General features: G+C 40.0%; 3 protein-coding genes and 1 long non-coding RNA gene across 5 annotated transcripts in view; 2 read left to right on the top strand and 2 right to left on the bottom strand.

Annotated features, from left to right (window-relative positions):
- The window catches only part of CCDC141 (coiled-coil domain containing 141), a 232,130-nt gene extending 133,583 nt beyond the window's left edge, over window positions 1-98,547 (top strand). The window contains exons 8-24 of one of the 2 annotated variants that reach the window (XM_077448107.1): window positions 353-522; window positions 21,349-21,490; window positions 23,435-23,554; window positions 27,986-28,165; window positions 29,148-29,309; window positions 32,128-32,304; window positions 33,882-34,007; window positions 35,773-35,961; window positions 40,369-40,527; window positions 54,266-54,406; window positions 80,993-81,133; window positions 85,406-85,585; window positions 88,504-88,687; window positions 91,152-91,264; window positions 93,141-93,219; window positions 93,826-94,021; window positions 98,254-98,547. In XM_077448107.1, coding sequence (XP_077304233.1) covers window positions 353-522; window positions 21,349-21,490; window positions 23,435-23,554; window positions 27,986-28,165; window positions 29,148-29,309; window positions 32,128-32,304; window positions 33,882-34,007; window positions 35,773-35,961; window positions 40,369-40,527; window positions 54,266-54,406; window positions 80,993-81,133; window positions 85,406-85,585; window positions 88,504-88,687; window positions 91,152-91,264; window positions 93,141-93,219; window positions 93,826-94,021; window positions 98,254-98,515 — 2,721 coding nt within the window. In that variant the 3' untranslated portion in view covers window positions 98,516-98,547. Of the gene's footprint in view, window positions 1-352; window positions 523-21,348; window positions 21,491-23,434; window positions 23,555-27,985; window positions 28,166-29,147; window positions 29,310-32,127; window positions 32,305-33,881; window positions 34,008-35,772; window positions 35,962-40,368; window positions 40,528-54,265; window positions 54,407-80,992; window positions 81,134-85,405; window positions 85,586-88,503; window positions 88,688-91,151; window positions 91,265-93,140; window positions 94,022-98,253 lie in introns of both variants that reach the window. The other variant, XM_077448106.1, reaches the window with a different exon arrangement.
- LOC143925435 (uncharacterized) lies at window positions 55,820-59,388 on the bottom strand. The gene is made up of 3 exons (XR_013261977.1): window positions 59,048-59,388; window positions 56,133-56,310; window positions 55,820-56,041 (listed from the first exon to the last, which is right to left on the bottom strand). It is a non-coding gene; the product is annotated as an uncharacterized LOC143925435 (long non-coding RNA).
- A 48,635-nt stretch (window positions 98,548-147,182) lies between the features above and the next one.
- TTN (titin) lies at window positions 147,183-484,536 on the top strand. Its single transcript, XM_077448105.1, has 253 exons — window positions 147,183-147,393; window positions 150,062-150,165; window positions 181,018-181,221; window positions 181,971-182,258; window positions 184,608-184,693; window positions 184,905-185,137; window positions 186,216-186,432; window positions 186,916-187,065; window positions 187,810-187,941; window positions 190,864-191,133; window positions 191,224-191,349; window positions 193,975-194,244; window positions 194,506-194,571; window positions 195,510-195,768; window positions 201,457-201,514; window positions 202,689-202,892; window positions 205,842-205,984; window positions 206,085-206,269; window positions 206,442-206,672; window positions 208,695-208,939; window positions 211,129-211,349; window positions 214,679-214,843; window positions 214,931-215,099; window positions 215,214-216,895; window positions 216,982-217,263; window positions 217,366-217,632; window positions 217,718-217,990; window positions 218,065-218,328; window positions 219,877-220,137; window positions 220,234-220,494; window positions 221,836-222,099; window positions 222,551-222,811; window positions 223,068-223,328; window positions 224,980-225,240; window positions 225,392-225,533; window positions 225,643-225,808; window positions 225,987-226,218; window positions 226,449-226,733; window positions 231,342-231,467; window positions 231,673-231,861; window positions 233,869-234,417; window positions 235,682-236,203; window positions 237,175-237,231; window positions 250,679-254,293; window positions 256,687-256,962; window positions 258,064-258,627; window positions 268,522-268,803; window positions 272,498-272,776; window positions 272,865-273,146; window positions 273,237-273,515; window positions 273,627-273,914; window positions 274,123-274,401; window positions 274,490-274,768; window positions 274,858-275,136; window positions 275,230-275,517; window positions 275,640-275,927; window positions 276,283-276,564; window positions 277,609-277,887; window positions 277,983-278,264; window positions 278,384-278,662; window positions 278,754-279,041; window positions 279,201-279,479; window positions 279,587-279,865; window positions 279,955-280,233; window positions 280,349-280,636; window positions 280,770-281,057; window positions 284,102-284,383; window positions 284,974-285,252; window positions 285,368-285,649; window positions 287,317-287,595; window positions 288,210-288,497; window positions 288,585-288,863; window positions 289,701-289,979; window positions 290,423-290,701; window positions 291,285-291,572; window positions 292,658-292,948; window positions 293,041-293,328; window positions 294,181-294,273; window positions 294,359-294,641; window positions 294,725-294,908; window positions 295,895-295,984; window positions 296,366-296,633; window positions 296,722-296,982; window positions 302,107-302,316; window positions 305,457-305,534; window positions 305,934-305,960; window positions 308,343-308,405; window positions 312,537-312,605; window positions 312,996-313,067; window positions 314,052-314,333; window positions 314,967-315,035; window positions 315,190-315,267; window positions 315,737-315,775; window positions 316,424-316,492; window positions 317,052-317,129; window positions 317,509-317,571; window positions 317,979-318,062; window positions 318,175-318,252; window positions 319,008-319,076; window positions 321,061-321,144; window positions 321,754-321,834; window positions 321,950-322,033; window positions 322,328-322,402; window positions 323,932-324,030; window positions 330,090-330,170; window positions 335,005-335,088; window positions 335,203-335,283; window positions 335,362-335,433; window positions 335,784-335,861; window positions 336,418-336,501; window positions 355,463-355,543; window positions 356,686-356,784; window positions 357,004-357,084; window positions 357,436-357,498; window positions 358,991-359,065; window positions 364,082-364,132; window positions 364,722-365,120; window positions 365,333-365,611; window positions 365,896-366,171; window positions 366,282-366,421; window positions 367,640-367,766; window positions 367,853-368,116; window positions 368,333-368,599; window positions 371,912-372,175; window positions 373,723-373,862; window positions 374,077-374,203; window positions 375,353-375,619; window positions 376,403-376,669; window positions 376,771-377,037; window positions 377,131-377,270; window positions 378,634-378,760; window positions 379,518-379,660; window positions 381,968-382,091; window positions 382,170-382,436; window positions 382,571-382,668; window positions 384,674-384,842; window positions 385,054-385,320; window positions 385,408-385,677; window positions 386,615-386,893; window positions 386,987-387,395; window positions 387,489-387,613; window positions 387,704-387,970; window positions 388,197-388,466; window positions 388,565-388,867; window positions 388,958-389,260; window positions 390,372-390,559; window positions 390,872-390,986; window positions 391,074-391,358; window positions 391,439-391,590; window positions 392,029-392,176; window positions 392,443-392,620; window positions 392,717-392,838; window positions 392,957-393,244; window positions 393,365-393,661; window positions 393,759-393,945; window positions 394,072-394,187; window positions 394,292-394,591; window positions 394,701-395,000; window positions 395,166-395,271; window positions 395,360-395,556; window positions 395,646-395,951; window positions 396,041-396,319; window positions 396,406-396,705; window positions 396,790-397,092; window positions 397,195-397,569; window positions 397,724-398,026; window positions 398,140-398,439; window positions 398,528-398,824; window positions 398,933-399,217; window positions 399,331-399,624; window positions 399,759-400,058; window positions 400,377-400,685; window positions 400,773-400,963; window positions 402,243-402,672; window positions 403,321-403,629; window positions 404,987-405,135; window positions 406,096-406,128; window positions 406,246-406,375; window positions 406,476-406,775; window positions 406,893-407,210; window positions 407,303-407,599; window positions 407,870-408,169; window positions 408,838-409,152; window positions 409,282-409,430; window positions 410,862-411,012; window positions 411,174-411,455; window positions 411,614-411,916; window positions 412,047-412,349; window positions 412,443-412,724; window positions 412,832-413,131; window positions 413,213-413,515; window positions 414,660-414,968; window positions 415,054-415,335; window positions 415,425-415,724; window positions 415,820-416,113; window positions 416,202-419,168; window positions 419,263-419,589; window positions 419,679-419,963; window positions 420,046-420,345; window positions 421,244-421,546; window positions 422,039-422,314; window positions 422,400-422,699; window positions 423,450-423,752; window positions 423,842-424,141; window positions 424,392-424,679; window positions 426,238-426,534; window positions 426,715-427,017; window positions 427,104-427,409; window positions 427,495-427,782; window positions 428,705-428,995; window positions 429,122-429,409; window positions 429,512-430,102; window positions 430,194-430,298; window positions 430,696-430,893; window positions 430,971-431,267; window positions 431,363-431,950; window positions 432,036-432,338; window positions 433,234-450,339; window positions 450,450-450,746; window positions 451,573-452,160; window positions 452,251-452,553; window positions 452,835-453,131; window positions 453,410-453,697; window positions 453,784-454,083; window positions 454,169-454,471; window positions 454,579-454,884; window positions 454,971-456,737; window positions 456,822-457,115; window positions 457,372-457,659; window positions 457,799-458,098; window positions 458,180-460,246; window positions 460,355-460,657; window positions 460,973-461,278; window positions 461,369-461,659; window positions 461,753-462,052; window positions 462,157-462,462; window positions 463,257-463,562; window positions 463,646-463,927; window positions 464,051-464,644; window positions 464,728-465,015; window positions 465,108-465,407; window positions 465,536-465,838; window positions 466,001-466,303; window positions 466,392-466,976; window positions 468,285-468,590; window positions 468,679-468,978; window positions 469,078-469,653; window positions 469,759-470,064; window positions 470,155-470,748; window positions 470,863-476,756; window positions 476,851-477,004; window positions 479,939-480,214; window positions 483,289-484,536. The coding sequence occupies exons 2-253, from the start codon at window positions 150,075-150,077 to the stop codon at window positions 483,585-483,587; spliced, it is 94,278 nt and encodes a 31,425-aa protein (XP_077304231.1). The 5' UTR covers window positions 147,183-147,393; window positions 150,062-150,074; the 3' UTR covers window positions 483,588-484,536.
- Window positions 484,537-508,194: 23,658 nt separating this feature from the next.
- On the bottom strand, window positions 508,195-572,076 carry PLEKHA3 (pleckstrin homology domain containing A3). Its single transcript, XM_077448104.1, has 8 exons — window positions 571,821-572,076; window positions 540,264-540,380; window positions 537,953-538,108; window positions 530,686-530,822; window positions 528,936-529,100; window positions 528,505-528,548; window positions 523,741-523,853; window positions 508,195-508,487 (listed from the first exon to the last, which is right to left on the bottom strand). The coding sequence occupies exons 1-8, from the start codon at window positions 571,858-571,860 to the stop codon at window positions 508,360-508,362; spliced, it is 900 nt and encodes a 299-aa protein (XP_077304230.1). The 5' UTR covers window positions 571,861-572,076; the 3' UTR covers window positions 508,195-508,359.
- Window positions 572,077-576,716: the final 4,640 nt, after the last annotated feature.

Here is a 576,716-nt window from a genome sequence, read left to right as displayed (position 1 = left end):
AAAACTAATGTAAAACTCCTCCAATCTGGAGTTTGGCCTCAGGTGTTATGTAGATGTTATGTAGGATAGGTTACATATTGAGGTTTTAGGGGAAAATAAATGCTAATGTAATAGGAAGGGAGGGGTTAAATGGTAGCATGGTGATTAGTGCTTGAAATAGGCATAAAATTTGCTTATATATCTTGATGTGGCTTCCACCTTTTAAAGGCTCATTTTTAGCATTTCATTGAAAGAACATTTCTTTGCATGTTCTTCATTGTTCCAGTAAAATGTTTTCCCATGACTTTAACTCAGGATTCAAATATTTACCCAACTTAATCCCATTAGAAAAATCTGTCCATTTTTTTCACAGGCTTTTGACAAACTAGGAGGTATTGAATCTTACCTGAAACATATGAAGATGCAAAATCTAAATTACTCTGAATTATCCACAAAACAAAAGGAAGCTGAAGCAGAAATCAGAAGATGTACATCTGATGCCTTCCAGAAGGGGCATTTTCTCCTAAAGAAGTCACCTCTTAAGTAAGTCCTTTAATTTTAACAACCCATAGCATGGTCAAATTACACACTCGCTGAGTTATGTGGCATCAAATTGTGGAATTTGTAATACTCCACTGATTTGTGATTACATGACTATGCTTGATCTTACAGCAACAGGTTATGTGTGTAAATGTACTAGAGCGATTAGGCTTTGTTTACCATAATGGTACTCATGGCCCAGTGCTCAGTGCAGCAAGGTTAAAGAGGACAGCACCAAAATACTGAATTTATACATTATTTTATGGGTTTCCATAGTTTGGTCCCTTCTTCTGCCCATCCCTGGCTAAAGACAACAAGTGAATTACAGAGGAAATAAATATTTCTACTTTTTCTTGTGTGGTGGTCTGTACAGTTGAAAAGAACTTTGAATGAGCTGCCTTAATGCAACATGTTAATGCGAGAAATCCTAGTGCAGTATACAAACAAGGGCCTAAATTGACATTAGGGACAGTAAGGGCTTATTTACATTTGCTTCGAGTTCAACACACATTAACGGCTTGTTTACACTTGCTTCAAAACAAAGCTTCGAACAGGCTTTGTTAAAGCTCTCTGAATGCCAGTCAAAGCCCATGTCACTAAATAAAATGGTTAGCTTACAGTCCTGCTTACACCTTGCTTTTGCTTTGCTTCGGCTTCGCTTTAAAAATTATACCCCATGTAGCTTTAGTGGTTCTTCAAAGCATCTTCAAAGCCTCAATAGAAGTCTATGGAAAAGCTCACTTGAAGCCCCACTAAAGCCCCACGAAGCCTCATCAAAGCCCCACGAAGCCTCACCAAAGACTCATTGAAGGCTCATCGAAGCCCCATCGAAGCTCCACCAAAGCCTCACTGAAGTCCCACTGAAGCCTCATCGAAGCCTCGTGGAAGCACCAAGCAAAAGAAAGGTGTAAACAAGACTGTAAGCTAACCATTTTATTTAGTGACAGGAGCTTTGACTGGCATTCAGAGAGCTTTAACAAAGTGTGTCCAAAGCCATGTTTTGAAGCGAGTACAAACTAGCCCTTAGGGGTCTATTTATAATTTTTTGCACACAGCTTTCACTAAGGATTCACACATTTTTTCAACTGACTCTAATTAGATTATTATGTACATCTTGGGTGATAGTTGTGTGAATCTTATAATAATAATAATAATACACCTATTGGTGCATGGGTTACGGGAAGGTGAGAATGTTACGGTTACGGGCAGCATTGGAAAAACAATTAGTTGTAGTGAACAGAGCTTGGGGTATGGCACTACTTTTGTTGCCTGAAAGCAATTTTTTTTGTGTTATGACTCTAAAGAATACCTCCCAATTTTCTGGGATTATAAAAAGGAACACTTCTTAACACAAAGTATATAGGTGGAGAGCACGCCCCTATCACATTGCCAGTTACACAAAGCTTGGCTTAGTCCAAAAAAGCTGATTAGACGCACAAAAGGTTTTTTTGTTTTACCCCTACTTATTTTTATACTGCTTTTTTAAAATAACAAGTGGATTCATTTAACAATCAGATGAAAGATTTAGTACTGTATAATACAATACGTTTAATAGGTAAATACAACTCTTTTTTTTATAAAGGAATTGCAATCAGATTTAAAAGAGAGAAAGCTAATTAGTAGCATAGAGCAGACATATTTGGTTCCAAAAGTGGGACATTTGGAAACTATGCCTGCAATGTAAACATGTGAAATAGGATTAGATAAGAGCCAGAACATTCTCCTCTACAGGATCAGGGACTTGACTTGGAACTTAGGTCTCACTTTTTCCCTCCAGCACAATCACAGTGGATTTCCTACTTCCAAAGACCCGCTACAAGCACAAGGATCATGCTCTGCAGCTGTCCTTAAGTCATATTATTTTAAGTGTAAGAATACTTAAATTGTAACTAAAGACACTTTTTTTTGCCATCTGTTTCCCATAGGAGAGATTTCCCTTCACTTCCTGTGCCCTAGCCAAAACAGGAAGTGAGAAAAAAATCCCTCCAAAGTGTGTGAATTCTGGGGTGTCACCATTGGAAGATTTTCCCTCTTTTGCTGCTCTGATACCGACCAAAAATGTAGGATTTTCTTGTACTTTAACTTTCAATGATAACAGTAAACAGGACAAATAGAGAGGGTGCATCTTCCTAAGAAGAGCACAAACAGCAGTAAAAATTGGCAAGTGTTCTAATCCCTCTCCACTATATCCAAAACTACAAAAAAAGTTTTGCCTTTAATTACATTTTAATGTATTTTTTATAAACATTTTTCAGAAGGTCCAGAGGTTAATATCTGTTGCCCTAATATATTAAGATATCACTTTAATGTTAACCTAAATTCGTTTTTCAGCTGTCTTTAGTAGAAGCAGGTGTCACACATTAAGAAAGGTGGATGAAGAAGAACGTTAGCAGTATTTAGAAGATGATGGATATGTGCGAAGCAGCTGTTTGTCTGAATTTACTGTCATGTCAAGGAGCAAACAGTAACAGCCAGCCCCCACCTTCAGCACAGTGACAACAGGTGTCTAAACATCTATTCACAGTGCATTTACTTCTCACATTAAATCATTTCTACGCTTAATTAAAAGCTTGTGTAGAGTTACTTTTGAAAAAAAGACATCATTTTAATGAACACTTTATGTACGGCATGGTAATGTAGCTTGTCTTGCAGTCACTTGCAGGGAATTTAAAGTTTAGCTATTGCGCATATTAAGCACTATGGCTGTATAATATTTGAGGTCTATTTGGTTTGGTTGTACATATGGCCATGTGTTTCTTTGCCATTAGTGCACATTATATAATTAGCTACCCACTGCATGAGCCATCATGTGTGCCAGTCAGTCTATCGCAACTAGATTTCAGTAAGAAAAAGGGAATTATGATAAAATTTAAAGAGAAGATTATAATGTTACACTGAGGTCACCTGCTTGAGCTGGTCAGACATGGTTCAGGCTTTTTCAGCAAGCTAAATAATTAAAACTGAACCATTTCCCTTATCCACATGTTTGAGGTGGATGGGGGATTCCACTTTGCTAAGATATTGTATTCTGACAGCGAGGAGACTCTCTTGCTGTCAGAATACATAGATCAGTGCTGCAGCCATTGGCTGATTGAGCAGCCTTTATCTGACAGGATGGTTGAACAGAAGCGAATCCATAGATCAGCTTCTGTTCAACTGCAGTAGCCACACATGGATTGAAATATGGCAGATTCCTGCTGAATTACGATCCATCTATGGCCACCTTCAGAATGGACAAATGGTCTTAGATTAACAACGCCAATTCTGTATGATTTAAATATCTGAGACTTAGGGATCATTCATCAGCCCTTGCCCCCCTTCTGAAACCCATTCTGCAGTGAAATGTTTTTTCAGAGGGCAGTTTATAGGCAGCTGGGAGGCGATATTTCTGTTTTCACCATCAAAAGGCCATTGCGTTGGACACAGTTGCGCCACGGCCTTAATTAACTTGAATGAGATGTGTCTGGGGGTGGTACTGTCTGTCAAATACAACAGGGATTTAATTTTTGTCATAGCCATGAAGCGGACTGTTGCAGCTGTGGCATGTGTAGAGACTTGATTTGGTCTGTGTGATTTTTTAGGTGGGTGATCAGGGGGGCAGTAAAACCTTGGCTCAACTGTCTGTTTTTACAGCCCCTGTGACTGCTCGCATGAATGAGCCCTTATGTGCATTTAAAGCCATGAATAAAAATGTAATATATTGCATCTGTATGTAAGAGGGTGTTATTGCCCTAATTGGTTCTCTTCTGCCCAATGGGTGGCACTGGAGAGTAGGCCTACATATATTAGGGGAGTTAGGTGTTAGTCTAGGTTCACATATATGCGGGTCAGGCAGTGTGTGCTAATCAACTCAAGTTACAGGCAAATGTGCTGCTCTTTGCAGATGCGCAGGGGTACCATTAATTATTAAGGCACCCCCATGCATCTGAAAACATGGTGCGTTTTTGAATGCACGCAATCACATGGTGCCACAGCACCATGTGGTTCCTTGTGGCTGTGTTTTTAAAAAGGGGTCAGGGACTTTTTCTCCACAGGTACAGGAGCCTATTGAAATGAATGGACTGTTATGCACACTCAAATTCAAGCCACAGGCCTTCAAAGTTGTGAACCTAACCTCAGTTATTATTATTATACATTATTTCTATAGCGCCAACAGTTTGTGCATCGCTTTACAACACTAGGGCAGACAGTACAGTTAAAGTACAATTCAATACAGGAGGAATCAGCTCAGTAAGAAGTCAAGGGTATAGAGTAGAGAAAAGAAGCTGAAATTAAAAGTTGGCAGACAGCACAGGACACTACCCATATTTTTAGAACTGAAGATACCACAGATTGGGAACTGAAGATACCACAGAAGTGAAGACTTTATTTTTAAAACACACTGGAGTTAATTTGCTAAAACTGGAGAGTGCAAAATCTGATGCAGCTCTGCATAGAAACCAATCCGCTTCCAGGTTTTTTTTTGTCAAAGCTTTATTGAACAAGCTGAAGTTAGAAGATAATTGCCTACCGTGCGCAGCTGCACCAGATTTTTCACTTGCCAGATTTAGTAAATCAACCCCACAATGCCTAGTGACAGCATTGTTCATGCTATAACTACCTATGTGCATATCCACAATCACTAAACATTCCAGATAACCGTAAGTCCACTTTTAAGATTACCGACTCCATCCTTGAATTGCTAAACTGGATGTTTGCAAGATAATCTTCCCCAGCATTGCCGTATCTATTTCTGGAAGTATATTTTGATACTCAGCCCCCTTAAATGTGTCAAACTGAGAGCACAGAGAATGCTGAGAGACATATCTGGCATACTGCAATAATATGAGGATTCAGCAAAGACTTGTTCAGGTCGAGCAATATAAAATGAAACCTTTAGCTCTGTGATTAGCACTAGGTTAAATTCATCAGCAGCAATGAAAAGGGATTTGCTGCTGATACTCTTCCCTTTCTATAGGATTAATTAGGATTAATTTAGGTTTTAGGAATCAATTAATTCAATTAACTTATCATATAAAGGTCAGTGTGCAGTAATTCAAAACAAAAACTCTGTGCTTTAGCCAGTTATGAGTTAATACCTTACTAATGATGTAACAAAATTAAACCATGGCTTGCATGCACTAATTCCACCACGAGTGTCCTAACCTCCCCAGGACCTTGATTGTACGTGTTTTCTATGAAGCATTTTACAGAAAATCATTGCAAATTCTAAATTTGTAGTGTGAACGAAATGCACAGTAAAAAATATCAATGCTTTTCTTGCTGACCTTTAAAAAATAAAACCAAAATACCAGTTGCCTTTGGAATCAATATACCGGGGTTGATTTAGTAAAACCGGAGCGTGCCAAACCTAGTGATGCTCTGCATAGAAACCAATCAACTTCCATTTTTTTTTGTCAAAGCTTAATTGATCAAGCTAATTGGCTACCATGCATAGCTGCACCCGATTTTGCACTGTCCAATTTTAGTAAATCAACACCACTGTGTCAATGTCCTGGACCAAGCATGCCGCAAGTAAAGTCAGAGGGAAATCTGAACTCTTCATCAGCATACTTGTTTTGGATTAGTAATTTAGGCCTCTTTCACACGGACTGTCCATTCGGGTCCGCCTGTTAGTTTTTTAGGCGGACCTGAACAGACGCTCCATAGATCTCTGGAGCGTCAGATGTCAGTGGTGACATGTCTGCTGACATCTGACCCGCACCAATCCGAAAAAAGTGTGACCAAGAAAAACCTACTTTTCCATCCATCTGCGGATCGGATCGGGTGACTACGGATTCTACGGTCCGCGCTCGTCCGATCCCCCATAGAGGAGAGTGGCGCTCTGACAGGTCCATCCCTGCACAGTATGCAGAGACGGACCTGTCATCTTCCTGCTCAGCGGGGATCGACGGATCGATCCCCCCCTGAGCAGATGGGGCTCCGTACATGGACACATCTGTGTGAAAGAGCCCTTAGAGCTTGCTAAATAGATCACCTTTAGAGCAAGATAATTTGCAAACACCCCTCCTCCAACACACACGCATTGAAATGTCCTAGACTCTACTGAATTGAACTATACAATTACAAGTGGTCTGTTGCTTAGTTGCTATGGGGGGGGGGGGATGGATCAGGTCCCCTGAACAGTTTAATGTTCAGCAGCTGTCCTTTCTGGCTGCAGTGACCCAGCAGTAGGGGGCAGTATGGTGTGCACTTCAGTGCATCACTCAGCTCCCTTTTTTTGTACAGACTTTATTTGAAGTGCATCTCACTGTATAGCAGCATGGTGCATTGCTCTGGTGTTCACTAACTTGCGATCCTTTGCAGTGTGCTGCCATAAAATGCAGCATGTCAGGATTTTATCGCAGCTCACTACACCATACTTTTGGGGTGCATTGCAGGGTGAATATGACACATAGAAAGCAATTGTGGCCTGTGTTCTTCAAGTGTGGTAAAATTAAAAAAAAGTAAAAACAAATAAAATGAAAATCAATAAGGATATAACCACCCCATCAATGGCAAGTCCCCTTCCCAGGTCCCAACAAACATTGTTTGAAATTTGTGCTTATTGCATCAATGGTAAACAGGTAATCATTCAACACAAGCTTGGTAGTGTCATATAGATTTTTCTGGTCCCAGATTTGCAGATCACAGATTCTGAGTTGCTTAAACCTGACTCATTCTCACCTTAGTGCTACACTAATGATTGCTTTTATGCATGTATCACCTCACCACTATGGTAAAATCTTTTCAAAATAAAAAAGTGGCCTTTAACTTTAAATTATGTAATATTTTTGACTATTGTATTTTTGGGGTGAATATCTGGGCTTGTGTCAATTATGTAAAGGCATTATGTAAAGGCAGCTTTAGAAAAAAAAATACTGGAATGTTGTTTTTTTTTTATATTTTTTTAAATGTTAGGCCTCATGAACACTGGACATTTTTGGACATTTACAGCAGCTGTTTTTGGCTTCAGACTTTTTTTTCTACAGTCAATAAACTCCCCATCATGTTATCCTATGTTTCCATGCACACATAGGCTCTTATCAGCAGTTTTTGGCTGGGGCGTTTTTTGGCTTTAAAAAAACAAACAGAAAACTAGTGGGTTCTGAGAGGAGTTTTTCAGCTGTAAAAAAGCTCTAACGTCAAAAAACGCTGATGAATGCAGATAAACGCTCAAAAGCGTCGCACACCAGTGTTTTTGGACATTTTTGATCCATTGAAATATATATATATATATATATATATATATACAGTTAGGGCCATAAATATTTGGACAGTGACACAAGTTTTGTTATTTTAGCTGTTTACAAAAACATGTTCAGAAATACAATTATATATATAATATGGGCTGAAAGTGCACACTCCCAGCTGCAATATGAGAGTTTCCACATCTAAATCGGAGAAAGGGTTTAGGAATCATAGCTCTGTAATGCATAGCCTCCTCTTTTTCAAGGGATCAAAAGTAATTGGACAATGGACTCTAAGGGCTGCAATTAACTCTGAAGGCGTCTCCCTCGTTAACCTGTAATCAATGAAGTAGTTAAAAGGTCTGGGGTTGATTCCAGGTGTGTGGTTTTGCATTTGGAAGCTGTTGCTGTGACCAGACAACATGTGGTCAAAGGAACTCTCAATTGAGGTGAAGCAGAACATCCTGAGGCTGAAAAAAAAGAAAAAATCCATCAGAGAGATAGCAGACATGCTTGGAGTAGCAAAATCAACAGTCGGGTACATTCTGAGAAAAAAGGAATTGACTGGTGAGCTTGGGAACTCAAAAAGGGCTGGGCGTCCACGGAAGACAACAGTGGTGGATGATCGCCGCATACTTTCTTTGGTGAAGAAGAACCCGTTCACAACATCAACTGAAGTCCAGAACACTCTCAGGGAAGTAGGTTTATCTGTCTCTAAGTCAACAGTAAAGAGAAGACTCCATGAAAGTAAATACAAAGGGTTCACATGTAGATGCAAACCATTCATAAATTCCAAAAATAGACAGGCCAGAGTTAAATTTGCCCAAAAACACCTCAAGAAGCCAGCTCAGTTCTGGAAAAGTATTCTATGGACAGATGAGACAAAGATCAACCTGTACCAGAATGATGGGAAGAAAAAAGTTTGGAGAAGAAAGGGAACGGCACATGATCCAAGGCACACCACATCCTCTGTAAAACATGGTGGAGGCAACGTGATGGCATGGGCATGCATGGCTTTCAATGGCACTGGGTCACTTGTGTTTATTGATGACATAACAGCAGACAAGAGTAGCCGGATGAATTCTGAAGTGTACCGGGATATACTTTCAGCCCAGATTCAGCCAAATGGTGCAAAGTTGATCGGACGGCGCTTCATAGTACAGATGGACAATGACCCCAAGCATACAGCCAAAGCTACCCAGGAGTTCATGAGTGCAAAAAAGTGGAACATTCTGCAATGGCCAAGTCAATCACCAGATCTTAACCCAATTGAGCATGCATTTCACTTGCTCAAATCCAGACTTAAGACGGAAAGACCCACAAACAAGCAAGACCTGAAGGCTGCGGCTGGAAAGGCCTGGCAAAGCATTAAGAAGGAGGAAACCCAGCGTTTGGTGATGTCCATGGGTTCCAGACTTAAGGCAGTGATTGCCTCCAAAGGATTTGCAACAAAATATTGAATAAATAAATATTTTGTTTGGGTTATGTTTATTTGTCCAATTACTTTTGAGCTCCTAAAATGTGGAGTGTTTGTAAAGAAATGTGTACAATTCCTACATTTTCTATCAGGTATTTTTGTTCAACCCTTCAAATTAAACGTTACAATCTGCACTTGAATTCTGTTGTAGAGGTTTCATTTCAAATCCAATGCGGTGGCATGCAGAGCCCAACTTGCGAAAATTGTGTCACTGTCCAAATATTTATGGCCCTAACTGTATATATACCGTATATACTCGAGTATAGGTCGATCCGAATATAAGCCGAGGCCCCTAATTTACCACAAAAAAACTGGGAAAACGTATTCACTCGTGTATAAGCCGAGGGTGAGACATGCAGCAGCTACTGTTACAGCTTAAAAGAGTGGAAAAGAGGGTCAACAATGCCCATCTGCAGCTGCATACCTCCCTGTGTCCATCCCTGTGTCCATCCTTGTGTCCCGTCCATCCCTGTGTCCATCCCTGTGTCCCGTCCATCCCTGTGTCCCGTCCATCCCTGTGTCCATGCCTGTGTCCCGTCCATGCCTGTGTCCCGTCCATGCCTGTGTCCCGTCCATGCCTGTGTCCCGTCCATCCCTGTGTCCCGTCCCTCCCTGTGTCCATCGCAGCCTACCTGTCTCTTTGCCTTCTGCAGCCTCTGTGTGCCATGCCGCACCTCTCTTCCTCATCTGACAGACGGCGGCCATTCCACTGTTCAAAAGCAGCGCCTCTCTGTCTGTGATAGGCGGAACACTCAATTTCCCAGCAGTCAGTGTTCCGCCTATCACGGACATCCTCTCATCCTCGTCCGTAGTATGAGAATGAGCGGATGTCCGTGATAGGCGGAACACTGACTGCTGGGAAATTGAGTGTTCCGCCTATCACAGACAGGAAGGCGCGGCTTTTGAATAGTGGAATGGTCGCCGTCTGCCTACCTGATCTGCGTGACTCGAGTATAAGCCAAGGGGGGCACTTTCAGCCTAAAAAAAGAGTCTGAAAATCTCGGCTTATACTCGAGTATATACGGTATATATATTTGTTTTGTTTTTTAAACCGCTAAAAAACGCATAAAACGCTAATAAACACTAAAAAACACTATTGCAAAAACTTTTAAAAAAAATTAAAAACTCACTGCAAAGCTACTGGTGTTTTTAAAACGTTATTTTAACGTCCAGTGTGCATGAGGCCTGTATTATAAGACCTGCACCAAATTAAGGTTCTATCTGCCCCTAAATGTATTTTATTTTCATATAGTATAGAAACAAATTCTAAAAATAAAGAATAATTTGGTACACATCTGACATCTCTGAGAAAAATGCTTTTGTCCACAAAAAAAGAACTCTAAGAAAAATACATGTTTAAAATCTGCTGGCACACGTGGAAATATCTGCTGGCAGGGAAATATAGTCCACCTTTTTTACTCATTTACTGTTTCACTGAGCGCTAATAGTTACACTTTTGGTGCTCTGACACTCCAGCTACAGATACGTGCTACACAGCAGCCATAGCATTATTTGCAGCTGCCCTGCTCATCCTCTTGCCCAATCACAGAAGGTTTTGCTTTCTGTGAACTCATTGACAAAATCTTAAGCTTTCTGTGAATGGGCAGGGAAAGAGGTGCCTGAAGGAAATACATTAGCTGTTTCCTCCCTATACCTATTCTGGCGACAATTAAAATGTTTAATTTTCCCTCATTTTAAATCCCTGGTAGTCATAAGTCCTTGATGGTTGATAATATGAAAGTTGCCCAGCACATTTTCAGGCTAGCCGGCAAAAATCCCAAACAAAATTGTTTCAACTACTAAGGTCAAAAACAGATTTGTATTGCATACATTTGCAAATACATGTGAAACTACACTGCCATGTCAAAGCACCACTGAAAAGTGGTACCTCAAAACTATCTGAGTTCACAAACAGAGAGAGGCAGTCCTTTCCTCCCTTAAGCTCCCGTTAGTGTGGCTAACCTAGTATCTTGTATCTTTATTTGCACATATTTGAAAACAAATGTTCTCAAAACAAAGGCATATTAGCCTTTAAAATAGAATAATGTTGCAAATAACTCTACTAAGGTACCGGAAGATTATTGGGTATGTTTAGAATAACATAGCACCAATGTAGAAACTGTGTGCTTCTGGTACCAGGTATGCCAGGTCAATGTTTCGGCAATTACACGACTTCTTCAGGACCCAATATGGCAAGGTAGAGCAACGCTAAATATCTTATATAGAAAGAGAAGAAAGTGTAAGTCTAGATATATATTTCCACATACAACAATCTAGAATACATATGATATTACATATAGATCATAAAATTATATATGAAATGCTCACATTCAGTAACTGTGGTGGATTGTAGAATGTCCAAAAAGTATAGCCTGGGGGTGGGTACAGGGCAAAAGTTAGACTGCCAACTGGTGGGCAGCTGCCACGGGCAACGTATATTGCAGAGACCTGTGAAATGGTGAGAAGGTCTTTGAATATATGTCATATTATATACAGTATATATCTACGTACATATGTTACACATATGTGGGAAGGCTGGCCGTAGGCCAGCCTGTATTTGTGGGAGGAGTCGGAGACTATATAACCCTCCTCCTCTGTCAGGGCCAGGGTTGGGGTTTTCTAGGTGGAGGCAGCTCATGGGGGAAGGGCTGTCCATCTATCACCCACCACTCACTTCTCTACATTCATGCTGGTGGAGAGGGGGTGCGTTCCCCTGTCCTGTTCCAGTGTGGGGAGAGGGGGGGTGAGCGGCGTTCGGCCGCCCCAGCTCCTCTCTCTCCCCACATGTTTGCTCTGTCCACCCGCCGTTTCTTCCAGTGTGGGGAGGGGGGGGGGATCGGTCGCCCCAGCTCCTCTCTCTCCCCACGGTTGCCATGTCCAGCCGCCTGTTTCTTCCAGTGTGGGGAGAGGGGGGGTGTGATCGGTCGCCCCAGCTCCTCTCTCTCCCCACGTTTGCTATGTCCAGCCGCCTGTTTCTTCCAGTGTGGGGAGAGGGGGGGGTGATCGACGATCAGCCGCCCCAGCTCCTCTCTCCCCACGTTTGCTCCGTCCACCCGCCCGCCGGTTCTTCCAGTGTGGGGAGTTTAGCGATATTAAAAAGGAGACATACTGTTAAGAAAAATGAAAACATATCACCCCTCAAAATTTGGATTTATATACACTATGCAGTATATATCCTTAAAGTGATTGTAAAACTTTATTTTTGTTTATTTAAATAACAAACATGTCGTGATTACCTGCTCTGTGTAATGGTTTTGCACAGAGCAGGCCTATCATCTTCCTCTGGGGTCCACTGCTGGCGCTCCTGGCTTCTCCCCTTTAGTGAGTGCCCACCATAGGAAGCCACTTTCATTTGGGTACTTGTGTAGTCTCAATCCCGAGTCCTGCTGCCTGTATCTATAGACACAGACAGTGTGGCTTTGCCCCATTCCCCATTCGAATGACAACAGCAAGAGCCAATGGCTTCCTCTGCTAACAATCTGCTCAGCAAGAAGGGAAACAGAGGAGAGAGCCGCTGCTCTCATGCACAATGCTGAATTGAGATCGGGCAAATATAAGGGATGGCTTGGGGGGATCCATTGACACATAAGGTTTTTTATTACTTAACCCCCCTGACGGTATTCCCGAGTCTGACTCGGGGTGGATTTTTTATACCAAGAGCGGTATCCCCGAGTCAGACTCGGGACTGCATCGCTGGATCCAGGAGGAGGTTTACTTACCTTCTCCCTCGGATCCAGCGTTGTCTCCCCGCTGTACGAGCGAGCCGTGTCTCGCTCGATGCATCACATCGCCGATCTCCGTGCCCTGCGAGCGTTGCGACGCACGGGCACGGAGATCGGCGCCAAATTCAAAAAGTGAAACAAACAGTAAACATACAGTATAATGTAATCTTACAGATTACATTGCTGTATGTAAATATTTCACATCCCCGTTGTCCCTAGTGGTCTGCCCACTGTCCTGCATGCAGTTTTATATAATAAAAACTGTTCTTTATGCCTGGAAACTGGAGATTGCCCATAGCAACCAAAACTGTCACTGTACATCAAAAATGATTTTAGACCAGCTAGAAAACAGCGATAATAAATTAGAATCACTCGCAGAATTGAGCGATAGCGATTTGTGGGGAGATCCGTCATCAAATACTGAAAAGTAATGACAGTGACAATTCTGCAACTGAGCAAATTTCAGTGTTTTTGATTTGATTACATTATTGAATAATTTTTATTATTGTTATATTATTATTTGGTACAATTATTTATAATTATTTATTATATTATAATTTATGATTTAATTTTTCAAACTTTATCATACCCGGGATGTCTGCTAGACTCTGGTTTGGACAGATTTAAGAGAGTTATTCCTAAGAATTGCAGGACTACAATATAAAACGCCAAATTTTCATGCAAAATAATGGTACCGCTTTTAGCACCTAAAATCCGAAATAATCGTACCGCCAGGGAGGTTAATGCATAGAATGCAGTAAGATAGTAAAAAATCTTAAGGCTTCGGAACCTCTTTAAATACATTAAAAAAAATATTTGAGTCAAATGAGTTTTCTACTTGACAAGGAAAACTGCAAGTACGGAAAACAGAAATAATAAAGGCCAAGACTAATTATACCAGGGAATGTGAACAAGTTTCCAAAAAAAGAATGAAACTATGTATGACTAATGTATGTAACGACATTGCTAAACTAGGCAGGACTATAACTGTCTTATACCAATTCTATGTGGCAGACACATGGTTTATTGTATAATTAGAGGCACAGAAAGCAGCATCATCACTAACAAAAGCAAGTTATTAACTTTTATATTTACCTGACAATTTTTTTCAGTTTTCATCATTAAAAAAATGTCATTCACAAGAACTGGAAAAACGTAATGATTTAGCACTAGGCTAATAAATGTATCAAATTGTCTACTCATTCCCACAAAAGTGGTGGGCTGAATTACTCATGGACTTATCTCTCTATAATTAAAGCAGTGAGGTTTCTAAACCAGGCTCACATGCAGGTCACAGCTATTATGATACCTCTTTCCCTGTTTGATTACAAATTTTTTACAATATTGAGGCACCTCTCCCCTTGTAGCAAGATAAGTCTACATGGACAGGTGGGAAGACCTTGCTCTGGAATTATAAAGGGATATTAAAAGGCAAAACTCTCCAGTATTCACAAAAATAACAGTTTTGGTCAGACTGATCTTTTAAACTAAAACTAATGCTTAAGAAACCTATAGTAGTGCTCACTGTAAGTCTACCATCTTTGCTCAGTATGATTTTGCCAGCACCATAACACACCATTTTTTAAATTTATTTATTTATTTATTAATTATTTTGGTTTCTGAACCTAGCCTTACTGTTTATCACGTGTATGTAAATTTAGCATAGGAGTGGGATTTACAGGGAAAATCTTAACTGCAGCATAGGAAGTGGAGTTTCACATTTTATTTCTAGTGGAAACCCCTGTTTAGAGTAGACATGTGCACTGCCAAAAAATTTGTTTGTTTTCGTTTTAGTTTCATTCTTTTTTCATTTTTAATTTTTCTAGTTATTCCTTATGATTGCAATTCGTAAATTCGAAAATTCGTAAATTGGAAAACTTGTAAATTCAAAAATTTGCGAGTTCAAAAGTGTGAAAATCTGAAAATTTGAAAATTCGAAAGAACAAAAATCTGAAAATTCGAAATAATAATAAACGAACTAATAATAAACTATTAAATAATAGGTGGAATTTCCTTTCAAATTCAGCTGTTAGTGAACTTAACGAATACGAATTTATCTAATTATTTATCTATCCAAAATAATGAATGCCGCATCTAAACAAATGGAACGGGACAAATTAATCACGTGAATCGCTGTTATGTTACGTCGGTAAAATAAACGGCCACTAGGGGGCCGCCGGAGGAGCGCGCATGCCCCCTGCTCGCTCCCTGAGCTGATGCGAGTGCCTGCCGGCCTCGATCACCGCCGAACTCCCACGTTCAGTCAGGGCACATGGAGAAGCGGGAGCTGTTTGTGTAAACACACAGTTTCCAGTTCTCTGAGGAGTAAACTGACAGATCGTACAGAGTATGAACAGTGATCTGTTAGTTTCCCTGCACAGTCCCATCCCCCTTCAGTTAGAACATGTACTTAGACTCACATTAACCCCTTCACTGCCCCCTAGTGTTAACCCCTTCACTGCCAGTGACATTTTAACAGTAATCAATTACATTTTAATCGCACTTATTTCTGTATTAATGCCAGTGGTCCCAAAAATGTGTAAAAATTGTCCGACGTGTCCGCCATAATGTCGCAGTTACAATAAAAATCTCTGATTGCCGCCATTACTAATACATAAATATACTAACAAATATTAACTTTTACGCAAACCAATCAATAAATGCTTATTGCAATTTTTTTAACCAAAAATATGTAGAAGAGTACGTATCAACCTAAACTACCTAAAAATATTTTTTTATATATTTTTTGGGGATATTTATTATAAATAAAAATAATGCATTTTTTTCAAAATTCACGCTCTTTTTTGGATAAAGTGCAAAAAATAAAAACAGCAAAGGTGATCAAATGCCACCAAAAGAAAGCGCTATTTGTGGGGAAAAAAAGGACATCAATTTTGTTTGGGAGCCACGTCGCATGGCCGCGCAATTGTCAAGCGGCGCAGTGCTGAATCGCAAAAAGTGGTCTGGTCTTTGGCCAGCCAAATGGTTCGGGCTTAAGTGGTTAATAAAAAAAATATATAATTTTTTTTAATTATTATTATTATTTATTATTATGAATCAATTGTGTTCCATTCATTTAGATACGGCATTCGTTACTTTGTTCTGTAATTTGTAATTTTGGATAAATTCATATTCGTTATGTTCACTAACAGTCAAATTTGAAAGAAAATTCCAATACCTATTATTTAATACTTAGTTATTATTTCAGATTTTCTAATTTTTGGGTTTTCGGATTTTTGAATTTCAAATTTATGAATATACTCATTTACAAGTTTACGAAGTTTCAAAATTTACAAATTTTTGCATTTACGAATTTATGAATTTATGAATATTCTAATTTATAAATATTCGGAAAAATTTGTTAAAGGGTTTTCCTTAATTCAGATGTTTCAGAATTAACAAATTTTTCATCAAATTCGTTAATTCTGAAACATCTGAAGTTGGTAAAAAAACGAACACGGAATGAAACGAATTGCACATGTCTAGTTTAGAGCCCATTTACAATGGTGCACTGCCAAAGCTGGTAGATTTGTAAACTTTATCTCACATGCACAAGGGTTGATTTACTAAAACTGGAGCATGCAAAACCTGGTGCAGCTCTATTCAGAAACCAATAAGCTTCCAGTTTTTTTTGGCAAAGCTTAATTGAACAAGTTAAAGTTAGAAACTGATTGGCTACCATGCACAGCTGCACCAGATGTAACACTCTCCAGTTGTAGTAAATCAACTCCCACTGTGTTTTCTAGCTTTTTATTTTTTAAGCAAGATACTTTTGCTCTTTTTGGAAGTTAACTAGCAACAGCCCCACCCCCTCCCCCGCTATTTCCTACTGATAAACTGAAAACTATTTACCAACACCAACTGCCATGAAGGCCTTTATCAAGTAGGAAAGCTCTGTTTACCTCTCCAAAAGTCACCACATATAGACAAAACAAATACCTTCCAATGGGAAGGGACTATTATGGGCACATCAGATAGAAGAACTCCAGAAACGAAAATATAAAACTATAAATTTTATTGTACATCAAGAGAACAAGTATTAATTGTTAAAAAGAATACGGCTTGTACATATCTATATAATATCTATATAATGGCAGCTCAGAGGTATGGCTGCCACAACTTTAGCCAAAAAGCAAATATGAAATGAGATATCCAGGTTTTAACACTATCTAAAAAAAAATAAAAAAAATAAAATAAAAATAAAGTTTTGCCTTTAGAAAAAGTTCAAACTTTTTTACTGCTTGTTAAAACCATAGCAATACAGGCATACCCCACTTTTAAGTACACAATGGGGTTTATTTACTAAAGTTAGAAAGTGCAAAATCAGGCTCTCTTCTGCATAGAAACCAATGAGCTTCCAGGTTTTATTACCAAAGCTTAATTGAACAAGCCGAGATTAGAAGCTCATTGGTTTCTATGCAGAAGAGAGCCTGATTTTGCACTTTCCAGCTTTAGTAAATAAATCCCATTGTGTACTTAAAAGTGGGGTATGCCTGTATAACCTAAGCAAGAGAGCTAAAGCTGGTTTAATGTTATAATCTGAGGTTGAAGGTACAGATTGTTTAGTTGTTAATATAAATGCAGTTTCTGTTGTTAACACTTATTTTTTATCCTGAACTCCTGGATAAGCAATTCTTTTTAAAATACAACAGCCATGTGTATTCTTACTTAAATTGTAGTGTATTTTGTGTATTTATTCCATATCTGTGTATTAATGCAGTGTAAAATAGACATGTGCATTCGTTTTCGTCCGAATGCATTTTCGTCCGAATTTCAGCTATTTTCGTTTTCGTTTTGACAAACGATAACGAAAGCACAAAATCCGAAAAACGAAAGATCCGACATAAATAAATGCTTTATTTTCGTTTTCATTGTTACAACAGTTCGATATAGAATAGGAGATTCGACATGACTCTGACAACAATCTGTGTCTATAGAACCTGTGTTCGAATGTGCCTAACCTTACCTCTATTAGTCCAAGATTATATAGAGAAAATATTCGACAGAGAAAAAAGATTTGACAGAGAGAAAAGATTCTGCAAGATACTGTCCTAAAAAGTGTTTGGGGACCCGGGTCCTGCCCCAGGGGACATGGATCAAAAAAAAGTTTTAAAAACTGCCGTTTTTTCGGGAGCAGTGATTTTAATAATGATTAAAGTGAAACAATAAAAGTGTAATATTCCTTTAAATTTCGTAGGGGGGGGGGGTTGTCTATAGTATGCCTGTGAAGGGGCGCATGTTTCCCGTGCTTAAAATTGTCCCTGCACAAAGTGTCATTTATGCAGGAAAAAAAGTCCTTTAAAATCACTCGCAGCTATAATGAATTGTCGGCTCCCGTAATACAGAGAACACTCATTGAAAGTCATTGATAAAAAAATAAATAAATAAATAAATAAAAAAAGCGTGGGGGTCCCCCAAATTCAATTACCAGGCCCTTCAGGTCTGGTATGGATATTAAGGGGAACCCTGCCTCAAATTTAAGAAAAAATTTGACGTGGGGTTCCCCCTAAATATCCATAACCAGACCCTTCAGGTCTGGTATGGATATTAAGGGGAACCCCGCGTCAAATTTTAAAAAAAATTTACGTGGGGTTCCCCCTAAAAATCCATACCAGACCCTTTATCCGAGCACGCAACCTGGCAGGCCGCAGGAAAAGAGGGGGGGACGAGAGAGCGGCCCCCCCTCCCTCCTGAACCGTACCAGGCCACATGCCCTCAACATTGGGAGGATGCTTTGGGGGTCTGTGACCCCTCAAAGCACCTTGTCCCCATGTTGATGAAGACAAGGGCCTCATCCCCACAACCCTGGCCGGTGGTTGTGGAGGTCTGCGGGCGGGGGGCTTATCAGAATCTGGAAGCCCCCTTTAACAAGGGGACCCCCAGATCCCGGCCCCCCCCCTGTTTGAAATGGTAAGGGGGTACTTTTCCTACCATTTCACAAAGAAAGTGTAAAAAATGGTTAAATAAAACAAACACACTTTTGAAAAATTCCTTTATTAAAAATAAAAAAATAAAAAAAAGATTCCAGCGGTGGTAATCCACTCTTGCTATCCAGCGACGGACGGTCATCTCTCCAGCGATGTCTCATCTCATCCAGCGCAGCGAATCCTCCGTCCTTCTTCTGTCTCCGTGGAGGAGACACTGCAAGGATTCCGGCGGCTGACGTTTCTTATATACGGAGGGCGGGGCCACCCGTCACCTGACCCCGCCCCCCTCTGACACAAGGGGAAACCCGGGGTTCCCTGTGACGTAGGGGTGACCCGCACCCCTCTGATGTAACACAGGCAGGTTTCCGTTACATCAGAGGGGGGCGGGGTCACCTATACGTCACGGGGAACCCCGGGTTTCCCCTTGCGTCAGAGGGGGGCGGGGTCAGGTGACGGGTGGCCCCGCCCTCCGTATATAAGAAACGTCAGGCCGCCGGAATCCTTGCAGTGTCTCCTCCACGGAGACAGAAGGATGGATCGCTGCGCTGGATGAGATGAGACATCGCTGGAGAGATGACCGTCCGTCGCTGGATAGCAAGAGTGGATTACCGCCGCTGGAATCTTTTTTTTATTTTTTTATTTTTAATAAAGGAATTTTTCAAAAGTGTGTTTGTTTTATTTAACCATTTTTTACACTTTCTTTGTGAAATGGTAGGGGTACTTTTGTACCCCCTTACCATTTCAAACAGGGGGGGGCGGGATCTGGGGGTCCCCTTGTTAAAGGGGGCTTCCAGATTCTGATAAGCCCCCCGCCCGCAGACCTCCACAACCACCGGCCAGGGTTGTGGGGATGAGGCCCTTGTCTTCATCAACATGGGGACAAGGTGCTTTGAGGGGTCACAGACCCCCAAAGCATCCTCCCAATGTTGAGGGCATGTGGCCTGGTACGGTTCAGGAGGGAGGGGGGGCCGCTCTCTCGTCCCCCCCTCTTTTCCTGCGGCCTGCCAGGTTGCGTGCTCGGATAAAGGGTCTGGTATGGATTTTTAGGGGGAACCCCACGTAAATTTTTTTTAAAATTTGACGCGGGGTTCCCCTTAATATCCATACCAGACCTGAAGGGTCTGGTTATGGATATTTAGGGGGAACCCCACGTCAAATTTTTTCTTAAATTTGAGGCAGGGTTCCCCTTAATACCCATACCAGACCTGAAGGGCCTGGTAATTGAATTTGGGGGACCCCCACGCTTTTTTATTTTTTTTTTTATTTTTTTATCAATGACTTTCAATGAGTGTTCTCTGTATTACGGGAGCTGACAATTCATAATAGCTGCGAGTGATTTTAAAGGACTTTTTTTCCTGCATAAATGACACTTTGTGCAGGGACAATTCTAAGCACGGGAAACATGCGCCCCTTCACAGGCATACTATAGACACCCCCCCTACGAAATTTAAAGGAATATTACACTTTTATTGTTTCACTTTAATCATTATTAAAATCACTGCTCCCGAAAAAACGGCCGTTTTTAAAACTTTTTTTTGCATTGATCCATGTCCCCTGGGGCAGGACCCGGGTCCCCAAACACTTTTTAGGACAGTAACTTGCAAATTAGCCTTTAAAATTAGCACTTTAGATTTTGAACGTTGGAGTCCCATAGACTTTAATAGGGTTCTAAAGTATGCTATATACTAGCTCCGTCGAATCTTCTTTATACATTCGACAGACACCATAAGCCTTCAAAGACAGATTCGACCGTGATTCATGTGGATTTTCGGACGAATGCAATTTTTGAACGAAAAACGAAATAAATAAAAACGAATTTCGGGAGTAACTAAATAAATTAAGTTTTCAGACGAAAACGAAATTCCGAAACGAAATATTTTACTCTGCACATGTCTAGTGTAAAACGCTGACTGGCGCATTAGCTTCCTGTAACAAAGATATACAAGGCAATATCTGGATTCGCAAAGACATTTCAAGCACACAAAGTAGATTTATATCCTTTATGGCTTTTAAGGATTTTATTTAAATGAAAGTTTTTGTGCACATAGCCAAAGGCCTTCATTTAACGCTGTAATAGTTCAGATCTATTTCTCATTCTCCATTTGACTTTTTTTTGTACATATTAAAATAATTATTACCATTATAAAATATTAAGGCAGAATTAACCAATGCTCTGATTTTGGAACTGTGTATTTTTATTTAATATTTTAAATCCTAAAATAAAGAATTAAACACAAGATGACTGAGCTAAAAAAACTGGAGAAAGCCAAAGGCGGAATTACGGCCTGTGAAAATTCTGGTAGTTCACTATAGGCAACAATTCTCCTTTCAGGCTCATTTTCTTTTCTCCAGCAATGAAAACTTCAATAGTTAAGCCATCTTTAAGGATTCAGCATGTTATCTGATCTTTGTGACTGTAGTTCTTAGAGTTGCCTCTTCAGAGTAAAGCAGACATGTTATTCCAATCTCCTGTTTATCATCTTGGCTATTTCCCAAAGCAATGAAGGCGCTAACAGCTGTTGGTTCATATTTAGCCCAGGGATGAATGGAATTCAGGAAATGATTGGATACCTTCAGAAAAGAGTAGATCAGCTAACCTCCCAGAGCCCAACATCTATGGAAAATTCTCTCAGGCAACAGGAGATAATGGCGTCATTACAGGATCAGCTTATAAAGGTAAAATACATCATATTTTCGCCCGTGGTCACCTAATATTGGGGACTGTAGAAAAGTGAACTCCACAAAACACTGTTTTTTTTTTTTTTTGCTAGTTTCTTAATTCTTGAGGATGCAATATTAAAAAAAAAAGTTGGAATGCTCCATATTTTTGAGGTCTTTAGAAGGAAATTATATAAGCCTTGGAAATCATTCTGGTTCTTTATGCTTTAGACAAAAAATAGCCATCACACACAATGTAACATCAGGTAATAATGCAGCTCATAATGAAAAGGTAGCAGAAAAAAACAAGCAACGTTCAAGGTTGGTACACTGATCCAGCTCATAGCAGTATTCACAGGAAAATAGAAAACAGTTTTGGTAAGTTACAAGTCTAAAATCACCATTATTGTATAGTATTGTATTGTATTATAATTTTCAATAAAATCTCATCACCAAAAATACAGTAAGGGAAAACAACATACAACAGCTAATGCGTTTCACACATATTCTGCACTTATTATTAGCTGACCTAACATTACATGGCCTTTCTAGTGAGCTCACACCTGGACTGTGTTTTTGTACCATTAAACACACATGTATGTTGGGTCTTTCCAGCAAGCCTACTACCCATTACAGTAGATCATTTATTGCACAGAACTGGCCAGGTGCCAAAATGAATTATACCTGAGTTCTATGTGGAGTGCCAGGGTCAACTGCATGGCTGCCTATTGTGCAGTTTTAACTTGCACGTGACAGGGTTTCTGAATAAAGGCAGCTTAAAGATTTACTGCTATGGGGGGGGAGCACCCGGAATGTCACAGGGAAAACAGATTAGGGAGGGAGAAAAGAAAAGCAGGAGATATGACAGAACAAGCTCTGCTGCCAGACACAAAAGAGTTACATTTACAAGGATAGTGTCTTATCTTATCTCCCTGATAGTCTCAAATTTCTCCCTAGGAAGAAACAGCCTGTAAACATCAGCACTTTAAAGCTTCTGTAGGCCTTCCTCTCTAGCTGATCCAAGACATACAATCAGGGCTGGAAATGCACACATTTGAATGCCAAAAAGTGACATATAGTTTTTGAGACCAAACAGAGGGAGAGAGTTTCAATAAGAAAGTGACTGCTTTTGGCTTAAAAAACTGGCAGTCTCCAGCAAGAAAAAATAGGAGCAATGCTGAAGGCAACTTACAACAAACACTCATTTTGGTAGCATAATTAATAATGTGGAATGTGTGTTCTTTTGTTGAAGAACATTAATTGTTATCAAACTGTTATGGGTAAAGTTTCTCTGTAATATCTTTATTGCTGTGTGCTTCCCTTTCCTGGTAACAATCACACCTTCTATTTATTGTACAGACATCAGAAGGTACAGTAGGTGAGGAGAAATCTCTCTAGTAGGGGTCACAGACAGAAAAAAAACCTGACAGAAAGTATAAGGCCATGGTCACATGGGGCAGTTCCAAATATGTCTTCTGAGACTCATCGGCTGTACAGACACATACTCTGTGTCCCAATAGGACATCCATGTGGGTGCGTGTCCCTGAACTCACCCTGGGCACAGATGTCACATTTGGAGCAACATCTGTGTCCATGCAACAGCTGCATCCCAGAAGATAAGCTATGGGGCAGCCAATATAGGGATGCACACAACATCCGTACCAGTAAAAAAAACAGCCCTGCACAGGGCATGAAAGTAATCACCTCATGTAAATGAGGACCTACCCTTCCTCACAAAAATATATAAATAAATATAAATTAAAAATGTTTGGTGTTAGGCTTTAAAGGCTCCTTTGAATGGCCCATCTGACTTTGGAACAGTTGCTATGTTTCTTTGATAGCTCTACCATTTTATTAATTTTACATACTGTTGCTCCTAGATTAGCCATAGCAGAAGAATAAATGGATACATTGTGGTATTTATGCTCATTTCCAAAAAAAATGTACCTTCTTATATCACAGACATCAATATGGATCCAGAATATAGACTCTGATCTAGAAAGACACAGTGATCCTGGCTGGAGCATCAATGAATGTGAGGAAGTACAGAACAAACTTGGTGAATTGGCTAGACAAACCAAGGTGATTCATCATGACTTGCTGACTACATCTATATTTTCCACTCATCTTACAGTATGCCAAACATGATATCATTTTACTACCGCATTAAAGGGAATGTATAAACTTTTCAATGCTTTTTAAATATACAGTGTACCAAAACGTCTTTGTTTCTATGTGTAGCTACTAATTATATACTGTATGTACATAGGGCCATTTTGCCTGCTCAAAACATACAGAGGATTTGCTTTTCATTTTGCAGAGCTACACAACAGTTGGCCTCTACTGTTTTTTCAAAAATGTAGACCTATTAGGCAGCCAACCTTTTTTTTAAACATTGCTCTCCTTATATGCCCTGTACCTTATCTTAACAGAAGTTTAAAGAGGCTCAGAAAAAAAAAAACAGACTCCCCCTAGTTATTAATCTACAGTACAGACCAAAAGTTTGGACACACCTTCTCATTCAAAGAGTTTTCTTTATTTTCATGACTATGAAAATTGTAGATTCACACTGAAGGCATCAAAACTATGAATTAACACATGTGGAATTATATACTGAACAAAAAAGTGTGAAACAACTGAGAATATGTCTTATATTTTAGGTTCTTGAAAGTAGCCACCTTGCTTTGATTACTGCTTTGCATACTCTTGGCATTCTGTTGATGATCTTCAAGAGGTAGTCGCCTGAAATGGCTTTCCAACAGTCTTGAAGGAGTTCCCAGAGATTCTTAGCACCTGTTGGCCCTTTTACCTTCACTCTGTGGTCCAACTCACCCCAAACCATCTCGATTGGGTTCAGGTCCGGTGACTGTGGAGGCCATGTCATCTGGCGCAGCACCTCATCACTCTGCTTCTTGGTTAAATAGCCCTTACACAGCCTGGAGGTGTGTTTGGGGTCATTGTTCTGTTGAAAAATAAATGATGGTCCAACTAAACACAAACCGGATGGAAAAGCATGCCACTGCAAGATGCTGTGGTAGCCATGCTGGTTCAGTATGCCTTAAATTTTGAATAAATCCCCAACAGTGTCACCAGCAAAGCACCCCCACACCATCACACCTCCTCCTCCATGCTTCACGGTAGGAACCAGGCATGCAGAGTCCATCCGTTCACCTCTTCTGCGTCGCACAAAGACACGGTGGTTGGAACCAAAGATCTCAAACTTGGACTCATCAGACCAAAGCACAGATTTCCATTGGTCTAATGTCCATTCCTTGTGTTCTTTAGCCCAAACAAGTCTCTTCTGCTTGTTGCCTGTCCTCAGCGGTGGTTTCCTAGCAGCTATTTTACCATGAAGGCCTGATTCACACAGTCTCCTCTTAACAGTTGTTCTAGAGATGTGTCTGCTGCTAGAACTCTGTGTGGCATTGACCTGTTCACTAATCTGAGCTGCTGTTAACCTGCGATTTCTGAGGCTGGTGACTCGGATGAACTTATCGTCCGCAACAGAGGTGACTCTTGGTCTTCCTTTCCTGGGGCGGTCCTCATGTGAGCCAGTTTCTTTGTAGTGCTTGATGGTTTTTGCCACTGCACTTGGGGACACTTTCAAAGTTTTCCCAATTGTTCGGACTGACTGACCTTCATTTCTTAAAGTAATGATGGCCACTCATTTTTCTTTACTTAGCTGCTTTTTTCTTGCCATAATACAAATTCTAACAGTCTATTCAGTAGGACTATCAGCTGTGTACTGTATCCACCTCCTGCACAACGCAACTGATGGTCCCAACCCCATTTATAAGGCTTGAAATCCCACTTATTATACCTGACAGGGCACCCCTGTGAAGTGAAAACCATTTCAGGCGACTACCTCTTGAAGCTCTACAACAGAATGCCAAGAGTGTGCGGAGCAGTAATCAAAGCAAAAGGTGGCTACTTTGAAGAACCGAGAATATAAGACATATTTTCAGGTGTTTCACACTTTTTTGTTCAGTATATAATTCCACATGTGTTAATTCATAGTTTTGATGCCTTCAGTGTGAATCTACAATTTTCATAGTCATAAAAATAAAGAAAACTCTTTGAATGAGAAGGTGTGTCCAAACTTTTGGTCTGTACTGTACATATCTTTATATTTAGAGTTGAACTCTAGTTGTGTAGAAAAAAGTACACTCTGTAGCCCAACAACAGAAAAACAAAGTAGCTTTTGTTACAATACTCATCTTAATTGTAACAATGTCACCCACAGGAAGCTCTCACCATTTATTCATGTCATGCGCCCCATTTCCACTGTGCCCAGGCTATCATGAGAGTCTGCACTGTGGGCTAATGCCCCGTACACACGATCAGATTTTCCAACAACAAAACCGTGATTTTTTGTTTAAAGGATGTTGGCTCCAACTTGTTTTGCATACACACGGTCACACAGATGTTGGCCAACAATTACGAATGTGAGAACGTGTTGAAGTACAAAACGTATGACAAGCCGAGAAGAAGGAAGTTCAATAGTCAGTGCGGCTCTTTCTGCTTGATTCCGAGCATGCGTGAACTTTTGTGTGTCAGACTTGTGTACACACGATTGGAAATTCCGATAACAAAGTTTTGTTGGCGTAAACTTTGAGAACCTGCTAGCCAACATTTGTTGGCGGAAAGTCCGCCAACAAATGTTCGATGGAGCATACACACGTTCGGACTTTCACCCAATAAGCTCACATCCAACATTGGAAAATCCGATCATGTGCACAGGACATTAGGGTAGCACCACACTGAATGTCACTCACATATTATTACGTAAGGGACATTTAGTGCAATAGTGAGAACTACCCACTGCCAGAAGAGAGAGGACCAGCAAGGTCACTGACACAGCCAGAAGACCCTTGGAGAAAAAAAATGATATACAGTATATCTACATCTCTATATACCATAGATATATGTATATAATGTATTTGTGCAAGTGTAAGACTAGAAGACATGGATACTGTGAAGGTTAGAGGTCTGGTTTAAAATATAAATATACAGGTGGGGGTTTGGGTGGTGGCTTTTGAAAAAGTTGAAGATCTGCTTCAAGACTGTAACAAAATTATGGAAGATTAAGTATGTAAAAATGTGAAACGTCACATCAAAATGACGAATGCAAACAGGCAAACACAGAAAAATTAGCTCTAAACAAATGCTGGAAACACACTATACATACTGTATGTCTAAATTTCTGTTGGTGATAAGCCAGCCACTTGATTCATGCTGCGAACAGTCATTAGAGAAGGGGTTGGGTACACAACTGCAAAATTACTGCCAAGGCCTTTCTTCTACAGATGAATCTGCTTTGGACAACAGCTGTTACATTAACATTATAAAGGATGTAGAAAACACTTTTGGTCATTCTCATTGTATACTTTAGCTGCAAACCTGCTTAAGAAGCATGGTTCTTTTTTTTACATGTGACAAGACACATCAACTGTATAAGGAAACCATGGCACTGGAATGTTCGTGACTCTGATGTAAAATTAAAGAAAAAGAATGTACAAGCAGTGACTTACAGGTCTGACTGTTGTAATGGGTCACTCCTTTACCTTTTTTCACATTTGCATTTCCTGAGAACAACGCCAAAATATGTATTTTCTTTTAATTTGCCGAAACATTTTTAAGGTAATACATGTACTCTTATGGTTTACTAAACCCTGCCATGCTTTAAGGCTACATATTAGGCTCGATTTACTAAAACTGGAAAATGCTAAATCTGGTGCAACTGTTCATGGTAGCCAATCAGCTTCTAATTTCAGCTTGTCCAATTAAACTTTGACAAAAAAAACCCGGAAGCTGATGCAGAGTTGCACCAGATTTTAGTAAGTCAACTCCATTGCATCATAAGGCTGGTAACAACACTTTTTAGACCCTGCAGCTATACAGACTCTGGGGTTGGTTTACTAAAAGCAAATAGACTGTGCACTTTGCAAAGTGTAATTGCACTCTGCAAGTGCAGTTGCTCTAGAGCTTAGTAAATGAGCAGAAGATATGCTAACATACATTATCCAATCATGTTCATGCAAAAATTATGTTTTTTTTTTATTTTCCTGGCACGTGATTGGGTATGTTTTGCAAAGTGGAGCTTTAACTCGTTTACTAAATTCTGGAGCAACTACACTTGCAGCATGCAATTGCACTTTACAAAGTGCACAGTCTATTTAGCTTTAGTAAATCAACCTTCTGTGTTACTGCCCTCCGCTTGCTCATTGGACTGCTAGAGGAGATCACCACACTGGTAATACCTCATCCTGATGTCACCTACAAGACCACAAAAGTATTTCCCTTTACCTTCCATCATCTTACAGATCAGACACTTTCAACCTTAATAAAATATATATTGTAAACAATTACAGTAACTGATCTGTTTTTTTTTTTTTTGATTGCTTTTATTTAATAAGTATATAAGAGACCTAAAGCATATTTTAAATATTCACCTGAAGTTTTGCTCTAAATTGGCTTGTCCATTTTTATTGCATTGTGTGTGACTTAAAATAGGAAGCATCACAGTATATGGAGTCTGCCTCCCAGCTTATACAGGCGGTGCCATCTGGGAGTGAAGCGTTTGCCAGCAACTCTCGGATTTTGGATGAGAAACTAAAAGCTCTGGATCAGAGTATTGAGGAGAAACTGGAGGTTATAAATGTCTATGTAACATTTTTGAAGTCTTCAAAACAGGTAAAATATGTTTTTTAAGGGTGCGATGTGCAAAGAATTGTACTATAAGTCACATCATTTCTTACTTGAATTAAACTAGGGAACATATCTAAAGCTTTACAGAAAATGTATAGTGCTTTAAGGTACACATACATATAATCATAACTTCACGCAAACCATCTTATCAATGTTGTTTAACATATTAAAATTCTTGTTTTTTTGTATCATTGAAGATGGTCATAAGTGTTCATTACTTTTTCATGAAGCTGCTAGACCCTGGCACCCAGGGCATGTGCCCCAGGTCAAATACTGCCTGGGGTTCTCATTCCTTTAAATAAATGTTACATTCTATGCAATATATAGTTTTGGAACATTGTATAATGTATTTACTTTTCAATCCATCCATTATTTATTTTGTAAACATATTTATTAGATTCATTCCTTTTTGTTCAGTTAAAGATTTTATTAATCTTAGATTTGATCCAAAGGGGTTATCATGGTATCTTACCAACCCCTCAACATTTCAATCTATGTACCCAGAGGTGCCTTTGGTCTATTAGCACCCTAGCGATGCCACTACAGTCTGCTTAGATTTTTTTTAAAAATGGCATACATTCTTTAATAAGAGTTTTCAGGATGAATGTAGACTTACTAGCTGATGTTTTAAAGTGTAAGTAAACCCCTATCGTTTTCAGCTAAGCTGCCATTTTTGCCTCTGTTTAATCTTCAAGTGCCATGATGCTGCACATGTGGTCAGTTATGACAACAGCAATTGGATTGTTTGACAGTTTACTTGAGAGCACAACCAATGGGAGTGTTACATTTTAGGCACGTGCCTGAAATAAAACTCTGTTATGGATGGGTTTACTTCCGCTTTAACTGTGGCATTTGAAAGGTAACTGTCTCAAAATCCTTTGTATTTAGATTATTTTGCTATTATTGGCCAAAGTCTAATTTTCTTGATTATATTGCCAATAAAATGTTATTTTGTATTTCCGTAAAGTTGGAATCGCACATCCAGAATCTAAAGACATTTTGCACACCTAATCCAGAAATAGAGGCAGCGACCATGCTGGAAACAGCTGAATCACAGATACAGAGTGTGCTTGATGAGCTTTTTTCAGTCCAAGACATGGGGCAAAACTGTCTGAATATCATAAAAATGGTGAGATTGACTATACATTAACATAGCATTTTAAATTATAAGATTAAAAGTAGATATTAACTTGCTTAAAAGTCTGTAAAGTTTAATAGATCCCTATAAATTGCTATGCTGTTGAGGAAGCAAAATAAGGTATATACAGAATACTTTATATCAGGGATATGCAATTAGCGGCCCTCCAGCTGTTGCAAAACTACAAGTCCCATCATGCCTCTGCCTGTGGGTGTCATGCTTGTGGCTGTCAGAGTCTTGCTATGCCTCACAGGACTTGTAGTTCTGCAACAGCTGGAGATCCGCTGATTGCATATCCCTGCTTTATATTAAAAAGACCTATTGTAACACATATTTAGTATATTGTAAAGCAAGAGCACATCCTTGAAAAAGGGATGATATGATGATGGAGCATAATGGGGTCATCATGCTGCACCCATTATATCAATTGATGCTTATGCACCCAGTAACTTGTGAAGCTCTGAATGTTGCTCTTGTGCTTTGCATTGCCCTGGTGAACTCTAATCTTAGCAAAGATGACTAAGTGGCCATATACAGAGCATATACTGCTGTGCACTCTCCATTATACTACACAGCATTACTCAATAAAGTGAATTGCCTCTGGCCCATTTCTAATTGTAGGCTGTAGTATTGAGCTTGCAAAATGCACCAAGTTATTGGAGAACAGCCAGTCCCATAATTTTCCTAGATCAGATTTTTTTTGTCTCTTTTCCCTTTAATAGCACTACAGTGCAGCAGAGTCATGAAGCCAGTATGGTGATAAGCACATTTATGAAACGCATTGCTGTATTTTATAAATACTCATTTGTTTAAAGCAGCAGAATGGCCATCGTAAGGCCTCACAACTGCTTCATAAATCAACCCCTAAATGTCACTGAATGCACAGGAGCAAAATGTGGATGTGCTTAAGTCCTCGGGACTGAGAAAAATGGGCTCTGCCATTGCTGACCCTATTCTGAAAATACTACCTTCTTGGCAGTCTATATCTCCATATCTTTCTGAGTCACTGACCCAAAAAAAGCATGCAAATCAGTAGTTTTGTCTTCACTGGTTACATACATATTGGGAGCCAGTGACCAAAAATAACAGATGTTAGAAGTTAAAGTGTTATTAAATCCAGGACCCTGCATTCACTATATCTGGTCTCCCACAGTACAGAAAACATGACATTCCAATTATTTTAGTAAATATAAACTGCTAAATACCTTTGTCATTAGCAGTATATAACAGTCTTGTGAATTCTATCAGTGTCTGATTAAAGTTTGTAGGAGGAGTTTTCATTCTACTCTGACTGTCCTATGAGTCTGCAGGACCCCTGGCCCTCTGGCTAGACAGTGCTGATTGGCCATATGCTGATCACATGCACTTTCCCAAGAAAAATAAATCTCTCCAAACTGAGCATGTGCAGGTTGCCTCCAAGTCTCTGTACTATCGGTAGATTGATTGGGGACTGTCAAGAAGGGGAGGATCAGAGAAGAGAGGGTCAAACAGCCCTTTTACAAAATGCACAAGATTAACCCCTTAGGTCCCACAGGGATTATAACAAGCATGCTTTATACACAATGATTTCACTGTTGTGGGTTTAGTAACACTTTAATCACTTTCCGCCCGCCCTCTGTCAAATGACAGAGGAGCGGCACGGCTCTCATTTTGGGAGAACGTCAAATGACAGCGCCCCAGAATGGCCGCTCTCGCGTGCCTGCAGGGGCATGAAGCTGAACCATGTTCCTAGGACACAGCATGACCACGATCTCTGTAAAGAGCCGAAGACACCATGTGATCGGCTGTGTCCAATCACAGCCGGCCACATGGCTGATCAGCAAGCATCTCCTCGCATGGGACACCAGGGCAGGTAATCAGTGCCCTGATTACAGTAAAGCCCCAGCAGTGCCCATCAGTGACACCAATCAGTGCCCATCATTGACACCAATCAGTGCCCATTAGTGACACCAGTCAGTGCTGCCTTTTAGTGCCCATTAGTGCCGGTTTATTAGTGCTGCCCATCGTTGCCCATCAGTTCCACCAATCAGTGCCTATCAGTGCTGCCCATCAGTGTCCATCAGTTCTGCCCAACCATGCAGCCTATCAGTGCCTACCAGTGCCACCTATCAGTGCTCATCAGTGCCGCATATCAATGCCACCTATCAGTGCCCATCAGTGCGGCATTTTAGTGCCTCCTCATCAGTACCACCTAATCAGTGCCCATAAGTGCCACCTCATCAGTGCAGCCTATCAGTGCCCATCAGTGCAGCATCATCAGTGTAACCTTATCAGTGAACGAGAAAAATTACTTATTTACAAAATTTACTGACAGAAACTAAGAAATAAGAAATATTCAAAATTTTCGGTATATTTTACTTATTTGTAGTAAAGCAGTGACTAAATACCACCAAAAGAAAGCTCTATTTGTGTGGAGAAAATTATAAAAACTGTGTTTGGGTACAGTGTTGCATGACCGCGCAATTGTTATTCAAAGTGTGAAAAATGGTCTGGGGGGGGGGGGGGGCTGCCCTGTATTGAAGTAGTTATGAAGACAAACAGGCAGCTTGCATTTTCAGCAATAAAAACCTAATTATTTTTCAGTATAAGTTTCTTTAATTAGTGCCTGAAACAGTTCAAACATTAGGTATACATAAATAGACATGTATTTTACATCTTGGTAAAGTCCTTTTACACCAGAAGCATTTTTTTGAAGATAAATATTACCAATGAGAGACTTTTATGGAAGAACATGATCAAAGGACATTAAAATTATAAATCACTATTAGCATTCAGTCAATGAATAGTTTCAAAACTATTTTTATTTCAGATGAACAAGGACAGAATCTTGAAGGATAAACACGTGCAGACTGTGGAGGACACGATGGCTAATCTGAATAAGGAAAAGACTGAGATAACAAATCTGTGGTCAGTGTGGCAACAGCATGTCAATCAAGAAAATTCCTCCAAGCAGACATGGAAAACAATTAAAGACCAGCTAAGATTGGTATACATTTAGCTTATATTTTATATATGAACGTTCATATGCAAGTTAGCTAAAGGGAAAAGTAAATTTCTACTACTTTTGCACATTTTTAACTATTAGTAGCATGAGGTACCTATGCATAAAGTATATTAACACATAGCAACAAATCAGTTTGTAAAGTAAAATAACCCCTAGCAACAAATCAGTTTGTAAAGTAAAATAACCCCTAGCAACAAATCAGTTGTCATGATTCTTTTTTTAATACTATGAGGTAGATTTACTAAAGAACAAAGAACAATAGTCTGTCTAGTTTGCAAGGGAATTTCCCCTTTAGCTTATTGAATGAGGTGAAGCTCTACTGACTTCCACCGTTCAATCATGTGCACATTTACTAAGCTAAGGGAAACTTCCCTTGCAAAGTGAAGAACCAATTTGCTTTAACCACTAGAGATCTGCGCTATAGCCAAATGACGGCTACAGCGCGGACCTGCATTGCCGGGACTACGTCTATTGACATAGTCCCATGCACGAGTGGCCTGTGCGCCCCCTGAAGGGCGCGCGCGGTGTGCTCTGTAATTAGCGAGTCTGAGACTTGCTGGATCACAGATCGGAGTAAGGGGTCAATCCCGACCCTTACCACGTGATCAGCTGTCAGCCAATGACAGCTGATCATGTGATGTCAACACAGCCGGTAATTGGCTATTTAAAAAAAAAAAGCCTATCACCGGCAGCAGTGAAAGGGACATCAGTCCTGATCACTGCAATGTGCCGCCAGCTCCTCAGTGCCCACCTGTGCCCCCTACAAGTGCCACCTAGCAGTAGGCAACAGTGCCGCCTACCAGTGCCCACAGTGCGATCTGTCAGTGCCCACAGTGCCATCTGTCAGTGCCCACAGTGCCACCTATCAGTGCCCACAGTCAGTGCCTAAACAGTGCTACACATCAGTGCCACCTATCAATGCCCATCAGTGCCACCTATCAGTGCCAATCAGTGCCATCTATCAGTGCCCATCTGTGCCACCCATCCGTGCCACCCATCAGTGCCATCTTATCAGTGGCCATCAGTGCCGCCTTATCTGTGCCCATCAGTACCAACTTATCTGTCCCCATAGGTGCCACCTTATCTGTGCCTATTAGTGCCCATCAGTGCAGCCTCATCAGCGCATATCAATTAAGCTGAAAAATTACCTGTTTGCAAAATTTTATAACAAACTATTAAACATGATTTTTTTTTTTTCAAAATTTTCCATCTTTTTTTTTGTTTAGCAAAAAATAAAAACCCCAGCTGTGATTAAATACCACTTAAAGAAAGCTCTATTTATGGGAAAAAGATTGAAAAAATTTCATTTGGGTACAGTGTTGTATGCCCGCTCTGTTGTCATTCAAAGTGCGTCAGCACTGAAAGCTGAAAATTGGTCTGGGCAGGAGGGGGGTTTAAGTGCCCAGTAAGCAAGTGGTTAACTATTGTATGTTGCTAGTTATATAAATTAGGGTGGGGTGGTTTCAAGAAGGTTCTGTGAAACAATCATTTGACACTAAAAATACTGTATAAAACATTTGATATGTAAATGTAAAGGTTATTAACTTTTTTTTTTATAGGCAGGTGGCAGATTACAAGAACTGGAAAATGATCTACAACCTTTGTCTTCACTGAGTTTAGGAAATAATATCCAAAATATCTTAAATGCACAGGAGAATTTGAATAATATTAAGACAAATTTTCAGGTGAGCTGCATTACAATTTGTCTAAATATGAATATAACTTCTTTGAACAAACCCTTTCTAACTTTCCTTGGTTAGGACACTGATTATATCCAATTGATAAATATTGTATGTTTGATTGATAGGAATAACATCTGCTCGAAAGTAACAGAACACCAGTAGGGATAGCATGCCATAAAGTTAACCTGGCCTAGCCTAAGCATTGCTAACATAGCAGTGCTGTAGTGCAGACATCTTATGGTACCTGTAAGTACTAATGTTAATTTACCAATCATTTATTGTATCCCTGTGGAGCCTTTTAAATTCTAGGCTCAGGCTGTACATGGGGCTTTGAGTTAAGCCTAAGGCAGGCCATAAATGGTCGAATATCGAACAAATTTTCTTTTCAAAATAAGAAAGTTTTTTTTTTTTTTTTGTGATCCAGTCGGCATGAAAATCGGGTCGGCATGAAAATTTCGAAAATCAATGGTGGCATACCATTGATTTTCGAAATTCGGCTGACCAAGTCTTCAATTTCACCTCATGTTGCTACAGAAAATAATTCTCGTGGCCGTGAATCTTCTTTTCTCTCAGTAAATTTTCTTTTCTTATTACATTTCTCGCACGATTCTCCCATCATTGATTAGAAAATCGTTTGTTTTTAAAAAAAATTCCAACATGTCCGATTCCTCAAATTAGATTTCCGCACGAAAATCGGCTGTTGATGCAGCCCCACTAATGGTGCGAAATTCATATGAAAATTCTTAAAAAATTGAACCGTGTATGGCCGGCATAAGTTGCACATTCAGGACAAAAAGCCCTTCAATGGAACAGCCTAGAGCCGATCCCAGCTGTTAAATGTGAATACACGTGTTTTGACCTTTATAATTAAAGGTCCACCGTTTAAGTTGGTCCTAAAGAAGAAGTGAACCTGAACAGTGAGCCTGTCACCTATAGCTGATCCTGGCTATTAAAGGGGAACACACATTTTTTGACCTTTATAATTAAAGTACATGTTTTAAAGTGAGCCGCCATTCTGTGTGGTGGTGATGTTGGATCATTCTCCATACTTGTGAAGGTTTCACTATTCCTTGTTATGAGACAAATTAAAGTTGCTCCAGAACCATAAAGAACTATATGTTCTTGACCATATAGTAAAATGGTTTTGTTTGAGCTGAGCAGCCATCTTTTGCCTGGTGTTATCATTTATATCAATATGATGGATGTTCGTTGTGGATTGGATGTGAAGATTACAGTACATTCTTTTTGGGGGAACTTATTCATATACTGTAGATTGATTGGACTCTAATAACATAATTATATATGCATTGGTTTATTTTATGAAAACCAATGAAACTTCCACCCTACCTATTTATAAAATGAATAAATGATACATATATAATATAATATAATATAATATAATATAATATAATATATAATGTGATTTCCTATAAATATCTCAAAGTGAAAATGAAGGGTGCTGCTCACATCTACATGCAGTTCTGCAAGGTCAGGTAAACAATTATCAATAATTATGGGGTGCTCCCTAAAATATATGATACTGTATAAAACTCCCTATACAACACAAAGCTCTATACAGGCATACCCCACTTTTACGTACACAATGGGGTTTATTTACTAAAGCTGGAAAGTGCAAAATCAGGCTCACTTCTGCATAGAAACCAATGAGCTTGGTTTTGATCTGGCACTTTACATATCGCTCCCACCTTTTTGAATACATCCAATTATGTCTCTATGTCTTACCTAAAATGTTTACACATCTTGACAGAAATTAAATGATGAAATTGAACAAGCAGTAAAGATCTCAGAACTTCTTACTCGAGAAGGAGCACAAATCAATGAAAAAACAGGCAAGATGAATGAACTTGTCCAGTATCACCACAGACTAAAGGACAGTATTAAGGAATATGAAGAGATTTTTATCAAAATTGTGACATTTTATGAGATGAAAACAGAGGTGAGTAGACTGTATATGAAAATGCTCCATGGTCTGTATGCACGTTTAGGACAATGCTGGTTACAGCTGTGCATTACACAACCTGTCACACAGTGTAGTGTCATACTAAGAGACAACAGATCTGTATAGGTAAATTATAATATATAAAAATACTATATTACAAGCAGCACAGTGGCTAAGTAGTTAGCACTTCTGCCCAGCAGCCCTAGGTTCACCAGTTCAAATCCCAACCATGACACTACCTGCCTGGAGTTTGCATGTTCTCCCCGTCCCTGTGTGGGATTCCTTTAGGTATTCCTGTTTCCTTCTCTCAAAGACATGCTGGTAAGTTAATTGACTCCTGTCTATATTGGCCCTAGTATATGTATAAATGTGCGTTAGGGACCTTAGAGCTCCTTCAGGGCAAGACTGATATGAATGTACTTTATATACAGCGGGTAAAATAAGTATTGATCACATCACTATTTTTCCAGGTGAATACATTTCTAAAGGTGCTGTTGACATGAAATTTTCACCACATCAAGGAAACCAAAACAAATAATTGCAGACATTTATTAGAACGTCATGTGTAATAAAATGGAATGACACAGAGAAAAAGTATTGAACACGTTAACTGGATTTTTTTTTAATACTTCCTACAAAATCCTTTGTTGGTAATAACAGCTTCAAGATGCTTCCTGTATGGAGAAACTAGTCACATGCATCGCTCAGGCAGGGGTGGATCGGGGGGGGGGCATAGGGTCAATTGCCCCCCCCCCCGAGAAAATAGTGAGCAGGCTGTGCTGATGCTGACCCCCCATCAGCCGTTACTGACACAGGGTAAAACTGACAGGAATGACACAGGCAGAGCCATAGCTGCGGGGAATTTCCACCCCTCCTTCTCCTCCTTGAGCCGAGCATTCACATGGCAATGCCCTCCTATTGGCTACATTCAGGGCCAATGGCTTTGAAACGAGCAGCTAGAGGATTATGGGACATATAGTCCCGGATACCAGCAGGCCCCAGGATAATTCCCTGAGAGGGGGATGAGGAAGAGAAAATAAGAGGGACCATGGGGCTGTCAGGTGGACGGAGCCAGTGATTCTAGCATTATCCTCCAAGGTAAGAACTTACCTCTAGGTGGTGGTAGCAAGGGGGATGGGGGGCAGGATGCAGGCTTCCATAGAGGTACATGACCTTATCACTGGCTACATCCACCCTGTCCTCCCCTCCACCTGGCTGCATCCACCCTGTCCTCCCCATCCACCTGGCTACTTCCACCCTGTCCTCCCCTCCACCTGGCTTCTCCCACTCTATCCTTCCCTCCACCTGGCTTCTCCCACCCTGTCCTCCTCTCCACCTGGCTGCATCCACCCTTTCCTCCCCTCCATCTGGCTGCTCCCACCCTATCCTCCCCTCCACCTGGCTGCTCCCACCCTGTACTCCCCTCCACCTGGCTGCATCCACCCTTTCCTCCCCTCCACCTGGCTGCTCCCACCCTATCCTCCCCTCCACCTGGCTGCTCCCACCCTGTCCTCCTGACCTCCCCTCCACCTGGTTGCATCCACCCCTTCCTCTCCTCCACCCGGCTGCTCCCACCCCATCCTCCCCTCCACCTGGCTTCTCCCACCCTGTCCTCCCCTCCACCTGGCTACATCCACCCTGTCCTCCCCATCCACCTGGCTACTTCCACCCTGTCCTCCCCTCCACCTGGCTGCATCCACCCTTTCCTCCCCTCCACCTGGCTTCTCCCACTCTATCCTTCCCTCCACCTGGCTGCTCCCACCCTGTCCTCCCCTCCACCTGGCTGCATCTACCCTTTCCTCCCCTCCATCTGGCTGCTCCCACCCTATCCTCCCCTCCACCTGGCTGCTCCCACCCTGTCCTCCCCTCCACCTGGCTGCATCCACCCTTTCCTCCCCTCCACCTGGCTGCTCCCACCCTATCCTCCCCTCCACCTGGCTGCTCCCACCCTGTCCTCCTGTCCTCCCCTCCACCTGGTTGCATCCACCCCTTCCTCTCCTCCACCCAGCTGCTCCCACCCCATCCTCCCCTCCACCTGGCTTCTCCCACCCTGTCCTCCCCTCCACCTGGCTACATCCATCCTGTCCTCCCCTCCACCTGGCTGCAACCACCAATACTTTTTCAAGACACTGTGTATTTATATTTGTGTGTGTATTTATATAATTGTTCTCTTTTTTTGTCCCCCCTACTTTTTTCCCTGTCCCCCACGTGCCCCCCTAAATATGAAAGCTGGAGACAACACTGTATCCTTCTGTAATCAATGTCATAAGTATGTTTTGCAACAATAAGGTTGCAATGGTTTTGAGAGAGCTTATTGCTTTTACCCATCATGGCATGTTTCTTGTGTGACACCTTGGTAATGAGACCCCTTTTTATAAGCCATCAGTTGAGACTGAATCAGCTGATATTAATTTGTACTGACAAGGGGCAGGATTGCTTTCTAATTACTGATAGAGTTCAGCTAGTGTCTTGGCTTTCCATTCCTTTTTACACCCCCCTTTCTGCATGTTTTCAGTACTTTTTCCCTGTGTCATTCCATTCCATTGCACATAATTTAATTTCTTAACTTATTTGCTTTGGTTTTCTTTGGTTTTCTTTTCTTTGTATGTATGGAATGCAAGGGTTGTTACTGATATGTGGTAAACATTTCATGTCAACAGCACCTTTAGAAATATATTTACCTAGAAAAATGGTGATATGTTCAATACTTACTTTACACACACGCAGTGCTTTACATACATACATACATATATATATACATACATATATATATATATATATATATATATATATATATATATGAATATATATATATATATACATATATATATATATATATATATATATATATATATATATATATATATATGTATGTATATATATATGTATGTATGTATGTAAAGCACTGCATAAATTGATGGAAATATATAAGTACCTGTAATAAATAAAAATAATAAATTACCTTTCAATACACGCTTCACTGATAATGCCAAGAATCAGGGGGAACTCAGTATTTTTGGCATATTGCATTCTGCAGAGAGATCTGCTTTCTCATTGAACATGATAAGACCCTATGCCATGCATGTTTAAAGTAGACATTCAAATGGCCATAGCCCCCAAAAAGTTCCAGACCCCTTTAGTATAGCCTTTATGTGATCACCCCTTGGAATTTTAACTGTACATTAATTACTGTTGTCAAAGCAACACAGGTTTATTTAAAACTATACAAAGAGAAACCAATCAGCGCAGTCATATAATAACACTAATGAGAAAAACTGAAGCTGAACACAGCACCTCTAATAAAAATGTTACAAGTTCATAAATAGTGCAGAGCAACAAAATTCATAAACAATCTTCATAGGAAAATGGATCACCAGCAAAGGTACAGAAGCAGCCGTGCACCAAAACCGTGACTTTATAATCATCCAGGTGTATATGGTGCTCTTTCCCATCACCAAATGCAATCTTGGCCACTCACCTTATAATCATGATCCTTTGCTTAACAGGACAGTCATAACATGCTTTTCCCAATAAGGGTAACATATAAGATGGTAACTCCGCTGGTCTGGGCTGGTCAATCCTCATATGTGTAAGATATATGAAGTGTATGTAAAAATCAAGAGAAGGACGAATAGTGCTCTCTGCTAAAATACAGTGCCTTGAAAAAATATTCATACCCCTTGAAATTTTCCACATTTGTCATTTTACAACCAAAAACATAAATATATTTTATTGGGATTTTATGTAATAGACCAACACAAAGTGGCACATAATTGTGAAGTAGAAGAAAAATGATAAATGGTTTTCAATTTTTTTTTACAAATAAATATCTGAAAAGTGTGGCATACATTTGTATTTAGCCCCCCTGAGTCAATACTTTGTAGAACCACCTTTCGCTTCAATTACAGCTGCAAGTCTTTTTGGGAATGTCTTTACCAGCTTTGTACATCTACAGAGTGATATTTTTGCCCATTCTTCATTGCAAAATAGCTCAAGCTCTGTCAGATTGGATGGAGAGCGTCTGTGAACAGCAATTTCCAAGTCTTGCCACAGATTCTCAATTGGATTTAGGTCTGGACATTGACTGGGCCTTTTTAACACATAAATAGAAGCCAGTCTATGACTTTCAGGCTACAGTTAAGATTTGGGGCAATAACTTAGCTAATAAGGTTCAGGTAAACTGTCTGGAACTAGTATACAGTACATAGTTTGCAAATCAGCTGCTTCCATCAGGAGATTCTGAGACATGTATTTCTGCTCCATGACACAATTCCTTTAAAATCTGTAGACAGCCAAATTACCTTAGCAACTGCAAAGTGATAGTGGAAATATGTCTTGGCTATCGTCAAACCCAATTTAAAAATGGAAGCATATTATTTTTTCTGGCTTTTATTTTAACTACAGATCAATATTTTGAAGCCAGAAATAGAACCTCTGACAGCAGCTCACACTAATGATGACATTCCGCTGATTAAGAAGCAGGAGCAGCGAGCGCATATACAGAGTCTATATAAAATTATTCTTAACTTGGGATCTCAGATAATTTCCACAGTACAACATTCTGTAAGTAAAAATATATTTAGTAATCTACAATTATGAACTGTGTTAATGAATGCCACAAGAAATTCACTTTTTTTTTTACTCTTGGGTGTTATATATTTATTAAATGCAATAGTTATATCAAGGTAAAACCCAGAAAGAGACATCAGGAGGTACTCCCACTCACACATGATGCACTTGTAAGGGGGGCTTTTGAATGGCTGTGTAAAGGCGTCAAGATTTGACCATACACTGTCAATCACATACTGTATAATGATATAGCAAGACATTTTCTCTTGCACATTCTCTCCCTGGTTCACCTTAGGCTGTCTGTGTCCACTCACTGTTCCTTATGAGATAGTCTCTAAGATAGGATCAATGCAGACACCACTAGTTGGGTACTTCTCTCCCAGGCCCACTTGGGGGATAGCTTCACTCCAGGGAACACTTGGCCTAGCCTAAAATGCCTTTTGCAACCCAGCCTAGCCTCCACCACCACAGGGTTCAAGAAGTCTAAAAAGGAAGTCTCTTCTGGATGCAGGTCTACCTCTCATTGTCCTCCAGCCCTGTCCAGGGCCTTGCTGACTACATCTGCCAAATGGTGGGGTCTTTGGCTCCCATGCCCCAACTTCACTATCACTCGTCCCAACCTGGATTATCTGTTGGCACTGACTCACCCATTACATCAATACAGGAGAGCTCTAGCTAAAAGGGACCTAGTACATGATTGCACCACCCTCCTTAACCACACTCTTGTATAGGACAGAGCCACTTAGTAGTAGGCTAGTTAACTGCACCTGTTTGCACACTTTAGAATAATGGGCACTACAGACAATGGGATTTGTGTTTAAATTGAAACTGAACTGTATCTGAACACCACAAATGGAAAAAGCTGTTTAATTAATTTTTATGTTGTAATATTCAAAGCAAATTTACCCATTCATCCATGTCTCAATGCTTTATATTGGTTGAGAAATCACTTTGAAAAACACCACCCTAGCATTTCTAGCTGCAGCCATCTTGAATAAGGGCAGACAATTCATGTAGCATGTATTTCCTGGAATCGATTTTCCCTCAGTTTAGGCATGCAGGCACAGCGGTATGCTTAGTTAAGAAAACAACCCCTTTTCCAGATTAAATAAAAAAAATGCTCATGAAGACTCCTGGGATGTATAACATCATTTTGGCTTAGGCAAGAAACCAGGAAGCAACTGAAGAAATCTAAAAACATGTAGGTATAACATACCTTCCTATTCCTTCTATTTACTAAGGCTAGCAGCATAAGGATTCAAATAGTTAATATTGATTGAGAGAGTACTAGCAAAAGTGTGCCCATTATGACCCTATTATATGTTAAATTCTCCAAACCAGTGATTCTGAACCACTAAGTTGTAATCAGCTGCAGATCCCCTAACCTCCCACAGTGCCACCCAGCCTCCCATAGTGGCCCACAGTGTCCCTCAACCCCCCACAGTGCCGCCAGGCCCCCTGAGAGCCCTTAGCCCTCACAGTGTCCCCCAACGTCCCACAGTGCAACCAGGCCCCCTGAAAGCCCTTAGCCCTCAAAGTGCCCCCCCAACCTCCTAAAGTGCCACCAAGCCCCCTGCAGTGAACCCTAGCTTGCTGCAAAGCCACCAGTCCCCATAGAGCCTCCAACCTCCAACACTGGGCCACTGCACCCCCAAGCTCCTGCAGTGCGCTATAGCTTCCCATAATTTCCCTGCAAAGCTTACAGCCTTCTGGATAGACACCCAGCTCCCTCTAAAGATCCCAGCCCCCACAGGTGCCTTCTCTATTAGTACAAGGATGAAAGATCCTCAATGTCTTTAAAGAGGAACTCACACAGAAAAGAAAACACACAGGGGACCATATGACTCTATATACTCTACCCTGTACATTTTCTTTTCAGTCAATCTGCTTAGCAATCACCCAATATGAATCTCAGTCACTAATGAAGAAAGTTGATTTGCAACTTCCTTGTTTTATGCTTATGGTAAGGAATTGCATTGTATTTTTTTTCTCCGATTTCAAATACTTTTTTTTTGCTTTATTATTTTATTCCATACGTATTTATTCACAAATTTTTTTATCATTGAGATTTTTATTGGTTTTGAACAGTTATAAGGTCAAAAATATACATAGTTGTATCATGTACATACAGACTTAAGTAACAAGTTGGTTTTCTTACAGGTTTTGTTCCATGTTTCACATTAGTATCTTATCATGTGTAAATAATCATAAGTTTCGTGCAATAGTAGCAGTAGTCATTTTAACCCTTATATTCATTGATGTCATGAATTATATTTGCCTCTCTTGTACATAAACCTGTTTTTTAGAGGTCATCAGTCTTACCTAGAGATACAAATGTTGACCTTATAGAGAACATCAAACATAAAACAAAAGAGTAAACCAAAGTAAACTAAAGAACATAATGTTGAGAAGAAAGTAGCAATGGTACTATAGCCGTAGTATCCATCAACTACTACTAGTCCTTACCTTCTACTTATAGGTTGCTTGCTGCTTAATTACCTGCCATTATAATCTGGTTTCTCAAAAGAAATTGGTGAAGTTGTAGGTTTTAATCCATACTTTAAATTTCCATTTGAAGCTATCCATATTGCCTGGCATAAGAGTATTCATGTGAGCAATGTAAGTTTGCCCTAGAGACAACTTCTGTAAGTGTAGGCTCTATATCTCTTTTCCACTAACACATTATGGACAATCTAGCTTCTATTAAAATATGCAGAACTACTGTTCTAAAGTTAGTAGGGAAGTTTCCTATGGAGAGTCCCAGCAGTGCCAAAGCCGGCGAGGGATGGGTTATGATGCCTGTAATAGATCAGGTCAGGTTGAAGACAGACTTCCAAAAGCTGGTTACTGATTTGCAGTACCAGAGTATATGTAACAAGTTCCCAGGTTCCCCACAGTTACGCCAGCAGTCTGGAGAGTGTTCTTTATGGATTTTAGATAATCAAACTGGTTTCAGGTACCATCTATAGAGTATCTTATAAATATTTTCCTAATTTAATACGCAGTGTCAAGCTCCTAGGCTGGATCTGATTGCTTGGGACCATTCTTGTTCCGAATATGATCTAAATCTCTTTCCCATTTCAGTATCACTGGTGTTTGTTTTATTGGAGTATTGGGTTGAAACAAGGAATAAAGAAGTGAAATGCCTCTCTTTTGGATAGAATCTCTATGATAAAATTCCCATATTTTTTTGTTCAGCTCTATGGTGTCAGAGGTGAAGGTATGCAGGAGATGTTGGATTTGGAATATCTTAAATGTATCTTTGTGTTTGATTACTTCTGGGATTTCCCGTAGGGTAGAGTAACCAGCATCTAACCATGATTGAACCGATAGGCCTGTTATTAGGGATTCAAAGGATTGAAGTGGCATATCACACATGGATATATGTATGGATTCCTGACTTCTGTTTAGAATGTCTATCCATGCTTTAAATGAAGAGGAGATAGAAAGGTGGTCTGGTAAATGTAGTGGTTTATTGGTGGCTGCTGCTATTAATAAGGCTCGGAGGTTATTGTTTTGCACCAAATTGTGTTCTAATAGTACCCATTGCTTTACTGGAAACTAGTCAAACCATGTTTTAATTTGGTCTAAAAGAGTCGCTCTATAATAGTCTTTAATTACTGGGACTCCCATACCTCCCTTTGATCTATGCTTTATGTCGGTAGAGAAGGCTATTTTTGCTCTAGTCCCCTTCCAAATAAAGGATCGAAGTCAGGTATCGAGTTTCTTAAAGAAAAGGGCTGGTAAGGGTATTGGTACAGTCTTGAAGATATAAAGAATTTTTGGTAAAATAACCATTTTAAAAGTTGCTATCCTTCCCATCCAAGAGATTTCAAATTTACCCAGTTGTAAGAGTTCCACCTGAACCGAATGTAGTAATTTTTTATAATTGGCATCGTAGAGGTAAATAGATTAGGCAGTTAGATAAATCTCTAGATATTGGATTTTACTGTTATCCCAATTGCAAGAAAATTAAGATTTAATTTCTGTCCTTATTTTGTGACTAAGGTTGATTGTAAGGACCTGGAATTTGGATACGTTAATTTTATAGTAATATATGGCGCTGAAGGTTTCAATCATCGTGCATACCTCAGGTAGGGAAGAATCCACATCTGAAAGTGTCAATATGACGTCGTCTGCGAATAATCTTATTTTATGGTATTTACCCGCTACTGAAATGCCTTTTATAGTCGGGGAACCCCTGATGGCAGCCACAAAGGGTTCCATAACTAATTTAAATATCACGGGAGAGAGGGGGCAACTCTGCCTTTTGCCATTTGTGATATTAAAGGCGTCAGAGAGTATAGAGGAGGTAAAAACTTGTGCCGATGGGTTTTTTTATAACGCTAAAATGGCTGAGAGGATGAAACCTGCGAAACCAAGTTTTCTAAGGGTAGCTTGTAAATACCCCCAATGTCCCCTTTCAAAAGCCTTTTCAACGTCTAGAGCTAAAAAAGCAGTAGGCAGTTTGCGACTCTCAGCTATATGGAGCAGATTGCGGATTCTGTGGGTGCCATCAGGTGCTTGACATCCTTTTACAAATCCTACTTGATCTGGAGTCTGGAGTCTCTCAAGGAGATCAACACATCTTTCATATTTATCATTGACACAGGTTGACAGGATGAAGAGAATTGCTCAAGAGGGATCTGGGTGGAATGCTCTGCAGCACTTTCTTCCATATCAGAATCCTCTTCCTGCCTGTCACCTTTAACTTTCTTGAATTTAATGGGGCTATGGGTAGATGGACTATCAAGGGGAGAGATGTCAGTGTCCCCTGTGTTTGCGCAAGTAATAGCCATACATACCGAGGATGATCAGCTGAAATCTGAAGAGAGCTCTCCTTCCTCGGCAGTCCGTGCGTGTGCTATGGCGCCATCTTGGTACACCCGGCCGTTTGTGGAGGGTAATTATCGGTCAATTTCTGTGGAGCTAGGTGCTGTGAGCCCCATTTGCGGACTTTGATTTTAATGTATGTCAGCTTGATGTTTATACAGTGAAAAATGTCAACACCAAGGAGAGTATTCCAATGAAAAAGCAGCATCAAAGAGCAGAAAAATGCAATTACTTCATAGGAAAGATAGTAATATCATGTACTATTGCAGTACAAGTTGTGGGCAATAGGTGGCTACATAGTACCAGGTCATGTATACAGCTGCTCTATTCACTGCTTGAAACTTGTGGTCCACTAACTTTTGGGGAGTTACAATTTCCAACATTTTTAAAGTCTTTGAAGAGCAGATAAAAAAACTCATATGTACCATAGTGCCACGTCTGAATTTTTGAAGACCAAAATGTTGCTGTGTACAATTATACCAAATCTTAATTTTGTCCAAGAGAAACTGGTAGCTAGACTTGCTTTTTTTTTACAGCTTCAGTAGAACTATAAGAAAATGAACTAACATGTAAATTACAACTAAAGTGATTCTAAACAATATCCTTATTCTTCAAAACAATTCATACACATCCACTACTTAAAGCGGAGGTCCACCCTAAAGTAGACCTTCGGCTCATCGGAACCCTCCCCCCCTCCGGCGCCACAATTGGCACCTTTCAGGGGGGAGGGGGGTGCAGATACCTGTACAGTACAGGTATCTGCACCCACTTCCGGGATAGCTCTCTGCGGAAAGGGGCGTAGATTACGCCCCTTTCCGCAAGTGCCCGCCCCTTTCCGCAAGTGCCCCGCTGCCTGCTGGGAAACACACAGATCCCAGAGGCAGCGGGGACCGTCCTTATTGCGCAGCGCGACTCGCGCATGCGCAGTAGGGAACCGGGAAATGAAGCCGAAAGGCTCCATTTCCTGATTCCCATACCCAAGATGGCGGCGGCAGCACCCGAGGGACCAGTGGCGGCCCGTCCATAGGGGGCGCCCGGGCGCCGCCCCCCCTGTGTGGTAAAAACAAAAAAACAAAAAAAAATGTAAAAAAAAAAAAAAGTTTTAAAACTGGCCCTTTAAAAAAAAAAAAAAGTTCTTTAAGGAAGTGCTCGAGCGCCGGTCACACTGCACGCCGGGAAACGCCACGCCAATGCAATCATGAGATTGCAGGCGTGGCGCTTCATTTGCGGGCGTTTAGCCCGCCTCAGGGCGCTTTCTGAAGCGCTGAGTAGCTTCCGCCCGGCGCTGTAGTATGTGTTACTACGGCCGGGCGGGCAGGTTGATTGACATCTGAGTTGACTCAGATGTCACTTCCTGTCTTCTCTCTCCCATCTCACCTGAGAGAGGAAACAGGAAGTAAGAGGAGTAGAGCGGTGTGAGGAGCGGCTGCGGAGAGCACACAGTCAGGTAAGGTGTGTGTGTGTGTGTGTGTGTGTGTGTGTGTGTGTGTGTGTGTGTGTGTGTGTGTGTGTGTGTGTGTGTGTGTGTGTGTGTGTGTGTGTGTGTGTGTGTGTGTGTGTGTGTGTGTGTGTGTGTGTGTGTTATTTTTAAAACTTTCATTCATATAATGCCTGGCGATCAAGAGTGCTGGGATTCACGAAAGGAGGAAATGGTTAAAAAAAAAGTAAAGTAGTAATTGTTCATAATACAGTCATGATGGACATTATGCTTGATGTGGACCTGCAATCAGGATCGTGCTGCAACAGATAAGACCTGGGACTTAACTCAGGACTTGCCAAAGTATGAGGATAGCCCCATGAGAGAACAAGTGGTGCGGGATCCCCAAGGGCTCAGAGTATTATTCCGAGGCCTGTATTCACAAGGGACCCCCTTGCAGCTAGGACTTTTCTTTATCCACAAAGGCAGCTTCTGTGTTTTACCTGGAGTATTAGATTATGATAGCTTTGTCCTCTATAGCAGAGTTGTGTTTTGGGTCTTACTGATCTGGCCAGTAATTCAATAGCTCATTCTACTGTTTGAATTCTCCCCAGCCTCTTACATCTCATGGCATCTTCAGCACCAGGACCTCCTGATATGGCTTCACCATGAGCTCATCCTAGCCACAGCTGGGTATCAGCGGAGACTTTTTAGGGTGTGATTGGGAACTCTGAAGGGGAAAATCTTTCCTCTGCAGTTCTGAAATAGGCCTGTGGGCAAAATACTGGTGTGTGTGTGTTCTCAGCAGGGTCAGGCTTTACAAAGCACATTCGTTATTTGTGCACGAGTTGGTTTTTGTGATGATGAGAAGTGCAGACTGTTGAAATGTGGCTTCTCCCTGTGCAGGTGTTGGAGTGGTTTGGTGTTACATTACCTGCTTACTTTGTATTGGTTTCCCTGCTCAGTCATGGATCCATTACAGCTGTTCCATGTGTTGTGTTTGTGCTGACATAAGCATGGTTGCTCGGCTGTGCTGTTTCCAACAAAGTGACCTTCTCCCCTCTAGCTATGAGTTTTACCAGCACTATTTCTTATAGCTCCTGGCTACAGTATGATGTGCTGCTGCTTCTGGTGGCTGCCATCACATCCTTCATCGAACTGCGGAGCCCACTGACTGTGCAGACTCACATGGATTGCAGAGTGCTGTATTGATATCTATATGTATAGGTGTAACATAATCCGATATTTCAGAGTTATATATATGTACCATTATCCAGGATTGCAGAGTGCTGTATATATATCTATTTATAGTATCCATGTGAGTCTGCAAAACTTGGATAATATCACATCTATACATAGCTATACAGAAGTCTGCTATCCTGAATAATGGTATACCTATAAATACACAGTATATATCTATATAGCACTCTGCAATCCTGGGTAGTGGTACACACATATACACACAGATGTGTCTATCCAGAAGTCTGTAATCCTGAATAATGTTACACCTATACATATAGAACTCAGTAATTCTGAATACACAGCTACAGTGTTACACTACTGTTTTAATATATACAGTTTCTATACAGCTCTCTGCAATTCTGGGGCAATGATACGCCTATACACAGTTATACACAGGTATGCCTATACATAACCCTGTATTTCTGGATAGATAGATAATGTTAGTACAGTATGTCTATGTACACAGCTACTGTATTTGCAGGACAATGAAATTCTGGATACACGCCAATATCATTCTACAAATTCTGGGTGTGGCTTATGAGAAGTGGGAGGGGCCAACCATGGATGGGCGGGGTCTTGCGCCCCCCCATCCTAAAACTTCACCAGCCGCCACTGCGAGGGACGATCTAGAGATCGGCTTCGGGTGCCGACATCGCGGGCGCGCTGGACAGGTAAGTGTCACTATTTTAAAAGTCAGCAGCTGCAGTATTTGTAGCTGCTGGCTTTAAAAAAAAAAAAAAAACGCGGAGTCCCGGCGGACTCCCGCTTTAGAGTAGTGTTGCCATTTAAAAAAAAAAAAAGAATTAAAAGTCAGCAGCTACAAATACTGCAGCTGCTGACTTTTAATAATTGGGCACTTATCCCAGGGTCCAGCGAGGGGGGGGATCGAAGCCCCGCTCGTCTCCCCCTTTGTTCGGCGGCGCTGGCATTGTAACTGTGGGCGCCTGGCTGTGGCTTCACGGCTGGGCACCCACTGTGCATGCGTGAGTGGAACCGCGCGCCATGAGTGGCAGTGCAATCAACTGGGACCTGCCACGTGTCCCAGATGATTGACAAGAGGGAGGGGGCAGAGCCTGAGCCCTTCCTGCGCCAAGGGGAAGTGATGACACCAGCCCAGGCACTGAAGGAGGCAGATTACGAGGGACCCCCTAGCAACAGCCAGTTACAAAAAAAAAAAATTATTAAAATTTTTTAGGAACATTCATGATTTTTTTTTTCTTGGATGCAAATCCACTTTAATAACTCTGTAATGTATTTTACATTAAATTGTTTCTTACTGTGTTTATCTGTCTCTTTGTAACATCTTCTTTGAGCTCCTAAACCTCTCCCTTTCCCTCTCACTTCTATTTGTTTGGAACAAGCAGCAAACCTTAGTTGCTCTATGCACACTACACATCCCAAAGTCCCTCTCGGGACCAAGCAAGCAAGAGAAGGTGACTAGGTTCCTGCATACAGTGGGACCATGGAATACAGATGTAGCCACCCTCTAACAGGAAGTCGAATCACAGCAGCTAAAAAAAAAAAGAAAAAAAGAAAAAGGAATTTGGAGATTTGGTGGAGGCTAAAAACAACATAATATATATATATATATATATATATATATATATATATATATATATATATATATATATATTTTTTTTTTTTTTTTATGAAGTTTAAAAAAAATAAAGTTTAGTTAAAAATGTTGTTGTAGAAACAGCACCAGGGACACATTACTATACTCCACATAGTGGTAATCTGGGGGGTTAGGATCATTGGCTGCAGTTGTGAAGTATTGACACTCACCCTCCTGTGCCTCCTCTCTTACCCTTCCACAGAACTTATAGCACTTCTTCCTGGAAAGTAAAGCATTCTCCAAATAGAAGAGCGGTGGATGAATGATAGGATCCACCTCTTCCAATCACAGAGTAATTTACATTCTGGGAAAGAATACTATGAGTTCCGTGAATGAGAATGGAAGTATCTACAACAAATGTTTAACAAAACTTCAGCTTTATTAGACTTGTGTACATTTCATCTTGAAGTATGTATGTTTTTGGACTCCTGTTTCATATCTGCATGGCTAAATAAGTTACAAAACAATATGCAATATTATATATTTACTCGACTAATGCTGGCCATACACAGAGACAATTTAAGCTTGTTAAACTGGATTAGCACAGAGAAGCCCAGATCCTCCTCTTCTTGGGTCCATCCTCTGTTCTCCTGGCCCCTCCCCCCTGTTGAGTGCCGCCACAGCAAGCAGCTTGCTATGGGGGCACCTGAGCCGAGTCACGGCTTCCTGTGTCCATTCAGACACAGGGCACTGAGCCAATGGCACCACTGCTGTGTCTCAGCTAATCAGGAGGGAGAGTCTCAGACAGCTGAGACACTTGTGGACACGGCTGGACAGAGATGGGGCTCCGGTAAGTATAAGGGGTGCAGTGGGGTTGCTGCTGTACACATGAGGCTTTTTATCTTAATGCATAAAGATAAAAAAAAATGCATTAAGATAAAAAAACATTCTGACTTTACAACCCCTTTAACCACTTGCAGACCGGACCATTTTGCTGGTCAAAGACCAGACCACTTTTTGCGATTCGGCACTGCGTCGCTTTAACTGACAATTGCGCGGTCGTGCGACGTGGCTCCCAAACAAAATTGACGTCCTTTTTTTCCCACAAATAGAGCTTTCTTTTGGTGGTATTTGATCACCCTTGCGGTTTTTATTTTTTGCGCTATAAACAAAAATAGAGCGACAATTTTGAAAAAAACGCATTATTTTTTACTTTTTGTTATAATAAATATCCCCCAAAAATATATAAAAAAACATTTTTTTCCCTCAGTTTAGGCCGATACGTATTCTTCTACATATTTTTGGTAAAAAAAATCGCAATAAGCGATTATTGATTGGTTTGCGCAAAAGTTATAGCGTTTACAAAATAGGGATAGTTTTATAGCATTTTTATTAATAATGTTTTATTATTTATTTTTTTACTAGTAATGGCGGCGATCAGCGATTTTTATTGTGACTGCGACATTGTGGGGGACCGATCGGACATTTTTGACACATTTTTGGGACCATTGTCATTTATACAGTAATCACTGCTATATAAATGCAGTGATTCCTGTGTAAATGACACTGGCAGTGAAGGGGTTAACCAGTGGGTGGCAGTGTAGGGGTTAAGTGTTCCTAGGGGTGTGTTACTAACTGTGGGGGGGTTGGGCTTTCATTTAGTGAACACTGATCTCTGCTCCAATCACATGGAGCAGAGATCAGCGTCACTAGTTGCTAGGCAGAATGGAGAAATGCTGTTTACTCGGCATTTCCTCCATTCGGCCGCTCCGTGAGACAATCGCGGGGATGCCCGCGCCGATCGAGTCCGCGGGTCCCGCGACCGGACTCACGGGGGTCCCCACCAGCGCGGGAGCGTGCCGCCGGCGGCGCGCTCCTGATGGCAGGGCGGCATTGAATATTAGACTTACCTGTACCCCAATATGCCTGCCCGTGCCATTCTGTCAACGTACATCGTCGTGCGCTGGTCGGGAAGTGGTTAAGTTGCTGGGTGGAGAATTGTTGGCAAACAGAGTCTGCATCCAATCACATGCAGACGCTGTTCAGGTATTTTGACAGCTAGCAGGGATGGCAGTCAAAATGCATTAGCTACAGCAGAGATTTGTCCATCTGTACTGTATAGAGTGAATGGAGGAATCAAATATTATGACACAAATATTAATTTTCCTTCTTTGGTCATAAGCATTTTGTTCTTTATATTTGTACAGTTGTTACCAACTGTACCTTTTGTTAAGACTTGCAATGAGTCCTAATGTCCTAATTTTTCTTTCCATTCTGTCTGATATTCATGTATTGTATTTTGATAAATTTTAGTAACAGTTTTGAACAAGAAAATTAACTTAATCCCCCAAAAAAACATTTCCACTGCATTTGTGAAGAAGGCTTTACGGCGCCCAAGAAAGTCCAGCAAGCGCCAGGTCCGTCTCCTACAGTTGATTCAGCTGTGGGATCAGGGCATCACCAGTGCAGAACTTCCTCAGGAATGGCAGCAGGCAGGTGTGAGTGCATCTGTCCGCACAGTGAGGTGAAGACTTTCGGAGCATGGACTGGTGTCAAGAAGGGTAGCAAAGAAGCCACTTCTCTCAAGTTAAAACTTCAGGGACAGACTGATATTCTGCAAAAGGTAGAGGGATTGGACTGCTGAGGACTGGGGTAAAGTCATTTTCTCTGATGGACCGCATTTCCGATTGTTTGGGACATCTGTAAAAAACCTTGACTGGAGAAGAAAGGATTAGCATTACCATTAATCCTGTGTCATGCCAACAGTAAAGCATCCTGAGACCATTCATGCGTGGGATTGTTTCTCAGCCAAGGGAGTGCGCTCACTCACAATTTTTCCTAAGAACACAGCCATGAATAAAAATAATACAAAAACATCCTCCGAGAGCAACTTCTCCCAACCATCCAAGAACAGTTTGGTGATGAACAATGCCTTTTCCAACACGATGGAGCACCTCGCCAAAAGGTAAAGGTGATAATTTTGGGTCCATGGCCAGCAAACTCCCCAGACTTTAATCCCATTGAGAACTTGTGGTCAATCCTCAAGAGGTGGGTGAACAAAGAAAAAAAAAACACAAATTCTGACTAGCTCCAAGCATTGATTATGCAAGAATGGGCTGCCGTCAGGCAGAATGTGGCCCAGAATTGATTGGCAGCGTGCCAGGGCGAATTGCAGAAGTCTTGAAAAAAGAAGGGTCAACACTGCAAAAACTGACTCTTTGCATAAACTTAATGTCATTGTCAATAAAAGCCTTTTGAAACATATGAAATGCTCATAACTATACTTCAGCATACCATAGTAACATCTGACAGAAAGATCTAAAAACACTGAAGCAGTAGACTTTGTGAAAATTATTATTTGTGTCATTCTCAAAACTTTTGGCCACGTTTGTACATTGCAGACACCCAAGCTTTCAGAGATGTTAGAGGAAATCACTAGCCAAACACACTGTTTAATTTACATTGTCTCTTCTATTTCTGTATGTGAATGATTGCACTGTAATTTGAAAAACTTTTATTTTTCCGAAATGATATGATATACAGCTGTCACATGACCCAGATCTTTCCCAGCCTGTCTGTAGGGAAACAGTGGCAGGAGGAGTTATACTCCTCTGATGCTGATCATGTGTTTAAAATATTAAAAAAAAACAGGAATACAGAGTAAAAATAAATAATTAATATCTATAAACTGTTTTACATTGTCTTACAATTATATATATTGGAATCAAATCTTTATTATGTTTTGGCAGTAACATGGTTTGGGTGGAATTCTGCCAGTCACAGGCTGTGTTACATGCCTCCAGTCTGTGTCTTAGAATAACAGGGAGGTGAAGCCACCATCAATCAAGATGTAATATCCCATGCCCATTATGTGTAGCTGTTTAGTGAGCATAGAGGAGGAGGGAGGGAGTGGGCTGTCATTTACCACTGTGTCTATGCTTATATGTGTGACTCAGTATAGAAAGTCAATGAAAACAGAGCATGTGCAGAGTTGGCAACACTGCTCTGGAAAATCCCTAGCCCGATTGGAGACTTAAGCCTAGTACACATGGGCTGGATGTCAGGAGACATTGGTTGGTTCAATAAAAATGGTCCGACATTAGGTCCGTGTGTATGGCAGTCAGTCCGATAGAAGCCGGCTCTTTGAGCATTCTGGTAAACCAGTAGCCATATGAACAACATGTAATACAGCATTTATTGATCATTTTTTTATGATGATGTGGGTTTAATGAAACATTAAATATAACAAATACTGTATAATAAAAAAATAAGACAAATCAGTGCACATTTCTTTAAAAAGACTGAATAAGATAAGATTATTTAACCTTCGAAAGTCTGCTGATTTCATTTATATCAGACCTGACCCTTCGACCAAAACTGCGAGAAGCTGTGAGGCAACACCATTATGAAACCCTATCAAGCTGAAAGTAGAGACCGCAAACATATTATTGTAAATGTGGTGGAAATAAACAAGTTTTGTTTTCAAGCTAATGATATTCCAATATAAATGGAAAACATTGAAAATTAATAGATGCCTTTAAATATGGAGCTTTAGTTACTATTTTTGGATAAATGTTCATTCTCTATGACCAAAGCGGCCTTCTACGTTAAGTTGTTTTCATGATAAGATCTAACACAATCAGTTTTATAAACTTGTATTCTGTTGTGTCGTTTTCTTTTTCTAGAAGCACATTACTATACCATTAAATGATCTTCAGCAGCAGCTCGATAACCTGGAACGTGACAGTTTGATGTGTAATGTGGAAAAGAAGGAGGAAAAAGCACCAAGCAGTCCTAACGCAGCATCCATGGAAGATGTAAATGAAGTAAGATGAGAGATAACCGTTTTAATTATCTAGTAAATAGCAAAGGAAAAGAAAATAAACTTCAACTTAGTAGGAGATTTTACTTTTATGCTACTACGTGGCTTAACCCTTTGTTACACATGCGCATACATTTAAAGTCCATATTTTCTCTCCAACCACAGATTGTCCTGGTGTATACAGGTATAATAACATCTCCAAGTCTACTTAATTAGGTATTGTTGTGTGCAGGGCTTTTTTTCTCAAATAATAAGTAAAAGTACCCTCCTCTTCCAAATCATCTCTTGTCATCACCCCCTACCCATCGCCGAGCACTGTCCCTTGATTCGACCCCCTACCTCCCTCCCAGTTCTACCGCTTCAAGGGAAAACAACCAAAAAATGATTTTCTAGTGCTATGTAATTTGTATGGAATTCGTTCATGATAATAAGAAAAGCAGTAAATTAGATCTCCTGCAGCCAGCAACAAGACCCCCCCCCAAGCAACAATAAATCACCGCCAGAAAAAATAGACCCCCCCCTCCAGCAACAATAGATCAAGTCCAGCAGCAATGGACCCCTGTCAGCAACAATAGCTCTCCCAACAGCCAACATTGCAGCCTGCAATAATACCCTTTCCCTCAACAGAAAATCTCTCCCAGCAACAATAGACCTCCCAGCACCAACAGATCACTCCTAGAAACAATAGACTCCCGTAACTAAATACCCCCAATAACAATAGACCCACCCAGCAACAGTAGATCACCCCAAGCAGGAATAGACCCTCGCATAACAAAATACTCCTAGCAACAATAGACCCCTGCCAGCAACAATAGATCTCCCAGCAGTCAGCATAAATATACCTACATGCAGGCAGCAACAACAGACCTCTCCGTCAAAAGTAGATCCCTCCAAAATATAACTGACCCTCCAGCAACCAAAGATCCCTCAGCAGCCAGCATCAATAAACCATCAAGCACCCCTTAATATACCGTCCATTCAATGCTGGGGGTGCCATAACTGTGTTCCCCATGTTCCCACTGAAAAAAAACCCTGGTTGTGCGTATCTTTTTTTCTCCACTTCCACTGGATTGCACAATCCATATCATATACACATTTCTTGAACTTGTTAACTCACGAGGGGACATTCATATTTGATTGCAGCAAACTAGGATATAATTTGTTGGTTCCTTTTTGTGCTGGTAGTCCATTGTTTTCTATATATATCTGATTTCTCAAGACACTGAGGATGTAGCCCAGACCTCACCCCTGGGAAGGTTACATTGGCAGTGCCCTCCAGGGAGTTCTCATGACATGTACAAGCAGTAGCTCCACTGAGTATCTGTAGGATCTGGCACTCATGTCACCAGTGGAACAAACGATTCACCATAATGGGACTGAGGTGGGCACCATTATCCAAAAAGCATCATACCAGTAATTGAAGTATAAAGTATATGTGTTTATTCAGGTAAAAGTCATGCATACATTGGTATCATTAGCAACAGTGGCCAGTTGTAAAACAACATACATGTAAAATAGACAATGGGCATTGGTGTATCCTAAGAGTGGGAAACATGTGATACACAAGCATCTAGTGTACCCGACGCATTTTGCAAGAGCCCAGCTCGCTCTTCAGGGGTTGATGCATGTACAGATGTACCTATGATAGAAGAAAATAAATGGGTAGTTGATATAGTATTGATGGAGTTGTTGCAGAGCGTGGGAACCATAATTTGGAGTCCCATACTCACCACTAAGTGAGGCCAGGACAGTAGGTGTGCGGTTCCCAGAGGTAGCAGCAGGTGTCTCAACCTGGAACCATGGAGGTGGATTCGAACGGGACTCTGGTGGGGCAAACCAGAGGACAGGCATGGTGCGCATGTGAGAGTGTGTCCCCAGGAGTCTCACTGAATCCATGTGTATTGGAAACTGTAGGCGTAAAAAAGTATAATAATGCATTAAGTACTAATGATATGTATGTGTCTATGTATAAACAGAGAGTCCATATATAATGGAAACTGTAGGCATAAAAAAAGTATAATCATGCATTAAGTACTAATGATATGTATGAATAGAAAGCCTAAGCCAAGAATAGTAGGGGCATAGGAGACTGAAAGGGGGAAGGAAAATGGCAAATAAATGTCAGCAAGTGATAAGAGGCAGAGAAGTGAAAAAAAGAGAAAGAAAAAAAGAAAGAGTGAAAAAAATCCAAATTAAAATTAAAATTGAAATAGAACTGGTGACAAAAAGGCAAAAAGTAACACCAGTGACACCTTTTTATGTCACCAGTGGACTACACAGAGAATCAGAAAAAAAAAAAAGAACGCAACAGAAAACAATTTTTATTAAAAATATTAGAGCAAAATTGTAAGAGCAAGCAGGACAGAGCAGTGTGAATATGGCAACATATTACAGAAAGATTTGTGCTGATATACGTCAAAATACATGTTTCCTTGTTTACATTTAAACAGCATTGACTGTATCTGGGGCCACTTTAAGGGTTTATTCACATGTGCAGCCGGGGGGGGGGGGGGGTGGTAAAACCAGGTGGTGGTGCACCCACCAACCTGAACACAGGCATGCACCCACTCAAGGCTGTACACATGACACAGTTGTGGCAAAAATTAAACAGAATTTCGCATTTGGCAGGCATTACCACCACCAAATGTAACCAATGCAAGTCTGTTGGGCCGTGCCACAACCTCAAGCAAAGCATTTTATTGTGACGTGGTGGTGCAGCATTTACAGCATTAAATCAAACACAACTGGAAAGTGATCCACCACAGATTGCTTTTCAGAGGGGTGACAAGGACTGCTGCACATGTGAATGAGCCCTAAGGGAAGGAATCTCAGCTACAATTTTTTGTCAGTGGTGACCTCCAGGGAATGAAACAAATGTATATCTAATAACTAAACATTCAGGGTGTAGATCATGTATGAAAAAAAAATGCAAATGTATTTTCATGTACATACAGTCTTTTAAACTGCTACACATGCAAAGCAAGCGGTAGGAGATGCTAGTTTAATGCGATAAGTAAGAACAAGAGAATAAAAAAAACCTTGAATCAGTAAAACACAAACCTATATACATTACTTTAATTGAAAAGTTAAACAGAGCAATAGACTTATGGTAGAGATTTGGCAGAAATTGATAGCAGAGGACTATTTTAATAAATATATGCCTTAGGCTTACTTTACACAGGCGGCAAAGGGGCTGTAAAAACAGGCATTTGATGCATACTTTTACCATCCCCCAGCTACCCACCTAAAACTTATCATGGTAGCCAGAGGGGTATATACACATGCCACACCAAATTTAACTCACCATGTCAAGAAGGCACTGCCTGTCAAGCTAGTCCATTGAAGTCAAATGGACCAAGCCACAATGACACTGTGAGGTTGATTTACTAAAGGCAAATTGGCTGTGCACTTTGCAAAGCACAGTTGCATTCTGCAAGAGCATTGCTCCAGAGCTTAGTAAATGAGCAGAAGTTCTTCTGACTTCCATCATCCAAACATGTGCTAGCAAAAATGCTGTTTTTTTTACTTTCCTTGCAGGTGATTGGGTATTCTTTGAAAAGTCTTTACTTCTTTCACTAAGCTCTGAAGCAACTGCTCTTGCAGAGTGCAACTGCACTTGGTAAAGTGCACAGTCTATTTGCCTTTAGCAAATCAACCAAAATAGTCAAATGTAAAATCTCCCTTTGGGCAAAAAATAAACAGGCATTCAGAAGGCAGCTGTATCACCTTCTGAACAACTGGAAGCCACTACTCTACCACCCTCTGAAAAGCGTCCATCTAGAGGGTCGGTAGAGACTGATGTCCATTTAAATGAGGACTACAAATATCTGAAGGGCTTATTATCACTGTTTATGAGTATGAAAAATGGTTCTATAATTGCAGTGTTCAGTATAAGGAACAGTTTTTGCTATTATCAGGCCATTTGGAGTCACCCTACTACACAAATAGTTCACAAATTCAGTTCACAGCAGCTGCCTTTGACACTTTTAGCAACAACTGTCCGGTGATGTTCTAGAAAGTCATCTTCCCCCAAAGCAAACGTCCAGATGACATGTCACATTTGTTCCCACCGATGTCTGACTACACTTCTACACTACAAAAGATACTGATCGCAGCTGCCTTGAAGCCTCATGGCAGGCAAAGCCCCTTTTCACAGACATTTGAACTAAAAATGATGCTACTTAGGCAGATCTCTTAGGGCCACTACCACAAACGTGGTGTTACTTTACTAAAGAAGTGATTTGCTAAGCAAAGTTCCTCCTCAAAAGTTACATTAAAATTCACTTTGCAAAGTGGACATTGAGCTCTACTCCTCTAGTGCATTAACCCCTCTAGAATTTAAGTTGAATTTACAGTATATTTCAAGTTTTTAAATCTACATATGGATGTAATCTGCATTATTTAATTAGTCTTCATCTGTATATATCCTTTAGAAAGTGTTCTTCGTGTTAAAGTTTTTATCTTCCTGGCATACAGCCAAAACAGCTGATTGGAGGAAAGGCACACACCCCCATTCCACATAAGCAAAGCAGTGGCGGCTGGTGGGTTCTTCTTTTGGGGGGCAGCAAACAAGCAAAACCCCATGGCAAAGTGGCACTGAGACAGCACCCCCCAACGGCATGGCACTGACACACAGCGCACTTACCTGCTTGTGTGGTGGGGCTGCGGTGTCCTCACCTCCTCTACTGGAGTGCGGGCAGCGGCGGCTCCGGTATTCGCTCCTCAAGCTTCCTCCGCCGTGTGTCTTTTCTTCCGCCAAAACGTTAGGCATCCAATAGGATCGCCTGACGCTTTGGACAATCGGGAAACAGGTCTCAACGACCTGGCTTCTGATTGCTGGGAAGGAACTTTAGTGTGAAAATAGCAAAAATTAATTCGCTATCGTCACACAACAATGCTCCGAGACCACCCTTTTTTGAAGCCTATTAGAGCCTCTGGCTCTAATCAGGTGCTTCAAAGAACACCCACCTCACATCTGAATCCATAGTCTGGTGCCCTGATATGTAGATCAGGGGGCTACGCATGGATAGGGGAGGCGGCCCGTGCATCCTCTATGGATGGCCAATCTATTTATAGCAGCCTTCCCTGACACACACTTCTATCTCCCGTCTCAGAGAATGTGTGAGAAGTTATGAGGCTGATAACAGAACTACGGAAAAGGCAGCTATGGGACATAGTGCTTTGGAGAGAGATAAGAAACTGCAGATATATGTGCCCAGCTCAAATTTTATGAATCAGGTTTACATCCACTTTTACAAGGTTGAGAAATGCTCAAGTGTCACTTTATTTGGCTGAAGGAAAGAGATGTGGTTCCTTCACTGGTGACTTACATTCTACAGTGTTTTCGATAGCAAGGAAGTGATGCCTCTCCCTAGCGATAGGATCTCTAGTAACCCTGTTGACCCCATCCCACCCAACATCCTTTGATTGAAAAATCATAGGAGCCAGATAGAAAATTGTTGGCCGAAGGCATGACATTCTGACGTCTGCCTCAGGTACAGCGGGAGGTTTACCCATCTGCGCTGTATAGCATGCATTCTCTATAGTACAAAAATCTAACATTGTATGGCCAGCTTTACCCAGATTGACTGAATCATTCTATAGGTGACTAGTCTCATCCACAGAAGGACTGACTGCACTTTCTAATATACACATTACTACTGAAAGGAGGACTTAAAAACATGAATATAAATTATAGACCTGGACAAGCAAAATTGCATGTATGTATATATAAGTAAAAGTCCATTAAAAGTTACTGTAAAGTGATTGTAAATGATCACCTTGTAAAACAACCCATTCACTTTAAAAAAGTCATGAAAGGCAAAACATGTCTGTGTATACTGTGTACACAATTATTAGGTAAGTGAGTATTGTTACAAAATAATCATTTTTATGCACATTGCCCAACTCCAAGCTTCATAAACTTGAAGGCTTATTGGATTTAGGCCCATCAGGTGATGTGTATTTGTGTAATGAGGAAGGGTGTGGCCAAAGGAGATCAACACTCTCTATCAAGGTGTGCATAATTATTAGGCAGCTTCTTTTCCCCAGGCAAAATGGGCCAACAAGGAGATTTAACTGACTTTGAAAAGTCAAAAATTGTAAAAAGTCCTTCAGAGGAACGCAGCACTCTTATATTAGCTAAGATATTGGGGCGTGATCACATAACCATCAAACACTTTGTTGCAAATAGTCAACTGGGTCACAAGAAACTTTTTGAGAAAAAAAGACGCAAATTATCTGCCAAAGATTTGGGAAGAATCAAACATGAAGCTACCAAGAACCCATTATCCTCCAGTGCTGTCATATTGCAGAACTGCAACCTACCTGGAGTTCCCAGAAGTACAAAGTGTTCAGTGCTTAGAGACATGGCCAAGGTAAGAAAGGCTAAAATCCATTCACCACTGAAAAAGACGCATAAATTGAAACGTCAAGACTGGGCCAAGAAAAGTCAGATTTTTCAAAGGTTTTATGGACTGATGAGATGAGAGTGACCCTTGACGGTCCAGATGGATGGGCCTGTGAATGGATCAGTAACAGGCACAAAGCTCCACTTCGACTCAGATGCCAGCAAGGTGGAGGTGGGGTTTTGGTATGGGCTGGTATTATTAAACATGAGCTAGTTGGACCTTTTCGGGTTGAAGGTGGACTCAAAATCAACTCCCAAATCTACTCCCAGTTTTTAGAAGTCACTTTTGTAAAGCAATTGCATGCATCAAAGTACTCTGCTGGGTAGCTAGCTAGTAAAGGCATTAAAGATGAAAGAATAATGCCATGGCCCCCTTCCTCACCCTAAACCCTATTGAGAACTTGTGGGCCCTTCTTAAATGGGAGATTTATGGTGAAGGAAAACAGTACACCTCTCTGAACAGTGTCTGGGAGGCTGTAGTTGCTGCCAGTTTGAGACACCTGTTTTAAATGATCAGCAATATCAGCCATCGACCTAGCGTTCACTGTCCATCTACAAATTTGAAGCTAAGAGCACTGTTACAATCTTAAATTCTATATATTATGTGTCAGTGCCCCACCTCCTGTCTGATCTTTAGGACATCACCACACTCAAGGCATCCTCTCTGAGCTCTCTTACTGCTACATGCAACTGTTAGGGGGTTATTTATGAAAGGCAAAACCACTTTGCACTGCAAGTGCACTTGGAAGTGCAGTCGCTCTAAATCTAAGGGGTAGATCTGAAATGAGTGGAGGCTCTGCTGATTTTATCATCCAATCATGTGCAAGCTAAAATGCTGTTTTTTTATTTTCCTTGAATGTTCCCCTCGGATCTACAGCGAATTTAGTGGATTTTCCTTTAGTAAATAACCCCCTTAGTGGTTTATTTTCCTATGCATCCTACAGGACAGCCTCCAAAACTGCCAAATAGCACATTATTCTGACAGTAAAAGATCCAACACTTCCTGTGCTGAATCTTGGAATCCTGCCCCTCCCCCACTCCTGCTGCCTCTTCTGCATTCCTATTGGTCAGTGAAATGTCAGGTAACGTTCAATTTGTGCTTGGGAGTCTAGCTCCTCCTTTAACCAAAGACATACAGGATACATTTTGGCCCAAATTTATGCAGAATTGTTTTTTTTTGTTTTTTGTTTTTTTTTGTTTTTTATTGCATATGTTTTATAACAGAAAGTAGAAAATATCTTTTTTTTGTCAAAATATTTGGTATTTTTTCATTAATATACTGTAATAAAAAAAATGAAAAAAAAACAGTGGTAAACAAATACCACCAAAAGAAAGCTCTATTTGTTTAAAAAAAAAGGATTTTTATAACAGCTGACCTGTAAAATCCTTTTCTTGGAGTACATCACCGGACACAGAGCACCATAGTAATAACTATGTGGGTATATAGGCCACCTTTAAGTGATGGACACTGGCACACCCCAAGACAGGAAGTTCACTCCCTATATAACCCCTCCCATTACCGGGAGTACCTTAGTTTTTGTAGCAAAGCAATATATGTGTCTCCCAAAAGAGGGGAGGGACTTCTGTGTCCCGTGATGTACTCCAAGAAAAGGTTTATACAGGTAAGCTGTTATAAAAATCCTATTCTCTTTATCGTACATCACGGGACACAAAGCGCCATAGTAATAACTATGTGGGATGTCCCAGAGCAATGCTATCTGAGGGGAGGGAGACACAAACAAAACAGGGTGCCATCAGATGACCTATACTGCAGCCTGCAGCACGTTGCACCCAAAGGCAATATCCTCATGCCTTTTTACATCCACCTGATAGAATCGAGTGAATGTATGGACTGAAGACCAAGTTGCGGCCTTGCAGATTTGAGCCATGGAGCTTTGGTAATGCACGACCCATGAAGCACTAAGAGTCCTGGTGGAATGCGCTTTGATTTGAAAAGGTGGAATTTTCCTCTTCAAAGCATAAACTTGAACAATTACTTGCCGAATCCACTTAGAAATAGTAGATTTTGATGCTGCCTGTCCTTTCCTTGGACCTTCAGGCAACACAAAAAAAACATCCGTTTTTCGAATCTGAGCAGTTGCTTTCAAGTAGGCTTTGACTGTTCTCACTACATCAAGCGAATGTTCTGGAAAAAAATTAGGGTAGAACAATATCCTGCTTTAGATGAAGACCTGACACCACCTTCGGTAGAAAGTTAGAATCAGGACGCAATACTACCCTATCCTTGTGAATAATTAAATATGGCTCTTTGCAAGAAAGAGCAGCTAACTCTGATACCCTTCTTGCAGAAGATATGGCTACCAGAAAAAACAAATTTCCTTGTCAAAAAGACCAAGGCAATATCTTGTATCGGCTCAAAAGGCTGTTTTTGTAATACCGACAGAACTAAATTCAAGTTCCAAGGATTCAGGGGCGACCTAACCAGTGTATTAAGCCGCTTTACCCCCTGTATAAAACTACGGACCAAGGAATGTGAAGCAGTGATCATTGAAACAATACTGATAAGGCCGAGACCTGGCCTTTGATAGTACTCCAGCTTCATCTCTAACCCTATTTGCAGAGAGGCAAGGATTCTACCTATGACATACTTTCTAGGATGCCAACCCCTGGATTCACACCAGGAAACATGCTTTCCAAACTCTATAATATATCACTCTGGAAGTTGGCTTCCCTGCATTAATCAAGGTAGATACAACTGGCCGTGACAGCCCACGCTTCTTCAGAATGTGTATTTCAATAGCTAGACCATTAAATTTAGCGTTTGTAAGGAAGGATGGAATACTGGACCCTGCGAGAGCAGGTCTGGACATGATGGTAGGGTCCCCTACCACCATCTTTACAATCTCTGCATACCAATATCTTCTGTGTCATGCCAGGGCAACAAGAACCACCGACTTCCTTTCCTGCTTGATCCTGTGAAGAAGTCATGGAAGCAGCAGAATAGGAGGGAAGGCATAAATCAGTGCAAACTGATCCCACGAGGTCACCAAGGCATCTGTTCCGCATGTTAGTGGATCCCTTGTTCCTTGTTCTTGACACAAAGTTGTCAATCTTCTTGTTGAATCTGGACGCAAACAGGTCTATCTCTGGGATCCCCCATCTCTGGCATATTGCCAGGAAGATATCCAGGTGAAGGGACCATTCTCCCTGGGAACAACTGCTGGTGACTCAAGTAGTCCGCCTGTCAATTCTCTATCCCTGGAATGAAGACTGCCGATAGGCAAGGTACGTGGTCTTCTGTCCAAGTTAGGATATGATTCACCTTTCTTTGGGCCTCATGACTTCTTGTGCCCCCCTGGTGATTGATATAGACCACTGCCGTGGCATTGTCGGATTGGATCCTGATAGGACAATTCTGCAATCTAAATGTCCAGGCCCTCAGGGCCAAGAATGCTGCCCGAATCTCTAAAATCTTGATGGGCAAGATCCTTTCATTCTGGACCATTTCCCCTGGGCAGTTGCCTATTCCAGGACTGCTCCCCAACCCAAAAGGCTGGCATCTGTTGTTACCACTTTCCATGTAACTAGTATGAAGGATTTGCCCTTCTGCAGATTCTTGGTTAACCACCACCAACTGAGGCTCTGGCGCACCAGGGGAGACAGATGCATTGGGAAGTCTAAGGCTTGGACCCTTTTGTTCCAAGTGGATAGGATACTGTTTTGCAGCAGTCTCAAATGAAACTGAACATAGGGAATGGCTTCCAACAAAGCCACCATCTTCCCTAACAACCTCATGCAAAGGCGAATAGGAGGATACTTCTTCGCCTTGACCAACCGGACCAGCTCCTTTATGGCACTGATCTTTGCTTGAGGCAAAAATACTCTTTTCTGTTCTGTATCTATGATCAGACCTAAGTATTCTAGCCTTCTTAATGGTTTTAAGGAAGACTTTTCTAGGTTGAGAATCCAACCTAGGTCTTCCAGGTAGTTGACTGTGGTGACCACGCTTTTGTCTAAGCAGGCTACTGACCTGTCTATCAAGAGCAGGTCATCTAGGTATGTTATAACTGTTATACCTTGAGTGAGCCCTTAGTCTGGCCAGAGGAGGGGCCAGATCTTTGTAAACACACGGGGTGCAGTAGCTAGATTCGGAGGCAAGGCTACCAACTGAAAATTAAGCTTTTCTACCTCAAAACGTTGATATTTCTGGTGAGCAGGGAAAATAGGCACATGCAGGTATGCATCCTTGATGTCAATTGACGCCAGAAGCTCTCCTCCTTGCAGGATGGAGACTACTGATCAGATTGATTCTATGCGAAACAAGCGGATATTCAGGAATCGGTTCAGATCCTTGAGATCTAGAATTGGTCTGACATCTCTATTTGGTTTTGGCTCCGTGAAGAGGATTGAATAAAACCTCAGCCCCTGCTCTTCCACGGGGACATCCATCATTGCCCTTTGAGACAAAAGCCGGTCTAATGCTTGAAAGAGAGACTTCTTTTTCCCTGGATCTTTGGGGACGTTTGACCTCAGAAAATGAGGAGACGGGGACACCTGGATCTCTAGTTTGTAACCTAGAGCTACTGTGGAGACCACCCATCTGTCCCGAAACTCTTCCTGCCAGACCTTTGAAAACTGCAGAAGTCTTCCTCCCACTCGAGAGAGCAGGGGCGCTCCTTCATAAAGAGGCCTTAGACTTCTGCTTTGTAGGTTTCCTTCCCCATGACTTCTTCTGTCCCTGGGGACCCTGAGTTTTACCTCTTGAACCTGATGGTGGAGGCCGTCCCGACTGCCTAAAGGCTGATGCTCCTGGCCCTGAAGAAGGAGTCTGTTTAAATTAAGGACCTTTACTCCTTTTCTTAACTGGTAAAAGGGTACTTTTTCCACTTGAAATTTTCTGGATGTATTTGACCAAATCATCTCCAAACAGCCGTTCACCATGGGAAGGAAAACCAGCCAGGAGTTTTTTGCATGGCATTTCGGCTGACCAATTTTTCAACCACAAGATCCTATGCATATGCAAGAGTACAAGCGTAAGGCGTGAAGCCTGAAGAATAAAATCTCTAATAGCATCAATTGCAAAACATAATGCCCCTGGCAGCTTGGCTAAATCCAATGCCTGCTGATCAGGGATGACCTTGAGTACTTGTCTCAACTGGTCCTTCAGGGATTGACATACACCTTTTGCTGCCACTGCAGGTTGAGTCACTGTTCCTGCCAAAGAAAACAAGCTTTTTAACAGGAATTCCAATCTTTTATCGTTTGGACCGCTAAGCATTTGAGCATTGTTTACCGGACAAGTAACATTTTTATTCACAGAGGAAATAGCAGCATCAATTGTCTGTATATTCCACCTATTTGTGAATTGTTCCTCCATAGGCTAAAGTGCTGAGAACTTTTTAGGAGGGAGAAAATGCTTATCTGGGTGATCCCACTCAGAATACATAAGCTGTTCCAGCTATGGATGAACAGGAAAGGCATGCAAAGTTTGGGGAGGCTTTAGGGAACCCAAAATAGAAGTGGGCATTTCAGCTGACTGATTTATGGGTAGCTTAAATGGGGCGTGAACAATTTCTGTAAGCGATTGTGAAGCTGAAAAAGGTTCTTCCACAATTGATTCCTCGGAAGAAGAATCAGCCTCATTAACGGTCCCCTGAGGGGGACTCATCCTCCCCCGCCCACCAATCCTCTGCTTGAGGGTCCTGGGCGGACCTATCACGTTTTATCCCATGCTGGGAAGATGTGATTAGAGCAGCCAATCTTTCCTCCAACCCCACCAAGACTGAGGAAAAACATCCTCAGAAATGTAAACAGCGGCTGAAGTGTTGGAAACAGTTACAACACTTGACAAACCCAATGGCTCACCCTGATCAGCTACCCCGATTCTTCAGGGGGGTGGCATTGCTGAGGTGAGATTAGGGTCCTCAGAGCCTGAGGGTGATACCTTTGTCCCCCCTTTTTGGGGTATTTATACCTCCCCTTCCGGGAAGGCATAGTTCTAAGCATAAATGCAGAGGTACTGACAGAAAAAACGCACCTACTACTGAGCAATAGTCCAGCAACAGTTACTGCTATTAATGCTCAGCCTGATGCTGAGTAAATGTGCCTTGGGGAATGCCTGTGTCCCACACTCACATGCCCAGGTCTGCTTCTGTGTCCCTCCATCAGCCAAATGAGCCTGGCAATGGAGATTTTTATATGCTATGACGTCCTGCGCTGTGACGCTGAACCGTGCCAACGCTGCGCTAAGCCACACCCCCCTATTTCCTTACTACGCCCCCCTTTAAAAAATGGATTCCCTCTCATGCCCGTGTGCCTGCGTGCAACTGATCTGACCGGATCGGCGGGTGGGGGGTGGATAAGGAAGGAGAACAAGGGGAAGAGAGGTGAGCCACCACTGCTAAGGAAGGTGAAAAGGGGAGCGGAGCAGCAAACCGCCAAATCCATTGGCGTCCCTCTGCCTGCTCCTGGAGAGGGGAGAGGAAATACTGCCTAGGGGGGTAATTACAAAAAATTCCCCTCTCCAACATCTTACCAGAGACTAGGAACGGATAGCTGGAGGAAGCCTGTAGCTTCTGCTGACAAAGAGCGAGATCTGGAAGCTTGGAACAGGTATGTGCCATTTACAGCCCCCAGTGGCGACTTTAGGCATGACAACATTTACTGCAAAGGAGTAATCCAAAGAAAGTTTTTAAATTCCTTAGGAATCTCCACTTACCTTATCCTGCCGCAGGATTCTGTGGTATAACCAAACAGACCCAATTTTCACCCATCACAACGGGCTCCATTAAAAACCTTTAAGGACTGGGGTCCCTTTTTATCGGGGGTTCCACTCCCTTGGACCTGTATAGCACTCTGCCAGAAAAGCTTTATGGTATTGTAGTATGACCAAAGCACCTGATCCCAGGGTCCAGCTCTCAAAGAGAAGCCTTACAGGGAAAACCTTGTTTCTTCTGCCATTAGGCCCGGGTACCATCCACCTTGGCCTCAATGGCACTTTGGATGGATCCAGTTGCATAGCTGGCTCCAGCAAGGATTACTCCAGTGTAGCACATCTTTACTCGTGACCAACACCTAAGACACTGGTGAAAAAACTGAGGTACTCCTGGTAATGGGAGGGGTAATATAGGGAGTGAACTGTCTTGGGGTGTGCCAGTGTCCATCACCTAAAGGTGGCCTATATATCCACATAGTTATTACTATGGCACTCTGTGTCCCATGATGCACTCCAAGAAGAGGCTTTTACAGGTAAACTGTTATAAAAATCCTATTTTTGTACCCAAATAGAGCTTTCTTTTGGTGGTATTTGATCACCTCTGTTTTTTCTTTATTTATTTTATTACAGTATATAAATGAAAAAAATACCAAATATTTTGACAAAAAAAAAAGATATTTTCTACTTTCTGTTATAGAACATTATAGAAATTATATAAAAGCCATAGGGTGTTGCTTGACCGCACAATTGACAGTTAAGGTAGTGCAGTGCTGAACAGCAAAAAATTTTTTTTTCATAAAGTGGGTAAAACCTTGCGGTGGTCAAGTGGTTAAAGTGTTTATTACCCCAATATTCCATATTCCTGCTAGGTGCCTGCTGTACCATGCACTTGTATGAGAAAATATCCTGTTCTCTTTGTATTGCTTCCTTTGTATGAAATCCCTGATGTTCCTGCCAGTCCCTCTGCTTTCCTATTAAAAACAGACCACACTAAACAGGAGATTCAGTCTGCTCTCCTCCAATGATCAGACTTGTCCCCTGCACAGCCATTGACTTGGAAGCTCAGTGGGCTGCTGCTCCCCCCCCCCCCCCAGCTGAGACCAGAGGTAATGTGATCACTTATAAAAAAGAGGAAAAGGGTATTTATAATGTTTTTTTTCAATCTACATTGTGTGCTCAATTATTAGGCAAGTTGTATTTTTGTGAGATGGGAACATTTTCTTTTTTCATTTAGTTGCATAATAATTCTGCACACTAATAGTTTCCCAATAATTGTGCACACATAGATATTCTCTTAAGAAAGCCAGAATCTCACTTTTACTTTCCCAAAAATTCAAGTTTGGGGTTTATTAACAATTTGGATTGATCTAGTTGTTCCATAATGAAATACATATTTTTGGTAAAGCTAAATGAGATTGTACAGGGATTGTACAATCAGATTGTATAAAGTATGGCCAGCTTTAGTGTGTGAGAAACCGACACACCATCCACAATCCTTCATGGTAGTGCCTATATACATGAAAAGAAACAAATAAACAACGTTCTTATATCATAAATGACATAACATTAATCACCACAGTGAATAAACAAATAAATCTTAATTTGAGTTATAAAAAAAAATCATAAAAATTGTGAAGTCAATATATAAATCCCACACGTGATTAAAGTCCTCAGTGAGTATAGGAAAGGTTCCTCTCCACCCGCATGCAGACACACAATGCATTTACCAGACTTAATTGACCCCTATTACAGAGTCAAATTAGGCATATGGGAAAATGCAAGGTGTTGTACATGAGGACACAGGAATGAATCCAAACCACTGCTGTCATCCATTCATTATGTATATAGATAGCATATTCAAAGTTCCAGTTTTGCCATATAGAGAAGGAGAGGAACGAACGCTCTCATGGTGCAGTAATTAAAATCATTTATTTAAAAGTAAGGTTGTATTGCGCTTACATCAAACAAGACAAGGATCAGTATACATTGTAAAGGAATCGGCGGTTAACGCTCCACCTGTGTTCCAGCTGACCAGAAATAACGTATCTCACGTATCTCAAACGCGACCCAACACCGTTTTTTCAGCCTACATCTGACATCTTCAGGGGCTGCCTAAATTCAGTATATATATTATATATGTATATATATATATATATATATATATATATATATATATATATATATATAAATAACCTTTTTACTTTCTATTTAATATTCCATACTAAAACAGAAAACAGTATTGAGCTGGAAGTGATAGATGTTAGAAATATTAGTGATAGATATAGACATAGATACTTTATTTAGAAAAAAAAAATGTTTGTGTTTTGTTCATGTTTTACAGTTGATCGTGTGCAGACCGATTGTAAGCTGGAGCTTAGAAAGTGTCCGCCAAATGTCAGCTTCTGTAGCTGCAGTGGGTTCTCATTTCTTTTAAATTATATTTAGACTTTTAATCCCCCCACCAGCCATGTCTTTACAGCAGCATTCTGTGTGCAGTGGTATAGAGAAAAATTATTAGTTACACAACAAGATATACTCTGTGTGGATGAGTAGAAGTACAGTAGGTATACAACAACACATTACTAATGAGACCATCTTTCATTTTTTGAATGATGCTATTAAAGCTTTACCAATAATGCCTTTGAAATATAAAATAAATTGTCTAATGAATGTGCTTCCCATTCACATTCCTGTCTGGTCACGGTACATGTCATGGATTGTCGTATTCCATATTTCTAAGTGCCTCTATTAGTAGGTAGCACTTGGAGTCCAGCCAAAGAATGGGAATTCCTAAAACAGCCTGTATTCCTGCTTACTTATTTAACATACTGGATTAGACATCGGCTGGGCTAAGTGACCAGGCAGCAGAGCATGTAAAAACAGCCTAGAGTTTAACCAGTCATTAGGAACTCATCAACCACTTATTTTGACCTTCCTACTTCGGTACAGTCTCCCTAGGTGTGTTATATTTTACTGCAGATCCTATAATCAAGACTAAAATTATTATGGCTCTGTTGCAAAAACATATACCATGTCATATTTCATATTTGTTTTTTATGTAAACTCTCCTTCTGAATATAAAAGTTGTCATTGACTTGCCTTATTCACAGGAAGAAAATGGTTTCCAGTAGATTTGGAAGGTTAGATAACCCTTGAAAATCAAACGACTGCTGTTGCTTTATTCAGTATACTCTTAGCCCCTGTACACACGGTCGGAGATTTCCACAACCAAATCCGTCAGATTTTGCCCGTTGGATTTTGTCCGTCGGATCTTGTCCGAAACTGTTGCATACACACGGTCGGACTAAGTTGTCGAAAAATCCGATCTTTCAGAACGTGATGACGTAAATTCATTACGATGGGACTACATTCAGGCTAGTAGCCAATAGCTTTGATGTAGGAATTTGATCTGAGCATGAGTTGGTCGGGAAATATTTCCAACATGTTGGAAAATTGGGTCCGACGGAATCAGTCCGATGCATACCACACACAGTCGGATTATCCGACGACACGGTCCGATAGGACACATTCCGACGGATTCTCCGACCGTGTGTACAAGGGCTAATAGAAGGAATCTGTAACCCAACGTTTATTCTCAAAGCTTACCTAGCCTTTTCTGCTCCACTTAATATTTTTTTAGGTTTAGGTTTCCACAGTTCTTTCGTGCACACTGAGAAAGTGACCCAACTTCAAACACATTGACTAAATAAAATGATTTAGTTAAATCTGATTTTATTAGGTTTTTCATATATAAAACAAAAGAAACAATTGCAGTAGTCTACATATTCATATAATGGCATAGATTGTAGTGTATCATTCATAAGACACATTGGGGCTGATTTCCTAAAACTGCAGAGTGCAAAATCTGGTGCAGCTGTGCATGGTAGGTAATCAGCTTCTAACTTCAGATTTTTCAATTAACCACTAGCCGACCGGCTCATGCCGATATACGTCGGCAGAATGGCACTCCTGCGCAAACTGACGTACCTGTAAAAGCAAAAGCAGGATAGCAGGCACCCGCGCACCCGCCACGTGCCGCGGGAGCGTGCTCGTGGGTCCCTCGGACTTGATGTCCACCGACAGCCCACAATTGCAGCGAGGAGAGGCAGAACGGGGAACTGCCTATGTAAACAAGGTATTTCCCGTTCTGCCTAGTGACATGACAGGGATCTACTGCTCCCAGTGATCAGGAACAGTGATCTCTGTCATGTTTCAGTAAGTCCATCCCCCCTACAGTTAATACACGCTGAGGGAACACACTTAACCCCCGATCGCCCCCTAGTGTTAACCCATTCCCTGCCAGTGTCATTTTTTAATTGATCAGTGAATTTTTATAGCACTGATCAATGTAATAATGTTACTGGTCCCCAAAAAGTGTAATTTGGGGTCCTTCTAAAAATTGCAGATCACCACCATTACCAGTAAAAACAATAAAAAAATAAATAAGAATCGTGTAGTTTGTAGATGCGATAATTTTTGCGCAAACCAATCAATATATGCCTATTGCAATTTTTTTTTATTTATTTTTTTATCAAAAATATGTAGAAGAATATATATCGGCCTAATCTGATGAATAAATTATTTTTTTATATATTTTTTTGGATATGTATTATAGCAGAAAGTATTTTTTTTCACATTTTTGCTCTTTTTTTGTTTATAGAGAGGTGGTCAAACACCACCAAAAGAAAGCTCTATTTGTGATAATAAAAGGACATACATTTTGTTTGGGTACAGTGTCACACAACCACGCAATTGTCAGTTAAAACGACGCAGTGCCGTATCGCAAAATATGCTCTATTCATTAAGGGGGTAAAATCGCCAAGGGGCTGAAGTGGTTAAGCTTTGACAGACAACCTGGAAGCTGATTGCTTTCTATGCAGGGCGGCACCAGATTCTGCCCTCTCCAGCTTTAGTAAATCAACCCCATAGTTGCAAATATAAATGTGATGTATGGAGCAACTTGTACACCATTTGTGTCTATGCTCAGTTACTTCAGTTATTGTTGTCCAGTGTAGCCATAGCATGTTTCACCTAGGAAAGACAGGGGGAAGAGTATAGAAAAATGTTAGAAAATACAAGTTGATAGGTAAGGTTAGGGAGTAGAGGAAAAGAGTTAGGATGGAGGGTTGGAATGGGTTGGAGAAACAGTTGAAAGGATCCAAGGAGGGGGTGGGCAAATTAGGAAAATACTCCACCTCTCCTCACCATAGCTAGATAGATCGTAGATGATAAGGAATTATATTTAGAGAGATGCCATGTATGTGTGTTGATTCAGCCTTTCATGTTCTGCTGCTAAAACATGTTCTAGGTCCATGATGGAGTAAAATGCCCATTCTGTTACTGTAGGAATCTGGGGGAAATGCAATGGCAAGAGATGACAGCTCTGGGCTGTCTGTGGTTAAAAAATTATGGAGGATATCTTTTTGGTGGATTTTATGGAGCCATAGATCATGGATAGCATGGTTATTTGAGGATTGTTTCGGATGGCCATCCTTGTTACTATATAATATATGTATATTTAGAATATATTTCCAGGAACTTTAATCAGTGGTCATCCTGACCAAATGTAAGTCATGTTACTATCTGAACTCTGACATCACCAAAAGACATCACGGTGCGATGGATAAGACTAAATGAAAGTCTTTAATTGGTCAAAGAAATAGATCTCGGTTTTGGGAAAATAGTCTTTGCCAGCACTGTGGAAAGTGTGGTCCTTGTATTCAGAACAAGAAGCCTGTCAGTGCTCCAGATCTTATAAGCACTACAAACAATTATATGGCATTAATTACTTGCAAACAATTCTACAAATTTTAACCTTTTTGTTACTAAGCTGCAAAAAAATTAACAATAAAAGAGTATTTTTAGATTTACCAGTATTGGTAGAAATCTGTGCATGACCTGGTATAAATCATTGTCTTTTTTCATAAAGGGCACCTAGCTTTCACTTCCTAGCTTTCACCTTCTCTGTACCACGTCTATAGGTTGTCTGGTTTGGGAAAAAGAAGGCATCAGCTTCTGACAGTGAGTGATTTGTTTAGGAAGATATCTAACCAGCCAAAGTTCCCAGATAGAACTCCGTCAGTCTATGGGCAGCCTAAGAGATGGAGTGGTTCAAGCACACAGTGCAAGCATGACTTGTCTGTACAAAAATGTATGTTTTATCTACTTATCTACAAATCCTTTTAAATGTATTAAAGGGATATTTTAGGAAATCAGTCACCAGTTGTTGGAGGTGGCAATTCCTTCAAACAAATGCTTGCAGATCATAGATTACCTCATTCTCAATTTAACTTTGTTCCAGCAAGGATCCTATATTTAATGATTTTCTATGTTACAAAAATGTTCATATTATACAAAATCAAATCAATTTAGGGAGCAATAGCAATAGTACTAGTGCATTTTATAGCACAGTGAAACATATTTGCTACAGTGGGTACATTTGTACCATATTGCTGGCACCTATATAGCGTCATTAGCATGTTAAGACCACTTTAACAAGCTCAAGAGAAAATGAGATGCTATGATTTACTGTATATTATGGGTAGAAAGTATTGTACAATAATTCAAATGTTTGTAGTTTATAGCACAGTTCCCTGTGACTTCTTGACAACTGGCTGCATTCACAGGCAGATGGAACTTCTGTACCCTTACCAATGTCAGAGTACTGGAAGCCGATGTCTATCCCACACATGGAACCATATCTGAATCCATTCACATTTAAGTGTTTCGTTGTGGTGTATTAATGTGTATTAAATTAGTGTTAAGGCAGCTCATTTGTAATGAATAGGCTGCCAAAGCACCACAACGGATAAAAAAATTAATAAATATTTTCACAACTCTTTTTTAAGAACACAGTGCACCAGAACTCATTGTATATGAGTTGTGATGTGCGGTTGTGCTTTGGGCTCTACTGTACAATGCACTGGGGATGAATTCACAATAAATGGTACCATAACTCACCAGACATAGAGAAGCTGAAACAATGCAAAAGTGCGAATAGGCCCTTCATATTTTACCTGATCTTCCAATAGGTTTTAGCAGTTTATTTAAAAAAAGTCCCAGGTCTGTTCAATGCATCAAAGAATACCCTTCAATACAGTAGGGACTATTGTGGGCATAACAGACAAAAGAAACTTCAAAAACAGTATAAACTTTATTACATATCAGAATAAAAAGTATCCATGGATGTCATTGTTGTTTTTTGGTTGAGGTTCTGGTAACCATTTTTCTGAACTGCTATCATACATATGTACACAAGTCATATTCTCTTTAACCACTTTCCACCCGCGATATAGCCGAATGATGGCTACAACGTTGGCTTCTATTTCCAGGAGGGCGTCAATAGACGTTCCCCTGTGACCGTGCTGCTCGTGCGCCCTCTTTGGACTGAGCTGATCACAGAACAGGGTAAAGGGCCAATCACAGCGGCCCTTTACCACATGATCAGCTGTCAGCCAATGACAGCTCATAAGGAAGTAAACAAGAGCCAGTTACCGACTTTTTTTCCCTTCACGATCAATGTGAGGCAAAAAGAATAAAGCCGGTAACCGGCTTCTGTTACAGGGACATCGGTCCCTATTTGTACTACCCATCAGTGGCCACAAGTGCTGCTAATCAGTGCCCAAGAGTGCCATCTATCAGTGCCTACCAGTGCCACCTTTCAGTGCCAATCAGTGCCACCTTTCAATGCCATTCCGTGCCCACCAGTGCCACCTTTCTGGGCCATCAGTAGTGCCCATCAGTGCAACCTATCACTGCTGCATATTAGTGCCCATATTTGCCTCATCATCAGTGTCACCTACCAGAACCACCTATCAGTGCCAATCAGTGCCCATCAGTGCTGCCTATCAGTGCTCATCAGTGCCGCCTATCAGTGCCATCTATCAGTACCCATCAGTGACACCTATCAGTGCCCATCGGTGCCGCCTTATCATTGCCACCTCATCAGTGCCTATCAATGCAGCCTATCAGTGCCCATCAGTGCATCCTCATCAGCGCACATCAGTGAAGGAGAAAAATTACCTGTTTGCAAAATTTTATAACAATCTATGAAAAAAAAATGTTTTTCAAAATGTTTGGTCTATTTTTGTTTCTTTAGCAAAAAATAAAAACCCCAGTGGTGATTAAATACCACGAGAAGAAAGTTCTATTTGTGTGAAAAAAATGATAAAAACTTTGTTCAGGTAAAGTGTTGCATGACCGCGCAATTGTCATTCAGATTGCAATAGCCCTGAAAGCTGAAAATTAGCCTAGGCAGGAAGGGAGTGTAAGTGCCCTGTAGGCAAGTGGTTAATTTTCAATACTCTTTATTCTGATATGTAATAAAGTTTATACTGTTTTAGAATTCATGTTTTTTGGAGTTTATTTTGTCTCTTATGGCCACAATAGTCCTCACTGTATGAGATTATTCTTTGATGCTTAGACTGGGATGATGGCAATCTCATAGTTTGCCACCATTTACATCAGGTCTTATCAAAAAACAATAGTACAAAAAAATCAGATTTCACCTTTTGTCAGTGGAATAATGAGAGATGATTGGTGATTACTTGCTATGTGTTACTTCATCTTGTACATTACCTTATTAACCACTTCAGCCCCGGAAAGGTTTTACCCCCTTAATGACTAGGCCATTTTCTGCGATACAGCACTGCGTTACTTCAACTGACAATGGTGTACACAATTAAAATTTATGTCCTTTTTTCCCCCACAAATAAAGCTTTCTATTAGTTGTAATTGATCACCTCTGCAGTTTTTATTTTTTGCGTTATAAACAAAAGAATAGCCACAATTTAAAAAAAAAAAAACTATATTTTTTGCTTTCTGCTACAAAACATATTCAATAAATTTTTTTACAAAATATCAAATTTCTTCATTAATTTAGGCCAATATGTATTCTGCTACATATTTTTGGTAAAAAAAATCTCAATGAGCTTATACTGATTGGTTTGCGCAAAAGTTATAGCGCCTAAAAACTATGGGATTTTTTTATGGCATTTTATTTTTACTAGAAATGGCGGTGATCAGTGATTTTTTTTGTACAATTGTCCTTTAATTGGGCGCGCCGAGGGGCATGTCCTATGCCTGCATACTTTTGCTGATAGGTGACCCTCATTCCCATGTCAAAAAGTTGGGAGGTATGCCTCCCTTGTCCAACTCCTATACTCTCTTTGCTTACTTTGTTCTCCTCTCTGTGGCTCTTCTTCACTTCGGGCACTTAGGTGCCCCTTTTGTGTTCCACTACAGTAAAATCATCTGTCTGCTGACATATACCTCTGGGTGAATGGAGTACTATTTGCTATATAATCATGTATTCTATTTAGATAATTTGAATCTGTTCATTGGATTTGTAATTCCACTTTCGCTGTACCTTCACCTGTTCATTATGTTAACTTGATGATGGCATACACAACTGGTTGGGTCTTTGGGAAGGGGGTCTCATTTCATTTTTTATATCCTTATCCTGTTTACGTATATCTGTGACCTGCTTTGGAATATCTTCTTGTACTGTATAATATACATAAATATAAAAAAAAAATACATTAAATAAAAATAAAAAAACAGAGTCATTACCTGCCAAAAATAGGCAGATTTCAACATTGTTAAAAAACAATTAACCTGATTGGCTGTTTCCCTCTTGCTGCTCCCAATGAGTTCAATGTACAAGTTGGAGCTATCTGCCATATGTTAAAATTGCTTAGAACTATGGTAAGCTAGACTGTAAGTTCATTGCTAAAATGTCCCTGAGACGAGAGCACTTCTCTTTTGAGCAGAGACAGTATGTGAAATCATATCTACAGTTCTAAGAAAAAAATAGCTCATGTGTCAGTGTTTATTTGCAGCTGCTGTGCCCTGTCTGACACCAAAATGAAGGGTTGTAAAAGCTTTTTCCTCTCGCCCTGACTCTTCGCTTCTGTCATGCAGCATATGAACAAACGAAACCATCTCCTTCGTCTTACTCAATAAATCACTGTCAGCCTATCCCATCACTTTTTATGTGCTGTCTGCATATTACTGGGTGAAGTATAGTACTTGTTCCAACTAGCTGCCCTAAAAGAAGGATATCTGTTGTGTAACATGCTAGGAAGGGCTGCTTTCATAACCACCAGCCTCTTTGCATAAGCATCCTTGGTTTTAGTAAACAGCCAACCCAAAAACCTACTATAAACATTCAAGAATGGTGGGGTTGATTTACTAAAGGAAAATAGGCTGTGCACCTTGCAGAGGAATTTTCCATTAACTTAGTGAATGTAGTGATTCCCTGCTGAATTCTATCACCCAATCACGTGTAGGTAAAATGTTTTTTTTTTTCCTTGCATATGATTAGATATTTTTTGCAAAGTGAAATTTCACCACATTCAGTAAGCTCAGAGGACATTTCCCTTGAAAAAAGAACAGCTTGTTTGCCTTTAGTAAATCAACCACAGTACGTCAAATTTGACATAATTCTAAAAGCCCAAAAGTAATTCTAATTTCCCAAAAGTGGAACTTCTACTCATTTGTCTCTCCCCCCCCCCCCTCTGGTGCCACATTTGGCACCTTTTGGGAGGGGGAGCGGATACCTGTCTTTCACGGGTATCCTGTTACCACTTCTGGGAGACCGAGCCACGGCGCAATACGTCAGCGGCTCAGCTCCCTCCTCCTCCCTCCACCTTCCCCTGCCGCGGGGGCAGTAGGTGAGCAGTGGTGCCTCGTGCAATGCACAGCAGGGACCTGGCATGACGTCTTAATGCTTCACTACGGGTTTCCCATACCAGCAATGGCGGTGGCAGTGCCCGTCAGCTGATGGATACATCAGCTGCGGTGCCGACATCGCTGGACTCCAGGACAGGTAAGTGTCCTATTATTAAAAGTCAGCAGCTGCAGTATGTGTAGCTGCTGGCTTTTAATTTTTTCAGGGGTGGGCAGACCTCCATTTCAAAGTCTCAAGGTTGATTATCTTCATGCACAGGTATGTACTGGCCATCTGGACTACCGGGAGTTTCCCAGTGGGCCGATGGCTCAGTGGGCCGGTTTTAGTGACAGCCAGTGGCATCACTAGGGTGGGACTTTTGGGTCTATAGCCCTGAATCTGGGGCCCATAGCCCAGAGTCAGACCAGGGGGCCCCAACTACAGGGTCCTGGCCCATTACTGGGCCATGGGCTCTTTGCAGCCGTGTGGCATGCATTAGATAGCTGGAGAGTGGGCAGGCAGCTCTCACTGCCTGCCCTCCCTCTAGTGACGCTGATGACGCCCTCCCTCTAGTGACGCTGATGTAAGGAGGGGCTCTCTGGGGACCCTGATGTAAGGGGGAGGCTCTCTGGGGAACCTGATGTAAGGGAGATGCTCTCTGGGGACCCTGATGTAAGGAGGGGCTCTCTGGGGACCCTGATGTAAGGTGGAGACCTTATCTATGCAGGAGACCCCCCCAATACTTACCTGAGCCCCATTGCAATCCAGTGATGTGCACAAGAGCCCGGGTTTTCTGGGGTATTTCCCTTCTCATTGGCTGGGACAGCCAATCACAGCTAGTAAGCCAATGAGGAGAGAGCGGGGGCAGGGCTGAGCCACGGCTCTGTTTGTGAATGAACAGGCAGAGCCATGGCTCAGGAGCTAGCTTGCTTGGGTACCCCCATTGCAAGCTGCTTTCTCTGGGGGCACTCAGCAGGAAGGAGGGACCAGGAATGCCGGAAAAGGACAGGTAAGTATAACATGTTTGCTATTTTTAAAATAAAGGGGAAAAAGGCCTTTACTATCATTTAAATGCATTCTCTGAATTAAGGTAAAAATCTTTCTGCGTTCCCCCCACCCTCTTCCCCTCAGCCCACCCTTATACTTACATGAGCCTGATCTTGATCCAGTAAAGTGAGCACCGGCTCTCTCCTCTCTCTCCCTCCTCACTGGACATGGAGGCAGCGGTGGGAGCCAATGGCTGCTGCTTCTGTCAATCTCAGCCTGTGAGAAGAAAACAGGGGCAGGGCCAAGCCACACTGTGTGTGTCAATGGACACCAAGAACTCAGCTCAAGATTGAGCCCATATTAGTAACCTCATAGCAAGTGGCTTGCTATGGGGGCACTCAGAAGAGGGGAGGAGCCAGAAGCGTCTGTGTGGGACCCCAGAAGAGGAGGATCAAGGCTGCTCTGTGCAAAACCATTGTCCAAAATCCTTTATTTACAATCACGTTAAAGAAGTAAAGGTAGAAGGTTTTTGATCTTAATGCATTCTATGCATTAAGAACAAAAGCCTTCTATGTACAGCAGCCGCCCCAGCACCCCCTAATACTTACCTGAGCCCCATCTCTATCTAGCGATTTACAATCTACAATTTACAAGTCCCTCCTCCATCTGGGACTCTCCCTCCTGATTGGCTGAGACACAGCAGCTGCGCCATTGGCTCCCGCTGCTGTCAATTAAAGTCAGTTAGCCAATTAGGAAAAGGGGGCAGGGACAGCTGCTTGCTGTGGCAGCACTCAACAGGAGGAAGGGGCCAGGAGCAGCGAAGAGCTACCTTAGAAAAGAAGGATCCAGGCTGCTCTGTGCAAATCCACTGCACAGAGCAGGTAAGTAGAACATCAGGCCCATTTCAGTATAACAGATTATTAAAAAGTTACATAAGAATTAAATTTAAACTCTAGATAAATATAAAATACATTAATGTAGCTCTGTGATTATGAATACATTGTCGTTTTTTTATTTTTTTATTATTAAAGCGGAGTTCCACCCAAAAATGGAACTTCCACTTTAAGCGAGGTGACCACATTTGGCATATCATTTTTTTGGGGGGGGGGGGGGGGAGCCGGTACCCTCTTTAAAAAAAAAAAAAAAAAAGTGAGCAGCATTTAGAATGGATAGCATTCTGGCGTATAAATGCTGCTCGTCAAGGATTGTCAAGGACTATAGATAATCATATCCACTGGGTGAATCATTGAGACTTTCTATAAAAATATCTGCTAATATTTCAAATGTACCTGTTATGAGAGACATAAGTGGATTGCCACTTCTGACCTCTCTTTCTGAAAATTATGGTTCTGTGCCTGTCATGCTGAGGCTTTGTTTCCATGCTTTTTGATACACTAACCTAGAACCCAGATAAAGCATTTCATTTATTTTTTTTATTTTACTTACTGTATATTGTTCTGGGTCTGTAATTTTCTCTGCAATAAATCAAAACAGTTCCATTTTGTTCAGTGCCGTTAATATGTGCCATATATATATTAATATATATATATATATATATATATATAAAGAGAGAGTAATGTAAGGCCTCTCCTCTCTCTTTGAACTTGCTGACAGATGCCAGTCTATGTAAAATTTTAATAATGTGCTTAAACTGTAGCATTATGCCAAAAGGAGTTCTCCAAGGTTAAAAAATGAACAGCTACAGAGCCAAGTCTGATGCAAAATCATAATTATCAGGATTAACGGAACAAATTACATGTAAATTAAATATACTGTCGGTAAAGAAAAGTGTGAATAAATGTAAAACTACTTTTTTACTTTTTTTTTTAAAATGTCTCTAATCATTCAGCTAAAAGAATCATTTAAGGATCTGAAGAAAAAGTTTAACAACCTAAAATTCAACTACACAAAAAAAGCTGATAAAGGAAGGAATCTGAAAGTAATTAAGAATCAGCTACAGCAAGTTGAAATGTATGCTGAAAGACTTCAGGTAAGTGCTGTGAAACAGCTGCCAAAATTGTGCTAATTTTTTCAATATAATTACACATTTGTGAGTTTAATGATGCAAATAACATTTTAAGATATAAATGAGAATGTTTTCTTGTTAAAGCCCTGCGGTCTAGAAAAAGAATATTATGTGTCATAAAATGTACTGGGAACAGTATACCAATTATCTATCAAGCATAACAATGTAATCATGAAAATGCACATAATAATGCCACTCTTAGCGGGGCATACTCAGTAAATATTCAGTAAAGATACTGCAATGTGCATACATGGAATTTTTGTGCTCTGCTTTTGTAGGGTTATAACTTCCTGCAATAGTCAAAAGCATATGGGAAATTAAAGTGACACTTATGCCGCGTACACACGACCGGACTTTCCGGCAGACTAGGCCCGACGGTCTTCCCGACTGACTTTTCAGCGGAGTTTCGATGGACTTCCAAACGAACGGACTTGGCCACGCACGAACGAACTAAGTCCGTTCGAAAGTCCATTCTTTTTGAACGTGATAACGTAAGACAGGACTAAAAAAGGAAGCTCAATAGCCAGTAACCAATAGCTTCCCTTGTGTCCATCAGACTAGCACACAGACAAACGGTTTTCCCGATTTTAGTCCGTCAGATAGATTTGAAACGTTCTATTTCTAGGTCCGTCTGATTTTTTTTTCTAAAAACGATCGGACTAGCCCACACCTGATCGGATTATCTGCCGGACTGGTCCTGCTGGACCTAATCTGCCGGAATGTCTGGTCGTGTGTACGCGGCATAATGGGTTGGTTTATTTAAGGAAAATAGACTGCAAGTGTAGTTGCTCCAGAGCTTAGTAAATGAGGTAAAGCTTCACTTTGCAAAGAATATCCAATCACATGCAAGGAAAATTTAAAAAAAAAATGCATTTTTGCTCACACATGATTGGATGATGGAATTGTACAGAGCTTCTGCTTATTTACTAAACTCTGGAGCAACTGTACTTTGTAAAGTGCTACAAAATAAAAATACTAAAGCGCTGAAATGAATATTTAAAAACATATAAGGACTAAAAGATAACTAAATAATTAAGCTGCAACCATTCTAATAGTGATCAGGCACTGTGAAAAGATATATAAAGTGATAAATGATGCACTCTAATTAACCTCTCAATCGGGGCACAGGTGTTAAATAAATGAGTGCTGAACCCAAAATACTCACTATGTGCTAAAAAAAATACACATGTGATACAGAACAAATCCGTGTTCAATTCCATGTTCCTTGAAAAAGTCACGTGACATGTGACGCAACGCATAGAGAGGAGGCAGTGACGAAAACTATGGTGGTTGTTTATCAGCACAATAGCAGCGGTGTGAGGAGCAACCACGCTGTGAGCAGCTGATCATTTTTGCAATTAAATGCAGATTACTCATAAAAAATGTGAGTGGATTAATTCTTTGCTTTGCGATCCCTTCGTTCATCTTAATCATTGCGCAATGATATATATCTTTGTTTTATTGCATGAGCCAACCCATCTAATTGGTAACAGCAACTGACAGTGGCAACAAGATTCCATTATTAAACAGCAACAAGTAATATTATATAGTATTTGGATGGACTTGTGGCGGACTTGTGCTGTGGAGTTGGCTGGACAGTAGTAGTTTACAGCTGTAGAAACATTTGGTTACTGAACTATTAAGCCTTATTGCACAATATCTGGAAGGATTTGTGATGCTAATGAGGACCCTATAGAGTATTTTATGTTGCTGTATTCTATTTATCAGTGAATGCATTGAGCGATCTAGTCATTTTTCTGTTCATCAGCATCACAACTGGTGAGTAACTATCTATTGATTTGTGGAGTTATTTTACACTTGTGATACATCATTAGTAGTTCTATCGAATTGAACACAGATTTGAACATGGAATTGCACATGGATTTGTTTTGGAGTATCACGTATTTTTTAGCACATAGTGAGTATTTTGGATTCAGCACTCATTTATTTAACACGTGTGCCCTGATTGAGAGGTTAATTAGAGTGCTTCATTATTTATCACTTTGTAAAGTGCACAGTCTATTTTCCTTTAGTAAATAAACCCCTAAGGCTTGGTTCAAACCTATGCATGTGGCTGTGGGTGCAGGAATAGCAGCGATTCCAATACCTGCAACCGTCCGCAGTGAAACACGCAGCTCCTTTGTTGGTGCGGGAACCGCAGGGGAAACACATGGTGAAACTGACTATGCAATTTCCCTGTGGGCTGCGTTTTAAAAAAGGTGCATGCCAGTGAATGGGCTGCAAAGCCCACACACTAATGCCGGCCATACACGGTTCGAATTTCGAAAGAATTTTCTTTCGAAAATCGTATCTAAGAATTTTCGTATGAATTTCGCACCATTAGTGGGCTGCAGCAACAGCCGATTTTCGTGCGGAAATAAAGTTTGAGGAATCGGACATGTTGGAAATTTTTAGAAAAACTAACGATTTTCTAATCAATGATGGGAGAATCGTGCGAGAAACGTAATAAGAAAAGAAAATGTATGGAGATAAAAGAAAATATACGGAGATAAAAGAAAATTTACGGAGAGAAAAGAAGATTCCCAGCCAAGAAAATTCTTTTCTGTAGCAACATGAGGTGAAATTGAAGGCTTGGTCGGCCGAATTTCGAAAATCAATGGTGGCATCATCGGATCACAAAAAAAAACGAATTTTCTGATTTTGAAAAGAAAATTCGACCGTGTATGGCCTGCATTAGACCCCTTTCACACCGAGGGTGTTTTGCAGGTGCTATAGCGTTAGAAATAGCGCCTGCAATCCGCTCTCAAACTGCTGCTCCATTGTCTCCAGTGTGAAAGCCCTGAGGGCTTTCACACTGGAGCGTTGCGCTGGCAGGACATCAGGGAAAGTCCTGCCAGCAGCTTCTTTGGAGCGGTGAAGGAGCGGTGTGTTTACCGCTCCTCCACCGCTGCTCCCCATTGAAATCGATGGGGCAGCGCTGTAATACCGCCGGCAAAATGCCGCTATTGTGTCATATTGCAGGTGGTTTTAACCCTTTCTCGGCCGCTAGCGGGGGTAAAAGCGCCCCGCTAGCGGCCGAAATGCGATGCAAATCCGACAGTACAACGCCGCAAAAAATTGCAGCGTTTTACTGCCGATGCTATAGGCTCGGCGGTGTGAAAGGGGTCTAAGCCTCAAAAAAAAGCAGAGATGTAAACCTAGGGTAAACTATATCCTGATTCTACAAAAATAATCTCTACTCATTCACTAACTCAGAGGCAGGTAACCTCAGCCCTCCAGCTGTTTTGAAACTACAATCCTATCGTTTTTCAAGTCATTCAATATGATCGCAATTCATAAATTTGTAAATTCGAAAATGTGTAAATTCCTATTCGAAAATCCGAAAATTCAAAAGAACAAAAATACAAAAATTTTAAAGAACAACTAACTAACTAATAATAATGAACTATTAAATGATAGGCATTGGAAAGGTATTGGAATTTCCTTTCAAATTTGTCTGTTAGTGAATGTAACTAATATGAATTTATCCGAAGTTATGAATTATCTGAGATAACGAATGCCATATCTAAACGAATGGAACGTAATGAAATAATATTAATAATAAAAAGTTTTTATTATTATTGTTATTTATTATTATTATTTAATTTCATCCTATGGTAGCCCTATATGACCCAATCCACTCACATATCCAATTGGATCATCAAAGGGGGTTAAAGTAAACCATTTATTGCCCCCATTAACAGAATGTAATTTCCAGCAGACAGAGCTGCCTTCAGTCTTTGCTGTTACAGGCCAACAAATCTGTTCCCTGTCTATCAATAAACTGTGACATCTGAAGTGACAGCCACTGATAAAAAAAGACATAAAGCAGGTAAGATACGAAGATTCACCAGTTAACTGTAGAATGTAAGCTTTCAGATCCATTACAGCACATTATCTGATGCTCACCTTTGCTATTCTTCAATAAACCACTTCTACAGCATGTACAAGTGTAAAATGTTTTCATACAGCCGAGCCAAGAGACAATAAGTGAACATCAGAATATGTGCCAAGAGCTCATTTTTGGCATTTTTCTATACAAACCCTCAAGAATCTTCAGGAAGCCATAGATATTTTTAAAGACTTGTATTGTAAATTTGCCAATACTTGATATATTAATTTGGCTTTTAACGCACTGTTATTAGAGATAAAACCCTATCAGGTATTAATTATGATGGGCAAAAATATTTTTTCAGACTGGCGGTTGAAGCTCATGAATTTGTTATGTATTTGCAGGCTTTAAAGAAGAAAATTGATAGTTTAGAAAATAAAATAGGCATGGAGCCCCAGAAAACTGTTAATATTTGTGAGGCGATTTGTGAACTGCAGAAACATGTTAGTGAATTTAATAGTGTGGTACAAGATTACAAAGTCTACCTTGAAATGGCTGAAGACCTACAACACGTAATGGAGGAGGTGAGGCGTGTGCCATGTTTTGATGTTTCTGTAATGTTTAAAGAGGTATGCCACCTCCAACTGATATATCATGCTAGTGTGTTGACTTGTCCAGCAGTGAGCAGCCTGTTGGTGGGTGCAGCATAATGCGACGGCAATGAGTCACACAGTCAGATGCAGGATAAAACTTGTATTTAAAAAATGCAGCAACAGTTCACAACTAAGCCTGTGGGCGGACTACCCAACCGGGTGCACTCACAGTTTCCAACAACATAACAGTCTGTTCAGAGGGGCAGAATGTGGCCTGGCCATCTCGTGCCCAGCCGGGAAGGTATCCATAAGAGACCCTATGCTATTATTCCTCATCAGGAGCCTTTCCCTATCAGTAGTGCTGACCCTAGCAAACAGTATACTTTTCCCTACACTACTCACTTGCATAAAGAGCACCAAACCCGGGAGCCAAGTCCTTAAAATAGGCCCTGTCTGACCCAAGATGGCCACTAGAGTCACATGGGGTGACAGCATCCAACTGGAATTCTCCCTCAGTGACCCTGGTAAACCATAGAGGTACCATGTTTCCCATGACTGAAGGGGAGAAAACAGACTGCACCTGCCTACAAGCCTCTTATACCTCTAAACCCTCCTGTCGGTATTCCCGAGTGTGGCTCGGGGTTACATTTCAGTACCATTAGCGGTAACCCCGAGCCACACTTGGAATTGCATTGCAGAATCCTTGTTCAGGTTACCTACCTTATCAACAGGATCCTGGGATGTCCCCCCGCTGTGTCCCCCGCCGGATCATCTGCCCGATGCTCTGTGCGCTGGGCTCCATTCCCTAAGAGCGTCGCAAAGCATGGGGGTGGAGCCCAGTGGCAAATTCAAAAAGTACAAGAAACATAACACATACAGTACACTGCAATCTTACAGATTACATTACTGTATCAAATCATTTCATTGTCCCTAGTCCTTTGTCTAGTGCCCTGTATACACTTTTATATTATATATACTGTTCTTTCTTCCTGGAAACTTGAGATTGTCCATAGCAACCAAAATGTGTCCCTTTATGTCAAAAGTGGTTTTAGACCAGCTAGAAAACAGCAATAGTAAATTAGAACACTTGCAGAATTGAACAATAGAGAATCGTGGGGAAATTAATTTTATTAATATTATATTATTATTTTTTAAGAATTATTTATAGTTATTTATTATATTATAATTCATGATTTTGTGTTTCAAAATTTATCATACCCGGGATGTCTACTAGACTCTTGTTTGGACAGATTTAAGTGTGTTATTACTAGGAATTACAGGCCCACAATATAAAAAACCAAATATCTATGCAAAACAATTGTACCACTTAGGCCGCGTACACACGGGCGGACTGTCTGACGGACTTGGTCCGCTGAAACGTGTTTCAGCGGACAGTGTGTGGGCTTCAGCTGACTTTTTCAGCGGACAGTCTGGCGGACTAAGTCTTTCGGAATTTCCGTAATATTGTCCGTCCAACTTTGGTTTCAGCGGACAGTCCGCTCGTGAGTAGGCACGTTGGACGGACTAAGTATGGCGCATGCTCAGAAAGGATTTACACGGCCGAAGGTTGCATTGCAGTGTATTGGATGTCGTATTTCTAGTCCCGTCGTACGTGCTGTACACGTCATCGCGCAAGCTTTCAACGGACTGTCTGTTCATCGTGTGTGGTCAAGTCCGTTCATTCAAAAGTAGGACGGACTGTCTGTCGGATTGTCTGACGGACTTAGTTGGCCAGACAGTCCGCCCGTGTGTACGCGGCCTAAGAGATTCAAAAATCTGACATAATCATACCGCCAGGGAGGTTTTGGACATTGACAGCAAGACCTTGCTTTCTGTTTCCACGCCTGCTGCAGCCATTATGAGGGAGTGACTGACTCTTTTACTTCAGGGGCTGAACTCTCTGCCAGTGTCCATAAGGCTCCATGCACACTGAAGCTCATAAACAGCTGGTTTTGGGAGTTTGGGCATTTTTTTTAACAGCCCATAAACTCCCCTCTAAGTTATGCACACATAGACTTTTTTGGATGTTTACCAGCAGTGGAGTTTATGGGCTGTTTTCTGAACGCCATAAAATCACGTCCAGGAGTCGTTTTTCTGACCACAAAAAATGGCAAAAGCTCATAAACACTGATAAACATCAATAAATGCTCAAAAACGTGGCTCACCAGCGTTTTTTTATGTTTTTGATCCATTGGAAAAAAAAACGCTCAAAAACGCTACCGCGGAAAATCGCTAATAAACGCTATTGCAAAAACGTTAAAAAACTTTGAAAGACTCACTGCAGAGCTACTGGTGTTTTTATAATGCTATTTTAACATCCAGTGTGCATGGAGCCTAATGCCCCGTACACACGATCGGACTTTGACAACAAAACCGTGGAATTTTGTTCAAAGGTTGTTGGCTCCAACTTGTCTTGCATACACACGGTCACACAAATGTTGGCCAACAATTACGAATGTGGGAACGTGGTGACTTACAAGACGTACGACGAGCCAAGAAAAGGGAAGTTCAATAGCCAGTGAGGTTCCTTCTGTTTGATTCTGAGCATGCGTGAACTTTTGTGCGTCGGACTTGTGTACACATGATCGGAAATTCCGACAACAACGCTTTGTTGGTGGAAAATTGGAGAACCTGCTAGCCAACATTTGTTGATGGAGAATCCGACAACAAATGTTCGATGGAGCATACACGCGGTCGGACTTTCAGCCAACAAGTTCACATCCAACATTTATTGTCGGAAAATCCGATCGTGTGTACGGGGCATAAGAGATGAAAGAAGCTGGGGGCAATTCATCTCACTAGTGTAACAATTATAACTAAATACTACTATTCAGTGTACATTCTAATTCAGACAAACTAGCAATAAACCCTAACAAAATGTTTTATTTGTTTATTTTTAATAACAAAAGAGCCAGTTTTGGTGTGAAGAAGCCTGTGCAACAGTTGTGCGAGTGGGGCGATACTCTGCAGAATGTAAAACCAAGGAAGCAGTGGAGGTGCTTTTGAAGCAGTTTAACAAGTTTGTAGAACCTACACTACCACACCAGGAAGATAGAATACAGCAGGCGATCAACATTGCAAAACATATTTATGGTAAGCATTTTATACTTCCCAGGGTCCAAATATTTAAGAATAGCCTTGTGGGCTTGCCACACCAGTTTAGCTAGATCTTTGGAAATGTCCTGACTAAGATTGCACCAGTACTGGTATCGGTATTGATGCCGATACTAAGCGTTTGCACGAGTACTCGTACTTGTGCAAATGCTATGATACCTGAAACGGATACCTTTGCAGTGCGTTTTGAGCCCATATTGCTCCTGTGTGAACCCAGGCTTGTGGTAGAGACTTCAGACTGGGTTCACACAGGAGCGGTGCGGGTAACTGCAAGTGATTCAGACAGGAATCGCACTGCAATCCTGTTAATATCGTATGTGATTCTTTGCAATGCACTTTGAGCCCATTCATTTTGTATGGGCTCAAATCCACAAATCGCATAGCAAAGGTATTGGCGAATACTTGAGCACAAGTATTACTCACCAATAAAAAGCAGATATTGGTGCAACCCTAGTCCTGACTACTATTTTAATATCTAAATCTAAAGTTGGACTATATACTCGTTCTCTCTCTCTCTCTCTCTCTCTCTCTCTCTCTCTCTCTCTCTCTCTCTCTCTCTCTCTCTCTCTCTCTCTCTCTATATATATATATATATATATATATATATATATATATATATATATATATACAGTGGTGTGAAAAAGTGTTTGCCCCCTTCCTCATTTCCTGTTCCTTTGCATGTTTGTCACACTTAAGTGTTTCGGAACATCAAACCAATTTAAACAATAGTCAAGGACAACACAAGTAAACACAAAATGCAATTTGTAAATGAAGGTATTTATTATTAAAGGTGAAAAAAAATCCAAACCATCATGGCCCTGTGTGAAAAAGTGATTGCCCCCTAAACCTAATAACTGGTTGGGCCACCCTTAGCAGCAACAACTGCAACCAAGCGTTTGCGATAACGTGCAATGAGGCTTTTCCAGCGTCCTGGAGGAATTTTGGCCTACTCATCTTTGCAGAATTGTCCTAATTCAGTTACATTAGAGGGTTTTCGAGCATGAACGGCCTTTTTAAGGTCATACCACAACATCTCAATAGGATTCAGGTCAGGACTTTGGCTAGGCCACTCCAAAGTCTTCATTTTGTTTTTCTTCAGCCATTCGGTGGTGGACTTGCTGGTGTGTTTAGGATCATTGTCCTGCTGCAGAACCCAAGTTCGTTTCAGCTTGAGTACACGAACAGATGGTCGGACATTCTCCTTCAGGATCTCTTGGTAGACAGCAGAATTCATAGTTCCTTTTATCACGGCAAGTCTTCCAGGTCCTGAAGCAGCAAAACAGCCCCAGACCATCACACTACCACCACCATATTTTACTGTTGGTATAATGTTCTTTTTATGAAATGCAGTGTTCCTTCTACGCCAGATATACTTGGACACACACCTTCCAAAGAGTTCCACTTTTGTCTCATCGGTCCACAGAATGTTGTCCCAAAAGTCTTGGGAATCATCAAGATGTGTTGTGGAGAAATTGAGACGAGCTTTGATGTTCTTTTTGCTCAGCAGTGGTTTTCTCCTTGGAACTCTGCCATGCAGGCCATTTTTGCCCAGTCTTTTCCTGATGGTGGAGGCATGAACGCTGACCTTAACTGAGGCAAGTGAGGCCTGCAGTTCCTTGGACGTTGTTGTGGGGTCTTTTGTGACCTCTTGGATGAGTCGTCGCTGCGCTCTTGGGGTAATTTTGGGCGGCCGGCCACTCCTGGGAAGGTTCACCACTGTTCCATGTCTTCGCCATTTGTGGATAATGGCTCTCACTGTGGTTCGCTGGATTCCCAAAGCTTTGGAAATGGCTTTATAACCCTTTCCAGACTGATAGATCTCAATTACTTTCTTTCTCAATTGTTCCTGAATTTCTTTGGGTCTCGGCATGATGTGTAGATTTTAAGGATCTTCTGGTGGACCTTACTGTGTCAAGCAGCTCCTATTTAAGTGATGCCTTGATTGTGAACAGGTGTGGCAATAATCAGGCCTGGGTGTGGCTAGAGAAATTGAACTCAGGTGTGGACAACCACAGTTATAGTATGTTTTAGCAAGGGGGGCAATCACTTTTTCACACAGGGCCATGATGGTTTGGATTTTTTTTCACCTTTAATAATAAACACCTTCATTTACAAATTGCATTTTGTGTTTACTTGTGTTGTCCTTGACTATTGTTTAAATTGGTTTGATGTTCCGAAACACTTAAGTGTGACAAACATGCAAAGGAACAGGAAATAAGGAAGGGGGCAAACACTTTTTCACACCACTGTATATTGTATAGTTACACACTCACACTCTATTGCTTCTTTGCACATTGTTGTCAAACACTGTACACATGGGTACTGGAGGAGCGGCCAGAGGTATGGGCTTCTTGGAGAAGGAGGTGACTGTAAGTGGAGTGAGTGCCATTACTGTGATTTCAGGAGGAGGTGGAAATGATAAGGACTTTCTATATATTTACAGGAGCGGATGATGGTATGAAGTATATTGAGAAGATATTAGTAAAACACAAGGAAGCCATCAACTCTGTGGATGATTTATGTAACTACTTAAAGGAGCTAGAAGAGAAGCTGGAGGTATGTTTAAGTTATTTTACCATTGGTTGGAACAATTCAGAATCACTTTAAAGCTTACCTAAGGCAAGCAGCTAACACAGAAGTTAAATACATACATGGATTATATATCAAAAAAATTGTATTATGTGCAATTAGTGGTTTATGTGTTGCTTTTCCCTCCCCCTGTTAGTTCTGTACAGTAAACTACAGGTGGCAGACATCAAGTCAACTTCAGTTATTTTTGTTAATAAAAAAAAAATAAAAATGCAATCAAAGAAGTATTCATTATCACGGGTCTGCATTAATTAGTGTCCATTCATTCTGCCTGGAACTTTACGTTTATGGCCTAGATTACAAGTAAGATTCTGATGCCTAACAGTTTAGCCAATTTAATTAACAGGGATCATGAGCAATAATTACTATTGATTTTAACAGATACAAGAGATAGGTACAAAAAGGTAGGCGGCAAGGTCCACTAAAATTAACATAAAACTGTTGCAAAACATTGAAAACAGAGCATACAGTATCTCACATAAGTGGGTACACCCCTCACATTTTTGTAAATATTTTATTATATCTTTTCATTTGACAACACTGAAGAAAATGTCCAAATTGGGCCCAAAGTGTCAATATTTTGTGTGGCCATCATTATTTTCCAGCACTGCCTTAGCCCTCTTGGGCATGGAGTTCACCAGAACTTTACAGGTTGCCACTGGAGTCCTCTTCAACTCCTCCATGACAGCATCACACAGCTAGTGGATGTTAGAGACTTTGTGCTGCTCTAACTTCCATTTGAGGATGCCCCACAGATGCTCAATAGGGTTTAGGCCTGGAGACATGCTTGGCCATTCCATTACCTTTAACCTCAGCTTCTTCAGCAAGGCAATGGTCATCTTGGAGGTGTGTTTGGGGTTGTTATCATATTGGAATACTGCCCTGCAGCCCAGTCTCTGAAGTGAGGGGATCATGCACTGCTTCAGTATGTCATAGTACATGTTGGTATTCATGGTTCCCTCAATGAACTCCCACCACCATGCTTGACTGTAGGCAAAACACGTTTATCTTTGTACTCCTCACCTGGTTGTTGCCACACATGCTTGACACCATCTGAACCAAATACGTTTTTCTTGGTCTCATCAGACCACAGGACATGGTTCCAGTAATCCATGTCCTTAGTCTTCTTGTCTTTAGCAAACTGTTTGCGGGCTTTCTCGTTCATCAACTTTAGAAGAGGCTTCCTTCTGGGATGACAACCATGCAGACCAATTTGATGCAGTGTGCGGTGTATGGACAATTTCACTTAGGGGTGTACTCACTTTTGTTGCCAGTGGTTTAGACATTAATAACTGTGTGTTGAGTTATTTTGAAGGGACAGCAAATTTACACTGTTATACAAGCTGTACACTCACTACTTTACATTGTAGGAAAGTGTCATGTCTTTAGTGTTGTCACATGAAAAGATATAATAAAATATTTACAAAAATGTGAGGGGTGTACTCACTTTTGTGAGATACTGCATATGCAAATTTATACAGCCCAACCCTGGCCTTGATTCATGGGCCAAATACATTGCTCAGGTGAGAATTTGACTATTTTGGAAACTCTAGTGTAGTGAAACAAAGGGTTTTGATGTTGGACACATAGTTAGTGCTTAAAATGCTTTTCCGCTTTGCTAGAAAACCTGGGTGACTGGACCAATCCTTCCCTCTTTTCAAGAAAAGAGGAAACGTGATAGGCAATGTATCTCTGGTCAAGGAAGTTGCACAAAATGCTTCGGAGCATGAAGAACTTATGAAGAATGGGCAAATGTCTTATCAGTCCCAGAAAGAATACTGCCCATTTATGCCCAGCCTTAGTTACATTTTTCTAAATTTTATGCCTCTGTTTTTCCTTAAAGGAACCACAGAAAGTTCCCGAAAATTCCATAAGCGGAGAACATGGGGAAACTACAGATCCTCTTTTGTCTGCCAGAGATGGTAGTATACTTGCAAATGCAGAATTACAGCCTGACTTGCTAGCAGAAGAAGCTTTATCTGGTGATGAATATGAGTGCATATCCCCTGATGACATCTCCTTGCCTCCGCTTGCTGAAACTCCCGAATCCAACCTACCCCAGTCTGAGACAGAGCAGGATGAGCAGAATTGTTACAGCTCCCATAACATGCATGTCAGCTCGTACAGCTTGCAAATGCAAATAAATGCCAGCGGCAAGAGGCTGGTGGATGGTTCAGAAAGGCTAACACCTGTTGCTTACACTGACTTGTCGAGTCACAGGAGAGAAAAGACTTCCAATTATAATGAGAGATTCTGTTCTCCCACTGTTGGATATAAAACAGAATCTCCTATTTCCCACCACTCGACAGTAGTCAATGAAACACGCTATTCCCTAAGTACTTCACCTGCCAAAGCAAAACCCAGCCACCACCTCATGAACAAAGTGCATGAGAGTCATTTGCAACGCTGTTCTGTTTATGAGAGCACGGAAAAAACAGAACAATTGCATGCCTCTGATAATACTGCTAAAGCTAAAGATAGGCTGCATGCTACCCCAGATGAATTCTCTGGTCTCATGTTTCAATCAGACACTGCCAAGACCTGCCAGAGGCATACAGTTACCCAAGAGGCGATTAAAAGTGTTTCAGAAAAGCACAGCAATGTTAGCCCAGCAGGTCAGAGCCCTGGGTTCACCAAGCACCTGTCTAATGTCACTGTTAAGGAAGGCTCTCCAGTGACTCTGGAAGTAGAAGTTACCGGATATCCAGAGCCTACTCTAACCTGGTGGGTAGCCTATAATGAAGAAAAAATATAGTGTTAGAATTTTTTTGGAGCACTCATTTGATTAAAGTGTTAATGTGTTGTGTGTGTTGCCATAACTTTCCTGGAACTAGCCCTCAGGGATCTTCCAATGGACAGACGGGTTTCTGTGGCTATGCCACCATGGACGTTTGCTAGTATGTACCACATTTTATGACTTGACACCCAATAACAAAAGAATCAGCAGGCTACATTTTTTTAAACATGGATCACATCTTGGTGGTTCTAAAGAGGTAGATCCCATCCAGTTAGTAATGGAGGGGGTCATGTGGACAACCTTTCCTACGTCTTGTCTAAACGTTGAAAATCTTTTTAAAATAAGACTAAACAAACAGAGGCAATGTGTCAATGAAAGAAGGTATGATATGGTGCCACAACATACTCATTACAAATTAACCATGTAGTCACACCAATTTAATTGTCTAGAAGCCACTTTAATGGAATTGGTATACTCCTAACCACCATCATTATATGTAGAGTTTGGCCTGAAAACCCTGGTGCCAACTCTAGGCAATTTCATGTGGATTCTGGCAGGGGCCCTGCTCATGCAAATACATACACTTAAAAAAGTCCTTAATTGCAGTTTGTAGGGCTAAGTAGGCCTTGTGGATGAACAGAAATGTAAATGAGCAGTGCATCCTTGGCACTATATGGTGCATGCATGTTCACATGTTGTTTCTATTGTCTGGTCTAGCCATAGGTTCATTTAGGTTTAAATACGTCCTTTATTTTATTGCAAATTGGTGCACTTCCCAATATTTTTTTCATTATTTAATGTCACGCTACATTCCACAATTACATGTAATTCATAGTTTAGGCTTAAAGATAACCTCCTAGACCACTATGTGGCCAGTTCACAAATAAATAACGCATTAGGTATTTTCATTCTCCTATGCGATGTGTGCATTTTTACTATCTATTTTTGAAGCTCACTAAAGTTATCACATAGATTCGATTTTGGAGTACTTTACGTGTAAAAGCCAATGCACTAAAATTATCAGAAAGACTATGGGGTTTATTTACTAAAGGCAAATCCACTTTGCACTACAAGTGCACTTGGAAGTGCAGTCGCTGTAGATCTCAGGGGGGCTTGCAAGTAAAATAAAAAACAGAATTTTTGTTTGCACATGATTGGATGATAGAAATCAGCAGAAATTCCCCTCATTTCAGATCTTTGTCTCAGGTCTACAGCGACTGCACTTCCAAGTGCACTTGCAGTGCACAGTGGATATGCCTTTAGTAAATACACCCCTTTGCTCATTAAACTATCATTAACGTCTTGCCAATGGGAACTATAGAGTTCTTTAAAGTGTCTTTTTAAGATAAAAGAAAAAGCCATTTAAAAAGACACAGTCATTTTGCCTACAAAATAAATAAAAAATGTAAAAGAAAAATAGAACTGCAAAATATATACGACTATGAACTTAACATTTGTGTAAGGTTATCGTAATGTAACTAACATTTACAGAAAAAAAAACACCTACAACTTAGTAAATATATCACACACATATATACCACATATCTTTTGCAAAATTACATCTGTGGTGACAAACAGGACAGGATGTTCACATTTTTAGAAATCTGATTTTAACAAACATATTATTACATAGTTTTGCTGGAGTGACTAATTTATTATACTAGCCAATAGTTCATGCCAGAGTTCTTAAAAATTATATTGATATGTGATACACAGATTTTTAATAAAGGTTGTTATTTAATCAGCTGTGTGTTATACTTTTGTTTCATCAAATATAAGCAGATAAGGTTATGGATTTCTGCAAGGCTATGGGATTTCTCCTCACTTTAAAGACATTTATTTTCATTTCCCGTAACACAGTGGTCATCAACCCTGTCCTCAGGGCCCACCAACAGGCCAGGTTTGCAAGGTAACTGAAAAACATCACAGGTGATATAATTTGCTGCTCAGTGATTGCAGTATTCTAGTCTGCATCTCCCCAAGGTAATGCATAAAACCTGGCTTGTTAGTGGGCCCTGAGGACAGGGTTGATGACCACTGCCGTAACATGTGTAAGACAGGAAATAGAGGGAAAGCTCCCCAGTGGGGATACATACAACAATTGAAATCTTTCCCTTAGTTCAAAATTAAGAAAAGAGATAATTTTTAACTTAACTTGTACTGCCAAAAGAATACTGACCAAACCATATGTCCATTCTGGATAGGTCCTTGAGAGGGATCCAATAGCTAGACTCGTTTGGGCACCGTTGGGTATTCTTTTTTTTTATCAGAATATTCTTGGCACTGATGTGCACCCATACTACAGAAATTTAGATCAAATACTGTGTATCCTATTTTTTATAGGAATAAAAAAAGACACTTGCATGAAGAGCATGATGCACTTAACCTAGAATTAAAGTTAAGATAAAATGGCCAGAATCAGGAACTTCATGAGGGAGTTCATCCAAAGTGCTCACGAGTTCATACAAGAAGGCCAGAAGGTTTTTTACTTAGCCAGCATCTCCTTGGGTAGAATCAATTTATAATCAACCATTCAATTTTAAAACATTGAAAGCAGAATGTTTTTCACAGTGACCAATCGTGTTAGCCAACTGAAGTTGCCTTTGCTGACTTGCTTTTAAAAATGCACATTCCTTATCTTTGCTTCACCACTTAGAATATCACTGACCTTCAACAAATACATGTATATTCAATAGAGAGCAATCAGAGGTACAGCCAAGATCAGGCCATCATAAGATTTAGGTTGATTTCCAAAATATGCATGTTTATAAAGGTGGAGCATGGTTGATACACTTACCCATGATAAAAAAATTATGATAATGTCTAGGTATACAAATTGTGCAATGATTAGCACATACCTATTGATAAATTCACCCTATCAGTAAAATAAAAACATCTTCCACTTCTTAGAAGTGATGGGGGGGGGGGGGGGGTGATCTAAATGGTAACTGTCACTGCATTTTGTTCTAGTCTGTAAAAACTGTTTTTATTACAGCCTCTGAAATGATCAGTCAGTCATTGCCAAGCTTGCAAAACTAGCTGCTAGGAGGAGGGATCAGCAGAATGCACAGGGCCAGTGCCTATTTATTTAGGCATGCCCCCCAGAACTATATCTCACAGGAACCCTTACCCTTTACAAAGTGCATGGGCTGGCTAATTGGAGGCAAGGCAGCAGCATTGTTTTGCTGGGAAAAAAAAAATCGTATTCGTGTGGCTAGGAACAGAGAGAGGAGGGGATCTATAGTCCAGCTCAGCAGGTCTCAAATATACTGTAGCTTACAATGCTCAGTGCAGTACAGGCAACACTGCCAGCCCACAGCAGAAAGTTAGGACACTAGAAGGCTCATCAGGTAATTTTTTGGTACTTTCAGCGTTTTTAAAGGGATAGAACATGGGAAATGTAAACTTTAAACAAGTTGATATAGATATATTTATAAGGGTAGAAAGGGTATGCAGTGTTTGCTTTTATTCCCTAGCTAGCACCTGGACGAGGGCTGGAATTTATTTGGTTGATAAGACTTTACTCTTATATATTATGCCTACAGTGGCTTGCTAATGCCGCGTACACACGATCGGAATTTCCAAACAGAAAAAGACAGATGAGAGCTTTTCATCGGAAAATGCGACTGTGTGTATGCTCCATCAGAATTTAGCTGTCCGAATTTCCGCCAGCCAAAAATTGATAGCATGTTCTCAATTTTCCCAACGGAAAAACTTTCTATCGGTAATTCCGATCGTGTGTATGCAATTCCGACCCGCCAAAAATCATGCATGCTCAGATTCAACTACGAGACAGAAGCGATTGGCTACTGGCTATTGAACTTCCTTTTTCTAGTCATGTCGTACGTGTTGTACATCACTGCGTTATAAATGATCGGAATTTGATGTGACTGTGTGTAGGCAAGACAGCTTGAGCCGAATTCTGTCGGAATTCCGTTGGGAAAACCATCAGAGCTTTTTCCGGCGAGAATTCCGATCGTGTGTACGTGGCATCAGACTTAAGTCCTCCAGGAAAGATTTCAGAACACACTAACATACATAACTCAATTAGATGCTATGGTGATCTAAAACTTTTATTATGCACATAGCCCTGAATTATACACAATACAAAGGAATTGTAATACCAGGATTTCTAAATTTAAGATTATTACTGAACATCTCTTAACATTTTCAAATTTTGCAGTTTGAACCTGACCCAAATACTAACTCTCTGCTTCAGGTACAGAAAGAAAAAGAAATACTCCACAAATGATCATGAAATCAACAAGGGAAAGCAAACCAGTCACACTTTCATCATTCAAGAGCTCTGTAAGAAGGATTCTGATGAGTGTATTTCTCACACCTCTGCCTATAAAGCCTCTGTCTTTTCTGCTGGTGAAGCAAAAATCAAAGGCATAACCCAACCAATTTTGGAAGTCAGCTGGATAACATTGTTTATTGTGTATATCTGTGTCTTAGTAATGTACTGGAGATTTTCATAGTAGAACTTAATAAATGGTTCAAAGACTTAAAAGGTAGAGTTCGCCAATGATGCTAAGGATGTTTATTTTTGAGTAAGAGAGCTTAAAGTTTAAATCCAGCCAAAACTCACTTTTTTAGTTTTTGGATATAATTCAGAAAACTCTAAAAGAAACTGCGCTCAAAAAGTGAATACATACATGAAATGAAATAAAAATCAATCAAAGCAGCAACTCTACCATAAGATATTCTTAAAAAAGTGAAATTCTAGTTTTAGCATAATACACCTTGCTTTTTGCTTGGTGCTTCGGTGGGCTTTGATGAAGCTTCGGTGAGGCTTCAATGAGGCTTTGGTGGAGCTGCGATGAGACTTCAATGAGCCTTTGGTGGGGCTTTGGTGGGGCTTCAATGAGGCTTTGTGGGGCTTTCATGAGGCTTCGTGGAGTTTCAGTGGGCTTTAAGCAAGCTTTGCCATAGACTTCTATTGAGGCATTGAACACGCTTTGAAGCACAACTAAAGCGACATGGGGTATAATTTGTGAAGCAAAGCTGAAGCAAAGGAAAGCAAAAGCAAGGTGTAAACAGAACTGTAAGCTAATCATTTTATTCAGTGACAGGAGCTTTGACTAGCATTCAGAGAGCTTTAACAAAGCATGTCCAAAGCCTTTTTTTGAAGCAAGTGTAAACGAGCCCTAATGTGTGTTGAAGCCGAAGCAAGTGTAAATGAGCCCTTACGCATTCATCACCCACAAAATGCCACCACCTCATATAAAGAAACTACAGGCTTACTGACTATACGTGACCCTCTAGTTAAAGAAAGGTCTTCGTGGCTTAAGACCAAACGGCCCAACTGGGATCATCAGAGAGCAGTTCCAAAGATGGGTAGTGTTATAATGGTTATCAACTCGGCATCATCCCATAAAATGTAGCATCAGGACATGAAAAAAAGTATAGGGCTCCATTGCTACTGAGGGAGACATATTTTTAGTGGTTGACGCTATGTTTTGCACTGTGCATTATTTGGTTTCGTTAGAAGTAGCGTCACTCCTTATGCTAAATTTAGATATAATTGGTAAAAATTATATTTTTTACTGCTATCCAGGGCCCTGTTTGACAGACTCCTCCTCACTTTCTGTCATAGTGACAATGGTTATACTAGACACAAAGATCAGGACATCTGATTCCTCCTGTATTGAATTGTATTGGAACTATACTGTCTGCTCTGCACTGCGCAAACTGTTGGCGCTATATAAATCCCGTATAACAATGATAATAAGGAACAGTGTTATTTGAGTAAGTGATAAGTATTTTCATGTAAGCAGCTTAACAAATAATCCCACAAACTGCACAGTATTCCTCCAATTCCCCAAAAGACTTTATTCATATCTGTATCTGTCCTATAGAGAGACTGGTGGGCTTTTCCGGAAGCTGGGCTGCATATCATATCTTCTGCTTGAGAAAAAAATTACAAACCACAGTAGATATAAAATTAGCATCCTTAAAGTCGAACTATAGGCAAAACTTTTTTTTGGATAGAGTAAGGAAGGGCTATAACCCCTGTAAGTATTAGAAATCTGGAAGAATGGATGAAAGAAATCCTTGAAAATTAAGGGGATCTCTTGGGGACCTCCAGGTCACCAGAACTAATGTCCCCATTAGAAGATTTCCCTTCTATTACTTTTCTGGGGACAATCCAGAATTAGTGATTTTCTTTTACTTTCAGTTTCAATGATAATGGTAAACAGAAAAAAAGGAAATAAAAGAGAGAGGGCGAATCTCCCTAACAGGGACACAGACAGCAAAATAATCACTCTCACCTCGAACCAAAACAACAAAAAATATTTCCCTTTAGGTATCCTTTAAATTAGAAATATGGGTTTTCTTTGTATTTATTAATCATACTTACCTAGGTGAATGCTGCATCTGTTCCCTGGCACCGCTAAGCCCTTGTACACATGGTCGGACATTCCGACGGAAAATGTCCGATCGGACCGTGTTATCGGATAATCCGACTGTGTGTGGGCTCCATCGGACTGTTTCCGTCGGAATATCCGACGGACAAAGTTTTAGAGCTGGGCTATAAAACTTTCCGACAACATGATCTGATCGGACTTTGTCCGATTGTGTGTAGAGAATTCCGATCGGACAAAGTGCCACGCATGCTCAGATCAAATTCCTAGACCAAAGCTATTGGCTACTAGCCTGAACATAGTCATGTCGTAACGAAATAACGTCATCACGTTCTGAACGATCGGATTTTCCAACAACTTTGTCCGACTGTGTTTATGCAACACCAGATTTGGACAAAATCCAAATTTGGTTGTCGGAAAGACTGAGCACCATGCGATCTAACATTTCTGATCGCTCAGTTCTCACAGCTCCCTGAGCAGAGAGCTGGTGACTGTCTGCAGTTTTTTGCTCTGCCCCCCCCATGCTCACTGGAGTGCTGGGTTGTGGAGGGGGTGGGAACCGCCTTCTCAGGCTCTCTGCTGAAAACGGGTCACAGGAGTGCAGAACGATCTGCACTCCTGTGATCCACAGGAGAAGTACAGCCAAACAAGCTTTGGCTGTACTTCTCTTTTAACACAGATGACCTAAACTTACTCACTATATTAGCGGGGGAAGATTCAGTGGCCGGGTAAACAGATGATGCTGTGGTGCAGGCTGGAACCAGCTTTGCTCAGCAGCTACTAGATTCAGCTGGATTTGCAAGGACCAGGAAGCTAGTCTGGTCTACTAGATTCAGCTGGGTTTGCAAGGACCAGGAAGCAAGTCTGGTCTACTATATTCAGCTGGGATTGCAAGGACCAGGAAGCTAATCTGGTCTACTAGATTTAGCTGGGTTTGCAAGGACCAGGAAGCTAGTCTGGTCTTGTTGGGTCTGGGAATTGCATTTGACTTAAAAAAAGTAGACCTGGAGATCTAAGTGACAGCTGTAGATTCTAAGTACAAGTTGGTCACGCTCAAGCCACAGGGAGGAAGGCAGAGAAGCAGCTAGGTTAAGCTGGGTTTTGACTGCCAGACAGCTAAAGGTTTGTGCAGGCAGCTGCAGCACTGGTGCCCAGAAAAGGCCAGGTCACCAGAGAGACCAGACAGTTACAGAATACGAAGCAGCAAGATATGCATTGTTGCACTACTTAGGGGACTTACAACTTTAGCAGGGAGTGAATCTTGTGGAAATGTGGTAGCCTAGACTGAGAAGAAGGGCAGTGGCTGTAGGCTCATAATTGACAAGCTTTTTAGTCAATTACCAACCTCAAGGCTATTAATATTTTTAACATGGGAGATTTTTCAGGACTCTCAAAATTTTGCACTGCGCCCAGGAGCCTGAGGGAAAGCCCTGAAATATCAAGTGACTCTTGAGTTTCCTGAAGGATTTAAAGGTGTTGTAAAGGTTTTATTTTATTTTTAAATAACAAACATATCATACTTACCTCCACTGTGCAGTTCGTTTTGCACAGAGTGGCCCCGATCCTCGTCTTCTGGTATCCCTTGGCGGCTGTCTCGGCTCCTCCCCACAAGAGCTATCCCCCCTCTGGGAAGCGCTCTTCCAAGGGGGTTAGCTTAGCCATAGCCGCTAAGTGTATCACTCGGCTCCTACCCTTGCGTGCTGCATCATTGATTTGATTGACAGCAGCGGGAGCCACTGGCTGAGCTGCTATCAATCATCCAATTAAGAGCCCACAAGAGCTGGGGGAAAGCAGCGCGGGATCGCGCCCACGAAGATTCGGGTTTCAGGTAAGTAAAACGGGGGCTCGGGGGGGGGGGGGGGGCGGAGAATGCAAGGTGTTTTTTCACCTTAATGCATAGGATGCATTAAGGTGAAAAAACATGAAGCTTTACAATCCCTTTAAACCCCAACTTTAGGAAACTTTAAAATTATCATTTTCAGTGGGGATGTGCTCACACTGCAAGGGTTGATTTTTTTTTGGGGGGGTCCAGGGGGCTTCTTAAAGTGGATTTATTTACCCAGTTCTAGACTGCTAGACTGGTCCTCGCAGCATCTTTTCCCTCTCCATGCTCCAGCAGTCTGAGGTTTTGATGTCATCAAGACCAATGCAGGGTCCATAGCCTTGCATTGGACATTATGACGCCAAGGGATAGTCCACCACCAGAGCATGGGGAAGCACCATCCATTAGGGGAGTGGAGAATCAGGTAATGATTTTTACTCTCGGCCTAGACTAAACAAGCATTTAATCCTCATAATGTGGGTGAAGTTGGCATTAGATGAGACTTTGAAAAACAGAGAATGTATAAACCAAAGACCTGGTGACAGCCTTGCAAACCTAGGAAGCCATTGCCTGATGCTAAAACACCCAGGAAGCACTCATGGATATTGTAAAGTACACTTTGACAGAAAAAGGTGTAACCTTGTCTTAAAGACTATAAGATTTAATAATTTTCTGTCTAAGCATCCAAGAAATGGTTGAGTGAGAAGCTGGTTCTCCATTACAGGGATGACAAAAAAATGTGTTGATCTTTCTAATGGAAGCATTGGCTGAAAGGTAAATCCACACATTACTTTCAGCAGTTATGTCCTGGTGATTGGTCAAAACAACTTTAGGAAAGAAGAAGGCTCTAGGCCTCAACCCTACCTTGTCCTTGTTTAAATTGTGTTTTTTATGGAACAAGGCCTCCAGCACTAATACACGCCTCATAGAGTGATGAATGTCCACCACATGGGCTAAGTGGCTGTATTGTCGGGTGCTGGTGATGGGTCTCCCTATTCCCTGTCTATCGCAGATTGAACTACTATTGAACATTTGTTCCTGGATTGTCCTTTTGAGATTTAAAGCACTGCACATTTACCATACATGTCCTGGAAACACCTGACTACTTCAAGTGCACTTGAATGTGATACAACGTGTTGCACTGCTTAACAGAGAAAATTGAATTGAGAACAATAGGTAAAACCGTAGCCAGCTTCTGAGAGCAGGAAGGGTTCAAATGGCAAACAGTGAGCAGGTCATGGTTGATGGCAGCAAGGACTAACTGAGGTGAAAACGTGTCTCTTGCAAATAGGAGTAATGGTGGGAAGCAGCTACCTCATGCTGAAAAGGTGTGCAGAGTGCACATGACCCTTCAGTTAATGACCCAACACTTAATTGTCCCAGGTGTTAACCCTTTATGTGGAAACTAATGGAAAAAAGGGGGTGTAGTTGGTATGCAACAAAAAATGAGCGGGTCTTGATGCTCAGTCCACATGATGTACTAACAGAACGCATACTAACACAATCACACCAGAGGCTGTGCCATAGCTCTGGACCTGTAAAGTTCTCTGCGGCTAACCTACACAGTACACAGAGGTCCTGAAAGCACAATAAGCAAAGCCCAAATGTCACATTCCAGTCAGGCTCTGCAATCTTCAATCCAGAGGCATGGGCATCCGCATAACTTTTTTCAGGGGGGGGCATAATTTTAGGGTCACCCATGCTCTGCCCCTTTTCGACAATGTGATTATCACATTATCATGGTCAGAGAATGCAGACATATTACAATCCCTAGGATAAGTAATGGATAATGGCCAACAGGCCCTCTTACCAGACCCAGTGAAACTACAGCAGTGATGCCTCTGGCTGGACGATCGTTCACTCTGGGTTCCCCGGGGGCGACTCTAGTCAGTAGTGTAGCATGTCTGTACCCTGGTGGTGGCTCAGTCTTTCTCTCTCTGTGGTGCTGGGCAGCGTGGCTCTCTCTGGTGGCGCTGGACAGCATGGCTCTCTCTGGTGGCGCGGGGCAGTGTAGCTCTCTTTCTGGTGGCGCTGGACAGCGCAGCTCTCTCTCTCTCTGGCTTCTGCCCAGCACACTCCTTGTTCTTTTTCCTGTAGCACTCTCTCCCTCAGCTTTTTTCCAGGCTGCTGATCGAGCTGTAGCCTCCTCCCTGTGAAAAATGGGGCCGCCAATCTTTGGGACTACATGTCCCATGATGCTCTCCTCTCCTAGTCTCCTTTGATTGGCCCTAAGTTATGGCCAATAGGGAAGAAACGGAGCAGGAAGGAAGCTGGGCGAGGAACCTGGTGAGAGCTGTCGTCTCTTCTCCCTGACAGGAGAAAGGGGTGGTGACCGGGTGAAACCTGATAGACCACAGCTCGCCTTTCTCCTGCTGGACTGAGCAGGGAAAAGTGCCTGCAGTCATACTACACTGATAGGGGCGCTTGACAGAACCTTGATGGTGTCACCCCACTGGCGGGTTGCACATGGGTGTTGGCTACCCGCACCCCGATAGCGATGGAACTGTGTTGAATTTAAGATCTGATCCCTGATTCCGGGGGGGGGCACTTGACCCCCCCCTTGACCCTACCTGCGGACACCCATGTCCAGCGGGGTCCAGGTGTGGCCTCCAAAGCTATTGCTGAGGATATATCAGTCCAGATAGCAGAACAAGTCGTGATGAAGGAAAATAAAAATACTGAAAACAAAAAAATTGAATAGGCTTGGCAGCAAAAAATTGAAGCATGAAACAGGTGGGTTGGCCAATGGCTTTTTTGTTTGCCAGGGTTTTATGAGACAGCATTATAACACAATTGACACAAAATATTGAAATTGGATGATGAAAATTTTGATTGCACATATACAGTATGTTATGTCCAACACATACAATGCCGTGTCAGAGGACCACAATGTCTAATAAGCTGTAAATATTTTTTTCACATTCATAAGGCTCGGTTCACACAGGGGGCGACACGACTTGCCGTGCCGCGACCTGACAAGTCGCCCCCGTTCTGTACTACGGAACTGTTCTAAGAGGAGCGACTCGAGTCGCTCCGACTTAGAAAAAAGGTTCCTGTACTACTTTTGGGCGACCTCGGGGCGACTTGCATTGACTTCTATACAGAAGTCATTTGCAAGTCGCCGCTGAGGTCGCGGCAGGTCGCGGCGCGGCAAGTCGTGTCGCCTCGCATCGCCCCCCTGTGTGAACCGAGCCTAAAGCTACTTGTGGATAATTATCAAATCATAACGCTAGCCAAATCGTATTGTTTTTTGAAAGGGATTATGCTTTTATTGTCATGCTTTAACTGCCATCTGAGTAAATTTCTCCTTACTTCCTCCAGTGATTCCACATTTTTAGTAAAGTAAGTAAAGGTTTTATCCTTCAACCTTTTTCTTTCTGTTTGTGCTTTTATTTCTTACCGATATCGGAGCATACTTATTTTTTGTACCAGTATTACAGGGACAGAATTAGATATAGTCTTCCCAGTAGGGTCATGGGCAGAAATAAGAACCTGACAGAAAGCTTGACTTTTACCAACTCCAGCCAAAGGAATAAAGAGGGCTTTAGAATGTACTTCTCCAAAAAGGTAGTCATATTTGGTAGATGTTGGAGAGTTAAACTACTTGGCTTTTTCTTATATTTCTTGAGCACGAGTTCCTCATTATGAGGGGCTCCTTCTCTCCTCATTAGATATCCTATACTGCTTATTTTTATTATGGAGAACACATCAGGAGAAGCTTGAACAAGAAAATTGGACAGAAACAGAAAGAACTGCACGAACAGCAAGAATTGTGGTAGAGAGATCTTGATGTTGGACTATATAAGACATATAAGAAACCAGACTCCACCCATAACTTACATATCACTTCTACATGCACTGACTCTTATATTTAAAAATACATTTGAGTAATAGACCAGAAAGAATCAAAGGAAAAGGTTTTATGTTACACTTGGTCAGCTTGTAAAAGTAAGGTTATTTCAGTGACGATTCTTTATAATCATGTCTAGGGATGTCTTGAAAAATGGGCGTGGTTTAAAATACCAATGATGGCTTACATCATGGGTGCTCAACCTGTGGCCCTCTAGCTGTTGCAGAACTATAAGTCCCATAAGGCATTGCAAGGCTGACAGTTAAAAGCATGACTCCCAAAGGCTGAGGCATGATGGGACTTGTAGTTCCGCAACAGTTGTAGGGTTACAGGTTTAGCACCCATGGCTCACATAGTAGAAAACGTGGCAATATATAGGGAAAGAAAAAAGAGAAAGAGGGATGGAGGGAGAGAGAAAAAAAGAGACAAAGAGGAAGAGGGGGAGGAAGAAAGAAAAGGGAAAGAGGGCTGGAGAGAGAGAGAGAGGGAAATGAAGAAAGAAAAAAGAAAGAAAGAGGGATGGAGGGAGAGAGAAAGAAAAGAGAAAGAGGGGTAGAGGGAGAAAGGGGAGGGAAATAAAGAAAGGAAGACGTAAGAAGGAAAGAGAGAGAAATAGGTGGAGGAAGAGAGAAAGAAAGAAAGAAAGAAAGAAAGAAAGAAAGAAAGAAAGAAAGAAAGAAAGAAAGAAAGAAAGAAAGAAAAAGAAATAAGGTTGCAGGGAAAAATAAAGAAATAATTAGGAATGAAGGGAAATCAAGAAAAAACGAGTAGTGTGCACAAGAGTTAAGAATTCTGATAACCACACCCATTATAATATTTTTTCACCCTACTGTAGTGCAAGCAGGCACAGCCTACATGTGATTTATGTATTTAAGATACAATTAAGCTCCAAGGGATGAAAAGAAACACGTTGGGGTGTGGCCTTGTGGGAGTCAAGACTGAGGTAGTCATTCTCACCATCACACACTTGTGTGGATGCGCAGCCTGGGGATTCATTTCTTTCTCTTTTCAGTAACCGTAGGAGCCAGGACAAGCTCCAGTCCCTTGACAGCACTCCAGCAGTAGCGGATGCATCTACCACCAAAACCACTCCCAGAAACAGCTGAGCCTGAGCAGCACACTATATTGTCTAAGTGTCACAGGGAAATCACTAATGCCAAGCATTTGACTGCTCCTGGCAGGGGAAACCATTTCTACCAGGAGAAGATAGTGATTGCAAGTGAATCTGGCAGGCTGGTTGTATCCAGATTGATTGATCAATAAACTTGGTACATTCAGCCTACCCGCACATAGTTCGAATCTTGGTTGGTTCCTGCTGAATGGCCAAGATTCAATCTATGGCCGGCCTTTGGCTTTGTGTTTATCTTAAAGTTTTGTGTCAATGGAGTATGTCTGTCTTGGGTAGGAGAGGGCAGGGCAAGGGAAGTTAACCATAACCTCTCCCCAACAGTTTCTTCAGGTAGGGCCCATCTAGTTGGGGTGTATGGGGTAAGATAGATGTCAATGTCTGCTATGATAAGTCTGGGTATTTGTAGGTAGTGGATGGCTGATTTAAGGAGTATTTTCGCCAGTACCAAACAGTGGCTTGTGATAGGTCTGGTCCATGAGTTTAAAGAAGAGGGTACATTATATGTTGGTGTGCAGTGGTGCATTTTAAAAAATGCCACCAAATCCAAGTCTAGGGAAAGTGAGCCATGTTATCTTGGCAAATGCGAATAAACTCTTCCATGGTGGAGACTGAATTTATCTGGGAAAACCAGTCTTGAATGGTAGGTGAGTGTTTTGATTTCCATAACTGTGGAATTATGGATTTGGTTGTTCAGCAAGTATGGTAACAAGGAGTGTTTGCATTGTTTTATGGTCATGGTAGTGTGGTGTAATGTGTGTGGGGCTGAGTGAAAGGGCAGTGAGACGTCAGTGATTTAGGTGATGAGGAGGTGTATACACCATGTATACATACATTTGTAAAAAGCAGTTTTTTTTAAAGGAAAGTACTGTATATTTCTATTTGATGAAGTAATTTTCTACTGCTATATCTGTTTCTTTAAATAAAAAAATAAAACACTTCCAGCTCTGTAAACCACATTTCTCCAAGGCACACTAAAACAGGAAGAGAACTCATAATGTGTTTTGTTTATACATATTAAACATGCATTAAAACCACGAAAACACACAAGTGTGAATGCAGCATATTGTTAGTAATTATAATGCTAGCAATAGACTATGAAATTTGAGAGGTTTGAGAGTCCCTTGGTACAATAGCATAGTATATGTTTTAACAATTAAAGAGTAATACGCTTTGGGAAGGTGGGAAAGTATAAAGTACCTGCCTCATATATTTTTTATCATGCTAAATTTTAATTCCCCTGCAGCATACAAAATTGTATTGACAGGGTTCTCTCCTTAGTTGTATTTAGTTTTTTTTTTCTATATGTATTACTATCCAATTGTATACACTTGTGATTTCAAATGTTTGCATGCACTGTATATGTATTACTAAAGGATTATAGGACCATATACCATATGAATTATTTAATATAATAAAAATGAGTGACTGTGGAAAATGTATTTTGATCAAGAGGGTAATTATCAGCCATAAGGAGAAGAGAAAATCAGAAGTTGCTCAAAGAATGCAGACAGACACGTTACCACTATACACTGATATTAAAGAACCCACAGTGCAGGGCCGCTGGTCTCAATGTTCTAAGATTATGGTTAGCAAATGTAGCACCCTGCTCCTAATGAGCAGACGCTATTATTTTTCAAATTTAGTTGCCTGAAGCTACAGTTGGCTCAGGCTATTTTTTTCCAAAAAGTTCTGGTTTCTGTGCCAGTCCAGCTGGGTTGCACTAGTTCCGACTTGACCGTAGGTGTCACTGTCACCGCTGGCAAGTGGTTCGTTTTCCGGGGTCCACTATCCCAACCTCATGGCCCACCTGGCCTGGGGTCTGTGTCGCATGGTCCTGCGCCTCAGGAACTGAGAGGGTAGGCCCAGAAAAGTCTTGGGGCCTACTGATCCATGGGTGGTCCTGCACTGTCTCGCCTGCGGAGAGAGACCAAGAAAACTGGAGGATCCAGGGGAGGGCTTTTCTAGTAGAGGACCGAGCGCAAGGCTGGTGTCTCTGGAGGAGCTTGGAAACTCGGTTGGAGGACGCAGCCCGGATCAACACCCATACAGTATCGCCGGGTTGGCTGAAAGAAACTGGTACTGTATGGTAATTCTTTAAAACTCTCAAGATTTCTTAGTTCAATTGACAAGTCCGTGGCAGAGACTTTGTTGGGCATTTCATTGGCTGCTAGGTCAAGTGAGAGGGGCCTGTCCGGTGGTTGCTGGATCCAGTCTGTGGAGCTGTTTGTCCTCTGGATCTGACCAATACCTCTAACCCGCAATTTCTAGGTGCCTGAATTCCCCCTTTATCCTTTGACCCTCTATTGAAGGACTTTTGTGCTTATCCTGAATAAATGTATAAAAAAGGACTAAAGCCCCATACACACTATCAGATTTTCTGCTGATTTTTGTCTTCAGATTTACCAAAACCATATAATATGAGGTCAAACCTTAGAAGTTTAAATGTGAATGCAAACAGGCAGGCCCTTGCACTACATGGTTTTGGTAAATCTGAAGGAAAAACTCAGCAGAAAATCTGATAGTGTGTATGGGGCATAAGTGTCGGATTCATCATCATTTGGGCTACTTTCCAAAGGGACCCCTGAGACCGAGAGGCGAGCAGGTGAGGTAACGTTAAGTCCAAATAAAACCAGAAGCTCCTTCAGGGGTTAGTGCTACACAAACATCGAAAAAAAATGCAACCCAAGAGCAAATTATATGATTCATTATAATTTGAATAAAAGGTAAAGCATATTTAGAAGAGCAAAAGCCTGGAGACTGCAGAAAGTAGACATATCTACATTGTGTAAGATGGATACCAGATCTGATTTGACTGTACTTTTAATGAACAGCAAAGATTTTTTCCTGTGGTAGTGACAGGTCTGTGGTTGTTTTCTTACCAATTACCTTTGTTGCCACCAATTTTCACATAAGTAATGTGATTCAGGAGCAGTTATACTATATATGAAGACTATACATCTGCACTAAGAACCTCTGGGACACTATGGACTAAAGTTAAAGTGGAGGGCCACCCTAAAAAGAGCATTAATATTCTTAAAAAAAAATAAAAAAAAACATTTGAAAAAAATAAAAATGTTTACCTTGCCAGAAATCCCTGTTGCTAGGCAGTCTTCCTAATCTGCCTTCTTCCTGTTCCTCGTGATCTTCGTCTTCTCCCCTCCTCCGTGTTGTCTTCTGGGTAATGGGGCGCGCTGTGTTCTGGGAAATGTGTGTTCCCTAACACAGCGCGTCCCATTCACAAAGCGCAGCGCGACTCACGCATTCGCAGTAGGAAACGGGCAGTGAAGCCGCAAGGCTCCACTGCCTGTTTCCCTTAGTGAGGATGGCAGCGCTGGGACCAGAGAGCCGAGGGACATGTCAGCCTTGACGGCCGACATCGCGGGTGCCTTGGAAACGTAAGTCTCCTTATTAAAAGTCAGCAGCTACTTTTGTTTCAGCTACTGACTTTAAAAAAAAAATTTCGGCTGAAACACCGCTTTAACAACAACAACAAAAATTGGGATTAGACTAATTTGGTAGACTTTGTATGTCTCTTCTGACAATAGAACTACTTTCTTTTTTGTATAACAGTTTTTTTCTGTATACTGCCTCAGGCACATATAAGATTCAGATAGTGGAGCCAGGTGCCTGGATAATGCAACGCCAGTATACACACTTCAGTGTTACAATGCTGTACATCATCAGTGGATGCAAGAAGAAAATGCTGCTCCAGGAGAAGTGTCTAGGAAGGGCAGGGGCAGTGATAAAGAGGCAAAGGAGGTTGTGGAGCTGTTAGTGATGCTAAACATCGAGTTAAGTCTGCCATAGTATGCAAATATGGCAAAGCTTCCTTGCACCTACCAAATTTTAATTGATGATAGATCTAGTTTGGGAGTTGCTGGGACCCACTTCTGTCATAACAAAGACTCTACTTACCTCTAGGACAGTTGACAACAGGGATGCATCCATAATTCCCTTACTTTGCGTCTGCTTTTAAATTAAAGGTGCACTGAGAGATGCAAAATTCTTCTCTTCGTTCTCCTTCTGGACTGGAAGTGAACCGATGTTTGTTGCATACTCTTTATCTGCATCCATTGGTTTATTTTTCCCATCTACTCCTTTAATAAATCAGGCTCTATGTACCGTATTTATCGGCGTATAACACGTGCCCCAAGTTTAGGAGGGAATTTAAAAGAAAAAAACTTTTCGGAGGGAAGTTTAAGGAAAAATGCAGCCTTGCATTTAGCCTTGTCAGTCATTCGTAGCCTTGTCTGTGGCTTTGCCATTTAAAAATGGAGCCGCCGAGATACAGAGAGCTCGCCCGTTCTCGGCTATTTTCGGCCACACTCGGCCATTCTCAGCAGCTTTCAGCTTTCTGAAAGCCACCGAGAATGGCCGAGTGCGGCCGAAAATAGCTGAGAATGGGCGAAAATAGCCGAGAATGGGCGAGTGCGGCCGAAAATACCCAGAAGCCGCAGAGAGCGGCAGAAAGGGTTAAAAAGAGCGGGGGATCGGCGTATAACACGCACCCCCAAAAAAATGCGTGTTATACGCCGATAAATACGGTATATTGTAACAGATATAGTTCAGTTATTTTATGATCATATACTGCATTCAGATACTTGTAAATAGTTAATTGCAGGAAAAACATTCTGTTTCTTGAACTCACTTCTTAAGGCTGCATTCACACCTGAGCGTAGCGTTTTCAAGCGTTTTTTGCGGCGTTTTTTACCGCGATTTGCAGCGAATTTGTGCAGGGCAAAAGGTCACCAATGTTAAAAGAAGAAAAACGCCCAAATCAGCCCGATTCGCGCGACAAAAAAGGGTCCGGAACTTGTTTGAGCTTCAGGCGTAGGGCTTCAGGCGACTTGGAGTGGAGATGTGAACCATCTCCATTGAGAATAATGGATTTTTTCCCCTCCAGCGTTTTGTAGCTTCAGGCGTCAAGCTACAAAACGCTCAGGTGTGAATGGGGTCTAAGTCACAGCAGATGCCACATATATCTACACTGGAGATAAAGATTTATGAGGCGCAGTAAGAACCAGGCAAACCTAACTTTAGCCATGTCTGTCTCTTTACACAGCTTCATATACACTTAGGCTTAATGTACATGGGACGTTTTACAACCTCTCCTGAAGGATTTAACTTGACAGATAGTAACCGACCTTTAAAAACAGCAGTTTTTGCCACGTTTACGTGCCGCGTTTAGACGCGTTTGTGTTTAGAAGCGTTTTTATTTTTAAAATAGTCAAAAATGTAAAAACGAAACGCGCCGAATTGCGAGTTACCACGTTTACAAGCTGTTACAGGCATTTGGCATTTCAAATGCCTCTGTCCTGAATGCATTTTTTTGCTTTCCAAAAAATGATTTTAAACTCAACTGCCTAGAAACGACTATAAATGACCCTGGGCAGGTGAAAAAAATGCCCAACTGCTCCCAAACATCTGTTCACCATCAGCAGTGTACTTCAGGGATATGCAATTAGCGGACCTCCAGCTGTTGCAAAACTACAAGTCCCATCATGCCTCTGCTTCTGGGTGTCATGCTGGTGGCCATCAGAGTCTTGCTATGCCTCATGGGACTTATGCAACAGCTGGAGGGCCTGCTAATTGCATATCGCTGGTGTACATGAAGCCTTAGGCCTCTTGCACACGATACTCCTGTTTGAGTATCTACTTTTTAAGACTTTTTTTAAAAATTTATTTTAGTGCATTTGAGCAAATTCACGCATACTTTTCAAGCATGCACAGAAAGCTTGTTACCATGTAGGCAATGTCAATGGACAATCTGTGCGAATTTGGGTGCAAACGTGCAGGAATGCTGTGAGGCGTAAATTATTGAACAAAAATGCAGATTTTTCTATTTTTTTTTACTGAAGAATACACAGTGCTTGTTTACACACCTGTGTGCATAGGCACATTACAATTAATGGGCTGTATTTTAGCTCAGTAAAAAAATAAGCTTTACTGAGCATTCTCAAGCTGCAGTGTGCAAGAGGCCTTGAAGGAGAATAGATTAGTGAGGGCTGTGGGCTGGAGAAGGTGTAATCTTGCTTACTTTTTGTAAAATATGCCACTGCTCACCTGCTTCTAAAAATGCTGGTTGCCTGTCCACTATATTGACCCTCTGCTTCAGTACATCCTATGACCCAGAACAAGTATGCAGATCAGAAAGTCAGAGAAAATGTCTGAAGACCAGATACATGATTTTAAGTGTAGCACTGACCCCTGAAGGAGCTGCTGGTTTTATTTGGGCTTACCGTTACCTCACCTGCTTGCTTCTCCGTCTTGGGGATCCCGTGGTAAATGGCCCAAAGAATGTTGAAACTGACACTGAATCCTCTTTTGGGTTATTTATTTAGAAAAACAAAGTCTCTTAATGGAGGGTAGAGGGTTAGGGGTGAGTTCAGGCACCTAAATTGCAAGGTGAAGGTATTAAGAGAATCCAGTTAATAAAACTGCTTCACAGCTGAATTCAGCAACCTACAGATAGATCTCTCTCACTAGGCCTAGCAGCCGGTGGGATGCTCGGTAAAGTCTCTGCCAGACACTTGAGCATTAGTGAGGGATGTGGATAAATGTAAAGAACTGACATACAGTACCAGTTTTTCTCAGCCGATCCGGCGATACCGTATGGTGTTGATCCAGGTTGCGTCCTTCTAATAATTCTCCAGGCTCCTTCAGAGAAGCCAGCCTTGCACACGGTCTTCTCCTGAAAGAGTCCTCCCCTGGGGTTCTTCAGTTGCTGGGCCCCCTCCTTCTGATGAGACGGCACCGGACCATCCCTGGATCAGTAGGCCCCCGAAATTCGCTCAGGCCTATCTCTTCTGCATTGCCTCGGGCCAGCCGAGCAAAGGTTCTGGTTTTCTTACCTACAGATTTAGTACAATATTCTGTGTGTGTAAGGGCCGTTTGTCATAACCCCCCCCCAAAGGAGGGCTACAATAAATATGTATTACATATACATTCAAGCATATACACACAGAGTAAATAGTGAAATTAACAATTTGCCAATATTTTCGAAAATCTAATGCCTGCTGTGCAGAGACTTCTATATCCATGGGATAAAGGATCATTAAATGTCACACTTTGTATCGCACAGAGGCATGAAAAGTATTTGACATTAGGCAGCTGTCCATTGCTCTGTGCAACATGATGCATTGAAATAAATGCATACATGGAAATAAATAGCAACTAGTATCTTCATTGAGGATAACATATCTCCTACTGCAAATTTTGATGTCATGAGTAATCATACAGAAGTTCCGTGATTAAGATGAAGTTCATGGAACATGCAGCTAAATGACATCTTCAACAATGAACTGCATTCATTTTATACAGTATTATACACTGGACCTAACAGACACTGATAGACAGGAAGAGGTGAGGACAAACTGGCATGTCTGTGCAAGTTGCCTGGTAAAATTAGGTTCATTCAGTTTGCCAAGACATGGCCATCTAAGTTTAAGCCAATGCCAACTTCTAGGCAAATGGCAGGACCAATTTAGATTTTGACACAGTGAGCAAGCCTCATAGCAGTACAGTTGTCACTGAAAAAAGAAAATATATATAAATTCAAGGTAGATGCAAAAGAAGAGGTATTATATTTACCTTGTATCTCCTATCTTCATGCTGTTCAAGAGCTTCAACCTCCATGAGCTTCTTCAGCATTTAGCAGTTCTGGGAGCTGATATTAGATTTGAGGGATAATAAGTGTGCTTAAATAAACCTGCCACAAACAAAAAATACAGAAGCTGCTATTGCTGACATTGTCTTCTGAAAATTCTAGTTATCTGGCCATTGTGGTGACCCACTGGCTTCAAAACCTTCTCAATGACCCATGAATACAGATCAGCAAAGTCAGAGCTTGTTCTCACAGGTTTCAGTATGTAAAAGTCAGACTTTTTCTTCAAGCCAAACCCGGACACTTTAACAGGGCACAGTAAAACATTTTTGTTTTAGTATACACTATAGGATTGTAACAGACCTGGGACACCTTTGGGCACTCTAAAGAGAATAGTAATACGGTGCACATATTTCCCCCTTACCCTTTTGTCTATAGACACAGATTGTTATTGTCAGTCGCTCAATGTCCTCCAGGACCCACCGATCGTCAGGAAAACAAAACAGAATGGTGATCTGCTTATGCGTATGCAAAGCAGGGACTGGAATCCATTTCTTCCCCTAGTAAAAAAAATCACACAATGTACACCAAAACACTGGTAACCCTTCTTTGATTGCCCTAGATGTTTAACCCCTTCCCAGCCAGTGTCATTAGTACAGTGACAGTGCATATTTTTAGCACTGATCACTGTATTAGTTCCACTGGTCCCCAAAAAGTGTCAAAAGTGTCAGTTAATGAAAAAAAAAATTCTATACAGTATATATATATATATATATATATATATATATATATATATATATATACTTGCGCTGATGGTGAATAAATAAAGTGATAAATGGTGAATGTAGCTGCTATACACAAAGTGCTAAACACTTGAACAAAATAAGAGAATTAATACAGCGCTCACAAACATAAATGTATTATAAATGGAAAAGCATTAAAAACATAAAGTTCATAAAAATGACTGGAAAATGCTTCAAATTCAATGTGCAGAAAGTGCAAAAAGTGTTTCAGAAATTTTCAGGCGTGTCACGACACCCCCACATGTGTCCCCACTCACCGGATCACAACAACACCCAGATTTGCAGTCTGAGGGGTCACTTCAGATATCCAAGATGGCAGATGCCGTATTGGGACTGGATGATTTCTCAACCATATGAACAGGTACCCAGAATGAAAGAAGATGAATTGATTGTGAAGTAGACATGTGCATTCGTTTTCGTCCGAATGCATTTTCGTCCGAATTTCAGCTATTTTCGTTTTCGTTTTGACAAACGATAACGAAAGCACAGAATCCGAAAAACGAAAGATCCGACATAAATAAATGCTTTATTTTAGTTTTCGTTGTTACAACAGTTCGATATAGAATAGGAGATCCGACGTGACTCTGACAATAACAATCTGTGTCTATAGAACCTGTGGTCGAATGTGCCTAACCTTACCGCTATTAGTCCAAGATTATATAGAGAAAATATTCGACAGAGAAAAAAAGATTTGACAGAGAGAAAAGATTCTGCAAGTTACTGTCCTAAAAAGTGTTTGGGGACCCGGTGTTCTGTCGTATAGTGTCCGGCCATTATATAGCGTCCGCCCCGTACTGCGCATGCGCAGTACGGAGCAGACGAAGCTTCGGAAAATTTCCGAAGCTGAACGGCGCCTGCGCCGTGAGTGGAGGTGGTAGCCCCACCATCCAAGCGGACATAGGGTTGTGAGTATTAAAGGGCCCCTCGCGGGCGAGCTTCGCTCGCCACGCTTCGGGCTCAGCCTCGCTGCGCTCGGCTCTTTTATATTCCTACTCTATGTCCACTTGGATGGTGGGGAAAGAACCTGGACTCACGGCGCAGACGCCGTTCATCCTCTGCAATTTTCGGAATCTGTGTTGCTGTGTACTGCGCATGCGCAGTACACAGCGGACACTGTCCGCTGGAGGACGTTATTAGACAAGACACCGGGTCCTGCCCCAGTGGACATGGATCAATGCAAAAAAACGTTTTAAAAAGGACGTTTTTTCGGGAGCAGTGATTTTAATAATGATTAAAGTGAAACAATAAAAGTGTAATATTCCTTTAAATTTCGTAGGGGGGGGGGAGTGTCTATAGTATGCCTGTGAAGGGGCGCATGTTTCTGGTACTTAGAACTGTCCCTGCACAAAGTGTCATTTATGCAGGAAAAAAAGTCCTTTAAAATCACTCGCAGCTATTATGAATTGTCGGCTCCGTAATACAGAGAACACTCATTGAAAGTCATTGATTAAAAAAATAAATAAATAAAAAAAGTGTGGGGGTCCCCCAAATTCAATTACCAGGCCCTTCAGGTTTGGTATGGATAATAAGGGGAACCCTGCGTCAAATTGAAAAAAAAATTGACGTGGGGTTCCCCCTAAATATCCATACCAGACCCTTCAGGTCTGGTATGGATATTAAGGGGAACCCCACGTCAAATTTTAAAAAAATTGATGAGGGGGTCCCCCTAAAAATCCATACCAGACCCTTTATCCAAGCACGTAACCTGGCAGGCCACAGGAAAAGACAAGAGAGCGGCTCCCCCTCCCTCCTGAACCGTACCAGGCCACATGCCCTCAACATTGGGAGGATGCTTTGGGGGTCTGTGACCCCTCAAAGCACCTTGTCCCCATGTTGATGAGGACAAGGGCCTCATCCCCACAACCGTGTCCGGTGGTTGTGGGGGTCTGCGGGCGGGGGGCTTATCAGAATCTGGAAGCCCCCTTTAACAAGGGGACCCCCAGATTCTGCCCCCCCGTTTGAAATGGTAATGGTAAGTACCCCTACCATTTCACAAAGAAAGTGTAAAAAATAGTTAAATAAGACAAACACACTTTTGAAAAATTCCTTTATTAGAAATAATTTTTTTTTTAAAAAGATTCCATAATCCACTCTTGCTATCCAGCGACGGATCTCCGGGGTCCATGGATGGATGATCTGATCCAGTGCAGCGAATCCATCCATCTTCTGTCTCCACGGAGGAGACACTGCGGGGATTCCGGCGGCCTGACGTTTGTTATATGCGGAGGGCGGGGCCACCCGTCACCTGACCCCACCCCCCTCTGACGCAAGGGGAAACCCGGGTTTCCCTGTGATGTATGGGTGACCCCGCCCCCCTCTGATGTAATACAGGCAGGTTTCCGTTACATCAGAGGGGTGCGGGGTCACCCATACACCACGGGGAAACCCGGGTTTCCCCTTGCGTCAGAGGGGGCGGGGTCAGGTGACGGGTGGCCCCGCCCTCCGCATACAACAAACGTCAGGTCGCCGGGATCCCGCAGTGTCTCCTCAATGGAAACAGAAGATGGATGGATTCGCTGCACTGATTCAGATGAGCCATTGTTGGACCCCGGAGAGATGATCATCCGTCGCTGGATAGCAAGAGTGGATTAGCACCGCTGGAATCTTTTTTTTATTTTATTTTTATTTTTAATAAAGGAATTTTTCAAAAGTGTGTTTGTCTTATTTAACAATTTTTTACACTTTCTTTGTGAAATGGTAGGGGTTCTTTTGTACACCCTTACCATTTTAAACAGGGGGAGGCCAGGATCTGGGGGTCCCCTTGTTAAAGGGGGCTTCCAGATTCTGATAAGCCCCCCGCCCGCAGACCCCCACAACCACCGGCCACGGTTGTGGGAATGAGGCCCTTCTCCACATCAACATGGGGACAAGGTGCTGTGAGGGGTCACAGACCCCCAAAGCATCCTCCCAATGTTGAGGGCATGTGGCCTGGTACGGTTCAGGAGGGAGGGGGGCAACTCTCTCGTCCCCCCCCTCTTTTCCTGCAGCCTGCCAGGTTGCGTGCTCGGATAAATGGTCTGGTATTTATTTCTAGGGGGACCCCACGTCAATTTTTTTTTTTATTTGACGCGGGGTTCCCCTTAATATCCATACCAGACCTGAAGGGTCTGGTATGGATATTTAGGGGGAACCCCACGTCAATTTTATTTTTATTTGACGCAGGGTTCCCCTTAATATCCATACCAGACCTGAAGGGCCTGGTAATTGAATTTGGGGGACCCCCACGCTTTATTTATTTATTTATTTATTTATTTATTTTTTATCAATGACTTTCAATGAGTGTTCTCTGTATTACGGAGCCGACAATTCATAATAGCTGCGAGTGATTTTAAAGGACTTTTTTTCCTGCATAAATGACACTTTGTGCAGGGACAGTTCTAAGCACCAGAAACATGCGCCCCATTCACAGGCATACTATAGACACCCCCCCCCCCTACGAAATTTAAAGGAATATTACACTTTTATTGTTTCACTTTAATCATTATTAAAATCATTGATCCCGAACAAACAGACGTTTTTAAAACTTTTTTTTGCATTGATACATGTCCCCTGGGGCAGGACCCGGGTCCCCAAACACTTTTTAGGACAGTAACTTGCATATTAGCCTTTAAAATTAGTACTTTAGATTTTGAACGTTGGAGTCCCATAGACTTTAATAGGGTTCTAAAGTTCACACGAAGTATGCTATATACTAGCTCCGTCGAATCTTCTTTATGCATTCGACACACACCATAAGCCTTCAAAGACAGATTCGACCGTAATTCATGTGGATTTTCGGACGAATGCAATTTTTGAACGAAAAATGAAATAAATAAAAACGAATTTCGGGAGTAACTAAATAAATAAATTTTTCGTACGAAAACGAAATTCCGAAACGAAATATTTTACTCTGCACGTGTCTATTGTGAAGTACAGCTAAGAACTAGTTTTATTGCGCATGAAAATGCATACTTAGAGACATAAGTTTAAAACAGGCATGAAATTGAAACAGTAATACAGCAAACGCCGCTCCTGGCATTCTTTTCCACAAGACCGGAAGTGACGTCAATCGTACCGGAAGCTGTGTTAATGCATTTCACCCTCCTACAGGGCGCCATCAAAGGACCAAAAGTAAATGACAAAAAGTGTCAGTTAATGCCTGTCACAATAACACAGTCCCGCTAGTGACTGTTTGGTTGATCGCCGCATTACTAGTAAAAATAAATGTACAAAAATAAAATCCATAAATATATTCCATAGTTTGTAGACTATATAGCGCTTGTGTAAACCAACCAATACATTTTTATTGTTATTTTTTTTACAAAAAATATGTAGCAGAATGCATATTGGCCTAAATTTATGACGAAATTTGATATTTTTTTTTTTTTTTATTGGATGTGTTATATAGCAGAATGTCTTTTTTTGTTTATAAAAAACAAAAAAAATAAATAAAAACTCAGTAGTGATCAAATATCACCAAAAGAAAGCTATATTTGTGGGGAAAAAAATGACATAATTTATTTTGGTATTTATTTGCATTACTGCACATTTGTCCGTTAAAGTAACAGTGCCGTATTGCAAAAAATGAATGGCAATTATTTGATACACAGTGCTTTGTAAAACCAATTGTCATTCAGTAGTGGTTTATATGTACTTTAACTATATTTTTGGATGTTATTCTGTTTTCTGTTCATGTTATTCTGTTAAGGGGCAAGCACTCCTGAAAGTGGGCAGCTTTTCAAAGAAGCTACTCTACCACACTAGCTAAATGAACAAAACAGCATTAGGGTGTCTGGAACTCCAGAAATCTAAACATAGTACGTAGGTCATAGGTCGGGTATGAGCAGTTTTTCTCTCTCTGAGTTTTGACTCTGCACACTGTTATCTGCATCAGAGGCGAGTCCTGTATGTCCTAAAAATATGAACCCCCTCCCCCACCCCTCCATATCCGGGACACCATACATCATCTAAAATGTACAGTGACCTTGTTCTATTACAAGTTGAAGTGGGATTTTTTGGGAACTACTTATTAGCTTCAGCCTTTATCTTTTTTTTTTAATCTTTACTGTGATAGAATGACCTTTACCCTTAGGTAGATATGTATCATCAGCTTCACATAAGGGGTATTATGCTCTAGTCCTGTTCTCAGAGGAAAATTACTCAGGTTCTGCCACCTGAAAAGATTCTCTTTCTTAGGAAACCTTGACCTCACTCACTGCTCTGGCCATTTAAGCCACTCAAATGTATAGAAAGATTGAGTGGACATACTTAATAAACAGTCACCCACCACATTCTCTAATGGATCACTCCAGTTCATTTCAGTTCCACAATCAAACAGTTTCTGGGTTTTGATAGTGTTCTTTAGAGGCTCAGTTCCTATTGAATAAGAAAAAACAAAAATTGCTACCCTCAAACTGAAAAAAAAAACACACCTTTTTGCTACTTTGGGGCCCAGTGGCCTATATAAAGCCATACAAGCCTCTGGATTATTGCTGAGTGTTCGTCAGCTACTTCTGCCTGTGACTTGATTCCGTGAACTTCTGTATCCAGACCTGGCTTGTTTCTAAACCCCTGTTGTTGACTCCAACTTTTCACTCTGACCTTACCTTCTTGTATATATTATTATGCTATATTGTTCCTTTTAAAGAGGAAGTAAACCCTAATGGGTGTTACTTCCTCTTTGTTTCCCTGCAAAAGTAAAGTCCATTATGTGTCACTTACCAGACACAGGAGCCAGTGATGTCACCACTGTCCCCTCTTCCACGGAGAGTCCATCTTCTTTCCAGGTATCGTGGCTCCCGCATTGTGATTGGCTGGAGCCGCGGTGATGTTACTTCCGAACATGCGCACGGGAGCCGCCACTAATGGCATATCGCCGTTAGCAGCGGCATGCTCAGTGCGCCTGCACACCGCTGTCTACGGCGCATGCGCCATAGACAGCGGTGCCTATCTTTTTGCAAATATCTCCTAAACCATGTAGGTTTAGAAGATATTTCTTGGATTTACAGGTAAGCCTTAATCTAGGCTTACTTGTAGGTCAATGTGGTCTGTAAGGGTTTGCAACCACTTTAATGGTGGATTATGGTAATTTTATGGATTGTACCCTTTTTATCTTGTTAAAGTTATGACAATGTTGCGCAGCCAATGCATCACTTAACAAAAATATATAATTAAGAGTAATCATAACTGTCATCATATGCATACACATAAATAAGGGCTATAATAAAAAATGAGTTAATCAAAAAGTGTCCATGACCACATATATAAGAAGTGCTGGGTGTATGCTGAGTGGTAAATAAGTAATCTTCAGCCGTGAGAAAATGAATGCTTCAGTGATAAACCAAAGTCCACACTTCCATGTGAAAAACTGTGCTGTTGCTCCACTTGTGCCCACAGTGTTCACAGTACTCTCATACAACCATATGCACCATATAATAAGTCCAGACTGATATTCAAATCACTATTGTCTCTAATTGCTCCAGATAGGGTAATCAAACTCGGGTGCTGGTCCCTTTAAGGCACCATTATTCTTATGCGCTCACCAACATGTTAGACTGAAACATATACAGTGCCTCCCATAGTGTAGTATTTAGAATGCCACAAATGTATTCAATTAAAATGATGCTTATATAAAAAAAACTTTAAAAACCGCTTCAAATATCTAGCTAAATGGCAATAGCTGCCTCCCACATCACTTCCGGTCCACGATCTCCTTTCAAGACACCGCACACGTTACGTCACACCACATGACTTCTTCAGGGAGGCCACTGCATTGTTTTTCACTTGAAAGTGTGGACTTTAATGTATTACTGAAACATTGGTTTTCTCACGAGACCAGTCAGCATACACCCAGCACTTATCATTTACATGGTTATGGACACTTTTTTATTAATTTATTTTTTGTTATAGTCCTTATTTATGTGTATGCATATAATTACATTTGTGATTACTCTTATTTTTTTTTTAAGTGAAACGGTGGCTGTGCAACATTGTCATTACTTTAACATTTTTCCTAAGCATAGGACTATTTAATAGAAATCAAAATTGTTGCTGTTCTTGCTTATTCTTTCCAAGGGTGATTTCCAGCAGCTATGGATGCTGTCACATTGACATCTTCCTGGTTAAATTTCCTCTGTTCTGGCACTTGATCTTGCCTGCTGTTCTGGTACCTCCGATGCCAAATTGATATTGACTTTGGCCTTGCTTTGATTCTGCTCCTGGTCCCTGATTCTGCACTACTGCCACCCAATTGTTGCCGACTCCCGCTCCACATATTCGAAATCCTGCATTTGCTAGCTACCAGCCTGCCTGCCACTCTGTCTTCAGCTTCATATCTGCTACCAGATCTCCAGACTCAGATATTCTATAGACACTGTGCCACTCTGCGCCCTATTATACCCTGTTGTCATCCCCAGGGGAAACAGGAGTAGATGTGTAAGGGAAATGCCTTTTTTCAACTCGGCTTCAACCAGGTATGTGACATAAACCATAAAAAGTACAGCACAAAAGTATGTTAAATCAAAAAATATATACAGCAGAAGTAAATATTAACAGTGAGGGGACCCCACGTCAGAAGAGGCATCACTGGAGGCACCGGAAGGGAGAAGAGAGGCAGAAACACAATGAGCATGGAGGAGGGGGATTTAACTGACACTGAGAGCAGGTAAGTGCCAGTGTCACTGATCCCATCCGTCCACCACAATCACTCTGCCCCTGATCCCATCCCTCCACCACCATCTCTCTGCCACTGATCCCATCCCTCCACCACTATCCCTCTGCTACTGATCCCACCCCCCTCACCATCCCCCTGTCACTGATCCTATTCCCTCCAACTCCATCTCTCTACCACTGACCCTTTGCCTTCACCATAATCCCCCTGCCACCAATCCCGTCCCCACCTCCACCATCCCTCTGCCCCTGATTCCATCCCTCCACCCCCACCCCTCTGCCCCTGTTCCCATCCCTCCACCACCATCCCTCCGTCACTGATCCCATCCTTCCACCACTATCCCTATGCCACTAATCTCATCTCTTCACCACTATCCCTCTGCCACTGATCCCATCCCTCCACCACCATCCTTCACCACAATCCCTCTGCAACTAATCCCACCCCCCCCCCCCACCACCATCCATCTGCCACTGATCCCATCCCCCCACCACCATCCCTCTGCAACTGATCCCATCCCCCACCACCATCCATCTGCCACTGATCCCATCCCCCCACCACCATCCCTCTGCCACTGATCCCATCCACCAGACCACCATCCCTCTGCCACTGATCCCATCCTCCCACCACCATCCCTCTGTCACTGACCCCATCCCCCCACTACCATCCCCCATCCCTCTGCCACTGACCCCCCACCATCATCCCTCTGCCATTGATCCATCCCCCACCACAATCCCTCTGCCACTGATCCCACCCACCACCATCCCTCTGCCACTGATCCCACCCCCACCACCAACCCCCTGCAACTGATCCCATCCCCCCACCACCATCCCTCTGCCACTGATCCCATCCCTCCACCACTATCCCTCTGCCACTGATCACACCCCCCACCATCTATCTGCCACTGATCCTATACCCCCACCACCATTCCTCTGCCACTGATCCCATCCCTCCACCACCATCCCTCTGCCCCTGATCCCATCACTCCACCACCATTCCTCTGCCACTGATCCCATCCCTCCACCACCATCTCTCTGTCAATGATCCCTCCCCCCACCACCATCCCTCTGACACTGATCCCATCCCCCACTACCATCTCTCTGCCACTGATCCCTCCCCCATCACCATCCCTCTTCCACTGATCAAATCCCCTCCACCACCATCCCTCTGCCACTGATCCCACCCTCACCCCATCCCTCTGCCACTGATCCCCCCACCCCATCCCTCTGCCACTGATCCCAGCCCCCCACCACCATCCCTCTGCCACTGATCCCATCCTTTTCACCACCATCCCTCTGCCACTGATCCCATCCTTCCTCCACTATCCCACTGCCACTGATCCCATCCCCCCCACTATCCGTCTGCTACTTATCCTATATCCCACCACCATCCCTCTGCCACTGATCCCATCCCTCCACCACCATCCCTCTGCTCCTGATCCCATCCCCCCACCAGCATTCCTCTTCCACTGATCCCATCCCTCCAACACCATCCCTCTGCCACTGATCCCACCCCCCATCCCATCCCTCTGCCACTGATCCCACCCCCCACCACCATCCCTCTGCCACTGACCCCATCCTTCCACCACTAGCCCCCTGCCACTGATACCATCCCCCCACCACCTTCCCTCTGTCACTGATATAATCCCCTACAACCATCCCACTGCCACTGATCCCATCCCCCCACCATCCGTCTGCTACTTATCCTATATCCCACCACCATCCCTCTGCCACTGATCCCATCCCTCCACCACCATCCCTCTGCCCCTGATCCCATCCCCCCACCAGCATTCCTCTTTCACTGATCCCATCCCTCCACCACCATCCCTCTGCCACTGATACCATTCCCCCCACTACCGTCTCTCTGCCACTGATCCCTTCCCCCACCACCATCCCTCTGATACTGATGAAATACCCTCCAACACCATCTCTCTGCCACTCATCCCACCCCCCCCATCCCATCCCTCTGCCACTGATCCCACCCCCCACCACCATCCCTCTGCCACTGATCCCATCCCCTCCACCACCATTCCTCTGCCACTGATCCCATCCTTCCACCACTAGCCCCCTGCCACTGATACCATCCCCCCACCACCTTCCCTCTGTCACTGATTTAATCCCCTACAACCATCCCACTGCCATGGATCCCATCCTCCCACCATCCGTCTGCTACTTATCCTATATCCCACCACCATCCATCTGCCACTGATCCCATCCCTCCACCACCATCCCTCAGCCCCTGATCCCATCCCCCCACCAGCATTCCTCTTCCACTGATCCCATCCCTTCACCACCATCCCTCTGCCACTGATCCCATTCCCCCCACTACCGTCTCTCTGCCACTGATCCCTTCCCCCACCACCATCCCTCTGCTACTGATCAAATCCCCTCCAACACCATCCCTCTGCCACTGATCCCACCCCCCATCCCATCCCTCTGCCACTGATCCCACCCCCCTATCCCATCCCTCTGCCACTGATCCCACCCCCCCCATCCCATCCCTCTGCCACTGATCCCACCCCCCACCACCATCCCTCTGCCACTGATCCCATCCCCTCCACCACCATCCCTCTGCCACAGATCCCATCCTTCCACCACTAGCCCCCTGCCACTGATTTCATCCCCCCACCACCTTCCCTCTGCCACTGATATAATCCCCTACAACCATCCCTCTGCCACTGATCCTATCCCCCACCAATATACTTCTGCCACTGATCTCATCCCTCCACCACCAAGTTGGGGAATGCCAGATATAGGTTCCCCCCCCCCCGGGTGCCAAATGCTCTAGGTATGCCCCTGCATACATGAATACTGGCTATTTTACATTTATATTTATGCAGTCCTAAAATGTAGCCTTCGTTTTTTATATAGTACTCACAAAAGTCCCAAATAAAGTGCTCAAACATGTCCAATATTGTGTCTGTGTATTTATATTTGTGAATTATAACCTTTATGTGTGCCATCACCAATCACTCCACCTGATCACCTCCACAGATTGACTTAAAAAGGAAATAGGTCATACAGAGCCTTGCCCTTTAAATCTGGCTATGTCTCTCACAGCTAATCTCAGTATCACATCCACAATAGGACTTGACAACATCTGGTTTCCAGGTGTAGTGTGAGGACAATCACATTGCACTAGTGTGAACCAAAAAAGGAACACAAGGGGGCTAATTGCAGCATCAATGGGTTTATTACTATTAAAAAGCCAAAGGCAAACTCACATAAATATAAAATCAAAGAGCCATGCAGGGCCATCTAAATTATTGACTGGACCCTGGGCAAACATTTTCTTGACTCCCCCATGCAACTTCACTCTCCACCTGCTCTGAGACACACAATAAATAGCAGCTAGACTCAAAAGCGGTTTACTGAATTGGATCAGGCTGCGATTGCAATTTGTTGCCAGAGGTTACAGCACACATTATGGCTCACTGATTATTTCCTAGAGGTTACAGCACAATACTTCTACTGGTTAATTGGTTGCTAGAGATTACTGTACATCAAAACTGCTCACTGATTGGTTGCTAGAGGTCACTGGACATCCTTACCACTATCTAATTGGTTGCTAATAGGTTACTGTACACTACACTGTTACTGGTTGCTAATAGGTTACTGTTCTAATAGGTTACTGTACGCTATTACTGCTCATTGATTGGTTGCTAGAGGTTACTGCATATCCTTACCACTTAATGATTGTTTTCAAGAGGTTAGTGCACATAATTACTGCCGACTCATTGGTTGCTAAAGGTTACATCACCTCATCTCCTCACTGCCTGCACACCATGGACTGGGGAGGCGAAGGGACCCAGCGATAGACGGAAAACTCCTAGGGGTCCTAAGACTCCTGGGAACAGTGGCAATGCTGGGGGAGGGGGGTGTGATCAGTGGCAATGCAGGGGGGTTGATGGGGTCTGTGGCAATGGTGGGGTGATGGGATTAGTTAGGAGACAGTACACTGTGGCAAATTCTGAATCATGTAAAGCAAAGCTGGAAATCTTTAGCAAGTATATAGTTGGGGATTCTACACGGACCACCAATGTAATGTGGAATTTACAATGACTACCAATGTTAGGGGGGATTTACACTGACCACCATGTAAGGGGGGATTTTACACCACCCACCAATCTAAATAGGGATTCCTACACTGACACCAATGTAATAGGAGCATTTACACCAACCACCAGTGTAAAGGGGAATATACAATGACCTCCATGTAAGGGGGAATTTACAATGACAGCCAATGTAATGGGGTATTTTACAACAGCAACCAATAAAGGGGATTTCTACACTGGTCACCAATGTTAGGATGGATTTACACTGGCCACCAATGTTAGGGGGCATTTACACTGACCATCAATATGACGGGGGATTTACACTGATCGCCAGTGTAAGGGCAATTCTGCACTTACCACCAATGTAAAGGGAAATTTACACTGATCACCAATGTAATGAAGAATGTACACTGACAACCAATGTAATGGGGGTTTTTACATAAACAACCAATAAAGGGGAATTTCTACACTGGTCTCTAGGGACAGGATGAACAGACTCCTGTTCAGTTCGCACCATAACTTCCGAACACCGCAAAAGTTCGGACCGAAATAACGAACCCCTTTAAAGTCAATGGGACCTGAACGTCAAAAATCAAAAGTGCCTATTTTGAAGGTTTATATGCAAGTAATTGGGCGTCAGTGGTGCCTTCCCACCGCAACCCTATAGAGGTACTCTTGATGAAAGCAAGAATTGGCCTTGCTGTAAAAAATTGCAATGATATGCACCTGTCAAACAGGTGCAGAAAAATTACTCTTTGGGTGTCAGGGGCGCCCTACCACTGTAACCCTATAGTGGTGTGCTCGATGAAGGAAAAAAAAAATTGCAATGATATGCAGATGGTTGGTGTTTTTGCCACGTTTAATGTGCCTGAGACACAGTTTGCAGATAGCAACAGTGCAATCTGCTGCAGATGTGCTGAAAAAGGCCCAGACAGCTAAGCTTTGGGGAGTGGGTTGGGAGATAACAGCTGCAGACTGTGTTGGAATAGGTTGGCTGTTCTCTACTCTTTCTTGATGTCAGCCTCCTTGGGGTTGTGTCAACTCACCTTCAGTTTCCTCCTCTGCTCTATCTGGCACCCAAGTCACATCAGTGACCTCATCATCATGATCATCATCTCCATCTCCTCTATCTTCATCATTACCACAGGAGACAACTTGGCAATATGCTGCGGCTTGGGGAACATGAATGCCAATTTGTCTACCAGTGTTCCTCCCTCTCTCTAGGCTCATGTTCCTGTCATCCTCAACCTCAGAACCAACATCTGAATCCAGTAATGGCTTGACATCATCAAGGAACAAGTGGCTGATGCTGTGGTCAAATAGCTCAGCTGGCTCCTCAATGGCTGATGTTGGAGCTATGGCAGGAATAGATGTGGACAAGGAGGCAGGTTTATCCACTCTGGCAACTGCAGGGGACTGCACACTTGTCTCTACTTGCGTGACACAGGATGAGGAGCATGAGGAAGATTTAGTAAGCTAGTCTGCATGCTGTGACTGGATAGCATGAGCAAACTCACTAAACAGAGGAAATGATGCCCTGCCTGAGGACTGACCACCACGTCCACCTTTGGCTGTAGATACGTTTGTTGCTGGCCCCCTTACAGTGCCATGGGATAGTCTGCCTCTTCTTGTTGTCCTCCCAGACATTATTGGGAGGGAGGGGTCAGTGCTTATAAGCAAATGCAAAGAAGAAGTTGAAATCTGTACGTGGATGTGCTTTAATCAATGTAAAGAGGTGTTTGGTGCATTTTAATTTGAGTACTCACACTACACAGATACACTCCACGAATACACTATAATATACTGCGATATAATGTGCCAAATGTACAGTGACGCGCAGAACGATATGGTGTTAAACTGGCAGTAACGCACACAAAAGTAAATGGTGTTAAACCTGCAGTAACGCACAAAACTATATGGCGTTAAACTGGCAGTAACGCACACAGAACTATATGGCATTAAACTGGCAGTAACGCACATAAAGCTATATGGCGTTAAACTGGCAGTAACACACACAAAACGATATGGAGTTAAACTGGCAGTAATGCACACAGAACTATTTGGTGTTAAACTGGCAGTAACACACACAGCGAACTATATGGGGTTAAGCTGGCAGTAATGCACACAAAACGATATGGCGTTAAACTGGAAGTAACACACATAAAATGATATGGCGTTAAACTGGCAGTAACGCACACCCAAGTAAATGGCGTTAAACGGGCAGTAACGCACAGAACTATATGGCATTAAACTGGCAGTAACGCACACAGAACTATAGGGCGTTAAACTGGAAGTAACACACACAAAACTATATGGCATTAAACTGGCAGTAACACAATCAAATAGACGGTGTTCAACCGTCACTACACTGATGCTATCTAAACTGTCCGTACTATAGCTATATACTAATGTAAAGATTACCGACACGGTCTCACTACACTACACTGAAACTATCTGAGCTGTCCCTACTCTACACTAATGTATATATGAATGATATGGTCTCACTACACTTCAGTGAAACTATCTGAGCTGTTTCTACTCTAATTGAAGCAAAATAACACAATATAGCACACTAACTAATTAATAGCACTGAACAGAGCCCTGTTCTATCTCTCTGCATGCCAAAATCACACTGAAAATGTCTGCCATTGAAAGAATACTTTTATACTGTGGGGCGGGAATGAGCCATGATTGGATAAAGTCATGATGACAATAATGACTCAGACAGTGCTGTGTCCCCTGATTGGCTGAAGCTTTCACTGCTTCAGCCAATCAGGGCTTGCCATGCATTGTTCAATGCCACAATGCATTGTGGTTGGTTCAAGGGGCTGAACAAATGGTCGGATGACCCGTTTGGCTGTTCGTCAAACATCCGAACAGCTAAAGTTTGGTCCGAACTTATGCTCAGGGTTCACCCAATCCAACTGGCCACCAATGTAAGGGGGGATTTACACTCAACATCCAATTTAAAGAGGGCTCTACATGGACCACCAATGTACAGGGGGATTCAAAACTTACCAAAACTTACAGATTACCAATATAAAGAGGAGTTTCTACACTGGCTGCCAATGTAATGGTGATTTACACTGACCACTAATGTAACGGTGATTTACACTGACCGCCAATTTAATAGGAGCATTAACAGCAACCACCAATGTAAAAAGGGGTTTACACTGACCACCAATGTAAGGGGCAATTTGCTTACCTTTGCGGAACAGGCTGATGTTAGGCTTAATGACCACAGTTGTAGGCAGGACTCCCAAGCATGCCCCTTTACCTCCCCAGTCGGCAGCATTCAGCAGAAGTGATGGTGGATATGACCTCAGGGGGGGGCATGATAAACATATGAATGCTGCCTCTATTTACATATTAATGCAGTTGGTCCACAGCTGTTTACATATTAATGCCACCTATATTTACATATCAATGCAGGTAATCTACATGTAAACACAGGGTTTGCAGGTGAGTCATCTGTAATATGGCAAAGCTGGGCTGCATTAGTAAAAGAACTTCACACTGAGATATCGGGACATAGAATGGAACTAAAACTTAAAGGGATGTGGAGATTTAAACTGCAATAGTTGGCAAGTATGAGGCAGCTGCTTTGGGCCCCACAACAATGATGGGGCCCAGGGCAACTGCCCCTTTCCCCCTGCCTTAAAGACTGCCCTTCAGCCATGCCACATTGGATGGAAGCCATCCCCCGAAAGAGACGTTTGTGACAGGAAACAATGTTCTAGGAAATGAGGAGAGCCACTGTGGGACACAAGACAGGATGTGACGTCACACCTGGTGCGGGCTGGTTGCTAAGGTAATGTGTTTACGAAACTCCTATTGGCTCCTTTTTCAAACCATTCAAACTAATAGGAGTGACCCCCATTTTGGAAAGCAAATACTCCAAGGCATGGTAAATCTTTCTTCACTGTTTAGCCACACGTTTTTGGAAAATGCAGTAAAAAAATTAAAATTATTTTATTTACACAAAGTTTACAGTTTAATAGGATATTTATCACACACGGCATGATCATACTTAGAATTAAAGCCCAAAACACATTCTGCTTCTCCTCTTGAGTATAGTGAGACGTCTTCACCTTTTGGACTGATTATATACCGGAAATTGTATCTTGTCCATCACACAAATCAATTAATTGTATCAAAACCAGTATACTGTAATGGTCACCTCTATACAAGCGGTCAGGGAATATAGCTTAGTGAAGCGCAGGCCCAAGCTGGCCATAGGGTACACAGGGCGCTTGCCCAGTGGGCCGAGGCAACTGGGCTGCATGTCCTTGTGGAGCCCAAGACTTTTGGGTTGCTCTTGAAGCCCATGTCACTCACCCGGCCTCTCAGGGCCATCTGGCTGTCAGTTCAGTTCAGCCAGCAGCTCAGCAGTTCAGCTAGTGGGGAAAGGAAGCATGGAGAGGGAGGAGCCAGAGGAGACACATTTGGCCTCTCCGTGACCGCACGGCCATCAGTAAATTTAAACTGTTGGCACCGGGGGCGTGGCCATAAAGGGAGGAGGATCTAGAGGAGACATCTGCCAAAGAAACCACAGAGACGGATCATTTTCTCTATTTCCTCCTGCAGCCTCTAAAAAGCCTGGGAGGGAGAGGAGAAGCAGGCATTCAGAGGCTGTGAGAGGAAATGGAGAGAATGATTCTTGTATATGCAGCCACCCCAACGCTCCTCCTATCCTGTTTCTCTCTGCTGCCCCCCAGTGCTCTCCACCCCCAGTGCTCTCTGGCCCCCATGCTCTTGGCCCCCCTAGTGCTCTTAGCCCCACCTTGTGTTCTCTGTTTCCCCCTTTGGTTTCCGACCCCCCAGTGCTCTTGAGATCCCTGTGCTCTCCCCCCCATTGCTCTCCACCCCACCCTGTGGTCTCCGCTCCCCCCTCCAATCCTCCTATCCTGATTCTTTCTGCTGCTCTCCACCCCCTCCCTCTCTGCCTCCCCCCTCGTGCTCTTCTCACCTGTGCTTTCTGGCCCCTCCTGTGCTCTCACCCCCCAAGTGCTCTCCAGCCTCCCATGCTCTTGCCCCCAAGTGCTCTTTGCCCCACCCTGTGTTTTCTGCTTCTCCCTGTGCTTTCCGACACCTCCAGTGCTCTCCAGCCCCCCCCCCGTGCTCTCCACCCCACCCCATGTTCTCTGGCTTCCCCGTGCTCTCCACCTCCCCCAGTGTTCTCTGCCCCCATGCTCTTTCCAAGCCCTGCACCTCTGCCAGGTCCACCCCTTCCCTTTCCTGGGGGATCCATCCTGGATGGAGAGTGGGGAAGGGGCCAGTTAACATGTCATGGTCTGCTCAGTCCAAAATGCCTGTGCCTATTTTAATGTCCCAGTCCTGGCCTAGTGATGCTTCACCTATAGCAGTCCCAGTTTCTATAAGCCAGTGGTCTCCAAACTGAGGCCCGGGGGGCCAGATGTGGCCCTTTGCTTGCTTTTATCTGGCCCTTGGGACACTATTTCATCACCTGACACTAACATTTGGCAAAATTCCACGCAATGACACCAACGATGGAGCACAATTCCTCCCAACGACACCAATGATGGGAGACAATTCCTCCCAATGACACACCAATGATGGGGGACAATTTCTTCCAACTACACCAATGATGGGGGACCATTCCTCACAACAACACCAACCATGGGGGACAATTCCTCCCAATGACACCAACGTTATGGGACAATTCCTTCCAACGACACCAACAATGGGGGACAATTCCTCGCAATAACACCAACAAGGGGGCATAGTTTCTCTCAATGACACCAACAATGGGGCCCAATGACATCAGTGATGGGGCACAATTCCTCTCAGGTATACCAATGATGGGGCACAATTCTTCCCAATGACACCAATGATGGGGCACAATTTCTCTCAATGAAACCAACAATGGAGCCCAAAGACACCAATAATGAGGCACAATTACTCCCATTGAAACAAACAATTGGGCATTATTTTTTCCCAGTGATGTCAGGACCTTTTCACTGACCACTGTCTGGCCCACTTAAAGTCTGAAGGACAGTAAACTGGTCCTTTGTTTAGAAAGTTTGGAGACCCCTGCTATAAGCCAAGCCTAGCTTAGCCTACTGGTACATGGCTGCCCCCAGGAATGCCATGTTCAGTGGCCAGGAAATACAGAAAGAAAGGCTGAAGAAAGGAAGAAGAAAGGGGTTCCTGTGGTTTTAGGAGTGCAGTTGTCCACAGGGGATGGCTAGGATGGGTGTCTCTCAGCAACATAGTCAGTCAGACGTATAGATGGATCAGTTCAGGCATAGACAGACATAGTCAGCAAACAGGCAAAGGATTAAGCTAGGCAACAGGCAGAAACATTTGCAGTAAACAGGCCAGGGATAGTACAAGCGGCAGTCAGAGGCAGCACTGCACTGGTCAGGAATACTGTTGCTGGCTTACACTGGTCTAGTGACACTGGGACTAGTGTGGCAGCAATCAGGAAACTGCTGCTGACTTACACTGGTCTAGTGACACTGGGACACTGTTGCTGGCTTACACTGGTGTGGTGACACTGCATCTGGTGTGGTGGTAATAAGAAATACTGTCGCTGGCATACACTAGTTTGGTGACACTGGGACTGGTATCCCAGTTATTAAGGACACTGTTAGTGGTTTGGCGGTAATCAGTGGCGAAGCTAGACATTCTTTCACCCAGGGCAAAGACTCCTTTCAATGACCCCCTCTCCGAAAAGGACAGTATCAATAGGGCAGTGGTTGGTATCAGTGTGGCAGTGGACAGTGCCAGTAGCTTTTAATTTTAAAACAGCCAAAGGCCAAACGCTGCCCTAGAGAAGGGATATGAATATCCAAAAATACACTAATCAATGGAGCAGCCAGCACTTTGGGTTTAGAATACAAAAAAATAAAAAATAAGTGCAGTGCTGAGTGATTAAATCCTAATAAAATCACAAAAATAGATTTACATGAAATAATTACAAACCAAAAAATATGCTAAATTAATAGCACAAACCCAGCTTAAATATACTAGATTCACACACTAGAATTAAGCTTATGTAATAAACATAATAAATTCCAAAATTATTTAAAGTGACAAAAAATTTGGTGAAAAGATACTAAAAGTGGAAAACTAAAGCAGAGTCCCAAATGATAATAATACCATTAAACCAAAAATATGCTAGATTAATAGCACAAACCCATTTTTCTTGTCACTTTAAATAATTTTGGAATTTATGATGTTTATTACATATGCTTAATTCTAGTGTGTGAATCTAGTATATTTAAGCTGGGTTTGTGCTATTAATTTAGCATATTTTTTGGTTTATAATTATTTAATGTAAATCTATTTTTGTGATTTCATTAAGCTTTTAATTTTAGTAATTTAATTACTTTGTACAAAACATGGAAAGTCTACTGACGGAACACATTTTTTACTTTGAACCTGAAGTATGACATAAACTCCAAATCTAAGAGAGGACGCGGGGGTGAAGGGAGAGAGGCAGAAGTGGGAGGAATTAGAGAGAGAGACAGAGGAGAGATAGGAATATGAGGGAACGAAAGAGATGGGAAAGTATCAGAGAGATAGATAAAGGGGAGAGAGAGGAGGGGGGAAAGAGGTAGGGGGAGAGGAAGGGAGATGAGAAAGGGGTTTGAGAGAGAGAGGGGGGCTGGGATGAGAGGGTGAGAAGGGGGATTAGAGAGGGAGGGGGTGATATAGAAAGAGATTGGGGTGTGAGAGAGAGAGAGTAAGGTGAGGGAAGGTGAGAGAGGCGGGTGAGGGGAGGGGAGCGGAGAGAGAGGGGTGAAAAAAAGTGGGAGGTGAGGGGAGCAGAGAGAGAGGGGTGAGAGAGACAGAGAGGGAGGTGAGAGAGGGGATGAGAAAGAAAAAGGGGGTGAGAGGGACGGGGGTGAAGGGGGTGAGAGAGACAGAGAGGGAGGTGAGAGGGACTGGGTGAGGGGGTGAGAGAGAAAGGATGTGAGAGAGGGGGGGTTGAGAGAGAAAGGGGTGAGAGAGAGAGGAGGGTGGGAGAGAGGGGGTAAAAGGGGGATGAGAGAGATAGGGGGTGAGAGGGGGAGTGAGAGAGGGAGAGGGTGAGAGAGAAGGTGTGAAAGGAAAGGGGGGGTGAGAGATAAAGGGGGTGAGAGGGGGTGAGAGAGAGAAGGGGGTCAGAGGAGAGAGGAGAGGTGAGAGAGTGGGTAAGAGGGAGAGAGGGAGAGGGTGAGATGGAAGGGGTGAGAGGAAAGGGGGTGAGGGGGTGAGAGGTAAAGGGGGTGAGAGGGGGTGAGAGAGAGAGGGGTCAGAGGAGAGGTGAGAGAGTGGGTAAGAGGGAGAGAGGGAGGCGAGAGAGATGATTGAGAGGGGAGAGAGGGGGGTGCAAGAGAGAGGTGAGGGAGAGGGGGGTGAGAGAGAAGAGAAGACTCCCATATCCCCCTTACTTTACCAGGGGACCCCCCATCCTCCCCAAAATTACAGATTTCAGATGCGTGTAATGTACAGTGCCTGGATCCTATCAGCAGGGTTCCCTGATCACTGCATTATCCTTGGTGAAGGAATCAGTGCTTTGTCACGCCATCAGCAGCATGTAGTGCTCCCAGGTGAGCTAATTCCGGAATCAGGTAGGGTGATGCCGCCTCCTCTGCTCCACTTACCGGCACTGCCAGTCCCCTGCTTGCCCTGACCTCTACTCCACTCCTATCCTGGGCTTCCCTCACCCTTTCCGCCAGGCAGTGCCTGAAGTCCGTCCCTGACTACAGCTTGTGAGTAGACCCAAAAACAGATAGCTTCAATACAAATCCCCTGCATGTCAGTAAGGCAGTAGAAACCAGAAGCTCCTAATGTGTTCCTCCCCTTTGTCCTGGCCCTGGCTGTTAGGAAGGAATCCATAGCTCCCTCCTCCTGTGTTGTATGCTTGCTTGCAGCTTCTTCTTCTGCAGGTACAGAAGAGCTGCCCTGACAGAGAATAGGAGGGGGACAGAGAAAACAGACCCCACCACCCCTGTCTTTCTCCTCCTCGTTTCCAGCGCTGGGCTGACAGGAGAAGTGATACTGCTGTCATTGCTCCTGTCAGCAGATGCCCCCCGCCCCTAGTTGTGACCCTGGTGGTAATTACGAACACAGTCAGTTGATGGCGTTGATTAGGAACACTGACTAGTGCATCCGGTATTAGGGCCAGGGACTGGCAGCACTGGTCTGGTGACACTGTACTGCTGTGGTAGTGATCAGAGATAACGGCTGAAGGCAGAGATATCCGAGCAGTTAGCCATTGTACATGATCACTACCTCCATAGTGACACTGTTCACTATTGAACAGGTACATCTGTTCAATTGCTTGGTAACACAAATTGCTAATCAGCCAATCACATGACAGCAATTTAAGCATCTAAACATGGTCAAGACCACTTGCTGAACTTTAAACCAAGCATCAGAATGGGGAAGAAAGGGGATTTAAGTGACTTTGAATGTGGCATGGTTGCTGGTGCCAGGCAGGCTGGTTTGAGTAATTAAAAAACTGCTGATCTACTGGGGTTTACAAAGAATGGTCCAAAAATGGGAAAATATCCAATGAGCTGCAGTTGTGTGGATGGAAAATGCCTTGTTGATGTCAGAGGTCAGAGGAGAATGGGCAGACTGGTTCGAGATGATAGAAAGACAACAGTAACTCAAATAACCACTCGTAAAACAACCATCTTCTGATGGGTACTTAAAGCAAGATATTATTATTATTTATTATTTAAGGTACTTATATAGTGCTGTCAATTCACGCAGCTCTTTACTTATACATTGTACATTCACATCAGTCCCTACCCTCAAGGAGCTTACAACCTAAGGTGTATAACGCGCCATGTCACAAAGCTCAAATCATCTCAAACTGGTTTCTTGAACATGACAATGAGTTCACTGTACTCCAATGGCCTCCACAGTCACCAGATCTCAATCCAATAGAGCACCTTCGGGATGTGGTGAAATGAGAGATTTGCATCATGGATGTGGGGCCGAAAAATCTGCAGTAGCTGCGTGATGCTATCATGTCAATATGGACCAAAATCTCGGAAGAATGTTTACAATACCTTGTTGAATCTAATCCACAAAGTATTGAGGCAGTTCTGAAGGCTAAAGGGGGTCCAACCTGGTACTAGCAAGGTGTACCTAATTAAGTGGCTGGTGAGTGTAAATTATGATACTGAAACCTATATGTTCCCTCTGGAGAAAAGTTTTATTGGCCCACTCAGCTATCAATTCTTCATTTACCGTGGTGCCTATTTAACAGCCATAACAAGCTTAGAAATAGTTCTTTATAGGTTTGTAAATCTATGCTTCAAGGGGTTTCTATCGTCTAAGTATGGAGCCATGTGTAATACCATCTCCTCCAATATTAATAGGACTTTTTAAAGGACAGGCCATTTACAAATATATAACTGTATATTATCAAAAAAAAAATGTATACTTATTTTTAATCACATTATAGCATTCTAGTTAAGAAAATAAGTAAACTTTTAGCTAAGTACAATTATCAAATGTTCTTCTTTGCTTTGATCTGGATTTAGTTCATGTCATACCTAAGGACTTTTTTTTGCTAAAGCATTGTACTTCATAAACAATTGACTTTGATCTCCTGAAGTCTCTTTTGAGATACTTCCTGTATAGATCTATACAGTCTAGTGAAGGTTGCATGACATGACATTTCTCAGGGTGGGCTTCCTAAAGGTGACAACAGCGCATTATGCATGTGTAATGCGTATTTAAACATCCACTTGTAGTCTTAATAGAAAGTTAATTTCACAATGTAACAATGCAGGATCAAAACCCGGGAGACAAGAGACAGATCACTCTCAGCCTATAACAGAAAGTATTTGAACAAGGACCTTTATGACTGGATGACCAGGCATCATTTTAATGAAAGCTGCAGCCTTAAAAATATTAAAAATCTATTGTGAAATTACATTAACATGTGAAAGCATACTGTATATTAGATTTTAAGACCAGACTTTTTCTGGCACTTTTTGTTCAGTATTCCGTATTTTTTTCTTGAAAATTACTTATAACCCCCAAACATTATACTTTTTTTTTTTTTAAACAAGACACTAGTGAATAAAATGCCAATTGTCATTTTTATTTGCTCAGCATTTTTTTTTTGAAAAAATATAATTTAATGGATTAAAAAACAAAACACAATATATACTCAATTTTTTTGTAAAATATGAAAGATGATGTTATGCCGAGCAAATAGATGCCTAGCATATCACACTTTAAAATTGCGCATGTACATGGAATGGCGACAAACTACGGTACTTAAAAATCTCCATAGGTGACGCTTTAAACATTTTTACAGGTTACTTGTTTAGAGTGACAGTTTGCGGTCTAGTGCTAGAATTATTGCTCTCAAGCTAACATTTGCAGCAATATCTCACATGTGTGATGCGAATACCATTTACATGTGTGGTGTAAATACCATTTACAATATGTGTGCATGATGTATGAATGCATGCACTTCTGTGCGCGGGCATAGAGGGGTAGGGGCGCTTTACTTTTTTTAATTATTTATTTTACTTTTTATTTTTTATTTTTTCAATGTCCTTTTAATTTTGTTTTAATCACTTCTATTCTTATTACAAGGGATGTAAACATCCCTTATAGGAGAACTAAGGATGACAGGTCCACTTTACGGCAAGATCTGGTGTCAAAAAGACCCCAAACCTCTCCTTTACATTTAAAAGCAAAAGATCAAAAACATTTTTTTTTGATCTTTTGCTTTAAGTAAAAAAAATGTTTATTTCCAGCCTGGACAGGAAGTGACGCCATAACGTCGCTCCGGTCCTCCAGGGCCATAGAGACAATCAAATACAATCTAGTCTTTGATTGCCTCTAGGACCAGCCAGCCACTCAGTCAGATCGTTTTTCTGACGAGCCAGCAGAAGCGGGATGCCTGAGAGACACCATGCGCAGGACGTGTGGGTGTGGCTACCCACACGTCCTGTGCATGTGCGATTGCAATTTAAAACCACATACAGCTTTTTTTTATCTGCTAGCAGTTTTCGTTTTCATTTTCAACGCTGTTTGTATTTTAAACACTATTTGTACATTGGAGACTCGGTGGAGTCCTTTTTACAGCATCTGACTTTATGCAATAAAGAAAAACATTTTTGATTAAAACATATCACACGATTCTGAGCACTTTTTATTTTGCATGAGCCTTCATGCTGGCAAATGTTTGGGAAGTTTGCGGTGGCTGATCACCTGAGCTGTGGAGTCTGCAGATAGGAGACACCCGCTTTTTTACATCTGGTCATCTGGAGCCGGAATTTGTGACATTATACGACTGACCTCCCTTAACCACTTGCTTACTGGGCACTTAAACCCCCCTCAGTCCCAGACCAATTTTCAGCTTTCAGCGCTGATGCACTTTGAATGACAATTGCGCGGGCATACAACACTGTACCCAAATGAAATTTCTATCATTTTTTTCCCACAAATAGAGCTTTCTTTTGGTGGTATTTAGTTACAGCTCGGAGTTTTATTTTTTGCTAAACAAACAAAAAAAGATGCAAAAAAAAAAAAAAAAAAAATCATGTTTTAATAGTTTGTTATAAAATTTTGCAAACGGGTCATTTTTCTCCTTCATTGAAGTGCGCTGATAAGGCGGCACTGATAGGCTGCATTGGTGGGCACTGATGGGCTGCATTGGTGGGCACTGATAGGCTGCATTGGTGGGCACTGATAGGCTGCACTTGTGGGCACTGATAGGCATAGTTAAGGCGGCACTAATAGGCACAGATAAGGCGGCACCGATGGGCACAGATAAGGCGGCACTGATGGGCAAAGATGGGCACAGATAAGATGGCACGGATGGGTGGCACGGATAAGTGGCACGGATGGGTGGCACGGATGGGCACTGATAGGTACCACAGATAGATGGGACTGATGGGCACTGATAGGTGGCACTGATAGGTGGCTCTGATAGGTGGCACTGCTGGGCACTGATGGGCGGCACTGCTGGGCACTGATGGGCGGCACTGCTGGGCACTGATGGGCGGCACTGGGGTGCAGCACCTTTGAGGCAGATTGGGTGGCACTGTGGGTGGCACTGTGGGTGGCACTGTGGGTGGCACTGTGGGGTGGCACTGTGGGGTGGCACTGTGGGTGGCACTGTGGGGTGGCACTGTGGGCATTATGGGCACAGACGGGGGGCACTTACTTTTACTTTGTTATTTTTCAGGATGGCACTGCGGGAGGCAGGTGGGCACTGGCAGGTGGCATGTGGTGCCTTTCATTGCTGGCCGTGATCGGGACTGATGTCCCGATCACGGCCGCCGGTGATCGGCTTTTTTTTTTCTCCTCGCGCTGTCAGCGCGAGGAGGAATAATAGCCGATTACCGGCTCCGTTCTATCACATGATCAGCTGTCATTGGCTGACAGCTGATCACGTGATAAGGGGTCGGGATCGACCCCTTACACGGATCGGTGATCAGGCGAGTCTCACGGACTCGCCGATCACAGAGCGCGCCGCGCGCGCCCCTCAGGGGGCGCGCAGGCCGCTCGTAACCAGGACGACGTCAATAGACGTAGTCCTGGAAATCTAGGTCCGCGCTAATGCCGTCATTCGGCAATAGCGCGGTACCCAAGTGGTTAAACAGGGGGTTGCTGATGATCTGGTAAGCCCCCATCTTATTAGTGGTGATTAAAGGTGACGGATCCCATGTGGTCAAGTATATTATTGTTGTTTTTATTACATATTACATAGAAGAAATAGAAGGAGCATAAATGCAATGACCAGGCCTGCCTAATTGCAAAATGCATGATTGTGATCCAGCAGAACACTTCAGTGGATAACTGCCAGCTGGCCTGTTGTTTTCCTGACTTGTAGCTACAGTCCTCCCAGGACTGAAGATACATGCAGTTTGCTTTCATTTGTTTATGTTAGGATCATTTACAATATACTGTATGTCTGCAGTTCCTTTTTTATTTCTTTATCGTCATTCCAGCTACCACAAGTGCTACTTTACTTACTACCTCCCTATGACTGACACTCGCATATCTTCCTTTCACCACTGACTGTGCCTGTACTCCATTCCTTTACCCTGAAAATTATCCGTTGACCCTTGCATGTCTGCATTCTTGCACCCATCCAGGTTTCAAGCAGCAATATAACATATGTTTGTGTACTGTATATATTAGGGTCACAAGTACTTTTATTTTATGGTAATATTTAGGGACACCGTTGTCATTTACATAACAGCAACAAGTGAATGTAACATTTCAAAACAGGAATGTAATAATGATGCTAAATTAGAAACTTAAAACCAGCATCCCTCCAGGTATTAATCCCTATGAACATCAAATAACCATCAATCTGTATAACAATCTAAAACAGTAGAGAAGAAAAGCAGGGGAGGAAGCGGTGGGAGCTCTCGGTAAGAAAATGCTAGATAACTCAAAATAAAAAGTCTGTATGAGCTCTACTAACACCAATCGTATACTTATAAATACATCCCACTGTACATATTAGATTTACTAAAAGTTTATAGCATCAAAAGCATAGAAAAGCCAACATTAAAATCCAAAGTCATTCAATCGTTACCATGTTCTGAAATCACCTCCCTCACACTGTGCTGTAAATCACAATGGGGAAACAGAACTTGCGTGCAAGCTACCAATCCTGGTCCCTAATGGACCATTTGTTTTCCAAGGGGTAAAGTCCCAAACAAATATGAGCACTCCCTTGAGCCTCTGAAGCAGCCAGCGGTGACCGGCGAAACTGATTAAGCTATCTCATTGTCCACCCATGTCTCTGTGACCAGAGGGCACTCCTTCATTGCTTTGTGGCTTGGCAGATCCTGGATGGAACTGGTATTCTACTTGTTCTGATGACATTGATGCTTCAAAGTATACAATAAGTATCACTTACTACACATATTCTTGGCACTGCATATTTGTTTGGGACTTTACCCCTTGGAATACATATGGTCCATTAGGGACCAGGATTGGTAGCTTGCACGCAAGTTCTGTTTCCCCATTGTGATTTACGGCACAGTGTGAGGGAGGTGATTTCGGGACATGGCTCCACTACATCTACATGGCGATTTATGATATACAGATTGTGAACACAACCCTGATCAACATACCTCCTCTGGGCCACTGTTTATAATTTTGTGTTCTTTTCAGCTGCCTCTGTATTACTTCACCATATAACACTAAGGACTAGTGCTGATCGTGTCTTTTTTCTCAGGATTCCAGGTTCTCATCAGTCCAGGACCAATTCTATATTCACCTTACAGGAATTCAGCCAAGCACTGACCTTTGTATATGTTCTAACATCAATTATCACTCATGGGCACAAATGAGGGCATCAGCTTTATCACTGTGTTTTATACACTAAAATTCATATTGTTATATAGGAATGGCCATTGGATTTTGGATTTTAATGTTGGCTTTTCTATGCTTTGGATACAAAAACTTTTTGTAAATCTAATATGTACAGTGGGCATATTCATACAGGTTTTTTCTATTTTGAGTTATCCAATAATGACGCTAAACTGTGTTAAAATTCAAGGACTTTTCCTGAGAAAATTATTTCCATATTTTCTTACTTTTTTGTGTGTATGTGTGCATCCATGCAAGCTTACCACACCCACAATTCACCATAGTGCATGCCTCATTATTGTCCTCTGGGACAATAGGGATAGGTCATCTCAGGCAAGCAGTACAGGGACTGGTGATTTCTACTGGCAACCTTGCCCCGCAGTCCATCTCTGAAGAGACTGTTGTTGAGGCACCACAATCACCAGCTGTTACCTCAGGTTACAGGGAGCTGTTTCAAACCTTACTGATGGACTGCACACTATACTGCATTTGATGGATCATTCTTCTCTTCCAGGCCTTGGCTCTTTTAGAGCTCTACAGCTGCAAAGGCCTTTCCACTATTAATGAGACATTACAATATGTGGTCAGGAAACATCCTGAAGGGCCCTGGATCCCACCTAAGAGTGTCAATAATTTTCTCTTTTGATAGGGCGGACTTCCTTGCCAGGCTTTTCCCATGACCAAGGCTTCCGTCAGGCCATCCGACTGTGAGTCAGCTTCCTCACTAGAATTCTGTTGGGTGTCACCTAGGTGATCACCTAGGTATCACCTTTGCCTCTAGGAATTTATGGGAGTCATTACTGTGATAGGACAAGTGGTCTAGTCCCTATGCTGGGCAAAACAAAGGTGTTGATTTACTAAAGGCAAATAGACTGTGCACTTTGCAAAGTGCAGTTGCTCCAGAGTTTAGTAAACTAGGTAAAGTTTCACTTTGCAAAGAATACCCAAACACGTGCAAGGAAATGTTTTAAAAAAAACAGCATTTTTGCTTGCACATGATTGGATGATGCCAGTCAGTAGAGCTTCCTCCTCATTTACTAAGCTCTGGAGCAACTGCCCTTGCACAGTGCGACTGCACTTTGTAAAGTGCACAGTCTATTTGGCTTTTAGTAAACCAACCCCTAAGAGTACTACTCCCGACTTCACTGTCTACCATAGAGGCAGCATGTTACCATCTGGCTTTCCTCAGCCAATAATCTTAGCAAGAAAGAAAAAGTTTTGCGCACCTTAGTGACTCCACATCTCCTACATAGATTGTCAGCATGCACAACATGTAGGGTTCCTGTTGAAAGTACCTGCTATTGGGGACATAGTGTGTCTGGATGTATACATGGGACTTTATCACCTGGAGATAGGTCTTTCTTCTGTGGATGATGTGCAGCCTCTTGAGGGAGTCTCCCAGATGCCTTCCTAGATTATGCCCTTAATCAAGTGACTGCTCTTAGCAGTGTAGCTAAGTTTCCTGATGCTCAGTCCATGACAATGGATGCTTCATTGGGCTGGACAGGTCAGGAGATTCTTAGAACCATGATCTGTGCTCAGGGTTTGAATGAATGAATGAATGAATGAAATACTTGTATAGCGCCCAATGCGAACTGAATCGCCTCTAGGCGCTAGGTTTGGCAGGACCTGCAGAGTTCCTCTTTCAGGGACCATATATACTGTATCTCTGTGTATTACAATTGGTGGCTTTTGATTATCCTCTGTCTCTTCTGGTACTCATTTACACCAGTCTATTCTGGAGACTATTCTGTCTTTCATCCCTGCCTAGCCTTGTAAGAGTACATTCTGTGCACCTACACCCTTTCAGTAAGGCTGACTTCATGGAAATCTTTGCGTTTTCTACCAGTCTCAGGGGTCAATTAGCAATCTTTATGGGCTATTGCATTGTGATGATTCTCACATTCTTTGGCTATCTCCCTAGCAAGATTGGTTGCCTGTCAGGCAACCTCATTCTTAAAGTGAAACCTTCCTTTCCTGAATCCTAATAGTTGGGAGTGTAGACTGGCTAGTCTTTTCTTGTCCATTTTTGTCCAATGTTCCATTTTGGGGCTTGTCCTACTGGTTTTTTTATTTTACTCATGACCACATCACATTGTCAAGGGGCTTGATTTACTAAAACTGGAGAGTGCAAAATATGGTCTGGGTATAAACCAATCAGCTTCCAGGCTCATTTAAACAAGCTGAAGTTAGATGATGATTGGTTACAATGCACAGCTGAACCAGATTTTGAGCTCTCCAATTTTAGTAAATCAAGTCCATTGTGTTTCTCCCTTATTAGGTAGTTATGCAACTGAAACCCCTGTTTTTTACACAATTTATTAGACAGTGTAATTTGTCTTTTTTGCTATCTAGCTGATAAGTGTGTTGTTTGTTATGTTCAAAGCCCATTTTATGTGAACCTTACTCCAAAAGCTCTATAAATTGGGGCATTTGCCATTTTTGTTTAGTTATGCCATTCCACCTTTTCTGGTGGTATTTTGTTTTCACAGCCTCTCACTGGTTTAGGCAAGTTAGTGTTCCTTTGAGTGAAGTCATTCCCCTTTGGGGGCAATTTCCTCTATCCTGGTCTTAAACATCATGTTGTCCCTTTGTAGCCTTCTCTTGGTCTTTGGCTTCTTCCCCTGGCCTTGCAGGGGGCTTCACCTTATCTGCTTCAGATTTGGGTGTTGGTCCTTTAGGTAGTTCCATGTTGCAAACAGCTCCCAGTCATTTTTTATGGGCCTTTCAATGGCTCATCCCCTTAGTTGTACTATATTTGAATATCCCACCTGTTTCCGAATTCCTGTGTCCCTCAATGGATGATTAGAAATGTTAGAGTGATAGGTACTGTACACTTTAATTCATCTGTCCATTTTACATAGGCAGTGTGGCATCATGTTACAGACGCATAGCTATTTTATTACAATTGCATAACAAAGTGTAAAAAACTCTTTAGAATATTTTTTATGTTATTTATTTAACCACTTGCTTACTGGGCACTTAAACCCCCCTCCTATCCAGACCTATTTTCAGCTTTCAGCGCTGTCGCACTTGGAATGACAATTGTGCGGTCATACAACACTGTACCCAAATTACATTTTTATCATTTTTTCCCCCAAATAGAGCTTTCTTTTGGTGGTATTTGATCACCTGTGTGATTTTTTTTATGTAAAAAGACCAAATTTAAAAAAAAAATAATTGTTTTTATTTTGTTTTAAAATTTTATAATGGGTAATTTTTGTCCGTCATTAATGTACGCTGATGAGGCAGCACCAATAGGTGGCAGTGATGGGCACTGATGGGTGGCAGTGATGGGCACTGATGGGTGGCAGTGATGGGCAATGATCGGTTACACTGATAGGCAGCACTTCTAGGTGGCACTGATTTGCACCACTGGTGGGCATTGATAGGTGGCACTTGTGGACATTCATAGGTGGCACTTGTGGGCATCGATAGGTAGCACTTGTGGGCATTGATAGGTGGCACTAGTGGACACTGTTACTCTATAAATGAGGCATAATTGCCTCTTCCTTTTAGGGGCCGATGTCCCTTTAAGATAAGCCGGTGATCGGCTTTTTTTTATCCTCTGCTGTCAGTATGAGGAGAAAAAAAAATGATCACCGAGCTTTTGTTTACATCATGTGATCAGCTGTCATTGGCTGAAAGCTGATCACATGGTAAGGGGCGAGGACCGACCCCTTACTCGGATCGGTGATCACCCGAGTCTCAGTGACTCTGTGTTTACAGTGCCCTGTAGGGCGCGCGCAGGGAGCGTGCACAGGGGAGGCCGTCATATGACGGCATCCCGGGAATTCACATACGCGCTGTGGTCGTCATTCGGCCATAGCGCGGATGTCAGGTGGTTAAATATGTATTAATAGTTTTAATTTGAAAATTTTGAAATACCTGCATTATTACCAGTGTGAAAAAGCTCAAATCCATATAATAAAAATAGTTAACCCAAGCAAAAAAATAAAAATATGACAAACTGTGCTAGAACGAATAGCTTTTTAAAATGATTAGTGGATGTAATAAAGCCTAAAATTCCTAATTTGGTATCATTGCTAATTGTTCCACTACCATTCAAAGTTGAAGATTATGGGGCAGATTTAATAAAGAAGCAATTTTCATTCTTGTAAAAGGTTTCTATTTACAAACTACATTTCATATTATCAGGACTTTGGATTGAACACAAGCTTTCTTATGGCTTTACAAAATCATCTCCTATTAGTTTAAACTAATTTATGCTATTATTGATGCCATGTTCATAACATTAATGATTGGAGTCTTATGTGTCTTCTTTCCACCTAAAAGACCTAGAACAAATAGACTCACTTCCCCCCACCCAGAGCACATGCTGAGTGTCTGCTGTGAAGATAACTTATAGAATGACAAATTTAGCACCAGCAGTCATAGGGACAGGTGTGACATTACATAAAATGGACCACCCTCTTGCAGTATCCCACGTGGTAGCTGAGGAATAGAGTCAGCCCATGAAGTGACGAAGCAGGGCTGGGAGTAGATCAGGGGTATAAAAGGTAAAACCACCATGTTAGCACTTCTGAGCAGTTCGTGCATCCCCAGCCTTACCTCGGGTGTAGGGATTGCATAGAAAAACAAAACTACACACAACCAACAACTGTGTAGTTTTGTTTTCTAGGCACAGAGGCGCAACCATTTATGCACTGGGATTGTCTAACACTACTGTTTGGGATAAGGACGTCGTTTTCCAACTGTTGGGCTCAGTCCCAACCCTTTTAGGCACTCTGGAAACATCAGGTTAGTAGTTAGATTATTGTTTGCTAATAGAGTAATTCATATGTACTTAATTAAAAAAAAAATAACATTATAACTAAATTGTAAAATGAGTTGTATTTGCATTTCTAAAGATTTGTGTGTGTGTGGACGTATGTATGAATTAATCATACATACGTGTATGTATTGACTAACTAAATCATACATACGTGTATGTATTGACTTACTGAATCTCATATAAAGAATAACAAAATAAAAAAAATGCAAACGTTGGTTCAAATGGTCACTTAGACACTGAGGATACTAATACAGCTTAAACATGTATTGTACTAACACATTTAGCTTAAAGAATGTCTTAAAAGACAAACTTTAAGTATGTTGTACTTTTGTGTAGTCATGTTAACTTACAAGGTTATGTTACCCAGACAGCACAATGCCAGGAATAACTCTGATAAGATGCATGAGGTATCAGCTAGGCACTGATGTCTTTTTAAGGGAATCATCTGCTCCCATATCTATGTCATTCCTGCCATTGCCACTTGTCTCCTGTCAGTCAAAGCTCTTGGTTCTAATTTTAGCACATGCCCTTTTGTGATCTGTGCTGATTATCCTTATAAAAAAAATGAATACATGATACAGCACATATGATTAAAACACATGATTATTTTTTGTACTTTTTCAATGTTCCATTTCTATTTTTATGTAAATTATATAAACCATTTAAAATCTCTTTTTACAAATTAAACATAGATTTTAACTTTTTTTCATTTTTTTCATTTTTTTTTTTTAACATTAAAAAGTTGCTGCACAATAAATGCTATCCAGCTACATCTAATTAATGTTACATCAATATCATGTATTATTAAATCAACATTATTAGCTTTACATTTGACTTATATAGCATCTACTATTTTAAGAATTTTGCAGTAGTGCCTTACAAATACTTTAAATATTAGAGAGATAATTGGTTTAAGCCTCAAATGTATTATACCAATACCCATAAACGCCTAAAAGTATTTAAAAAAGTATAGATAGATAGATAGATAGATAGATAGATAGATAGATACATACATACATACATACATACATACATACATACATACATACATATTGAAATATAACACATACTACTTTTATAAAAGTTGGCTAAAAAAAGAAAGACATTTTTACAGCTCTTTTACACATTTATTAATTCTGAAGCCATTTTTGAAAGCTTAAGTGGTCCTTGAACATATTGGGTTGCTGCACAGTGAATGCTATCCAGCTACATGTAATTAATGTTACTTCATTATCCTTTATTATTAGATCAACATTATCAGCTTCACATATGACTTATATAGCATCTAATTTTTAAAGAATTTTGCAGTAGAGTCTTACAAATACTTTAAATATTAGAGAGATAATTGGTTTAAGCCCCAAATGTATTATACCTATATTTAAAAAATTATAGATAGATAGATAGATAGATAGATAGATAGATAGATAGATAGATAGATAGATAGATGGATAGATAGATAGACATTGAAATATAACATATGCTACTTTTATAAAAGTTGTCTAAAAAAAGAATGCAATTTTTACAGCTCTTTTACACACCTTTTTACTTCTGAAGCCATTTTTGAAAGCTTGAGTGGTCCTTCAACATATTGTGTTATTATACATCATACATTATTATCCTTTATTATTAAATCAATATTATCAGCTTTATATGTGACTTAAATAGCATCTATTTTTTTAATAATTTTGCAACAAATACTTTAAATATTAGAGAGATAACTGGTTTAAGCCTCAAATGTATTATACCTTTATCCATAAGCGCTAAAGAGTATTTAAACACGGATAGATAGATAGATAGATAGATAGATAGATAGATAGATAGATAGATAGATAGATAGATAGATAGATAGATATTGAAATATAACACATACTACTTTCATAAAAGTTGGCTAAAACATTAAAGCAATTTTTATAGCTCTTTTATACACTTTTTACTTCTGAAGCCATTTTTGAAGGCTTAAGTGGTACTTCAACATATAGCCCATAGTTTTAAAAATAACAATGGTTGATACAATATTCATAAACAAATAAATACATTCATTAAAAATCATCAGATATTTGATGCTCTTTGCATGTGCAGCATTAAGGCTCCATGCACACTGGAGCTCATAAACTGCAGTTTATTGGAGTTTGGGCGTTTTTTTTAAAAGCCCATAAACTCCACTCTATGTTAGCCTATGTGTCCATGCACACATGGACGTTTTTCAGCTTTAATGAGCAGTGGAGTTTATGGGCTTTTTTCTGAACGCCAGAAATTCGCGTTCAAAGTGCCGTTTTTCACTGCCAAAAAACGACAAACGCTGATAAACGCTCATAAACGCTTATAAACGCGCGTTAATTAGTGTTCAGCATTCTATTTTTTCAATGCATTGTGGGAGTTTGGAATGTACTGTGGGATTTTTGGAGTGTCCTCTGTGTATTTTTATTGAAAACGCCCATAAACGCTAATAAACGCTCATAAACACTAGTACAAAACGCTGTTAAAAGCAAGTTTTTCAACCAGCGTTTTCTGCCAGCAATATGGCGTCCAGAAAAAGCTTTTTTGAGCTTCAGTGTGCATGGAGCCTTAATGTTTATGTTTTATCTACTGAATGTGTTGTACATCAATTTATTTATTTTTTTATTAACTTTTCAGAGTGCCTATAAACATGGCTTTGCAAGCACCGACGTTTATACAGCCTTTACAAAGTGTTGTGGTACTGGAGGGTAGTACCGCAACCTTTGAGGCTCAGATTAGTGGTAAGTAGTTTTTACATACATTTATATCAGTTTTTATTTTCTGTACTTTTTATTTTTATGTACTCTTTTACCATTGACTTGGATGTTAAAATATTTTGTGCTAAAATTAGAAATGCTTTAATAGAACTGCTTGCTCACGTTTAAAGGTGTACAGCACAAAATTAATATCTCTAGACAATGCCATTTTAAAAATCATACTGATTTCTAGCGATGCAAAGACATTTATATTATTCAACCAATTCTCAACTGGGTTTAGTTTGTTTCCTATCAAGTATAGCTGCAATTGTATTATTCTAGTATGGCAAAAAATATTTATTTGTTTTTATATTGTTGATTGTACTTTTATATTCCATTGTTTTTTTTTAGATGGATTGTATTATTTGTTGTTTGAAAACACAAAAAAAATCCTTAAAAGTCCTTAATCCTTAAAAGTTTCAAATTATTATAATTAATTCATATAAAATAGCCAACACATGGCCAAATAATATTAAAAAATATATATTTTTATAATGACGCCTCCTAGCTCATATCCCACCATCTATATAATATTGCCTTTTGTTAGTTGGTTGATGTATAAAATAGCCAACACATGGCCAAATAATATTAAAAAATATATATTTTTATAATGACGCTTCCTAACTCATATCCCTCCATCTATATAATATTGCCTTTCATTTAGTTAGTTGATGTATAAATACAAACAACATCTTTAAAGACATCTCTACACTAACATATGTATGAATAGGAATTTCAAAGCCACGCTTGTGTGATCCAGAGCTAAAGGAAAGACAATGTTATATAGATGGTGGGATAGGAGCAAGGAGGCGTTAATGTATATGTTTTAAAAAAAAATGTGTTGGGCCATGTGTTTGCAATTTAAAATAAATTGATGCAAATAAAACAAAGCTTTTATGGAATTACATAAGAGCTGTATTACGTCCCTGGTAAACAAAGGTAGATATAGGTAGCTTGAACTTCATGGGGATGTTAATACCTATGACAATAAGTCAGTGTATGGGTCCCTATACTTACTATTAGGCCTCATACACAAGGGTGTATTAAAATACTCCTATCTACACTGGGCCTTTTTGCCAGATCCTTCTTTTAAGCTTTTAAAAAATGCTTGTTTTGGTGCATATTTACATGCGTTTTTTAGGCATATGGCTTTTAAAAGCATATGAGCTTCTACTGGCCAGAATATTCATTTATTCCATCCACTTGAATAAATTTACATGCATATTGTTGCCTAGTTTGTGTGGTTATGTGCATACACCTCAATATGTATGCATGTATATACATGTTGGCATGTTTATGCAGGTTTAGGTGTGCACATGCCTAAATTATGCTCATAAGCTTCTCTCCAAATGCATTTTGGGGCATTTTTTAATGTTTCTAAAAGTTGCTATTAAAATACGGTTCTAAATGCTTAATGTGCAGGCTAACATTGAACTGGATTTAAAGGCATATAAAAAAAAAAAAAAAAATATATATATATATATATATATATATATATATATATATATATATATAAATATATATGCTGGACGCCTGTTAAAGTCGTGTTTTTTTTATGCCAATGTGCATAATGCCTAACACTTATTGTCCAAATAATGCATCTGTTTATGTGGACATATGACTTCTGTCATTTGAAATTTATGTACCACCATGCCAACTTTCCTGATTGCCGCCATTCTGAAGTACCAAACATTCAGGGCCTGATTTAGAAAAGTGTGAAGCAAGGTAAAATCAAGAGTGACTGAGCCTGAAATAGTTAGCATTGGAAAAAGTGCATTAAAGTGAATTGCATCTGTGCGCACTTCAAGCATTCAATATAGGCAGGAAAAGTTGAAAATATTGGGGTTGATTTACTAAAGGCAAATTGCGCTTTGCAAATGCAGTTGCTCCAAAGCTTAGTAAATCAGGTAAAACTTCACTTTACAAAGAATACCCAATCAAATGCAAGGAAAATAAAAAAACAGCATTTTTTCTTGCACATGATTGGATGATGGAAGTCAGCAGGGCTTCTGCTCATTTACTAAGCTCTGGAGCAACTGCTCTTGTAGATTGCAACTGCACATTGCAAAGTGCACAGTCTAATGGCCTTTAGTAAATCCACCCCATAGTTTCTTCTTTGAATGATTGGATGTTTAGCATACATTGTGATCAATTGAGGTGAAGTGCAATGTAACAAATTGACTGGATTTACTAAATGGGGAAGTGATGTGCAGTAATTTTTTTAATGTTGGCAAAAGAATTTCATGATTTTTAATTCCCTACACTTGATTGGATGTTTGAAGTGCACATAAGGTTACTTCACTTAATTTTCTATTCTAGTAGGCTAGTACCAAACACAGCTTAAGGTGTACGTAACGCTAAAAGTATTTTATTATCTTAGGATAGAGGGGGGAATGGTTAGAACCTCTGTCATGTTTTTACTGCTATGACAGGTTATATCTATCTATATATCCTTCTGTGGTTTTGGAGATTTGCCCTCAAATCCTGATTGGTAAAATCAGAAGAACAGGAAGTGAGGGCAAATCTCCAAAAACACAGAAGGATATATAGATAGATATCCTGTCATAGCAGTAAAAACATGACAGAGATTCTGATCATTACCCCTTTATCCTAAGACAATCTTCATCAGCAACAAAGGACAGAAATATTTTGTTTAGTAGATAAAGGCCCCTTTCACATGGGCTTTCCAATCAAGTCCACCTGTCAGTTTTTTAGGCAGACCTGATCAGACTCTCTGTTCACTCCTATGGAGCAATGGATGTCAGCGCTGAGATGTCCGATGACTAGTGATGGACGAACTTCCGACGGGACGTTTCGCGAACGCGAAACGCGAACGGACACAAACGTTCGCGAAAACGACCGTTCGCCGCGGGCTCCATTGACTTCAATGGGAGGCGAATTTCGCAAACCTTTAGGTCGAATTTGCGGCCACGGGGTAATTATTAGGGGGTAGCACGTAGTCCCACCACCTGGACAATAGCATAATACATGTATGAGGTGAATTTGGGATCGATAACTACAAGCATTTTTTTTTTATTTGGGAAATTGTTCTGACAATTCAGGACTATGGAGCTAATGAAGGCAATGGAGGAGAGGGAAGGTCAGGGACCAGGGTAGGCAAACAAGAGGGTGCAGGAGATACAGAGCACTGACAGCAGCACCGTAATACAGAGCACTGACATCAGCACCGTGACATACAGCGCTGACAGCAGCTCCGTGACATACAGCGCTGACAGCAGCTCCGTGACATACAGTGCTGACAGCAGCTCCGTGACATACAGCGCTGACAGCAGCTCCGTGACATACAGCGCTGACAGCAGCTCCGTGACATACAGCGCTGACAGCAGCACCGTGACATACAGCGCTGACAGCAGCTCCGTGACATACAGCGCTGACAGCAGCTCCGTGACATACAGCGCTGACAGCAGCACCGTGACATACAGCGCTGACAGCAGCTCCGTGACATACAGCGCTGACAGCAGCTCCGTGACATACAGCGCTGACAGCAGCTCCGTGACATACAGCGCTGACAGCAGCTCCGTGACATACAGCGCTGACAGCAGCTCCGTGACATACAGCGCTGACAGCAGCTCCGTGACATACAGCGCTGACAGCAGCACCGTAAGCAGCCCCAGGAGGAAGTCAGCACAGCACAGGGATGGTGTGATCCCCTCATAATAAGAACCCCCAGGAGGAAGTCAGCACAGCACAGGGATGGTGGGAGCCCCTCATAATAAGAACACCCAGGAGGAAGTCAGCACAGCACAGGGATGGTGGGAACCCCTCATAATAAGCAGCCCCAGTAGAAATATGACACCGCTCAACCTCTTCAAAGAGGAGGGTAGGGGCATATAGTACGGTGTGCTTTTTTGGGTCAGGGAAGTGAGCCAAATGAATTAAGAAGGTCTGTGTGCTTGATTCCAAAAATTGTTTATAGACATATACATGGTCTACTGATCACATGTGTTGAATTCCTCCGAGATCCATGCCTCATTCATTTTTAGAAATGTGAGGTAGTTAACACTGTGGTGAGCTAGGCGAGTACGCTTATCGGTCACAATCCCCCCTGCTGCGCTGAACGTCCTTTCGGACAGGACACTGGATGAGGGGCAAGCCAACAGTTCGATTGCAAATTGGGCAAGCTCTGGCCAGAGGTCAAGCCTGCCCACCCAGTAGTCTAGGGGTTCATCACTCCTCAGAGCGTCCACATCGGCCGTTAACCCAATGTAGTCGGACACCTGACGGTCTAGGCGTTCCCTGATGCTGGATCCGGATGACACCTGTCGATGGGTCGGCTGAAAGAATGACCTCATATCCGAAGTCACCAACACATCTTCAAACCGGCCTCTTCTTGCAGGCGCTGTTGGATTGGTACCCGCAAATCCTTCTCTGGGAGTGGGAATTGCTCCTCTGCCAGCGCACGCAAAAGCAGAATGCAGCATTTCTCGAAGCAAGGCCTGGAAGTGCTGCATTCTGACAGCCCTCTGCGACGGCGGTAACATTTCCGCCATTTTGTGTTTGTACCGGGGGTCTAAGTACGTTGCCACCCAGTACTGGTCCTTGACCCTCATGCTTTTTATACGGGGGTCCCTATTAAAACACTGGAGCATGAAGGCCCCCATTTGCACTAAAGTGGAAGCGGTGTGGTGGCCTGGCTCCTGCTCATCATCCAGGATAATGTCGTCCTCTTCATTCTCCTCTCCCCATCCTCGCACAACAGGGATCCCAGAAAGGTTTAAAGCATGCTCTTCTTGCTCCTGCTCATCCGCCCCGGCACCATCCTCCTCTGACTCCTCATCAGACTCCTGTTGTTGACTTGTCTCAGATAGAGTAGCCCCCCCTGGGAATTCATCCAGCATTGCGACTTCCTCATCTTCCCGCTCCTGCTCCTCCACAGCCTGATCAATGACACGACGCAATGCACGCTCCAGAAAGAAGGCATAAGGTACCATGTCACTGATGGCGCCATGGCTGCGACTGACCAGTTTGGTGATCTCCTCAAATGGCCGCAGAAGTCTGCATGTGTCGCGCATGAGCAGCCACTGGCGCGGTGAAAAAAAACCCAGCTCCCCAGAACCGTTTCTTTCGCAGAGTTCATACAGGTAGACGTTAACTGCACGTTTCTGCTGGAGCAGCCTATCAAGCATATAGAAGGTTGAGTTCCATCGCGTCGGGCAATCGCAAATAAGACGTCTGACCGGCAGATGGTGTCGCCGCTGAATGTCAGCAAGGCGAGCCATGGCCGTGTAAGATCTTCTGAAATGGGCCGAGATTTTCCTTGCCTGCCGCAAGATGTCCTGGACCCCAGGGTATTTGACAAGGAATCGCTGCACGACCAAGTTTAAGACGTGTGCCATGCACGGCACGTGCGTGATTTTGCCCTGTTTCAATGCGCTAAGCAGATTGGCACCGTTGTCACACACCACTTTACCAACTGTCAAATTGAGCGGTGTTAGCCACTCATCTGCCTGTGAACGCAAAGCTGAAAGGAGTGCCGGGCCAGTGTGGCTCTTTGCTTCCAGGCACAACAGACGCAGCACGGCATGGCAACGTCTCACCTGGCATGTGGAATAGGTTCTGGGGAGCTTGGGCGGTGCAGTGGAAGAGACGCTAGCAGCGGAAAAGGAGGAGGCAGCTGAGGAGGAGAGGGAGGAGGATGGAGTAGGAGGAGGAGAAGAAGAGTCAGGCCTGCATGCAATCCGTGGCGGTAAAACCAAATCTACACGGGTGCCACGGGTTACATGCTTGACGGCCGTCAGAAGGTTCACCCAGTGGGCAGTAAAACTGATATACCTTCCCTGCCCGTGTTTGCTAGACCACGTGTCTGTGGTCAGATGTATCTTGGCACCGACACTGTGTGCCAGAGATACATTCACTTGCCGCTGAACATGGCCATATAGCTCTGGGATGCCCTTCTCTGAGAAATACTTCCTTCCTGGGACCTTCCATTGTGGTGTTCCAATGGCCACAAATTTGCGAAAGGCCTCCGAGTCCACCAGTTTATATGGCAGTAGTTGGCGGGCTATGAGTTCTGACAAGCCAGCCGCCAACCGTTGGGCAAGAGGGTTATCCGGCGTCATCATTTTTTTACGCTCAAACATTAGGCCCACGGAAGCCTGCCTTTTTGCAGAAAAATGTGAGCTTGGCGTGATGGAAGGTGGAGTGGAGGACAATTGTGAGGAGAGAGGAGAAGGAGAAGTAGAAGACGAGGCTGGACGGTGAGAGCCTGCAGTGTGGCTTTGTGTGTTCCGTTGCTCCCACTGGGCTCGGTGATGGCTGCTCATGTGCCTTCTTAAGGCGGTCGTCCCTAGGTGAGTATTGGGCTTACCGCGACTAACGCGTTGACTGCAAAGATTGCAGATGGCAACGCTATTGTCAGCAGCGGACACGTTAAAAAAAGCCCACACTGCGGAGCCATGTGCCGGTGTCCTGGGAGCGCCAGATGTGACCGTACATGGTCGATGACTCGCTCCTGATACATTTGCAGTCTGCTTTGTCCCTGCTGTGCAATGTAAGTCATTGCTGCTTCTCCTCCCTATCTGCTGGTCCATATCTCCCTCTGAACTCCCCTCCTCTTCCTCTCTTGTGGGCACCCACGTGACATCACTAGACACGTCATCATCAACGTCACCTTCCCCACCGCTATAAGTAGAGTAGGCAGCAACACCGGGGACCAACCTCCTCCTTGGGCTGATCTGGGTACTGGCGTCAGACTGCTGAGTAGCGCTTGTTGCTACCTCCTCTTCCTGATCCAATACCAAGAGTGGCTGCGCATCAGAAATGTCCTCTTGATATGGATCGGAAAATAATTCCAGTGACTCAAGCGGAAGGTATGTGGTGGTGGTGGTGGTGGTCGTGTTGTTGGTGGTAGTGTCTTTGGGGGTGCACATAGCAGAGAGTGAAGAAGAGGGTGCAGATCGAGAGGATGAGGAGGGTGCAGAAGAGTAAGGCTGAGCGAGCCACTCAACCAAGTCTGGTGCATCCTTTAAAGTAATTGAACGCACCTTCTGCAACTTCCCACTTTGGCTCAAGCCTGTTGCTCCTGCCCTACCCCTACCACCCCTGCGGAAGGGCCTGCCTCTTCCTCTGCATGTCATTTTTTAAATGACCCTGTGACAAAACTCTTAGTCCCTATACCGCTGAAGGACTGCTGCAGTATAGGTGAGCGGTCAGCAGTGGTGCACGTCAACCCTATCTATTGTGGACCTATAGCGGTCCTTACAGAACAGCAGACTGTACCGCACTCAAGCCTATGTACCGTAGCACCCTATACCAAGTTACCAGTCCTTATAAGAACTTTTGTGGACCAAGCAGGTTGTGTATTAGTGTTTAGCAGACTGTACGTCAGTCCCTATACCGCTGAAGGACTGCTGCAGTATAGGGCAGCGGTCAGCAGTGGTGCACGTCAACCCTATCTATTGTGGACCGATAGCGGTCCTTACAGAACAGCAGACTGTACCGCACTCAAGCCTATGTACCGTAGCACCCTATACCAAGTTACCAGTCCTTATAAGAACTTTTGTGGACCAAGCAGGTTGTGTATTAGTGTTTAGCAGACTGTACGTCAGTCCCTATACCGCTGAAGGACTGCTGCAGTATAGGGCAGCGGTCAGCAGTAGTGCACGGCAACCCTATGTATTGTGGACCGATAGCGGTCCTTACAGAACAGCAGACTGTAACGCACTCAGGCCTATGTACCGTAGCACCCTATACCAAGTTACCAGTCCTTATAAGAACTTTTGTGGACCAAGCAGGTTGTGTGTTAGTGATTAGCAGACTGTACGTCAGTCCCTATACCAATGAAGGACTGCTGCAGTATAGGGCAGCGGTCAGCAGTAGTGCACGGCAACCCTATGTATTGTGGACCGATAGCGGTCCTTACAGAACAGCAGACTGTAACGCACTCAGGCCTATGTACCGTAGCACCCTATACCAAGTTACCAGTCCTTATAAGAACTTTTGTGGACCAAGCAGGTTGTGTGTTAGTGATTAGCAGACTGTACGTCAGTCCCTATACCAATGAAGGACTGCTGCAGTATAGGGCAGCGGTCAGCAGTAGTGCACGGCAACCCTATGTATTGTGGACCGATAGCGGTCCTTACAGAACAGCAGACTGTAACGCACTCAGGCCTATGTACCGTAGCACCCTATACCAAGTTACCAGTCCTTATAAGAACTTTTGTGGACCAAGCAGGTTGTGTGTTAGTGATTAGCAGACTGTACGTCAGTCCCTATACCAATGAAGGACTGCTGCAGTATAGGGCAGCGGTCAGCAGTAGTGCACGGCAACCCTATGTATTGTGGACCGATAGCGGTCCTTACAGAACAGCAGACTGTACTGCACTCAGGCCTATGTACCGTAGCACCCTATACCAAGTTACCAGTCCTTATAAAAACTTTTGTGGACCAAGCAGGTTGTGTGTTAGTGTTTAGCAGACTGTGCGTCAGTCCCTATACCGCTGAAGGACTGCTGCAGTATAGGGCAGCGGTCAGCAGTAGTGCACGGCAACCCTATGTATTGTGGACCGATAGCGGTCCTTACAGAACAGCAGACTGTAACGCACTCAGGCCTATGTACCGTAGCACCCTATACCAAGTTACCAGTCCTTATAAGAACTTTTGTGGACCAAGCAGGTTGTGTGTTAGTGATTAGCAGACTGTACGTCAGTCCCTATACCAATGAAGGACTGCTGCAGTATAGGGCAGCGGTCAGCAGTAGTGCACGGCAACCCTATGTATTGTGGACCGATAGCGGTCCTTACAGAACAGCAGACTGTAACGCACTCAGGCCTATGTACCGTAGCACCCTATACCAAGTTACCAGTCCTTATAAGAACTTTTGTGGACCAAGCAGGTTGTGTGTTAGTGATTAGCAGACTGTACGTCAGTCCCTATACCAATGAAGGACTGCTGCAGTATAGGGCAGCGGTCAGCAGTAGTGCACGGCAACCCTATGTATTGTGGACCGATAGCGGTCCTTACAGAACAGCAGACTGTAACGCACTCAGGCCTATGTACCGTAGCACCCTATACCAAGTTACCAGTCCTTATAAGAACTTTTGTGGACCAAGCAGGTTGTGTGTTAGTGATTAGCAGACTGTACGTCAGTCCCTATACCGCTGAAGGACTGCTGCAGTATAGGTGAGCGGTCAGCAGTGGTGCACGTCAACCCTATCTATTGTGGACCGATAGCGGTCCTTACAGAACAGCAGACTGTACCGCACTCAAGCCTATGTACCGTAGCACCCTATACCAAGTTACCAGTCCTTATAAGAACTTTTGTGGACCAAGCAGGTTGTGTATTAGTGTTTAGCAGACTGTACGTCAGTCCCTATACCGCTGAAGGACTGCTGCAGTATAGGGCAGCGGTCAGCAGTAGTGCACGGCAACCCTATGTATTGTGGACCGATAGCGGTCCTTACAGAACAGCAGACTGTAACGCACTCAGGCCTATGTACCGTAGCACCCTATACCAAGTTACCAGTCCTTATAAGAACTTTTGTGGACCAAGCAGGTTGTGTGTTAGTGATTAGCAGACTGTACGTCAGTCCCTATACCAATGAAGGACTGCTGCAGTATAGGGCAGCGGTCAGCAGTAGTGCACGGCAACCCTATGTATTGTGGACCGATAGCGGTCCTTACAGAACAGCAGACTGTAACGCACTCAGGCCTATGTACCGTAGCACCCTATACCAAGTTACCAGTCCTTATAAGAACTTTTGTGGACCAAGCAGGTTGTGTGTTAGTGATTAGCAGACTGTACGTCAGTCCCTATACCAATGAAGGACTGCTGCAGTATAGGGCAGCGGTCAGCAGTAGTGCACGGCAACCCTATGTATTGTGGACCGATAGCGGTCCTTACAGAACAGCAGACTGTAACGCACTCAGGCCTATGTACCGTAGCACCCTATACCAAGTTACCAGTCCTTATAAGAACTTTTGTGGACCAAGCAGGTTGTGTGTTAGTGATTAGCAGACTGTACGTCAGTCCCTATACCGCTGAAGGACTGCTGCAGTATAGGTGAGCGGTCAGCAGTGGTGCACGTCAACCCTATCTATTGTGGACCGATAGCGGTCCTTACAGAACAGCAGACTGTACCGCACTCAAGCCTATGTACCGTAGCACCCTATACCAAGTTACCAGTCCTTATAAGAACTTTTGTGGACCAAGCAGGTTGTGTATTAGTGTTTAGCAGACTGTACGTCAGTCCCTATACCGCTGAAGGACTGCTGCAGTATAGGGCAGCGGTCAGCAGTAGTGCACGGCAACCCTATGTATTGTGGACCGATAGCGGTCCTTACAGAACAGCAGACTGTAACGCACTCAGGCCTATGTACCGTAGCACCCTATACCAAGTTACCAGTCCTTATAAGAACTTTTGTGGACCAAGCAGGTTGTGTGTTAGTGATTAGCAGACTGTACGTCAGTCCCTATACCAATGAAGGACTGCTGCAGTATAGGGCAGCGGTCAGCAGTAGTGCACGGCAACCCTATGTATTGTGGACCGATAGCGGTCCTTACAGAACAGCAGACTGTACTGCACTCAGGCCTATGTACCGTAGCACCCTATACCAAGTTACCAGTCCTTATAAAAACTTTTGTGGACCAAGCAGGTTGTGTGTTAGTGTTTAGCAGACTGTGCGTCAGTCCCTATACCGCTGAAGGACTGCTGCAGTATAGGGCAGCGGTCAGCAGTAGTGCACGGCAACCCTATGTATTGTGGACCGATAGCGGTCCTTACAGAACAGCAGACTGTAACGCACTCAGGCCTATGTACCGTAGCACCCTATACCAAGTTACCAGTCCTTATAAGAACTTTTGTGGACCAAGCAGGTTGTGTGTTAGTGATTAGCAGACTGTACGTCAGTCCCTATACCAATGAAGGACTGCTGCAGTATAGGGCAGCGGTCAGCAGTAGTGCACGGCAACCCTATGTATTGTGGACCGATAGCGGTCCTTACAGAACAGCAGACTGTAACGCACTCAGGCCTATGTACCGTAGCACCCTATACCAAGTTACCAGTCCTTATAAGAACTTTTGTGGACCAAGCAGGTTGTGTGTTAGTGATTAGCAGACTGTACGTCAGTCCCTATACCAATGAAGGACTGCTGCAGTATAGGGCAGCGGTCAGCAGTAGTGCACGGCAACCCTATGTATTGTGGACCGATAGCGGTCCTTACAGAACAGCAGACTGTACTGCACTCAGGCCTATGTACCGTAGCACCCTATACCAAGTTACCAGTCCTTATAAAAACTTTTGTGGACCAAGCAGGTTGTGTGTTAGTGTTTAGCAGACTGTGTGTCAGTCCCTATACCGCTGAAGGACTGCTGCAGTATAGGGCAGCGGTCAGCAGTAGTGCACGGCAACCCTATGTATTGTGGACCGATAGCGGTCCTTACAGAACAGCAGACTGTAACGCACTCAGGCCTATGTACCGTAGCACCCTATACCAAGTTACCAGTCCTTATAAGAACTTTTGTGGACCAAGCAGGTTGTGTGTTAGTGATTAGCAGACTGTACGTCAGTCCCTATACCAATGAAGGACTGCTGCAGTATAGGGCAGCGGTCAGCAGTAGTGCACGGCAACCCTATGTATTGTGGACCGATAGCGGTCCTTACAGAACAGCAGACTGTACTGCACTCAGGCCTATGTACCGTAGCACCCTATACCAAGTTACCAGTCCTTATAAGAACTTTTGTGGACCAAGCAGGTTGTGTATTAGTGTTTAGCAGACTGTGCGTCAGTCCCTATACCGCTGAAGGACTGCTGCAGTATAGGGCAGCGGTCAGCAGTAGTGCACGGCAACCCTATGTATTGTGGACCGATAGCGGTCCTTACAGAACAGCAGACTGTACCGCACCCAAGCCTATGTACCGTAGCACCCTAGACAGACCAAGTTACCAGTCCTGATAAAGAGCTTTGTGGAACAAGTGAGTTGTGAATGATTAGCAGACTGCAGCAGAAGGGCAGCAGTCAAGTATAATATTCTTTCTATATTTGGAAGAAAGAATATTATACGTGTACAAGCCTATTACCGTACCACTGATACCAGTCCTGAAAAGAACCTTTGTGGAACTAATAGTAACAGCAAGTCTTTAAAATTATCCTCACTGCCTGACACACTGCTTCCTGCCTGTCCCTATACAAATTGGCAAAAAAGAGTAGGCTGGAACGATTAGCTGGAACAGCTCTTTTGTGGACCTGATAGTAACAGCTAATGATGATGATGATGATGATGATGAAGAAAGACTAATCTGGCTGAGCTGTCCCTAAAATAGCAGCATACAGCGCTCTGTCCCTTTATCTAAACTGACAAAAGAAACTCAGGCTGCTGACCTAACACCTATACCAGTCCTGAAAAGAACTTTTGTGTACCAAATAGCTAGCGTTTTCTCTGTCCCTACTCCACACAGGATCCTTTCCCTACAGTGACAGAAGAAAGAATGTAAAATGGCCACCGGATCGGGTGTATTTATAGGTTAGGGGGAATGTCCAAGTGTCCATGAGCTGTCATGTCTCAATTGGTTGTCCTGTAACACATGATAAACGTGTCACGAAAGGTTAAAGTTCTTGTATACATTAAACACGTAAGTCCGCCGGGGCGAACGACGGAAAAAGGCGTTCGAACCCGCGGACGGCGAAAGTCGGAAATTCGCCGCGAAACGACCGCCGGGCGAACCGTTCGGCCATCACTACCGATGACACTCGCTGCTATCTGATCCGTTCCTGTCCATGAAATCCAGATGGATGGTGACCCTATTTTCCATCCGTCTGGCGGATCCGTTTTCATCCGATCTCCCATAAAGAACAGGGGGGCTCTGACAGGTCCGCCTCTGCACAGTGAGCGGAGATGGACCTGTCATCCGCCTTCTCACTTTTACATGAGTGTCATCGGTTCAGTCATGGTTTTTGTTAAATAAAAAAACCAATGAATATGGATTTAGGCTCCATCAGTTTAGACATCCATCTTCAGTTCAGTTCAGTTTGCACTTTAGTTCATTCCAGTTCTGTTTACATCAGTCTACATCCATTTCTGCATCTATTTTATTTTTTTTGGTTGTTGCAGAAAGCAATTATAGGCAACAAAATGATAAACAAACATTTTTTCTTGCCTAAGGGCCGGTTCGCGCCAAAAACACACAGGGAAGTGAACTGCATTCCCATGTGATTCATGTGCATGTAATCCAGTGCATTATGATTTTCACCCCTTTTTTTAAATTGGCTGAAATTGGAAAAAGTAGTGAAAAAAAAGTAGTGAAAAGAACAGACTGCACCAAATCAGTGCTGCTAATCAGTGCCCATCAGTGTTGCCAATCAATGCCCATCAGTGCTGCCAATCAATGCCCATCAGTGCTGCCAAGCGGTGCTTCCTCAATAGTGCCCATCTGTGCTGCCTATCAGTGCTGCCTATCAGTGCCCATCAGTGCTGCCTATTATTGCCCATCAGGGGCGCATATCAATGCTGCCTATTAGTGCCCATCAGTGCCACATATCAGTGATACTTCATCAGTGCCTCGTCATCAGTGCCCACCAATGCCATCTCATCAGTGCCCATCAGTGCAGCCAATCAGTGCTCATCAGTGTTGCCTATCAGTTCCCATGAGTGCTGCCAATCAGTGCCTCCTCATCAATGTCCATCCATGCCACCAATCAGTGCCTATAAGTGCTGCCAATCAGTGCCCATCACTGCTGCCTAGCAGTGCCCATCAGCGCCACAGATCAGTGCTGCCTATTAGTGCCCACCAGTGCAGCCTATCAGTGCTCATCAGTGCTGCCTATCACATCAGTGAAGAAGAAAAATTACCTGTTTCCAAAATTTCATAACAGAAACTAAGAAAAAAAATGTCCCCAAATTTTTGGTCTTTATTCGTTTGTTTAGTAAAAAAACTAAAAACCCCAGTGGTGATTAAATACCACAAAAAAAAGCTCTATTTGTGTGAAAAAAATGATAAAAATGTCATATGGGTACAGCCCTGCATGACCACGCAATTGTCATTGAAAGTGTGACAGCGCTGAAATCTGAAAATTGGCCTGGGCAGGTAAAAATGCCCAGTAGACAAGTGGTTAATGATTAAATGTGCTACATGGGTCAGCAATTAAATGCAGCTCCTAACAGGTGAAATCTAAATGACCTGGTCGCTGTGAGCTTACACATGTTCAGCAGCACTGATGTTTGTGCTGTCCTAATGAATAAACCCCAATTAGGTTTATATGGCCAATCAAATTATTGTGCCCCAAGTCCTAATGTATGCCCAACTTGAAGACTACAGTTGAACAACCCTGGAATAGTCTATTATGTACTATATGGTATACTGCTGTGTTGTGATAAAAGCCATTATATATGAAAATAAAATACAGTTCCTTAGGTTTCATAGTTAGAAACATAGCTGTCTAATGTGCTGTATAATGTAATCCATGGCATGCATAAAAATGGAGCTCACTCTTAAGCACAGTTTTATTACTCTTGGCTGGTGGCATCATGTCCTTTTTTGGACACAGCGGCTTTTAATATCCTTGGAAAGTATGGACGTTACAATTGATTGCATTAGGTAATGTCTATGAAACACATGCTGTTAGCACTTTCCAGAGTTTTTTTAAGAAGTACTGGAGAATTATAACATAATCATTTGTCTTTACTCTTTTACAAAAAAGTAATATCACATAATACCAAGCATTTGTAGTCTAAATTGTGTTATTTACATACATGTATGGCCTTTGAAGCATGCTTTGGGGTTGGATTACTAAAGACAAACAGACTGTGGGCTTTGCAAGTGCTGTTGCACTCTTTTATCTTAGTAAATGTCAATGATGTAAACCTTGAATTTGTAAATAATACCCAATCAGGTGCAAGAAAAAAAAATGTATTTGCTTGCACATGATTGGATGATGGAAATCTGCAGAGCTTCACCACATTTACGAATTTCTGGGGAAAGTGAGTACAACTGCAATTGCAGAGTGCACAGTCTATTTGCCTTTAGTAAACCAACCCCTTTGTATGAGGTTCCCCAGGGTAACAGAAAAAATTAAGACCTCTAACTTAATTGACTTAATAGATGACATGTAATGTTCCAAAATGACTTCTTTAAACAGTAGAATCCTGTTGTTGTTTTTGATTGCTTGACAAAGTAAAGTTCAATGGACACTAACAAAAGTCAAAGGTGGCTATGATATCAGGTTTTATCTGCAGGTGAACTATGAAACCATCACCCTTAGGCCCACCATACATGCCATAGGTTGCTGGAAAGAAATTAGCTTGGTTCAAAAAATTTCAAATGAAATTTGCTTGGTTCTCCCAGCAACACAAACAGTGTTGATGCAGGAATCCCTCCTGCTGGGCCATTGTCTTCTCCCGGCTGGGAGAAGACTGATTATTACTAGCGGCTATCGCAGCCGCTAGCTATAATCACATGAGAATCTGGCAGGCTGGTAGTACCCAAGTTGAATGATCGATCGACTCGGTACATTCAGCCTGACCATTAACGGTTCGAATCTCGGCTGGTTCCTACTGAACCGACCAAGATTTGAACCATGTATGGCCGGTCTTAGGGTAATGTTAGATGCACTAGGAGATTTAGATCGATTTAACTAAGCAAACTTCAGCTAACACTTTTTAAGCAGATACATCAACATTTTTTTTTCCCTTTTGGGATACAGATTTTACCTGACCATTGTAAGCCCCCCTGTCAGCGTTAAATGGTTTGTCTCAACCCTCTAACATATTGGTCTGTTAAAGGAAGTTTAAAAACAACAGACTTACTGGCAGGGTCAACAGGTGAAAATAAAGGAAAATAGCCTAAAATAGAAAATGAATGCAGCCACCACATCTAAGAATTGGTAAACTGCAATATTTTACATTTTTATATATATATATATATATATATATATATATATATATATATATATATATATATATATATATATATATATATATGTGACTCTGCACTTCTGCCTTCAGGGGGTGCGTGCTTGCCACCGGCTGGCTGCTTCTGCTGTAAATATTCACAGCAGAAGCCAATCTGCTGGTGCCAGGCACTCGATGTCTGCCGACACCCGCTGATCATCGGCAATACACACAAAACAGGGATCTGCCTATGTAAACAAGGCAGATCACCATTCTGAGGGGGGTGGGGCTGCATTCTGTATTCTAGGGACTAGTATAAATCTCTTCCCCTAGTGAAAGTACAAAAACTGTTTACAAAAAAACACTGGCTAGGCACACAGTTAACCCTTTGATCACCCTAAATGTTTAGATCCTTCCCAGACAGTTTCATTAGTACAGTAGCAGGGTGCTTCGGAAGCGCAGCAACGCGGGAGTTTTTAACCCCTTCTTTGGGGTTAAAAGCATCTCGCTAGTGGCCTAAAAGCACCGCTTAAACAGCACTAAAGCGCTACTAAAGCAAGCACAAACAGTATTTTAGCGCTAACACGGCCTCGGCCCCAGTGTGAAAGGGGTCTTAAGCCCCATACACAGTATCAGTTTTTCTGCAGATTTTTTCCTTCAGGTTTACCAAAACCATGTAGTGGAAGGGCCTTCCTGATTGCATACACATTGAAACTCCTAAGGTTTGACCTCATATTATATGGTTTTGGTAAATCTGAAGGAAAAACTCAGCAGAAAAACTGATAGTGTGAATGGGGCTTCAGCTTCACTGGTTCCTGCAAAGTGTCAAAAGTGTCAGTTAGTATCCAATTGTCCACCGCAATATTGCAGTCCCGTTATAAGTCACTGATCACCGCCATTACTTACTAGTATAAAAAGTAATTAACTTAAAATCCCATAGACATATCCCATAGTTTGTAGACGCTATAATGCTTGTATAAACAAGTCATTATATGTTTATTGGGATTTGTTTTACCAAAGATATGTAGCAGAATATGTATTGGCCTAAATGTATTAATAAATTAGATTTTTTTTATATTGGATCTGTTTTACAGCAGAAAGTAAAAAATATTTAAAAAAAAAAATTCAGTCTTTTTTTGTTTATAATGTAAAAAATAAAAACACAAGAAAGCTCTATTTGTGGGAAAAAATTACTTACATTGTATGCATGATTTACTGCTTTGCATGACCGCACAATTGTAGCGCAGTGCCATATTGCAAAAAATGGCCTGGTCATGAAGGGGGGTAAATCTTCCGGAGGTCAAGTGGTTAAAATAATTAGCTGCAGGTAGTTATATTCACAGATCAAATGCTCTTTGACATATGCTTGTACATGTCTGCAGTTTGTTAAAATAAAAGCTATTTTTGAGCAAACATAGTGCAGTTTAAAATAATCTTCTAGTTATATACTGTCCAAGTAATGTAAATGCAGGGGTAGACTGACAACTCATGGGGCCCCTGCGCAATAGGAGATTATGGAGCCCCCAGGCAATCCGAGATTATGGGCCACACAGTATACACACACAGTATACAATCACACTGTATACACACACACAGTATACAATCACACAGTATACACAGACATGTTTCTATTGGCTGAGAAGGTACTGAAAAGGTGGGGCAGCTATAATCTCAGGATTTTTAGACCAAAAGGATGTCAGTAAGGGACATTTCAGAGACAGATGCAAAAAAACACAGATTTTTACATACTGTCCCTGGTTTTACTGAGGCTGGCAACCCTGATGGGGCCCCCTAGTAGCTCAGGGCCCTCGGGCAGTGCCCGAGTGGCCCAATGGTCAGTCCGCCCCTGTGTAAATGGATTCCTTTTGAGTTAATAGAGATTGCACAATGCTGTTTTTTGCATCAGCCTAAAGCCTGTTGCACACAAGCTAAATGCTGGGCAACATTGGCCTGTTTAATAAAAAACGGCCGACATTTGGACCGTGTGTATGGCAGCCAGTCCGATGGCCAGCTTCTGTCGGACGCGCATGCTGGAACAACAGCAGCCAACCACCTCCCGATCAACGCTTTCAGCCAATTCCCGGGGGTCCCCTGTCAGAACACAAAAGAACAGCAGGGGAGATCACATGTACCAATATCATATCATTAGTACAGCACCATTTTTTTTCGCTCAACCTGCTGGGTTGAACAAAAAAAGCTAGTGGTGTGTACCAGGCATAATACAGCCTATGATACTGAATAATAATGCTAAATAACAATAGTCATGTTTCAAAATCAATTAAAGTTTATGTAAAAAAATTTAAACTTTTTTTTTATTTAACTTTTAATTTTGGATAATGGATTACTGAAAGAAGGGAGGGGGGTGGGACTTGAAAGGTACCTTTAAAGTCCTACCCTGTTTCCTTTTTTAGTAATCCATATTTGAATAGGGATAAAGTACCATGTGTGATCCTGGTTGCGATTCAGCATCAAGTTTATAATAGTTTTGGATAAAGTGGTGAAGGATCAGACCCTCAGTCAGAGTTTTATTGCTATTGATTTTTTTCCTGGTGATCATTGTCATCAAAACAGTAAGATGTCTATCTATAAATATTTGCATGCAAGATTTACTCATTTTTCTAATTGAGTTTAGTTGGAAGAATACGTGAATCCTAGGTGAAAGCTGTGTGAATCTTGTGTGAAAAAAATTATAAACAGATTGCTTAAGTGATAGGAAATTTTATGTTTTGGAGTTGTCACCAGACAACAGGATAACTCATCCAATGGGGGCAAGAGATGGTGGGGTTCAACTGTGTAAGTTGCCTCCACTTTGTAGAGAGTTCCTCTCAATTCATGTTTTGTATTCAGAGCCAGAATTAAAAGGAAATTCCCAGCTCAATAGAGGCAGCAAAAAAAAAAAAAAAAAAAAAAAAATATATATATATATATATATATATATATATATATACATAAATCAAAGAAACAGCAGTGGCTATACATACACTTTAGTATATTAAAGCTTGTTTCTATTTTGTATTGCCCTAGAGCAGGGCTAAATAAGACCCTGGAGGGAACCAGTCTCTTTGATTGAACATATCCTGTTTTCTGTAGGCTGATAGACTGTCCCATAAAATCTACATGAAATTTTGCATTTTGATCAGTTTGGTTTTAATTTTTGAGTGCATAGCATGGGTAGCTCTGGATTTGAAATGAGTCCCAGAGGAGGGCCTAACACCTGCATCATGTGAACTTAATGAGCAATGAAGGCCATGGCAATAAGATAACATGGGAGTACAATGGAAGTTCAGTATATAACAGTCTAGGAAGTCACTGATGGTCATGGGGCTTGACCCTAAAAGGGCAGTGAGTGTCAGATCATAGAAGGGAATACTGAGGCTAGGGCCAATTGAGGAGCCACATCTAAGAAACTCTTGCAGGCACAGTATGGGTCATTAGACATCTACAGCAGGAAATGTACTGCATGTACATCAGATAACATCCCAATATCTCATTACACCAAAAACATATATTTTAGTTTTCAGCGAATGCTGAAAAGTAAAATCAATTGAAAATGTCTTATATCTGGACAAGACTCTTGTTATTTCCATTTTATATTATGAATAATGTAGCCAGAGGAGTGGAAACATGGCGTTGAGGCATGCCCAAAGCCCTCAGAATGACAAAAACAAGAGGCCAGGGTGTCATGGCAAGATATCTTTTTTGATTTTCCAAGGCTTATAAGGAGCCAATATGTCACACAGCCCACAAAGTTCCACTTATGACTAAAATAATTTTTGAGAGTCACTAAATCTTTAAAAAGTGTAATTTTTAAAAGGCAGCACAAACGCTTGGGGTAGCATTGTGGGGCAGAGAAGAAGACACAGCACATGATATATTCCGATTGGTGCCATAGTGGGGTTGTTTACAAAAACTGGTTAGTGCAAAATCTGGTGCAGCTCTTCGTTGAAACCAATCAGCTTCCAGGTTTTTTGGCAAAGCTTAAAGTGGTAGTAAACTCAGTTTACCACTTGTACCTACAGGTAAGCCTATAATAAGGCTTATCTGTAGGTACTGTAAATATCTACTAAACTTGCACTGTTCAGGAGATATTTACACTGCATGCAGCCAGTGACTTCACTGGGGCATGCGCTCCAATGGTCCGGCATACCATGTCGGACCTTCAGAGCCGGTTCTGTAAACAGTGGCTCCCGCACACATGCACGGGAGTGACGTCATTGTGCCCTGGCCACTCATGTAGCAGGAGGCCGCGAAACCAGAAGAAAGACTGGATGAAGATGAAAGCCCCATAAGTGCACTGCTGGAGGGCTTCAATTTAAGGTAAGTCTCTCCTAATGTGCTAGTATACAACGCATACTAGCACGTTATGGCATTGCCTTGTAGGGAACATTTTTTTTTTTTGTTTAACTGCGCTTTACTTGAACAAACTGAAGTTAGAAGCTAATTGGCTACCATGCACAGCTGCACCAGATTTTGCACTCTCCCATTTTAGTAAATCAACCCCACGGTACTTAATTGTATAAAGTCAATCATTGTTAAAGCTCCTATTTTTGTAAACAACCATAGCTTATTTTTTTGTCTTACTTCTAATTATTAACATGAATATAAAAAAAAAGATTCCCCACAGTGTCGTGTTGTTTATGTGACTCACAGAATGACTGACTTAAATTCTTGGGCTCTTAAGCCCCATACACACATCAGATTTTCTGCTGATTTTTGTCTTCAGATTTACCAAAACCATGTAGTGCAAGGGCCTGCCTGATTGCATACACATTGAAACTCCTAAGGTTTGACCTCATATTATATGGTTTTGGTAAATCTGAAGACAAAAACCAGCATAAAATCTGATCGCGTGTATGGGGCTTCACTCTGGCCACTTGGGTGCTTACTCCTGCCTGTTGGCTTCATGTTGGTTGCCCTTTGGATGACTAGTGATCTGACTTTGGCAGCACAGTGAAATAATGACACATTAAAGTTCACTTCAAAGGATCAGATGATATTAGAAGAGGTTGTTGGTTACTATTTCAGGAAAGCTGATCCTCTCTAAAGCTACATGGCAGACAGCTGTTTCTCTATAAAAGGTTTGATTTGTTGATCATCTGCCCACATCTCCCAGCTCTGTCATCGCTCCAACAAGTTGTCTTGTCAATCAAATGCCTTGACTCCAGCTGTCTTTTCTAAAATAGAAATTCACTGAGATTGCGGATTTTACCTATTGACAATGAGATGTGAATGAGGAAGAACAACAAAATGGTGTTAACTACTGTATTCGCCTTTTGTTTCCCTGTCACACTAATTCGAATGTAATGAGGCTGCAAAAAGTAAAAGGAAACTGACAAGTGAAGTCCAACTAGGAATACATAGTAACTTTGTACTGGATCAGATTACTTTTATATGACGAAGTCTATTAGTGATGCAGCTTGTCAAGCTGCATCACTAATAGACTTCGTCATATAAAAGTGATAGGCCATCAAATTCTGATGAGTTGTAGCGTGAACAAAATAGGCCCAATCTACTTTTATAGTTTATAAATGTTCTAAAACAAATACAATGTAATTCAGTGCTGCAATATTTTTCATCAGCCAAAAAACATGTGATGAGTGCAGACCTGAGCTGAATGTAAATGAGAACCTTAGTTTGGCACGAAGGACCTCACTTGTTAAAATGCAAACATGTCTTCCTTTTATTTTTCTTTAATGCATCAAAAAGCAGATTACAATCAAGTAGTGCGATGAATAGGTTACCCCATCTATATACCACTACATGCTGGGTCACTCCTGATACTTTTTCAAGCAGGTGTTACAGGGGGTGATTTACTAAAGGAAGATAGGATATTTGCTTTAGAGGGGACGTTGCACTGTGCAAGGGTAGTTGCCCCAGAGCTTAGTAGAATGTGGTGAAATTTCACTTTGCAAAGAAAACCCAATTACATGCAAGGAATATAGAAAACCAGAGCATTTTTGCTTGCACATGATTGAATGAGCTTTACCTCATTTACTAAGATCTGGGGAAAGTTTCCTTTGAAGGTGAGCGGTCTGTAATCTGTATGCCTTTAGTAAATCAATCCCACACTCTGGTTTGCCTTTTGATGCATTGAAGAAAAATAAAGGGAAGTAATGTTTGCAGTTTAACCACTTGACCTCTGGAAGATTTACCCCCTCTTCATGACCAGGCGATTTTTTGTGATATGGCCAGAGTTTAGACATGTGCGCCGTCAATAAATTTGTTTTGTTTCATTCTGTTTCGTATTAGCCATTAATTCATATTTCGTAATTCGTGTACAAAATTCAATTTGGATTACGAAATACAAATTTTCATTTACTTTTCTTAACAATTACGATCGTGATGATGAATTTAAAAAGCAAAAAATACCTATGGCATTTGTCAACTCATTATGCTCATTATGAGGGGCTCCCACCATCCCTGTACTGTGCTGACTTCCTCCTGGGGCTGTACCCCTGCTGTGCTCATTATGAGGGGCTTCCACCATCCCTGTGCTCATTATGAGGGTCTCCCACCATCCCTGTGCTGTGCTGACTTCCTCCTGAGGCTGTACCCCTCCTGTGCTTATTATGAGGGGCTCCCACCATCCCTGTGCTGTGCTGACTTCCTCCTGGGGCTGTACCCCTGCTGTGCTCATTATGAGGAGCTCCCACCATCCCTGTGCTCGTTATGAGGAGCAGCCACCATCTCTGTGCTGTGCTGACTTCCTCCTGGGGCTGTACCCCTGCTGTGCTCATTATGAGGGGCTTCCACCATCCCTGTGCTGTGCTGATTTCCTCCTGGGGCTGTACCCCTGTTCTGCTCAAAATGAGGGTCTCCCACCATCCCTGTGCTGTGCTGATTTCCTCCTGGGCCTGTACTCCTGCTGTGCTCATTATGAGAGGCTCCCACCATCCCTGTGCTGTGCTCATTATGAGGGGCTCCCACCATCCCTGTGCTGTGCTGACTTCCTGGGTTTTTAACTTCATCATAACAAATAATCATGATTATTATGACAATAATAAAATTATATTAACAAACATTCTTATTTTGCCTGATTCTGAATCTCCCATCAACTACCAGTACCAGTCTCCCACTCCCATATTAAAAAAGGTAATTTTCCCAACCCTCAATCAGCAGCAGAAGAAGAAAACCTCTGATTGGTCAACAAAACACCAGTCACATTTCCGTTCTAACGGAATTTGGATCTGAAATTCGTCAACGAAATTTCGTATTTCGTATACAAGTTGGAAGCATAGAAATTCGTATTTCAGAAATTCATACGAATTTTCAATTTGTACGAAATGAACCGCACATGTCTACCAGAGTTACTTCAGTTGACAACAATGCTGTACCCAAACAAAATTTGTGTCCTTTTTTCCCACAAATAGAGCTTTCTTTTGTTGGTATTTGATTATCTCTGCGTTTTTTGTTTTTTGTGCAATAAATAAAAAAATATATTTTTTACTTTCTGCTATAAAACATATCTAATAAAAAAAAATGAACAAATCCAATTTATTCATAAATTTAGGCCAATATGTATCCTGGTACATATTTTTAGTAAAAAATCCCAATAAGCATATATTGATTGGTTTGTGCAAAAGTTATAGTGTTATAGTTATAGTTATAGTGTTACAAACTATAGCATATTTTTTTTTTATTGTTTTACTGGTAATGGTGGCGATCAGTGACTTATAGCTGAACTGCAATATTGTGGCAGACAGTTGGGACACTGACTGACATTTTTGCCACTTTTTGGGGACTAGTGACACTAATACAGTGATCAGTGCTAAAAATATGCACTATCTCTGTACTAATGAGACTGGCTGGGAAGCGGTTAAACATCAGGGGCGATCAAAGGGTTAACTGTGTGCCTAGCCAATGTTTTCTTACAGTGTGGGAGGTTCTTTTACTAGGGTAAGGTATTTATCCATGTTTGATGCCTTCCCTATTGACAGAACGGCGATCTGCCTTGTTAACATAGGCAGATCTCCGTTCTAGCTCTCTGCCTAATGATCGGTGGATGCCGGTACTCGCAGATAAACTCCAGCTGTGGTTAGACAGTGGGTCGCCGGCGGCGCGCATGTGCACCCCAGACCCAGAAGTGTTCGATCACGAGTTGGATCATGTCCTAGACACGTGATCTGGTGCAGAGCTGCCGCCCTGCCGCATTATATCTACGGTGGGCAGTCCGCAAGTGGTTAAGAACAGTGAAGTCCCCTGTTGATCTTTTGTGGACATTTGGTTGACGTGCCTTGGAGGTGCCCTCTCATGACTTTCCGTTTTGGTGATAATGGTTACCAGGACAAATAAAAAGAGTAAATGTTGAGCAGAAATGCAGACAGCAAATACAACATAGCAAGAGTTCTAACCTTTTCCATTCTAAGATTTTGTCTGTATATACACTTGAAGATCTGTGCATGTGAGCTTATTTTAAGATCTTGCTCTTCCAGATGCATTTTTTAAATGTATTTTTTGGAAAGCAAAATACTGCAGTGGGAGTGAGACTGTTGAATGAGGGTGGGGAGCATAGCTGGGAATTTGATTTTGCTATTGATGTCCCCATATGTCACAATAACTCCATAGAAACACAGAAACCAGAGTGCTATATAAAAAAGTGACCACAAGATGGTGCTGTAATGTATAGCTATATCCATTCATTGTAATAGAATCTCACATATCAATCCTATATAGAAATGATCCAAGGGTAAAAAAGTTTATATAAAGTGATTGTAAATGATCACCATGTGAAACAAGCTATTTACTTTAAAATATAAATGAAAGGCACAAACATTTTGTATAGATACAAAAAACATTATACCTTTTATCCCTTTTTTATCAGTGATTGCATTCCCTCTGTTCTCAGCTGCATAAGAGCTGGGGAAGGAGAAGCAGCAGCACATTGAGCTTCCCATTGAAAGGCTCTGTGGTGGGGGCGTGTCAGGACAAGTCTGATCATTGGAGGAGAGCATATCAAGTTCCCAGCATAGCTAGAGAACTGGCCACGGAGTGTCCTGATTATTGTGGTCAGTTTTTAATTGGAAAGCTAGCAGGGACTAGCAGGAACACCAAGGATTTCACATAAAGGAAGCAATAGAAAGAGAGCAGGATACTTTCTCATACTAGTACTTGGTACAGCACGCACATATAAGGAATATGAAGTGTTGGGGTAACAAACGCTTTAAGACCCCTTTCACACTGGGGCGTTTTTCAGGCGTTTTTCATGCGCTTTAGCGTTAAAAAAAGCGCCTGAAAGAAGCTGCAACTGCAATCCCAATGTAAAAGCCCGAGTGCTTTCACACTGAGGCGTTGCGCTGGCAGGGCGTCCAAAAAAGTCCTGCAAGCAGCTTTTTTGCAGCGCTTTTGGAGCGGTGAATACAACGCTCCTAAAGCGCCAATTCCCATTGAAATCAATGGGAAGCGCCTGTAAAAAGCCTGAAAAACGCTATTGGCAGCAGCATTTTGTGGGCGCTTTTAACCCTTTATTTGGCCACTAGCAGGGGTTAAAAGCGCCCCAATAACGCTTGAAAAACGCTGGTAAAGCGCTGCTAGTTTAAGCGGTGCTTTACGAGCGTTTTTCGGGCGCTGACATTGTGAAAGGGCTCTTAAAGCACTTGGGCTTTCACATTGGGACTGCAGATGAGGCTTCTTTCAAGCACTTTACAGGCACTTTTTTTTAACGCTAAAGCGCTTGAAAAACGCCTGAAAAACGCCCCAGTGTGAAAGGGGTCTAAGTACAAAGAATGGCTTTAAAAGTCTTATAGGTTAAAAAAGTTTACAGCAGTGAGCTTGCATAAGCTTGTGTAGTGGGGGCAAGAATATTAGATGTTGCATACCGACCCATTGATTTGGGAATCGCCAGAGAGAGCAGTAGGTGTGCAATCCAATCACTGTTATGCCCAAGGGAACTCCAGGGAGTCTCTAAGGGGGTAATCACCAGGAATAAGATGTAAGGTGAGAGCAGTAGCCAGCCACCGACCCGCACACCAGAAGTGACATTACGGCAGCCTGGAAGTGACCTACCAGGTACTGCTAAACAGCCAGAAGGAAGCCACAGCCCAGAGAGAGGCTTGGCTAGCAAGCTGCAAAGTTACCAAGCCATAGTATGTTGGTAGCTTGCCAGCCAAGCCGCTCAATACATCTTCTCATGGAGTTCCCCTGGGCATAATATTGAGTTAACCTTATAGTTAACTTTTTTTAACCTATAAGACTTTTGATGCCATTCTTTATACTTAAATAACTTTTTTACCTTTGGATTATTTGCATATATTATTGATTTGAGAGACCCCATTACAATGAACTGATATATCTATACATTACAGCACCATCTTGTGGTCACTTTTTCATATAGCACTCTGGTTTGTGTGTGAGCAGCTGGGTTAGTGACTTTGACTTGTCTTGGCTACATACTTTTGATTGCAAACTAGCAGTGCCTGTAAGTTGGTAGTACTTGTCAAAATAACTCCATAAATTCGCAATATAAATTGATTGGTCCTAACTGCTTTTTTACTGTCTCTAAATAATTTCCTGTGAGCACGTTTTTATGCTAAACATGTTCTAATTTTTTCAAATGCATTCGATTGTTTCAAATACATATTTTGTGTACTTTTGCATATAATAGAAAATTAGTTGTGTTTTTTTCACTGCAGTGTTTAAATTGTCAGCTTAATTTATGAAAATTTTTAATTATTCGGTGTGCGTTCAAAAGAACTTTTTTTGATAGAGTGGTGTGAGCACTATTGATTTTACTGTTATGACAAGCAACTATAATTCAGTTAAATACAGTAAATGTAGACAGCCTGAAACCTAGTTGGTGGTTACCATAGGTTGTTGCACACTGGATTTTAACATTAAAGCAATAAGAAATGGTCAGCTACTTATAACAACCAAGCAAAATATATCTTCCCATGATCTGATGGCTATGAATTAAAACACAACTTTATGTGATTTGTTGCAGAGCATCAAGTTTTATCTTTATGTTCAGTATGCCCAATTGTGTTGTACTCCATTGCCACTGTTACAAATTGGGAAATGGCCAGTCATTTCTTACTATAGAAGATAAAATAGAAATCTACTCAAAAAAAAAAAAAAAAAAAAAAAAATATATATATATATATATATATATATATATATATATATATATTTTTATGTTTTGTTGTTGTTGATAGAGTGGAAAAGGTTTAGAACCTTTGTCCATGCCACTTGAATCCAAATCTAATCAACATCTAATTTCCTGTCCCAGAAAGGTAGTGATAACTAAGACAGGCAGTGAATTTAATTTTTTTTTTTTTTGGATAGCGTAAAGCCTGGTGCACACTATTCATTTTTTTTTTCATTCAACCCAGTGGGCTCAACAAAAAAAAACAAAAAACAGACAGCTCAGGTACTAACTATGCAATGTTCTATTGTGTTCTGACAGGGGGACAGCCTCCCCACCAGAACACTCCAGAACACCAGAACACTCTGATCAGGAGCCGATCGGCAAACCTTTTTCCGTCATGTCCCTAACGGCCAGCTTCTGTCGAACTTGCTGCCATACACACGGGTCGACATTTGGCTCATGTATACTAGGCTTAAGGGAGGGTTATAAGCCCTGTCAGATTTTTTTTCATCATCTGTGTCACATTGCAGAGATTTCTCTACTCTTTCTGTCCCATGCCAAACAGGAAATGAGAGAAAATCCCTACAAATTAAGCTAACTCTTTAGGGACCCCCAGGTCACCAGAACTAGTGTTCCCATTGGAAGATATTCCCTATTAGTTTTCTGGAGACAAACCAAAATTTGTGATTTTCTTTTACTTTCACATTCAATGATAATGGTAAATAGGATTAATGCCCCATACACACGGTTAGAAATTCAGACGGAAAATGTCTGATCGGATTATGTTGTCGGAAAATCCGATCATGTGTGGGCTCTATCGGACTTTTTCTGTTGGAATTTCCGACGGAAAAAGTTTGAGAGTTGGATTTAAAATTTTCCGACAATAAAATCCAATCAGACTTTTTCTGATTGTGTGTAGAGAATTCTGATGCACAAAGTGCCACGCATGCTCAGAAAAATATGGAGACAAAAGCTATTGGCTACTGGCCTCTACGTAGTCCCTTCGTACGTTTTATACATCACCTCGTTCCGAACGATCGGATTTTCCGACAACTTTGTGGGACCGTGTGTATGCAAGACAAGTTTCGGCCAAAATCCGTCAGAAAAAATATGATGGATTTTGTGGTCGGAATGTGCGACTGTGTGTATGGGGCATTATAGAAAGCGTGAATCTCCCTAAGACCTTCACACTGAGATGCTTTTCAGGTGTTTTAGCGCTAAAAATAGCACCTGTAAATTGCCTGAAAAATGCCTTTGAAGTCACCGCAGTGTGAAAGCCCAAAGTGCTTTCACACTGGGGCTTCGTGCTTGCGGGACGGGAAAAAAATTCCTGCAAGCAGCATCTTTGGGGCGATGTATACACTGCTCCTACACTGCCCCTGCCCATTGAAATGAATAGGCAGCTCTTCCGAAGTGCCTGAAAAGTGATTTGAAAGTGTCGCAACATGGGTGCTATTAACCCTTTCTTCGAACACTAGCTCCCGCAAGCAGCGGAAAAGTGATGGTATAATGACCCCCCACCCCAGTGTGAAAGGGGTCTAAAGGGGATACAGACAGCAGTGAAAACTGACTGGTGTTCTAATTCATTTCCACTATATCCAAAACTAAAAACGTTTTGCCTTTAGTTATACTTTAACCTTAAACTACTACTATTTAAATGTTGTAGATGCAAGCAAGAAACTGTGACTGTGTTCAGATTATTTTGGAAAGTTATGCTATATTTTCATATTGTTTGTGTGTCCTGGAAATTTTTGCATTTGACATATTATTAAGAGTTTGTGGGTAAAGGGTCACTGTAATCAAAGGAAAGATCACACAAAGCTGAAAACTCAGTTTTCGGTTGAGTAGTATTAATTGAACCCATAGCTTTAGAGATAATTTATTTTGGATGCATTAATTAGTTGAGCTGCTCAACATCATGGAGTCTCCTCACAGTTTTCTAAAAGTATTTTGGTTATCTAACACATTGCATTTACTTATATATACAAATTTTCTAATTCATGAAAAATATATATGGCTCCTGACACTGTAATAACTAAATGTGTGACCTATCTACCGTTTATGATTTTGCAAAATGGCATTTATGCTGGATTCACACCTTTTTCACGTACTTTTTTTGCATGGTTTTTGCGCATTTCCACTTGTAGCACACAGCCCATTCATTTGATTTGGCTAACCTATGCATAACAAAACACCCTAAAGAAGCTCCAAAACCTTTTTTGGAGTGGAGCATGGTGCTTTTTTCACAGCACATTTGGGCACATTGCAGTCTATTTTTTTTAAAAAAGGCATGGCAAAATGCATGTTCCAGAAACACCAGGTGTGAATGTAGTCTTGAAATGCATGGGCTGTTTTTTCCATTTATACTGTACAGAACAACACCGTTTAGCCAACCACTCCAGTTATCTGAACCATTATTGTGAAATTCTATTAAGCACTTTGTATGGAGTCTTCTGTACACATCAGGAGGGATTGGGGAGGACAAGGTGTCACTGTGTGACTCATTAAGTTCTGAGTGTAAATGTGGCCTTCAGCTATTGAGCTCTGTAAACTGGTCATTTTAGCAGGGCAGATAAGGAGAGTCTAGAGCAGGGATCCTCAAACTACGGCCCTCCAGCTGTTGCAGAACTACACATCCCATGAGGCATTGTAAAACTCTGACATTCACAGACATGACTAGGCATGATGGGAATTGTAGTTCTGGAACAACTGGAGGGCCGTAGTTTGTGACCCCTGGTCTGGAGTATAAAGCACTTGAGCCTCACCTGCTGACTTGAGATGGAAAAAATAAAAGATTATTGTAAAATATTATCCTTTAGTCCTGAACTTAATACAAAATAATATATGCAACATTGCTATACAATACCTTTAACATAAGTGGTAATTTCCACATCTGGATAATATTTTATGTGAGTATAACCAGAAGCTCAAAAAGAATTAGCCTACCTAAAAAAAAAATGTATTTTATTAATTGGTGGATGCTGATTGATTAAATCACCCACTGGCCTCTCAATGGAACCCAAGTTTACTGAAGTTCTAGGTTCATCTTCACACTACCATGAAGTCACACTTCCTTCTGCTATCAAAATTATTCTGCCTGCTAGGGGATTCAAACTGATTATCAGTTTAGGAGAACAGATCATTCAACTTTAGTCTGGGATTAGATTTTATAACATGTAACTACAGTTGCAGTTGAAAGGCTTTATGTGGCCACAAAATATGACCATGACTATGCACTGAAGCACAGCTCTGTTATACCTACCTTATACACACTATGCAATATAATGTAATTACTGCATTTATTGTAACCTTCAGATGAGGGAATCCTGCCTTCTTATGTATATAATGTAGCTATTTCAGAATGTCAGGCTATTTAATTTGTGACTAGAAATTAGGTAGAAATAGAATGGCTTTGTCTAAAGCAACCAATTAGGTGATAGTTTATTCTAATAAAAGTGACGATGTATAGAATTTTCATTATGAGGTGCTTCTAAACTATCCAATACGTGACTATGAAATATTGTGTAATTTATTTTTAATAAAGCAATTTATTTTTTATTTTGCTTTGTTTATTTTTATGAAAGATGTACTATTTTAATGGAACACTGCCATCTACCTAATGTAATTGCTATACTATAGAAAAGTAACACTTACTAAGGGTCCATAGCATCAGTTTGAGACACTTCAGAGATAAGTAAGAGTTTATTGATGGCAAATTAGACCTGCAGTTGACTTACTTCTGACCTGCATTTCACTTGAATGCAGGTTTTGCATTCCCATAGACTTGTCTGATGTGATCAAAAGCCCACACATTAGTGACACAGGCCCTAAATTATCTATAAAATTGTTCACTGTTAGGATATATTTATTATACAAGAAATAATTTCAACATATTTTATCTTTTCTCCATAGGTTTTCCAGTTCCTGAGGTGAGCTGGTTTAGGGATGGCCAGGTTATTTCCGCTGCAACACTGTCCGGCGTGCAGATCTCGTTTAGCGATGGCCGCGCTAAACTTGTAATCCCCGCCGTTACAGCAACAAACAGTGGAAGATATTCCCTAAGAGCCGCCAATGGAGCAGGACAAGCAACTAGCACAGCTGAGCTACTTGTTACAGGTAAGATATGTAATGATGAGCTTTTAATAACAAGATGTAGTTCAATGATCACCCTTACTGTGACAGCATGTTATGAGCCTACAGCTTGGGTAAGTCCTTTAAGGACTCATGATAACATCACTAAGATGCTCAAATTAGTTTTACCAAGCAGTAGGGGGGCACTTAGCATCAAGTTCCCCTTTTGGTGTTTGCATTAACAATTGTTTACATGTTCCTTACTCTTCATTGAGGATAAAAGTGTTAAAAACCTCAGAGTTTTTTACCTGCAGTGCCACCAAATGGGGAAATCCTGTACTGCAGTGTCACCAAAAAATACAGGGGTCCTCTGTTATACTGATCTCTTACTATTTCCCTTAAATACCCCAAACATCTTTTTTTGATTTCATAACTCTGTGTTTTATAGATCACTCATTTCAATAACCATTCCCACAAAGAAAGTTCTTTGTAACATGACCTTATGGTGGTACTACATGACATATGTTGAAGGGACTTATTAAAACCATTGTTTTTTACAAGAGTGATGTATTTAACATATGGGACCAATTCAAATAAGGGAGTACATGTTTAAAAGAAAAAAAAAACATTTGCTAAATGAACTAAGAGGCCAGTTTTAACTAGAACTGTTAACAACATTTGGTTATGTCATGTCAAAAACTGAGCGTGCCCTTCAATCTTTATCATAAAAACCGTTTAATTAAATATTCGTATTATCCTTTATGATAATGGAATATCTCTTTCCTTTTCTGTAGCTGAAACAGCACCCCCAAATTTTACACAAAGACTACAGACTACAACAGTAAGACAAGGCAGTCAAGTTCGTCTTGACGTAAGAGTGAGTGGAATCCCTACACCTGTGGTGAAGTTCTACAGGGAGGGAGCTGAAATTCACAGCTCCCCAGATTTTCAGATCCTTCAAGATGGAGACCTCTACAGTTTAATCATTGCAGAAGCATACCCCGAAGACTCCGGAACTTATTCTGTAAATGCAACCAATAATGTCGGACGTGCTACTTCAACAGCTGAACTCACCGTTCAAGGTATTCCTTGGATATCCAGGAAGAATTTTGAGAGTTTAAATACCTAACATTGTCATTTTATTTTTTAGACTAAAGCCCCATACACACTATCAGTTTTTCTGCTGAGTTTTTCCTTTAGATTTACCAAAACCATATAATATGAGGTCAAACCTTAGGAGTTTCCAATTGTATGCAATCAGGCAGGCCCTAGTACTACATGGTTTTGATAAACCTGATGGAAAAACTCAGCAGAAAAACTGATAGTGTGTATGGGGCATAAGATGCATAACAATGTCTTATATATATATTATAGTGCAATATACAGTATTTTATGCTGTATAGGCTTGCTTTTAGGACTCAATCTACACAGGTTTAAAACATAAACATTTTTTTCTGTACATTTTTAAAATTGTTTGTTGTATTAGTATACGGAGTTCATGAAATTCCGTTCATATTTATTCATAAAGTTAATGCAAATTCATGATGATATAATGATGGGATAAGAAACTGCTGTTTTAGTATAACATTACATTTTTTTCAGAGAGCCTTTCATTACATTATATTACTTTGTAATACTAATTCCAATACTAATGCCAGGGTCATATTTTAGTCAGTGCACCTAATCTCACATATAAATCACCCAGGATAAGGCACTCCTGGTAAAGATTCTGACATATTGAACTCAGCTATGCAACCGCATTAAAGAACACTCATTCTTTTGGGACCCACTTAGATCTACTTGTTGCAGTAACAAACCTTAATATGTGATTTTAATGGGTGTTGCTGCAGCAAATGGAAAACTATGAACTGTGGTGTGTTGAATGGCTTATATTCATTTTGAATGGCACTTCAACACACTAATACAAGTCAGTGCACCGGCATTGTATCACATCGAATTGCCCAGTTACATACATACTGTGCATGTTCGATTCTTGCAGTGTTGTTGTACAGATTATTCTGTAGCTTCCATTAATTCTTACTTTCAGTCAGAATTTTGCTTTTTGGGAATGCATAGATACCTAGGTGTACATGACTGCCATTAACATGTTCTTCCAGTTATGTGAACATGAAGATGATGATTTTCCTGGGTAGAGTAGATCCTTCTGCTTTAGCATGGACAAAGGAGAACTTATTTCTCTCTACCCTGTCTCAATGCAACTCCCCAACTGCCAACTAACAATTTTCAAACTTGTGATCAAATAAACTGTATGGGGTTGATTTTCTAAAACTGGAGAGTGCAAAATTTGGTGCAGCTGTGCATGGTAGCCTTGTAAGCTTCTAACTTCTGTTCAATTAAGCTTTAAAAAAACAAGCTGATTGGTTTCTATGCAGAGCTGCACCAGATTTTGCACTCTCAAGTTTCAGTAAATCAACCCCTATATATCCTATTTGTAATACATTTTGTAAAAGGAAGGAGCAGCATAGTTTAAAAACACAAACTAGATAATTGAAAAGCAACCAAGCAATCAAGCAACAAACCATCCACAATTATTTTTTTTTATTTAAAGAGCGGTCCACCCAAAATAAATAATTGTGTTTCTTGGTCTCTACTTCTGCTGTGGCCACTTTTAAGGACCCAGACTCCCTGCTGGAATTTTAATATATTGTGTATTATTTAACACGGAACTATTAATGGGAAATCACTAAGAGATATAAGGATCCAGAAGCTGATTCAGCCCACCAGGTTCAACACATAACTAAAATATCACGTTTTGGTTGACTAAGGCTGGCCATATATGGTTCGAATCTGGGCCAGTTCAGCAGGAACCAGCTGAGATTCAAACCATTGAAGGGCAGGTTGAATAAATCGATCAAGTTAATTAATCGACCAAGTTAATCAATCGATCAATTGGGTACAACCAGCCTGCCGGATTCTCTTGCAATTATCACGAGTGGCTGCTATAGCCACTAGTAATAATCACTGTCATCTCCTGGCAGGGATGGCTTATCCCCCCCAACCAGGAGAAGACAATGGCCAGGCAGGAGGGATTGCCACATCAACAATGTCTGTGTTGATGGGGTATAAAGCAAATTTCTTTCCTGCATCCTACGGTTGCAGGAAAGAAATTTGCTCCATGTATGGCCAGCCTTACCCTTTCATTGATTTGATAACAATATAATTCTATCTGATTAGCTGTCATGGGTTACTGCACTTCATATATTATAATTGTTGCTACCTGAATGAACTCAACTGAATAGGTAGGATAACTTGCTTGTCAAGATTAGATGTCCTATTGAAGCTTTATATTTTCGGGGGGGGGGGGGGGGGGGGGTTATTTGTCAAATCTTTCTGTTGGTCAAAGTAATAGATTTTTTTAAGTGTTGTTTTAAATTTCAAATTTTAACATTACCTCCTTATTTTCAAACAAGCTGAAGAAGAAATACCTGCCAAAAAGACAAAGACAATTGTATCGACTGCTCAGATTTCCCAAACAAGACAAGCACGTTTCGAAAAGGTACACTAGTTATGTTGTTGTTGTCTTGAACAATGCAAAACATTCTTTCCCCCCTTCTGCTTGTTCTTTATCTGTTACTTTTCAATTTTTTTCTTTTTTGTAGTACTTAACTCTAAATTGTACTTGCTGTAATAGTGTACATATATGTTTATACTATAAATTATTGTAACATGCATGTAAACATAATTTTCCGAATATTTGACCCTTACAGAGAGTAGAGGCTCATTTTGATGCAAGATCCAGTACCACAGTTGAGATGACTATTGAAGGGCAACTGCCCCATAAAACTCCTCCCAGAATTCCTCCAAAGCCTTCATCAAAATCTCCGACTCCACCAACGATTCCTACTAAGGTCCAGATGGTGAGGCAGCAGTCACCATCACCTATACGACAATCTCCTTCTCCTGTCAGACATGTGAAAGCCCCAGTTCCTTCACCTGTCAGGTACAGTCAGTTTGGCTTTTGTACTTTATCAAGGGTTAAAATATCCAAATGTTATATTTTAGTTCCTGAAACGTGCTGATGTGTTGATTCACACCAGCACCAGCCTTGCAACATTGACATATAAATATCTACAGTGGCTATTAAAAAGCGGGTCTGTCTCTCCACTGGATTTCTCATTTATCTTACATAGAATACAGCAGGATTAAGACTCACAAACTGCAGTAAGAAAAGTAAAACGCAAAGATGGTATAAGGCTGACCAAGAAACTTTCAAATGTACACAACGCTTACCAGCATCCACCCATTTATGGAAATAATGGAGGGAAATAACCTTTTAACATATAGTCTGTGCAAGCAAAGATACTTTTTTAAGAAATTGCAAGTTTTTGATTTCCCACTGTAAATTTTGGCACAAAGTTGCGTACAAGTACAAAATATTCTTTTGAATTCAGCTATGTTGACTAATAGTATTTTGATCCAAATCCAGCATATGTAGAATTTTTATGTAAAATGTGGTGAACATGGTAATGCTCTCTGCTTGAATTACAACAGGCTTGAGATAATAATAGTCATATTAGTGCACTTGTAACAAAAACAATTGGTTACTGTCCTTGATTTATTTTTTTATTTGCACTAACATTCAAACTTTCAGGACAAGCTTTAAGGGTGTACCTACTTTTTTTAAGGTCCTAGTGAGTACTGCTTGGACCCTAGAATACGGAGGTACTCCCAGAAAGCTTGTCCTGAAAATTTGAATGTTAGTACAAATAAAAAAAAGTATTACGGTACTAAATGTGTTTTTGCATTTAGAGCAGAGTATGTCTGGTTTCCTATACCTATGTCTTGTCATGTAGTTTTCAGACAGTGCAATAGTGCCATCATGTGGCTAGTATACAGAATGCAGCAGGATCAAAAATGGTAATACTTTCCTATGAAAAAACAAACATTTAAAACAAATACATTATAACTAGTCATAACATCTAAACTTAGGTCAGTGAGTTCCTTCTTCTAAAAACTATTTGTAAAAATGTTATGTATACACATGTGACTGATGTTATAAAAGTGTTATGTTCCTTTAGGGCTGTCTCTCCGGCTGGAAGAGGACTGTCCACTTCTCCAATTAGATCTGTGAAATCTCCATCTCCTTCAAGGAGTTCAATTACATCGGCTGGTGTTGAGGTTCCACCTCCATGGAAGCATGAAGTATTGGTGTCCTCCTCAACCTCACAGATAAAGACTGAGCAGAGGTGGGAATCAAGGGAGCAGGTGACTGTCACTGGATTAGAGCAGAGAGAGGTAAAAAGATACATTTTTCAATTCTGTAATGTAGATTTTTGTTCTTAAATGTAAGGGGTTTGCTGTTGTAATCTAAAAGTAGATATCAGTTTATGACCTCCTAGTGTTGTAGTACATAATGCCCCCATAGGTCATTCTTTGTGCAACTTCCCACATAGTAACAATAAAAACTATATCCATCCACTCCCATGTAATGAGGAACATTATATTTGCATGTAAAAGCCATATCACCTATTTCTCCTACGTGTGACATGGGCTGTAAGGACTGCATAGAAGGTGAAAACAATTCCCTCTTGTATCTAGAAGCATTAGTGGAGAAGGAATCACTTTTATATTACAATGGAAAACCTTAAACTATGCTTTTTTGAAGCAAAACCGATGGTTAACAATATCACAAACAAATATTCATTTAAATTGATAACTCTATATGATTAAAGATTTTTTTTAACCTTTAAAATATGTATTTTGATGTGACTGATATAGGTCTACGGAGCAGGGAAAACAGCAGCTGTTGCTACAGTAGTTGCTGCTGTTGACCTGGCCAGAGTGAGAGAGCCTGCTCCAAGTGCCATTGAAGTGACTGCTAAAAGGACAGCAATGTCTGCCGTGCACATTCAGCCTGTCCATGAACAGGTAGAAAACCATGCCAAGCTGTAGTGGCAAATAGAGCACAAATGCATCTAAACCAGGGGCAAGCTGGAGATATTTGACAAGAGAGCAAATTATCAACTTTTTTGATTAAATCTAATTCAGTTTAGATATATAACCAAACTTCCTGGGTGTCATGATGCAGTAAAATGCATCATGTCAATTGCTGCGGCTTGATTTTGAGGCTATCTATGACATTTCTTTACACTGAATTTTGAAAAATCAGTCCACTGAAAACGGATATCTAAGTCTGCACAGCTGTGTGTGCTACGTTACTTATGAGAGAGTTTCACTTTTTCTGTTAGGGTTTTAAACGTATATTGCAGAGAATACAGCAGGAGGGGTGAGATCTAGTCGCTAAAGCCTGCAAGTCATACACAAACCTAATAGGCACCAGATTCCACCTGTAGCCAAAATGTCACTTCCTGTGGACTGACCTCTTACGTTTAGACACTGGTTGATATATAACGCCAAACATGCAGCTAGAGCTGTTGTCCTTACATTCATTTAGTACCACCCAGTCCAGCTTGTCCCTGATTCAGCAGCATAAATATAACAAGAGCTTGCTATATGCTTTATTGACTCCCACGTTTGTGCTACCATCTTCATCAAATAAACCTACCATCACCATGCTTTCAGCTTATCCACTTCATTCATTATTTTTTTTTTTGCGCATCATCTTTCATACATATTTTTATTGTAAGCAAACATTTCTTTTATAAACACCAGGTTAAAAAAGAAGCTGAAAAAACTGTAAGCACTGTAGTTGTGTCTACTGACAAAAGCAAACAAGAAACAGTTGCGAGAACTGTACAAGGAGTTGCAGCCAAGCGTGAACAAATACACGCAGTACAAGAACAGGTGAATTTGCGTGATCTGCAGAGGTCATAATCATAACCTGGTACTTTTATGGTCTAAACCAGTAATGCTGAAACATTGGACTCTAGGAGCTTTTATGCCTTAGCAACTGGAAGCCAAAAGTTTGTGAATGTCATAGAAAAGAAAAGGTTTCCAGTAAAATATCAGATATATATCAACCTATGAGGGAATCCCAAACCCCTAAAATAGTTTCTCCAAACCATGTGGGGTCCTAAATTGCAGATGATGCACCTCTGGTTTACACCATAAATGCTAACACCTAACTTATTTTTGTTTTTCTACTTTTTTTTAAGAATGTTTACTAACCAAAGTCTTGTGACCAGTACCAATGGCTTTATGAAAAATCCACATTAAATTGGTATATTATTTGAAAAAGAACACCAAAAATATTAACGTAAAAAGCTCATGAACAGCCATGGCATTGGTCACACATGCAAGTAAAATTTTTTACCATAATGTTTGAGAGCATTTGTGTGAATTTGTAGTCAAGAAAACCTTCTGGTGTTAAAATGGTGTGTTATCCTGTACATTTAATGGCCAAACAGATGAATTACAATTCTGAGATAGAAATGGCAGTGGCTACTGTTCTGGCCGCTGTGGAGCAAGCAAGAACCCGGACTCTTAGAGGCGCTGATTTGCCAGCTATAGCTCAGATGCCTGTCAAGAAAGAGGAGGTACAAGCCCTGTGATCAAATCCTCAGCATGGATTCCTTCCTCACTGGGCACATCTTTAGTCACTAAGCACTTCTTTCTTTTACCACCGCGTCTATTCTCTACTTATCACCTCTTTGTTTGGTCACTTTAAATTTGGCACATACCAACTGCATGCATGTTAAAGTTGTAGGGCCATATAAAAACAGAGAGGTACTGATATCTCCTGGTTTATATGAGCCGTCTTTGCTTGTCATCAATATGTTTGAGCCTCTGTGTCTTATATATGTATACATGTTATTATTTTGGTGAATTCAAGTATAAGCTTATAGACCATGTGTATTAATGCATAGAAGAAAACATTTAGAATATGTAGCAATAACACAATAAACCATTCAGATGCAAAACACACAAGCTTTAACAAGGAATTTGATCAACCTGCCATTAATTGTGGACATTTTCTACATATTATATAGAACAGGGGTCTCCAAACTTTTCAGGACAAGGGCCATATTGTATATTTTACAAATATTTGTGGGCCAAAAAAAGTGTTAAAATTATATTATATATAATATATAACATTTATATTAATGAACATGCTCCAAGAAGCCCCCTTATCACATCAGAAGTTCCCCATAACATGAGATCACCCCTTACACATCAGAATTCCCCTTGACATCATCCTCTTTTCAATGCCCACCCTTCATATTAGAACCCCCTTTTCACATTTAAGCTCCCCCTTCACATTAGAACCCCCCTTGCACATCAGAGTCAACCTGTCAAATCAGAGCCCCCCCTCACAACAGAGCCCCCTTCATACGGGAATCCCCCATTCATATCAGTGCATCTCTTTGCACATCAGAGTTCCCTTCACATCAGGACCCCCTTTTAACATCAGATTCCTCTCTCCACATCAGAGCCCTCTGTCCTCCTCTCTATCTTACAATCTTTACCACAGTGGCGGCATGCCATAGGATGGGAGGCAGAGCAGTTCTTGATGGACAGCAGGAGGCAAAGCAGAACCTCTTCTGAATACATTGGATGCTGCCACTCTAGATCAGCATCATTCAGTTTTATAATATGGTTTGGCCAGTTACCAGTCCAATAACACGAATGATGTTGCGTGCCATTGGTTGCAATAGTGCTCTATGGAAATGAATGACACAAATACGATACACGTTGCAAATACAGGGCAGGCAAAATGAATGACATAAATACAGAACACGTTGCAAAGACAGGGCAGGTAAAATCTTGTAGTGGGCCAGGTGTGGACATAGTTTGGAGACCCCTGATATAGAAGATGGAATAATTAAAACATTTTGATGAAGGAAACATAGGTCATTGTAAGCTTTGTGCATTAAGATTCAGCTGTTGTTTGTATGCAACAGAGACCATTTTGTATATGTAACAAATAAAGATGGTCATGTATATTAATTCACAAGGACCAGGATCAGGACATCATGAAGAAAGGTCATGCCTCAAAAATATCTATCTATAATAGTTTTATAATATTTCTTGTTCCTAGGATGGCCAACTCAATCTAACCTTAGTCTAGCTAATTGTAATACCCTGTAAGCCCCTGTACACATGGTCGGACATTGCGCCGGAAAATGTCCAATTGGACCGCATTGTCGGATAATCCGACCATGTGTGGGCTCCATCTGACTTTTTACGTTGGAATGTCTGACCAACAAAGTTTGAGAGCTGGATCTAAAATTTTCCGACAACAAAATCCGATCGGACTTTGTCTGATCGTTTGTAGAGAATTCCGATCGGACAAAGTGCCACGCATGCTCAGATCAAATTACGAGACCAAAGCTATTGGCTACTAGCCTGAACGTAGTCCCGTCGTATCGAACAAACATCATCCCATTATGAACGATCGGATTTTCCGACAACTTTGTCCGACCATGTGTATGCAACACCAGTTTCGGACAAAATCCGTCTGAAAAAATCTGTGGAAATTTGTGACCGTGTGTACAAGGGCTTAGAGGTCTTTCATTCAGCCCACAACATGGCAGCCTTGTATTGGTTACTATATATTCATTATCAAATTACCTATTTAAGATGAAGGACACAGCAGAAGTGTATAATCAGTTTACTACTGTATGCAGCTATAATGAGCTAAATGACCACCATCCATAGGCCAGCAGAATTTATACTGTTGATTCTTACTATGTTTGTGGATTTTGTCTTTTTTTTCTGCCCTTTCAGTTTGGAGGTATGTATAAATCTTGTTAATGTTATCCTTAGATTGGAACTGGCAAAAAAGCAGGAGCTGTGGCTACAGTTGTTGCTGCAGTTGACCAGGCTCGTGTCAGGCACCCTGGATACACAGAAGAAGGCTATGCTGAAGAAACAGCTCTGCAGTATGAATACAAAGAGCATGTTTCTGCTAGGAAAACAGTTGAATTCTCACAAGAGCGTCAAGTTGTCACTAAACCCATAAAAGCTCCAGAAGTTCACGTCCCAACAGTACCAAAAGTTGTCCCTGTTGAACATGTTCCAACACCTGTACCACAGGTTAGGCTCTAAACATGTCCATTATGATTTGATTACTTTTTTATACTGTATATGATTTCAAAGTCAATAAAACTTTATTGATTAACATAGATTAAAAGAATTCCTGCACCGCCAACTGTACCAGTTGTCCAAGTGGAACAAACTATATCACATACACCTATTCCTCATTTTACCGTCACTAAAGTCACAGTCCCTAAAGCTGAGCAAACACATGAGGTAAGAGCTGAATAGCCTGTGTCAGGCAAGGCATTTATTACCACAACTGCCAATACTACATTGACTAAATTGGTGGTTTTGTGGCTTCACTAAACTTTTATCACCTAATTACAAATATCCATTTAATATATATGTAATGTTAAAAATCTGAGTCAAATCCAATATGTACTAAATTCAATTTAAGAGTACCTAAACAGTAAGCAAACCTAGGTGGGTTTAAAGAGGTTTTCCCTTCAAGAGAAAGGGAAAAAACTGTGTGGCTGCTGGTCCGAAATTTTTCATAGGTCAGCTATTTTCCGAACGCAACTGAGCTGTTCCAAGGCCTGTATTGGTTATCAATATTTTTTTTAAGGCATTAAAGCTGGCCACTGGAACTCACCAGTTCATATATGCAGTCTGGCCTCAGAAACACATCGAAAAGCTTTTTAAGTCTTTTTAAGTCAGTCCAATAAAAGTGAACAACTCTAAACTGAACTGGGCTGCTTGATCTTGCTGGTAAAACCATCCAATTCTTCTATACAACACTGGCAGTTTATGAATATGTTGTGGAAAAATCATCCTTTGTGAGCCACAGATGCTAATTGCCATAAAATTATAAAAAAAGGAGTCTTTGTGATCATCTGCTCTGGAATTTCTTACAAACGTTAAGACAGTTGATTGATTTTAGTAGAATTGACTAAAAGCCATAAGTGTAAATTTATTCTTACCATTTTCATGTTAACAAATGGATATTTGTAATATTTAGTCTGATATGCACCACAAAAAATATAAAGTAATTAAAACATCCCTTTTTTTAAATATACTTTAATAATATATAATTTTTTTTTTTTTTAACACTTGCAGTTGTTTTGCTGCTTACTAAAAAAAGTGATTCATTAACATAACTTTTATTTGAAATACTTTCACTGTGGTAGTTAATGCATAAACAGAAACTTTCAAACATTTTACCACATCTTCTGCAGATAACAACCCCGCGCTTTGTGTCTTTGGCTCATTTGTTTTCGGTGTCTGTGCCTGTCCAGTCTTTTCTGTGTGCAGCAGGCAATCTTCAGCTTTTTTCATCTTTGTTGGTTTTAAAGATGCTCTGTAGTTTCTTTTTTTTCTGGCAAACTGTAAAGGACATTTTGAAAATATTGATGCAGAGGATTTCAAAAGTCATAAGGCTTTCTTTTAAACTTTGATGGTCAGTTTTGCTATGCATAGATTATTTAATAATGCAGTGCAAAGGGATCACGGTTACAAAGCTAAACAAAAATAAAAATATTGCAATACTTTTCCCTAAATCATATTAAGAAACATACGGTAGATTTTTTGGGGTGCAGTACCTTGACAGCCTTTTCATTTTGTGATGGAAATGATTGCTATTATTGTTTATAGAGAGCCTTTGTGCTCGATAAACATGAATAACATACCATGCTATCACAAAATGTACAGGCTGGATGAGGTGCTGTACCCCTAGAGTTACGTTTGAAGTGTAATTGTTTCAAATTAAGGACCCATAATAAAAGTATATGTATAGCCAAAACTGTTTTTTGTGGGTTTTGTAGATAGCGTAGGGAAGCATTAGCACTGTGCATGGCGGCACAGTGGTGTAGTGGTTAGCACTCTCACCTAGCAGTAAAAAGGGTCGCTGGTTCGAATCTTAACCATGACACTACCTGCCTAGAGTTTGCATGTTCTCCCTGTGCCTGTGTGGGTTTCCTCCGGGTACTCCAGTTTCCTCCCACACTCCAAAGACATGCAGGTAGGCTAATTGGCTTCTGTTCAAAATTGGCCCTAGTATATGAATGAGGAACTTGGATTGTTGGCTCCTTGAGGGTAGGGACCAATGTGAGTGTGCAATGTACAGGGATAAGGGTAGACACTCACGCAGGTTGAACTGAATGGACTAGTGTCTTTATTCAACCTTACTAACTATGAAACTATGAAACCTATGTCAGGTGTTTTCTACTGTATGGGTCCCCAATGGGTTTAGTCACATTCTCTTTTTGTTCTAATGACTATTGTCATAGGAAGAGAAAGTGATAAGAAATAAAAACAGTGACAACTGTCTAAGAGGGGGATTTCTCTCACTTTTTAGAGATTTTTCTCTCACTTCCTGTTGCATCTTCAGTACAGGAAGTGATAGGAAATCACTGATGGGACAGAGATAGCAAAACATAAACTGACAGAGGTTTAACTCTTCTGTACTCCATCAACAATTTAAAAAAAAAAAAAAAAAACTGTTGACTATACATAGGCTTTAAGCCTATAGTCAAAAATTGAAACAATTCATTGCATTCACTTTAAAGTCCCTCAAGTCTACCTAATAAAACCATACTAGAAAAATGTATTGCAGTACTATATACATGTTTCAGACTTTTATAGGGCATATATTTGTTGTATAAAAAAAGACAGCCTTGGGGCTTGAGAGATATGCATAGCAAAGAGAAGAATATCTAACAATTCTTAAATACAAAAGGGAACCTTTAAATCAAAGAAACTTTACATTCCTGGATAATGGCATTCCTCCAAAATGTAGGCACAGCACGAAGAAAAAAATATATAGTAAAAACAGAGGGCATCTTTAAAATATGCAGCTTCGTGATCAAATGATGATAATACATTTTCTTCTGGCTGGGCTAGGTATCAATTGCAGGATATGCTGCTGCCACCCTGGAAAAAGAATTCACTTCAACAGCAGCTTCACAAAAGATTACCAAACATGTGGAGGCTCCGCACTTAAAACCGGCTGAAGCACGAGCAACACCAGAAAAAATTGTCTCTCAACCCTATCCTTTGGCAGAACCAGCAGATGCTTACAAAACCCGATTCGATGTTACACAGAAAAGAGATATAGGTTTGACCATTACAAGTGGTTATTCACGTGACGAAAGATTTCAGTACCAGTATGAGGTTGGTTATCAAGAGACTCTTGTTCATCTTCTTTGATTCTTCTCATAAAAACAAGCTATAACAAACTAGGCATCTACTAGCTTCTCATCAACCCTTTCTTTTTATTACTTTCTGCTCTCTACATGTGGGTGTATTATTAGTACTTTAATATGCTTCTAACATGACCATATGCAGGAGTAATACTATACACCCGTTCTCGTATGATGCTTATTTTTAGACTCCTTGCCTATAGAAAAGCTCACACTCTTCCATATGTTTCAGGCTGAAGAAGCAGCCCATGTGCCAGAGCCAGCTGAAGTCCCCGTTTCTCCACCAACAATAGTCTCTGTAAGTAATATAGTTAATGGATTAAAGGCTCAACATTTGGAAGTGAGCCAATGTTTATCTTGTTCTTAATCCAGAAATGTGTAAATATCTTTGCATTGGGGTAGTTTGTCTTAGTTATTTTTATAAATAAAAATAACAAATTACTTTTTTAGTTTTAGTAGCCGAGAAAGCTAATAACTTTTTATATTTAATAATTATGTGTGTATTCTGTATACACAAATGGGTTGATTAACTCAAACTGGAGAGTGCAAGATCTGGGGAGCAGTGCATGGCAACCAATCAGCTTCTAACTTCAGCTTGTTCAATTAAGCTTTGACAAAAAAAAAAAAAAAACTGCAGGCTGGTTTCTATGCAAAGCTGCACCAGATTTTGCACTCTTCGGTTTTAGTAAATCAATCCCAAAGAGTCTATTTATTGTACATGTAAATAGTTAAAATATATTCACATACATATATATAAAATGTATAAGGGGTATAAAAAAAAAACTTTAAAACAAAGACTCAGTATCTATGGCTGTGGTCTGTTATATCTTTCCTGCAAATTTTTATTTCATTTTGTATACATGCCAATATTTTTTATTTGTCCAAATCTTCCTTTTGTAGCCTTAAAAGTGCATTAAACCTATGTCTTTTGAATAGCTGTAACTATTTAAATAAGCTCATATTCTTTAAATTATGTGAGAATTATTTTATCAATAAGGTATTGCAGATGTTTAAAATCCTATTTTAAAGATTGTGGGAACAAATTTGGAATACATGTCTTTACACTTCTATATGTTGAGCTGCAAAGTAAACATATAAGCAATACTTTTTTAAATGCTAACTTAATGTATTTTAGTGCAAGCATGCAATAGCCATCATCAAGCATGGTGTCATGTGTAGCCTGTCACATGTGCCATAAATTCAATGATACTAAGATGCTTGTTTTTTTATTATTAGGGACTAAAAAATGTAACAGTCCTTGAAGGCGAGTCAGTTACTTTGGAGTGTCACATTGCTGGTCACCCTTCTCCAACTGTGGTTTGGTATCGTGAGGATTACCGTATTGAAAATTCAATTGATTTCCAAATTACCTATGAACAAGAAATTGTAAGACTTGTAATTCGTGAAGCATTTGCTGAAGACAGTGGAAGATTTACTTGCACAGCTAACAACGAGGCAGGCACAGTCAGCACTTCATGCTACCTCCTTGTTCAAGGTAAGCCAACACCACTTGTTTGAGTTATTTTGGTTAGTGATTGAAATAACGAAGCAGTTGAATGTGAAGAACAGCTGCATTTTATGACTTCTCTCTAAATATGGCAGGCAGATGGTCACTGTGCTAAATCATGCTGTGTGACTATTCATTTCTTCCTGATTATCACATTTTTGCCAAAGTTTATATCAGTGAGTCACATAACATGTATATAAAAATGTGGTCAATAAAAAAGTAAACAAGAAATCTGAATTGGATGTGGACCTATAATATATTTAATATCTTTATGAACACATATGGAACTTTAAAAAATCTTGTTGAAAATGTTCATAAATCTAAAAATCATCATAAATCAAAAAGAAACCAATAGTAATAAGTTACTAGAAGCGCTGTTTTTAAACCCTAGAAACATACATGCTACATAAGTATAAATATAAATATCCAAAAAAACTGTGATTCATATAAACCAATAAACATATTTGTGCTAGACAAGTAATAATAAAGTCCTCAGAATCTTCCAATAATACAATAAACATTGAAAGTTCAAATATAAACAAGGATGTCTTCTTCCACCAATAGTGATCACTCTGCGCAGACTCCTTATCCCAATGAAGGCTGAACACTCACCAGACAATATTGCTTGTCATTTTTCAGACAAGCAATATGCATTTCATACAAGAAGTCTCCACACATCTCTTCTTAATGAACCTTGTGCTACCTTTATTCCACTCCACAACTGCAAAGGATGTGTTATTAGCCAAGGATCACATGAAAAGAAAAATCACTCCACATAACTTAGGTAATATCTTTATTTGACTAGAGTATATCTCACTAAAAGTTCTTGTCACAGACATATCTATAAATTCCACATAACTCGACCTCCAGTACTCTTATCAACTCTACATACAAATAGATAACAGGCTCTTTATCAAGATAAAGTCGGACATGATGAAACATGTTGGGTTGTGACTTGGTGTAATTAGTAAGAAATCTTGATGGTACTGGTGCAAGGTACAGGTGGCCGAATACGGTGGTGAGATCCCATTATCTATTTATATGACTAGTTGATCTTGTGTACTGGAGATCAGGCTATGTGAAATTTACAGATGTGTCTGTAACAAGAAAGTTTTTTGGTGAGATATACTCTAGTCATATATAGATATTACCTACATTTTATTGCATATGAAGAGTTTTTCATGTGAGCCCTGGCTAATAACACCTGATTTGGAGTTGTGGAGTGGAATAAAGGTGGTATGAGACTCATGTGTGGAGTCTTCCTGTATGAAGCGCATATTGCTGTTTGGAAAAATGACAAGCAATACTATCTGGTGAGTGTTCTATCTTCATTGAGATAAGTAATCACTATTGGTGTGGTGGAAGAAGACATCCTTATTTATATTTTAACTTTCAATGTTTGTTGTATTATTAGACTCACTGATACATAATGGTATTTTGAGGACTTTAATATTATTTGTCTAGCACAAATATGTTTATATATGTTTATTGATTTATATGAATCACCGTTATTTTTGTTATATTTATACTTATATAGCATGTATGATTCTAGAGTTTAAACAGAGCGCTTCTAATAACTTACTACTATTAGTTACTTTTTTATTTCTGCACTTGGGGTTTATAGTGGTAGCAGTGGACCAACACATTAATATTTAATAATATATTTTTTATTTTTTAGCACATTCAATTTTTAGCACATATACTCTCTATTAACAGAAGTATAGGGACACCTGTCTTTACATGTACACAAACTTTAATGGCATCCCAGTCTTAGTCCATAGGGTTCAATACTGAGTCGGCCCGCCCTTTGCAGCTATAACAGCTTCAACTTTTCTGGAAAGGCTGTCCACAATGTTTAAGAACGTGCCTATTGAAATGTTTGACCATTCTTCCAGAAGCGCATTTGTGAGGTCAGAACTGATGTGGATGAGAAGGCCTGTCTTGCAGTCTTCGTTCTAATTCATCCCAAAGGTGTTCTATCGAGTCGGGGTCAGGACTCTGTGCAGGCCCGTCATGCTCCTCCACCCCAAACTCACACATCCATGTCTTTATGGACCTTGCTTGTATATTATTAGTAAATAAACCCCATTGTGTACATAAAAGTGGGGTATGCCTGTATATATATATATAACTTTAGCGCAAAGTAGGGGTTGTTGTTATGTTATATGTCATCATAGTTGTGTGATAATATATTTGATCATTTTTATAATTTTCATAGATGTTTTTCATGTATCATGACGTTTTTAAGAAAATTATGTTTATATACACTGTGATAGTTTTATTGGGTGTACGATATAGAGTGAGTTAAACTTGCATGTATTGTAAGGCCGCGTACACACGAGAGGATTGTCCGTCCAACTTAGTCCGCTGAAACGCGTTTCAGAGGACAGTCCACTCGTGTGTGGGCTTCAGCGGACTTTTTCAGAGGACAGTCTGGCGGACTAAGTCTTTCGGAATTTCCGTAATACAGTCCGTCCAAACTTGGTTTCAGCGAACAATCCGCTCGTGAGTAGGCTAGTTCGACGGACTAAGTATGGCGCATGCTCAGAAAGGATTTACACGGCGAAAGGTTGCATTGCTGTGTATTGGACGTCGTATTTCTAGTCCCGTCGTACGTGCTGTACACGTCATCGCGCAAGCTTTCAGCGGACTGTCTGTTCATCGTGTGTGGTCAAGTCCGTTCATTCGAAAGTAGGACGGACTGTCTGTCGGATTGTCTGACGAACTTAATTGGCCAGACAATCCTCTCGTGTGTACGCGGCCTAAGATTTAGCAAGCTATGTTTGTGTGTCACGGTGTGCCTTTCATGTTTATGACCTTGTGTGGCTGCCTACATATATATAGCAAAGCAGAGGCTGTCATTTGGTGTTGTGTTCCATTGAGTTAAATCAGTTTAAAAGGGTGTAGATATAATAACTATTTTTGGGTATTTTTTTGGTGTTGTTTATCTTATGTTTAAGTTATAGTTAATCCTGTTATTGAGGTGCTAGTTTAGCAGTCATGTATGCAAAGTTTAAACAAATGATCAGGCCATAATTGTTTCACCCTGTCATGGTTGGTAGAATGCTCATAAATATAAGTCTTCTTAATACCATTGAAGGTAATCAGAGCACACACCATATATTGGAATAACTTCATATTATATCAAAACAATCATAAGTTATATGGCCTGCATACTGATTTCTTTCTATGATATTTATGACTGTGTCTCGGAAATACACCTGATTGTAGATGCTTTCCTAAAATCTCCTCTTAGTGTATGGGTATTGGGGTGCAGCATTCTTCCTCTGTCTCTCTAATAGTGAGATTGTCCCTATCCAGCCATTTCTGTCCAGATATATAGGCAAACTTGTGTCTATGGGCAGCTGTTGATTGCTCCACTCAACAGACCTTAAGGTTAAAAGTATTTAAAAAGGCTAGATAACCATGGTTTATCCTAAGATGAGCCATTCCTGGTACAGCTTGCACCTTCCTCCATTTTAACAAATAGTAATAGTTGAATCCTTGTTTTCTTATTCACGGCTGAGGCTAGGCTAAAAGAAGTTGAGCTAAGGTATGTGATGTTCTGCAGCACCCATCATTTATTCTGACTAGTCTAAAGCCAGTGCCTTTTTTTTTAGATAGAGTGTTGAGGGGTAGGTACACAAGCAAAGGAAAGAGACCAGAGCCACCTGAGTTCAATATGCAAGTATTTTAATGGCAACAAAAGAATATACACACTCACAGTGTAAATATGAGAAGGTCAGGGTGGTGGAGACACTGAGGAAGGAACACGCATGCTCTGAATGCGTGTACCACCCCCGCTCCATCTGACATCCACCTTACACCAGAAAGTGACGTCGGCAGCGCTCCTCTGCATATACCCATGGACTAGGAAGTGCTGGGAGCCATCATCACAGCCGTGACCATCTGTGACCAGAATGACACCTTCACAGGCTGCAGCACGCCCTCCCTTGAGAGTGGATGAACCCCATACAGTGTCTCCACCATGCTGACCTTCTCATATTTACACTGTGAGTGTGTATATTCTTTTGTTGCCATTAAAATACTTGCATACTGCACTCAAATGGCGCTGCTGTCTTTTCTTTGCTTGTGTATCTGCAGAGTATCCCAGCTCTTTCCTGAGCCTGCTGCCTTCTACAGTGTGCAGTTTATCCTAAAGATTGTCCATCAGAGACCTTTAGAGATGCACATTGCTGTCTGTGACCCTTTTGGGGAGGTTCCTTCATTCTCTTTGTCATGGGAGTATTGTCACAGAGATTAAAAGTTAGGAAATCCCAAATTTTGAGCTGTTACCAAACATGAATATTGGGGAATCTTCTAATGGGGACACTTGCTTTGGTGACAACTGTTTACGAAGGAAGTTCCCTCATTTAGAAAATTCCCTACATATAAATGGCCCTGATAAAATGTTGACATACCCTGGAATGTTTGGCCATGGTACAGACACAGAAGGTGGCACACACATGTTAAAATGGCAATTGAAGGTTAATTTCCCACATTTGTGGCTTTTTAAATCATAATTAGTGTCTTTGTATAAATAGTCAATGAGTTTGTTAGCTCTCACATGGATGCACTAAGCAGGCTAGACACTGAGCCATGAGGAGGTAGAAAAGAACAATCAAAAGACCTGTGTAACAAGGTAATTAAACTTTACAAAGATGGAGAAAGGATACAAAAAGATATCCAAAGCCTTGAATATGCCAGTCAGTGCTGTTTTATTTCTCATTCCTCAGTGCTGGTATAGGAAATTATTTCTGAATGTGAATAAAAAGACAAAAGTGATTGACTATCTTGGCAACTGTCTGTACAGTTTATGTGGTAAAATAAATCAGGTAACAAGGCCTTAAGTATAACTGAAAGTCATGTCACTGAAAGATGTTTTTATTTTCTAGAAAAACTTAAAGAGGAATTTCACTGTAAAAAAAATATTAAAAGCCAGCAGCTACAAATATTGCAGCTACTGGCTTTTAATAGATGGACACTCACCTGTCCCAGGATCCAGCGATGTCGGCAGCCGAGGCCGATTGACCGCTCGGCTCTCGGCTGCTGCCGCCGCCATTCTAGGTGAGGGAATACGGAAGTGAAGCGTTGCGGCTTCACTTCCCGGTTCCCTACTGCGCATGCACGAGTCGCGCAGCGCAATAGGAATGGTCTGCTCTGTCTCTGAGACCAGTGTATGTCCCAGCAGACAGCGCACCGGGACAGGAAGAGGCATAGACTCCTGTGGGAGTCTATGCCCGGAAGTGGGTGCAAATACCTGTCTTAGACAGGCATCTGCACCCCCCTCCCCCCTGAAAGGGGCCATATGTGACACCGGAGGGGGGAGGGTTCCGATGAGCAGAAGTTCCACTTTAGGGTGGAACCCAGCTTTAAGTCTCTTGTATGCTATGTAGTGTACATTTCTGATGTTAATGTTATATTTTATGTTATATTACACAATGCTAAATCTGCTCTTGGTTCTTTTATTTGGCAGAGAGAAACTTGATGTGCATTGCAGCTAGTATTTATAATTAAACTGCAGTAAAACGAGGACTGAGCTCATGCACATCATGATCATTGTTCAGGAGTGTGTGTAAATTATGGGGGCACAAGTCACAATAATTTGATATAATGTGGAAATGTATTTATTAGTAGTTACAATAGGCTGAATATGTTTTTCTCTTTTTATATTAGTGTCCGAGGAGTATGAAGCCAGAGAAACTGTTACTGAAAAAATGATAGAAGAAAAACAGTAATTATATTTTTTGATTTTCTATGTCAACTTCAAATTTGAATATTTGAGTTTAGGCCTCATATATATAGGCAATGATACCCATATAGCATGAACAGGCCTTTTTTCAGGCATCTGTAACGCAAAAAGTTTCATCTAAGAATTTTTTAAACTTTTTTGTGTATGAGGATAACATTTAGGCTCATTAGATGTGCAAATTCTGCATCCTGCTAAGTTGCATGTTAATGTGTTTCTATCTTAATGCTTGATTTACCAATATGTAAAATTAGATGGTTTGAGCCTCCCTTTAAAAATGTTATTTGCATGGCCACCAAAGTGATCTAGTGATGTAAAACTTCAAGTCATAGACCTGGAACTAGTGTAGAACTATTCTCAGAGTACTAGGTTAAGGACTTCTGACCTATTACTGACCTCCTGAGCTGCACACTTGTTTCAGATTCATGACTTACAAAGTGAAACCAATGGGGTTAATTTACTGAAGGCAAATAGTCTGTGCACTGCAAGTGCACTGCAAGTGCAGTTGCTCTAGATCTGAGGGGAACATGCAAGGAAAATAAAAAAACATAATTTTTGCTTGCCTGTGATTGGATGATAGAAATCAGTAGAGCTTCCCCTTATTTCAGAGCTTCCGCTCAGATCTAGAGCAACTTGTAGTGCACAGTATATTTGCCTTTAGAAAATCAATCTCATTGGGTCAGCATAACAACCAGGCAAGTAGCATTTTCAGAGGGAATGAAGCATTGCAATTACCATATTTTTGTAATTGCAGGTTTACTTTAAATAGCATTGTTTATGTTGCCTAATATACAGATAAAGGATAATTTACAGACCTGTTTATGAAATACACTATATAAAATATGAAATGGCAACTAACTAAAAAAAGTCATTTCAAATATTGTTTTCGTAGCAATGTAAATTAGGTAATTACTAAACATAGCCAAATAAAAATACATTTAACTTGTAAAAATTATTAATAGGGTCCCTTTAATCCGAAGTGCACCTGTTATCTAGAGTCAGAATTCTGATGGTGATATGTAAAATGAAGTATAGCCAAATTATTGTTTTATAGTTGCACATTTATATGGGTCCAAGACAGAAGATAATATATTAGACAATGATAGACCAGTGAATAGGAAATGCTTTAGTTACTTACCTATTGACCATATTTTTGCAGATACACAGAGGAGCAGAAGATGGAGATAGAGGTGACTGCTCCTGCTGAAACAGGAGAAGGAGTGGCGCCCTTCTTCATTCGAAAACTAACTGTTCAGAAGTTGGTCGAGGGAGGCCGTGTTATATTTGAATGTCAGATTGGAGGCAACCCCAAGCCACACATTTACTGGAAAAAGGCTGGTGTTCCTCTAAGTACTGGATACAGGTAATTACAGGCCATCTAACTGATTTTTTAAATTATGTATTAAGTCATTTTTTAATGAAGTACTCATTTGTAGAGACAGGAGCACATATATGTTTTATGACCCTGTAGGCCCAATGCAGATCTTTTTCCATGTGGGCCATGTTCATGCACCTGATCTTTACATTTGTTGTAAATTAATTAAAATAATAATTTCATGCATTTTTCCAGTACACTTTTATCCTTCTTGTCTTTACACTTATGGTAGCTTTCTCTTGATGAACACTTGAGCTGCAAGGTGGTGCTTTATGTTGATATCACCCATGGTACCCCTTGGGATGGATTTACTTTACTTTAAGGATTATTTGAGGTTTCTGTTTGTGGATTCTCTATCTCTGCAAAATAATTGGCATTTGTAGGGTACTTGAATGCATCAATGTTATTAATCTCTAAATACTTATTACAAAAAATCTCTAGTTCAATTACATTTTTATATAAGGTAGACAGGGCCTCCATTAGCATTCATGTTGTCCTGTACTACATACTTGACAGGGCTCCCCTCTTCCACCCAGCTATCCAGTGATAAGGATTAGCAGAAAGTTAAAGTGTCAAGATAGAATTCTGTGTTTTTATTGCACAGTTGTTTTTGGCTTGTGCGTTATCTGCTAAACCTTTCTGTGTGATCAATGTAAGGGTGGGTATCTGTGTCAAGGGTGGATGGACAGTCAGAATTACCAAAACATCTATGCAGACATCTGCTCAGACAACAGGAGGTGACCCCAATATATTTTAAGCGCAGCTAAGTCAATCAGGAGGTTGATAAGAGGTGACCCTAATGTATCTGGAGCTCAACTCAATTACGCGAGAACAGGAAGAAATCCCACTACATTCAAAGACCTGCTAAAACAATCAGGGGTACACAGAAGGTAAACTCTAATCAGCCAATTGCAGGAAGACCAGAGGGTGACCCCACTACATATACAGAGCCTAAACCTAGGGGTCCTTCTCCATCACTCTGGGGGCACACTCTCATCCCTGACTGGGGTTGGTCCACTCTGCTAATCCCAGCTGCCCTCCACCACTCAGGGCCAGCATGGGTATAAGGAATGGCAACCCTGACTATTTAGAGCTCAAGGCTCCCTCCTAAACCAACTCCCTCTGCCTACAGCATAGCAAAACAATGACAAGATTGAGTAGCTAGTGAAGGAGGATATCACTGGAGAGCTGGGGAGGGCCAGCAAATTAGGTGGGCGTGCAACATTCCCTTGAATTGTTGACAACATTTGAAAGTTAAAAGGAAAGACAGCTTTAAGGGGCACGTAGGGCATGGCAAAAAATGGGAGTGGGCATTGATATATGGTATGTTGCTCCTAGTTTTGCACCTTTCCCCTATACTTTGGTATGTTTTGGACAAACTATGGCTCTGGAAGTACGTTAAAGAGAATACACCTATTACCAGGCCATATAAATCATACTGTTTCAAAGGCAAAGCAAAGGACTGCATGTCATTTCATGTATGTTATTGTGGAGCAATCACCCAAGTGCTACACTGAACAAATCTGTTATGCTATCATTGCACAAAGAAGCAAGATTCACTACATGTACATATAGCAATAGTCAGTACCAGGACAGGTTCGCCAGTGCCCAGGGCAAGGATGTGGAACTGTGTCCCCTTCATCCACTGCTAATGCATGACACAGAATGGGTGTACCGCCCTGCATCCATTCTCTGCCCCTTTTGCTCTGGCTGCCTGTGGTTGGCATAGAGTATGGACTGCATGTGCGAGCTCAACTCAATTACGCGAGAACATGAAGAAACCCCACTACATTCAAAGACCTGAATGTAGCTTTCTAGCAGTTAGAAGGCAATCTCACATACACAGTGAGTTTTTCGTGTCAGCTGTGGGTGTATGGGGTGGAAAGTGGGCATGGTACGGTGTACCAGCAGATCTAAAGTGCTGAGTGAGGGGGCACCCCCTTTCTATCACTACACCCTGGACAGCTGCCTGTCTTGCCTACCCCTTGTTCCAGCCCTGGTAATAGTGAAAGTAGCTGTACAAATGCGTGATAAGCAGTACTATGTAATCAATTAAACAAATTATCAGGTACTGATTTCAGCTGCAGAATTTTAACAGTATAAATAATGTAAAATTAGTAATAAGGTGACACAAAACATGGATTGGAAATAAAGTTGCCCTAATTTGAAAAATGTAACATGAAATGTGTGTTCCTTAATAACACAAAATTAACAAGAACCCCACTTATTTATAACATTAGACCCCTCCCTGAGCTAATGCCTTAGTTATGCAGAATGGAACTTTCTGCATAGAGATGGCAGATGGTGGCAAAGAAGGGACCCGGGTAATCCATTCATGAAAGACTAACTCAGAGCAGCAAGAAAGGTCCCTGCAGAGTGCTCTCCATAGAACAGGTGCAAAAGAATAGGGAAAGGCTGATGAGCAGCAGCCTGAGCCACATAGCATACCTAGCTATGGGAATACTGCAGTGTCCTGCAGTGTGCTCAATGTACAAAATTCTTGAGCTATCATGCATAATCCAGTACTCTAGGAACATATGCCCTTGGAAGTCTGACAGCTGCAGAGAAGGAGCCTAAATGAGCCCTGTTCGCCCTGTGCCTTTAGAGTATTACACCATACAGCACTTACAGCTGAAGCCAGGTCCCCTGCTGATCCTATGGGGACCACACCTGGTATGAGATGGCTGGCTATACTCCCTTATTGACATCCCTTAAAGTAGATATTGCACATCAAATATCGAATTCACAGATTCATCTAGAGAGATTGAATAGATCGTAAAAATATATATATATTTTTTCATGAATAGCTTAATTTCTTTAGCATTGCAGTTTGCTACATTTACTGTTTTAATATACAGCATTTGCTTTGAAATACTTTGGTGTATTATAAACTGACATCTGTGTGACCGATAATCTATCTGTATTTTTTCTTTCCAGATATAAGGTGTCTTATAACAAGGATACCGGAGAATGCAAACTTGAGATTTCTATGACTTTTGCTGATGATGCTGGAGATTACAGCATTGTTATCCGAAATAAATACGGAGAAGCTACTGAGACCACGAGTCTTTTGGAGGAAGGTAAACAAACATTTAGATAACTAACTCAGCAAACATAAAATGATTTGTAATAATGGCTAACTGATATGGATTATATTTGAATATTTTTTTCTATGAACAGCTGAATATGACAATTACATGAGGATGCACGAAGAGCCAACTCCATTTGTACCTGAACCCAAAGTAGCTGAAGCCGCTCCAATTTTATTTCGGTCAGAGTATGATAAGGAATATGAGAAGGAACAAGCCCTTATCAGAAAGAAGATGGCCAAGGATACTATTTTAGTGAAGACTTCAATTCATGAGGTAAATAACATGTCAACTGGAAAACATGCACCACTTTCGCTTATCTTATGGGGGGGTAATTAGGGGCAAATATTAATAGGCTACAAATAATTTTGTAGTTTTACTAAAATTGTAGCTATATTTAAGCATCATTTATACAGTGTGCTTATTTGATATCCATGACTTTTTGTAGGAATATCAGCTGACTGCATTTGAAGAGAAACTCATCAAAGAAATCGAATACAGAATCATTAGAATTACCTTTGAGGAATTACTCGAAGAAGATGGGGAGGAAATGATTGTTGATGTTCCGGAATCTGAAATAATTGAGTCAGGATTTGACATAAAACTTAAGAGTTACCAGATTCTTGAAGGAATGGGAGTCACGTTCCACTGTAAAATGTCTGGATACCCATTGCCAAAGGTAAACAAAAGGCAATATTTTCATTCACATATACAATGTCTTTTTCATTGATCCCAACTAAGGACAGTTCAATTTTCAGCCTTTCCCCAACCTAAAGGTGCCAGTCGTATAAAACAAAACATTTCGCCCTGGTAGACAGCAAATACCAATCATTTTCATTTTTCATATGCCTTTCCTTTGGTTTCATCTGGTAATTCTGTCAGTAGCACACTTGTGGACCTAGAATGAGGACCCTTGTTCACTATACTGTACTATACAAAAAGATGCTATGGAACCATGACCTTCTTCTATTGTATATAACAAATTTGGCTGTGGTTCACGAGTCTTTAAAGAGACTGTAAAGTCTTGTTTTAAAAGAATAAAAATAACAAACATGTTATACTTACCTTCTCTGTGCAGTTGGTTTTGCACAGAGCAGCACGGATCCTCCTCTTCTCGGGTCCCTCTTTTCTGCTCCTTGCCCCTCCCTTCTATTGAGTGCCCTCACAGTCAGCAGCTTCCTATGGGGGCAATGGGGCCAAGTCTCATATCCATGTGTCCATGCAGACACGGAGCCCTGACCCAGCCCCACCCCCCTCTCCCCTGATTGGATGACTGACTTTGATTGACAGTTGCAGGAGCTTTGTCTCAGCCAATCAGGAGGAGTGTCCCGGATGGCTTAGACATTCATGGACATCGCTGGAGAGAGATGGGGCTAAGGTAAGTGTTTAGGGGGGTGCTGGGGAGGCTGCTACACACAAAAGTTTTTTTTTTACCTTAATGCATAGGATGCATTAAGAACTGTATGTGTTTAATCCCTTCCCGACCAGCCGCAGTTATACTGTGGCAGGTTGGCTCCCCTTGGCGAACCGTTGAAGCTATATGTTGGCTCGCTTTCAGACCACTAGGGGGTGCCCAATGCACGCCACCGGAGCCGATGCGCATACCCGACAGTCATGATACTAAGTATGAACAACGATTGGCTTCCTCACCCAGGCAGTCCCATCCCCCAACAGTTCAAATCACTACCTAGGACACACAATTAACCCCTTGATTGCCCCTACTGTTAACCCCTTCCCTGTCAGTGTCATTTATACAGTAATCACTGCATTTTTATAGCACTAATCGCTGTATAAATGTCAATGGTCCTAAAAACATGTCAAAGGTGTCCTATCTGTCCCCCACAATGTCGCAGTCCCGATAAAAATCGCAGATCACTGCCATTACTAGTAAAAAAAAAAGAATAATAAAAATGCCATAAATATAGCCCCTATTTTGTAGACGCTATAACTTTTGCACAAAACAATCAATATACACTTATTGCGTTTTTTTTTTACCAAAAATATGCAGAAGTATATATATTGGCCTAAACCTAGAAAGAAATTTGCAGAAGTGATCAATTACCACCAAAAGAAAGCTCTATTTGTGGGGAAAGTCACACGCCCATGCAATTGTCAGTTAAAATGACGCAGTGCCGATTCGCAAAAAATGGCCTTGTCATTAGGGGGCAAATCTTCCAGAGCTGAATAGGCTCTATTGTTTTAGCGATCTGGTAGATGTACAATGAGATAAAAGAATCACAAGGCACAACCAAAAAGAAAACAAGGCACAACCAGAAAGAAGCATTTATATACAGTATGTAAGGAGCAAATAGCGCTAACCCCTTGTACATGTACACTTACAGATTATAAATAGAAATAAGGTGTTTGAACTACTAACACATTGATACAATTATTTACATTAAAATAATATCTAGTACTTCTAAAAATGTCAATAAAACACTTGTTCCCCTTAAATCTGATTGCACAACTGCTTTATCTTATTCTGTAAACTTTAGTGGCAACAAACATTTTCAGATTATTGCCTCTATCAAATACATCAGATAGCCTGTCATTTATGGCAATTAAAATGTATGTAGATTAATCAGACTTCACTTTCAAATGAAGAGATTTCATTATAGCTGTTCTACAAAAACATCTCTTGAAAATGATATTGTGTATGTCACAGATTTACTGAGAATATTGTGTAATGTAATTTTTGCAGATTACATGGTACAAAGACGGGAAACGCATTAAGCATGGAGACCACTACCAGATGGAAACATTGCAAGATGGCAGGGCTAGTCTGCGCATCTCTGTTTTGTCTACCGAAGATGAGGGTATTTACACTGCTTTGTCCAGCAATGTTAAAGGGAATGCCATATGCTCAGGAAAACTGTATGTTGAGCCTGCTGCACCAACTGGAGTTTCACCATACATGCCAGCTCCAGAGGGTGTTAAAAGAATACGGTAAATAATATTCACAATTAACCTATAGAATTGTTATGGAATGCTGAAAGATTGTATTCTAAGGTAGCAGAATTATTATGCATAATAGATATATCTACATAGAACTATTACACTACAACATTTTCCTTTTATACGTTCTAAGGTCTGTATAAAAAGAATGCACACCAATAATTCCGTTTACATCTGCCTGGTTATAGTAATGCATAAACCTTCTGACCAGGTCCACCTAAAAGTCTGGCAGGCAGATCTGTTCTGAATGCGCATCTGAAAGGGGCCATAGTCTTTAGATTTTTTTAATAATACACAGGGATTGATTTACTAAGACCTCTTTCACACTGGGGTGTTTTTCGGGCATTTTTCAGGTGCTTTAGCGTTAAAAAAAGCTCCTGTAAAGCGCTTGAAAGAAGCCGCAACTGCAATCCCAATGTAAAAGCCCGAGTGCTTTCACACTGAGGCGCTGCGCTGGCAGGGTGTAAAAAAAGTCCTGCAAGCAGCTTCTTTGCAGCGCTTTTGGATCGGTGAATACAACGCTACTAAAGTGCCCCTTCCTATTGAAATCAATGGAAAGCGCCTGTAAAACGCCTGAAAAGCGCTATTAGCAGCAGCGTTTTGTGGGCGCTTTTAACCCTTTATTTGGCCACTAGCAGGGATTAAAAGTGCCCCAATAACGCTCAAAAAACGCTGGTAAAGCGCTGCTAGTTTAAGCGGTGCTTTACGAGCATTTTTCGGGCGCTGCCATTGTGAAAGGGCTCTTAAAGCACTTGGGCTTTCAAATTGGGACTGCAGATGAGGCTTCTTTTAAGCGCTTTTTTTAACGCTAAAGTGCCTGAAAAACGCCCCTGTGTGAAAGGGGTCTAAAGGAAAACAGTCTGTTCACTTTGTGAGAAAATTTCCACTTTGCAGGGAAATAATTTTTCTTCAGCTTAGTGAATAAGGTGAAAATTCACTTTGCAAAGAATACTCAATCATGTGCAAGGAAAATAAAAATAAACAGTATATTTGTTTGCACATGATTGGATGATGGAAGTCAGCAGAGCTTCATCTCATTCACTAAGCTAAGGAAAAAAATCCCTTACAAATTGAAAATTCCTCTGCAAAGTGAACAAAGTGTTCATATAATAAACCAATCCCATAGCTTATCATGGACACATCATGTATTTTTACAAAGTTGCCTGACTTAATTCTTTCTCATGTGTGAAGTATAACAAGATCCCGGTAGCCAACATTTGCCAATTATTTTTTGACACGTTATTTTGTGACACTTGAGCACCCTGCAAACATTAGTTATTATTAACATTAGTATGTTTTCCCTTCTTAGATACTTACTCAAGAAAATTATTCCTTTTAAGACTGGCTTCTTGTAGTTAAATGATTTGTTTTTATTGTTTCACACTCTTATTTTTTTCTGTGCCTTCCATCCCTTTTCATTTTTTCCCTCACATGTTTTATAATTCATCTTGCCAAGAAAAATATCAAATGTGGCATAATTATGCAATGGGGGTTATTTACGAAAGGCGAATCCACTTTGCACTGCAAGTGCACTTGGAAGTGCAGTCGCTCTAAATCTAAGGGATAGATCTGAAATGAGGGGAAATTCTGCTGATTTTATCATCCAATCATGTGCAAGCTAAAATGCAGTTTTTTATTTTCCTTGCATGTCCCCCTCGGATCTACAGCGATTTTACTTCCAAGTGCACTTTCAGCACACTTTCAAGTGCACTTGCAGTGCAAAGTGGATTTTCCTTTAGTAAATAACCCCCAATGTGTCTCTAACAGTCTCCTGAAGCATGTACCCAGTCTCCAACAACCTTATAGCATGTCTACTGTTTCTATCATCCCCTGTCACATGTCTGAAGTCTCTGACAGCTTTCTGTACATTACACTCAATGAAAATGACTTGGTGATGTCAGGGGCCACACTTGATCTCCCCTGAACTAGATGATAGTTTTTTGTTATTTTCGTTGACTTGTATAATTAGGAGGACCTTGACCTAAATTACTGTTGTGTAAAGTACCTTTTGCTGCAGTTGTGAGATGGTGTATACCTGATGATTAATACTAATTCATTTATTCTGACCTCTGTCTGAAGAATGGCTATCCATACCACTGTATTACTTGCACAAACAATAGTCCTAGTTTAGGTATAATACAGATGAATAAATATCGATTTCTAACACTTACATTGAATAGGTCTGTATCTCCACGTTCACCAAGCCGCTCCCCTGGACGCTCTCCTGCACGTTCACCTGCTCGCCGATTGGATGAAACTGATGAGTCCCAGTTGGAGAGATTATATAAGCCAGTCTTTGTGATGAAACCTGCCTCCTTCAAATGTGCTGAAGGACAAACTGCAAGATTTGACCTGAAAGTTGTTGGAAGACCAATGCCAGAAACATTTTGGTTCCACAATGGTAAATAATATATCCTGGAATTATGACAAAGTCAACATTTAAGAATTTTACCCATTCATGCCTAAGCCTTTTTCTGACACTTATTGCTTACAATTAAAAATCAGTATTTTTTTACTTAATTACTCTAATTACTTAGAACCCCCAAACATTATATATATATCTATATATATCTATCTATCTATCTATCTGTCTATATATATATATATATATATATATATATATATATATATATATATATATATATATATATATATATATATATATATATATATATATGTATATGTATATATATATATATGTATATGTATATATATATATATATATATATATATATATATATATATATATATATATATATATATATATATATATATATATATATATATATATATGTATATATATATATATATATATATATGTATATATATATATATATATATATATATATATATATATATATATATATATATATATATATAGATATAGATAGATAGATATATATAGATATATATATAGCTATATATATATATATATATATATATATATATATATATATATACATATATTTTAGCAGAGACCCTGGAGAATGAAATGGCAATCATTGCAATAATTAATGTCACACTGTATTTGTGCAGTGGTCTTTTAAATATACTTTCATGAATTAAAAAAAAAAAAACAGTAAAGTTAGCCCAATTTTTTGGTACAATGGGAAAGATGATGTTATGGCAAGTAAATAGATACCTAACATGTCATGGTTTCAAATTGAGCACGCTCGTGGAATGGCAACAAACAACGGTATTTAAAGATCTCCATAGGCAACATTTTCAAATATTTTAACAGTTACCAGTTTACAGAGAAGGTCTAGTACTAGAATTATTGCTCTCGCTCTAATAATTGAGGCAAGACCTCACATGTGTGGTTTGAACACTGTTTACATTTGTGGGCATGACTTATGTATGCGTTCGCTTCAGTGTGTGAGCACAGAGGGATGTGGCGTTTTAAAAGCATTTTTTTCCTTATTTTTTTTACAATGTCCCTTTAATACAAAAATGTTGATCACTTTTGATCAACTGTAAACATCCCTTGTGACAGTAATAGTCAGTAACATGTACTTTTTATGGACAGATCGGGGGGCTATAAGACCCCAAATCCCTCCTTTGTACTTAATAGCATTCAAAACACCAAGTTTGGCTGTTTTGAATACTGTAATTTTTTTTAATCTGGTGTCTTTAAGGCTTCATTAAACTGGAAGTGATGTCATCACATCGCTTCCAGAGTACTAGATCAGAGACCCAATCAAAGCCGATTGCGGCATTGTTCGGTTCTCCGGCCAGCTAGTGGAAGTTAGGTCTCCCGGCAGGAGGAGGGGTAGTACCCTCCCACTGCTTGTGATAACAATTGAGCAGCTGCTTAGCCACATTGATTGTTATCATAAGAAAGCCAACCGTCAGTTCTAAAAAAACGATACTGGAGTGATTCGTAACATTCGTAATGGAGAATTAACATTCGTGAAGTGGCCAATTATGAAATCTCGAAATGCAGCACACATTCTCTTCTTCTTTAATGGGATAATAATGAAGCTGCTTTGCTGGTGATACTGATGGAGTTATTGCAAACAAATTTCCAAAGGCTTTTTTTTTCTAGTGATTCTTTTTGCTGATAGTGATTTTTTCTGCTGATTCAACAACCTAAGGCCTTTTCCATACCTTTGTGACCTACCCTGCTTGGGACTGCAAGGTCCCTGACCAGTCAAACCTCATGATTTCCAATAAGTACCCTTCACATCTGTGCAACTTCAAGTCGCAGCAACCTCAAAGTAGCCCCTGAGCCACTTCGGTCAGACCTTGGCATGACTTGAGGTCCATACACCTCAAGATTACACAGACACTGCTTCCCATTGCTACAAAATCACATTAAAGTTGTCACAAAAATGCACAATTTTCAAATCACAAGTGTGAAAAGGGACCCCAAAACATGCTATTCTGGAGTACTGCACCAATGCCCATGGTCTTCCAAACATGTGCTTATGCCACATGTATGTATGTATGTATGTATGTATGCATGCATGCATGCAACATGTATGCAAAACGTGTGCGTTTAGGCAACAAGTTTGCATGCATGTATACTATGCTGCACCTGTCCAACTGCACTTAGCCCCATACTAGTTTTTACTAGTTTAGCACATGTGCATGTCATGTAGCCTTTTCCTGCTTCAGCCTAAAAGTAAGCTCCTGCAGTACAAATGCACTTTATTCTGAAATTTGCAAGTACGCACCTGTTCAACTGCACCAGGCCCCATACTATTTTTATGCCAAATGCACAGTATTTTGGGGACCCAACACTTTAAAGTGCACTGCTAGGGGTGTATCGACTTACAGTTGTACAGGCCCCCCGAATTAAGCAATAAGTATGCAGTATATAATCATGACTTGTCTGGCCACATATTTCTCCCATAGTAAGTACTCACACTTCACTAGCATCCATGGGCTGGTGTTATGTCTCAAGAGGCCATGCGGAAGCTGTCAACCACATTGCTCTTTTAACATGGTCGCCCTTCCATTTCCTTCTAGTGGCTGGGGGAGAAACAGCAGCCCACATAACTAAGAAGTACACAGCATGATTAAACAGCACACTGTTTCCAGTGGCCACTGAGAGAACAGACAGTCAGATCTTTTTTTTCGTCTTTTAAAAAGAGAAACTGCAAAAATGTAGGACTTACCATTCCCGCTGCAGGACTCTGAACATAACAGGAGTCCAATCTTCACCCATCATGATGAGCTTTGCCAAAAAAGACCTTCAGGGACTGGGTACCCCTTAATGTGGGGTCCACTCCCCTGGACTTGTATAGCACCCTGCAGGAAAGCACCTTGGTCAGAACAAACACTGCACAGGGTTCCATTAAGCAGGGTCCAGTGCCGTAAGGCTGCATTACAGGCAAACCTCAAGCAACCTTCTCTGCTTCTAATGGGGCTGATAGCTTTTCCAAATGGATTCGAATGAAGTCCATGATTCTAAATAGAACCGTTCAGACCTCCAAGTATGCTCCAAGAGAACATGTATCACATCAGTGATCATTCCCCCTTACAGACACTGGCAAAAAAACTGAGGTCCTTCCTGTGTAGGAGGGGTTATATAGGGGTGGTCTTCCCGTTTGACTATCTGCCAGTGTCCATCCACCAGTAGGTGGCGTATAACCCATATAGTCATTATTATGGTTGCTCTGTGTCCCATGATGTATGATAAAGAAAAATATATTCTGTATATAATGGAGGAGGTATTGAAAGAAATGCTGCAATATATGTACTAATTATTTTGCTTTGACTTTTTAGGTCAGCAAATAATCAACGACTATACACATAAAATTGTTATAAAGGAAGATGGAACTCAATCCCTTATTGTAGTTCCAGCAATGCCAACCGATTCTGGAGAATGGACAGTCATTGCTCAAAACAGAGCTGGAAAAACTTCAGTCTCCATGACATTGACTGTAGATGGTAAGATTATTTCTGAACTGTAAATGACCTTCAGTTTATACTAAAGAGATTGCTAAAGTTTAATGCAAAATTTATTTTTCTCTGCAGCAAAGGAACACTTGCAGAGACCACAGTTTGTGGAGAAACTGAAGAATATGAGTGTAAAAGAAGGCTCCAAACTGGAAATGTCAGTAAAAGCTGTTGGTAACCCCAACCCAGATATTGTGTGGCTGAAAAACAGTGACATTGTTGCTCCTCACAAATTTCCTAATATAAAGTAAGTACAAAAATCATATGCTTTATTGAGCAATATAATATAAATTGGCCTTTATAATATAGAGAACACAACTGAATGATTCGTACAACATGAACTCTCTTTTATTCGTTACAGAATTGAAGGAGCTAAAGGACAAGCAGCACTTAAGATTGAATCTACAGTCGCACGGGATTCTGCATGGTATACTGCCACTGCTATTAACAAAGCTGGACGTGACACTACTAGATGCAAAGTCAATGTAGAAGTTGAATTTGCTGAACCTGAACCTGAAAGAAAGCTAATCATTCCTAAAGGCACCTACAAAGCTAAGGAGATTGCAGCACCAGAGCTAGAGCCACTTCATCTACGTTATGGCCAAGAACAGTGGGAAGAAGGAGATCTATATGACAAAGAAAAGCAACAGAAACCATTCTTTAAGAAAAAGCTGACTTCAGTAAGGCTAAAACGTTTTGGACCATCACACTTTGAATGCCGTCTTACACCAATTGGAGACCCAACTATGGTTGTTGAATGGCTCCATGATGGGAAGCCATTGGCGGCTGCCAACAGGCTTCGTATGGTGAATGAATTTGGATACTGTAGTCTTGATTTTGAGGTAGCCTACCCTAGAGACAGTGGTGTTATTACATGTAGGGCAACTAACAAATATGGAACAGACCACACCTCTGCAACTTTAATTGTAAAAGATGAGAAGAGTCTTGTTGAAGAGTCTCAGTTGCCAGAAGGCAGGCGAGGTATGCAGAGAATTGAAGAGCTGGAAAGGCTAGCCCATGAAGGTGCACTTGCAGGAGTCACAGAAGATGTAAAGGAAAAACAAAAACCAGAAATAGTTTTGTTCCCTGAACCCGCAAGAGTATATGAAGGAGAAATTGCACGTTTCCGTTGCCGTGTTACTGGATACCCTCAACCAAAAGTAAACTGGTACCTTAATGGACAGTTAATCCGTAAAAGCAAAAGATTCAGACTCCGCTATGATGGCATATACTACATTGAAATTGTTGACTGTAAATCCTATGATTCTGGGGAGGTGAAGGTCACAGCTGAAAACCCTGAAGGTTTTACTGAACATGCTGTGAAACTAGAAATTCAACAGAAAGAAGATTTCAGATCAGTTCTTAGGCGAACACATGAGCCAAAAGTTGCTGCTCCTGCAACTGAGGCAGGAAAACTTCCATTTGAAGTTAAAAAAGTGACTGAACCAGGGGCAAAAGAATTTGTAAAACTTAAAAGGGCTGAAAGAGTTACCCATGATAAGATATCTGAAGAATCAGAAGAACTGCGCAGTAAATTTAAGCGTAGAACCGAAGAAGGGTACTATGAAGCTATTACCGCAGTTGAACAGAAATCTCGCAGAAAAGATGAAGCATATGAAGACCTGCTTAAAAAGACAAAAGATGACCTTCTTCATTTTACTAAAGAACTTACTGAGGAAGAAAAGAAAGCCCTTGAAGCTGAAGGCAAAATCACTATTCCAACTTTCAAACCAGACAGAATTGAGCTTTCCCCAAGTATGGAAGCACCCAAGATTTTTGAGAGAATTCAAAGTCAAACCGTTGCCCAAGGTGCAGAAGCTCATTTTCGTGTTCGAGTTGTGGGAAAACCAGACCCAGAATGCCAGTGGTTTAAAAATGGTGTCAAAGTTGAAAGGTCTGATCGTATCTACTGGTACTGGCCAGAAGATAATGTCTGTGAACTAGTCATTAGGGATGTTGTGGCTGAAGACTCTGCAAGCATCATGGTGAAGGCCATCAATGTAGCTGGAGAAACCTCAAGCCATGCATTCTTGCTAGTACAAGGTAAGATTTATCTAAGTGTTAATTATATTATTAACATTAGAGTTTGGGGTCTGATCTGTGGTATGACATCTTTTTTCTACCTGAAGGTAAACAGTTGATAACATTCACACAAGAATTGCAAGATCTGACGGCAAAAGAAAAAGACACTGTGGCCACCTTTGAGTGTGAAACATCAGAGCCATTTATAAAAGTGAAATGGTACAAGAATGGCGTGGAGATTCACTCTGGTGATAAGTATAGAATGCATTCTGACAGGAAGGCCCACTTCCTTTCTGTGCTTACAATTGATATGTCAGATAATGAGGATTATAGCTGTGTCCTTAAAGAAGATGAATCGGTGAGAACAACTGCCAAACTTATAGTTGAAGGTAAGAGAAACCATTATTTTAATCTACCTAAGCTGCTTAAATAAATTGATAACATAGGATGCTTTTAAGCCATAAAATTGATTATGTGTCCTTGTACTGCAGGTACCCCTGTTGAGTTTACTAAAGAGCTTGAGGACATTGAAGTTTCAGAAACACTAACCGGAGAACTGGAATGCATTGTTTCTCTTGAAGACACAGAGGGTAAATGGTATCATGGTGATACTGAGATAAAGTCCAACAGCAAATATGTGATTACCTCCCGCAGAGGGCGCCATGTTCTTACTGTTAAAGATGTTACAAAGGAAGATCAAGGAGAATATAGCTTTGTGGTTGCTGGGAAGAAGACCGCTGCACAGCTCAAAGTGAAACGTAAGTAGTTTGTGTTACAGATTTAAGTACTTTTTATTGCCATAGATGCCAACTAGTTCTAATGGTCCTTTTTTCTTATTCATAGCTCGTCCTATATCAATTCTGCAAGGACTTTCAGACCAGAAAGTATGCGAAGGTGACATTGCTCAACTTGAGGTCAAACTGTCCCTTGAAAATGCAGAAGGCGTCTGGCTTAAAGATGGAGAGGAGATCAAACCTAGTGATCGCATCCATATTGTAATTGACAAACAGTCTCACATGTTACTTATTGAAGATGCTACTGCTGATGATGTTGGAAAATATACTTTCACAGTCCCAGGTCTTGATCTTTCCACATCTGGGCGGCTGTCTGTTTACAGTAAGTGTAAAAGTCCAAAGGAAATATTACTATGTTATACCTTCTTCTACTAACTGTTGTCTTTCCCTTTAAAGGTGTTGAGATTGTCATCCCTCTGAAAGATGTTCATGCCATAGAAGGAACAAAGGCTGTACTTGAATGTAAAGTTTCAGTTCCTGATATGACCTCCTCTAAATGGTCTATAAATGATCTTCCAGTCAAACCTGATGATCGTGTTCAAGTTATTGCCAAAGGAGCCAAGCAACGACTTGTATTCTCAAGAGTCCATGCTTCTGATGAAGGACAAGTCAAACTTATAATTGGAAAAGTAGAAACTAGCTGCAACCTTACTGTGGAAAGTAAGTCTTTTTGTGGACAAGTAAAATAATAAATAATTTATATCTATTCAAGATTTACTGGAAATCCCATACACATTTCAACTTCATAAAATTAGACTCCTACTAAGCGAGTATTTAACCACTTGAAGACCGACCATGTCTTTTTCTGCGAATTGTTGCATACAAGTTGAAATCAGTATTTTGTGCTAGCAAATTACTTAGAACCCCCAAACATTATATATATATATATATATATATATATATATATATATATATATATATATATATATATATATATATATATTTTTTTTTTTTTAACAGAGACCCCAGAGAATAAAATGGTGGTCGTTGAAATATTTTATGTCACACTGTATTTGTGCAACTTTTTAGAAAAAAATACACTTTAATGAATAAAAGAAAAAAAAAACAGTAAAGTTAGCCCAATTTTTTTATAGAATGTGTAATCTTATAGAAAGATTATGTTATGCATAGTAAATAGATACCTAAGATGTCATGCTTTAAAATTGTTCACACTCGTGGAATGGTGACAAACTGGGGAACTTAAAAATCTCCATAGGTGACGCTGTAAACATTTTTAACGGTTACCTGTTTAGTGTTACAGAGGAGGTCTTGCACAAGAATTATTGCTCTTGTTCTAACAATCATGGCGATACCTCACATGTGTGGTTTGAACACTGTTTATATTTGTGGGCGCGACTTACGTATGGGGCCCTTTACATTTTTTATATTTGATCACTTTTATTGCTGTCAGAAGGAATGTAAACATCCCTTGTGACAGGAATAGGCAGTAACAGCTATGGAGAGATCTTTATGGAGAGATCTGGGGTCTATAAGAACCCAAACCCCTCCTCTGTTCTTGGAAGTATTCAAAATGCCAAAATCTGCCTTTTTGAATACTTTTGATTTTTGAAAACCGGTGCCTTTAGGGTGCCAGTAAAAGGTGATATCATGATGGTGCTTCCGGGTTACTACATCTGAGACCTGATCGAAGTCGATTTCCGCTTTGTTCAGATCTCTGGGTAACTGGCAGATGTGTTGGCTGGTGTCTCGGGCCTCCCGGTGGAATGGGAGAACCCAGGCGAGCAGCGGAAGGGGGGCTGTCCCATCCCACTGCTTGTAATAACAGTCGAGCGACTGATTAGCCGCATTGATTGTTATCACAAGAAAGCAGACCATCAGCTCCAACAAACAGTGCCGGGGTGATGCCTCCAGCTGCAGGCTTCACTCCAGTACAACCATTTGAAGCCAAATGATGTACAGGTTTGTGATTTGGTGGCAAGTGGTTATAGCATGGCAAACAAATGTTACCCATAGTTACCATTCATTACAAAAAAATTTTTTTTTCAGTACAAACTGTCAGGTTTCTATTCAGCATGCAAATACTGTATTTCCTTACATCATGCTTAATGACACTAAGTACTTATTTTGTTAGAATAAATTCCAGAATTTCACATTTTCTGCTTTTTTAATAGAAAGCGTCCTACTTGCTTGTTTCCAATTTTCCAGTCTGTAAGTAATACATTAACACTGCTCTTTATTTTCGTTAAGAAATTACCATTATCAGAGGACTGAGCGACCAAACATGCACAGAGACACAAAATGTCACCCTGGAAGTTGAACTGTCCCATTCTGGAATTGATGCCTTGTGGCTTTTCAAAAATGAAGAACTCAAACCAAGCCCTAAATACAAGATTGTGTCTAAGGGCAAGATATACACTCTGACAATTACAGACATGATGAAGGATGAAGAAGGCCAATATACCTTCTTTGCTGGAGAACAGCAAACTAGTGGGAAACTTACTGTTTCAGGTATTGACAGAATTCTAGAACTATAGGCCAACGCAGTGTATACATTCACTTCAGAGTTGATGTTTAACTTATTTCTCTTCCTTATTGCTTCTTTAGGTGGCGCTATAAGCAAGCCATTAGTGGATCTCACAGTAGCTGAATCTCAGAAAGCTGTTTTTGAGTGTGAGGTGGCTAACCCAGACTCTAAAGGACAATGGCTGAGAGAAGGAAAGCCAATAAGTTTCACTGACAGCATCAAAAGTGAATCTATAGGCAGAAAAAGACAGCTTGTAATTCCTATTAGCAAGCTTGAAGATATAGGCGAATACACATACCAAGTAGCAACCTCAAAGACTTCTGCAAAGTTGAAGGTTGAGGGTAAGTATGTTAATTATCCATTGTTTTATTATTTTTATGATTTCATTCCCATGTGAGTTTTCAGGAAAAGTTAATTAGATTATTTGGTAAGTATTGATTAGCTTAGTTGTATTTATTTTTTCCAAGTTCATATATTTTTTTGAATTCCTTTTTTCACTTTTAAAATTCAAAACAAAATAAAACAGAAAATAGAAAAGTAAAAAGGTATAAAGTAGTGTCATGCATTTAACAAAGCAAAGCATATACAAACATATTAAAACAAATAGGATAAAACTTGTCTATTGTGATAAGAACTAAGTTCATATTTTTTAAACACTTTATTATGTTGCAAATAAATGAATACAGGCCACACCCATAGGAAAACAGCTATCAAACTGAATTAATGATCCAATCACAGTTTCACTGTACCAGCCGCGGGTACTTAAACACGCACGGCTTAATCTTTGAGTGAAGCATATGCTACTGGCAGGATCAACAAGGTAGCCGAGGCATTGTGGGTTTTCTAAACAGGGGTCAGAGCAGTCACTGTCCCTTTTTTCATTGTATTATTATTTTGTACAGAGCAAAATCTAGTAAGAAGAGAGGTGGGAAACTTACGCCACTGACTCATTTAGCTGTGTGTGTAATCTTATCATCAAGCATTAAGCTCTGTAAACATTAGGTTTTTTCATTAACCCCTTACAACCAGTGGGATTTATTACCTCGGAGGTGAAAACGTTTCAATATCATGTGACTGCGGTGATTGGCTCCCATGACAGGAGTCTGTCCGATATGCTCCGGATCAGAAGTAGTGGCAGAGGGCTGTTGGCAACAGCTTGATCAATGATCTGGAAGCATATACACATTACGTGGCTGGCAAGAATAAAAATTTGCCTGGTAAACATGTGAACATGTGAACTATCATATGTACCCTTTTAAAAATAAAAACTTAAATACATCAATAAATTAATTAATAAATTACCTATTTCTGTTTGTCCTGCGCATAATAAGTAGGCATAAAAAATAGGTCATAATAGGCTATACATTTCCATTAACTTTGTATACATTTATAACATGTAAAATACATGCATACATAGTATACATGGTACTTTGAAGTGGCTGACTGAACAAATAAGGCCATAGGGTGCACCTAGAAAAGCATTTGATTTAAAATGTGGCCCTAGCAATATGGTGCACATAATATAATTAATATAGTCTCAATATGTAAATTATATATGTTAAGGGAAGAAGATAACAGTAGGATGAGACAATTTTATGGATTTCAATGATTAGAACATTTGCAGTGAAAATCTTTGCATTTGATGTTCATTTTATAAATTACTATTGTATTATATATTCTAGCTGTCAAAATCAAGAAGACACTTAAAAACCAGACTGTGACAGAGACACAAGATGCTATATTTAGTGTGGAACTTACTCACCCTGATGTTAAGGGTGCCCAGTGGATTAAAAATGGAATTGAACTGGAATCCAATAACAAGTATGAAATCACAGTTAATGGAACAGTGCACACTTTAAGAGTCAAAAATTGTGTTGTTCCAGACGAGTCCGTTTACAGCTTCAAGCTTGGCAAAATTGGAGCAAATGCAAGACTTCATGTTGAAAGTAAGTCACTGAAGTTCAAGGGGGTGTCCTGAAAAATATAAATCTCCTGTTTGTTAGGTCTTTCTCATCTTCTGAAAAGGGATTTGCAGTTCCAGATACCACCTGCTACTTAATAGGGTGTGTTGAATGACTGTAAACCAAAACATATCGGTTGTGTTCCAGTCCCCCAATTTGTATAAGGAATGCAACCAGAAGGGATGCCACCATTATCTAATTGATGCTGAGGAGAGTGAATTTTTTTCAGATTATTATATTGAAAAGGTTACAATCAAACAGGAGATTCCATACTTCTTGAAATTATTTTTAAAATTTGAGATCATTTTTACGAATAGAACAGCAAAGTCTGATGAACTTAATTCAGCCCATTTGTCTGCATGATTATGCCATGTAAAAGACTCAAAAAATAATTGTTAGTGCATGCCATAATTAAGCTTTATATTTTATTTTCCAGCTGTTAAAATCATTAAAAAACCCAAGGATGTGACAGCTCTAGAAAATACACCAGCTACATTTGAACTCAGTGTTTCCCATGACACTGTGCCAGTGAAATGGCTTTTCAAGAATGTGGAGCTGAAACCAAGTGATAAGCATCAGATTGTATCAGACCGTAAAGTCCACAAACTCGTTTTCCAGAACGTAACTGCTGAAGATGCAGGAGAATACACTGCAGTGGTCGGACAGCTGGAATGCAAAGCTAAACTTTTTGTAGAGAGTAAGCACATTTTAGTTATGATATTCTGTCACAATTTCTCTAATATGCTATATTTAGTAACACATACCTTTAAAAAGCCAAATGTTCCATGTGTTTGGAGATAAAGGTCTTGTAATTAGTTGATACCCTTTCTGTGCTGCCTTTTGCTGCAGAAATAGTGCCCTTGTATGGCAGTCTCAAATATTCTGTGTAAGTGAAATTGACTTCTAGAACTTTCTGCCATGTTAAATTGATCCATTTTATTTTTCTTCTTCAGCATTACATATTACAAAGACTATGAAGAACATTGAAGTCCCTGAAACCAAAACAGCCTCATTCCAGTGTGAGGTGTCTCATTTCAATGTACCATCCATATGGCTGAAGAATGGAGTTGAAATTGAAATGAGTGAGAAGTTTAAGATTGTGGTTCAGGGTAAACTTCATCAATTGATCATCATGAATACAAGTAGTGAAGATTCTGCTGAGTATACCTTTGTTTGTGGAAATGACAAAGTCAGCGCAACTCTTACTGTGAAACGTATGTATGATTTGAAAGGAAACTAATGTCCATTTTAGTTACATTCTTATACAATTTCACAATATCCTTTCAAGGAACTAAATACTAAAATGTATTCTAATGGCCATAATGATACTATTAAACATTTGTTAGTACCATTATCATTATTTATTGCATTTGTTGTTTGTGAATGAAACAGAATTTTAGTGCACTAGCCATGAAAAAATGATGTAGGCTGTCATTGCTGGGGCTTCTTTTGAAAATGCTAGTCCCTAGAAGTCATACTGATGCTTTTCATTGTCTGAGTCACTGGCCAGGAGCATATATAAAGATAAAGAATTATGCCACTTTTCATTTAGAGCATGCATGGTCTGGGTCCTACTTAAAAGTATAGAAGTCAAATACAGCTAACTAGCATTCTCAGATAAAGGCAAACTGCAAAACTGTTTTATCAAACAATAGAGGTCACAAAGTGATAAAAAAATGTTTTTTTTAAAGCTAAACTTCAGGTAAACAAATAGACATACAGTTGAATGCATATGCAGTGCACAAATTGCTTTACCTATTAAAGTATTTGTAATTCTGTTCAGCCAGTCCTGTGATGTAGGTGCTGCTGCAGACAGCAATATAGCAAGATTGTAAACCAGCTGGGCAATAAAATAAATTTTATTTTAGAGAATGCATTACTGGATTAAATGGTGTTTGTATGTGACTGGAGTTTAACTTTAATATGAATGCCTAACCAGTTTGGCTGCTTAAAGAGAGTGGGTTAATGAAAACTGGTTAGCTCATGCTTTTAGCGTTTACACTAACGCCCCATACACACGGGCCAAATGTCAGGAGACAACAGCTGGTTAAAAAAAAAACAGCCAAGATTCGGCCCGTGTGTATGTCAGTCTGTCCGACAGAAATTGGCCGTTCAGAAAACCAGCATCCAACCGACTCCTGATCAGCGTTCTCAGCCAATAGCAGAGAGTGCTGATCGAAGTGTTCTGGTGGGGGCTGTCCCCCTGTCAGAACACAACAGCTCAGTGGGGGAGATCGCTGGACTAACCTTGCATTGTTAGTACAGCTACTCCAACCAGAGCTATCAGTTTTTTTGTGCAACTGTAGTGTGTACCTGGCTTAGGTGTCCATTTATGAAGCAGTGAACAGCAGTGATCCCGAGGATTGCCACTGATAACAGTCCATAAACGGTTTATGAAACAGAGATAATGGGGGAGAACAAGTTTGAACATATTCTTCCACCAATGATCTCCACACACTGAGAATCCTCATTGAATGATGCAGAAATGGCCATTTTATGAAGCTGGGATCTCAGTACTTCACTGGCGATTTGTGTCAGAATTCACCCTTCCCAATTCACCAGCTCAGAGGTGGAGAATCGGGGAGTGAAGAGAGCATCCCGGAGGATCTGAAGAGGAAAGAGGAAGATTATTAACTTCTTTATACCTCGTTCAGACCCCCCAAGACAGTAACGATGCCCCACTGTCATATTTATGTGTATATATATATATATATATATATATATATATATATATATAGTGTGTGTGTATATATATAAATATATACTGCTTCATAAACGGACACCTTAATGTAAACCCAGAAGTGTTATTTGAATTTAATTAATGATATTTGATGCTAAAACAAAATCTATACTTGACTTTTACAGCTATTCTGATTACATCCATGTTGAAAGACATCAATGCTGAAGAAAAAGATACCATTACCTTTGAAGTGACTGTAAACCATGAAGGCATCACTTATAAATGGTTGAAGAATGGTGTTGAAATCAAATCTACAGACCGCTGCCAAATAAAAGCCAAACAATATTCTCATTCTCTTACTATTAGAAATGTTCACTTTGGTGATGCTGCAGAATACAGCTTTGTTGCCGGAAATGCAGTCTCTAAAGCTACCTTATATGTTGAAGGTATGCTATTTTTACAAATGCAAAACTTTTATGATTAATATTAATAAACTAATAAGCAAAACAAATGACTAACCATCTATGATCTTGTTTCACTTTACCCACAAACATCAACTATTTTGAAAACGAATTCTTCTTCTCTGTTGCTCACTAGCTCGTCATATTGAATTCAGGAAACCAATTAAGGAAATTAAAGTTCTTGAAAAGAAGAGAGCAACTTTTGAGTGTGAAATTTCTGAACCTGACTTGCTTGTTCAGTGGATGAAAGATGGCCAAGAACTTCAGATTACTGACAGGTATCTGCTTTCTTTCCACATTTCATAACCATTCTGTGGTAATAAAACAATTACTTTTTAACAGGGTCGGTGCAGTAAAATTTAATTTTTATTTATTTTTTATATTCAGGGTGAAGATTCAGAGTGAAAGATATGTTCACCGTCTTGTGATTCCCTCTGCTCGCATGTCTGACGCTGGGCAGTACTCTGTGGTTGCTGGTGGAAACATGTCCACAGCCAGCTTACACGTTGAAGGCCGTGATGTCCGCATCACATCCACTCGCAGAGAAGTTCAGGTAATTGCTTTTATAGGCATTTATCAATATTATATTACCTAAAAAAAACAAACAGTGCTTTGTCCACATGACACAAGATAATACTTTAATGTTAAAAGTCACATTTTCTAGCAATTGCAAAGCTGTAACAAATTTTTTAGAATGCTTTTTATATTTAGTTAAATGTTATTGTTTTCAGGCTGTTGAGAGACAGAGAGCCGTGGTAGAGTTTGAGGTCAATGAGGATGATGTAGATGGCCGCTGGTTAAAGGATGGCATCGATATCAACTTCCATGTTGAAGAACGGTATGAGTACATTGTGGAAAGACGAGTGCATCGCATAAGCATCACCGAAACCAGGATTAGTGACAGTGGAGAATACACTTTCTTGGCTGGAAGAAATAGGAGCTCTGTAACACTGTATGTGAATGGTGAGTAATTAATGTATCTTAAAAATGAATATTCACCTTAGTTTTTATAAGCAAAATAAAACATTTTGTTAGGCTATTGAAAGGTATGGTTCCTAAGAATAAATATTAAGGTCAATGGAGAAACATTCAACTTTGCTAAATAAATCACTTAAGACAATAATAGTAGTGTCAGTTGTTCACTTAATGATACACTTTCTGACCCATTAATGGAGATTTTCTCTTGTTAACAGCTCCAGAACCTCCTGTTATAATACAAAAGCTGGAGGATGTGCAAGTGGAATCTGGTAAACCAGCTCGCTTCTGCACCGTAGTGTCTGGTAAGCCACAACCAACCGTCGCTTGGTTCAAAGATTCAACAAAGCTGTCTCCTGGTTTTAAGTGCAAGTTCCTTCATGACGGGCAAGAATATACACTATTGCTCATTGAGGCTTTCCCTGAGGATGCTGCTCTGTACACATGTGAAGCCAGCAATGATTCTGGAATGGCCACCACCTCTGCAACACTTACAGTGGAAGGTATGGTACATTTGAAAATTATAAATTAAAATATATACTAACCAGTTTGTATTTTTGGTATGTATTTTTATCCTAGTTGTTGTAGATTTTGGCTTCAATTAAGATAAAGCCATTCCTGTCAGACCCTGGTTAATGTGGTTTGGTTGTAATGGATTATAAAGTTCACCTTTTACAGAAACTGAAAGATGCACAACGAGGGCCCCCGTACTTTTAAATGTACTGTGAGGGTTTGTTAAAATAGAGTTCGATGAATTTGTTAAAACATAGTTAGATGCAGATGCTACACCTCTAGGCCATTTCTGCCTTTCATTGTTGATATCCTTACATCCTAGGTTAATTGCAGAACACTTCCTTCTAGCATCCGAGGAGCAAATGCGCTTGTTGTTTCAAAAGTTGCATATGCACAATGCTTGTTCTCTCTGCCTATACCAGCATCAGCTGAGCTCAGCTTTGGAGAGAGATGGAGAGTGAGCACTCACTGTGCATGCTTGGCTTTTGAAAAAGGAAGCACTCTTGCTCCTGCATCGGTAAAGGTGAGTGCCAATGGCTGCTGTGTCCTGCAGAATCCATAATGTAAGGATGTTAACAATGAAGTATTTTGGTGAGTCTGCTTGGGGGACAAAAATACAGGCATCTTCATTTGAGTATATTTCAACAAAGTCTGCTTAACCACTTGCCGACCGCCTCACGCCGATGTACGTCATCAGAATGGCACGGGCAGGCATAAGCACATATATGTACGTCCTTTGCCTCCCGCGGGTCGGGGGCCCGATCGGGCCCCCGCCCGGTGCCTGCGGCGGTCGGTTTTCGTTCGGGAGCGATCCCGGACGAGGGGACGGCCATTCATTCATGGCCACCCCCTCGCGATCGCTCCCGACGAATGGAAATCCCCGGTGACATCACTTCCTCTCCTGTAATGTAAACACAGGAGAGGAAGTGATGTATTCTCTCCTCCGTGTCGGTATTTTTCGTTCCGACACGGAGGAGAGCGGATCAGTGAGTTGCACCAACACATCCCACACACAGTAGAACATGCCAGGCACACTCACACCCCCCCTTTACCCCCCGATCACCCCCCCAATTACCCCTGCCCCCCAGTCACAGTGACACCAATGTCATTTTTTTTTTTTTTTTGCATTGGTGTCATTTGTGACTGTAATAACTGTTAGGGCAGTTAGGGTTAGCCCCCTTTAGTTCTAATGTACCCCCCTAACCCCCCCAATAAAGGTTTAACCCCGTGATCACCCCCCGTCGCCAGTGTCACTAAGGCTGGGTTCACATTGCAGCGGTTTATGAGAACGAATGTGATTCGCACCGCACTGCAGTGCAAATCACATCCGATCTCTGTGCGATTCGAGTTCAGCCATTCGCCGCACCCGCCGCACCCGCCACACCCGCCGCACCCGCCGCAAATTCGCACGGGACCCTTTTTTTGGCCCGCAGCAGAATCGGATCGCATGGGTGTTCACACCATGCGATCCGAGTTTGCAGATCGCACTGCGATATGCGAACTGATCTGGGGGTGTCAGTAACATTTCACTGACACTCCCAGCAGTTCGCATAGGGCAGTGTGAACTGCCGCCGGGAGGCATGCGATGCGGGAACCCGCCGCGGATTCGCGGCGTTTCCGCATCGCTCCAGTGTGAACCCAGCCTAATAAGCGATCATTTTTCTGATCGCCGTATTAGTGTCACAGGTGACGCTAGTTAGGCAGGTAGGTATTTAGGTTCGCCGCAGCTTTTTATAGCGCTAGGGACCCCCATATACTACCGCATAAAGCCCCCTGATTGCCCCCTAGTTAACCCTTTCACCAGTGATCACCATATAACTGTTACAGGTGACGCTGGTTGGTTAGTTATTTTTTTATAGTTTCAGGGCACCCGCCATTTATTACCTAATAAAGGTTTAACCCCCTGATCACCCGGCAGGTGTCATTTGTGACTAATAACTGTTAGGGCAGTTAGGGTTAGCCCCCTTTAGTTCTAAGGTACCCCCCTAACCCCCCCAATAAAGGTTTAACCCCGTGATCACCCCCCGTCGCCAGTGTCACTAAGGCTGGGTTCACATTGCAGCGGTTTATGAGAACGGATGTGATTCGCACCGCACTGCAGTGCAAATCACATCCGATCTCTGTGCGATTCGAGTTCAGCTATACAGATAGTATGGCTGAATTCGTGTCGCACCCGCCGCAAACTCGCACGGGACCCTTTTTTTGGTCCGCAGCAGAATCGGATCGCATGGGTGTTCACACCATGCGATCCAAGTTTGCAGATCGCACTGCGATATGCGAACTGATCTGGGGGTGTCATTAACATTTCACTGACACTCCCAGCAGTTCGCATAGGGCAGTGTGAACTGCCGCCGGGAGGCATGCGATGCGGGAACCCGCCGCGCATTCGTGGCGTTCCCGCATCGCTCCAGTGTGAACCCAGCCTAATAAGCGATCGTTTTTCTGATCGCTGTATTAGTGTCACAGGTGACGCTAGTTAGGCAGGTAGGTATTTAGGTTCGCCGCAGCTTTTTATAGCGCCAGGGACCCCCATATACTACCGCATAAAGCCCCCTGATTGCCCCCTAGTTAACCCTTTCACCAGTGATCACCATATAACTGTTACAGGTGACGCTGGTTGGTTAGTTATTTTTTTATAGTTTCAGGGCACCCGCCATTTATTACCTAGTCTCACTAGTGTACCCCTAAATTTAGGGGTGTCTACTTTCTAAAATGGGGTCATTTGGGGGGGGGGGGTTTGTGCCATCTTGGCATTTTATGGCCTTCAAAACTGTAACGCCCTTAGAAAGCCTGAAGGCGGTGCTTGGTTTTTGGGGCCCCGTACGCGGCTAGGCTCCCAAAAAGTCCCACATATGTGGTATCCCCGTACTCAGGAGAAGCAGCAGAATTTATTTTGGGGTGTCATTTCACATATGCCCATGGCATGCGTGAGCAATATATCATTTAGTGACAACTTTGTGAAAAAAAAAAAAGTTTGTAATTTTCCCGCAACTTGTGGCAAAATATAAAATATTCCATGGACTCAACATGCCTCTCAGCAAATAGCTTGGGGTGTCTACTTTCTAAAATGGGGTCATTTGTGGGGGTTTTGTGCCATCTTGGCATTTTATGGCCTTCAAAACTGTAATAGGTAGTGAGAAGTGAACTCAAAAAATTACGCCCTTAGAAAGCCTGAAGGCGGTGCTTGGTTTTCGGGGCCCCGTACGCGGCTAGGCTCCCAAAAAGTCCCACATATGTGGTATCCCCGTACTCAGGAGAAGCAGCAGAATTTATTTTGGGGTGTCATTTCACATATGCCCATGGCATGCATGAGCAATATATCATTTAGTGACAACTTTGTGAAAAAAAAAAAAAAAAAAAAGTTTGTAATTTTCCCGCAACTTGTGGCAAAATATAAAATATTCCATGGACTCAACATGCCTCTCAGCAAATAGCTTGGGGTGTCTACTTTCTAAAATGGGGTCATTTGTGGGGGTTTTGTGCCATCTTGGCATTTTATGGCCTTCAAAACTGTAATAGGTAGTGAGGCGTGAAATCAAAAATTGACGCCCTTAGAAAGCCTGAAGGCGGTGCTTGGTTTTCGGGGCCCTGTACGCGGCTAGGCTCCCAAAAAGTCCCACATATGTGGTATCCCCGTACTCAGGAGAAGCAGCAGAATTTATTTTGGGGTGTCATTTCACATACGCCCATAGCATGTGTGAGCAATATATCATTTAGTGACAACTTTGTGTAAAAAAAAAAAAAAAATTTTTTTTTTGTCATTATTCAATCGCTTGAGGCAAAAAAATAAAATATTCAATGGGCTCAACATGCCTCTTATCAATTTCCTTAGGGGGTCTACTTTCCAAAATGGGGTCATTTGGGGGGGTTTTGTACTGCCCTGTCATTTTAGCACCTCAAGAAATGAGATAGGCAGTCGTAAACTAAAAGCTGCGTAAATTCCAGAAAACGTACCTTAGTTTGTAGATGTGACAACTTTTGCGCAAACCAATAAATATACAATTATTGACTTTTTTTTTACCAAAGACATGTGGCTGAATACATTTTGTCCTAAATGTATGACTAAAATTGAGTTTATTGGATTTTTCTAATAACAAAAAGTAGAAAATATCATTTTTTTTCAAAATTTGCGGTCTTTTTACGTTTATATCGCAAAAAATAAAAATCGCAGAGGCAATCAAATACCATCAAAAGAAAGCTCTATTTGTGGGAAGAAAAGGACGCAAATTTTGTTTGGGTACAACATTGCATGACCGCGCAATTACCAGTTAAAGCAGCGCAGTGCCAAAGTGTAAAAAGACCTCTGGTCATTTACCAGCAAAATGGTCCGGTCTGAAAGTGGTTAAGGCAGTTTCTCTAAAAGGTATACTGAGCCTTGAGGAAGTACCTCTTTTTTTTTTTTTAACAGCATGTGACTTTGGTCTTTTTTATTTGTTCTGTTCTTATAATGACATAAATAGCATTATAGTGGTGGTTTCTTACATCATAAAATCAAGCTTGATAAAAAATATCTGTTACATGTTATCAGAAATGCAAAGATGTATACACTTGACTTAACAGTATATGTGTTGTAAATAATTTTGACTCATTTATTTTAGTTCCAGAAGTAGTGTCCCCAGATCTAGAGGCACCAGCTTACCCTCCCGAGATCATTACACCTCTTCGGGATACAATCACTGCTGAAGGACAGCCTGCAATCTTCCAGTGTCGTGTCTCTGGCACAGGTTTGTTTAATATTTAGTAACAGAATAATAATACCTTATATATATATAATTATAACCTTATTATGTGGTGAGTGATGAAATTACTTCACAATTCATGAGGAGGTATTACAAGTTACTTATGAATTGCATTATACGATTATTACTTGCTAAAGTCTTATATCTTTTGTAAGGTAACCACATGCTCTCTTATTATCCCATAACACAGATTTGAAGGTCTCCTGGTACAGCAAAGACAAAGAGATCAAGCCATCTCGCTTCTTTAAAATGACTCAGTTTGAAGACACATATCAACTTGAGATTGCAGAAGCCTATGCTGAAGATGAAGGCACCTACACTTTTGCTGCAAGCAATTCTCTTGGTCAAGTGTCTTGCACTGCAAATCTCAGACTGGAAGGTAAATGCATAACAGGTGTTATTAGTGTAAATATATACAGTATATATGTAGACCATTTAACAACCTGTTCTAATATAGTCTTTGTCTTTCATTGACAACCAAGTCCACTAATGGAATCTTTGTCTTTAGTTAAAGTATACATATTCTTGTCCAGAATATGGAATAGTCACATCATTTTCCTTCTCCATTGTCAGTGTTACTTTCCTTGTCCACTGTCATTTCATTTTCCTTTCTTTTCTTTTCTCTGCTATGCACTCGTATCCCTCATTTAATTACATCTTCTTGATTGTATATATTAAAGGTGCAGTCTTTCTGTGTCACACGAAAGCCAAAACAAAAAGGCAAACGTAGAACTCATTTATAAATGATTTACTAAAAAAAAACATAAGAAAATGTTAAAGGAAATTCCATCATTAGTGTCAACATCAACATTTTTAGATCAATTCAACTCATATGCTGCTACTGCATGGGAAAACTTTGCTTATCTCCTCTCTGACATCCATTCAGACCTCAGTCTTTGCCTGATTGCAGAACACCCCATGGTGCAGAAAAAACATTCCAGTGTGATAAGATTTTGGAAATCCGCAGGTTTTTTTTAAAGTATTAAGTTATACAACAATCATTGCAAATCGCCTTTACAGATTTCACACATTTTTACTTAAACGTTAGGCCCCTTATCAGTAAGCACAAACGTGCAAAATACATCAAGGCATTTTGTGATGATTGCTGGTAGCTTATTATTTCATGAAATGTCTAATGGTTTTTTGAATCCCTTGAGTCCTTGAGCTGGACTTTTTTCTGTACTCTGGATCAAAACTTTAGCTATGTTTGCCTACACATACATCGTATGATTGTAATTTGGTATACTAGGGTTGCCTCAGTCATAATAATTTACATACATTTTAGTCCATCTTGTTGCAATAATTTACACATTCATAAAAGCTAATGTTTCAAATAAAGTTTGACATGCTTCTTTTTAGGCCTTAAACATTATGTGGATATAACAACCGATCCCCAGTGGCAGATTTCTTCGCCTGGGTCATTTAAGAAGGAAGTGGTTGCTCAAATTCCTGTCTTCATCCAGCCTATTTCTAGTTGTGCTGTACAGAGTGGGGAAACAGTACGTTTTGTAGCAAGAGTTTCCAGCTTGCCAAAGCCAGAAATTCGGTGGTTTCACAACCAAAAAGCCATTCTTTCATCCAAAAATATTGTCTTTCATTTTGATGAGTCTACAAATACTGCTATACTTATTATAGTTGATGCATTCATAGAGCATGCTGGGGTTTATACTTGCAAAGCAAGAAATAGTGCTGGTGAAGTCTCCTGTGCAGCTACCTTAACAGTAACTTCTGAAGGTAAAGCCCTGCCTTCTAGTGCAGTTTATTTTGAGACTGTCGTATACACTCTTACTAACATTTTCCACTCTATTTTGTTCACCTCCTGTTTTGGGAAGTTTTCCATTTTACTTGCACTACTTCACCTCTTGTTTTGCTAAGTTTATCACCCACATATTACCAGTTGTACTACAGGACATTTTTTAATCTCTTCACTTCACAAATTTACTTTACCTGCATTAGTACTTCCAAGTATCTAGAACATTACCTAAAGCATATCACTGCAATGTTGTTGGAAAACATTTTTGATTTGAACTTACGGTGCAGTAAAGTTAACCCAATGAGCCAACTTTAGTTAAATTATTTAACATATTAAAATTATTTCAATCCAGTAGTCAAACAGGTGTCACTCTTACTTTGGATCAATAAAGAACATTCTTTGTCAGAATTTTGGAAAGCGACAACGAAAGAAGATGCAACCTTCTGTGTCAGCATGAATTTCCAATTCTTCATCCTTTGTCATTTTTTTGTAAACCAGCATGCAAGTTGGCATGCGTTATTCTCAAGTGATCTGTTTACGTCTTCTTGATCAACCTATTTGTTTTTATCATAAGGACCAATGGACAATTTAGTTGTTAATTTTCTTTTTTTTTTGTTTTACTTGATTACACAGTGCAATCCATAGTTAGTCAAAGCTTTACAAGTTCTGCGAAAAGTGTTACAGAATCTGTCAGCACTCAGTCAGTATCAGAAGCCACAATATATTTAAAAGAATTTAAATCAGTTCAAGCAGAAGCTGCACAGGTTTTTGAAAGCGTTTCTGAAAGCTCTACTGTAACTGCATCATCCTCAATGAAAAAAGAAGAAAACTTTAAAGAGACCATCACCCAAATTTCAAAAGAACAGGTTTCTGAAACTAAAGCTGAGGTGCAAGGAGACAATTATGAAGCACCGAAGATACTGCTGAAACTCCATGACATGACTGTGAAGGTTGGAGAAGTAGCCCAGTTTATCTGTGCTGTGCAAGAAGGCAATTTGGAAGTTACCTGGAAACATGAAAACCAAACCATAGAAGACACAACAAGAGTGAAAACATCTCAAAATGGAAATGTTATGTTACTTACTATAGAGAATGTTCAGTTGACAGATCAAGGCACATACAGTTGTACAGTTTCTAATGCCTTTGGAGAGAAGACAACTACTGCAGTACTAACCGTAGAAGGTGGCTATTTTAATATTGCTGTTTTAGTATGCTCCAAATAAAAAGTATGATGGTTTCTTTTCACCTTGTTTGAATTTGTTTGGTTATTCTTACAATGAAATACCAAATAATTATCAAACCCAAAAGATCTGTACAGAGGACGCCCCTCTAACTTAAAACGGGAGTTCCGCCGTTTTTTTTAAAAGCCAGCAGCTACAAATACTGCAGCTGCTGACTTTTAAAATAAGGACACTTACCCGCCCAGCGCGCCCGCGATGTCGGCACCCAAAGCCGATCTCTCGATCGTCTCTTGGGTGCTGGCGCCGCCATCTTGGGTATGGGAATCAGGAAGTGGAGCCTTGCGGCTTCATTTCCCAGTTCTCTACTGCGCATGCGCGAGTCGCGCTGCGCAATAAGGATGGTCCCGCTGTCTCTGGGATCCGTGTATTTCCCAGCAGACAGCGGGGGACCCGCGGGAAGTGGCGTAAATATCCGCAGATCCTGCGGATATCTATGCCGGAAGTGGGTGCAGATACCTGTACTGTACAGGTATCTGCACCCCCCTCCCCAATGAAAGGTGCCAATTGTGGCGCCGGAGGGGGGGAGGGTTCCAATGAGCGGAAGCTCCACTTTAGGGTGTAGCTCCGCTTTAATTTATTTGTAGAATGAAAAAGCTGTAGCAATTACTAAACATGTCTAATACCTTTAGCATTAGATGATTACTGCATGGCAAATGATCAACTTACTTAGACTGTTGTTACAGTTAGGGCCAAAACGTACTAAAGAATCGTGTTTTCATTTTTGTTTCACTTATTTTTTTTACTATAGCTTTGGACTAAAGACTAAATTTCTTTGAGCTCCAATACTTTTTGAATATATTGTATAATGATAAAGTTAGATTAGCTATTTATTTATCTATATATACTGCATATATCAATTTTTTTTTACGTTTCTCAGTTACTTATTCTTTCCCCATAGGAGCATGAATTTAAAAAAAACAACAGCAGCTCCTTCCACAATTTAGTAATTTATATATTTTTTTCATAAGTATTATACTTGCAAGTTAAAAATGGCCAGTCCTATACTTATAACTTGACATTGAATATACACAAAGTAACAACAGAAAATGGAAATATTAGGAACCATTGATTCCTTTTTTATATACAAATTTACAATACTAACCACTGCCAGAAACAGCCAATCTAGTCGATCTTTGTCTGTACTAGTATGCACTGTATTCCCAAACCATCTTAACTAACACTTTCATTAATTTATTCTTGCCTAGCAGAAGAAGCCACCGCCAAGGCAGTAGCACAAATAACTATTGAATCAGATAAAAAAAGCTTTACAACTCATAAAGAAATTCAGATTAAGAGTTCTTATGAAGCCAAACAGGAGACCACCATGAAAACTTCCAGCCTATCAATAACTCCATCACAAAGGCCACCAGGACCTGAGAGGCAAAAGAGCAAAGAATACTTCCCTGATGTCATACCTTACGAAGAACTCATAGACTCTTGTGCTGTAGTGCCAGCATTTCTTGAAAAACTGCCCCCAGAAACTTTTGTAAAGGAAGGCACAGATGTCTCCCTCTTTTGCGTTATAAAGGGTATTCCCGCTCCTTGTGTTATATGGCTCTTCAACAAACTTCTAGTTGATGAGTCGGCAACATGTCTTTTAAGAAATGATGGGTCGCTTTGCAGCTTAAAACTGTTGAAAATTGTTCCAAAGCAGAGTGGCATATACACATGCAAAATAGTTAATGCAGCAGGACAAGCTGAATGCAGCACTCATCTGACAGTGACAGGTTGGCAACTGCATGTTCTTTCCACATATGAATACTTGCATATCGCTGTATGCAATGGACGACAATACAAAAAATATTTACATGTGACAATTAAATTGTTTTCCACTTCAGTATGAGGCATGTGAAGGCATGTTCAGATGCATTATATACATACACAACATAGTCTTTTTGGAGAATGACACATCCACCTTAGATATTTGGGTGCCAATACAACACTCCACACTGTAAGACTCCTATGGCATGTCTTTTATATGTTAGTGTGAATGTAACTTGTATGTTACAGGAATGGGCAAATCTAATTTTCTGTTTTAAACTTTTTTTGTGAAAGACAGTCCAACCATTTATTCTTTAGCTTTCGGTGTAATGAAACAAGCTCGGTGAAATCAGCATGAAGAGTCCCCCTTTGCCAAGTTTACCTGTAGCAGCCAAAGCTCTGCTGTAGTTCTTCTCTATGGAGTACATTCCACATATATTCCTAGGATGAATTAGCTTGGGGTTAAGTAGAAGCTACATTAGGGCTTGCATTAATGTAGAATGTATTTGTCTTACATTTGATATCATTCTGAGATTACTATTATTATACAGGAGTTATATGATTGCGTAGTGCTTTACAAAATGAAGGCAGACATTACAGTTACAATACAATTTAGCACAAGAGGAATCAGAGGGCCCTACTCGTTAGATGCTTCAGGGTTGACTAAATAATATAAAATATGACTTACAGGGAGAGAAGCAGTTCTCAAGCGAAAAAAAGCCTTATGATGTGGGCGTAATTATGTGTAAACATCAATAAATTACATTTATTTTTGCAACATTATAGACATTGCAAACTAGATATTTTTTGATTTGCTCATTGCTGTATTGTCAATCCAGTCTATGTCTTAAAAAAATATAAATCTTATACTTGAAAGTATAAAAAAAACTTTAAAAATAAAAATAAAAACTGAAAACATATATATTTTTTTACATAGCTCTGGAGAAAGTTCTTCAAGAAAGGATAGAACAACAGATTGAACTTGAAGTAAAAGGTATGTTAAAAGATAACTTATATGATAAATGTCATACTGTTTATAAACTAGCTCATGTTTCGGGGAGCATCTGTGAAGCAAAGGTATTGTTTTCTGTTTTTTTTATATAAAAGTATTTTTAACGTGTAATTTATATTTCCATTGTTGCAAAATGTGCATGCAGTTAGTTTCCTAGGATATATAATTACATTTATGAATTAAATATTTCAGAAATATCGATTAACAACATCATCATACAACTTTCTCTTAAGATTTTCTACAATTTTTAACTTTTGCATTTTTTGCATGATAAAAAGTAAAATAAAATGTGGTATGTCTTAAACAGAAATGCACTGATATTTTGTTGCTTTGTGTTTTATTTTGTCATTTTTTTTTGTTAAAACACAATGCATTAAATGCCTTACATGGCTTGCAGATGGCATCTAGTACCGTGCATAATCAATGTTGCTTGCTTTTATTGCATAACATAATAATTTTTTGGCTGTATTAGTTCGAATAAACGCCTTCTCATTCAAATGTAGCTGTTTTTAGGATACAACAGATACAATTTTGTATTAATTAAAAAAAATTTACTCACATCCAAACAAGCATCAGAAAGGGCGTTTATTCTGCTGTCTGCAAGTCAGGTAAGACTTTTATCTGCAATTTTAAACCCACTAAAACTTCCGGACAGCTATGCATACACAAAAAAAATGTTATTTAAAAAACAATTTTGAGATTTACCTGTCTGTCAATGAAGAAATTTCTACAGTTGAAGAAGGAACATACAGCAAGCGATTTTGGTGTCAGAAACTTTAAAAAAGAACAAGGCGTTGCGTTTATTCGAACAAATATGGTGAGTGAATATTTTTCTGGATTTGTAATTTATGTAGCATGACTTTAGATGATTTTTAAACATAGTTAAAAAAATACATATTTAAATTCAAATATTTGGTGAGGTGAGCTCTTATTAAACCATAGATTTCATCTTTCACAGAATTATTCTTCAGTGAGGAAGCTGAAAGTGAAAATGAAAACAGAAGAGCATTACGAGGTGCCTTTTCAGATACAGAAGACTATTTGGATCATGGACTAATTTCGTCTGATCGATGTGCAAGTCGGACATCCTCTATTGGTTCTTGGTCAGAATTCATAAAGCCTTCCTTCACGCAAAAGTTGACATTTCGATCAGTTTTGGAAGGAAAGCCTGCAGTTTTTCGCTGTAAACTGGTTGCCTGCCCATTGCCAAAAATCTCTTGGTTTCACAATAACAAACCTATTGGTAGAGATTCACGTAGAGTCATTAAAACTGAAAGTGAAATGCACATTCATAACTGCAGTTTGTTAATTAAAAGTGTAGAGGATCGAGATTCGGGCAGCTATCGCATATTTGCTATAAATAGTGAAGGATCATCTGAGAGCACAGCATCATTGCTTGTAGCCTTAAGAGAAGAGCAGAACTCAAAATATTTAGATTTTGTGAGATACTCTGAAAAAACTCATGAAAGCATAGATACTCTAGTTCAGAAGAAAAGGGAAAGCAAGTTGAAAGTTGACCTTAAGTGTGTTGGATCTCCACATGATAAACGTAGGGAAACGCAAATTTTACAAAGCAAATATCCTAAGAAAGGAATATACAAAACTATAAGCTTTGAAAAGATTTTTTCAGGTGATAAATATAAAAAAGGTCACACTAGAAAAGTTTCTGAGAGTGAAAAGCTGTTAGACAAAGAAATACAGACTAAACTGCAAAAGTTACGTGAACTTAAAAGAGCAAGAGGAAGCAGTTCTATTTGTTCTTCCGATATATGCTCTGATATAGACCTTGAGTCTTTCCAAAGTGAAACATGTTCAGGAAGCTTCCATTTTGAGAGAGAAAAATATAAATTCGGCACTTTCTCTGAGGTTATTAAAGATATTGCATTTGAAGTAAAAGAGGTTAGAGTGGAAAAGCTCCTAGAAAATACTGAACAATTTAATGAGCTCGACAACAGCAGTGCCAAGCAAAAAGCACCAGAAGCTGGCTCTTCAGATGCTTTAGTACCAGACAAAATTGAACCTTACACCTCAGATGTGGCCCAAGACTTTAAAGAAGGAGAAATTGTTGTTGAAGAACATGGTAAACAGAAGAATGAATGTCGAACTGAATTTAACACAGAGCAAACATTTTCCCCAGAATCGGGCACTGGCCTTCTAACATCAATTGTTGATATCAGTAAGCCAAAAGAAATAGGCAATGAAGAAACAGTGTTGTTAGCACCTATTAAAGTGAATAAACCTATTAAATCTAAAGTACTCCAAGATCGTTCTGAAATTAGTTATGTGTGTAAATTAGCAAAACAATTCAATCAAAGTGAAATTAAAGGTCATCAATCCCAAAGTAAGATTTACACTGACATAATGAATGAAATGCTTCAAGATAAAAATGAGGTTGATGCCAGCAAAGTGCATTTGGATATACAAGCAGAAATAAACTTTCCAACAGGAACAGAACATGTAACTGATAAAAATGTACCTGAAACAATTCAAAAAGACAAGGATAGGAACATTATAGAATTAGACGAAGAACCGATTAAAATGTATGAACCTGTTAGAGCTAAAATAAGACAAGGACCATTTGAAACCAGTTTATCCTATTTAAGATCTCAGAGCAATTTGCAAGAAGAATATACCTCACAGAAATGTAATAGAATGACTGGATTTACTCAGAGCTCCTTCCAAGAACCATTCAGAAAAGGTGATGAGAATGAATGTTCATCTAAAGAACTTCAAAAGCCACCAAGCATTTTGGAGGCGATGTCATCAACTGACATTGATAGTGTACAGAAAGCTAACAATCAGGATGAGTTACATTTGCTTGAATCAGTTCAACTCTATGATCCTATGATTTCAGTACTACCAAGTGAGTCTTCTGAACCTAATATAGAATATGGAATACAAGATAAAAAGCCAATATATCCTAAACTGCATCCCTCATTGGCAGTGACTGAAAAAAGCAAACAGACTTTAAATAAAGAGTTTAGTAACAAACAGCTGCATTTACAAATACAACATAAATCAAAACTTAGAGAAAAAATCTGGCCTGAAAAATCAGCAGTGCATGCTGATGATCTACAAACAAAAACAGAGAGTAATTCAGAACTGATTGCCAACGAACCTGTAAAATCTAGGATTTTGCAGGGGTCTTCTGAATCGAAGTTCTTATATTTACCAGCAGGAAGGGAGAAACAAAAAGAAAATAAAGGACCATTTAAAGTGAGTGAAATTCCCATTTATGATAAAAATAAGACATTTATAAATGAGATGGAAGAACATTTGCAGCTGAAAGATGAAAATCTATCAGTTGCAGAGACTATTGCTATTAAGAGTGCTGAAGCTAAAAAAGATGAAATGCATTTAGGAATTAAAGAACCAGTAAAAATGCATGAACCAATTACAGCTAAACTTGTACCTGAGTCGGTTCATATAAATAGAGCTGTGGCATCTAAACTGCTTCAAAAGCCCTTGGAAGCTAGTCTAACTGAAATAACAACACACCAACAAGTACAAGAAAATTGTCATCTGGAATTTGAATGGGTTGATGAAGATTTTCAAAAAGAGCAAAATGTGCACTTGACTTTATCTTCTCTAAAGGAATTAGAGGATAAGCAGACAGAATTATTAGCTGCATCAGTAATGAGCATTGATGGAGTGCAAGAAAGAAAAGAACCTCCAAATGCATACTGTACATCTAAAATCCTGCAAGAGCTTCTTCAGTCTGACTTAAATCGATCTGTTGCACGTGAAAAAGAAAATGACTTGCAGAAAATGGAACCAAATGAAAGAAAGCAACTCCTTAGAAAGAAAGAATTACAGAAACCTTTTGCTTTGGAAACCAGGGATGGCATACTTGGAGATACTCCAACCACTGGTCAATTAATTGCAAAAAAAGATAAGGTTGAATCGCAGCTACCACTTTCCATTCAAACGAATCCACTCGATAAAGCTGAAATATTACAAGCATTTCAGAAAACTGAAGAGACAACTTTAGTAACTCATGAAATGCAGCAGGATGTCATAAAATTTCAGGAATGTGATGAAGTAAGTGGAGAGGCAACAGTTTTAGGATCAGTGAGGAAACAAGATTTACAGGGAGAAGAATTAGATACTCCAACCACTGGTCAATTAATTGCAAAAAAAGATAATGTTGAATCGCAGCTACCACTTTCCATTCAAACGAATCAACTCAATAAAGCTGAAATATTACAAGCATTTCAGAAAACCGAGGAGACAACTTTAGTAACTTATGAAATGCAGCAGGATGTAATAAAATTTCAGGAATGTGATGAAGTAAATGGAGAGGCAACAGTTTTAGGATCAGTGAGGAAACAAGATTTACAGGGAGAAGAATTTGATTTTATGCGCATGGACATTAAAGATAAACCAGTGTGTTTAAAATCTTCAGATGTTTTATTTAAACCATTAATTTTAAAAGATGATAGGTTTCAAAAACAAAATAAATACTCAGAAAGTCTTCATGTGAACACTGGTGAACATGTTTTGTCTGAAGCTCAACAGGAATTTGAAGTGAAAAATTTTGAAAATGTGTCTGAAAACATAACACAGCAACAAGTGTTGACCAACCAGAAATCTGAAGAAGTGTATAAAGATGGCACTTCTCAGGAAATTAAGACACAATATTTTGCTTCAGAAATCAAAAACAGAGAATATATAGATGAATCAATTCATCACTTTAGCAAGTCATTTAATGAAAGTAGCACTTTCCCTGTAGAAAAAGAGGACGTGCAGTTAAAATTGCAAGTTATTAAAGACATTGAAATCACAGCTGTTAGTGAAATAGAACCTAAAATCAGGGAGGATCATGACGATGATTCTGAAAAGCCTATGACCGAACAGCCCTATCCATGTTCTCCCATGTTTACATGTGATATTGACTCTCAAGAAGCATTTGAAGGTGACAAATGTACATTTAACTGTTATTTCCGTGGTTACCCTCAGCCAACAGTCTCTTGGTATAATAACGACAAATCAATACCTCGCAATGATAACTTTCTAATAGTTACCACAGATGCAAAATCGACTTTAACATTTTCATCTGTTCAACCTCAATATGCAGGTTCTATAACATGTGTAATATTTAATCAATATGGAACTGATACCACCTTTGGAAAACTTAAAGTTAAATTAAGAGAAAAAGAAAACCAGGATGCAACCGAAACCTTGATAAAATGTGAAGTGCTTATTTCTAAACATTTAACAGAGGACGAAGAAGATGAACTTGTATCCCTCTTTGATAATGCTGAACAAAAACGTGCTTTAGATGGTGTGGATACATTCAGCTTACAAATACCAAAAGCCACACGTGACATTCCTTGCAAATCCGATGCCTCATTATCACTGCCTGTTGAAATCAAAGTCACTGCTCCTACTCCTGTTCCAGAATATGAAGAAGAATTGACAGAAATCTTTCAGCCAGTTGAGGCTCCACAAAAGGCAGAATCTCAAAATAACATTCAGAAAATTAAGCACAAATTTACTTTTGGTTTTGATGTCACTAGTGATACATCAAAACCAATCCAGGAAAATGAAAAACAAGCTTTTAACAGTGGAGAGGAATGTCCTGTATTAGAATGCATTATATCAGATAACAATAAACCACAGATAACATGGCACCAAGGCAGTAGTGCTAATTTGGAGACTGAAAGGAGTAGCTTCCAAAAGGCAGATAGCATGGAGAAAATATATATTGAAAATGTCACTGCCATGGATGGTGTGGTTGAAAAAATCTTTGATGGAAGAGCAGCATCTGAAGGAAATAGCATGAACCAACTTAATACTGAATTTGTCATTACAGCAGACAGCATGGTTGGAAAAAAAAATTCTATCCATGCAGTAGGTGAGGAAGATAGCATGGACAAATTACACAGTGAAGATGTTGGTGCTGTAAATGATGTAGTTGAAAACATTATTGCTGGAAGTACAGAAGTTAAAGTAAACATCATGGACGAGTTACATTCCGAAGATGTAACTGCTAAAGACAGGGTAGTTAAAAAAAGGTTTGATGGAAGTGCTGAAGAAAACATAATAGACACATTCTTTACAGACAATCTCACTGTTGTTGATAGTACAGTTGAAAAAAGTATTGCTGGCAGGGTAGAAGATGAACATATCATGGACAGGCTATATATTGAAAATGTAGATGACAGCATGAATGTAAATATAGCTGCTAGGATTGAAAAAGTTGAGGACAAGACGCCATTAATACAATGTGATTTGCCAGAATACAAGAAAATTATGGAGAAGGTGGTTTCCTCTAATGAGACAGCTAACCTTGAAAGTATGATATCTAAAGTAAAAGAAATGGATAACAATCTGAAGGAAACTTCTGCTACTGATGCCGTGGACACTATTAATGTGATTGACAGTTCTGACATTAACATTGACAAAAAAGTAGACATTTTTGATATTGAGAAGGTTGAGATTAAAAATGTTAGTTGCAAAATGGATATAGACAGCACTGCGGACACTGCTAATGTCATTGACAGTACTGACATTATCAATGACAAAAAATTTGACATTTTTGATATTGAGAGGGTTGAGATTGAAAATGTTAGTTACAAAATGGATATAGACAAAGTTTCAAAGACCACTGAGAAAACTAAAGTTGATGACAGGATGAATACTGTTGAAATCAATAGGACCGAGACAATTGATATTGAGAGCTGTTTACTGAAGAGTGAGAATAAAGAAACTAAAGCCAATGCTATTATACCTACAACCGAAGCAATAACCTTATCTCTCTCTAATTTGATGGGAGATGTTACTCAAAACATAAGACAAGATTCAGAGACTGAATTTTTGCAGTTCAAGACCAATGAGAAAGTTGAAATTAAACTTAATGCGGCAAAAGATGGCATTTTAGAACAAAGTCCTTCTGCGGGAACTGACAAAAGAGATATAAAGAGGGATTTGCCAGTGCCACCAAAAAGAAGACACTCATTGATAAGACGTAAATCTAGCATTGATTCTTTAGTGGAAGCTAAAGGTCTTGAACTAGGTAGTTGTTCTTCACTTGAAAATGCAGGAAAAATAGACAATAAAAACACTTTGCCGGTTGCACCACAAAGAAGGCGTTCTTTTATAAAGCATAAATCTGGAATAGATGTGGAACGCAAGGCAGTTACTGCCACAGTAGAAACCATCAGTGTTAACCAGAGCCAAAGCCTTGCAGACACAAAAGCAGTTGGTATTAAAAAGGCAACACCAACACCACCGCCAACTCCTCCACGAAGAAAACGCTCTGTAGTTAAACCCAGACCTGCAGAAGAAAAAATGGTTGATCTGCAAAAGGAGACAATAGGCATAGAAACTGAAAAAAACAAAAAAATTGAATATTCAAAAAAACAATCCCCAGAAGATCACAGAGAAACCCAGAGTGAAAGCATTAAAACAGATAATGTGCAAAATCTTAATGAAATAGAAGATATTTCATATCTTGGCATTTTTGAGGGGGAAGATTTATTAAGCATGGATTATCTAATGTCAATAAGCAGTGATAATGCTGAATGGGAAGAGTCTCCAAAGATAATAGATAGACAGGAAAATGAAGTACTTGAAGTGAAAGAGAATTATTACCAGGTGGAAGATATATCTGAAAGGAGAAAGGAAACTGGGAGACAAATTCAAGTAAGTCCAGAACTTGAAAGTTACCAACCAGAAAAAGTAAACAAGAAGAGAGATATTGAGGATGAACATATAACTTCACTGGAAATTGAAGAAGTAACATTTGATACTGTGTATGAATTTTATAAAAATCAATCTTCTCGTGCATTTTCTCCAGAGTCTGAAATGTCAATTGAAGCTGGTAGTGTCTTTAGTGATGACGCTGTAGAGATAGATCAGTTTTTTACGCCACCATCTTCTGCTGTGCAATCCTATTCTCCATTTAGTGAATCCTTTCTTACACCAGCAAGTTCACCAGACCGTTTTTTTACACCTGTACAGCAAATGTTAGACGCTAGTGAAACCGAAAGCAAGGATGTACCTTCCTGTACTCCTAATCCTAGATGCACTGAAACTTCTGATGTTCAAGAAGTTCATGTAGATTCAGTAAAAAATACAGAAGGCGATGATGAAGAAAAATCTAAAATGCCTCCATCATTTATTAAACCACTGCTGAAAAAAAGGGTATTTGAAAACAATACATTAAGTTTTGCTGCAGAAGTTGGGGGATTTCCAGTTCCAGAAGTAAAATGGTACAGAAACTCAGTGTTACTTGAAAAAGAGGAAAGAATAAAAATAGAGCAAAGAGGATATGTGCATATACTAGAGGTGAAAAACATTAAGATGAGTGATGGTGGGGAGTATAGATGTATTGCTACAAATTCTTTAGGAAATGCAAAAAGCTTTATCCAGGTGGAAATTTTGGCACAGGATGGGAAATCAGTTGCTTTACCACCTCCTGTAACCCATCAGCATGTTATGGAGTTTGACATGGAACAACATACAACATCGAGATCACCTTCTCCTCAAGAAATTCTTCTGGAGGTTGAACTAGATGAAAGTGAAGTTAGAGATTTTGAAAAGCAAGTGAAGATTGTAACTCTTCCTGAATTTTCCCTAGATAGTAAAAGCATGGTCATCTCACTTGATGTCCTTCCTTTGGCTTATGATGACCAAAATGTTGCTGCTGACACTAAAGATAGTGATGATGTTAAAATAAATTTTGAAGTAAGTGAAAAACCACCTTGTTTTACTCACCCAATTGCAGATGCAAATACTGGTGAAGGATTGTCTGCAGAATTTAAGTGTTCAGTGATTGGCATTCCATCACCAGCTGTGAAATGGTTTAAAGAAGACCAATGCATTGTCCCAGATCCTAACAAATATATTATAAAGCTGGATGGTGAAGACCACAGTCTTTATATATGTGAAGTAACTGAAGCTGATGCTGGAAGTTATATTTGCAAAGCAGAAAACAATTTTGGAGAGGTATCATGTCATGCTGTTTTAGCAGTAATGCATTCAGAAGAGAGTTTTACAAAAGAAAAACAAAATAAATCAGAAGATATTCCTATAAAAATGATACAGGATGAAGTTCCTACATCTGATATAATTGCAGAGGAGAAATTTCCCAATGAGGAAGAAATAGAAGTTGAAATTGAATTTGAAAATAATGGTAATGATGTGAATAAAACCCTTGAACTTATAGCTAATACTGGCAGCACATGTATAGAAGGTAGTGAGACACAATTGAATATAAACTTTGATGTTTTCGATAAGCCTTCTCAAGAAAGTGATATAAAATTCAGAGCAGATTACATTGAAGGTTGTCGTTTTGAGTTTCAAGTTACAGAATCTCCACCCAAATTTCTAACTGCACCAATGGACTCTGTTATATCCAAAGGAACACAAGGATGTTTCGAGTGTGTTGTTGATGGCTCTCCAGTGCCAGAAGTTAGTTGGTACAAAGATGAAATATTGGTTCAAGGTGAAAAGTATGTACTTGAGGATGAAGAAGATGGTAGCCATAAGCTAATTATAGAGAATGTTAACTCTGATGATGAAGGCCAATATAAATGCACAGCAACAAATAAAGAAGGAACAGCAGAAAGTGTTGCCTTTTTAAAAATTAAGTAGAAAACAACTTCAAAACTAGCTGCAACTTTTGAAGCTAAAAATTTGCACTTTTAAAGCTAATTCCTTATGGTGTCACTAAGATAATCACTGCCATTTTCTGCTACAGATATATGTATTAGTTATTTCCTTTGAAAAACCATAGGCATTGTTTAAATTGCTACATGTTTTCATTGTAAATAGATATTAACAAAGCAAAGTAATGTTGATAATGTATTTACACATGTTGGAGGACTATGACTTATTTTTGGTTTGAAAAATCAACTTTTTTTTCTTGTGATTATTTATTATAATTCCTAATACTATTTATCTTCTGCAAATCTGGATATATTATATATTTAACCAAGTCACATTAATGTATTATATATCAGTGATGTCACTGCATGCTTTCAGCACTAGTGATGTCATTAACAACTAATACATTTCTTATAAATCAGTGATGTCACTGAATGCTTTCAGCACTAGTGATGTCATTAACAAGTAATAATTTATCTGAAATTGCTATTTTACTATGTGTAGATGATGGACAGAAATTAGCTTGAAGGAAACCTATGGTAAGAGAAATGTGTTGACAGCCGTTGCTGACTTCTTCTTTTGAAAAAATTTGTTGCTTGGCTATCATGTTGACTAAATACCTTTTAAAGTTTCTGAGTTACTAACACAAGACTTTTAGTTAGTGATGTTCAGAATCAGAAAATGTTAAAATCATTGTATCAACACACAAGCGAAGCAAGCAGCATTTTTCAAGAAATGAGACCAGTAACTGCATCAGTCCATTAATCTACAAACACTTACTGTCAAACACTACAAATAATTGATTTGTGCAGCTTTTGGAGGATTTAGGCTGTCTCCTAGCTGACTGCCCTACAAATCTTTTTAACCACTTGTTGCTCTCCTATTTGTGCTTGAATCATTATTGTCAGTCCATATGGCTCCCTCAGTACATGTTTCCTGTAACAAAAAGCTGAGAAGTGAATGCTTACCCAAAGTGTCTAATTTTTAATGAAAAAAATTGTCATCATTTTTGTTTTTAAGTAAACAGTGCTGCTTTAGTAACTTAGATTTTCTGTTATGTATGAATAGCATAAAATATCCGTGTGATTATTTTCTTTTGTGAAATGTGCTAGTTGTCATTTGTTCTTAGTTTTAAAAAGTTATGTAATCCCATATGTTAACACATGTCCTTGAAAAAGTTGATTTTGAAAACTATTATAGCTGTTGTAGTTGGTAAAAGGAAACCGCAGAACCAAATGCCTGTGTGAGAAGTTACTAATGCAAACTTCTAAACTCTGTCTCCTAATTGCTAGATTCTGGGAGATGACGTCACTCAGAGCAAAGCTGGATAGTTTTAGCTTCAATGCTCACAAAATATTAGATTACCGGAATCTGGTGGTTGCAACTTCCATCTGAGTCTTTTCACACAGATGATTTTTATTCAAAATAGATTAATTGAAATGTTTTTATTTTAAAGCAAACAACAGGATTTATGCTCCATAAATAAATTTATACATCAACTCGGAGCTTGATCTGAGCTTTATTTGCTGCTAGATGGGTAGAACTTTATTGGCACCACATGTAGGGAGAGTGCTAGATAGAGTATACACGTGTTCATCTCACATCTGTCATTACACCTTGGTTTTTTTACTCATAATAAATAAGCTATATATGGTGGACGTATATGTAATTACTTCACATTAGGCTTATCATTGTAGCTTCATTCAATCCATCACTGAGCGACAGCATATTGTAAATATTGCAACTGTATAATTGTACGTCTTCATAAATTTTACTTATATCCCACTCTTGAAACCAAGTTCTGAATGTGAGATGTAATTATGTACCTGGGTAAACTTTGTCTTGTCAAAGTTATGCAGCTGTTTTATTTTGTCATTGTATAAATGTATTAATTCAATAAAATAACATGAAAAGTGGATTGCATATGGCTATATTTTATTCTCTTTATATCTGTTTGTGTGCAAAACACATTTAAAAATAACTGTATTTTATTAAATTAAAACACAGTGCTCACAATACAACACTGACCCAGAAAGGACCCTCTATGATGTTGGCTGCACCCGCGCGCTCACATATCATAGATTTGCATGGGACCATCCTAGACACTGGAGCTGCATCCCAGGACACCTCCAAAAACATCTGTGAGATTGGAGTGTGCAAAGGTAGCCAGCATTGAAGAAGATTATTGCTGTGAAGCAGAAGACTACAGAGGTAAGTCATAAGCTGGGTGGTAGGTGTCAGTGTAGCTTGGTTCACAAGAAGTACAGGTGGATTAATGGAGTTTAGTAAAGATAGTACAGTTGTTCTTTGAGGTTAAATTTCAGATAATCTTGCCATGTATGATTTTTTAATAGATTTTGAAATACTGCACATTACAAGTGATCTTGTGGAAGTATAGTGATGTCATTCTAGCTAGGTGCCACATGTGGAAACCAGGGGTAAGGTATGTATAAAACTAAACTCAATGTACTTACATTATGTGGAGCTACTGGTGGAGCTCCAGTCTCTAGAATCTCAAAGCAGTGTATCACAAGTGCAGAAAAAATTGACTTCACACTATTATCGTTCTCCAGAGGAAACCCTAAGGTTTACATGTTGCTGAACAAATTTTTAATAAACATCATCAAATGTTATTATTTTATTTGCACAGTATGGCATACATAAATTGCAAAGTTCACCCTCCAGCACAGCAATATCTGCGCTCCCCTTGTCACTGCATTGTCAAGTCTTTAATCTTCCCGCTGTCTTTTTCCAAGTTCGAAGTCGTCTGCCATCTTGATCGGCTGACCTGGGATGCCATAACTTTGTCCCAGCACAAAATCATACAACAATGTACACTGAACTGTGCATGCATGGCTCAGTGTGCAATCAGAGAAAACTTGCTAAAAGGCCAGTAGAACTTATGGAAGAGGAGACATCTAGAAAATCCTCTGTAATTAAAAGTTTCTCTGCCTTAATTTTTCCAAACTCAATTTTAGTTTTGCTTCAAAACATATTGTCAGGGTTCTTATGATATTGATATATTATAGATTTATATATATATACTAGTTATTTTCATGAGACAGTAATTTGTCATTTTGAAAAAGCGTTTTACTAAAAATATTTCTGGGATCTTTGTTTTATGTGACTTGTTACATTTAATTTAATAATTGTGTTTAGCATTCTAATGTTTACTTTGTTTCCTCATCAAATGAAAAGGCTACGCTAGCCTACGTGACTTAAAGCAGTATTAAAGCAAACATGTATTATTTTGCAGCTTACCAATTCTTAAATGTGATGGCAGCATTCGTTTTCTTTTTAGATTTTGTTTCTTCTATTTTCATCTGGTGATCCAGCCAACAAGTCTGTTGTTTTCAAAAGTTCATATTCTCCAGCAGAATGCATCAGTTGCATAGATGAGACAAACCATATTACCCCAAGAGGAGTGGTTAAATGGTCAGCTTTTATGTAGCCATGTAAATACTTTATCCCAAAAGAAAAAAATGTTTGCTTTAATTGATTATACAGTGTGATCTGGAGTTTAGCTTCAATTAGTTAGTTACCCCCACCCCCCAAAACAACAATGCTGCTGTCTGCCATGCCTCCTGTTCTCATTCCTCCAGAGTTGTGTCTCACCAATACAGGAGGTGTGTTACTGGCCAGATCACCAGGTGAAATCAGAGGGGGGGAGAGAAAAGTATACTAATGCAGCCACCACATCTAATGATTGGTAAGCTGCAATATAATTTATTTTTGGTTTGGGGTTTAATACCACTTTAAACAAACCAGTGCTGGTCATATATTAATATATTATTACCAACTGTTTTTGTTTGCACAGATGTGTCTAGCTCTTATGTAATATCTACTGAGGAAGACACAACAGAAAACTTCAGCAGTGACCTTCAATTACAACCTAAACCTAGAACACTTGAGTCTATGCCTGAATCATCAATATATTCAAACAAATTAGAATTTAAAATGGAAACTAGTATTCCAGTTTTCACAAAGCAGCTTTCATCACTAGATGTTAGAATAGGAGATGCAGTCAAATTGTCAGTTATCGTTAGTGGTTTCCCAAAGCCCAGTATCCATTGGTGGCACAACAGAGAAGAGCTGGACAACTCTGAGGTTTACACATTCCTAAATGATGGTGATGAATACAGTTGCCTTATTCCATGTGTGGAAGAAAGCAGTGAGGGAGAGTATAAATGCATTGCAATGAATGAGCATGGCCAAACCATTTGCAGTTCATATATCACAGTGATTCAGAGAGAAAGTATAGATATCAGCAAACATCTTGAGACATCCCTTACTCTAGGTGGTCAGTCAAAAGACAATAATCAACTTCTTGCACCAAGCTTTGTGAAGCCTTTACATCCTGTTTGCTGCACCCAAAATGATAAAGCAGTTTTGGAATATAAAGTCACAGGCAATCCAAAGCCAAAAGTTCAGTGGTTCAGGGGTAATAAGCAGATATTGGCCGGGAAGCGTCACACCATTTGCATGAAGCAGGATGGAATAGGCTTTTTAACAATTCACAAATGCCAACAAGAAGACAGTGGTCTCTACACTTGCAAAGCATTCAACAGTCTTGGCAAGACATCCTGCACTACAGAGCTGAAGGTTGTACCCAATTCTAGTATAGCCGACAAGGAATCAAAGATGAAAGTTACCAAGTCCTACAAGAAATCCTCTGTTCAAGAAAGCACTGAAACACGCCTATATGCTGTTAAGTTACCAGGAGAATCTGAACAAGAGCATTCTGCCATGTTGTACACAATTGGAACAGAAGCAAAGTACTCTGCACACAGTGAGGAAGGTGATTCACTACAGCAAATTATTAATTTAGAACAACAGTTGGTTCAACTTGAGCCACAGCCTAATGAGTCCATCCCTTTAGCTACATCAGTAATCACAGAGCTTGTAGATGTAAGTGAGCAGAATGTCAGGAAAATTGTAAGTCCTGTTTTTCAAGAATCAGGCAGGCCTAAATCACAATCCCTTTATGTACCTGTCACTGAAGAAATTACATTAGCAGATAAAGAACAAGAAGTAAATGATAATTACCCAAGCAGTTTACAGTTAGGTCTCACACATGAGAAAAAAACAAGGCCTGTTTCATTTATGACAGAAGAAAAACAGTTAATATCATGTGATACAACGGCATCAATTTCAGTTAAGGAGACCATTGTAGCAGTATCCACACCTGAAACCAAAGAAGTTTTACATACCCACAATGTGGAGATTGTTGAGGAATTAACAAAAGAGCAGTTGCTTGGAGAAGAAGTTCAACATTTTTTGGAGATGGAAAAGCAGAACCTAGCTCCAAAATCAGACATGGTTTTGTTAGAACACATGGTTACCCCAGTGATAGATTACCAACATATTTTGGTAAGTGAACAGAATTTGAATTTTGAAAAAGCAAAGGAAGAAAAGGCTATGCTCATCAAAGATCTCCCCATGAAAAGTGGTTTGATGTTGGAAGAGAAACATCAGTTTCTATGTGAACATGCATTGTCTATTCAAGAGAGGGATGCTGAAGAAGTAGCTAAGTATGATCATGAACTGAGACAAGTCATGCACTTGCAAGTTGTAGAACCTCATACACATCTACCAAGTGAAGAAAACATTTTTTTTACTATGCCATCTGAAAACCAAGCTGATATCACAAAAAGTCCAGTCTTTCTTCTGTCTTCATTGTATGATGACGGCCGTACTATTTTATGTGAAGATACTGGAAAAATAAAAGGTTTCAATGCAGAAGTGAATCTGAGTTATTCCAAAGAACCTCCCCCAATTTTAAATATGCAAACTTTACAGTCAGACTTTTTGTTACCTAAAGAAGAAGAAATTCATTTTAAAAAAACAGATCTAAATACTGCGTTAAACAAAATGGAGAAATTCTACAAACGTAGTCTCCATGTTGAAGACAAACGTATTCTTTCAGGAGAGAGTATAAAAGAACTTCAAATATCACCTGAAGGTGTAGAACCTATGCTTGTTGTTGAACGCCAACAACACAAATGTGCCATCACAATGAAAGATGTTCTTTTATTGCCAAAAGAGCAGTTAGTTGCAACAGAGAAGGAACAAAGGGCTGCAGTACAAAAAGATGACTTTCAGCCTGTTATAAAGCTATGTACTACAGTTGAAAGTAGGGCTATTGTTGAAGGTCATGCTGATTTTGTGCCAGATATTGACATAAATACTTGTCAAATTACTAAAGAATTAACTCGTCCTGTAGAAATAACATGCATTGAGAACCATGGTATACCAATACAAAGTGTTATTCCTTCAGATGAAGCCCAACAAGATTATGCAGCAAGAATTCAGGAAGGTCAGTCAGTAAGTTTGCCCTTAGCTGTAGAGGAAAAACAAGCTATACCAGAGGAACATTTGAACATCTCAGAACGACCAGGAACAGAAATGTTAAAAGTAAAAACTCAACTGAAAGAACTTCTAAGCTCACATGATGTAATCGATGCAGCTATCCTTCACAAAGAACAACCAATTGCCTCAGAAGATCTAAGAAGTTTCAATTTAGAAATTAAAGGCCATGTTAGAAGAGCTTTGTATTCTGCCTTGATAAATAAATCAGATCTTTTGTCTGCAGAAATACTGAAGAACATACAAAACATAGATGTTAAAAGCATTAAAGTAACCAAAGAACCTAAGAACACCTTATGCACCTATGTCATCACAACAAGTAATTTTTCCATTGAAGAAGTAACATTGTCTCTTCCAAGGGTTTATCCACAAAGCATTGACCTTAAAACTGAACTTAAAACAGCTTTTCTGGCTGTTATATTTGACGAAAGACATATATTGGAAGCCAGTGGACCAGAAAGTATCATCACTAGACAAGAGAAAGCCTTGATTGCCATAGAACAACAACAGGAAATGTCAACAGCTACAGTAGCAGATAAACCTAATTTCCCTGATGCCTATAATTCTGTCAATGTAAAGACTGAGTCAGAAGAATTTCAGCCAAGCATAGCAAATCGAGTGTCCAGTGCTGTCATGACACATATGGAGATTAAGGACATTGGTGCAGCAGCTTGCACAGATGAAGTTACATTTTCAGCTGTATCTATACAGGAACAAGTACAAATAGTGAAGAAGAGAGAGACACGGGAAGAAATATATGAGGATGAGCTCTTAAAAGAATCTTCCACTCCAATAATTAGGAAAAGTTTATTAGATTATATGGCTAATGAAGGGGACTGTGTTACCTTCAACACAGTTATAAACAGTGTTAAGACTGTTAACTGGTACTTTAATGATAGACTATTGTCTTCAGGCATAGATTTCAAGTGTTTGCAACATAATGATACCTATACATTAGTAATCAGCAAAGTACAAATGGATATACATCAAGGAGAATATACCTGTGAGGCTTTGAATGACGCTGGCAAATCAACAACATCAGCTCAACTTACAGTTGTTAAAAGAGGTTGGATTATGGGGATAGTAATGTACCACTTTTCTGCTAACAACAACACCATTATGCAGTGTTTTAATGCAGGAGAAGGCAACACTTGACAACTCATAAAATGTAAAATTATTTTATCAAGCCATTAAAAAAAACATTTGAAATTTTTTCCACAAATTGAATTTCAGAATGTTGCCTTTTCCTATGCTGCAGGGTTGATCTAATGACACTTTTTATTAGACTAACGCCTCATGTAAATAGTCAGTGCATAATCATTATTTATTAGCATACTATTACATTTTCCTTCTACTCTTTTAAATATAAGCCACCCCATCTAATTTATAGCTGAGCTGTCTTCATGAAAGGGGCATACCTAAGTGAGCTGGAAACTTTAAAAACATTGTATTTACCTTGGAAACTTCTATTTTGTCATTCGTAGACAAAAGACTCACTTTGAGCTTGAATCATCAAATATAACAAAACCACAAGCATGTGGGGGCTTGCTACTTTTGCAACAAATTTGCACTTAAAAGGCACTTGCAAAACAACCTTCTGAATACTTGTCTCTCCAGCAGGCAGCAAGTCTGAATTCAGTTATCTTCAAACACTACAACTTCTGGCAGAGTTTTGCCATTCAATTTACTTCCAGATGTGTCAGATGCCTGATCTCTTGCTGTTATCCTGTAAGCCCCTTCTTCATTAATATGTCCTGTAGTGACATATAGCCAGTATGTTCTGTAGTGACATACAGCCAGCAGATAGAACCACAGTAAGCCCCTGTACACATGGTCGGACATTCTGCCAACCAAATCCGTCGGATTTTGTCCGTCGGATTTTGCCCGTCGGATCTTGTCCGAAACTGTTGCATACACACGGTCGGACTAAGTTGTGGAAAAATCCGATCATTCAGAACGTGATGACGTAATTTTGTTACGATGGGACTAGTAGCCAATAGCTTTGATGTAGGAATTTGATCTGAGCAGGCGTGGCACTTGGTCCGATCAAAATTCTCTATACATGATCGGAGTATGTCCGATCAAACCAGTTGGTCGGAAAATATTTCCAACATGTTGGAAAATTGGGTCCGACGAAGATTCGGACGGAATAAGTCCGATGCATACCACACACAGTCGGATTATCCGACGACACGGTCCGATAAGACGCATTCCGACGGATTCTCCGACCGTGTGTACAAGGCTTAACACACATTTAACACTACCAAACGAGTTGAATGCTGAAAATGTAACTGTGGGCAAAAAAAGACGAGTGGGTTAAGTATTCAGAGCCGTTTTTTTGACTTTCCTTTCTTAAACAGCAACGTTATTTTAGGTTGGAGATAAAGAACAAAATAACCCCCTGTGCAAGACTGGATATTTGAAAAGAACGCGTTTTCATTTCACTAAACTTAACTTCACTTTACCACATGGTAAAATGTAGACGCCATTGTTGTTCTAATCATCCTTTCGTGTACTACCTTTTTTTTAACTGTTACAGTATATGTTATATTATTTTTTGTATGAGTATGTTCAACTGACTTGTGTTTATCAAAGGTTTTTTTTATATTGTAACCTTAATGGCTGAAGTAACAAAATGTTTTATGCTAAAAATAAGACAGACCTTAAAATAACTGACATTTCGCACATCAAATTTCAATAGAGAATTTGCATCTAAAACCAATTTTTACCAGCCTCTCATATTTATTCTTTATGATTTGTGGCGAGATAGAGACCTTTGATAACTCAATGTTACACTATACCAGGGATATGCAATTTGGGACCTCCAGCTGTTGCAAAACTGCAAGTCCCATCATGCCTCTGTCTCTGGGTGTCATGCTTGTGGCTGTCAAAGTCTTGCTATGCCTCATGGGAATTGTAGTTCTGCAACAGCTGGAGGTCCACTAACTGCATATCCCTGCTCTATACAGTCACAGTCAGTACTAACTGTTTACGTATTTTCTTATATCCATCCCCATATGGACAAATTCACTCAGTTATATTATTGCCACATTTTATCTTCACTATGACAGTTTAATTCTCTGTGCTTTTTTTCGTTTCTCAACCTCATTTAAAATAGGTAAATGCATGCTGTAAATTTAAATTATTTGTTTTCTTTTAAATCTGTATTAGTTACCACTTGCAGGAATAATAAAAAATGACTTTTCACTTTCAGCTTATGTGTTTCCTTTTGATATGCCACATTTTTTGTGCATGTTTTCACCATTTTGCAGTAGATTTTTAAACTGATGCTCCCATGTAATATGATGTAAACTGCTAACAATTACCTTTTATCTGCACAGCCATTTTCCCTTCACTTTTCCTGAAATAGGCATTCCACTTTCAAGTAAATTTTTATTTTAAATGTACCATTTCCTCTAAGAAAATACTTTTTTTTTTCTTCTCCCTTGTTGTCTTTAGCTCCTGTGCTGAAGAGGAGGCTCGAGTCTGTAGAGGCAGCAATTGGGCACTCTGCATTTTTCACCTGTGAGACAGAACCTGCACCCAACGTTAGATTCCAGTGGTTCAAGTCTGGACGGGAAATCTATGAAAGTGAAAAATACTCTCTGAAGACATCAAACTACCTTTCAACTCTTGAGGTCCTTAGACCACAGGTTGTTGACTGTGGTGAATACTCGTGCAAAGCTTCCAATGAGTTTGGTAGCATAAGCACCACTGCAACCTTAACTGTGACTGGTGAGTAAATGTAATTTACATGAAAAAAACACACATACATTTACACATATGTTTTCTTTTAAGCATATATTTATTTATGTGGAATATTCATGACAATAAAGGTAAGTGAGTGCTATTTATATTCTGGAAAAAGGTTTCTTCGGGTTGATAAAAAATATATAATTTTCCTGAATTGCAGTCTTTACTACTTTTTAAATGTTTTTTTCTCATTAATAGACTTAAAAAAACCTTTAGATATTTAAAAGAATATCTGAATCTGAATTTAAACTGTTAAGTTTAGAAGAATACTGTTTGGGTATCCATTGAAGTTCTTTTGCCTTTCACAGTATAACAATTGCTGATATTACACTTTGAAGCCATGCAGTGGCTGAATAGTGGCTGAATACACCCCAAATTGGCAAGCAATTGAGCTGAAAGTTTAAAAATGCTAAGCTATTGCTAGACTTGCCAGGCTTGTTTGTTACCCAATTGCAGCAAGTCCACATTGCATGACTCCAGATCAAGTTTCTTTGCAAACATTCTGCAAGTCTGCTGCAAGTTCTGGTTCAATTATGTTGTGCAATAGTCATCCCACCACAGGGGTCACTGTGACTTGCAGAGCTCTTGCTGTAGACTCACCACTGCAACTTTGCTCATACTACTGTAGAGATTTGCCATGCAAATGTGCTACAAATTGGAAAAGTGTCAACTAGAACTTGTATTTGTGCTTTAATTCCTCTGCAAGTGTACAACTTGCCAGTGAAAATGTGCAGAAAGTTAGTACGACTTACAATTCAACATTGCCACAAATTTGTGGCAAGTTATCCTTGCTATCGGGAATATCATTATCATATGATGTTCTGGCCAACTTTCTAAATTCTTAATAATTATTATTACTTAAAATGTTTGCACAATATTCAAGAAAGAAAGAGTCAAAAGTGTTTGGCTTCTTTAGAGTGTGTGTGTGTGTGTGTCATCTTAGAACAGCTTCTTTTTATCCTACTATAATATATACTGTAACTGCAATTTTAGAATTTCCATTTGTAGGTTTCTTACGTTTTGGCATAAACTCTGTGGTTTTAACATACTGATGAAATACTGAAACCTCTGTTTTCTTTGCAGAAGCCTTCCCTCCATCTTTTATAACTAGACCAGAGTCTGTTACCTCTTTTGTGAGTAAGAAAGCTAAGTTCCAAGCAACAGTATCAGGTACACCAGTTATTGATACAATATGGCAGAAAGATGGACTTCCCATCTCCTCTTCAGAGAACATTCTTGTCTCAGCCATAAACAACAAGCATGTTCTAGAGCTCTTGAATCTTGCCACTACCGACAAAGGCATCTATTCTTGCAAAGCATCTAACAAATTTGGAACAGACACCTGCCAGGCAGAACTGATAGTAATCGACAAGCCACACTTCATTAAAGAACTGGAGCCTTTGCGTTCTGCTGTGAACAAAACTATTCGCCTTGAGTGCCAGGTAGACGAAGACAGAAAAGTAACAGTAGCCTGGACAAAAGATGGCCACAAACTCCTTCCAGGGAAGGATTATAAAATCTATTTTGAAGACAAAGTGGCTTCTCTTGAAATACCAGTGGCTAAGATAAAGGATTCTGGAAATTACTTGTGCACTGCAACAAATGATGCAGGAAGCAGCTCTTCTTCTTCAGTTGTTACAATACGAGGTAAGAAAAACAAAATACACTTACACATACCATTCATACCACAGCTTTAAAAGTGTGCGACCAAGGGACACAATAGTTATCTTTTTTTCCCAAAACATTTGTTTTAACATACCATATACTAAGTTAGTTTAAGTTTGTTGTAAACTGTCTTGTACTTGTCTTGTCTGCAATACACTTTATGTATGTATGTATGACTGAATGAAGTTTATCAAATACTATTCAAGCAAGTGTGAATGTTCTATATGGCTGAACAAAATTATGGACCAAATGGCTGAACTTTGCAAGATCCAAGAAATCATCTTCTTCTTCGTCTTCTTCTTCTTCATCTTCTTCATAGAACCCGTTAACAAGAAAAAAAATTTTCTTCTATTTCAGCTTATTCTATTTTTAATGTTTTTTTTTCTATAGAGCCACCGTCTTTTGTGAAGAAGGTGGAACCCTCTTATTTGTTAAGACAGGGAGAGTCAGCACATTTACAGTGCAAAATTAAAGGTTCACCTGATATCCATGTCACTTGGTACAAGAACAACACAGCAATTACACCAAGTGAAATGTTTAGAATGGCTTTCGACAACTCAGATGCTGTATTAGATATCACAAACATGAAAGTTGATGATAGTGGAAGTTACACTTGTGAAGCTCTAAACGATGCTGGCTGCGAAAGCTGCACTTCTGAAATTATTGTTAAAGGTTTGTTTGTTGATTCTACATAGTTGGTAGATAATATTCATAAATGTATTCTGTTTTTGTAATAATCGTCTGATAATCTAATACTCTTCTAGAGCCTCCTTCTTTCATCAAAACACTTGAACCAGCAGAAATAGTAAAAGGATCAAGTGCTACTCTTCAGTGTGAAGTATCTGGTACTGGACCTTTTGAAATTAGCTGGTACAAAGATAAGAAACAGATACGAAGCAGTAAAAAGTACAGGCTCATATATCAAAAGTCTTTTGCTTGTCTGGAAATCTCATCATTTAATAGTGCAGATGTTGGTGAATATGAGTGTGTTGTTGCCAATGAAGTGGGAAAGTGCAACTGCAGTGCATCATACAGGCTTAAAGGTTAGTATTGGGCTAGTATTAATTTTCATCGTCTTCTTTCAGAAAAAAAAAGATTCTTTTTGCTTCTAACACCTCTATACCTCTTCAATGACCAACCAATATCTTCAGTATCTTTAACCACTAATATCTCTTATCTTACTGCCTGCAGCTAATACGTAGTTGCAGATCTACTACTTGAGAAGTGAAACCATCAAGCTTTTTCTGTGCCCTAAATCCGACCTCTGGCCTATAAAAGAACTTTAATGTACAAATATTTCTAGTCAAAATATAGGTCAAGTTTATAAGCTCAAGGAACCAAACCTGCCTAATTCTGGAAAGTTTTATTATAAGAAAAACTTGGGTTGCTGCTTTCCATACTGTGCTACTACATTCAAAATGGATTCTCTTTCAGAGAATTTGATCAGCAAAATAAATTAGGGGAATTATGATCAGTGACATGTCATTACCTCTTTCTCAGGGTCATCATTGCTCCTGCATGGGATCTGTTTTGACACATGCACAAGGCTTTCACTCATTAAAGCTGCATTTTAACCACTTCAGCCCCAGAAGGTTTTACCCCTTAATGACCAGGTCATTTTTTGCGATACGGCACTGCGTTACTTTAACTGACAACGGCACAGTCATGCGCCGTGTACCCGAAAAAAAATTATGTCCTTTTTTTCCCACAAATAGAGCTTTCTTTTGGTGGTACTTGATCACCTCTGTGGTTTTTATTTTTTGCACTAGAAACAAAGACTGATAATTTTGAAAAAAAAAACAATATTCTTTACTATCTGCTATAAAACATATACAATATATTTTAAAAAAAAATAAAAAATGTTCATCAATTTTGGAAAATATGTATTCTGCTACATATCTTTGGTTAAAAAAATCCCAATACGTGTATATTGATTGGTTTGCACAAAAGTTATAGCGTTTACATCCTAAAGGATAGATTTATGGCATTTTTATTTTTTTTACTAGTAATGGCTAAAAATATGCCCTGTAATGCCTTGTACACATGGTCAGAAATTCGGAAGAGACGGAAAAGGTCCGATCGGATTTTATTGTCGGAAAATCCAATCGTGTGTGGGCTCTATCGGACTTTTTCCATCGGAAAATCTGAGAAAAAAAATTTGAGAGCAGGATCTCAAATTTTCCGACAACAAAATCCGATCAGACTTTTCCGATCATTTGTGGAGAATTCCAATCGGACAAAGTACCACGTATGCTCAGATCAAATTACGAGACCAAAGCTATTGGCTACTAGCCTCAACGTAGTCCCGTCGTAATGAACAGACGTCATCACATTCTGAACGATTGGATTTTCTGACAACTTTGTCCGACTGTGTGTATGCAACACCAGTTTAGGACAAAATCCATCAGAAAAAATCAGACAGATTTTGTGGTCAGAATTTCCGACCGTGTACAAGGCATTACTGTATTAATGACACTGGCAGGGAAGGGGTTAACACCAGGAGCAAAGGGTTAAGTGTGTCCCTAGGGGATGCTTTTTAACTTTGTGGGGGATGGCCTCACTAGATGAACACAGTGATCCATGTTCCTGATTAGTATACAAGATCACTGTGTTAATTTTTGACAGAACGGCGGTCTGCCTTACATCGGCAGACTGCCATTCTTTCTTTCTGGGGAGCGATCGTGGGTGGCCAGCAGACCTGCCCACAGTATCTATTGCACAAAATGATGTACAGGTACTTTGTTACATGCAAAAAATCTGCCCAGCCACAGTATATAGTGGGCGATCTTTAAGTAGAAAGATTAGGGAAATAGCAGAAACTTTTTTTTATTGCTGCCTGTGTACTTACTGGGGAGTTTTGCTATTACTGCCTGTTCTGCTAAGGATGTCATTGTGGAAGGAGGTGAGGGGTATTTTTTTTAAGAGAATAGCCATGCTGGAACCTCTATCAGGCTTTTATTGGTGCAGAAAGTAAGATGAACTCTCCCTAGCCAATAGAAATGTATGTCATCAGCACATTTTCATTCTTCATATCTTAAATAATTTTAATGGATATAACTAGTAAAAATGCAACTCAACCTTTTAGTTTTAAAACCTTGACATTTTACTGGTAACTTATATGTCAGTATAGTCTCATGAATGAAAAACTAAGGTGTGCTGGTGTCCTATGTTGGTTGGTGCCTTGTTGGTTTATCATACTATCTGTCTTGTGCACCAAATACTACTTAAGTTCATATACTGTATTGTGTGCAGTTTGAAAAATTTAACAGTGACACAGACAGTAATAACAAATTGATAGAGATTGATCGTTCCTATGCTCTTCAAAGCAGAAAAATGCTTTAGATGGAGTTGAGATTTTAAATTTCACTTCTGCATCAGACACGTTGCTAATACTTAGCATTCCAATAACCTAATAATTCCTTAGAGTGGGTGCAAATTTACAAACATATCTTAATAGGAGAGCAGACTAATCCCTCTAATTGATGAGCTGAGCACTGACTTTATCTGTCAATAAATAACACTAGTACTAACATTTTAAGGTCAACAAAGTGCTAGTATTTATGTGACCATAGCAATTATTTAAAAATTGAATTTTTTGGAAATGGAATGGAAAGGAATTCTCAGATTTACCGCTGTCTTTCAAACTAGAACCACCATCATTTGTGAAGAAGGTTGAAAATGTCACTGCTATAGTTGGCAACAATGTTTCCCTACAAGCCATATTAAAAGGCTCTGAGGTCATCACGGTAACTTGGATGAAAGGAAGAGATGTTGTCAGAGAAGATAACAAAGTTAAAATCACATTTGAAAATAACATTGCCACTCTTCATATCAGCAGTGTGCAAGTTAACAGTGCTGGAAAATACACTTGTGTGGCTGAAAATGAAGCAGGAAGCCAAAGTTGCTTTGGAGAATTATTGGTAAAAGGTCAGTTAGTGATTAATTTCCTATATCTTTCAGATCAACAACTATTTTCAGTAAGCTGAGACATGTTTATGACATTTTTTAACTTTATTTTAGAACCAGCCAAGATAGTCGAGAAAGCTGAATCAATCCAAGTGACTGCGGGAGATCCTGCCACTTTGGATTGCACCGTATTGGGCACACCTGAACTTAAAGTTAAATGGCTAAGGCAAGGGAAGGAGATAACTTCTGGCAAAAAGTATAGGATCAGTTTTAAAAATAATGTTGCCACCTTAAAGTTTTACTCTGCTGAAATTCAGGACAGTGGAGAATATTCATTTGAGGTGTCCAATGATGTCGGTAGTAACAGCTGCAAGATCACTTTTACAGTATTAGGTTAGTATGACACATAGTTCTTGAAATTAGAATTAGTACAGTTGCCATAGTTTTCAGTATGTTAAACAATTATATTTCTATCATAAACAGATCGAACTATTGCCCCATCTTTTACTAAAGCATTGAGAGATATTGACAATGTAATAAATGTGCCATGTCGATTGGAGTGCAAAGTCTCTGGTTCTTTGCCCATGAAAATTGCATGGTTTAAAAATGGGGAAGAACTTACTCCAGACAAGTATAAGATATCATTTGTGGAAGCTACTGCCTCTTTGGAGCTAAGTCGACTAGAACTGAGTGATGCCGGAATTTATACTTGTAAAGCAACAAATTCTGCAGGAAGCAAGGAATCCAAAGGAACGCTTTCTGTTAAAGGTTTGGTTCATAAACCTTTTCCTGCTACATTTAGTTTCAATACTCCTTAATGCTTCTTTAAGGTTTTTATTTTTACAATGTCTTTTCTTCATACATTTAGAACCTCCAAGCTTTCTAACCAAATCAGTTTCACAAGATACCCTGCCAGGATCAACTGTGTGTCTGAAGACCACTTTTAAGGGAACACCACCTTTGTCTATAAGATGGTTTAAAGGTGTGGAGGAACTTAAAACTGGAGGTTCTTGCTACATTGCTAAAGAGAACACCAGCAGCTCTTTGGAACTCTATGCAGTTAAAACATCAGAATCAGGAAACTATGTCTGCAAAGTCAGCAACAAGGCTGGCGCTGTGGAATGCAGTGCAAACTTATTTGTGAAAGGTTTGAATTCTTCTTTGTTTTTACAGCTATGCATACCATCTTTTACTCTTTTACTAGGAGTTTCTCTTTTTTAAACTATTTTTAAATTCTACAGAGCCAGCAACATTTGTTGAGAAGCTAGAACCATCACAGCTTTTCAAAAAGGGCGATGCTGTACAACTTGAATGTAAAGTAGCTGGAACACCAACTATTAGCATTACCTGGTTTAAAAATGACAAGGAAATTAAAGAAAGTGACGCTTGCAGTATGTCATTCCTGAACTCTGTTGCAGCTCTTAGAATTTATAGCATAAGTCTTGAAGACTTTGGTGAATATGTATGCCAAGCTAAAAATGAGGCTGGTACAGATACATGCAGCTGTACTGTCATAGTTAAAGGTGTGTTAAAGTCACTACTTCTTCTTTACTCTTCTTTTATTTACTCTTATTTATTTTTAAAACATTTTATTTACTGAAAGGCATTTCTCTTAAAATACAGAACCTCCATCTTTTGTAAAAGAGTTTCAAAATATTGAAGTAATGAGAGATTCCGATGTTACTTTGGAAGGCGCATTAGTAGGCTCAGCTCCATTTGAGGTTTCATGGTTCAAGGACAACAAACCTATTCGGAGTAGTAGGAAATACAAAACCTTTTTCCAGGATAATTTACTAAGCCTCAACATTCTAAGGTTTGACTCCATGGATACAGGAGAATTCCAGTGTAGGGTGTTTAACGACGTTGGAAGCTGTCTTTGTAGTTCGATTGTGACTCTAAAAGGTTAGTAGTGCCAAAAAAATGTAATAAGAAATTTTGATTTAAAAATTTAGCATAGCTGTAAATTCTGTCTTACAACTCTTCATCTATCTGTCAGAACCCCCCACTTTTACAAGGAAGATTGAAAATCTTAGTTCCCTCATTGGAGGAATGGTTGCCTTTCAATGTTCTGTTAAAGGTTCACAGCCTATCTCCATATCATGGTGGAAAGACAATGATGAAGTTATGGAAGATGAAAACATAAAAGCAATATTTAAAAACAATGTAGCCACACTACACATTACTTCTGTTAAAAGCAACCTTGGTGGCAAGTATACATGTGAAGCCAAAAATGATGCAGGCGTTCAACGATGCTCTGCGATGCTAGCAGTTAAAGGTTGGTCTCTTTCATTCTATGCTTTTAAAAAAGTAAAAAAAAAAACAGTCAAACTGTAAACAAGTTCTAAATTATATTATCCTTCTTTAACAACAGAACCTGCCACAATTATTGACAAGGCTGCATCTGTCGATGTCACAGAAGGTGACCCTGCGACATTGCAATGTAAATTTTCTGGTACTAAAGAAATCACTGCCAAATGGTTCAAAGATGGAAAAGAGCTCAAATTTGGTCCAAAACATAAAATTAGTTTTACTGAAAATGTATCCATTTTGAAAATTGCTTCAGCGGACAAAAATGATAGCGGAGAGTATACATTTGAGGTGCAGAATGATGTTGGTAGAAGCTCTTGCACTGCTTCTGTCAATGTATTAGGTTAGTATAGAGATATATTTTTCCTTCATTATATATATTTGTCCCTTTAAACAAATTTAATTTGCAACTTACTTGGTGTTTATTTCTTCTATGTTAATTAGATCTAATAATCCCGCCATCATTTACAAAGAAACTGAAAAAAATGGATAGTGTCAAAGGGTCTTTTGTTAATCTTGAATGTATAATTTCCGGCTCACATCCAATAACTGTGAAATGGTTAAAGGATGACAAAGAAATTCAGCCTAGTGGAAAGCACAAATATTCCTTCCACGATAATATAGCATTCATGGAGATCAATGAATTAGAAGGATTAGACAGTGGTACCTACACATGCTTCGCCACAAATAAAGCAGGGAAGAGTCAATGCAGTGGATATTTAACCGTGAAAGGTTTGCATTCCTTATTATTTCATTTCAAACAGAGCCCCTTATTTAACAAATTTAGCAAAATTTTTGTTTAACAATTTCTTATTTACTTATTTTAGAACCTCCATATTTTATTGAAAAGCCTCAGTCACAAGACACTCTACCAGGGTCTAGAGTTCAGTTTAAAACTGTTTTGAATGGCACCACTCCAATGGTAATCAAATGGTTTAAGGATAGTAAGGAACTCCTTTCAGGAGCAAATCGATCAGTTTGGAAGGATGAATCTTCAAGTATCCTTGAACTGTTATCAGCTAAAGTTGCTGATTCTGGAAGTTACACAGTTCAAGCTAGCAATGATGTTGGCACAGCAACTTGTAAAGCAAAGCTCTTTGTAAAAGGTTTGCATTCTTTTCTATCATACCTAAGCCTAGTTCATCTATTTTAGAATGTTATTGATATAAACCTAAATATTTTATCTATATTTAGAGCCCCCATGGTTTGTTAAGAAGCCAAGCCCAATCTTGTTGTTAAGGAAAGGAGAGTCAACAACTTTCCAATGTCAAATAACTGGCACACCTGAAATCAAGGTTACTTGGTACTTGGATGGAAATGACATTATGACAAGTGGCAGATACAGTACTTCATTTGTAGATGGAATAGCTACTCTTGATATTATCAATTCTACTATTGAAGACACTGGAATATATGTTTGTGAGGCCACCAATGAGGCAGGTAGTGAGAGCTGCAGCATTGATGTTAAAGTAAAAGGTTAGTTATTAGTCCTTATATATTTAATACTTTTATCAATACTTTATGTTTTCAAATTTTTAATAAGGCACTCTATTTGTTAAATTATAGAGGCCCCCACTTTTAAAACTGTATTTGAGCCAGTTGAAGTAGTGAAAGCTTCTGATGTGAAGTTATTCTGCGAAGTTCTGGGCACACCACCATTCGATGTAACTTTTTCAAAGAACAAAAAGGAGATTCGGAGTGGTAAAAAGTACTCATCGGTTCAAAAGGAATCAGTATTTGAGCTGCACATTTTCAATGTGGACTATTCAGATGCTGGTGAATACCAGTGTACAATATCAAACGAAGCTGGAGGCTGTTATTGCAGTGCTTCAGTACATTTGAAAGGTTAGTTGCAAAAAATACCATAGGCTATTCTCTATTTCTTTATTTCTCTATAACCAGAGAACTAATTTGAACCACATTTTAATGGCTTTGTCTTATTCAGATCCCCCAACCTTTGTCCAGAAGATAGAAAATGCTACCACAATCCTTGGAAGCGCTGCTGTTTTTCAATGTGCTATAGCAGGTTCTGACCCTATAACAGTGTCTTGGATAAAAGGAGATAAAGTTGTAGAGCAAGATGACAATACCCAAATTACCTTTGAGAACAACATTGCTACTCTCTATATCAGGACTGTTGATGGCAGTCATACTGGTAGATATACTTGCCAAGCTTCCAATGAATCAGGGACAGAAAAATGTTTTGCCTCTCTCATAGCTCAAGGTTAGTGCTAGGCTATTAAATATCAAATTTTACTTAATTTAGTTGAAATTATAAAACAAATCCTTTTTAATTATCACATTATTTTACATTTAATTTGAAACACAGAGCCCGCACAGATAGTCGAGAGACCCAAATCAGTAAATGTAACCGAAAGAGATCCAGTGACTTTGTATAGTACTGTGGCTGGGACACCAGAGCTCCAAGTCAAGTGGTACAAAGAAGGCAGACAGATTATGCCAAGCAGATTTTATACCCTAAGCTTTGAGGATAACGTATCCAGCTTGAGGATTCAATCTGCAAGCAAGGACGATAGCGGAGAATATATGTTTAAGGTTGAAAACGACTTTGGAACCAGTAGTTGTACAGCTTTTGTAACTGTTCTAGGTTTGTATTATAATCTATTTTTATTACACTTGCCAGAAAGTAGTCCATTAGCCTGTGACGATAAATAACTGGCTATATTCTTTTATTGGACAGATCAAGCTATTCCTCCATCTTTTACAAAAAAGTTAACAAAGATGGATAAGGTTCTTGGATCCTCCATTCAGATGGAATGCAAAGTTGCTGGTTCATTGCCTATAAATGCACAATGGTTCAAAGATGGGAGTGAAATCTTGCACAGCGCAAAGCACAGGCTGGTTTGTCATGAAAATGTAGTATCTTTGACCACTGCTGACATAGATGTATCTGACAGTGGCAACTACAAGTGCAAAGTAATGAACGTAGCAGGAAGCGCTGAATGTGGTGCTATCTTGACTGTAAAAGGTTTGAAGTGATTTTTTCTTTCTTTTTTCTTTAATTCCATTTAATAATCTCGTCGCTTTTGAATTATAACAACAAGCTTAAAATATAGGCTTTTGTAAATAGAATATAGTGTGCAGTGGTGTAAACACATCTTACTAAAAGTCAATTATTTCAGGAAAATATAAAATCAAAAATATTTAAACACTCTTTTTCCAACATCATAGAACCTCCGAGCTTCATTTTAAAACCTGAGAGTCAAAAGGCAATACCCGATTCTTTGGTGGATTTCAAAGTTGAAGTAAAAGGAACACCACCATTTGCAATTAAATGGTTTAAAGAAGATGTGGAACTCTTTTCTGGACCTAAGTGTTTCCTTGGAATGGAAGGGTCAATAGGTTTCTTAAATCTTTTCACAGTGGATGGCTCAAGCACTGGACGCTATACATGCCAAGTTACCAATGATGTTGGTAGCGACACTTGTAGTGCAATGTTGGTTGTAACAGGTGCGAGGATTTGCTTTAATTTTGTCATCTGTATGTTTGTCTTACTTCATGTTTAAGTGTTTATTTACTCTTTTGAGCTTGACTACTGTGTAGCACTACACATCTGTAATCACCACTTCCTCAGGTTCAACATCCACTTACCATTGTTGTTGAATTCAATTCTAATTGTCTTTTTCCCTTTTGGTTTTATAGAACCACCAAAGTTTATCAAGAAGTTAGAGTCAACAAAAGTAACCAAACAAGGTGATTCTGTCCGCTGTGAGTGCAAGATCAGTGGATCCCCAGAGATCAAAATCACCTGGTACAAAAACGACAGTGAAATTAAGGCAAATGAAAAGTATACTATATCTTTCATTGACTTTATACCAGTTCTTGAAATCAACAACCTCAGAATCGAAGATAGCGGAGACTACACCTGTGAAGCCAACAATGATGCTGGCAGTGCCAGCTCCAGTATCAAGATTGTAGTCAAAGGTCAGAAATGCCTTCCAAAGTGTGCTCAGCTGAATTTTAGAGTTATGGACTCACCAACATGGCTTATGCTGTGCATGCATCTTTAGTGTGTATCCTCATTTGGGACTTACTTATATCCAAGTGTTGTTGCAAAGCACATATTACCACAATGCACATTACATTCGTTGATGCACTGTAGTGTTATTCATTTTAAATAGCACCCCAATGCACTAGAACAACACACGTGTTGCACTATAGTGCACTTTGTGATGTGTCCGATAATTGGGGCGATTTTATGCTTCAGAAGTACATTGATTTCAATGAGCTGTCTGAATCCAACTCTTGTTAGTGCGTATCATAACATGAAGTGAATAGGCTTTCAGAAAACATAAAGTTTACTATGAAATCATGCATATTTACCTTGCTAGTTCCCAGTTAGGCATTGCAAGTGGGGTGGCACAAAAGTAAGATTTGCTTATTTGGTCAAAACAGTTTGGCACACATACATGTTTATGAGTTACATACGCCATCTCCATTCAAACAAGAGGTAGATTCCAGCGCCTTTTCCTCTCTTAAGGAGAAATTAGGGCTGCAGTAGAGGTATCTCTGAGTATGCAGTGTACTAGTCATGACAGCTCCATAATTTCCCTTGCCATTCCAGAGCAACCAGTGCCATATTTGCTGAAGCTTCTTCTGCTGCTGGCTTCTTTCTTCTTCAGCCATGGTGCACCTGGCAATGATGCAACTCAAGCACATGCATCCTGATACCAGGCTCCAAAGGTCCTGAGAGTGAACTGCTCATTAGGCTATGCTCATTTACCAAAAACATTTTTTTTTGTCAGAAGAGATATACAAACTTTCTTCTTTAAGAAGACTGCCTACTGGCAATAAAGAGGGGATGGGTTCAAGCCTGTGTTTTTACTGCTTCTGTGGAAACACATTGCTCTAATTTAGTTCTGTGGGGACAAGTATTTCAGGGACAAAAAAGGGAAATCTCATCAGTGGGATTAAAGACAAAAATAATAACTTGACAGAGGTCCCAAACTTTTCCCACTTTATCCAAAACTGGAAACTAAATCAATGTTTTATCTATAGTTGGATTTAAATATCTTATAGCCATGGGTCATAATGTCAATGCTAGACTATAGTCAAGCAGGTAAATATGCAGTTAAAAACACAAGCATGCAAGATATTTAGCCTGCTAAACGATTTGCAATTCCATGCTGACAATTTTTTAATCCATATACCCCTGCTAGAAAATACCGCACAACTTGGCCTAGCACACCTTTTTTTTTCAATCTGCAGTGCTATAATTTTTTTTGTAGAATGCAATTATGGCAACCTGTAAGCATTTTGTACACAGATGGTGTACAAAACGCCACCAAGAAATGTCATTTTTTGCTTGTGTGATTTACACAATAAAGGATAATAGCACTGCTGAGAGCACATCACCAATAGCCAGGTATAATCAAAAGTATGATTTATTATGTAGTATATAGTGATAATAATAATAAATGAAACCGGGCATAGATAATTCTAATTAGATAAAATAAATACAATTTAAATTAATTGAAAGTACAATGAAATCTGCTGATGTACTGCAGTACAATGTATGGCATCATAAGCAATGTCCAATATTATTTGAATGGCCATGGGTGCCCAGGCATTATACAATATGCAGCTGTTCTACACCAGAGTCCAGTGCTGCTGGATGGCCAGAGGGGCCACTCAGCAGAGAGACATGTAAAACAGAAAACATAGAAAGAATCCGAGCACAGGATATAGTGTAGAAAGTTAAGTAAAATAAAGTACGTTAAGTAAGTAAGCAAGTAAAGATATTTTTTGTGTAAACAATAAGCAATGCCTTCAGAAGTGACCCAATGGGCAGAACATAGCGTATGCCAAAAGGGCAGAAGAGCCACTCAGATTTACCATGGGGAGTCGGTATTCAGAGCTCCAGCTGGGGAGAAGCCCTGCAGAAGTGGATTTTCTGGGCTGCACAGAAAACTCTGCCACTATTAAAGAAAGTCCACACACTTGCATTGGGTCCTGGTGAGATGAAGCTCCACAAAGCTCCCCATGGCACATCTGAGTGACTTTTCTGCCCCTTTGGGATACACTATGCTTGACCCATTGGGTCACTTGTGAGTCCATTACTTATTGTTTACTCAATAAATAGCTATTTTTTTAAACTTGCTAAACTATATTGTGTGCATGGGTTCTTTTTTTTCTGTTTTGCTTGTGTAGATGGCTCACCAATTTCCCCAGAAGTCTGCACTAAGATACAAGTAATTTTTGGTAAGATAAATCATGTGTAAAGGGATGCAGATCCTGCCACTTTCCTCATAATAGATAATACAGCAGCTGATTAATAATTATAAAATCACCCCATTTACATTCATTTTACATATGGACACAGACAAACAAACAACTATTTCTTCAGAATAACAAAAGGTAGGAATCTGCAAAAAAAAGTTTGTTATTATCCATGCAATGTACATAGATTGCCCAGAGGAGATCACTTTTTTCTCAAGAAAAGTGGAGTTACTCTTTAAGGCTAGATTCACTCTAGCCTGCATGGTAAAATGCAGCCCTTTACCATGAAGGCTAGTGTAATGCCGTGTACACACAGTCGGATTTTTCTGACGGAAAAGGTCCGATCGGATTATATTGTCGGAAAATCCAAATGTGTGGGCTCTAACAGACTTTTTCCCTTGGAAATTCTGACTTTTTTTGATCATTTGTAGAGAATTCCGATCGGACAAAGTGCCACACATGCTCAGATCAAATTACGAGACCAAAGCTATTGGCTACTAGCCTCAACGTAGTCTCGTCGTAATGAACGAACGTCATCACGTTCCGAACGATCAGATTTTCTGTCAACTTCGTCTGACCATGTGTATGCAACACCAGTTTAGGACAAAATCTGTCTGAAAAAATCCGACGGATTTTGTGGTTGGAATGTCGTGTGTACAGGGCATTAGTGTCAGCTCTGGTAGGGAGTGTATCACTTAGTTTATATTTTTTGCTTATTTTAAATTTTTTTTAAATGAACGCTTTATTCATGTGTGTGCACAGCAGCACATTGCTGTGCAGTGACATGCAGTGCCATTCAGTGTGCTGTGGAAAAATGCATAAATGCTGCATTTTTCTGCACTGAACATAACACCAGTGTTGTGGTGTGAATGTGGTACAGTACATAGAAACAAATGTTTTCTATGTGTCCTAGCAGTGACCTGCTTTTAGCCAGTACAGAAAAATGCAGGCCACCACAAAGAGTGTGAATGAGTGCCTAATTATTGCATATCTGTATAATATAGTTTTTAGGGATTATACATGATAAAGTGTATAACCCTACCTTAAGGTTATATTAATATTTTTTTTTTAGAAAGAAAATTAATCCTATCTATATGGAACTGTTGTCACAACGAAAATAAAGCATTTGTTTATGTCGGATCTTTCGGGTTTTCGGATTCTGCACGTTCGTTATCGTTTGTTAAAACGATAACGAAAATACCCGAAAATCGGACGAAAACAAATGCACATGTCTATAGGTTAGGACAGCTAGGACAATAGGTAAAAATATAAAGAAAAACTCAACATGCACATATACTGTATATATGGCTTTGCATTGATAAGCTTGTTGGCAACACATTATGAGCTAGAAAAAAGTTACAAAAGTAAGTTTAGTAACATTTGTTCATTATTTTTATAGAGCCTCCTGTCTTTAGCAAGAAGCCTAGTCCAACAGAGGTCTTAAAAGGCGTGGATGTTAGTCTTGAGTGTGAACTCTTGGGAACCCCACCTTTCGAAGTGATTTGGTTCAAAGATCGCAGACAAATTAGAAGCAGTAAAAAGTACAAAGTAACTTCTAAGAATCACCTTGCTTCTGTTCATATTCTTAATGTTGAGGCCCCAGATATTGGAGACTATCACTGTAAGGCCTCCAACGATATTGGAAGTGATACTTGCATTTGTAATATAAAACTTAAAGGTAATTCTTTCAATCGCTAGCTGATGTCAAAGACAATTTGCTCACAAACCATTCTTTATTCATCTTTGCTTTGCATTTTTCTGTTCAGAACCACCAAAATTTGTGAAGAAAGTTGAAAGCATAACTGTTATCTTGGGTGAACCTCTTGAATTACAAGGACTGATCGAGGGCTCACAACCTATTTCGGTTCTTTGGCTGAAGGACAAGGAGGAAGTCGTGAGGGAGAGTGAAAACATTAAGATTTCTCACTTTGAAAACCTTGCAACTCTTCAGATTAGAAAGGCTGAATCAGCTAATGCTGGAAAATATATATGCCAGATTAAAAATGATGCTGGAATGAGGGAGTGTATAGCAAACGTGTCTGTTTTAGGTAACTATGAAAAGAAAGAAGACAGGAACTAGTTCACATACAAGTTAAATCAGTTTAAAAATCATCATTTTTAATTTTGTTTTATTTCAGAACCTGCAATAATAGTAGAAAAGCCAGAACCTGTGAGAGTCACCGCTGGTGATGTCTGCACAATAGAATGCATAGTGGCAGGCACACCAGAACTTTCAGCCAGCTGGTTTAAAGATGGCAAAGAACTGACCAGCAGTCAGAAATATAAGATCAGTCTATTCAATAAGGTAGCCTCGATTAAAATCCTCTCTGCAGACAAAAGTGACAGTGGAGAATATACCTTTGAAGTGAAAAACAATGTTGGAAAGAGCACCTGCACTGCAACAGTTGATGTTCTCGGTTAGTTCTTATATCTTCTGGGCTTTTCCCAAATTAATAATAATAATAATAATAATGTCTGTGAGTAATTCTTATATAAAACATTAATTTGTTTTTGCCTTTGTTGACTAGATCGTGTATTATCTCCTTCTTTCACCAAAAAATTGAAAGAAACCACTGCAGCAGTAGGTTCATCTGTTCAAATGGAATGCAAAATCACTGGATCACTGCCTATCTCTATTACTTGGCTTCATAATGGAAGCAAAATCTTCAGTGGCGATAAATATGAGCCTGAATTTTCTGATAGTCTTTGTGTTTTAAAAATTAATTACTTGGAATCCTCAGATGCTGGAAGCTATACTTGTGTAGCAGCAAACATTGCTGGGACTGATGAGTGCAGTGCTGCTCTAATTGTCCAAGGTCAGTAATACTGCTCAGTTACAGGGACAGAGCGTAATCTTTCTTTACTTCTTGAAAGTCATAGCCTATTTTTGCTATTCATTACATGTTTCTTCCTCTATCTATTATAATTGTAAAGCAAAGTATCTTTAGTCTAAAGATGCGCTGCAGTGAACCAAAACGTATTCTTATTGCTTTAAATCTTATGGTATGTGTTGTAATTCTTCAGAACCACCTTCCATTGTGACGAAGCCTGAACCACTTGAAGTCTTACCTGGAATGAATGTCTCTTTTAGAAGTGTTATTAGGGGAACACCTCCTTTTAAGGTACACTGGTTTAAGGGAAGCAGTGAACTTATTTCTGGAACTACATGTCTTATAAAATTTAAAGATTCAGCTGCCATCTTGGAATTATATGAAGTGAACACTACCCATAGTGGAGACTACACGTGTGTGGTTTCTAATGATGCTGGAAAGGACTCGTGCACTACCCCACTGTTTGTAAAAGGTAACATTCTTTTTTCAGCTGTGCTTATTCCTTTTAGCCACTTCATTTTCAAAAGCTTTGCTAATGCTTTTGTGTATTCTTAAATCAGAGCCTGCTACCTTTGTGAAGAAAATCAAAGACTACAATGTAGAAACTGGTCAACCATTTATTTTGGAGAGCACATACACTGGCACAGCCCCAATTTATGTTACTTGGGAAAGGAATGGTGTAGAGATAGTACAAACCGAAAGAAGTAACTTAACAACAACAGAAAAATCTTGCATCCTGGAAATCTTAAGTAGCTCCAAAGAAGATGGTGGTGAATATACTTGCCGGGTTGAAAATGAAGCTGGGCAGGATATTTGCCAATCTATGGTCACCATTCTAGGTTTGTGCTTGTAATTTTTTGCTGTATAATTTTACAGATTTTTCTTAAGGTTGGGTAACAATTTTGTTACTGGAATTATTTTTTTATAGAACCACCATACTTTATTACAAGTATTGAAGATGTGGAAGTGACAGTTGGTGACGCAACATCTTTGCAATGTCAAGTTGGTGGCACTCCCGAAATTGTGGTTTCTTGGTACAAAGGAGATACAAAACTCAGGTCAACTCCAGGTTGCAAAGTGTACTTTTCAAACAACGTAGCTACTCTTGCTTTCAGCAAAGTTGACAAAAATGATAGTGGTGAATATATTTGCAAAGCAGAAAATTCTGTAGGATCTGTTTCTTCTAAGGCGGTATTTACAGTTCAAGGTGATTTTTTCTTATGAAATTGATACATTTACCTCGTATCTTTAGTTTGGTTGAGGGGAAAAACTTTTCCTTAAATACTCTTTTTTTTTGCAGACCGTCAACTTCCACCTTCATTTGCCAGGAAAATGAAGGATCTTGAGGTCACACTTGGGCAGCCAGTTAAATTTGATTGCCGTATTAATGGCTCAGAACCTATTGAGGTGTCTTGGTATAAAGATGGTGTACCTTTAACTGAGGATAGTAATGTGCAAATGTCATTTGTGAATAACGTAGCTACTCTTCGTGTTCTGGAATCAGAGAAGGGCCATGCTGGTCTCTATTCTTGCACAGCAACCAATGCAGTTGGAACTGCTTCTTCTTCTGCTAAACTGACAGTCTCAGGTTTGTGCCTTTATCATAATCTGATTGTGGTCAGACTTTGCTGGTTTCCTTGCTGGCTCACAGCATAAATCTTTAAACTTTTGGGAATACTAAGTTATTTTGCTATTTGTTTTGATTTATAGAACCAAAGAAACCACCTTTCTTTGATAAAAAAGTGGAATCAGTAGGTGCTGTGCTTGGGGAAAGTGCAGACTTTGAATGCCTTGTTTCTGGAACGCAGCCAATTAAGGTGTTATGGACCAAAGATAATAAAGAAATTAAAACAGGTGGAAATTATAAAATCACATACATTGGAAACACAGCTCACCTGAGAATTATAAAAGTGGGCAAAGGAGATTCTGGCATCTACTCTTGCCTTGCAGCCAATGATGTTGGGAAAGAATCTTGTTCAGCCGAATTGAGTGTGAAAGGTATTCTGTCATACATGTACTGTTTAACGTCTTACATACATTCTTATATCTTCCAAGAAGCCTAACAAATGTAAAGGGAATGAACAGTATGTTCTTTGTTTTTCTGTGCATCTCCTTGTTTTTAAATTCAGGGTATGTTGGCTATATCATACAGCTTTTATCATTAACTGAATAAACTGATCAATCAATAATTCTTCAGGGATACCTAGATACAAAACAGCATTCATAATTACTTAAAACATAAACCTACATGAAAGCATATACACATAGCAAGGAACAACAGTACATATTAGTCATAAAATTACACAATCTATTTTATGTGACAGGTAGTTACTTTTCTCCTTTACTTCTCTAGAACCGCCAAAGTTTGTAAAGAAGCTAGAAACCTCACGGATTGTGGCACTTGGTGGCTCTGCCCATTTTGATTGCAAGATTAGTGGATCTCCAGAAATTAGAGTTGTGTGGTACAAAAATGACACAGAACTTCAACCAAGTGAAAAGCTCAATTTATCTTTTGTTGACAATGTGGCACTTCTTGAGATTAATGATTTCAGCCCAGAAGACAGTGGGGATTACACGTGTGAAGCTCATAATGATGCTGGTAGTGCAAGCTGCAGTACATCTATCACAGTAAAAGGTGCCAAGTTACTATTATTATCTTTTCTGTATCTTTATTATTTGAATTAGTACAATCAAATTACTTTGTATTATCTTTAAAAAAAGCTATATATATTTTTTTACACAGAAATCATATGTAATATAGTTTTGAAAGAAAAGTCTTGCTAGCTCATGTTCCTAATAACTGGTTATCTAAGGTCTAGGCACTTAACTGATGTAAATCTGGTAATAGATCAAAAGATTGCAAATTAGCTTTTTGTCTATGTAAAAAAAATATTATATTAAAATGCAGCATAAACTTATAATTATGTAGTAACAGTGAAGACATTGAAAGGACAGTTAAATGCTTTTAAAATACTAAATAAAACATAAGTGCACTGTATTTAGTATTGTTTTAGTAGCGTATTCACTACTCCAGGTGCACCAGTCCATGTAGATCAGCTGGGTGTGAACCTACCCCCCATTTTCGAATTTCAAATGCTTTTAAAATGCTATTTCTGATTTTTTTGAAAATCCATATTAGTCTAAATTGGTCACATGGCAAAAAATCCTCTCCCCCCATTCCTATAGCTTATTAGCTCACATTGTTATGAAAGGACAAAGCATACATTTTTCCCTTATAGAGGGCTGTATTTGCCTTTATGTCTTTAGTTACAATTTTTTCCCATTACCAGTAATAATATAGTCATCTCATGTGAGCTTATTTATATACTATCACAATATTTTAAGGTGGATGAGGACCAATAAAACCAGTAAAAAAAGTTCTGTATAGAAGGGTTCTAGCAGAGAGGTGTTGCTTTGAGGGCCCAAGGTTGATGGATCCAGGCTCCACTAATGGAAATCCGGTCCTGAGTTCAGCTGAGATGTGTTTTCAAGTCTCAGTTATATAGATATAAACATTTTTAGAGCCTTGTTTTATCTGTACCATTTTAGTAATTATTGATTGCTTACCCCATATTCTGGTATAAAGGAGGCAGTAGGGAATAGGCTAACGTTTTCTCATAGCAGAAAGCAGCTTCCTAAACATTTGTTTAGTAAAAAAATGTTTTTGTTTTATTCTTAGAACCCCCAATTTTTGTTAGAAAGCCTAGTCCAGTGGAGGTTCTGAAAGGCGTTGATGTCAGTTTTGAGTGTGAACTTTTGGGAACCCCACCCTTTGAAGTTGCCTGGTTCAAAGATAGGCGACAGATTCGAAGCAGTAAAAAGTTCAAACTCACTTCCAAAGACACCTTTGCTAGCATTCATGTTCTTAATGTGGAGCCAGCTGATATTGGTGAATACCAGTGCAGGGCAGTCAACGAAGTTGGAAGTGACAACTGTGTTTGTGCTATCAAGTTCAAAGGTACTGTATACTAACTTATCTTTGAAAGTATGTTCTGCCTTCCTCCTTTAAAGTTTATTTAATGAGTCTCCTTGGACTCTTATCTTCTTCTATAGAACCACCACGATTTGTGAAAAAGCTCAGTGATGTCACTTGCTTTTCTGGTGAAGCAACTGAGTTGCAGGCAGTTACTGAGGGCTCCCAGCCCATTTCAATTACTTGGCTAAAGGACAAAGGAGAAATTGTCAGAGAGAGTGAAAATATCAGAATCTCTTATGTAAACAACATTGCAATATTGCAAATTGCAAGCACAGAATCCTTAAGTGCAGGAAAATACACGTGCCAGGCTACAAATGAAGTAGGCTCCCGTGAATGTGCATCTTTACTTTCTCTAATAGGTTGGTAACTTATGCTAATACTTTTTTTAGTAGCATCACTAAATTCAAGGTGTTTGCTAGCATATAGTTGTCAAAAATAAACCTATATTTTCTTTCCCTGCACATTAATTTTGTTTCAGAACCAGCAAGAATAGTGGAGAAGCCAGAACCAATGAGAGTCACAGCTGGTGATACCTGTTCTCTTGAGTGTACTGTTGCTGGCTCACCTGAGTTAATAACTAAGTGGTATAAAGATGCCAGGGAGATAAGGAGTGATCACAAGCACTCCATTACCTTCTCTAACAAGAGGTCAACGCTTAAGATTCTCTCTGCTGACAGGGGAGATAGCGGTGCATACACTTTCGAAGTTATGAATGATGTTGGTGAAAGCAGCTGTACAGTCTCAGTTGATGTTCTTGGTTAGCACAATTTTTTTTCATTATTTAACATTTTATATATTTATATATGATAGGTATCTGGTTTCACTTATAGCATACTGTCCTCCTACAGATCGTGCCATACCACCATCTTTTACCAGAAAATTGAAAGATACCAACAGTGTCTTGGGATCTTCTACACGCTTGGAATGCAAAGTTTCTGGATCTCTTCCCATTTCTGTCTCTTGGTACCAAAATGGCAACAAAATTGTTAGCAGTGACAAATATGATATCACCTTTGCAGATAATACCTGCACCATAACAGTGAACTCACTGGGGGCTGCAGATGTTGGAACATATACATGTGAAGCTGCCAATGTGGCAGGAACTGATGAATGCAGTGCATCTCTTACAGTCCAAGGTTGGTAGAAATTGTAATCTTGATGGAAAAACACTCCTTAAAAGCTGCTATTGCATACCAAATATCTTAACTCTTCCTCTAACAATCTTTGTCTTGAACGTGCAGCTTTTGGAGAGAGTTTATCTAATGTTTTTTTCAATATCATTGCTTTGTATTTAGAACCACCTTCTTTTGTGAGGAAACCTGATCCCCAAGAAGTGTTACCAGGCTCAAATGTTACCTTTACCAGTGTGATTAAAGGAACACCCCCATTTAAGGTTAACTGGTTTAGAGGAAGCAGTGAACTGGTGCCAGGATCTAACTGTAATATCTCCTTGCAAAATTCATTTGCTGCATTGGAGTTGTACAATGTAGATTCAATACAAAGTGGTGATTATACTTGCTTGGTGAGCAATGATGCCGGCAAAGACTCATGTACAACACATCTTCTTGTGAAAGGTTAGTTGTACCACTAGAAAGAGTTTTACAATTAGTTCATATTTTCAGCCATAATTTAGTATGGTTCATACTCATGTAAATTATTTTTCTTTGCAACACTTCAATAGCTCCAGCAACATTTGTGAAGAAACTAAATGACACCAGTGTTGAATCAGGCAAAGCTATCACTTTGGAATGCACATATGTGGGTTCTCCAACCATTGTGGTCACGTGGAGAAAGAATGGTAGAGAAATAAGCCAGTCTGAGAGGTGTAGCATAATCACCACAGAAAAATCTTGCCTGCTGGAAATTTTTAATGCCACACTGGAGGATGATGGAGAGTACACATGCCAGGTGGCAAATGAAGCTGGCCAAGACACATGTAGTGCCTTGTTATCCGTTTTAGGTTTGTACTTTTTTAGGTGATTATTATAAAACATAGGATTTTTGCTAAATGTCTTTTAATGGTTCTTATTCCAATTTTTTGTTCTTTAGAACCACCTTATTTCATTTCACCTCTGGAACCAGTGGAGGTTACCATTGGAGAATCTACATCTTTACAATGTCAAGTAGGAGGAACACCAGAGATAAAAGTGTCTTGGTACAAGGGAGACACTAAGCTAAGGTCCACCCCTTCATACAAAATGCAGTACAAAAATAACATTGCCACATTAGTTTTCAACAAAGTGGAAAAGACAGATAGTGGTGAATATATCTGCAAAGCAGAAAATGTAGTTGGATCTGCCTCTTCCAGTGCTCTTTTCACTGTGCAAGGTGAAATGAATATCTTTACAACCACTCTTATACACTATGCAAGATTTTTTTGCATGTGGGAAAACTGCTTGGGGTTTGAAAAATTCTTCTGACAATAAACCTTATTCTTTTACAGAGCGTAAGGTGGCACCTTCATTTGCAAGGAAAGTTAAAGATGTTCAGGAAACCATTGGCTTACCTGTTACTTTTGACTGTCGAATAAATGGTTCAGAACCAATTGAGGTTTCTTGGTATAAGGATGGTGTTCTTTTGAGAGATGACAATAATGTGCAAACTTCATATATAGACAACATTGCTACTCTTCATATTTTGAGCACTAGTGTTGACCACCTTGGTCAGTATTCTTGCACAGCTACAAATCCCATTGGTTCTGCATCTTCCAGCGCTAAACTTATCCTCACAGGTTTGTTAACTTATGAGTGCTACTGCTTTCCATTATTATCTTTTCTCTTTTTTTCTTTTCTTTTTTTTAATAACACAGAAGAACTTTATTTTACAAACATATAGACATAATCTTAATTATCTTTCACTTACAGAACCCAAATCATCTCCTGTCTTTGACATAAAACCCGAATCTACTAATGTGCCTCTTGGCGAAGCTGCTGTTTTCGAGTGCCATGTCACTGGAACACAGCCAATTAAAGTCTCTTGGGCAAAAGACAACAGAGAAATTCGGCCCGGAGGAAACTACAAGATCACTTTTACTGAAAACAGAGCACAGTTAAAGATCCTGAAAGTCAGTAAGGTCGATGCTGGTAATTACACATGCTATGCCAGCAATGAAGTTGGAAAAGACTCCTGCTCAGCCTCTCTTGATGTGCAAGGTAAAGCTACAATAAAAGCTACAATAGAATCAGGGGCGTAACTAGAAATCACAGGGCCCCATAGCAAAATGTTGTATGGGCCCCCCCCACAAAAAAAAGATGATAGTCTCCGACTCCTTTCCTACCTCCTGTTCAGACTCCAGAGCCTCCTCATGTGCTGAAAACGATGTCCCTTCACAGGCGCTCTCAAGCATTCTGCCTGGCCCACTCTGCTCTCTGCTCCTGCTGTATGCAGCTGCGTGTGTCAGGACATGGCCGGACTTGCAGGGCCTGGGAGGCTTAACAGTAAACTTACATTCCTCATCCTCACCGGGCCCCACTGGGGGTACCTAGAGCATTTGGCACCCAGGGCAGATCCTATATCTGGCACCCCCCCCCACTTTAAAATGTAAAAACAACCCCCTGTGCCCCTGCATACCTCTGCATCCCCAATATCTCTTTGTCACTACTTTGTACTCCCTCGCCAAAACCGGACCCCTTTACATTACACAGCCCCCCTGCACCTCTGGACCCCTTTACATCAAATGACCCCCTGCACCACTGGACCACTTTACATTACACAACCTGCTGCACCACTGGGCCCCTTTACATTACCCAACCCCCTGCACCACTGGACCCCTTTACATTACACAGCCCCCTGCACTTCTGGACCTGTTACATTACACAACCCCCTGCACCCCTTTACATTACAGAACCCCTGCACCTCTAGACCCCTTTACATTACACAACTCCCTGAACATCTGGACCCCTTTACATTACACAGCACCCTGCACCTCTGGACCCCTTTACATTACACAGCATCTCTGAACCCCTTTATATTACACAGCACCCTGTGTTTTCTGAAAGCACACCAAAGTTGCAGTATAGTGGACATTTGGTGCGCTTTCAGAAAATGTTGCCAAAATGTGTAACCTAATAGAAGTCTGTGGGACTGTAGTGGAAATGGAGTTAAATGCAGGAAAAATCTGTATACACCATCACTGCAACTGAACCACAGTGCATCAGTGTGAATCAACTTGAGTCCTGGTTCACATATATGCAATGCAGGAATCAGCGTGATTCTAGTGCGGACTCCTGCATTGCATGTTGCTTTCCAGAGGTTCACACTGCCCTTTGCAAGCTACTACGGGGGTCAATGTAAAATTAATCACATCCCCGGATCAGTTTGCAGATCCAAGTGCGAACTATGAAATGGTGCAGGCATGGGATCGCATAGGTGTAAACAACCATGCGATCCGATTCCAGTGCAGACCAAAAAAGGGTCCTGCACCATTTTGGAGAGAATGCAATGCGATTTCAGCCATACAGTTTGTATGGCTAAACTTGCATTACACAGACATTGCATGTGATTTGCACAGCAATGTGGTGTGAATCACATGCAATGTCTGTGATTGCACTAGTGAAAAACATGGCTAAAGGCACATGAGGCCATCTATTAGTATCGGCTGGTTAAAAGAAAATGCTTTGGATAGAGTTAATGAAAGATTCTGCTGAAGGACAACAGAGGAAAGAGGGGGAGAGAAAGATTTGGGAGAGAGAGGGCAGAGTCCGGACACAGTGACAGTGCTGCAAACTCACTTGGATGTTCCCAGGATGCTCACACTAGCTTCTGTAGCTGTCGGCTACTTTTGTAAACGCTCCCGCCCCCACATTCCTTTCAGACACAGCACACAGGCTGCACGGAGCTTGGATGAACACAGAGGGGAGGGAGGGAGCAGAGCCGATGCAGCCTCTTCCATTTCTGTGGAGGGAGGGGGGAAGTTGTACTCGCTGGGCTGTTAGAACGTAATGCAGAATGCACAGCATTGTGTCAAGTACAGCCGACATCCCTATATTTATGCCTGATGGTTCAGCCCACCTGAGCTGGGATTTCCCTGCACACATTGCCACTGCTGCTACCAAGCCTTCCCGTTGTCACTGTTTCATACACCGTCTGACATCCCCCCAGCGTGTGCCACCCAGTGCAGACCACCCGGCCCCCCAGTTAGTATGCCACTTCCGGGCCCCACTCGGCTGCGGGTCCCATAGCGCCTGCATGGGTCGCTATGGCAGTAGTTCCGCCACTGAATAGAATATTAGTTTGCTTAATGTGTCAAACATTTTATCCTTATCTTATGGCTTGTGAAAAAGTGTTCTTCTACAGTAAACGTAGTACAGTATTTCTCAGATTGCAAAGTCTTCAGCTTGCAGACAAACATTGGTTGACAAACAAATAAACAAATAATTGCAGATAAACAAAGGCTGCAGTGATCATCTGAAATGCCATGCTTTTAATATTGCAACTGCATATACAGTTGTACTCGTAACAATAATAATTAAAAAAATTTTTACTTTTTGCACATTTTTTAATTTGTTAGACTTTAAAAACACAGAGCAGGCCATATATATATATATATATATATATATATATATATATATATATATATATATAAATATATATATATATATATATATATATATATACATGTAATGGATGTGATCATGAGTGTTATAAGTTAAATGCCTATTTCTGGTACTCTTATAGATATAAGTGCTTATCTTTCATTATCAGTTATATACATATATATATATATATATATATATATATATATATATATATATATATATATATATATATATATATATATATATATATATACATACATACCAAATTGGTTTAAAGGCACTCACAGGTCTAGAAGACGAGGAAAATCAAAAACAGCACTGTTTTTATTGTCAAAGTTTTGATGAAGCTCAGTCCATCTTTCTTTCTTCTGCAAGACCAGTGAGTACCTCTAAACCAGTTTTGGATTTATATGGATTTCTTTGTGGGTGAGCACCTGGGCATTTACGTCAATCATAGAGTGCCGTGGCTTGGAACTATATATCTATATATATTATTTAGGGCCACACATTACTCATAATCATTGTAACTTTAATTGAGGCATACAGACATCAATGACTTCTGATCACAAAAGAATTAACATGGCATGATTAAAATGTTTACACTAAGCCTTCATGTCCACTATTGAACATGCTAATTCATTTTTATCTCTTTTCACAAGAACCACCGCGTTTTGTAAAGAAGTTGGAGTCTTCAAAGGTCATCAAGCAAGGAGATTCTGATAGGTTTGAATGCAAAATCAGTGGATCACCTGAGATTAGAGTTGTTTGGTTCAAGAATGATGCTGAGATCCAGCCTACTGCTAAATATGCAATGTCCTTTGTTGACTCTGTGGCAGTGTTGGAAATAGCTGATGCCAACATTACTGACAGTGGTGACTACACTTGTGAAGCACACAATGGTGCCGGCAGTGTCAGCTGCAGTGGTTCTCTAAAAGTGAAAGGTAAAAGTCGTGCTTAATTTACTACAAGAAATATACTGAAAGTAAACTGAAGGATGCATAAATGTTCTTAGCCCTTATAGTCCCTAATAGGCTGCTTCAGATTTATGATGAATATTTTATTGTTTAGCGTTGTGATATGATATATACAAGCGCACTTCCCTCATTGGATGAAAATGATATCTTAAAAAAATACTTTCATGTATAGTATGTTGAAAGTGTCTTAACGTGCCCTGTTTCCTATTTTAAATGTGTGCCTCCTTTAACCAAATGATTACCAAATAGATTAAAAAGCCCCGTTACTGATATGCAGATGTTTTACTTTTTGTAAAAGGTTAGGAGCGAATCCTTTATTTATATGTCTAAAGCAGTGACACAAGACTGTCATAGGAAGGACTGAGTTGTATATTTGCTGTTCAGGCTGTAAATGAAAGCCTGGCTACACCTTCTCTATAGTTTGCAAGAGACATGATGGTTGTGTCCAGTAGCAGAACAAGGAAGTAGGATTTTCACCCTGAGTAATGCTAGTTTGCAGAAATCAAATTCATTAAAAAAATTACTCATTAAATGTATCTTGTTCTTCTTTATTGCAGAGCCTCCTGTCTTCATTGCAAGACCAGAACCTGTGCTATCATTAAAAGGACTTGATGTAACTCTTAAATGTCAGCTGAATGGCACACCTCCGTTTGAAGTTTCCTGGTTTAAAGACAGAAGGGAGATTAAGAGCAGTAAGAAATTTAAGATAATAACAGAAAACTACCTTGCCTCCATACATATCCTTAAAATAGATGCTGGTGACATTGGTGAATATCAATGCAAAGCAGTGAATGATGTTGGAAGTGACACCTGCTTATGTTCCATTAAGCTTAAAGGTTTGTATAGTTCCACTACTTTCAGTTTTTTTTGTAAACTTATGAAAAATAATATCAGTTTCATTGTTTTTGTTTTCCATGGTTTTTATAAAGTATTCATTTTTTTTTTCTACAGAACCTCCAAGGTTTGTCCAGAAACTTGAGAACTTTACTTCAGTGGTTGGAGAGCCAGCTCAGCTTCAAGCTGTAGTCGATGGCACCCCACCCATCACTGTTGCATGGCTCAAGGACAAGGAAGAGGTTGTTAGAGAAAGTGAAAACATCAGTTATTCATTTGTCAATAACATTGCAACTCTTACCTTTGCAAGTACTAAACCAGAGAATACAGGAAAATACACATGTCAGATCAAGAATGAAGCTGGTGCACAGGAATGCTTTGCCAGCTTATCCGTGCTAGGTCAGTATTGCTTCAGTAACGAACATTTTCATTTTAACTTAACCAAGTCTTTATTGTGTTTACGTCATCGTTTTCATTTTAGTTTATATTGTTGATTCTGGAGAACAAAAGATTGTATTGTGGTAGACTATTTGAAACTGAGTACTGAAATACAAAGCAAAAATGGCAACTGCTCCGATCTATCAAATTTTAATTTAAATTAGATCCTAGCCTGGGACATACTGTATATAACAATGAACTGAAAGAAGGCATGCCTTGGAGATAGCCACTACCCTTCTTAACCACTTAAGGATGGAGCCTCTTTCTGAGATTTGTTGTTTATATGTTAAAAAACGTTTTTTGCTAAAAAATTACTTTACTTTACTTTAGAACCCTTAAACATTATACTTTTTTTTCTATTTTCTATTCTACAGAATAAAATGTCGGTTGTTGCAATACTTTCTGTCACACCGTATTTTGGAATAAATACACTTTTTTTAATTAAAAAATAAGACAACAGTAAAGTTAGCCCAATTTTTTTATATTGTGAAAGATGATCTTACACCGAGTAAAATCATACCCAAACATGTCACGCTTAAAAATTGCGCCCGTTCGTGGAATGGCGACAAACTTTTACCCTTAAAAATCTCCATAAACGACTTTAAAAATTTCTGCAGGTTGCATGTTTTGATTTACAGAGGAGGGCTATAATTATTGCTCTCACTCTACTGATTACGGTGATACCTCACATGTGTGGTTTGAAAACCGTTTTTCAGATGCAGGTGCTACTCACGTATGTGTTCGCTTCTGCACGCAAGCTCGTCGGGACAGGGCGCGTTTAAAAAAATTTTTTTCTTATTTATTTTACCTTTTATTTTTTATTTTTACACTGTTCTTTAAAAAAAATAGTGTCCCTTTTATTCCTATTACAATGTAAACATCCCTTGTAATAGAAAACAAGCATGACAGGACCTCTTAAATATGAGATCTGGGGTCAAAAAGACCTCAGATCTCATATTTACACTAAAATGTAATACAAAAAAAAGTCCTTTAAAACCTTTGGGCGGAAGTGAGGTTTTGACATCGCTTCCGCCCTGCAATGATATGGAAAAGGGTGGAGGCCATCTTCCCCTCACTAGTCTCCATGTCACACAAGTGTAAACATCAGATCGCCTCCGTCGCTGCCAATGGCTCTGGTAAGTGGCAGGAGAGGGCCCCTCTCCCACCGCCGATAAAAGTGATCTCAAGGAAAATGGCTGCAGAGACCACTTTTATCTGAAATCAGACCGCCCGCTGAAGAAAAGGATACCGAGCTAGCTGCTGCCATAACAATGATACTCCTGTTGAAAATAGCGACGTATAATGATGGTGGATGGTCCAAAAGTGGTTAAAGGTACAAAAGCAAACCAGAAGCTCAAACTTGCTTAGTTGAAGAGTTTCAGTGTGTAGCTTCTCCAAATCCAACAAAGCAAGGAAAAATTGGTAACCACCCAGATTAACTAGTAAAAGCAAGGAGCACATAGGAAAGGCAATAATTGTTTACTTTAGTCTTTATTAGTTGGTAGTGTCTCTGTGTGTACACTTTATCGTGTGTCCTATATATATTTATGAGAATGGTGGAAACAGCACATAAATACATAAATAAATGAATTGAAAGTTTTTATAATATGCTAACAACTGTTTTTCAGAGCCTGCAATTATTGTTGAAAAGCCACAACCAACAAAGGTCACTGCTGGTGATTCTTGCACCCTGGAGTGTACCGTTGGTGGAACCCCAGAGTTAATAACCACCTGGTTTAAAGATGGGACAGAACTGACAAGTGATGCGAAATACAAGATTAGCTTCTTTGGCAAAGTTTCTAGCCTGAAAATTCTTTCCACTGGTACAGATGACAGTGGAGAATATGTGTTTGAGGTGAAGAACAACGTTGGCAAGAGCAGCTGTACAGCCATTGTTGATGTCTCAGGTTGGTAATGCAATGTGCTTTAATACAATTCTGTCTATTGTCTACTCTTTGTTTCTGCCAACCTGATTAACGGGGGCTGGTTTTCGGTTGTATGGCATCATGTGTACACATTTAGCATTGCACCCTTTCCCCATGAAAAAATAAAAAATGTATACTCTTTGTATTAATCCCCATTGATGTTGACTTTAAAAAAAGTAGGCTTGCACATAGGGGTCCTTCCTGGCCTTTTAAATTCTTCTTGGTGTAATATAATTAAGAGAATGATGGAAAACCATAACAAAAAGTCAGTGGTTCTGTATTCAGTCTATATATCCTGATTTTTATCAATTGTTATACTCTGGAAAACATGTAAAGTGATGGAGTGGACAAACAGCAGCCAGTATCATTATTTTTTGTGATGTAGGACAAGAAGTGCTTGTAAAGTTGATGCCACTCAAAACATTGCTATTGACAGATAATGAGCTATGATTCAGGCTTCAGTTGAACCACATTAGAGACTTGTTGTCTATATGGATGTTCAGGATTGCATTTTCTGAGGTTCAAATAGGCACTCCAGCTTTTTGCTTTAATTTAAAGCATCTTCTGTATTAACTTTTTTATTTTCTACTTCTCAGACCGAATTATTCCTCCATCTTTCACAAGAAAACTAAAGGAAACATATGGCTTACTTCTGTCAACAACCTCCATGGAATGTAAAGTATCTGGATCTCCACCCATTTTAGTTTCTTGGTCTTTCAATGGCAGAGAAATTGTCAGTGGAGACAAGTACCAGACTGCCCTTACAGACAACACTTGCACACTAAAAGTCAGTGATCTAACACAATCAGATACTGGAAAATATGCATGCCATGCTACCAACGTTGCTGGATCTGATGAATGCAGTGCTGTTTTGTCTGTTAAAGGTTAGTTTGATAAGCAGTATGGGAATCTTACTGATTTGAATGTCTGCATTCTCTGCTCTGCTTCTAATTCTAATTTTTGCTTTTTAGAGCCACCATCATTTGTGGAGAAGCCAGAACCTGTGGACGTTCTCCCAGGTGCCACAGTTATTTTTACTGGAGTGATTCGTGGAACTCCGCCATTCAACATTTCTTGGTATAAAGGAAGTGAAGAAATCTTGGCAGGAAGTAACTGCAATATTACACTAACTGAGTCCTTGGCAGTTTTGGAGCTTTACAATGTCAATAGCCTACAAAGTGGAGAATATTCTTGTCATGTCAGTAATGATGCTGGAAAGGACTTGTGCTCTACTCAACTTTTTGTTAAAGGTTAGTTTATTAAATTAAAATTGAAGTAATGTATTAAAAATTGCAGCACAATGAGTAAAATAGTACTCATCAATAAAAGTAATGTTATACAGTAATGTATTGTCTAACTGAGTAAATGTGCTCTTTCAAAATCTTGATCTTGTTACATTTACCCATGGTACATATTATTTTTGGCTTGTTTTTTAAATTTGTAGAGCTGAACTTTTGGGATTCATCATTTGAATAATTTTAGGAGGGTTTGTATCTGGTTAAATCTACCGTGTATCACTTTTTTTTTTACTTGTATAGCTTATAAACCCAGTTTTTAGTTGCCCAGGACACTAGAGCTCCTATTGTTCTTCTGCCTCCCCCCCACATCAACATCACAGCTCTAGTTATGATAGACACTAGCCCTGCTGTCACATCTCTGCCCTTCTAATTTTGTACACTCACAAAACCCACAGCTGCAGCTTCATCATTACCTGCATTTATGAAATGGAGAAAAGGCAAGCATACAGTAGACAGGGGAAAAACATAACAGCATTGAAGTCTATCATACTTGCAGCACCTGACCTGGTGGGGGAGTGGAAGTACAGAGAAAGCTGTATCCAGATAAATTAAAAGTGTATTTTAAACTATTCACATAAATAAAATACTGAATTTACACAAGACGGAGGTAATCAGATACAAGCCCTCCAAACGTATTCAAATGATGGTGCCTATGGTTCCGCTTTAGGTTAGCCATGGAATTATTTAAATTTAACTCAGATTTTTCCTTTAAATCATGCATAAATCTGCAGTTATACGCAATATATATGCCTATACTTTCTTTATATGTTTTGTTTTCATTTCTAATAGAACCTGCTGCATTTGTAAAGAAACTCAACAACTATCAGACAGATACTGGCAAACCAATTATTCTTGAGTGCTCTTATATTGGAACTCCTCCAATATATGTGACATGGAAGAAGAATGGTGTTGAAGTGTCTCAGTCTGAACGCTGCAGCATTACTACAACAGACAAATCTTGTATATTGGAGTATTCAAGCTGCACAAATGATGATGATGGTGTATATACTTGCCATGTAGAAAATGAAGTCGGACATGATACCTGTCAAGCAACAGTAAATGTTTTAGGTATGTAGTATGTACTGTATCTCGTTTTAGCTGTTGAATAATAGGGTAATGAATGGTTAAAAGCTGTGTCAGGTTTAAGCTATAGAATGAATTTTCACTATCATATGTTCTCTTTCTCTCTCTTTATGTTTTCTGGACAGGAAGTTTGTAGAATTTCTCCTGTAGCAGCAATAGAAAGTATTTTTTCAAGAGTAGAGTGGGTAGGGGATTAGAACATCTGTCAGGTTTTTATCTCTGGTTCGGGTACTGCATACTTCATAACAGGAAACAGTAGAAATCTGGAATTGGGCTTTAAGTGCATACTGGTGGCCTCACAGCAACATGTGGTACAAAGGGTCAGCAGATATTCTATAATTAGTATTTATAAAAGGCACCCTTTAATGTGATTTTCAAGCATACATTTCCTAAATTATCTATACTAATTGAGATATCTTGTCTCTCAGAACCACCATATTTCATTACACCACTGGAACCAGTGCAGGCCACCGCAGGTGATGCTGCTTCATTACAATGCCAAATACAGGGCACACCAGAAATTAAAGTGGCATGGTACAAAGGTGATACTAAACTGAGACCAACAGATGGCTGTAAAATACACTTTAAGAACAACGTGGCTACTCTTGTTTTCACTCAAACAAATGTACATGATTCTGGTGAATATTTATGCAAAGCAGAAAATCCAGTCGGTACTGCCTCCTCTGCCACTCTTCTAACAGTAACAGGTAAACTTATTTTAAAGTTTAATAAAGTGCTTGCCAATAAATTTTAATTTTGCTTTCTCCAGAGGCTATTTAGCTGGTACACAATGGCAAAACATAAAGTGCAAATGCATTGTTCCGCCTAACTATTAAAGCTTCCTGCTGATAAACTAGCATAATACTATGTACAGAAATCATTCAACAATTTTTACTGCATCTTTCTGCAGAGCGTATCATTCCACCTTCCTTTGCAAGAAAAGTGAAGGACATACAGGAAACTGTTGGCTTATCGGTGTCATTTGAATGTCAAATAGTTGGGTCAGAACCTATTGAGGTTTCTTGGTATAAAGATGGTGTACTTTTAAGAGATGACTATAATATTCAAACGTCATATATAGATAAAACTGCTACCCTTCAGATCTTTCAAACTGACAGACACCATGCTGGGCAGTATACTTGTAAAGCTTCTAATTTTGTTGGAACTGCCTCTTCTAATGCCAAACTCATTCTGACAGGTTTGTGGGTTGTCTATTTCTATATTTTATCAACTGTGTCAGATTTATTGCAATATTCCTAACACCAATTTCTTAAATTCAAACCATTTTAGAGGGTAGAAACCCACCATTCTTTGACACAAAACCATCACCAGTGGATGTACCTGTAGGAGACCCTGCAGAATTTGAGTGTCATGTGACAGGAACACATCCTATCAAACTGACTTGGACCAAAGAAAACAAAGAAATCAAAACTGGGGGAAATTACAAGGTTACCCAACTGGAGAATACAACAAAACTTACAATTTTGAAGACAGACAAGGCTGATTCTGGCCAATACACATGTTCTGCCATCAATGATGTTGGAACAGACTCTTGCAACGTCAAGCTTAACGTGCAAGGTATTATTATTTCTTTAATATGTCTGCATATTTATTCTAAAATGCACATTAATGTGTAATGTGCTTCAAGCGATAATTTATAATGCATTACAATTTAGGCACTGCTGCAAAGTACAAAATGTCTTTCTTGGTCGCTGTGCCGTCCACCACTTTCCTTTACTATTACCCATCTATTGGCCGAAGCACACTCTGTAGTCAATGGAGGGTCAAGGAAACAAGAAAGGGCTGCCAGCACTGTGATCAGGAGAGTTCTGGTTACTTTGCATTCTATTGAAACACCCAATTTCAAAGATAAATTGGGGGCTGTATAAAAAAAGTAATACTGCACTGTGGATAGGTATTGGTGATTATTTGCACTATTACACACATGCTGCACTTATGTAGCCAGTGTTGCCAACCTTTTTTTACTAAAAGCAAATAGACTGTTCACATTACAAGGGAATGTTCACTTTACAAAGGCATTTTCCCTTAACTTAGTGAGTGTGGGGAGAATAAATTTTTCAGACAATATCCAAACACATGCAGGAAAAAAAATATATATATATTTTTGCTTGCACATGATTTGACAAGGGAAGTCAGCACAGTTTCTCCTCATTCAATAATATAAGAGAAAATTAGTTAGCAAAGTGAAAATTTCTTTGCAAGGTGAACAGCCTATTTGACGTAAATCAACACAGTTGCCTCTCAGTGCCTAGTTAAATAATAAAAGGGAGTTAACCATATTAACTAACTATTATAGTAGGTATTTTACATATCAGACTGGGGTAATCTATCATTTTTCAGGTCTCAAGATTATTTTTGCTTTATGCACCTCAGTGGGGAAGGTAAAAATGGCTAATAATGCTAGGTATAGGAGGAAGGGCTTTAGTCAGTGTGTTTGAAAGGGTTAACGGTGTAATAAAATTGGTTTTGCAGGTTGGTGGTCACAATAGCTTTATCTGCTTGGGTCACCTTAAATACCAACCATTTCTTTTGAGATTGGTGTTTTTTTTGTGTAGCGAAAGCCAGCCATTTGTTTAATAAGCCACTTAAATAAGGTTTGAATTTATTATATGCATTTATAATTTTTATATCTTCATATACAGAACGGAAAGTGCCTCCAAGTTTTACTAAAAAGCTTTCTGAAACTGTTGAGGAGACAGAGGGCAACTCAATTAAACTGGAAGGTCGTGTTGCTGGCTCCCAGCCACTCATTGTTTCTTGGTTCAGAAATAACCAGGAAGTCCAGCAATCAGTTAACAGTGAAATCTCTTTCAAGAACAATGTGGTGATCCTTCAGATTAAGAAGTCCAGCCAGGAAGATGCTGGGCTATATACTTGCAAGGTTTCAAATGAAGCTGGAAGTTCACTCTGCACTTCTTCAGTACTTATCAAAGGTTTGTTTTTACGTTTTGTCAAATATTATTACAAAATCACAAAATTTGTAAAAAATTGTTAAATTAAACAAAAGTTGTTGTTCTCTTTACAGAACCTAAGAAACCTCCAGTATTTGATGTTCCTCTATCACCTGTAACTGTCGCAGAAGGAGAGGGCTTACAGCTTAGCTGCCATGTTGAAGGATCTCAACCAATCAGGATTCAGTGGCTCAAGAGTGGACGTGAAATCAAGTCTTCAAACACTTGCAGTATCACCTTTGTTAGAGGAACTGCAACATTAGAATTGAAAGCAGCTGCTAAAGGAGATGTCGGAGATTATGTGTGCAAAGCCACCAACTCTGCAGGAAGTAACTCAACAACATCTAAAGTCACAATTAAAGGTACAAAATACAATGAAGCAAATACGAAAAAACTTTTCACTGTGCATGAAATGTCATAAGCTCATTTATACATACTATTCTGCTAAATGGTGGGCATAAAATATATAGTAAAGCTGTTATCAAACTTTTGACACCCAAATCTTAATGATAACCAAGTCTCTTAACCCTGCCAACACCCGAGAGCCCTTGAACAGGGTTTATATTCCAGGAATGCGGAGACAGGCTTATCGATGAAGTGACAGCTATGATTGAGTGTCACATTGGTCACATTAGTGAAAGCTCCTGACAGCAAACGACTGTGAGCTATTCATGACATCTCTTCACTGTGCTGTTGGTGTGCAGTGAGCATGTTCTCAGAACAGAATGGAGGTTCCTCAGAGACACACATATATAACTGTCACCAGATCCGCAACACTTAGCTTGTATCACAAGAAGACCCTTCAGCGTCCAATATAGCTAACATGTTTCAAGGGCCATCCCCTCTTCCTCAGAGCCAAAAGATTAGATATCTGAAGTCTGGCTTACATACAAAACCACTGCATCATACAAACAAAGTAGGTCCCTCCCACATGGAATGGGGTGGATCACAAAACAGATGATCGCTTTCTGTTAAGTATTGTTAACAAACTAATATTTACATAATCACAAATCTATTTTACCAGTAGTCAATTTCTCTTTGATTAGCTCTCATTAGCCTCTCCAAGGTTTCTGTCTTGATGACAATGGTCACTAGGACCAATTCAGGTGTGAATCTCCCCAGCAGGGACACTGTAAAAATGTCTAACTCTTCCGCACTTTATCCAAAGTTTTGCCTTTGCATACATGTTTAATAACTATTTGTTTTTAATTCAGAAAAAGCACCTGCAGCAGCACCTGTGAAGAAAGCAGCAATCGCAGGAAAGCTATTCTTTGTCTCTGAACCAGGAAGTGTAAAAGTTGCAGAGAGTAAGTGTGTATTATAATTATAAATTCAACCCCTCCAACCATCTTTCCACTGCTCACAATCACTAACGTTATACCACTCTTGCAGAGGGCACTGCAACATTCATTGCTAAAGTCGGAGGTGATCCAATTCCTAATGTCAAATGGATGAAGGGTAAATGGCGGCAGATCAATCACGGCGGCCGCATTGTGGTTCAGCAAAAAGGAGATGAAGCCAAACTGGAAATCAAAGATGTCACCAAGACTGATTCTGGACAATACAGATGTGTGGCTGTCAACAAACATGGTGAAATTGAGTGCAGTCCCAACCTGTCCGTTGAGGAAAGGAAACAAGAGTCCCTTGAGGGTGACCTCAGAGCTAAACTTAAAAAGTAAATAAACACACATTAATATGCTGTAAAAAAAAACATACTATACATACAGGGTGATGCTTATTTCCTAAATGTCACTTTAGGACTCCAACGAAGAAGAAGGAGGAGGAAGAAGAGAAAGCCATTGATATAATGGAACTCTTGAAAAATGTTGATCCTAAGGAGTATGAAAAATATGCCCGGATGTATGGAATCACAGATTTCCGTGGTCTTCTTCAGGCTTTTGAGCTTCTCAAAGCCAGCAGAGAAGAAGAAAGCCGCAGAATGGTATGTCTGATTCCTTATTATGTCTTTGTAAATTTAGGATTATTGTTGTTGATTAGGTTTCCTCTGTAGTGCTTATTTTACATATGATTGCTTATTGATTGGTGCAGCCACATTTATACAGTGTAGCTGTTCTTAGAAGAATCACAAAAATAGTTAAGTTGGGCATATGACCAGATGCTGACATCTAGCAGTATTTCAGGTGCACATTTGAAATTGCAACCATTGCAAGAACATATAAGATTTTGCTTAAAGTATATCTAAAATTAAAACATTTTTTTTTATTTTGAATAGAGATTAAAATTCCCATCAAGTTTTTTTTGTTTTGTTTTTTTGCCAGTTGTGTCCTAAGTGATGATCTTTCTTTACTTTCTGTGCAAAAAATAAAAATCTCTCTAAAGTTAAGTAAATCCTTCTAAGTCTAGGTTCCCATTAGAAAGACATATTTGTGTTCTGACTCAAAATTTTGCATTGTTTCAGTCCCGGGGTCCCCACAAGTTGAGACACAGACAGCAAAAAAAAAAAAAACCTGACCAAGTCTCTAGCCACAAACATTTGGCTTTAGGCTTTAGACTTTCCAGAAAACTTTATTGAAAAGAAATTGGAAGCTGTCATTACTGATCACCCTGGTGACTGCTGGTTGACTTGCAAACTATATTTTCACTTCTCTTGAACAAGCATTCAGCACTGATGTCATAGTGAAATTAGAGCTTCCTATCTGCATATGTGTTTTGCATCAATGATTAGAATGGCTCACAGAAAGCATTTTTAGAAGTCAGTAATAGCATTCTACACACTTCCCAGAGTATTCAATAATATTAAACCAGCCTCTTGTTGACATATGTCTTTTGCAACATGGTTTAAATGTGTTATCAACAAGAACAAATATTTAGTTCCTGGGAACATTGACTAGAATTATAGAGTACAATCGTTGTCATGCTGCCATGATTACAGTTAAAATGAAATATGTTTTTATTTTCATCTTCTAGGAGTTAGAATTTGAGGAACGTTCTCAAACGGAAGAGCAGGAATTTGATGAGCTTGTGTCATTTATTCAACAAAGAATGAGCCAAGCTGAGGTAGGAAATGGTTTCTTAATTCTTAAAGCTGAACTGCAGGCAAACAGCCAAATACACAAATGAATACACACTGTTGTACTTACCAACGGATTTGCGTTTCTGTCCGTATAGCCTTGAGTGTATGCAGCACAGCCTTGCCTAGCAGGAAATGGACCAGATCTTTTGATCTGCAGTTTTACTTTCAATTGCACCCCCCCCCCCAACCCCACCCTCACATTCAGGTACTCACAATGATTGCATATAAAATACATTTAAGGATGTATTAACAAGTAAAGAGCTGCATTATTTTTGGCCTTTTAATATCTGCCAGGAGTTCAGCTTTAACTCAGTATAATCTATAATTAAAGGGATATACTTATGTTATTATTACTTTATTTGCAGCCTATTAATTTAGTCAAAGATATTGAGGATCAAACTGTGCAAACAAAGAAAGAAGCATTGTTTGAGTGTGAAATCAAGATCAATTACCCTGAAATCAAACTCTCCTGGTACAAAGGAACAGTAAAATTGGATACAAATGACAAATATGAAATTGGTATCGAAGGAGATCGTCATTATCTCAGAATCAGGAACTGTCAGTTGGAGGATCAAGGAAATTATCGTGTAGTGTGTGGACCACACATTGCTAGCGCCAAATTAACTGTGATTGGTAATTACTTTATTTGTCAACATTGATGAATGGCCCTAGCTGTGTTCTCTATCTTTCTTCTAAAATGGTGATTTGTATTTCTTTGCAGAACCGATAGTTATAAAGCCTCTCCAGGATCGGTCCATCAAGGAGGGACACAGTAGCACTCTGATTTGTGAGATCTCAGTTCCAAATGTGAAGTCTCAGTGGTACAGAAATGGAAAAGTTATTGAACCTCAAGGAAGATATAGAACAGAGGTCAATGAGAAAATTCACAAACTTACTATCCAAGATGTAAGAACAGAGGACCAAGGACAGTATACCTGCAGATATGAAAACTTGGAAACTACTGCAGATCTTGTTATTGAAGGTTTGTATTTACAGCCCTGAGTAAAGTATATGTAAAACAACCCACTCATTTTAAAGTAGAAATGAAAGCCAAAAAATATGTATAATGTATATACAGTATCTCACAAAAGTGAGTACACCCCTTGCATTTTTGCAAATATTTTATTATATCTTTTCATGTGACAATACTGAAGAAATTACACTTTGCTAGAGGGTAAAGTAGTGAGTGTACAGCTGGTATAACAATGTAAATTTGCTGTCCCCTCAAAATAACTCAACACACAGCCATTAATGTCTTAACAAAAAAGAGAGAGAGAAGCGCCAGGCAAATCCTAGTGCAGCATTATTTTATTCAGTTAAAATACAACAAATAGAAACAGTGTGAGGTGCACTTGCTAGAGTGCAAATAAGGGTAGGTGCTTTCCACATTGAGGATCACAGAAGAGCTGCCGGGGTGTCCCTGGGGAATAGTCCATGAGCGCCATTTGTCAGCGGGAAGCTGAAGCCTCGAGGGACCTCGATAGGATGCCGGCTGAGTAACTCTGTGTGGAAGCAATCTGGAACTGTCAAACTGGTGAGCCCCGGTGGCTGTTCTGTGATGCTGAATATGGCAAGCACCTACCCGTATTAGCACTCTGTAAGTGCACCTAACACTGTTTCTATTTTTTGTATTTTAACTGAATAAAATATCGCTGCACTAGGATTTGCCTGGCGCTTCTCTCTTTTTTGCCTTCCTTTTTCCCACAGTGATTGGGTTCCCCTGCCCACTCCTGAAGCAGCCTCGCTCACTCTACAGCATTCATTTCAGAGACTCAGATAAAATAGGAGCTCATCCCCTAGAACTCTATGTTCACCTCTTTTTATCTCAGGACTTTGATTGTTTTTTACAATTTTCTTAAATTTTTTAAATTTTAACAGTTTTTATTTTTTATAGTTGCTTTGACAAACTAGCATACCTATGCATGCCTTCCTACTAATCCTAATCATCAGATGTTGTAGCACTGAGTGTTACACCAGTTCTATTTGTTTGTGTTTTTATTAATATCTAAACCGCTGGCAACAAAAGTGAGTACACCCCTAAGTGAAAATGTCCACACCCAAAGTGTCAATATTTTGTGGGGCCAGCATTATTTTCCAGCACTGCCTTAACCCTCTAAGGCATGGAGTTCACCAAAGCTTCACAGGTTGTCACTGGAGTTATGTTGGAATACTGCCCTGTGGTCCAGTCTGCGAAGGGAGATTATCATGCTCTGCTTCAGTATGTCACAGTACATGTTGGCATTCATGATTCCCTCAATGAACTGTAGCTCTCCAGTGCCAGCAGCACTCATGCAGCCCCAGACCATGACACTCCCACCACCATGCTTGACTATAGGCAAGACACACTTCTCACCTGGTTGCTGCCCGCTTGACACCATCTGAACCAAATAAGTTTAAGTTGGTCTCATCAGACCACAGGACATGGTTCCAGTAATCCATGTCCTTAGCCTGCTTGTCTTCAGCAAACTGTGCAGGCTTTCTTGTGCATCATCTTTAAAAGAAACCAATTTGATGCAATGTGCAACGTATGGTCTAAGGACTGACAGGCTGACTCCCCACCCCTTCAACCTATGCAGCACTGCTGGAAGCACTCATACGTCTATTTCCCAAAGACAACCTCTAGATATGACGCCGAACACGTGCAGTTAACTTCTTTGGTCTACCATGGCGAGGCCTTTTCTGAGTGGAGCCTGTCCTGTTAAACTGCTGTATGGTCTTGGCCACAGAGCTGCAGCTCAGTTTTAGGGTCTTATCAATCTTCTTATAGCCTAGGCCATCTTTAAGTAAATCAACAATTCTTTTGTTCAGATTCTCAGAGAGTTCTTTGCCATGAGGTGCCATGTTAAACTTCCAGTGACCAGTATGAGAGAGTGAGAGCAATAACACACTTGCTCCCCATTCACACCTGAGACCTTGTAAAACGAATGAGTCACATGACACTGGGGAGGGAAAATGGCTAATTGGGTCCAGGTTGGAGATTTTCATTTAGGTGTGTAATCACTTTTGTTGCCAGCAATTTAACCACTTGCTTACTGGGCACTTAAACCCCCCTCAGTCCCAGACCAATTTTCAGCTTTCAGCGCTGATGCACTTTGAATGACAATTGCGCGGGCATACAACACTGTACCCAAATGAAATTTTTATCATTTTTTTCCCACAAATAGAGCTTTCTTTTGGTGGTATTTAGTTACAGCTCTGAGTTTTATTTTTTGCTAAACAAACAAAAAAAGATGCAAAAAAATAAAATAAATAAATCATGTTTTAATAGTTTGTTATAAAATTTTGCAAATGGGTCATTTTTCTCCTTCATTGAAGTGCGCTGATTAGGCGGCACTGATGGCTGCATTGGTGGGCACTGATGGGCTGCATTGGTGGGCACTGATGGGCTGCATTGGTGGGCACTGATAGGCTGCACTGGTGGGCACTGATAGGCATAGTTAAGGCGGCACTAATAGGCACAGATAAGGCGGCACCGATGGGCACAGATAAGGCGGCACTGATGGGCAAAGATGGGCACAGATAAGATGGCATGGATGGGTGGCACGGATAAGTGGCATGGATGGGTGGCACGGATGGGCACTGATAGGTACCACTGATAGATGGGACTGATGGGCACTGATAGGTGGCACTGATAGGTGGCTCTGATAGGTGGCACTGCTGGGCACTGATGGGCGGCACTGCTGGGCACTGATGGGCAGCACTGGGTCGCAGCACCTTTGAGGCAGATTGTGGGCACTGTGGGTGGCACTGTTGGTGGCACTGCTGGATGGCACTGTGGGTGGCATTGTGGGTGGCACTGTAGGTGGCACTGTGGGCACTATGGGCACTGATGGGGGCACTGATGGGACACTGATGGGGGGCACTTACTTTTATTCAGGATGGCACGGCGGTGGGCAGGTGGGCACTGGCAGGGGGCAGGTGGTCAGCTGTATTGCTGGCCGTGATCGGGACTGATGTCCCGATCACGGCCGCCGGTGATCGGCTTTTTTTTTCTCTCCTCGCGCTGTCAGCGCGAGGAGGAATAATAGCCGATTACCGGCTCCGTTCTATCACATGATCAGCTGTCATTGGCTGACAGCTGATCACGTGATAAGGGGTCGGGATCGACCCCTTGCACGGATCGGTGATCAGGCGAGTCTCACGGACTCGCCGATCACAGAGCGCGCCGCGCGCGCCCCTCAGGGGGCGCGCAGGCCGCTCGTATCCGGGACGACGTCAATAGACGTCGTCCCGGAAATGTGGGTCCGCGCTGATGCCGTCATTTGGCAATAGCGCGGATCCCAAGTGGTTAAACATTAATGGCTGTTTTGAGTTATTTTGAGGGGACAGCAAATGTACACTGTTATACAAGCTGTACACTCACTACTTTACATTGTAGCAAAGTGTAATTTCTTCAGTGTTGTCACATGAAAATATATAATAAAATATTTTCACAAAAATGTGAGGGGTGTACTCACTTTTGTGAGATACTGTATATCTTTATAAATAGGCATGGTGTTGCATTTTGCAGATATTATGAAGCTCACAGTTATTTAAAGTAATGCTTCCTATACCTGTATTTTTAGCACAGTAGGACTGAACAAAATCATGCCCACATAAACTATATTAACAATGATAGCATCAGAGAATCTCCAGTGGAATCTCTAGTTATATTTTTTAAATGGTTATTTAATATTTACCAAAAAAAACTGACTATGCAGATGTAAATAAAAACAAACTGTGCAGCTTTGACCAAAGTTTAATATTGTCCTTGCTATAGGTGTAGGCCATTTATGTACCTCCCAAAGCATGGCTGTAAAACTCCCAGAGGTGCTAGGACATCGCTAACATGCTTCCAGGTGTTACTGCTCATCCCCAATATTGCAGTTGTGAGCTCTCTTTCAAATTCTGAGCTTGGTGCTGCTGCGATGGAGGAGATATTGACCCACATATGATATTGGAGGAGGAGGAATAATAAACCAGTAGTGTCTGGGAGCATCTTAGCAACATCATGGAAACTAGGCAAGACAGGGGAATGTTATCTCTGGGAGTTTTTCAGCCAGGCTTCAGGAGGCGCATACTGTAAATGACCTACACTTATAGCATGGGCATTAGGCAATCTTAGTTTTTGTTAAAGCTGAACCACATACATTATATGATTGAAATAGCGCAAGCCCACAGGATGTTACTTCCAGTGAAACATCTATTGGCTGCTAGTAACTGAATTTTTGCTGTCTTTCACAAGGGAGTAGTACAGTAAGTGTTACTTCATATTGCCCAGCTTAGTTCCCAGGATTGAGGATATTGGATTAGTCTTAACGTGGACCTTTCAGTAACTTAGTTACATAGTTAGCCAGGCTGAAAAAAAGACACGTCTATCTACTTCAACCAATAAACCTTAATGAATACATTTCTGGCATTCCATAAAATACAGCAACTATATAAACAACAATTTACAAAAATGTTACTTTTTATAAATAAAGAACAGTCATTGAGCTCCATCATCAGTCTGCTGTTCAGTTTCTCCTTCCTCTGTGAGGAACCACACAGGAAGCCAAATTTGCATTATCATTCTATTTCTGGGCCTGCATCTCAGTCTAGGAAGGAGATTCTGACCCCAGAGAGTGCCTGAACCATGATGGCGCTGTCTTTCTGGAGAGAACAGCAGATAAAGGCATTGTCAAGGGGTACTGTGATCTCTGGCATATGTAATAAATATAAGTGTTGCACTTTACATGAAAAAAAAACAATTTCTGATGATAGGTCCACTTTAAGGATCACATGCTGACCTGCTGACACACACCCTGAGAGCAATGGGGAACACCGTAATGCAGACGTGGAAGGTAGCAGGGGATATAGATATACCATTTGATGGCCATTAGAAGTTTCTACGCGTTTATGATCTTGTAGGCTTTCTTGGACTTGTTTCCACTTTTATATGAAATGTAATCACTTTAAAACATAAGCTTTTTGTTTCATAGATACAGCTGTAAATAAAGCAACTGTACTTCCTTATCTGTTTATACATTGAGTGCTGTAAGCAGCGTTAGTATATGATAGGGTGTAGGAATAGATGATATTGTGTTCATTTAAGGTAATTTATTGCTGTTTTAATTTACCTATACAGCTGAAGTTATTCAGTTTACCAAAACAATTCAGAACATTGTTGTTAGTGAGCATGAATCTGCCACCTTTGAGTGTGAAGTATCCTTCGATGATGCTGTGGTCACATGGTACAAAGGAACCATGGAGTTAGAAGAAAGTGAAAAGTACAGTTTCAGAAGTGAAGGCCGTTGGCATTACATGACCATCCATAATGTAACAGCAGAAGATGAAGGTAGGCAATTCTGTAACTTCTGAACAAACTGCAATAGTCGTTTTTGTAAAAGTTACTGTGACCTTTCTGCTTGTTTTACATTGCAGTTTTGAAATTGCACAGTGATTTAAAGGACCAACAACCCTGAAAATTAGTTATGTTTATGCATTATAGCTGCCAATAGTACTTTAAGTTATTATATTTGGAGGCTTATACTACACATGCACTAGAATTTATGCATGAATTGGAGATAACTTTATGGGGTCTAATTATAAAAAATTTGCTCAACGAATGTTACAAGGATTTGCTCAGCCGCCACAAACTCTGGCCATATTTTAGTTAATGCAGTGATTTCCTATGATCGACAACTCCATCTAGTGGCCATAATCCTAGAAATTTGCCACAAATTTGTTTCAGTGTTGAATTGCAAGTCTGTTATCTTCCTGCACATTTTTACTGGCAAGTTGTACACTTGCGGAGCACTTGAAGCACAAGTTCTGGTTGACACAAATTTGTAGCAAATTTGTGTGGCATGTGTCTAGCAAGAGACAAGTTGCAGTGGTGAGTCTACAGCAAGAACTCTGCAAGGCTAAAGCATGACAATTAAGCCACAGTGACCCCTGTGGTGGGAGGACTATTGCACAACATAACTAAACCAGAACTTGCAGCAGACTTGCAGAATGTTTGCAAAGAAAGTTGATCTGGAGTCAATGCAATTGTGAATCCTGCCAAGTCTAGCAAGAGCTTAGCAAGCCTTTTTTTAAACGTGCAGCACAGTTATTTGCTATCTGCGATGTGGCATTTTCCTGATTGAAGCATTTCAGGGAAAATACTGCAGTCTGGCCACTAGATGGAGCTGATGATAATAGCAAATCAACATATTAAGCAAAATACAGTCAAATTCAGGATGGCTGGGCAAGTGCTTGTGACATTCATCTGGTGATTTTTTTTTTATAAACATACCTTGCATACATCATTTTCTGAGAGGAAAAATCACGCTGTACAATAATCGTGACATGAAACTTAAGCTGGCCATGGCTTCACGTTTGTCCAGTTCCTGCTGAATCAGCAAAAATTTGACCTGTGGTTGGCCCTGTTGGCACCACCACCGGGTTTGACAAACTTTAAAGCAGGGTGGAAAAATGTCAGCTAAACACTGACTATAGTCTATCAGATTAAGTCACTGTTTGGTTTTTCAGACAGTGGTGGGTGCTGAGGCTGTCTGAATTATTTAACTGGCATAGAAGACTAAACAGTGCGGATGGAGGAATTTATTTAAGTTTTTAAAATCTGTGCATATATGGTTAGCTTTATTCACTAAGCTAAGTAGGCAATTGCAAAATAATACATTGGCTACTCATGCATTAAATGAACTGCAGTGTTTCAGTTCACTTCAAATGTGTCTTCCTAAAACAACTTGTGACTGTAAACATGACAGACCAATTTACTAAAGGAGTCACCTTTCACTTGTAGCCAAACGAACATGTCTCTATTCTGAAACCTAGCATTATGCTGAGATTTTAGAAAATATATAAGATCTCCTTAGCACATGATTAGATGCTTTACTCAATCATAGATACATTATGCATCACCAGTAGTGAACATTTTTCACCACTTGCCAACCGTACAACTTACATATATGTCGGCAAGGTGACTCTGCTGCATAGAATGACTTACTTAGTATGTGATCCTGCACTTTTGGGTCTGGGGTGTGGCATGCAGCCCGCTTCTGCTTATGCACAGCAGGAGCTGATCCGTGAGTACCGTGGACTCAATATCCACTGACAATCATTCAGCACAGAGTCAGAAAGGCAATATGTCTATGTAAACAAGGCAGATCGCTGTTCAATTAGTAGGGAAGGCATTGATCTTGTGTTCCAGCAAAGCAGGAACATGAATCAATGCCTTCCCCTAGTAAAAGCACCTCTCACATAGTACACAAACACTGGCTAACCGCACAGTTAACCTTTTGATCACCCCTGATGTTAAGCCCTTCCCAGCCAGTGTCATTAGTACAGTGATAGTGCATATTTTTAGCACTAATCACAGTATTTGTGTCACTAGTCCCCAAAAAGTGTAAAAAGTGTCAGTTAATGTCCAATTTGTCTGCCACAATATCGCAGTCCTGCTATAAGTCGCCGATCGCCGCCATTACTAGTAAAAGAAAAATAATTAAATTAAAATTCCATAAACATATCCCCTAGTTTGTAGAAGATATAACTTTTGGGCAAACCAATCAATATACACTTATTGGGATTTTTATTTATCAAGAAGATGTAGCAGAATACACATTGGCCTAAATTGGTGAAGAAATTCGATTTTTTTTTAAATGTTTTTATTGGGTATGCTTTATAGCAGAAAGCATAACATTTTTTTTTTTTTTCAAAATTCTCTGTATTTTTTTTGGTAAAAGGGGCAAAATAAAAACCAAAGGTGATCAAATACCACCAAAAGAAAGCTCTATTTGTGGGGGAAAAAAGGACGTAATTTTTGGGGTTTTTTGTATTTTGTATATGTATTTTTTGCACAATTGTCAGTTAAAGTAGCGCAGTGTTGTATTGCAAAAAATAGCCTGGTCATGAAGGGGGTAAATCTTCCAGATGTCAAGTGGTTAATAATTTTACTAGCATGTCTAATAAGACCCCTTTCACATTCGAGGCATTTTTCATGAGCTACAGCACTAAAAATAGCACCTTCATAGTGCCTGAAAAAAGTGGTTCCATTCACTCCAGTGTGAAAGCCCGAGGGCTTTTACACTGGAGTGGTGCGCTGGCAGGGGAGCGTCAGTGAAGGAGCGGTGAACTCACTGCTCCTCCCCATTGAAATCAATGGGGCATCGCTGCTATACCACCGGAAAAACATGGCTGCGCCAGCATTTTGTGGGCGGATTTAACCCCTTTTCAGACGCAAGTGGGGGGTTAAAACCGCCCTACTATCGGTCGAATAGTGCCGCTAAAACGACGGTACAGCGCTGCTAAAACAACGGTAAAGCGCCGCTAAAACAACAGTAAAGCACCGCTGACGCCCTAGGCGACACAGTGTGAAAGGGCTCCAACTATTCAAAGTGTTGAAGTTCTTTATTCTATGCAGTTACAATTAAATAGAAATAGAAATCAATATGTTTGCATTTATCATTATAATTTATATTTTTAATTCCTCAGGAGTCTATTCAGTAATTGCCAGCCTTGAGCCAAGAGGTGAAGCAACAAGCACAGCTGAACTGTATCTGACTACCAAAGGTATGTGTTTGTTAAATAATAAAAAAATAATCATCATCATCACAATATAAATAATAACAACCCTGTGATAAAAGTGATTTATTTTTATTTTCTGAAATGATACAGATCATTTTTTATTATTTTACTCAGAAGATGTTAAAAAAAAAAGTCATAACACTGTCTGCCCATATATATATAATGCTAAGAAAGTGGTTGGTTCAAAGCAAAGTAAAGGAAATGGATGCCACATTATGAAGTTCTTTTTTAATCTATACAAAGCCAAGACACTAATAAACACAAAAGAACTGGAACCGAATCATTTTTTTATGTTATTTCTAGGATACTGTATATGTATTTATTTTTATAAAATATTTTCATTATAAACCTATGCTTACCTCAATTATGCTGTGCTTATTTCAGAGATGAAGTTGGAGCTCCGGCCACCAGGTAGGATAAAAGATTTTTTTTTTTACATATGTTTTAATAATCATTATAAACAACTTGAAATGAAATTACATAGCTGGAAAAGAGTTTACCATTTTTATTAGTAAGGAAGAAAAATATTGATTGGATATCACTGATTACCCGTCTTTTATGCTGTCTGCTACGCTTGAAAGGGCAGCTATGCAGATAATGGAATGCTTCAAGCTATTAGCCCTTGTACACACGGTCGGACATTCCGACAACAAAATCTGTCGGATTTTGTCCGACGGATTTTGTCCGAAACTTGTGCATACACACGGTCGGAAAAAGTTGTCAGAAAATCCGATCGTACGTTACGTGATGACGTTATTTCGTTACGACGGGACTACGTTCAGGCTAGTAGCCAATAGCTTTGGTCTAGGAATTTGATCTGAGCATGCGTGGCACTTTGTCTGATCGTAATTCTATACACACAATCGGACAAAGTCCGATCGGATCATGTTGTCGGAAAGTTTTATAGCCCAGCTCTTAAACTTTTTCCATCGAATATTCAGATGGAAAAAGTCCGATGGAGCCCACACACAGTCGGATTATCCGACAGCACGGTCCGATCGGACATTTTCCGTCGGAATGTCCGACCGTGTGTACAAGGGCTTAGATTCCTTTTCAGTTCAAAGAAGTAGCTGATCAGTTTCCAGGAAGGGCTACACCTACATAGTGGTTTCCCAAGGCAAGCAAGATCTCAGCATTCAACAGCTTCACTGTTTTTATCACAGAAAGTGATAACCACATTAACTCTTCCAAACCAGAAGATATTGATGTATAGAAGCCCAGAACTAATTTAGTTACATAGTTATTAAGGTTGAATAAAGACACCAGTCCATCCAGTTCAACCTGAGCTTCTACAATTGTCCCCATCACTGTACATTGCACACTCACATCGGTCCCTACCCTCAAGGAGCCCACAATCCAGGGTCCCTATTTATATACTAGGAACAATTTTGGACAGAAGCCAATTAACCTACCTGCATGTCTTTGGAGTGTGGGAGGAAACCGGAGTACCTGGAGGAAACCCACGCAGGCACAGGGAGAACATGCAAACTCCAGGCAGGTAGTGTCGTTGGGAGCCAGCGACCCTTCTTACTGCTAGGTGAGAGTGCTACCCACTACACCACTGTGCCACCCGAAAGTGATAACCACATTAACTCTTCCGAACCAGAAGATATTGATGTATAGAAGCCCAGAACAAATTTAGTGTCAGTATGCATCCAGTAACTTGACAATAAATCTAGATTTATTGAGATGAACTCCAACTTTTGAGCATGGGAGCATGCCCAGCTCCACACTTCTAGCTGTGAAAGGAAAGTGTAGATGAACGTTCTTTCATGACAGGACATCATGTTGTGAAAACAGTTGCACATTGGTTAAGCATACACTATATTGCCAAAAGTATTGGGACATTTGCCTTTACAAGCACATGAATTTTAATGGTATCCCAATCTTAGTCCATAGCATTCAATATTAAGTTAGTCCACCCTTTGAGGCTACAACAGCTTCAACTCTGGGAAGGCTGTCCACAAGGTTTAGGAGTGTGTCTATGGGAATGTTTGACTATTATTCCAGAAGCGCATTTGTAAGGTCAGGCACTGATGTTGGACGAGAAGGCCTGGCTCACAGTCTCAGCTCTAATTCATTCCAAAGGTGTTCTATCGGGTTGAGGTCAGGACTCAGGCTAGTCAAGTTCCTCCACCTCAAACTTCCTCATCCATGTCTTTATGGACCTTGCTTTGTACACTGGTGCCCAATAATCTTGGAACAGGAAGGGGCCATCCCCAAACAGTTACCACAAAGTTGGGAGCGTGAAAATGTCCAAAATGTCTTCATATCTTGGTATGCTGACACCTTAAGAGTTCCCTTCACTGGAACTAAGGGGCCAAGCCCAACCCCTAAAAATTAACCCCACATCATAATCCCCCTCCACCAAATGATTTGGACCAGTGCACAAAGCAAGGTCTATAAAGACATGGATGAGCAAGTCTGGGGTGGAGCAACTTGACTGACTTCAACCTGATAGAACAACTTTGGGATGAATTAGAGCGGAGACTGTGAGCCAGGCCTTCTTATCCAACATCAGTGCCTGACCTTACAAATGCACTCATGGAAGAATGGTCAAACATTCCCATAGACACACTCCTAAACCTCATGCACAGCCTTCCCAGAAGAGTTGAAGCTGTTATAGCTACAAAGGGTGGACCAACTCAATATTGAACACTACGGACTAAGACTGGGATGCCATTAAAGTTCTTGTGTGTGTGTAAAGGCAGGCGTCCCAATACTTTGGGCAATATAATGTATAATAAGGTGGATGAATGAAGATTTGAATAATTATTTAAAACTCACTTTCAGATGTTCCAGATACCAGGATACCATATATACCTGCTGCAGCTGAAGAAGAATTCATCACAGAAGGTAAGTCAGAATACATGTTTTATACCATTGGTACTAAGATGTGAGCAGCTTCTCAACATATTTGTGCAGTTACCCATTTTTAGAAGTGTAGCCAATATATAACAAAATATTATAACGCTACTGTCCTTATTTTCATTTACAGTCCATTCATTGTTACTGCCAATTTGATTTTACAAATTCTACAAAGATATGTAAAAAACGTACGCTTTTCATGTAATAAACTGGTGTTTATTTGTTTATTCAAAGAGTTCATAATTCTTCCTCGTGTACCAGAAGTGAAGAAGGCAAAGAGAGGTATTAAAAATAGGGAGCTGTAGTTAAATAAAGTCAACTTTATTAACTTCCTCATTTTAATGTACAGGCATTTAAGCTTTGCTACCCAGCTTAATATCATCATACTAAATACAAATATTATAACCAAATAAACTAATGTTCGCAGCATAACCTGTTTCAAATACAGTACAGAAAAAATATTATGGGAAGAAATAGATAACTTATTGATTTATACAGCGTTCTTTATAATGTTTACAGCAGCCTTTTTACAAGTAATATATGGACAAAGAAAATGCTGGAAATGGAGCATCCTACACTGCTGCTGTTACATCACAGCAATTCTAATTCCCAATCTTGATAGCTACCACTTCTTTACTATAAGAGGAGAAATGTGGTTATGGGTCTTTATTAGAGATTCAGTTGCTGCTATGCATCTACAGTATCTCACAAAAGTGAGCACACCCCTCACATTTTTGTAAATATTTTATTATATCTTTTCATGTGACAACACTGAAGAAATTATACTTTGCTACAATGTAAAGTAGTGAGTGTACAGCTTGAATAAAAGAGTAAATTTGCTGTCCCCTTAAAATAACTCAACACACAGCCATTAATGTCTAACAAGCTGGCAACAAAAGTGAGTAGATACCTAAGTGAAAATGTCTAAATTGGGCCCAAAATGTTAATATTTTGTGTAGCCACCATAGTTTTCCTGCACTGCCTTAAACCTCTTGGGTATGGAGTTCACCAGAGCTTCACAGGATTCCACTGGAGTCCTCTTCCACTCCTCCATGACAACATCACCGAGGTGGTGGATGTTAGAGACCTTGCGCTCCTCCACCTTCAGTTTGAGGATACCCCACAGATGCTCAATAAGATTTAGGTCTGAAGACATCACAGTCCATCACATTTACCCTCAGCTTCTTTAGCAAGGCAGTGGTCGCCTTGGAGATGTGTTTGGGGTCGTTATCATATTGGAATACTGCCCTGCGGCCCACTCTCTGACGGGAGGGGATCATGCTCTGTTTCAGTATGTCATAGTACATGTTGGCATTCATGGTTCCCTCAATGAATTGTAGCCCTCCAGTGCCAGTAACACTCATGCAGCCCTAGACCATGACACTCTCACCACCATGCTTGACTGTAGGCAAGACGCACTTGCCTTTGCACTCCTAACCTGGTTGCCTCAACACACGCTTGACACCATCTGAGCCAAATAATTTTATCTTGGTCTCATCAGACCACAGGACATGGTTTCAGTAATCCATGTCCTTAGTCTGCTTGTCTTCAGCAAACTGTCTGTGGGCTTTCTTGAGCATCATCTTTAGAGGAGGATTCCTTCTGGGATAACAGCTATGCAGACCAATTTGATGCAGTGTACAGCGTATGGTCTGAGCACTGACAAGCTGACCCCCTACCCCTTCAACCTCTACAGCAATGCTGGCAGCACCCAATACGTCTATTTCCCAAAGACAACCTCTAGATATGATGCTGAGCACGTGCACTCAACTTCTTTGGTCGACCATGGCGAGGCTTGTTCTGAGTGGAACCTGTGCTGTTAAACCACTGTGTAGTCTTTGACACCATGCTGCAGCTCAGTTTCAGGGTCTTGGCAATCTTCTTATAGCCTAGGCCAGTGATGGCGAACCTTGGCACCCCAGATGTTTTGGAACTACATTTCCCATGATGCTCCTGCACTCTGCAGTGTAGTGGAGCATCATGGAAAATGTAGTTTCAAAACATCAGGAGTGCCAAGGTTCGCCATCACTGGCCTAGGCCATCGTTATGTAGAGCAGCAATTCTTTTTTTCAGATCCGCAGACAGTTCTTTGCCATGAGGTGCCATGTTGAACTTTCGGTGACCAGTATGAGAGAGTGAGAGCGATAACACCGAATTTAACACACCTGCTCCCTATTCACACACAAAACCTTGTAAGATTAATGAGTCACATGACACCTGGGAGGGAAGATGGCTAATTGGACCCAATTTGGGCATTTCCCCTTAGGGGTGTACTCACTTTTGTTGCCAGTGGTTTATTTTGAGTGTTGCGTTATTTTGAGGGGACAGCAAATTTACACTGTTACAATCTGCACACTCACTATGTTACATTGTAGCAAAGGATCATTTCTTCAGTGTTGTCACATGAAAATATATAATAAAATATTTACAAAAAAGTAAGGTGTGTGAGATACTGTATATGTGTTCCCACATATACTCAGACTGTAATTAATAAATGGTAAAGTGATACCCTTCTGTTATATTGTGCTTCATAAATACATAATAGATAGACCAATAGCCTAGAATTATTAACCAAAATATAATAATAATGCCATGTGGCAAAAAACAAATATTAATAAGTAGTGTGAACCGTGATCATAAAAAAGGGAAAAAAATCATGACAACATGTGAATGCAACCACATCAAATGTTACAGCACCGTTTAGAGATAACACTCCATATGATGAAGTTCAAAATATAAAACAGTGTCCAAAGTTCATATAATAAGCAAATTTTTCTGTGAATCAAGTGTTTTGTCACAAATCACCATCACATTCACCTTCCAAACTATGCGCACACCTCAAGTACAGACCTTACACAGGTCACTTTAAGGCTTCCCCTTTTAAGGGGTGTATAGTCCAGCTGCTGGTTGCTATGATCCTAATCCAGGTAAACTCATTCCAGTGTGCAGTAATCCATATGTAAGGTGCTCATAAAAATTTGAGAACTAACATAGTGCTGAATTGCTTAAAAAAACAATACTTTAGTAGAAGCTTTAATATGCAAACTTACATTTTAGGGTGCACCTAGGCATTACACTTTACAAAATTAAAGTGTGTGGGCCCCTTAATAGTCACTTGGATGTTGCAGTAACTCGGCTCTAAGTAGATAAAGAAAAGTCTCTGATGCGTTTAGTGACTCACCATGTAACTTCCTCAAGGAGTGTGCTCCTTGAAGAAGTTACATAACAAGTGATGAAACTTGTCGGGGTGGGGCTTAGTGATGTCATTGCACACGAGCAGGAAGTTTTTGCTATCTCTTTAGAGCTGAATTACTGTAACATTCAAGTCACTTTTAAGGGGCCCACACACCCCAATGTTGTCAAGTGTATTTCCTAGGTGCACTAGAGGAAGTGCACCCTAAAATGTGAGTTTGTATTTTAAAGATTTTATTAAAGTATTGCTTTTTAAGCAATTCAGCACTATGTTAGTTATCTGATTTTTATGAGCATCCTACATATGGATTACTGCACACTGGAACGAGTGTACCTGGATTAGCACCCAACGGCTTGACTATACACCCCTTAAAGGGGAAGGCATACAGCTACTTGTGGAAGGTTTGTACTTAAAGGTGAGACACCGTTGTATATGTTGAACTTCACCACATGGAGTGTTATCACTAAGCAGTGTTTTATTATTTGATATGTTTGCATTCACCTATTGTCATGATTTTTTTCACTTGGTATTTTTTAGGATTAAGGTTCACACTACTTATTGCTATTTTTGTTTTTGCTACAGGGCATTATTATTATATATTGGTTATCAATTCTAGGCTTTTGATCTATTTGTTATGTATTTGTGAAGCACGGTATAACAGAGGGGTAGCGTTTTACCATTTATTATGTATGCTTTGACTTCATGCCTTCTTGCTAGTTCTCACTAATCATGGTTATGACACCTTAACCATTGTAGATATTTCTCCTCTAGACATGCTTCTTATTTCATCATCATCAGAGCACAGGCAAAGCGCCCGTGTCATCAAAGCCATGACTACATATTAATGAATGCCTAACTGTTTTTTTCTTTCATTGTATTTTGCGAGATAATGTTTTACAACCCATTTACATTCACAATTTCTTCAGTGCCCAAGCCTGGTGTGAAGGTTCCCAGAGACGTAACAGATATTGGTGGGGAGGTTCCACCAGCTAAAAGTGAGTATTTTCTAATGCACAGTAAATAACCTACTGAACTATCTGTGTGTGTGTTCAATTTATTATTTAGATTATCTTGATATAACAGAAAGTTCTCTTACAACAAATTAATAGTGGACACATCAAGCTATTATACTGTGCTACTATTGCTCTTCACATCTGTGTTCTAAAGGCTTATTTATTCTTTGGTTAGTATTCTTCATTATATGTTAGTGTCACAATCCTGTGCAAAATATGAATCTTATTGTGTTATATGTCCTACAGCCTAGTGTTTTTGTCCACGAAAGTTCAAGTTCATTGTTAAAGTGACCTCATAGTGCCTTCAGACACACATTAGGAGAAATACTTTTATTTATTTATGCGCTACATCACTTACTTCTCTTCTTAAAGTTGCTCTAGTGGGCAAGAAACAAAAAGTTCCAGCTCCACCTGCTCCCACAGTTCCTGCACCCCCTGCTAAAGGTAAATGTGTAGGCACGTGAATACATATACATTGTTGCCCACCATCCAAGGCTTTGCTTGATTTATGATTCATGCTAAGAAGAAAATAGGGTGGTCACATAACACACTATAATTTTTGCTTTGAAGAGTATCATATTCTGCACATTAATCAGTATTGACCTTGCTTGTCTAGTATTTTATGTATAGTCTGTAGTCTGTTTTTTGTATGCTTTTTGTTGTTTTCATTGTTGCTTTTTTGTATTTATCTGTGTTCATGATTGTGTTCTCAGTCTGCCTTCTTACATCATCATATGTGATGGTACTTACTTATGTGAAGGAATTCATCTTTTTTCTTTTTATGTGCATGTTCTTTTATCTTTTTATGTGCATGTTCTTTAATGATTATATTTAAAATGGTTCTAATGCATTCTAATGTCATGTAATTGTCCTGTCTTTCTTCTAACTATAAGTTATGTCATGTTATTTTGTCATTAAAATTCACTCCTTTCTTTTCTCACCTATTGTTTCCTCTCTCAGTTACCTTATTCTTCATTTCCTTCCTTCCTTCCTTCCTTCCTTCCTTCCTTCCTTCCTTCCTTCCTTCCTTCCTTCCTTCCTTCCTTCCTTCCTTCCTTCCTTCCTTCCTTTCCTTCCTTCCTTCCTTCCTTCCTTCCTTCCTTCCTTCCTTCCTTCCTTTCTCCCTCCCATCCTTCCTTCCTTCCATATTTCCTTCTCCATATTTCCTTCCTTCCTATTTTCCTTCCTGTCTGACAGCCATCTGTCTATAGCTTGTCATATGTCTTATGTTGTATTTGTTAAGTTCGGCAATTAATATTTCTTTTTTTTTTTGTGCTGTCTTATCCCATTTTGGGATGGCTTCTTAAAACTTAATGGCTTCTTAAACATGGGAATAATTCCTTACCACCCATGGATCTTATTCATAGCTTTGCATCATAAATCAAAACTAAAGTGCATTTATTTAACATAAATAAATGTTTTTTAAAGTTCCTGCAAAACCCAGAAAAGAGGATGAGGTTAAAGTAATTACCGTAGCCAAAAAGAGAGAAGAAATTTACCAGAAGGTTCGTGAATCAGAACCATCTTATGAAGTAGAAGAATATGCAGAAGAGGAGGAAGCTTATGAGGAGTACGGCCGGAAGGAAGAGGTTTATGAGAGACATGTTTATGAAGAAGACAAGGAGTATTATGAAGAACAAGTCTATGAAAGAAAGCAAGAATATTATGAGGAACAAGTTTATGGTGAAGAAGAGCAGTACTATAAAGAAGGTACCATATATCTTGGCTCCTTGGTATATCTTTGGTGTTGTGTTTGTGTCTGACTTACTTTTCTGCTTCACATATTTTTTAAACAGTACAATCCTCAAGTCCCATAAATTTTACTTAAAAGTAATTAGTTTGTATATGTTTTACTTTTGCCCTTTAAGACAACTTAAAGAGTGTTACACTATCTTATAGCAGTAATGTGAAGCAGTGTAACGTGAATATGTAGCTTGTGTGAGGATGTATTCTTGTTTTTCTTGTTACATATCCAGTCATGAAACGCTTCCAAATTAGGTGACATATGTGGACCAGCTGTGGGTAAAACTATATTTACCTTCGTGGCACTGCTATTTAAATCCAGCACCTCCTCTCCTTTCCTTGCTGCTCAATCTGGTCCCCGCCTATCTGGGTGTCAGATGATTCACCATTGAAGTCAGCGGGGACGACAGATAATTTTCACAGGAGGGTACAGCAGCAATATGGGAAGAAGATCACAGCCCCAAAGCTCCTAAATTTTAATTTTACCTCTTGCCATCCACTGCAAACAAAATTATTCAATTTTGGAAGTATCTTTAAAAACTTTTTTCTTTTTATTATTTTTGAACCTGGACCTGGTTGACATTTCATTTTTTCCCTAAGTAATTGAAGAAGAGATTCCAGAAAGGAGGATCTCTGAAGCTGAATATAAGAAGCCTGGTGTTCCTGCAGGTAATTATATTTTATTTTTGAACTTTTGTAAAATTGAATTTAAAAGCTTAAAAAATCAACTTCATATGCTTGCAAGTGAAAAAGGAATGGCTTTAGCTGAATTAGAGGCATATGCTATAAAAGCAAAGTAAAATGATTTTTAATGGTTTCACAGTACCAAGGAAACCTATTGAGGAGCAGTTTGAAAGACGGGTTGTCACCAGAGAAGAGGAAGCAGGCAGAAGGAGACAAGGTTCCCTCTTTGCTCCTAAATACTAGAAAAAAATATTGTCACCAATAGACATAGGAGTTTAAAAAACTAATCTTAATTGTTGTTTTGATAATTATACTATATTACTATTCTCTAGGCATTAAAACTGTAAAAAGGGATGTATTATTTTATTTTTATTTTTTTTGCTTTTATTATTGAGTTTATTTGCATTGGTAACTTCTAGGTTCACATTTAATTAGAATATATATCAACCATACTAAAAATGTGTTCAAATGTCTAAGTAGTGACTAATCCTTAAACACATCCTAAAGTCAGTAAAGACGGAGTGGAAGATAGGATATGGAAGCTGTGTTCCAAATATAGAAAGTGAAGAACAAATGTGACAGCTGCTTTTATACACTTGCATTATACTTGCGTTATTCTTTCCACTGTCATTAAGTATAAGTATACTGTCTCAATGTTACTTACTGTAATTGTAACTTCTTTATAGTGCCTGTACCAGTGCATGAGGAAATTGAAGAAAGAAGGGGTGAGTACATAACATAATCAATATGTATATCTACATACTTTAATCATGACAGAGCAAATCCCTACTAAGCAGACCCTACCTGGTTTTCTATATTTATATATTAATTGTGTTGCACTTAAAAAAAAAAAACTTAAAAAAATAAAGATAGCACAAATAATCGCTAAACTATTTTAAAGTACAAGCTCGGCAGTGGGCAAAGGCAGAAGAAGAGGTTACCCTTGCTTTTCAAAGAAAGCAGCAGATATCTATGAAAGGTATGAAGGTGGTTCCAGGTATTGCAATCATCAGCAATAAATAACATCATAATATGATGTGGCAATACCCACAAAACCTCATGCTCTAACTGGCTATGGGGTTTCTTTTTACATTTCCTGCCTAAATTAACCTGTCATCTAACATTTTTAAACTCCAGCGCAACATAACTTTATTTATAATCATGTTTGGAGAAGAGTTTTCATCCTACCTGAAGCCTTTAAATTTTGACAAACTTATCCCAGATTGGAGCTTGACATTATATTACCAAAACTAATGTGCCATCTTGGGTCTTCTTATATGCTAATGCTGTTCATTAAATGAACTTTGTATATGTATATGTTTAATCTGCAAATATAATTATAAATTAATACTTGTCCATCTGGTCATATTCAGTGCCAGACAAAAGGGCAACAGGAGAGTTCTATTATGAACGCCAAGTAGAGGAGGCTGCAGTAGTAACAGGTATGTAATCTTTAGCTGCTTCAATAGGAAAAAAGTTATTGTTACAGTTGTAATACTGTATGTCCATTACATATATTTAAAAATATAATAATAATAAAATATAATAATATTGGATCAGAAGTGATTGAATGGGAGTTTTTAAAATTGTCTTTTGTGTCTGGACATTGGGCCAATTGTTACAATTTTATTAACTGTTTGGGGAAGAACAGTTTAATATGGGTATAAGTACCACACCTGTTTACTTTTTTTGTATTTTGTAATGTTTTGAGTGTATGTTTATGACCATTAGAAAGCTTTAGTGCTTTGGATTGTAGACCTATAATTTGAGTGTTTATAGCTTGAAATTTAAGCAACTTTAAAATAACAAGAATTATGATCTGCTATAAAACTACCACTATCCTTTCTTCATAGTACTGTAATATTTCATTTTTGATAACTCTTCTTATCCGTTTTCATACACTAAATGTAGATTGATAATACATTAATAATGTCATATGTGTGTGCTTTAATTGCATGAAGAATATTTTTCTTAATAAAATAAATCTTATAAATTCTGTAGCACCTACAGTCCATGAGAAGATGGTTGTAGAGGAGAGACGAGCGGTGTCCATCTCCCGCACAGAAGAGATCGCTGAAGGTATTGTGAAATTTGCATTGGAATTACTTTAAAATAAATTGCCTTTGCTTCCTATGCGTGCTGCTTCAAAATATAACATAGGGTCCAAAGAACCTTGTGTTTAGTGTGTCAATGTCTTTAAAGTTCCAAAGGTTCCAAAAAGAGCCCTTCCTGAAGAGAAAGTACCAACAGCAGTTCCTAAAGCTGTTGCAACACCAAAAGGTATATAGACATGCTTGAAGTCTATATACATTATTGCTTTGTATACATAACTTTACCTTATGCTTTTTTAGTCCTTTTGTGCACTCACCTGTTTGTCTGTGCAGTCATGTTAAAAGTCTTCTTCTTAGTCTTTTTAAGATGGTACATGATACTAAATGTTTAAACTGTTCTTTTAAAGCTGTTCCTGTTCAAAAAGTACCGATACCTGTTCTTAGAAAAGAGGAAGCTCCACCAGCTAGAGGTATATCTGTGTTCTGTATGATTAAAAGCACCTACGCTACCCTGCATATTCACTACCGTGCTTCCCTGTGTTTGTCTACCGTCTTTCTGTTATTAAAGATACTTTTTGGTGAATCTTACTACTAGACTTTGTCTTTTACCCTTTTCAACAATTCAGTCCTCTTAACTACAAGTTTATGGTCTATGTTTTGTTCTATTTACACTTCATGTGTCGACTTTTGCTTTCAAGTACCCTCTCTAATCTCTTTATCACTTTGTTATGTGTTTACATTTCGCTTTTATAACTTTCAAGCAGTACTTATGTTTGTTTTGTGGGATCAACTTGCTTTTTAACAAACACACTTGCTGCTAAGTGACTTTGCATGAAGGGGCTAGAAAGTGGCATTGATAGACATAATATATTTATAGTTCCTGAAGCTCCCAAGAAAGTGCCTCCAGAGGAAAGAGTGCCTGTATCTGTTCCCAAAAAGGAAGCAGTTCCACCTGCCAAAGGTATAACTGTGTTAAATTGTTGTGTCTTATGTTTTAGCCTAAGTGGTGAAAGTCTATTTTTATTTAGACTTGAATTATAGAACACAGTGTAATTTAAAAAAAATGTATTTAGTGCCTGAGGCTCCAAAAAGGGTTGTGGAGGAAGAAATTCAATTTGCTCCTAAAAAGAAGGAATTAGCAGCCGCAGAAGGTACTTTTGCACCTCTGAGCATGTGCCTTGCATTGTTGTCACTGATATTCACTGTTAATACCAGCTTTGGTTTATTTTGTGATATTTTCTTAACAGCAAAGATCTTAAAAATGTATACCCCTATATGTGTGTCATGTCCACCTTTACGTGTAGAAATACTAGTGATATACATGATTAGTGTTGTAAAAATCTATCTTTAACATGCCAGAAATTCCAAAGAGACCTTTCATAGAAGAAAAGGTACCTGAGGCTGTCCCTAAAAGGGTTGCACCACCAGGCAGAGGTATAACATAGCTGCAGCGCTGATCCCCTTTGTTCACCATGCTTATGCTATAGAAGAAGCTTTGATCAGTGAATTGCTATTTTGTCTTTTTGATTATGTCCAGTACGTCAATGTTTTCTGTACTCTTAAGTATCATGTTTTATGTTTTTATTTTGTTTTTGTTTTGTTTTTTACTTACAAGACATCACAACAGTAAAATGCACATTATTTTATGTTGTTCAAAAACAGCATAAATGTAGCATGTTAACGTACTTTTTTAAATAATGAATAAATGGCAGCTCTTACAAACTTATCACAGTAATTCTTTGGTTATTTTTCTTTGCTTGATTAAATATTGCTTATTATATCTTATTTCTCAGTGCATTTGGCATTTAACTTGGCATTTACCGCTGGCTAATACTTTCAGTCTTCTTAGACATGCAATAGATAAAATAGAAAGAAACATAAATCAATAAATATGTATTTTTTAAAGTGCCTGAAGCACCCAGGAAACCAGGTGAACCGGCAGCACCCAAAATTGCAGAAGCTGAGATCCCAAAAGGTATAATGCTTATGCTTTACATAATAAATTCTATACATTACTACATTATCAGGACTGCAGTGCCTTGAAAAAGTATTCACACCCCTTGACATTTTTCACATTTTTTCATGTTACAACCAAATACGTAAATGTATCTTATTGGTATTTTATGTGATAGACCAACACAAAGTGGCACATAGTTGTGAAGTGGAAGGAAAAGGATAATGGGTTTTCCACATTTTTTACAAACAAATATGTGAAAAGTGTGGCATGCATTTGTATTCAGCGCCCCTGAGTCAATACTTTGTAGAACAACCTTTCTCTACAATTACAGCTGCAATTCTTTTTGGATATGTCTCTACCAGTGTTGCACATCTAGAGAGTGAAATTTTTGCATATTCTTCTTTGCAAAATAGTTTAAGCTCTGTAAGATTGGATGGAGAGAGTCTATGAACAGCGATTTCCATGTCCTGCCACAGATTATCAATTGGATTTAGGTCTGGACTTTGACTGGGCCATTCTAACACATGAATATGCTTTGATCTAAACCATTCCATTGTAGCTCTGGCTGTATGTTTAGGGTCATTGTCCTGCTGGAAGGTGAACTGCTTCCCCAGTCTCAAGTCTTTTGCAGACTATAATAGGTCTTCTTCTAAGATTGCCCTGTATTTGGTGCCATCCATCTTCCCATCAACTGTGACCAGCTTTCCTGTCCCTACTGAAGAAAAGCATCCCCACAACATGATGCTGCCACCACCACGTTTCATGGTGGGGATAGTGTGTTCAGGATAATGTGTTAGTTTTCCGCCACACATAGTGTTTTGCTTTTAGGCCAAAAAGTTACATTTTGGTCTCATCTGACCAGAGCACCTTCTTCCACATGTTTGCTGTATCCCCCACATGGCAAATTGCAAACTGGACTTCTTATGGCTTTCTTTCAACTTTCTTCTTGCTACTCTTCCATAAAGGCCAGATTTGTGGAGTGTGTGACTAGTAGTTGTTCTGTGAACAGATTCTCCCATCTGAGCTTTGGATCTCTGCAGCTCCTCCAGAGTTACCATGGGCCTCTTGGCTGCTCCTCTGATTAATGCTCTCCTTGCCCGGCCTTTCAGTTTAAGTGGACAGTCAGGTTTTGGTAGGTTTGCAGTTGTGTCATACTCTTTCCATTTTTGGATGATGGGTTGAACAGTGCTCTGTGAGATGTTCAAAGCTTGGGGTTATTTTTTTATAACCTAACCCTGCTTTAAACTTCTCTGCAACTTTATCCCTGGCCTGTCTGGTGTGTGGCTTGGCCTTCATTATGCTTTTTGTTCACTACGGGTCTCTAACAAACCTCTGAGGGCTTCACAGAACAGCTGTATTTATACTGAAATAAATTACACACAGGTTGACTCTATTTACTAATTAGGTGACTTCTGAAGTTAACTGGTTCCACTAGATATTAGTTAGGGGTATCAGAGTAAAGGGGGGCTGAATATAAATGCAGGCCACACTTTTCACATATTTATTTGAAAAAAAATTTAAAACCATTGATCAGTTTCCTTCCATTTCACAATTATTTGTGACATAAAATCCCAATAAAATCCATTTACAATTTTGATTGTAACATGACAAAATGTGGAAAATTTCAAGGGGTATGAATACTTTTTCAAGGCACTGTATGTGTATCCCTTACAGTTTTTCAGAATTTGGTTGGTCTACAAAGAATTTAATTTTAAATGATAAGGTTATGGCCAAAATGTTATTTTATTTGACAAGACAATGCCATATTAGGGCAGAGCTTTAAGTTATTCTGATTTTATTTATTTAAAATCAAATAACGCATTTGGAATAAACTGAATGATTTTGGCTAAATACATTTTTAATCAAACTTTCAAATTAAAAACTTTCAATTTCACTCATCCCTAATTAATGCATATATTCCCAATAATTTAACCCAAATTAGACTATGTTTCCTATGTGCAAAATAGCTAAAGTACATAAATACTATTGTTAATCTTTAAAGTGCCAGATGCACGAAAGAAACCAGTCCCAGAGGAAAAAATTCCAGTTGCTGCTCCCAAAAAGCCAGAAGTTACTCCTTCAAAAGGTATTTTAGAATATTTATATGTAAATAATTGATTAACTATGTCATATAATATCTTATTCGAACTTTCGAACTTCCTGCCTTGCAAAGTCTAACAGCAAAAATAAGCACTTATTAAATCTTTATGTCGTTTTTTTATGTCGTAATATTTGTCTGTCTCTCACTTAACGTATATATATTGTTATTGTATTTATTTATTTATATAATAAATGTTGGTATAACTATTGCCAAATGTTGTTTTTGCATGTTTTTCTGACTGTCAAATTGTATGTACAAATTGTGCTTAATGTACAATAATGCAATCTTGTTAGATTTATTTAGCTTTCTTTATTTTAAAGCACTTAATACCAATTTCTAACTCTATGGAATGCTAAGTAGATTTTTGAGGGACAAGTGTGGGCAGCAAAGACTGATATTTAAACTAATGAGTGTTCAATATTGCAAGACTCACTTGTGTGGTCCTAAGCCAGAGCTGTAGCTTAATCTTGTCCTATGTGTATCCCCATTTCCACTTGGCCTGTACCAGTGGCTCTTAATTGTGTGGTTTTGTGACTTCTAATTCTGTGTTTGTGCAATGCTACTTCATGTTACATTGTTGAAATGTGTTTAAAGTTCCCGAAGCCCCCAGGAGGCCAATACCAGGGGAGAAAATATCCGTCACTGAGCCTAAATGGGAGGAACCTCCTGCTGCAGGTAAATTCTGCTGTATGGATTCATTTTGTTCCTGTGTTCTGCTTATAGTTAGATTAATTAAATCTCATCTGCACTTTATTCAATAAAAAAACTGAGCTATCTAATATCTTTAAAGTGCCTGGTGTGCCAAGGAGGGCTGTTCCAAGGGAAGAAGTTCCTGTAGTTCAACCAACAGTAGAAGAGGTTCGACCAGCTCGAGGTATTAGATGTTCTTGGCAGAAGTTTCTTCTTTTGTACCTAATATGTTGTTTCTTAGTTCTGTGTATGTAAGTGTAGTTACTCTTTATTCTTTTTACCAGTGTGTTTGTAAAGTGACCACATTTTGATTTTGTATTACAAATCGCTAACAACTTCCAAGCAATAAGCTACTCTTGTTGTGACTTCACTTAGACATCATATTCAGTCTTCATCTATAGCTCTTTTGCTTCAAAAACTGGTGTTTTTCTTTCGACCATGTAATTTAACTCACTGAAATAAAAATATATTCTTTAAGTGCCTGCCAAACCTGCACCAGAAGAAAAAGTGCCTACATTTGTGCCTAAGAAAGAAGAGGCTGTACCAGCTAAAGGTATATAGATTTCTTTATATCATCCACACTCTTATATTAGGTGTCCTAAGCTTAAAGAAGTCAACTTAAGAATCATAGTGGTACATAGCAATAACAGAAAATGAAAATTATGTATGTGAAAGTAATTTGTACAATTGTTGAAAACCTTGTGATTTTAAATTTGCATCATTTGGATTTACTACAGCAGTTCAAAGTGCAAAGTGCAGTAACCCATAGCAATGGATTGGATTTCTTACTACATGTATATAACCGAATGACTTTAATACGTTTCTATGATGTACTGCCTATTGCCTGTGCTGTTTTTTTCCTTTAAAAAAAATATGTAAATCTGGTTGCTAATGTAAACATAAAATTAGCTTAATTATTCTTTACATAATATCTGACACAAATAATATTTTTAAAGTGCCTGAAGCACCAAGGAAAATGCCTGTGCCTGTTTCTAAAAAGGAAGAGGCTCCACCAGCCAAAGGTAGTTTAACTTATATTTTAGCATTATTTTTTCAGAAGCTTAAGGCTCTGGGATTGACCGATCTTTTATATTGGTGGGATAATCGTATGTACCTCGACAACCCTATATGTGTTCAAAATTTGATTGTTTCTTTATATTCGAGATTTTAAGCCAATGGTTGTTATATCTATTATAGTTGCTTTCTGACCTGGCTTCTTAATTCTTTTAGTGACCCCCATCACTGGAGCTTGAAGATTTTAAGAAAATCTTCCTGGCGCCTTTTCAATTTCTCTGTAATAATGAAGTATCTCTAATCCCCAAATCCCTTTTAGATTTTTCCTGACATCTGTGTCCCATTAAAGACATTTCTCTACACTTCCTTTCCTGTTGACACAACAGGACATTTATGGGAAACCTCTCTAAAGTGAAGTAATTTCTCTCTTAGACAGCTGTCACCAGAACAGGTCCCACCATTGGAAGTTTTTCTCTCTATTCCTGTTCTGGTGACAACTAAGAATTTAGTATTTCCTCTGTTTCCTCCTGCAAAAAGGACAGTGGTCAGCAGGACAAAAAGAGAAGGGCATCTACCCAGCAGGGACAGCAATAATAACTTGACAGGGGTTCCATCCCCTCACCACTCGGTCCAAAACAAAAACAACAAAAAATTGGCTTAGATGGAATTTAATACATTTTACATAAAAACGTTATAATGTAATGTTTTACTTTATAGCAAGCTGAGACTGTAGGCTGGTCTTAAAACTGTGGTGAAGAAAGCTTTTTTTACTAGACTTCCTAAGAGGCAAAAGAGGCAGTTTTAAATTCAGTCTATCAGCATCTACCAAAGCAGACATACAATTTTGCTTGATCTGACCCCCCGAGGATTTAAAAGATATATAAATACATATATGGCAATTGTTATTTCAAGTCATGTTTCCTGTATGTTATGTTTGTGATAAAAGCCTTTCCTTTGTTGCAAACTTTGTCTCTGCCCTTTGAGTTGGCAGTTGTTAATTGTTTGTGTCTAATACTGTGCTACTTATATGATATGTGGCACTCATAGCATTTTGTTGCTATTTCAAAGTTCCTGAAGTGCCTAAGAAGGTGATCACTGAGAAAGTACATATACCTGAAAAACCACCCGCTTCCATTCCATCAACAGAAGAAGTCATACCACTTAAAGGTATATATTTCTTGCTAACACTGTTCTTATTGTTGAGTTTGAATTTTTTTTTTCTTTGTTTGGTAGTGTACCCATATATGTTTTGTGTGTTTACTGTATCTTTGTATGTTTTATTGTGCTTATCTTGTTTCTTCAAAATTTACAAATCTGTTGTGTTACTGTGTCTCAGTTCCTGAACTGGTTAGGAAACCAAAAATTGCTGGCAAGGTGCCGATGGCTACCCCTCAGAAACCTGAGGCTCCTCCAGCAAGAGGTATTTTCATTTTATTTTTTCTCTATATATTTTATTTGCTGAAGCTGGTATATTGCCTGCATTTGGCTTAATTTACTAAAATAATAGAAATAGCAGCCCATAATTTCCTGTGCTTCAGTCAACACTGCCAAGTGCATAAAGCCTACAGTTATCATAATATATATTCTAATCTTATCCTGCTAGAGACATTGACTAGGTAAATTGAATAATATATTTTCTAATAAAATGCCAAACTTAACTCTCTATGCAGTATGTGTATCTGTATGTTTACTGTCCTAATGTTTGTCTACTGTATGTGTTGTGTCTGCAATTATCTTATATAAACCTCCTATGTTTAAAGTCCCAGAAGCACCACAGAAACCAATTCCAGAAGCAAAGATACCACCATCCAAAGGTATAATCCCTTTAGAAAGTGGAAAATGTTGTCTTCTGTGTATAGTATGTAATACACATATGTAAGATTAGCTGTTGTACTGTAGTTTTATGGGTAGTTTCCCTTCCTTGTGCAAATAGGGGGAATTGTGTGTAAAAAGGGCACAAAGGCCAATTTCTGACAAAATTTGAGTAGTCACACCTTTTGCTATAACATGGCAACACAATGTTTTTCAAACTGCTTAATAGAAAATATAACCTAGCTTTCACTGAAAGCTTATAATTATATTCAGTTATACTCATTTGTCAAGAACAAACTGCAAATAAGTACCACAATGGTATTGTCTCCACGTCTCTTATGATTATGTCTCTGTTGTTATGTACAAACATCTACTAAACTCTTGAACTTTCTTTAATTCTTTGAGCAATTTGTTCATGTAAAAAGTTACAAATCTTCTTATTAATGCCTTTAAGTGCAAGCAATTCAAAAGAAACAAGAAGAAAAGATACGTATTATCTCCAAGAAGGTTGAAGCTCCAGCACCTACAGGTATATTGAGGCTTTGAAGAAAGTAGCTTTTGCCTTCCCTAATAATGCTCTTGCAAGCTTCTAATGATTTTAGGGTTATATGTGTACTTTTTATGACATTGTACCATGTACCTGTGTTTATATTTGTTAATCTACCCTTTAAAGTACCTGGAGTTACAAAGAAACCCATAGAAGAAGAAAAACAAATAATAATTGTTGGCAAAAAAGAAGTCACCACTCCAGTCTCAGGTACATTGTCTTTAAAAAAAAAATTGATTTTATTAACACATATGCCCATTCATTAAAGTAATTGTAAACGATCACCTTGTAAAGCAATCTATTCATTTTAAGATATAAATGAAATTCAAAACATTTTTGTATATATATATATATATATATATATATATATAAATTTAAAAAAACATTACAAATACATGTTTCCCCTTTTTTATAAGTGAACACATTACCTGTGTTCTCAGCTGCTAATAGCTGGAGGAACAAGAAGCAACAGTACACTGAGCTTTAGTGTAGTCAGTTTTTAACAGGAAAGCAGAGGGACTGGCAGAAACACCAGGGATTTCATAAAGGAAGCAATACAAAGAGAACAGGATACTTTTTCAGCGCACGTACATGGTACAGCAGGCACATATCAGGAATATGAAATTTTGGGGTAACAAACACTTTAAGTTCATATATTGTTGGATTAACATAGGTGAAACATTTACCTAGTGATAAAAAAACACAACATCTTAAATGCATATATATTTTTATTTATAGTGATACTGATTTCATTGTATATTTTTAAAATGTCAGTGGTGTCCAGAAAAATAAAAGAAGCCCAGGTAGTTACAATAAAACGAGAGGAGGAGCCGGAGATAATTGAACACCCAGCTTACAAACAAAAAGACGTATATGAAAAAGTATATATGAAGAAAGAGGCCACCTTCAAGGAGCGTGTGTATGAAGAAAGAGAAGAAATCTATGAAGAAGAAATTGTGGCTCCTGAAGAAGAAATTTATGAGGAGCCTGATGGGGAAGTAGAGGAAATCTATAAAACAAGGGAATATATTTATGAGGAAGAAGCTCCTGAAGAGCAGTATGAGGAGGCTGCTGAAGAATTCTATGTGGAGGAAGCTCCTGAAGAAACATATGAAGAAGAGATCACTCATGAAGAAGAAAGATATGAGGAAATTGTCTATGAAACCAGGCGAACAGCCTATGAGGAAGAAATTTACAAAACAGAGGAAGCTTATGAGGAGCCTGAAGTAGAAAAACAAAGCTTTTATCAAGCAGTAGATGTAGTTTATGAAGAGAAAGGTACATACTTCCTTCACTCTTACAATCTGTTGGCCTTGTTAACATAATTTATTGGGACATGGCACTTAAAATTTCTTCTTTTGCAGCAAAATTGTGATAAAACCTATTTTACATTTGTTGCATGTTTTCATTCATAGCATGGATTTTAAAATATGCAGTTTACTTTTTTAGATGCTTATTTCTGGAGATTCCAAAAATAAATCTAAAAGTGTAAAACTATTTTTTTCTAGGTATGTTGTATGAATGGGAACATATAACAAACATATAGTGGGGTAATCTTGGATTTGACTGCAACAGTGGAAATGCACTTTATGATAATATCTCTATTATCCTATATACATACATGCATAGACTTTAGTGTGTATTTTATACACTATGTCCTATATTTCACTGAGGTTGATTTACTAAAGGCAAATAGAAAGTTGCCTTTGCAAATCTTAGCCAATCAAAAGCAAAGTAATAAAAAAACAGATTTTTGCTGGCACATAATTGGATGTTGAAGGTCAGCATAGCTTATACTCATTCACTAAACTCTGGTGAAAATTCCACCACAAAGTGAAAATTCCCTTGCAAAATGAACAGCCAATTTGCCTTTAGACCCCTTTCACACTGGGGCGTTTTTCAGAAAAAAAACGCATGTAAAGCACCCGAAAGAAGCCTCAGCTGCAATCCCAATGTGAAAGCCCGAGTGCTGGCAGGGCGTCAAAAAAGTCTTGCAAGCAGCTTCTTTGCGGCTCTTTTGGAGAGGTGAATACACTGCTCCTAAAGCGCCCCTTCCAATTGAAATCAATGGGAAGCTCCTGCAAAGTGCCTGCAAAGTGCTTTTGGCAGCGGCACTTTGTGGGCGCTTTTATTTTGCCAATGGCGGGGGTTAAAAGCGCCCCGCTAGCGCTAAAAAAAGGCTGGTAGTTTAGGCGGTGCTTTACCAGCGTTTTTCGGGCACTGGCAGTGTGAAAGGGCTCTTAAAGCACTTAGGCTTTCACATTGGAATTGCAGATGAGGCTTCTTTCAAGCGATTTACAGGCGCTTTTTTAACGCTAAAACACCTGAAAAATGCCCCAGTGTGAAAGAGATCTTAGTAATCAACCCCACTGTGTCTATCAAAAACAGCTCTGCCCATAATTTTATGATTCCCCTAGAAAAAAAATATTAAATCATAAACATATACATAACAGTGCCTTTAAAGCCATTTTTTGGGTAGAGTATGGAATAGTTAATTTTTTTGTCATTTTATTTCCTGACTTCCTGTACGAATACATGGCAAAAAGTAAGGAATGGTCTCTGAAAAAAATTTAAATCCTCTCTTGGACACTTCCCACTGGAACAAGTGTCTCCATTGGAAGATTTTCCTTGTATTTTTGTTACATTTACAGCTCAAAGTCCTGATGACAATAATTCTAAGGACAAATAGAGAGAGGAAAACATTCCAGAGGGGAGGTAGCATTGTGAATTTTACAGAGGTTCTAACTCCTCCCTGCTTTATAAAAAATATAGATACACTTTAATATATACATATTCAAATTGGTGCACCATATATAAAATTTTCTTACAACAATATAATTACTCTTTTAAAGTTCCAAAGAAACCTGTTGCTGTTGAAAGGAAAGTAACTATAAGTAAAAAAGAAGTTCATCCAATTAAAGGTACATGGATTAGCTTTAAAACTATATTTGTCGTTGAATTGTGTCTACATTGTAGTCTTTTATCTGTGTGTGTGTGTGTGCGTGTGTGTGTGTTGTGTGTGTTTGTATATCTTCCTTTAGTACTGAAACTGCATCATATTTTTAAAGAATCAGAAAAACCTAAAGTAGTCACTCCGGCCGAAAAAGTAACAACCGTTGTCACTAAAAAAGAAAAAGTCTTTCTTGAAAAAGGTATTTCATGATGTGCAATCTTTCATATGTGTTGTCCAGTCTTCTTAATGTATTTAAATGTATATCTTTGTGTGTGTTTACTGTTTGTGAAAGTCAGTGCATAAAATCTACCTTCTTTTTACTAACCAGAAGGAGAGATAATTGCTCCAGCACCCACTCCTGTTCTCAAAAAAGTAGAAGTGCCTAAAAAAGTTCCACTTGCTAAAGGTATATAAAGATACATTTAAATATTTGTAAAAATAAATGTGTAGTATTACTACATTTAAAACAATGTGTTTACAGATAATTATCAATTAAATATATAAATAAATAATTAATAATTCATAATCAGCTATCTGGAGAAAAAAAAGAGATAATTTAATTTCTCATGAGCTTGTTGCAATGTAATTAAAGCTGCAAAGAACGATAATGTGATATTTAGAAATGCCTTTTTAAATTAAAAATAAAGGATACCACAGTGATAAAAAACAAACAAAAAAAGAAAAACAAAGTGGGGACCACTATAGAAAATTGGAATCTAGATAAATGCACATTAAGGTTCAGAGAAGTTCAGAAAATTATTGTTAGTTTAGATACTAAGTAATTTGGGCTCTTTTTTAATCACCTAAAAATAATTTATGAACTGCTTCATGGACAAACTGGGACTTTTCTTGTGCTTTATGTATATTCACTTGCACATTTTTGGCCCTTTTCATTTTGCTTTGTTTAGCAGGTAGCATCTTCTTTTATTTATTCTAATAGCCTGTGTTTTAGGCTTAAAAATATTTCAGTTATTTTGTTAATATATATTTTATTACATGTAATATTATTAATTAAATTTGTTAATCTATTAGTACTATTTTGTACATAGTTACATAGTTAGTAAGGTTGAATAACAACACCAGTCCATCCAGTTCAACCTGAGTGAGTGTCTACAATTGTCCCTATCCCTGTACATTGCACACTCACATTGGTCCCTACCCTCAAGGATCCAACAATCCAAGGTCCCCATTCATATACTAGGGCCAATTTGGGACAGAAGCCAATTAACCTACCTGCATGTCTTTGGAGTGTGGGAGGAAACCGGAATACCCGGAGGAAACCCACGCAGGCACAGGGAGAACATGAAAACTCCAGGCAGGTAGTGTCGTGGTTGGGATTCAAATCAGTGACCCTTTGTACCGCTAGGTGAGAGTGATAACCACTATACCACTGTTTAGATGTCATTTTATCATCCTTGTGATTACTGGCTGTAAATAACCGCCCAAATATAATAAAATTCATGACACATGCAGTACTTGGTTATGAAACAAAGTTTCATATTCTATTCTGTGGTGTTGTATGTTCTATTCTCTATGTAAATTTTTAAATGTCTTAAGTGAACTAATCTCTTTAAAGTGCCTGGAGAACCTGAGAAACCAGTTATTAAAGGAAGGGAAACTATTATTGTGTCTAAAAAAGAAGAAGTTCATATTGAAGGTATAATATGTCTTGATTTCAGCAGAATATCTTGTCTTCTCAGCATTGTCCTCATTACATATCTTCATCCATCTTTGTGTTCTGTGTTGTCCGTGATATCACTGAAACTCTTACCGTGTTCAAACACTTCAATATTCATCACTAATTCCATTTTGTTCTCTGTATTCAAGGCAAAAAAATTAGCAAAACGCATTCTCTGTGTTTGTCTTCTCTTAGACAAATGTCTTAAATGTCTAAATTATACAATATCTTTAAAGTTTCCGAGGACATTAAAAAAGCTGTTCCTGGAGAGAGGCTACCAGAGGAAGCACCAAAAGTTAAAGTTCCAGCAGCAAAAGGTATATTGCTGAAAATTCTTGTCTTATCTAGACATCTATATAGTGTACTATCTGTTTAAATGTATATTTATGTTTACATGTTATAGGTCTATTTGTAGAAAAATTTTATTATTAAGAAAAGGTCATCAGTTTAGAATTTTGGTGCAGGGCATGTGTGTCAGATTCTCTAAAATTCTTAATTTTATTTGAAAAATTGGTTCTTTGGTCTTCAGCAATTGTAGAACAAGAGGTTAGCTTAACATTCTTTCTAAAATGATTTATAAGAGCACTCAGTAAAGATTACATTTTAGTCTATCATTTTTTTTCTTTGATATAGCTTTGGCTAAAAGTGCAAATAGGCTAAATGTTTTTCTAGTCAATGCTGTATGGTAACGATTTAAGAATGCTCCTTATGCACGTTACTAATCTGACAAATATGTTAGCTACAAGAGACTTCATAGTCATAATAGTGCAGTTCACTGAGCTCCTAAAAGAACATTTCAAAAGTGCATATCCAAATGCTGAGCAATTCAGCATCGTGGATTGTTTTTGTGCATAAGTGGTCCTTATAAGGTGGTCCTTATAAGATCAAATGTACCTGGTATATGTAGACACTTTGTAACCCAGAATGAGCAAAACTGTGATGGCATCTTAGAGTGAATGTACTATGAACTCCCCCTAGGCCAGTAATGGCGAACCTTGGCACTCCAGATGTTTTGGATCTACATTTGCCATGATGCTCTGGCACTCTGCAGTGTAGTGGAGCATCATGGGAAATGCAGTGCCAAAACATCTGGGGTGCCAAGGTTCGCCATCACTGCTCTAGGCTATACCAGGCTCATATGGATGTCCTTTCTGTCCCAAAGCTTTCTGAAGTAGATGCTAATAACGGTGATAGCACTGCAATAAATGCTGTCATTACATCCAAAAAGGCTTTATGTATTTGCTTTATAGATAGTATGTTATGTGTTGTGTACAAAAGTAAAGGTAGCAGTGATTTCTTGATGGTTTGGCTAAAATAATAAGTAAAAAATTACTTTTTCAGCCTATCATTTTGCCAAATTTTAAATAAGAACTCCTAGCAGACTTCAATTTAGGGGAAATACGTGTAAATTACTTTACCTACCTGGTGGCCTGCGGAGGATTTGAGGCTGTAAAAACTCACTGCTCCTGCACAAATTTGACACTGCGCTTATTGTACTGTTGACCAGGAAATATGTATTGATTACTTAATTCAAAATGCTGCAGGGCAGAGTGTCATAAAGGTGGCATAAATGGGATTGCAGTGGCAGAGTCAAGCATTTGCAGCCTCTGATCTTCTAAAGCATGGTAGGAAGAAAAGGGTAATTTACACCATTTTCCAAATCTTCTAACAGAGTCTTTCTGAGGTTTACTTCAAGTATGGGTATACACTGTACATTTACATATGGTGCAATATGTATTACTCTACTAAAGCATACCTATAGCCAGAATTTTGGGAATGGTAAGAACCCTTGTTTTTATTGCTTTCTGTGTCCCCATTTGGTAGATATTTCCTCACTTCCTGTGCTGGTGACAGTGTAATCACTAGTTTACTAGTTTACCACTTCAGCTTCGGAAGGTTTACCCCCCTTCATGACCAGACCATTTTTTTGCGATACGGCACTGCGTTACTTTAACTGACAAATGGTCATGAGACGCTGTACCCAAATAAAATGTATGTCCTCAAATAGAGCTTTCTTTTGGTGGTATTTTTTGCGCTATAGACAAAAAAAGACCAAAAATTTGGAAATTCTATATTTTTTGCTATAAAACACATCCAATAAAAAAAAATCTTCATAAATTTAGGCCAATATGCATTCTGCTACATATTTTTGGTAAAACAAAAAGTGTATATTGATTGGTTTGCAAACTTTATAGCATCTACAAACTATGGGATATATTTATGGTATTTTATTTATTTATATTTTAGTAGTAATGGGGAAATTAGCAACTTATAGTGGGACTGCGGCATTATGGTGGACAAATCAGACATTAAGTGAGACTTTTGACACTTTTGAGGGCCAGTGATGTTAAAACAATGATCAGTACAAAAAATGCACTGTCACTGTACTAATGACACTGGCAGGGAAGGGGTTAACCTCAGGGATGATCAAAGGGTTAAATGTATGCCTAGGTTGTGCTTACTCACTGTGTGGGAGGTGTTTTGACTAAGGGAAGGCAAAGATCAATGTTCCTGCTTTGCAGAAACACATGATCAGTACTTTCCCCTTTGACAGAATGGCAATCTGTCTAGTTTACATAGGCAGACCACCGTTCTGCTCGTGTCCCGGACGATCTGCTGATTGGCTCCTGCTGTGTCCATTCACAGAGTATGAACAGCGTCTGTCATCTCCCCTACACAGTCCCCTCCCCCTTCATTTAGAACACACACTAGGGAACACAATTAACCCCTTGATCATCCCCTAGTGTTAACCCCTGCCCTGACAGTGACATTTTTACAGTAATCAATGCATTTTTATAGCACTGATCGCTGTATAAATGCCAATGGTCCTAAAAATGTGTTCAAAATGTGTTAAAAAAATGTGTCCACCATAATGTTGCAGTCCCTTATTTTGTAGATGCTATAACTTTTACGCAAACCAATCAATATAGGCTTATTGCAATTTTTTTAACCAAAAGTATGTAGAAGAATACATATCGGTCTAAACTGAGGAAAATGTAAAAAAAAATAGGGACATTTATTATAGCAAAACGTTTTTTAAAAAATTGATGCTTTTTTTGTTTATAGTGCATAAAAATTGCAATTGCCAGTTAAAGCGATGCAGTGCCGAATCGCAAAAAGTGCTTTGGTCAAGAAGGGGGTAACATTTTCCAGGGTTGAAGAGGTTAATTTTTGTCATGTGCTGTCTTCTCTCTCCCTTTCCCTCCCTGCCTGTCAGAAATCCCCAGTGGCCAGTGGAACTGAGTAACAGTGCTTGTAAAATCCTAGAATGCACTGCATTACAATATTATATAATGCAAACTGTGTATGTTTCTGCAATCTATGTGTGATAAATACCTTCCTATAGCGCTGCACGGGGCTTTTGTGACCCACTGGATCTCTCTTCCCCGCTCTCAGCACTGCGGGGGGCGAGATCCCCCGCTGACAGCTGGAGAAGAGGAGGAGAGCAGCGGGAGGTCAGCTGAGCTCTGAGCAGAGCTATAAGGAAGGTATTTATTACAAATAGATTACAGAAACATACACAGTTTATAAAATACTGTAATACAGTGCATTCTAGGATTTTACAACCACTTTAAACTAGGGCTTATTTTCTGGGTAGGGCTTATATTGCAGCCCTCCCTGAAAATCACAGTAGGGCTTATTTTCGGGGGAAATACAGTAGGATAGGGAAAGGCTTGAACCCCTAACAACTTTTTATTGCCATCTGTGTTCTCGCTGGAGATTTTTCTTACAAAGGTGACAGTAGGACATGAAACAATGGGCGAACACACCAATGGGACAGAGATATCAAATAAAAATCATGACAACAGTTCTAGCCATGTATTGCTCAAGCTAAACAAAATTTTTAGCTGCCTTTACACTTTCAATAAAACTTGTATAAGCCTAATTGATCACTATTGCTATACAGTATCTCACAAAAGTGAGTACACCTCTCACATTTTTGTAAATATTTTATTATATCTTTTCATGTGACAACACTGAAGAAATTATACTGAGTGTACAGCTTGTACAACAGTGTAAATTTGCTGTCCCTTCAAAATAAATCAACACACAGCCATTAATGTCTAAACCGCTGGCAACAAAAGTGAGTACACCCCTAAGTGAAAATGTCCAAATTGGGAAAATTAGCAATTTTCCCTCCCCGGTGTAATGTGTCATGTGGTATCAAGCGTGTGGGGTGGTAACCAGGTGAGGAGTACAAAGACAAGTGTGTCTTGCCTAGAGTCAAGCATGGTGGTGGGAGTGAAATGGTCTGGGGCTTCATGAGTGCTACCGGCACTGGGGAGCTACAGTTCATTGAGGGAACCATGAATGCCAACATGTACTGTGACATACTGAAGCAGAACATGATCCCCGCCCATCAGAGACTAGGTGGCAGGGCTTTATTTCAACATGCTAACAACCCCAATCACACCCCAAGATGACCACTGCCTTGCTAAGGAAGCTGAGGGTAAAGGTGATGGACTGGCCACGCATGTCTCCAGACCTTAACCCTATTGAGCATCTGTGGGGCATCTTCAAACAAAAGGAGGATGAGCGCAAGGTTTCTAACATCCACCAGCTCTGTGATATCATCATGGAGGAGTGGAAGAGGACTCCAGTGGCAACCTGCTAAGCTCTGGTGAACTCCATGCCCAAGAGGGTTAAGGCAGTGCTGGAAAATAATGATGGCCACACAAAATATTGACACTTTGGTCCCAATTTGGACATTTTCACTTAGAGGTGTACTCACTTTTGTTGCCAGTGGTTTAGATATTAATGACTGTGTGTTAAGTTATTTTGAGGGGACAGCAAATTTATACTGTTATACAAGCTTTACACTCACTACTTTACATTGTAGCAAAGTGTAATTTCTTCAGTGTTGTCACATGAGATATAATAAAATATTTACAAAAATGTGAGGGGTGTACTCACTTTTGTGAGATACTGTATATGGGTTTTATCACTATATATAGTTATATTTTTATTTATTTTAATGTTTACATACAGTTCCACAAAAAGCTTACTGTATATGTCCATGCTTTCCTTATTAATTGAAATCCTTGTTGGTATACTCTTGTTTTTTATGTGTTTTTTTTGTGATGTGTCGTTGTCAATTACTTTTTGAATCCATCTATTGCAAAAACCAACAAAAATAATTTATCTTTAAAGTGCCTGAAAAACCAAAGATATCTATGCCTGAAGAAAAGCTTCCAACTCCTACTGCAAAGAAGGAAGAGGCTCCTCCAAGCAAAGGTATATTACTAAAAAAAACAACAACCAGTTGTACTGGAAGCTGTGTAGTCTAGTATGCAGTTATTACCCTTATTATAGATCTAAGTAGCCAATCATTATGCTGTATTTTTAAAGTACCAGACGTACATAAGAGAGCAATCCCTGAAGAAAAGGTTCCTTCACCTGTGCCCAAAAAAGAGGTTGCAGCTCCTAAAGGTACAATTATTTATAATCTTACTTGGTACTTTACTATAGTTTATACATATTCCTAAAAACCAAATTATGTTCTTAAAGTCCCAGACATACCAAAGAAAACTGTTCCTGAAGAAAAATTAGTTCCTAAAAAAGAAGTACCATCTCCCCAAGGTAGACTATTTGTCATAAAGGATTATCTTTGCTTCACTTCCTTTTTGTGTTTTTTATTCATGTCCTCTTTTATCTTTATGTACAGTGTTTGTGTTTGTATTAGTATGTCTATTTTCTATTTCTTTAATATCCTAACGATCTTTAAAAAAATTACAATTTCCAGACAGTGCTAATGAATAAAACTTAGCTCTAACTACTAAACTATCCACCCCCTATTATTCTTCCGTGCTATTTAGTGCTTTCTGTAATGTTATTATTGATTGAGTGTTTTGTGTAATAAATGTCTTGATAATGTTCTTGCCACAGTCTTTTTTAGTCATTCTTACAAAAAAGTTTGATTTTTTTTAAAGCCCCCCAAGTGGTCAAAAAAGTAGGCGAGAAAGTACCAGTTCCTGTTGCTAAGAAAGAGGAAGCTCCTCCAGCCAAAGGTACTTTACAACTTGCTGGTCCTACTCTGAAACCGCTCTCATTACAGTATATTTGTTTGTATTGTTACGTTTATATTATTGTTTCTATGTATTACGTCATATTTGTAATTCTTCCTAATATGATAATATTTAAGTTAATACAAAAACATTATTTGAAGCCTGCATCTTTAAACTAATAGCAAAGTGCAGGTTCTGAGGCTGAAAGCTTCAATAAAAGCTACACTAATCAAAAGTATATAACTTGTCAAATATCAAAAGTTATTATGCTGTGTTAAAAGCTTTAATACAGTATATATTTTACGTATACTACATATTTTATTTTCTACAAAGTGACCTGCTCCTTTTATCTTTTTTTTTGTGCCCTTTGCATATAAATGCATATAAATGGCATTAACAAGGAATATAGTTATAATAATTTTATGTTTCCATGGCACTACTGTTATATTTTTATTCCTTAGTTCCTCTTGAAGTTTTTATTTGTTTACTTTCTAAGAATTGTATCTGTGTGTTGCCTTTTGTGTTGGTCTTTCTGCTAAGTCAATAATTGTTTTTAAAGTCCCTGAACTGAGAAAGAGGCCTGTACCTGAAGAAAAAGTACCAGTACCTACCCCTAAAAAAGAAGAGGTTGCACCTCCCAAAGGTATACCTCGACTTTTTTTATTGTCCATAGCTTATGTAAAAAGAGAGTCATTGTCATTTTTATCTGTGTATGTTTATTTCTGTAGTTATTAATAATGATATGTGTGCATCATTCTACCATACCTTAAAATATCTAAAATATTTAAAAGTGCCAGAGCCACGTAAGAGGCCGGTCCTAGAAGAGAAGGGACAAGAGGTCATTCCTAAAAAAGAGGAAGCACCTCCAGTTAAAGGTAGAGAAAGTACTTGTCCGTTTGTCTTTCTTTAATATCTTTTGTTATTTCAAACTATTTTCTTAAGTTCACTTACCTTATACGCATGTTACATCTTAGCATCTTCTTTTGAGTGGTTCACATTAGTTTAGTGTTTTTTATGTAGTTTTATTTTTTATTTGTGTCATCTTTTCCTTGTTTTGTGATTAAATTCTTAGTCTGTCACTGTGAAATATGTTAGCTATCATTAAACAGAGTCTAATGTTCTTTAAAGTGCCGGAAGCACCTAAGAAGATTATTCCTGAAGAAAAAGCACCAAAGGTTGTCCCACAAGCACCAACCCCTAAAGGTATTAAAAGAAAGCCTACACCTTCAAGATCAGATTTTACAGATATTTATATTTTATTTATCTTAGATTTGGGATACATTATATGTGCACTTTTGTGACAAATTCAGTACTATGATTAAATATTGGATTTATTTTATTTTATTTGCCATTCATATACAGAAGTACCTCTCAGGGTATGTATTCAGTAGAACCAAATCCCTGATTGATGGTGTACTGTATTTCAAACTGAATGTAAAATAGCACTCACTTGAAATTAAAGTGCTTAACACATTAATCAAGTAATACAAAACACTTCTTAAAACATCTTTATGCTGATTGCAAAATTAAATTACACTTTCTAAATGAGCACAATATATTTAAAGTGTTTGAAGTACCGAAGACTGTGTCACAAGAGGTGGAAGAGATTACTCAGTTACCTAGAAAGATTCCAGTAACCAAAGATATTAACCCAGAGATATCTTTAGACTCTGTGTTACTAAAATCTTCAAATTCTCTGTACGTTTGTCTCATTTCAGTGGTGTCTGTCTTTATGCATCAACAGCAGATGATATGTAGGAGAGTACAATATAGCATTCTTTGTATCTTTATTCTTGACTAGATACTACCCACAGTAACTAAAAAGTTATTTTCTGAAGAAACTGCTAATAAGCTATTTATATTATATTATATTAATATGTGTAGTTACAGTTTATAGTATTAATAATATAAATTTTATATATATATATATATATATATATATATATATATATATATATATATATATATACAGTAGATACATTTTATATATTATTGACAAAACTACCAATGAGAGCTAAGGGCTCCTCCTAGCTCTTAGAGGACCAGTGGATCTGCACAGACAGTAACTTCACTTTATAAATAATTTCAGTGTTAACATTTCCCTTTTCGTATATTCACCTTACTGATCCATTTAGTATATAATGATATATTCTCAACAAAGAAGGTGTCACTTACTAGCTAGTAAAATATACACAATATTTTTAGTGCCAGAGCCACCAAAGATGCCCACTCTTGAGGAAAAAGCTCCACCTATTCAAAAGAAACCAAAGCCAGTAGAAGGTACACAACAACTACACATATTTGTCTTGTGTGTATTTGTGTTTGAAAAAGAAAATATTGATATATTGCTAATATTTTTAAAGTGCCTGTTCCTGAAGAAAAGGTGATGCTTAAACCCTTTAAAAGGGAAGCACCAGCAGCCAAAGGTATTTTTTGTAATTGTCTTCTTATACACTGTTTGTTTGTATTTTACAATAGACATCCTATGCAGTGTAAAATTAACTTACTTACTAATATGATTATACTATCTTAAAAGTGGCAGAAGCTCCCCCTAAAGTTGCTCCTGAGCAGAAAATACCTACTCCTATTTCTAAGAAAGAGGTTCCTTCTGTTCCACCACCTCCACCTAAAGGTACTTTACTACCTAACTTTTTATTTTTATTTTATATTTATCCTATAATTCCCTCTAGTGTCCTGAAATAGTGACATACATATATATGATATATATAGTATAAAAGCACAATAGTATCCAACTTTCTATGGCTATATGAGTATAATGAGAGGAACTTTCCCCTCAATTGTTCTCATTAATTCCCTACTTAGGCTATATAAAAAAAATATTGACAAGATCTATAGATCAGTCTTCCTGTTTCTCTCCTAAAATAGCAGAATTACCAAAGAAAATGGTCTCAGTGGAACCAATACCTGCTCCCATGATGGAGACTACTCTGCCACTAAAAGGTACAACATAGCAGTGTTCATTTAGTTTATTAGTATTTTAAAACATTTTAGCAGTTATAAATAACCACTACAACATTCACATTTCTTGTAAGTGGCTGAAATGCCAGGAACTGTGGAGTTAGAGAAACCACCTGCATTTGTCCATATAAAAGAAGTAATCACTCCTGTAGAAGGTAGTTACCAATCCTTGCCACACTAGCTGCTTAAACCATGTGCTAAATATTTGATGCACACATTAGATATGTTTCTTGCTGGCAGGTGTGCTTTCAACGTATACATGTTTTTTGTTTATGTAATGTTACAAATATCTTAAAAAAAATAATATGTTTAAAGTGGTGGAAGAAGTGACCCAAGTTATTGAAGAAAGAGAAGTATCGCCTACTCTTGTGGAGAAGAAACATATTCCACCAAAGAAAGGTATAAAATCTTTCTTGTGTCATGTATGTGTCATATACTGTATGTGAATGTTGTATTTTTGTTTTATGTGTGTCATTGCTCTCTCAAATGTCTTCATACTAATATCTTTAAAGTACCTGAGATCCATCAACAGCTGCTTCCTGAGGAGAACGTGCCTCATAAAATTCCTAAAAAAGAAACAATTCCTCCAATCGAAGGTATTATAAATATTCTTCCCGGTCAAATATTCTTTCGTGTTGTTCATTCTATACTGTATGTGTCCTAAAGTTTGTTTAATAATTGTTTTGTGTCTTACTATAGTTGTTTGTGTATTAAGTGTTTTGTTCTCAAAGTCTTACTAATATCTTGATCCCTTAAGAACATATCCAAGAAGAAAAACTGCGACGTACTCTTCCTAAAAAAGAATTAGTTTCTCCAGCTCAAGGTAATTAAGTGTTTATTCTTATATCATCAATATATGTGTATGTGATTTTTCAATGTTCTGAGAGTTGATGTTAAAGCTATACTAATATCTTAAAAGTGCCCAGGACCTTGCAGGAAACTACTCAAGAACAGAAAGGTCCACATATACTTCCTAAAAAGGTTGTGCCTCCTTTAAAAGGTATACAGTTTATTCTCTAGATTTGGTTTGTAAATTTTTACATTAATCAGATACCTAATAGAATTTAAATATGACTAATATCTTTAAAGTTGAGACATACAAAAAAGCTATTGGAAAAGAGGACGAAGAAGTTATATCAGTATCTGAAAGAAAAACAGTTTTAGCAGCTGAATGTAAATCCTATTTACAAATTCTTACATTAGAGGCCAGCATTATTTATTAGACAGATAGTAACTATATTTAATTCTTACATGTAATAGATGTCCCACAAAGATTAGAAGAGAAATTGACTACTGTAACACACCCAAAACCAGTGTTACTTTCAATTGAAGGTACAGAATAAAAACACCAACATTGTTTTTATGGTTGAAATGAGTTGTTACATTTAATATATTTAGTAAATTGTATCTGTTTTAAAACAGAAGATATATTTCCGAGTGTGACCCAAAAAGAAAAAACAACTATACCACTTACTAGCAAAGTTGTTCCTGCCCCTCGAGGTATATCCTTTGCTGATATTTAACATTTATTTAAAACGAATGCATATTTATTTAAAGCAATGCTAATATTTTTCAAGTGACAGAGATCCCTAAAAAGACAGAAGAAAGGTTTTCAAGAGTTGCTGACAAAAAAGTAGCAGTCCAGCAAGCTAAAGGTAGAAGATTTTTTAAAATATTATGTTTATGATAAGATAGCTGAGAACCTAAGCTAACTGGCTGCTAATATTTTAAAGTTCCTGAGGCTCCAGAGATAAGGGTTCCAGAGAAGAAAGTTCTGAAGTCTAAGAAAGAAGCAATGCACACTGTTGGAGGTATATCTATTATAGATATATCATTATTATCATGGCATCTAGATGTTAAGTAATAAAATGGTATCTAGATTTAAATTAACAGATCATCATTTTTGATTATCTAAATCGGTGCTAATATTCTTTTAAATGGCAGAGATCCACAAAGAAGAAAAACTCCCAAGTGTTATTACCAAAAAGGAAGTAGTCCAGCATTTGGAAGGTAGATTATATCCTGTGCTTTTATGTGTTGCTATTGTTGAGAGCACACACTAGGTTTTGGGCTAATACTAATATCTTTAAAGTTTCTGAGGTGCCTGAGAAGCTTACCTCTGAAGAGAACATTTTTACAAGGTCTGCTAAAGATGTAAAGCCAAGTCTTGAAGGTATTTTAGTTATTGAAGAGTTTTTATGGATGTGACTGTACACTAATATTCAGAAATTGCTAAACAACACTAATATCTTTTAAGTGCCCACTGGAATTCCTAAGAAGCCTATACACGAAAAGCAAAAAACAGTTACAGATTACATAAGAGAAGTAATCCCTTCAGTGACAGGTATATGATCTGTGATTTTAAACCCAAGTAAATATTTATATAATGGGACCGGTTACATGCCCATCTATTGTTGCTGTCTATATTGTAATAAAAAAAAACTTTATTACCGCTCTTATGTAGTAAAACAAAGGCGCAAATATAGAAAATATGCTACTTTTTCATAACTGCTGTGAAAGTGCCAGCATTATCTTTTTGCTCAGATAAATAACAAGTATAAAAATTAATATAGGAAAGATTTTTATCAATATCAATATATTTTTTAAGAACTTGAAATATCAGAGGAAGAAGAGGAAGAAATTCCTGCTCATGTCCCTGAAAGTAAATATATACGGGGGATGACAGGTATGTCCACAGTTAAACATGAGTGCAGAATTCATTTAAAAGCTAAAAGTTCTATAAAAATCTATTTAAAAACAAATATTTATATTTTAAAGAACAAGAAGAGTCCCATAAATATCTGGTAGAAGAAGAATACAAATCTCTTCATAAAAAGAAAGCAGCTGTCCTTAAAAAAGGTATTTAACTAACATCTTAGCAAAGCCAGTGATGTATATTAGGTATGTTATGCTCAGAATCTGTTACTGTTTTGTCAATAACAAAACTACTAATATCTTTAAAGCACTCGAAATTCCAACAAGGATCCCACCAGAAGAAAAAAAGCAGGTTACAGTTCACAAAGGTGAAGTGCCTGTATCTGCAGAAGGTATATTCACAATCTTATCTTGTCATTCCAATAATTGTTTATGTAAAACTCTATGTTCATCGAACAATACTAATGTTATACTAATATCTTCATGACTAGAAGTACAAAAAAAGCCAACAGCAAAAGAAAAAGCACAAGTTTCTAGGAGAGAAATTACTTCACATGTGGAAGGTATATTATTATTATTACTATTATTATTATTATTATACAGGATTTAGATAGTACCAACAGTTTTTACAGCTCTTTGCAATATAAGGGAAACAGTACAGTAACAATACAGTTCAATATAAAAAGATTAGGAGGACCATGCTCATGGAACATTCTAAAAGGGAGAGAAAATTGGTGCAAAATGCTGTGAGGATGTGCTGATGGTGATGGTCAATGTTTTTAGGTGGTGGTAGGGTAGGCTTCTCCTAATAGATGTGTTTTCAGGGATTGCCAACATGGTAGGAGATAACTAGAGGATAGGAGAGGTTCTAGAGAAGTCCCGAAGGCAAGTGTGGGAGGAGATGACGAAGGAGCCAGAAAGAAGGAGGTGTAGGGAGAAATTAAGTGGACACTTTGGGAGATATTTGTGTTGTGGATGGCTTTGAATGTTGTAGTTAATATCTCCAAAGGTCATGTTACATGTAAAAGTGGCAATGTTTTCCAATATGAAGGTACATCATTTCCATTTCCAACATCATTACAACACTCAAAATGGTAAACTTTTATAGTCAATACCCAAATAATACTATCCTAAAATGTAATATGTCACATGATCCTCTGCACAGCAAATACTTTTTTTTGCAACTTAAAAATAATAAATGTCCATTGTTTTATCATTAAACCATATATTTATAGCCAGATATTGTAAGACAACCAACATCTAGAAAGAAACATTTTTTGAATTTCTGAAAGGTGTATAATGATTTTTAAAATGTTAGATTTCCCTAAAAAAAACATTCCCTGAAGAAAAGCTGCAAGTTGTTAAAACTAAGAGAGAGATTTCTACCTCTACAGAAGGTATTTCATCAGTATCTTGATGCTATTATACCATAACAATCCATTATTAAATCATATTATAAACTCATTACCAAAATAGAAATAGTATTGTAATATCTGCTTCATTTCTATTATTCATTCATTTACATTACTCCAGATCATATATTAAAATTACATTAATATATCTAAACTGTCAGATGTGCCTGAAGAAAAGCTGAAAGTTTTTCCAACTAAGAGAGAGATTTCTTCCTCTACTGAAGGGGTATCATCAGAATAATGATGTATCACCCCAGTCCATTATTAAATCATAATCTAAACTCAATACCAATATAGAAATATTACTGTGATATCTGCTTTATTTCTATTAGTCATTCATTTCCATTACTCTAGATCATACAATATTACTATATCAATATATTTAACATGTTAGATGTCCCAAAAGGAACAGTGTCTGAGGAAAAGCCGAAAGTTGCTAAAACTAAGAGAGAAATGTCTTCCTCTACAGAAGGTATATCATCAGCAACTTAATGTTATCATCCCAATCCATAAGCAAACCATATTAAAAACTCATTGCCCAAATATAAATAGCATTGTAATATCTGCTTCATTTCTATTGCCATTCAGTTACATTAATCCAGACCATAAAATAATACTATATCATTAAGATGTTAGATGTCCCTGTGTCCAAAGAAAAGATGAAAGTAGAAAGTAGTCATTCATTCCCATTGCTCCGGATCATATAATAATTGCTATATCAATATATTTTAAATGTTAGATGTTCCTAAAGGAACCTTGTCTGAAGAAAAGCTGAAGGTTGCTAAAACTAAGAGAGAAACTTCTTCTGTTACAGAAGGTATATCATCAGTATCTTGATGTTATCATCCCAATCCATTATTAAACCATATTATCAATTCATTATCAAAATAGAAACACTATTGTAATATCTGCTTCATTTCTATTAGTCATCCATTTACATTACTCCAGATCACATAATAATATTACATTAATATATCTAAACTGTTAGATGTCTCTAAAGGAACAGCGCCTGAAGAAATGCTGAAAGTTGTTCCAACTAAGAGAGAGATTTCTTCCTCTACAGAAGGTATATCATCAGAATAATGATGTATCATCCCAGTCCATTATTGAATCAATCTAAAAGCATTACCAATATAGAAATATTACTGTAATATCTGCTTTATTTCTATTAGTAATTAGTTTCCATTACTCCATATCATACAATAATACTATATCAATGTATTTAACATGTTAGATGTCCCTAAAGGAACAGTGTCTGAGGAAAAACTGAAAGTTGCTAAAACTAACAGAGAAATGTCTTCCTCTACAGAAGGTATATCATCAGCAATGTTATCATCCCAATCCATGAGCAAACCATATTATAAACTCATTGCCCAAATAGATATATCATTGTAATATCTGCTTCATTTCTATTGCCATTCGGTTACATTACTCCAGACCATAAAATAATAATATATCAATAAGATGTGAGATGTCCCTGTGCCCAAAAGAAAATATAAAAGTAGAAAGTAGTCGTTCATTTCCATTACTCCAGATCATATAATAATTGCTATATCAACGTATTTTAAATGTTAGATATCCTTAAAAGAACACTGTCTGAAGAAAACCTGAAGGTCGCTAAACCTAAGAGAGAATCTTCTTCTTTTATAGAAGGTATATCATCAGTATCTTGATGTTATCATTCCAATCCATTATTAAACCATATTATACATTCATTACTAAAATATAAATATTATTGTAATATCTGCTTCATTTCTATTAGTCATTCATTTACATTACTCCAGATCACATAATAATATTACATTAATATATCTAAACTGTTAGATGTCCCTAAAGGAACAGCGCCTGAAGAAATGCTGAAAGTTGTTCCAACTAAGAGAGAGATTTCTTCCTCTACAGAAGGTATATCATCAGAATAATGATGTATCTTCCCTGTCCATTATTGAATCATAATCTAAACTCATTACTAATATAGAAATATTACTGTAATATCTGCTTTATTTCTAGTAGTCATTAATTTCCATTAATCCAGATCATACAATAATACTATGTCAATATATTTAATATTTTAGACGTCCCTAAAGGAACAGTGTCTGAGGAAAAGCTAAAAGTTGCTAAAACTAAGAGAGAAATGTCTTCCTCTACAGAAGGTATATCATCAGCAATGTTATCATCCCAATCCATAAGCAAACCATATTATAAACTCATTGCCCAAATAGAAATATCATTGTAATATCTGCTTCATTTCTATTGCCATTCAGTTACATTACTCCAGACCATAAAATAATACTATATCAATACAATGTTAGATGTCCCTGTGCCCAAAGAAAAGATGAAAGTAGAAAGTAATTGTTCATTCCCATTACTCCAGATCATATAATAATTGCTATATCAATATATTTTAAATGTTAGATGTTCCTAAAGGAACCTTGTCTGAAGAAAAGTTGAAGGTTGCTAAAACTAAGAGAAAAACGTATTCTCTTACAGAAGGTATATCATCAGTATCTTGATGTTATCATCCCAATCCATTATTATAAACTCATTACCCATATAGAAATATTACTGTTATCTATTCTTCATTTCCATTAGTCATTCATTTCCACTTCTCAAGATCATACAATAATACTACATCAATATATTTAAAATGTTAGATGTCCCTAAAGGAACAGTGCCCGAAGAAAAGTTGAAAGTTGCTAAAACTAAGAAAGAATTGTTTTCCTCTACAGAAGGTATATCATTAGCATCTTGGTGTTTATCATCTCAGTCATTATTGAATCATATTGTATACGCATTACCCAAATAGAAATGTAATTTTAATATTTGCTTCATTTCTATAAGTAATTACTTGACATTACTCCAGATCATATAATAATACTATATCAAAAAATGTATAATGTTAGATGTCCCTGTGCCTGGAGAAATTCTTAAAGTTGCTAAATCTAACAGAGAAATGTCTTCCTCTACAAAAGGTATATTATCAGCATCTTGAAGTTATCATCCCAGTCTATTAATAAATCATATTATACATTCTTTACCCATTTTGTAATTTTATTGTAATATCTGATTCATTCCTGTTAGTCATTCATTTCCATTATTCCAGAACATAGAATAATACTGTATCAATATGTTTAAAAATGTTAGATGTCCCTAAAGGAACAGTGCCTGAAGAAAAGCTGAAGGTTGTTAAAACTAAGGGAGAAATCTCCTCCTTTACAGAAGGTATATCATCAACATCTTGATGTTATCACCCAAATCCATTATTCATTCATAATATAAATTCATTACCCAAATAGAAATATTGTAATATCTGCTTCATTTCTATTAGTCATTCATTTATATTACTCCAGATCATATATTAATACTATAAAATATAGTATAATATCTAAAATGTTAGTTCTCCCAATGCATGAAGGAAAACTGAAAGTTGCTAAGGCTTAACACTGTTAACACGGTGTGCAGCGTGGTTCGCAGCAGGGGTCCGGTGCTTCCCCGTTCACTGTTTCAGGTCCAAATTAGGTCTGAATTTTTGGCCAAATTCAGACCTGAAACTGAGCCAAAGATACACAGGACTCTTTTGCAGTGTACTTTATGCCCGTCCCGGAGATGTGTGAACCAGTTCCATTGAGAGTCAATCACACTCTCCTGGCATGTGAATTGGATGCAGGGAATATGGGTATAGCCGTATATATCCTCATATTGGTGTATCTAAGCCAATACATTAATCTCTGGGGTAACATTGTCTTGTTCAACATCAATCTTATTGGTCATTAATTCACACTGCCTATTTCCAGATCAAATGCTAATGATGTCTGAATATATTTATATTGTTAGTAGGCCAGAAACAAATGCAATCTAGAGAAAATCCTATGTTCGTTTCTTCCTCTGCAGAATGTACATCATGACCATTTTGATCATCACATACCAAACACATATTAAATCATATTACACACTCACAACCCAAATAAAAAAATATTATTTTAATCTATGATTTAGTTGGAGTCCCTAGATTGTCGGAGAGAAGCCACAAATCAATGTACTCATTGAAGATATTGATTCCAAGTTAGAAGGTTCAGCATACTTTGTCTTTTAACAGAAATTCTGCAGTCAGTTACTAATGACAATTGCCATAAATATTTGCCAGATTTGCTAAAGCAACCAACATCTGGAAATGAATGTATATTTTCCTTTTTTCTATAAGTTATATATTCATTCCATATTTATCACTAAAGCTCTCCAGGTTATGGATCATATCAATCATTTTAGTTGTTCTGATAAACAAATATGCTTCATATTAGTGTATCTAAAGAAGAAACCCCTTCCTCTCTGGAAGATAACTCATTACCACACAAGTCAAAGTTAGTTGTTCATTTGCATTTTCTATTTCCCAATCAAATCTAATAACATATTAATATATTTAAAATGTTAAATATTTCTAAAATAATGCTCAATTTTCCTAAAAGTACGAGAGAAGTCCTTTCATCTGCAGAAGGTATTTTTTACCATACTATCTCAACTCTCCATTAAATAATTAAATCATTTACTCATAACCAAAATAACAATATTATTTCAATCTCTTACTTAGTTAGAGTTCCTAGAAAATGTATCCCTGTAGAAGAGCCACAAATCTCTGTATTCATCAGAGATACTGATACCAAGTTAATGGTATACCACATTTTGTCTTTTAATTGAAACTCACCAGTTTTTAATTACTATTGCCAAAAAATACTTGCCACAGTTTCTGAAGCAGCCTTCTTTTGAAAGATATATAGTGACTCATAGTTCACTTTAAAACCAACCAGGCTTTTAATGACATCACTGATTTTCCATTTGTGCTATGATTAACCACTTTCAGACCGGACCATTTTTCTGGCTTAAAACCAGACCACTTTTTGCGATTCGGCACTGCGTCGTTTTAACTGACAATTGCGTGGTCGTGCGACGTGGCTCCCAAACAAAATTGAAGTCCTTTTTTTCCCACAAATAGAGCTTTCTTTTGGTGACATTTGATCACCCCTACGGTTTTTATTTTTTGCGCTATAAACAAAAATAGAACGACAATTTTGAAAAAAACACATTATGTTTTAGTTTTTGATATAATAAATATCCCCCAAAAATATATATAAAAAACATTTTTTCCCTCAGTTTAGGCCGAGATGTATTCTTCTACATTTTTATGGTAAAAAAAACACAATAAGCGATTATTGATTGGTTTGCACAAAAGTTATAGCGTTTACAAAATAGGGGATAGTTTTATGGCATTTTTATTAATATTTTTTTTTACTAGTAATGGCAGTGATCAGCGATTTTTATTGTGACTGCGACATTATGGTGGACACATCCGACATTTTTGACACGTTTTTGGGACCATTGTCATTTATACAGCAATCAGTGCTATACAAATGCACTGATTCCAGTGTAAATGACACTGGCAGTGAAGGGGTTAACCAGGGGTGGCAGTGTAGGGGTTAAGTGTTCCTAGGGGTGTGTTACTAACTGTGGGGTGCTGGGCTTTGTGTTAGTGAACACTGATCTCTGCTCCAATCACATGGAGCAGAGATCAGTGTCACTTGTTGAATGAATGAATGAATGAAATACTTGTATTTCTTACTTGTTGCTTGTTCTGCTAGGCAGAACAGGGAGATGCTGTTTACAACGGCATCTCCCCATTCAGCCTCCCCATGAGATGATCGCAGGTATCCCCGTGTCGATCGAGTCAGCGGGACCCACAACTGGACTCACGGGGGTACCGACTGGCATGCGAGCACGCCGCCGGCGGCACGCATGCGATGGCAGGGTGGCATATAGAAATGGATGTACCTTTACGCCAATGTGCCTGCCCGTGCCATTCTGCCGACATACATCGTCGTGCACCGGTCGGGAATTGGTTAAAAAAATAATACATTTGAATTGACAGATTTACTAAAAACACCAAGTACTGAACTAAGGTCACATTTGGTGCACTTAAAGAAGGATCCCTTTCCTTTCTGGAAAGTAACTCACTATAACATAAGTTATTATTTATATTAGTCATTCATTTACATTTCCTATTTGCAGATCACATACTAATACTGCATCAATATATTTATGAATATAAAATATGTTTTATTTTTTTATTTTAGATGTCATTAAAAGTAAGAGAGAATTTACTTCCTCTACAGATGGAACACCAGTACCATCTCAACCTTATCATCCCAACACTTCATTAAAACTATAACTACACTGATAATCCAAACAAAAATCCAAACAAAAATATAATTTTAATCACTGAATTAGTCTCTATTCCATGTTAGAAGGTATACCATACTTTGTCTTCTAAATAAAACTCACAGTCAATTAGTTATTAGTTATCATAATAGCAAATATCAGGAAGATTTTTTTAAGCAAACAAATAACTGTAAAGAAACTTTCTTTCCTCTTTGAAAGTTACATAGTAACATTTAAACCATCCAGTCTGTCAATCATATCATTAATATCCCAGTTATTTTATAGTATGAAAGGAATTCATTTCAATTGACAGATATAGCTAAATCCAGACCTGAAGAAAGGCCTCCTATTGGTGCACTTAAAGAAGGAGCTCTTTACTCTTCAGAAGGTAACATAGTATTACATAAGTCATCATTCATACTCATTAGTTATTCATTTACATTCTCTATTTCCCAATCACTTACTAATATGTTATCAATATATTTAAAATGTGTTTTAAGATGTCCCCAAAAGAATGGTATCTGAAGAAAAGCCCAAAGTTCCTAAAAGTAAAAGAGATGTTCCTTCTTCCACACAAGGTACATCATTACCATCTCAACCTTATCCCCCCCAGAAATACATTAAATCATATAACACACTCACAACCCAAATAAAACATATTATTTTAATCTCTGATTTAGTTGGAGCCTCTAGAAAAATTATTCCTGGATATAAGCCACAGATCTCACTCATAGAGGATACTGATTCAATTGTGAAAGTTATACCACACTTTGTATTTTAATTAAAACCCACAAATCACAATCATTGGTGGTCATTTAAAACCATCAAGTCTGTAAATGATATAATTAATATCCTAGTTATGGTTTAGTTAGAAAATAACTCATTTTGATTGACAGATATGGCAAAACCATCTGGACCTGAAGAACAACCTAATATTGATGTAGAAGTTCCTAAAAAAGGAACTCCTTCCCCTCTGGAAGGTAACTCAATATTACATAAGTCATCCTTCATATTAGCTATTCAATAATTTACATTTCCCTAGTCCCTCATCACATACTAACATTATATCAATATATTTCAAATGTTAGATGTTTCTAAAAGAATTGTGTCTGAAGAAAAGCCCAAAGTTTCTAAAAGTAATAGAGAAGCTGCTTGCGCTACAGAAGGTACATCATCCCCATCTCAACCTATCATCCGAATGTTTCATTAAATCATTTTACACACTTATGACCCAAATAAAAATATTCTTTTCATCTCTGATTTAGTTGGAGTCTCTAAAAAAGTGATCCCTGGAGAGAAACCACAAATCTCTGTACTCAGAGAAGATACTGATTCCATGTTAGAAGGTATACCACACTTTGTCTTTTTATTAAAAATCATAAATTCGTTATTATTTACTATTGCCCAAAATACAAACTAGATTTTATAAATAAACAAATACCTGTAAAGAATGTAATTTCTTCTTTGCAAATTACATAGAACCTCTGTGGTTGCCATTTAAACCACCCAGTCTGTAAATCATATCATTAATGTCCTGGTTATGTTTTAGTTAGAAAATAATTCATTTCAAGTGATAGATATAGCAAAACCACCCAGACCTTAAGAACGGCCTCATATTAGTGTATATATACTGTATATTATAATTTAGTATCTAGCAAGGGCCCCCTCTAGACACACATTTATGTATTCAGCAAAGTCAATGATTTTATGTTATAAGGTATAACATATTGTGTCTTTTAAATGTAACTCTCCAGTTAGTTACTAATTATCATTGACAAAAATACTAAATATGCACCATTGCATCTAAAATGCTAGATGGTGCAGAAAGACTAAGCCATGAAGATAAACCAGCAATTGCTATATCTAAACATGAAGCTGCCTCTTATCTCACAGGTAAACCACATCCTTTCATCAGCAATGTCATCCAGTAATTAAAAATCCAAAAATCCATTAAAATAATATCCTGTACATAATATAATAATTTAAATTAATATATTTTAATTTGTTAGGTGTGCTAAAACAAATTATGTCTGAAGAAAAACCCCAAACATCTATGATGGAACAAGTAGCTTTCTACAAGGAAGGTATACCATTATCACATCTTTATATTCAGCAACCTATCCATGAAAACATATTATTCATTCTAAAGTGAAACAATAATAACAAACCTACCTGTGTGAATTAGGTGAAGTCCTTGGAAAGATGTTACTAGATGAGAAACCCCAAAGCACTGTACCAAACCTAGATTCTTCTTCTACAGTAAAAGGTATACTAGTCACTCTTGTCTCATCACTCATGTCCATCCAGTCATTAGCATACATTGCAACAGAAATGTATAAATCTTGGTAGATATCCCAAATGGGAATATGACTGAAGGAAATCCCAACCTTTCTTTATTTAAATCAAAATATGATTCACACAAGCAAGATGCTTTATGATAATCATCATTATCACCTTTATTTGTGGCACATTTTATTAATCAGCACCCTCTCTATTAGACAACAAAACAAAACATCTGACTCTGGAAGAAAATACACAAGCTTCAACACATATAAATCAAGTTAGTCTCCCACAAAAAAATTATATTAGATATAGATAAGATAGATATAAATTACTGGACTGTTCATAAATGTCATGCCTATACAAACATTCATGCTTATGAATCAGATTCTCTTCATTTTTTTGTCGTAAGCGCTTCTCATGAAATCATTATTCTCTTTCCAGTTCACCATATACCAACAGCTCTACCCAACATTGTTTATACAGTGATAAATGTATTTGTTTCAATAGATTTCCAAAAAAGACATATCCCCAGGGAGAAACCACAAACTCTTTTATCTAAAAGAGAAGTTATTTCTCTTGAGGAAGGTAATTAAACTACTTTTTTTTCTGTAATTCTGATCAACAACCCATTTTTCACATTGAGAACTGCTTCAATGATACTTTTTGAAATGTCTTAATTAGTTGAGGTACAAGAGGGGCAGAGTCCTGTCAAGAAGCCAGAAAATATTATACTTAAAAAAGAAGTCACTCATAGGAAAGGTATGGAATACTTGTACCTTTATATTGTACCTAGCAATTGTAATTTTTAGTAGCTGGACAATTACTAATTTTAAAGTAATATCTTTAGTATTTGATGAACAAGGGAAGCTTGTCCAGGAAGAAAAAATAGTCACTGAACCAAGAGAATCTGATGTCCATATTGAAGGTATATTATATATTATGTAGTTAAAAGAAAATCTGACATAAAAAACACCGGAATAATTAACCAATGTAAAACTAATCTCTTTAGAAATAGGGGTCCAGAAAGGGCCGATTCCTGAAGGCAGGTTGCAGATTGATGTTCAATCTACTCTTGAAACTGAATATCATTATATTGAAGGTATATTTATACAGACTACACAATAATGTCAAGTATTATTGTGGATTAGCAACTAGCATAGAGGTAAATATTAATACAAGCTAATATCTTTAAAGAGCTGGAGTATCAAACAAGACAGTTTCCTGAAGAAAAGCCAGAGACTGCAGTGCAGTTACCCCGAAGAGATGCCAAGTCAATTAAAAAAGGTAGATCTTTACGGCTCTTAGCTGAAGATGCTTAGTCATTTATATATTCATTAATGTTTTTGATACATACTAATCTTAAACTAATATCTTTTAAGCAACAGTTGTTCAGGAAAGGCCAATAACTAAAGACAGACCAACAATAACTGCACCAGAGAAAAAAGTTGTTGCAAATCAAGAAGGTATAAGAGATCTTCTTTATCATTTTATCATAACCATTAACAATCTCTATGAGTACATTTTGAACTTAAACTAATATCTTTAAAGAGGTTGCAAGACAACTGGACTCTGAAGATGAGATTCTAATTTCTTTACCTGAAAAAGAAGTTATTTTCACAGAGAAAGAAGGTATATTATTGTGAAATTAAATTTTGACTAACCTTAACACCATTATAAATAATCATGTTTAAAATGGGGGAGATTAAAAAGGGAGTACAAAGAGAAAATACTAATTAAATGTAGTATATGTCTTGTTCCTTTTGTCTACCTATTCGTGTTGTCTTGTAATAGTTAAGTTACAGTATTGTTATCTTTAAAACAGTGGAACTGCCACAACCAACACCACTAAAAGAAAAAGCACCTACTACCATAGCCAAAAAAGTAGTGAAGCCTCCTGCTGAAGGTACTTCATCTTCTTACTCCATTGATTTATATCAGATCGATGTATATTGTGTTGTAGAAAAACAAATAACACAGAACTATTTTTAAAGTGCCTGCTGCTCCAAAGAAACAAATCCAAGAGCAGAAACCAGCTAGTCCTGTTGCTAAAAAGGAAGTAACAGCTCCTTTGGAAGGTATATCTTCATAATATCACAATGTGTTGTCTGCCTTGTATGTAGTCCATGTATACTAAAGCTAGCCTACTCTTTAGTAGCTGAAGTGGCTAAGAGGCCTGTTCCAGAGGAGAAGCACCTACCTGTTACTAAAAAACAGATTGTTCCTCCTGAAGAAGGTACATACATATATATATATGTATATATACTAGTTTAATAAGATCGTATGTATCATTTAATATTCGTGAAGGTTTGTTGCCTGCGTAAAAAACTAATATCTTTTTAAATATCAGCTGTCAAATCCTGTTGTCTACTTCACAGATATTTTGTCTGTCTGTAATGTTGAACATCTAACAACAAATTAATATCTTTAAAGAACCCACAGTGTTGCCAGCAAAACCAATTTTAGAAGAGAAAAGGCCTGCCACAATTACCAAAAAAGATGTAGAACCTTCCGTAAAAGGTATACGACCTTTAATGTTATTTTTTCTTTCACCATATGACTGTACAGTTTTTACAAAATATACCTAAAATGAAGTCAATATTTAAAAAACAAAAACAAATGTAAAATTAATTTTTAGATGTACAAAAGAAAGGAGTCACAGTTGAGAAAAAAACTATTTATGAGCCTACTGAGGAGGTACCTTCTGTGAAAGGTATATTATAAAGCTTTCATTCAGATTTATCATTAATATGTTTAGTAAATTCATAGATAACAGTTAAAAATAATTATCTTTTAAAGTCCCAACACAAAAGAAAAGGGCTATTGAAGAAAAAACATCAGTTCGCATAGTCAAGAAAGGCACTGTTCCAGGTATAATAAATACAATATAATCAATTTTTTTCATTAGCAATGCATTTTTTTTCTATATTGAATGTTTTAAATATCTTTTAAAGTGCCTGATGAGAAGCCTACCCATGAGGGGAAACCTTATGCAAAAGCTTCTCCTTTGACAGGTACTTAACATGAATATAATATTTTAGATTTTAAAAGACATTTTTGTTGAAAAATCATGGATATAAATATGTACTACCATAATATTTTTAAGTGGCAGACATTGTAAAGCCAGCTTCACCACTTGAGGAAGTACCTGCGATTCTTTCTGAGGAAGAAGAAGAGGAATATGGGCTAGAGGAGGAAGGTATAGGTCTATCAGTCTTATTAGTGTTAATCATCCTCTCACTTTTCAGAAAAATATGTTTATGGTTTTCTTCATAAGTATAAATTGTGAAGTAATCATACCTATTCCAAGAAACTCTGATTTTAAAGACTGACTTTTTAAGTCTAACTTTATATCCTCTCATATAGAACTCATCATAAAACAGTCATTCCTCTTTATGTCCAAATCATTTTTTAAAGACCTAGACTTTTTTGTCAATTTTAACTTCTCATTACATCTGTCTTTTTGCTTGTCTTTGTCTGAGTTTGTTTTTGTTTGTTTATCTGTAATGTTATTGTTCGTCTTGTCATCATTCATATATTCTTCAAATATTTCTTTATATGTAAATCAAGGATGGATGTTTTTAAATCGGTCGCTTGGTTCTTTGCTAAATATTGAAATCCTGTTCTTTTAAGATTATGAATTTGAGAAGACAAGTATTAGGACACCATCTCCCATGAAAAAAGAGGAGACTTTTAAAATTGAAGGTATTAGGGATTTTCCTATTAGCATTAATACCATACGTGCCATTACCAACCATCATTACATAAAATGCAGGCTTAGCATGCATATTCTGTTTATGTGATATGTGTTTGTTTTCACAGTCTGTGTGTTTTTGCTTGTAATAGTTACATTTCATAAAGGGGCTTATTCATCAAGAACCATCACCGATTTCACCATTTATTTTTTATAACCTCTCATTTCATTTCATCCATTGCTCACTGTCATTATCTTGTGTGTGACATCTTTACAATCTTTACAGATTACTTTCGAACAGGTTATTCTTTCACTTTCCTTGAAGAAATTTAAACGTTAAAATTCACAATGTAGTAAATATCCCCTTATTTTCTTTAAAGTTCCAGAGGACAAAAAGAAGATTATGCCTGGAAAGCCAACTCCATCTGAGCCTGAAAAAGTGGAACTTAAGCCTTTTAAAGGTAGAACATTTTATAGATTATATCTGCAGAAGAGGGCAAATAATTATCATTTACTTATAGATTGTGAGCAGCAAGCCATATTTATTATCAGGTTTCTTGGGACACTATTTAGCCTATCTGTCTATTTAGTATATGTACAGTATAAGTGTGAATATTTATCTTTAGTATTAATTTAACCAGTATATTGTCTAAATGTTTAATAAAAAAATATTTTTTCCAACTAATTGACATCCTGTATACTAGACCAAAAGCAAAAATCATTAAGCCTATACACAGTTTATTATTATTCATTTTTTGAATGTAAGACATGAAATAGTTATTTTCCTAACATGTCTGATAATCAACAAACCTTTAATAGCTGAAAAATATCATGATTGAGGCAAAATTACTCCAATTTGGTTGAAACATCTATTTAATGTGTTAAAGTTCATAATTAATATATACTATATTTTTGAATAAGTTAACACTAGATATAAATTTATGTTTTTTAAAGTACCTGAACCAGAAAAGAAAGTTATCCCTAAACGTAAACCAGTGATTCTACCTCCTAAAAAAGAAGAAATTAGTTTTAAAAAAGGTATATTAGTGTATTCCTATCATAGTATTCCAGCTTTTTAACTATGGAATCGGCTACTAAAGTATTAATCACTTAATGCAATGTTCCACTTATTGTTTTAATAGTTAAGTTAAATAACACGCAAAGGCAAAAACAAATATTTTTCAAATTTGTAATCAGGATAAAGCCAGAAAATTGCCATAATTGAACAAGCTTGCTTAAAGACAGAGTAAAATGTAATAATAGCATAACATGATTTTTTTTTATAACATTGAAGAACTACTAATAGACACTTTTTTAACTGGGGGAGTTTACTTGCAAATTGCTATATTGTTTACATTAATATGCCTCAAAAATGAAGAAAAATTAATCCAACTGCGTTAACATAAAAAGCAAACAAACTTAGTAAAGAAGTCTGTATTTGTGTATTATTTGTCTTAGTTTTTTTTAAAGTGTCAAAGTCTTTGATGATCGGTGTTGTATGTGCTTTGTCATGCTTAATGCTTTACACTCTGGAATGTGTTGTATTACAACATACTATATCTTTAGCAGTCCAGAGTGAAAAAAGCAATTCTTTGTCTTAAAGTTCTAAAACCTGTCAAAAAAGAAGCTGAAGAGCCTCCTGCTGAGAAACCAGCTGAGAAGTTTAAAAGGCCAGAACCTCCAGTGGAGAAAAAGCCTGAAGGTAACAAATGAATGTTATATCTTTATAACACTGTGAGCAGTGTGTTCTTTTTTTTATTAAGCATTGTGTGTTTTGTGTAGCTCTTATGTGTAAACAAATCTATGTAGAGTTACTCTGTACATTGTAGTGTTTCTGTATTATTGTTGTCTATCTTAAAAAAACATTTAGCACAAGGTAAGTTCAATGGCCCCAATTATAAAAATCAATATTATTTTTAAGTTCCTGAAGTCCAGAAGAAAAAGTTACCAGAGGTCACACCAGCTGTGAAAAAAGAGGAAATAAAGCCTGAACCAGCTAAAGGTATATGCATTATGGGATTGCCTGCAATTTGGACAACTGGCTAATCCTCTTTAAATGTATAAGGCATTGAAGTGTGGCCTAAAACATAAACAAGAAGCTGAATTGTCATTTGTCCATGTTAACCATTATCCTTAATTGCTTTAAAGTGAAAAAAAAATTAAAAAAAATCTTCACTAAAAATTTCTTAAATCATGCTTTTCTTTAATATTGAATAAAATGTGTAATTTCCTAACTTTGAAAGTATTTCACTAACTATATTAATTTTTAAACACTTTATCTCACTAATGAACCTATGAACAGTGTTATCAATGTTGCATATAACTTAATTAACAAGTCATAATATATTTAAAGTTGCAGCGGAAGCTAAGCCTTTACCAGTGTCTGTGTCCCCAAAAGAGCCATCCCCTGTACAAGGTAGGATTCAATAATATAGGAAGCCATTGGCTTTGTTAACCATAAAATGTATGCTTATATCTGGCTTACTATTACTTTCATAATAACATCAGTGCAAACATTAGTAATGTTCTTTAACCACTTCAGCCCCGGAGGATTTGGCTTCTGAACCACCAGGCCATTTTTTGCAATTCTTTAACTGGCAATTTATGTATTTTTTTCCCACAAATAGAGCTTTCTTTTGGTGGTATTTGATCATCACTGCATTTTTTATTTTTTGAGCTATAAACAAAAAAAGAGAGGCAATTTTGAAAAAAACACAATATTTTGTATTTTTTGCTATAATAAATATCCCCATTTTTTAAATGGAGATATTACATTTTTTCTCATCTTAGGCCAATATGTATGCGTCTACATATTTTTGGTTATAAAAATTGCAATAAGCATATATTGATTGGTTTGCGCAAAAGTGATAGCGTCTACAAAATAGGGGATAGATTTATAGCATTTTTATTATCATTTTTTTACTAGTAATGGTGGCAATCTGTGATTTTTTTTGGGACTGCGACATTATGGTAGACACATCAGACACTTTTGACACATTTTTGGGACCATTGGCAGTTATACAGCGATCAGTGCTATATTACATTTTTTCTCATCTTAGGCCAATATGTATGCGTCTACATATTTTTGGTTATAAAAATTGCAATAAGCATATATTGATTGGTTTGCGCAAAAGTGATAGCGTCTACAAAATAGGGGATAGATTTATAGCATTTTTATTATCATTTTTTTACTAGTAATGGTGGCAATCTGTGATTTTTTTTGGGACTGCGACATTATGGTAGACACATCAGACACTTTTGACACATTTTTGGGACCATTGGCAGTTATACAGCGATCAGTGCTATAAAAATGCACTGATTACAGTAAAAATGTCACTGGCAGGGAAGGGTTTAACACTAGGGGTGATCAAAGGGTTAATTGTGTTCCCAATGTGTGTTTCTAGCTGTGGGAGGAGGGGACTGACCTAGAGGAAATGACAGATCATGATTCTTAGCTATTAGGAACTCACAAACTGTCTCTCTTCACAGAACAAAACGCACATGTTCCTGTTCTGCCTCTCATGCCCGCGATCGCTCGCGGCCAGTGGTCATCGTGGCCGGCGGTCATCGCTGGTCATGAGCATTGGCACTATCACAACAAAGGGGCCGATGTATAGTTACAATGGTTTGTGAGATCGTGCCGACCTGCCAGTATAATTGTGGTGGCTGGTCAGCAAGCCGTTAACCCATTGTCACTGACCAAAGTACGGCTTTCAGACTTATTCAAAATGGTTTCTGTTTGGATGCCACTGAAGGATGCATATGTATGCTTTGTGCAATGCTATCAATCTAATAATTAAATACATTCAATTTGAAATGTATTTTGTAAGTATAAAGCTTATGCATAGTAACAATATGTATTATGTACACTAAATATTAACTTATCTTAAATGAATTTCAATTTAAAGCTGTTCCATCACCAAAAGGAGATGAAGCTGCCATTACAGCACCAGTTACAACTCCAGTTGTTGGAAAGAAAGCAGGTACATGTTCTGCGTTGTTTGTTTTAAATTCAGAAAATATAAAGCAAGTTCATTTTTACTTAGATATGTAAATACTCACATATATTCAAGTATATGTTTCTTACATTTTTATTTAGATTGAAGTGGCTTTAAACATCATAAAAAAGTTATGATGTTATTGCAGTAAATTGAGTCTATCAGTCAATGTATTTTTAATATTATATGAAACTGTATTTAGTAATTAAGGATTAAACTATGTTTAACTATACAAACAGTATCATAAAAATATGGGTTGCGCACGGGGCCCCAGATTTGTGACTTTTGTTTCCTGCTTCTAAAGTGAACCTGTTATTTGCACATGCAGAACAAGGAAACAGGCTTACATAGTTACATAGTGAAATGGATATTTTGATGATAGGCAACTCCTATCCTCATATTGATTAGTGGTTCCAAATTAATAACTACTGCAGTAGGTAACAGACACAAAAGATACGCTCAGCATCTTTCCAAATAACCGTTCTCCTTTATTATGACGCATGTGAAGGTTTTTATACACATGATTACGTAGGTATCACATTAATATTACAATTGTACGTTTATGGTAACATTAAGGGACATTAGTATATGTATAACATCATGTCAGCACCCTTGATCGTGACTTTACTGATGCATCATGCTCACGGGACTAAGTGTTTGTTTACATAGTGAGATAGTAGAGAATCCATCAATTGATTACTGTATTTTTATCTGTGCTGTTTTGTACCTGATGCTTGGTTACTGTGTTTTTTCTTACTTTGTATGTCTTTTTGTGTATGTATAGATTTAAAAGTGTAAGATTGTTTTGGTTGTCTTATTTGTTTCGTACAGTAATGTGTGTGTATGTTTTTTCTGTCTGTTTTTCTCTGCATTTTGTTTTATGCATACAGTCTTAAATAAAATTTAAACAAATCTTACTTTTTAAATTAAATGTTAAACCTTTAGTCACAGAGAAACCCGGAGTGCCGATAAAAATAATGCAAAAAGGTCAAATACTGACAGAAGAAAGCAAAGTAGAAGCAGTCCGGAGAGTGCCTTTTTTCTCTGGTGACATTTTTATTCCTATTGAAGAGGATGTAAGCCTTAGGGCAGAAAGACTGTTTACAGATGTTATTGAAGAGGAAAGAAAGATTTTTAAAAAGGAAGAAGGAAAGATTCATGCAGCTTCTAAGGAAAATATTTTTGAACAATGGGAGTCTGAAGAAATGATTGAGTATACAGAAGAGATTGCCAAAAAGGAAGGAAAAGATGAGCCACAAAAATATTTAAAAACAAAAATTACAGTAGAGGACAAGAAAAGATATAAGCCAGCTAAGATTTCTGTTGAAGAAGAGCAAGAGGAAAGAGATACATTCTACCAGCCTGACATTAAAGTTAAAGAGCCTGAGAATATTATTACACACAAAAAAGATTTAGTTAAAGTAGTTCCTGAAAAGCCAAGCATCAAAGTAATGCCAAAATTAGAGGTAAAGGTAGAGGGCAAAGAAAAGAAAATAGCTGAAAAGAAAAAAGATAAAGAAATAATTGGTGTCTTGCCAGAGGCAGCAGAGAAGATCAAAGAGGGTAAAATAGAAAAGAAGACGATTGCTGAGCATAAACTTACTATTTCTTCTGGGGAGGAAGAAGACAAAGAGAAATCTAGTAGTGCTGCAAGTGAGGAAGAATTAGAGATCTATGAGGAACAAATTAAAATGCCAGCCCAAAAAATTAAAGATGCTAAATTAGATAAAACTGTGAAGAAGGACAAAAAAATTATCGAAAAAGCTATACCAAAAGAATCTGTTGTTTCTTACAAAGAAAAGGTAGATAAGAAAGGTGAAAGGCATGAAAAAATAAGTAAAAAGATTCCTCAGTATGAACCCGCCATATCTCCTGGGGAAGAAGAAGGAGAAACAGTAGAGCTTAGCAGTCCTGAAAGTGATGAGGGTTTAGAGGCCCACATTCAACAAATTGAAACACTCTTTAAAAAACCTCAGGAGACTAGATTAGAAAAACCTGAGAAGAGTGGAAAAATTATCAAAAAGGGTATAACAAAAGAAACTGTTTCTCACAAAGAAACAGTAGGTAAGAAGGATGAAAAATATGAAAAGATAACAAAAAAGATTCCACAGTATGAACCTACTCTTTCTCCTGGGGAAAAACAAGATGATAAAGTTCAGCTTAGTAGTCCTGAAAGTGAAGACATTTTAGAGGCCCACATGGATCAATCTGAAATACCCATCACAAAACCTAAGGATGCTAAAGTACAAAAAATTGATAAAACTGAAAAATTGCTGAAAAAAGATATAACAAGAAAACCTGCTGCTTCTTACCAAGAAACAGTAGACAAGAAGGATGAAAAACATAAAAAGATAGTAAAAAAGATCCCTCAGTATGAGCCCACTGTTTCTCCTGGGGAGAAAGAAAAAGTAGTGATTAGCAGCCCTGAAAGTGATGACATTTTAAAGGCCCACACACCTATCAAAAAACCTAAAGAGACAAAATTTGATAAAACTGAAAAATTAATACAGGATAAAACAAAAGAACAAAACAAAGAAATAATAGATAAGAAGGATGAAAAGCATAAAAAAATAAAAAAGATTATTCAGCCTGAGCCTACTATTTCTTCTTCTGAAGAAGAACATAGCAGTGCTGAAAGTGATGAAATATTAGATGCCCAAGGGGAAAAAATAATAATACCCATTAAAAAAACTAAGGAGGGTCAATTAGATAAAAATAAGGAGAAAATTAAGAAAGTCACAGAAAAGGGTAAAATAAAAAAGCCTGCTGTTTCTTACAAAGAAGATGAAAGAGTAGAAATAATCAGTGATGAGAGTGATGATTTACCAGAGATCCAAGATGAATATGTTAAAAAACCTAGCAGGAAAGTAAAAGAGTCTAAATTGAGCACAAGTGTGGAGAAAGCAAAACAAATAAAAAAGATTCCCACTAAAGAACCTGTTGTTACACCCAAGAAAACAGCAACTGAACCATTAGAAATTATCAGTGCAGAGAGTGATGAGCTACTAGAGGATCTAGATGAGCATGCTGACAAACCTACAAAAAAGATAGATGAGATTGGAACAGATACAATCTTTGAGAAGACTAAAAAAGTTACTAAAAAGATGCCAATAAAAGAGCCTATTGCGTCTCCAGAGGATGCACATTATGAAAGAAAAAAAATAAGTAGCATTGAAGGCAAGGAATCTTTAGAGGCTCCCAAAGAAGTGAAATTGCTACGCCAAAAACCTACTGAAAAATTAAAGGAGGGTGACAGTGTTCTTGCCAAACCCAAAAGTATTTCTAAAGATACAGAACCAGATAGGTCAAAACTATTACATAAAGATGAAAAGGCAGATTTACAAGTTGAGGAAATAGCACAGAAAAAAGTCACCCATATAGCAGAACAGGGAGATACATTTAAAGAAAAGAAACATGCAGACCTAGGTAAAGAAGTATCTGATAAGAAGAGTATTGAGGATCTTAAGAAAAAAGAGCAGCTCTCAGAAGATATTGCACACAAGGGGGATGTAATTCGTTCCAGCAGATCGCCTAAAGATACTAAGCAGGCTCCAATAATACCTGTTGTAATTGCAAAAGGAGAAAAAGTAGCAGGTGTGCATGCTGCAATACCCACTGTTGAAATATCAATTGAAGAAGCGCCTTTTGTAGATGAGATTCCTTCATACGATGCCAAACAAGAGAGAGAACAGGACAGTAAAGTATTTGGGGAATCCAAAGTTACAATGGAAGATGTCCTTGAGTATCCAACAGAGAGAGTCATAAAGATTACAAAACCTGAAAAGAAGACAGACACGGCACACCTTCAAGAATCAGCAGCAGAAGCTAAAAAAGAAAGTCTTTCTCCAATACAGCAAATTAGTCGTTTGAAAACCCCAATTGATAAAGACAAAATATCCGTAAAAGTACAACCTGAAGAAAAAAAGCCTGTAATTCCAGCTCTCAAAAAGGTGCAAAGGATTAAAACCCCTCTGCCTTCAGAGGAACTGCTTCTACCTGGCAAAGGGATTTCACCTAAAGATGATAGATCTTTGAAAGTGATTAGCAGAACTAGCACTCCTACAGACAGAAGAAAGGTGGAGCAAAAGAAATCCTTAGACAAAGAGACTCCTCAAGATGAAAGCTCTTTAAAAGTGATTAGCAGAACTAGCACTCCTGTTGATAGGAAAAAATTGAGGAGCCCACTTAAAGATAAGGATTCAGCATCTCTGAAAACAGAAACAGATTCCAATGACATGGAGGAATTAGAAGAAGATGAAACTTGGGAACAAGAACTTGAAAGTACTTCTGAACAGACTGACTATGGCTCTGAAGAAGATATACTTAGTGAAGACAGTGGACAAGGAAGGAAGAGAGCCAGAGAAACGCCAGGAAAGGCCATTGGTAGACGAGGTGAGAAGTCTCTGCAGGAAAAGGTCTGCTTTTAAAATGTCATACGCATCCATCATTTTCATTCGTCATATGCACTAAATAAATTTGGATGGAAGGCTTGTCCCATATTTGTTGGAAGAAACTGATCATCTGCTTCATACCCATAAACTTGTTTTCATAAGCATCTTTGGAGAAGAAACATGACCATGTGTTATCTGTCTCATATTAAATTTCAACATTAAATGTCTTCACTCTTCATGTTATAGAAACATACTTGTTTCTTAATGTTTCATTGTCTGTCTTCATGTGTGTGCATTTTGTTTTGAGAAAATTATCCACTCACTTTTGCATTTTAGATCATAATCTAACTTCACTATTTTCATGTACCACAGCCTAATATTTGTATTATGTCATTTCATTCATGCTACATACGAAGAGTTTTTTGGGATCAATGTATAATTCATCATATTGAGATTGCACCAGTCTTCCTCACAACTGCTAGTTTAGGCCACTTGTTTATGTATGCACTTTTAAAAACATTTTTATGTCAGAAAAAATATTTAAGAATTCCGCATTAAAAAAATGGCTTGAACAGTAATTAAATGTACTAACATCACTGTTTCACTTTAGATACTAAAACACCAAAAGAGGAGGCTCCTAAGGGTAAACTTCCATTTAAAGGTGAGAATAGTTTGCTTTGGATTTCACATGCTTGTCTTTGCAAAATGTCTGTATTAGTGCTGTTAAGGTAAAACTGTTATGAGAGAATATTTGAGTGGCAAATGCTGAACTTCTAATAAAATGCTGTTTGCATGGCTGTCATGTTTATCCTTTAACTTCAGAGCTGAGGCAAGCATGCAGAACGTATTTCAAGTTTGTTAATCAAAAAAATGATGCAAGAGGATCTAAATGACAACTAAGCAACTAGCATGTTCAAAAGGGCATAATTAATGACAATCCACATTATTTTCTCATGACAGTTTCCTATAAAAAAACTTTTGAAACTACCATCCTATGATTTACAAATCTGAGAGCCAATATGTGAATTACTTCCTTGCTTTACTAACAAAAGCTGTCCTAATTATATAAACCATTTATATTTAAATTCCTTTTATTATATTGTGCACTATTCTATGACTAATTATGTGTGACTTTTTATATATTAACCACGTTATAGTATAGCCAGTATTTAAAATGCACTGGAAGAAAGATGTAAGATTTATACAAGCATCAGCTTCTCAGTTTTCCCATGTCCACATCTAAATTTTAGGTATCAAAAAGACACCTTCACCACTAGATGCTGACAAGAAGAAACTTCGCCCTGGCAGTGGTGGTGACAAACCTCCAGATGAACCAGCATTCACTTACCAGCTGAAGGCCGTGCCATTGAAGTTTGTCAAGGAGTTGAAGGACATTGTGTTACAAGAAGCAGAGTCTGTTGGGTCTTCAGCAATTTTCGAGTGCCTTATTTCACCCTCTACTGCTATTACCTCCTGGATGAAGGATGGCAGCAACCTCAGAGAAAGCCCCAAGCATAAGTTTATTTCTGATGGCAAAGACAGGAAACTTCATATTATTGATGTGCAGCTTTCGGACACTGGAGAATATACCTGTGTAGCAAAACTTGGCAACAAGGAAAAGACATCTACAGCCAAACTTATTGTTGAAGGTATTACATTTTATTAAAAAGGGAAATAATATCTGTGAAGAATGTTTGTTTATTTTGTACTTGGAATGAATATTTTTTTTTTAAATAATATTGTGTGCCACAGTGTTAAACCTTCATGACAAAGCCTGTTTTTGTACTTTTCTCAAGCCATGTTTATGTAATACATATAGTATCACATTTACATAAAACTAATCTTTTACTTTTTCATACAGAATTGCCTGTTAAATTTGTAAAAACTCTGGAAGAGGAAGTCACTGTTGTGAAAACGCAGCCTATGTATCTGAGCTGTGAACTTAATAAAGATAGAGACGTAGTCTGGACAAAGGATGGCAAGAAGCTCAGTGAGACTTCACCTGGCAGATATCAAACAAATATTATCGGGTTAAACCGTACTCTAACTATCATGGATGCAGATGATACAGATGCTGGAGTATACACTTGTACCGTAGAAAGTGCTAACATCAAATGCTCCTCAAATGTCAAAGTTGTTGGTAAGTCAAAAACATTTAAAAATATTCATATTTCAAATATGTACCTAGTGGCCTACAAAATACAATTTCTTAATAAATGCCAACGCCTTTTAAACCTACAAATAAATAAAAATAAATAAAAAACCAGGATGGGTGGCATCAGTGTACAACAACATTTTTTCTCATTAGGTCAGCACTGAGTTCAAATTAAAAAGAGGAGCTTTTGCAACACATATTGCTGGTAATAAGTTTATGTATTTAAAACAACAATACAAAATCATTTAATTGTACTTTTTTCCTGGCAGAGGTAATTCGTGACTGGTTGGTCAAGCCTATCCGTGACCAACATGTTAAACCCAAAAATACAGCAACTTTTGTGGCAGATATTGTTAAGGACACACCAAACATCAAATGGTTCAAGGGAGAAGAGGAGATTCCAGTAGAACCAACTGACAAAACTGAGCTGAAGAAAGAGGGGAATAAAATATATCTGATTATCAAAAATACTAGTCCAGACGATGTAGGAGAATATTCTGTAGAGGTTGAAGGAAAACGTGTCACAGCTAAACTCACTCTGGGAGGTAAGTAAACTTTTTTTTTTTTTTTTTTATAAATTAAAGAAAGTTTGTTTAATTGTTGTGGAACAGCAGCCTGTAGTGCTGTCAGTAAACTTTCTTTTCTTTTACCTAAGAGCGGGAAGTTGACCTTCTCAAGCCAATTGAAGATGTTGTGATTTATGAAAAGGAATCTGCTTCCTTTGACTGTGAAATATCTGAGGCAGATATTCCTGGAGAATGGAAATTGAAAGGAGAGACTCTGCGGCCATCACCTGTAAGATACTACAAAAAGGCCTATATTTCAACATGTAACAGTATAATAAGCAGATATGTGCTAAATGCATAATAGTTTATCATAAGTCAGTTTTGTTTGCTTTGGTTTAGCTAGACATAAATAATGATCATTGTCTCATTTTAGAGACATTCCTGGTCTCCAGCACACTTGCTTAACTTAAAATATATGTAAAGCAGCATATTGGCTTAGTGGTTAGGACATCTGCCTTGCTGTACTCGAATCCCAGATAGGACACTATCTGTATTGAGTCTGTATATACTTTCTGTGCTTTTGTTGGTTTCAGCTGGATACTCTAGTTTATTCACTTGAAAGATGTGTTGATAGGGTTATTGACTCCCGCCTAAGTTGGCCCTACATTTGTGTCTATGTGAGAAAGGGACTACAGGCATACCCCACTTTTAAGTACACAATTGGGTTTATTTACTAAAGCTGTGAAAGTGCGAAATCAGACTCACTTCTACATAGAAACCAATCAGCTTCCTGGTTTTATTACCAACGCTTAATTGAACAAGCTGACGTTAGAAGCTCATTGGTTTCCATACAGAAGTGAGCCTGATTTTGCACTTTCCAGCTTTAGTAAATAAACCCCATTGTGTACTTAAAAGTGGGGTATGCCTGTATAGATTGTAAGCTACCTGAGAGCAAAGACTGATGTGAATATACAATATGTAAGTGTTGCATAAATTGTTAGTGCCTATATACTGTAAATAAAATAAACCCAAGACTTATTTTATTGTTTTGAATGAAATGTGAAAGGGTTAGAACCTCTGTAAGTTTTATTTTCTGTTTGTGTCTCTGCTAGGGAGATTCACCCTCACTATTGGTCCTAGTAACCATTGGCCATAGAATTGAGAGGAAATATTTCAATGGGTAACCTATTCTAGTGACTGTTGTCTAAGAGGGAATAACCTTGATTAAATCCTGCTGTTGACAGAAAGTAAAGAAAAATCTCCCCAATGGAAAAAAGACAGAAATAAAAACTGATTGTGTTAATGATTCTCTGTTCTGTTAAAAAAGTAAAAAATTGATTTATGTACACATTAAATAAAATCCTAAACATAAGATACATTTATTTTCCAAATGTAATGTTCAACAGCAAAAAGATATATGGTTTAACTTAGGAAGCAGAATTTGTTATAAATATCATTTTAATGTGTCCTCATATTCACATCTATTATCAATGTCTTTGTTTCCTAGACATGTGAAATCAGAGCTGAAGAAGGAAAACGTTTCCTCACCCTCCATAAAGTCAAAGTTGAACAGGCTGGAGAAGTTCTATTCCAGGCTTTGAATGCAGTTACCTCTGCTGTTCTGACTGTAAAAGGTATGCATGTCCTGGTGAAATTGTTGTCTGTATACATTACATGTTCTACTTTTGTTTAACATCTATAAACCACATTTTGTCTTCAGAAATCGAGCTCGACTTTGCTGTTCCTCTGAAAGATGTTACTGTTCCAGAGAAGCGCCAGGCTAGATTTGAATGTGCTCTTACTCGAGAAGCAAATGTCATATGGTCAAAAGGCCCAGATATTATCAAGGCCGGTGACAAATTTGACATTATTTCTGATGGAAAGAAGCACATCTTGGTCATTAATGACTCTGCTTTTGATGATGAAGGGGAATACACTGCAGAGGTTGAAGGCAAAAAGACAACAGCCAAGCTCACGGTTGAAGGCAAGTCAGAACTGACAGTAGAGATGAGAAAATTATGGAAAATTATATTTTATGAATCCCCTGAAATCAATTATATAATAATTGTTTTGACCCTGATTATGGTTTCTGTAATAAGAAAAATTTAAATTCTCCATCTCACTATAATAATTTTGGAGTGCCTCAAGAGATTTTTACCTGGCAGGAAAAGTGTGTTAACTAGTGATACTTTTGTTGCAGGCATCAGACTTAAATTTATTTCACCACTTAAAGATCAAACCGTTAAAGAGGGAGAAACAGCTCACTTTAATTTTGAGCTTTCCCATGAGAATATGCCCGTTACTTGGTACAGAAATGATAAGAAGCTTCACACAAGTAGGACTGTTCTTATCTCTGAAGAAGGCAAGACTCATAAGCTGGAAATAAGAGAAGTGACTCTTGATGACATCTCCCAGATTAAGGCTGAAGTCAAAGATCTACATACATCAGCAAAATTAAAAGTATTAGGTATGATATATGTTATATGGCAGTCACACAAATGTTACTGATAATTATATACAACTATACAGTTACAATACTTTTGGCACAAATAATACATCTCTCTGCCGAGAACCACTGAGTATTACTTCTTCCTTTTTTGGTTAAGCACAAAAGTTTTCTTTCGGCTTTCTTTCCTCTTCTGTAATGCTTGGTACAGCATATGCTGTTACACCATGCTCAGTAAAACACTCTTAGCTTAAGTATCGGAGCAGATTTAATGAAACTGTGACCATCTACTGCAAACATCATGATGAAGATGAAAATGCTTTTAATGTACGGTAGATTGCTTAAACCTTTAGCGCTTCTTTTCTTCAGTTTCCTGAATAATTCTTCATCTTCTGGTCTTGAATTACTCTATTTCCTTAGTATGATATTTTAATTAAAAAGTGCAAAGCTGATGCAGATGCTGGTTGCTTATTGATTCCTATTACATTTCTAATATGCACTCAGCGTGCCTATCAGTTTTCCCAAATATTATTGAAAATTATTTCCATTCTGAATCAAATCAAAAACAATTTGGCTAAACATGTTTCCAAGGTGTATGTTTTTATTAGTACTAGTAAAAGTGTTGGAAATATTAAAAAAACAAAGCTGGCAGTATTTGCATGAAAGGTGTTTAGAGGGGATGACAGGAGGCAGTGTGTGCAGGAGAGAATTGTGGCGGGTATGACAGCTGGCAGTATGTACAGAAGAGAAGTGCACAGGGTATGACAGGGAGCAGTATATGCAGGAAAAGAATGAAGAAATATGAGAGTGCTCGGTTATGTCCAGCAGGGTTTTCTCTTACTGGGGTCTCTCTGCACCCACTGGTTGCTGGAGGTGAGATGGCTGGGGAGGACTAATATTTAGAGGTGGTTAAGACAGCCAGGGAGGGAAGTGTGTCACCCAGGGGTGAAGCAGCCAGGGAGGGATGTCAGACTAAAGTGCCAGACTGAAAGATAAAATAGGCCAGTTTAATTTATAATTAAATTAAAAGGATTTTTTTGGTCTGGCGCTTCTTCCATGTCTGCACTTTTTTATGTTAACCTGCTGGTGTACCCATTGGAGGGTAGCCTTGTCTGCCCTGAGCAGCCTAATGTGAATCAGTGGGCTCTACAAATGTTTTTGTCCTCTCACTACTTGGTATAAACTTATATCAAAGTTCCAGTACCTCTTGGGGGACTTTTCTTTTCATTTGAGGGATGTCTGTTTGTGAGTGGGAATGTGAGTTGAACAGGGAGTTGAGTGGTAGGTAAAACAGCCAGACAAAGATACCTTTCAGGTTGTAAGGCAACAATATGCCAATGCGGAGGGGGAATAGAGGCCAGTCAGAAAAGGAACAGGAGGAGCTGCCAGGGAGGGATGTCTGAGGGGGCAGTAATGTAGGCTTATTGATGTGGAAAATCCATGCCTGCTCTCAGGCCTCCCTGAACACGGTATGTCAGCATAATGTGTTCAGAAAACAGAGAGACACAGCTGTCCATACGTGCACCGGCACCTGACCTGTGTGTAGATGTTTTATGGTCGAGCCAGAAGTTGTAAACCAGGGCAGATCAATAAGACCTTTCAATGGGTTTTTACAATCTTGTTGGCGCAGTGAGTGTAGTCATAGCAAATCAAGAGGAAATTGAGGCACATTGTGTGATTTTGGTGCAGAGGAAAAGAAACAGGAAGTGGAGATTGTGAGGTCACTAGGTGGTCAGGACCCCTGACTTAGGCATTATCCTCAATGGGAATATTAAAGGATAAGTTCACCTTTTTAAAAAATTAAATAAATGCACATCTTTTTGCAGGTAAAAAATGCGCATTTATTTATTTTTTAATTGGGAAAATGGAAAGCATTGCAGGTGCTATGCAGGGCTCTTGCAAGCTCTGTGTGTAAGCTGTTTGGCTGTACATTAACAGGAAGCATCAATAAACTACCACGGCGCTTAACAGCGGCGTGGTAGTTAATTGAGAACTACAAGCCAACATCTGCAAAGGCTGCCAGATCTTGTGATTTTCAAGAACTCTGTGAATGAGTGATGTGGCTGAGCGGGCGTTCTCTAATTCTAATAACCCTTTTCTAATAACCAAGCATTACTCACAAATTACAGTATAGCTGAGCACTACTGACAAACAACATACCATATTTATCGGCGTATAACACATGGCAGCGTATAACATGCACCCCAAGTTTAGGAGGGAAGTTTAAGGAAAAAAAACTTACATTTAAATGCCCATCAATGCAGCCGTATCAGTGTGCAGTGCAGCCTTGTCAGTGCAGCCTTGCCCCCAGTGTCTATTGTAGCCTTGTCAGTGCAGCCTTGCCAGTGTAGTCTTGTCCAAGTGCAGCCTTTCCCCAGTGCAGCTTTGCCCCCAGTGTCCATCGCTTGGACGATTTAGAATTGGCCCCGCCGAGACTTGCCAGAGCGGAGCGAACGCCGCCGATATCACAGGGACTGGACGCAGTCATGCCCAGTCCCACCCTATGATGGACATAACACAGGTCCGATGGCGGGACTAGGCATGACTGTGAGCGGAGCCGAGAAGAGCCGAGTATACTCGGCTATGTGTATCTCAGCGGTGATCGATCCGCTCCGCTCACAGTCAGCGGAGCTCGGCAGGGGATCAGTGGGGATCGGCGTATAACACGCACCCACAATTTTCCCGCAATTTTAAGGGGAAAAAAAGTGAGTGTTATACGCCGATAAATACTATAATTACTAAACCCTTTCACTTATTTATTCATAAACAGTGTCAAAAAGTATGTTATGTCCTTGTCCATTTTCTCTTTCTGTAGATTTCAAATAAGCTTTGAAAAGTCATAGCTTTGTTCTGCTAGGTCTATATCTATGTAAAGTGTGTGTAGGTCATTTTTTTGTTTTATATCTGTATACTTTTAATTTTAGTCTTTAGGCTTTTTTTTTATATTTTTGTGCAGTCTTTGTCTTTTTTATATGTATTTTACATGTTTGTATGTTTTACTTTTAAATGTACCTAGTTTTTTTTGTCGTTCTGATTTTGTCTACATTGTTTACTATGTTGTGGTCATTGTAAGTATCTTTTATTATGTACTGTGTATATTACGGTAGTTATGTTTTTGTGCTATCTATGTTTGTACTTTATTGAATGCTATCTATGTTTTGATGTCTAATGTCCAATTTAACAATGTGTGTTCTTTTACATGTTTTTTATATGTTACAGTACTTTGTCATTTGTCTTAAAGTCAGGAACGGTCCACATGCTTGGCGGTATGTTACCTCTCCCCATTTGATGTGGTATACACCTTATTAATTATTATGGGTGATCTTTTTGCAGAGGCTGATCCTTACTTCATTGTAAAACTGCAAGACTACACTGCAGTGGAAAAAGATGACATCACTCTTGAGTGTGAGCTTAGCAAAGATGTACCAGTAAAATGGTTGAGAAAAGGTGAAGAAATTAAGGCCTCAAAGACTGTGACTATCAAGACTGATGGCAAACGCAGAATCCTGAAGATCAAGAAAGTTGAAGAAAAGGACAAAGGGGATTATGAATGTGACTGTGGAACTGACAAAACTAAAGCAAGCGTGAACATTGAAGGTAGACTATCAGCTAAGGAAGTTATTCAATTAAAGTCCATAAAATCCTTGCTGTTTCCTTGCATTATAACACATTAAGGGAAATTGATCAAAACTGGAGAAGCTGTTTGGGGCAACCAATCAGCTTCTATCTTCATTTTCAAAGCTTAACCACTTCAGCCCCGGAAGAATTTACTCCTTTCCTGACCTGAGCACTTTTTGCAATTCGGCACTCTGTTGCTTTAACTGACAATTGCACGGTCTTGCGATGTGGCGCCCAAAAAAAATTGACGTCCTTTTTTCCCACAAATAGAGCTTTCGTTTGGTGGTATTTGATCAATTTTGAAAAAAACGCATTATTTTTTACATTTTGCTATAATAAATATTCCCCAAAAATATATAAAAAAAGTTTTTTCGTATTCTTTTACATATTTTTGGTAAAAAAATCGCAATAAGCGTTTATTGATTGGTTTGCGCAAAATAGGGGATAGTTTTATTCATTTTATCAATACATTTTTTTACTAGTAATGGAGGTAATCAGTAATTTTTATCATGATTGCGACATTATGGCGGACACATCGGACATTTTTGACACATTTTTGGGACCATTGTCATTTATACAGCAATCGATGCTATTGAAATGCACTGATTTCTGTGTAAATGACACTGGCAGTGAAGGGGTTAACCACTAGGGGCTAGTGTATGGGTTAAGTGTGCCCTGGGGAGTGTTTCTAACTGTGGGGGGTGTGGCTGCATGTGGCACATCACTGATCTCTGCTCCTGATCACAAGGAGCAGAGATCAGTGACACTGTCACTTGGCAGAATGGGTAGATGCTTGTTCACATTACCATTTCCCCGTTCTTCCTCTCCATGAGGCATTCGCAGGTATCCCTGCTACGATCGAGTCCACAGGACCCGCGACCCAACTCAGGGAGCTTGCCACAGTCCGGCTAGCTGCCTTTTAAAGGGCCACTAACAGGTATGTTAGTTTGCCTGTACGAGACCTTCTGCCAACGTATATCGGCGTGAGGCAGTCGGCAAGAGGTTAAAGTGATACTAAAATCTCATATTTTTTTCATTTTAAAATAACAAACATGGTATACTTACCTGCACTGGTTTTGCACAGAGCAGCCCAGATCCTCCTCTTTTCGTGTCCCTCTTTAGCGATTCTAGCCCCTCCCCCTGCCGAGTGCCCCCACAGCAAACAGCTTGCATTGGGGACACCCGAGCTGAGCCACAGCTCCATGTGTACATTCAGAAATGGAGTTGTGGCCTGGCCCTGCCTCCTCTCTCTCTCATTTTGATTGACTTTGATTGACAGCAGCGAGTCCTGGCCAGCCGAGTCTCTCGTGCAACATTGCTGGATCGAGATGGGCTCAGGTAAGTTTTAGAGGGGCTGAGGGGGGTTGCTGCACACAGAAGGGTTTTTATCTTAATGCATTAAGATAAAAAAATCTTCTGACTTTACAACCACTTTAAGTGAACAAGTTGAAGACATAAACTGATTGGTTGCCATGTACAGCTGCTCAAGTTTTGATAAATGTCCCCCATTGTTTTTGTGGTTTTAGCACGCATTATTAAAGTAGAGCGCCCCTTGTATGGAGTGGAAGTGTTTGAAGGTGAAACAGCTCGTTTTGAAGTAGAAATCTCAGAACCTGACGTTCATGCCCAATGGAAACTTAAGGGAGAAGTATTATCTCCATCTCCGGTAAGTTATGTCTGTAAAATAATGTTAGGAACACATAAACTGATTGCTTTTGTTTGCTTATATACACTGAAATGCTATTTTGATTTTCATTATTACAGTAAAAAAGTTACTTTTCTTTAGTTTTCAGAAGGTGCTTCCTTATATGTGTTAGTTTCATTAACTAACTATATATTTTACATAGTTTATTAATTAATTTTGCTTTTTGGAATGGAAGGATTGTGAAATCATAGAAGATGGAAAGAAACACGTCCTTATCTTGTATAACTGCAAAATGGACATGACTGGGGAGATTTCCTTCCAAGCTGCCAATGCCAAAAATGCTGCCAATCTCAAAGTGAAAGGTATGATGTTATTTTATTACTACATGAACCAGAGGCCCTCTTTACAGTTATAAAACTTGGTTTAAATACATCCAGATAATGCTTTTTCATAATGCATTTAACTATTTATTCTATTCTATTCTTGGCATGGGCACATGGGATATATTTGAAGCCTTTTATAAAATGTAACCATTTACATTTACACAATCTAGGAGGCTCAAAATGGAATGTTCTTACCACAGTCTCAGAAACACACATGCTCTTGAATACTACACAGGAGTTGATTAAAGGGAACCTATCATTTTTTAAGATTTTTTTTAGATGTGTATGTGAAAAAAATCAGTTTATTGTATGTAACCTTTCTTATAGGTGTAGTGCTTTAGGGAACATCCATGTTAAAGTAATCTTGTCAGGGGTGTAAAATCTGACTGCAACAATACACTGTGAAGGAAGAAGCCTCATACATAACCTTTAGTGGCCAGTGAAACATTGCAGAGTTTTTTGTGCCACTACTATGCAATACTTCTATATGTTAATAGTGCCCAGCCCTCACCCCCACCCCCACAGGGTTTTAATATTTCACCTGACAACACCTACATTAATACTCCGTCCTGTAGTAATGAAGGCATGTCAGCCAGGTAACTAGTATTTTTACACGTACAGTATTAACATGGCAGCCTCCATATTTCTTTAAGAAACACAGTGGGGATGAATTTCTCAAGGTAAATAGACTGTTCACTTTGCAAGTAACTTGTGAGCCCTTAATAGTGAATGAGGTGACCCCCTGCGGACTTCTATCATCCAATTATGTAAAAATAAAAAATATTTTTTTTTTCTTGCATGTAATTGAGCATTTGTTGCAAAGTAAATTTTGAACACATTTAATAAGTTAAGCAAAAACTCTCTTGAAAAGTGAACAGCCTATTTACCTTTACTAAAGCAACCCCATTGTTTCTATGTAGAATATACAGTATATGTATATAGCATGGTAATGTTACCGATAGTCCTAACCTGTCCATGTAGTTTTCCCTGTAATCCAAGCAACTTTATTAAGGATACATTCTGCTGATTCCTATACAGAAAAATAATTATAGATAACATATTTTTATCCTGCAGATAACAATTAATAAAAAACAATAAAAAAATACTTATTTATGGCTTGTCTTGCAGAACTTCCACTCATCTTCATCACTCCACTTAGTGATGTCAAGGTGTACGAAAAGGATGAAGCAAGATTTGAATGTGAAACTTCAAGATTGCCTAAGACTTTACGTTGGCTAAAAGGCTCCCAGGATCTCACGGGAGATGATAAATATGAACTAATTGCTGAAGGCACAAGACATGCTCTGGTCCTCAAGTCAGTTGCTTTTGAAGATGAAGCTAAATACATGTTTGAAGCAGAGGACAAGAGAACCAGTGGCAAACTCATAATTGAAGGTTTGTTTCTGTTTTATAAAATACACACTGTGGCAGGGTGAGCCCATGCCATGGTCTAAAATGGCAGTCTAGGCCAGGTTTTGCAGGAAACAGGCACACTAATGGTGCAAGTGTGTGCTGGGTTCATATTAGAGCCAGTATTAGAGCTCAAGGCCCCACCCTCCCGAGGGGGGTCAGTGTGTGAAAGGAGCATTGAGAGGTAGACACTTGCACCATACTGTCCAGGTCAGGACAGACAAAGGATTGAGCCTGTGAAGGATGTAGCAGCTGGGGACCAAAGGATAAGAAGCCAGGCTGACAGAGGTACAGCGTTTTGAGAACGAGCACTGGAACTGTGGGTTTGACAGTCAGATGGACTGAGGCATGAGGCTCAGGGCTGAAAAAGAGCCAGGATGCTGAATCCTTTGTTATGTTTCGATAGTGTTATGATAGTGAGAACCCCCTGTGTGAGAAGATATCCATGTGTGAATTTTGCATTCTTTTAAATAAAAGTGGGCAGCAAAAAGCCCCGAAATGTACTCCTGCCGTGGAGTAAATTCACTCCCCAAATTGTCACATCACCAAAATAAATTCATAACTAATTAAATTATTCATTTCTAAATGATTGAAATAAATCTTACATTTTATTTTAGATAACGTTGTCTATAAAATAGCATAAATAGTTTTTATCAATATTGATGATATGTATCGAATCTTTGGTTAAATTATTACCTATTGTTTTCATTTTTTTAAATCAATTCTGTGGAGGTGGACTTAAACAATAATTTGTGTACACTTTCATAGGTATTCGTCTTGAATTTGTGACACCACTTAAAGATGTGACAGTTAAAGAGCAAGAAACAGCTGAATTTACAATTGAGTTATCTCATGACAACATACAAGTTAGCTGGTTTAAAAATGACCAACGTCTACATCCCAGCAAGCTGGTTTCAATGCATGATGAGGGCAAATTCCATACCATTAAGTTCAAGGATGTCACTCTGGATGACACTTCACTAATCAAAGTTGAGGCCATGGGAAAAACCAGTGAGGCTAAGCTTACTGTGCTTGGTGAGTTGTGACTAACTATATAAGTGCATAAATCAGAAAATTCACTGGATTGTGTAGGAATATATTTTTTTATTGATGTGCATTATATGTATTTGTCACAGAGGGAGATCCATACTTTACAACCAAACTATCAGATTACACTGCTGTAGAGAAAGACGAAGTGGTCCTGCTTTGTGAGGTCAGCAAGGCCAAAGCACCAGTGAAATGGTTCAAGGATGGACAGGAGATAATTCCATCTAAGAATGTAGTCATTAAGGCCGATGGAAAGAAACACATTCTCACAATAAAGAAAGCTTCAAAGAAAGACATTGGAGAATATGCTTGTGATTGTGGAACAGATAAAACTATTGCCAGACTGAACATTGAAGGTAAGACTTATGATCCATAAGGTGTTTTTTTTAAGTTTCAATATGATGGTGGATGCTTAGGTTCAACTTTAACTTGCTTACATTATCCCTTAGATCGTGACATCAAGGTTGTCCGTCCTCTGTACAGTGTGGAGGTTATAGAAACAGAAACTGCTCGCTTTGAAACTGAGATATCTGAAGAAGATGTCCATGCTAATTGGAAACTCAAAGGAGAAGCATTGCATCCTTCTCCAGTAAGCATTAATCCATTTATACTGAAAGCAATGTGTGATGTCATAACATAACTTAATGTAAATAGCATCTGGGCTTCTGGTAAACATATGCTACAGAGAAGGCATATAATAAAGAAAACCCCTGCACGTTTTTATTATCAAGGTTTTTGTGTATTGTGGAAAGGTGCCATCAAGCAATGCCCACCGATAGTAGCTATGTCTCTCCTCTCTATAACTTTGCCCAACCCTTTTTATTCAATTTTTCATTCTTTCAGTTTATGAAATTACTGTCACACTCAACACTCCTATGAGTGATTCATATTGCATTGACATGGAGGTATCAAAAATATGGAAACACAGAGGACTAAAATATTTCCAAAAATCACTATAATAATTACTGGATAAACCAAATATATCTACTGCAGCCACAATCTTTCCTTAAAGTTGTGTTTTCATAAAGCAAACCTGCACTTTAACAATTCAGGGCAAAAAAGTGTGCTAGATAGAAGAACCCTAGCATTTTTGTTTTTGCCTTCTTTTTGCTCCCCCACCTCTCTATTAAAACACTGGGTGGGTCTAGGTTTTAGCCTATAAATGTGCTGCATAGAAAACAGATATTGTGAGAAAGTGAATGTTAGATAAGTGCAAGGGTGCTTTCAATCAGTGAACCTATTGCATTGCCCTGAATTGGCAAAGTTTAAAGGGTTAGTTATCCTTTACAGAAAAATTGTTAAGGTGACGTAACAACAGACCCCCTCCCCACTTATCCAGTCCCTGCTGAACTTACCTACTGCGATCTTCAGCTGTCTGGTTTCCTGCAGCCACTCCACTAGTCCAGGGATTATCCCTGCTGCTATCTTTCTTCTCCATCTAGCATGACTGGGACAGGACAGATGGATTCTGTACAGTTAGCGCAGTCCATGTGATGGCGCTGACCAATCAGAAACTATCTAGTCCACCCTGGCAGGGCTGGACAGAGAAAAGACCAGTGGAGCAACTGCAGGATCTCTTACAGTTGAGGATCACTGCACAGCAGGGACTGGGAGGTGTGGGTGTGAAGGGAGTCTGGTGTTAGGTCACCTTTACAGTTTTTCAAACTAACCATTTAAGCAGAGTTTGTGAACTTCACAGAGTTTTGCTTATTAAATGTTTTTAATCAGGATGAGTTTATCTGAGTCTATTTATATGAGTATGATGTGCAAGAAAATTTAGGAGAGCGTGTTTTAGATTATCTATATATTTGGGTTATCTATATTTCTATAGGTTTAAAATAAAAATGACAAAAACAAATAGCAAGAGTAAAAACTAGGCTACTAGGCTATTTTTTGCTTTTTGGGTTGTTCAATGTTGCAGGTGTTAAACTCAATATATTGATTTATTATAGGACTGCGAAATCAAGGAAGAAGGCAAAAAACACTTGCTTATCCTTTACAATGTGCGAATGGACCAAGCTGGTGGTGTGGATTTCCAAGCAGCCAATGCAAAGTCCAGTGCACATCTCAAAGTGAAAGGTAATAACTTTTTTAGGCTTCTCAAGTAAACTGAAATCATTTAATTGCTATGTGTTACTACAGCTTTAATTTATTTTGTTTCTTATACATTGCCCTCCTGATTATTGCTTGTATATGTCCATAGATAACACATTTTAAACTTTTATCAAATATGCAAAAAGGGGCACTGTTACTGTTACAAAATTTTAAAAAATATCTTCCTCTATATCTAAAAATTTACTAGAGGTATAGTTTAAAAAAATAGTTAGCTAAATTAAGTGTTGAGTCAAACCAGTGTTGAGTCATCATGGATAGCCTGGATGTTTCTGTAGTAAGTTGTTACGAAAGAAGATTGTTACAAAGAAAGACTTGCTGTGTTGGCATGTTAACTGCTGATAGAGAGAGCATTATGTTGTCAATTTCAGAAAATGCCAAGAGATTGATTGACAGCAGTGGATAGGGTAACCAGGTGGCAGCTGTCCCTGTCCAATAGGTCCTTTACTATTTTAGAATGGATATGCTATATGTAGCAAGAGGCATATGGTTAATGGGTGGGTGTACTGCTGACTCTGTTCAGTGTAAGAAGACACCATATGCAAATTGAGGCTCCACCTATTTGTGATCCCAGGAGGCCAGAGTCCAGTGGTAGCCCTTAAATAGTTTCAGTGCACTTCTCTGCATCCTGGAGGAAAGCCACAATGGAGTTTAGAGAGTGAGGGGCATTAGCTTCCCTAGAAGCAAGGACTTTAATGAAAAATGTCTTCTTCTTTTGGAAAAGCCCGTCTTATTGGCCTGCTAAGGCCCTTGAAGGATGTGACCGTGACAGCTGGGGAATCAGCTACCTTTGAGTGTGAGCTCTCCTATGAAGGGATACCTGTGGAGTGGTTCCTCAAAGACCAAAAACTGGAATCCAGCGATAAGGTAAGACTTTTTGAACTTTCAAAATATAATATGTGGATTTTAGTGAAGACACATGCAAAACATATAGCAGAACACGGAGTATATTTTATGCATATGAATGCATAGATTCTAAACAATTTTTCACATTTTTGTTTTCTTTACACAAACTTGAAAACAACTTTTGCACTGAAACAAAAGCATTTTCAGGGACAAAATGTAAACACTATTTTTGTTTTACAACTGTTATAATGCTACATCAGGGCAGAACTGTTAATAATGTTCTCTTGATGAGGTGCATGCCTCTCTTGATTGGTTTTTCATTCACTTGATAACTGTAGTAAAGTATTGTGCATATATGGGGATTAGCCGGCTTAAAATTCCATTTCAGGCAATTGAAAGCATAACTTTGCAGGCAGATTTGCACTCTAGGGCCCCTTTGCCTGCTATTTATATCCCAGCTTCAAGTGCTTCTTTTACATTTCAAGATACCAGAGGTTGTCAGCCTCTTTCAGCAATGTCACATTATCTATTGACTCAAATGTTCACAATCATGCTAATCATTTTATTAAACAATTATGAATGTTTATTGACATTGTTGAATGCGTTTGTTTTATTTACGTTTTAAATAAATGATTGAATTGTAATAGTTATAATTCTCTTTTTAATAATTAAGGCATCTGTTGGCTAATACTAATGCATTGTAGTTAAAATGTTTTGTTTTATCAAGTTTGTATTGTGTTAAATATGAATAGAGCGCCATGTATGTTTTTTGTGTTTATTGCATAAAACACATTGGAGGTCTTCTCACTGTAGAATGCCATATTGTGTAATACAAACGGTAGCCACTCTCAGCTCTCATATCATGGAAACTGTAAAGCTAATACATTTGTATATAAATTGAGAAAAGGGTTATTATTGTTGCTGAAATATATTGGGAACGTGAATAACATAATGGAAAATAAAATTAATACATACTGTACATAGATTCATGAACCTGATTTAAAAGAGTTAGATATTGTTTTGTAACCTGTTTAGGGTGGAGGTAGACACATGAGACAGAGAAAGCATGTGTAAGGCCGCGTACACACGGGCAGATTGTCTGCCCAACTAAGTTCGGCAGACAATCCGACAGACAGTCCGTTCAAAATTTGCATGAACGGACTTGACCACACACGATGAGCAGACAGTCCGCTGAAAGCGTGCGTGATGACGTGTACAGCACGTACGACGGGACTAGAAAAACGACGTCCTATACACTGCAATGCAACCTTCGGACGTGTAAACCCTTTCTGAGCATGCGCCATACTTAGTCCGTCCAACTTGCCTACACACGAGCGGACTGTCCGCTGAAACCAAGTTTGGACGGACAAAACCAAGTTTGAACGGACTGTCTTACGGAAATTCCGTAAGACTTTGTTCGTCAGACTGTCCGCTGAAAAAGTCCGCTGAAGCCCACACATGAGCGGATTGTCCGCTGAAACACTGTTCAGCGGATTAAGTTGGGCAGACAGTCCGTCCGTGTGTACGCGGCCTAAGATTATATATTTACTTCAGAAACATTAAGTTCAACAACATTATATTATATATATATATATATATATATATATATATATATATATATATATATTATAATATATTATATTATACATAACACAAGTTCAGAAAGTAAAATATGTATGCTTACTGTAGTACAGTAGCTAACCAAAATCTTTATCAAATTTAGTTGTATAAATTACAGTGCTTAAAGTGGTTGTAAATCCTGTACTACCACTTTTACCTACAGGTAAGCCTATCATAAGGCTTACCTGTAGGTACTGTGAATATCTCCTAAACTTGCACCATTTAGGAGATATTCACCATAGACGCGTGCACTGATGTCATCGGCGCATACACACTTTAGAAACGGCTCGATCGCGCTGTTTCTAAAGGGCCTGTGCCTGGGAGTGACGTCATTGCGGCTTTGGCCAATCACAGCACTAGAGCCCGCAAACCCGGAAATAACTCCAGGAGGCATGTTGCCGGTCACAGCGGTGTATGGGGACTGCTGAAACAGCATTGATCTAAGGTAAGTATTTCATAATGAGCTAGTATGCAATGCATAGCTCATTATGCCTTTGTCTTACAGATGTTTGTTTTTTGTTTTTTATAACCATTGAATTATTATAAAATAGAAAGGCATAACCTACAGTAGTTTAGAATAAATGTATTTGATTTTAATGTTATTTTTATATATACATTACAAATACAATTTTAAATATTGCAAATGTAGTTTGCTTTTACATCACAAGTGCATAACATGTGGAAAACACCTTTTTTTCTCCCTCATAGATTGTGACACGTGCTGAAGGAAGGGTTCACACAATTACTCTGAGGGATGTGCAATTAACGGATGCTGGAGAAGTCACACTCACTGCAAAAGATTTTAAGACACAAGCCAACCTAACTGTGAAAGGTACACTTTTAGTTTGATTTTTTTTTTTAAGGGACCTTGCAGCAGAATGTTTTCTAATGGGCTTTTTTAATCATTCAGAACCTCCAGTTGAATTTACTAAACCTCTTGAGGACCAAACAGTAGAGGAAGAAGCTACTGCAGTACTTGAGTGTGAGGTGTCCAGAGAGACTGCTGAGGTTAAATGGTTTAAAAATGGACAAGAAATCCACAAAACCAAAAAATATGATATCATCGCTGAGGGAAGAGTTAGAAAGCTCATCATCCATGGCTGCACACTTGATGATGCAAAAACATACAAATGCGATGCCAAGGGTTTCACAACATCTGCATTCTTGAACGTGGAACGTAAGTTCCAACTTCTTTTTTTGTTTAGATTCATATAGAAGTTTAAAGTTTTAGCAGAAATCGTAAAAAAATCAACAGTAAAATATTAAAGTGAATCAGTAAAGTACATTTTGCCTTTTTGTTTACATTTTCAGCTCCATTTGTGGAATTTAGCAAACCTCTTACTGACCTTGAAGTTAAGGAGAAAGAAACTGCCCGGTTTGAGTGTGAAATTTCACGTGAAAGTGCCAAGGTATGTGTTACTGCAAGTTCTTCTGAGGTAGCATAATTCAGGTCCAACTTATAGCAGTTTTACTGCTACAGGGTGGCACCTGTGCACCAGATCATAAATATATAAAAATAAATATATATATATATATATATATATATATATATATACATGATCCGACACCTCCGAGTAGGGGGTGAGCATGTGCGTCGCCAGCGTCTCGCTTCTACTGTCATTACTCCAGCACCCGTCGATGATTAAGCAGGGTAAACAAGGCAGATCGCTGTTCTGACTGGAGGGAAAGGATGGGGGGAAGGGATGGAGTTATAAAATCCATCTCTTCCCCTGGAAAAAGCACCTCGCACAGTATAGTAAAACACTTGTTAGGTACACAGTTAACCCTTTGACCACTCCTGACTTTAACTTTCCAGACAGTGTCATTAGTACAGTGACAGTGCATATTTTTAGCACTGATCACTGTATTAATGTCACTGGTCCCCAAAAAGTGTCAAAATAGTCAGTGTCAGAATGTCTGCCACAATATCACAGCCCTGCTATAAGTCACTGATCACCACCATTACTTGTAAAAAATCAATAAGCCAAACAATCAATACACGCTTAATGGGATTTTTTATCAAAAATATGAAGATGTATACATATTGGCCTAAATTTATAAAGAAGTTTAATTTTTTTTAATTTATTTTATAGCAGAAATTCAAAAATATTGTTTTGTTTTGTTTTTTTTCAAAATAGTTTTTTAGTTTATATCGCAAAAAATTAAAAATGGACATACATTTATTTGGGTACAGCGTTGCATGACCATGCAATTGTCAGTTAAAGTAACATAGTGAAAACAATATATACTCACGCTATGGTAAAAAATAATAAATTGTTGATGTAAATAAAACTTGCAGCTGCTGTACACAAAGTGCTATTCACTTGATAATATAAATACTACAGTGCTTACGTATAAATAAAGAAAATAACCATCAAAAAACATATCACAATTGTGTTATTATATATTCTAAAATTATCCTATTAAATTACTGTAGTGCTCTAAAACTTCAAGCACTGTATAAGAATACAACACTTGAAATGGTGCAAAATTAATAAGTAAACAACAATATATGAGATGGTATTGTATTATTGCAAAAACTTTCCAATAAAAGTGCTCTTGTGGTCCAATCCACTGAAAAGTGCAAAGTGCTTCAAACTTCCACTCTGTGATGTGACATGCTCTCCTTCAGTGTCCGCACTCACCAGATGGACCCCTAGCTTTTCAGTCTAGGGATCAAGCAAGCTGAAATCTGGCTGAGGATGATGATTTAAACAGGTCCACAGGAGATCTCTCCCAGCATGGCTAAAGTGGAAATATTCACCAAAAAAAAGGAAAGGGAACTAATAATGAAGTTCTGTATGATAGGTGTTTATTGCGCAAACAAAAAATTCCTACTTACAAAACTCCAAATTTCAGTGAGAATGTAAACAGGTACAGGGATACAATTCTGGAACGCCGCATCCAGCATGCGTCCCACCAAAAACGGAAGTGGTGCCATCTGGACTCAGCAACGGAAATGACGTCAATGCATTTTGTCCCCCCACAAGGCGTCATCAAGGGTGGTCCTTGTATTGTTGCAAGCACTGTAATTTATTTATTGCTGTTAAGTAACGCAGTCCCATATCACATAAAATGGCCTGGTCATGAAGGGGGTAAACCTTCCAGAGGTCAAGTGGTTAATGGGCTAATGACATGTGATAAAAAAAAACAACATAATTAAGTAACTTTGAGGACAGAATTATATTTAAGTCATACAGTCACTGTATGCATCAGAGACTAGTAGTGTCAGGTGATAAGTGAAGCCATAGGGTCATGTTTTGGAATTCTAAGACTCCATTGTGTCATTATTTATCATTCACCCAGGATGGTTAAAATGTATTTACTGATGTTGATTTAAATGCGCATGCAATAGTAAAACAACATCCACTTTTTTTATTTGGATTACTTTGATCACTTTTTTTTAATTGCCAGGTGCACTGGTTCAAAGACGGAATTGAAATTCGAAAGGGCAAAAAATATGATATTATCTCTAAAGGAGTCACACGCACCTTAGTAGTGAACAAATGTGTGTTTGATGATGAAGCAGAATATACCTGTGAATCGAGAATGGCCAAGACCTCAGGGTTGCTTACAGTCATTGGTAAGGCCAACAATAAACAACAGTTTCTTATTAAAATGCCTTGCAGGCCCCAAAACCATTACATGTTATACTTTACTACTCGATTCTCTGTGCATGCCACTAGCAGTAATATGTAATGTCTACAAAAATATATTATTTTGCATATAATAAGCATTTAATGTAATGCGTGTCACATATTAACTATGTTTGCATGCATCTTATTACATTTCAGAGGAAGAAGCTATTTTCACCAAAAATCTACCCAATATTGAAGCATGTGAATCTGAATCTGTCAAACTGGTCTGCGAAGTCTCCAAGGCTAGTGCTGATGTGTCCTGGTTTAAAGCAGACTATGAGCTGCCAGATGGTGGAAGATATGAACACATTGCTGAGGGCAGGAAGAGGATCTTGATAATCAAGAATATCCGTTTGGAAGATGCCGGCGAATACAACTGTAGACTGCCAAATTCCCGTACAACAGGCAAACTTGGAATCAAAGGTAAGAGAAATCATGGCACTATGCAAGATAATGCCCAATACCAGTTACTTAGGAATGTCATCTAATGCAAAGTTGTTTCCTTTTTAGAACTTGCTGCAGAGTTTATTTCCAGACCACAGAATCTTGAAGTACTTGAAGGTGAAAAGGCAGAGTTTGTCTGCTCTGTTTCTAAAGAAGCTTTTGAAGTACAGTGGGTTAAGAATGACACAATTCTTGAAGCTGGAGATAAATATGACATCACATCTGATGGCAAAAAGCGAACGTTGGTTGTTAAAGATGCAGTTCCTAAAGAAGATGAAGGAGTTTATGCTGCCATGATTGGACAATCCAGGGCACCGGCAGAATTGACAGTAATTGGTAAGCTAATACAAAGTCAGTATGTTAATTTTGGTTTGTCAGTGACTTGAAAAATGATTAACAATTATATGTGAAATTTGGCAATGGGTAAAAATTGGCAATAGGTGTACACATTTACAATGTGAGGAGGTCCACTTAGAAGGTGAACATGAATATGTGCAGTATAAGTACTGAACATACATTAATGTAAAACTAATGGGAACGCTTTTTTCTATATGCATAGTAAGGGAAAGTTATAACCCCTGTCAGGTTTTTTTCCCTCATTGTCACTAGCGTCACAAGAACTCTATTTCTTTTCTTATGAAGCCCAAAACTTGGGATTTTTTTCACTTTCACTTTCAATGATAACAGTAATGATAACATAAATGGCGACACAAAAATCAATGAAAACTTGACAGAGGTTTTTTATTCTTTTCAAAACTAAACAAAAAGTTTTGCCTTTAGTTACACTTTAAATTCCAATGTAGGGATACCCAGTGATTATATTCCTATAAGCACTATGCTTTGTGATTACCCTTTGCAGGTATGTGACGCCAAAACTAAAATACAACTGGTATCAGATTATTTGTAATGTATTCTGATATTTTGTGGTTTAAGCTTTTTTATTATTGCTCTATTAATTGCCTTCAATGTCAAATCTTTTTGTAAGCATCCTACTGTTTATAACTCTGTTTCATGGAGAGTTTTTGCTCCTTAGCTTTTAGAAAAAAGGATTTCATATATATTATTATTATTTTAATAATAAAAGCTATACTTTTTGCAAATTCTCTAATAGTTATGATTCATAACTGTTGCTAATTTTCTGCTAAACACTTTTATTAATTAATATATGGCTTAGCGATACAGTAGGGAAATATAGAGTTGCATATGTAAGAAGTACAAATGAAAATTATGTAGTTAATGTATGTTGTTTTTAATGCATAATTTTACATTACAGAGAGACTCAGGATCATTACTCCCCTAAAGGACCAACAAGTTAAAGAAGGAAAAGAACTTGTCTTTAACTGTGAAGTTAATACAGAAGGGGCCAAAGCCAAGTGGTTCAAAAATGATGAAGCAATATTTGATAGTCCAAAATATATTATGGTACACAAAGATCTGGTCTATACTCTTAGAATCAGGGATGCTCAGTCAGATGACCAAGCTAATTACTCAATTTCATTGGCAAACCACAGAGGTGAACATGTCAAGTCTGCTGCCTCCCTAACAGTATTGGGTAAGTAACTACTACTATTGTCGTATTGTAACAAGTCATCCCTCAGGGTTAGATGGCATTGGGCTAAACTATATGAAATATTTTCTATTTCAGAGGAGGACTTGAGAATTGTGGAACCTATTGAAGATATTGAAACAATGGAGAAGAAATCAGTCACATTCTGCTGCAAAGTTAACCGTCCAAATGCAACAGTCATGTGGATGAAGAATGGCCAAGAAGTTGTTCTGGACAGAAGAATATTGTATAAGGTTGACAAGTACAAGCATTCTCTTATCATAAAGGACTGTGGATTTGTGGATGAAGGAGAATACACAGTCATTGCTGGACAAGACAGGGCAGTAGCTGAGCTCTTGATCACAGAAGCTCCAGCAGATTTTGTTCAACATCTCCAAGACCAAACTGTTATTGAGTTTGAGGATGCTGTTTTCACTTGCCAGCTCTCAAAAGAGAAAGCCGCTGTGAAATGGTACCGAAATGGCCGGGAACTTAGAGAGAATAAAAAGTGAGGAAACATTTTAAATCATATTCTTTTTTTATATCACCTTCTTCATAGTTATAATCTAATTTTCTTAACTCACCCTATGTCTTTGTTAAGGTATCTATTTGAAAAAGATGGAAGTCTCCACAGACTTATTATTAAAGACTGCAGACCAGAGGATGAATGTGAATATTCTTGTGGAGTAGACGAGAGAAAATCAAGAGCAAGACTTTTTGTTGAAGGTAAGGGAAACAGTTTGTCTTTGTGCTGACGAAAAATCCAGTCAAATGGGATTTTTCTACATGTATTTTATTCTTTCCTTTTATTTCTAGAAATCCCGATTGAGATTATCAGACCACCTCTTGACATTTTTGAAGCTCCAGGCTCTGATGTTATCTTTGAGGTTGAGCTAAATAAGGACAGAGTTGAGGTGAAATGGCTCAGAAATAACATGATCATTGTCCAGGGAGACAAACATCAAATGATGAGTGAAGGAAAGGTCCATAGGCTACAAGTTTGTGAAATCAGACCCCGTGATCAGGGTGAATACAGATTTGTTGCTAAGGATAAAGATGCTAGAGCAAAACTTGAACTAGCAGGTACAGTATATTTATATCTATGCATGCAAACAAGCTCAATATACAAGTGTAACATTGTCATATTTACATAAATCTGGTGTTATGCGTGTATAGATTTTATGCAAAATTTTTATTCTTTTTTACTTTTCCAGTTTAATTAAGCATATTATTGTTAATTCTAATATTGTTATTCCAATGATGTGAAATCAGTCATTGCGTTAATATATGTATCCTTCATTATTAACAGCTGTACCGAAGATAAAGACAGCAGATCAGAACATTGTAATCGATGCAGGAAAGCCACTTACAATGTCTGTGCCATATGATTCCTATCCAAAAGCAGAAGCTGAATGGCGTAGAGAAGGGGAAGGTTTGTCTGATGTAAATGTGGATACTACAGCAAATACAACAAGCTTCAGGATTCCTGAAACAAAGAAAGCAGACAAGGGTCATTACACAATCGTCCTGCAAAACAAACATGGCAAGGCAGAGGCACACATTAACCTAGATGTTATTGGTATGTTGTACCTGCCAGTACCTTAGCAAAAATTTAAGAAGCCACATTTTGTTTTGGTGGCAGTACAGCTTAAGTGTTTTTTTTTACATTTATTTCAGATGTCCCTGGACCTGTCAGAAATCTAGAAGTGGTTGATACATATGATGGGGAAGTCAGTCTGGCTTGGGAAGAACCAGAGTCAGATGGTGGCAGCAAAATTACTGGCTATATTGTTGAAAGGAGAGACATCAAGCGTAAAACGTGGGTCCTTGTTACTGACCATGCAGACAGCTGTGAATACACTGTCACTGGACTTCAGAAGGGAGGTGTAGAATATTTGTTCCGTGTCAGTGCCAAAAACAGAGTTGGTGCTGGTGAACCTGTGGAAACAGACAAACCCGTTGAAGCAAGAAGCAAGTTTGGTAAGTCAAAAAATATGCACCATATCTGGTTGATTTTGTAAGGATTTTTTTGATCTGCAACTGGAATATTGATTGTTATCTATATTACAGATGTTCCTGGACCTCCTCTCAATGTGGCCGTTTGCAATGTCAATCGCTTTGGTGCATCACTGACTTGGGAGCCACCAGAGTATGATGGCGGAGCTGAAATAACAGCTTACATTATTGAGCTGCGTGACAGAGCTTCTATCAAATGGGACACAGCCATGATCACCAAGCCTGATGAACTGGGAGCCACTCTCAATGATGTTGTGGAGAACAAAGAATACATTTTTAGAGTCAGAGCTGAAAACCAAGCTGGAATTGGCAAACCCAGTGCTGCTACACCTGCTGTTAAGATCAGAGATCCAATTGGTATGTATATATCTATGATCATGTATTGCAGTTTAAAATGTAAAGAGAATTTGTAGTATTGGAGAAGATGGCATGCTGCCAGGGAGGCTGTTGAGGAAGATGGTCATTGGCTTGTTTTATCAGCTGCTAGTTTTAGAGTATTTTAAAGGGGTAATATTAAGCCCTTCTGTTCATGCCAGTTAAACTCCATTTACTCAAATCAGCTAAACCTACAACCTGTTTACTAAATTCCACTCCTTTTGAATATGCATGTTGCAAAAAGGTTAGTGTAATTGTGATGTTCTTAGATGTGAAATAGCAGCTACAGGTATCACCCCTAACTGTTTCAAAATGTATCTTAGATGTGTTGCCATAGTAGGATGACATGCTAGTTTAGATGGGGCCTCAAACATGATACTTCTAAAATACAATAACATTTCCATTACTAAATAACTAAGCAGATTGTGTCACCTGCCCTATCCCCTATAGCAGGTATATTAGCATTTGCTTGCTAATAACGTATTTATGTGCTATCAGTGCTATCCAACTATCATAGACACTCTTTAGAATTCTCCTCTGTACGACAAGTGGGAGTACAGGTGACAGGTTCATGTCAGGAATCTCTTGCATGGAGTCTTCAGTGCATGTTCAGCCCCTTGTTAGGTACAACACTACTGGTGATGTGACTGTCTACATATGGTCATTGGACAATGATGCCACTAGCATCAAAACCCCTTTGTTCACTTTCAGCTGTCAGCTGGAAAACATCCCGACAGTTAAATGGGGTCAGAGATGAGTCATCTGTTGCTATGCTGTTGCTGGTATGCTGCCAGCATCATAGCAACCAGTGAACCCTATGTGAGAAGCTGTCATGTTTATGACAGCTTTCAAGCATAAAATGCCCCATTTTCAGCACTAGCATCTCTCTGAATGCCAACATAGAGTTGGTGTTATTTACCACCATTTTCTTTAAAAATCTGCCACAGCCATAATTTCAGATTCTAAAAGTGGTGGTAGCAAGAATTACCTGAATTTGGCGCATGTGAAGGCTTTCCTGAATTAGGTGCAGGTCACTAGGGACCAAAGATGTGTGGTAATATCGTTATTAAATCTCTCCCATGTGTATTTTCAGAAAAACCAAGCCCTCCAATCAACTTGACTCATTCAAATCAAACCAAGTCTTCTGTTCAGCTCACGTGGGAACCTCCTCTTGAGGATGGTGGAAGCCCAGTATTAGGCTACATTATTGAACGATGTGAAGAAGGCACTGACAAATGGATACGCTGCAACATGAGACTTGCTCCTGATCTTACATACAAGGTACATTCCTAATTTCTCTGTTTCAGTACTCTAAGTTTACAAAAAGTAAGCAAATTACACTAAAATCTGATTTATTATCATCACCAGACCCATGATCTTGGAGTATTTGTATTAATTCTAAATACACCAAGATTTTTTTAGAATATATTTCAAGAGTTATAGAGAACTTTTAATTCTGCTGATTCTGTAGCTTGTTCCAATCTATCAGCTGAATGAATACATATAAATCTAACTGGATAATTAAGATTATATTTTTCAGGTTTTTATTTGCACAAATTATTAACTTTATTATGGTATATCTTAAATAATTAGGTAACTGGTCTCAAGGCTGGAGCAAACTATTACTATAGAGTATCCGCAGAAAATGCAGCTGGCATATCAGATCCTACAGAAAGCTTGGGACCTCTTACAGCAGATGATCCTCACAGTAAGTTTTAGTGCTTATATGTATTAAAGAAGTTGAATTTGAGTTGTGTAATTTGTAAAATCATTCCATTTATTTTATTTTTTGCAGCACCACCCACTCTGGACTTAAGTGCCTTCAAAAAGGGTTTGGAAGTAATTGTCCCCGAACCCCTCAAAATACGTGTTCCAATCACAGGTTATCCTACTCCAACAGCAGTATGGTCAGTGAATGAAGCAATATTGGAAAACAATGATCGTGTAAAGATAGAGACCACTGCTGCCTTTGCAGAGCTTGTAATTTCCCCAAGTGAACGCCCTGACAAAGGAATCTACACATTAGAGCTGACAAACGCTGTAGCATCAGTATCTGGAGAAATTGATGTGAATGTTATTGGTAAGAGCTAATGTTATTTCTTAGAAATTTTACTTTTTGATATATTTAAAATAAACTAACTTACAGAAACTTTTTTTTAGCTCGTCCAAGTGTTCCTAGAGAACTCAAGGTCGGGGATCTTACAAGAAGCTCTGTCAACCTTTCCTGGGAAGCTCCTGAGAATGATGGTGGCAGCCCTCTTACTGGGTACCTTATTGAGAAACGAGAAGTCAACCGCAAAACATGGGCTAGGGTATGTATTGACTTCTGTATTAATGTGGATTTTAATTGCATATCTAACTTTCTAACTAAAACATTCCCATTGTCTAAATATTGTTGACTTTTAAACAGATAAAAGGACCTGTGTCAACAGGTATTAGGCTTGTGTAAATGGGTAAATGCAGCTTGTTTTTGACATTAGTTTGTGATGCTTCTAAAATCCTTCACAAATGAAAGGTGCAGTTGACCTACAGTTGACCTCCTTCTGACCTGCATTTGATCTATTGCAAGCTTCTTTTGTATTCACATACACTTGTGTGGGAAGAGAAGTAGTTAATCGACATAGACCCAAAATAACATAAAGTAATATCTTCAAATATTGCTGTATTTGTAGTAGTTAGGATACAATTTTACGGATAACAGCACTATATTGCTATAATACTAAATGATATTATATTACATTATGTTATAGGTTATGGACAATGTAATCGATCAAGAATTCACCATTTCTGACCTTATTCAAGGCAAAGAATACCTGTTTAGAGTGTCTGCATGTAACAAGTGTGGACCAGGAGAACCTGCATACATTGATGAGCCAGTAAACATGTCTGCACCAGCAAGTAGGTGGAAGTTTTTTTTTTTGCCCTAAAGCATAAAAAATACATATATATACACTATTTATTTATATACTGGAGACAGCAATGGGCAAGTAAAATCAGGGTCCTAGACAAATGTTTGCTTGTTTATTTAATTTGCTTATGCTTGTTTTATAACTTTTAAATTCAATTGTAATGTGATGGCACAATGAGTAAACATGCATAAAGTACCTAGATATTATATTTCTCTGTTTACTAAAACCTACTTTGTTTGACACTTCTTGATATAGCTGTTCCTGACCCACCTGAACATGTTAAATGGAGAGACCCATCAGCAAAAGGCATCTTCCTTACTTGGGAACCACCAAAATATGACGGTGGTTCACGTATTAAGGGATACATTGTGGAGAAATGCCAGCGTGGCACAGACAAATGGGAAATGTGTGGTGATTCTGTGATAGAAACAAAGTAAGAACGAGTGGCCACAAGTATCAGCTAGAACATTTGTAAGCAATTTGTGGATACTGGTGATTCTAATATGTTACAATGCCCACCTCTTTATAGGTTTCAAGTTGACAATCTTACAGAAGGGCAGTGGTATGCCTACCGTGTAAAGGCACTTAACAGGCTTGGTGCTAGTAAACCAAGCAAGCCAACAGATGACATACTAGCTACAGATCCCAAAGGTATGAAATATTTTCACAATGATTATCTGATGCTATATTGTGTTATGTTTTAAAAAACAAATATTTTATATGCATATATATTTCTCTTTTTAACACCACTGTCCATTTTTTCATACAGAGGCCCCAGAAATTTTCCTGGATGTTAAACTGCTTGCAGGTTTAACAGTGAAGGCTGGAACTAAAATTGAATTACCTGCCATGATTAACGGCAAGCCAGAGCCAAGAATAACATGGAACAAAGCAGACACTCTTTTAAGAGTTGACAAGAGGATACACATTGAATCCAAGCCTGGACATTCTACAGTTACCATTTCTGAGAGTACACGAAACGACTCTGGAACTTACATTATTGAAGCCGTAAACACCTCTGGCCGTGCTTCAGCAGTTGTTGAAGTTAATATTCTAGGTATGCTCCCTCTAAACCACTACAATTCTTCTTTGACTTATAATCAATAATCTGTGACAGTCTATGTGTGTTTTGTGAGTTGCAGCATCATTTATAATAATTTTGCTTTTATGTACACAGATAAACCTGGACCACCTGCTGCTTTTGATATTTCTGAGATAACCAATGAATCTTGTGTGTTGACATGGAATCCTCCAAGGGACGATGGTGGATCCAAAATCACAAACTACATCCTTGAACAGAAAGCTGCAGGAAGCGAAATCTGGAACAAACTGTCTTCAACCATTAAAGAAACTCGCTATAAGGCTACGAAATTGACACCTCTAAAGGAATACATATTCAGAGTCAGTGCTGAAAACATGTATGGCATTGGAGAGCCAGTCCAGTCTCTCTCCATGGTGGCTAAATATTCATTTGGTAAAAAAATACTGATATTTTATATGATAATGTCCAGTTACTAAGCTTTTAGTACCAGTGAGAATCTCACAATAGTTGTACTGATTATTTTTTGCAGATCCACCTGGCCCTCCAACTCGCCTTGAATCTTCTGACATTTGTAAAGATGCAGTTACATTGGCCTGGAATGAGCCAGATGAAGATGGTGGAAGTCCCATTACTGGATACTGGGTTGAAAGACTTGATCCAGAAACAGGAAAATGGATTAGATGTAACAAGACTCCTGTGAAAGATCCTACATACAGGTACACATTCTTTGGCAAGCCAAACACAATGATTTTATCCAAAACTGAATATTTTAAATAATTGCAGATTATTATTTAGAAATCTGTTTAACAATTTTGTGAACTTGAAATTCTACTCCGTAACAGAGTCAAAGGCCTTACCAACAAAAAGAAGTATCAGTTCCGTGTTCTGGCTGAAAATATTGCTGGTCCTGGAAAACCAAGTAAAGAAACTGAGCCAATCTTAATAAAAGATCCAATTGGTATGTTTATTTTAAGTGTACACATTAACAAAAATGCTCTTGACTTAACCTATTACAGTTAGTCTATGGTATATTTATTTACTTTTTATTTTCTTTTGTTCTAGATCCACCTTGGGCACCAGGCAAACCAACAGTTAAAGATGTTGCTAAGACATCTGCCTTCTTGAACTGGCTGAAACCAGAGCATGATGGTGGTGCCAAAATTGAGTCCTATGTTATTGAACTGCTGAAGACAGGCACAGACGAGTGGGTCAGGGTGGCAGAGGGTGTCCCTACCACAGAGCACTTTTTGAAAGGCCTCATGGAGAAGCAGGAGTATTCGTTTAGAGTAAGAGCTGTAAACAAGGCTGGAGAAAGTGAACCTAGTGAGCCAAGTGATCCAGTACTGTGCAAAGAGAGACTGAGTATGTTTTCCTTTTTCCTTTACCCTCTGAACTACAATTTGTTTTACATTTTATTTTGAAAATATTCAGTGTTTCATTAATAATTTGTGTTTTGCTATTTTTATTTTAGATCCACCTTCTCCACCCCGTTTCCTTGAGGTTATTAACATAACAAAGAATACAGCAGATCTTAAATGGACTCAACCTGAAAGGGATGGTGGCTCTCCAATTACCAACTACATTGTTGAGAAGAGAGATGTTAGGCGCAAAGGCTGGCAGACAGTAGACACCACTGTAAAAGAAACTAAATGCTCAGTGACCCCTCTGTCTGAAGGCTCCCTTTATGTATTCCGTGTTGCAGCTGAAAATGCAGTTGGACAAAGTGACTATTGTGAGCTGGAGGACTCAGTACTGGCCAAAGATACATTTAGTAAGTTACCTCATGTTTTGCTGTATTTACATAACATAATGCATTTATTGCATTTGGAAAAAATTCTGAAATAATTTATTATTTTAACTTTCATAAAAGTTTTTTTTACTTGCATTATTTTGTATGAAACACCTTAACATCTTAATAATCATTTCTGCTTTCTAGCTACTCCTGGACCACCATATGCACTTACAGTGGTAGATGTAACAAAGAGACATGTTGAACTGAAATGGGAAGCCCCAAAGAATGACGGTGGAAGACCTATTCAAAGGTTAGTTATCAGGAAATTACACATATTTTTTTTTCCACTAAATTGTACTGCAAAGCTTAATCATCATCACATTTTCATTTTCATTCAGATATGTTATTGAAAAGAAAGAGAAGCTGGCTACCCGTTGGGTAAAAGCTGCAAGAACTACTGGACCAGAGTGTCATTATAAAGTAACAGATGTTATTGAGGGCACAGAAGTTCAGTTCCAAGTTCGTGCAGAGAATGAAGCTGGAGTTGGTCACCCAAGTGAACCTACAGACATATTGGCCATTGAAGACCCAACAAGTATGTAATGGTACATCATAATATGTCAAATTCCTCAGAGTAAGCATTCAAAATTATTATATATATAAATATTTCTTGCTGTTTTTAAGGTCCCCCATCACCACCTCTTGAACTACATGTTACTGATGCCAGTAGAAACCATATCTCCATTGCTTGGAAGCCTCCAGAAAAGAATGGTGGCAGTCCTATCATTGGATACCATGTTGAGGCATGCCCAGTTGGCACTGAAAAATGGATGAGAATCAATTCTCGACCAATTAAGGACCTAAAGTACAAAGCTGAAGAAGGTATTATCCCTGATAAAGAGTATATCCTCCGTGTCAGAGCTGTTAATGCTATTGGTGCTAGCGATCCATCTGAAATTTCAGAGAATGTCTTCGCTAAAGACCCAGATTGTAAGTTTATTTTCTCTTCTAATTAATTTTTGATGTTGAAAAACAATATAGTTATTTTATTCTGAATCATTTCTCTGATTTACTAACAGGTAACCCAACCATTGATCTGAAAACTCAAGATATAATTGTGGTAGAAGGAGAAAAACTCACTATTCCAGTGCCGTTCAGATCTGTGCCTGCACCGACTATCAACTGGCATAAGGATGGAAAAGAAATCAAAATAGCTGATAGAGTTTCTGCTAAGAGCGACTATACCTCTGCCACTCTAGATGTTTCTAATGTTGTTCATGGAGATGCTGGAGTCTATACTATTACACTGGAGAACAAGATAGGCACAACCACAGGATCAATCAATGTTAAAGTTATAGGTAATGATTCCTGATTTATAAACAATAGAATTAATCAATGTTTAAAAAAAAAACACAATAATTAGGTTATGCCTTGCATTTTAAAGGACTACCTGGTCAATGTAAAGAGATCAAGGCAAATGATGTTACCAAGAATTCATGCAAAGTATCTTGGGAGCCTCCAGAATATGATGGGGGAACTCCTATACTGCACTATGTGCTTGAACGCAGAGAAGCTGGAAGAAGAACATACACAACAGTGATGTCTGGAGAGAACAAATTAACGTGGAATGTTAAAGATCTGATACCTAATGGAGAGTACTACTTCAGAGTCAAAGCCGTAAATAAGATTGGTGGAGGAGAATATCTTGAACTCAGAAACCCCATCATTGCAGAAGATGCTAAGCGTAAGTCATGTTTTGATTATCTGCAGAAAACTAAAATACACAGGAGTTTTACACAATATATTCATTATCTGCATTATTCTACAGAGCGGCCAGATCCACCTGTGGATGTTGACACTCATAATCCAACTTCAAAGACCATAACCATCACCTGGAAACCTCCTCAGTATGATGGAGGCTGCAAAATCATGGGCTATATAATTGAGAAGCTACCTAAAGGTGGTGAAAAGTGGGAACGATGTAATGACTCTCTTGTACCTGTGCTATCTTACACTGTTAAAGGTTTGGAAGAAGGAAAAGAATACCAGTACCGTGTATGTGCAGAAAATATAGCTGGTGTTAGTGAGCCTTCTCGTGCAACCCTAGGAATTAAAGCTGTAGATCCAATGGGTATGACAAAAAAGTTCTGAAAACGTGTTAAAGTTTTAAACATACAGTAGGTCACATGAGCACTAATATATGTATATTTATGTTTTATTACTTTTCTATCAGATCCTCCAAAAGTCTTCCTTTCAGGCAGTTTGCAGTCTGGACTTTCAGTCAGACAAGGAGATGAAATAGTTTTGAATGCACATATCACTGGTTCACCATATCCAACAATTACATGGCTTAGAAATGATGAGGTAATAAGACCGGAGGAGATAAAGAAGAGAGTGGAGAAAAGAGTACCTAGAAGGAAAAAGGAAGCAGTTGTAGATGAGCCATTCCACCTCAGCCTGCCGGAGCGTTTGACAGTTGACAACAGCAGACAAGGAGAGTCTGAGCTGTCTGCCAGAGACTCAATTCGTGAGGATTATGGCACATTCACTATAAAGGTTGAAAATGACCATGGTGTTGCCAAGGCTTCCTGTGAAGTAAATGTGCTAGGTATGCAAACCTTTATTTTCGTGAAGTATGACTGTTATAAGCAGCATTAATATATTGTCAATAATAATGCTACTCCTTGCTGATATTACAGTATGGTGTGTCGTATTATGGTAATTTTGCTAACAGTTTTTATCTTTCTTTTTATGATTTTCAGATGTACCTGGACCTCCTGTGAACTTTGTATTTGAAGACGTGAGGAAAAACTCTGTTGTATGCAATTGGGAGCCTCCACTGGATGATGGTGGTAGTGAAATCATGAACTATATCTTAGAGAAGAAGGATAATTCCAGGGCTGAAATTGGATGGGTGATAGTGACATCCACATTGAGACACTGCAAATATCCAGTCACTAAACTAATTGAAGACAAGGAATACATTTTCCGTGTAACAGCTGAAAATAAATTTGGCCCCGGACCCCCATGTGTCTCTCAGCCACTCCTTGCTAAAGATCCATTTAGTAAGTATTTTCTGCCTGCAGTAGGAATTTTTATATAACATTTATTAAAAAAAAATAGAATATGCTTTTACCAAGAAAACAGAAATTAGCTAAATGCTTGCATTTATCCACAGCTCCTCCAGACGCACCAGAAAAGCCTGAAATTGATGATGTTACAGCCAACAGTATGTTGGTCAAATGGAAGGAGCCCAAAGACAATGGAAGTCCAATTTTGGGTTACTGGATTGAGAAACGTGAAATTAACAGCACCCACTGGGCTCGAGTTAACAGAAACCCGATTAATGCTCTTGAAACCCGAGCTGATGGCCTTCTGGAGGGCCTTACATACATATTTAGAGTGTGTGCAGAAAATGCAGGTGGTGTTGGAAAGTTTAGTGTACCATCTGATCCAAAGACTGCACAAGATCCAATACGTGAGTAACATACTGCACAAAATCAAAAACAATTTGGGCTGTAAGTACTACTTTACCCCCTTATATTTTCTTTTTTTTTTTATAATAGTGCTTCCAGGACCTCCAGCTCCAAGAGTTATTGACACAAGTTCATCTGCTATTGAGTTAGAATGGGATCCACCTCTTTATAATGGTGGTGGAGAGATTATTGGCTACTTTGTTGACAAAGAGCTTATGGGCAGCAAGGAATGGTCACGCTGCACGGACAGGCCAATTAAACTTCGCAAATACACAGTTAAAGGTATTAGAGAGGGAGCAGATTACAAAGTCCGTGTAAGTGCTGTAAATTCAGCTGGAGAAGGGCCTCCAGGTGTAACTGAACCCATTACAGTGCTAGAACCACAAGGTATGTTTTTCTTATTTCTTGAAAATTATATATGATGGTGATTTTGCAATTTTTTCTGTATTCCATGCTCAGGGGATATTTAACCACAACCTTTTTATTTAACTTTAGAACATCCGGTTGTTGAATTGGACCTTTCAGTAAGAGATGGTATTCAGATTCTGGCTGGCCAGACTCTAAAAATTCCTGCCACTGTCTTTGGACGCCCTGCACCTAAAATTGAGTGGAAAATAGAAGATGGAGAACTGAACAAAGAGACAGCTGAAATAATTAATGAGGGCAACTCGTCTGTACTTACAATTGAAAATGCAGATAGAAAAGACCATGGAAGATACATTATCACTGCTAGCAATGAAAGTGGTACCAAATCTGCTGCAACAAGAGTTGAAATATTTGGTAAGAAATGTAGTTTCTAAGAACACAACTCTAATACTTTGAAACATCTTAATTTTGCTTGAAATTAAAAGCTAATACAATGATACATTGCTTACAATGTTCCTGTTTTCCAGATGTGCCTGGACCAGTAACTGAGCTAAAACCTGTAGTGGTTAACAGAAAGATGGCTTTACTTAACTGGTCTGATCCTATTGATGATGGCGGCAGTGACATTACAGGCTTCATAATTGAAAGGAGGGATGCTAAAATGCACATTTGGAGACAGCCAATTGATACAGAAAGATCTAAGTGTGACATTACAGGCCTTCTAGAAGGACAAGAGTATATGTTCCGTGTCATTTGTAAAAACAAGTTTGGCTGTGGTCCACCTGTTGAATTGGGGCCAATTCTTGCTGTTGATCCCCTAGGTAAAATAAAATAGGATTTTTTTTTTTTTTTTTTTAGTACAACATTTATATATTTACTATTAGCAACTATCTGAGTGTTAGATTGACTCAGTTTTGTATTTGAACAGTGTCTCACATGTATTTTTTTATTGTAGGTCCTCCTGGTTCACCAGAAAGATTCACCTACACTGAAAGAACAAAGTCATCAGTTACACTGGACTGGAAACCTCCTCGTAATGATGGTGGCAGCCCTATTATAGGCTATATTATTGAGAAACGTCGACATGATACCACAGAGTTTGAAAGATGCAATAAAAGGCTGGTTCCAGAGACCTCCTTCTTAGTAGAGAACCTCGCAGAATTGCATATGTATGAATTCCGTGCCAAATCTGTCAATGAAATTGGGGAAAGTGAACCTTCTCTGCCTCTCAATGTGGTTATTCAAGATGATGAAGGTATATTCTGCAATTTGAGTTGTAGTTAATGATAGCCAAATAGGAGTTTGTTATTATGTTTATTATTTTTGCTGCTCTGTCTGATCTGTGGATAATCACAAAGGTCATAAATCGAATCAATTAAAATCCATGAATTGTATGAATAGTTGGTGATTGGATAAAAAATAATTTTTGTTACATCATATTATGAAAAAAAATGTGCAAGTTACGTATTCACATGCTTTGAAAATTGATCAATATATTTGCTAGAATAAAATAATCTTAGAAGTAATTAAAATGTTTGGCAACTAGTCATTCAGCATAATCTTTCCTTCACAGTTCCCCCTACCATTACTCTCCGTCTGGCTGTCAGAGGTGACACCATTAAAGTTAAGGCAGGAGAACCTGTCAACATCCCAGCGGAAATCACTGGTCTACCAATGCCAAAGATTGAATGGTCCAAAAATGAGGTAGTTATTGAAAAAGTACCACCAACGATGAAGATTGCAAAACAAGAACTTTCAAGAAGTGAAGCTAAATCAGAAGTTAGCATTCCCAATGCCCAGAGAAATGATAAGGGAACCTACATAATTACAGCTTCAAACCGCCTTGGAACTGCAAATCGGACTGTCAATGTGGAGGTCTTTGGTAAATATATTATTTCAGTTTCTATAAACAAAATTTAATTTGTTTTTTTCTCTTATAAAACTTTTTTTAATTGCTTTATTTAACTAGACCGTCCTTCACCACCAAGAAACCTGCAAGTGATTGACATCAAAGCTGAATCCTGCTACTTGATCTGGGATGCGCCATTGGATAATGGCGGAAGTGAAATTACCAACTATATAATTGATAAGCGAGATGCAAGCAAGAAGAAGTCAGAATGGGAAGAGGTTTCCAACATTGCAGTTGATAGAAGATATGGCGTAAGTTAATAATTTATGGCAACAGATTGGTCATCTTTATCCTTTTGGTATATAGCCATAGTAATAAGCAAACCTCATTTTAACTTCTTTTATTGATTATTTCAATATCTTTGTTAATAACTATATTGCCAGCTGCTGCTTGCATATACCAATTAGTTGTTAGCATGTTTTTTTTGTCTAATGTTAATCTACTATGTTTAAATGGAGGAAGTGTTACTAGTTTTTTTTCCAATTAATAAAATGGAAAGTAAATGAACATAAGTGAAATCCAAATCAAATCAAAATTTGGTGTGACCACCCTTTGTTGTCAAAACCACATCAATTCTTTTAGGTACACTTGCACACAGTTTCTGAAGGAACTCAGCAGGTAGGTTGGTCCAAACATCTTGGAGAACTAGCCACAGATCTTCTGTGGTTGTAGACTGCCTCATATCCTTCTGTCTCTTCATGTAATCCCTAAAAACTCAATGATGTTCAGATCAGGGCTCTGTGATGGTCAAACCATCACTTCCTGGACTCCTTGTTCTTCTTTATGCTGAAGATAGTTCTTAATGACATTGGCTGTCAACCACTGCGTTTACAATCCTCAGCATTGCTCATTTCTTTGTGCTTCTTCAAAAGAGCTTAAACAGCACATCTTGAAACTCCAGTCTGCTTAGAAATCTTTGCCTGGGAGAGACCTTGCTGATGCAGTATAACTACCTTGTGTCTTGTTGCTGTGCTCAATCTTGCCATGATGTATGGCCTGTGACATGAAACTGTCTTCCACAACCTCACCTTAGTAGCAAAGTTTGGCTGTTCCTCACTTGCTTTTAAGCCTCCTGCACAGCAGTTTTTGTTTCAGTTAATGACTGTGTTTCAACCTACATATTAAATTGATGATAATTAGCGTCCACATGTTATAATTGGTTAACTATATACCTGGCTCTACTCCTTCAAAATCTCTGACTTTGTGTAAGTGTAAAGCCCCATACATACTATCAGATCTTCTGCTGATTTTTTTCTTCAGATTTCCCAAAACCATATAATATGAGGTCAAACCTTAGGAGTTTTAATGTGTATGCAATCAGGCAGGCCCTTCTACTACATGGTTTTGGTAAATCTGAAGTCAAAAATCAGCAGAAAATCTGATAGTGTGTATGGAGCTTTAGAATTGATGCTGGTTTGAAGCAAAGGGCAGTCACACCAAATAGTCTGTACATTTTGTAAATTGCTAGAAAGAAATATAATGTTTACAACACCGAGGGATGCTAATAAATGCATCATTGATTTATTTCAGATCTGGAAGCTCACAACTGATGGAGAATATCAATTCCGTGTTAGAGCAGTTAACAAATATGGTATCAGTGATGACTGCCTCTCTGACAAGGTGGTAATAAAGGATCCATTTGGCCTTCCTGGAGCTCCAAAGAAACCTAAAGTGTCTGACTACACCAGATCCTCTATGTTAGTATCCTGGGAACCTCCTCTGGACAATGGTGGCTCTCCAATCACTGGCTATTGGCTGGAGAAGAGAGAAGTTGGAGGAGTATATTGGGGACGTGTAAACAGAGCGCCAGTCACTAAACCTGCCGTGAAAGGTCTAGAATTCAATGTACTGCGCCTGATTGAAGGTGTGGAATACCAATTCAGGGTCATGGCTGTCAATGCTGCTGGAGTGGGCCCCCCAAGTGAGCCATCAGATCCTGCTCTGGCTACTGATCCAATCTGTAAGTATGAGTTGAAAATCTGTAGCACTTTAACACATACATTTGTAAACTTGTTTTTAGACCACTACATAACATTTCCATAGAATTACTGTTGAATGAATGCTTTAAAAAAAAATGTTCATTTAAATAATTAAGTTAACAGAATTACCAATGCAGTATGACAGTTTACTTTTAGAATTCAAATTTAAAAGTAGCAGATGCTACAGAGACTATAATAGTTAAGAGTTTGCACTTTTAAGAGATTAAAAAAAAACTCAAATCCTGTCCTAGATATTTATACTACTGGGTAGAATGTCTCCAAATAAAATAAATATTATTTTCTTAGAAATCCATTTTAATACAATTCAAAACTGCTAAGCTGTGGTGCATAGAAATTAATGACATTTTGAGTTGGGGCATTTCTATAAATTTACAAATATAGGGGAAAACAGTGCCTTGCATTGTAAAAACACAAGGCACCATCCTCCAAAGCCTGCTCAGAACAGACACTAGCAGATTGTGTGAATAAGCCCTTAATAATAAGGTTGATTTGAAATACTTTTATTAGAAATACTATATTAGAAATGGTTACATAACATTACAAGTATTTCCAAAAATACAAAACACATTTGTAAAAAATATATATATATTTTGTGTTTTTGATTATAGTTGCTCCAGGTGCTCCATCTTGCCCAGATGTGAAAGACAAAAGCAAGAACAGTGTGTCTCTTGCCTGGAAAAAACCTGAAAAAGATGGTGGCAGCCCAATAAAGGGCTACATGGTTGAAATGCAGGAAGAAGGCAGCTTGGAATGGAAGAAGGTCAATGAACCTGACAAGCTCTTTCCCACTTGTGAATGTGTGGTCCCCAACCTTCAAGAACTCAAGAAATACAGATTCAGAGTTAAGGCAGTTAATGCTGCTGGTGAATCTGAGCCCAGCATGGCAACTGGAGAAATACCTGTGAAGGAAATACAAGGTACAATAAATATAGTAACTGAACTTTATTTTGTTTCATAATGTCAACCTAAAGTGTATTTCCTCTTTTAGACTCAAATTTGAGAAACCCCCACTATACCTTTGCTTTATGTTCCCCATTTACATGGCATACCTAAAAATAATGATTTAAAAAAGTCTTACCTTTTTAGTTGTTTCTTTGGAGAAGTTTTTTTACATGAGACTCTATAGGCACCTTGAAATTGTTCAGAATAGCGTGCAATTAGGGACAGGTGTAGAATAGTGTTAATTTTGACATAAAATTTCAATTTAGTTTTAGTCATAGTCTTTTGACTAAAATGCCATTTTAATTTTAGTCATATTTTAGTAATCTGAGTTGTTTTAGTTTTAGTCATATTTCAGTTGACTAAAATCTCCAGTACAGTTTATTCGACTAAAATCTTCAGTACATTTTAGTCTACTAAAGTAGTTTAAAGTACTTTAGTTAAATTGTAATGCATTATTTAAACATTTCTCTAGAATTGCCAAACTCTTTATATACTCCTGGAGTAAAAATCTAATATCATGTTATTATTTATGGTATTGAGGTTTAAACATGCACTACAGGCACAGATTTAGCCATTGTGATATATAACATCTTTATAAATAAATCCAAGTTTCATAGACAAAAATATTACTTTTTGACAAACAGAAGTGCAACTTTAAAATATAAAACAACAAAAAAGTTGTAAATTCTATTGGCTGTATTGCCATTGCACATATTACCTGAATATATCCAACTTTAAATATTAAGAAAAAAACAAGAAAAGCCTTTTTCTTTCAGCAGCTTAGTAGATGCCCCCTACTTATTTTTATGTGGTTGTGCAGCATTAATTGTTACGTCAAATTTCAATTTATGACTAAAACTCATATCGATTTATGACTAAAGACCATAGTCTTTTGACTAAAATGCCTTTTTAGTTTTAGTCATATTTTAGTCATCTGAACTGTTTTACACTGGTGAGGGGACAGTTTATTTTTATGCATGAATATACAATTTATCACCCCAGTCTTGAGATCTTTACCCTATTGTTAGGACAGACATCTAGTTTGCAACTAATAATATTTGTCAGCTTAAAACAGACATGGTTAGTTATGGTAAACATAACTCCCCAGCCCCTTCCTTAACATTACATAAATGGGGAAAGCCAAGCAGGAATCTAAAGTGAGTAAACTGGTAAGCAACAATTTTTAATATTTTATTTTTAGTTATGCTACATGAATGGTAACCAAATATATAATTGTACCAAATATAACCAAGTATTATACCAGTTTGATTGCAGAAGTATAATGTTCAAACATGTAAGGTTTAAACGTGTGTTTTATTTACCCCTCTACAGAGGAGCCGGATATCTCAATTGATCTGAAGGCACAAGACTATCTGAACTGTCGTGCTGGTAGCCAAATCAAAATTTCTGCCATCATCAGGGGCCGCCCTGTACCCAAAACATCCTGGGAGTTTGACGGAGTGGCACAGAAAGAAATAAAGGTAAAATGAGGCACAATGAACCCCAGAAATTGATTTTCTTATAAATTAGTTTTACAGTGGCATTCCACCTTCTTCCACATTATTTCCTTCTTCTACATGTAACAAATACACTATAACAAGTTAGCAGTTCAGTATATTCTATTGGGAAAAATGTAAATTGAAACTATAGTATATTTTTATTAATGGTAAAAAAAAATCGGAGATTTACAGAGTAAAACAAATATTCATACAGTTCATCTCATGTAGATGTTTGCAGTGAATCTTTAGCTATAAGGTCCATTAAAAAATGTTTTCACACAAGATACACACAACTTTCATCAAGGTTTAACATTTTTACAATTGAATCTAATTAGAAAAATGTGTGAATCTTATGTGAACCCTGTGTGAATCTTGTGTGAAAACATTTATAAATAGACCTATGTGTTTGGATATAGTCACCATTATCATAAACATAGTAAAGGATTTCCAGTATAAAAAAAAATATTATTAAAGATACTACTTATACGTATATAAGTTGTAGTTTTTGAAGGCTACATTCCAAAGTGATGGTTTAGTTTTGTGTTGACTCTAGAAAATTAATTAATCTGCTTTGTTTTCGACACAACAACAGTGAGGCTTTCCCTCAAATAGTTCATGTTTTATCTAAGCAAAAATTCCAGAATGAAGGCCCCACTCTGACCTTTCCTTGATAATTTGTTTATTCTACATTATGGATAATTTATCTGAGCAAAACACTACCATAGTTGCCATAAAGGAATTTTAGTGTAGCCATCTCACCACTGGAGTTTAAGAGAGAAAATAAGTAATTATGAGATTCAACTTTCCAATCACCACACTAAAAGATATCAATCAAATTACTACTACTGCAACAGATTATCATACCATCAGCATACAAATAAGTGTTCACTGTTTTTTGCATATACATACCTGAACTCAGTATATATCCTTTTTCCCACACAGGATCAAGTCCACAATATTCCAGTTGATTCACAAGTATGTAGTTAATATTTTTATTTAGTAATTATTGTCTCTAGTGTTTTTCATATGTTATATACAAGTAAATATTAAACTATTGAGAAAGAATAAATTATTCTGATTTTTTTTCTTTAGGTTGAAGCAACTGACACTACTTCAGTTATTATAATTCCTGATTGTAAAAGAGGACACTCTGGAAAATACAGCATCACTGCCAAGAACAAAGCTGGCCAGAAAACTGTCAATGTCAGGGTCAATGTTCTGGGTAAGATTATATAGATTGAGTAAATGTGCAGTTCTTGTCATCGTGCCTTAGGGAAATACATAAAAGATATGGTATATTTAATAAATATTTTACACTACAGATGCTCCTGGGCCTCCAAAGGATCTAAAAGTTAGTGATGTCACTAGATCTACTGCTAAACTCACATGGAAAGCCCCAGATAATGATGGAGGAGACAGAATTAAGAACTACATCATTGAAAAGAAGACAGTGGAAGGAAAATCATGGGGCAAGGTTACTACTGACTGTGCAGGCACTTCATTTACTGTACCTGACCTCATTGATGGACAGGAATATTTCTTCAGAGTAACAGCAGAAAATAGATTTGGCACTGGACCTCCAATTTCAACCATCCAGAGAACAAGAGCAAGAGATCCTATCCGTAAGTATAAATAAAAGCTATGGCGGCTGGTTTATTTACAACTACTGCCATTGTTTAAACTTGACAGTACTTTTTTTTTAATTAAACTTGACAGTAGTTTATGTTTTTGTTCTGTAGATCCACCTGAACCACCAACTCGTCTAAAGGTTGGCCTTGTGACAAAGAATTCTGTGGCACTAACCTGGAGGCCACCGAAGAATGATGGTGGGGCACCTGTAACCCATTATATCATTGAACGCTTAGTTTGGGATCCAAGTGGAGAAGGCAAAGAAACCTGGAAGCAATGTAATAAACGGGATGTGGAAGAAACACAATTCACTGTTGAAGACCTGAAGGAGGGTGGACAATATGAATTCCGTGTCAGAGCTGTGAATGAGGCTGGAAATAGCAAACCTTCTTCAACTGCTGGCCCAGTAGCTGTGAAAGACCAGACATGTATGTTAAAAAAATGATTCTGCTATGTTAATATGCAAATTATTATATAATTCTTATATATTTATTGATATTTTTCCATTTTCTTTCAATAGGCCCTCCTTCAATTGAGCTTAAAGAATTTTTGGAAGTTGAAGAAGGAACAGATATCAACATTCTAGCCAAGATTAAGGGTTGTCCATTCCCCACATTGAAATGGTACAAAGCACCTCCAAACAAGCCAGATGACAAACTACCAGTGCAGTATGACCAGCATGTTAACAAAGTCGTTGGTGAAAATGACTGCACATTGGTAATTCATCAGTCTCGTAGAAAAGATACAGCCTTATACACTCTGACAGCTGAGAACAATCTGGGTGCTGATTCCAAGGAAATGCGATTGAATGTACTTGGTAAATAAAGACGTTTATGTTGTTTATTAGTATTTGTTTTTGCCACAAATATTAATAGTTGGCTATTTAAGGCTATTTATTTAATGCTAGTTCAAAATGTATGATGTCCTGTATACTTCATCAACCAACCAGAAATATGTTTTCTTATCATAAACAAATTACATTTTGTTTCTTAAAACAAGTTGACAAAGATGCTCATTTAACTTTTTTTACTAAATCCAGGAGGTTTTAATAAGTTCATTTCAATTTTTTTTTTCCTGCTTCTAACAGGACGTCCTGGACCACCAGAGGGACCAATTAAATTTGAAGAAATAACAGCAGAAAACATGACGTTGGCTTGGCTTCCACCAAAAGATGATGGCGGCTCTAAGATTACAAATTATGTTATTGAAAAGAGAGAAGCAAATCGGAAACTTTGGTCCCCTGTAACTATAGAAGCTAAGGAATGCATCTACACAATACCAAAACTTGTTGAGGGTCATGAATATGTGTTTCGCATTATGGCACAGAACAAGTATGGTGTTGGTCTTCCACTTGACAGTGAGCCTGAAACCGCAAGAAACCTTTATTGTAAGTTTATTATTTGGGCATGCTACGCACAAATTTATTTTAATGTAAACAATAAAGATCATGGATAGAGAAGTTTTTACAAAAATGTAAAAAGAGATTTGTTTTACTAAATAAAAATATTAAAGATGTACATAAAAGATGTACATAAATAGTATGTGCTTACCAACTATGTAACTATTGAGAACCTATAGTGACATGTACACATATAAACACACACCTATATACAGTAGGTTGAACTGGATGGGCCTGTGTCTTTATTCAGGTTCACCAAGTATGTAACTATGTAACATGCAGTCAAACCAAATCTATCTATATCCTGCTTCAAGTATCCCACAAAGTAATATTCATCTACCCACTCAATGAAACAATAATTAATTCAAAATTAGGGAGTTTGGAATTCTAATTGCCAGGATGCCTTCTTCAGTCAATGATCAATTGCACATGCATATATAGAGCGCAGGCAGTTGCTGGTGTCTTCTTCTTTTACCCAGCTTTGTTTCCTCCAAAGCCAGACTTACTGTCCAGCTACAGTAAGTTCTCAATGGGAATAGGAGCTCCTTTAGCATTTAAATGCAGTAATCCTGCATCTGACAAAAATGGCATTAACCCTTAAATATCTACACGTGATAATGATATTTCCATAACATACTTATTCTTTGTATTTATAGCTGTTCCAGGACAATGTGAAAAGCCATCAGTCAGCAGTATTACACGAGATTCTATGACTGTCAACTGGGAAGAGCCTGAATATGATGGTGGCTCACCTGTGACAGGCTACTGGCTGGAACTTAAAGAGACCACAGGAAAGAGATGGAAGAGAGTAAACCGTGACCCAATCAAGATTATGACATTGGGTGTTTCTTTCAAAGTTACAGGACTCATTGAAGGATCTGATTATCAGTATCGTGTGCTGGCTATAAATAGAGCTGGAGTTGGCCCTCCAAGTCTGCCATCTGATCCTGCAACTGCAAGAGACCCAATATGTGAGCGCACTAAACCTTAGCAGATATCTAACTATTGTTTTTTGTTTGATATATATATATATATATATATATATATATATATATATATATATATATATTCATACATGTTTACATATATCTTTTTTATAGCTCCACCCGGACCACCAATTCCAAAAGTTACTGATTGGACAAAGTCTACTGCTGATCTAGAATGGGTTCCACCCTCTAAAGATGGTGGGTCTCCAATTACAGGATATTTTGTGGAGTACAAGGAAGAAGGAAAGGAGGAGTGGGAAAAGGTTGGTAGAAGACAGTATTAAAAAAGCATGTAACAAAGTGGTTCTAAAGACCTACCTAAAATAAGAAATTAGGTTTATATTTACCTGCTTGGTGCACTGGTATTGCTCTCTGCACCTCCTGTCTTGTGTCTGCCTCTATAGCAAGCCACTTGCTGTGGGGGCAGTTGTGCACCTAAACTGGGCTGTTTGTGTACATAGACACACACTTTATGTCGTTGCCCCCCCCCCGTGTTCCCACCTCACTGGATTTTATTGACAGCAGCAGGAGCCACTAGTTCTCATTGCTATCAATCTGCCCTGGGAAACCAGGGAGCGAGAGAGCAGCGTTGCTGCAGATGTATTGGCACAGGGCTGTATTGATACAGGACTCAGTTAAGTTTTATGGATGGGTGAAGTAGTGAATGTTTTTTTTACCTTAATGCAAGTAATGCATTAAGCTAAAAAAAAAAACCTTGTGACTTTAAAACCACTTTAAACTATAACTATGAAAAAATGTATGGCTACATTAGAATATTTTTTGTTTTGTGTTCTTTAGCAGACTCCGAATGCATTTTCGTCAGAATTTTAGGTATTTTCAGTATCATTGTAACAAATGATAACGAGTGTGCAGAATCTGAAAACCGAAAGATCCAAGATAAACAAATACTTTATTCTCGCTTTTATTGTGACAACAGTTCAATATAGATAGGAGATTCGACATGACGCCGAAAATAGCAATCTGTGTCCATTGAACCTGTGGTCGAATGTGCCTAACCTTAGCACTATTAGTCCAAGATTATTCTACATAGAGAGAAAAGATTCAACATAGAAAGAAAAGTTTTGACATAGAGAGAAAAGGTTTGACATAGAAAAGATTTGACATAGAGAGAAACGTTTTGACAATAGCAAAAAAGGTTGAATGTGCCTACCTAACTCTATTAGTCCAAGATTATTCGACATAGAGAGAAAAGATTCGACATGAAGATTCGACGAAGCAGTCGCCGCGAGTGGACATTTATGGTCAAATGCTCCGCCCATAGGATATAGAAGAATTTTAATGTTGGTTGACTAGTAATAATAATTAATAAATATAATTTTAACTAGTGTCATACAACATTAGACTTCTACTATAGCTTGTAGGCGGAACATTTGAACGGAAATGTATGATTGCGGCGTTGTAAAGTTTAGCTGCTCCGTTGAATCTTCTTAGAACATTCAACAGACACCATAAGCCTTCAATTACAGATTTGACCTTAATTATTTCGGATTTTCGGACGAATGCATTTTTTCGCAAAACTAAATAAATAAAAATGAATTTCGGGAGTAACTATATAAATTTATTTTTCGGACGAAAACGAAATTCCGAAACAAAATATTTCAGTGTGAACATATCTATTCTTTAGCCATCACTCATATCATTATCTCAATTAACTGACATTTAAATTTTTAAAGGCAAAAGATAAAGAAATCAGAGGAACCAAGTTTGTTGTACCTGGGCTGAAAGAAGGAAGCTTCTATAGATTCAGAGTAAGAGCTGTCAATGCTGCTGGTGTTGGGGAACCAGGTGATGTCACGGATGTTATTGAAGCCAAAGACAGAACAGGTACCTAATTTATAGACCTACAATACCTATATGTGACATGGTCAATATTTTTTCGTTAGTTATATATTTTTAAATACTAAATTTATTAAATCTATAATCAATATGTAATATCAGCTTCCTAGTGAAATTACCTGTAAACTGCTTCTCTTTAATGTTTACAGTTCTACCTGACATTCAGTTGGATGCCAGTGTTAAAGACAGAATTGTTGTCCATGCTGGTGGAGTAATCCGAATCATAGCTTATGTTTCTGGAAAGCCAGCTCCAGAAATCTTGTGGAACAGAGATGAAAGAGCTTTGCCTCCAGAGGCTAATATTGAAACCACAGCTATCAGTTCATCTTTGGTCATTAAGAAATGCCTGAGGAGTCACCAAGGCATGTATACTCTGGTTGCTAAGAATGCTGGTGGTGAAAGAAGAAAGACCATCATTGTTGATGTATTAGGTGAGCAGTTATGTTTGTGTTACAATTTGCACATTATCTATAGTAAATAGCATTATAATATCACACCTAAAAATTTTCTGCCTTTATTTATTTTATATAAATTTAAATTAAGTATAGTAAAATACAGTGTATCACTGAACTTCTTTCATCATTTGCAGATGTTCCTGGACCAGTTAGCCAGCCATTCCAGACTGAAAATCTAACAAATGACTCTTGTAAGCTGACATGGTTCTCTCCTGAGGATGATGGAGGCTCAGCAATAACTAATTATATAATTGAGAAACGGGAAGCAGATCGCAGGGGATGGACTCCAGTGACATGCACTGTAACAAGGCAAAATGCAGTAGTGCAAGGACTAATAGAAGGAGTAGCTTACTTCTTCCGTATTGCACCAGAAAATATTATTGGCATGGGTCCATTTGTTGAGACTCCACGAGAAATTGTTATAAAAGAACCAATGTGTAAGTTAGAAAAGCCATATATATATATATATATATATATATATATATATATATGTATATATATATTATTTTTTATTATTATTTCTGCTGTTATCTTAAAATGTAACATGGTGTTTCCTTTTGCATAAAGCTGTACCTGAGCGTCCTGAAGATCTTCAAGTAACTGCAGTTACAAAAGAATCAATAAGCCTAAGCTGGAATCCACCCAAATACAATGGTGGATCTGATATCACAATGTATATACTGGAGTGCCGCCTTATTGGCAAGGACAAGTTCTATAGAGCCACAAAAGAAAAGCTGCTAAATAGGAAATATGTCCACGATGGACTGAAGGAAGGTGACACATATGAATACCGCGTCAGCGCTGTCAACATTGTTGGACAAGGCAAACCTTCATTCTGCACTAAGCCAATTACTTGCAAAGATGAACTAGGTATGATGCCCTCTGGGTCCCTTTCAGCTCACTTTATTTTTAAAATTGCTTTGGATTTTTTAGATAATAAACATTTTTTTATTTTGTTACCAGCTCCACCAGCAATTGAGCTTGATTTCAGAGATAAACTGATTGTAAGAGTTGGAGAGGCATTTGCAATGACTGGTCGGTACTCAGGTAAACCAGCTCCTAAAGTTTCTTGGTTTAAAGATGAAATAACAGTTAAGGAAGATGACCGCACAAAAATCAAGACCACTCCAAATACACTCTGCTTGGGAATACTTAAATCTGTAAGGAAAGATTCAGGCAAATACTGTGTGACTGTTGAAAATAGCACTGGAGCAAGAAAGGGACTGTGTGAAGTGATTGTTGCTGGTAAGGTTAACACATTCATTAATATGTAATTGAAGCATGTTTACAAGGAAGTTATTGTTCCATCAAATGTTAAATGCTTTCTTGTTTCTACTCTTTCTTTTGAATAGATCGTCCACAACCACCAGTTGGTCCTGTCATTTTTGATGAGGTTCATAAAGACCATATGGTTGTTTCATGGAAGCCTCCTCTTGATGATGGTGGTAGTGCAATAACTAACTATATCATTGAGAAAAGAGACACAAACAGGGATCTCTGGATGCCTGTAACCTCGGCAACCAACAAAACTACCTGCAAGGTTCCCAAACTGATTGAAGGAAGGGAATACATCATTCGCATCTGTGCAGAAAATTTGTATGGTATCAGTGATCCCCTACTGTCAGATGAAATGAAGGCCAAAGATCGCTTCAGTATGTTATCATTTACACTGTTAAAATGCACATTTATGTAGCGATATGCCGTTTTATTAAATTCATTTTTATTCTGTGTAGGAGTTCCAGAGGCACCCGAGCAACCACTTGTCAAAGAAGTTACAAAAGAATCTGCTCTAGTCTTATGGAACCGACCACGTGATGGTGGAAAACCTATATTTGCCTATATTGTGGAAAAGAAGGAAACTATGGCCAATAGGTGGACAAAAGTGTCAAGAGAGCCTATTTATCCAGATACACAATTCAGGGTAACAGACCTTCTAGAGGGATGTGAATATGAATTTAGAGTATCAGCAGAGAATGAAGTTGGTGTTGGTGATCCAAGTCCACCATCCAAACCAGTGTTTGCCAATGATCCAATAGGTATGAGAATAATTTTATTATTTCAGCCAACCAAATTATAATTTGTATTTCAAATATTTTCTTTGGAAATGATGTCACATTTTTCAGTTTTTCACATATCTACTTACACCAAAAATAATGAATGGATAAGAACTGTATCTGAAGTGTTTAACCACTTCAGCTCCGGAAGGTTTACCCCCCTTCATGACCAGGCCATTTTTTGTTTTGGCAATACGGCACTGCGTTATTTGAACTGACAATTGCGCGGTCATACAACGATGTACCCAAAAAAAGTTTGTCCTTTTTTTCCCAAAAATAGAGCTTTCTTTTGGTGGTATCTAATCACCTCTGCAGTTTTTATTGTTTGCATTATAAATAAAAAAGACAGATAATTAAAAAAATATGTATATATTTACTTTCTGCTATAAAACATACCCAATAAAAAATGTAAAAAATCAAATTTCTTCATCAGTTTAGGCCAATATGTATTCTGCTACATATTTTTGGAAAAATAAAATCCCAATAGGCGTATATTGATTGGTTTGTGCAAAAGTTATAGCATCTAAATCTATGGGATATTTTTCTTTATTTCTTTTTTTTACTAGTAATGGTGGCGATCAGCGACTTCTAGCGGGACTGCGATATTGTGGCAGACAAATCAAACCTAACTGATACTTTTGACACTTTTCGGGGACCAGTGACACTAATACAGTGATAAGTGCTAAAAAATATGACACCGGCAGGGAGGGGTTAACATCAGGGGCAATCAAGGTGTTAAATGTCATTCTAGGGAGTGCTTGCTAACTGTTGGGGGGGTGCTTTGACTGGATGAAGGTAAAGATCCATTAGCTTAGCATAAACACAGGATCAATACATTTCCCTCTCACAGAATGATGATCTGCCTGTCTCCCAAATGATCAGTGGGTCACAGACCCAGAAGTGTCAGATCACGTACTAGGTATATGATCTGGCACAGAGTGGCTGCGACGCCTCAGTCTAGGTACGGTGGGTGGTCTGCAAGCTGTTAAAAATACTTTTTTCAATTTACAAGACACCTACAGTGTGTAATTTACAATGTTTTATATCTGATACACAATTTCGTGAAAATGTTTACTTTAAAATGAATCATTTAAAATGTTATCAAATGTTTAATTTTACTTTTTAGTGAAACCAAGTCCTCCAGTCAACCCAGAAGCCATTGACAAGACCAAAAATTCAGTTGACTTGTCCTGGCACCCTCCAAGACATGATGGTGGAGGCAAGATAATTGGTTACCTTATTGAATACCAAAAGGTTGGTGAGGAAGAATGGATGAAATCTAACCATGCCCCTGATGGCTGTCCTGATACAAAACATAAAGTAGTGGGACTCACAGAAGGTGACACATACAAATTTAGAATCAAAGCAGTGAATTCTGCTGGAGAATCTGAACCTGCCTATGTCCGAGACCCAGTGCAAGTTAAAGACAGACTTGGTGAGATCTTAATTTCAATAAAACACCTAGCTACTAAATTTTCAATAGTGCTTAAAAAATACTGACACTTTCATGTTAATTTCAGAACCTCCTGAGTTGATAATTGATGCTAACATGGCACGAGAACAACATGTTAAAGCTGGAAACACTATTGCACTCAGTGCTGTAATCAAAGGAATACCTTTCCCAAAAGTCACCTGGAAGAAGGCAGATAAAGAGGTACCTTCAAAGGCTGATATTGTGGTCACACCTGTTGGAAGTAAGCTTGAAGTCCGCAACTGTGTCAAGGAAGATGCAGGAGTTTATTCTCTCACAGTAGAAAATGAAGCAGGCTCTAAGACGGTTGAAGTAAAAGTTATTGTACTTGGTAAGATACAGTAATGTTATGTCTTATCAGTTGAGATAAGAAAAGTTATAAATGATGAGCATTAACCAAGTTTTCGGTTTATATTTCAGATAAACCTGGTCCACCAAGGAATCTACTAGTAAGTGAAATTAGGAGAGATTCTTGCTATCTCACCTGGAAAGAACCCGAGGACAATGGTGGCTCTGTTATTACCAATTATATTGTTGAAAAGCGTGATGTTGCCAATCCTCGTTGGGTGCCAATTTCAACTACATCTAAGAAACACAGTATTATGGCCAGACATCTGATGGAAGGCACACAGTATTTATTCCGAGTTGCTGCAGAAAACCAATATGGACGAAGCTCTTACATTGAAACACCAAAACCAATAAAGGCCATTGATCCAATTTGTAAGCATTGTTTTGAATTTGTCTTGAAAATTTAAATATTTCACTAGAATTATAGTGTTTTTGGCAATATTACAAACATTTCTATCATTATTCAGATCCACCGGGACCACCAAAGAACCTTCATCATGTAGATGTAGACAAGACCGAGGTATCTCTTGCTTGGAATTATCCAGACCGTGATGGTGGTTCTGAGATCACTGGATTTGTAGTTGACTATCAGGAAGATGGGGCAGAGGACTGGACCAGCTTCAAGACTGTCTCTATACCAGAATGTGTAGTCACTGGTCTGACCCATGGAAAGATATACAAATTCCGTGTAAAAGCTCAAAATATTGCAGGATTGGGCCGGCCAGACACAACTGTACCAATAGAGTGTCAAGAAAAACTGGGTAATTATTATCATTACTAATATTATAAAAATATATACATTTACTTTGCAATGTTGAACGCAATTAAATTTTATATCTTTCATTTCAGCTGCTCCAACCATTGAAGTTGATGTTAAGTTAATTGAAGGTCTTGTAGTCAAAGCTGGTACAACTGTAAGACTTCCTGCCATTATTAGAGGAATCCCCTTTCCAACTGCAAAATGGGTGACAGACAGTACAGAAATCAAATCTGAAGGCAACTACAAAATTGACACTGACAGTTTTTCAACTGTGCTGACCATTAAGGACTGTACACGAAAGGATACAGGAGAATACCTGCTGACAGTATCAAATGTTGCTGGAAGCAAGACAGTAGCTCTGCATCTAACTGTTTTGGATGTCCCTGGACCACCAACAGGTCCATTAAATATCCTGGAGGTTACACCTGAATACATGGTTATCTCCTGGAGGCCACCAAAGGATGATGGTGGAAGTGCAGTAATGAACTACATTGTGGAAAAATGTGAAGGCAAGAAAGAAACATGGGGAATAGTTAGCTCTGGAAGCACTCAAACTAAAGCAAAGGTTCCACGACTCCAGAAGGGTTATGAATATACTTTCCGTGTCAGTGCTGAAAATAAGATGGGTATTGGTAAACCTCTGGAGTCAAAACCAACTGTTGCCAAACATATGTTTGACCCACCATCTCCACCAGGAAAGCCTGTGGTTTTTGACATCACTGAAAATGCTGCAACAGTCTCATGGACCATTCCTAAATCTGACGGTGGCAGTCCAATTAGTGGCTATATTGTTGAAAGAAGGGAATTGTCTGGTAAATGGATCAGAGTAAACAAGACTCCAGTGCTCGATCTTAGGTTCCGTGCCACTGGTTTATATGAAGGCAACACTTATGAATTTAGAGTTTTTGCTGAAAATATTGCTGGACTAAGTAAACCATCTCCAATATCTGATCCAATAAAAGCTTCTCGTCCTATAACTCCACCAGGTCCACCTATAAATCCCAAACTTAAAGACAAGAGCAGAGAAACTGTTGACTTGGTATGGACAAAACCAACTAGAGATGGAGGCAGCCCCATTTTAGGATATGTTGTGGAGTGTCAAAAATCAGGATCAGCCCAGTGGAGCAGAATTAACACAGATGACTTAATTAAACAATGTGCTTTCAGGGTTCCAGGTCTGATTGAAGGGAATGAATATAGATTCCGTATAAAAGCAGCAAATGTAGTAGGTGAAGGTGAACCTAGAGAACTTCCAGAATCTGTTATTGCCAAGGACATCCTTCACCCACCTGAAGTTGATCTTGACTTAATCTGTCGTGACTTACTGACTGTAAGAGTTGGCCAAACAATCAACATCACTGCTCGTGTCAAGGGCAGACCTGACCCAGATATTACATGGTCTAAGGATGGCAAAGTGGTTACTAAAGACAAAAGGACTGAAATATCTCAGGATTTCCCTCCAGTTGGCTTGCAGATAAAATCAGCAACAAGGACAGATCATGGCAAATATACAATTGTAGCGAAAAACAGCAGTGGCCAAGCCCAGGGAGTGGTTATTGTCAATGTACTTGATAGACCTGGACCTTGTCAAAACCTTAAGATAAGTTATGTTACCAAAGATTCTTGCATGGTGGCCTGGGAAAACCCACAAGATAATGGTGGTTCTGAGATAACAAACTATATTGTAGAATACCGTGAACCAAGTCAAAGAGGATGGTATGTCATCTCTTCTGATCTTACAAAGAGGTTGATAAAAGCATCTCTTATTGAAAATCATGAATATTTCTTCAGAGTCTGTGCAGAAAACAAGGTTGGCCCTGGTCCAGTTACTGAAACTAAGACACCAATTCTTGCCATCAATCCAGTTGAAAAGCCTGGTGAACCTGAGAACCTTCACATTGCTGAAGTAGGCAAGACATTTGTTTTCCTGAAATGGAGACGACCAGATTATGATGGTGGCAGTCCCAATCTATCATATCATGTTGAAAGAAAACTAAAAGATTCTGATGAATGGGAAAGAGTACATAAAGGAAGTATCAAAGAGACTTCTTACCTTATAGATAGATGTAGTGAAAATCAATTATATCAATTTAGAGTTCAGACCAAGAATGAAGGTGGGGAAAGCAACTGGGTAAAGACAGCTGAAGTTTTAGTGAAGGAGGAATTATTGAAACCTGCACTAGATTTGAAATTAACTGGAGTCCTAGTTGTGAAAGCAGGAGAAACAATTAGAATTGAAGCTGGAGTAAGAGGAAAACCCCAACCAGAAATTTCTTGGGCAAAAGACAAAGATACCACAGATATTACAAAATCACCTAGGCTGAAAGTTGATACTGGATTAGATTACACCAAATTTATCCTTGAGAAATCTAGGCGATCCGACAGTGGCAAGTTTGTTGTCACAGCCACAAACCCTGCTGGAAGCTTTACAGCACATGCTTCTGTAAATGTTCTTGATGTGCCAGGTGAAGTAAGAAATCTGAAAGTTTCTGATGTATCAATTGACAGATGTACACTAAGCTGGGATCCACCAGAAGATGATGGAGGATGTGAAATACAGAATTATATTTTGGAGAAATGTGAGAGCAAGCGAATGGTTTGGTCTACATACTCTGCTTCCGTGATTCTCAATCATGCACACGTCACTCGCCTGATAGAAGGAAATGAATATATATTTAGAGTACGTGCGGAAAATAAATTGGGTACTGGTCCACCCACAGAAACCAAACCAATTGTTGCTAAAACAAAATACAATAGGCCTGGACCTCCCGAGCCTCCAGAGGTCACCAAAGTAAGTAAAGAAGAAATGACAGTTGTCTGGAACCCACCAGAATATGATGGTGGCAAGTCTATCACCGGATATATTCTAGAAAAGAAAGAAAAGAGATCATTTAGATGGGTTGCTGTAACTAAGAGTGCCATCCCAGAAAGACGTCTGAAAGTCACAAACCTTATCCCAGGACATGAATACCAATTCCGTGTAAAAGCAGAAAATGAAATCGGTCTGGGAGATCCAAGTGGACCATCAAGACCTGTAGTTGCAAAAGACCAAATAGGTATTTTGTAGTTTTGATTTAAATATTGTTTTATTCACAGTTTTTTTGTTAAAAGCTAATCTTAAGGTGCTTATCACTGTTATTAATTTTGCAGAACCTCCTGGCCCTCCAACAAATCTAAAAGTGGCTGATAGTACCAAGACCTCCATTACTCTGGGATGGGGAAAACCTGTCTATGATGGTGGTGCTCCAATTATTGGATATGTTGTAGAAATGAGGCCTAAAACTGAAGTTAAGGACAAGGATCCAGAGGCTGGATGGAAGAGACTGAATGTTGCTGCTCAGTTGATCCACACACAGTTTACTGCCACCACCCTTGATGAAAAGCAACAATATGAGTTTAGGGTTTCTGCACAGAACCAAGTTGGCATTGGAAGGCCTGCTGAACTCAAAGAGCCGGTGTCACCTAAAGAAATACTTGGTATATATTGTTTTTCACAAAACAATTGCATATATATCATGTTTATTGTAGAATGATGATATTAATTGTAATTATTGTCCTTTTTGCAGAATCTCCTGAAATTGAACTGGATGCCAGTATGAGAAAGTTGGTCACTGTTAGAGCAGGTTGTCCTATCAGACTGTTTGCAATGGTGAGAGGAAGACCATCACCTAAAGTTACATGGAGGAGAATGGGAATTGATAATGTTGTCAGGAAAGGACAAGTTGACCTTCTTGATACCATGGCTTTCTTAGTAATCCAAAACTCTACACGTGATGATTCAGGCAAATATTCTTTGTCACTTGTCAACGCTGCTGGAGAAAAAGCAGTGTTTGTCAATGTCAGGGTACTTGGTAAGTAAATCAATTAAAACGATAAATAAATACACTTGTGTTGGTGCATTGATGTAATGGGTGTTTTCGTTTTGTTCTACAGACACTCCTGGACCTGTGGCTGACTTTACAGTCTCAGATGTCACAAAGATGTCATGTCAGCTCTCATGGGTACCTCCAGAAAATGATGGTGGTAGTCCTGTTACACACTACATCTTAGAAAGGCGTGAAGTTGACCGAAAGACATGGGCAACAGTGGTGGCAGACTGGAAGAAGACTAGTTTTAAGGTTGCCAATCTTGTACCTGGAACCGAGTACTTCTTCAGAGTCACAGCTGTCAATGAATATGGCTCTGGTGTTCCAAGAGACTCTCCTAAAGGTGTACTTGCAACAGATCCAATAAGTAAGTACTGCAAATTCCATCTCTATTATAATTAAAATTTCAATTTTTCACTGATTTTGGTGTGTTAAATCACATAACAATTTATTACTCAGTCACTCTGGCAGTGAGATCTCTGCACTTGACATAATAGGCCTTCACATTTGTCACAGTAACATTACATAAGGTCCCTTCTACCTTGTTAGATGTATGATATAATACATTATATATATATATATATATATATATATATATATATATATATATATATATATATATATATATATATATATATATATATATATATAAATTGAACCACAGGTGTGAGGACTGCGACTCAGTGTTTATAATTTGATTGGAAGAACTTGTAGTTTGAATTACCAAAGCATCTCAAAAGATACAAAAAGCCAGCAGGATATTCAAATTACCTAGTGTCGCAAAAAAGTAAATCACTTTTGTATGATATAACCATTTAAGTGAACTTGTAGGGATTTTCTTTGGACCCCTTAATGGCCCACATTTGTATCTAACCATTTTTAACCCAAAACATGCCCCCCTCCAAATTATGCTCGCCTATTCACTTATTGTTTGGTCACCAGTCATGATTACCTGTCTTACAGAAGGGCGTCTTAGTGAAAGGTCCACTGTGAAGTTGAACAGTTTTCAAGTACAAGGGTTTAATTTACTAAATGCTAAGCACATTTTTGCATAGAGGAACAAATTAGCATTAGGGCCAAAGAATGGGATCAAATCAGCCTAAATCAATGCCATTCCAGGTTTTGACAAACCAATTCAAACTCCTCACTGCTACTGTTTAAGTTGATAATATTAATATTGTTTAGGAACCCAAGGGAATAATTTATATTATTAATGCATTCCTGTTTGTTGTTTGCCTCAACATTTTACCTGTTTAATTCAACAGGTGAGCCAGATCCACCTAAGAAGCTTGATGTTACAGAGATCACAAAGAACAGTGCCACACTGGCTTGGCTTCCACCTCTGCGTGACGGCGGTGCCAAGATTGATGGATACATTATTAGCTACCAAGTTGAAGGACAATCTGAGAATAACTGGACCCAATATTCTGTTGTAAAAGATTTAAATATTGTGGTTGTTGGACTTAAAGAAGGCACAAAATACAAGTTCAGGGTGGCAGCCAGAAACTCTGTTGGTGTGAGCTTGCCAAGAGAAGCTGAAGGAATGTTTGAGATTAAAGAACAGCTTTGTAAGTTATATGTTCCACAAGATTTACCATTTAATTCTACCATTTGAATGCATCTGTAAAGGATAAGTTCACCTTTGTCAAATGTTACACCTGTATTTGCATGTAACATGTTTAACATCCATCATCTCACCCCCCAATCTCCCCCTTCCCTGTGGCGGCGGACAGGGGACCTTCTCTCCACACCCGATGTCACAATTTAAAAACAGCCCTCTCATAGTTCATTGAAATTCCTGAACTTGAATAGGTACAGGCAGACAGCTATATGGACAATCTGCCAAAGCCTGACATTGCACTGGGGAACTGTTGTTCGTGGGTGCAATGCTTTACAGGCTCCTAAGAAAAAAAAAATGCACATTTTTTTACTTGCAAAAGGTGAACTTAGACTTTATAGTAAGAATTTTAGGGTGAATAATTAATCATTTAGTTAGGTTATAATATAATGTAGAAATCTGCTTAATGTATGTATGTGTGTATTTATTTATTTGTTTATAGTGCCACCTAAGATCCTAATGCCTGATCATATCAGCATCAAAGCAGGACAGAAATTAAGAATTGAAGCCCATGTTTACGGAAAACCAGCACCTGTCTCTAAATGGATGAAAGCGGATGTTGATGTTAATCCATCAAGTCGTTTGGCTGTACACAAAGGACAGAATTCCACTGTGCTTATAATAAAAGATGTGACCAGGAAAGACAGTGCATATTACTCACTATCTGCAGAAAACAGCTCTGGTGTTGCCACTCAAAAGATCCGTGTAGTTGTTATGGGTATGTATGAGTTTATTTAGGCCTGATATTTTTCACTGGAATCAGATACAAAAAAGATCACTAATATGTTGTTGGTTTGCTACAGACATTCCAGGTCCTCCAGAACGACCCTTTGAGTTTTCTGATATAGATTCTGATGCCTGCACACTCTCATGGCACTTACCTCTTGAAGATGGTGGTAGTAACATTACCAACTATGTAGTTGAAAAGTGTGATGTAAGCAGGGGAGACTGGATCACAGCTGTTACATCAGTCACCAAAACTAGTTGCCGTGTCGGAAAACTTATCCCAGGACAAGAGTACATCTTCAGGGTCCGTGCTGAGAACCGCTTTGGAGTATCAGAACCAATTACATCTGATCGGGTTGTTGCTAAATTTCCATTCGGTATGTAAACCAAACCAACTTTTACCACTGCATTGAAAGCACCAGCTTGTTTTGAAATACCTACCAATTTTAAGCAGAAACATGTTTCTAAAGCCTAAACATTTTTTTACATTAATGCAGTCATTGCAATGTATCCCCCACCCCTCCTTTTACTTACTTGAACCCTCATTCAATCCAGCACTGTGCCCATCTGCAGCTCTTCTCTCCCCTCACTTCCTGGTTTTACTGGCTTTGTTGAAGGGCCAATGGCTCCTGCTGCTGTCAATCAAAGCCAGTGATGAGGAGCGTGGATGGGGCCGAGCACTGCTGTCTTTATCAATTTATGCAATAGATGTTAGGATCGGGAGTGAGCTTGTGTGAGTGCCTGTGTAGGAAGCGGCTTTCTATGGGGCACTCACTTGCCTGGAGAGGAGGAGCGCCGGCTGGGACCTAAGAAGAGGAGGTTTGGAGCCGCTCTGTGCAATTCCAAGTATAAACCTTTTTTTTCAATTCATTTACAATCACTTTAACCCTAATTAAAACCAAATGTATATACTATGCATTATAATATATATAGACATAGCATAATAATGAAAGTTTGCAGTTATTGAACTTTTGTGACATTCTTCTTTGTCCTCAGTATGTTATCTAATCTTTACATGCTTCACAAAGGTCCAGCACATCCTTTCATGTTTAATTATATTAAAATGTAAATTAATGTGAGACATGTACACTTTAAATTAAATGTAAAGTATTATTTTGTTATTTCAGATGTTCCCAGCGAACCAAAGAATGCCCGCGTTACCAAGGTTAATAAAGACTGCATATTTGTTGCATGGGATAGACCTGATAATGATGGAGGAAGCCCCATTACAGGTTATGCTATTGAACGTAAGGAAAGAAATAGTCTTTTGTGGGTCAAGGCCAATGACACTGCAGTGCGCTCAACAGAATATCCATGCATTGGCATGATTGAAGGCTTGGAGTATACTTTCCGAATTTCTGCACTAAACAGAGCTGGATCAAGCAAACCAAGCAAACCTACTGAGTATGTCACTGCAAGAGCACCAGTTGGTATGTATAATGTGTATTGCAAGACAATGTTATCCCCACCAAACTGCCCATTTTATTTGACATATCTTAAAAATAATGTTAATTTGCAGATCCACCTGGAAAACCTGAAGTTATTGATATCACAAGGAGCACTGTGTCCCTTGTATGGACAAGACCAAAGCACGATGGTGGAAGTAAAATTGTCGGCTACATTGTGGAAGCATGCAAACTTCCTGGTGAAAAGTGGGTGAAGTGCAACACTGCTGCTTCTCAAGTCCCAACAGAAGAATTTACTGTTACCGACTTGGAGGAGAATGAGAAATACCAGTTCAGAGTAACTGCCAAGACTGCCATCAACATCAGCAGGCCATCTGAACCATCGGATCCAGTTGTCATTCAGGCAGAAAATGGTATTACTCCAATTACATTTATCTAAGAGAAAGCAAACAAATGTGGCTCTTAAAGGAGCAAAGTATTAGACAAGCATATAATTTACATCATCTTTATAATATTATCTAGCTAAGTTATGAATAAACTATCAGAAGCTAACACAACATAAAACCTTAATAATCAAATATTTCAAAACTGCTCAAATCAAACCCAGAAATAAGAATAGTTTGGAGTATTCTGATTTTGACTCTTTGATTGTTTTATTTTCAGTTCCACCTAAGATCGACCTCAGTATAGAGATGAAATCACTGATCACTGTCAAAGCAGGAGCAAATGTATGTCTAGATGCTCAAGTATTTGGTAAGCCAATGCCAACAGTCGTCTGGAAAAAGGACGGGGAAGTTGTAAAACCTGCTGAAGGTATTAAAATATCATCCAAGAGGAATCTTTTCCTTCTGGAACTGTTCAGTGTAAACCGCAAGGAAACAGGAGAATATACTATTGTGGCAGAAAATGCCAGTGGCTCCAAATCTGCAACGATCAAGCTCAAAGTCCTAGGTAGGTTCATGGTATTTGTTGTAACTATCACACTAAATAAAAAAAATAAAGAAATGTAATCACAAACTACCTTAAAACTGTAATTTGATCACTATATCTGTACCAGTTGTGTATTGGTAATGTTTGCAGTGTGTCCATTGCACACAAGCCCCAAGGCAAATGGCATCCACTGTGCACTCTGTGCACTCACAGAGTGCACTCACTCACTGCACACGTTCATGGCTGATCTATTCTGTGCATGTCAGCCAGGTCATGCCAACTTGGGCACTGCACAATGTAGTTGGGGGTCACCGTCCTCAATAATACACAACATTTTCCCAGTGTGGTTGACCTGTTGTGAATATGGGCAGTGACGCTACTACAGAAGGAACCCCTCTATGCAGCATTGCATTGCCTGCCAATCAGCCATGAAGGGAAGGGGATGTGTACTAATGATAGTGCAACTGCTTGCAAAAGGGAGAGTGATTGTGATGACAGGATCTGATTTAGCTCTTCTGGCTTCATAAGCACAGGCTGCAGAGTCGGAATGCAGTTGAGCCTGAGTCAGCTAAAGCACTGCCTGAATAGGTTTTTCTGTGTGCCTTAACACTTTTCTGCATGTGTGCACTTTTTACTTTCCACTTTCATCCTTGTCACTAAGATATACTAAGATACACTAAGATATGTACAGTGGCACTGAGCATGAACATACTTCAGGGTGTCAGACAAGGATAAAAGTAGAAATTGTACTGCAGAAAAGAGTTTACTTATCAAGGCATTGTTGTGCAGTATTTCAATGTGTCTGCCTACAGTTTGTTGCTTTTTTCTTTTTCTTTTAAAAAGCAGTTTTATTACTTGAGGTGTCCTTAGAGATTTTAAACTAACCCTGTTACTCTACAAGGGTGAGGGATGCTGGTTTGGACAGCCTGACTGGTGGTCTGTTTTATAAAGGGTCACTTACACCACATTGCTAGTGCCTTTAAATTTGCTGTACATTTTCTGTTCCAAACTGCCTCATTCTGTACATTTCTTATTACACACCACATGATTATATACTCTGTGCTGTATGTTTCCTATACCACAGTTCCATATTCTGTACACTAATCTGTAACTACTCATTCTGTTCACTGCTTTGTACATTCCCCATTCTACACTTATTCTCATTCATTATGTTGTGCTGTACATTTCCTATTCTACACTGTTTCATTATATACTATGCAAGTCATCTCAGATTTGACATTACAATTTTAAGCCATGCCTAATATCCAATGCAATGCAAACCATGTCTAATCTTTTGCTGTGGTGTGCATTTTTTATTTTTCTTCGGGAAGAGGCCCCAACTAATAATCTTTCACACAGGCCCGCTTAATCCAGAAAACACCCTTACTTTTGTTTTTCTCTATTTTATATCATCTTAATTACAATTATGTTAATGTTTTATGAATTTTTAAAGACCCTTGGATGAGCATAGTTGGTTTAAAAAAATAAAAAAAAAACCTTAGATGTCAGTTAATTAACTAAAACTCCATAAATGATGTCTACAAAATGTAAAGACCTCTGTATGTCAATCTTTCTTTAGATAAACCTGGACCTCCTGCTTCTGTTAAGATAAACCATATGTATACTGATCGGGCCATGCTTAGCTGGGAGCCTCCACTTGAAGATGGCGGTTCTAATATTACAAACTATGTAATTGACAAGCGTGAAACAAGTCGTCCTAACTGGGCACAAGTGACTGCTAATGTGCAAACCACCAGCTGCAGCGTCGAGAAGTTGATTGAAGGACATGAGTATCAGTTCCGTATTTCTGCTGAAAACAGATATGGTGTTGGAGATCCTATCCTAACTGAGTCTGTGATTGCTAAGAACCCATATGGTAAGACATATGTTAAATGTATACTTAGGTTTTAAGGTATACTTTAAATACTATATATACTGAGGCTTTCAAGCACAGAGAAGCTCAAACTTCACATTTTCATTTGAAGTTTAAGTAGTTAAAATTCCTTTTTTTGTCTCTCTCATTTTATTTTAACATTTTGTTTATTCTTCTTCACAGATGTACCTGGACAGTGTGATCCACCAGTAATAACTAACATTACAAAGGATCACATGACTGTAAGCTGGAAAGCACCAGCTGATGATGGTGGCTCTCCAATAACTGGATATATACTTGAAAAGCGTGACACAAAGTCTTTCAATTGGACCAAGGTAACTAGGAAACCTGTATCTGAAAGAACAGTAAAAGCAACAGGACTTCAAGAAGGTACTGAATATGAGTACAGAGTGACTGCCTTGAACAAAGCTGGACCAGGCAAGCCTAGCAACTCATCGAAGGCAGTAATTGCTATTGATCCTCAGTGTAAGTTGTGACCTCCAGTGGATAAAATCCAAATTATGATTTTGTTTTGATTAACAGTCTATTAAATGTTTGTATGTTTTTTTTAGATCCACCTGGACCACCTGCTTTCCCAAAGGTTGTTGACACAACCCGTAGCAGTATAAGCCTGTCCTGGAGTAAACCTGCTTATGATGGTGGCAGCCCCATAATTGGTTACCTGGTTGAAGTTAAACGAGCAGACACAGATAACTGGGTGCGATGCAACTTGCCCAAAAACCTGCACGACACTCACTACACTGTTACTGGCCTGACGGAAAGCACTGAATATCAGTTCCGTATCTCAGCAGTGAATAAAATTGGTTACAGTGATCCCAGTGAAATTCCAGACAAACATACTGCTAAAGACATTTTAAGTAAGTGCATTTATTATTACGATTCACTTGATTTTGTTACTGTTTGCATGAATGTAACGTAATTCTTTTTTCTTTCATCAAACAGTTGCACCTGAAGGAGAGCTTGATGCCGAACTGAGAAAAGCTCTTGTGCTCCGTGCTGGTGTTACAATGAGGATCTATGTACCTGTTAGAGGGCGCCCAGATCCAAAGATATCATGGTCTAAACTGAATGCAAACATTAAAGAGAGGCAGGGACTTGATATCAAGACTACAGATCATGACACTTTCCTGCGTTGTGAAAATGTCAACAAGTATGATGCTGGCAAATATATCTTGACACTAGAGAACAGCAGTGGTGTGAAGTCATATACTATTGTTGTCAAAGTGCTTGGTAAGTAAATGATATTTACTGTTAAATTAATGTTTTAGACATAGGAGGTTCAAACAGTGTGGCACAAAGTAAGATAAAAGTGCTTCTTAGAGAACAACATTGGGGACAAAGAGCACATCCAAGTGCCTGTTTTGTCCACATTTAAAATGTTTTTCTGGATTTCCATTAGTGTTACCCAGTCTTTTTCAACCAGGGTGCCATCAGAGATCGTTAGGAGTGCTGGGGCATCCTGGTACAGAAAGCCATTCAGGTCTGACTGAGCTTCGGCTCTTCTGTAAAAACATTAGTACATCAGGAGGTCGGTCAGCAAAGTTATGTGCAGAGCAGAGGAAGGGGGAGGTGTCTTCCAGAGTCCTGGGCTCTCCACCTCCCCCTACAGGGTGATTGCCAGAAATGCAGTATCTAGCAGCGAGTCCAGGTATAGTACTGCAGATTTCAAAAAGATTGTGTGTGTGCGCACATGTATATATGTTTGTGTAGGTTTATATGCGCACACTTGTGTATATACAGTATGTACATTACTTTTAATCTTGACCCCCCTGATCCTTTACAATCAGGACTGCTTTTTTAGGACTTCACGATAGCAGCACAGACTGCTGCACCTCTGAAAAGTAGCCCATCGCTTTTCAGAAACATTTGATAGGTGGTGAAAAGGCAATTTGTCACCTCCTTGACACCTGTTTTAACCCACTAAATGCAGCATCACAGTGCCGCAACCGTGGTTATAGCGTGGCCCCATCCACCTGGGGGCATACTTCCTGTCATGGTCACAGCACGTGCACAACCTCTGCAGCTAAAGGAGGTTCAGTTGGGGTTGGTAATTTTTATAGATTAGTTAAAGTTTTAATGTAATTATCACATTCCAAACATTTTTAATTTTTCTGTATACATATATTTAAAAAAATGTGTTCATGCATTATAGATACCCCTGGACCACCAGTAAACCTCATCATTAAGGACACCTCCAAGGACTCAGCCATGATTTCATGGGATCCCCCAATTATTGATGGTGGTAGTCCAATCAAGAATTATATTGTTGAAAAACGTGATGCAGACAGAAAGGCTTGGTCTACAGTATCAACTGACTGTGCTAAAACATCATTTAGGATCACTAACCTTGAAGAAGGCAAGGCCTACTTCTTCAGAGTTTTGGCAGAAAATGAATATGGCATTGGTGAGCCATGTGAAACTCATGATGCTGTGAAAGCTTCTGGTAAGTAATTAGTTGTATATATATGTTATTAAACAATGCTGCACCATTGAGATTTTTACATATTGGGCATGGCTTCCTTATTTCTGGCAATATGAAGTAATATGCTTTTTTGTCTGGTTCTTTTAGAAAAACCTGGACCAGTTATAGATCTGAAAGCACTGGCTGTATCAAAATCATCATGTACCATTGCATGGAAGAAACCATTAAGTGATGGAGGAAGTCGTATCACTGGATATGTTGTAGAGAATTTGATCTCCGAGGACAAGTGGAAAGATGTAATGAGATCAAAAAATCTTCAGTACACAATGAAAGATCTGACTGAAGGAAAGGAGTACACCTTTAGAGTGGTCGCCCAAAATGATGCTGGTTTCAGTTCTCCAAATGAAATTTCACTTGTAGCCAGGGATGATATTGGTATGTGTATCTTACCAAATCTAAAGCATGTCAATAACCATTTAGTAATCAAATCAGTGTTTTTGTTTCATTCCTTTAGTAATACCAGTGCTTTTTCCTTAGTTGCACCAAATCTAGACTTAAAGGATCTGCCAGATTTATGCTACATTGCCAAAGAGGGAAGCACTTTCCGACTCAAAATCCCAGTCAGTGGTAAGCCTGCACCTACAGTTACGTGGAGGAAAAGTGAAGACAAGGTTTTGACTGAAAGTGGTAGAGTAACTGCTGAGTCTACTGCTGTGAACACTACCTTGGCAGTTCGTGAGTGTCAGAAAGATGATGCCGCAAAATACACAATCATTTTGAAGAATCCAGCTGGCACCAAAGAATCTACCATCTTTGTGAAAGTAGTGGGAAAACCTGGAATTCCAACAGGTCCAGTTAAATTTGATGAAGTGACTGCAGATGCTATCACACTGATCTGGGCTCCTCCAAAAGATGATGGTGGTTCGGAAATTACAAACTATATCCTGGAAAAGAGAGACTCTGTGACAAATAAGTGGGTAACCTGTGCTTCTGCTGTACAGAAGACATCATTCAGAGTTACCAGACTCCATGAAGGAACCGAATACATCTTCAAAGTCAGTGCTGAAAATAAGTATGGGGTTGGTGAAGGCCTTAAATCAGATTCAATTGTGGCAAGACATCCATTTGGTAAGCCATCATCAGCAAGGGGGTGGTTTAAAAATATACACACCTGTATCTAGAATTTAAGTTGACTAATTACATTAACTATGTCTTCTAGATGTACCAGATGCTCCTCCACCACCAAAGATTGCGACAATAAGGCACGATTCTGCAAACCTCACCTGGGTCGACCCAAGGAAGACTGGTGGGTCACCAATCACAGGTATGTTTTTTTTAAACTAAAAAAAGATACCTTGCAATTGGAAGCAATGTCAAAAGAGTGTTCATATATCATGTATGTAGCTGCAGGTTAAATTGTGTACATTAAAATATATATATTTTTTAACATGTTAACATATTCCAACTATAAACTGAAAGATAGTATATGGCTTCACCAGAGACCATATACAGCTGTGCCTATGGTTTAGGTTCCCTAAAGACTGAATGAGTGCATTGCTAAGCTAAGGGTGTATTGTAGCTTTAGAATGACCATTGCATCAACAGTAAAAAAAATGATCTGTTGTTTTCTATACGCATGTTGTGCATTGCAAATGTATATGCTATCAAGCTAAAACCTTTTGCAATGTAGGTTGTAACTTTGATATTGCATTGTTGTTTAGGCTATTACATTGAATTCAAAGAAAGAAACAGCCTGCTCTGGAAAAGAGCCAGTACCACTCCACTAAGAATGAGGGACTACAGAGTTGCAGGTTTAACTGAAGGCCTAGAATATGAATTTAGAGTTATGGCTATCAATCTTGCTGGAGTTGGGAAACCAAGTCTGCCATCTGAGTCAGTTGTGGCTCTTGATCCAATTGGTAAGTGCAAAAGTCCTCATTAAATGAATGCAGTAATGTGTTTAAGTACATGATACTAATTTCTTGATTCCTTTTAGATCCTCCTGGTAAACCTGAGGTGATCAGCGTCACTAGGAGTTCAGCAACGCTTATCTGGACAGAACCAAAATATGATGGTGGACACAAACTGACTGGATATGTTGTTGAGAAACGTGATTTACCAGCAAAGAGCTGGATGAAGGCCAACCATGTCAATGTTCAGGAATGTGCATATACTGTTAATGATCTAATAGAAGGTGGAAAATATGAATTCAGAATAAGAGCTAAAAACACTGCTGGTGCCATTAGTCCTCCATCAGAGACAACTGGAACTGTTGTTTGCAAGGAGGAGTATGGTATGTGTCAAACAGTCTTTTTATTAATGTTTTCTGATATATAGCTGTATCACTTAAAATATTTCCTGACCTTTGATTTTAAATTCTCTTCACAGAGGCACCCACAATTGTTATTGATCCAGCTGTTAAAGAAGGTTTAACAGTTAAAGCAGGAGATACAATTGTCATGACAGCAACAAGAATTCTTGGCAAACCACCTCCAACCTCTGTGTGGTCCAAAGCAGGAAAGGACTTTAAGCCATCTGATATTGTGCAGATACAAACAGGTCCAACATCATCCACCCTATCTGTTAAATATGCATCCCGTAAAGATTCTGGGGAGTATACAATAACAGCCAGCAATCCTTTTGGTACAAAAGAAGAGCATGTGCATGTCAAAGTTTTAGATGTCCCTGGCCCTCCAGGACCAATTGAAACCAGCAATGTATCTGCAGAAAAAGCTACACTCAACTGGACTCCTCCTGCTGAAGATGGAGGTTCACCAATAACCTCTTACACTCTTGAAAAGAGAGAAACCAGTCGCTTGCTTTGGACTTTGGTGGCTGAAAATATTCAGTCATGTAGACATGTTGTCAGCAAACTAATCCAAGGCAATGAATACGTCTTCCGTGTGTCTGCTGTTAATCAATATGGTGTGGGTGAACCTGTACAATCTGAGCCTGTGAAGATGGTGGACAGATTTGGTAAGTAATAAAATGGAACAATTAACATAAAATGTATCCTTAACAGAATAGCCTTGCTTATTTATGCATTTATTTCCTCACTTAGGTCCTCCTGGTCCTCCTGGCAAACCAGAAGCAACAAATGTAACTAAGGATACAATAACCATAGCTTGGAAACGTCCAGTTGATGATGGTGGTAGCGAAATCACAGGTTACATAGTTGAGAGAAAAGAGAAGAAGGGATTGAGATGGGTGAGAGCATCAAAGAAACCGGTTTCTGACCTTAGACTTAAAGTGACTGGACTCACAGAAGGCAATGAGTATGAATTCCGAGTAAGCGCAGAAAATAAAGCTGGAGTAGGACCACCAAGTGATTCTTCTCTACCAGTCTTAACCAAAGATATTGCATGTGAGTAATTTCAAGATTTTTAAAAGTATTTTTCACATTATTTAGCACGTGTCAAAAATAAATTGTAGCAATACATTATTTGCAAGGCAATAACAAAAGTACATGTATCAACAGCTAAAAAATTAAGCTGCACATTATTTTAAAGTTAAAGCTAAACTGCAGGCAAACAGCTACAGTAAATACACAGCTATCTCACATGGGAGAGCTGTTTTACCCACCAAGGGATTTGTATTCATGTCCATTTATTCTTTAAATTTGCAAAGACAGTTTGAAAACCTAATTTTCCCTACTGCATTTCAACAATACAATTAGCTTTTGTTACTATATGCAGCCCATGTCTGGAAAATGAATGAGAGAAGGCAGATCACAGGTGACATACAGGACTCCTGTAGACTTGTCTGTGTATTTGTCTGCTCGTACCACGTATGGGCAGGCAGATACACACTGACAGGAAGAGACAATGAACTACCAAAGCGCTCAACGGTGCCATGGTAGTTCATTGAAACAACAAGCCAACAGCTGCAAAATGCTGTTGGTACTTGTAGTTTCCCATTCACAGAGCACTGTAGGCGCCCTAAGAAGGTGAGGAGAAGAGGCTGCAGCTGCTGGAACATGGTACATGTCCCGCCCTTAATTCAGGTGGAATATGTAATATGTTCCAAAAGATGAACTTATTCTTAAAAAGCCCTCTCCAGGATAAAAACATCTTGTCTGCCAAAATAAAACAACTGTCAAAGTTTTAATAACAAACATATAGCTGCTATATACAAGAATACAAGTAGTTATGCTTTTTGGAGTGCACATAAAATTTATGAAGAAAGTGAATATTTTAACGATTAAAATATTGAGGTTTATGTTTTCAGATTAATGTTGTGGTTTCTGTTTCTTATTATAGATCCACCAGGTCCACCATCTAATCCAAAAGTCACCGACACAACAAAATCTACTGCCACACTGCACTGGGGCAAACCTCATTATGATGGTGGTCTTGACATAATTGGCTACGTTGTAGAACACCAAAAGGATGGTGAAGAAGAATGGGTGAAAGATACAACAGGGACAGCACTTAGAATCACTGAATTTGTAGTGGCAAACCTCCAGCCTGGGGCAAAATATAAATTCCGAATCCGTGCAATTAATGCTGTAGGAACTGGTGAACCAGCACAAATTGATGATGTTGAAATTAAGGATCGCGAAGAAACTCCAGATTTTGAGCTTGATGCTGAGCTAAGAAGAACTCTTGTTGTTAGAGCTGGACTAAGCATTCGTATTTTTGTACCAATTAAGGGAAGACCCACACCTGAAGTCACATGGATGAAAGGTGATGTCCCACTGAAGATAAGAGCCAACATTGAGAACACAGAGTCATTTTCTCTGTTAATCATTACAGAGTGCAACAGATATGATGCTGGAAAATACACCATGACTCTTGAAAATGCAGCTGGAAAGAAATCTGGCTTTGTCAATGTCAAAGTTTTGGATTCACCAGGACCTCCATCAAACCTTAAAGCAAGAGATATTACAAAAGACAGCATCACTTTGCAGTGGGATATGCCACTCATAGATGGTGGATCACGTATTACAAATTATATAGTTGAAAAACGGGAATCTACAAGAAAAGCTTATTCAACAATAACAACCAATTGCCAGAAGTGCTCTCTAAGAGTTCCAAATTTGGCAGAAGGATGTGAATACTACTTCCGAGTACAAGCAGAGAATGAGTTTGGCATTGGTGAACCTGCTGAAACCGCTGAACCAATAAGAGCATCTGAAGCACCTTCTCCTCCTGAAAGCCTAAACATCATGGACATTACCAAGAACAGTGTAAGCCTTGCATGGCCAAAATCAGAACATGACGGTGGCAGCAAGATTACAGGTTATGTAATTGAAGCACAGAGGAAAGGTTCTGATCAATGGACACATATTGCAACAGTAAAATCACTGGACTATGTAGTGAAAAATCTAAATGAGAATGAAGAATATGTGTTCCAAGTGATGGCTGTCAACAGTGCAGGAAGAAGTGATCCACGGGAAAGCAGACCAGTAGTTGTCAGAGAACAGCAGATGCTTCCAGAATTTGACTTACGTGGCATTTATCAAAAGACTGTCCTTGCCAAAGCTGGTGATAACATCAAAGTTGAAATCCCAGTTCTTGGCAGACCGAAACCGACTGTAACATGGAAAAAGGGTGATCAACTTCTTAGAGAAACTCAGAGAGTTAATGTGGAAAGAACAGCAACTGCCACTATCTTAAATATCAATGAATGCATACGAACCGATGCTGGAAAATACACTTTGGCCGCTAAAAACATTGTTGGAGAAGTAAGTGATCTAATTTCTGTCCAGGTACATGATATTCCTGGAATTCCAACAGGACCAATCAAATTTGATGAAATTTCATCTGACTTTATTACTTTGTCCTGGGATCCCCCTGAGAATGATGGTGGTGTTCCAATAAGCAACTACATTGTGGAAATACGAGAAACCAACAGCACATCTTGGACTGAACTGGCCTCTACTGTAATACGCACAACATTTAAAGCAACAAAATTAACAACAGGATTGGAATATCAATTCCGTGTTAAGGCTCAAAACAGATATGGAACTGGCCCAGCTCTCAACTCAGAGTCTGTTGTTGCTGCTTATCCATTTAAGGTCCCTGGACCCCCAGGCACACCTCAAGTTATTGCTGTTACAAAAGATTCAATGACTATCAGCTGGCATGAACCTGTTACTGATGGTGGAAGTGCAATCTTAGGCTACCATATTGAAAGGAAGGAGAGAAACAGCATTCTGTGGCAGACAATCAGCAAAACTCTATTTGTAGGAAATATATATAAATCTTCAGGTCTAACAGATGGTATTGCCTATGAATTCCGTATAGTAGCTGAAAACATGGCTGGCAAGAGTAAACCAAGCAAGCCCTCTGAGCCAACATTTGCCTTGGATCCAATTGATCCACCAGGTAAACCAGTTGCCCTGAATATCACTAGACATTCAGTGACTCTACAGTGGACAAAACCAGAATATAATGGAGGCTTTAAGATCACTGGATATACAGTTGAGAAAAGAGATCTTCCTAATGGCCGGTGGCTAAAGGCTAACTTTAGTAACATTCTAGAAACTGAGTTTACTGTTAGTGGGTTAACTGAAAATGCAGAGTATGAGTTTAGAATAAATGCAAGAAATGCAGCTGGTGCAGTCAGTCAACCATCTGAACCATCTGATGCAATAACATGCAGAGATGATATAGAAGAGCCAAGAATAATGGTTGATGCCAAGTTCAAAGATGTCATCATTCTTAAGGCTGGCGAGATCTTCAGACTTGATGCTGATGTTTCTGGACGTCCCATTCCAACACTAGCATGGACAAAAGAAGGAAAGGACCTTGAGGACACATCTAAATTAGAAATAAAAATAGCAGATTTCTCCACTGCTTTGATAAACAAGGACTCTGCAAGAAAAGATGGAGGTGCATACATGCTTACCGCTTCTAACCCTGGAGGACTTGCTAAACATGTATTTAATGTTAAAGTTCTTGATAGACCAGGTCCTTGTGAAGGTCCATTGGCTGTATCTGAAGTTACTTCTGAAAAATGTGTGCTGTCATGGTTACCCCCATTGGATGATGGAGGTGCCAAGATAGATCACTACATTGTAGAAAAACGTGAAACCAGCAGATTGGCTTGGACAAATGTGGCAACAGATATCCAATTAACGAAATTCAAGGTTACAAAACTGCTGAAAGGAAATGAATATATTTTCCGTGTTATGGCTGTCAACAAGTATGGAGTTGGAGAAGTTTTGGAGTCAGAACCCACTCTTGCAGTTAATCCATACATACCACCTGATCCACCCAAAACACCAGAAGTAACAACAATCACAAAAGACTCTATGATTGTTTGCTGGGGACATCCAGACTCTGATGGAGGTAGTCCAATTACAAACTATGTGGTTGAACGCCGTGACAAGGCAGGACTCCGTTGGGTGAAGTGCAATAAGAGAATCCTCACTGATTTAAGATACAAAGTGTCAGGGCTCACAGAAGGCCATGAGTATGAATTTAGAGCAATGGCTGAAAATGCAGCTGGAATGAGTAAACCAAGCCCATGCAGTCCATTCTACAAGGCGTGTGACACTGTGTTCAAGCCTGGACCTCCTGGAAACCCAAGAATTCTAGATACAAGCAAATCATCCATTACAATTGCTTGGAACAAACCAGTCTATGATGGGGGTTCAGAAATAACTGGCTACAATGTGGAAATATCTTTACCTGAAGAAGATGAATGGAAAATTGTTACACCACCAGCTGGACTTAAAGCTACTTCCTTTACTATCACAAAACTTAAGGAGAACCAAGAATATAAAATCCAAATATATGCTGTAAACTCAGAAGGAGCTGGTGAGCCTGCCCTTGTTCCAGGATCACCAAAGGCTGAAGAAAGAATTCTTCCACCTGAGATTGAATTGGATGCTGAACTACGCAAAGTCATTAGCATTAGAGCTTGTTGCACTTTACGATTGTTTGTACCAATTAAAGGAAGACCTGCTCCAGAAGTTAGGTGGTCAAGAGAAAATGGTGAGCCAATAGAAAGAGCAACCATTGAATCAACCAGCTCCTATACTCTATTAGTTGTGGAAAATGTAAACAGGTTTGACAGCGGAAAGTATATGCTAACAGTAGAAAACAGCTCTGGAAGCAAGTCAGCTTTTGTGAATGTCAGAGTGCTTGATACACCAGGAGCACCACAAGATTTGAAAATAAAGGAAATCACTAAGTCATCTGTTACATTGACATGGGAGACTCCACTTGTTGATGGAGGGTCTAAGATTAAGAACTACATTGTAGAGAAACGTGAGTCAACAAGAAAGGCATATTCAACAGTGGCAGCTAACTGTCATAAGACCAGCTGGAAAATTGATAATTTACAAGAAGGTTGTAACTACTACTTTAGAGTCCTTGCAGAAAATGAATATGGAATCGGGTTGCCTGTTGAAACCTCAGAATCAGTAAAAGTATCCGAAAGACCACTTCCACCAGGAAAGATTACTTTGGATGATGTAACAAGAAATAGTGTTTCTCTGTCTTGGGAAAAACCAGAACATGACGGTGGAAGCAGAATTGTGGGCTACATTGTTGAGATGCAAAGCAAGGGCAGTGAGAAGTGGGCAACATGTGCAACTGTGAAAACAACAGAAGCCAAGGTAACTGGATTGACACAAGGGGAAGAATACATGTTCCGTGTATCAGCTCAAAATGAAAAAGGAATTAGTGATCCGCGACAGCTTGGAGTACCAGTAGTTGCTAAAGACCTTGTGATTGCACCAGCAATTAAGCTTCTGTTTAATACATTCAGTGTTTTAGCAGGAGAAGACCTTAAAGTTGAAGTTCCATTTGTTGCGCGTCCTAAACCAACAGTTACATGGCACAAAGATAGTCTACCACTAAAACAGACAACTCGGGTTAATGCAGAAAATACAGAAAGCATATCCTTGCTTACAATTAAAGAGGCATCTAAAGAAGATGTTGGCCAGTATACAGTGAAGCTTGCTAATACTGCAGGAGAGGCCACAGAACAGCTCAGCATAATTGTACTTGACAAGCCAGAACCCCCAACAGGTCCAGTTAAAATCGATGAAGTAACAGCTGACAGCATCAGCATATCTTGGGAGCCTCCCAAATATGATGGTGGAAGTTCAATCAATAATTACATTGTAGAAAAACGTGACACATCAACAACAGTTTGGCAAATTGTGTCTGCTACTGTGGCAAGAACTACTATAAAAGCAGCAAGACTCAAAACAGGAAGTGAATATCAGTTCAGAGTAGCTGCTGAGAACAGATATGGAAAGAGTGGATACTTGGTATCTGAAGCAGTAGTAGCTCAATATCCATACAAATTGCCTGGACCACCTGGTACACCATTTGTAACTGCAGTTACTAAGGACAGCATGGTGGTACAATGGAATGAACCAGTAAATGATGGTGGTAGCAAGATCCTTGGATACCATGTGGAAAGCAAAGAAAGAAACAGTATTCTGTGGGTAAAAATGAACAAAACACTCCTCTCAGACACCAAAATTAAGACAACAAATGTTGAGGAAGGTATTGAATATGAATTTAGAGTTTATGCTGAGAACATTGTTGGAATTGGCAAGCCAAGCAAAGTATCAGAATGCTATGTGGCCCGAGACCCATGTGATCCTCCTGGACGCCCAGAAGCTATAGTAGTCACAAGAAATTCAGTCACAATTCAGTGGACAAAGCCAGAATATGATGGTGGTAGCAAGATCACAGGTTACATTGTTGAGAAAAAAGAATTACCTGAAGGGCGGTGGATGAAGGCCAGCTTCACAAATGTTATTGAAACTCAGTTTGCAGTTACTGGACTAGTTGAAGATCAAAGATATGAATTCCGTGTAATTGCTAGAAATGCTGCTGGAATTTTTAGTGAACCTTCTGAAAGCACTGGGCCAATTACAGCAAGAGATGAGGTAGAGCCACCCCGTGTGAGCATGGATCCAAAGTACAAGGAACTTATAACAATAAATGCTGGTGAAATATTTAAAATTGAAGCAGATGTCCATGGCAAGCCAATACCATCTGTTCAGTGGTTCAAAGCAGGCGAAGAACTTGTAAACACAGCTCGTCTTGAAATTAAGGGCACTGACTTCTTCACATCTTTAAGTGTAAAAGATGCAATTAGAGTGGACAGTGGTCAGTACATTCTTCTATTAAAAAATGTTGCTGGTGAAAAGTCTGTACCTGTTAATGTTAAAGTTCTTGACAGACCAGGACCTCCTGAAGGACCAATCACTATCTCTGGTGTTACAGCTGAGAAATGCTCATTAGCATGGAAACCTCCACAGCAAGATGGTGGCAGTGATATTGACCACTATATTGTAGAAAGAAGAGAAACTAGTCGCTTAGTATGGACAGTTGTTGATTCAAATGTTCAAACACTTAGCTGCAAAGTAACAAAACTTTTAGAAGGAAATGAATACATTTTCCGTGTCTTAGCTGTAAACAAATATGGTGTTGGTGAACCACTTGAATCTGAACCAGTTCTAGCAAAGAATCCATTTGTGGTTCCACAAGCTCCAAAAGCTCCAGAAGTTACAGCAATTACCAAAGACTCTATGATAGTTGTTTGGGAAAGGCCAGCATTTGATGGTGGAAGTGAAATTGTTGGATATGTTGTTGAAAAACGAGATAAAGAAGGTATACGTTGGGTGAGGTGCAACAAGCGACTTGTCAGTGAATTACGTTTTAGAGTAACTGGTCTAGTTGAATCACATCTTTATGAATTTAGAGTTTCTGCTGAAAATGCTGCTGGTCTCAGTGAGCCAAGTCAACCTTCCATTTACTACAAGGCTTCTGATCCTATTTACAAACCTGGACCTCCAAACAACCCCAAAGCAGTTGATGTTACAAGATCATCTGTTTTCCTTTCATGGGGCAAGCCAATATATGATGGTGGATGTGAAATCCAGAGCTACATTGTGGAGAAATGTGATGTCAGCACAGATGAATGGTCTATGTGCACTCCTGCAACTGGCATTAAGGAGACACGTCTTGAAGTTGACAAGCTTTTGGAAAAACATGAATATAAGTTCCGTATATGTGCAGTAAATAAGGCTGGTGTTGGAGAACATGCCGATGTTCCTGCTTCAATTATTGTTCAAGAGAAATTAGAGACTCCAGACCTTGATCTGGATCTAGAACTTAGAAAGGTTGTTAATGTCAGAGCAGGTGGTTCACTGAGACTATTTATTCCCATCAGAGGCCGTCCAGCACCAGAGGTTAAGTGGGCCAAAGTTGATGGAGAAATCAGAGAAACAGCCCAGATAGATGTCACCAGCAGTTTCACCACATTTGTCCTTGATAATGTTAACAGATATGATTCCGGAAAGTACACCCTAACACTAGAAAACAGCAGCGGCACCAAATCTGCCTTTATCAGTGTGAGAGTTATGGACACACCTAGTGCCCCAGTGAACCTTAAGATAAAAGAAATCACCAAAGACTCTGTATCACTCACATGGGAACCACCAGCATTGGATGGTGGTGCTAAAATAAAGAATTACATAATTGAAAAAAGAGAAACAACAAGAAAGGCATATGCTGCTGTTGCTACAAACTGCCACAAGACATCATGGAAAATAGACCAACTTCAAGAAGGTTGCAGCTATTACTTCAGAGTAACAGCCGAGAATGAATATGGAATTGGTGTTCCAGCAGAAATTTCTGAACCTGTGAAAGTTTCAGAGGTTCCACAGCCTCCAGGAAAAATAACTGTGCTTGATGTGACCAGGAACAGTGTGTCACTGTCATGGGAAAAACCTGAACATGATGGTGGAAGCAAAATCATTCAGTACATTGTAGAAATGCAAGCTAAAGGAAGTGAGAAATGGTCAGACTGTGCTCGTGTCAAATCACTTGAGGCAGTGGTAACAAACTTAACGCAAGGAAGTGAATATCTGTTTAGAGTTGTTGCAGTGAATGAGAAAGGAAAGAGTGACCCTAGATCTCTTGCAGTTCCAGTGGTTGCCAAAGATCTAGTGATAGAGCCAGATGTACGACCAGCATTTAGTAATTACAGTGTTCAAGTAGGACAAGACTTGAAGGTCGAAGTACCTTTTTCTGGAAGACCTAAACCAACAATTGGTTGGACAAAAGATGGTCAGGCTCTCAAACAGACAACTAGAGTTAATGTTACTGATACAGCACACCTGACTGTATTGAATATTAAAGAAACAAACAAAGGTGATGCTGGCATGTATGCCATTACAGTATCCAATGTTGTTGGACAGAAGGTAGCATCCATTGAAATTATAACACTGGACAAGCCTGATCCACCAAGTGGTCCAGTGAAATTCGATGAAGTAAGTGCTGATAGTATTACCTTATCATGGAATCCTCCAGTATACACTGGCGGATGCCAAATTACAAATTACATTGTTGAAAAGAGAGATACAACTACTACAGTTTGGGAGACTGTTTCAGCCACTATTGCTAGAACAACACTTAAAGTATCAAAACTTAAAACAGGCACAGAATACCAATTCAAGATCTTTGCTGAAAACCGCTATGGAAGAAGCTTTGGACTGGAATCTGAAGCTGTTGTAGCTCAATATCCATATAAGGAGCCTGGGCCTCCAGGTACACCATCAGCTGCAGCAATAACAAAAGACAGCATAGCTGTACAATGGCATGAACCTATTAATGATGGTGGAAGCAGAGTCGTTGGCTATCATCTTGAGCGTAAGGAGAGGAACAGTATTATGTGGACAAAGGTGAATAAAACTATTATCCCTGACACATATTTCAAGACTTCCAATCTCGAGGAAGGCATTGAGTATGAATTTAGGGTATATGCTGAAAACATTGTTGGCATTGGTAAATCAAGCAAAGTTTCAGAGTGCTACTGTGCCCGAGATCCATGTGATCCACCAGGTTGCCCAGAGGCCATAATTGTAACAAGAAATGCAATTACATTAAGCTGGAAGAAACCAGAGTATGATGGTGGCAGTATGATAACAGGCTACATTGTTGAAAAGCGTGATCTTCCTGAAGGACGCTGGATGAAAGCTAGCTTTACAAATGTTATTGATACACAATTTACAGTAACTGGACTTACGGAAGATGAGAGATATGATTTCAGAGTCATTGCAAGAAATGCTGCCGGATCATTTAGCAAGCCTTCTGATAGCACAGGGCCAATAACTGCCAAGGATGAAGTAGAACCCCCAAGAATTTCAATGGATCCAAAATACAAAGACACAATTGTTGTTAATGCTGGTGACACATTTAAATTAGATGCTGATGTCCATGGTAAACCTATTCCAACAATTCAGTGGTTCAAAGGAGACAAAGAAGTTGAAGATTCAGCTAGGTGCGAAGTTAAGAACACTGATTTCAAGGCACTTATTGTTGTGAAAGATGCTATTAGAGTTGATGGTGGACAATACATTTTACAAGCATCAAATGTTGCAGGAACAAAATCAATTCCTATTCAAGTAAAAGTACTTGATCGCCCTGGACCTCCAGAAGGGCCAGTTCATGTTACTGGGGTCACATCTGACAAATGCTCTCTGGCATGGGGTCCTCCTCAACATGATGGTGGTAGTGATATTTCCCACTATGTAATTGAAAAGCGGGAAACAAGCCGCCTTGCTTGGACTGTTGTTGCATCTGATGTAGTAACAACATCTCTTAAAGTAACAAAACTCCTAGAAGGGAATGAATACATCTTCCGTATAATGGCTGTAAATAAATATGGTGTTGGCGAGCCTCTAGAGTCTATACCAGTTTTAATGAAGAATCCATTTGTGCCTCCTGGTTCACCTAAGTCACTTGAAGTAACCAATATTGTAAAGGACTCTATGACCGTTTGTTGGAGCCGACCTGATAATGATGGTGGTAGCGAAATCATAGGCTACATTGTAGAAAAGCGTGACAGAGCAGGCATTAGATGGACAAAGTGCAACAAACGCAGGAATACAGACCTAAGATTCAGAGTCACAGGACTAACAGAAGATCATGAATATGAATTCAGAGTATCTGCTGAAAATGCTGCTGGAGTTGGTGAGCCAAGCCAGCCTACAGCATACTTTAAAGCATGTGACCCTATATTTAAACCCGGACCACCTTCCAATCCACATGTAGTGGATACATCGAAGAATTCTATTACTATTGTTTGGGGTAAACCCATTTATGATGGAGGAAGTGAAATCCAAGGCTTTATTGTGGAAACATGCAAAGGAGATGAAGAAGAATGGTCTATGGTCACCCCACAAACAGGTTTACAAGTTACAAAGTATGAGATCACAAAGCTTATCGAACATCAGCCATACCAGATTCGCATTTGTGCTATAAATAAGGCCGGTGTAGGTGAGGCTGCATCAGTACAGGGAACTGTAAAACCAGAAGACAAGCTTGAAGCTCCTGAAATAGACCTTGATTCTGAACTCAGGAAGGGAATACTTGTAAGAGCTGGTGGAAATGTAAGAATTCAAATTCCATTTAGTGGAAGACCTGCTCCAGAAATAAGCTGGTCAAAAGAAGACGGTGAACTAAGTGAGAAGGCACAAATTGAAAGAGGTTTCAACTATACTCAGCTTTCAATTGACAGCTGTGATAGGAATGATGCCGGAAAATATATTCTAAAACTGGAGAACAGCAGTGGCTCCAAATCTGCTTTTGTGACAGTTAAGGTCCTTGATACGCCAGGTGCACCAATAAACCTGCTTGTGAAAGACGTAAAGAAAGATTCAGTCATACTAACATGGGAGCCTCCACTCATTGATGGTGGTGCCAAAATAAAGAACTATGTTATTGACAAGCGAGAATCAACCAGAAAAGCTTATGCAAATGTTACAGCCAAATGCAATAAAACAACATACAAAGTTGAAAACCTTACAGAAGGAGCAGTTTATTACTTTAGAGTTATGGCTGAAAATGAATATGGTATTGGCCTACCTGTTGAAACAGTTGATGCAGTAAAGGCCTCTGAAGCACCTTTGCCACCTGGCAAAATTACCCTTACTGACGTTACCCAAAGAAGTGTGTCACTTATCTGGGAGAAGCCTGAGCATGATGGTGGTAGCAGAATTATAGGATATCTAGTGGAATCTCAACCAAAGGGGGTAGAGAAATGGAGCATTGCAGCAGAAACAAAGACATGTAGTGCTGTTGTTTCTGGATTAAGTCCTGGTCAGGAATATAGTTTCAGAGTTCTTGCTTACAATGAAAAAGGAAAGAGTGATCCAAGGGTTCTTGGCCTTCCAGTAATAGCTAAAGACTTAACCATTGAACCAAGCATTAAATTAATGTTCAATTCTTATAACGTACAAGCTGGAGAAGATCTAAAGATTGACATCCCAGTAATAGGTAGACCAAAACCCACTATTACTTGGGCTAAAGATGGGCAAGCACTAAAACAGACAACTAGAGTTAATGTTGAATACACTGCTGTATCAACAGCATTGCACATCAAAGAAAGCAACAAAGATGACTTTGGCAAATATACAGTGACAGCAACAAATAGTGCTGGCACAGCAACTGAAAATGTTAGCATTATTGTTCTTGACAAACCTGGCCCACCCAAAGGACCTGTTAGATTTGATGAGATCAGCTGTAACTATGTGATATTTTCATGGGATACTCCAGAATATACAGGTGGTTGTCAGATAAGCAACTACATTGTAGAGAAACGTGATACAACCACCACTACATGGCAAACTGTGTCAGCTACAGTTGCAAGAACAACTATTAAGGTGACAAAACTCACAACAGGTTCTGAGTATCAATTCAGGATCTATGCTGAAAATAGATATGGAAAGAGTTCACCTTTAGATTCTACTGCAGTTGTTGTACAATATCCTTACAAAGAACCAGGACCACCAGGAACTCCATTTGTCACATCAGCTTCTAAGGATCATATGATTGTGCAGTGGAATGAACCTGTAAATGATGGAGGAAGCAAAGTTCTTGGATACCATGTGGAACGCAAGGAGAAAAATAGTATTCTCTGGGCAAAATTGAATAAGGCTCTACTTCAAGACACAAAATTGAAAACAAATGGACTTGAAGAAGGCCTAGAGTATGAATTCAGAGTATTTGCTGAGAACATTGTTGGCATTGGCAAACCTAGCAAAGTGTCTGAATGTTATGTTGCTCGTGATCCATGTGATCCACCAGGCCGTCCAGAAGCTATTGTGATTACAAGAAGTTATGTCACACTTCACTGGACAAAGCCAGAATATGATGGTGGCAGCAAAATAACAGGTTACATAGTAGAAAAGAAAGAATTACCTGATGGCCGCTGGATGAAAGCTAGTTTCACAAATGTACTGGAAACAGAGTTCACTGCTACTGCACTTACAGAGGATGATAGATATGAATTTAGAGTTATAGCAAGAAATGCTGCTGGTAACTTTAGTGAGCCTTCAGAAAGTACTGGACCTATTACTGCCCGAGATGAAATAGATGCACCAAGAGCATCTCTTGATCCAAAATACAAGGATGTGATTGTTGTTAATGCTGGAGACACTTTCATTCTTGAAGCTGATATACATGGCAAACCAATTCCAGATGTCACCTGGTCCAAAGATGGGAAAGTGCTTGAGGTAACAACTGCACGTTTAGAAATAAAATCTTCACTTCAAAGGACAACATTAAGTGTTAAAGATTGTATTCGTGTGGATGGTGGACAATATGTTCTTACCCTCAGTAATGTAGGTGGAACAAAGTCTATTCCTATTACTGTTAAAGTTCTTGATCGCCCTGGTCCTCCAGAAGGTCCACTAAAGGTCACAGGTGTAACATCAGAAAAATGTTATTTGGCATGGAGCCCACCTTCACAGGATGGTGGTGCAAATATTTCACATTACAACATTGAAAAGAGAGAGACAAGTAGACTTTCTTGGACCCAGGTTGCTTCAGAAGTCCAGGCTTTGAGCCACAAAGTTACAAAACTTCTAGCAGGCAATGAATATATTTTCCGTGTTGTCGCAGTGAACAAGTATGGAATTGGAGAGCCCCTTGAATCTGAACCAGTTCTGGCTCGTAATCCATATAAGCCTCCAAGTGCACCTACAACACCAGAAGTTTCTGCAATCACTAAAGATTCTATGGTAGTAACATGGGGTCGTCCACAAGACAATGGTGGGGCAGAGATAGAAGGGTATATTCTTGAAAAGCGTGACAAAGATGGTGTTAGATGGACAAAGTGCAACAAGAAACGATTAACTGACTTAAGACTTAGAGTAACAGGCTTAACAGATGGACATTTCTATGAATTTAAAGTCTCAGCTGAAAATGCTGCTGGCGTTGGAGAACCAAGTGAACCATCTATTTTCTATCGAGCATGTGATGCCATTTATCCTCCAGGACCTCCAGGAAATCCAAAAGTAACTGACACTTCTAGATCATCTGTATCTCTTGCTTGGAGCAAGCCTGTTTATGATGGTGGTGCACCAGTTTCAGGTTATGTTGTAGAATTCAAAGAAGCAGCAGCAGATGAATGGACTACTGCCACTGCTCCAACAGGACTGCAAGGCAAACAGTTTACAGTAACAAAACTAAAGGAAAATACAGAATACTCCTTCCGTATTTGTGCCATCAATTCAGAGGGAGTTGGAGAACCAGCTTCTGTTCCAGAAACAGTTATAGCTGCTGACAAATTAGAGCCTCCTGAAATTGAACTTGATGCTGACTTGAGAAAGACTGTTACTGTCCGGGCTGGTGGAAGCTTAAGATTATTTGTCACAATCAAAGGGAGACCTGAACCTGAAGTAAAATGGGAAAAGGCAGATGACAAACTTACAGAGCGAGCACAGATTGAAGTTACCAGCTCATACACAATGTTGGTTATTGACAATGTCAACAGATTTGATAGTGGAAGATACAACTTAACACTAGAAAACAACAGTGGTTCAAAATCTGCATTTGTTAATGTTAGAGTACTTGACTCACCAAGTGCCCCCATAAATCTGACTGTCAAAGAAATCAAAAAGGATTCAGTGACTTTGTCTTGGGAACCACCACTCATTGATGGAGGTTCTAAGATCACAAACTACATCGTTGATAAACGTGAAGCTACCAGAAAAGCTTATGCAACAGTAACAAGTAACTGCACCAAGAATACATTTAAGGTTGACCAACTCCAGGAAGGAGGCATATACTATTTCCGTGTTTTGGCTGCCAATGAGCATGGTATTGGTCTGCCTGCAAGTACGACAGACCCAATTAAAGTATCTGAAACTCCATTTCCCCCTGGTAGGGTAACTCTTGTAGATGTAACTCGTAACAGTGCAACACTTTCATGGGAGAAACCAGAGAGTGATGGAGGTAGCAAAATTACTGCCTATGTTGTAGAAATGCAGACCAAGGGAAGTGAAAAATGGAGCACTTGCACTCAGGTAAAAACACTAGAGACAACAATTACAGGCTTGTCAAGTGGTGAGGAGTATACTTTCAGAGTGAGTGCTGTGAATGAGAAAGGAAGGAGTGATCCAAGACAACTGGGTGTACCAGTAATAGCCAAGGATATTGAAATTCAACCAACAATCGAGCTGCTATTCAATACTTTTAGTGTAAAAGCTGGGGATGATCTTAAGATTGAGGTACCAGTCCGAGGAAGACCAGTGCCTAATATAACATGGAAGAAAGATGGGCAAGCTTTAAAACAAACGACTAGAGTAAATGTCCAAGTTACAAAGACATCTACACTCCTCTCTATCAAAGAAGCAACTAAAGATGATGTTGGACAATATGAATTAACTGCTTCAAACAGTGCAGGTTCTGCAACAGCTTCTCTTGGTGTGATTGTGCTTGATAAACCTGGACCACCTGGACCCATACAGTTTGACAATGTCAGTGCAGACAGCATCTTATTTTCTTGGAGTGCCCCAGAATATGATGGTGGTTGTCATATAAACAACTACATTGTTGAGAAGAGAGACACAACTACTACAGCATGGGAACTAGTATCAGCAACAGTGGCAAGAACATCCATTAAAGTTGGACGCTTGACAACTGGCTCAGAATACCAATTCCGTGTTTGCGCAGAAAACAGATATGGAAAGAGCCATTATTCTGACAGCTCATCAGTTGTTGCTCAGTATCCATTTAAACCCCCAGGACCCCCAGGAACACCTCGTGTTGCTCATTCAACAAAGGCTTTTATGATTGTTACATGGCAACCCCCTGTAAATGACGGTGGTAGTCAAGTGTATGGATATCATTTGGAGAAAAAAGAAAGAAGCAGCATTCTCTGGGCTAAGGTTAACAAGAGTCTTATATCTGACACACAACTGAAAGTATCAGGTCTTGAAGAAGGTCTGTTGTATGAATACCGTGTCTATGCTGAAAACATTGCTGGAATTGGAAAGTGTAGCAAATCGTGTGAGCCAGTTGCAGCAAGAGATCCATGCGATCCCCCAGGTCAGCCAGAAGTTACTAATATCACAAGAACATCTGTTTCCCTAGCATGGAAGAAGCCAGAGTATGATGGTGGAGCAAAGATTACAGGATACCTTATTGAAAGAAAGGAATTACCCGATGGACGTTGGCTAAAATGCAACTTTACAAACATCCAGGACACATTCTTTGATGTAACTGCACTAACAGAAGACCAGAGATATGAATTCCGTGTTATTGCAAAGAATGCTGCAGGGCTTTTTAGTGAACCTTCTGAATCTACAGGACCAATTACAGTTAAAGATGATGTAGATGCCCCAAGAATTATGATGGATGTTAAGTTCAGGGATGTTGTTGTTGTCAAGGCAGGGGAAATTCTTAAAATCAATGCTGATATTGCAGGAAGACCTCATCCTGTGGTTTCCTGGACAAAGGATGGCAAAGAAATTGAAGAAAAAGCAAGGGTAGAGATTACCTCAACAGACAATAGTACTGTTCTTGTAGTTAAAGACTGCATAAGAAGAGATTCAGGGCAGTATGTCTTAACACTACAAAATGTTGCAGGAACAAGATCCTTAGCAGTAAACTGCAAAGTACTTGATAGACCAGGGCCTTCTGCAGGTCCACTACAAATTGCTGGAGTAACAGCCGAGAAGTGCACACTTTCCTGGGGACCTCCTCAAGAAAATGGCGGTGCAGAGATCGACTACTATGTTGTTGAAAAACGTGAGACCAGCCGCATTGCCTGGACAGTCTGTGAATCTGAACTAAGAACCACTTCCTGCAAGGTAACAAAACTTCTCAAGGGTAATGAATACGTCTTCAGAGTGATGGCCGTTAACAAGTATGGAGTGGGAGAACCCCTGGAAAGTGAAGCCATCAAGGCATTAAATCCATATACTGTTCCAAATGCACCAAAATCACTGGAGATTACAAGTGTAACGAAAGACGCTATGACACTTTGTTGGGCAAGACCTGAAAGTGATGGTGGTAGTGAAATAGCAGGGTATGTAATTGAGAGACGTGAGAAGAACAGCTTAAGGTGGATGCGTGTGAACAAAAAACCTGTGTATGACCTAAGAGTTAAATCTTCTGGTTTGCGGGAAGGATGCGAATATGAATATCGTGTCTATGCAGAAAATGCTGCTGGTCTTAGTGCTCCAAGTGAATGCTCACCTTTAATTCGTGCAGAAGATCCAGTTTTCCTGCCATCACCACCATCTAAGCCTAAAATTGTAGACTCAACAAGGTCAAGTGTGACAATCAGCTGGGTAAAACCATTGTTTGATGGAGGCTCCCCAGTTACAGGATACACCGTTGAATATAAAAAATCTGATGACACTGAATGGACAACAGCTATAACAAATGTGAGAGGTACTGAATATGCAGTAAGTGCACTGACTTCTGGAGCAGAATACTCATTTAGAGTTAGATCTGTCAACAAAGTAGGTCCAAGTGAACCAAGTGAAAGCACAGAGCCACAGATAGTGAAAGACAGAGAAGGAGAACCTGCCTTTGACATTGACACTGAAATGCGTAAAACATTGATTGTCAAAGCAGGTGGATCATTTACCATGACAGTGCCTTATAAAGGTAAACCTGTTCCCAATGTTATGTGGAGCAAACCAGACTCTGATCTACGTGCAAGAGCTACAATTGATACCACAGATACAAGAACCTCACTTTCTATTGAAAAGGCCACAAGGAATGATTCTGGCAAGTACACACTCACACTGCAGAATGTTCTTAACACTGCAACACTTACACTAGTTGTGAAAGTTCTTGATTCTCCTGGACCTCCTTCAAATATTGTTATAAAAGAAGTAACAAAGGAATCTGCTGTCATGTCCTGGGATGTCCCTGAGAACGATGGTGGTGCACCAGTTAAAAATTACCACATTGAAAAACGTGAAGCAAGCAAAAAGGCATGGGTCTCTGTGACAAATAACTGTCATCGTCTTACATACAAAGTCATTGGTCTACAAGAAGGTGGAGTCTACTATTTCAGAATCTCTGGAGAAAATGAATTCGGTGTTGGAGCATCTGCAGAAACCAAGGAAGGCGTAAAGATAACAGGTTAGTATTACATTTGTGATTAAAACTAGATTACTGTAATTTGAAAGCAATGTTTGGTAGGGAAACTAGTTAAATACTATTCTAACATCCTTTATGTGTTTGCTCAATAGAGAGACCCAGTCCACCAGAAAAACTTGGAGTAACCAATGTTACAAAGCACAGTGTGTCACTGGCTTGGTCAAAACCAGAACATGACGGAGGAAGCAAAATACTGGGTTATCTGGTTGAAGCTCTAGAGAAAGGACAACAAAAATGGGTCAAATGTGCCGTAGTCAAGACAACTCACCATGATATTCGTGGCCTCAAAGAAAATGTTGACTACTTCTTCAGAGTTTTCGCAGAAAATCAGGCTGGTCTCAGTGATCCTAAAGAGCTTCTTCTACCAATAACTGTTAAGGAAAAGCTTGGTGAGTATTTATTACAGTGGCATCTGTATCATTATTTGTTTCTGTTTATTCCTAGTCTTGATTTTCCAGTATATATAATAAAAATATGCATAACTGCATATTTGTTTCTGTTTAGTCATATTCTTGATTCCCCAGCATATATATTAAAAATATACATAACTGCATAAAAATATCCCCCCTCTCAATAAACCTAAAGCCTTGTACACATGGTCAGATTATTGGACACATTTTCATAAGTTTTTTGTTTGATGCTAGTCTCAAATCAAAAGTGAAGAGGGTACTCACAATCAGAAAACTTTCTGGTGACAGAATTCAATGTCAGAAGTGATGTAATGTGTTGAATTGTTTTGTATGTGTTCTTTCATTTCTAAACATGCCTATCCCTGCTCTTCAGATTTTTTTGTCAGAAACCCGTACTAATGAAAAGAAAATCAGACTTTGTGGTCATATCAAACATCACCTTTTCTATTACCACTTAGTGAATTGTAGAATATAAATGTTTGTATTACACATTTTTTCAAAGAGACTTTTGTCTGCAGCATTATTGAGCTAATTAACATTCCACCAATTGAAAAGGAGCTTTAATATACACTTATCTAAAACAAGTATTTTACATGATATATTTACTTAGACTAAGTTGCCACAAGGTAACTATATTCTGCTACAACCCAAACAGATGAAACTTTGCCACAAACCAAGGCAGAGCATTTGTTACTATTTATCATGCCTAATCTCTCTACATAATATAGATACTTTAGCTGTACATGGTATAATTAATATTTTATGTGTCACTAAAATTTATATGTATCATGCTTTTATTTTTCAGAATCACCTGAAATAGACATGAGAGGATATCCAAGTAACACTGTATATGTCAGAGCAGGCTCTAATCTTAAAGTTGACATTCCAGTTTCTGGTAGACCTCTTCCTAAAGTGACACTATCCAGGGATGGTCTGCTTGTGAAATCCACTTTACGGTTCAATACTGAAACAACAGCTGAAAGCATCATTATTAACCTTAAAGAAAGTGTTGCTGCTGATGCTGGATCATTTGAATTAACAGCATCCAACTCCAGTGGAACCACTAAGGCCACACTCAAGATTGTTGTATTAGACAGACCAGGCCCACCAGTTGGTCCTGTGGTCATTAGTGATGTCACTGAAGACAGTGTAACACTGCAGTGGGAGCCTCCAGGCTATGATGGTGGAAGCCAGGTTACTAACTACATTGTCCTAAAGAGAGAAACAAGCACTGCTGCTTGGTCTGAAGTTTCCTCTACAGTGGCCAGAAATGTCACTAAGGTCATGAAACTGACCAAAGGAGAAGAATACCAATTCCGTATCAAAGCTGAAAATCGTTTTGGCATCAGTGACCATATTGATTCTGAGAGTGTAACTGTCAAGCTGCCTTACAGTAAGTTTATATCAATACCTAAATAGTAGTATCTAAATTCTAATTTTTGTTTTACCTTATAAACTATTTACACTATGTTTCCTTTTTCAGCCATACCTGGGCCACCATCTACTCCATGGGTCAGTAATGTTACCAGAGAGAGCATTACTGTGGGTTGGCATGAGCCAGTCTCTAATGGAGGCAATACCGTTATTGGGTATCACTTGGAGATGAAAGACAGGAACAGCATCTTGTGGCAGAAAGCTAATAAGACAATAATTCGCACAAGTCATTTCAAGGTCACCAATATCAGTGCTGGACTTATCTATGAATTTAGAGTATATGCCGTAAATGCTGCTGGAATTGGAAAAGCCAGCCATCCATCGGAACCTGTATTAGCAATTGATGCATGTGGTGAGTTATTAGCATATGTTTTTTTTTTTATGACAATATTCTGTAAATGTTGTCAGTTGATTTGAAGTGCTATGTTACTTTAACTTTCAGATTGCCCGCTGTAATACAATGTTTTCTAACAGAGCAAACAACAAGAATCTCTAACTGCGGGTGGCATCCAGATATATTTTAAATGGCTGACAAAATGATAACAGCATAACATTTAAACAATGATAAGAACATGCTACCTACTTTATGTTATAGAATATATATGATTTTTAAATCTTGTCTTTCCTTTACAGAGCCTCCTAGAAATGTCCGTGTAACTGATATTACAAAAGTTTCTGTGAACCTGGCATGGCAGAAACCAGCATACGATGGTGGCAGCAAAATCACTGGATACATTGTGGAAAAACGTGATCTGCCAAGCGGTCGTTGGACCAAGGCCAGCTTCACCAATGTTATTGAGACACAGTTTAGTGTATCTGGATTGACTCAAGGCAATCAGTATGAATTCCGTGTCTTTGCCAAGAATGCAGTTGGTTCCATAAGTAACCCATCAGATGTTGCAGGACCCATCACTTGTGTTGATACATACGGTAAGGAAATTTTAAGTTCTAGAATTTTGGTATATAGATGCTATAACTGAATTTCTCAGATGCTGCATTTATGATTTTTTTTTTACCACCATCTAATTTTGAGCTAAGACATGCTTGTAAGGGACAGTATATATATATATATATATATATATATATATATATATATATATATATATATATATATATATACATATACATACACACAAAATCACCACTATATATATAGATCAATATACTGCACTGGTATTATACTGTATATATATATTATTGTTTTATAGGTGCACCTCAAATAGACATACCACCAGAGTACACAGATGTTGTAAAATTTAAGGCTGGAGTCGCTGTAAAACTGAAACTTGGCATTTCTGGCAAGCCATTGCCTACTATTGAATGGTTCAAGAATGGAAAAGAAATACAAACCAGTGCTCAAATATCTATTGAAAGCACCAGTGACTTTTCATCGGTCCTCATTAAGGATGCTTCTCGTGTCAACACTGGACTTTATGAGCTTAAATTAAAGAATGCCATGGGTTCTGCTTCAGCTAGTATCCGAGTGCAAATGCTTGGTAAGTTTTTTTTTTTTTTTATCTCAGTGTTTTCTGTGCTCTTGAATTATTTTTTTGATCTTTCTGATTTTGTTCTGTCTATATAGACAAACCTGGCCCACCTACTGGACTTATACAGTTCAAGACAGTGACAGCTGAAAAGATATCCTTCTCATGGGAACCACCTGCTGATGACGGGGGAGCTAAAGTAACTCATTACATTGTAGAAAAGCGTGAAACAAGCCGAGTAGTGTGGTCATTAGTCTCAGAAAAGCATGAAGTATGTTTGATAACTGTCACCAAACTAATTAAAGGAAATGAATACATCTTCCGTGTTAGAGGTGTGAACAAATATGGAGTTGGTGATCCTCTGGAGTCAGAACCTATAATAGCAAGAAATGCATTCGGTATGTAAAACAAATTAGGCCTTATGTAATGTGCGTTTCCTATGATTATATGAGTTGATACTTATAATTCTGTTTCATCTTTTAGTTACACCTGGTCCTCCAAGTATTCCTGAGGTTGCCACAATTACCAAGAGTACTATGACTGTAACCTGGAGCAGGCCTACTGTGGATGGTGGAAGTGACATAAATGGATATTACCTTGAAAAACGCGATAAGAAGAGCTTAAGATGGTTCAAAGTAATTAAGGAATCCATCCGTGACACCAGACAGAAAGTCTCAGGACTTACAGAAGCCAGCGAATATCAGTACCGTGTCTGTGCTATTAATGCAGCTGGCCAAGGTCCATTCTCAGACGCATCTGATTTCTACAAAGCAGTTGATCCTATTGGTAAGGCATTATTATTAATATTATTCACATGAGTATCTTTGATGAACGTATTTGTATTTATCACTAAATACTTAACTACTAAGTAAAACTGTTTTTTTTTTCTTAAGACAAACCTGGACAAGCAACAAAACTCAAGATTGTCGATAGTACCAAATCATCAATCACTCTTAGCTGGACTAAGCCTGTATATGACGGTGGTAGCCCAATCTCAAGCTATGTTGTGGAAGTTAGGGAAGGAGAGAGTGAAGAATGGACTGTCGTTAGTGCTAAAGGAGAAGTCAGAACTACTGAATATGTTGTTTCTCTTCTTAAACCAAGTGTTGACTACTACTTTAGAGTATCTGCTGTAAATGCTGCAGGCAAAGGAGAGCCTATTGAGATGATTGAACCCACCCAGGCAAAGGACATACTTGGTATGCAACGCATCAGTGTTGTGGATTTTGGTAATGCAATTGTGTTTGTTTTATTATGCTAATGTTTTCTTTGCTTGTGCTTACAGAGGAGCCTGAGATTGATCTTGACGTTGCATTGAGAACTTCCATTGTGGCAAAGGCTGGTGAAGATGTTCAGTTAATGATTCCCTTTAAAGGAAGACCTACTCCAATTGTGACATGGAGAAAGGGAGAGAAAAACATTGGTAATGACCAAAGATATAATATTCAGAACACAGAATCTTCATCATTAGTTGATATACCTAAAGTTAACCGTCATGACACTGGCAAGTATGTTCTGACAATAGAAAACGGTGTTGGACAACCTAAATCTACATTTGTTACAGTAAAGGTGCTTGACACCCCAGCAGAGTGTCAAAAGCTACAAATAAAGAACGTTGCACGCGGCACAGTTACACTGGTATGGGAACCACCACTCATAAATGGTGGAGCTGAAGTCACTAATTATATAATAGAAAAGAGAGATGCCACTAAGAGAGCCTGGGCAGCGGTCACAACAAAATGTTCTCATACATCATTCAAGATGACTAATTTGTCAGAGAAAACAGCCTACTTCTTCAGAGTTCTTGCAGAAAATGAGAATGGTATAGGAGAACCGTCTGAAACAACAGAGCCAGTAAAAGCATCTGAAATTCCAGGACCAATAAGAGATCTAACAATGAGAGATTCCACTAAAACATCTGTTATGCTTGCTTGGAGCAAACCAGATTATGATGGTGGCAGCCTGGTCAGTGAATATATAGTGGAAAGCAAACTGAAGGACGAGAAAGAATGGTCACATGCAGGAATCAGCAAAGCATGTGAGTTTGAGGTCACTAAACTGAAGGAGCTTTCAGTTATGGAATTCAGAGTTTCAGCTAAGAATGAGAAAGGCCTCAGTGATGGTGTTATTATTGGGCCTATAACAGTTAAAGATTACATTATTACACCTGAAGCTGACATATCTGAAATACTTGGAGGACAAATCACTGTACGCATTGGACACAATGTACATATTGAGCTACCATACAAGGGTAAACCTAGACCAACTATATCTTGGTTGAAGGACAATATTCCTCTTAAGGAAAGTGAACAAGTTAGGTTTAAGAAAACTGAAGCTAAACTTAGTCTTAGCATCAAGAATGTCAAGAAAGAAAATGGTGGCAAGTACACTTTAATCCTTGATAATGGGGTTGCTCGTAAGTCATATATAATCACAGTAATAGCACTTGGTCCTCCTTCTAAACCAAAGGGACCTATAAGATTTGATGAGATAAGAGCTGACAGTGTAATTATATCATGGGATGTCCCAGATGATGATGGAGGAGGAGAAATTACATCATACAGCATTGAGAAGCGTGAAACTTCTCAGACCAACTGGAAAATGGTTTGCTCCAGTGTTGCCAGGACAACTTTCAAGATTCCAAATCTTGTTAAAGGAACAGAGTACCAGTTTAGAGTGCGTGCTGAAAACAGATATGGTGTGAGCCCACCACTAAACTCTCCTGATGTTATTGCCAAACATCAATTTAGACCACCAGGCCCCCCAGGAAAGCCAGTTGTTTACAACGTTACAAGCGATGGAATGTCTATCACCTGGGATGCTCCAGTATATGATGGCGGCTCTGAAATTGCTGGCTTCCATGTTGACAAGAAAGAAAGAAACAGCATACTCTGGCAACGGGTTAATACTACACCTGTATCTAACAGGGAATACAGGATTACTGGACTGATTGAAGGTCTGGATTACCAGTTCCGTGTATTGGCAGAAAATAGTGCGGGTCTTGGCCCAGTAAGTGAGCCAAGCAAATTCACTTTGGCTGTGTCTCCTGTTGGTAAGTAATGCTGACCATTTGATTAATATTTGAATAGATGGAAAATATGACTCTGCAAAACTAATTTCCTTTTTGTGTTTTTAGATCCACCTGGAACACCTGACTATATTGATGTCACTAGAGAAACAGTTACTCTCAAATGGACTCCACCACTGCGTGATGGAGGCAGCAAGATTGTGGCCTACAGTATTGAGAAGCGCCAGGGCAATGAACGCTGGCTTAGATGCAACTTTATAGATGTTTCCGAATGCCAGTACACAGTGACTGGACTAAGTCCAGGAGATCGCTTTGAATTTAGAATCATCGCCAGAAATGCTGTCGGTACAGTCAGCCCACCTTCACAGTCCTCTGGATACATTATGACTAGAGATGAAAGCAGTAAGCATTTTACTATTTTTATCACCAGTTCTTTTAAGACTCTGAAAAAAAGGACAATACATATCTAGCATAATAAATAGAATTTTATATTTCTTCTTCTAAACGAATCAATCTTAGATATATGTTTTAAAAAGCAAGGTAAATTATAGAAAAGTCAAGTGCTTGTTTTTTTCAGCTTATCAGCGTGATATTTGATTTGTTTTTCAAAGCAATTTTCTAAGTACTGTAATGTTACATAATTTTGCTTTTTCCACAGTTGCTCCAAGTATTGAGTTTGGTCCTGAGCATTTTGAAGGACTTACTGTTAAAGCTGGAGAAAGTATCCGAGTTAAAGCTTTGATTAAAGGACGTCCAGTGCCTCAAGTTGCTTGGTTTAAAGATGGAAAAGAGATTGAAAAGAAACTTGGAGTTGAAATAAACACTGCAATTGGATACAGCACAATCTTTGTCAGAGACGCAACACGTGATCATCGCGGTGTATACTCTGTAGAGGCCAAGAATTCATCAGGAACCAAGAAGGCTGACATGACAATAAGGGTGCAAGGTAAGATCAAAATCCATAGTCTACAAGATGAACATGTAATTTACCATATACAAGGATGCCTGTTACCAGCTTTAATACACATTTAATATCAAAGAAATTCAAAACTTTTAATTATATTTCTGGATGTCTTTTTACACAGACACACCTGGACCCATAGATGGACCTATAAGATTCAGCAGCATCAGTGGTGAAAAGTTGACCTTATGGTGGGATCCACCTGCCAATGATGGTTGTGCTGTAATAACTCATTATGTTATTGAAAAACGTGAAACCAGCAGATTGTCCTGGGCTCAAGTTACTGACCAGTGTGAAGCCTGCTCATACACTGTTACAAAATTGATCAAAGGAAATGAATATCAATTCCGCATTTCTGCAGCAAATAAGTTTGGTGTTGGCAAACCTCTTGACTCAGATCCAGTTATTGCACAAATACAATACAGTAAGTAGACTATTATTTTATTTCTGGATAAATCATTATACATGACCATTATAATTAATCACTTGCTTTCTTTTTCAATAGCTGTTCCTGATGCACCTGGAGTGCCAGATGCTACTCATGTCACTGGTGACAGCATAACTGTAACATGGGCAAGACCAAAATCTGATGGTGGCAATGAAATCAAGCATTATATCTTAGAAAGGAGAGAGAAAAAGAGTCTGCGCTGGGTTAAAGTGTCCAGTAAGAAGCCCATCACTGAGACCAGATACAGAGTAACCGGCCTGGTTGAAGGAAATGAATATGAATTCCGTGCAATAGCTGAAAATAATGCAGGAGTTGGTGAGCCAAGTGGAGTGTCTAGGTTAATTAAATGCAAAGAGCCTGTGAATCCACCTAGCGCACCAAGCATTGTTAAAGTAAGTGATACCACAAAGACATCAGTAAGCTTGGAATGGACCAAACCTGCATATGATGGGGGCATGGAGATCATTGGATACATCATTGAAATGTGCAAAGCTGATCTTGGTGAATGGCATAAAGTCAATGCTGAGGCTGTGGTTGCCACAAAATACACAGTTGTTGACCTTGAGGCAGGTGAAAATTACAAATTCCGAGTCTCTGCAGTTAATGGAGTAGGAAAAGGAGACAGCTGTGAAGTACCTGCTACAGTACTAACTTCAGATAGATTGACATCCCCAGAAATTGATATTGATGCCAACTTCAAGCAAACCCATATTGTTAGGGCTGGTGCAAGCATCCGTCTCTTCATTGCTTTTAAAGGAAGACCTACACCAACTGCAATTTGGACAAAACCAGACTCTGACCTTAGTGTGAGAGCTGATATTCATACTACAGACTCATTTAGCACCTTGACTGTGGAGGACTGTAACAGATATGATGCAGGAAAATACACTTTCACTGTGGAAAATAACAGCGGAAGCAAGTCTATTACATTTACTGTTAAAGTGCTGGATTCTCCTGGTCCACCAGGTCCTATTACATACAAAGATGTCACAAGAGGATCTATTACATTATTGTGGGATGCTCCACTCAATGATGGAGGTGCACGTATCCACCATTATGTAGTGGAAAGAAGAGAAGCTAGCCGACGCAGCTGGCAAGTAGTTAGCGAGAAATGCTCTAGACAGATTATTAAGGTTTCAGATCTTTTGGAAGGTCAGCCATACTATTTCCGTGTTTCTGCTGAAAATGAATATGGTGTTGGTGAGCCTTATGAAACACCAGAGCCTATTGTAGCCACTGAAGAACCAGCACCACCAAAGAGATTAGACATTGTGGATACAAGCAGATCTTCAGTAACTCTGGCTTGGCTAAAACCTGAACATGATGGCGGAAGTCGTATATCTTCCTACCTGATTGAAATGAAACAGAAGGGATCTGACCACTGGATTGAAGCAGGGCAAACAAAACATTTAACTCTGACCATCGATAACCTCACAGAAAATACTGAATATGAGTTCCGTGTTTGTGCAAAGAATGATGCTGGTTACAGTGACTCTAGGGAAGCCTTCTCATCTGTTATTATCAAGGAGCCTCAGATTGAGCCTACAGCTGATCTTAGTGGCATCACTAGACAGCTGATAACCTGCAAAGCAGGAAGCAATTTCACAATTGATATTCCAATTAGTGGACGTCCAGTACCAAAGGTAACATGGAAACTTGAAGAAATGAGACTCAAGGAAACAGACAGAGTAACCATCAAGACAACAAAGGACAGAACCACTTTGACTGTTAAAGACAGCATGAGAGGTGACTCTGGTAAATACTACTTGACACTTGAAAATACAGCTGGTGTTAAAACATTCACTGTCACAGTAATAGTGATTGGTAGACCAGGTGCTGTCACAGGTCCCATTGAGGTATCGTCTGTATCTGCTGAGTCATGTGTACTGACCTGGGCTGAACCTGAAGATAATGGCGGAACTGAAATCACAAATTACATTGTTGAAAAGCGGGAATCCGGTACAACAGCATGGCAACTTGTTAACTCCAGTGTAAAACGCACACAGATTAAAGTTACCCATCTCACAAAATACATGGAATACACTTTCCGTGTCAGTGCAGAAAACAGATTTGGTGTCAGCAAGCCTCTTGAATCCACTCCTATTGTCGCTGAACATCCTTTTGGTAAGAAAATGTTTAATCTACTTACCTGTAACATTGTCTTAGTTTTTTGTGTTTATTTGAATATCAGAGTAATCATAAATCACACATCACTCTTTTTTCATTTATTAGTACCACCAAGTCCACCAACAAGACCAGAAGTATACTCTGTGTCTGCCAATGCCATGGGCATTAAATGGGAAGAACCATACCATGATGGCGGAAGCAAAGTTACAGGGTACTGGATTGAAAAGAAAGAGCGCAATACCATCCTGTGGGTAAAAGATAACAAAATTCCATGCTTTGACTGTAATTACAAAGTCACATCATTGGTTGAAGGTCTGGAGTACCAGTTCAGAGTCTATGCACTGAATGCTGCCGGTATTAGCAAAGCCAGTGAAGCTTCAAGACCTGTTATGGCACAAAATCCTGTTGGTAAGTTTACACTAGTCAGATTGCAGATTAATTTAGGGCCTAGTTTTTATTGAATAAAGCTGAATTTGTGGAACATTGATCTGGACAGAAAATATATCATGCATTTGCTTTTATTACCAATAGGCTTTATTTGGGGTTTAAAAAACTACTCTTTTAGGATATCGGTTTTGAGTTCATTATTTTGGTGTTCTTAAAATATAAAGAAGGATAAATATCAGTGGGTTACTGTTTTACATATTTTTCCATGTTGCCAACATTTTTTACACCATCATTTGGTTCTTCTGCAGTATAAACTTTTTTTTATTTAATTTACAGATCCACCTGGAAAACCAGAAGTGACAGATGTTACAAGATCCTCGGTTTCACTGAGCTGGACTGCTCCACTTTATGATGGCGGCAGCAAAGTTGTTGGCTATATTGTAGAACGCAAGCCTTTCAATGAAACTGGAGATGGTCGCTGGCTTAAGTGCAACTACACCACAATTTCAGAAAACAACTTCACTGTCACAGCTTTAAGTGAAGGCGAGGTTTATGAATTCCGTGCACTTGCTAAGAATGCCTCTGGTGTAATAAGTGCCCCATCACAGTCTACAGGTGCTGTAACCTGCAAAGATGAATACTGTAAGTATACATATTATATTATATAACATTGTCAATGGTTTAAGTTCATATCCCAATTCTATTAACAATCATTTTAAATGTTACTTTTAGCACCACCCAAAGCTGAACTTGACAGCAAACTTCAGGGAGAAATTGTTACCGTAAGAGCTGGCTCTGATCTTGTACTTGATGCATCTATTGGCGGCAAACCTGAACCAAAGGTCTTCTGGTCAAAGGGAGATAAGGAACTTGAGCTCTGTGAGAAGATCAACCTACAATACACAAGCAAACGTGCTCTAGCAATTGTTAAGTTCTGTGACAGAAGTGATACTGGCAAATATACTTTGACAGTTAAGAATGCAAGTGGAACAAAATCAGTTTCTGTTCTTGTCAAAGTACTTGGTAAGTATGCTTACAGAATGCCAATGTAGTATGTATCTGAGTCGCCATAATAAAAATAATTTTATTGACATTTGTTCATATTCTTCTGTTTAGACTCTCCAGGTGCATGTGCAGAAAAAATTACTATCAGTAGAGTAACAGACGAAAAATGCACACTTGCTTGGAATCCACCACAAGAAGATGGCGGTGCCGAGATCACCCACTACATTGTGGAAAGACGTGAGACTAGCCGTCTAAACTGGGTAATTGTGGAACCTGAATGCCAGACACTTTCATGCAGTGTGACAAGACTGATTAAGAACAATGAGTATATATTCCGTTTGAGAGCAGTAAACAAATATGGACCAGGCGTCCCACTGGAGTCTGAACCCATTATTGCAAGAAATTCATTCAGTAAGTAGAAACAAGCACACTGTAAAAAAAAAAAATACATACATGGCTTTTTATTCCACATTAGAATTTTTTCTAATTTTTTTATATTGTTTTTTTTTAAACAGCTATCCCATCACCTCCTGGTGCACCAGAGGCTGTTGGTGTTGGAAAGGACCACATAATAATTCAGTGGCTCAAACCAGAATCAGATGGTGGCAGTGAAATCAGCACATACATCGTGGATAAGCGAGAGAAAAAGAGTGTGAGATGGACAAGAGTCAACAAAGACTATACTATTTATGACACACGTCTGAAAGTTACTAACTTACTCGAAGGAAGTGACTACCAATTCCGTGTCAGTGCAGTTAATGCTGCTGGAAACAGCCAACCTAGCGATTCCTCTCCATACATCCTGTGCAAAGAACCTTCATGTAAGATTTAATTTATTTGTATATTCACGCATACATTCTTTACAAACATATTTTTATCACAAGACTGGAAAATAAAAACACTTGCTAGTGATTCCAGAAAATGTAAAAAAACAAAACAAAACCTGTATAGAGAGAAATATAATGGCTGTCATTGCTGACCTCCTTTTGAAAACGCTAGCATGCAGCAGGCAAAGTCAGAGTGAAGTCTGAAAATAGGATCAGCATGCTTATCTCAGATCAATTTGGATGTTATTAAATGAACATGGTATTAAGGCAACTAGCATTTTCCTAAGTACAGGTTTCCTTTAATACAAAACACTGTACACACATATATAGAATTTGAAGTAGAAATTTCACCTTAACAAACATGATGGATGCCTGCTTGACACTGGTACTAAATATAACTGCAAACTATTAGAGGATAGGCAATGATGAGAAATTTCTCCACTGAAAAAATCACAAACACATTTTAGTAGAGTGAGGAAGGGTTGGAACTTTAAATTTTTTCTTATTGTTATCTGTTTCTTCCTGTCCAATTGATGACAGTTTGCTCCATATTTTGCACAGATAACAGGGGGGAAAGTGAGGCAAAATCTCCTCAGGAAGTAAGAATAAAAACCTGCCAGAAATGTTAATTTCTATCCAAAAATACAGATAAGAACTAAATCTCAAAAAGTTCTTTAATTTAGGCAAATATCTCTGTTCGAGACCAGCCCTCTAGACCAATTCATTGAGAGTTATAAAGGCATATTTTTACTTAGGTACATTTATCATTGGATTTCACTTTTTTCCAGATGCACCAGCAGCCCCATCTGTTCCAAGAGTCGTGGACACCACAAAAACCAGCATCAGCTTGGCATGGTCTAAGCCTTTATATGATGGAGGTGCTGATATTTTAGGCTATGTTCTTGAAGTACAAGAAGAAGGCACTGAGCAGTGGTATAGACCACATACAACTGCCCTACTTAGAAATCCAGAATTCACACTTACAGGCCTAAAGACAAGTCATAAATACAAGTTCAGAGTTGCTGCTTCCAATGCAAATGGCACAAGTGACTTCAGTGAATCATCTGCTGAAATTGAACCAGTTGAAAGAATAGGTATGTATACATTTATAAATGATCAACTTTGTGACCACTGTAGTGTGATGACCTTCATTAACTGCTGCCTTATTTTTTGTTAGAAACTCCTGACCTGGAACTTGCTGATGACCTTAAGAAGATTGTTACAGTCAGGGCAGGTGGCTCACTGCGTCTCATGGTATCTGTTTCTGGAAGGCCATCTCCCGTTATCACATGGAGAAAGGAAGGTGTTGACCTAGCAAGCCGAGCCATGATTGATATTACAGACAGCTATACTCTACTTGTGGTTGAGAAAGTAAACCGATATGATGCTGGAAAATATGTTATTGAGGCAGTTAACCAGTCTGGCAAAAAATCTGCAACAGTTGTTGTCAAAGTTTATGGTAAGATACTAATTCTAATTAGTTCATATCCAAGCAAAGAGTATGTTTCTTCTAACTAGCTGTGTCATGTGTAAAGATCTTACAGTTCTAGAAAATTTTAACTTGTTTTTACTCACTTTATAGATTCACCTGGCCCATGTGGTGCAGTGAAAGTCAAAGAAGTTTCAAAAGATTCTGTCACAATTACTTGGGATGTGCCTGCCTTGGATGGTGGAGCCCCAGTAAACAACTATATAATTGAAAGGCGTGAAGCTGCTATGAGAGCTTTCAAGACTGTTACTACGAAATGTAATAAGACCATTTACAGAATCACTGGACTTCAAGAAGGCCTGATGTACTACTTCAGAGTTTTGCCAGAGAACATTTATGGAATTGGTGAACCATGTGAAACATCTGATGCAGTTTTAGTGTCTGAAGTTCCAATGGTGCCACAGAAACTTGAAGTAGTTGACATTACTAAATCCACAGTGGCTCTTAAATGGGAGAAGCCTCTCCATGATGGAGGTAGCAGGCTAACAGGTTATATAATTGAAGCTTGCAGAGCTGGGACAGAGAAATGGATGAAGGTGGCAACACTGAAACCAACAGTTCTTGATTATACTATCACATCACTTAATGATGGTGAACAATATTTGTTCAGAGTGAGAGCACAAAACCAGAAGGGTGTATCGGAACCACGGGAGATAGTAACTGCAGTGACTGTACAAGATCAGAAAGGTACAGTAGAAAGAAATCACATTTTATATGATATGACTGCATTTAATTGCGTAAAATGAGTTACTTTTTTTGTCTTCTTATAGTGCTGCCATCCATTGATCTTGCTGGAATACCTCAGAAGACTCTGCATGTACCATCTGGCAGACCAATTGAGCTTGCCCTACCTATACATGGACGTCCACCTCCAGCAGTTGCATGGTTCTTTGAAGGTTCCAGGATAAAAGAGGTTGACCGTGTTAAGATTGAAACTGTAAATAAGGTAGCTAAATTAACAATTAGAGAGACGTCTATCAACGACACAGGAGATTATACACTTGAGCTTAAGAACACATCTGGTACAGTTACCGAGACAATTAAAGTTATCATTCTTGGTAAGTATATATCAAGAAATGTTATCTTGTTCCTTTTGATTGTTTTCAGTCGATGACAGGGATAAATATAATTATTGTTTTTGTCACTACAGACAAACCTGGGCCTCCCTTTGGACCAATTGTCATTGATGAAACTGATGCCACTTCTGTTGCTATTTCTTGGGAACCACCACTGAAGGATGGTGGTGCTACAATCAGTGGCTATGTTGTGGAACAACGTGATGCTCACCGTCCAGGATGGTTACCTGTTTCTGAGTCTGTTACAAGAACAATGTTCAAATTTACTAGACTCACTGAAGGCACAGAATACGTGTTTAGAGTGGCAGCTACCAACCGCTTTGGCATTGGTTCCTTCTTGCAGTCAGAAGTTGTAGAGTGCAAGAGCAGAATAAGTAAGTAAAAGAATCAGTTCTAATGTCTAACATGCCCTTAAGTTACAAATGGAAAAGTATATATTTGTCATTATTCATTTGTAAATTAGGCTTGTTATGTCTTGTATAACTATGTCTGCTTTTTTCAGGTATTCCTGGACCACCTGAGACTCCACAAGTGTTTGATGTGTCCCGTGATGGCATGACTATTACTTGGAATCCACCAGATGAAGATGGAGGATCACAGATTGTTGGTTACATTATTGAACGCAAAGAGGTCAGAGCTGATCGTTGGGTGCGTGCAAATAAAGTACCAGTAACAATGACACGCTACAGATCTACTGGACTTATTGAAGGCTTGGAATACGAACATCGTGTTACAGCTATAAATGCAAGAGGACCTGGAAAGCCAAGCCGTCCATCTAAATCTGGAGTTGCAATGGATCCAATAGGTAAATTAAATGTAAATGTAAATATGCAGCTTATCTTTTCATGCACATTATGTTGAAAAGATCCATATCGCAAACAGCCTAGTTCAAACAATGTTAATTTTATATCATAACAGCCCTATGAATACTTTGTACGATTTGGTAACTTTTACTTATGTTTTACAGCTCCTCCTGCCAAGCCTCAGAATCCAAGAGTTACTGACACTACAAGAACATCTGTTTCTCTTGCATGGAGTCCACCAGAAGAGGAAGGCGGATCTAAGGTCACTGGCTACTTGATTGAAATGCAAAAGGTTGACCAATACGAATGGACCAAATGTAATACTACTCCAACCAAGATATGTGAATACACACTTACGCACCTTCCACAAGGAGCAGAATATAGGTTCCATGTACTTGCATGCAATGCTGGAGGACCTGGGGAACCAGCTGATGTCCCAGGAACTGTAAAAATTACTGAAATGCTTGGTAAGACATTTAAACTGCATGATCATTTTTAATAATTTGCTTAATAAGCCAGTGAAAATTGTGCATTAAAATGTATTTCCATTTCTAGCATATCCTGACTATGAACTGGATGAGAAGTACCAGGAAGGTCTGGTTGTAAGACAAGGCAGTGCAATTAGGATAACAATACCAATAAAAGGCAAGCCTATCCCAGTTTGCAAATGGACCAAGGAGGGTCGGGATGTAAGCAAGAGAGCTATGATTGCTACTTCTGATACACACACCGAACTCATCATCAAGGATGCTGTCAAAGAGGACTCTGGAACTTATGACCTAATGCTTGAAAACAAATGTGGCAAAAAGGTGGTTTATATTAAAGTTAAAGTTATTGGAAGCCCAGACCCACCAGTAGGTCCTCTGGAATATGATGACATACAGGCACGCTCTGTAAGAGTGAGCTGGAGAGCTCCTGCTGATGACGGTGGCTCTGATATCTTTGGGTACATTGTTGAAAGACGAGAAGTTCCAAAAGCAGCTTGGTATACAATTGATTCAAGAGTAAAAGGAACATCATTGGTGGTCAAGGGACTTAAGGAAAATGTTGAATATCATTTCCGAGTTTCATGTGAAAATCAATTTGGCATTAGTCGTTCACTAAAATCAGAGGAACCTGCTGTACCGAAAACACCTTTGAGTAAGTATTAATGTTAACATCATTATATCTTAACAGCAACGTTAACACAGATTTCTTCAAAATACAGTTTTCTTTAACCACTTCAGCCCCGGAAGGTTTTACCACCTTAATGACCAGGCCATTTTTTGCGATACAGCACTGCATGACTTTAATTGACAATTGCGCGGTCATGAGACACTATACCCAAATAAAATGAACATACTTTTTTTTCCCACAAATAGAGCAATCTTTTGGTAGTATTTGATCACCTCTGTGGTTTTTATTTTTTGCGCTATAAACAAAAAAAATTTTGAAGAAAAAAAAACAATAATTTTTACTTTCTGCTATAAAACATATCCAATAAAAACATTTTAAAAATCAAATTTCTTCATCAATTTAGGCCAATATGTATTCAGCTATATATTTTTGGTAAAGAAATCCCAATAACCATATATTGATTGGTCTGCACAAAGGTTATCGCATTTATAAACTATGGGAATATTTTTATGGCATTTTTATTTATTTATTTTATTAATAATGTCGGCAATAAGTGATTTTTAGCAGGACTGCGACATTGCGACGGACAAATCAGAAACCTTTTTGGGAGCCAGTGACATTATTACAGTGATCAGTGCTAAAAATATGCACTGTTACTGTATCAATGACACTGGCAGGGAAGATGTTAACATCAGGGGCGATCAAAGAGTTAAGTGTGCTCCTAACTGGTGCTTACTAACTGTGTGGGGAATGGTCTGACTGGATGAAGACAGAGATCAGTGTTCCTGCTTAGCAGGAACACAATATCTCTATCATCTTCCCTGTCAAAATGGTGATCTGCCTTGTTTACATAGGCAGATTTCACTGTTCTGCCTCTCTGGGGAATAACCGCGGGTGGCCATTGGACATCAGTACATCGGGATGCCGGACCCATTTATCGGCATCCCCTGTGTCCAATCAGTGCACAATCGTGCCTCTGGTGGAACGTGCCACCCAGTGGCCATTGAACGAAGTGAAGCACATGATTTCATGCAATATAGTCGTTCTGCCGTGGTAAATATGTGGTAGCCTGTCGGTAAGTGGTTGAATTCAAATCCAAAAGTAATATATTGCAAGAATATCACAGGAAGGATGAGGTCCGTGTAAAATGTTTTAAACAATGTGAAAAACCAGCCACCTCTTTGTGGACAGGCAAGGGGAAGGAAATGTGTTTTCTGAGGTTCTCTGAAGTTTTCTTAGTAGCAGATTCCTATGCAGTAATAAAAAAACTCTGTGAAATGTGTACTGATTCATGTATGAAGATATTATAATTATGCACCATTTGAATTGCAGATGTACCAGAGCCTCCAAGCAATGCACCAGAAATTGTTGATGTCACAAAGAGCTCAGTCAGCTTGTCTTGGTCTCGTCCCAAAGATGATGGTGGTTCTCGTGTAACAGGATACTATATTGACCGCAAAGAGACAACTACAGATAAATGGGTTAGACACAATAAGACCCATATTACTACAACTATGTACACCCTCACTGGACTTGTACCTGATGCTGAATATCAGTTCCGTATTATTGCACAAAATGACATTGGTTTGAGTGAGCCAAGTCCATCCTCTGACTCGGTTGTTTGCAAGGATCCATTTGGTAAGCAGAATGACATCTTGATTAAAATGTTTTAAACAAAGCAATGTAAGCCATTGCCACAATGCTAAAAGTTTCTAATTTTCCACAGATAAACCAAGCCAACCAGGTGAAATTGAAGTAACATCTGTATCAAAGGACAGTATAACAATACAATGGGAAAAACCAGAGTGTGATGGGGGAAAAGAGATACTTGGATACTGGGTTGAATACCGCCAGTCTGGAGACAGTGCTTGGAAGAAATGTAATAAAGAACGTATCAGAGACCGGCAGTTTACTATGGGTGGCTTATTGGAAGCTGCTGAATATGAATTTAGAGTTTTTGCTGAAAATGAAACTGGTATCAGCAGACCTCGCAGAACAGCAATGACAGTGAAGACCAAACTTACCTGTGAGTTTGACTTCAAATATTTAACAAAAAAGTTTTCACCATAATTTGTAGTTTAATATGTTCTGTATGCTTAAATATTTTGCAATTATTTTTACACAGCTGGAGAAGCTCCAGGTCTAAGACAGGAAATAAAGGAGGTCACTACCAAATTGGGTGAAAGTGCCAAGCTAACTTGCCAGATTGTTGGAAGACCACTACCTGACATCAAATGGTTCCGCTTTGGCAAAGAGCTGGTGCAAAGCCGCAAATATAAAATGTCTTCAGATGGACGTACTCACTCACTTACAGTGTTGACAGAAGAACAGGAAGATGAAGGCTTGTACACTTGTGTAGCCGTCAACGATGCTGGAGAGATTGAAACCAGTGGTAAACTACTTTTGGAAGCTGTTCCTCAGTTCCATCCTGGATTCCCTCTGAAAGAGAAATACTATGCTGGTGTAGGTACAACTCTTCGCCTCCATGTAGCTTACATTGGACGTCCAGTACCCGCCATTACTTGGTATTATGGGAAGAAGCTTTTGAAATCTTCTGAAAATATCACCATTGAGAATACAGAACATTATACACACCTTGCTATTAAGAATGTGCAACACAAGAGCCATGCTGGCAAATACAAGGTACAGCTGGGCAACACATTTGGAACTGTTGACACTGTACTAAATGTAGAAATACAAGGTAAATATCTGCTTATAAAAAGTTATTTGTGAATGTTTGCTTGTAAAAGGCTACTTGTTTATGCCTGTTATATTACTCATGACTGTATTATTTTCATGTCTACAGATAAACCAGACAAGCCCACAGGCCCAATTGTTGTTGATGCTTTGCTGAAGAATTCTGTCGTAATCAGCTGGAAACCACCAGAAGATGATGGTGGATCAATGGTGACTAACTATGTTGTTGAACGCAGGGAAGCTAAGGAAGGTGAAGACTGGCACTTAGTGTCTTCTGCTATTTCTGGTACCACCTGCAGAATTGTTAACCTTAATGAAAATGCTGGCTATTACTTCCGAGTATCAGCACAGAATTTGTATGGTGTCAGTGACCCATTGGAGATTCCATCTATTGTTGTAATCAAGAGTCCATTTGGTAAGTACTGCCAAATGCAAGTTACTATGTTCAGTTAATTGCCAGGAAAAAAATTTACATTGACACTAAATGATTACTTTATTTTAACAGAAAAACCAGGACAACCAGTGAAACCGGTGGTTACAGCTGTCACAAAAGATTCCTGTGTGGTGTCATGGAGACCACCAGTCAGTGATGGCGGAGCCAAGATCACAAATTACTACCTTGAGAAACGTGAGAAGAAGCAGAACAAATGGATCTCTGTAACAACAGAGGACATTCATGAGACAGTTTATTCTGTCATGGGTCTTATTGAAGATCTTGAATATGAATTCCGTGTCAAATGTGAAAACCTTGGAGGAGAAAGTGAATGGAGTGAGACCTCTGATCCTATTGTACCTAAATCTGATGTACCTGTACGTGCTCCTCAGTTTAAGGAAGAACTGAGAAACCTTAATGTGAAGTACAGAAGCACTGCTACCTTTGTGTGCAAGATTGTTGGTCATCCCAAGCCTGTTGTGAAATGGTTCAAGCAAGGTAAAGAGATCCTCCCAGATGGAGAGAAGGTTAAACTGCAAGAATTCAAGGGAGGATACTATCAGCTTGTCATTACAAATGTCTTTGAGGATGATTCCACGGTCTACCAAGTCAGAGCCACTAACCAAGGAGGGTCTATTTCTGCTACAGCTTCCTTGGATGTGGAAGGTAAGCATAGCATACCAATTTAAAATGAAAACTTATAAATAAAAATGAATGAAATAAATGCATTCCTTCAGCCAAACTAACCAGTGTTATTGTTGTTCTTGCTATTTCCTTTAGTTCCAGCTAAAATCCATCTGCCTAAAAATCTGGAAGGAATGGGTGCTGTGCATGCCCTCAGAGGTGAAGTTGTCAGTATTAAAATTCCATTCTCTGGTAAACCAGACCCAGTAATTACATGGCAGAAAGGACAGGATCTTATTGACAACAATGGACAGTATCAAGTCATTGTAACACGTTCATTCACATCACTTGTGTTCTCTAATGGAGTTGATAGGAAAGACGCAGGCTTCTATGTAGTCTGTGCAAAGAACAGATTTGGCATTGACCAAAAGACAGTAGAATTGGATGTTGCAGATGTCCCTGATCCACCAAGAGGTCTCAAAGTCAGTGATGTTTCAAGAGATTCTGTTAACCTCACTTGGAATACCCCAGCTACTGATGGCGGCAGTAAGATCATAAACTACATAATTGAAAAATGTGCAACAACAGCAGAAAGATGGATACGCGTTGGCCAATCTCGTGAAACCAGATACACTGTTGTTAACTTATTTGGAAAAACAAGATATCAATTCAGAATAATAGCTGAAAATAAGTTTGGACAGAGTAAACCGTCTGAACCAACGGAACCAGTTTTAACAAGAGAAGATAAATCAAGAATGTTGAACTATGATGATGAAGTGTCTGAAATTGAAATCTCTAAAACAAAAGCAGAACACTCTTCCACAAAAGTGCTTCATGAAAGATTTTCCATTGCTGAAGAGCTTGGACATGGGCAGTTTGGAATTGTTCACCGTTGTATTCACAATTCTTCCAAGAAAACATTCCTTGCCAAGTTTGTAAAAGTTAAAGGTACTGACCAGGTTGCAGTGAAGAAAGAAATTTCTGTTCTCAATGTTGCTCGACACACAAATATTTTGTACCTGTATGAATCATTTGAAAGCCTTGAGGAACTGGTAATGATATTTGAATTTATCTCTGGTGTTGACATTTTTGAAAGAATTGGTGCAGCAGGCTTTGACCTCTGTGAAAGAGAGATAATTTCTTATGCACGTCAAATAAGTGAAGCTCTTGAATTCCTTCATTCAAACAGCATTGGACACTTTGATATAAGACCAGAAAACATCATATACACATCAAGACGCAGCTCAAGAATTAAAATTACTGAGTTTGGTCAAGCCCGGCAGTTAATTCCTGGAGACAGTTTCAGAATTCAGTTTACTGCCCCTGAATATTACGCACCTGAAGTTCACCAACATGATTTGGTCAGTACAGCAACTGACATGTGGTCCCTTGGTACTCTTGTGTATATACTTCTGAGTGGTCTTAATCCATTTGCAGCTGAAACAAACCAGCAGATAATTGAGAACATCACCAATGCGGAATACAACTTTGAGGATGAAGCTTTTAAAGATGTTAGCTTGGAGGCTTTGGATTTCATTGACAGACTTCTGGTAAAAGAAAGAAAGAGTCGCATGACTGCCGCAGAAGCCCTTGAGCACTCATGGCTTAAACAGAAGACAGAAAAGCAAAGCACAAAAGTGATTAAGACATTAAGACACAGGCGTTACTATCAAAGTTTGATTAAGAAGGAATGGAACTTTGTAGTCTCTGTAGCTCGCATCTCTTGTGGTGGTGCCATAAGATCCCAGAGGGGAACGACAGTTGCTAAGGTCAAGGTCGCATCAATTGAAATAGGACCAATTTCTGGACAGATTACACATGCTGTTGGAGAAGAAGGAGGATATGCCAGATTTATTTGCAAGATTGAAAATTATGATCACTCTACACAAGTTACTTGGTACTTTGGCATCCGTCAATTAGAAAATAGTGACAAGTACGAAATCACATACAACGATGAAGGTCTTGCAACAATCTATGTCAAAGACATCAGAAAATCAGATGACGGCACCTACAGATGCAAAGTAGTCAATGACTACGGTGAGGACAGTTCTTACGGTGAATTGTTTGTAATAGGTGTCAGAGAACAATTTGAATATTACAGATGCAGGACAGTGAAGAAGGTAAAACGCAGAGTGGACACCATGAGACTTTTGGAAAGACCACCAGAGTTTACCTTGCCTTTGTTCAACCGCACAGCTTATATTGGTGAAGATATCAGATTTGGTGTCACAATTACAGTCCATCCTGATCCACAGGTGACATGGCTCAAGTCAGGTCAAAAGATCAAACCTGGTGAAGATGAAAAGAAATACACTTTTGAATCTGACAAAGGTTTGTACCAGCTTATCATTCACAAACTGACAACAGAAGATGATGCAGAGTATACCGTTGTGGCCAAGAACAGATATGGTGATGACAGTTGCAAAGCTAAGCTCACAGTTATTCCTCACCCAGCAGCAGCAGACAATACCTTACGACCAATGTTTAAGCGTTTGCTTGCAAATGCTGAATGCCAGGAAGGTCAGTCTGTCCGCTTTGAAATTAGAGTGTCAGGAACTCCAAAACCAACATTGAAATGGGAGAAAGACGGTCAGGCCTTGGCACTAGGCCCCAACATTGAAATTATTCATGAGGGTCTTGATTATTATGCTCTATTCATTAGAGACACTTTGCCAGAAGACTCAGGTTACTACAGAATAACTGCTACCAATAGTGCAGGATCAACAAGCTGCCAAGCATACCTAAAGGTTGAGCGCATGCGATATGTCAAGCATGAGTACAAATCTGAAGAAGAACGTAAAGTACATGTACAGAGGCAGATTGACAAAACCCTGAGAATGGCAGAAATCCTTGCAGGAACTGATTCTGTCCCACTGACACAAGTTGCACAGCAAGCCCTGAGGGAGGCAGCAATTTTGTACAGGCCAGCAGTGAGCACCAAAACTGTAAAAGGGGAATATGAGATTACAAAAGAGGAAAAGAAGAAAGAAGTAAAAGTAATCCGCATGCCATATGAGATTCCACAACCACGTGTACATGGTGCAACTGCACTTGAAGAAGATCAGTCTATTAAAAAGTTTGTACCAATGTCTGATATGAAATGGTACAAGAGATTGAGGGACCAGTTTGAAATGCCAGAACCTCTTGAGCGCATAGTTCAAAAACGTCCAAAACGTATTCGTCTCTCAAGGTGGGAGCAATTCTATGTAATGCCACTGCCACGGATCTCTGATCAATACAAGCCTAAATGGCGTATACCAAAAGTGTCACAGGATGACCTGGAAACTGTAAGACCTGCTCGTCGTCGTACACCATCACCAGATTATGAACTTTATTATCGGCCACGCCGACGATCTCTTGGAGATGTATCTGATGATGAATTACTTCTCTCAGTTGATGACTATTTGGCTATGAAAAGAGTTGAAGAGGAAAGATTACGATTAGAAGAAGAGTTGGTACTTGGCTTTTCTGCCTCTCCCCCAAGTCGTAGTCCTCCAAGATTTGAGCTGTCAACCCTTCGTTATACCACACCGGAAACTCATGTTAGCAGAGAGAAGAGAACTGAAGCAGAATCCAGGTATTCCACTTACCATATCCCAACTAAAGAGGAGGTCACAACAAGCTATGCAGATCTTAGAGAGCGTTATGAGAGAGCTATATACAAGCCACCCAAACAAAAACAAAGAATTATTGACGAGAGAGAGGATGAAGAATTACTTCGTCCATACAGCACAACCCAGAGGCTTTCCCAGTACACAAGAGACCTTGAATACATGGAGAAGGAAGAGAAAAGCAGATTGCTATCAAGAAGAGAAAGAGAAATAACACAAATAACTGATGTTGAAGAAGCTCAGGAAGAAGTTTCCAGGAGAGTCAGCAGACAAATACGTCAAACATCTCCTGAAGTAACAAGATTGCTTGGAAGGAGAAGATCACTTTCTCCAACTTATATTGAGCTTATGCGCCCTGTATCTGAACTAATAAGACCTCGTTCTAAACCAGCTGAGCCAGAAAGAAGATCTCCCACACCTGAGAGAACAAGGCCTCGATCTCCCAGCCCTGTTTCAAGTGATAGATCACTTTCACGTTTTGAAAGAACTGCAAGATTTGATATTATGTCGAGGTATGAATCAATGAAAGCTGCTCTCAAAACACAAAAGTCTTCAGAAAGAAAGTATGAAGTTTTAACTCAACAGCCCTTCTCATTGGACCATGCTCCCCGTATAACTTTGAGAATGCGTTCTCATCGTGTACCAATTGGGCAGAACACAAGATTTATTCTCAATGTGCAATCAAAGCCTACAGGTGATATTAAATGGTATCATAATAGTGTGGAAATTCAGGAAAGCAACAAATATCATATTAGTAATGTGAGTGGAGTTTTGACTCTGGAAATCATTGACTGCCATTCTGAAGACTGTGGAACATACCGTGCCATATGTACAAACTACAAAGGTGAAGCCTCTGACTATGCCACCCTAGATGTTTCAGGAGATGATTTTTCCACCTATACACCAAAAAGGAAAGATGATGTTGTGCCTAAGTCTGCTTTCCCAGAGTTGCTTAAATCTGAAGATTATGCATTTGCTTCATTTAAGAAAACATCCGAATTTGAGGCAAGTTCTTCAAGAAGAGAAGTTAAATCACAAGTAACTTCATTAAGAGAATCTTCGGAATCTTACGAGGCTTATGCATCAGAAGAAAAGAGAGTCTCTGCATCTGAAGCAAAAGCAGTAGAAGAAAGAGTTGTGCAAAGGAAATTTAAGAGTTCAGAGCCTGCCAAAATACTCACTAAACCACAGTCTGTCACAGTATCTGAAGGTGAGAGTGTCAGGTTTTCATGTGACTTTGATGGTGAACCAACTCCAACAGTTACATGGCAGCTTGCTGGAAAGGCTATAGTGTCCTCTACACGTCACCACATAACATCAACAAAGTACAGCTCTACCTTTGATATCACTTCTGTCAAGTTGTCTGATGAGGGCAACTATACAGTAATCGTGGAAAACTCTGAAGGAAAGCAAGAAGCACACTTCACACTGACAATTAAACGATCAAAAGCAGCTGAGAAAAGTGTTACATCACCACCCCGAGTAAAATCTCCAGAACCACACAGAAAATCTCATGATTCAATAAAATCACCAAAAAGAGTAAAGTCTCCAGAGCCAACAACACCAAAAACCAAATCAGTAACCAAATCACCAGCAGAGAAGATGCAGTTACCAGCTGTTTCACCCCCCAAAATAGCTCAGAACCTGAAGGCTGTAGCTAGTGGTGACAAAGCTAAGCTGACATGTGTGGTTCAGAGTACATTACTCAATGGAAGAGAAGTGTCATGGTTCAAGGATGGTAAGAAGCTGAGGGAAGATGGACATTTCAGCTTCCATTACTCTTCTGATGGAACCTATGAACTCAATATTTACAGTATCTCTGAAGCTGACCAGGGTGAATATATTTGTGAGATAACTGGAGAAGGAGGAGTCTCCAAAACCAGTCTGCAGTTTGTTGGTCAAACATTCAAAAATGTTTTCTCCCAAGTTACTATTGCAAGAGAGTCTACAAAATCTCTCCAGTTGTCAAAATCTGTAGTTCAAGAGGAGGTTAGTAAGACTGACTTGGTCACTGAAGGAGCCAAAACTCTTCATACAGAGATTAAATCTTTAGAAAGTAGTGTCAGTTTTAGTGAAGGCCAGACAGTCACTCTGAAGGCTAGTTTGTTAGGAGCATCTCAAGTAAGATGGGTGCTCAATGGATATGAATTAAAAAACTCTGAAGACTACAAATATGGAGTATCTGGTAATGATCAAACTTTAACCATCAAAAAGGTCAGCAGCAAAGATCATGGGATCCTGACCTGTGAGGGAAGAACAGACCAAGGAATAATCAAATGCCTGTTTGACTTGACATTAAGCAAGGAAGCTTCCAATGCACCATTATTTGTTTACCAACCAAAGTCTCAAAATGCCAATGAAGGTCAAAATGTCGTGTTTACATGCGAAATCACTGGTAATCCATCTCCTGAAGTTGAATGGTTTAAAGACAATATTCTGGTAAGTCAGCGTTATCAATTTTCTTTCAATCGGTTGTTTTCTCTTTACTTAACTGAAAAAATAAATTGTATTTTATTTGTTTCTCTTTTGGTAGATTTCAGTCTCATCACACATCAGAGTGTCTCGAACTAAAAATATTTACTCTCTAGAAATTCAAAATACAACTGAGAAGGATAGTGGCAAATATACAGTAAAAGCCAAGAACTACCATGGACAGTGTTCTGCTACCGTCTCTTTAAATGTTTTCCGTAAGTATCGTAGAACCTTTGGAAACTGAAAATATACTTTATGCATTAACTTTTCCCAGTTAACTTAAATTACTTTAGTGCAAACTTAATAGAATATTAAGCTCTCTATCAATGATGCCATACAAACAACAGAAAAATGCTATTTTTCTATTATTTGTTCAGGGCCAGATAACTCACTCAAATGTGAGTTATTTAGTACATGGCTGTCCAAATAATTTCTTATGGTTCATGATCTTGCCTTAGGATTTCTATAATTGTAGAATTTAATTGAGTAGAGTTTAATTTACTATTTTGTCTCTTACAATACAGTTTTGGGTTCCCACCGTGACGTATTTAATGTACTGTATTTGACACCCAGATAGAACCACTTTTACCAAATCACTCCTCCTCTATACAACACCATTTTTTTCAGGACAAATCATAAAATGAAACAATTAAAGGAGTTTTAAAGGCAGAAGGTATTTAATCTTAATGCATTCTATGCATTAAGATAAAAAACCTTTTGTGTGTAGTAGCCCCCCCCCCACCAATTACTTACCTAAGCCCCTTCTCTCTCCAGTGATGTCCACGATTGTCTAAGTTGTCCGGGACACTCCTCCTGATTGGCTGAGACACAGCAGCAGCACCATTGGCTCCCGCAGCTATCAATCAAAGTCAGTCAGCCAATCGGGGGAGAGAGGGGACGGGGCTGGGTCAGGGCTCCGTATCTGAATGGATACACGGAGCTCTAACTCGGCTTGGGTGCCCCCATAGAAAGCTGCTGGCTGAGGGGGCACTCGATAGGAGGGAGGGGCCAGGAGCAGCAAAGAGGGAACCCGAGAAGAGGAGGATCAGGGCTGCTCTTTGCAAAACCAACTGCACAGAGGAGGTAAGTACAGCAGGTATGAGTATGTACTGGACAGCAAAGCTAACAGAGTGTAGCAGTCAGAAGATTGCCTAGGGTTTGCACTCTTTAGAGCAGGCAGGCTAGTTCCCTTTTACATTTGTTGTCAGTGAAGATGTGTCCCATACACTAGTTAATTAAAGAAACACCCCCATACTTTGGTGGTCAATGGAAAATTTCCACCTTGCTTTGGTAGCTAGTAAGTAACCCATTACACTGGTGATCAGTGAGAATTTAGACAAGCATATAATGGTTGCTTGTGGTTACTCTGCTCTAGTGCTTCCAGCTTTAGTTCTACTAAATTATATTAGTGCTGAAACTATCCACGAATCATCAGATGGGAGTTCAATTTGATAATTTAATTATAGATGGAGAGCGATTACATGAATATCCTAGTGTTTCTCATAGAGTCTACTGTAAAAATCCAAGAGGGAAAATGAGAACCCCTCTTAATAGCTATAGAAAGTACCCGGTGTGGAAACACAAGTTTAAAATCTTGCAAGCTGAATCCCTGAGTATCGAAGCTGAATGGTAATTAATTTGATTGGCATCTACCCAAATCCAGAATATGAGTTTTGGATGGACCGATGCATTACAAGACACACTTTACTATAGGATATAGGATAAAATATATCCTACAACCATGGGAGAATGTTTTTTTATTTTTAAAATGTAATTTTTTTTACCACCTCCCTTCTGCCATATAGTAAAATGGCGGATGCAAGGTGGCTCTATCGTTCTGGGATGATGTCATATGATGTCCCACTCTCGCCGTGATTGTGCACCAGTGCCCTGATTATCATTTCAGCCCCACCAGTGCCCAGCAGTGATGCCAGTCAGTGCCCAGCAGTGATGCCAGTCAGTGCCCATCAGTAATGCTAGTCAGTGCTGCCTTTCAGTGCACATCAGTGCCTGCTCATCAGTGCCACCTACCTGTGCAGTATTAATAAAACTCTAGGTGCCTATTACGCCTGTTACCGCTGCAGGGGTGAGGCTCTCTGGTGAGTGCAGGCACAAGAGGGGGATGCGGATGGAAGAGGGGAGCACTGAAGAGTCACCTTATTTTACTTGTGCACGGATCACTGTTCACAGACTGCTATTTAATATTTTTGGGACTAGTTCATCTTAACACGCAAATTTGTGTGCATTTATATACACATATATATATAAATGTATGGGACTGAATGTCACTTTATTCATTTTTGTGTGTTGAAGCATTACACAAAAAAATATTTTTTAAATAATTTTTATACCTTGGCTTATAACATGTGTTGAATGCTACACTTACATTTGTTTTATTTATTTATTTTTGAAGCACTATTGACTTTATAGGGAGTGTTGGCAATACCCACATCAGTAGATTATATTTTACCTTATTTTATATGAATTTACACATAGGTTATTTTTTTTTATTTTTTGAACAGCGCCACTTCCCCTTTACTAGTTTTATTATTTCTAGACTCCACCCAGGTGGTGTTCCCAATTAGGGAGGCTGCAGTTCTTTTATTGCCTAAGCGCGGATATCTGTTGTTTTTATATACCTGTGCAGCATATCAGTGCCCATAAGTGCCGCCTATCGATGCTGCCTATCAGTGCTCATCAGTGCTGCATATTAGTGCCACCTATCAGTGCCCATCAGTGCTGCATATTAGTGCCACCTCATCAGTGCTCTTCAGTGCCACCTCATCGGTGCACATCAGTGAAGGAGAAAAGTTACTTATTTACAAAATTCTATACTAGAAACTAAGAAAATATATTTTTTTTATACATTTTTGGGGTTTTTTTTAGAAAAAAAATTTAAAACCCATAAATACCACCAAATGAAAGCTCTATCTGTCTCAAAAATGTTGTTTGGGTACAATGTTGCATGACTGCTCAGTTGTCATTCAAAGTGCAACTTTGCTGAAAGCTGAAAAGTGACCTGGGCAGGAAGGGGCTGAAAGTGCCCAGTAATTAAGCGGTTAATGTTCCAGGCTGTCTATGTCAGCTATACAGGATAACAGATCCATAGTGAGCTTGCATTGACATAGTGTTTGTATCCTTAACCAAAGGTCTTGTTGAAGAGCCTACAAAGCAAGTTATGCTGAAAACTGCTGGCGAAGCTAGTCTGCTTGAAAGCTTGTCTCTTCAATCCATGCAAGCATCAGCCTCCAGACAAGAAGCCTCCTTCAGCAGTAGCAGTAGTATTTCTGAATCAAAATTTGCCAGTATGTCTTCAGTGAAAGAAGCGTCCTTTATGGAAATGCACTCTAGCAGCATGATGGAATCCTCCAGCGTAAGACATATGGAAAGTTCCTCCAGCAGAATGTTATCTGCAGGATTCAGAGGTAAGCACACAGCCTAGATTGTATGTTGTCCTCTTTTAGGTTGAAAAAAGAAAAAATGGACAATAAATGACCGATCTTTCCTTCCTCACTGCGGAATTACTGCAACTTTTCTCCCCACTGTTAAATTTGGCTGGTGGTGTGTAGGGAAAATAATGTTTCTCTTCCTTATTGGAAATCCTTAGAGGAGCTTCAGTCATATGTATGAAAATTAAAAGTCAGCAGCTACAAAAGAAGAGATATGTTATCATGATCAGTATTAAGATTGATTTAACACTATACAGCACATATTTGAGAACTTTTAGAAGCTCAAAAGTTTTGTTGAAAATGTTGTAGAACATATCATTACCATTACCTAAATATGCCTTATAAATTGCTACTTTGGTATGCTTGTAAAGTGTCATACAGACTTCTTAGTGCTGGATACTATATATTCAACTAGCAAAGCATACACACCACTTTCTCATGTCATACTGATATGTGATTTAAAGGACTTAAAGGGGCACTGGAGACACTTGGAATCACTCAGAGACACTCGGAGATGCTCTGAGACACTTGGAAACACTCGGGAACGGAGTATAGATAAGATGCTCGGAAACACTCAGAAACATTGCGTTCCTGAGTGTCTTTGAGCGTCTCCTAGTGTCTGCGAGCATCTCTGAATGTTTCCGAGCGTCTCTGAGTGGCCTCTGAGCATCTCCAAGTATTTTTGAGTGAATACATAAATTAACAGCGCTAGCAGAATATAAAACATCAACGTGGTAACGTGCTTGTAAATTATTGACCGTGACAATATTGACAAGTTTCATACATATATAATGAATAAAGTGCTAAGTGCTCCAAATGAAAATTCTAGTGCTTCGTGGTTCAGGATAGGATTTTTCAAGTGCCACACTCCCCTCTTGTGACCCCACTTACCAAAGTTAATGGACCTTCAGCTTTGCAGTCTAGGGGCCAATAGGGCTGTGATCTAAAAGATCTGATGTGAAAAAAACTGGACTGTCAGAGAAGCTTTGAGTGTCTCCGGTGTCTCCGAACCTCTGGCCACATGTGGTATTGCATAGATAAGCAGTGGCTGTGGAATGGAGTATCTGAGTTTCCATTATTTCCTATGGGGAAACCCCCTTTTAATTTTTGCGAGTGCTTTGGATTACAAGAATTCTTCTGGACCCAATTATGCTTATAATCCAAGGTATTACTGTAATTCTGTATTTGCAACTCAAATGCTTGTATATTGTAGAACTTATTACCAGTACATAAATATGCCTTTTAAATTGCTACTTTGGTATGCTTGTAAAGCATTAAAAAATGTCATACAGACTTCCTACTGTAATGGACACTGTATATTCAACTAGCATGTGATTTAAAGAACTTCTCTTCTAAATCCCAATAAAATATTAGTTATTAAAGGCCCTGAAAATAATTGGACCAGAAGATTATATAAAAGAAAACTAAAGACATTGTTAACTGACAGATTATCCCTCCTTCAGAAGCCTGAACAGAGGGTTCCTTCTATAAAGCAGCAGAATGGCCTTACTGCAAACATACTACTGCTTATGGAAAAAAAAAATAGAGACACATTTATAAATCACTGTGATGTGCTTTACGGATATGCATTATGTTCTGTTTTTTTTCAGGACTCCAGAACAGGTGAATCCCCATTTATTTCAATAAATGGTAAATAAACAAGAAGTCTTTTGGAGGAAAAGAAGCCCAGTCTCAAGACCTGTCAGTCATGTAACCAGCAGAGCGCTCTCTGCAGGATTGTGCAGAGAAAACCACAGGCTTCAAATGCAGCTCCATTTTTTGTCGGCACTGCATAGAAATTAACGAAATGTTACACTGTGACATTTCAATAAAGTTAAAAAGAAAAGTGCTCTGCTGTGTTTTATTCTGAAGGTAGTGGGAACTGGCCTAAACAAAGCACAAAGCGCAAAGGACTCATCACTAGTATTTCCTGTGGTCTACAGCTGATCTTTTCCCCACTACTGATTTATCATGCCTTGTTCTTCACTGCATCCTTATGTGGAGGCAGCCACCTTGATATCGCTTTTGCTTTTTCGAATAAGAACCTCCAGCAAGAACAACAGTGAGCAGTATAGTAGTGACATCACCAAATCTCCTAAAGCGGTGGTGGCTTGTTCTCACACTGCAGATGTACAGCTATGAGGCTGTAGACCAGGGTTTCTCAACCAGGATTCCATGGAACCTGAGGTTTCCTCCGTGGAATCCTAGGGAATCCTTGAGCAATTTGTGTCTCTCAGATAGGTCAGGGGGGATCTTCTTCCTAATGACCACAAGTTTAAGGAGCATTCTTCCATCGACCATCACACTGATGTATCATGAGTTGTAGATATGGTAAGTTTTAACAGGGGTTCCCTGAGACCGGAAAGTTATTTCAAGGGTTCCTCCATATTTAAAAAGGTTGAGAAAGGCTGCTGTAGACACTACAACATAGGCACCCTTACACACCAGAAAATGTGCTGCAATTTTTAGTAATAATTTCAGAAAAAAGGGTACTGCTAAGGCACAATTAACATTTCTAAATTATTTATATAATATAGCAGATATTCACTCTTTGAATTCAGTTTATAAAAAAAGGTAATATATACATTTGGGCTTCATTTCCTAAAAACTGCTATTAAAGTGGTTGTAAACCCTATTACACCACTTGTGCCTACAGGTAAGCCTATAATAAGGCTTACCTGTAGGTACTGTAAATATCTCCTGAATCTGCATGGTTTAGGAGATATTTACCATATACGCTTGCACCGATGTGATCGGCGCATTTGCTCTGGGAAACGGTTTGATCGTGCCGTTTCTAAAGGGCTTGTGCCGTGACGTCATCGTGGCTCTGGCCAATCACAGCGCCGGAGCCCGCGAACCCGGAAATAATGCCGGGAGACATGTCGCTGGTCACAGCGGTGTACGGGGACCACTGCAACAGCTTTGATCTGAGGTAAGTATTTCATAATGAGCTAGTATGACGTGCATACTAGCTCATTATGCCTTTGTCTTGCAGGATTGTTTTTTTTTTATATGGGTTTAACTGTTTATTCTTTACTTTCCATTTAAAGGAAGTTCACCTAAGATTGAAGCTCTTCCATCTGATGTCAGCATTGATGCAGGAAAGGTTCTCGCGGTAGCCTGTGCCTTTGCTGGAGAACCCACCCCAGATGTTACATGGTCTCATTCTGGGCGATCTGTTCCTACCGAAGAACAGAAGGGACGAGTTCACATCGAAACCTCTGAAGATTTGACCACCCTAACCATCACGGATGTTCAAAAGAGAGACGGGGGGCGTTACACACTGAAGCTAACAAATGATTTCGGATCGGATTCTGCGTCTGTGAATATCAATGTTCGAACACCCTAAGTTATTAATCGTTTACATTCACTTGTATTCTTACAGGTGATTCACAAGGACTGGAACTGATTTGTAAATAGAGAATTATTTTTGTACCTACCTTTATAAGACAAAGTCCACAGATTTACACTGAATTTTGCTCTTATTTAACTTAAGAGGCTAAAACCTTTTTTTGACATGTACATACTGTATATAGCCGAGTTGACCGGTTATGGAGTTCTGTACCATATATTTTGTGACGTTTTAAAGAAAATGCAACGGAACGAACGGTGGGCAGGAGAAAGTTTCCTAGGAAGCGAATACCTTGTCTACCATTAAACTATGTGCCTCAACACCATGTTGATGACTTAAGTATACCTCAGCAGGTTGAGAAACTCCCTGTTGAAGACTTACACCCGATAGAGGATGCTACTCACGAACTATGCTAACAAACATTACATATTTGAAATAATGGCGAATATAAGGTGCTGTCTGCAACTACCCTCCTGTAGGCAGCACTGCAATATTTCCATTATTGAAAAACGACGACTGTTTACTGTTCAACAGAGACAATTTCTAAGCTGAGCAAAGTGTTAACGGCCAACACTTTGTTCACAATTTGTTTCACTGCCCTTTTTCTGACATGTCGACTCCCTCAACTTGCTCCAAAAAGTAACATCATCTGGCCATACCCTCATCGAAGCAAGTTCAGAGACTCGCGTGCAGAATCAGTGGCAACTCTCCTAGAGGTTCATGGGTGCAGTGATTGTGTGTGAGTAGATAGCATTACATGTTATGACAACAGGGCAAATAAGCAGAGAACCACAGTCAAGCAAGCTGTTGATAAAACCTGTAAAGCTCAATAATTTGTTGTTGCTCTTTCATGTAGTATTTATTGTGACTGTAGAATTATCTATTTATTGAACCTCTTGGAGATAGTTCATTGATTGCAATAAAGCGTGTTATCTGCACCAATAAACTCTGTGATGGTTTTTCTTTTTGTTAATTCTATGGATGTGAATAGGTCGGGCCACTGGAGGTGTCCTATTGTGGTAGTAGGAAGGTTTAAATTGTATGTCTAGCCAAGATGTCTTTTCTTGTTTAGTCTTAAATGGGGTATGGAGGGGTTAAGACACCTGTTGGTTTTTTACTGCTATCCAGGGCTGTGTTAGAGATAATTTCAACTCACTCCTTGCCAATTTTAGCAGCCCACCTACACAATTATAATAAAAACACTGCTACATTAAAATGATGGACTTGTACCAGCTATATACCACTTGATACACGTGGCCCCTCCAATTTCAGAAGTGCTTGAAACAATGCAGTTTTTTGGTTTACTCCCAAGTAGTATACTCAAAGGCGCACTAACTGCTGTATTTTACCAGTAACAGCATATTAGTTGCCACCTTCACACATTGGCCTTATTGGGGGAAAAGGGTTACAGCAGTGAGGCACTGCATCACTTCAGCAATAACACAAATATCCCTCCTCATCCATAATTTTGAAAAAGATCTGACAGTTTTAGTCTGAAGAGTTTAACTGGTGGTTAAAGCAGGAAGATGGGTAGCAGCACAGCTTCACAGAGGTAAAAAAGAATTGATTCAAAAGTACACCCAGAGACATTCACCAGATGCTTTATTGTCAGTAAATTGGTTCTAAATCTTTAAACCTTCCCCGATGTCTCCTGACCCGGCCACTTGGTAAATTAAATAAAATTAATTAGCCAGAATGCAATTTCCATTGCTGTCTACTGTAACAGGCCAGCACCTACAGTATCCCCCTTTCCCCTCAAATATGAAAGTTATGCAGATGCAAACATACCTGTTTGAAGTCTACTCATTCAAAGAATAATCATTACAATGGTCAGATGATGCATTTATTCACTTTTGGAGTCTGAGCAGAGTAATAGGGGGGTGAACAGGAAGTGAGCATAAACAGTTGGGGAGGAGAACAATAAAATGAGGATGAGCTCACACAGCGGTCTAGGTGGACTTTACCTCTCTACCTTTGCTCTTTACTGAGAGTCAAATCAGGGATGTATGATGCTTGTTTCTCTTACGCCAGGTTCACACATATGCAAATTGGATGCAGGTTTCTCCACATCCAATTTGCATGGCAGGCAAGTGTGACCGCATTTCAATAGAGCCGGTTCACACAAGTCCGAACACCCAGGGTCTGGATTGAAAAAGGGTCCAGTGTGCCTTTAGGTCCAGTTCAGGTAGAAATTCAGGCTAAAATTCGGACCTGAATTACACCTGAACCAGTGTACAGGAACGCAGTGGACCCCAGGCATGAACTCGCGGCTGCACATGTGTGAATCCAGAATCACATTCATTGATGAACACAGCTCTTCTATTTTTGGCCATAGAGTTTATAACGCCACCTACAGAAGTAGGACAATAGGCAGAAAAAGAACACAGCAACACCTATTGACAGTCCTAGCTGGTATAAACCCTCTCTCGGCTATAGACAGGCCAGTAATTTCTGCCTAGTTTTTCAGAAGACCTGGTTCCCTGTGGTTCCATAGTTTTGTCCTTTTTTTCTTATTATTTTGCCCCATACACACGATCGGAAATTCCGCCAGCAAAAATCCAATGATAGCTTTGGTCAGAAAATGCGATCGTGTGTATGCTCCATCGAACTTTTGCTGGCGGAATTTCGGCCAGCAAAAGATTGAGCGCAGGTTCTCAGTTTTTCGGTTGGAAAAAGTTCTGATCGGAAATTCTGTACAAATTCCGATGTGCAAAATTCCTACGCATGCTCGGAAACAATTTGACGCATGCTCGGAAGCATTGAACTTCATTTTCTCGGCTCGTCATAGTGTTGTACATCAGAGCATTCTCGACGGCCGAAAGTTCAGAGAACTTTTGTGTGACTGTGTGTATGCAAGCCAAGCTTGAGCGGGATTCCTTCAGAAAAACCATCCAACGGAAAATCCGCTCGTGTGTACGGGGCATTAGTCTGCAAAAGACTTGAGACTGGGGCGGAGGTTCACCTTCCATCAGGACAACACCCCTAAATATACTGCCAAAGCTACAATGGAATGGTTTAGATCCAAGCAAATTCATGTGATAGAATGGCCCAGTCAAAGTCTAGACCTAAATCCAATTGAGAATCTGTGGCAAGACTTGAAAATTGCTGTTCACAAATGCTCTCCATCCAATCTGCATAGCTTGAGCTATTTTGCAAAGAAGAATGGGCAAAAATGTCACTCTCTAGATGTGCAAAGCTGGTAGAGATGTACCCAAAAAGACTTATAGCTGTAATTGCAGCAAAGGTGGTTCTACAAACTATTGACTCAGGGGGGCTGAATACAAATGTACGCCACACTTTTCAGATATTTATTTGTAAAAAAAATTAAAAACTGTTTATCATTTTCCTTCAACTTCACAATTATGTGCCACTTTGTGTTGGTCTATCATATAAAATCCCACTAAAATACATTTACATTTTTGGTTGTAACATGAAAAAATTTGGAAAATTTCAAGAGGTATGAATACTTTTTCAAGACACTGTATGTAACCTCTGGGTCTGCCGGTGAAGTCACCGTTTCCTTTGGTGTGCATAAGACAATTAGGCAGTTACGCTTTTTCCTTTTCCCGTCTATTTTAAAAATTGGTTTAGAAAGTTATGGGAAAGTCCTAAGCAACCTTTCATGGTTCCAAAGCAGTATGTCACACGTTTACCCTTTTGAGGGAACCCTTCTGAAATTCTCTTGTAGTGGATCCCCCCATTTCTGGGTTAAATAAGACAACCATGATACAGAAGAAAGAGTCTCCTTCCTTTAAGGATTCTGCGGACCATGAGGCAAAATCAGTCGCCCGCAATATGTTTGCCATTGCTGGCTCAGCACTTCACCCTGTGTTCGAAACGGACCTGGTGTGTCAGATGCTTACGGAGTGGGCAGGGCAGGTGATTTACTGTCTATTTGGAACTGGTGGATCTTTTGGTGCTTAAAGGCTGAACTCCAACTTTATTTTCACTAGAACTGAATGTAATGATCAGTCGAACCATAGATCATACCTCTGATGTTGCTCGTTTGTCTGCAGATCCTCTGATATTCTGGGTTTAGTTGTGGCTTTGTACCATGTGACAGTCTGCATAGTCTGATGTAGACTGAGTCTTTTCCATAGCCACTTCCTGCTGCATCTTTAGCCTAAAACACACCCCTCTGTAATCTTTCAGACTGTGCAAATGATGTAACTTCCTTCACAACTCTGATGGTGGGTGGGATGGAATATATCCTAATTAGCATTCAATCCCATGCAGTCACACCTACAAGAAGAGTGGAAACCTCCCAAGTTCGGCCTCATAGATCACAGCATTATTCAAAATCAAATGGGTAACGCCTTCATACAAAGCCTGTTCTGAACGGTAGCTGTGCTGCTGTTGGGTAGGACGGAATAGATCACAGTTAGACTTCAGCCCTAACCAGATAAAGGAGTTGTAAAGGTAGAAGTTTTTTTTTTTTTATCTTAATGCATTCTATGCATTAGGATAAAAAACCTGTGCGTAGCAGCCTCCCCAGCACCCCCTAATTACTTACCTGAGCCTCATCTGTCTCCAGTGATGTCCACAAGTGTCTTAGTCGTCCCGGACTCTCCTCCTGATTGGCTGAGACACATGGATCTGTGACTCGGCTCGGGTGCCCCCATAGCAAGCTGCTTGCTGTGGAGGCACTCGACAGGAAGGACGAGCCAGGAGCACAAAGAGGGACCTGTGAAGAGGAGGATCCAGGCTGCTCTGTGCATAACCAACTGCACAGAAGAGGTAAGTATAACATGTTTATTATTTAAAAAAAGAAAAGAAAAAAAAGGAGACAATCACTTTAAATATGCCGACCAATGTAAACAGGGAAAGTCCCACCCATCAGATCCCATCCTCCCAGAGTCCTTCTCTCTGTGAAGTGATTAATTTACATATGAAGGAAATGCTTTGATTCCCATAGCCCTTACTCTGTAGTCTTGAAGTAAGCTGTTATTCTTTGGCATGCTGCAAGACAGGAATGACACATTTATACCTGCTTTGCAGACTGAAGGGTTATCGCCATTCAGATCACTCTTCAGAGAGCATTTGACAGGTGGTGAGCAGTAGTTGTATCACCTCTTCATCACCTATTTTAACCTTCTAAATGCTGCAGTACTGCACTGCAAACACATACATTGTGCGCAATTGCTCCATAGCATAGCTCCATTCACTAGAATTGGTTGTGTCTGGCAGGCAGTAGTACTTACCAAGCAAAACAGGTGGTATAGTTCCCACCACAGCCCATGAAACAGAGTATCGCAGTCGTGACATGTGTTCATCCCCAGGCACTGCCCCTTCAACTAAGGGAGGGGCAGTTTGGTGCCAGAAAAACTTTTTGGTTGCACTGCAATTTTACACCATTCATTTAAACAAGCCCTAAGACTGCAATGATTCTAGTATAGTAGTGATCCTGGCATCTAAGGCCCCATTCACTCTTTATGTAGAAGGAGTGCGTGTTTCTGCTCACAATAATTTTAGTGTGTTTGGTGACTAGACATGCACTTTACAACACCCAAAGATTTGTGTGTGACTAAATAGAGTTATGTGTGTGTGTTGTGTGTGCAAACACTATATGCACATTAAAAATCATGCCTTCAAGAAAGACATGTTGCAGTTTCTCTGTTAAAAAGAATGAGATCCGAGCAGAAAAAAAAACATGATCGTGTGATCAGTCTAATATTTGTATGCCTTTTATAGCTTTAATAGCACATTTCTTGTAGAAGAGATGGTTTTTAAGGTTACAATCCCTACTCTAAAGCACTCTGTTCACTGCAGAAAGGAATGGAGTGTGATTGGTGAGAGCAGAATTCCAAATACTCTCCTTTCACCACCCATATGAAAGCCCACAAACACCCACAGTAACCCTAGGACCCACCCACATCAAACATCAGAACTGGTACAAGTGACTCCCATAGCCCACCCTAAAACTACAGAGGCTCAAAGTATCATGGAATATGTACTATCAGGGCTGGAAAATGAAAGGAAACAGGAAGTCAGAGAACTTTGAAATTTAGCCAGGAGAAGGAGCGACATCACAGACACATAAACCTGCTTTATGCAGCTAAAGTAGGTAAGTTACACACAATCTGACACTGGAGTTGTGATTCATTTACATGCACAATACATCTGTTATTTTGGGGAGGAAAATCTGGAGTTCTTATTTTAGTAAATGTATGATGCATCCTCGGATACAGCCCCGCTGCTCTCCATTCTATCCTAGTCTGTGGAGGTGCTTCGGTGAGTCCTTTGGCGTAAAGTGGAAGTCCATGCTAAAACTAAAATCCCTGCATCTATAGGCACCAATGATCTAACAGTAACCTATCTAGCCCTGTAAAGAAAAAATCTGTATACATACCTTTTCTGCAGGCCATCTGACCCGATCCCACACTGAGCTGTCAGCCACGTCTTTTCTGTGGAGGCAGGTGCAGAGGACATGTCTGACAACAGAAGCCCAATAGTAACTCTGTAGGTGACGTCACATCCCATTCATTTCACAGCCGTTGTCGGCTGTGTCCTCTGCAGAGCTTCTGCCGATGGAGATCGGGTCGGATCACCTTTATAAAAAGTATGTACTGTTTACAGGGCTAGATAGGATAGTGTTAGAACGTAAATGTCTGTAGATGTAGGGATTTTAGTTCTAGCATGGTCTTCTCCTTTAAGTGTTGGTCTGTTGACCAGACATCTTAAATGGGCCAAAACAACTTACTGTTCTAGCTCCTCATGCAAGGGTTTCAAGCCCTTCAAGGCACCCGCAGGTGGTGCCAAGCCTTCCTGGCCTCACATGGGCCAATACACGAGGAGAAGTTCTCCCCAGCGGGGTTTGGTCCCACCCATTTCCAGGGTTGGGGGGGGTTTCTTTGGTGGTTTGCAGATTTCCCCATCGTCAACAACTGGACCCACACACTGATTGTGCCCATCTTCAAAATGGAATTTCCTTCTTGTCCTCTGGAGAAGTTCTTCCTGTCCAGTCTTCAACTTCCCCTGTCTTAGCTGTGGGCTCTATACAGGGCAGAGCAGGTTTGCTACTCCATGTAGTGATCATCCTGATCCTGGCAGACAGATGAGGTCATAATGGCAAGCTGTAGTGCAGGGCCAGTGAGAGAGAATAAGATCTTGGAAAGAGTTTCTTGTGTAGAATTAACCCCTGAAGGAGCTGCTGGTTTTATTTGGGCTTACCGTTACCTCACCTGCTCGCTTCTCCATCACAAGGGTCCTGTTGGAAAGTAGCCCAAATGATGATGAATCCAAAACTTAGTCCCTTTTTAACATTTATTCAGGATAAGCACAAAAGTCCTTCAATAGAGGGTCAAAGGATAAAGGGGGAGTTCAGGCACCTAGTAATTGTGGGTTAGAGGTATTGGTCAGATCCAGAGGACCGAGCAGCCTATGAGATGCCCAACAAAGTCTCTGCCACAGACTTGTCAATTGAACTAAGAAATCTTGAGAGTTTTAATGAGCTATCATACAGTACCAGTTTCTTTCAGCTGACCCAGCAATACTGTATGGGTATTGATCCAGGTTTGCGTCCTCCAACTGAGTTTCCAGGCTCCTCCAGAGACACCAGCCTTGCGCTCGGTCCTCTACTAGAAACGTCCTCCCCTGGATCCTCCAGTTTTCTTGGCCCCTCTCTGCAGGCAAGACAGAACAGGACCACCCCTGGATCAGTAGGCCCCAAGACTTTTCTGAGCCTACCCTCTCAGTTGCAGAGCCTTGGGCCAGCTGGCCCCCGAGGTGCAGGACCATACGACACAGACCCCAGGCCAGGAGGGCCATGAGGTCGGGATAGCGGACCCCGGAAAACTAACCACCAAAATGGCATCGGTACCTTAAATACCAACTGCAGCTTCAGACAACTAAATTCAAAAAATAATAGCGTCTGCCCATTAGGAGCAGGGCGCTACACTTGCATTTTATCTCCAGGATTTTCACTAGGGGGACATTCAAATTCTTGTTAAGATGTGAAATGGCCAGATCCACTATGAGTATGGCCCACTTTTTAAGGAACACCTACTTAATAGGATAATGCTGGGCAAAATGCTTGGGAACAGTAAATATTTTTTTTCACAAGGGGTACTCGCAATAAGAGCAGGAAGGATTATGCCATCTGTGACCCGGTCACTATAAAACTGGATACACAATACAACTTTTGTTTTTTGATTTCCTTTATATTTACCTTCAACAAATGTAGTGCCTGATTGCATACAAATTGACAGTGTTTAGGTTTGACCTCATAATATATGGTTTTGGTAAATCTAAAGGAAAAATCTAAAGAAAATTGTATAGTGTATATCCAGCTTAAGGCAGCAGCAATAAGTAGATATCCTGGCTGAATTTCAGGCAGAAATGCAAAGGGAAGAGAGAGTGCACAAGAGCATGCATTGTGGCACTTGCAGAGGGTAGGACATTTAAAAAAATGTCACAGCACCAAAAAGTGTCACAGCCCTCAAGAAGTGCAAATGACAAAGTAAAAAAACAAAGGCTACAGGCTATGAAAAGAGTAGGGAAAACCCCTGTTACTTCCCATTGGTGATCTAGAGGACACTTTCCCAAGCAGGGAGCCAGCCAGACAAACGTCACCCTTCAGGAAGGTGTACTCCCTCAGGAGTCAAGATTCCACCAGATTGGTGCATCACAGCCTGAAGGATAAGCCACTCTGGAAAGCTGTAAAATGAGCCCTAGTGACCCTGCAGCAACCGAAGAATGTGGCTAGTAGAAAACAAAGTAGTTGCTTCTCTCAGATGAAGGGCTTCCATTCTCCTGGGAAACTATCAAAAACCTGAGGCATGCCGGAAGTGGGAGAGGTTATCCTGGGCTGTTTTACAGCTGTTTGCCAGCTTCTAATCTCCGAAAGACAAAAGCATAACCCCAATACCAAAATATTCCTGTGTTCCATAGAGTATGAATGAAAAAAGAGTGACTCTAAGGGCAAGTTTACACTTGCTTCAAAACATGGCTTCGAACATGCTTTGTTAAAGCTCTTTGAACGCCAGTCAAAGCTCCTGTCACTAAATAAAATGGTTAGCCTACAGTCCTGTTTACACCTTGCTTTGCTTGGTGCTTCAATGAGGCTTTGGTGGGGCTTTGGCGAGGCTTCGATGAGGCTTCAGTGGGGCTTCAAGCGAGCTTTGCCACAGACTTCTATGGAGGCTCTGAAGACACTTTGAAGCTACATAGGGTATAATTTTTGAAGTGAAACTAAAGCAAAGCAAAGCAAAGCAAAAGCAGCTGTAAACAGGACTGTAAGCTATTTTATTTAGTGACAGGAGCTTTGACTAGCATTCAGAGAGCTTTAACAAAGCCTGTCCGAAGCCTTGATGAAGCCAAAGCAAGTGTAAATGAACCCTAACTGCCTGTGTAAGTTGGCAACACAGTGCCTCTGCTTCTCTGCAATACCAACCCGCATTGTCAGCCTTCCCTGCTGGGACTGCAGAATGCTGCCCATCTTTTTTCCTCACTGTCAAACTCTGCATGCATACACCAATTTATTTGCCAGCAAAAAGTGCTTCTGCCTTGACTCCCCAGAACCTGTTACACAATATGTGCAAGAAAAGGGCTCTTGGGAAGTGTTTTTATTGCTACCAGAAAGAGGTGTTGACTAGGTTATGTACAGTGGTGTGAAAAAGTGTTTGCCCCCTTCCTCATTTCCTGTTCCTTTGCATGTTTGTCACACTTAAGTGTTTCGGAACATCAAACCAATTTAAACAATAGTCAAGGACAACACAAGTAAACACAAAATGCAATTTGTAAATGAAGGTGTTTATTATTAAAGGTGAAAAAAAAATCCAAACCATCATGGCCCTGTGTGAAAAAGTGATTGCCCCCTAAACCTAATAACTGGTTGGGCCACCCTTAGCAGCAACAACTGCAACCAAGCGTTTGCGATAACGTGCAATGAGGCTTTTACAGCGTCCTGGAGGAATTTTGGCCCACTCATCTTTGCAGAATTGTCCTAATTCAGTTACATTAGAGGGTTTTCGAGCATGAACGGCCTTTTTAGGGTCATACCACAACATCTCAATAGGATTCAGGTCAGGACTTTGGCTAGGCCACTCCAAAGTCTTCATTTTGTTTTTCTTCAGCCATTCGGTGGTGGACTTGCTGGTGTGTTTAGGATCATTGTCCTGCTGCAGAACCCAAGTTCGTTTCAGCTTGAGTACACGAACAGATGGTCGGACATTCTCCTTCAGGATCTCTTGGTAGACAGCAGAATTCATAGTTCCTTTTATCACGGCAAGTCTTCCAGGTCCTGAAGCAGCAAAACAGCCCCAGACCATCACACTACCACCACCATATTTTACTGTTGGTATAATGTTCTTTTTATGAAATACAGTGTTCCTTCTACGCCAGATATACTTGGACACACACCTTCCAAAGAGTTCCACTTTTGTCTCATCGGTCCACAGAATGTTGTCCCAAAAGTCTTGGGGATCATCAAGATGTGTTGTGGAGAAATTGAGACGAGCTTTGATGTTCTTTTTGCTCAGCAGTGGTTTTCTCCTTGGAACTCTGCCATGCAGGCCATTTTTGCCCAGTCTTTTCCTGATGGTGGAGGCATGAACGCTGACCTTAACTGAGGCAAGTGAGGCCTGCAGTTCCTTGGACATTGTTGTGGGGTCTTTTGTGACCTCTTGGATGAGTCGTCGCTGCGCTCTTGGGGTAATTTTGGGCGGCCGGCCACTCCTGGGAAGGTTCACCACTGTTCCATGTCTTCGCCATTTGTGGATAATGGCTCTCACTGTGGTTCGCTGGATTCCCAAAGCTTTGGAAATGGCTTTATAACCCTTTCCAGACTGATAGATCTCAATTACTTTCTTTCTCAATTGTTCCTGAATTTCTTTGGGTCTCGGCATGATGTGTAGCTTTTAAGGATCTTCTGGTGGACCTTACTGTGTCAAGCAGCTCCTATTTAAGTGATGCCTTGATTGTGAACAGGTGTGGCAATAATCAGGCCTGGGTGTGGCTAGAGAAATTGAACTCAGGTGTGGACAACCACAGTTCTAGTATGCTTTAACAAGGGGGGCAATCACTTTTTCACACAGGGCCATGATGGTTTGGATTTTTTTTCACCTTTAATAATAAACACCTTCATTTACAAATTGCATTTTGTGTTTACTTGTGTTGTCCTTGACTATTGTTTAAATTGGTTTGATGTTCCGAAACACTTAAGTGTGACAAACATGCAAAGGAACAGGAAATGAGGAAGGGGGCAAACACTTTTTCACACCACTGTATATATGTGCATACACCTCAACCATTGTAGGCATATTTACATATACTGTACACAGCTAGAGCTGAGCCCTTGTACACACAGTCGGACATTTCGACAACCAAATCCGTCGGATTCTGTCCCACGAATTTTGTCCAAAACTGTTGCATACACACAGTCGGACAAAGGGGGGGAGAGAAGGGTACCCCCTACCTCTGGGTAGAGTAGGGTGTCCCCATCCTCCGGGGGAGAGAAGGGTGTCCCCGTCCACCAGGTACATCCAAGCAGAATTTTGCCACCAAAGGCGACAGTTTCTCAATCTGCCAAAGCTTCACTTGACCCGTCTTTATAACTAAAGGGGTCATGGTGAGTTGGTGAGTAGGATACTTACCATTATTCACCGGGTGACGCATTTGCTTGTGTATTACTTCCAAGTGGTGACGGTGCATAGAATCTACTCACTTCAGTTCTACTTTCTTCAATAATATGGATGCTTTCTGAGTTTATTTATTTTGTTGATATTAATCTAATATAATACTGGACTATATATTATTGCTTTATATATTTGATTATGCGCAGTATTAGGTTTAAAAACCGTTGAGATATTACGGTGTATTATTAAGCACTAGTGCACTTTATTTGTGACAATTATTATTAATTAGGTTTATTGTAATAGCGCCCCCTTATCACCTACAACCCACATTCCAGTATCTGCACCCAGCACCCCCCACTGCCTTTACTTTCCTGAATAAAAACAGTGAGCGCTGCGAATTAACAGAAAGCCAGTGTGCACAGACAGGGCCGGTGCTAGACTATTTTGCACCCTAGGCAAGACCAGCTACTTGCAACACCCCATAAAAAAATGAAGGCTCCAAATGCTGCCTGTATGGGGATGCTTTTTCATCTCCTTGCCAATGTTAGCTCAGTGTGGAGACAGACTGGGGAGCTGGGAGGAAGTGATGTTGCGCGCTGCAACTCATTGGCTGGATACCTCTTCTTCACGGATTGGCTAAAGTTTGCAGCTAATATCATCTAATCCTGAGGCAGTTTGCGGAATGTCGGCGCAGTGTGTGGGTAACCGAGAACCCATCAGAAATTTTGGGGCTCCTTACACAGGCCTGGGCCCCCCGGGCCTGACGCCCTTACAAAAGAGTTTACCAATTTCATTAGGGTCCACAAAGTTGTTGAGACATGATCTAGAAAGGGAGAGGGAGGTTTGGGGGTAAACTTAGGCCCCCTGCTGGAGAAAATTGGATCACGCTTTATTGGAGTTTTTTTTGCCTTCCTCTAGTTCAACTGTGGGTATAGGATAGTTTATATGGAGGTCTTCAATTTGTGTATTTTTTTTTTCTGTTGGTTGAATTAAATGGACTTGCCAGCTCTATTTGACCTGCACTATTAACTGAATCAAGAGAAAAACAAATGTGTATGCAATGTCCATAAAACACAGAAATTTGTACAAAGCAGTTTGACTCAGTAAGCTCTTTCCCAGAAATTGCGTGGTGCAGGAGTTCAAAACGTCTGCTGAACTTCTCATTTTAAGATCCATGCAAATGTAGATCAAACCACTAGTTGAAAGATAAAAACAGAAGCACAAACACGTTGACATAGTTTCGCTTTATTATGCAAACTGTATAGTATACAGTAGAAAAAAAAATTACAATTTATGATGGCTCAGTTTTAACAGACATACAAAACAGTACAATTTCAAAACAATCATGGTATTTTTAGTTTCATTTTTATTTTTTCAAATACAATAGGTTTACTTTTTGGCATCCTCATTGGCATAGAAAAGCACAAGGAAACTAAACATACATCATTACTTCATTGGCATTTGTATGTGGCAAGTGTATGTGACTGCCATAAATATACTGTAAATACAGAAAATATGCAAGGTTTACAGGGTGCCATTCAGAAATGGATTCACAATACTTTCCCTTTGGAGCTCTGGCACAGTTTGTTTCATCTTCTTTTACTGTGACATACAGCGCTTATTAAGCGACACAACTTCATTTTTACTTGTCTATCTTGCGGAACTAACACTATGGAGGTCTGAATGCAAAAAACAGCAAACTCCTGTTACAAAACAGCTGCTAAGATATGCATAATACATTAGAACGTTTTCAAGTAAATGAGAGCGGAGTTCCAACCACAAATGTATTTATTTTAACATATTTCTGTTACTATCATATGAAATTGTTTTTGCATTGGCTTGTGTTGTAAATAACGCCGCTTTAGTTACTGTTTAATTTAAAAACTCACCTTATATTCCTTATGATTGGCATTCCCATCTTGCTTTTGGCCAGGCGAAGCCCACAAGCATAAACTTCCGGATTTTGATGCTGCTGAATAACCAGCATACACCACCCGTACTCACACATGAGCAGTAAGCTCATTTAGCAGCGTAGGAAACTCCTCAAGTTGGCATCACAGCGGGCGGCGGTGGAAGTGCCCGCCCCATTGTGATGGCAACCATGATAAGCCTACCAAATACCGGGATTCTAGCCCTCTGCGCTGCCCAGTGACTCCTGGGAAATGAGGAGCACTAGCAAACACAGGTGCCGGGGCAAGTGATGTCAGGCGTCGTGGAGAGGAAGGGGCAGATTACAAGAGACCCCATAGCAACAGCCCTAAGCAAATATGTAAAAAAAAAAAAAAAAAAAAAAAGTGTTTTTTTTCTAATGCGTTTCCAGTTAATTAATGTAAAGATCATTTTGTGGGTGGAACTCCCTTTTAAAGAAGAATTACTTTTTTTTTTTGTTTACATCATACAGTTCCTGATATGACAAAGTACATGCATACCATCTTCCTGAGTGCCCTGTAACGCTAGCTGCAATGTCACTTTGATTGCTTTGCCCAATCAAAAGGCCAGCACTGGAGCAAGGATGATGTTAAAATCTATTGCTGGAATGTTCAGGTACCCCTGAGTGGTTGCCTGCAGTTCATACCAGTCTGCAGCTTTTACAATCCTAAAAGTAAGTCTCTTTAAATTGAAGCCTAAAGAGATCACCGTTTCCCCTCAGAGCATGGGGTCCCACTATGCACTATATATTTGGAAAATCCAAAAGTCTTCATACAGTTACACTCTTTCAGCACATGCTGACAAACGAAATTCAAAACAAAAACAGATATTTTGTTGCTGGAGTGGTAAAGGGTTCAATGCCCTGCTGTGTGTATACAGTTTTTGGGAAATCTGAAGGTGAGATCCCCATATTATTTTGACTGGCGGAGCTCATGGGTGTAGCGTTGGTTCCCATTACCAGATTCCAAGATGGTTTGCACTGCTACTACATGCATGGGAGTAAATAGATCTTTAAGGCCCCTTTCACAAGGGAGGACCGATCGGGTCTCACCTCTCAGTTTTTAGGCTGATCCAATCAGACCATCCATTGCCTTCTATGGAGTGGCAGATGTAAACGAAATGTATCCGTTGACACCCAATCCGCTACAAACAGAAGGATGGGGGATCCATTCCCCATGCGTCTGATGGATCGGATGACAGTCGGATGTAAAGGGACAGGGGTCCGTTTACTTTCGACTGCCCTTTGTGGAAAGAGGGCTGCGTCTACTTAAAGTGGTTGTAAACACTTACAAACCACTTTGACCTACAGGTAAGCCTAGATTAAGGCTTACCTGTAGGTCCAAGAAATATCTCCTAAACCTACACGGTTTAGGAGATATTTGCTAAAAGACAGTGACAGCTGTCTACGGCGCATGTGGCGTGCAGTCGCACTATATGCAGTTAGTGGCAGCTCCCGTGCGCATGCGCGGGAGTGACGTCATCGCTGCTCCGGCGCTATGAGTGGTCAGAGCAGCGATACCATGAAGAAGATAGACGCTCCGGACTACAGGGGACAGCAGTGACATCGCTGGCTCCTGTGTCAGGCAAGTGACACATAATGGGTTACTATGCGATGCACAGTAGCCCATTATGCTTTACCTTTGCAGGGAGACAAAGAGGTAAAGACATGAGGTCTACCCCATGTGAAAAAGCCCTTACTCTATTCATACTGTACATACAGCTAAAGGAAACATTTGCAGATGTCGACTCACTCTGTGTGACAGGGCTCTAATTTCTGTTGAAATTTTATTAGACTTTTTACCTGTAGTATCGATATACTATGCTATACTCAAGTCAGGCATAAAAGACCCATATGCAGCCCTGTGTTCATTAATACATCATTAAATTTATGTTTTAAATGCAAAAAGTCTGAAGCATGAACCTGAATTGGTATCAACCTCTTGCAGTCCCTGTTTAGCAAAGCTCAGATTGGGAGAGGGAGAAACAGCACAATGAGCCAATCAACTGTGCTGCAGTGCTCATGCGCTAACAAGTGGCACACTGTTAATAAGGGAGGGCAGAGTGACAGGGAGATGTACTCTTTAGTTTGCTTCTTTTCACTGTCCAGTCGCAGGTTGTTGTAGGGCCAAGACCTGTATGTGTTACCTAACAGCAGAGGAAAAATAGGTAATCTGTCCTGGGAGATAGAACTGTGCTGTACAGCAGGGCTGTGTTAACCTCGGGACTGGGTGAACAAAAATACAAACCCTTCCACAGGCAAAACAGCTCCCATACATGGATTATATTTGTTTATTTAACCTGGAGTTCAGAATTAAACTGAAATAGCATGGATCCCACAAAACGGATTATATTGCTACGCTGAGGTCTCAAGCAAGAGTCTACTTCCCCATTGATAACCACTTTACTTAAAATAAGCGATAACTAAAAAGTTTTGCACAAGGCACTTTATGGCAGTCACATGGAAATAGAAAAAAAATAATATTTTCCTATAAACTTTTCAAAGTATGTACAGTAATTTTAAGTGATTCCATTGCTTACAAAAACGTGTATTAGTGGAAGCAAATTGATAAAATATCTTTAGCAGACATATTTTCATTTCATTTTACACAAAAATTTGAAACACCTGTATTATGGATTTGCAAGTAAAATAAGCGAAAATTTGTCATTTTGATGCAAAATAACAATGTATAAAAATGTGTAAACCCTTTGCAGAGAAAGCAATGCACTGGATCGCTCAGTTTCCCACTGGCCATGCCTTCTCAGTCCAGAAAAATAAGAATGTTAAAAGGGACTGTTCATGTCATTGCGCTGCAGCAACACAAGTTCTCTCTGAATGGCACCCTAATGCACCTGCACTGCAGTTTGCCATAATGCATGCGGATACCAAAAAATGCTACAAGGTACAACCTTTGGTCTGTTGTGGTGCACTAGGCAGCCTATTCAAATGAATGGCTGCCAATTAAATGGAACAGGTTGCTTTATTGCAATGTGCATTACATTTACCTCAACAGACTGGTATAAAAAGGTCCTACAGGTCCAGCAAATCTTAGCCATTAAAGTTTGACAAATGATTATTCAAAATGACAATAGTCAACAATATGAAGGTAATGTTAGAAGAGAAGTATGGGTTTTATTTTTATTTAATAATCATACTTATCTAGGTAGATTGGTTCAATGCTGTATCTGTCCCCCGGCGCCTGACTGAGAACCGAGTGATCTAACACCGCCGATCGCTCGTTTCTTACAGCTCCCCAAGCAGACAGCAGCTCTCTGCTCCAATCTGTGAATCTCCCACACTCACTGGAGCACTGGGCTGTGGGGGGGTGGGGGGGAGCGGCCGACTCAGGCTCACAGCAGCTCAACGAGAGGCTGAGCTGAGTGCAGGTCCAGGCATGTGGGCGGTTCCCTATTTCCTTGTCACGATCTTGCTCGAGCCTGGACCGGCTCTGTGATGTCAGCAGACAGTGGACTTCAGCGCGCTGTCTGCTGAAAACAGTTTACAGGAGTGCAAAACCAACTGCATTCCTGGCTGTACTTCTCCTTTAAACTATCATGCCTAAGCCCACGTACACACGGTCAGATATTTTGCCAACCAAATCCGAAACTGTTGCATACACACGGTCGGGCCAAGTTGTCTGATTTAGCGGTTGCCAAGAACGCGGTGACGTAATTTCGTTACGATGGGACTACATTCAGGCTAGTAGCCAATAGCTTTGATGTAGGAATTTGATCTGAGCATGCGTGGCACTTGGTCCGATCAAAATTCGCTACACATGATCAGATTACGTCCGACCGGCCCAGTTGGTCGGGAAATATTTCCAACATGTTGGAAAATTGGGTCTGACGGAGATTCGGACGGAATCAGTCCGATGCATACCACACACAGTCGGATTATCTGACGACACGGTCCGATAAGACACATTCCGACGGATTCTCCGACCGTGTGTACGCGGCATAAGCCTGGTAAATTCAAGTACAGGAGGCGCGTCATTTGTTAGAACTGAACCCTGTAGTTCCTCCCTGTGGCTTTCAGCTGCTGGAGAAGGGGGACTACAGGGGATCAGTTCCAGTAAATGCCACCCTGGCCGCCCCTCCTGTCCAGGTTTCCCTTTCTCTCTGCTTGTCAGCTGCCCAGGCCCCCCTGTTGAACTGATGGGGTCCGGGCCCGTTAGTGGTGGTATCGCCTTATTGGCAGCCCTGAGTAGTCACATGCACTATTCCAAAAAAAAACTGCATGTGAGCATCTAGGACCAAGTAGGAATCTACGATTCATAATTAGGCTTACACACGTACCAAAAAAGAAAGAGAGGGAGTGCACTTTGTTCAAAGCCAGGGATACTAGGATTTTAAATAGTTTGCTTGAGCCAATCTGGCCCAACCATCTCCTTTGCTAATCGATATGGGGCCGGATATGGGGCCTTCCCATCCCATTACCTGTACAAAATCAAATCAGGCTGCTCAGCCTTTAACAGGAAGACTTGTATTTTTATGAATGAATACAAGGCTTCCTCTGATTTGCTAAGAAGGAGATTGTGACATTCCTCTGCCTTTCCACTTCAGCCAGTCAGAGAAAGCCATGTATTCATTCATAAAGATGCAAGGCTCCCTATGAATGGCTGAGCAGCACTCAGACAAATTCAATTTTGTTCCAGGAACAGGACAGTACCGCTGTCAACACAGAGCGCTGTATACTGTATGTAGCTGATGCTAAATACAGTTTCAAAAGGAAATAGTTTTTCTAGGCCAAGGTTGCCCAAACAAACTATTTAAAGTCAAAGTATTCCTGGAGTTGGGTTTTAAAGTGATTGTAAAGTGTCATTTTTTTTTCTATACAAACAAACATGTCAATACTTACCTGCCCTGTGCAGTGGATTTGCACAGAGCAGCCCAGATCCTCCTCTTCTTGGCCCCTCTTCTGTGCTCCTGGCTGGTCCCTCCTGTCCAGTGCCCCCACAGCAAGTAGCTTGCTATGGGGGCACTCGAGCTGAATCAAAGCTCCCTGTGTCCATTCCGACAAGGAACCCCAGCCAGGCCCTGCCCCCTCTCTCCTGATTGGGTGCCTGACTGATTGACAGCAGTGTGAGCCAATGGTGTCACTGCTGTGTCTTTGCCAATCAAGAGAGAGAGAGTGTCTTGGAGGGCCGAGACACTCATGGACATCACTGGACAGAGATGGGGCTCAGGTAGGTTATTAGGGTGGCTGCTGCACACAGAAGGCTTTTTTTCTTAATGTATAGATGGCATTAGGATAAAAAACCTTCTGCCTTTACAACTCCTTTAAGTTACAACCTTGACCAATTGTGTCAATTGGGGGGGCGGGTTTGAAATACTCATACAAATCCTAGTTTTAAGTTTTTTTTTCCTTTTTCTATAATACTTTAAAAAAATGTCGAGCTTGTAATAAAACATCTTTGCCATTCAGTAGCTTCCCTCCAACCACTTTGCATATTATTTTATATATAGTGTGATTCGGTACTTGCCAAATATTTTGCAGAGATGTTCCTCCACTGAGTCTGGCTGCAATCATTTTAACTGTGGGCAGCTGAAGCGGCTGCCTGCTCATTTAAACAGGCACACCTCCAGCACTGCAGCTCTCATTGGCCTTCTTATGACTCATCTCCCTCCCTTTCTGGCAAACTCTCACAAGAGTGAGAGAGAGCTGTGCATGATGTCATAAGCCTAGGCTTTTTTCCCACAGACAAGAAACAGGAAGTGGTCTGTGTAATGTATTTATCGGCAGAAAAAAGCGTTTTACAATCCAAAGTTAAAACAGCAAGGGCAGAAGATTTAGTAGATGGAAAGATAAAAAAATGACTGAAGTTCCAATTTAAGTACAAGGAAATTATTACAGAACAAAATTAAAGTGTACGGCTTCTTATTCAGTAAGATGAAAGAACAGGGTAAAAGGTCTGAATACCCTTACAAGGCACTGTAAGAATAAACAGATGCATAGATCTGGCTAGATGAAAACGTTATACACAAATCTGAAAGGTGAACGTACAGGAAACCACAAGTAGCAATGCAGGGTAATTATGACAAAACAGTTAGATGTGACAGGATTTGGAGTGTGTGGACTCTGTTGGCTTGTTTTCTGATCATTTGGTCTAAATGAACGATCCAGTGCATTTATACAATTAAAATTATAAAACACACAATAGAAAGATAAAGCTAAAAACATTTTATGTTTTCTACCTACAGCCCCCTCCAGACACTTGCATCTAACAGTGAAAACAGTGCAGATCTGCAATCTTCATTTTAACCTGGAAGTTTGATTTGGTTTCCCAGTTCAGAAAAATCTAACATACTACACAAATAACTTAAAGAAGAATTATTCAAAACATTGAAAAGTGAAGTGAGAAAAAAAAGCATTGAGTTTGCTTTAACTTCCACAAGCCATTTCTATTATGTGTTCTCCAATGCTATTCTTGACACGCTGTCCAGTCCTTGGAGTGTAGCTGGGGGAAAGGTTTAGAACTTCCATTGGGTACACAAACTGCAATTCATATCTTTAGGTTTCAATTTTCACCACTTCTCTAAAGTGCTTTTATGACTGCGGGGGGCATGTTGAATATTTCCTCTTATTCCCAGTTCTGGTGACATTATTTCTGGGACAGGAAGCAAGGGCGACTGCTGCAATGGACAGCATAAAACTCCAGCAGAGGTTCTAACCCTTCCCAAATATACTTGTAACTAGGGATGAGCTTCGAGTTCGAGTCGAACTCATGTTCTACTCGAACATTGCCTGTTCGCCTGTTCAGCGAACAGTGAACAATTTGGGCTGTTCGCAGCAAATTCGAAAAGCCGGAACACCCTATACAAGTCTAAAGTTTGTTTATTTATTTTATTTTTAATAAAAGGAATTTTTCAAAAGTGTGTTTGTCTTATTTAACCATTTTGACACTTTCTTTGTGAAATGGTAGGGGTACTTTTGTACCCCCTTACCATTTCAAACAGGGGGGGGGGGCCGGGATCTGGGGGTCCCCTTGTTAAAGGGGGCTTCCAGATTCTGATAAGCCCCCCGCCCGCAGACCCTCACAACCAACGGCCAGGGTTGTGAGGATGAGGCCCTTGTCCTCATCAACATGGGGACAAGGTGCTTTGAGGGGTCACAGACCCCCAAAGCATCCTCCCAATGTTGAGGGTATGTGGCCTGGTACGGTTTCCTGCGGCCTGCCAGGTTGCATGCTCGGATAAAGGGTCTGATATGGATTTTTAGGGGGGCCCCCACGTAAAAAAAAATTTAAATTTGATGCGGGGTTCCCCTTAATATCCATATCAGACCTGAAGGGTCTGGTTATGGATATTTAGGGGGACCCCCACGTCAATTTTTTTTTTAAATTTGACACGGGGTTCCCCTTAATATCCATGTCAGACCTGAAGGGCCTGGTAATTGAATTTAGGGGAACCCCCACGCTTTTTTTTTTTTTTTTATCAATGAATGAATGAATTGTCGGCTAATGCAGAGAACACTCATTGAGTGTTCTCTGTATTACGGGACCCGACAATAGCCGCAAGTGATTTTAAAAGACTTTTTTTCCTGCACAAATTACACTTTGTGCAGGGACAATTCTAAGCACCAGAAACATGCGCCCCTTCACAGGCATACTATAGATACCCCCCAGCTACGAAATTTAAAGGAATATTACACTTTTATTGTTTCACTTTAATCATTATTAAAATCACTGCTCCTGAAAAAACGTCCGTTTTTAAAACTTTTTTTTGCATTGATCCATGTCCCCTGGGGCAGGACCCGGGTCCCCAAACACTTTTTAGGACAGTAACCTGCATATTACCCTTTAAAATTAGCACTTTAGATTGTGAACGTTCGAGTCCCATAGACATTAATAGGGTTCTAAAGTTCACACGAAGTTTAGGTCTGTTCGCAGGTTCTGGTGCGAACCGAACAGGGGGGTGTTCGGCTCATCCCTACTTGTAACTAGAAATAAAGGTTTTGGGTTTATGCATGTTGTAATAAAATGAATTGACAGACATTTAAAATGTCAGGAGGGAATAATAACAGAAGAAATGGCAAGGTGGCATAGTTTTGGGTGATACTTTTCCAATGTACAGGCTGTCCAGCCATCCCATAGGACAGCTATTATTTGACCATCTCTGGTGCATAAATGTCAATTCCTGTGTGCATTCCCTTTTTGTGCATCTTTTTTCCTGGCCAGGGGAAGGGGGTATATTGGTCCCTTACTTTTTTTTATCCTTTCAGTTTCAGTACTTGCTACATTGGGTTCACTGTGCACTCTGAACCCATATAGGAGTCAGGGGAAAGGAACAGTGAGGCCATGGAGGATAGCGGCTGAAGCCTCAGCAACTTGAGTTCAGTGCTGGCAGAGGTAAGTGCTTTAGATAGAGTTGGCCAATATAAGTATAATATAGCTGCATTTTTTCACTGTATCTATTTCTGCTAAATACTGAAAATTCAGTGCTGGGTGGAATTCTTTAAAAGGACAAGTTCACTTTAAAAAATATATAAATAAATGCACATTTTTTGCAAGTAAAAAAATATGCATTTACTATTTCTTTTGCAGGAGTCTAGAAAGCGGGCGGCACAGTGGTGTAGTGGCTAGCACTCTCACCTAGCAGTAAGAAGGGTCACTGGTTCGAATCCCAACCACGACACTACCTGCCTGGAGTTTGCATGTTCTCCCTGTGCCTGCGTGGGTTTCCTCCGGGTACTCCGGTTTCCTCCCACAAACCAAAGACATGCCAGGTTAACTGGCGTCTGTCCAAAATTGGCCCTAGTATATGAATGGGGACCTTGAATTGTGGGTAGGGACCAATGTGAGTGTGTAAAGTACAGGGATAGGGGACTCCTACAGACTGTCAGTGCAAGCTTTCTGCCCATACATTGTGCGGGCAGGCACTTTCACAAAGACAGGAAGGCTCAGCAGCACCCTGGAAATTCATTGAGAACCACAAGCCCACAGCCATAAAGGCTGTTTGTACTTGTAGTTCATGGATTCACAGGGATCTGTGATCAATGATGCAGCCATGTGGATGGAGCCCGGTACGGCCACACTCTTTTCAAATAGTGACAGCAGGCACGTGGAGAAGATCCCTGGCCCACTGTCACAGGGAGTGCGGGGAACAGCTGCAAGATTGGGAACATGTTACATGTTCTATTCAAAAACGGATGGAACGTGTATCATGTTCCAGAAAGTGAACTTATACTTAAAAGAGAACCTGCCCCTTTATACTTTTAACAGTAATGTGCCCAGTGTAAAGCCGGGTACACATGGGTCGAATGTTGGGAGACAGCGGCCAACATTTGGGCCATGTGTATGTAGGTCTGCCCGATAGAAGCCAGCAGTTTGGTTGGCTTGTGTCAGACGAGCATGCTGGAAAACAAGAATCCAACCGACTCCCGATCAGTGCTCTCAGCCAATCGCTGATCGGAGTGTTCTGGCGGGGAGCAACGACCCTCCTGTCAGAACACAACAGCTCAGTGGGGGAAATTACTGAACTAACCTTGCATGGTACAGCGTTTTTTCTGACAGTTTTTCTTTGTTCAACTTCTAGTGTGTAGCTAATAGTGTGTAGCAGGCTTAAGAGCAACCACTCCAAGGTACCAATTACCTTTATTTCCAACTGTGCTTCTCTTCTGGATGAACTCTTACTAGGGGCTTGCAATCTAGGCTAAACCCTGAGTTTCTCGAATACAATTTTTCTTTCCGTTTCCAACAGATGTCGGAGATGTGAATTTGCGGTCGGATCTGTTTCACATTTTATGGATGTGTCCAAAAATGCTACCTTTTTGGGAGGAGGTTAACTCACTCCTTTCTAAAACAGTTAACAGACCTGTCCACCTAGGCCCGCTGATGCATCTTTCGGGCCTTCCTCTGTGGAAGCTAGAGAAAAACCTTAAAAAATTGATGACACATTTTCAGTGGCTAGATGTTTAAATACTACTCGATGGAAAACAGATATTTCCCCCAATGTTTTCTGCCTTTCTACAATGGGTTAGAGAAGTAAGATCCATGGAATACATTAAGGCTAGATTGCACAACACCCTAGCTAAATTTACTGCTGTTTGGGATGACTACTTATCCCTTAATGTGCCTTAATCATCTTGGGCTACGGCACACAGTGGTTTCTTTTTCCTCTCTCCTTGGGGTTTGGTACCCATCTCTTTTGTCTATCCTCTTTGCTCTTGAAATTGTTTGTCTTTCTTATGTACCATGTTACTGCACCAGGGTTGGGACAAGGAGTGGGCAGGAGGGCCAGCTGCCCTGGGCGCAGCAGTTTACTGTATGAATGGGGCACCAGTGAGCTCATTCTGAATCATAAAGGCATTTTGACAAGTGGATGACTGCTGGGTGTAGCATCCCCTAAGCTTGCACATAATGAAGGAGGGGGGCGCAGTTTGGCTTCTTTGCCCTGGGCGCTGGATTACCTTATCCCAACACTGTACTGCACTGTATTGATATCATGCATTGCAGGGTTTTTTTGTAGCCCTAGTATTGCATGTTCTTGTATGGGCTAGATCGCTTTGGGATCCATACTGTGGCTTCAGAGTGGGTCATCCCAGTTGCTGTTTTCATTACATGAGAAGCAGTGTACTCACTGCTCTAGGTTTTGTCATCTGTACAATTTTATGTTGCAGCAATTTCTGGTACTCATGGTATACCTTTCTGGATTTTTCTTTGTTCATTCTTTTATTCTTCTTTGTAAAATTTTAAAATGTTTCCTTAAATAAACAGTTATATAAAAAAAACATCTGGGCTACACCCCAACCCTGCAGCAAAGCATAACACTATAATCAATATCCAGTAAGAGAACTCTCCCAAGGTCATGTGACAGTAGGTGGGTGGAGCTTAGCTTCTGAGTGGGGCATTAAGCCCAGATATTGGAGACATCAAGACCCTAGTAAGGGACGGTATTCCGGGATCAAGGGGTGGAACAGAGGTATTTAAAGATAATAGAGGCAGCTGACAGGTTCGCTTTAAACTGCTAACCTTTTGCAAATGTATTTAGAAAAAAAAAAATGCATATTCTGTGTTTGGTGTGTAGTGCAGCTGACTGATTGAGAATACACATTCAGACTGCAAAGGTTAGTAGGAAAATACTTTTTCAAATAAACTGTACAAAGATAAAACTCACTCCAAAGTTTACTCAGACATTGTTATATAAAGTGCAGAGAAATCCATCTAAAAAGGTCCAACGAAAGTTTCTATATCACAAGAGTCTGATGCGGGCAGCCTTTGCATAGCAAGATGTTTACAAAGTCTACGATTACCTAAAATGTCATCTTGGGCTCAGGAAGAGAACGATGCAGAGGAATCCTCTGTTTCAGAAGGCTGCTTTGATCTAATCCTGTTATCTGCCAGACTACTTGCAGGAGGCAAATCCCCATTGATTCCAACTCTGGAGTACTGAACGAACCCTAGGAAACAGGTACATTTGAATCATCAAAACGATCAACAGTTAATGCATGCCAACTTGGGGCTCAGAAGTGCCTACATAAATTTTTTTTTACAGGTGTCCTCAGACTGATTATTATTATACAGGATTTATATAGCACCAACAGATTGCCTAGCGCTTTACAACATGAGGGCAGACAGCACAGTTACAATACAATACCATACAGGAGGAAGCAGAGGGCCCTGCTCATTAGAGCTTCCAATCTAGAGGGTCAAGTGATACAAAGGGTAATAACTTTGGGGGATAAGCTGATCGAGAAAAAAGGATTTTTTGTACTCACCGTAAAATTCTCTGTAATTCACCTACTGACACAGCTCCTCTCTTTAGACCATTGGGTTGTTATGCCACCATCAGGAGAAGACTAGGCATTACATGTTAACATGTGATAATAAAACTAGAACTTTCTAGTTCTGCCCAAGGGGCGGTCCCTTAGATAACAACCCCTCAGCATGCTACTGCAGCCTCAGTACGTCAACAAGCAGTATAACGTAAAGAAAAATATGAGGGGCAGGTGCTGTGTCAGTCGGTGAATTACAGAGAAAAGGATTTTACGTGAGTACAAAAAATCCTATTTTCTCTTATATTCACAGACTGACACAGTTCCTTTTTTTAGACCATTGGGACGTCCCCAAGCAGTGCCAAAACGAGGGGTGGTAAAACAGCATAAAACTTCATCCACCATGGCATGTGGGAGCTAGTACAAACTTTCCTGACAGACTCCATGGCAGCAACGTGTGGGTTAAGTCCCGCCTCCACTACCCTATAGGACACTACTCCCATAAAGCTTTGCTCCCTGCCCATGGCCGTGTTCTTTTTTTGTCCTCTTCCGTAGGACCCATTACGGTCTTTCTACCTGAAGATTGCTCCCACACGGTTCCGTTGTTGGTTTGGCCGAATAGCGACTGTGGATGGAATTGTCGCATGTCTCCGTTAAGCCCTAGCTACTAGCGGGGTATGGAGTGGGCATTGGATAGAAGCGCTGGAGGAAGCCAGGAGCCTAGCCACTGGCAGGCAGGCTGCGCATTCGGTCGGATAGCCCAGCTAAATAACAGGTGACCCATTTTGCCCTGAGAAGTCCGGTATGTATTGTTCTTACCTTCGGCCTGGAGACGATCGTGTGGGAGCGGTAAGATTGTTCCTCTTTTTCATGGCAGCAGTTTGTGTTTGTTCCTTGCCTTTTCCTTCATTTCCGTTCGTTTTTTGTGTGTCCATGTATGTGGGTATAGGCATGGCGGCTGGATTAGCCTGCGTTCTAGCCGCCGCTCACTTCCTGGGTTTTCGTTAGATACGTTCGTTCTGCGCATGCGCGAGTACGGCACAGGATCGAGGCTTGGTTCACGCATGCGCGATGGCGGCAAAATGACGCTATTCACGCATGCGCAGTAGCGGCGCACAGGACGCAGTGATGACGTCACTAAGGCGCTCTATTTAAACATAGAAAATAGCCTACAAGCTTTGGGAATGCTTGCAGGTTATTACGTGACTTCCCCTTGTCCAGGATTTCTTCTGTGGAGGTAGGTGGCCTCCTGGGAAGAGGGGGGTGGGCGTGTGTGTGTATGGTGCTCTCAGCCTTACTTATATGTCTTTGCAGCATTTATGGAAACCCCTAGAGATATGGACTCACCTCCGCCTGTATGTGGCCAGCCCTCTCATAATAGGTACTGTCTGGGGGGAAGTAGGGGGAGGGGGAGGGGTCCGGTATTAGTCAGTCTGTTATCTTTCCTTATCTGTATATCTCTTCTATCTCTGTCTTAGCCCATCTAGATCAGAACAGCAACGCAGCTCAACGCAAAGAGGAAGCGATTCTTCTAAGTCTTACCACCGGCATTCATATTCTAAGTCTAAACATCACGGCTCACCCTCAAGATCCGGGCGCCGTAGCGAGGATCGATCTCGCTCCTCCAGGGCTCATTCCAGCCGCTCAGTTATTAATACTTGCTGGGGATGCAGATCGCAAGTTCCTATTGGGAAATCCCTGTGTGACCTCTGCTTTTCCAAAGCCTCTAGTGAGAGAGGGGATACGGACCAGCAACTAAGATCCCTTGTGGAAAAAGTGGTGAAAGAATCCCTCAAGGGGATCGGGGCCAGTCAGACCCCTGTGCCTCAGTCAGAATCACCTCAGTCACCAGTCAGGGAGTCGCATGCTCAGGAGCTCTGGGAGTCCTCTCTAACAAGCCACCCTTCAGCTGCTGTATCAGACAGTGAATCTGAGGAAGATAGTCCCTGTGAGGGGTTTGACTTTGCCTTACTTTCCCCCTTGGTGAAGGCTATCAGAGAGGCTTTGAACTGGGAAGATGAGGTGGCTAATCCTTCCAAACAGAGGAAGTATTTTAAGAAACTTAAAAGGGAGCGTCTTAACTTTCCATTCCTGTCTGAACTTGGTGAGGTCAGCACGGATGAATGGAGTAAAGTTGAGAAAAAGAATAGTATGCTCTCAAAACTCCTTAGGTTATATCCCTTTAACCACCTCAATACAGTGCAGTTACACCCCCTTCCTGACCAGACCAATTTTCAGCTCTCTCACACTTTGAATGACAATTACTCAGTCATCCAACACTGTATCCATATGAAACTTGCGTCCTTTTTTCCACACAAATAGAGCTTTCTTTTAGTGGTATTTAATCACTAGTGGGTTTTTTATTTTTTGTGCTATAAATAAAATAAAACGTAAATTTTGTGAAAAAAATGCCTTTTTCTTCGTTTCTGTCATACATTTTTGCTAATTAGTCATTTTTCTTCATAAATTTTGGCCAAAATTTATACTGCTACATATCTTTGGTAAAAATAACCCACATTAGTATATATTATTTGGTCTTTGTGAAAGTTATAGAGTCTACAATCTATGGTGCCAATCACTGAAAATTGATCACTTCTGATCAGGCCTTCAGTACATCAGGTGTACCTAATTTCTTGAGACTCTAACTAGTCAGGAAAGTACAAATACCCCCCAAATGACCCATTTTTACAAAGTAGACATCCCAAGGTATTAAGTAAGTAGCATGGTGAGTTTTTTTAAGTTGTCATTTTTTCCCACAATTCTTTGCAAAATGAAGATTTTTTATTTTTTTTTACTAAATTGTCATATTATCAGGTTATTTCTCACACACAGCATATGCATACAACAAATTACACCCCAAAATACATTCTGCTACTCTTCCCGAGTACGGCGATACCACATGCGTGAGACTTTTACACAGCCTGGCCACATACAGAGCACTAACATTGATGTAGTACCTTCAGACGTTCTATGAGCAAAAATTACGCATCTCATTTCTCAACCACCTATTACACTTTTGAAGGCCCTGGAGTACCAGCACAATGGAATTTCCCATAAAATTACCCCATTTTGGAAAGCAAACACCCCAACGTATAATCTGTGAGGCATAATGAGTCTTTTGAACGGTTCATTTTATTCCAGAAGTTTTTGGAATATGTGGGAAAAAATTAAAACGCATTTTTTTTTTACACAAAATTGTCAATTTATAAGATATTTCTAACACATAACATGTATATAGCAAAAATTACACCCCAAAATACATTCTGCTACTCCTCCCGAGTATGGCGATACCACATGTGTAGGACTTTTACACAGCCTGGCCACATAGAGAGGCCGAACATTGAAGTAGTACGTTCAGGCGTTCTAGGAGCATAAATGACACATCTCATTTCATTCCTACCCATCACACTTTTGAAGGTCCTGGACCACCAGGACAGTGAAATTACCCACAAAATGACCCCATTTTGGAAAGTAAACACCCCAACGTATATTCTGAGACATGGGCTGCAAATAGGTACTCGGGTACTCTGATGGCCTGGTGACAGGTACTCGGGTACTCTGATGGCTTGGTGACAGGTACTCGGGTACTCTGATGGCCTGGTGACAGGTACTCGGGTACTCTGATGGCCTGGTGACAGGTACTCGGGTACTCTGATGGCCTGGTGACAGGTACTCGGGTACTCTGATGGCCTGGTGACAGGTACTCGGGTACTCTGATGGCCTGGTGACAGGTACTCGGGTACTCTGATGGCCTGGTGACAGGTACTCGGGTACTCTGATGGCCTGGTGACAGGTACTCGGGTACTCTGATGGCCTGGTGACAGGTACTCGGGTACTCTGATGGCCTGGTGACAGGTACTCGGGTACTCTGATGGCCTGGTGACAGGTACTCGGGTACTCTGATGGCCTGGTGACAGGTACTCGGGTACTCTGATGGCCTGGTGACAGGTACTCGGGTACTCTGATGGCCTGGTGACAGGTACTCGGGTACTCTGATGGCCTGGTGACAGGTACTCGGGTACTCTGATGGCCTGGTGACAGGTACTCGGGTACTCTGATGGCCTGGTGACAGGTACTCGGGTACTCTGATGGCTTGGTGACAGGTACTCGGGTACTCTGATGGCCTGGTGACAGGTACTCGGGTACTCTGATGGCCTGGTGACAGGTACTCGGGTACTCTGATGGCCTGGTGACAGGTACTCGGGTACTCTGATGGCCTGGTGACAGGTACTCGGGTACTCTGATGGCCTGGTGACAGGTACTCGGGTACTCTGATGGCCTGGTGACAGGTACTCGGGTACTCTGATGGCCTGGTGACAGGTACTCGGGTACTCTGATGGCCTGGTGACAGGTACTCGGGTACTCTGATGGCCTGGTGACAAGTACTCAGGTACTCTGATGGCCTGGTGACAAGTACTCAGGTACTCTGATGGCCTGGTGACAAGTACTCAGGTACTCTGATGGCCTGGTGACAAGTACTCAGGTACTCTGATGGCCTGGTGACAAGTACTCAGGTACTCTGATGGCCTGGTGACAGGTACTCGAGTACTCTGATGGCCTGGTGACAGGTACTCGAGTACTCTGATGGCCTGGTGACAGGTACTCGGGTACTCTGATGGCCTGGTGACAGGTACTCGGGTACTCTGATGGCCTGGTGACAAGTACTCAGGTACTCTGATGGCCTGGTGACAAGTACTCAGGTACCCTGATGGCCTGGTGACAGGTACTCTGATGGTTTGGTGACAGGTACTCAGGTACTCTGATGGCCTGGTGACAAGTACTCAGGTACCCTGATGGCCTGGTGACAGGTACTCTGATGGTTTGGTGACAGGTACTCTGATGGTTTGGTGACAGGTATTTGGGTACTCTGAAGGGCGGTGACAGGTACTCGGGTACTCAGATGAACTGTGACAGGTACTCGGTACTCTAATGGACTGTGACAGGTACTCGGGTACCCTGATGGACTGTGACAGGTACTCGGGTACCCTGATGGGCCGGGACAGGTACTCGGGTACCCTGATGGGCCGGGACAGGTACTCGGGTACCCTGATGGGCCGGGACAGGTACTCGGGTACTCTGATGGGCCGGGACAGGTACTCGGGTACTCTGATGGGCCGGGACAGGTACTCGGGTACTCTGATGGGCCGGGACAGGTACTCGGGTACTCTGATGGGCCGGGACAGGTACTCGGGTACTCTGATGGGCCGGGACAGGTACTCGGGTACTCTGATGGGCTGGGACAGGTACTCGGGTACTCGGATGGGCTGGGACAGGTACTCGGGTACTCAGATTGGCTGGGACAGGTACTCGGGTACTCAGATGGGCTGGGACAGGTACTCGGGTACTCAGATGGGCTGTGACAGGTACTCGGGTACTCTGATGGACTGTGACAGGTACTCTGATGGACTGTGATTGACAGGTACTATGAGGGGTGGTGACAGGTCCTCTTTATTGGGGGGGGGGGGGGCAATCAGTATGTTTGGTGTACAGTGTATGCGGTAACGAGATGTTACCGCAATCTCCTCCTCACACACGATCGGTGTGTGAGGAGGAGAACCCGGTAACATCCCGTTACCGCGGTTTGTTTACATTTTAGTGATCGGCTGTGAAAGGATCACAGCCGATCACGTGGGTAAACAGCCGGCCAATAGCTGTTTACCAGCGTCGGTGACGAGCAGTGTTCCCGGGGAACACGCTGCCACCGACGTGCGGTCGCGCGCATGCGCCGTGCACGTTCGGGGTGTGACGATCTGTGATCGGCCGTGACTTCATCACGGCCGATCACGTGGTAAACAGCCATAACGAATGGCTGTTCACCCCCTTCGGTGGCGAGCGGTGTCTCCGTGACACGCCGCCACCGAAGAAACAGGGATGCGCGCGCACGATCGCGCGCATCCCTGTTTAAACGGGAGGCCGTCATATGACGGCCTCTCGCCACAATAGGTGCGCCGCCTGGCCGTCATTTGACGGCCGGCGGTCAGCTACTAGTTAAGGAGGATGAGGTCAAGTATCTGGAATCAGCTCCACTCGTGGATGCAGCGGTGATGAGACTAGTAAAACATGTGACCCTTCCATTGGAAGATACAGTTTCATTCAAGGATGCCTTAGATAGGCGGATTGATTCCGATTTAAAGAGTGTCTACCTCACTGCTGGTATGGCATGCAAGCCAGCATTGGCTTTAGCGGCAATGTCCAAGGCCATGGAAGTCTGGACGGACGGTGTGGATGATACCCTCAGAAACATTTCGGATGAAGTCGCTAAAAACTCTCCTATCCAGGAGTTACGGCTTGCTTCAGCTTTTCTGGGGGAGGCTTCGATTGACATCATCCGCCTAGTGTCCCGGGTTATGCTTTCAGCTGTAACCGCCAAACGGGCTCTTTGGCTCCGTCCCTGGCTGGCTGATCCAGCGTCTAAACAGGTGTGGTGCCGTATCCCTTTCGAGGGTTCTTCCCTTTTTGGGAATAAATTGGATAATGCCATAACCCGGGCCACTGGTGGTAAGTCGGGGTTTCTTCCTCAGGATAGACGTTTAAAAAGCCAGAGGAGATTTTTTCCTAAAAAGCAGTATCAAGAGCAGGCCAGGGAGGCCCGTAGCTATAGACCGGGTCGGGAATATTCCAGATCATGGAAGTCAAGGCAGTCCTCCTTTAAGAAATCCGCCAAGAGCAGTGCGACAGGAGAGAGGGAACCAACCAAATCTTTTTGAGATTGGGCCCGCTCAGATAGGCCAGGTGGGGGCTCGTCTTCTACATTTTCGGCATGTCTGGACGGCCTCAATCCAGGACTTCTGGACCGTCAGAACGGTCTCTTCAGGCCATTCTTGGACCTTCAGCAGGTCCCCAAGACTAAAGTATGTTCCCACCTCCTTTCCGGCCTCAGAAGAAAAAAGGCAGATCTTGTTGGCCTACGTGAAATCTTTATTGGCTCAAGGCGCTGCCGTACCCGTGCCAGGCGATCAACGAGGGAGAGGAATTTATTCTCCTCTTTTTATGGTCCAAAAGAAAAAACGGTTCTTGGAGGCCAGTCATAGACCTTACACATCTGAATCGTTTTATCAAAAAGGAAAGGTTCAAGATGGAAACCTTGTCAACAATACAACAGTCAGTCCAGTCAGGCGACTGGATGATTTCAATAGACCTAAAGGACGCTTACTTTCATGTCCCTGTGGCAGAAGATTTTCAGCAGTTTCTGCGATTTTCAGTAGGAAAACTACATCTTCAGTTCGTATGTCTCCTGTTCGGGCTTTCTACGTCCCCCCCGAGTGTTTTCAAAGGTGTTGTTGGCCGTAGTGGCTCTATTGAGAACCAAGGAAATTCGTCTTCACCACTATTTGGACGATCTTCTGCTGCTAGCCCAGGACAGAGACCGTCTGTTATTGCACAAGGATCAGGTTATCTCCACTCTTCAAGAATTCGGTTGGATCCTGAATCTAGAAAAGTCAGTTAATTCCTTCCCAGTCTCTTGTATTCCTAGGCGCACTCTTCAACACAGTGAAGGGTACCATCTCATTACCCGAAGAGAAAGTAGCGGTAATTCGGGACAGAATTCGTCCGGCCCTCTCAGCCTCCCATCTCCCGGCTCTTCAGTGCCTGAGAATTATTGGCACTATGGTGGCCACGATTCCAATAGTGAAGTGGGCCCAATGGAAGATGAGACCGTTCCAAAAAGGGTTTCTTCACCAATGGCTAGGCGACAAGACTCAACCTATCCGGATCACATCTTCAATGAGAATCTCTCTGCCCTGGTGGCTTCGGAAGGAGAACCTATTCAATTGTCATTCCATTCTCCCCATCTCATGGATAACCATAACTTCGGATGCCAGCAACAGGGGCTGGGGCGCCCACTGTTTGACGGAAGTAGCACAAGGCACCTGGGACTTCCCTTCCAGGAGGATGGTGTTGAATATTCTAGAATTGAGGGCAGCCTTCCAGGCGCTCCTAGCCTTTCGTCATCTGGTCTCAGGAACCTCGGTTCTACTCAGACTAGACAACACAACAGCAGTGGCGTATATAAGGAGACAAGGAGGTACTCGGAGTCTGTCCCTTCTTCAGGAGGTAGAGCCAATCATGTCTTGGGCTCAGAAGAACCTGGTCAACATTACAGCAACTTATGTTCCAGGAACGCAGAACGTCCAAGCGGACTTTCTGTCTCGAGTCAGTCTGGACAACAACGAATGGTCCCTTCACGAAGAAGTTTTCAGGTGGATTCTAACGTTGTGGTTCTCCCCAGAGGTCGACCTATTTGCCTCCCCTTGCAACAAGAAACTGGCAAGGTATTATTCCAGGTTTCGGGATCCTCAGGCCTACGGAGTGGATGCTCTGACGGATCGATGGTGGTTCAACAAAGCTTACGCCTTTCCTCCAACTCCTATTATTCTACAGTTCCTGCGGAGACTCAAATCAGAAGCAGTAGAGGTGATAGCTGTAATACCTTATTGGCCCAACAAGCCATGGTTTCTGCTTCTAATGCTCCTCAGTGTCAGAGATCCGATTCCCTTACCTCTCAGACCCGATCTTCTATCCCAGGGCTCGAAGCTCCATCCCTGCCCGGCCCATCTATGTCTGAGGGTCTGGTTTTTGAGAGGGGAAGGTTAGAGGCTCTGGGTTGTCCAAAGGAGGCCATTCCTACTCTCATGAGTGCAAGGAGGAAAAGTACCAACCAGGTGTATGAGAGGATTTGGTCTAGATTCACAAGTCACTTGTCTTCCAGGTCTTGCTCCAATGGTAATTTGACGGTTCAGGATGTTTTGGGTTTCTTACAGTCCGGACTAGACATTCCCCTATCTGTCAGCGCTCTTCGTGTACAAGTCTCTGCAATTTCGGCCTTTTCTGGAGTATCCTGGGCTAAACATCCCTTGGTTCAGCAATTTTTTAAAGGAGCAATTAGACTTAGACCACAGAGGAAACCTAGATTCCCCAAGTGGGATTTACCGCTGGTTCTCGACTTCTTCTCACAACTGGACAGAACACTTTCAGTCAAAGAATTGTCCCTAATGACATCTTTTTTGGTAGCCATATCCTCAGCAAAGAGAGTCTCTGAGATTCAGTCTTTAGGATCAAAGGAACCTTTCCTCACATTTTTCTGTGACAGAGTGGTCCTAGTGCCAATGCTGGGGTCGAACCCAAAGGTTACCTCAGTCTTCCACGAAAATCAGGATATTACTCTTCCTACCTTTAATTCTGCTGGGAGTCAGGATCTTCATCCTCTAGACATGGAGTTATTCTGAAACGATACCTGGAGGCGACAGCTTCTTTCCGGCAATCAGATTATCTTTTTGTTCTTTTTCATGGTAAAAGTAAAGGCCTTAGGGCTTCGGTCAGATCCATCTCCACGTGGGTGGTTCAGGCGATCCAGTGGGCTTATAAAGAGAAGGGCTTGGCTCCTCCTGAGGCGGTTACGGCACATTCCACAAGAAGTCTCTCTACTTCTTGGGCAGCTTCACGTCATGTAGCTCCTGAGGTTATCTGCAAGGCTGCCTCTTGGTCATCCATTCATACATTTATGGCTCACTATTGTGTCAAACCTGCCAGTTTATCTTCCGTTGATTTTGGTTTAAAAGGTGCTGTCGGTGGACAGTGTTAAATAAATTTTTGTTCAGCATTTTTGCCCACCCGAGTGTGTTTGGCGAGTTATTTCCCACACGTTGCTGCCATGAAGTCTGTCAGGAAAACGGAAAATTCCTATCAAAATACTTACCGTAATTTTCCTTTCCTGATGGACTCCATGGCAGCAGGAGTTCCCTCCCAAAATGGCTGGAGTAGGCTAGTTATCGAACACGGCCATGGGCAGGGAGCAAAGATTTATGGGTGTAGTGTCCTATAGGGTAGTGGAGGCGGGACTTAACCCACACGTTGCTGCCATGGAGTCCATCAGGAAAGGAAAATTACGGTAAGCATTTTGATAGGAATTTTCCGTTTTACCCACAAAAAAACTACAGTGTGTGGAAAAACCACCACAAAAAAACAGGGTGCTCCTCAACGGGAGAAGCACTACCCTCAAACTGCACCAAAAACTGCGGTAACGAATGCAACAGTGCATTAACTTAAAGGTACTGCGATTTTACCCCAAAAAAACAGGGAAAAAAAAGGAAAAAAGATTGCATATGCGATTGCAACTATACAGCCTCCTGCAAAACTCTGCAGCCAAAACGGGCATCAGCCGATGCACTGACATCTACCTTGTAGAACTTTGTAAACGTGTGGACAGACGACCAGGTCAACGCTTACATACTTGAGTGACAGGCGCTTGATGTCGGAAGGCCCAATACGTTCCAATTGCCCTCGTGGAGTGGGCCGTGACCAGAAAGGGGGGTACCTGCCCCTTCAAGGCGTAGGCTTGTACTACAATCTGTCTGATCCCCCTAGAAATGGTGGCCGACGTGACCGCCATGCCTTTCTTTGGACCAGCCACCGAAAAAGTTGAGTCTGACTTCCGGAAGGGAACCGTGGCAGACAAATACACCTTCAGAGCCTGAACCACGTCCAGAGCATGAAGGACCACCTCCTTAGGATGTGTTGGCTTAGAACACCGAAATGGTAACACAATGTTCCCATTGATGTGAAACGCCAAGACTACCTTCGGCAGAAAAGACGGTTGTGGACGCAACACCACCTTATCCTTGTGGATAACCAGATAGGGAGACTTGCATGACAAGGCCGCCAGTTCCGAAACCCTCCTGGCCGATGTGATGGCCATTGGAAAGACCAATTTCTGGGAAAGAGTCAACAGGGGAAACTCTCTGATATTTTCAAATGGCAGTTTCTGAAGCGCTAATAGCGATAATACCAGGTTCAGATCCCATGGGTATTACAGTGCACCGGAGGGACTACATGTCGCACCCCTTGAGCAAAAGTACCCACTATAGAGTGAGACGCCAGGGGTCACTGAAAAAGGACAGCCAAAGCTGATATTTGTCCTTAAATGGTGCTTAACGCCAATTTCTGGTCCACCCCTTGCTGAAGAAACAGCAGGATCCTGGATATAGAAGAGGAGTGCGGATGCAATCCTTTCTCCGCACACATGGAGATGCAGGCCTTCCTGGTATGAAGATATCTTCTGAGAAGAAGATTTCCGTGCTCTCAACATAGTTGGGGTCACCGAGTCCAACAGACCCCCGTTCCTCAACACCCGGCTCTCAATAGCCATGCTGGCTGAGGGGCTCTTTCCCACAGGACTCACCACCCTGAAAGGTTCTGTGCTATCCAGTAGGTAGTGCCTGTAGTCTCTGTTGGCTCCCAGGTGAAGAGGAATCAGCTCTGTGTCGGTGGAAGCTGCTGCTAATGGCGCTGAAACCACTCTGCAATGTGCTCAGGCTCAAAGAAAATGGCCGCCCAGCGTCCAGTATAAGGACAACAAACACAGGGGAAATGGACGCCAGAGCACAGGGGCACATGCTGCCGCTAGAGAACACTGAAAAAACATGTTCAGGCTTCCAGAAAATGGCCACCGGCATCCAGTATAAGGACAAATCACAGGGAAAATGGCCACCGAAGCCCAGGAAAGCATGCTTTCCCTTGCCCACACCTAAGATTGCCGCTAATGCAAAAACCATGAGGGACAGAGAGAAACAATGGCAGTGAAACAGCGCTGCACAAGACACAGCTACAACCTCACAGGCACCTTCCAGAGACATGAAAACAGGACTCAGGACACAGCCAGCCAGCGCAGCCCCCCCCCCAGGTGAGAGCCCTCCCAGAGAGCCCCTGCACAGACACACACACGCCGCTCTGCAGCATCCCCCACAGGGAGGGGGCAGGGAAGATAGGGACAGGGAGAGAAGAGAGGGAGGTGAGGGACCCCCGAATCGACCTCCCAGGGAATGCCCAGCTGCTCAGCCCCACCGAGGCAGGGAGAGCTGTACTTACCAGTCCTGAAGAGCTGGGAGACATTCCATTACAGACCCACTCTCTGATCAGTACAGGGTGGCTGCTGGCCTCGGCACAGACGCAGACATCAGTAGCCCAGTCATATGCACGTCACGGAAAACTACAAGGATAAGGGTATCCAGCCTGTCACCCAGCCGGCTGTTGATAGCAGATCACAGGATCTATCATCTTGCACAAAAAAGGATGGACCGATGGGCCCGTCAGGGTTCCTAGGTCCTTCTCCTTCACTAGGCAAAATAAAACTGAGGCGGCAGTAGCATGTTGAGGGGTTGTTACCTAAGGGCCCGACCCTTGGGCGGAACTATAAAGTTCTAGTTTTATTATCACATGTTAACATGTAATGCCTAGTCTTCTCCTGAAGGTGGCATAACAACCCAATGGTCTAAAGAGAGGAGCTGTGTCAGTCGGTGAATATAAGAGAAAATAAAACTACAGTTGTTAAGTGTGGGCAGGACAGACTTCTCTGAAGAGATGCGTTTTCAGGGATCGTCTAAAAGCAGAGTAGGAGATAGTTGGGCAGATTGGGGTAGGGAGTTCCATAGGATTGGAGAAGCTCTGGAAAAGTCCTGGATGTGAGCATAGGAGGAGGTGACGAGGAAAATAGAGAGCAGAAGGTCTTGGGAGGAACGAAAAGAACGATTAGGTTGTTATTTTGAGACAAGGCTAGTGTATTATTATTCAATACTAATTTAATAATAATACACTATTGATTTAATAATAATATACGAAAAGCATAGACTGATTGGGTGACATTACAGGTTCTCTTTTTGATCTGACAGTGGATGGATCTTAGCCGTTGCAAAGGGCAATGCAACGCAATGAGAGGGTGCCGCCCTCTGCAGAATTCTCCTGCAAGTCCAGGATGAGGGGCATGCCAGTGATGCCCTGTACTCATAAGGCATGAGCTGAATACTGGGTATCATTCAACCCAGAGGAGTGGTGCTGAATTGCTGAATCAGCAAGTCTGTGGACGATAGCACTGGTGATAGGTAATGCAGCCCGAGCTGCTTTAACCACTTCAATACTGGGCAGTTCCCCCCCTCCTGCCCAGGCCAATTTTCAGCTTTCAGCGCTGTCGCATTTTAAATGACAATTACTCAGTCATGCAACATTGTACCCAAACAAAATTTTTATAATTTTGTTCTCACAAATAAAGCTTTCTTTTGGTGGTATTTGATCACCACTGGGTTTTTTATTTGTTGGTAAACAAATAAAAAAAAAAAAAAAAAGTGTAGCCTCATCAGTGCCCATCAGTGAAGGACAAAACATACATACTTACAACATTTTATAGCAAAAAACAAAGAAAAAACTTTTTTTGCTATAAAATGTTGTAAATAAGTAAGTTTTGTCCTTCACTGATGGGCACTAATGAGGTGGCACTAATATGCAACACTGATATGCAGTACTGATGGGCACTTATAGGTGGCACTGAAAGGCCACATTGATGGGCACTTATAGGTGGCACTTATGGGCAGCACTGGTGAGGAGGCACAGGTAGGCATCTTTAACGGGCACTGATTGGCATCCCTGGTGGGCTCTAGTGGGCAGGTTTTGTGGGTTGTGATTATCAGAGCAGACCCCCCCTACCCCCCCGCCAGGAGAGCAGCCGATCGGCTCTCCTCTACTCATGCCTTGTCAGTATGAATAGATTAAAAGCAGATAAACAGCAGTTCCTGGTTACAATGTAATCAGCTGTGATTGGACACAGCTTATCACATGGTAAAGAGCCCACATCATTGGCTCTTTACCTAGATCGGAGATGTGGTTCATCAGATTGACACACCACACCAACGATCAACCCGTGGGAAGTGGTTAAAAAAATAAATAAAGACCCTAACCGATACAAATATTAAAGTTTTTAGTTTGTACCGAAGCAAAATTTGGGGTCTAAAGCTAAGCATTTGACAAACAAATAGTGATAATAATCTGTAAAAATTGCATATAATTAAATATGGAGTTTAACGCAGCTGAAGGTATATTCAAATCTACAGAAAAAGTTAAGCATGACATAAGCATAAGCTGCCTGCCTATTGACCTTTTCTTGTGATAGGCAGACTCATTATGCAATACAGAGGGAGGGGCTGGGCCAAGCTCATCTTTAACAAGAGAAGTTTACATTTGCCAATGACCTAAGTTGTCTTTAGATCTTAGGCCCCTTTCACACAATTCTGTAGCAAGATTGTGTTAAAAAGAAATATGAATTTTACCACGATTTTGCGGCGTTTCGGATGCGTTTTTGGGTTACCTGTGAAAAATAAAAACCACCAAACACAAAACTGTGGTGCTTTTTTACCTCGATTTCTAGTCACTTCAATGGGAAGCTGCTTTTTTGGTGCGCTTTTCAAAACTTTGGTGCAAGACTTTTCAAAACGCACTACACCTGTAATGCAGTGGTGTGAAAAGTCCCATAGGATTTAAAGGGAACATTTTTCTTGCAAGGAAAAAAAACAGGAAAAACATATCAAGCCCTTAATCTTCAAATTCAAATTTCAACATTAATCCCTTATGGAGATAACTGCTGATTATGCATTTTTCATCATATACTCAGCTTGGAATGCACATGTTTATAAAAGAGACTTTGCTGGTTTGCTAATTTACAGTGACTTGTCACTCACCATCTTGGGCTGGACAGGAAACAAGTGTTTTGTGGATTTACAGGTGGAATGTAAGGTTTGCAGAGGGGGATGAGATTTTAGCGCTTTCTAAGTGTAATGTAAGATTCAGTATAATGACCCAATTGGTAAACAAGAACAAAGAGAAGGAAGAGGAAGGAAAAGGCAAACAATTTGAAAAAATAAATTATTTTTATATTAAGTTTTTTTTTTTTTCCAGGAAGAAATAAAGAAGACTAGAACATGCAAGAAGCTATTGCCCATATGCATGTTTGTTTCCATGAAATGAAAGATGAACTTCAATTCTTTGTTTTTGGCAACAACTTCCACACTCATCTTCCTTTCTCTGGCTTTAAATGGGATGGGGAGAGGGGAAGACATAAGAGGGAGAGAGAGAGATAGAGAGAAGAGAAGAGATAAGAGAGAGAGAGAGAGCTTACTATCAGAATCTTCTACAGGACCATCACTGGCTGCTTCTGTATCAGAGTAAGCACTTTGCCTCCTGTGAGATGCCCGATGAATTGATATATGCTCCTTTAGGGAATAGGTATTCCTACAAAATACAATTACATTTCCTTTCGATAAACTGCTCATACTGCATAATGATTCTGTTAACAATAAAAGTGATGTATTTGCCATATTTGCTTTGACCCAAGCTTGGTACATTGTCAGGCTGGCCATACACAGATCCATTTCATCAGATCAGATCAGTCAGCCGGCCGATCAAAAAAAAAAAAAACTGAACAGATTCCACCATCACAGGCGAGGTGGATGGATGAACCCTCTCTACTGTGTTACTGTATCCAGACAGCAGTAACTCCTCCACTGTCACAATACAATGATCAGCACCACAGCCAACTGGCTGCAGTGCTAATAGAAGGAAACTGTTCCAACACTTCAAGAAAAGCTGATCAGCAGACTGACTTCTGTGGCATGAGAATGGCCATAGATAGAGCAAAATTTAGCCGGTCCATGATGAATCAGCCAAATTTCAATCTATCCATGGTCAGGTTAAGTATGCATTTGTAATACCCGATTAATCTCTATGGAAGCTGTAAATCTCTTTAGTAGCCTGAGCTCTTCTAGGAGCTGTGCTGAGCGTCTTTCCTCATTCACACATGCAAACGAGGATTGCTCACTCAGCGTGGCCCCTTTCAGAAGAGGTGCAAAAGAGGGGCGGTGATGTCAAACTCCACTCAGAAAACACTTTGCCTTCATTGAGAAAAATGCACGGCATTTTCTAAATGGGGACCATTCAGAGCAAGAAACCCCCTGTGGTTATGCTGAAGGGTATCTGTTCGGCACAGCACCTGCAAGACCTTGGACATCAATGTAGTAGCTGAGGCTGCTACGATAATTTACAGCTTCCACAGAGACATATAGTGCATTGAAAAAGCATTCATACCCCTTGAAATTTTCAAACATTTTGTCATGTTACAACAAAAAAAAAAAAAATGTATTTTATTGGGATTTTATGTGATAGACCAACACAAAGTGGCACATAATAGTGAAGTGGAAAGAAAATGATAAATGGGTTTCAACATTTTTTTACAGATAAATGTGTGAAAAGTGTGGCGTGCATTTGTATTCAGCCCCCTTTACTCTGATATCCCAAGCTTTGAACATCTCACGGAGCACTGTTCAATCCATCATCCAAAAATGGAAAGAGTATGGCACAACTGCAAACCTACCATGACATGGCCGTCCACCTAACCTGACAGGCTGGGCAAGGAAAGAATTAATCAGAGAAGCAGCTAAGAGAGGCCCATGGTAACTCTGGAGGAGCTGTAGACATTCACAGCTCAGGTGGGAGGATCTGTCCACGGGACAACCATTAGTGATGCACTCCACACATCTGCCCATTATGAAAACATGAAACATGGTGGAAGCAGCATCATGTTGTGGGGATGCTTTTCTTCAGCAGGGACAGGGAAGCCGGTCAGACTTGATGGGAAGATGGATGGAGCCAAATACAGGACAATCTTAGAGGAAAACCTGTTAGAGTCTGCAAAAGACTTGAGACTGGAGTGGAGGTTCATCTTCCAGCAGGACAACGATCCTAAACATACATCCAGAGCTACAATGGAATGGTTTAGCTCAAAGCATATTCATGTGTTAGAATGGCCCAGACAAAGTCCAGACATAAATCTAAATGAGAATCTGTGAAGACTTGAAAATTGCTGTTCACAAACGCTCTCCATCCAATGTGACAGAGCTTGAGCTATTTAGTAAAGAAGAATGCGCACAAATGTCACTCTCTAAGGCAGGGATCCTCAAACTACGGCCCTCCAGCTGTTGCAAAACTACACATCCCATGAGGCATTGTGAAACTCTGACATCCACAGACATGACTAGGCATGATGGGAATTGTAGTTCCTAAACAACTGGAGGGCCATAGTTTGAAGACCCCTGCTCTAAGGGCTAGTTTACACTTGCTTCAAAACAAGACTTTGAACAGGCCTTGTTAAAGCTCTCTGAATGCCAGTCAAAGCCCCTGTCACTAAATAAAATGATTAGCTTACAGTCCTGTTTACAACTTGCATTTGTTTTGATTTGGCTTTACATAAAAAAAAATTATAGCCCATGTTGCTTTGGTGGTGCTTCAAAGCGTCCTCAAAGCCTCCATAGAACTCTATGAAAAAGCTTGCTTGAAGCACCTGTTGCTTTTGACAGGCTTTAATTCAGCTTTAGCTTCGCTTTGTTTTGGAGAAATTGCAGGTATGAGATATAGACACACACACAGCATCAAACGAGCATCATGAAGCATTACCAAACCATCACCAAAGCTTCATCAAAGCACCACCGAAGCATCAAAACAGATCATAAAAGCATATTGAAGCGGTAGGTGCTTTAACCACTTACAGACCGGACCATTTTGCTGGTCAAAGACCAGACCACTTTTTGCGATTCGCCACTGCGTCGCTTTAACTGACAATTGCGTGGTCGTGCAACGTGGCTCCCAAACAAAATTGACGTCCTTTTTTTCCCACAAATAGAGCTTTCTTTTGGTGGTATTTGATCACCCCTGCGGTTTTTATTTTTTGCGCTATAAACAAAAATAGAGCGACAATTTTGAAAAAAACGCATTATTTTTTACTTTTTGTTATAAATATCCCCCAAAAATATATAAAAAAACATTTTTTTCCCTCAGTTTAGGCCGATACGTATTCTTCTACATATTTTTAGTAAAAAAAAAAATCACAATAAGCGATTATTGATTGGTTTGCGCAAAAGTTATAGCGTTTACAAAATAGGGATAGTTTTATAGCATTTTTATTAATAATTTTTTATTATTTTTTTTTTTACTAGTAATGGCGGCGATCAGCGATTTTTATTGTGACTGTGACATTGTGGGGGACCCATCGGACATTTTTGGGACCATTGTCATTTATACAGTAATCACTGCTATATAAATGCAGTGATTCCTGTGTAAATGACACTTGCAGTGAAGGGGTTAACCAGTGGGTGGCAGTGTAGGGGTTAAGTGCTCCTGTTCGGCGCGCTCCCGATGGCAGGGCGGCATTGAATATTGGACGTACCTGTACGCCAATATGCCTGGCTGTGCCATTCTGTCGACGTACATCGTCGTGCGCTGGTCGGGAACCGGTTAATGTGTGTTGAAGCCAAAGCAAGTGTAAATGAGCTGGTAGAAACATACCCAAAAAGACTTGAAAGGTTCTACAAAGTATTGACTCAGGGGGGTAAATACAAATGTATGCCACACTTTTCGCATATTGATTTGTAAAAAAAAATTGAAAACCATTTATCATTTTCCTTCCACTTCTCAATTATGTGCCACATTCTGTTGATCTATCACATAAAATCCCAATAAAATACATTCACGTTTTTGGCTGTAACATGACAAAAGTGGAAAATTTCAAGGCACATTAATACTTTTTCAAGACACTGTACTTACATTGATCCAAGCTGGAGTTCAGTTTAGGTTTCTGAACAACATACTGCCTGCCATTTTGGGAAGTTCCCTACTAAATCCTTACAGCCCACACATCAAACGGATAGCAGGGCAAATAAAAAAAGGATTAAGATTCCCTACACACTATGTCATTCTACTGTGATACTACTGCATGCAAGTTAGTGTGTGTTACATTAAGGCAGCCATTAAAGTGGTTGTAAACCCTTACAAACCACTTTGACCTACAGCTAAGCCTAGATTAAGGCTTACCTGTAGGTCCAAGAAATATCTCCTAAACCTACACGGTTTAGGAGATATTTGCCGAAAGACAGGCACCGCTGTCTATGGTGCATGCGCCGTAGACAGCGGCACGCAGGCGCACTGAGCGCTCCGCAGTTAACGGCCATATGCCGCGAGTGGTGGCTCCCGTGCGCATGCGCGGGAGTGACGTCATCGCAGCTCCGACGAATGACAGCGTCGGAGCAGCGAGATCCACCAAGAAGATGGAGGCTCCGGACTACCCGGGACAGCAGTGACATCGCTGGGTCCTGTGTCAGGTAAGTGACACATAATGGGCTACTATGCGATGCATAGTAGTCCATTATGCTTTACCTTTGCAGGGAATCAAAGAGGAAGTAAACTCATCAGGGTTTACTTCCTCTTTAAATCAAGAATGACTAACAATGTATTGCATTAAGAAAAAAAATCTACAGACCTGCACCTTTTTTTAAAGTAGCTCACAACACTGCAGGCCAGATGCATTTTGGTATGCTGCAGTGCGAGTCTGTTGGCACCTACTGGACTTATGCATTGGGGTGCCGTTCTAAATAAATGGAACTGCAATGTATTGCTCACAGTGTTACTGTTGTAGTAAACTGCATATTACTGCAACACATAGGTCTGAAGGAAGCCTAAATGTTAACTATAACAAAAAAGGTGTCCACCACCCCCACCTATAACTGGCCTTTGTAGTGAGTAGCATAGGAAGGCTACATATGATAAAAACAAACCCAAGGATAGAGCCAAGGAAAAAACCAAGCTTTACTCACCGTCCAGCCCACTGACAACCAAATCAACCTATCTAACAGTATGCGTTAAAACAGGGGTTTAATCTGCACACATTTGCAAATACATGCGTGAGCCACAGAGCCTCATCAAGGCATCCTGGTATCTGAGTGAGTAAAGCTTGTTTTTTTTTCCTTGGATCTATCCTTGGGTTTGTTTTTATTAAATGTTAAATATACTTGGTAACTTAATCCATATGTAGTAGTACACATGTGTTCATACTCACCTATCTGAAGTGTAGGTGCCTGGGTGACTCATGGATCTCTTCATCTACAAAACAAGAAGGTACAATTCAGAAATCTACCATTTCTAAATATGAAGTTGCACAAAGTAACGTGTAATGGTCCTTGCCAGCCAATTTAAACCTAGTAAAATATCAAGTGACACTTAACACATTTACAACTCAAGGGTCAGACACAGAGGGGAATTTACTAAAACTGTACCCTTCTCATATGTTACATATGCAAAGCTAGTCGAGAGTAGTCCTAAGCCATGCCCTGACTTTATTTAGCTCACCTTATTGAGAATAAAAAGCACCATCAGTTTTATGCGAATACGTATACAATTAATTTCAAGTGATGCCCAACACATAAAGGGCACCCAGCAGTTTCTGCCATCATTGCGTGATACCGCTATGGCCTGGTATTTCTTCTTTACCATTTGTATAGGAGAAGGAGACACAGCAGACACCAAGGACTCGTGAGGAGGAAGCTGGTACATTTCTGGTTTGAATTTGGCATTTGCAATCTTGACACATTCTTCAAGCGTGGTGATAAAGGTGTTGCAGGTTGCACTGAGCAATGAAGATGCTTCATTCATGTTCTATATGAAATAAGAACACACACAAATAGGCAGTTACACAATGGCACTAAATACAAACACCAATGCTGGACAAAATAAACATAGAAATGTGCATTTCACCTTTGGAACAGCTAGTCAGCTGAATAACCTGCCAAATACTTTAGACTCCATTCACACTTGTGCAATTTGTCATGGTACTTTGGACATCAAAGTCACATGACAAGAACGCCCCCATTCTTTTTAATGGCACCCATTCAAATCAGTCACGCTCCAAAACTGCACTGGAAATCGTGCAACTCTGAAGACACGCAAATGCGAACGGAGCTTTAAGCTTTATGACTCTCAGGTAATGAGAACTCTGCACTTCAGCAACTTCTTAGCCCCTGTACACACGGTCTGAGATTCTGACAACCAAATCCATCGGATTTTGTCCGACGGATCTTGTCCGAATCTGTTGCATATACACAGTCGGACGAAGTTGTCGGAAAATCCGATCTTTCAGAACGTGATGATGTAATTTCGTTACGATGGGACTACGTTCAGGCTAGTAGCCAATAGCTTTGATGTAGGAATTTGATCTGAGCATGCGTGGCACTTTGTCCGATCGGACTTCTCTACACATGATCGGAGTATGTCCGATCGGAGCATTTTGTCGGAAAATATTTCCGGCAAGTTGGAAAATTTGGTCCGACGGATATTCCAACGGAAACAGTCCGATGCATACCACACACAGTCGGAATATCCGAAAAACGCTCCGATTGGACACATTCCGTCGGAATCTCCGATCGTGTGTACAAGGGCTTACTCTTCCTGCTGCTTCCATTATAGAGATCAGGATATCCATATTGAAATGATCAATGCTGAATTGTTTTTGAGAAGTCCCAGTGCCATCATCCTTATCCTTCCTTCACTACTTGACAGGTCACTGGACAGCGAATCTAAAAAAACACATTAATAAAAAGGGACCTGCATGTCATTGAAATGTTGATTTACTATGCTTTGACTAAAGCCAGCCATAAATGGATCGAAATTCGGCCAGTTCAGTGAAGACCGCCGAGACTTGATCCAAGTATAAGCAGGCTGATTGTACCCGAGTTGATCGATGGAACAAGTTGGGGAGAACCAGTCTGTTGGATTTTTTACATGTGATTACTGCCAGCTACAGCCGCTAGCATTTATCATTGTGTCCTGCCAGCTGGCAGAACACAATTACGCTGTGAGAGGGATTCCTCCATTAACACTGAATGTGTTGTTGGGGGAATGGATTCATTTTATGGGCTGCTTCAGTAGTCAGTGGTCTGATATTTTAAAAAGTGCCAGTCTTTCCTTCATTTTGATTCTTGGTAGGAAATGTGCCTATTATTGGGCATCCCAATGCTGTTTGCTATAGATGTGCTCCACTGCTTTAAGAATTATGAATTACGTTCGCTTTCCAAGATACATATGTAGGGTGCTAAACTGCAATCTGCAAAGCAGTCAATAAATACTCTGACTTAAAAAAAAATAAAAAATAATAAAATAGATATATACCCAGGTATAGATAGATTTGCAGGATCTATTCCTGATAATCTGGTTTGAAGTGCACAACAGGCAATACAGCTCATACCTCAGCACTGGGCGATGGTCGATTCTCATCTTGACTAACAAACTCCTGGATGGTGTGTACCTGCTGCATGAGCAGGTCACAATACAGCCGCAGCTCTGACATTTTGGTTTTCAGAGATTCATTGGTTTCACTGATTTCTGCAAATGTAAATAAAACTCATTTATTTAGCTGTAAATGAAACAATGGCTGAAACTAAGGGATGCCTTTATGAAAAACTCAATTCACTTAGCTGTTTGTCCATCAATATGGGATGTTCTGTGCAAATGTAGAAAAAACAAATGTTCTCAGGGTATATTGGAGGCAATTGCTGTTTTGGAGAATTGGGGCAGTTGCCATTTGTACCGTTGCTTCTTTGGTGAGGGGGTGCACTGGACACCTTCGCTGCCATTGTGCTATTTGCTGGGGGTCCAGTGAACCCCTGTGCCTTTGAGGAGTAGGCTCCCTCCAGGCATACCTGCCCCCAATCTATCCATTACTATATATGTGCTCCTACTATGGATGCTGTGGGGGGAATTAGCTTGTGGGGATCACCTTTTCTGAATGTCAGTAAACGGGCACTTTTTTAAAAATCTGGCGGATGCCAGGTTCATTTACAGAAGGTTTGCAAAATAAAACAAAACAGTAAATTAAATCCTTGCCATCTGGTACTAACTAAACAAATAGTTTCCTTTCTATACAGTGCAGGGCTGGTCCCTGTCACCCACAAAACACGAGGTAAAGGAAACCTTTTCAGTCCAATACACAGAGCTCCTCTCACTCAGGTTCCTTCCTGAGTCTCAAAAAAAAACAGAGCCCTGCTGTGCTCTCTTCCTTGATATTTAAAGTCCAGCTGACTGTGGACTTCAGTGGACCAGAACATCCGGACCGGAACCCAGCCTGCCACAGAGGCCGGATCCTGGTTTAGTCCTTTACAATGGAACGAATGTGAGGTGAAATGTACCTGTTATCATGTATCTTACCTCGCATACCGTCACATATCCTCCCCCTCTGCTCAAGCCCCTGTGGCTGAGCACTTGACCCAAACATACAGTGCACGCGAGAGAGGGCATCTGCGTCATTTTGGAACTTTCCCGGTCACCGTAAACCGAAAGGGCTGTAAAGCCAGGAACCACCTTGTCACACAGCCATTTTTCTCCCTGTTGTCAAACATCCACTTTAGGGGAGCATGGTCGGTGACCAGTTTAAATGACCTCCCCAGTAGGTAATACCTCAGGGAGTCTAAGGCCCATTTAATGGCAAGACACTCCTTTTCTACGATGGCATAGTTCTTTTTGTGCTTGTTCAGCTTCCAGCTCAGGTATACAACTGGGTGCTCCTCACCATTCCTGTTCTGTGGCAGTACAGCCCCTAAGCCCACCTCAGAAGCGTCCATCTGTACAACAAACTCCTTGCTGAAGTCCGGGGCCACTAGTACTGGTAACCCACAAAGGGCTGGCTTTAAATTCTGAAATGCCTCCCCGGCTTCGGGATTCCACTTAACCATGACCGACCCTCTACCCTTCCTCAAGTCGGTCAGAGGGGCGGCCATGGTGGCAAAAGTTGGGTATGAACAGTCTGTAATACCCCGTAATGCCCAGGAAGGCCCTCACTTGTTTTTTATTGATCGGTTGGGGCCATTTTTGAATTGCCTCAACCTTATTGGTCTGTGGCTTGACCACTCCTTGGCCAATAATGTACCCAAGGTATTTGGCCTTCTCCAGGCCTATGGCACATTTTTTTGGGTTAGCCGTCAGACCTGCTTTCCTAAGTGAATCTGTCACCGCTTGTACACGGAGCAGGTGCGATTCAGTTAGCAGTATTTGCCAATTGCCTTTCGTTAGGTCTAGGGTCGTTATGTAGCAAGCCTGTCCTAACCTGTCCATGAGTTTGTCGACCTGGGGCATCGGGTATGCATCGAAAATGGACACACTGTTGAGTTTCCTAAAGTCGTTACAAAACCTGATAGTGCCATCAGGTTTTGGGACCAGCACTAAGGGGCTCGACCACTCACTGTGGGACTCTATCACGTCCAACTCTAACATATTTTTTATTTCCTTCACAACTGCCTCTTGCCTGGCCTCTGGGATTCTATACGGTTTCACATTTACACGAACCCCTGGTTCTGTCACTATATTATGTTGGATCATGTTGGTCAGTCCGGGTAAGGGGAAGAAAAAGTCTCTATTATTATGCACAAATGCCCTAATGTCACTTTGTTGTGCCATGGACAGGGTATCCGTTATGGGGACGCCAGGTGTCTCCGGTACCCAGTCTGTTAGGGGCGTGAAGGTGGCCAGTAAAGTCTCTCTGTCCTTTCAGGGCTTTAAGAGATTCACATTGTAAATTTGGTGCAGCTTCCTTTTCCCTGGCTGGTATACTTTGTAGTTTACAACCCCCACCCTTTCGACAACCTCAAAGGGATCCTGCCACTTGGCTAGGAACTTACTTTCCACAGTGGGAACCAGTACTAACACTCTGTCCCCAGGGCTGAAAGTATGGACCTCGGCACCCCGGTCATAGACCCTTCTCTGGGCCTCCTGTGCTCGCACCATATGTTCTCGCACCAGGGGCAGGACAGCTGCGATTCGATTATGCATCAAGGAAACATGCTCTATGATGCTTCTATATGGGGTGGCCTCTCCTTCACATGTTTGTTTGGCGACATCTAGAAATTGTTTTTAATGCCCATGTAAGGGAAAGACACCCCCAGTTAGGGTCTACGGGTTCCCCATCCAACATCTTAACATTTTCCTGGATCTCATGAGGGTGGCATCTCGCAGTTGCTTGGTACAAAAATCCTCTCTCCTGATCTCTAAGTCATGGTAGCACATTCTGGCTACTCTCATTGTCAGTGTCAGAGGTGTTCACCTGTTCGTTACCCTCCGGTGGAGAGCTAGCTTCCATTTCCTCCGGCTCCCTAGCCATGACAGGGAAAGGAAGAGGATCTCCAGCTTCCTCGATCCCACCAATAGCACCCCCTTCTTTTTCGCAAAAAGGGTTCCAGTGAGCGTTTCTGTACTTCCCCAGCAGGGTGAGCTCTATCTACCAGCCTCCCTTTGCTCTCCCATAAATTCCAAAAATGGGGAAAATCTCTCCCCACTAAAGCTTCATGAAGCAGTGAAGGTACCACCCCCCCTGAATGTGTTACACTGCCCCAGGGGGTATCAACCATAACCACCACTGTCTGGTAGTCCCGTGTGTCCCCATGGATGCAAATTACCCCAATAGTACTGGGGTGTAGTAGTATTGGGGTGTAGTTTTGTGGGGTTTATAAAATCATTCCTGACTAGGGTCACCACACTACCAGAGTCTAGCAGGGCTGTCAGTGGCTTTCCATCCACTGAAATAACACACGTTTTTCAATGCGAGGTCTCTGGCTGCAACCACTTCCTGGTGAGGTGGACCAGGTCAAACATTTGTGAACGGGGTGGCTTGCTGCTGGAGTAGGATCACTGATGCACGCGCTGGGCCCAGACTGCCATGGTGACACACAAGCGTGCGAGTATCTCTGTCTTTAGAATCTCATAGTCCTGGGCCTTATTGGGTTCTAGATCAAAATAGGTCTTTTGGGGTTCTCCTGTTAAAAAAGGGGCCAACAGACCCGCCCACTGCTCTTTTGGCCATCCCTCGCGGACAGCAACTCTCTCGAAAGTAGCAATGTATGCCTCAACATCATCCGCCGGTGTCATCTTTTGCAGGTGGTATGAGGCGCGTACCATCTTTGGTTCTGCTAATACAGGAGGTGCGGACCACTTTTTCAGTTCCAGCAGAGCCTCTGTGAACTGCCAGTTCATCTCCTGCTGGGCCGCCTGTTGTGCTGCAGCGGCCGCCTGTTGCAACTCTGCAACTTGGCAGTTGGTTTCTCACTGAGCTGCATTGGCCTGTAGCAGAGCCTTTATGTTCTCCATCTTCAGAAAAGTGCCCGCTGAATCCACCACGTGTGGGGGGAATTAGCTTGTGGGGATCACCTTTTCTGAATGACAGTCAGCAAGTGGGCACTTTTTAAAAAATCTGGCGGATGCCAGGTTTATCTACAGAAGGTTTGCAAAATAAAATAAAAACAGTAAATTAAATCCTTCCCGTCTGGCACTAAATAAACAAATAATCTCCTCTCTATACAGTGCAGGGCTGGTCCCCGTCGCCCACAAAACATGAGGTAAAGCAAACCTTTTCAGTCCAATACGCAGAGCTCCTCTCACTCAGGTTCCTTCCTGAGTCTCAAAAAAAAAACAGAGCCCTGCTGTGGTCTCTTCCTGGATATTTAAAGTCCAGCTGACTGTGGACTTCAGTGGACCTGAACATCCGGACAGGAAACCAGCCTGCCACAGAGGCTGGAAAAAACACAAAATGTATAGCGTTAGGACTGCAGTGTACACTGGGGTGCTGTGTCGTCGCCTCTGCAGCTTACGATACGCATGTATTTGCAAATGTGTGCAAACGAAATCCCTGTTTTTAACATGAAATGTTAGATAGGACAATTTGGTTTATCGCAGGCTGGCAAGTTGAGTTGGGAATTTTTCTTTGTTCTCAGGCTATATTGTTTGCAGATTGAGCATGTGTAAATGGGGGAAAAAATGCATTATGGCCACTAGATGGAGCGAACTAGCAAAGGAACCAACCAAGCATGCTCCTCACCTCCATCTAATGATCATATAAAGAGTTATTTTTTGCAGTCACACAGTTGATCTGCAGAACATTCCAATTTTCCCCTCTCACACAGAATTTATTTATATACTGTTTTGTTAATGGACAAACAGCTATGCAATTTGTTTTCTGAATTCACCAAGTAAAAAAAAAAAAAAGCAACATTTACTGGTGCTTTCTTTGGAGTCTTGACATGGGGGTTCCAAAGCTGCTTGTTGCCACTCCAGGATCAACTTGACCCAAGGCCTAATACTAACTTAGGGGAATTACCCTTGTTAGCTTAGGCTGTATTTCAGGGTTGAACCAGTAAACCAGTGTAAGTACTCACTTTGTTCCTCTGCTTCTATATTTAACATCCTTTACCAAAGACAGCCCTGTGAAAGCTTTGAGCTGCTTCAGTTATTATACAAGGCCAACGACTCTGCCAGACCCCATGTCACTGTGCTGGCCAATTAATAACCTCTGGAACAGTCACATGGAACTAGCTACATGGACCTTCATACTCAGAAGTACTGGAATTAAATTAAAGAGTTACTGCTCATTTTTAGAACTAGATTAGGGTTAGTGTTAAAAAGCTATTTGAGGGGTAAGGTTAGAGCATGAGTGAAGGTTAATCAATAAAAATTAGGGTTAGCCCAAGGTCAGGTTACCACTCTGTTGTGGTTTCACTTTTCTGCTCACTTTTTTGGTGGTAATGAAAACCCAGCGACAACTTCTTGGCTCCAAATCTTAAAGCAGAACTTTACCCAAAGGGGATTAATTAAACCGGCTTTCTATGGAGCCAGAGTTGCGAATTCACTGCAAATTTAAAAAGTCCTGTGCGTTTTTTTTAGAGCACTGTGGTGCGGTTCAGATGCATATTCCAGGCTATTGCCTTCTATGGGAACACATGCCCTAAACATGGGGAATTGCTTTGGGGTAGGAGGGCTTTGCCCTGCCGCGCCATGTGATGGAGACAAGGACCTCTTTCCCACAACCCTGGGCGGTGGATGTGGGGGTCTGCAGGCAGGGGGCTCATCAGAATCTGGACGCCCCCAGATCCCACGTGAACAAACATCAAGCATGGGGTACAGTGTTCTCCCTACTCATTCACCCAAAAAAGTGTCAAAAAGAAATAAAAACAGACAGTTTTTGACAATCCCTTTATAAAAAAAAAAAAAAAAAAAAAAAAAAACACCTCCACCTGCGAAAGCGGCTACCGCCGTCTGCTTGCTCCTTCAGGTGCCAGTTATGAAATAGCTTAGGGGCGGCGCCACCTGGTGACATAGTGCCACCGCCACCTTGCGACATCACCGACCCAGTATGCACCGGTCGGTGACGTCACAGGGGGGCAATGCCACCAGGTGTCGTCGCCAGGTGGCCCCGCTCCTTACCCATTTAAGAACTGTCACACTGCAGAGCAGGCAGACGGTAAAAGCTTTTGTCACGAGCGGAGCTTCTTTTTTTATTTATTTTTTCTGGTCCGGTGGCGTCGTGATTGACCATGGATATACATCGGGAGACATTGTTTTTTTTTTTTTTTTTTTTTTTAATAAAGGAATTGTCAAAAACGGTGTCTGTGTTTTTATTTCTTTTTTGACACTTTTTTTTGGTAAATAAGTAGGGGTTCAATGTACCCCATATGCATTCACATAGGGGAAGGGGCTGGGATCTGGAGGCCCCCTTCCAGATTCTGATAAGCCACTTGCCTGCAGACCTCCAACCATCACCCAGGGTTGTGGGGAACAGGCCCTTGTCCCCATCATTATGGGGACATGGTGTTAAGGGGTGGAGGGTGGGGCACTTACTCGTCGCCCCCCCCCCCTTTCCTGGCCTGCCAGGCTGCATGCACGGATAAGGGTCTGGTATAAAATTTTGGGGGGGACCCCATGCAGTTTTATTTACCTTATTTTGGCATGGGGTTCCCCTTAAAATCCGTATTAGACCCAAAAGGGCCCGGTAAGGATTGGGGAACCCTGCTGACGAGTCATCAAGAACACAGCGGATAGCTTCCCAGCCCGCTCCTTAACAACTAGCTAAAGTTAAAGAAGCCGGCTCTAAAAAGTTATATCTGAACTGCATCTAAAATTGCAGCTGAACCACTAAGCAGCTGCTTAGGAAATTCACAGTGAAAATGCAGGGGAAATTCAGACTGGACATGTGTGAACCTAGCCTTAGTTTCTTAGTTAAGATATCAGCACCCGGACCGAAAGTGGATTGTAGAATCGGCTCGGGTGAGGACAGCACTTACAACTAGAGATGGGCTCGGCATGTTCGGGACCCCACCTGCGACTGCTGCCAGGAAGCTGACACTGCACACAGCTAATCACAGGCAATGAGACATTTCCCGATCTGTGCAGCTGTGGACCGGGAAATGTCTCACTGCCTGTGATTAGCCATGTGTAATGTCAGCTTCCTGGTGGGATCCAAAACATGCCCAAGCCCATTCCTAATGACAACTATATCGGTATTATACTCTGGATAGCCATATGCTGTAAATTATGGCTGTGTAAGAGTCCGTAGAAAGGAAGCTCTGCTTTCCTTGGCAGCCTTAAAGGTACTTGGGACAATAAACCAACATTAAGCTTAAGGAGGCTTGATATGCTTAGCAGAACACTACCCAGCATGGAGGGTTAACTGTAGTCTATGAACCTGCACTACTTACCTTTCTCTTTCCTGGTCCTGTTATCAGCCAGGCAGGCCTTAGAGCTCCCCAACGCTACTAACCACCTCTGCCTTTCTGCAGCATTTACAGCCTTGACATAGAAGTGCTGTTCTCCAGGGATGATGAGCTCCATCCTGGAGTTGTCTGTTGAGTGAACTGCAAAGACAAGTTGGAAAAATACGATAAAGCATTTCATTCAATAGGAACGCAGATATTTTTTAAAAAGTCAACAATTTACTTGCATCCGATTATGAAGTGTCCCTGTTAGTCCTGAGAATTAGGCAACAATGGTTCTTTCACTCCATAGGCAAAAATCATGCAAAAAACTGCACAGGTCAGGGGAAATATTGTAATATATTTAATGAGAGCTCTGCACATGTACAGCCAGCCAAAGCCACAGTCCTATTATTGCTTTTGTGGCCAAATGCAGAAAACTATAATCAGGCAGTATAGGGAGCAACCAACACAAAGGAAGAGGTTTTCCAGTAAATAGGAATACCTATCACAATTATACTCTTTCCCATAATAAAATATTTATTGTATGCAAGTATAACTAATACTGAGCCAAACCAGTCAAGCAACTCTCTTGACTTGGAGGACTTTAAAGCCAAACCCATCAATCACACTGCAATGGCTAAATGCTTGTAAAGTTCAGAAGTAAAGATATAATTAATAATACCCTCCATCTGTGTAACTGGCCCCCCACAATCCCAAACCTTTTTGGTACCAGGGAGTGGTTATGTGGTAGATCATTTTTCCAGAGACCCATGGGCTTTCACATCGGTCCTCAGCCCCCCTTCACATCACAAGCCTCCTTTACAGCACAGTCCTCCCTTTATATCAGTGTCCACAGTCCCACTGGGGGGCACTGGGATGTAAAGGGGATTTCACTGTAAAAGGGGCACTGTGATTTAAGACCCCTTTCACACTGCCAGCGTTTTTCAGGTGTTACAGCGCTAAAAATAGTGCCTGAAAAAAGCGGCTCCATTCACTCCAGTGTGAAAGCCCGAGGGCTTTCACACTGGAGCGGTGCACTGGCCGGGCGTCACAAAAAATCCTGCCAGCAGCTTCTTTGGAGCGGTGAACTCACCGCTCCTCCACCGCTGTTCTCTGTGATACCGCTGGCAAAATGACACTCCAGCGACGTTTTGCAGGCAGATTTCACCCCTTTTTGGCCGCTAGTGGGGGTTAAAACCGCCCCACTAGCGGCCGAATAGCGGCACTAAAACGACGGTAAAGCGGCGTTAAAAAAAGTGCCGCTTTACTGCCGACGCCCCCCGCGGCTTGGTGTGAAAGCCAATTAAAGGGGACTGCAATAATTACAGGGCCCCTTTACAGTGCAGTTTGCATTACATTACAGTGCCCTTAGTACTCACAGTCCCCCCTACACAGTTCCCCTTGCAGTCATTGCCCCCCTTTCATTCTCTGCCTCCCCTGCAGTCCTAGCTTTTCAGTGCAGACACAGTTATAAGCATGTCTGTCCTTTTTCAGGTCTCTCGCCCCTCCAACAATGTCATCCTATCAGCAGGGGCAGGGGGCGGGAGAAGCTGCAGATCTGGACGCTTGTTAATATGAACAATGCACATATACGCCAGCACACCGTGGATCTTCAAATGTAGTCCAAAGCCAATTCAGTCACTACAGATGAGCCTTGCGACCCAGGAATGAGTGTGATGGGAACAGACAAGACTGTTAATATGAAAAGATTCCCGCTCTCTGTCCAGATCTACAGCTCTTCCCGTCCCCTGCACTGCTGACTGAATGACATCATCGGCAGGGCAGGTGACCCAGGAGAGAGCACACAGGCTAAGTGGCAGGACCGCACAGCCGGTGGTGAGTGACGACCATGGTACATGATAGTCCCGTCTAGACCACAAGTCACCATTCACTCCCGGCTGTGCAACCCGGCTATGAACAGGCCGTGGACCAGTACCAGTTTGTGTCCCGGGGGTTGGGGACCCCTGCTCTAAGGGGCACTTTTTTTTTGTCCCAGAGTTGGAACGTTAATATTTATGCTTTCTCATGTACATTTTATCACAGGGCACATTAAAATGTGTAAAACCTAAAGGATTGGCATTTATTTTGCTAAACCACTGTTTATCATAAACAACCACTATGTGTTTTTTTTTTTTTTTTTTTTTTTATAAAAGTACAAATTTTTTCCTTTGCATCATTTTCAGTGCTGATCACCCGCAGCACTTTCAGCCACTTCCCATGTACAGTACATGTGGCCGATTACTAAGAATTGATACTTTTTGCATTTTGTTGCTGTATTCTACAGCATGTTGAAGAATAATCATGAATTTCTTACCTTTAATTTCACAGACAGCCATTTTAATACTTCCTTTGCTGCCTTTACAGACATCATCTTGGGAATCATAGTATGAAAGAATACCATTGTCTAAAACAAACCAGCGAGGTTGCCAACCTGAAAACAATCAACAGTTTCATGAGGATTTCCAGAACATGCATTTTTTTTCCCAAAAGACTAAAATCAATATTAATACATGCTATACCACTGTAAAAAAAAATAAAAAATAAAAGTTCAAATGTTAACTCTTCATTTACCTTTACTCTGTAAAAGGATTATGACAAATCTGCATCTACATTTCAGTTAGGGACAGGAATAGTTAAATCCCTATTTACTATATGCCACTGTAAGTAGACTAGTACAATAAATGTAAATCTGTCATGAGACACGTGGAACTGTCATTACTGAGCTCTTTCTAAAAATGCTAGTTGCAGGGTGGATAAAAATCAATGATTTTTTTTTTTATTGCTTTTGGAGTAAAAATCTAGCTAAAGATCATTTTCTATTTAAGATACATTAATAATTCGGTTTATTCAGCATGAAATGGAGCTTAGTTATGTGGCTATATATTTTGCAATATTTAAATTTTTTGGTAAACTCATTCAATGAATCCAAGCTCTGCAAGCTGCAATAACATGCACCTCATTGATGCAGTCACACAATCTCATAGTAACCATAGATAAAACAAAGTTCAGGATTATTCCTTTATCCCAATGTTTTGCAAATCTATGTGCACTACAAACTGTATGATTGAATCTGTTCTGATATCGCTGTTTTAACATGACAGCTTATTATTCTAAACAGAAAACCTTAATTTTAACCTTAAGATTCTAACTACCAGCAAAAAGAAGTCCTTACATTTAAAGAGCACCTGTCACTTCAGATTCATTATGGCAGCGCCTGTTAGTGGGCATCCACTCACCTGCTGCTGCCACATCCCTCACCTTGTCACTGCCTCATCCCATTAAAGTGAATGGGACTGTCGGTGAGTCAATAGCGGGTCAGAGGAGGAGCCGCTGCGGGATAGAAATGACAGTTGCTCTTTAAAAATTATGATTTAAATCGACTTGATATAAATAAAGCCTTTTTTACTAGCGATTTAAATTGATTTGATTTAAATCAAATCCACTCTGGCTAGTTGACTGCTTAACCGCTTAAGACCGCCTTCTGCACATATACATCGGCAGAATGGCATGGCTGGGCACAAGCACGTACCTGTACGTGGCTCTTTAAGTGCCCAGCCGTGGGTCGGGAATGCGGCGGCACGCTCCAGACCTGGTCCTGAGCTCCGTGGCCAAGGGACCAGTGAACCCGATCGCCGCTGGTGTCCCGTGATCAGGTCACAGAGCTGAAGAACGAGGAGAAGTCTGTGCAAACAAACCTCTCCTCGTGCTTCCTACTGAGCCTGTCACAGATCATCTGTTCCCTGTTATAGGGAAAGGCGATCAGTGATGTCACATGCCAAGCCACGCCCCCCTACAGTTAAAAAAAAAAAAAAAAAACACACACACACACACACACACACTTAACCCCTCCCCGCCCCCTAGTGATTAACTCCTTCACTGCCAGTGTCATTTACACAGGAATCAGTGCATTTAAATAGCAGTGATTGCTGTATAAATGACAATGGTCCCAAAAGTGTGTCAAAAATGTCCGATGTGTCCGCCATAATGTCGCAGACACAATAAAAATAAAAAATAAAATTGCTGATCGCCGCCATTACTAGTAAAAAAAAACAAATATTAATAAAAATGCTATGAAACTATCCCCTATTTTGTAAACGCTATAACTTTTACGCAAAACCAATCAATCGCTAATTGCAATTTTTTTTTTACCAAAAATATGTAGACTAATACGTATCAGCCTAAACTGAGGGGGGAAAAAAATGTTTTTTTTATATATATTTTGGGGGATATTTATTATAGCTCTATTTTTGTTTATAGCGCAAAAAAAAAAAACGCAGAGGTGATCAAATACCACCAAAAGAAAGCTCTATTTGTGGGGAAAAAAGGACGCCAATTTTGCTTGGGAGCAACGTTGCACGACCGCACAATCATCAGTTAAAGCGATGCAGTGCCGAATCACAAAAAGAGGCCTGGTCCTTTGGCTGCAAATTGGTCCGGGGCTTAAAGTGGTTAAAGTGGTAGTAAAATCTGTACTACCACTTGCACCTACAGGTAAGACTATAATAAGGCTAACCTTATTCAGAGTGAATGCATCCAATGGTCTCATCGGCGCATGCGCTATGAAGGTCAAGCTTACAGTGCCGGTGTTCCGTCAGAATCAGCGACCCGTCAGAATAGGTGCGCATGCATTCCACCGCTACCAGGTTTGTTCATCTGACAGAACACCTGCAGTCAGAAAGCAGCAGCGAACATCTTAGTACACCCGGCTACGTCTTGAATTTCGCAGTAATTTTAGTAATAAAGTGAGCGTAAAATATAGTATAATGACATCTATGATGCTGTTTGTATGTTTAATTTTGAAAGCCTAAAAAGGTTTAGCGCTGAGCAGTGCAAGGTGTACCAACATGGCCTCTGCCACCTTCCGACTGCTGGCGCCCACGATGCACTTGATTAATGCAGCAAAACAATGTATTCCCCTCCATTGGGGTTCTCCCCACGCTCCCTCAATGGAGGAATGGTTTAACAGAATTAACAAAGTGGCTGAAATGGAGGAGCTAATTCACATTGCACGCAACACTCCTAAACAATTTGGAACCAAATGGGAGTGCTGGACACATTTCCAGTCGACTCCAGAGATTTCTCGACTAAACAATTGATCTCTGTACTGACAAATTATGACCCTATTATATAATCAGACCTTTTAAAGTGGTTGTAAACCCTTACAAACAACTTTGACCTACAGGTAAGCCTAGATTAAGGCTTACCTGTAGGTCCAAGAAATATCTCCTAAACCTACACGGTTTAGGAGATATTTCCCGAAAGACAGGCACCGCTGTTTACGGCGCATGCATCGTAGACAGCGGCACGCAGGCGCACTGAGCGCTCCGCAGTTAACGGCCATATGCCGCGAGTGGTGGCTCCCGTGCGCATGCGCGGGAGTGACGTCATCGTGGCTTCGCCGAATGACGGCGGAGGAGCAGCGAGACCCACCGAGAAGATGGAGGCTCCGGACTACAGGGAACAGAGGTGACTTCGCTGGCTCCTGTGTCAGGTAAGTGACACATAATGGACTACTATGCGATGCATAGTAGTCCATTATGCTTTACCTTTGCAGGGAATGAAAGAGGAAGTAAACTCATCTGGGTTTACTTCCTCTTTAAACCCCCAGTCCACTTTCCACAATACCAAGACTTATGACCAGTATACCCTACCCCTCTAAGGGCCGTTCCCCTCCAAAACTCGCGTGAATGTCTAAAAAAGTTCCTTTCATACCATTGGCCATTGAGAAGGGAGGTAAGAGACAGTCTCCCCCCCCCCCCCAAACACTCCTCTCTCCCACCCTTTTTTCTCCCCCCTATATACCCATTTGCTTGAACCCTTTCACTGAGCTATACCCCAGAGACTACTTTGTATATACCACATATGACATCTTCTCTAGGTCTCATATGGAACATTTCACAAGTCCCTCTCCATTTCTGGTATTACTTCCCCCCTCCCAAGCGGACTCTATCGCACTCACCCAAACAAGGAATACTAAGCTTTACCTACTTAAAAATAAAATAAAAATAAAAGAAGAGCTAGTAGTGTGGAGTTCAAGAACTAATTTTATAGTCCAGTTCAATAATTAATCATCGGTTTGGAACTACTTTTTCTACTATATGACCTAGTATTAGTCCGTTCTCTCTAAGGCTCGATTCACATCTATGCATGTTGCTTTTGAGCGTTTTTGCAGTGCTTTTTGCGGTACTTGTCACGTTTTTGTACATGCGTTTTTACAGCGATTTAGCCGCGTTTTGCCTTTTTTTCTTCTCTTTTTACACTGTGGTTGCTTAGCAACCAGCTATATACAGTGAAAAAAAATGAAATTCTTTTTTAAAAGGAACCGCAAAGCGCAAATCGCGGCAAAAACAGCGGTACTTGTGTTTTTGATGCAGGTTCATTGACTTCTATTACGCTGCATTTTGCATGAAAAAAGTCCCCGACCCTTTCCAAAAACGCAGAGGCACAAAAATGCATTGATGTGAACATGTTCCATAGGAACCCATGTTAAAAAATTTCCCTGCATTTCTGCAAAATGCATCAAAAAACGTGTTAGTGTGAATCAAGCCTTAAGGTCTATGCATAGTTTAAATGACTTTCATGTACAATTTAGCCTTGTCTCTTTCATTTTTTATTGTACATACTATGTTCAAGCATTTTGTATGTTAGTCTTAAAAATAAATAAAAATATTTTTGGGAAAAACACAGCATGGACATTATGTGCAGCTGCCATTGGCGATTCACATAGGTAGATTACAAAGTTGGATTGCAGTACAGGATTTAATGAGCTATTAGTCCAAGTTGTGCTTTTGAAAAGGACCTTGGCGGGAAAAAGAAAAAAAGTTTTGTCTGCAACACATTGGCTGATCCCAACCAGTGACCGTACATTGAAGACTGCAGCAAAAAGGTCATCTGACCTTTCAGATGTTCTTGGTATTGTAGCAGTGTTTGCATAGCTACACTGCAGTACCAGATTTCACCTACAACAGTGCTAGAGGTCACATCCAAATATGTAGTCCCTGCATCTAGGAAAGCAATAAAGATACATGGCAATTTCTCTAGCCGCTTCCAGCGTGGGACCCCCGTGAGTCCGACCGCAGGTCCCGCAGATTCGATCGCCGCGGGGATACCTGCGATCGTCTCACGGGGAGGAAGAACGGGGAGACGCTGATGTAAACAGCATCTCCCCGTTCTGCCTAGCAACAAGTGACACTGATCTCTGCTCCCTGTGATTGGAGCAGAGATCAGTGATCTGTAAAACACAGCTACGCCCCTCAAAGTTAGAAACACACACCTAGGACACACTACACTGCCACCTCCTGGTTAACTCCTTCACTGCCAGTGTCATTTACACAGGAATCAGTGCATTTATATAGCATTGATTGCTGTATACATGACAATGGTCCCAAAAATGTTCGCCATAATGTCGCAGTCACAATAAAAATCACTGACCACTGCCTTTACTAGTAAAAAAAAAAAAAATTATTAATAAAATGCCATAAAACGATCCCCTATTTTGTAAACGCTATAAATTTTGCGCCAATCAATCGCTTATTGCGTTTTTTTTTTAACAAAAATATGTAGAAGAATACGTATCAGCTTAAATTGAGGAAAAAAACGTTTTTTCATATTTTTGGGGGGGATATTTATTATAGCAAAAAGTTAAAAATGTTTTTTTTTTTTTTTTCAAAATTGGCGCTCTTTGTTTATAGCGCAAAAAATAAAAACCGCAGAGGTGATCAAATACCACCAAAAGAAAGCTCTATTTGTGGGGAAAAAAAAAAAGGATGTCAATTTTGTTTGGGAGCCACATAGCACGACAATTGTCAGTTAAAGCAGCGCAGTGCCAAATTGCAAAAAGTGCTCTGGTCTTAAGCCAGCAAAATGGTCCGGCCTGAAAGTGGCTAGAAGAGATTTTTTTCCACATCATTTTTAGGGGCTTGTTCACACCAGTAGGGAAAGGCGCTTCCTTCTGCAGACACACAGAAACCATTCATTCCTAATGATGTGAACGAGCCCTAAAGAGTGATCAATGTACATTGCTGGAAATTTAACAAACGTTGTTGCAGATTCCCACCCATTTCTGTTGTGAAGGAATAGCTCTTTCTTTGAGCCTGGGTTCACACTGCTGCTGTGCAGGAGATCGCATATGTGATTTGGACATGAATTGCACCGCATTCCTGTTCAAAACACATGAGATTCTTTGCAGTGCGATTTGAGCCCATTCATTTTGCACGGCTCAAATTGCACCCGCGCCCACATGAAATAATGCACATGCACTTTTTTTTTTCTGCATCGCATGGATGTGAATACCCATGCAATTTGATTCAGCCAATCACTGCATTTTGCAAACCATTTTTGGAGTGTTAACTTTATATTGACATCCCTAGTGGTTTGCATGAATGGAGTGTTATTAAGAAGCAATGTGGGAAATGCACAAGAATGGCTGAAAATCCTGCACCTGACTTTTTCATTATCAATCAGCTGATCCACCTGCCTTGTTCTATAGAGGAATGCTGCAGTGTCTGCATCCTTTTAGAAATGATTAACCCTTTTGGAGAATCTCACCGAAAATGACATTTTTGTTGCAGCAAATGCCTAAAATCTGACTTATCTCTTAGTGCGGAAATCAGTGAAATTTCTGGGGAAGTTCTGTACACTGCAGATTGAAAAAGAAAGGTCATTTTTAAATACCATTTAATTACAAAATGGTTTGTTTAGCAGTTGTATATTCTAGATTATTATTTTTTTTTTTTAATTGCTATATATGTCCCTACTGTCTAAGTATAACAGGAGCGACAAGTTGCAGTTTTCGGAATGTAAACATACAAGCTGTACAAGAACTAATTATGAAATAAAGACACAATCACATTGCAAGTTAATAACCACCTCTAAGATAGAGATAAAATCTAATAATGGAAAGAACCTTCTCTGCAAACAGCACATCAAATCCAATTATGATATTAACATAGAACAGATTATCTAGCGCCCAACCCTGAGAAGCAGGACAGAGCCTTTCATTGTCTGACAGGCACACGACAATGCTATGTATATATGGAGATTTATTTTCCAATATTCCTGCTATCCAGGGCATTGCAGTTTAGACTTACTGAGACAAACTCAATCTGCAAAATGCTCCAGAAATTGAAAGTGTGTCTTTTTACATATAGTTACATAGATAGTCAGGTTGAAAAAAAGACACAAGTCCATCCAGTTCAACCATTAAAAAAAAAAAAAAAAAAAAAAATGATATCATACAATCCCATATACCCAATTCTATACCCACAGTTGATCCAGAGGAAGGCAAAAAACCCCAGCAGAGCATGATCCAATTTGCTACAGCAGGGGAAAATATTCCTTCCTGATCCCCCGAGAGGCAATCGGATTTTCCCTGGATCAACTTTATATCCCCCTTAATCTCCTCTTATCAAGAGTCAATAAATTGAGTTCCTCTAAACCTATTACAGGACAATTTTATGGTGCAGTTTATTGAGGCCCCAACTATGAATGATGCTCTGTTGGATCTGGTAATCTCAAACCATGCAGAGCGTATTACTAATGTTCAGGTAAAGAAACACCTGGGTAGCAGTGACCATAACATGATTTCATTTGACGTTAGCTGTAAGTAAAAAATCACATAAAGGGAGACACTTCATTTCAAGAGAGCACATTTTCCAAGGATGAGGGCTGCTCTCCAGGACTCTAATCTATCCTCATAGCGGAGTTCCTCCATGCCTCTTATCAGTTTGGTTGCCCTTCTCTGCACTTTCTCCAGTTCACTGATAACCTTTTGGAGAACTGGTGCCCAAAACTGAACTGCATATTCCATATGAGGTCTTACTAATGATTTGTACAGGGGAAAAATGATATCTCTCTCTCTCTGGAGTACATACCTCTCTTAATACAGGAAAGGACTTTGCTCGCTTTGGAAACCGCAGCTTGGCATTGCATGCCATTACTAAGCCTATGATCTACCAAAACCCCCAGATCCTTCTCCACTATGGATCCCCCCAGCATGTATGATGCATGCATATTCTTAGCCCCCAAGTGCATAACTTTACATTTCTCAACATTAAACCTCATCTGCCACATAGTCGCCCAATTAGACAGAGCATTGAGGTCGGCTTGTAAATTGGAGACATCCTGTAAGGACGTTATTCCACTGCATAGCTTGGTGTCATCTGCAAAGACGGAGAAGTTACTTTTAATCCCAGACCCAATATCTATATCATTTATAAAGATATTAAAAAGTAAGGGTCTCAGCACTGAACCTTGGGGTACACCACTGATAACCTTAGACCATTCAGAGTAAGAATCATTAACCACTACTCTCTGAATTCTGTCATTTGGCCAGTTTTCTATCCATTTACAAACTGATATTTCCAGGGCTGTAGACTTTACCTTACACATGAGACGTGTGTACGGAACTGTATCGAACGCTTTTGCAAAATCCAAGTATACCACGTCCACCGCCACCCCTCTGTCCAAGGTTTTACTTACCTCCTCATAAAAAGAAAATCAGGTTTGTCTGACAACTTCTGTCTTTCATGAATCCATGCTGTCTGTTGCTGAAAATATGTTTTTCCAGCAAGAACTTGTCTATGTGATCTTTTATTAATCTCTCCAGTATCTTCCCAACTATAGAAGTTAAACTAGCAGGTCTATAGTTACTTGGAAAAGACTTTGTTCTCTTTTTAAATATAGGCACCATCATAGCTCTCCTGATGCACCAGAGCTTCCAACTCACCTATTTTGCTTGGCAGACTTCTGGCATTGGTGAACAAACACTTTAATGCATTAATATATTTTGACCGGTCACATAATATCCTCTTGGGTGTTCCGAGATTGCAACTGGGACTTGCTACTATACTTACCTTGGGTTTATGTGCTTTGGTTACCCTACCACTAATGTCCCTAATACTACCCTCTGGAATATGTTCCATGCTGACTATTTCTGGACCCTTCCTCTCCCTGTCGCCTAGTTTAACCACTTTCAGACCGGACCATTTTGCTGGTAAATGACCAGAGGTCTTTTTACAATTTGGCACTGCGCTGCTTTAACTGGTAATTGCGCGGTCATGCAATGTTGTACCCAAACAAAATTTGCGTCCTTTTCTTCCCACAAATAGAGCTTTCTTTTGATGGTATTTGATTGCCTCTGCGATTTTTATTTTTTGCGATATAAATGGAAAAAGACCGCAAATTTTGAAAAAAAATGATATTTTCTACTTTTTGTTATTAGAAAAATCCAATAAACTCAATTTTAGTCATACATTTAGGCCAAAATGTATTCAGCCACATGTCTTTGGTAAAAAAAAAAGCCAATAACTGTATATTTATTGGTTTGCGCAAAAGTTGTCACATCTACAAACTAAGGTACGTTTTCTGGAATTTACGCAGCTTTTAGTTTACGACTGCCTATCTCATTTCTTGAGGTGCTAAAATGGCAGGGCAGTACAAAACCCCCCCAAATGACCCCATTTTGGAAAGTAGACCCCCTAAGGAAATTGATAAGTGGCATTTTGAGCCCATTGAATATTTTATTTTTTTGCCTCAAGCGATTGAATAATGACAAAAAAAAAAATTTTTTTTTTTTTTTTTAAACAAAGTTGTCACTAAATGATATATTGCTCACACATGCTATGGGCATATGTGAAATGACACCCCAAAATAAATTCTGCTGCTTCTCCTGAGTACGGGGATACCACATGTGTGGGATTTTTTGGGAGCCTAGCCGCGTACGGGGCCCCGAAAGCCAAGAACCGCCTTCAGGTTTTCTAAGGGCGTAAATATTTGACTTCACTCCTCACTACCTATTACAGTTTTGAAGGCCATAAAATGCCAAGATGGCACAAAACCCCCACAAATGACCCCATTTTAGAAAGTAGACACCCCAAGCTATTTGCTGAGAGGCATGTTGAGTCCATGGAATATTTTATATTTTGCCACAAGTTGCGGGAAAATTACAAACTTTTTTATTTATTTATTTTTTTCACAAACTTGTCACTAAATGATATATTGCTCACGCATGCCATGGGCATATGTGAAATGACACCCCAAAATAAATTCTGCTGCTTCTCCTGAGTACGGGGATACCACATATGTGGGACTTTTTGGGAGCCTAGCCGCATACGGGGCCCCGAAAACCAAGCACCGCCTTCAGGCTTTCTAAGGGCGTTACAGTTTTGAAGGCCATAAAATGCCAAGATGGCACAAACCCCCCCCCCCAAATGACCCCATTTTGGAAAGTAGACACCCCTAAATTTAGGGGTACACTAGTGAGACTAGGTAATAAATGGCGGGTGCCCTGAAACTATAAAAAAATAACTAACCAACCAGCGTCACCTGTAACAGTTATATGGTGATCACTGGTGAAAGGGTTAACTAGGGGGCAATCAGGGGGCTTTATGCGGTAGTATATGGGGGTCCCTGGCGCTATAAAAAGCTGCGGCGAACCTAAATACCTACCTGCCTAACTAGCGTCACCTGTGACACTAATACAGCGATCAGAAAAACGATCGCTTATTAGGCTGGGTTCACACTGGAGCGATGCGGGAACGCCACGAATCCGCGGCGGGTTCCCGCATCACATGCCTCCCGGCGGCAGTTCACACTGCCCTATGCGAACTGCTGGGAGTGTCAGTGAAATGTTAATGACACCCCCAGATCAGTTCGCATATCGCAGTGCGATCTGCAAACTCGGATCGCATGGTGTGAACACCCATGCGATCCGATTCTGCTGCGGACCAAAAAAAGGGTCCCGTGCGAGTTGGCGGCGGGTAAGGCGGGTGCGACACGAATTCAGCCATACTATCTGTATGGCTGAACTCGAATCGCACAGAGATCGGATGTGATTTGCACTGCAGTGCGGTGCGAATCACATCCGTTCTCAAACCGCTGCAATGTGAACCCAGCCTTAGTGACACTGGCGACGGGGGGTGATCACGGGGTTAAACCTTTATTGGGGGGGGGTTAGGGGGGTACCTTAGAACTAAAGGGGGCTAACCCTAACTGCCCTAACAGTTATTACAGTCACAAATGACACCCGCCGGGTGATCAGGGGGTTAAACCTTTATTAGGTAATAAATGGCGGGTGCCCTGAAACTATAAAAAAATAACTAACCAACCAGCGTCACCTGTAACAGTTATATGGTGATCACTGGTGAAAGGGTTAACTAGGGGGCAATCAGGGGTAGTAGTAAATGGGGGTCCCTGGCGCTATAAAAAGTTGCGGCGAACCTAAATACCTACCTGCCTAACTAGCGTCACCTGTGACACTAATACAGCGATCAGAAAAATGACCGCTTATTAGGCTGGGTTCACACTGGAGCGATGCGGGAATGCCACGAATCCGCGGCGGGTTCCCGCATTGCATGCCTCCCGGCGGCAGTTCACACTGCCCTATGCGAACTGCTGGGAGTGTCAGTGAAATGTTAATGACACCCCCAGATCAGTTCGCATATCGCAGTGCAATCTGCAAACTCGGATCGCATGGTGTGAACACCCATGCGATCCGATTCTGCTGCGGACCAAAAAAAGGGTCCCGTGCGAATTTGCGGCGGGTGTGATGCGAATTCAGCCATACTATCTGTATGGCTGAACTCGAATCGCACAGAGATCGGATGTGATTTGCACTGCAGTGCGGTGCGAATCACATCCGTTCTCATAAACCGCTGCAATGTGAACCCAGCCTTAGTGACACTGGCGACGGGGGGTGATCACGGGGTTAAACCTTTATTGGGGGGGTTAGGGGGGTACATTAGAACTAAAGGGGGCTAACCCTAACTGCCCTAACAGTTATTACAGTCACAAATGACACCAATGCAAAAAAAAATAAAAAATTTTAAAAAATGCAAAAAATCGGGGGGTAAAGGGGGGGTGTGAGTGTGCCTGGCATGTTCTACTGTATGTGTGGTGTGTTGGTGCAACTCACCGATGCTCTCTCCTCGGTGCCGGAACGAAAAATACCGACACGGAGGAGAGAATACATCACTTCCTCTCCTGTGTTTACATTACAGGAGAGGAAGTGATGTCACGAAGGATTTCCATTCGTCGGGATCGATCGCGAGGGGGTGGCCATGAATGAATGGCCGTCCCCTCGTCCGTGATCGCTCCCGTACGAATGCCGACCGCCGCAGGCACCGGGGGGGGGCCCGATCGGGCCCCCCACCCGCGGGAAGGCAGGGACTTTTATATATACGCCCTTATGCCTGCCCGTGCCATTCTGCCAACGTATATCGTCGTGCGGCGGTCGGCAAGTGGTTAAAAACCCCTCTAACTTTTTGGCCATCTTCATTCCCAGCCGATCTGTACCCTCCTCATTTAGGTGCAGTCTGTCCCTTCTATAGCACTGGTTATCGACTGAGAAGTCTGCCCAGTGTTCCAGGAACCAAAATACCTCCTTACTACACCAGCTCTTCAGCCACTTGTTTACTTTCCTAACCTCCGTCTGCCTTTCTGGTGTGGCTCGATGTACCGGTAATATTCCCGAGAATACTACCTTGGATGTCGTTTACCTCAATTTAGCTCCCAAGTGCCTAAAATCATTTTTTAGGACACTGCCTCGGACTTTGTCATTGGTGCCAACGTGAACCATGACAGCTGGGTCATGAGAGCACCCTCCCAGTAATCTGTCCACCGGATCCATGATGTGCCGAACCAAAGCACCCGGTAGACAACATACAGTTCGGCACTTCAGGTCTTTGTTACAGATTGGCCTCTCTGTCCTTCTAAGAATTGAGTCCCCTACCACCAGAATCTGTCACTCCTTTTCCTTTGCTTGCCCCCCCCCCCCCACCCACTCTCCCTAGAGGAGTTCTTCCCCAGCAGCTAGGAAAGTCCCTCAGCTCCAGCAGTGCTGGTCCCTGACTGGTTTCACCAATGTCACTCAATAGAGCGTACTTATTGGGATGCTCCAGCCCTGGATCGGCCTCCCTGGCACTTTCCACCTCTATCCTTCCTGTCACCCATCTACTATTTTCTAGTGCCTGCACCTCTTTGTCTTCACCCATCTCTGTGCTGGCCCCTGCCATCACCTGCCAGGTACGTTCCTGGCTCTCCTTTAGTGTGGAGTGTCTTCCCAGTGCTGACAGTTGCTTCCCCAGATTCAGAACCTGGGCTTAAAGGGAAACAACGTGCTTACATTTTTCACAGCAGTAATTGCACTCGATCAGATGATCATGGAACACATACATGCCGCATGATGTACACCAAGTCGCCTCTCCAAACCCGCCAGGCATTGTATCTATTAATTTAATGAGGATTAGAGATTATACCCAGTCTAAATTACCTAACAACTAGCTTCCTGACACTAATACTCAACAAGACAACACACAGGTACTCACAGACCAGCGTGCACCCACAATACACAAGTACTAATGATCAACAAACACTACTCAGACAACACTCAGGTACTCACACTACATAGGTACTATGACCCCTGTTGTAACCTCCCATTTTAAACTCTTGTTTTTAACTCACCACTAAGGGCCGGTTCACACTGCGGGCGATGCGAGGCGACACCGACTTGCCTCGCCGCGACCTGCCGCGACCTCAGCGGCGATTTGCAAATGACTTCTGTATAGAAATCAATGCAAGTCGCCCCGAGGTCGCCCAGAAGTAGTACAGGAACCTTTTTTCTGAGTCGGAGCGACTCGAGTCGCTCCTCTCAGAACGGTTCCATTGTACAGAACGGGGGCGACTTGTCAGATTGCGGCGAGGCAAGTCGCGTCGCCTCGCATCGCCCGCAGTGTGAACCGGCCCTTAGTCCAGTTCCACTTGGACAGAGTTCCAGCAAACTCAAAGATGAGCAGGCTCAAAATGAGTTTCACAGAAATTTATATAGGCCTCAAGCACCTGTGTCCAATTAACCACTCCCCTTAATTAGTAGGCTGAAGGAAGAAAAAAAAATGGGCCGTTTAAAAAGGTGTTTAAAGTGGTTGTAAACCCTCTTAAACATCTTCAGCTTGTTATTGTTAGTTAATATTTTTCTCAGGTAGCTGATCGCTGCCTGAGAAAGTGCACTCACTTGTATAGTTTTCGTGTAAATCGCTGTTTTGCTGTCAATGACATTCTCCTCAGAGCGGCACAGAGGAGAAGTCTCGCGACATACATCTCTGCCTGCTCTTCCTGATACTCCCCCTTGTGACAGAACAAGACGTCACGCAGGGGAATGAATGAGAGCAGAGCAGAGCAGAGCGAGAGAGTTTTGTTGCCTTAGTAACAGCAATCGAGATCAAGGCTTGGTTATGACACTACGGCGCATGCGCGAGATTTATTGAGGGAGTCTAACTAAGGGCGGAAATTACGTCCACAAAAGGAGAGGAAAATCAGGAGTAGCAATAGCGTGGGCGATACCCGGAAGACACCTCTTTTTCAAACTAAAAAAAAAAAAAAGTATTTATAACGCTAGTTTTGGGACAAAAGATAGATGTTATGAATGCTGATGTTCATTCTAATACAAATAGTTGAAAATTACGATTTGTTTGGTAGGGTTTACTTCCTCTTTAAGAGCTGCAAGGAAAAAGACCCAAAAAGAACCTAAAATGCAACACAGCAGTCAAAAGCAAAACTTGTTCACTCTCCACTCAAGGTCCCCACTGTCTAGCCTCCAACCAACAAGACTATGCTCTAATAAGATGGAATTCTAGATATTTTTACTTGCTGAGCGATAACAAAACAAGCCTAAAGTGATATTTAATATTCTGTTTCCTTTGAAAGGATAAGTTCACCATTGTAAAAAAAAAAAAAAATTATAATAATAATAAAATGCCCATTTTTTTGCAGGTTTTTTTCGGCCAAATGCATCCTGCTTTTTTGGTTTTGGTACCAAAATTTCCATTTGGTGCACCTCTGCAGAGCCCGATCTCAATCCATCCTGGCTCAGAAACAGCAGCAGAAGCCATTGGCTCAAGCTGCTGTCAATCACAGTCAGTAACGAGGGAGCAGCTCAGTCTGTGTCTCTAGACACAGACTGGGCAGCTTGGAAGCAAGCACGCACGAGTTCTTTCATAGGAAGCAGCTTTCTCTGGAGTTACGTGCTGAAGAGGAGGGGTCAGGTGTTCCAGAGGGGATCCTAGAAGAAGAGAGTCTGGGCTGCTCTGTGCAAAATCATTACACAAAGCAGGAAAGTATGGCATGTTTGTTATTTTATTAAAACAAAAAGTAAAGATTTATAATCACTTTAATGCAGGGAATGCTTTAAAGTGATTGTAACGTCTTGTTTTATTTATTTTTCTAAAATCACAAACATGTTATACTTACCTGCTCTGTGTAATGATTTTGCACAGAGCAGCCCAGATCCTCCTCTTTCGCTCTCCTGGCCCCTACCTCCTGTCGAGTGCCCCCACAGCAAGTAGCATCGCTGTGTGTCCATTCCAACCCTCAGCTGACGTTCGGCGCCACCCCCTCTTTCTCCCAATTGGCTGACTTTGAATGACAGCCACTGCATCCAATGGCACCGCTGCTGTGTCTCAGCCAATAAAAGTCTCGGATGGCCGAGGGACTCGTGGACATCGCTGGACAGAGATGGGGCTCAGGTAAGTGTTAGGGGGTGCTGGGGAGGCTGCTACACACAGAAGGCTTTTTATCTTAATGCATAGAATGCATTAAAATAAAAAATGGGGAGGCTGCTACAGAAACATGGCAAAGATGAGAATGTTAAGGGCCCACATGAATATGCCCTTAACATTCTCATCATTGCCATGTTTCTGCAAGTCATGTGATCACTAATAGGATATGAGCCTAAGGGGTGTTATAAGGGGTGAATGAAAAAAGTCAGAGTACTGTAGTATGTAAAGGTCAAATGCATGCGTGAAAATGATTCCGAAAACTGCTGATGCAAAGCATTTCACAGACAAGGAATTTGGTGATTTTTCAGACTAGGGGATTACTCAAGAACACAATGCAGACTTGTCTGTGGTTAAGACAAAAAAGCACTGTAAAAGGGACAGGGCTCATATGCCTGGGTCTCCATTTACCGTCAAACAGAACTCAAAAAGTAAAGATCTGCTATATTAGAGAGAACATCCATGAATGTAAATTGTGCCCAAGCAGTACCCTGATAAATGTACATTTTGTCTTGAATTCTTCCTGAAAAAAAAGCAATGCACTTCCTGGTATGCGAGTGTGCCTAGGCTCTCCTATGCTGGTGTTCTCGCAGATAGTGTCCGCCCCGTACTGCGCAAGAAGCTTCGGAAAATCTCCGAAGATGAGTGGCGCCTGCGCCGTGAGTGGAGGTGATAGCCCCCCCCATCAAAGCGGACATAGGGTTGTGAAAATTAGAGGGCCACTCACCACGTTTCGGGCTCGGCCTCGCTGCGCTCGGCTCTTTTTATTCTAACTCTATGTCCACTTGGATGGTGGGGATAGAACCTGGACTCACGGCGCAGGCGCCGTTCATCCTCGCCTATTCTCGGAATCTGTGTGTGCTGTGTACTGCGCATGCGCAGTACACAGCGGACACTATCCAATGGGGGACCATATATGATAGGACACCGGCAGCCTCATAGCAGTATATCTGCCGCCTCCAATTTCTAGTTTTAAAAGATTTGGTGATGTCACTACTGCTCTGCTTATTGTTCTCCTTGCTGGAGACTTCAATGCAATGAAGAAACGGGAGGTTCTAAAGTACGAAATCTGCATTCATTTAAAAATAAAAAACTGAATTCGTACACATACAATCCTACTTTCTCTAAATCGGTAGGACAAACTACCAATACCTTGACAGAATGAGGACGATTCACTAAGGAATCTTCAGACAAAAAGAATGTTTGAATATTCACTTCAACTATCCAATCATGTGAAAAGCAAATTTCTGTTTAGGCCCCATTCACACTTCCAATTACTGGCAATGATTGGCCCTAAACACAGAGAGTCTGGGTCCAAGGTCAACCACAGGTAATCACTCCATGAGCGATTACATGCAAGCCGCCGCAATTAGTCTCCCATTGCTTTCAATTAAGTAATAGGTCACAGAGAACACCATATGAACAATTTTTAGGAGTTCAAAGTCTTTATTGTTCAACTGGTCACAACAAGCAGGGCAAAGGACAGCCAACGCATTTCTGGGGTCACACAATCCCCCTTTATCAGGGCTGAGTGAAATGGCAGAAAAATAAATGGACTCAACAATGCTCTTAAAGTGGTTGTAAATCCTTACAGACCACTTTGACCTGCATGTAAGCCTAGATGAAGGCTTACATGTAGGTCCATGAAATATCTCCTAAACCTACACGGTTTAGGAGATATTTACAAAAAGACAGGCACCACTGTCTACGGTGCATGCGCCGTAGACAGCGGCGCACAGGCGCACTGAGCATGCCGCTAACGGCAATGTGCCGTTAGTGGCAGCTCCCGTGTGCATGCGCGGGAGTGACGTCATCTCTGCTCCGGCCATTCACAGCACCAAGCAGCGATACCCGGGAAGAAGATGGACGCTTCGTGCTACAGGGAACAGCGGTGACATCGCTGGCTCCTGTGTCAGGTAAGTGACACATAATGGACTACTGTGCGATGCATAGTAGCCCATTATGCTTCACCTTTGCAGGGAGACAAAGAGGAAGTAAACCCGTCAGGGTTTACTTCCTCTTTAAGCAGACTGATCTGCAGGCAGAGGATGGTATAGACCCATTGGTCTCAAAACTGCAGCCCTTTGCTTGCATCTATCTGGCACTCGGGGCACTATTTTATCTACCTATACCAAGAATGGGGCGGAATTCCCTACCAATTAAGGGGCACAATTCCTCCCAATTACAAAAATATTGATAATCGCCGGGAACGCCAAAGTGAGTGTTCCGCATGATATCAGTGACAGACCCATTTACAAGTGTAAATAGAGCCTTACTTCTTTCATCTTCACACGATCAGATATTCAAAGGCAACAGGGATAGCTGAAGTGAATATGTAATTTACTGTGTGAAGATTCTCAAATCCTTTAGGCTTAGTTTACACCTGTATACCTCTCTGAAAAGTAATATGTGGTGAATTGCTTTTCAGAGAGGTATACAGGCGCGGCTAACAGGCATTCAGGAGTTGATACTGCCAAAAAAAATAAAAATAAAGTTTTGATAGCTGAACATCAGAATACCGATTTGCAAGCGTGAGCCTAGTGCTTGGCACGCAATTGTCCGGCTGCCCATCAAGTGCAACAAGGAGTATCATTTTCCTGTAAATTATAACCAAAAAAGTGCAGAGCAACAAATATGTGCCAAATGCCTATAAGCAATTTAGTATGAATCTATACAGCAGCAGACAATAAAACAGCATTACAAATATAAAAGTGCATTGGTTTGCAAATAAAGATAAATAAATAGAAATAATGGAAAGCCGATGCACTTTTATATTTGTAATGCTGTTTTATTGTCTGCTAATGTAAAGATTCATACTATATTGATTATAGGCAATGAGCACATATTTTTTGTAATATATACATACACACAATCATTTTTTTTTTTTACTCTGCCACCAAACAAAGCATGGCCACATGTACAAACACCTCTGGCCAGCTTAAGTGGCGTGGGAGAACCCATGGCTGAACTGCCTATTTTTACCATACACCCCCTCCCTCCCCCACACACACATATCTGTATGTGAGGTCTTTGTAAACTCATTTGTATGGTGACAGGTAGGAACAAACTGCCTGTACATAAAACCTAAGGTTACATTGACACTATCTTCCTGCTTTAGGTAGTTTAACCTTTTCACAACCCCCTTCACAACTGCGACAGCAGGGTGTTCGACACAAAAATATATATATACCGTATATACTCGAGTATAAGCCGAGATTTTCAGCCTCTTTTTTGAGGCTGAAAGTGCCCCCCTCGGCTTATACTCGAGTCATCGCTGTCTGCCCGCTCGATCAGCGTGTCGAGCAGACAGACAGCGGCCATTCTAACATTCAAAAGCCGCGCCTCCGGCTCCGCCTTCGCCTGTGATAGGCGGAACACTGAATTTCCCAGCAGCCTGTGTTCCGCCTATCACGGACATCGTATCATCCTCGTACTACGGACGAGGATGATACGATGTCCGTGATAGGCGGAACACAGGCTGCTGGGAAATTCAGTGTTCCGCCTATCACAGGCGAAGGCGGCGGCGCAGCTTTTGAATTTTACAATGGCCGCCGAGGCGCCGACGAAGAGGGCACGGGACAGAGGCAAGGCACGGCACGGCACGGCACGGCACGGGACGGGACGGAGGCAAGGCAAGGCACGACACGGGACGGAGGCAAGGCACGGCACGGGACGGAGGCAAGGCACGGGACGGAGGCTCGGGACAAAGGCTCGGGACACAGGTAGGCTGGACACACACACACACACACACACACACACACACACACACACACACACACACGGATGGAGACACACACGGATGGATGGAGACACACACACACAGGGATGGATGGATGGATGGAGACACACACACACAGGGATGGATGGATGGATGGATGGAGACACACACACACACAGGGATGGATGGATGGATGGATGGATGGACACACACACACACAGGGATGGATGGACGGACACACAGGGATGGACGGACACACAGGGATGGACGGACACACAGGGATGGACGGACACACACACAGGGATGGACAGGCATGTCTCACCCTCGGCTTATACACGAGTCAATAAGTTTGCCAGTTTTTTTGGGGGTAAATTGGGGGCCTCGGCTTATATTCGGGTCGGCCTATACTCGAGTATATACGGTATATATGATTAAAATTCCTAAAAAAAAAAAAAAAATTATAAATGTTTTTTTAACTCACCTCTAAATGCCTGTTGCTATGGGGTCCTTCATAGTCTGCCTCCTTCAGTGCCTGGGCTGGTGACATCACTTCCTCTCGGCACAGGAAGGGCTCAGCTCTGCTCCCTCTCTCCTGTCAGTCATCTGGGACACGCGACAGGTCCCAGATGACTGCACGGCCAATCACGGCACGTGGCGCCGTTCCCGCATGCGTAGTGGGTGCCCGGCTGTGAAGTCACAGCCGGGTGCCCAGAGTTGCAATGCCGGTGCCGCTGAGCAGAGGGGGGGGACAAGCGGGGCTTCGTTCCCCCGCATCGCTGGACTCTGGGACAGGTAAGTGTCTGATTATTAAAAGTCAGCAGCTGCAGTATTTGTAGCTGCTGACTTTTAATTTTTTTATTTTTAAGGGGAACTCCGCTTTAATGCCCATGTGTCTCACATGGTTCACTGCTGTCACGCTCCCAGCGCACAGACTGAGCTGTCAATGACAGCTCCTGATCACCATTTATGATTGGGAGCTAGTAGGAGGAGGTCATGATCATATGACTGCTGTGACAGCCTATCACATGATCAGGAACCTTGACTCATCATTTAGAGCCCACCCATGCTATAGTCAAAAGATGTGCTCGGGCAGCATGCTCTGTGATTGTTGAGTCCTTCAGACTTGGTTGATCACAGATGGGGTAAAGGGCCAATCACATCGGCCCTTTACCCCGTGATAAGCTAGTAGCCAATGACTGAACAGAAGCCGGTTATCAGATTCCCCCCCCCCCCATGCCGACAGCATGAGGAGAAGAGAGGAAAGCCGATAACTGGCTTCTGTTAAAGGGACATCGGTCTCCACATTGCCAAACAGTGCTGCCAATCAGTGCCACCTATCAATGCAGCCTTATGAGCGCCTCTTGATCAGTGCAGCCTCATCAGCGCACATCAGTGAAGGAGAAAAAATTACCGGTTTGTAAAATTTTATAACAAACCATGACATTGTTTTTTTCAGTCTTTTTTTGTCTGTTTAGCAAAAAATAAAAAGACATCAGTAGTGATTAAATACCACCAAAAGAAAGCTCTATTTGTGTGGGGAAAAATTTACATACGAGTAGAGGGTTGTATGACCGCGCAATTGACATTCAAAGTGTGACAGCACTGAAAATTTGCTTGAGCAGGAAGGGAGTAAAAGTGCCAAAAAGGGAAGTGGTTAACCGATTGCCGACCAGCCACTGCCGTTATACTGCTGCAACATGGCTCAGCTGCGCGAATCACCATCATGTTATGTTGGTTCCCCTTTTGCCCACTAGGGGCACGTGCACCGCCAGAGGCACACGTGCCCCCTGCTCGTCTGTGGAGCCGATGCAAGTGCCCGGCAGTCACGATCGCTTGGGGCACACGGAGAACCGGGATCCGTGTATGCAAACACACAATTTCCGGTAATCTGAGAGGAGAAGTGACAGAGTATGAACAGCGATCTATCTCTTCCCCTACACAGTCCCCTGTGGATTTGGAAAAATAGGATTTTTTTTGTACTCACCGTAAAATCCTTTTCTCTGTAATTCACCGACTGACACAGCTCCTCTCTTTAGCCATTGGGTTGTTACGCCACCTTTAGGAGAGGACTAGGCATAACATGTTAACATGCAATGAAAAAACTCAGAACTTCTAGTTCCACCCAAGGGGCGGTCCCTTAGGTAACAACCCCTCAGCCTGCCATGCAGCTTCAGAAACCGCGATTCCGCTGTTGACTCTTTCCCCGAAAGTGGTCTTTCTAGTGGCCATTACTTCGGCCAGGAGGGTTTTGGAACTGGCGGCCTTGTCCTGCAAGTCGCCCTATCTGGTTATCCACAAGGATAAGGCGGTGTTGCGTCCGCAACCTTCTTTTCTGCCAAAGGTGGTTTCGGCGTTCCACCTCAATGAAGACCATGTGTTACCATCTCTGTGTCCGAAGCCGACACATCCTAAGGAGGTGGCCCTCCATTCCCTGGACGTGGTTCGGGCTCTGATAAACCCATCCATGACACATTTTCAATGCCCAGGCTGTGGGAAGGAGGGTCTCACCCAAGATCAAATACTTATTTCACTCATTAACCACTTCAGCCCCGGACCAATAAACAGCCTAAGGACCAGAGGTCTTTTTACAATTTCGCACTGCACTGCTTTAACTGGTAATTGCGCGGTCATGCAATGTTGTACCCAAACGAAATTTGCGTCCTTTTCTTCCCACAAATAGAGCTTTCTTTTGATGGTATTTGATTGCCTCTGCGATTTTTATTTTTTGCGATATAAATGGAAAAAGACCGAAAATTTCGAGAAAAAAAAAAAAGATATTTTCTACTTTTTGTTATAAGAAAAATCGAATAAACTCAATTTTAGTCATACATTTAGGGCAAAATTTATTCAGCCACATGTCTTTAGTAAAAAAAAATGTCAATAAGCGTATATTTATTGGTTTGCGCAAAAGTTATAGCGTCTACAAACTAGAGTACATTTTCTGGAATTTACACAGCTTTTAATTTACGACTGCCTATCTCATTTCTTGAGGTGCTAAAATGGCAGGGCAGTACAAACCCCCCCCCCCCAAATGACCCCATTTTGGAAAGTAGACACCCCAAGGAAATTGCTGAGGGGCATGTTGAGCCCATTGAATATTTTTTTTTGTCCCAAGTGATTGAATAATGACACAAAAAAAAAAAAAAAAGTTTACAAAAAGTTATCACTAAATGATATATTGCTCACACATGCCATAGTTATATGTGGAATTGCACCCCAAAATATATTCTGCTGCTTCTCCTGAGGACGGGGATACCACATATGTGGGACTTTTTGGGAGTCTAGCCGCGTACGGCACCCCGAAAACCAATCACTGCCTTCAGGATTTCTAAGAGTGCAAATTTTTGATTTCACTCCTCACTACCTATCAGTTTCGAAGGCCATAAAATGCCAAAATAGCACAATACCACCCCCAAATTACCCCATTTTGGAAAGTAGACACCCCAAGCTATTTACTGAGAGGGTTTTGGAACTGGTGGCCTTGTCCATTTTTCCACAAGTTGCAGGAATATTACAATTTTTTTTTTTTTTTGCACAAAGTTGTCACTAAATGATATATTGCTCACACATGCTGTGGGCATAAGTCAAATAACACCCCAAAATAAATTCTGCTGCTTCTCCCGAGTATGGGGATACCACATGTGGGGGACTTTTTGGGAGCCTAGCCACGTACGGGACCCCGAAAACCAAGCACTGCCTTCCGGATTTAAATATAAAAAGGCTACCAAAAAAAACTGTTAGCGATCGCAGGGATCAGGCCTGACTCTGCGATCGCTGCAGTTATGTGTTTAGTGTTTTGTAAGTGACAGTGATCGATCGATACTGCACTTGGGTGGGCTGGGCGGAGGGGCAAAACGCAGGTGCTAGCAGGTATCTGGGCTGATCCTGCTAACCATGCATTTTTTTGGAACCCTAAACTGCTGGGGACGCTAGTATAGATCTGATCAGATCAGATATTGATCTGTTCAGATTCTATACCACTACGGGAGGTTTATGCTTTGCGCGTGGGTGTTAGCGGTACTGGCACTAACCTAGCGCTGCCTGGGGCGACGCAGACCCAGACCCTAAAAACCTAATTGATATCACCCGCCGGGTGATCAGCGGGTTAAACCTTTATTGGGTAATAAATGGTGGGTGCCCTGATGCTATAAAAAGCAAACTAACTAACCAGAGTCACCCGTAACACTTATACGGTGATCACTGGTGAAAGGGTTAACTAGGGGCAATCAGGGGGTTCAAATTTTTATTAGGTAGTATATGGGGGTCCCTGGCGCTATATAAAAACCTGATGGGGAACCTAAATAACTAACTGGCTAACCAGCGTCACCAGTGACACTTATACCGTGATCGCTGGTGAAAGGGTTAACTAGGGGCAATCAGGGGGTTAAAACCATTATTGGGTAGTATATGGGGGTACCTAGCGCTATAAAAACCTGGTGGTGAACCTAAAAAAATAACTAGCTACTTAGCGGCACCAGTGACACTAATGCAGCGATCAGAAAAACGATCGCTTAGTGACACTGGCAAAAGGGGGTGAAAGGGTTAACTAGGGGCAATCAGGGGGTTAAAACCATTATTGGGTAGTATATAGGGGTACCTTGCGCTATAAAAACCTGGCGGTGAACCTAAAAAAAAAACTATCTACCTAGCGACACTAATGCAGCGATCAGAAAAACGATCGCTTAGTGACACTGGCAAAAGGGGGACCGCCGCATCCAGTGGGAGGGGGTCCGATCGGACCCCCACCCGCTGGAAGGCAAGCACGTACATGTACGTGCTTGTGCCTGTACATGCCATTGTGATGACGTACATTGGCATGCGGCGGTCCTTAAAGAGGAAGTAAACCCTGATGAGTTTACTTCCTCTTTTTTTCCCTACAAAGGTAAAGCATAATGGACTACTATGCATCGCATAGTAGCCCATCATGTGTCACTTACCTGACACAGGAGCCAGCGAAGTCACCGCTGTCCCCTGTAGTCCGCCGCATCCATCTTGCTGGTGGCGTCTCGCAGCTCCGCTGCTGTCATTCGGCGAAGCCGCGATGTCGTCACTCCCGCGCATGCGCACGGGAGTCGACAAATGCGGCAGCTCCATTCTTGGAACTGCCGCGTTCAGTGCGCCTGCGCGCCGCTGTCTACGGCGCATGTGCCGTAGACAGCGGTGCCCGTTTTCGGGCAAATATCTCCTAAACCATATAGGTTTAGGAGCTATTGCTTGGACCTACAGGTAAGCCTTAATCTAGGCTTACCTGTAGGTCAAAGTGGTTTGTAAGGGTTTACAACCACTTTAAGTGGTTAAAATGCAAATCAATTTATAACTTTTTTAAATAAGTTTTCTGGATATTTTTGTTGTTATTCTGTCTCTCACTGCTAAAATAAACCTACCAATAAAATTATAGACTAGTCATTTCTTTGTCAGTGGGAAAACATACAAAATCAGCATGGGGTCAAATACTTTTTTTCCCTCACAGTATAAACAATCTTTATGCTTCCCAGATCAGATTCTGCTGTGTGTAGATGTATCTACATTTCATTGTGTTTTCATGCGTTTAGACCCCTGGTGCTCAACCTGTGGTCCTTTGATATGTGATGGATCTCAGCAGTCTGTAGTGGGAACACTTATTATATTGATCTCTACTAGCCTCATATTACATGTTCCCAGTTTCATATTCTGCAGCGTATCCCCATCCAACAATTTAATGGGCCCACAATCTCGGACCCTCATTTCCTCGATTAGGTTGTCAGTTCCTGACATTCCTCTCAATTATAATATATAGTGAGCATTACGTTTGGCCCTTATGGTGATGTCAGGGCCTTGTTTTAGCCCCCTTTAGCCCATAAATTGACAACCCCTGGTTTAGACGAATTCTGAACTTCTAAATGCAGCATAACTGACAAAAACGCAGGGAATCGTACAGTGTGAATTTTATCATCAAAAATAATTATATGCTTTAATACGAGTTTAGAAATGTCCTGTAAAGGCATAAATTGCAGGTCTGTCAATGTCAGTGTGAATGAGGCCTACTTTTTACTGCCCATGTTGTGCCAGAAACTAGAAGGACGTGTCCTGACTGACTAGACTGCACTGCTTCCTCACTATCTATAAAAAGCAATGAAGGCAGATGTGTTATCAGACACCCAACCAGGAAATACCTCAGAGCACCAATATGAACACATACTACCCTTCATCAACTCTAATAAAGGATTATGAATTCATAACATTACTGTATATCATACAAAAACACACAATTTACAATAGAAATTAATTTGGTTCTGTCTCTCAGTGTGCGCATGTATTTACGTATAGCATGCTGCCTATATAGTTTACCTCAACAATCCCTGATACAAACAGGCCTCATGCACACCGAGTGTTCAGCCCCCGATGCAAGAGACTCCAGGGTTTATGTCTCCGCTATGGTCCGATTCTGCAGACGGAGAAAAATCCTATTTTTCCTATCCGTCTGCAGAGTAGATCAGATGAACACGGACAGACGGTCAGTGTTCATCTTATCCCCCATAGAGGAGAGCAGAGATCTGACATGGTGGTCCCTGTGCACTGTGCAGGGACCGCCCTGTCATCCGCCGGCTCAGCTGGGACAAACGGAGCGATCCCCGCTGAGCAAGCGAATGTTCACGGGGTGGATCATCAGGGATCCATCCCGCGTGAAAGAGGCCTAAGGGTCTCTAAGAGGCCGACTGCTACTGTACTTTAGCGCTGGGAAAAAGCCTCTGCTAAGCGCCTGAAAGCCGCCTCCCATTAATTTCAGTGTGACTTTTCACACAGGGGCGGTGCGCTTGCGGGACGTTCTGAAAAGTCCTGCAAGCAGCATCTTTGCGGCTGGTCGGCAGCGCTACATTTAAAAGGATCTGAGCATTGGAAAGAATGGGCAGCACTTTCAAAGCGCCTGAAAAGCGTTTTGAAAGCGCTGCAAAACGGGAGTTTTTAACCCCTTTTTTCGGAGTTAAAAGCACCCCGCCAGCGGCTGAAAAGCACTGCCTAAACAGTGCTAAAGCGCCACCAAAACGACCAGCACTCGCAGTGTGAAAGGGGTCTAAGGGCTCTTTTAAAAGCAGCCTAATGCCGCATACACACGATTTCGGACAGCTAAATTCTGATGGAGCATACACACGGTCACATTTTCCGATGAAAAGCTCTCGTCTGTCTTTTTCTGTCCGGAATTCCGATCGTGTGTACGCGGCATAAGGGCCAGTTCACACCGTAGAAATGCATTCCAGGTGCTTTTCTGCATGCGGGTTTTTTGATGCGTTCCAGTGCGTTTTTGATGCAGTCCAGTGCTTCCCCCCCCTTTTTTCTTAACCTTAAATAAGGACAAGTGTGTTGCAGTGCGTTTTTGGTGCATTTAGGTGCGTTTTTGCATTTGACAGCGTTCCAGTACAGTCCAGTGCAGAAAAAATGCAGCATGTTCTACTTTTTTTTTCTGGAACTGGAACGCACTGAAACTGACCGCACTGGTGTGAACTATGCCATTGAAAACCATATAACCTACTTTCCATGCGTTTTTGATGCAGGAAAAAAAAAAAAACACACTGGACTGCATGTGGTGTGAACTGGCCCTAAAAGCGCATTAACGTACCTATAGCTTTAATGCGCATTTAGGATGTGTTGTACAGGCGCTCGTTGCATGTGCAGAATATAAAATTTTTGTCAGATGTGAACACAACTTCCCATTTCCATTTAATTAGTACGGTTTTCGTCTGAAAAAAATAGTAAGAGCAAGATTACGCATGCTCAGAAACGAAAGCATGCATACAAAACTATTCAACACTACATCACTTCTGAAGTTGTATTCTGTCGCACAAATATTTTCCTATGGTGAGTAACCTTCACTTTCGAAATGAGACTAGCATGCCACAAAAAACAGAGGAACGGTCGTCCGAAAATCTGATCGAGTGTATGAGGCTTTAGTGCTGGATAGAATCCCTCTGGTGAGCTACTACTAAGAGCTGGCATCTAAAGTGCTTATCCAAAATGTAAAGTATCTGTACAATGTGAGGGAACTCCCGACAGCTCAGTGTATGCTGGTAGAAGGAAACGTCCTCAGCCTCGGCCATGCCACACTTGTGCGTTTGGCCCTGCCCCCAGGGCTTAGTCATAGTCATAGAGGTGACCTGTATACTAAGCCCCATGTGGGGGGCGAAACGCGACATAGGACATTGCTTAGAAGGAACCGAGGCTGAGACCACTTCCTACTACCAACAAACACTGGGCTGTCGGGAATGTGGCACCTTTACATTGTACACTCTACCAGCTGCGCCAAATCCTGTGCTATAAGAGTGGCATGTGACAGGTTCTGTAAACGCCTGATCACATGTGCCAAAATAATGAAGCACTTGCACCAACATTCTAATATAGGATCTGTTCACGCGATGTGCGCTGACTGGTGTTTTCAGAAAAATTAGAAAATATACCACATTTTACCAGTAGATGGTGGTGCTGCTTTTACGTTTTAGTTTTAGTATTAACCACTTACCGACCGGCTCATGTACATATACATCGGCAGTTTAAAGATGGATATCTTGGTAACAGCAGCAGCTGCTGCCACAACCGAAGTATCCATCTTTTGATACAGCAGTCCTGTTTACCATAATGGTGGTCTCTGTGGCAGATTCACCGCAAGATCACAGTTATCGGCGGCAGGAGAGGGGCCACCCACCCTCCCGCCGCTCTCCACCGCTTACCGGAGCTGTCGGCAGCAGAGGAGGTGATCGGGACCTGTCTGTGGCTGAGACAAGTGAGGGGAAGATGGCCCTCACCCGTGTCCATGCCATAGCAGGGCGGAAGCGACATCATAACGTCACTTCCGCCCATACGTCTTAAAAGGGAAATTTTTTTGTTGTCATTTTTTCAAATGACAATTTTTTTTTTATTATTGCATTTAAGTTCAAATACGAGATCTGAGGACTTTTTGACCCCAGATCTCATATTTAAGAGGACCTGTCATGATTTTTTCTATTTATTACAAGGGATGTTTACATTCCTTGTGATAGGAATAAAAGATAAAAAGTGACCTTTTTTTTTTTTTTTTTTTTTAAATAAGAAAATATAAATAAAAATTTTAAAGTGCCCCATCCCAACAAGCTCGTGCAGTGAAGCGAACGCATACATGAGTATGTATATGAAAACGCCTGCATATAAAAACGGTCGTCAAACCACACATGTGAGGTATCGTTGCAATCGCTAGAGCGAGAGCAATAATTCTAGACCTCCTCTGCAACTCAAAACATGCAAGCGGTAGAATTTTTTAACCGTAGCCTATGGAGATTTTTAAGGGTAAAAGTTTGCCGCCATTCCACGAGCGGGCGCAATTTTGAAGCATGACATGTTGGGTATCAATTTACTCGGCGTAACATTATCTTTCAAAATATAAAAAAAAAATTAAATAAGTCTAACTTTACTGTTGTCTTACTCTAGGGCAGGCATGTCCAAAGTCCGGCCCGGTTTTGAACGGCCCGCCTGGTTATTTGGACATACATATCTTTTGTGGCCCCCGATGATCTCCCAGCGCCGGGGTCACAAAAGATATATATGCTTCGGAAGGTACAGGGAGGACAGGACCGAGCGTCATACACAGGAGAATTTCCTGTTTACGGACGGCCTCTGTAATAGGAAGTCCGTCTCCGGCACTGCCATTGGACGACTGTTCTGTCCATCAAAGGAGGCGGGACTTTCTATTAAAGAGGCCACCGATTAAACAGGAGATTCTCCTTTGGCGCTCGTCAGTGCATTCCTGGCAATGGTGCTGCGTTCCTGGCAATGCTGCGGCGTTCCTGGCAATGCTGCGGCTACATTCTTGGCAATGGTGGGTCTGCAGATGTGCACTGATTAGGCTGCATTGGTGGGCACTGACCATTATTTTGCTTCACAGTTCTTTATTTATGTTATACGCCAATTAATACAGTATGTACAAATACGCCCGAACTCATCTCTTCCCACACACCGCCACAAAGGCAAGAGAATTCTTGTGGGGAAGTGTATTAGTGCTCGAACGAACACACTTAGACCGAATTTTAACGTTTCAAAGAATGTCAGGCAAAATGGTCGGCCCTCGCGCATGTTCAGTTAATCAAATCCGGCCCTCTTTGAAAAAAGTTTGGACACCCCTGCTCTAGGGTGTTAGCAAAAAAAAAAAAAAAAAGTATACTGTTTGGAGGTTCTAAGTAATTTTCGAGCAAAAAAAAACAAAAAAAAAAAAACTTGTTTTTAACTTGTAAACACAGAGTCTGCAAAATAAATACAAGGTGCAGCCTGGGTGAACCCTTGTGACATTCCTCCAATTAAGGTTTTATAAAGAGACGTCTTACTAATAATTTCCAGCATTGTGATAATCAGGTCATGTCATAGGTTTAGATGTGACCGACACAAGTTATATTTAGAATTTGCCTCCACATCTATAGACCGACCAAGATGTCCTGATAAAAAGAGAGACGGGGGATGGGACTAACACACTGCCTTGGCACTATGAATAGCAACAGAGGTTATTTTTTATCTATCTATATACACATACACACACACACTGTACATCTCAATTGTCAGTTGCCACCAATACAGTTTGTCACAACCCACAGCTGAGACTATAGTTAGTCAGCTTGTCTGGTATGTAAATGTTAGAAAAATAGATGAATGGAGGTGAATGAAATAAAGGAAAAAACAAAATAAATCATAATATGAAGAGTGTCATCACAAATATTCCCCACATGTAGTCGCCAGGATATGACATTTCAGTAAGGCCACATTTACACCGGTGTGAATTGTAGCTTCAGGAAGCTTCTGATTGGCTCGGTGTCCCATTCACTATGACAGGATTCCGGTGGGTGCAGCTATTCGTGGCTCTCTGGGCAGCCAACAATTCATTTACTGCAGTGATCGCACCCTGTGTGTATCCAGCAGTGATCACCGCAGGTAATTGTTGGCTGCCCAGAGAGCCACGAATAGCTGCACCCACCGGCATCCTGTCATTATAGGGAACGGGACACCGAGCCAATCAGAAGGTTCCTGATGCTACAATTCACACCGACTCGAATGTCACCTAGTAGTAGTAAATTGTCCACACATGACCCGACTCCCCTCTGAAGACAAAGTGCGCCGTACACAAGACGTGGGCACCGCGCTATGCCCATCACTTCTAGTTATGTGAATAGGAGAGGAAGGGGTGGACTCCGCTGTCATGAGATCTCAAGGAATTACATGTGAGATTTTGTTTTGACATGTCCAATCCACCAACAGTGCTGGTCATATGTCTGCCCAATCAGAACAGAGAAGGTCTCCTCCATGGTTTACTGTCCAAAATCAACAAATCTGCACCTGAGATTGCTGGAATTCATCTGGACATGGGTCACAACAAGGCTGACCATACACTATACAATCTGATTGTACATTTTTGTAAATCTAACAATGGATGATTGAATAAAAGAAAAATCACACATGTATACATCTCATCCGATCATCATACACATGTATACATCTCATCCGATCATCACACACACACACACACACATCTCATCCGATCATCATACACACGTATACATCTCATCCGATCATCATACACATGTATACATCTCATCCGATCATCACACACACACACACACACATCTCATCCGATCATCATACACATGTATACATCTCATCCGATCATCACACACACACACATATATATATATACATATACATCTCATCCGATCATCATACACATGTATACATCTCATCTCACACACACACACACACACACACCCGTATACATCTCATCCGATCATCACACACACACACGTATACATCTCATCCGATCATCGCACACATGTATACATCTCATCCGATCATCGCACACATATATACATCTCATCACACACACACGTATACATCTCATCCGATCATCACACACACACGTATACATCTCATACAATCATCATACACATGTATACATCTCATCCGATCATCACACACAAATGTATACATCTCATCCGATCATCACACACACACACACACACACACACACACACACACACACACACACGTATACATCTCATCCGATCATCACACACATATGTATACATCTCATCCAATCATCACACACACACACACACATATGTATACATCTCATCCAATCATCACACACACACACACATATGTATACATCTCATCCAATCATCACACACACATATGTATACATCTCATCCAATCATCACACACACACACACATATGTATACATCTCATCCAATCATCACACACACACACACACACACACACACACACACACATGTATACATCTCATCCAATCATCACACACATGTATACATCTCATCCAATCACACACACACACACACACACACACACACATGTATACATCTCATCCGATCATCACACACATATATACATCTCATCCGATCATCACACACATATATACATCTCATCACACAAACATTACACACATGTATACATCGCATCCGATCATCACACACATTACATACATGTATACATCACTTCTGATCATCATCATCACACACACGTATACATCACATCTGATCATCACACACATGTACACATCACATCCGATCATCACACATGACATTTGACCTCCCTCCAGTGTCAGACCTGTGATGTAATTGGTCCATTTGTAGAGAACTCCTTCCATAGCTGGGCTCAGTCCGGGGTCGGTGTGCTCATCCTCGGGCTGATGGGAGGAGGAGGACGGTCTAGACGGCCGGGTCTGAGCTGTGCGGAGGGAGCGGTTGGTTTCTCATGGTGCCGGGAGATTGTCCGGCGTGTAGCCCGGACTCGGAGCCCTGAGCCCCCATACACAGCCCGGACGTAGCCGCTTCCTTCTCCTGTCACCGCACCGCCCCGCCCCTCCTCCGCTCTGCCCTCATGGCGCCTCATTCACTTCCTGGTCAGAGGTGTGAGGAGAGTCTTCTGTACTCTGCAGTCTGTACTGTGTGTACAATGTCAGGGATAGTCCTACAGTCACAGATACACATTCCATCAAATAAACATGTTCTATGTATTCACTACAGACAACAGGGAGAGTCCAGGGCTCCATGGTGGGGGAGATACAGCCATAGCTCCCAACTGTCCCTCTTTCCTCCTGTGTCCCCCATTTTGGTCTGATCTATATAGTTTATATAGTTGTATATAAAATGCACTTTTTATCTTTCAAAAAGTGTTTTCCAGCGCTAAACCTTTCATCTGATTTCTAAATTGCTGCATTTGTCAATTGTAAAAGCCAATATAAAGGAATAGTAGTGCATACCTGCCTACCAACCTTTTGAGATGGGAATGAGGGACGCCTATCAGCAAAAGTATGCAGGCATAGGACACACCCCTTGCCATGCCCCCTTAAAGGGGAATTGTACAAAAAAAAACAAGACTAGTTAAACCCACAAGTGCTTTTTTATCACTACTATTCCTTTATATTGGCTTTTGGAATTTACAAATGCAGCAATTTAGAAATCAGATGAAAGGTTTAGCACTGAAAAATACTTTTTGATAGATAAAAAGTGCATTTTATATACAACTATAAAGATCAGACCAAAATGAGGAGGCATGAGGGACAGAGGGACAGTGCACCAAATCAGGGACAGTCCCTCAAAATCAGGGACAGTTGGGAGCTATGGTAGTGGTAAAAAAAAGCACTTGTGGATTTAATTAACTTTTTTTTGGTTAATTCTCCTTTAAGGGGGTGTGTCAGGGGGGCGTGTCCTATGCCTACATACATTTGCTAGTAGGTGTCCCTCATTCCCATCTCAAAATGTTGAGAGGTATGGATACAGGGTTAGCAGGAGCCTCACCGGTAGTACAACCAGCCCTCGTGTACAGGGCCCCATCAGTTCAAAAGGGGGCCCGGGCACCCGTCCAGCAGCAGGGCTGGCTGTACTCTGGCTCGCTGTCAGCTTCTCCTTTTTCTCAGTCTGGCTGCGCTGCAGGGGGTTCAGTATCTGCACCCCCATGTCCCTGCTGTCTGGGCCCCCCTTCCCTGCAGCGCTTCCGGCTTCCCTCCTCTCGGGCCAGCTGCCGCTGTGGGGGATTGTTTCAGGATGGAGAGTGGGGGAGGTAAACATGCCCTATTTACTGGCCCCTTCCTTTCCTGAATGAACATAATGAGTGATCAGTACCGATCGCTCTTGTGTCCATTCATCACTGAAGCAAAGTAATCGGTGTTTACTATGCCTAAATTTGTGAATGAACAGGAAGCCTCAGAGTGTTTCTTATTCAGCTCCAGTATAGCTGAGGCTGCACAGAAAGGGGCTGAGGAATCTCCATCCTCAGTCCATTTCTCAGTCTCAAATATGAGACATCAGGGGTGTATTTAGACCCTGATATTTCACCAAGCACAGGGGCCCTGTCAGGTAAGCTATACGGGGCTCCATGAGCAGTCCTGCTCACTGGTGCTGCAAAAAGTCACCCGCAGTAACATGGCTTTGGACAGCATGGCAGACCAGTGCTGGGTTTATAAGTGGGCAATTGCCAATGGGACCCCTGCCAGAGGGGCCACCCTTCCATACAAAATACACAGATCAGCCATAAATTTAGGAGTCCACTGAAAGGTAAAGTGAATAACATTGATTATCTCCTTGCAATGGAACATGAATATCAGTGGTATATATTAGGCAGCAATTGAACATGTTGCCCCTGAAGTTGATGTGCAGGAAGCAGAAAAAATGGTAAGCATAAGTGTAGCACCACCCCCGAAGGAGCCGCTTGGTAAATTTGGGTTCTCTGATCTCCGCCTCAACCCCAGGAATGACCTCAGCCTCTCTGGCACATCTGGTTAAATTAAATTACTGCAAACAAATCTAAAAAGAATTGCGAAAATACCGTTATCCTGGCTGTGGATTATCACCAAAAACAGACACACACCTGGTAGTGATAAACAAAGTGAATATATTATCACGGTTTAAAGCATATGGAAGCTTACAACACTGTTAAACGTTTCTGCAAATAATGAATACATTAGAAAAGACAACCTTCAATACTTAGCAACTGCAAATTTAGAAAAGGGCAGTAATCTATAGCTATGCCCATAGCACAGACACTGAGAGGGAGGAGAGAAGATCTATCAACTTCTCAGCTCCTTCTGGGCCACAAACACCATTGAAAGTAACAATACAAAAAGAAGAAATGGGTTAACAGGTACAGTAAGAATAGATCTGTAACATTACAGGTCCTGATTTGAAGGGTACTAGTGTCTTCTACTAGCAACCGTTGGGGCCCTTTGTAAAGAGAGTAGCTTTAATCCATCAAAAGTGAGACAGTAATGCTCTAGGAAATCCTGTTAGGTAGTGGTTTGTAAGAACAGAATGGCTAAAAGTGGCAGCTCCAAACAAGCATCCTCTGACAGTAGGAAGGGGAATAGGTGTCTGCATGCAGTGTCTGTACTGTGCTAAGAAAGATGTTGGGTTTACACCCACTCACCAATCCTCAGGGTGATGACACAACGGAAGTACCAAATGGTGGTTTCATCTCCTGGCAATGTTGTAAGGCACTGGATCACCTTCTGTCGGCCAATCAGAATGGCTGGTAGCTGAACTGGCAAGGTGATGGGACAACGGCCAACAGAACAAATCAGGGACAGTCCCTTGAAATCAGGGACAGCTTGAAGCTATGGACTTATTCAGTTGTGGTCAAAGCTGCACAGTTTGTTCTTATCTACAGATGTCCCTTATCTGCATAGGCAGTTTTATAGTAAAGGTAAACTATGGCTTTAAACCAATAAAACTTTATTTAAAATGATTAACCATAAAACAAACCAACATAGAGATAAAACACATCCTCCTATATAAATTATACCTGTTTATCTGCTGCCCTCTCTCATCTACAATCATTCAAAGTGCAGAATGTTTACAGCTTTTCTGAGCTTTCAAAAAGCAAGGGGCGCAGAAATTACCCTCTACAGAGCTCAGCGGGCACTGATTGGAGGGGAGAAGCACACCCCTCATCCCTCCCACAGCACACATGAACAGAACCTAGGCTGTCAATCACAGTCTGTGCATTGGAGCTTCCTCCCCTGTCACCTTTTTTTCTCTTGGTGTCATGAAAACTTATCAGAGGTGGCAAAAAAACACCAAAATAAGGCTGGATGTACCCTGTGACACACCTCCATCCCTGATATATAGGAGTGGAAGAGGACTCCAGTGGCAACCTGTGAAGCCCTGGTGAACTCTATGACCAAGAGGGTTAAGGTAGTGCTGAAATATAATGGTGGCCACACAAAATATTGACACTTTGGGCCCAATTTGGACATTTTCACTTAGGGGTGTACTCACTTTTGTTGCCAGCGGTTTAGACATTAATGGCTGTGTGTTGAGATATTTTGAGGGGACAACAAATTTACACTGTTATACAAGCTGTACACTCACTACTTTACATTGTAGCAAAGTGTCATTTCTTCAGTATTGTCACATGAAAAGATATAATAAAATATTTACAAAAAATGTGAGGGATGTACTCACTTTTGTGAGATACTGTATATACAAAAATACAGCATTTTTCCCACGGGACTTTGAATGAGGTATGGCCAATAAAAAAATGATAGAAATGTATTGCATATGGTACAAATAGGTCATCGTGACTGATTTTGGTAGGTACTTCTTTTTGTCTATATACTGCAAATATTGACCTTGCACTATTGATATATCATGGACATTGGTATAGCTCTACTGAGCTTTACTCCCATTTTAGGTTCTGCATGTATAATTTATTTAATATTATTCATCTTCTGTCACCACTGTCTATCACAGTTATATGGGTCATGTTTTGCACACACTACTATGTCCATTTTTGGATACATTAGGTCATTTTTATTATTTTTATTACTTTTATCATTAAATTAGTCACCACACATTTACACATTTTCCTTCAGTTACCACCATGGAGGCTGTGTTTGGATTGTTCCACTCTGTCCTACATTCGCTACTTGTCCCCCCTGGATATTTGCCCTCAGCTCCCGGGCTAGACGTCCTTCTTGTTGGCTGCCGTTGGTGGGGGTGTGCGATGTTTGGCAATTTTGCAAGTAGGGATCTTTCAATTTGATCCCCACATTGTGTACCTTATTTATGGCTACTACCATGTCATACATTTCAATCACTTTACATCCCAGATACGTGTTTATACATCAATCCCCGAAGAAGTGAGAACATACTCACGAAATGCGTCAGTATACATGCGATACTATGCTACACCCATTATGAAGTAGCAGACAGAAATTACACTTAGTGCTCCTAAGACAAGTACATAGAGCAGGGGTAGTGAATTAAAATTTAAGGTGGTCCAGTAACTAGAAAAAATTTTCGGCCTCGGTCCGAATCACAAGTCTGTGCCATGAAAGATTGTATATGTCTACTTTCCTTTTTTTGGCGCAAGCTACGCTTGCTGGTGCTTTTCTTACCGTTTCCTTCACACACTCTGGTAATACTCTGTTAATGTAAATGCCCCCAATAGTGTTCCCCCTTACATCATGTGCCCCTACCAGAGTTATTCATTACATTGGGTGCC

This window comes from Lithobates pipiens, unplaced genomic scaffold (assembly GCF_037356315.1).
Source record: "Lithobates pipiens isolate NorthernLeopardFrog02 unplaced genomic scaffold, aLitPip1_a1.2 Scaffold_22, whole genome shotgun sequence".
NCBI classification, from domain to species: Eukaryota; Metazoa; Chordata; class Amphibia; order Anura; family Ranidae; genus Lithobates; species Lithobates pipiens.
This window is presented reverse-complemented; position numbering and strand designations above follow the sequence as displayed.

Excerpts from the sequence above, each read along its gene's own strand:
- PLEKHA3 (XM_077448104.1), bottom strand. The coding sequence starts at position 571,860 with ATGGAAGGAGTTCTCTACAAATGGACCAATTACATCACAG. Across the intron at positions 538,109-540,263 it reads GGCTGTCTGTGAAATTAAAG|TTCACTCAACAGACAACTCC; the intron begins GTAAGAAATTCA and ends TTGTCTTTGCAG. Across the intron at positions 508,488-523,740 it reads TCCTGTAGAAGATTCTGATA|GGTTCGTTCAGTACTCCAGA; the intron begins GTAAGCTCTCTC and ends CCTGTTTCCTAG.
- TTN (XM_077448105.1), top strand. The coding sequence starts at position 150,075 with ATGGCTTTGCAAGCACCGACGTTTATACAGCCTTTACAAAGTGTTGTG. Across the intron at positions 357,499-358,990 it reads AGAGCCATCCCCTGTACAAG|CTGTTCCATCACCAAAAGGA; the intron begins GTAGGATTCAAT and ends TTCAATTTAAAG. Across the intron at positions 456,738-456,821 it reads TTTGGCTGTGTCTCCTGTTG|ATCCACCTGGAACACCTGAC; the intron begins GTAAGTAATGCT and ends TTGTGTTTTTAG.